The sequence below is a fragment of the Malaclemys terrapin genome, chromosome 3 (genome assembly GCF_027887155.1).
Source record: "Malaclemys terrapin pileata isolate rMalTer1 chromosome 3, rMalTer1.hap1, whole genome shotgun sequence".
Taxonomy (NCBI): Eukaryota; Metazoa; Chordata; order Testudines; family Emydidae; genus Malaclemys; species Malaclemys terrapin.
In genome coordinates, this window is record NC_071507.1 from 205,726,884 (window position 1) to 206,188,842 (window position 461,959).

General features: G+C 47.9%; 3 protein-coding genes and 1 long non-coding RNA gene across 8 annotated transcripts; 3 read left to right on the forward strand and 1 right to left on the reverse strand.

Moving 5' to 3' along the window:
- Positions 1 to 22,068: 22,068 nt before the first annotated feature.
- RAB10 (RAB10, member RAS oncogene family) lies at positions 22,069 to 76,358 on the reverse strand. The gene is made up of 6 exons (XM_054024186.1): positions 75,821 to 76,358; positions 44,785 to 44,845; positions 33,123 to 33,261; positions 26,556 to 26,645; positions 25,804 to 25,905; positions 22,069 to 24,438 (listed from the first exon to the last, which is right to left on the reverse strand). The coding sequence occupies exons 1-6, from the start codon at positions 75,945 to 75,947 to the stop codon at positions 24,355 to 24,357; spliced, it is 603 nt and encodes a 200-aa protein (XP_053880161.1). The 5' UTR covers positions 75,948 to 76,358; the 3' UTR covers positions 22,069 to 24,354.
- Positions 76,359 to 129,068: 52,710 nt separating this feature from the next.
- On the forward strand, positions 129,069 to 186,089 carry KIF3C (kinesin family member 3C). Of its 2 annotated transcripts, none has more exons than XM_054023923.1 (8): positions 129,069 to 130,704; positions 171,867 to 171,968; positions 173,110 to 173,232; positions 174,100 to 174,218; positions 178,166 to 178,282; positions 181,133 to 181,241; positions 183,150 to 183,325; positions 184,717 to 186,089. In XM_054023923.1, the coding sequence occupies exons 1-8, from the start codon at positions 129,295 to 129,297 to the stop codon at positions 184,808 to 184,810; spliced, it is 2,250 nt and encodes a 749-aa protein (XP_053879898.1). In that variant the 5' UTR covers positions 129,069 to 129,294; the 3' UTR covers positions 184,811 to 186,089. The 2 variants fall into 2 exon arrangements, with proteins under 2 accessions (XP_053879898.1, XP_053879899.1); XM_054023924.1 differs by having other exon boundaries at positions 181,136 to 181,241.
- A 26,004-nt stretch (positions 186,090 to 212,093) lies between these two features.
- On the forward strand, positions 212,094 to 460,740 carry ASXL2 (ASXL transcriptional regulator 2). 3 transcript variants are annotated; one of them, XM_054021956.1, is made up of 12 exons: positions 212,094 to 212,316; positions 278,492 to 278,574; positions 316,371 to 316,479; positions 329,955 to 330,111; positions 404,004 to 404,119; positions 419,144 to 419,270; positions 424,702 to 424,842; positions 427,197 to 427,360; positions 450,183 to 450,279; positions 453,730 to 453,835; positions 456,153 to 456,882; positions 457,998 to 460,740. In XM_054021956.1, exons 1-12 carry the CDS (start codon positions 212,260 to 212,262, stop codon positions 460,464 to 460,466), a joined length of 4,356 nt encoding a protein of 1,451 aa, XP_053877931.1. In that variant the 5' UTR covers positions 212,094 to 212,259; the 3' UTR covers positions 460,467 to 460,740. The 3 variants fall into 3 exon arrangements, with proteins under 3 accessions (XP_053877931.1, XP_053877933.1, XP_053877932.1); XM_054021958.1 differs by lacking the exons at positions 212,094 to 212,316; positions 278,492 to 278,574; positions 316,371 to 316,479; positions 329,955 to 330,111 and adding an exon at positions 347,158 to 347,604; XM_054021957.1 differs by lacking the exons at positions 212,094 to 212,316; positions 278,492 to 278,574; positions 316,371 to 316,479; positions 329,955 to 330,111 and adding an exon at positions 358,317 to 358,389.
- On the forward strand, positions 216,812 to 223,257 carry LOC128833808 (uncharacterized). Of its 2 annotated transcripts, XR_008444338.1 has the most exons (4): positions 216,812 to 216,923; positions 222,192 to 222,309; positions 222,447 to 222,480; positions 222,647 to 223,257. It is a non-coding gene; the product is annotated as an uncharacterized LOC128833808 (long non-coding RNA). The 2 variants fall into 2 exon arrangements; XR_008444337.1 differs by having other exon boundaries at positions 222,192 to 222,480.
- Positions 460,741 to 461,959: the final 1,219 nt, after the last annotated feature.

Sequence of the window (461,959 nt, forward strand, 5' to 3'; positions counted from 1 at the left end):
CCAGCCCTGCCCGTCTCCTCTTCCCAACCCAGCCCTGCCCCCCCCGTCTGGGGACTCTCCCCCCAACCCAGCCCCCGTCCCTCTCCTCCCTCCCCCCACCTAGAGAGTACCTCCCCCCTCTTCCCAACCCAGCCCTGCCCCCCCCGTCTGGGGACTCTCCCCCCAACCCAGCCCCTGTCCCTCTCCTCCCCCCTCACCTAGAGAGTACCTCCCCCCTCTTCCCAACCCAACCCTGCCCCCCCCCCCGTCTGGGGACTCTCCCCCCAACCCAGCCCCTGTCCCTCTCCTCCCCCCTCACCTAGAGAGTACCTCCCCCCTCTTCCCAACCCAGCCCTGCCCCCCCCGTCTGGGGACTCTCCCCCCAACCCAGCCCCTGTCCCTCTCCTCCCTCCCCCCACCTAGAGAGTACCTCCCCCCTCTTCCCAACCCATCCCTGCCCCCCCCCCCGTCTGGGGACTCTCCCCCCAACCCAGCCCCTGTCCCTCTCCTCCCTCCCCTCATCTAGAGAGTACCTCCCCCCTCTTCCCAACCCATTCCTGCCCCCCAGGTCTGGGGACTCTCCCCCCAACCCAGCCCCTGTCCCTCTCCTCCCTCCCCCACCTAGAAAGTGCCTCCCCCCTCTTCCCAACCCATCCCTGCGCCCCCCCGTCTGGGGACTCTCCCCCCAACCCAGCCCCTGTCCCTCTCCTCCCTCCCCCACCTAGAAAGTGCCTCCCCCCTCTTCCCAACCCATCCCTGTGCCCCCCCATCTGGGGACTCTCCCCCCAACCCAGCCCCTGTCCCTCTCCTCCCTCCCCCCATCTAGAGAGTACCTCCCCCCTCTTCCCAACCCATCCCTGCCCCCACCCCCCGCCCGGGGACTCTCCAATCCTCTTCTCCCGGCTCAGCTCTGCCCTGCTCCAGCGCCTTCCTTCATGCTCTGCCCTCTGGGCCAGCCCAGTCGGGGACCCAAACCAGGACACCCACCCTGGACCCTGCTGGCTGGGGGATCCCCATTCCCCTCCTGCCTCACAACCCGGGGGACCCGCAGGACTGAGCCCTAGCCGAGGGGAAAGAGGGGGTCAGGGGGCTCCCGCCAACCCAAGGCACACCCCCTAGCTTGGTGCAGGATCCGGCGCAGCCTCTGCCACTGGCAACCAGAGACGCAGGCTCTGAGACCCCCAGCCCTCTGGTGTCTCTCTATCCCCCTCCCTGCAGTGTCAGGGTGGGCCCGGGCCCCTTCAGGAGCTCACTCCCTGCCATCCAGTTCCAGCTTCTGGCACTCAGAGGCTCGGGACACCCAGAGCAGGAGGTTGCATCCCTGACCAGGCGGCTAAAACCAATCATTGGACCTGTCCTCCATGAACTTCTCTGTTTGTTTTTTGAACCCTGGTATACTTTTGGCCTTCACAACATCCCCTGGCAAGGAGTTCCACAGGTTGGCTGTGCATTGTGTGAAGAAATCCTTCTGTTTGTTTCAGACCTGATGCCTATTAATTTAATTGCATGACCCCTGGTTCTTGTGTCATGAGAAGGAGTAAATAACACTTCCTTATTCACGTTCTCCACACCAGTCATGATTTTATAGACCCCTATCATATCTCCCCTTAGTCGTCTCTTTTCCAAGCTGAAAAGCCCCAGCTTTATTAATCTCTCCTCAGACGGAAATTCCCCACTTCTCGGTGAAATTACCAAGTGCTGAACTCACAAAGAACTGAGCTAAGTGATAGAAGCTCAGAACCCTGCATGGCATCCGTGGCAGCAACGGCCGCAGAAACAGCGGGTAGCAGCAGGAGCCTTGCTCTACCCCCACCCCCAGGGGGGAGGTGACCCCACATGACTGCACCCCTGGATTCTGGGCCTTTGCTGATTTCAAACAGCCAGCTGTGAGTGGGATGCAGCAGAAGGAAAGGGGAGTGGCGTGTTAAAATGACATTCCTCTGTCTGAATTTCACACCACAGGGTGGGAAATTGAGTCAAAGGACATTGCCCACCCGTCCGTGGGGTGGGAGTTTGTTTATGGGACGTGCTTTGGAATCATTGCTGTGGTGTTTACCCAAATCAAGCCTGGGTCCCCTTTCCCTGGTATTAACCCTTTTCTATTGGTAGTCCCAGAGGCAGTGCTGGAGAGGGGGGAGTATTGCCCCTCCGAGGGGCCCAGGGCGGTGGATTATTGGAGGGGGCTCGAGACGGTTCCATACTGTAATGTTAAAGGAACCCCTAGAGGTCGAACCCAGCCCCTGGCAGCAGGGTTACAAGTGGCCGAGTGAGGCAAGAACTCCGGACCGCCAATTCCACCCCAGTCTGGCTCGTGCTGGGGCCCTGGGCAAGTTACATTGCTTGTCTGCAGGGTCAGCTGGGGAGAATGCCTCCCTACCTCCCTGGGCTCTTGGGAGGCTTCATAGCTGTATGATCGGGACAAGCTTTGCTCTGGTTAATGTGGCACAAACATCAGTGGATTTCCCTGCAGAGCTTGATGCCCTCTGTATGGCGGCATGGAGGGGAGCAATTAGGGGCAACATCAGCCGCCGAGAACCCGCTGCACGCAGGGGCTCTGACGCTGCACCTGTAGCCCTCCCCGCGCCGGTGAGTGCACGTTACAGGTCTCTTTCTGGGCCCATCCACAGCGGTTTGGAATTGCTACAGCGAGCAGCCAAGGAGCCTCTCCTCCGGAGCCCAAGCTGCAGCAGCTCCTGCTTCCAGCTCCAGAGGTCCCTGGTTCAATCCCCAGCTGTCCTATGCGCATGAAACGCTTTCCTTGAATGCCTGTTGTAAGAAACAGATGGGGCTGTTTCAGCCACTCTATGGGATGGCCAAGCTGAGGGGAGTTTGCAGACGGACAGATGTCTGAGTCCTGGAAATCCCACCCGCCAAGGCCTGAATGCTACAAGGTGTTGGAGTCTTTTCCCTCCTGCTGGTCTCTTCAAATCTAGCCCAGGCCAACTGACCCTCTGCTGCGGCAGCCCATGACAGGGCACAGTTAGTGCCCAGCGGGATGGTGGTTTTGTGGTGCGTACACCTGCCCCTGGGCCCCGAGCGGAGACCATCCGAGCACTTCACACAGGCCCCTGTGAAGCCAGCAGTGGGAATAACTTTTGGTTCCTGTCAACCTGGGCTGGATTCACAATGGTAACCGAGCAGAGACGAGGTTTGGTCCCACATCACCAGACCTCTGGGCCCAACCAGCCACCCAGTGCATGAGTCTGCCTCCCTCCAGGGCCTGGACTCTCTGCTCGCCCAGGCTGCTGGGGAAGGGAGTGGGCTGGCGATGGGAGGGCTTGGTGGTGTGTGATCCCATGGGGAGATTTGTGACTGGTTTGATTGGACCGATTTTAAGAAATCAAAAGTAATTGATGAATGAGTCGCTCGCCCCTCTCCCGGGATGCAGGGGATGGGACTCGCTGACCTCGCGCGGTCCCTTCCTGCTGTGTGATTCTCTGATCCTGCCCCGGAGCAGGAGAAAGGCAGAGCCTTGGCTCTCACTGCTGTCCTGCAAGGCAGCTGGCTGAGCTGCTGTCTGCCATCCTGAAACCCTGGTTCCCCTGGGTGTATTTCCCCTTGGCTGGCAGCCCAGAGGAGCTCAGTCGTCTGTGGCATCCCCTCCCCCGCCATTAGTGCCAGATTGGATTTCCAGACCATAATGGACACTTCCCCTGCTCACGGCTTCTAAGGCCGAGGAAGCGATTAGCTTGTCCCCAGAGAACGACACATTCTGTGCGACAGACGGAGGCCTGGTGCTGCCCAGAAGCTCAGGGGAGGATGGCATCTTGGCACCGGTCTGTGACTCATCCTTCTAAGCTAGGGAAATGCTGACCCAGGCCCTGGTAGCCGCAGGTAATGGGCTGTGGGACACTACCGTTACTCCTGGGTTGTACACCATGTCCAAGCTGCTAAGAGCAAACACAGATGGACAAAAGCTTGGCCCTGCTCGGTGTCTTCCAGCCAGCAGCTCCTCAGACCACCGGCCAGGCTGTGCAGTGGCACGCAGCAGCTCTAGGTGCCATGTCTAGGCAGGGAGACGAATCAGGAAGACAGGATACAATTGTAATGGACCTTCAGTGACCAGAGGCGGATGAATGGAAGAATCTTGGTTTGACATCTCATACAAAAAAGGCACCACCAGCTGCACAGCGCCCCCTAGGACTGCCCTGGGGTATTGGTTCAATACTGACTTGGAAGGAAAAGTTCCATCATCACGTCCTGCAGCACCCAGGTTTTCCTGGAAGGCCTCCAAACATTGTCCAGACCCAATTCTAGGAGCGCTGAGAAGATCACGGCCCAAGCCCATGGACCTGTGCATGGACCAGCTATTTTCTGTCCTCCTTTGCTTGTTTCCAGCAGGCTTGACAGTGAAATGCAGCTGCTCTGAGCTCTCTTGAGGGTGAAGCCATCCAAGTGCAGAGCCCAGCTCAATGTCCAGACACACGGTGAGGTTTGCAGTGCTGCGGGTGGCAGTTAGACACCGCATGTTTTGACTGCGGAGCGGAAAGTGCTCGATACGGCCGCGGCCATCGTAGCAGACGGGGTAGCTGTGGAGCCGCACAAGGTCACCACTGGCCGACTTCCAAAGGTGCTCTCATGGAATTCAGGACATAGCATTTAAATCCAGGTTCTGCAGCCCCTCACGTGAAGATGGGGAGGGTTCAGATCTGGGCTACGGGCACAACCACATGCCGACTGGAGAGGGAGGAGAACAGTGAAGGCAGCATTGTCAAACCTGGGGCCGAACGCTGCCACATTCCAGATTTAGACCTTTAAATGCGGGTCCTGGTTGTCAGAGGCCCTGAGCAATCATGGCTGCCCCTGAAGTCAGAGGGAGCAGCAGGTTCTCAGCCTGCCTGAAAGGTCAGCCAGTGTGACCGAGGCACCTAGATGCAGAGCTAGGAGCTTGACCTACCCAAGAGGTTTCTCACCGGGTGCAGTGACGGCGGTTCTTCGAGATGCATGTCCCTGCGGGTGCTCCACTGCTGGGGTGCAGGCGCCTCTCGAGCCCTCGATCGGAGGTTTTCAGTGTCTGCACACCAAGGGGAGACAGGCCCACACCGGCCAGCCCCCCTCAGTTCCTTCGCCATCCAAACGGCCAGCAAAGTACAGTGTGAAGCAGGGAGAGGAGACGGGTCATGGAGCAACCATAGGTGGACACGTCTCGAAGAACCCCAGTTATGCACAAGGTGAGTAACTCGTTTTCTCTGAGTAGCATCCCTGGGGGTGCTCCAGCCCCAGACAGTCTCCCCCCTCCAGGGAAGAGGTAACTTTGAAGAGAGTACAGCAGCACCAAGCAGCGCAGACCAAGGCATCGTGTTTAGAACGAGTATGCACTGCGGCCCACGGAGCGGCGCCGCACCTCTCAGACACTGCAATGTACCTGAGGAAATCTGTGGCCGTTGCCTGTGATCTGGCAGAGTGCGCTATCCTCCTGGGGGAGGTACAACACCAGCACCAGCACCTGTGTCGTAGCAAGCACCGAGACACCCGGAGAGCCACCCGGAAAGTCTCGGTGTGGCCCCGTTGGATCTCTCTGCGAAGGAGACAGTCTAGGTGATTTCCGAACTTGCTTGGAGGGTTTAGCTCGATAAGAAGCCACTGCCCGTCTCACAGCTAACATAGGGAAGGAGGTCTCACGCTGAGATGTATCTGGTGTAGAGGAAAACACTGGTCGATGAATAGGTGGTTAAGAGGAAAGTCTGACAGGTAAGAATTTCTTGAGGTAAGAATTTAGGGTGCAGCCATAACGAGACTTTATCCTTGAAAAATACCTCAAATGTGGGGCTGGTCGGCCATCAAGGCCCCAGTCTCCCCAGCCCTCCGGGCTGACATGATAGCTACTAGAAAGACCATGTTCATAGATAAGTGAAGAAAAGAGCAGGTTGTGATAGGTTCAAACAGGGGTCCCATGAGGTAGCTAAATACCAGGTTCAGATCCCAAGAAGAAGTAGGATCCTTAACCTGGGGTAGAAGTTCCCTAAACTCATAAAAAATCTTGACGGCATAGGTTGAGCAAATATGGAAATCCCTTCTAGTGGGGGATGAAATGCAGATATCACAGCCCAATTAATCTGAACAGAGCTAAGTAATAACCCTGATTTCTTCGAGTCCAGCAGGTAATCCAAGAAGGTTGAGAGTGAAGAGGAGTCAGGCACAATACGGTGACACCAATGGTTGAACCGTTTCCATGTCTTAAGGTAAGTAATTCGAGTTGACTCCCTTCTATACCTGTTGTACTCCTGTTGGGCAGGTGGATTCTAACCCTAGAAGCCAGGCTTGGAGGTGGAGGACCCCTAGGTTGGGGTGAAGCAAGCGACCTGCGTCCTGGGAGAGGAGAGGAGGGGTGGTTGGAAGCTTGAACACTGGTTGGACACACAGGTGAAGCAGCTAAGGGTACCAAGCCTGTCCTGGACAGGCCAGTACTACACGGACAACCCTGGCCTTGTCCTGTCAGAGCTTGTTCGTCACTCTTAGTATTAGCAGTGTTGGAGGGCATGCATAGAACAGGCCCCTCGTCCAGGGAAGGAGAAAAGCGCCCCCCAAAAAGTGGTGACCGAGGCCTCCTCTTGCGCAAGATAAGGGGAGCTTCTTGTTGCTGAATGTGGCAAATAGATCCACCTGTGGAAGTCGCCACCTTTGGACTATCCCATCAAGACATTCAGAGTCCCATTCCCATTCGTGCTCCTGCGAGGCAGATCAGCTGTGACATTCTGGACTCGAGAAGGGTAAACGGCTGAGATCTGAATCTGATGGGCCATACACCAGTTCCATAACTTTACAGTGTTGGTGCCCGGGGAGGGGCCCGCAGGCAAGCCACATTGTCTGTTATCATCCTGATGGATTTGCCGGTGGTGAGCAAGAGGAACGAAAGGCAGGCGTTCCTGGCTGCCCTGAGTACTAACAGGTTGTTATGGAGACCGGTTTCCTGCGGTGACCATCTGCCCTGAGTTGTGAGGGTCCCGAGGTGTGCTCCCCCCCGAACAGTGATGTGTCCGTTGTCACAGATACTGTGGGATCTGGGCAGATGAAAGGGAGGCCCACGCAGACATTGAGTTGATTTTTCTGCTTCGTCCAGAGACCAGGACCAAATAGGAGTTTGAGGGGTGGCCTCCTCCTCTGCCCTAGTCTCCTATTCTTCAGAGGTCTCTCCATGTTGGGGGCTTGATGGAGGAGCTGTGTAACCCAAGCCTTTCGGTGCAATGGAACCAAAGGTCTGTCAAATTGCTTCTCAAGGATCCCTGTATTGCCGGGGGGGACCCATATGGGAAAGGGGGTGGCATCCAGGACTGATCCCAACACCCCTGTCATGGGCGAGGATCCTTGTCGAGTACAGATTCCTGTACGGGTGTGGAAGGGAACTCCACACTGATAAAGAGACTGATTGAATGTCTCCTTCATCCACCTCGATGTCCTCCAAAGGGGGGCAGGAGGCAGTAGAAAGAGGCAGATAATCCTGCGGGACTGGGAAACCATGGTAATCCGGAGACCGGGGGTCTCAGCCCAGAGCGTCGTTTGGTTCCTGTAAGCCACAGGGACTCTGGTTTGATTAACACTGACAAGTCCCTGGAGCAGCAAAATTCCTGCGGTACTGAGTGGGTCGGTGCCGACGCAGCCACTGAGGGGAACGATACCACTGATCTGGAGTGCGTAGGCACCAGGGCTGAAGGTGTCTGGTGCTCCGATTTGTTGGTACCGATGGTGCCAAGTGAGACGGCACCGATGGTCAATCTGATGTAGATGGTGCCAGTCTAGCGGAGTCCATGTCCTGAGCCACCCTGGCCTTCATAGATGGTACTGGTGGCCTGCTGGAGCCGTGCTTCTCCAAAGTGCACTCAGATCTCTGGCCCTGTTGATACCAGAGGAAAAGTCTCGCATCCATGGTACTGAGCCAGGAGGTCAAGGCCTCCAACACCATAGGCTAAGTGGGAAACTGAGGCATTTTGGGAGCCATTGCCTTGTGGGAGCCTGAGCTCCTCTTCTTTGTCGCTTTCCCCGAGTCCTCCAAAGTCTGCTCCCTTTTAGAGGGGGCCTTGTCCGAGGGCGAAGGGGCGCGGGATCTGTCAGCTGTACGGGAAGGGGTCTCCGGGCCTGACTCGGACGCAGGTCGAAGGGAGCACAGCTTCATCAGAAGCCTCGGTTTGGTTTCCCGATTCTCCCAAGCTCTAGATTGCAGAGCTAGGCAAAAGTCACACTCCAGAGAGATATGGGACTCTCCCAGGGGACGGATACGCTTTGAGTGGCTGTCGCTGGCCGGGATGGCCACCCAATAGGAGAGGCAGCATGCGAGACCCGGTCTTGCCCAGCCAGGCCAGAGAAGCTCCCTGGAAAAGGGGGGGGGGGAGGACCCAAACCTCTCACGACCATCTAACGAATTCTACCCTAACCACAACTAGACACGCTGCCCTGACTCAGACCAGCTGCGGGACCCCTGAGGCGCACGCGAGGCGGCCGCGCTAGGGCGCCCTCGCAGGCCGAGGCGGTGGAGAAGGAACGGAGGGCACTTCGCCCGCACAGCTCTAGGTACCCTCGGTGTCCGGCACGAGGCGGGCCGGGCAGGCCACATGGAGGCCGCGAATGGAAAATCCGTAGGGACGCCAGGCAAAGCAGCGGCCACGTGTGACAAGGGCGGAACGGCCCACAAGCAGAGCAGGCCCTTGCGGGTCCCGGCCTGGTGCTTAGCCGGCCATACGTTGGCGTGCAGAGCCCTCTGGTGGTGGCCGGGTGTCAGGCCCGTCCCTGACTCGTGAGGAACAGGCAGGAGCACCAGGCAGAGTGAGCAGGAGACAAGGAACAAGGAGAACAAATTGCTAAAGAAACAAGGAGGCCGCATGAGACATTCTTGGGCGGGCTCAGGAGTTGGAAGCCCGTGGGCGAGCCAGCGGGACGGCTGGATCCGGGGCGTAGAGGGGACAAGGACAGAGGCTGAGGCACGGAGTCTGGCCAGCGGACGGGGCCGGGCGCTTTGTGCTTCATGGCTCTGTGGGTCTGCACCGCACCCCGCAGTGCTGTGCCCGAGTCCAGCCGACCCCAGACACCGCCAGCTGATGCTCGGGCGAGAATGCAGATGGCTGGGGAACGGGGGGGGGTGCAGCTCCCAGACAATGACACCCTCCCTCTGCGTGTGTACCTTCTTTGCCGCTAGGGAAATGCCCCCGGGGGAGCTGGGAGGGCAGCGTGATGACAGACGCGCCTCTCGGAGCTGGGCGCTGCTCCCTCTTTCACCCCGATTTGTTCACGTTTCTAGTGTCCTCTCCCTTTTTCGGGCTCTTCCCCCCCCCATCCCTCAACTCTCTTCCCCCTCCCTCAGTCACGTCATCATGCTTTCCTTCAGTTCCCCTGCTCTCCTTCCCCAAGCATCCTGTCCTGGGCCCCACACCCTCCCACCCCTCCACACGCCGGGCTCCTTCCCAGGGTCCCCTCTGCTTCCCCTCCAGGGGCTCCCCACACTCCTCTCTACCCTGCCCCCTCGCCCCAGAGCTCCCCGCGGACTTTGCTGCTCCTGGGTTCAGAGCGGGGCAAGCTGTAGCGGGGGCGCTGGCGAGGGGACCTGGGTGAGGCTGCGCCTGGTGCTGGGTGTGCTCCCCCTACCCACCACTAGGGGGTGTGAGATGGGCATGGCGGGCTGGTACACCTACCCCTGAGCTAGACTCAGAAAGTTTAAGGCCAGAAGGGACCATCATGATCATGTAGCCTGACCTCCTGCACTCCGCAGGCCGCAGAACCTCGCCCACCCACCCCTGTGATAGACCCCGACCTCTGGCTGAGTCACTGACGTCCTCAGATCATGGCTTAAAGACATCACGTGACAGAGAATCCACCATTCACATTAGTTTAAACCTGCAAGTGCCCCGTGCTGCAGAGCATGGATGGCTGGTGACACAGCCGTGCTGGGAGGCTAGGCCCCGGCCCCTCCCCTTGTGCCAAAGGGCCCCCCCCTTCTGCCCTCCCTCCCCTTCTGCCCCCCCCTCCCCTGCAGGAACCCAGAGCACCTCCACCGTGGCCCCCGGCCCCAGGCAGCCAGGGGGCGAGGCCCCAGCCCTGGTGCTCCAGGCAGGGCAGCTGAAGCACCCCCAGCCCGTGTGCCAGGCAACACGGCCCCAGCACCAGCTGCCTTGAGTCCCTGCAGGAGGCAGGCCAGCCAGCCTGGGCCAGCCAGGGCAGAGCTCTGGAAACCACAGAGGGGACCTGGCCTGGGAGTGGAGTGCGAGCGGGGCCACACTAGGCTGTTTTGGGAGGCACAGTCTCCCCCTGCCTATGATACCTGCCACCCATGTGGCAGAGGAAGGTGAGAAACAAAATAATAATAATAATATATGGAGATATACCTGTCTCATAGAACTGGAAGGGACCTTAGAAGGTCATTGAGTCCACTCCTCTGCCTTCACTAGCAGGACCAAGTACTGTCCCTGACAGATTTCCCCCTGATCCCTAAGTGGCCCCCTCAAGGATTGAACTCACAACCCTGGGTTTAAGCAGGCCAATGCTCAAACCACTGAGCGATCCCTCCCCCACCCGAGACTCTCTGCCAATCTGACCTGGGGGAGAATCCCCCAAATCTGGTGATCAGTTAGACCCTGAGCATGTGGGCAAGCCCCACCAGACAGACACCCAGGAAAGAATGCATTGTGGTAACTCAGAGCCCTCCCCATCGAGTGTCCCATCACTGGCCGTTGGGGATATTTGCTGGTAGCGGTTGCAGATCGGCTCCATGTCATTGTAGGCCGTCCCATCGCACCACCCCCTCCATAAACTGATCACGCTCCGTCTGGAAGCCAGTTCAGTGTTTTGCCCCCACTGCTCCCCTTGGGCGGCTGCTCCAGAACTTCACTCCTCTGGTGGTGAGAAGCCTTCACCTAATTTCGAGCCTAAACTGCCAATGGCCAGTTTCTAGCCACATGTTCTTGTGTCCACATGGGCGCTTAACTTAACTCCTCCCGCTCCTGGGTGTGTCTCCCTCTGATGGATTCATAGAGAGCAGTCGTCCCTCCCCTCAGCCTTGGCTTGGTTAGCTGCTCCTGCAGCTGTGTTGAGAACTGGTGGGACAGGGGCCATTGGGCTTTTCCCAACCGTGGGCATTACAGCTTTCCCTGCGGTCCCTGGCAGCGCCCCCTGCTGCTCAATTGGGAGACTACCCACCAGAGAACGAGCAGAGTCCAATGGTCGCTGTGGCGAAGCCCTTGTCCTAACACCCATCGTCCTGAGTGGGTCGCCCGTAGCCCTGGTGTGGCCAGGACTAGCCAGCAGGAGTGGGCGGTCTGAGGAGAGCCATGACGCCGTCCCGCCTACACAGGCTCGGCTCCAGCTCAGCAAACAGCAGCTGCCGACTCGCACGCTCCCTGCGGCATTTTTTAGCTGCACGCGCTCTCCTGCAGCTAGCGTGCAAATGTTTGCCCTCATTGAAGATGGCCACTGTTGCCCATGACTTTCAAGGGAACTGAAGCCATACGCTGCCCTCAGTGAAGATGGATGCCCTTTCCCACAGGCCTTGCATCATGCAGAAGGGAGGCTGGCCCTGATAAAGATGGCTGCCATCTCCCGCCAGCCTTCCCTCAAGGAAGGGGGGCTCTGTGGTTAGGAAAGCAGATAAGAAACTAGGATGGGGAATGGGGTCTGACGAGGGTGGGGGAGAAGGATGGGACTGCTAGAAAATATAGGGAGTGGGAAGGCTGAGGGGGCCCAAGGGACCGTGGGAGCCTGGGGGCAGAGACAAGGGGAGCTAGGAGCGCAGAGGGAGCATGTGAGGGGTAGAAAGCTGTGAGGACGTGGCGAGTGGTGGGAGAAGTCAGTGTTCCCGTTTTATTGCCATTCTCAGGATATTTGGTGTTTTTCTTAAAGCCCCAGAGCGTGGTTATCTGAGACTCGCGGCTCTCAGTACAGAGTCGTTTCTATCCCTGAGGGTTGTAGAGAAAAGTCTGAAAACATAACCCCTGTGTACCCTGAAAGCCTGGAAATGTAACCCCTCATGTGACCCTAAAGGTGAAAACATGACCCCCTGTGTGACCTCAAAGGCCAGAAACATGACACCCGTGTGACCCAAAAAAGGTGAAAACGTGACTCCCCCCACATGTGACCCAAAAGACTGGGAGAATGACCCTAAAAAGTGAGACTGTGATGTCTGTGTTACCTGAAAGGCTGGAAATCTGACCCTAAAAGGTGAAAACGTGACCCCAAGTAACCCAAAAGGACAGAAATGTGACCCCATGTGACCCACTAAGCCGGAAACATGACCCCATGTGACCCGAAAGGCTCAGAATCCAGAGGGCAAAGAAAAAGAACCAAATTCTCATGATTTTCAAGCCAGTCTTGTGATTTTTGAACACTGGGAGTTGGCCACAACTGTAGACAAGAGTGGATCCAGGAAACAAGGCTTGGCTGGCTTGGGAAGGGGATCGGAGCGAAGGACAGCGCCCCGACCCCAGGGGTTAGCAGAGGGAACCTGGAGACCCTCTCTCCGAAGGCAGTGGGGCAGCTCCTCCCCGATGGGGATTAATGGTTGATTTTTGAATAACCTGCTCCCGAAGCTGGTTGGGAAATGGCTCCTTTGGGGGACGGGACTTTTTGGCAAAACCTTTAAAACCAAAACGTTTCAGTTCAGAAATGCTGCTGTGATGACTCATGCTCCCGGTCTTCTCCCTAAGTGGGGCACCCTGGTTAGACTACATCTCCCATGATGCAGCACCACTTCCTCCCAGGGTGAGTCCCTGGCTGTGAAGCATCCTGGGAGATGCAGTCTGGGTGGGAGTCCAGCCCATCGAGGAGAATGGGGGCACGAGGAAACCAAACTACAATTCCCATGAGGACCCTGTAGCAGGTTAGCTGAATGAAAATGTTTGGGTTTTTTAGCTGTTTGGTATTTTAAGTAAAAAAAAAACAAAATTTGTAATGAAAAACACTTTCTGGGAAACATTTTGTTGCATTGAAAAGCAGGTCTTCAATGAGTCACAGTCTGCACAGAGTTTTTGTGCCTACAGTATAACTTTAGCCCAGCACTAGACAGTAGCTAACGCACCCAATACACTCACGCAACACATCAGCACCCCACAGCTGGGCTTGGAAGATTTGGATTTTTATCTGTGACTGTTGGTAAACGTTGATCTCACGCTACACACACAGAGACCGATGAGAAAATATTTTCCATTGATAATAATTGAAATTTACAGATAGGCAATGTCAGAAAAAGCTAAGCTTTTCACTAAGCTTGCAAACTTCTTCGAGTTTGATTTAAGGATATTTTCTTTGTATATTTTGACATGGGATGGAGACAGCTTGTGTTTTACCAGTTAGAAAGTGTTAACTGTTTGAATCTCAGCCTTTGTCATCAAATAATTATTGTGTGACTAGCTCAAAAATTTCCTACAACTGTGAAAATGTAACTTGATCATGTTAAAAAATTCTTCAAATCCATAATTTTGCACTGCTGTGAAAATGTGAATCAATAACAATTGGGGAAAATGCTTAAAACATCGACATTATCCCTCGAAATTATAAAAAACTATATTAAACAAATAAAATTGAATCGTCATGGCTACATGTAGTTTTAACTTGGTGCAATACTAACGTGTACCACGAGAGGGCGCCGACATGTTTCAAAGCGACAACCCCGAGTCTAAACACCTGCAGGGCTGAAGAATGAGGGAGATTTTAGAAGCCGTGCACTGAAGCCTTTAAAATGGCCTTAAAATGAAAGCCCAATGGGGGACTCTCCCTGCAGATGAGTGCGAATGAGAACGACCTGGTAGGTCTGCGCGTTCCAACCAGAGCGATTATACCAAATGCTGCAGGGCGGGCGAGCAGTATGTGCTAAGAAATACTGCATGGGTTTTCCAAAGAACTTGTTGAGCCGCATCTGTCAGTAGCTTCATTCAGCAAATGGCCCCTGTACCAGCTATATCTCCACTGGGGATTACGTTAGCACCTGGTGCGAGCAAGGGAAAAATCAGAGGACATAAAAATGGCCAGAACGGGGTCAGACCAAAGGTCCATCTAGCCCAGTGTCCTGTCCTCTGACAGTGGCCAATGCCAGGTGCCCCAGAGGGAGTGAACAGAACAGGTAATCAGCAAGTGATCCAACCCCAGTTACCCATTCCCAGCTTTTGGCAAACAGAGGCTGGGGACACTATCCCTGTCCATCCTGGCTAATAGCCATTGATGGACCTATCCTCCATGAATTTATCTAGTTCATTTTTGAATCCTGTTAGAGTCTTGGCCTTCACAACATCCTCTGGCAAGGAGTTCCACAGGTTGACTGTGCATTGTGTGAAGAAATACTTCCTTTTGTTTGTTTTAAACCTGTTGCCTATTAATTTCATTTGGTGACCCCTAGTTCTTGTGTTATGAGAAGGAGTAAATAACACTTCCTTATTTACTTTCTCTACACCAGTCACGATTTTATAGACCTCGATCATATCCCCCCTTAGTCATCTCTTTCCAAACTGAAAAGTTCCAGTCTTATTAATCTCTCCTCACATGGCAGCTGTTCCATACCCCTAATAATTGTTGTTGCCCTTTTATGAACCTTTTCCAATTCCAATAGATCTTTTTTGAGATGAGGTGACCAGAACTGCAAGAAGTATTCTAGGGGGGGGATGCACCATAGATTTATATAGAGGCATTATCCTTTTGCGAATGGTTCCTTACAGTCCGTTAGCTTTTTTGACAGTGGCTGCAATCAATGTGCTGGCCACAATGACTGCAAGATCTCTCTCCTGAGTGGTAACAGCTAATTTAGACCCCATCATTTTATATGTAAAGTTGGGATTATGTTTTCCAATGTGCATTACTTTGCACTTGTCAACCCTGAATTTCAGCTGCCATTTTGTTGCCAAGTCACCCAGTTCTGTGAGATCCCTTTGTACCTTCACACTCAGATTTGGACTTAACTATCTTCAGTAATTTTGTATCATCTGCAAATTTTGCCACTTCATTGTTTGTCCCTTTTTCCAGATTATTTATGAATATGTTGAACAGTACTGGGCCCAGTACAGCTCCTCAGAGGACCCCACAACTTACACATCTCCACTGTGAAAACTGAATGTTTATTTCTACCCTTTGTTTCCTGTCTTTTAACCAGTTACTGATCCATGAGAGCACCTTCCCTCTTATCCCGTTGCCACTTATTTGCTTAAGAGCCTTTCGTGAGGGACCTTGTCAAAGGCTTTCAGAAAAAGTCCAGGTACACTAGATCCACTGCATCACTCTTGTCCACATGCTTGTTGACTCCCTCAAATAATTCTAATAGATTGGTGAGGCATGATTTCCCTTTACAAAAGCTGTGTTGACTCTTCTCGAACTAACTGTGTTCATTTATGTGTCTGATAATTCTGTTCTGTATTATAGTTTCAACCAATTTGCCTGGTACTGAAGTTAGGCTAGCATGATCAGGGGAAGAAGAAGAGAAGTGTGGTGTTGGAGGAGCTTCCGCTGCCTGTTCTTCCTCCTCACTTGGTACCAGGGGAGGTTCAATGTCTGGGGGGCGAGAGACCGATGGAGAAGGGAGAGGTGTAGGTCTCCGGCTTTGCTCCTTGGCAAGTTTCCCGAATTGTGCCCTGCACATGGCCCAATGATCCCAATATGGCGGGAGTGGAATGTGTGGTTGTATCCATGGTGGTTCACACCAGGATTGTGGTGCAGATGTGGATTGTGAATAGTGAGGAGGTGTAAATGAAGTTGTTGGAGCCTGTCTTGAATAAGAGGGTGTGATGGAGCCCTCCCCTTCTTCCTCCTCATCGCTGGGGAAGGAAGGTGCCATCCTTGGAGGAGAAAGGGAGGAATGTCGTCATGAATCCAGAGAGGAGGGTGGAAGCGGGGGGAGGTCATGTCTGAGGAGAGGTGACTCAGGCATGTCATATACCAGCAGTTTTTAGGGTATCTGAATTCCTGTGGAGGACGAAGGAGCATGATCGGTACCAGTGCACGACTCGGTCGAAAGAGAGATGCATTCCCCTGAGCAGCCAACAGGTGGAGCTGAAAACTTGGGTAGCACCGAGGATTTGCCCAGTGTGGAGGACTTGATCGGTGCCAAGGACTTGCTCTGTGTTGACGGCTTCAGTGGTGCCAAAAAGGACGCTAATGCCAGTGTTTTTGTGCGTGCCATAGCTCCCGAAGTCAGTCTGTCTCGGTCTCCAGAGCTGAGAGACAGTGCCGAGAGCTGTAGGTCTGCCTGGTTAGTCTTTGGACCCTGGTTTTGTGTCGGTGCCAGAGGTATTTGGGTGGGCTGTGGAGTCATGTACCCTGTCGGAGGATGTTGAAGTGACTGACCTCACAGGGGATGGTGTTTGGCAGGCTGTGCCTTGGAGTGTGAGGACTGGAGGAAGCCTGTTTCTTCTCATCAGCGTGAGAGACGACTTTCTCTTAGCGGGATGCGGGCAATGAGAATCGGTGGACCGCCTGGCAGAGCGGGAAGACTGCATGGGGGAGAGTCCAGGCCCAGGTCTGATGCTGGACACGAGGAGAAGTCTTAACCGAATGTCCTGGTCTTTTCTGGCCCTGGCAGTCTAGTCGTGGCAGTGGGAACACTTTTGTGGGACATCTCCCGCTCCCAGACAGCAAGTACATTGCAGGTGGCCGTTCAGGAGATGCACCTCTTGAATCCCAGAGATCCGGGCATACGCGTGAGGGGAAAAGCTTCTTGTTTGGGAAGTGTGGGAAGCGAGGAAACAGAAACCTAGGCTATGAAATAATGGTAAAAATAAAGCAAAAACAAAAATATTTTTTTTTGACAGAGGAAAGAAGTCACAACTACACTAAAACTGACAGGTAAGGCACTATCTACTGAGGGAAAAGGAGAAGCGGGCTCTGCTGTGGATTCTGTCGCAGACCAAAGGTGGTAGAGAAGGAACTGTGGGGCGCTTGGACTGCACAGCACTATATATACGTCCCACTCACAGTGCGAGAGAGGGGAGATGCGCATGTGCGGTCCGACAGGCACTGCTGATGTAGATCTCCGATCCCAGACAGGGGGGGTGCTGCCACACCTACAGTGACAACAAGGAGTCTGGTGGCACTTTAAGGTGCCACCAGACTCCTTGTTGTTTTTGTAGATACAGACTAACACGGCTACCCCCTGATACTTGGCACCTACAGTGGAGCATCCATAGAGACATCATTCGAAGAAGCAGCACTTGCTCCCCACCTATTACCAGAAGGGCTTTATGTTGCGTTGTGTTAATGCCTCAGTACCACAGGCAGACTGTTGTCAAATCAGGACTGAACTAGCTCAGTGTCCTGCAGGTTCCAGAGGCTGGTCAGTGTAAAACTTGCTGGCTTGTTAAATGGTGCGTTACCTTTACACCTGCCACAGGTTTGCAAACTATTTTGTATCCCTGCCCTTCAGTCGTCACTTAGCTGAGCAACACAAGCCTCTGCCAAGCAAATGCATTGGCCTGTACTGCTGTCGTACTGTCCTACGTCTAAGCTACTCTTTGCTCCCACCCGTCCATTTATCTAATGCAGTCTGGCTTGCCTGGCCCTCACACCTGTTGAATGGCAGTGTCGTCATTTTTCCTCAGAGTATTAGATCCCACCGACCTAAGCTTAATCCAGCTGTTCTCAAACTGTAGGTCAGGAGCCCAAAGTGGGTCACGACCCTGTTTTAATGGGGTCGCCAGGGTTGGTGTTAGACTTGCTTGGGGCCTGGGGCTGAAGCCAAAAGTCTGAGCCCTACTGCCCAGGGCTGAAGTCCTCAAGCTTTATCTTTGCTCCACCCGGGGGGCGAGGCTCGAGCCCCCCCACCCTGAGGTGGAGGGGCTCAACCCTCGGTCCCCCTTCCTGGGGTCATGTAGTAATTTTTTTTGTCAGAAGGAGGTGGCTGTGAAATGAAGTTTGAAAACCCTGGTTAATGTAATTGTATTCTATCTGGTTTTCAAATTACAGCCTGCCCCTTATTCCTAAGGCCTTCCTGGCATTCACGGTACTTCATAGAATATCAGGGTTGGAAGGGACCTCAGGCGGTATCTAGTCTAACCCCCTGCTGAAAGCAGGACCAATACCCAACTAAATCATCCCAACCTGGGCTTTGTCAAGCCTAACCTTCCCACTCCAGTATTACATGTTTCAAAATGCAGCTTGGCCCGCAGTTTCCAGTTGAGAAAGGAATAATTAATGGAGGCTAAATAAAATGAGGCGCAATACTGTTCATCTGGGGAACCACAGTAGGTTCCGGAGTATGCTCCCACCTCACTACACAGCTCCTCATGGCAGCAGCATGGGCTAGGGCAAAATCCAGCCTGATTGATGTGTCCTCCTGGGCTGCATTGCCTCTGACTCCAAGTCCTGTGGACTCAAGGAGCATGAAGCCCGAAGCCCTATTGCCACAATTCAAAATGGAACTCGGCCCTCTCCACCGAGTTTGACATCCTGAGTCCAAGTGAATGAGCATGGTTGGGATTCAGGATGCCCTGTGTTCTGAACCTGCCACACAAAGGTCTGCTGGGCTGAATGCACCTTGGGCTTGCTTCCACTAGCTTCCTTTCTTCCAGGCCTGGCTTGGGTTCACCACCCTGGCATCACAGCACTAAGGTTATGTCTACACTTAAAAGGCTACAGCAGCTCAGCTCCAGGTGCGCTCCTGTGCCACTTCTGTGTAGACACTACAGCGAGGGGAGAGGTTTGCCCATCACTGTACGTAATCCACCTTCCCAAGAACCGGTAGCTAGGTTAATAGAATATTTTCCCATCAACCATCTCGGGGAGATGGACAGCAGAACCCTTCCCCTCAGGCATTGTCTACACTGTAGCAGTACAGCAGGCCCGCTGCAGCATTTTAAAGGTAGACATAGCCCACGGTCTTCAGTGCAGGAGACTGGACTAGGTGACCTATCAAGAGCTCTTCGAGCCTGACATTTCTCTGACGCTCTAGCTCTGGCAAGACAGCGTAAGGTTTTAACAGCTCAAGAGGAAGACTCCAAGCACCACAGCTAAAGTAAGAGTGTGCTACAGCCACAAAGCTCTAGACATAGATCAGAAGTGGAGCCGAAGAACTCTTAGTGCAGAAGAACTGACCTGCAAGCCTGTGTCAGTTTCCTTTTTGGAGAAGCATTTCAGACATTTTCCACAAATAAGCCTGGCTGTTATCGTGGTCAGCTTCCCCTGGTCCTGCCTGTCCACACCGGAGAAGAAAAGGTTGTTGGTCACAGTGGTGATCAATAAGCAGCAGTTGTCACCTTCAGTTTGACTTAACTCCAGGCATAGCATCGCTGACTAGTGGTGCCCTCTGAACCCTTCACATGTAATATGTGGCCCTTCGTTATGACTGAAGGCAGGTCTCTTCTCAGAGCCGTGTACACAGCACACACCAAAAGGAGCCAAGGACATCCCTGGTTTGTCTTTTATCATTGCTAGGTTCGGATCAGGACTGTTCTACCTGTAAAACCTCCTACAGGACTGGTTCATGACCTTTGTGGTAAGCATAGGGATTTCCGTCCCCAGTTCTCATGATGTTCCACACCATATTTTATCATCCTTCCAATAAGCACATACTGTGCCACAGATATTTCATATATGGGAACCCAAAACTAGATACTGTGCCAGAGCTGAGCCGTCACTTAAAAATGTCAACTCATCCAAGGGCAAATAATCACCCTTTGCAATCTGCATGTGTTCTTCAGTTACTGAAGGTAGAACAGAAATAAACTATTAGAAACCTTGCATTAGTAGAATACTTTACTAAAAATGTGTGCAGCAGATAAGTGCTTTTAACAGAACTGGGAACACAATCACAGAAATGTAGGCCTGGAAGGGTCCTCAAGAGGTCATCTAGTCTTCTCCCGCCCCCTACGCTGAGGTAGGACAAAGTGTCCCTAGACTATCCCTGACACGTGTTTGTCTAATTGGTTCTGAAAAACTTCCAATGATGGGGATCCCACAACTTCCATTGGTGACCTGTTCCAGTACTTAACTAGCCTTAAAGACAGGAAGTGTTTCCTTGTACCTAACCTAAATCTCTTGCTGCAAATTACTTCTTGTCCTACTGAGAACAACTGAACACTGTCTTCCTTAGAATAGCCCATAACCACACACGGGCACTCACAAGCTTGAGGCTTATAAAATGTGAGATCAAGTGTTTAGGGGGAATCCTGATTTTATGCTCAAAAAAAAAAAAAAAAAAAAACCAAACAACAATTAGTCTCAACTTTCACCTCCATCACCTTTCCTGTACTAATAGGTAAAAGCATCAATTAATAGTTGTGCCATGGTAAACTCAACTATTTCTTACATTTCCAGATCTGATAGCTGTGAGCACTTCACAACAGCTTGTGCTGTTCAGGCACAGAATATGAAGTGGTCACTTATGTACCAAATCTATTTATAATAGCAGCAATAAGACATCAGCAGTGAATTTGAGGATGGTGATTGCATTTCTTCAGATGCACAAATCTCTTCTTGACCAGATGAAGTGTGCCACTCAATAACCACTGCCTGTCAGCTCATTACTAAAGGACACCGAGTAGGATAAAATGGCAGTGGTGGTGCTCTTGCTGCTACAGATAGCCATATGCATCCCTTCCGGTGTCAATATAGAATCAGGTAATGTTGTTACCTCTTCCTGCAAAAAGGGACTAGTGTGCGGTCAGTATGCACCCCACTGTCTGCTAAAAAACTTCATCACAGCCCACTCACCCAGCAAGTAGGCAAAACAAGGTCCAAGAAATCTTTACTAGGACCTACCACATAACAAATACAAGTTTAGAAAGGCTGATTTTATTTGCTCTTGGTAAAAGCAAGAATGGGACAGAGAATGGTGGTTTATTGTATACAGTTTGATGTAGTACATAGTATAAAGGAATGTGTTTTAAATAAAAAGCCAATGAGTGTAGAGTAGCAGTGTATTTATTCCTATGCCTACCATTTATTTTTACAAGTTTCAGAGTAACAGCCGTGTTAGTCTGTATCCGCAAAAAGAAGAACAGGAGTACTTGTGGCACCTTAGAGACTAACAAATTTATTAGAGCATAAGCTTTCGTGGACTACAGCCCACTTCTTCGGATGCATATAGAATGGAACATATAATGAGGAGATATATATACACACATACAGAGAGCATAAACAGGTGGGAGTTGTCTTACTAACTCTGAGAGGCCAATTAAGAGAAAAAAAAAAAAAAAAAAAAAAAACTTTTGAAGTGATAATCAAGCTAGCCGAGTACAGACAGTGTGATAAGAAGTGTGAGAGTACTTACAAGGGGAGATAGTCAACGTTTGTAATGGCTCAGCCATTCCCAGTCCTTATTCAAACCGGAGTTAATTGTGTCTAGTTTGCATCCCACCTGTTTATGCTCTCTGTATGTGTGTATATATATCTCCTCATTATATGTTCCATTCTATATGCATCCGAAGAAGTGGGCTGTAGTCCACGAAAGCTTATGCTCTAATAAATTTGTTAGTCTCTAAGGTGCCACAAGTACTCCTGTTCTTCTTTTATTTTTACTTAAGCTTTTCGATAGTCTAGCCTTATAATCAAGGCTAGATGTTTCTTCACAGCCATGACTTCCCGAGCGAGAAGCTTGGCTTTTAGTATTGTCGGTCTTTGGTGCATTGGCCATCCTGCTACTCAGCACAGCTTGTTTGCAGGTGAGTTGGCTCACTAGAGCGGATGGAGAAGGAGAGTTTTTTTAAACATTATGTTTTTAAAAACAATTGTAAAATAGATACAAGTTAAATTGGTAATGGAAATTGAAAGTTACAACTCTTGCCATATTTGCCCTGGCAAAAAGGTAGCAATCAATATTGCTCTGATAGCAGATTACATTAAAGACACCTTCACTGGCATTAGTTCATAGCATGCAGCTGACTTAAATATGCATCAGGTTAATTAATCTTAGCATGGACATTGCTAGGTCAGGCCACAGCCAGATGACTCCACCACCGTATGAAAAAAGCACCTGTTAGACGGTTTTCTACACAAGCCTTAGGAGACATTCCACACACCTGGGGAAGGATGCTTCTTCTAAGTACAAAGACAAGATTTGCTAGAAAGCAGGACTATAACATTACTGCTAATACTTCAGTGGAATGGTTTCTTTAGCATATGCAGATACAGTGGATGCTTTCCCCTCTTTTCAAACCAACACGGAGTGTCGTACTCCACAAGTAAATGAAAGCCAAGTCGCACAGTTAGAAATCATGTTTTTATATGAACAGAAGTAGACCATCTAGAAATATTTCAGTTTATTTAACTTGTTAAGTAGAATATGAAACTGAATTTGTAGCTAGTTGTATCAGAGAGTGGACTGTTCTCTAACTGCTCGGTGTTTAATAAACACTGCTTCTACAAAGGATCCCAACAGACTTACAGAGGTGGGCTAAGCCCCATTAAGCAAATAAAGACCCCATGTTTTAAACAGACCATACAAAAATTGATGTATACTCCATTTTCCCTTTTTTGATAACGTTAGAAAGTGCAGATTTAACAAAAAAGGTAGCCATATTCTGTCTATTTACAATGCTGATCAATATGCTTAATACGTGAGAAACAAAACAGTGTAAATTTATCACCTAGAGCTCCAGTTTCTTGCTTTTTCCCCCCAGCAGCCATTCAACTGGGCAGGGTGAATGAGTACAGAGGAGAGAAACTGCCAGAACAGAGGACCAGGGAGACATCAGTAAAGTTACTAAACTGACAGCAGGTCAAAACAAGACTAACGTTAAAAGACTGTCATTTCATTAAAGTCAAGTCAGGGTCATTTGCTGATTTCACTATTTAGTCGAGGAAGATCAAGCAACCAAGTGCACAGAGGTCAGGCCAAGCCAATCAGATTCAGAAAAGCAGATTTTGGGGGTTCTGCTAGAAACGTTCATGTGTTCTTTGCTGGACAATCCTCCGTCACTGTTTATATGCAAGCCAGCTGGATGTTAAAATGCTCTCCTTAACAAGGCACCCAATTGAACATGAGCAGTCTAAAGTAGCCTGGGGTCCTTCAACTCTCTTCTCCGCTAGAAATGGATGAAGCCATTCAATGATTTCAGCACAGGTGTCTTTTGGGGACAATAGCAAAGCTAGCATACCCTTATCTACAGCTGAAGCATGAAAGCAAAGCAGAAAAGTTAAACACCCCCAGGGGCACAAGAACACAGGGATACCAATTCTACCTCCCTGCCTGAGTCACCTGCTGTCTTCCAACAGGATTAAATGATGAGCTCAAGAATGACCATGAAGAACAAATTAAATTTTATCATCATAAAGAACTGAACACCGGAAAAAATGGAAGTTGTAGGGGAGGCAATAATCCAACACAACTGCCAACTTCTTTTTTGTTTTTAAATGACTAGTTTACTTAACCTTTTGCTAGGCTAACAAATGCCCTGTTCGAGCAGCTAATAGAGACTAAGTTCATATTAACTGTTGTCAGTTTGGGAACTGTATGTTATATTCTCACACAGAAAGTAGACAACCACATCACCCTCCATCAAAACTAGTGCATGCAAATACCTCATCCATATCATAAAACCCATAGGCTATGCAGGAGGAGAGAGAGGGGGAAGATACTAGTGAATGGACATTGGCTAGAGGGAAATTAGTAGGCATAACATTTTACCTTGAAAGCTAAATTAGTGCTTTGTATTAACTTTGGCAAACGTACCAGGTTGCCATCTTTTAATTAACACATCACACCATGAAGAAAAGCAAATAAAAGCAGCATGCAGGCAAAAGGAAAAAAAGTTGCCAGTGAGAAAAAATGGCAGCAGGAACAGTTCTGAATGGCTAGGTCACCAAAAAGGAGACTTAGCAGATAAATTTAAGATCTTTGCACCACCCTTTGTCCTCTATTCACTACACCAACAATCACAGTAAAGCAACCACAAAAGAGTTTAATATTTTTAAATGGTCACGTGTGGATGGTACGTCTCCTGCACATGCTTCCACCAAAACAAAAAGGAAAAAAAAAGTTCCTTTCCACATAAGGCACAGGACAAAATAAACCCCATTTACATACTCAAGGCGAAAATGAGTTTTTTTCCTGGCTTTTTTTGCTGATGCATGTCTATAGAATATGGTGACTCAAGCACATTATCCATAACAGAAAATTCCACTGTTGTACAAAATAAAGTGTTAATTCTAACTTTTATTCTTATACAATTTTGCAGAATAGAGTTGAAATGATTGCTATAAGTTTTAATGTCAAGAACGGGACTATAATACAACCAAAATGTAGTGGTGAGTTGAGCAGATACATTAAAAAAAAAGAAGTCACAGACATGATTTTTCTATACATTTTGTTGAGAAAATTATAGTCAGCAAGCTGTCCTAAATGGAAGAACAAAGGGAGGCTGGAGCTTTGTTAAGATGAGGAACGAAACATTCATTTAAAGTTAAAAGTGGGCAGAGTGGTTTATTTTGCAGCGAGAAAAAAGGGGGTGGGGGTGGTAGATGGCGATTGGTGATCTAGGAGAACGTTCAGCAACACTTGTTCTTCCAGCCTGTCACCCCTCCTCCACTGCTGATATCTACATTTTCACTGTTGGGCTCTTTTACAGGGGTCTGCAATGAAAAGAGACGCTAATTACATTCTGAAGAGATGCAAACATTCAGCACTGAAGAGAAATAAGCATGCAAAAGGATGATGTTTATATTGTTGATAATATGCCCATAAATTAGATGTGGTCCTAAACCGGCACAAAACTTTGTGGAGATCTGGAGTCAAACTTTGTAGTTCAGCTGAACCTGTCCTACCATATCAAACTCATCATTTCCAGAATTTGGAACAAACTTTGCGGTTTGGGCCCATCACCAAAATAAACCTAACTTTGCTTCGAACCCTTGCTTTTGGGACTTATACTGGGGCTTTGTTTATCCTACCATCAAGTCACAGAGTACACTAAGGAGACACACATTCAGGCAATAGCTTAGAACAGGTTTAGCTGGGGGTTCGAGTATCACTTATGTGGGCTGTTCTAAAAATTATTTGGGGTCAGAATAATCTACGTACAGAGAAGCGCTCTTTTAGTGTGTTTTAGTAGGCAGCTTAGACAAGTTACCTCTTGTTTGGCTAACGTTCAGACAAGTCATTCTCCCCAGCAGCTAAGACTTAATATTTTTAGCATAAGCAGTTTATTCAGATCACACAAAACCACTTACAATAGCAATATATCTGCTCTATATTTTCAATTCCTTCTTGGCCAATTATCTACCACAGGGGTTCTCTCTCCCCACCCAATCATGCACGCTTTTTTAAAAAACCACTGTCTTACACATTTGGCTTGCTTTCCAGTTTTCAGTATCAAGTCTGGTGACTGGAACATTTTCTGTGAAGTACTTGCAGGTCTAGTCAGGAGTTTGCTTTTAAGTTGCTTTGTAAGCCAAATTCTGAGACACTAAGACACCCATGTTTGCTTGCATCATGGGATGCAAACTTGGTTAGACCTCACTGAAAACCTTAAGCTCAAGTGGTTTTGCTCAGATGCTATTTTCAGCTGCTTAGAACCTGATCTAAGTGATCCATTAGCATGTTGCTGTATTGCAGGATAGCAGCTATGTTTCTATTTCTCCTTTACCACAATACCCTTGCAGAGCTACAAAAGTATCCCCAGTTTCAGACTGACACACAGAAGTCTAGAGTGGCTAAGTGTCTTCCCAAAAACAATGTTAACATTTAACAGTTCCTATTTCCCAGCAATGCCCAATTTATTATAATAAAGGTGCAATCTAAGACAAAATGAAGTATCCAAAGTTTCCCCTGGTTGTATAGCACGTCTGCAAAACTTGTAGATTTTCGTTTTAAAACTGGAATCTACACCACTTCAGCTAAATTCTCACGTCTTGCTAGTTTTGATTTGTAGGAGATATTTTAAGCGATTTTGGTTTTCAATAAGCAGTCTAGAGAAAACAAATTCCGTGGGCACTTACCTTTCGAAGAATGTCTTCTGCTAATGTGAGGAATGCCTTCTCAATGTTTATATTTGCTTTTGCACTAGTTTCGAAAAACCTAATACCATGCTCCCTCGCAATCTAAACCAAGAGAGGCAAGAAGATTAAACCGCATGTAAGGCTTTCGAATGCTATACATTGGTGCTCAGTGATAACTATGGTTAGTGACCAGCTTGCTTTAGCAGGTGTAATATTTGTTTTCAGTACAGCAGACAGGAGTGCAAATGATTACTAGTTAATCAAACTGGGAAGATATGGGTAAAATAGTCTAATGCTCCGTGAAGACAAAACAGTTTTACTGAGGTACACAGAAGTAGGTATTCAGATATGATAAATTATAAACAGTTACAAAATCTAATACATGCCACCAATCTATGTCATATGGTATAAATGATTGAAGCAAAAGGATTTGCTGGAGAATGTTAGAAACTAAATAGAGGAAACCGAGCGATCAGCTGAGTTCGCATTACCAGCAGACTAGCCTAAATGTAGATGTTCAAATACAACTCCAGAAGAGATTCTCCTGGGTTTACAAGTCATTAGCAAGTCCAATATTAGTCATATTATTCTTTGGCAGGTCTTACAATGGAGTTTAAATTCTCTAGTAATGAACCCCTAAAACAGCTTCAGTTTTATAATGGCTGTTTGGATGATTCCATACTTTTCATCTCTGCAAATTGGGGAAGGTCTCAGTGACACTTTTTTCAAACCAGTTCTTGCTTGACACTCACCTGTTCTCCTTTTGTTTTAAGTACAACTCTCTTATCTTCCATGTCACACTTGTTTCCTAACAGCATCCTCTCCACATCTTCATTGGCATGCTAAAACAGGGACAAGCAATAGCTCATTATATAGGTTTTCACATCTGCTCAAAGATAACATGCACATACCTTGTTCACCTTTGTATTAACTCATCTTTTTGGCATTTTGATTCAGTTTAGAGAGAGGTGGGTGGCCCACCCTCTTTGGTGGAGCTTGGCAGGACTGTGCTAAGTATGTTCCCTACGGGGCAGCTCTGCACAAAAGAGCTCATACCCTGAATGTGGGATATGGCGGAAAAAGCCTACGACTTTAAGGCAACCCTGCCACCTCCAGCAGAAGCCAAATTTGCCCTTGTCTTTCTATTCCCGTAGTCTGTGATTAGAAAAGCCTCCTTTCATAAAAAGGACCAAATGGTGTTTGGCAGTCTGCATTCTTCTAAAGACATTAACCTACTGAATGCTGCTTAAATTAAGCTCAGTTACCCACAGAAAGAATCAACTTCCTGCCCCACTAAGAAGATTTAATGTCTGCTGGCTTACTGCCTTTAGAACATTTAGTCCTGTTTTCATACAGCCCAAAACACTAAGGACAGATAAAAGAGAAAAAGTCTAGGGTTGCCAACACAGATAACCAAGCTTTCATGCACTGGAATCACTGATTTTGATGCAACTTTCTCAGGATATGCCTGCACGATGGAGAAAATACCAGCATAGCTATGCCTGCCTAGCCCCATGGTATAGATGCAGCCTACACTGACAGAAGAGGTTTTTCTGTCACTGTAGAAATACCATCTCCCCGAATGAAGTTAGCCCTCTTCTGTTGGCATAGCTGTACATGGTTTTCCCCCCACACCCCTGACTGACACAGCTATGCCAACAAGTGTGGATCAGGCCGAAGCGTTTCTAGTCTCCTTTGTACAGTGTTACGGTGCAGACAGTAGCTTGTTTAAGCACGGTGTTTAAAAAGGTCAACCACTGCAAAGCTAAAGAGCTGACTGGTTAGCAGGAAATGCCTCCAGCTAAGTTCTAACAGCTCTTCTTGAGTTATTTGGTAGGGCGATCGTATAGATGTAGGGCTGAGTGAACAGTTCAATTATCCAAACCCAATCTGCACAAAAGCATTTAGTTTCCATTCAGCAGCTAGAAACCCATTTACATGGTGATCTTGGAATACTTCAACAAAATGCACACTAAAATGGGAAATCTGGCCCTGGAGAGGGAGTACAGTGGATGGATCCGGTTCTTTAGCATTGTTTGAGAAAAGGAAATGAGAATTTCTAGCATCACTGAATCTGAAGAGTACAATGACTATGTTAATCTTATTGTAAGTGTCGGCTTTGTATCTCATCCTGCTCTGCACGTGCTGACATATGCACACAAGCTGCTCATCTGAATCCTGCTTCATAGGGCGGGTGCTGGTTTCACTACACCCTGTAATGCGGCACAAAGGGTACCATGAAAAGAAAAATGGAGTGTTACACCATTGCTCAACTGCAAATAAACACATAGAAACCGATGTGCCGAGAAGGAATTTTATAATGTACAACATTAAAATGAAACTGACTGCTCCCTTAGACATCCAGGAAAGCAATCTCAAAGCCTACAATATCAAATACTGAGAGAACTTTTCTGGACAGTCTGACAAGACAATTACCTGCTCATCTGGAACAGAACAGAGCCTTAAACATTTGTTCATTAATATCTGCTTACAGGGAAGCCCTCCCTACTTACACTATAGTAACCAATAATTGTGACAAACTCATAGCTCTGGAAGTCCTCATGGACCAATAGAACAAAGCATCAGTTAGTGGAGAATTCAAGTATTTTTGGTGACATGCCAGCAGAAACTTTTTGGAAGGGTTTGTAATCTGAATTTACTCCTGTTTCAACAATCTTAATATCTACTAATGGAGTATTCCTTAACATAAATAACTAACAAACCAAAGGTCTATATAATCTGGTTTTCCTGCCTACAGCAATGGCCCAAACAAGTTGTTTCAGAAGGAGGCCTGCCTGACCAGGATCAACTCAGTTTTGGAGTTTTTGGGAGACTACTTAGATGGCAAGGAGGAAAGACCAAAGAAACATGCACTGAAAATATTGACAGTTGAGACACAGTGCTGTTTGTCACACAGTGCTTACACAGCAACAACAGACATCTTTGAAGTACAACCAGACTCCACCGTACAATACCAGAGACTTAGATTAACTTCTACTAGCCAAAGTGAAAAACGTGCACCGTGCCACCTTGCTTTTTGGAAGGCACAAGTTAGTCTGTCATGTACTTGAAGTGCTAACTTCTTATTTAGTAATTTAAGTTAATTGATTCCATCTCACTTTTTTCTTACACTTTTTCATTTCCCAGTTTCTCCATCATTCTCTTCTCTTACAATCGGGGCTTACGTATCCCACAATTCCATTACTATGAAATTTGCTACAGAAGTGCACTCTTGCCACAAAACTATTACAGAATGTAAGCTCTGGTTTAAAAATTTAAATTTCTAGTGGTCATTGAGAGGAAAACCTTGAAAGCATTAACTGTTTAAACCAAGGTCGGCAGACCATCTGAAGCAATAGCTATGAAGTGTCAACTGCCTCATTTGTTTCATCTGGAAATTAACTGTGAAACTAAAGACAGGAGTGAAGCAGTTAAACCATATAAAGGCCATGTCTACACGACAACGTTTTGCCACCACAAGTTACACTGGCACACAGCTGCTACAGGTAGTTTATTGCTTGTGGGCATGCATACTTGGCTCCTTGCAGCGGTGCTGCATGTACTCACCAGAAGGGAGTGTGTTGATGCAGTGCAATGCACCATGGGTAGGTATCCCCGTGTACAGCCTGCCACCATTCAGTGTGCTGTCTTTTGGGTAGTTTTGGCAATGCATGGTGCAGCAGAATGGAGTCACACAGTGGTGACTGGGAGCAAGTTCCCATATCTCTATCCCATGATTTGTGTGTCTATTTTCAATTCCCCATGAACCCAAGCGGAGCTTGTCATTGTCTGCCATCTCTGACGAACAGCCTGTCCAGCTCGGCACTATTGTCATGAGCATTGCAAGCACTGGACGCATGGTCCTCTGGTGTTTGCAGAGCCACAGGAACCACTGCAGAGAATGTGACTATTTCCAGGTCAGTTTGCTGTGGGACATAACGAGAATCAATTCAAGGTTCTTGGTGGCATTCATGGAACAGCGGCCAACAGCAGAATGCTGCTTCTGGGCCTGAGAAATGAGCACCGACTGGTGAGATTGCATCATAACGGACATTTAGGATGACAAGCAGTTGCTGCAGAATTTCCATATCCATGAACAGGGCCTTGTGCCTCTGTGTGCTGAGCTCGCCCCAGCCATTCAACCTCTGGGGCACCAAACAGAGCTGCACTGACAGTGGAGAAGCGAGTGGTGATCACACTGGAAACCTGCAATGCTGGACTGATACTGGTCAATGGGAAGTCATTTTACAGTGGAAAAATCCATTGTGGGGGTCACCACCATCTCTTGCTATGCAGGACTGTGACACTCTGCAATGTGCAGGTCATAGCGGATGGCTTTGCAGCTATGGTGTTCCCAAACCATGGTGAGCAACAAACGGCACACATATGCCTATTTTGGCCCCCAGAGCACATCAACAGAAAGGACTACTACTCCACGGTTACGCAAGTGCTGGTGGATCACTGTGAATGCTTCACTCACATCAATGCTGGCTGGTCAGGGAAAGTGCATGACATCTTTAAGAACACAGGACGGTTCAGAACGCTACAAGCAGAGGCCTTCTTTCCCAAGTAGTGGATTACCAATAGCGATGTTGAAATGCCAATAGCGATCCTGGGGGATCCAGCCTCCCCATAACTCCTCTGGCTCACAAAACTGTACACCAGCCACCTCAACAGCACTAAGGAAAGATTCAACTACAAGCTCAGAGAAGAAGGAGAAGGGAAGTGCTATGCTGCAGTTCTACACTGACTGCAGTGGCAGTCGAGCCTGGGACTGTTGAACCTGGAGGTCCACAAGAGTCTGCAACTTCTGTGCTTGGGTCATCACTAATGGGAAATTTACTTACACACTTATCCAAGGTTCTGTCCCATTTCAGGCTCGCCTCTGTTAATTGCGGCGACTGACTGGACTGCACTAGGATCAAAAATAGGTCCCAGCTCCTGGCACAGCTGGATGCCCCCGCCCCTGGTCACCTGTCCCACAGAGTTGTCCTCCTTGCTGTTCATGGCAGGGGCCTGTGACCCTGGTTCCTCAGAGGTACCCAGGGTGGTGGTGGGATCTCCACCAAGTGGCAGATCTGCAGCTTGGCACCAGATCAACTGCTGGCCTACCAGGACTTCTGGCACGTCTGCCGCAGCTCGCAGGCTTTCACACAGCACTGCTGCTGCTCTCGGTCGTACTCCTTCTCCTGCACGCTCCGAGCACTCTGCTCACAGATGTTGAGGTTTCTACAACTGGTCTGGTGCTGCCCCTGCACAGCCTATTTTCCCCACGGGCCCAGGAGAACCAATTTCTGTCTATTCCAAGCCAGAGCAGGTCTGGGGCATGCAGCTGGCAGGATCAGCTAGGCAGTTACATAAAACAATGGAGAGCTGATCGAGGGGTGCTGAGCAAGATGGACAGCCAAGGAAAGCCATTTCAAATATATGAAGGGATTTTAAGGGGGGAGGCTTCTGATCCACATGACCCCTGGGCAGTGGAGTTCCCAACACTGACCAGGTCTGTCAAGCACTGCGGACAGCTGCTGGATGACTGTTAGGGTTGACAAAAACAATGCATCTACACTCACGCAGCACTGACTCGTGTATGTCAACTATGGCTCAAAGCCACTCAGGGAGCTGGTGTTACTATGTTGACATAACCGGGAACTTAGATGAGTGGGAGACAAATTTAAGCGTAGCCGTGCACACAACTAGGTCAAAGTAAACTGCCTTGTGTCGACCTAACTTTGTAGTGTAGACCAGGCCTTAAAGACTGATCATTTCAGCAGAAACTCAGCTAACATACTTCTTTTACAAGTCCTTCTGCTTCCTAGGTGCCAAACCCCAGCTGTGCCAAAAATTCCCATCTCAGCTGCTAACGTCTCCTGGCAACTTCCATGAAGCAGCAGTCACTCACACATACAATTCCACAGCTGATTAAATGGACTTTGCTTCAAATTTTAGGTTCAGCTGGCTGTAAAGTATACAGGGCTTACCTATAATGGATCATGTTGCATATTCTCCTATACTGTCTTTAATGCTCATTTCCTCTTGCCTCTGTGCCCACCCAACTCTTCCTCTCCCTTCCCCACCAGCTGTGTGTCTCTTTGCCAATTTCTTCCCCAACAAAGCTTGTCAATTATTTCATTTCTGGGACTGCCTCATCTTCACTTGCTTATTCCTAGGACCTTTATCTCACCAAAGTGTAACAGTACTCATCTCCAAGTATACTCAGTACTAAAGTCATGATTTTCTGTTGCTTTAGGTTTTTGGGGGGAGAAGGGGTTGCATCAGATAAAGCAGCTACTCCTTTTCCTTGAGGAGCAGGAAAAGGCAAACATCTGCTCCATTTAACATGTGGAGCAATAGTGACCAACATATCAAAGGAGGAGGACTATCAGAGAAAGGAGAACTTCATGGCTGAGTTGGTCTGACATCTCAGATTTCTCATTGAGGAAATACTTAATTCTTCCCTCCAAATAAAGACTTGACTCACTAGGAATTAAGCCATTTTAGATTTCCTTATTGACCAGTTTGTTCCACTTAATCAGATCACCTGTGTAGTTCTACCAACTTCTACTGGTTGACATTCTTGCAATGAGGGCAGAGTAGCGTTACATAACTGGCGTCAGTAAGCCCTGTAGGGAATTTGCCATCCAGAAGTAGTATGAAACACTGTCAAGAATGTGCTTGGTTCCCACAAAACTGAACTTGACATTTAAGAGATCTTTCCTTCTTTGCAAAACACATTTAGCTTCCATGATGGAGAAACCCATAAATATGTAATCTGTACTAGGACAGTACATTTCACCAAGTAATGTTAAAGTATAGAAATTACTATTATTCTTGAATCATGGTTCTTACTGCAACAATAGCTGCTACCATGGCAGGCCACATGTGTGTGGTAACCGTTCTTAACAGTAGAGCCGGTTTATTGGAGAAAGGCACACACCCTCATCCGATCTCTTGAATGGAGAAAAGAACCCTAAACTTTATTATTATTTTTAATAAACTTTAGAAGTTTGTTAGCATTAGAATTTTAACTCTTAAGATGTGTTTCAGAGAGCAACATTGCTAGTCAAAGTTCTGACCATCAACAAATTCTCTACCTCATGGGGCAGAGGTATGGCATACACAAACCAGCCTGACAGCTCCATCATCACTACCCTCATCTGTCTCCTTGATAATAAAGGCTACTATGGTAGCATATTTGCAAGGGAGAAACAGCTAGTCTCAACAGACTCAGTTCTGCAGGGTCTACTTTCAGCAGCATGTTGGACCTGTAATACAGCAGATGCAGTTAGAGCAGAGGACAGGATCTCATTGGCACTGCTCACCTCATCTATGTTTCTGAGCCATTTGCTGATGTTTTCAAAGCTTTTGCCATTAGTGATGTCATACACTAGCATAATTCCCATGGCGCCTCTGTAGTAAGAGGTGGTGATGGTGTGAAATCGCTCCTGTCCTGCTGTGTCCCTGTGAATAGCAAGCAACATAGTCAGTATTTAAAACCCAACATGTGTATACATTGGAGGCACATTCTAGATAAGAGTGGGGACGTCTAGGTTAGACAGAGGTAAGTTCTAATGCACATTTATTGCCATATCTGAAATAGCATGGAAACCTGCAGTACTGTCAGACATTCATTGGTTGGTACTGTTTAAGCACCCATTTAGGTAGATTCAAAGACTCTCCTCTTCTCCCTCCTGCAGAGGCAGCCAGAAGTGAGTGTGGCACGAAGACAGAAGAAATGCCTTGAAGCTCACAAGGGTACAGCAGAACTGGATTTAAAACACGCATTTTTCCCAGACCATTAAGCTAGCCACAAAGTTCATCAAAAGAACCAAAGAGAAGAGACATGCAGGTACAGTTAAACAGCTCATACACCTAAAAGGCAGTAGCTGAAGTTACTAATGACCAGAATAGTAAGTTACACCAGTTTTTGTAGATTTCAGACCATAATCAAATTTCTTTCCAAATCACACAAAAAACATTGCTAACATAACATTTCTGGTTGGCTTTCACAACAATTGATCAACATAAAAGTTAGATCTGAATTGTATAAAGTGAGGCACTAGCAGCAATAGAGATTCTTGTAAGCTGTGTTGCGTAATTTAAGTTAAAAAACAATACAATAAAATGCATAAGAGCTACATGGATCCCCTGGGCCTGGTATTTTCATTCTAGTTTGCCAATGAGGGACATGTACGGTTTCTACTGGAAGCTTATGTCACACTGATCGTAATCTTTGAAAAAATGTAAGTACAGTTAATATGTAAGAAGGTGTGTACACACACGAAAATTGTTTGTAAGGCCTTGTAGCTAATGGCAGATCACTCAGAGGTAGCATGATGCCTTAACTCAGATTCCACTAGACAGGAAATGGGAGACATTTATCTCCCATTGTAAGAGACAAAATGATCAGCTGGGAGAGTTTATTTGCATACTGAGTCAAACACTCAGGAAGAGATTGTGGAGACTTCAGGTGGAAAATTAACAGGAAGAGGTATGGGGGGGGAGTGGGGAACGGACCCTATTTTAGAGGTGAAGAACGAAAGGATTGGTCTGGTACATCTAGGACTGCAGAAAGACATCCTGGCACTCTTCATTTGGGGGGGGGGGAGGGGAAGGAAAGAGGAAGCTGCCAGCTGGCTGGGGTTCATGAAAGAAGGGTCTCAGCCATTCTGGTTGAAAAACCAAGAGACTTTGGGGTCAGCTGTACCTTACTCGACAAGACGGCATCTTGTTACTTGAGTTTAGGCTCTATGAGTGTTATGATTTATATGTAACCATTTGTTTCCAATATTTCTGTTTCCTATCATATGAATCACTACTCTGTAAAATAGACATAATTGCTTTCTCTATAAATACATTTAAGAGCTATGTTCTGAGATTTAACTAGTAAGCTGTGGTGTACTGTTCCTTGGGGAACAGTGGGTCTGGTAATTCTGTGAGTGCCCAGTGGAAAAGGGGCTGGACACCACAGGGGGCGAAGGATGTGGGGTTGGAGAGTGCCTATTGCTAACCTGCATGAGGGATAGTGGAGCCGGGGTGGGCTGAGAGGGGAGTGCTTGTGTTGTCTGTGGCTGGGAGAATAAGGGAGCTGACACCTGGCAGGCGCAGACAAGACTTGCTCACACTAAGGGCAGGTGGTAGCAAGGTGCCTCACAACCGTGGGTACCCCTTGGAAGTATCACAAATACAAATATAGAATGTGTGAACTGGAAAAACAACGTTCCTTAAAGATTTCCAAATCTTGATAAGAACTTGAATACTGAGAAAACCTTAGTATCTAGTCAGTCTGACAAGACAATCTAGTTCTTCAAGAAACAGTAGAATCACCACCTGTGGATGAAATGATCCATTCAGCATAGACAGAATAATCGTCAATTGATAACAATGACTAACCAGTCAATCAAGCTGCAATGAAAGACCCTCCTTTTTCCCCCCTGAGCAGTTACAAGGTAATGATCATGCAGGTAATAGTTCAACATGCTCAGTCAATTAGTTGAATTTAAGGATTCAAGTCTTTTTTTTTTTAAAGTGGTATTCAAGTCAGGTTGAGGTTCTGTAAAAGCCAATTAGAAATTTTGTGCTTTCGATTTCTAATAAACTAAATTATAAACACTAGAGGGCTAGTTTGTTTCAACATCACTACTAAAAGGGTCTTATTTGACTTCTCCAAAAACGTTATAGGTAAAATACTGACAATTAAGGCCCTGATCTTGTAAACGTAAATGAATAGTCTTACTGACTTTAATGGGACTTCTCATGCATTTAAAGTTAAAATCACATTTGAGCCATTTTCGTTTTGAAGCAACAAAAACTGACACCAAATTTTAGTGCATATAGTTTTAGCCCCTAATGCTGCAGCGTTAATGGAAAGTTTAGACTTTCAGTACATTATTAGTGCAAACTCTTACACATGTGTTCAAATTTTTCAAACAGAAGCTTAAAGTTATGCTCCTAAACTCTTACTTAAGCACTTAAGAGGTGGGATTTTTCAAGGGCACTTGAGTGACTGAAGCACAAGCCCTGACTTTAGGATAAAACTATTTAGTTATAGTTAATATCCCTTCATAAATTTCTATAATTAAGCCTCATACTTCAAGGCATTAGCCTCTCTTAAGGTATGTCTTCTCAGCAGTTATCTGGGCTCTTATCCAGGGTTCAGCCCAACTCCCCCTACCATCCAAATAGACTTTTGACCTAGATTTGGAGGTGCTTTAAGTTCAGGCTAGCTTATGTGACTGGAGGTATGGGTTAGAACCTGCCCACTTTGCAATCAGGATACAAGTAAAAAGTTGCCTGGGTGCTGATGTTCCTCCAATGTGCTTCCCACAATTCCATCTGGAGGGCAGACAACTGGTTGGGAAAGAATCCCAGTGTCTCAATACAAAAAAAACATGGGATATATACCCCCAGAGACAAGGGAGAACGCAGAAACAGTAACATCGCTAGGGCTTTGTTGTGGAGATGCTTGCACCCAGACGAGGCTAATGTGGGTATCAAATTCCAGGGTTAACTATCCAGTAAAGACATCCTCAGAGGCCATCTAATCTGCCCTCCACATTACCCCACATCTTCCCGGGTTCTTACAGCTTCTTATGAAGCATTTGGTGCTGGCCACTCAGACATTTCGGCTTTCTTGTCCTCGAGGAAGTTCAATATAGCTGTAGGTGCCACTGCCTGCAAATAAAGCATGAGCTAATTTGCAATGAGAACACAATGGAGGACCTAGACTTTTCTTCCAGCACAAACATTTTAAATGTGAAGCTTAGTAGAAAAAAGTTTAAGTAAAAGCTGAAAATTCTAACTGGAAGCTGTAGAAACAAGCAGAAAAACCACCACTTTAGCAACAGAAAACTGCATTCCCGAGTTTTGAAAAAGCTGCCTGAGAGGCTTGCTGGACCACGAATGATGATTTTCAGTAAGTGTTGGAATACTAGGGAAGTTCCTGAAGAGTGGAAGAAAGCTAAGCTGTGCCAATATTTACAAAGGGTAAACAAGCTGACCTGGGTAATTATAAGCCTGTCAGTTTGACATGGGTCCCAAGCAAGATAATGGAGTGGCTCATACAGGACTTGATTAATGGAGAATTAAAGGAGAGTAATATAATTAATGCCAGTCAAGCTGGGTTGATGGAAAATTGACCCTATAACACTAACCTGATTTTTTTTTTTTTATGAGATTACAAGTTCAGATGATAAAGGTAATAGCACTGATGTGATGCAACAGACTTCGGTAAGGCGTTTGACTTGGTATTGCAGATTTTGATTAAAAATCAGGATGATATAAAATTAGCATAGCATACATTACACAGATTAAAAGCTGGCTAAAGGAGAGTCAAAATGTAATTGTAAACTAGGAATCATTGATTGGGGATGTTTCCAGTAGGATTCTGCAGGGATCAGTTCTTGGCCCTAAACTATTTAACATTTTTATCAATGATCTGGAAGAAAACCAAATCACTGATCAAGTTTGTAGATGATACAAAAGTTGGGGGATTATTAAATAATGGAGGACAGATCACAGATACAGAGCAATCTGGATTGCTTGATAAATGGGACACAACCAAACAATATGCATTTTAATAAAGCTAAATGTACAAATCTAGGAACAAAGAAGGTAGACCACAGATGAGGAACTCCATCCTAGGAAGCAGTGACTCTGAAAGATTTGGGGGGGTAGTGGTAGATAATCAGCTGAACATGAGCTTCAAGTGCTATATAGTGGCCAAAAAGGGCTAACGTGTTCCTTGAATGCATAAATGGGAGTAGTGCATAGGAATAAGGAGGTTATATTACCTCTGTATTTGGCACTGGTGTGACCTCTAATGGAATTCAGTGTCCATTTCTGGTGATCACAATTCAAGAAGGATTCTGATAATTGAAGAGGGTTCAAGGAGCCATGAGAATGATTAAAAGATTAGAAAACATGCCTTCTATAGCAAGAGACTCAAGGAGCTCAATTTACTTTGTTCAGCTAAATAGTTAGGGATATTTGACCAGTCTATAAGTATTTCTACAGATAACAAATATTTGATAATTGACTCTTCAATTTAGGAGACAACGGTAAAACACAATCTAATGCCTGGAAGTTGAAGCTTGTAGCCTGATCTGGAGTGTGTAAAAAACTATAAAACAGGGCCAAATTAAAGAACTAGCAACATGTATATAAAACTGGTTTAAATTAAAGAATGAGTATCAACTGACTTTTATAAATTGTTTTTATCCATCCTGATTTAGTCTTTAATTTAGGGCTGTCAAACGATTAAAAAAATTGTAATGAGATTTAAAAAATAGTCAATATTAATTGCAGTTTTAATCGCTCTGGTAAACAATAAAATACCAATTTAAAATTATAAATATTTGTGGAAATTTTTCTACATTTGAAAATGTATTGATTTCAATTACAACAGAATACAAAGCGTAGGGTGTTCACTTTATATTATTTTTTATTATAAATTACATAGAGCGCTTAGTTCTTTTTCATAAAATCTGGTTTTTCTTCATCTGGATTTTTCAGAAAAAAACATGGGTTTTCAAGATGGGAGAAAGTCCTGCTCCAGATGATTACTTAGATCAAGACCCCTTTGTTGTTTCCATCTATTTTACAAAAGTGTAAAATATTGAAACTACACAACCCCTTTGGTTGTACTTATCTTTAATAAACCAAGTAGTTTTCCTTCCTGCCTTCTTTTTAATTAAGATTCCATCTTCCCCTTTTCCTCTCCATCAGAATATACAGCAATGTGCAATTTTCAGGCTATTTGAGGAATTTCATTCCATTGTTAGAAGACACAAGCCTATATTTCCCCAAACTTATTTTGACAAACTCATTCTTAAAAAAAATAAGTGATGTTATATAAGAAAGTTGAATACCTGCTTCTACTTGGGAGTTCGTGCTGCCACTAGCAAGTGCTCTGGCCAATTGAGTCACTAAGTAGCACACTCTAAAAAACTGCTTCCTGCCTGATGAGCCATCTTTCTTATCACAAAGGGGTTGTCATTGTTAGTGGAAGACATGAAAGCCTAGACCTACAGCTATTGGTCATACCTTATTCCAACAACTTAATACAGCATTATTTCATAGATTGCACTTAATGGAAACAAATTTTCAATCTAGTAGGAGTGGAAGGTACACAAATGCTAACTGTGTTCTTTCCCCCTACTAAAATGATGCTCATGTGTGTAACTGATCCCCCTTTGCCTTCCAGTCAGCCTCTCTTCTGACCCTCAGCTTCCCTTCTCCAATGGAACACCTAAGGCCTGGTCTCTAATTTTTGTACTGATGCAATTATTTTGGTTAGGGGTGTGATTTTACTGCTGTAGTTATACTGGTGCAACCTCTATTGGCATAAAACAGCATCAAACTGGCATAACTGTACCCAGATTAAAGGATTGCAGTGGTATACTTAAAACAGTACAACTTGTGTTTAGACAAGTCACATTCCAGTGAATACATGCCCTGCTTAGCAGCTGTTGTGTTGGGAGTGGGACACAAGTCTGTAAATAAATAACGTAACTAAGTACACCTAGGCATTTAAATATAGGATGTGGCAATTAAATATAGTTGTGTTATACAAAGTGATTTCTCTCAAACATATTACAACAGCAGCCACCACTGGTAGGAGATGTATTAACATGGAAAGAAGCTTACTTTTACAGACAGCATCAAAACAAAGTCCTAAATAAAGCAGAGAATATCATGGGAACCCAATCCATTAAAAAAAAATAGCTTATCCTTTGATCTTGATCCTTTCCTGTTGTGTCTTTTCAAAGTGGATCATAAACCTTTTGAGGCAGGGACTGTGTGTTTGTACAATGTTGTGACATTATTGACACGAACTGGGACTGTACAGATCATTGTTGCAACCAAGGTTCTATAGTTGCACCAAATCTTGTACAAAGGAGGTCAAGTAAGGTGTCTATAGAAAGGCTGTAATTTTCTGGTTAGGATTAGCCTGTCTGTGTGTATCGTTTTTGTATTTGAAGTTATGAATATTGGCTCTGTACTTGTATCTCAATGTGTTTGATTCTAAGTAGCCTCAGTAAAGCATTTGGTCAGCTTCTTGAGAATGGCCACTTACTGAGAATAGTCCTATCACGAAACACTTAACTGACAAAGGACTTTGGGAGACTCCAATCCACATCTGAGCTTTCCTGGGAACGTCAAACTAACATGTAAACAATGGCGTTGGCCTGCAAAAAGCTGAATCATTCATGGACATTTGACTTGCCCAGGTGGCTACAAACTCAGGCTTGTTGCGGTGATTTTGCACAGAAGAACAAAGGGGTTTCTGCCCACAAAAGAGAATATAAGAGACCCTGGAAACCTCTCCATTTTGTCTTCAGCTGGCTCAAGAGATGGCCCCTCCACCCCAAAGAGATGCCTGAAAGAAACTGGAACAAAGGACTGTAACTACGGGGGTGTGAGTGATTGTTGAACCTAGGCCATAAACCACAACACTGGTTTGAAAAGGATTGGGCCCTGACTAGGAAGGAGTCTAGTCTATGAAAGAAGCTTATTGGGACATCTCTGGGCTGAGATTTTTCTGTATTCAGTTTCCTACTGTATTAGGCTTAGACCTGCATGTTTTTGTTTTACTTTGCTTGGTAACTTACTTTGTTCTGTTACTTGGAACCACTTAATTCCTACTTTTTATACTTAATAAACTCACTTTTGATTATTAATTAACCCAGGGTAACTGATTAACTCCTGGGGGAGCAAACAACTGTACATATCTGTCTATCAGTGTTATAGAGGGCGAACAATTTATGAGTTTACCCTGTATAAGCTTTATACAGAGTAAAACGGATTTATTTGGGGTTTGGATCCCATTGGGAGCTGGGTGCTCGAGACAGGAGCACTTGCTAAAGCCATTTTCAATTAAGTCTGCAGCTTTGGGGGTGTGTTGCAGCAGATTAGCGTATCTGGCTCAATAAAACAGGGTTCTGAAGGCCCAAACTGGCAGAGAAAACGGGCTCAGAGGTAGTCTCAGCACATCAGGTAACAGTCCCAAGGGGGTTTCTGTGACTGAACCCTTCACAAATGTAGAATACAGAGGGTCCAGTCCTGATTGGGACCTTTAGGTGCTATAGCAACTATAATTTATCCTTACTAAGTAGTAATATCTGCTGAAAGGACCCCTTGTTTTCAGTGAAAAATGGTACATGGTAAATTAAGTGCTCCTGGAACTCTACTGAACATAAATCTATTGCAAGACAGTTTCAATGTACTCAGCTTGCACTGAGAAAAAGCAGCAATTTGTATTACAGGGATCAAATCCACACAATTCTATAATATTATTAGTTATACCCATCAGGGCTGGCCAGTGTCTGGGGTTTTTGGGAGGCCATTATAGAAAGTTGTACCAGGTAACATTGTTGCCAACCTGGAAGAGACCAAGCGAGATGTTAACAGCCTCCCACCTACTACAGATGAAAGTCCTCCCCCACCCAGACAGGTTCTCCCCATTCCCCTAACTACCTTCAGCTACCAAGATATTATCTAGTCCAGGGCTCGGCATCCTTTCAGAAGTGGTGTGCCGAGTCTTCATTTATTCACTCTAATGTAAGGTTTCGCATGCCAGTAATACATTTTAAGGTTTTTAGAAGGTCTCTTTCTATAAGTCTAATATAACTAAACTATTGTTGTATGTGAAGTAAATAAGGTTTCTAAAATGTTTAAGAAGCTTTAAGAAGCGTCATTTAAAATTAAATTAAAATGCAGAGCCCCCCAGACTGGTGGCCAGGACCCAGGCAGTGTGAGTGCCACTGAAAATCAGCTTGCGTGCCACCTTTGGCACGCATGCCATAGGTTGCCTACCCCCGATCTAGTCCATAAGCCTGCCAGAGAAGAACTATTTTGTATATTTGTATTGTTAGATCTAGAAACTGAAGCCTCATTGTACTAGGTGCTGTAAAAATACTGAGGCTAAATTCCTCAAGGCAGGGACTAAGTAGACAAGACAAAATGAGCAGTAGGGGAAATGGGTAAAGTTCAAGTGACATGCTCAAAGTTACACACCAGTCAGGGCCAGAGCTGGAAATAGAATCCAACTCTTCCAAATCCCAGCACAGCGATCTAAGCCACTAAAATCAGACTGCTTGGAGTTTTGTCCTGTCTTGTTTTAGATTTCTCTAGAACTTGGCTTTCCACCTCTGCAATTACTACTCCACATTCTCTCACCTCTTATCTGCTAAAAATTTTTTTTCAAAGACATCCTGAATCTTTGATAACAGTCATCCCATTACTTTGTTATAGCCCCTCATTCTATTTTAAAAGCGTAGCTGTCCCTTTCTAGAGGCTCTTCATTGTCAAGAGGGTTGAGTCTACAACAGTTTTTAGAACCTACTTCCTTAGCTGAGGTAACAAAGGCTCATGATTTTAGATCCAAAGATCCCCAGGCTGTAATCACAGCCAGCATCCACAATTCTTCTCCTTAAGTCAATAGCCTCTAGAACCTTATTTTTTGTTGCTCCACTCTAAACTCCCTCCAGCCTATCTACTGTCAGGTGTCCAAAAATGAATGAAGTCTCATTAGCATAGAGAAACCACTCCTCACTGCTCCCTGTTGATGTGCGAATGCACACAACCTAAATTTTTTGCCTTTATTGCATTACAATATTGAAAACGCATGTCTAGTTTGCAGGCCAACATTCCTATGTCTCTTTCAGCATTACTGTTTCATAATCTTCTCTCTCCTCAGTGAGTGTCTTGAATTTCCCCATGATGTATTATCTGGCATTCTTCCAAGTTTCATTCCATTTTCTGTTCATAGTTTTTAATCTCCCTAAGTCACCTTGATACTTCAGTTCACAACTCTTCCCCATTTTATTATCTGCAAACTTAAAGTCCTTTTTATGCCCTTTGCGTTCATTAGATTCTGCTCTAGTGAGCAGCTTTACAAACTGAACCTTGTTAGACACCTTCCCCTCCACAATATTCCTTTTGTTAGCTTGTTTTCCAATTCTTTCCAATCCAAGTGATAATGCCCTCACTGAAACCATTCATTTAGATTTGCTTTTGACTATAGAGATGCTCAAATGATTTCAACAGAGATTAGTGTTTCTTCATCCGCTAGCTTGTATTTCTATCTAAAAAGGCAATCAACTTTGCCTGGTATAATCTGTTCTTTATAACAACTGTTGCTTATTGCCACTGACTCTGTTATCCTGGATATGTTCAAAGGTATTCCTAGAAGATAAGGCCATTTTTTAGGCAAAATGCTGGAGAAGACATGGTGTGTACAAGGAGGTGGTAATGTTCAGGATACGAAGCATGTTAATTAGCAGGGTCATCGGTTTATTGAGTTTACACATGATGCAATAACTATTAAATTGACTGAATTTCTATAAGTTCTTCCCAACATAGACACTTCCCTCTGGCTAGAACACAAGCAGCATGGTAATATCTTGAACGTGAAAAGTGCTGTATGTGCCAACTTCAGTCATCAAAAGGATTATCTTTATAGCAACCCTATAAGGTAAATAACTGCTTTCACTTTGTCTCAGGAAATGCAAAGAAAAATGTACACGCCATACTCTGGTGCAAAGTCTGTTACAGCTTACACAGAAGTAGAAGACAGCAGCTGCAAAAAGGAAACAAGATTACTCTAAAATAATGGTACACAGACAAAAATTCAGGAACGAATTAAAATGCCTCTGCTAAAGCAACAAGTGGAAGTGCAGTCTTAGGCTCCCTCCCTCTCCTCACCCATCTTACATGCATTAATCCTACACGGTGCATCCCTTTTGACCCAGCCTGGAGTTGGTTAGGGCTGCATCAGTTTCATATGCTTATGCTCTTGCTGAGAAAGTCCTTTGCTGTAGGAGCAATACAGGCATGGATGGGAACATTAAACAGGAATATGGAAGTAAAAGGCCATTACGCTGCTCTGCAGAATCATCAACTTCTTCTTTAGCCTGTACTGCAGAGCAGGGAAGTGGGCAGATTAATCAGAAGTTAGACAACCAAAGGAGCAGAGAGTGCACCTGGCTGAAAAAAAGGAGTCCAAGCAAACTGACCAGAGAAGGCTGCCCCTAGATTGTCAGTACCCACAAAGTATATCATCTTTATCCCCGCCTATTTTTTAGGAGAGCTACTACGTAAGAAAGAACCATCAGTTAGGGTCATCATAGCAGACAGGGGAAAGCTGCTTCCTGAGGAAATGGGTTTTTTTGTTTTTAAATATAGTTCACTTTACATGCAAGTTTGTATTAAAAAGTAAGCTCACCAGCCAATTAAGTATTTATGCTTTACATGTCTTATTATGGTAAGCTATTGTGTAGGAGGCCAAACAGAAAAATTATACAGGCATCTTACAAATTCTTGGCGATTTATAGTGTCCCCAGTCATGGCCTTATTTGATCTACACAAATTTAAGTTACAAGATACAAGCCAAGTCAGCATACTATAAACTAATACAGTTCATTGGTGAAGAAACAGTTTTAAACACTTCCCACAAAACCATGGACTATCAGCAGTCCCAGTTTTCAAACATTCGGAGAAGAGTTGCCAATAACCTGCAAATGAAATGCAGCTACTGTCCCTATTGAAATGCATTAAGCTTTTAACAAAATTAAGGTATATTTTCCTTCAATATTTCAGAAAAGTAATATGAATTAGTACTGTGCAACTGTTCTAACCCGTGCAAAGTTTTAATCACTTAATTTTTCTGTTTCTAACTCTGTCATATCCTTTAAGAAAATTCCATAAACCTATTGATGAACCTCCATCACTATCAGAAATACACAATGCATTCATGACATTATACTCAAGATAGGCAAAGTACCTAGATGGGAATCTCTATATGATTTTAATGTTCTCCTCCTACTTTCTGAAAAAAGTTTAAGCAACAATGCATATGGATATTCACATAAGGCAATTCATCTTGATAGGACTGGAAACCATTATGTAGTTTAGCTCAGCTAAACTATCATAGGAACCATATCGTAATTATGGTGGCAGTACAAGTTCTAGGATGTCACTTACCATATCTGAAGCTTGATCTTCTTTCCTTGTAATTCAACTGTTTTGATCTTGAAGTCTATCCCTACAAAACAAAGGAAAAAAGCTTTAGCAATACTTCTAAACAAATAGTTCCACATTTGGACAGAGTTGTCAGAATTGTTCTAGGCAGAGGAAGCAGGTTTAACTAACACAGCGGGGAAGACGAGAGGACAGTGGAGCCTTTTCTACACTTGAGATCCACCAGTACAGCTTGACTAGTAGCTGCACTGGTGGGAGCTTTCTTAGTATATACACAAGACCCCAGAGAGTGGTCTAGCTATATCAATTTTAAAAAGCGGCTTGAAGGTGGCATAACATTTTGAAGGTGATCAGCAAAGGATTTTAAAAGATTTGGCTTGTGCTTATGATTTATGAAGGCAGACCAAGTTTTCACATTAGAAATATTGTTCTGATTTTGCTGGAGAACTTCTGGGAGGTCTTGGGATGTTGGAGTTTTAACACCTTAACTGAAATAACCAAGAAGTATTGCATTAAACAAAGGCTTCCTTTATTCAGAAGGCTAATAATTCAAGTCATGCAGGTGTTAAACAGCTTTTAAACAACAATGAAGGGAATTTTAGTCAATTGCACTTTCACTCTTGGCTCTTGTGAAATCACCATTTCACTAGTTCTGCAGCTTAATATCTAATCTAGTCAGATCCTGAGTTTCTAACGTAAAACAGATCAGAAACTTTGAAACCAAGAAATATTACATAAAATATCAAAGCTACAGACAGAATAAGGACAAGCTTATTTTTCTTTGCTGGTCATGTTCAAAGTAACCTACTTCTTTTTACAATTATAAGGCCTTCACATTTGTCTTGTCTAGACTACTGCTTTCATTGTTTCTTTACCTTACAGAACTCTCCACTGTAGTCTCTGGGCACTGACAAGTATTAGACATATGGATGATTTAACTTTTGGAACTGTTGATACAGGTTATTATGTAGCACTGGATATTTAGGTCATTGCAAAACCCAAGGTACATCACAAAATCCTTTTGTACACATTCCACTGCAGTTATTCATTTTATGACACGCATACACTTCTGACTTTCAGCTAGTCACAATCCAATACAAGTGATCTCCTCTGGAATGGCTTTGGAAACCGGACACTGATTTAATGGAGCCTTGGGTAAAACACTTCTGTTAGGAACAGCACAGGTCATCTTCAGCAGTAAAGTGGGAAGAGTTCTTTTTGGGGGGGAGGGGTTGTTTTGTTTGTGTTAAAATAGCAACTAGAACTGAAAACTGATTCACAGAGATTAAGTTATGGCAAAGGCATGAGTACTTTGAATTACACTTGGTTGTCAAAACTGACATGTTTGGCAGAGAAACCTAGTCACACTGAAGGCTTCAATCTTGCTTGGTGATTATGTTCATATTCCACCACTAGAGGAAAGCATTTAGACCAAGCCAATACTGATCAATAAAGTTATTCAGCATAAACACTGAATTGGAGTACTGAAAAAAATGCATAGTTTCAAGGTTGCTTTAAAAAAAAAAAAAAAAAAAAAAGGCAGATTACAGCTACCCATATATTTTTTGGAAGGTCTTTGTATGTTAAGAGAGTACAAGGCTAAAGTGTAGACACATGACTCAATGGGCCTGTTGTAGTGACTAGATTCCATTTTTAACCCCCGCACATTTGCTTTAGACTCTTTATAGAAAGCATACTGACTTATCTGAAGTGTAATGTACAGATTTCTTTTAAAAAATAACCAATCCCCACCCCTCAAAAAAAAAAAAAAAAAAAAAAAAAAAAAAAAAAAAGCTCCTCTCCAAGTTTTAGCAATTTCAAACAATTCGCTGGATAAGTGACTGAGGCAGACTGTTTCATGAAAGTTGCCATAGGTTTTAGGTTCCAGATTTCTGCAGAGTAATAATTGGGGTGAAAATCAGTTTTAAAAAGCAACACAGGGCAAGTTGCATGCAGAAAACTGGGACGGATGTGCCGAATTTAAGTCCGTTTCATAGCTATCTACACTAACTGTAGAAAAAACAATTAGTGTTTTAATCCTGACAGCTATGGACATACCAAAGGAGGCAGTGGGATCTATTTAACTGATATTTAATTTAGGTTTAGGTTTCAAAGTTCTCCTGTGTATCATTTTAGCAGAAACAGCTAAGTAGTGCTCCCAAAATTCCACACTTCCTCCATGTGTCTCCATGCTAGAAACCAAATGTCTCCTACCCATTTGCCAAAACTCCCAGCTTTTCCTTCCATCCAATGATTTCTGATGCAGTTACGAACTGTCAATACAATCTCTGTGGCATATAAAATTGGAAGTTGAGACCATATCAACCACCATGTTTATAGTTAATTTCATAATTCAGACACTTCTAGAAAAATCTAGATGAAGTTGCCACTACATCTCACTGTGCTGCATCAGGATGCCACAGATTAAAGGGAACCAACGCCACAGTTTAGGTAGAGCTACATGGGCCTCAGGATGGTGTTACAAGGCCTACTTGAGATTTAATTCACCTGAATATATTGGCCTTTGGTTGTCAACTGAAGTCACTGAAACTGGCCTGGGGCTGGAGAACAGCATGCCAACAGCTTCCCCTTGAAAATTCTGCTACCTTTGGAAAAGGCTGCATCTGATAGAGGAATTCTGCTTCAGGAAGGTCTCATGGGCAAGCTCACTCAAAAAGCATTCCATTGCTAGTCACCAAGTTGTTACATACTCGGGAATGCCTTTTCCAAGAATATCTTGTGCCTTATTTTATGTAGAATATTTTAAACATTTACTTTTAACTAAACAACCCAATCTAAAAATGGTAGTCCAGGATTCTGAATTGCAGCTTCATCAAGCTGTACAAAGGTAGTTAAAAAGGGCATTCACTTTGCTTTATTTCACCTTGAAAGAAGAGCAAATGACTAGGAAACGGAATTACAACCTAAAATCAAGTATCAGGGGGTAGCCGTGTTAGTCTGTATCTACAACCTAAAATCAGTTTTTTTCTGAAAGAATTCTGACTGATTTTCTGACAGAGCTGCTAGACAGAACTCTAGGCAATATGTTTGTTATTTAAATTCTACAAAGTATCTGCAGGTATAGTCCTGAAAGCAACTAAACCAGGCTAGGACATCTTCATATATTGTTTGAATTCAGCTACATTTTAAAAAACCATCATATCAATGTTTACCCACTATAAGCACATGTCATACAAGACAAAGCATTAAGGTTAAAAGTTTAGCAATTTAAAAACGAAGTGACAATATTTAGGCAGAGCATGCTATCTTAATTCTGTCCTACTGTCTGACTGATCACATGTAGTCTATCACATGCTGTTATCCCACAGAACCCTCAATTCATTCATCAGGTTGGATAATCAATATTTGTTACCCTCACTGCAATGTGTGGTGGCCCCATAACTCCTTCATCACCCAACATGTGATCTTTTCTGCAAGATCTAAAAGCTGACTGCACAAGAGGCAGAGATAAGCTGCCCATGGAACCTTAATTTAGCTATTTTCCTAAGTTAAAGTGGTTCGCTTTGAAACCATTATTTTCATGTAGTTTTTTGTATAGAATTCTACACTGACAATTGACTTCCGGAAGCATAAGGACTGAACAGCTTCTAAACCACTGAAGTTCTACTACAGATATCCTAGACAGTGGGTGTCTCCCCAAAAGCAGGAGGCAAGAATCCTGGATGTTATGTGGAATTCCGCTATTCCCACATGCTGCAAAGGTCCACGAGAACCTAAAGTGAAAATCACCTCAGCAACTCAATTCCTCGCAAGCAGAATAAGGTGCAGTTAATCCCAGAATGAAGGAGATGAGAAGTGCTAGTTTCACCCATCTCAGAGCTAGAAGCTACTGGATGATGAAATTCTATAGTATGAGACAATATATTCATGTAATGTTTAAGGAAAGTTTTGTAAATGCAGTTCCAATAGTTCATGGATTAGGGACCCAATCTTATGGTGTTCCAGGGGCTTCTGTACAGATTATTCGGGTTAATCTTTCTATCTATCCAATGGGACTCAGTGCACAGTCTAGAAGATACCAAAGATGCTTGGTTTTGCAGTTCTCAAACTGTGGATTTGTCTCTCCAGAGATAACATGCTTGTTAACAGCAAAAATGTTTTTAAATAAAATAGAGGTGAGAAATAACAGACCTCAATCCTATTTCCCGCTGCAAATTTGTGTACAGAGAGTCAATCCCTTACCTCTCTCTAAAAGTGCAAAGACTAGAAGATTGTTGGGGGCGGAATAGATCTGGACAAGGAGAAGAAGTCTGGAGATAAATGTGAGAAGGGAGGAACAGGCAGTAGAAACAAAGGTGAAACTGTTTGAGCAGCATATTCCAGAAGTCTTGAGGTCTTTGAGTGTATCCTTCATTGATTTGAGATCTACCATACCATTCTCTCACTAGAAGGGAAAAACTATCATGGCAGGAGGCCACAAGAGAGACCTAGTTTGGGAATATTTTAATGAAGTTCCTCCACCTGTGGGTAAGACAGGCATGTGTGTAAAATTCAAACGATGCAACAAAGAAATGCAAGACCTGGTTGCCCGAATGAAACATCATGAGAAGCATTCCTTCTCAGGAGGAAGCTGCGTTGAAGAGGATGAAAGGAACATGTCTGAAGATGCAGGATCTTCAGGTTGGCAAACTTTTTTATTTCATACTTCTTTCTTAAGGTCTGTGTCTTCCTTCTGAACTATTCTTGAATTATCATGTTTGAGCAAAAAAAATTTAAGTTTTTACTCTATGGAACTATCATTTTAGATGCAGTTGTGATAAAAAATAAATAGCTGAAATAAGCAGATCTTCCTTTTACAATTTCACCTTTAAAGTAGTACTCAGTGTCAGTGAATGCAACAAGTAATACTAAATGAGCAGTATGATAATAATTAAATAACTGCATTGGCTTATTTTGTTTAGGAGAATCCATCCAACATACAGGATTCTGAAGACTATCCATCTTCAAGATCACTATCATTTTCTATAGTTTCAGAGTTATCTGCCAATGATAGTGTTTGTCACATCATGTATGTCACATAGCCACAGTATATCACCTGTAGCAAAAAAAATAAAAATAAAATCTCCATCATCCAGAAACCACCATAGATAAGTTTGTGAGAAGAACCAGCAGATTACAAAAAGAGGCAATTGATGAAAAAATTGCCTAGTTTGTTTATGCAACAAACTCTCCTTTCCGTATGATCGAGAACCCACACTTCATTAACATGGTTCGGTCATTAAGACCAGGATACAGTCCACCCAACAGAGCAAATGTTCGCAGGCAAATTGCTGGATAAAGTGTATGAAAGAGAAATTGAGCAGTGTGCAAAAGATCTAGAGGTCAAAATTGTTAACCTGAGTCTTGATGGGTGGAGCAATGTCCACAATGGTCCTGTTGTATGTGCTTGTGTGACAACAGAAGGAGGGAAGGTCTTCTTTACAGAAACAATTGATACATCAGGAAATGCACACACAGAATACTTACAAGAAGTAGCAGTAAAAGCTATAACAAACTGAAAAAAAATTCAAAGGTCTAGTACGCAGCTTGGTCTCAGACAATGCTGCAAATGTATCCAGGATGAGAAGAAATTTAGAAGAGAGTCCCAAGCTAACAACATACGGCTGCAGTGCTCATTTGATGCACCTCCTAGCCAAAGACTTCAGTGTTCCAGAAATAAAGGCTAATGTTGTTGAAATTGCAAAATACTTCCGTAACAGCCACTTTGTAGCAGCTACTCTGAAAAAAAGTGGGAGAAACCAAGCTAACTCTCCCACGAGACGTGCGATAGAACTCAGTAGTGGACTGTTTTGAGCACTATATCAAGAACTGGCCTAATCGGATGACAGATTGTGAACAAAATTGTGAAAAAATAGATGGCACTGTCACAGCCAAAGTTCTCAACATTGGGCTTAAGAAAAAAGTTGAATACATGCTGAGTACCCTGAAGCCTATTTCTGTAGGCTTGAACAAAATGCAGGGAAACAGCTGTTTTATTGCTGACACTGTTGAAATTTGGAAGGAACCGAGTGAGATCTTAAAGAGAAATATGCAATGACAGTTAATTACAAGCATTAAAAAAACAAATGGGACAAGCACTATCTCCAGCTCATTTTCTTGGAAATATTCTCAACACTCGGTACCAGGGTCAAAACTTAACTGCTGAAGAAGAGGAGTTGGCTATGGCATGGACATCCAGCAATCATCCCTCCATAATGTCAACTATAATAAACTTCAGAGCTAAGGTTGAACCATTCAAGAAATATATGTTTGCTGATGTTTTAAAGAAAGTCACACCAGTGAACAGGAAGTCACTTAAGCACCTTTGATTCAGAGATGTCGAAGTGATAATCTCACTTAAAGCAGCAGCTTCTTCTGCCAATGTAGAAAGAATGTTTTCTTCATTTGGACTAATTCATTCTAAATTGAGAAATCGTTTGGGACCTGAAAAAGCAGGAAAGCTTTTTTCTTTTCCAGATGATGAACAAACAGGAAAATGAAGGTGAAGACAACTGAGTTAGCTGCAGAAGCCAATATTTTAAGTTTCTCATGTTGACCTGGCTGACATAGTTGACTTAATTTTGGGGTTTTTTAAATACATTTAATTTCACTATTTTAGTTAAACAATTTTAATTAAATCAAACCTGATTTTAAAAAACTTGAATGTTTAACTAAATTCAAAAATTCATATGCTTGTATTGTTGAAATATTACATGTTTGCTGTTGAAGAAAAAAATCCAGAATACATAACGTTGTTTTAATTAAATAAAACAATTTAAATGTCTGTCTGGTGATGTTCTCCTCCTAGGGGTTTTTAAGGCCCGGCTTGACAAAGCCCTAGCTGGGATGATTTAGTTGGTGTTGGTCCTGCTTTGAGCAGGGGATTGGATTAGATGACCTCCTGAGGTCTCTTCCAACCCTAATATTTGGAAATACAGTACGGCAAGAAAATCCTCCAAACATTAATGATTAACCTGTTGAATTGGAGATAGTTCACCTTCCAATGACTTCATAAATATCTGCTTCAATTACCAGTAAGTGAAATAACCAATCATTCATTTTCTGATATAGCTGTAAAACTAATCTGTTTTCAAAATAAATCACTTAAAAAATGTTTAGTGTACCTTCTAAAAATGAAACCTACATCTGAGTTGTGAAGGGATCCAAGGGATTCATCCAGGTCTTTCATTTACAAATGACTAGTGGTTGAAGGCCAACCTGTGGGTTAGTACCCTAAGGGCTAGCATGCAAGTTGTTGACATTTCCTCACATTTTAAGGCAAGGCTTCCCAAATGTTTTCATAGCATAGATAACCTGCTGGAGAAGTCTTATGCATTACCTCCCTTCCAAACCACCTACACACCACAGGGCACATAGGAATGCCACACCATGATCAAAATGTCTCAGTAATCTAGAGTCTTTAGTGGGCTACTAATTTTAGTCAATGAAAAGGGGAAGGAAAGTCTTGTAGTGTTGTTTTCTGAATATCTAGGAATCCACCAAGGAAAATAATTTGAGAAAAAACCTCCATAGAGTGTAAGCTTCCTGAAAACAGAGCTTTTCTTTTGGGAAATGCCCCTTGCTTATCAGGGATTGCCAGTTTACCCGGGGAGGGTGGGGGGGGGGGGGGGAAGAAGAGAGAACGTTATGAGTATAATATAATCTCTCACTGAAAGGTGACAAGGCCAGAAAGAGTTAATCAACTCACACACTGACCTGACCCATGGCCGAACTTTAGAGAGTGGTTAGGAAGATCTGTAAACGAATTAGAGCTTTGAAATGCAAGTCTGCATTGTTAGAGGTAGAAGGGGAGCTGTTTGCTCAGGTCTTGTGATGTAAGCAAACAAGTCCTGTCTATTGCTATAGCTTTGATTCAAAGACCAAAAAAAGGAGTATTAGTATTTAGGAAAACACTTGAGGGAAATAGTATTATTGTCTGTGTGTCTCTTTAAAGGTTGTGGTAACCTGTATCTGAACTGTTTAATGGATAAATTACCCTGTGCTAATGGCCAGGATGTTTGGGAGAAGGAGAGTTAAGCCTATTGTTTTCTCAGGCCAAAAGGCTGCTGGAAATGTATAAGAACCCTGAGACACGATCCTGCCGCATCTCAGATCTGCTTTGGGTTTCAAGAGGGGGAAACCTTAAGCCACAAGGATTGAGATCCCCAGTCACTGACTGAAGTCACCCTGAATACGGACATTGGACTATAACCTCTGGACTATTTCTAAAAGGACTTTTGGCAACTACAAACTCATATCTGCTATGTACCTGAACCTCAAGAATTAAATTCAAGTCTGTATGTTCATAGAGTGTTGGTTAAAAGATCACTCTTTTCTTTTTAAATAAATTTTAGTTTAGTTAATAGGAATTGACTATAGCGTATATTTTGGGCAAGATCTAAGTTATAATTGGACCTGGGTATGTGGCTGATCCTTTGGGGTTGGAAGAACCTTTCTTTTATATGATGAGATATGATGAGGATTACTGAAAATCTCATGTTTGACGTGTGTCTGGATGGAGGCCTGAGGCTGGGTACTTCAAACAACGCAGTTCCCTTAAACTTCTGAGTAACCAGTGAGGTCCTATAGAAGCTGTTCTGTGCTGGTTGGTAAATCTAAGTATTGGAATATCCACTAGCGTTTGGGGTTTGTTTGCAGTTCACCCTGATTGAGTGACCTCAGCAGGCTCCCACGGGCAGCATCATCACAGGGGGATTGCCTTTTGCCCCACCGGAAGTTAAGATTTTAAGTTATTGCAGACTCATTTGCATACTTCAGATCATTCTGATATCCTCCAGGATTGAATCCTAGATTTGAAAGAATTACCAAGAAAGCCATTTTCTACACGTTTCAGAAATACTGGAATAATTTTGCTTACTTTCCCCTATTTGTATCATTTCCAGTAGTGTAGCAATTTAAGTCATGTATTTATTCCATGGGGCCTGTGTTTCTTCCCAGAGATACTGTGCTGATATTCTAAGCAGAGCTCTCAGTGGACCCTACAAATTAGCAACTTTCTTGCTGGGGGTGTGAAAGAACACCCCCCTGAGCACTGCAAGTTTCAGCGCTGTGAAGTGCCAGTGTAGACAGTGCACTAGCACTGGGAGCTACTCCTCTTGTGTAGTCACGGCACCTCCACAAGCCACATTAAAGCACTGCCGCGGCAGTGCTTTAAACATTGCCAGTGAAGACGTGCCCTGAGAGTGCTTAATACTTCTCAATAAAAGCTTGTTTGCAGTTGCTTATTAAAAGAAAAGGAACTTTGCCAGACTTTAACCATTTTGAGACACCCTGGAAGTGAGGCACACAATTAGCTGCCACCCGTTTAAAAAAAAAAAAAAAAAAAAAAAAGCTTAAGTTTAAGCAACTTGCTTAACATGACACAGGAACTGGGTGGCAGAGAAAAATCCCATTCTCCAGGAAAGCACCTTCCTCCCCCCCCCCCATCTCTGGTATTTATATGCCTCCCATTACAGTAGTATTGAGCACCTCACATCTGAAATGCAAAAACATAGCAGAAATCAATTGGTAATTTGCCATTAAACAAAAGAGTATAAGATTTGAACTTCACAAGTTGAAATTGATAATATAAAATTTTGCAGTGTAGCATAAAGTAGTTGAAAGAAATAATACTTCACTCTGGTTATACCCTACCTCCATGCTAAAATTATTAAAACAAAACTTTAAGAAACTTGATGCAAAGTCTTCTCATGCAGGGAGGGGGTAGGCACACGGATGAATGTTGGGGGGGGGGTGCAGCGGGGGCACAGAGGAATGGTTGGGGGGCGTGGTGGGGCCTGGGCCAGCCCCCATGGGGATGGGAGGGAGCACCACCCAGCCCAGCTCTGCCTCAGCCCCAGCCCTTCCCCCAGCCAAGGCCCTGGTCCCGGACAGATTACATTATGGGTACACGGGGTGCAACATTAAAAAAAGTTTGGGGGACCATTGTTCTAGAACACAGCAAGTTAGATAATGATGGAGATTCTACAACCTCCCTGAGCAATTTATTCCAGTGCTTAACTATCCTGACAGGTAGGAAGTTTTTCCTAATGTCCAACCTAAACCGCCCTTGCAGCAATTTAAGTCCATTGCTTCCTGTCCTATCCTCAGGGGTTAAGGAAACAATTTTTCCTTATAACAACCTTTTACGTACTTGAAAACTTATGTTCCGTCTCAATCTTCTCTTCTTCAGACTAAGCAAACCCAATTCCCCCCACCCCAAATCTTCCCTCATAGGTCATGTTTTCTAGACCTTTAATCATTTTTGTTGCCCTTCTCTGAACTTTCTCCAATTTGTCCATATCTTTCCTGAAATGTGGCATCCAGAACTGGACACAATACTCCAATTGAAGCCTAATCAGTGCGGAGTAGAGCGGAAGGATTACTTCTCATGTCTTGCTTACAATACTGCTGCTAATACATCCCAGAATGTTTGCTTTTTTTGCAACAATATTACACTGTTGACTCATTTAGCTTGTGATCCACTATGACCCCCAGATCCCTTTCCGTAGTACTCCTTCCTAGACAGTCATTTCCCATTTTTCATGTGTGCAACTGATTGTTCCTTCCTAAGTGGAGTACTTTGCATTTGTCCTTATTGAATTTCATCCTATTTTCTTCAGACCATTTCTCCAGTTTGTCCAGATGGATTTTGATTCTATCCTCCAAAGCACTTGCAAACCCTCCCAGCTTGGTATTGTCCGTAAGCTTTATAAAAGTGTACTCTATGCCAGCTACTACACTTTTTGGTAAAACAAACAAAAACAAAAACAGTCATTTAACACTTCTGCCATTTCCACATTTTCTATTATCCTTACCTCTTCCCCCGTTGACTAACGGGCCTACCATGTCCTTGGTTTTCCTCTTCCTTCTAATATAATTTGTTTTCTTGTTACCCTTTATGTCTCTAGTTTGTGTAATCTCGTTTTGTGCCTTGGTCTTTCTAGTTTTGTCCCCACATACTTTTATTATTTGTTTAAATTCATCCTTTGTAATTTGACATAATTTCCACTCTCTGTAGGACTCTTTTTTGCATTTCAGATAATTGACGATCTCCTGGTTAAGCCAGGGTGGTCTCTTGCCATACTTCCCATCTTTCTTAGACAGCGGAATAGTTCTCTTGTACCCTTAATAATGTCTCATTGAAAAACTGCCAACTCTTTCCCCTTTGACTTGCTTCCCATGGGCTCTTACCTACCAATTCCCTGAGTTTGCTAAAATCTGCCTTCTCGAAATCCATTCTTTACTGTGCTGTTTTCCCTCCTACCATTCCTTAGAACCATGAACTCTTTCATGATCACTGTCACCCAAGCTGCCTTCCACTTTCAAAATCTCAACCCGTTCTTCCCTATTTGTCAAAATCAAATCTAGAACACCCTCTCCCCAGTAGCTTTCTCCACCTTCTGAAATAAACAATTGTATCCAGTACATTCCAAGAATTTACTGGATAATCTGTGCCCTGCTGTGTTATTTTCCCCTTTAGATGTCTGTGTGGTTGAAGGCCCCCCATCACCACCAATATTGACCTAGAAGCTAGCCTAGTGCTCACACCAGCTAATGGAGTTAGTTTAGATAAAGATCATGGGCTCAAACATGGCTAACTACTCACAAGATCACTACACTGCTGGATCGGATCATTTCTGAGGAATTACTACAAAGTTATTTTAATACATGACCAATCTGGCTTTATTTCTGAGGGTACATGATTAAAACAGTCATTTTAAAATATAAATTGGTTCAAGCTTGTGAAACAAAAGAGTAAATAAATAAAGTTAGAGGTTTGCTTCTTATGTGAAGTATGGAACACTTTCCACAAGAGAAACTAAGCCTGCCCTTCATGGCTTTAAACCCATTTCATTAGAGGAATGCCCTATGCAGACACTTTATGACTTGCTGAGGAAGCACTATAAAAGGACATTTACCTTCAGAGGATATTTCTAAGTGAGCCACCAGCAAAAGCACAAGCAGACAGCTGAAAGTATTCAGTTTCTTCTAGTTAAGATGAGTCATGACCAAGAGCTATTCTGGCTAAGTTTTAAAAGTATTCCTTGATATACTGATGCAGTGTTTAAATTTGAAAAGTAAATCCTCAAAGGCATTAACAATGAACATTTCCCACCATGCATTTCCATACAAAGACAAGTTTTAATCTGTTTTAATTGCATCACAGCCATAACGGGATTGCTGCAAAGTAGTTTTCTAAAGTAACATTAACTGTCATTGCAGACACCAATTAACAGCATGCAACACTTGCAAGTACAGACCATTACAAGCAAGTGTTCCATGCAATGATGATAGTTTCATCTGGATGGAAGCCATCTGAATAGTTATTTCTCCTCTGCATTGGAGAAATATTTCATCTAACCCAGTGTTTTAATGTTTACAGTAAAAGAATGCTCTAGTTTATTCCAAAATCTATTCAGTTTTCATCCCAGATACTGTACTACCTGATACTAATTAAGCTTTCAGGCCAGAACCACCCTTTGATTAAGAACTATTACTCCTGACAATCTTCCTATAAAATTTCTATATTAGATTTGAGACTGAAGATGTGAACTTTTGCACTGTCAATTCTAGCCCATGCTTACTTAAAGTGCCGCCCAGTTTTAAATTCACTAAGTAGGAATTTAAGGAGCTCAGAGGTTGACAAGGAAAAGCAAATGAAGTTGTCATTGTACAATCTGAGTGCTTCACACACAACCATTAAATAAAATTTTCACAGCACTCTGTGAGATGAGTGGCTATTAGACTCATACAGATTGGGAACTGAAGCACAGATTAGAAGAGTATTCACTAACTTGGGATGACCAATTTGAGATGCTAGAGGACCTGACATTTCAAAATACTTATTATATAGCACTTTTGTATGTTCGGAGCGCAGTTCCCATTGACTTCAGTTGACACTGGAAGTGGTCAACAATTCTGCAAATCAGACCCCCGAGTCCCAAGTCAGCCTCTAGAAAGCAAGGAACACAGTTCATAACTCATTTAGAAAGTTTGATTTAAGTCCATGGCTCTCAACTTTTCCAGATGACTGTACCACCCTTTCAGGAGTCTGATTTGTCTTGCATACCTTTCCAGCTTCCATGACAAATGAAGCAGGGGTCCTATGAAAAGTTTCACTATATAACCCTGATTCATCCCCAGAACAGGTCCATCCTGTGCACTGAATGAGGCTGGGATCCTGGCAGGTGGGGACTAGTATGATCATGTAATTAAGACTACCATAACATATGCACAAAGGGTCCAAATTAAGGTTGCACCGGCAACTTAAGTTTTGACATTTCCTAACTACTGAATGGACCCATGAGGATGTCTTTTGAACAGAACCACCCATTCTGAACCGGGTCCTATGTTACCTCGCTATCACCCCCCATACATGCCTGCTGTTTTACCCCGCAATTCTGTGCAGGGAAGCCAGCTTCACCGCCTCTTGTAGCAGCACTGCTCCATCAGCAAACGTTAGGTAGAACAGGGCTGATGTATTGAGTCACTAGACGAGTTTTACCCAACCTGTATTGGGGATAAAAAGGTCTGAGAACCACTGTTAGAGGGATGGGAATAGAGAGATGTTTGCTATATTGAAGTCCCGCAGGGTATCTGCCCCATTTGACTGAAATTCCTAGAATTTCTTGAAGCTTTTCCTGGTGGAAGACTTTATTTAAACTAAGTTATGCGAAACAACAGTTAAAACACTACTTAGTAAGCGGACTTAACAGGCATAAATCTTAAGTTTCCTGCTGATATCAGCTACACAACCCAGTCAGCTCTATATTAAAAAAACCAGCAGCATAGTTTCAACAGTGAAGAAGCTAATTCATTCAGGGGAATAAAATCCTCGCCATTTTGGTATTCATGAGATTAAGCCATGTATTAAAGCTCCCACAAACAAGACAGATAATGGAATAAAGCAAGTATTTTCTGTCGTAACTGCTTTCAATAGTGTTTTATTTATAGTGGAGAAAGACAAAAATCTTCATTGTCCAGTAAGGTGGGAAAACTAAAGTAAGAGCCCCTAACAAGAAAACACCTGTTGAAATTGCTAAAACAGCATGTAATTTTTCCCTAAATGAGCTCATTAACTAATTCCTTGACTGCTGTTTCTTCTGTCTCCCTCCCCAAATTGATGTCCATTTTCTAAAATTGATATTTCTACTTCCCTATGTTGGAAATAAGTGCAGGGCAGTAAATCTCTTATCAATGTATGTTTTCAAGTTGGTGTCACGTGAGGCAGCCATGTCGCAACAGAGGGCTCCTGACAAGGAGAGGACAGATTGGAACCATTCCTAAAAAAAAAAATCACTGTAGGGAAGAGTCTGGAATCCAATACATGGAACAGACTCATTTAGTTCAGGCCTCTTATTGCCTTTACCAGTTTTACTGGATCACTTGTAACTGAAAGTTCATATGCTTACAACCAAACACCCATTTTACCAAAATTAGACAAGGTTAGTTTTCATGTGCCTCTCAAGGCACCTAATATACAGTTAAACTGGTTAACCGAAGAGTGACTATGGCACGCAATATGAAAGTAACTTGACGGAGTTAATGCTTTTGGCAGAGCACAGAAAACATCTGTTGCTGCTACCTACATGAACACTAATTCTGGCCTCAGGATACAAGCCAAATATAAAATGAAATGTATCCTTGTGAGAGGGTACCCTAGCTAGTTTAAGCCACTTAGACCGACAGCATGGTTTAAAAAAAAAAAAAGTGTTCAACTTGTTTGCCTTAGTAACAACAACATTGCCAACACAGCAACCACCATAATTTGAAGGCTATTAACAGCTTTTCTTTAAAAACTTCATGTTCATTACTCCTTTGAAGCTTAATATCGAAGCTTGTTTCCTTACCAGCTTGAGCTGCATCAGTGTTGTATATAGTTGCCCCCAACTGCTGTATTACTAGCCTAAGTTTTTATTTCTGACAGCAGTAAGTCAGCGGAGAGATGACCACACAGCCTTCACAATGCACAGTACATTTACTTTAGGACAAAAGTATTAGCGGAATCATAATACAACAGTCTTCACTTGATTAAGCTTACCAGGTGTCCCCTACAACCTCTCTTATGGAGACCCTGGCTGACCTCTAGCCTCTCTCATTCAGTCAGGCACATCTGCCCCCTCCCCATGGTGCTCTGCACCTCCATTCAGCCACTCTCTCCCCCCTCCTCATGTGCCCCTGCATCCTCCATCGCCTCCCTGTCCCCATGTGGCTCTGCGACACCTCTCCCATTCAGCTCCTACCCCAGCCTGTGACCCACCAGCAGTCCCATGTGCCCCATGCTATCCGTACCTCCCCTATCCTGTGCCTCCTGACCTAACCGCATCCAGTCCTTCAAACCTCTCAGCAAAACTTGCCCTCTTGGTTAATAGTTCATGTCAGACTGTTGGATCAAAATGAACACCCTTCAGACAGTTCAGGCTGATTGACACTTTATACAATTTTGCGGTCTTTGTTGCACAGCCTCCTGAAACAGTGGTTAGCCTGCTAGGTCATCTTCAGTCCACGCATTGTGCTTTTCCGGGACAATGGGTAAACATCCTCCCCATAAAAAGACAAAAATGGGGGAATATAGTAGGAAGAGAGCCTGAAATACAAGCCCTTGCATCAGAGGCCTGAGCTAAAGTAGTGGGCAAGCTTTGCTGATATAAAGCAAAGTTAGCAAAAGTCAGGCTGTGAGAAAATGTCAGGCTCTCTTCCTACTACACACACACACACTTAAAGCTGTGTTTTAGACTCGCTTATAGGAAGATACTTCTGCGGAAATTTTACATCACTGTGCACATGCATAATTCATGTGCCATGCAGAATTCCACCCCCCCCGCCCCAACACACAGAAAATACATTCCACCGACTTACTCCCTTTGCCCACCAGGGGCCGCTATGGTTCCAGAACAGAGGGCAGCCACTCCCAGGCAGGAGCAGCCCCATCTACAGATAGGGAAGAGAAAGAAGCTGCCTTCCTCACAGCACCCTGCCCATGGGGTTAGGTCAGGAGGCATGGGATAGGGGAGGTACGGATAGCATGGGGCACATGGGACTGCTGGTGGGTCACAGACTGGGGTAAGGGCTGAATGGGAGTGGTGTCGCAGAGCCACATGGGGACAGGGAGGCGGTGGAGGATGCCGGGCCACATGAGGAGGGGGGAGAGAGTGGCTGAATGGAGGTGCAGAGCACCATGGGGACGGGGCAGATGTGCCTGACTGAATGAGAGAGGCTAGAGGTCAGCCAGAGTCCGCATGGTGGAGGCTCTATAACAATTCCACTCCATCCAAAAAAACCTGTTCCATACTTCTCCCATCCACACCCAACCATCCTCCAAGTTCATACCCAGGCTCCCTCCCAGCAATTACTCCCCTCTCCCTCAGCTCCTCCGTTACCCCAACTTCTCCAAGCTTTTGGTGTCAAAAAACGTTTCCTGAATCTTTTTTGTTGTCTGTATTGTTACAGACATAGTTGCTGATAGGTATTTTGAAATAAATTAACAAAATAATTGAAACTGGTGTGATTACATTGTGTTTTGACAAATAAAATATGCAGAATTTTAAAATATCGTGCACAGAATTTTTAAGTTTTTGTTGCAGAATTCCCCCAATAGTAAGGAGGAACATGTGCAAACAAACACTACCTGCTGCTAGAGAGCCTGAACAATGTCTGTTTTGCTTTAGTTATAAGTAAGGCTCCATGTTTGTCATGGAGGTCACTGATTCCGTGACTTTGTGATCTCCAGGACTTCTGCAGCAGTCTGGTGTGGCTGGTCCAGGAGCTGCCTGATCAGCCCCCTGGCCAGTCGCACTGGCTGCTGCGGGGGCAGTCTCAGGTCTCCTGCAGCACAAGGTAGTTTTTTTTGGAGGGAGGGGCCTCAGGGCTGGGGTGCAGGGTGGTGCTTACCTGGGGGGAGCTCCCTGGAAGGGCAACAGGAACTCTGGTCCGTCAGCTCCTAGCTCCATGTGCTACCTCCGACCGCAGGCACCGCCCCTGCATCTCCAATTGGCCACAGTTCCCAGCCAATGAGCTGCAGAACCAGGGCTTGGGATGGAGTGGAGGCAGCACATGGAGCTAGGTAAGGAGCCTGCCCCAGCCCCCTGAGGGCTGTGCCCACCGCCAGCGCCCTCCTCCCAAGGTTTAGGCAGGGGTATATAGTAAATGTCATGGACAGGTCACGGGCCGTTATGAGCAGTAAACAAAAATTAACAGCCCGTGACCTGTCCATAACATTTACCATAAACACCCATGACTAAAACATAGCCTAAGTTATAAGTAGTAGGTTTTGGGGTGGTTTTTTTTTTTTTTTTTTAATTGTTTAAATTGTAGGCCTTCCTTCTCTAGATTAGGGTCCAAGATTGATTTTGTGGCCTATTCAACATTTTAGAGGACATTTGCAATATTAGAGCAAGGCATTTCTAGTTAAGAGCAAGATCTGGACTTTCAAATATAGGCCTCAAAGAATGAACTACAGTGTCTGGGTGTTAAAGGCAGCATATTTCACTTTGACCAGAAATAAATGGACATGAATCTCAACACCTTTAACAGTCATAGCATTGACCTTTAAAGCACAGGAACGTGCACATGTGCCACACTGACTAGAAAAACCATAGAGAGTTTACAGAAACGGTTACAGTTGAATGCATGTGGAAGTATATCCTTAATGTAGCAGTTATACTGGCATCCAGTACAGAGGGGCTGAACACAGTCTCAAAAGCGTCTTGAATAAACAATTAGCTATGGTACAGAGTAACCTCAAGCTTTTGTAAGGCAGAGAGAGTTTTTCAGCATCATGAGTTGACATCCCTCAATTCAACAAGCCAATCAGGGCAAGAAGCTGAAGTGACAGTCAGTCCACTATTCTCTGCTGATTTCTGGAAAACGTTGATAGCTGAAACATTAGATTAAGTAGGCAAATACCAGAGAGTTGGATACAGTTACAGAAGCAAAGTGTTGCTTTAAAACAATACATCTGTTTTTCCAGTGGGCTAAATTACAGCATTGCTATTTCATTCCACATCAAAAACCATTAACTTAACAATGCAGAAAACCCAATGTAATTTCTAGTCAGAGGGACTCAAATTTGCTACTCACTGATAGGAATCATGCAGCTTTGAGTACTCCTAGTTCCCTCTACCACCCCCACCAACAAGCTAAATCCACAGTATGGCATGGCAAGATAAGCATTTCACAGATCTTTATGCATCACTCAGGGTTTTGGAAAAATCCAGAAGATCTAAGCAGATGTGGTGATAAACTTCAGCCCATAGATGTCAAGAGAAATTGCTACCTCAAAATTTTACTCCTCCCAAGAGAGAAACTTAACAGAACTTGCTCTTGAGTCTGCCAGCACACCCCAAGCAGTACTACATTGACAACGGGGTATGTCTTCACTGTAGAATTAAATCACAAACTCCTCTTAAATTAGCCTGGTCACACTGCAAAACACTTGACTATAGAGTGGTTGTGTTAGCAACTGATAATTTGTGCTAACTCGAGCTACAGCCTTTACCTGACAAGCCAACCAATTCCAGTTAAAAAGCACCACACAAGTCAAAGCGTTTGCCTGTGGGGTCAGGACTCAAGTCGGGGCAACATTCTAGTTAACTTTGCAAGGACACCCCATGGAACCAAGGCCCTCAGCAAGAGGCTCCATCTCAGTGTTTGGATCCAAATCTCACCCAGAGGAGTGCCCATTTAGGAGCACAATAGGTTTTATCAGTGGTGAAGAAGGTCCTGCAAAGTCAACTTGGAGGATCCACTGAAGGTGCAGTGGGTTCAGCGCACTCCATGCCTCATGCATTCCTTATCAGTTTTACTCCGCTTGCCTGGTAAGGGACTATTTTGCTAGCCTTTTATTTTAGTTGCAGGAATTATCTAGGCCTCTGAAGAGCAAGATGGCGATTTCAAACATCTACTGATGATGGAGGCTCTTCAGATTCCCTAAGTCTATATTGTGTTGTGACAATCAGGGTCCAGACACCATAGGGTAAGAACCCCCAAGAATAAGCAATTCAATCAACTGATAATATTCAATACTATTGTACTATAGTAAAGTGTGGAGTAAGATCTTTATGAAAGCCAGTGACAGGTGATTAATACAATTGATAAATGGATACTTACTGTTTCATGCTTTGGAGTATAACCAAACAAAGGGAGAAACAGGTTCTCTCCCAGACAGGAGGGAAGGTAGCTATTTCCGCATCTCTAATGGGAATTGGGTATTGTGAAACCAAAGCAATGGAAGCCCCATTTTACATGGGTCAATGAGAGATAGGGTGTCAACAAGCAAAAGAAAAACACTGAGTAATCCAGACTCTGGAGACAAAACAGTGACTTTTGGGAAATAAGCAGAAGCAAAGAGCCATCTTAGAATCCATCACTTAGGGGACAAAAGGATCACCACTCTCTGATTCTGAGAAACTGATCCTCCTGCCTGAACTGTTAGAGATGCAGCTGGTTAATCAAAGATTGTAACTTGCTAAAGTTAAGTTTTACAGCTTTTCTACACTTAACATGCTGCAGTGGAGCCACTGTAGCACTTTAGTGAAGTTACTACCTATGCTGATGGGAAGGGTTCTCCCATTGGCACAGGTACTCTACCTCCCTGAAGGGTGATAATTCTCCTGTCGACCTAGAGCTACCTACACTGGGGTTAGGTCAGTTTAACTGCATCCCGGGAAGCGGGGTGGGGGAGGATGGATTTTTTTCACACCCGGGCAGCAGTTATAATGACCTAATTTTGTAGTGTAGACCAGGCCTTAGTCACTAAAAAGCATGTTATTTTTGTTTTAGTGGTAAGCATACCTATTCTTTTCCCCTCTTGCTTAATATCACTTGAATCTTAGTTATAGTATAAGCCATGGCAGTGCTGTTCTATTAAAGTAAGGTGTGCATCCTCAGTTGAGGCAACAGGCTGCAGTTTCTTCAGAAAGAGCAGATCTGGTTAATGCCTGTGAGTGTCCAATGAGGGACTAGACACTACAGAAGGATACCTCTGGGGAACTGGAACACTGAATGTTGCCTGCAAGACAAGCGCATCTGGAGGAGTCTGCTGGTGAAGCAGACAGACTGGTATGGCATGGACCTGTCACACAGTTTAAGCTCCTGCAGAGTTCACTCTTGCCTCTCTGCCTTAGCAACAGTGACTTATGGTTTTGGGCTCCCTGAGGAGGGCACCACCAGTCTAGTACTAACTTAGGAGATCTGCTTATTGAAGTTGTGCCCAGTTTAAGCTACACAAGTCCCATCTCATCTGCTTAGTCACAACTGGAACAGATGATCCAGCACAATTAACTAGAATCTTTGATCTGTCTCAAAATATCAGGAGCCATGGATATTCATAAAAGTCAAGAAATCCTTCAAGTAAAAACATCAGCTTTAAAGACAGACCAGTTACTCACTGAGGGCAACTATTAAGAGACTTCTATTTAAAAGATGAATTGTTAGAAAGTGAACACACTGTTGCACTTAAGGAAAGGAGCATCTATGCATTACTGTTATAGTATTAGTTAGTACATGTTGCCTCATTTCTATTCAAGGCAGTAAAAACTTGAAACATACAGTTGGGGAAAAAAATAAAAGGTCATACCTTTATTCAAGAGATTACTGATGTTCAAAATAAAGAGGTGTAAAACAGGAGTTGCTAAGCAATGCAAACCAAGAAGCTAAAAGTTACAAGGAAAATTTTAATATACATTTTTATAATAGCACCAAAGTTATTTGAGCGTCTCATGAAGTAATGCCCAATTACGAAGTTATTCCCTATTCCCATACACACTTCACCATATTGGATTTCAAAGGAAGAATTTAAGAAGGATATAGAATCATAGAATATCAGAGTTGGGAGGGACCTCAGGAGGTCATCTAGTCCAACCCCCTGCTCAAAGCAGGATCAATCCCCAGACAGATTTTTGCCCCAGATCCCTAAGTGGTCCCCTCAAGTATTGAACTCACAACCCTGGGTTTAGCAGGCCAATGCTCAAACCCCTGAGCTATCCCTCCCCCTGGGATGATGTCCTACAGCTGCAGCCTAGATGTGTCTGAATCATCATCCTTCATTGTTTCTTATCATTGAAGTCTTCTGGCCTCTTGAATGAGCCAGAAAGCATAGATGATGATGGTCTCATGTGAAGTGGAGGATCTTTAGCATAAAAGTGAATACGTCCCTAAAGAAAAGGACAAACGTCAGGTCCACCATAAGGCCAACAGGCACCACTCAACCTTGACAAAGAAGCACTAAATTATCTTTCATTTCAATACCGGTCTTCTTCTGGCTTGCACCCTCCTTTCCAGAAACCCCAACTTCTGCTCCATAACATAATTTGGCAGGCCTTTGACTTGACATGTTACTTCAAGAGCCTTGGTGCATTCTGCATAGCTGCCCCGCCACCATTTGGGAATGATTTGATTAGTTCTCTGATGGCATGGGCTGAAATCATGTAATGACTGCTAAAGGTTATTTAGTAGGAATACATAGTACGTTTCCATTCCATTAAAAAGGCTGTGAAACATTTATTTCAGGAAAAAATGAAAGTGGATTTTCAGTGCGTTTCTGTAGGGAATCTGCACAAACAATGTATTTGTCTAAAAACCTGGTGGGATGGGGAGAAGAGGAACTGAAGGAGCAATTAGTGATTGCAGAAAGGTTGAAGTCAACTACAGTGATGTTTTGATAGTTCATGATTCCTCCTACTCCTATTATGAGGGTTTGCTTTGCTACAATCTAGGATCCTCTACCAAGTGGGCATCTGACAACATGCAAGACTGGCTAGTTCATCTCATTGTTTGGCCATCACTGCTTCTCAGACTAACTATAGTAAGTGTGAAAGTTGCTGATCAATACTGTGGACAGGTGACCAGTGTTCATCTGACCAAGTGAAGAAAAACAGTTTTCTTCAGATTCATTATCATAGGTACTATTGAAAGTTGGTTTACTGCAGCAGGAAAGCAGAATAGTTAGAATCGAAGACATTTGATGACAATCACCAAAACACCACTAAAAATGACAATTTAAATCGTTGTTCCAGACCTTCCAGAAACTTTGCTTCTGAATGGCATTCTTGCCACTCTGATCATCTGACATGCAAAGACATATCAGAGATCAATTGATAATTTGCCACTAAAAAGAAAGGTGTAAGATTTGAACTTCATAGGTTAAAAAATTTTATACTATCAATTTCAGTGTAGCACAAACTGAGCAGTTGAAAGAAATATACTTCACTCTGGTTACACCCCTTCAGACAGATCTAAACAGGTCCACTGCAAGATGCTGCTAGAGAAGAAACAACCACCACCACTGGCAGCAGTGTAGGTTCGTTGGCCATATGTCCACTAGGAAAATCTTGATAAAAAGATACAAGCATGCACACTAAGAAAGATGCATTCCTACCTACTGCTATCTACCTGAGAAGAAAACAGAAGTTGCTGCATTCATTTAAGAAAAAAGTGAAAGCGATCAGCAATTCAGGTGTAATCGTTGTAGAGTTCTGACATGGTTGTCAACATGCTATTTGAACTTAAATATGCACCAAGCTCTATTCCAGAGACAACCCTCACTCATATCGGCAACATTCCTAATACAAAAGGTCTCTGCCTCCTCTACGTGCATAATTTTATAGAATAGGAACTGAAGTTATTGGACCACACAGCCCTTAACTTCAGCTGTGAACCCTGTCACAATGGATGCATGTGTGTGGTCCCAATAGACACAGCTTTTTTTAGAAGGTTTCTGAAGCTCAAGTCTTGGGCCCAGAGTGTCCTAGATGCCAAGGCACACACTTCCCACCTACTCTTAGGAAAAGGCAGATTTTAATATTGAAGGAACTCCTTGTGCCAGATGGGTACACCACAAAAAGCAAATACCACCTAGCAGCATTTTTTTCCCCCATGCTAACCAATGCTTTGGCATATGGAGGTTCCAGAACCTGCACCCCTTTCCCAGGTCCTCTTTCTTGAGGTAGAACTGGAATGGGCTACAGAAAGGCTGGTACATGTTTTGGTGCTACCAGTGCTGGGTTCACTAACTTTGGTATCTTCAGAACTGGCTGTTAATCCGAAGGCAGATCAAGGGTCCTGGACTGCAAGGTCTCCATCACAAGCATGTCCTAATGGTATGGATCCCAAGGTGTTGGTGCTCAGACCTAAGCCCCGGTCAGGGCAGCAAGCCCCGCTGAAGCAAGTTAGACAGCTCCAAGTAGAGGGGCTCAAAACCCTGCTTAGACCAGGTCTTTCAAATCTAGGTCAGCCTTAGTACTCCCAGTGCCAAGGTCAAGCTAGTTTAACTACACAGTAGGTTAAATTATTTCTGTTATCTAACTCACCCACTACTAAGTGGGCAGGGGAGGATAGTCGGGGAGAAACACAAGTAAGCTCTTCAGGCATGAAAAGAAAAGCTCCCTACATCTGTGGCTAAATGCACAAAGGAAACATGTAACATGAAACTACAGATCCATGGCAACTAGGGACAGAAATATTGTTTTTAAAAGTTAACCATTTAAATGATTAAAATTATATCGTTTAACCGGTTAACCACTGGGGCCAGGGCCACTCTGGCCAAGGGGCGCACCAGGGACTGGGGCCGTTCTGGCTGACGCAGCTGAAGTTAATGGTTAGGGTGGGGGGGTTAACCGGTAAGACTAATGTGTACCAGTTAACTGTTTATTATTTTACATCCCTAATGGCAACCTCTACTCCAAGTTTCTCCGCACAAGAGAAGGGTTCTTGCTGCGCCAGGCTCTTCTTTCCCCCACCCTGAACAAAAGCCATCCAGTGGGTTTTTAATAGGGTTTACTAGATTCTCCTTTAGTTTGCCACTTAAGTTTATTGAAAGCTTGATCATTCATAAATATTAGCCTCTAATTTCAAGTAACAGCTACTCTAAAAAACACTGAGGTGATGAGCCCAAGCTCCTCATTATGCCTATTACAAAACAACCCTAAAATTGCTTTCAAGCCTGGAGCAAGGGTGTCAAACTTACAGCCTACATGAGATTTGAAATATCCAGAATCTGAGGTTTTTGTTTTTCAAATAGAATCCTAACCCTCATGGCTGCTTAGAGCCTTCAAGAGGTGAACTGAGTATAACAGTGATATTTGACAAGGTCTGTAGACAGCCTGAAACACCTCAGAGCTGTGAGCTCCCTGCCCCGCTGAATGATGTTTACTATTTAATTTAAATGGAGGGAATGGAGATAGGGCAGGTTGGAACTGCTGCAGGGAGGGAAACAAGAGAACAGGAGATACTCAAAGATATCAAAAAAGGGGGATAAAAGGATGAAAAAGGAAATAGCAGTGGGCCTAAAGAGAAGCATGTTATCCTCATAACAAAAGGCACCGAACTAATCAGACAGTTACTAAATAAAGGCCATATTCTCTACCATCAATCTCTCTGAAAGCCTCCTACAGAAATCAGTGGGCATTCCACTGTGCCTTCTGGAGAGTATGCAAGTCTTGAATTTGTATCTTGGGCCATGGACCATAACAAAACAGAATTTATCCCTCTCCTCTGGATGAATTTGATACCCCTGACATAAAGAGCATGAGGAATTAAAGGAGTCATTAGCAATTGGAGAGATGAGATTGTCTAGAATCAACAGAATTCAGAGTAACAGAGGGTCCTGTGGCACCTTTGAGCCTAACAGAAGTATTGGGAGCATAAGCTTTCGTGGGTAAGATCCTCACTTCTTCAGATGACTTGCATCTGAAGAAGTGAGGTTCTTACCCACGAAAGCTTATGCTCCCAATACTTCTGTTAGGCTCAAAGGTGCCACGGGACCCTCTGTTGCTTTTTACAGATACAGACTAACACGGCTACCCCTCTGATACAGAATTCAGAGTGGCAGGCTTTTAAGGGTTTGTCTACTACACAGGAACTATGGCATCATAACATGTGGAGTTATTTTATAACAAGAGTCTTTACTCTGGGATTTATGTCAGTATAGCTACAAAGTGATATACTTACTAGCAGTCATATTGGTAAAGTTTCCTTATGGACCAACATTAAGAGCCACTCCTTCCCATGCAGCTCAGTGTCATTTGAGTATGGTTAGCAAATGTGGATTTGTTTGCCTGAAACTAAGAGGTGGAGGCTGAACGAGCACATTAGTATGAAAGGGCAGTATGAAGGTCAGTAAGCCTCAAACTGGGGACATGTGTTCCAATGGTATTTAAATTTCCATAGCCTAGGAACAATTGTTTCCCAAAATTCATAGCAATCTCCATATGAAACTGCTCAACTACAATCGAAACGAAGTCACCACAGGTTCTTTCCCTCACCCCAGTTCTTCCCGGGGCTCTTCCCTCACAAGTGCTTAGAAACCACAATGATGGGCATAAGAAACCTAAGAGAGAAAAAATCATTATGCTACTTTGGTTTTGATACCTAGGATTCATTTTGTCTAGATACAAATTCTGACCAAAGTTTAACTTGACACCAAAGAAGATGCTTCACAATTCTGGAATGGACCTTAAAGCAAGTTACTTCTTTAGTTTTCACTCGGTATCGTCTATGGAAAGACAAGTACTCCACATTCATAAAATACAGTTACTTCAAGAGTGCAGATTAAAGAATGGTGTTATGTGGAGTACAATGTTGTACACTGCCTAATGCTTTAGCTTTGGAACAATCAGTACTAGGATTTAGTTTTCATGGTGTAGTCTAACACATGTTTACCTCTATCTTCACTTAAACTGGAGATATAGTTTAAGATAAAAGGTTCAGTTTAGGAAACTTCCTTCACTACAAATAATGAAAATGCTTCCTTTAATGTTCTCTTCTTCCTCTGTGCATTAAGATCCATGATAAAAATATTTGTTAGTCTGGATAAAATTGAGAGGCACTCAGAAGGGAATATTTATGTTTGCTTGCATTGGCACCAAATAATTAAAATTAAGGGTTTTCCCCAGATCTAGTTTCTTTTTTATTGTTTATGTGCAGTTTGCTAATGCAAAATAAATAAAAATAAATAAATAAACCTGGTCAGTTTCATTAACAGGTTCTCATGCACCAGAATAACTGTTTCAGTTCAGTAGACATGTAAGCATAAATTGTGTGTGTTAAGTTTTGTGAAACACTGACATCCTTCCAAAATTGGCATGAAAACATATCCACCCAAACACAAGATCTACTTGCCCATGCTCATGATATAAACACAATGTTTTACTCCCTGAACCCACGCAGTTTTTCACCAAGTGCAAGCAGAATTTTCCAAGGTTGTTTTGGAACACTGCTTTCACTGACTGAACAAACGTGTCTGCACTGGGCTATTTTTTTGGTGGGAAAATAAAACTATTGCTGCCATTAGTTCAGCACCACCGGTAGTAGCAATGATGGAAGTGCTAACAGAAAGGCTCTAGAAAGCGGATTAAATTTTAAACATCTTTTTAATCTTGCTCTGAATAGGTCTACACTATATGATGGCTCACCACACCACTACCTCCACTTCATGTACACCAATCATGGGTATTACCAACAGAGCTGTTCCAATAGTAGCAATAGTGGGGAATTTGGGGAAACAATTAGACAAAACCAAAGTTACCAGGAGAGTTATAGTAAAGTCAAAATAGTGATCTCTGCACTAAAGAATACAGGACTGTTTAAAAAAAAAAAAAGTGTCCTTTAGGACAGATATTCACAGCCTACTTTAAATAAGTCCCAAAGCTTTTGAAGACAGATTCCCTGCTCTATTCAGGGAGGTTATGATGACTTAGGGATTCTGCAGGAGAGCTTATTTATAGCACCTCTGGCCATGGTAAAGTCATTCACATATACACAAAAGTTCAACTAATGTTTTGAGAATGAACTAGATTGTTGCTTTTAGCAATGACTACAAAGCACTCAAAATATACCAAATTATAGTCAGTTAGCTAGTGGCAACCATGTTTCCTCCACTCTTAAATATGATAAGACTCTGATATAATTTAAGTAGAAGTAGGTAAATAAGCTATAGTTCACCTTACTAAACCGATACAAACTGGGAATGCACTTGTTACTTCCTTATTGCACCATGTCAAAGGCTGCATCTGCACATAGCTTTGCTGAAAGTCTCCCACCATTGCTGCAGAACTGGTACAGCACCTCTCTTGCTACCAGCAGAAGTTCTCACATAGAGGCCGACAGCATCATAACCACCGTGTCATACAGATCTGTCAAAAACTTGAGGGCTCTACACCAGTGGGGCTGCACCAGTGTTATACCAATGAAGGTGATTTTCAGAGGATCTTTAGTGCAGGCAAGGCCTACAAGCTACAATGAAAGTGTTAGTGTGTGATAATCCATTTTCAGATTGATTGCTCAGCCATTTTACATGTTAACACAATTCACCCTTCAGAGTAGTGCTTGAGCAAGTGCAAGAGGACCAATGTTTTAATGCACCTTAGGTTTTTCCATAATATGGGTGGGTCACATCTTAAGGAGTCGCATGGTCCACTCCTACTCTATTTGCATTCATTCAGAATGCAGCCCTTTCACGATTTCATAACAGTCAAGCAGTAAATAAAATAGTTTTAGATGAAAATGCATTTTCAGCCATCTTTACACAATTTAGCAGTCAGAAGCCAGCACTATGTAACCAGACAGGTTTTCACAATCCATTAGCAACTATTCTACAGACCAATTTGAGAATCTCACAGAGTCATAAAACCTGGATTATCAGTTCATATTAGCTTCGAGACCACGCACCAATTAATTGGAGCCGGATTTTGTTCTAAAAATCACCATTTTACGCATTCCAGGAGCACAAAGTAGATACATAGTGTAGGATTCTCAGAAGCACCCAAGTGAAAGAAACACAGGTCCCATTAACTTCCAATGGGATTTGTGCTTCTCAGTCTACACAAACACAATGTTCTAGTGTCTATGGACAGGATTTTCAAGCTGTACCTAAGTCACTCCAGGCATGCTTAAAAATCCCATCTGTGGACTCTAGAACATAGCTATGGTGTAGACCAGGGTGGGCAAACTTTTTGGCCTGAGGGCCACATCTGGGTATGGAAATTGTATCATGGGCCATGAATGCTCACAAAATTGGGGGTTGGGGTGCAGGAGGGCTCCAGCTGGGGATGCAGGCTCTGGGGTGGGGCTGCAGGGTTGGGAGTGCAGGAGGGTGCTCTGGGCTGGAACCGAGGGGTTCAGAGGGCGGGAGGGGGATCAGGGCTGGGGCACAGGATAGGGTCAGGGTGCAGGCTCTGGGCAGTGCTTACCTCAAGCAGCTCCCACAAACAGTGGCATGTCCCCTCTCTGGCTCCTACATGGAGGTGTGGCCAGGCAGGTCTGTGTACTACCTTGTCTGCAGGCGCCACCCCTGCAACTCCCATTGGCTGCGGTTCCCAGCCAGTGGGAGATACGGGGGTAGCGCTTAGGGCAGGAGCAGCGTGCAGAGCCCCCTGGCTGTCCCTATGTGTAGGAGCCGGGGGGGGGGAGAAGGGGAGGGGGGAGAAGACATGCCCCTGCTTCTGGGAACCGTGCGGAGTGGAGCAAGATCCTGACCCTGTTCCCCAGCTGAAGCAGGACAAGCCCCCGGACCCCACTTCCTGGTGGGAGCTCGAGGGCCAGATTAAAACGTCCGAGGGCTGGATGTGGCCCCCGGGCAGTAGTCTGCCTATCCCTGGTGTAGACAGAGAAGCACAAGAGCACACAACACCTCAAAACTGACTGACAGACAATTTGCTTCCAAGGATAAACTTTTGCCTATATTCAAGCTACTCATAAGGCTCCAACCAGTTTACAATCTCATGTATAGATGTCTGAACATTGTGTTATTAATGCATATTCTCTGTGGCATGGCTAGGGCAGTATCACCACTACATATCACCAATTCCTTAAATTGAACGTTAAAGGGCTTGAACTTGAAACACAGACTAAACAAAACTCCACTTCCCACCACCAGGGAAAGCGACCAATGCTTAGTCTAATGTAAACTCAGACAAATGCACATTAAGTGACAAATATGGGTTAAGTAATTAAATTATGGCCCTTGTAATGAAATAAAACACAGCGTTGAACAATTCTACTTTCCTTGGATGAGGTGTTATGAAGGTTAGAGTGGGAACATGGGCTATACAAATAAAGCAGCTAAGAGCTCCAGTCCAAGACAATTGAGTTGCTGCCTAATCACCATGTACGTCTCAATGATCCCTAGCTACTTAGGAGTCTTAAATACCAAATATACCTTCCTAAATTACACAAACTTCAGTGATTAAGAAAGCACCATTTCTTGTAGGACTTTTAGGGCCACATTTGAGCTTTGATTAGAGCTATAGCAGACTGAACAGTGGCTCCTAACTACACTTATATCTACCACTATTGATACTTCGTGTTTGTAGGACTAGTACTATATGTTCCCTTGCACTAGAAGAGCAGCAGTGCTGTCAGTCATTCAAGTCCGCACACGAAGCCCCACAGAGCTTAATCCAATCCAAACACCAGTCTCATTTCCAAGACTGAACTTCTGCTGCATGTGGTATACATCTGTACACCCTGCCTGCAAGTAAGCACTGGCAGATACAGTGGCGGTCCTGTTAAGTTGGTACAGTTGACCAAAGAGGTTAGAAATCCCTGCACTGGAGGGTCAGGCATCCAGCCCAAGACAGTACATGCAGATGATAATCAGGAAAAATAAATAAATAAAAAAGATCTAGAGAAACAACCTGGTTAATGGGAAAGGGTCTTGAGGTCAAGAGCACAGGGAGATGGGAGTGAAGATCTCAGAACACACCCTTTTTCCTTAACAATGGACATGAAAGCCATTTTGAAAGAGGGTTTGCACTCTCAAATATAGGCGATAGGGTTATTCCTGAGGGAATTCCGTACCAATTAAAAATTCTGCAAACTTTGTCAAAGCAGCACAATAAAACCACATCAGTTTCAATTATTTTGGTAATTTATTTCAAAATACCTGTCAGAAATGCGGTCTGTAACAATTCAGACAACAATAGATTGAGGAAATGTCGCCCCGCCATGGCCAGGGCTGAAATTCATCATTTCCACCAAAGGAGCATTTTGGTGGAAATCACAAATTTATTGGGGGAAAAAAAAAAAAAAAAAAAAAAAAAACAGAATTCTGCAGGAAAAAAAACATTAATTCTGTGCAAATTCTACATTGCGCAGTGGCACAGAATTCTCCCAGAAGTAATGTGCTGAAAGAACTTTGAGGGGGCTCACCCACTAACAACAGAGTGAGGGTGGCATCATAGAGAAACAGTGGGTCCCCCATAATTCACCTGGTCTTACCAGCCACTAGTGGAGATGATGTTGGGGATGAGAAAGGGAAAGTCAGGTTCCCGGGGGTAGGGAGATTCCCAAAGGTCGTTCACAGATGCTGGAAATGAAGCTGGCATTGGGATGCACATGAGGAAGTATAGGTCCAAATCTCTCTGGAATCACACTCCAGTGGTGGAGATTAACTAAAGATCTCACCCGAAGAGTGATGGCAGGAGATATAAGGGGCAATTCAATGGATAGTGGCATAAGATGTGTGTGGTTGGGGTGGCGGGGAGACATGATCAGGTCAACAGGGCAGGGTGCCTTGGGGATAGAAAGCTCCCCTCGGCGGCGATGAATGGGGGGGGGTCGGTGTCCCAGTCACTCCCCAAGAGTCGAGATAGGGTGGAGGTCGGTGCGGCGGGGCTCAGGCAGGCCCCACTCACACACCAAGGGTGGAGAAGACCGTGAGGGAGGAGGATGTCACCTCCCCCCCCATGGGGAAAATCAGGCTCCCAGGGTTGAGGATTAGGGAGAGGATCAGGCCCAGCAGGCAGGGCCCTGGTCGCTCACCGATGGAGGAGACAGGGGTCCCCAGCACTCACCCAGGGTGGGAGATGAGGGGAGGGAGAGATTCCCCCCGTCACTCACCCAGAGTGGGGACGGGGGGAGGGGTCACTCACCGATGGTGGGGGCAGGGGGGGTCCCCGGATATCACCGAGGGTGGGGATGGGGGGGGCGGACCCCGGTCACTCACGGATAGTGGGGACGGGGGGGGGCCCGGATATCACCCGGGGGGGGGGCGGTCACTCACCGATGGTGGGGACGGGGGGGAGGGGGGGGGGTCACTCACCGATGGTGGAGATGAAGGTGGTGTTGAAGGCATCGTCGGAGAAGCGGAAGAGCACGCAGGTCTTGCCGACCCCGGAGTCCCCGATCAGCAGCAGCTTGAAGAGCAGGTCGTACGTTTTCTTCGCCATGGGGCGCGCGGCCGCCGCCCGCTGCGGGCTCCCCCGTCCCTGCCCGGGCCGCTGTCGCTCAGGGGCCCCGCGGGCCTGTGCAGCAGGGAGCCGGGGCTACCCGGCAGGGCGGCGGCCCGGCGGCGGGTGGGGGAGGGGGCGGCCGGGGCGGCACAAAATGGCTTCCCTGGCGGGGCTGCCCCTGCCCTGCGCGGCGGGGGCCGGGCGCGCCTCTCGCTCTCGGGCGGCGACGGGGCCCGCGCTGCTCACGGGGACGCGGCTCCGGCGACAGCCCCTGGCCTCATTCCCTCCGCGCCCGGCTGCGGCGCCCGTTGACTCCCACTCCCAGGAAGGCGGCGGCGGCGGCGGCTCCCCTCAGTCTCCTCCGGCTGCGCGCGCCGCTCGTTAAACGCACAGGCCGCGAGGCGAGGGGCAGGGCGACGTGCGCGCCGCTGACGTCTGCGGGGCCGACGCAAAGGCAAGGCCGCGAAGGGGCGGGGCCCTAGGCTCGTGCTCGCCAGAGCCAGGGAAGAAAGCGGCGCGCGCCGCCGCGGGACACATAGGACGAGGTGACGCAAGCACTCTCTTTGTCGGCGTGGGAAGCGGGGCCGCGCGCGTTCGCGGAGGGACGGGGCGGAGCCTTGGGCGAGGCCGCCCTACCCCTGCTCCCCTCACCCTGCCCCTCCTCCGCCGCCGCCGCACAGCGGGCGTGGCGCGAGGAAGTCCCGCCCCCGGCCTCTGATTGGCCTTCACAGCCAAAGAAGTCAGCGCTGATTGGCACGCATCGGTAATCCATCGTCGAGGCGGGTTGCGCGAGCCCGGGGGAAGGATGATGTCAGCGAGGCGCAGGCGCAGGGGGACCTAAGAGCGTCCGTCATCTCCCCTCAGCCTGAGGGGCCGCGTTTAGGCGCGGGCCTCCCCTGCCGCCCTCGGGCACCGCCCCGCCCTGCTGGGCGCTGTCTCCCGTCCCCGAGCCCGCCCTGGCCTGGGCGGCGGGGCCTGGCCTGGGCCCCGCCAGGGGCCTGGCCGAAGCCGGGTGTGTGGCCCGTGGCACGGGGCGGGGGAGGGGGACTTTGAACTGAGCCCTGCCCTGGCACTGTGGCAGGGCAATAAAGTCTCCCCCCGACCCCTCCGCCTGCTCTGGGCCCCATGGCCTGTGTCCTGGGGCAGCCATGGGGCAGAATTACAGCACCTGCCTCCCGCCATCTGGAAGGGGGCCTGAGGGGGATAGCGTCAGAGGGGAGCCGGGTTAGTCTGGATCTGTAAAAAGCGACAGAGAGCCCTGCGGCACCTTATGGACTAACAGACGTATCGGAGCATACGCTTTCATGGGTGAATGCCCGCTTCGTCAGACGCATGAGGGGGAATGAATCCGCAAAGCAAATGCGGCACGTGGCAGGAACTGGGGTGATTGGCAGGAGAAAAGCTTGTTAAGAATTTGAAATGAAGTTACCACCACTGTCCCAGAACTGGAACGTTTTGAGATTAACCGAGAGCCTAATCAAGACTCATCAGTGCAAGGTCGTATAGGTGAGGGGAGCTGCCCGTCTGCAAAATGATTGCCCGGTGGCCTGTGCTTCCAAAGCACTGGTGAAAACTACCGAACTGGGCTCAGATTGAAAGAGAAATGCTGGCGATTGTTTCTGATGGTGAACCGTTTCATAAATAAATTTACAAGCAGACATCAGTCATGGTAGAAACAGAGTGGAAGCCTCTGTTCTTAGTTTCATAGAAGAGCCAATTGTGATTCGCTCAATAGAACTTATCCAAAATAGTTCCTAGGCCAGATCTTTTTGAAAAACATCCAACCTTTATTTAAAATTGTCAGTAATGGAGAATCCATCACAACCCCTGGTAAATTGTTCCAGTGGTTAATTGCCCTCACTGTTAAAAATGTAGGTCTTATTTCCAGAAAACCATTGTGTAAAGCACCCCATCGACTTCAAGGACTGATAGTGAAATTGCACAAGTACAGTAGCACCTCAGAGCTTTGAACACCAAAATTCCAAACTGACTGGTCAACCACACATCTTATTTGGAACCAGAAGTATGCAATCAGGTAGCAGCAGAGATTAAAAAAAAAAAAAAAGGCAAATACAGTACAATACTGTGTTAAATGTAAACTACTAAAACAAAAGAGAAAGTTTAAAAAAAATTAACAAGGCAAGGAAACTGTTTCTGAGCATGTTTCATATAAATTAAGATAGTTAAAAACAGCATTTTTCTTCTGCATAGTAAAGTTTGAAAGCTGTATTAAGTCAGTGTTCAGTTGTAAACTTTTGAAAGAACAACTATCATGTTTTGTTCAGAGTTCTAAAATTTCAGTTACGAACAGCCTCCATTCCTGAAGTGTTCGTAATTCTGAAGTTCTGTTGTATTTTTTAAATGAGAAACATAGTTCAGAGAGGGAGCTTCTTATTACAACAGACATATTTTTAAGAGTTTCTATAAATAGTGAAAATCAACATTGCAGGAATAGGAGTTTGAAGGAAATCTGACTCAGGCACTGCCGATTTCTGAAACGAAATTTGACAAGCTCTGAGAAGAAACACAGATGACACAGCCTCACAACAGCTTGATGAATGGCCAACCAAAAAAGCCCACATTCCTCCAGCATAAAAACATTCTATGACTATGGTTATAAACTGCTGCATACGATGAGATTATGTACAAAGGACTTTGTCTCATAATAATACCTATTACAAGGGCAGAATTGCTAAGAATCCACAGTGCTCATCTGGGTTCTGCAAAGTATAAACAGAGTTCAAGATGTCTTATTCTGGCCATTGAAGTGTGAAATCTACAATAAATACAGAAAACAGAACCTGATCATCCATGGCTGGAATCATCAGATTGGCTTAAAATTGTGATATTTGAAAAATAATAAATTTGGGGTTCCTTTTGGGAGATGTCCAAGAACATAAGATGAGAAAACAAGGAGTAATGGTCTCAAGTTGCAGTGGGGGAGGTTTAGGTTGGATATTAGGAAAAACTTTTTCACTAGGAGAGTGGTGAAGCACTGGAATGGGTTATCTAGGGAGGTGATGGAATCTCTTTCCTTAGAGGTTTTTAAGGTCAGGCTTGACAAAGCCCTGGCTGGGGTAATTTAGTTGGGGATTGGTCCTGCTTTGAGCAGGGGGTTGGACCAGATGACCTCCTGAAGTCCCTTCCAACCCTGATATTCTATGATTCTATTCTTTTAAAATGGGTTTTCCATCTCTCCAGGACCTCCAGGGTGAGCCATCTGATTACAGATAGCATGCTGAACAACAGACCTGCTGACAACTGTCTAGAGCAGGGGTCAGCAATCTTTCAGAAGTAGTGTGCCGAGTCTTCATTTATTCACTCTAATTTAAGGTTTTGCGTGCCAGTAATACATTTTAACCTTTTTAGAAGGTCTCTTTATATAAGCCTATAATATATAACTAAACTATTGTTGTATGTAAAATAAATAAGGTTTCAAAATATTTAAGAAGTTTCATTTAAAATTAAATTAAAATGTAGAGCCCCCCCAGAGCGGTGGGCAGGACCTGGGCAGTGTGAGTGCCACTGAAAGCTCGCGTGCTGCCTTCGGCACATGTGCCATAGGTTGCCTATCCCTGGTCTACAGCTATGTGACCTGGCCAACCACATAGCTGCAGATCCAGGGATGAACACTGATCCTTTGTCACTTGAGGAAGTGTCACGGAGTATGGGGGACTCAGGGCCCTGCACCCCCGGCTTCCTGCGATTCACCATGACTCTCAGCCAGCCAGTAAAGCAGAAGGTTTATTTAGACGACAGGAATACAGTCTAAGACAGGTCTTGCAGGCACAGACAACAGGACCTCCCTCAGTTCTATATGCATCCGAAGAAGTGGGCTGTAGTCCACGAAAGCTTATGCTCTAATAAATTTGTTAGTCTCTAAGGTGCCACAAGTACTCCTGTTCTTCTTTTTCCCTCAGTTAGGTCCATCTTGGGGTCCCAGGGCGCCCCAGCCCCCTTGCGAGGTCAGAGCCCCGTCTGCCTCCCAGCCATGTCACCAGCCAGCTCTGAACTCTCTCTTCAGCGACCCCTCCCACAGCCTTTGTTTAGATTCCCGGGCAAAGGTGTCACCTGGCCTCTAACCCCTTCCTGGGTTCTCATGTTACATGCTCAGGTATTCTCCATTGGTCAGTCTCCCATCCCCCGATGCAGACTATCATAGCCACACTCCCCTGTCAGCATTCAAAGACCACAGTAAGAACAGTCCCAGTTTGTCACAAGAAGTACGAAAGACCATCTAAAAGTAATGTAATGGATGTGCTGCTGGACCTGATGGTATTCCACCTGAGCTGCTCAAAGGTGCTGTGGAACCAGTGAGCATCAGCCTGCATCAACTGTTCTTAAAAGTGTGGGCATCAAAGTGCCAGCAGAATGGAAAGATGGCATCATAATGTCCCTGCACAGTGGCAGAGGATCTCACAGTGAGTGTGCCAACCACAGGTGAGTCTCATTGTTGATCCCTGAAAAGGTCTTTGGTCACATTCTGCTTGGTAGGATGCAGTAGCTCTTTAACAGACATCATTGTCTACAGCAATCATGATTCACTATAGAACAGTAAACAGTGGACACTGTCCACACCCTCTGTCTTCTGGCTGAGCTGCACCAAGAATTTAACTGCCCAGTTCATGTGGCACGTATCAACATCAGTGCGGCTTTTGATTCAGTCAACAGGTCAGCACTTTGGCTCGCACTGAAAGGAGTTGGTGTTCCAGATTTCTGCTGCGTCTGATGCATGAGTATAGGTGCAACAGTGCATATTGGTTCATGGCTTTCACCACATTTCTACACAATGTGAGGTGTGTGGCAGGGATGCATTCTTGCACCTCCACATTATTCTGTTGAGCTGTTCACTGAATATTAGGACTTCTTGTTCCACGTGTCGGAATCAAGGTTGGTCAAGAATTGGCTACAACCAAGATCACACCAATGATGCTGCCTTCTTGTGGAGAAGTCAGAGAATTTCAGTCCCGCAATCCAAAGTCTCCCAGATGCTGCCCATGCTATGGAGTTGAACATCTCCTGCCAGAAGACCAAGGCCCAGAACCTCAGAGCTGGGTGACCAGAGCACCTGGTGCAGATGTACCGTGGAGAGCCCTGATGAGTTCATCTACCTAGGCTGCAAGGAGAGTTGGAACAATTGTGGCAAATTGGACATTCTTTGATGAACACATCTGGCCACCTCCTGAATGAAGTGCATGTCTTGCTTATGGATGCAAAAGTGTCTTTGCACTAAGACAAAGTTCAGAATTTATCAAACTTATGTACTACATGTATTGCTATACGGGTCAGAAACCTGGACCCTCTTACAGGCAGACTTGGAGTGGTTAGAGGCATTCCATATGTGCTGTCAGGACCAAATCCTGAGCATAAAGTGGTTTGACTTTGTGCGAAATGTCACGAACTTGCAAATTTCTGGCCTTCCTTCAGTCGCTCATTATATTCAAAAACAGTGTTGCATGCTCTTCAGCCATGTTGCCAGAATGGACAAAAACATCCCAGCACACCATGCTCTCAAGCTTTCCATTGACATTCAAAGGGGTGCACACCCTGACTCGACTTGGCACTGCCACGAGGCCACCCCAGAGATTTGTGGATTCACAGGACTGAGCCAGATTTCGGAACTTACTACACAGTGCCTGGTGCAACACCATCAAGTGTGGTTACTCTGGCTGGCACAACAGTCCTTAGTAGACTAAGCATGTTTGGTTATTTTATTTGCATTCTGATTGCTGAGCTTTGAGGGTGCACTCTAGGTCATATTTTCAAGCTTTTCTCCACAACCAAAAGGACTAGAAACTTACTTTAAAAAGCTGAGATTTTCACAAAATCACTTGTTTCTGGGAGCTTTAAGCTAAACACCAAATATTGTGAGAATTGGCAGCCTCACATACAGTTTATTTTAGCAGTTCTCTGTGATATATCAGCTCAAGCACCACATGCCAAGTCCTTATACACAGTCAAATGGGTTAGCAGAAAAGTCAGCACAAATAACAAAGAACTTAATAGAAAAAAATGGTAGATGCCAGGGATCCATGTGTCGCATTGTTAGTACATCACAATAGTCCTCACAATGCTTTATTAGGATCAGCTGTTCAGAGATTTATGGGCAGAAGATTAAAACCTTGGTGCCAACATCCAACAAGCTTCTTAAGCCAAAGACCGTTAACCTTAAAGTAGTTAAAGATTTATCTGCCAGGATACTGGAATGGAAGAAATGCTATGAAGAGAATGCCGAACACCCCATTGCAAGTGGGAGAGAATGTTAGATTTCAAACAGAAGATGCCATCTGCCCCAAGGTTATAAGTTATAACTATCCACGAGTAGGCCAGTCCTACAGGAGAAACAGACATCTGATCAAAACCAAGAATATCACTAGCTGTTTCTAAAATGCTTCTGACAGTGTTCCTGTGCTAACAGAAGCAACATTTGCCTACCCAGTCACTGCAATGAAAAAACACCGGGACCAGCAAACATAGGCTGCAGGTGGTAGGTCCACCTCATGAAGCGAACAGGCCACTGCAGAAGGAACTGCTTTGTAATCAGGAAGTGGATGTGTGATCAGAAAACCCTGGAGTTAGTTCAGTGATAGTAGATATTGACAGATGTCCAGTAAGAAACAGAGTAATTTTCTCATCTGGCAAGATGGTTCAGGTAGCTACTCAGACCTCCGTACTGAATGTCTCTATGTGTTTTATTAATTTGCTATATTGATTTGTGGTTGCCCTCAGATGATGTTATGTTTCATTTGCATTTGGTATTTTTTTAAGGGAAGGTATAACCGTAGCTACTGGAGTCAGTACATACAGATTCCTGTCCCATGACAGAATTATAACCTTTTGGAACCTGGACCCTTTTCATGTATCTGGAGTCAGATCAGTTGTCACGTTTGTTATGCCCACTTCATCACCTGTGTGCTCCATCCCCATTGCCTTACCAAGGAGCTCAATTCAAACTGCTTCACCCAAATGCCCAATTCCTAATGGCACACCCGATGGCCAAATCTCCACTGCCCACCGTGCCTATGTGCTTAATGCAGAGAGCCTAGCCATGGGGGCGGGGGGGGGGGGGGGGGAGAATTTCACACTGTCACTCAACTCTCATCCCCAGCTGTCACTTTGACTTCTAGACACTTTGACACTTCTAGAACCTTCTGTCCAATTCCTCCTAACATCACCTGCAGCTCCCTGCTCCCACATGCTCCAGAAGCTTTTGGAACTTTCCAACTGCAACGTACAAGTCCATCCCCGGTTAATGAGAAATCACCAAAACACTCTGCATGTTGTCTGAGTAGCAAAGAAAAGGAAATTAATGCCACTGCATATGCATCCTCATTACATTTCCACTTAACTGGCCCAGCAAGGGGGACATGTAAGCACTGCATGCTGCAATATTCTTAGAGCACCCTTGTCTTTCTGCACCTCTCCTACCAGGACAACAGCTCCATAGCAACCTGCACACCAGTTTACAGAATACAAATTAATCCATAGGTATGGCTAAAGACTCAGATGCAGTACTCCAGTTTTTTCTGCTTGGAACTTAAAAATCAAGTTATTCCCAAGATTTAATAACGTGTTTTGAGATCCGTTTGAATGGAAGATGCTCTATAAATGCAAGGTTGTTTTAATTTCTGAGGAAGATAGAGACTGAAGGAAGTAATGAAAGACAGGATGGAGACCAATTTAAAATCAAAAGAATGGTGGCCTGCACTGGCTTTCCGTCTTCATAAATATTTGTGTATGTTTTGGCATTGCTTCACCATCCTGTCCAACCATCCCAGGACCTTTATTCTGGTTAAATGGCAACCCTAAAAGTTGCCAAATGCTACCAGCGTTTTAATAGAGGGACATTTTATCAGTAACAAAATAAGCCAGCACTTGGATGATGCAAGAACGCCCATTGCAAAGTCCAATATGATTTTCGCCTTATTCTTTTTATTTGGAAAACACTTTCTGCAGCAGCCTTACTACGGTTTGCCATCAGCTTCAGACAGGAATGATGGAAAGTCACAGGGAATAAAGGGCCATTTGATGTATTTGAATGTTGACCCTGTATTTGCAAAAAACACAATAAAGCCTGTATTCCTTGGAAATAGAGAGATACTATCTAATTTAGTTTGCTATGTAGATACCATAGTAATGTTCTTATGTGATAGGTGCTAAGTGCTGATTAAATAGTTTAAATTGAAGTAAAAGAAGATTTGTCAGTCAAATAGAGGCAGGAAGGGCCCACCAAAGGTCACATGGTGTCCAACTGGAGTTTGACAAAGGGCCTCAGTTTCCTAGGTCCATATTTCTGCACAGTCATCTAACTATGATTTCTGAAGAGGAAGTTCCTGAGGCAGATGGTTCAGCAAAGCTCTCCCTGGTGACAAGCATCTTGTTGGAACATGTTTTAGGAGTTTTCTGTGCTCCACGTCTGCCAACTCAGAAATCTCTAGGTTGGATAACAAGAGCAGCCTGGAAGAATAACACAGATTCTTCCCATGGATTGGAGACTTCAGGGACTTCATGTTCCCATGTATCTTGATGACTAGATATATCTGTATGGTCACCCCTATTCAAGACATTCAAATGCTTTATCTGCAGATGAAAATCTCTGCCCCAGTTGCAGCATTGCTTATGATAATATCAGGTCATGTTACCACAAGCTGCCTGCAAGTGGAGGAAGAAGCTTAGCATTGTTATCATTAGTGCTTTGCAGAGCCAGTCACTGCCTTGTTTTCTAATGTTTTCACCATGGAGGGAGAGTGAACTAATGATTAGAGCAAGAGACTGAGAAACACCACTTCTAGCCCTGCCTCTGACCTCCGGGCAAGTTACAGCACAGCCTCTCTGGGGCTGGATAAAATGGGTGCTTACCTACCCCACAGAGATAGTGTGAGGCTTAATTAGTCATTGGTTGTAAAGCTCTTTGAAGTCCTGAGATGAAAGGATCAGTATAAGTGCATATTAATTATCATTAACTATTAATATTTACCTGAAAATAGGCTGCTAAAATGTAACCCCAGAACTATGTAGTAAAACTAAAGATTGTCTTAGGGTGCGTGGAATAACTAGCATTGAAGGGATGGTAGGTGCTGGAGATGCTGATGGCAAAAAGAATCAAGTCCTGGCAGTGACCTAAACTTCGTTCAATAATGAAAGCAACTTGGGGAAGGGGAGAAAATGGGGTGGGGAGGGGATTCATCTTAAGCTCCCTGTTTATGTAATGCTTTTAAAAATTGGGTCCTGCCTCTTTAAATTGCATCTTGGTGGTAGAGTAAATTAAATCCTGTAATCTCTTTTAAAAGCGATGCTGATCTAGTTTCCTTGCAGACATTGCTCACATCTGCATTGAAACCCAGATCCAAAATGAAAGCCAGGAGCTTCCCATCTGCTTTTACATAGCCTGCCTTGTGTTTTATCCCCCAACCATGAGAGAAGCAGGGTGAGGAGAGAAACAATAGAGTGCCTTCCAGCTGCAGTTGCTTCACATTGTCTCTTGCCAAGGGTTACACTGGCAAGACTAACTGGACTGTGGAATAGAGAACAATCTGGAGGGTTATTAGCAGGAAGGTTGACTACTGACCCGTTTTCTCCCAGTGATGGATTGGTGTTCATGGAGTGTAGAAAAGAACCATTAGATTGCTTTTATATTCTGAAACCTCAGTGGTTACATCTCACAGGCAGGAAAGTAGCCATGTAAGGATGCACAGAGGGATTGTAATTTACCCACGGTCACAGAGGAAGACCGTGATAAAGCCAGAAGTAGAAACCTCAGTTGCTGACTCTCTCTCTCTCTATATATATATATAAAGTGTGTCACACACATCCCAAGAGGGCTGAATTCAGTCCTGCCAGAAGCAGAAGTAGCTTCCATTGATTTCAGTGGGAGTTGTGCCCATTTTATGCCCAAATTGACATACCATAACATCACTTTGTCACACTCATTTTGCATGCCCAGTGAATACCAAATCAATGCAAGTTACACTGCTAAGCCAATTAAACCCACATACAATTGACAGACCCATACAATTTACACCATCGTTTATCTCCCCAGTGAATTTGGCCCAGAAGTTTTTTAATTGAAACTGATTAGACTGATCATTTTTTTTTAAAGTTTCCATCTTCCTGTGAAAGAACTGTTCGAGACACCTATAGAATAGGAAACACTATAGGGCAGGGGTGGGCAAACTTTTTGGCCCGAGGGTCACATCTGGGTATGGAAATTGTATGGCAGGCCATGAATGCTCACGAAATTGGGGGTTGGGGTGCAGGAGGGCTCCAGCTGGGGATGCGGGCTCTGGGGTGGGGCTGGGGATGAAAGGTTGGGAGTGCAGGATGGTGCTCCGGGGTGGGACCGAGGGATCAGAGGGCGGGAGGGGGATCAGGGCTGGAGCACAGGAGAGGGTCAGGGTGCAGGCTCTGGGCAATGCTTACCTCAAGCAGCTCCCAGAAACAGCGGCATGTCCCATCTCCAGCTCCTACGTGGAGGTGCAGCCAGGCAGCTCTGTGTGCTGCCTTGTCTGCAGGCACCACCCCTGCAACTCCCATTGCCTGCGGTTCCCAGCCAGTGGGAGGTACGGGGGTAGCGCTTGGGGCAGGGGCAGCGTGTGGAGCCCCCTGGCTGCCCCTATGTGTAGGAGCCGGAGGGGGGACATGCCCCTGCTTCTGGGAGCCGTGAGGAGTGGGTCAAGACCCCGACCCTGCTCCCTGGCTGGAGCGGGACAAGCCCCGGACCCCACTTCCTGGTGGGAGCTTGAAGGCTAGATTAAAATGTTTGGAGGGCCGGATGTGGCCCCCGGGCCATAGTTTGCCCACTCCTGCTATATGATATATAGGTAAAACTATATAATGCACAAAGTCTACAGGATTGACAATAAAAAGAGGCACCACAAACAGTGTCATTCATCATGCCATTTTAAGCCTTGAAGATCATTTTGACAGTGGGTGGTTTCCTCTAATTACATATCTGTGGGTGGTTAAGAAGTTGAAGCTCTGTGCTCCAACAGAGTTGGCTTCCTACTGAAAGACATCATCTAATTATAGGAAATCTACTGCCTGCAAATGGATCCATCATAAATCCAGGTTCTAGTTTAATCTGCATTATTATTAAATAGGGCTGAGTTTGCCTCTCTGATATCGCTCCATCCTGAGTAGGGGTAACTTTGTTTCTGTGATAAGAAAATTCCTCTGGGCACCATCGAACGTTGTGTTCTAGGACCACAACATTCTCCCTCCAGAGCCTTGATGTTTAGCTAGCAGAAGTCAGACTTGCATGAGTGAGCATACACTGGGCAGTTCTGAATCTATAAATGCTGAGAACATCACAACAAAAGGAGCTCCCGAAAGAGACCACCTAGAGCAGAACCAACCAAACTTTGTCCAGCTGGGGGTATTGTATTGACAACTTGTCAGAAACTTCAGGGCCATAACAAATTTGCAGGTAATGGTACTGATTGCGGCTGTCCTGCTCTTTAACGTGAAGGTGTGGCTTTCAGGGTCTACAGATTCCAGCAGGGATCTAAGTAGCCAGATGGGGCTTCAGAATGGCTAAGACCTGGACGCACGTGTCTCCCTCACCTCAGCCTGCTTGTTTGTCTCATCCACCTGTTATGTCTTGTCTTTTAGAATGTACATTCTTTGGAGCAGGAACTGTCATTTACTATATGTTTGTACAGCACCTAGCGAAGTGAGGCTTTGACATATTATTAACAGTGTTTGTTAATGTTACCATCCATGCTCATGGCGGCTGTTTGACATAGCAGGACTTCCAGACAACACAGCAGTAAATTCGCTGATATATACCAGTGTCCTGTCTATACTAGTGCTTCACTGTTGATAGGAAATATTAAGAAAGAGCTCAATGTAAACAAAGGCCATTGTTTCAGCACAAACCCCCATCACAGGAGAAATCAAAGGGGGAAACATTTAAAGGCAAATTGAATTAGTAGCTATCTGCCCCTCTGTGGTCTCACTGTGTCTCTGAGTTTTTGTGAAGAACATGAGTCCCATCTTCAAAGGAAATCGTAAATCCTCCAAGGGTTTCAAGTCACTCTCTCATAACACAGGAGAGTCTTGCTGTCTCATAAACAGTGAAAAGTCGAATAAGCTTTTCTTCGACTTTTCTGCAAGCAGATCCCAAAATGCTCTGTAGTAAACAGTCAGGGTTTATCTTGAGCGGGTTTTAGAGGCGTGTGGTGTTAGAAGGCGCTAGCTAGTATGTTCTAACTAACATTCTAAAACTCGAGTGTAGTTTTTAACATGTCTTCAGCTCAACCACTCTTAGCACGTTAAAGCCTAAATTAGAGTTTTAGAACGTTAGTTAGAACATGCTAGTTAACACCTGCTAACAAGGCACCTTTAAATCCGAGTCAAGATAAATCCATAGATAAATGCTAAATTATTCAAGCATGTTGCAGATCAGTTTGAATGAGTGGCCCAGTGCTGTGTCCAAGGTGCAGAATTCTATGGGAATTCCAGCCACGCAGTGAGAGTAGGATATCGGACTGGAGAGCCAAGAGGAACAGTGCCCTTCAAGGTGCCTGTTTTACCCACATTTCTCTCATCTGCTCAGGCTGAAATCCGAGCCCAGACACTGACCGAATGCTGGCCTCTTCTCTCCATGTGCGGCCTGATTTCAGAGGAGCTGAGTAAGCTGGCAGCCCACCTCTGCAGGGCCGCCCAGAGGTGGGGGGGCAAGTGGGGCAATTTGCCCCAGGCCCCGCAGGGGCCCCCACGAGAATATAGTATTCTATAGTATTGCAACTTTTTTTTATGGAAGGGGCCCCAGAAATTGCTTTGCCCCAGGCCCCCTGAATCCTCTGGGCGGCCCTGCACCTCTGTATAGATTGAGGCTGCACCGAGTTAACACAGCATGGTGATTATATTGGACCTGCTGCTATGCACTCACCCAGCGACTTATTCTCCCTTCTGAGTGCAGGCCAATGGGGTTGTCTTTGTCAAGGAGCATGCCAGCCAGTAGTACTCTATAAGGAATCCTGTCCGTTAAGCAAATCTTGTCTGAAAAATGCCCAAGTCACACGATGATACCTACCAACCTGTTCCCAGCACTGAGATAACGTCTTCTTTTCCAGCCTGTGTGATTAATCTCCTCCTCCTTTGTTCCCCGAATTGCATTCTTTCCGTTCACAGATGGCTGATGTCATCCTTTTAAGAAAGTGAGACATCCTTGGGAGACGATTGCATATATTGAGACTGGCAATTTGGGTCAGACTCCAAATGTAGATTTTATTAAGTGCTTTTTTGCAAAACCCAAGGAGGGTTGTTTCAAGAAGGAAGTAGGTTTCGGTGTCCAGTCTGAGGAGAGGGCGTCAGGAGGAGGAGGAGACGTTCAGGAAGATGGTTGCAGACAGCTAGAGTAGCTGGACAAAAGTGAGGAGAAGGGCATGAGGGCTATTTCCCCTCAGAGGGAAACATCTCAAAACTGATCTGCTGATGTCCCCGCAGGAAGGATCCTGCAAACAGCCTGGATCTGGGATCTGACACAGTTTATACGACACTATCTGCACCTTCATAGCTTCAGAGGAGGAATCCCACCTCCCATACAAGCTAGTTTACAACGATGATGTGAAAGGAGAAAGCACGTGAGCTGCGGTACAGAATCAATCACTGATGACATGTAGCTGCATGTTCTGCCCTTCCCCCTCCCAGGCAGACAGCTTAGACTCACAAACCTTTTCGTTTCCACAGGGAGTGGAAGGGTGATCTCTGCCAGCTGTCAATAAATGCATAATATGCACTCTGAGCCCCTTGGGGGCAGGGTTCCTATCTAAGAGGAAACGACACAACCCTTCTGGACAGACGTAGATGGAAAGATCATCCAAAACCGGCTTGACATCTAACCACACCCCACGTTGGGAACGTCAGTCCCAGGCAGTGTTAAAGGATGGGGGGGGGGTCTATTATTTTCTGCAGAAATGAAAGCAACATCACATTTGCATGTCCCCCTGACCCCCTGTCAATTCTGGCCCCTCTGTCATCCCTCCTCCCCCAGCTGTGCCCCCACATCTGTGGTGCGTGCAGCTGCCAGGAAGTAGGACTAACCAAACATGCCCACTCTCGTATCTGAGGAAGCACAGATCTGCACTGTATCGCCGTGGATATGGAGGCCATGAGGATAGCAATAAGTGAACATCTAAAGAATGGGAGCTTTGGGCCAAATGACTCTCTGGACTTGATCCAAATTCTCTCAGCCTCTTGGATTTGTAAAATACCTGCTGGAAGAGGTTCTCTTGTGAGATGTCCAGGACTTCCTGCTGCTGGTTGGGCTGGAAATGCTACTCGAGGGGCCTTTCCCACTATTCCAGGACTTCTGCTTCCACCGAAAGTGCAGGTGAGGAGAAGTGCTGGGCACCATGTTACCATAAAGATACTGGCACATTGGGCGTAGGGTGGGGACTGGCCTACAAGGAGAGAGGAAAAGAGCTTGACCTCTATAGTTTGACTAAGAGACAGGTAAGCAGAGACAAAGGCCAATGTTTCAGCCCAGGGGTACTACAGTTAGAGTTCTAACCATTGAAGCCCATAGTCTATGGGAGCTGCCTGTCCTTTGCCCGCGAACACAGGAATTGCTAGCCTGGACCAGACAATTCGTCAATCTAGTCCAGTCTCCTGCTGCAGCAGGAAGCCATGGGATATCCTAGTTGCTTTATGCCCTGAAGCATGAAGGTTTATGCTGCTTGAAAGCTCTGGTTTATTTAGTTAATATTTACTCTGATATCTCTGGGTACTCTTGTTACTCAGACAAGCGAACAATCCATTTTTGGATCCTGCTAAGAGCACCTTTGAGAATCAGGCCACTTTCTTTCAGATGCCTTCGCAAGTGTGGTAACAGTGCCCAGGCTAACTATCTGCCGGGCGTAAGCCCCGAGGAAGGAGAAGACTCATGCCGGCGGTGCACTGGGGGAGAATTGGGAGGAATGTGAGCAAAGGGAAAATGTAAACGGAATAATAAACGACAGGTCCTGACACTCAGTCTAAGCTGTGGAATCCTCTCTCACGGGACCTGGTGGAGGCCACAGGGCTTGGGTCATTTAAGTCTCCACCGAACAAAAATAGAATGGACTGTACAGAAGCAGAAGATTGTAGGGAACTATCCTGCACTGCCTTCCACTGGAGGGATTGGGGGGAATGTGTGGATAGGACCTAGCGCTGGGAAAGCCCTTTTACCTTCTATGATTCTGTGAATTAAAGGGAGGGGAGAGAGAGAAATGAATGGGGTTTTAGCAATGGGTCTTTATTTGATCAGGTCCATTTCCCCTCCCCCCGTGGGGTTTTACAAAGGAGTATGAGATGTAGGAATAAAATAGCTGCTTGAAGAATCGCAAACTGCCAAGCAGGGTGAATCTTGAAAGCAGCCCTTGTCTTCCCAGCAATGCCAGGTGCGTGGTTCTGACGTAGGAGTCAAGGAGCCTGGATGTAGGAAGGCCAAACCAAGGTCAATGGTGGAACGCAGAGGCTGGTAAATCTGGATGCTGAAGGACACAGGGCAGTGGGGTGCGGAGGACAGGAAGGCGTAAGAGGGAAATAAAAAGGCTGTTTAATAATTGAGCAGCTGGGACACCCAATCCAGCCTGCCTTTCCCGTGTCATCACAAACCGTCTGTGTAGCTCTGTGCTCCAAGCCGTAAAGATGACCTCATTCTTTTCCTAGCGATGAGCCGTCTCTAAACTACACCCTGGAATGGAGTGGATAGCATGTCACCCTTGGGGGGCTGAAACCCAATCCCCACAGCAGGGTGGAGCCAGCCATCAGTCATCCCCAGGGGCTGCTCTGCTCTTCTAGCTGGAGGGAGGGGGCTGCTGTGGTTGGAGACTGCAGGGGATGCTGGAGACAGGATGCGAAGGCCAGTGAATCAGGAAACTCCTTGGGAAGTTTGCGGCAATCGGCTTTCAGTGCAGACACAGCTGCAGGCTGGCTAGGGAAGAAGAGAGACCTGAGTCGGAGCTGAAGTGTCTGTCTGGGGGCTGCAGAACATGCTGTGGTGACTGTAACATGAGGAAGGAAAGAAAGGGAAAGAAGAGGAAGAGGAAATGCCCCTCACAAACCACTGAAAAATAAAACGCCTATTGCTGTTAGACACTGTTCCCACTTCCGTGTACCCTGTCCTGGAGGAGCACACTGCACGCTGGATAATAATACGTGGCCTCTAGAGCTTCCAAAAAGTTGTAGCATGGAGGAGAGGCCTCACTACCCCTGCTTGGAGTGGGTATCATCAGACCCATTTTACAGATGGGAAAAATGAGGCACAGAGAAGTTAAGGGACTTGCCCAACGCCCCACAAAAACCTAGGAACATATCTCAGGACCCCTGATCTCTCCCGCCTGTGCTTTGACCCTGACGCCACATTGTTCACTCTGCTTGTGTGTTACTCCCCTTCCCTCCCCCTGGGGCTGGCTAAGCTATTTAGACACTATGATCTCATTCTTTTCTTGTGCTCCCCCCTCCACCTGGTGTCTTTTGTCCTATATTTCCATTGTCAGCTCTTTGGCGCAGGGACTGTCTTTGTGTTCTGTGATTGTCCAGCGCCTGGCACAATGGGGTCCTGCTGCATGACTGGCTCCTAGGGGTACTCTCCTTTTGATGTTCACTCCCAGCTGGAGGCCACTCACTCTCTGCATCCCATTACGCTCAGCTGTGTCGTTGCTTTTTAGTGAATTTGCACCTTATGAAAGGTGCCAGCTGGTTTGATCCTGGTGAGGTTGGTTGGAGACCCCAAAAGAAACATCAAGGGGACGTGGTCCCCAAAAACATAAGGAGCTGCTAAATGAAAACACCAGACAGGAGTGAGAGCACAAGGTCAGTACAAGGGATCCTGAGCGGGAGGCCAAGCAGAGAACTCCAGACAATACCCACTGCTCCAAGAAGGAATCCAAGGAGTCGGTGGATGCTGGACAGAGGAGCTCTAAGGAGAAATGAACAAACAAGTGATGGGAAATATGCCCCAAAGTCACAGAAACTGCCCCCATCTAGCATCCTCCTCCTGGGCTGAGTGACGGCCATCTCAGCCAGTGGCAGGAGAGGAGCCTGACAGGGAGATCCTGGGACTTTGCGGGGCCACAGGCAGGGAGCACATAAGTGAAAAGGTGCAGGAAGAAATGCAGCCGGAACCTCAACAAGCGGTTCGAGAGGAAGCAGGAGAGGGGCTGGAACCTGGCGTATTGCTGGCGGGCATGCACCATTTGACAGTCCAGGACACAGACTTCTTGTACGGATCCCCAGGAGAGGTACAACGGGAGCAGCTGGGTCAGCTTCCAGCACTCTGCCCCACCACTGTGCAAGGGCTGGGAGACAGCGCAGTCTCCATAGCCACCCGGCTAACCCTCTCCCCACCCCCATCGATTCAGCAATCTGCTTCTAACCCATTCCTCACAATCAAACCCCGTAGAGTGCCAGTGAGAACTCAGGGCATTGTCACGTTGGCACTCTCCAAGCTGTGGCTCCCCCAGCCACGCACACACACACCCACCACTTTGCACTGGATGAGCTACGTATTTGAATAGGAAATGTAGCCACTTTTTCATTCCCTGACCATGAGCTGGGCTGTTGGTGGTTTGGGTTGGTTTTTTTCCCTTTCTTCTCCCAGGCAGCAAAATGACAGACACCCTGAAAAACAGCCTTTGTTCAAAGGAAAGTGGAGACATTTCCATTGTATTCTCCCATCTAACAGGATAAAACATCAGCTGGCTGGACAGAAATAATAGGGCCGTGAACAGAGCCTCAGCACAGCTGATTTCTTGCCTTTGGGTAAACGGGGTTATTCCTGTACCATTTGCAGTAGGTGCCAAACCCCCCAGAGATGTGAGTTCAGGGCACTAAATTCAGATCAAGAGCTGGTGTTTGAATCGCTAGGAGTTAGGCAGGTTCGGAGAAGGGGGAAGCGCTGGCCCCCCATCGGGAGCAGAACTCTCCGACTTTCACGGTGGTGTCTGTTCCTCCTGCATCCTGGGTTCCTTGATCCAGACCAGCTTGTGCTTCAGTACGCTGCCCTCTGACTCTGCGCTGCCAGAGGGGGCTGCCGAGCTCTGGGGCTCATTCCCTCCTGTCTCCCTTCCTCGTTCTCCTCCCCTAGCCAGACACTCCCCAGCTTCCCCTGTGTCCTAGGAGCAGGTTTCAAGATGTCCCTTGTTTTGAACGGAGCATCAGGAAATAGGACGGTGCCAGGGAACAGCAATTGCCGGTATGTGCCTGCCACACTGAGCAGCTCTCCGCTCTGCTGCTTTTATTCAGACAGTCAGAGATTTTCTGAGGCCAGAAGGGACCATTGTGCTTGTCTAGTTTGATGACACAGGCCAGAGAACGTCTCTGAATTAATTCCTGCTTCAAGTCCAGTAGCTACGACTGAACTAGTCTTGCTTTTAAAATTGCCAGTGATGAAGAATCCACCACAGCCCTCGATAAGTCATTCCAATGATTAATTAGTCTCACTGTCAAAAATGTGTACCTTGTTTCCATTCTGCATTTGTCTAGCTTCAACTTCCAGCCATTGGATCATGTTGTACCGTGGTCTTCTATAATCTGATTTGTGCTCCCCACGTAGGTACTTATAGACTGTGATCAAGTCACCCCTTAACCTTCTCTTTGTTAAGCTAAACTGACTGAAGTCCATGAGTCTCTCACTATAAGGCAGGGTTCTAATCCTTTAATCAATCTCGTGCCTCTTCTCTGACCCTTCTCCAATTTATCAACATCCTTCTTGAATTGTGGCCACCAGAACTGGACAGAGGATTCCAGCAGTGGTCGCACCAGTGCCAAATACAGGAGTAATATAACCTCTCTACTCCTGCCTGTATTCCTGCCTTTGCCCTTTTGGCCACAACGTCGCACTGGGAGTTCATGTTCAGATTGTCATGCTGTCTGGAGTGACTCACAACTGTGAGTGCCGACCTCAGGGCAGACTGTCAGACACAGGGCAGATACCCCAAGCGGGTGGTGTGGTCTAGAATTCACCAAGTCAGTAACACGTGAACTTCTGGATCACTAGACCAGGCTTACCAGGGAGTCACAGACAGTCCTCTTAGACTCTCCGGCCCCTCTTTATTTACTACCCAGACGAATTGGACTTTGTGATAATGGTCACTTCAACCAAAAATCACATCACATCCGGTTTCTCCCAGTCCCAAGAGACCAGTCACCCCAGATCAACTGGTACTCCAGACCTTACACCAAAGACAACGCCGGTAGCCAATTCTATAGTAAACTAACTAAAGGTTTATTAGCTAAGAAAAATGAATTGTGAGGTTAAAGCAGACAAAATATATGCATTGGTGAGTCACAGTTTGTAATGCCAAATGGTGGCTGTGATGTAATAAACTGCCAGTTTCCCAAAAGTCTTTTCAAAGTACCCAGATTGTCTCTGGGGATCTCAGCTTTGCATCTGGTACATTTCCCTGTGAGAGTCTGAACAGTTCAGAGATACACTATCTTTGAATCCATATTTATAGTTTCTTCACACAGAAAACAACCTGACAGCGTCTCTACCCAAGTACCCATGTGGGCTTTTCCTTTGATGACAATGAGTGAAGAATGCATTTTGTCTTTTGACCTCCAACCATCATACATAATGGCCACTTGCTTTGAAATTAACATGTTCTGTTGAAGTCCTTCATGAGCATTTCACAAGATATACACGTCAATGTTTGCTATTACATTACTATAGGAACAGATAAGGGAAAACAATACAAGTAACATTCCACTAGTTTTCGTGAAGTTTAAACACCTGAATACACTCTTACATTTACACTCATTTTGATCTATGCTAATACACAAGTGAATTGATCTGAATACACTCTAGTATGACCCGGTCACCCAGCCTCACACAACTGATTATCCATCATGACCTCCCAAATTTTGTTCAGGGTCATTGCTTCTAATATATGGAGATATACCTATCTCATAGAACTGGAAAGGACCCCAAGAGGTCATCGAGTCCAGCCCCCTGCCTTCACTAGCAGGACCAAGTATTGATTTTTTGCCCCAGATCCCTAAGTGGCCCCCTCATGGATTGAACTCACAACCCTGGGTTTAGCAGGGCAATGCTCCTCCCCCAGCCTAGGATAGAGTTCCCCAGCCTGTAAATATGGCCTGTGTAAGCAGGGGAACGGTCCCACTATTGTGGGAAACTTTCCTGGCGTCTGTATAACCCTGTTGAAATCTGGTAGCGATCTGAGTCCTCGCTCCAGCTCTCTTTACCTGGAGGCCATCCTGACCTTGAGGACTCCCCTTCTGCTCTCCCATGCAGCAGAGTTCTCATAACCCCAACAAGGCTGGGCCCAGAATTCCTAGGCAGCTTAACCCCCATCCTTGTCATGGTCACGTAGGCCAGGAACTAAGGTGGCCCCACTCCAGGGTGCTCTCTCCGCACCAGCTGCTTCCCTGACCTATTGATCACTATGTTAAGTTCCAACCAAACACAATTTAATAAACAGCAAGTGTAAGAAAAATAAGGGAAAATGGAAAAGATTAAAGGACCAAGGGACCTGTCCCATGGGTGCAGGTAACACCACAAACAGCCATCTCTGGGACATAAGGAAAGTTCTCAGCCTGTTCCTCACATGTCCCAGGCCTCCCTCCCAGTCCCTGGCTGAGCTGTGGTGACCCCGCAGGTCAGACACTGCTCTGGTGGTAGCCAATCACCCTCAGGCTGTAGGCAGCAGGACCCTTCTCCCCAGAATTGCTCCCCCATCATGGGGCTCGTGTCCCCACCCTGAGCCCCACCTGCAAGGCCACTTGTCTGGTGATGTCTCCGTGGGCTGGGCCCTCTGCCCAGGGCCCCCCTCACTCTCCTCAGCCGCTCAGCGCACTCGGCTCAGGTGTTACTCGTGGCACAGCTGGCGTCTGCTATCCTGGCTTTGGCCCTGCGGCTCCGCACGGTAGCTCAGCCCTGGCTCCTCATCGGTGCAGCCCGTCTGCACTGCTCCGGCTCCGGGCTGCTCCAGCCCCCCCTCCTCTGGCTCCAGCCCAGCTCTGGTTCCTCTGGCCATAGGCGGTGACTCCGTGGGTGCTCCGGGGCCTCCGGCGCAGCGCTGCAGCTCTGCCTTCAGCCCACATCTGCCTTCTGGGCTGCTCCTTGGGCCCCTCTGGTTCTGGCTCCCGCTGCTCTACCTCCAGCCCTGCTTGGGCTGCTGCTCTCCCCTTAGCTCTGCCCTTCTCCTGCCTCAGGCAGCTCCAGCTCACATGGAGGTTGGGCCACCAGGCACCTGGCTCCATCATTGGTCTGCCTGCCCTGTCAATCTGGCTAACTTGGAGTGTTGGCCTCTCCCCATTAGCCCTGGGGACTGTCAGTCTCAGGATCCTGATTTCTTTTTGGCCCCTCCCCTTTCTCCTGGTATTGGGAAAGGACCAACCAAAAACCCCACTAAGTTTCAGTGAGGGGCCAGCAGCCCCCTTGCACCTGAATTCTTTGTACCTAGATCTATGGGCCTCTTGAAACACATATTGTTTGCTTATTCCCAGCTTGCCAAGTGATCCAGATCGCGCCGCATCGGTGGCCTGTCCTCTGCGTTGTTTGCTCCCAATCTTCGGGCCAGCTGCAGACTTTATCAGTGATGATTTTATACTTTTTTCCAGGTCATTGAAAAAAACATTGAGTGTCCCATGAGCTGAGACAAAGCCTCGCGTCGCGATGTAATGCTCCTGAACTCCAGCACCCGTGTTCTGTGGGCCAGGCTCGTCTCTAACACACACAAGCCAGCCAGAAGGGGAATGGAGGAATGGTGGAACCCTCTGCAGCAGGCCTCTCCCTTGCAGTTGGACGCTCCCAGCTTGAGGGTCACCACTATGTCCAATGTTATTGTGTGACCGATGCTCCCCTGGTCTGCAGTCATCCCTCCAAGGGGCCGTCCAAGAGGAACTGGGGCTGGATGTGTCTAGCTAGTCCTGGCTGCAACCTCAGGGTCACTTCCTGGAGACTGCATGAGTAACGCAGGCAATGTCCAAGGCCATGGACTATACACTCTAAGTTGTATGAGCCCCCTAGCCCCCGTGTGGAAGCAGTGATGTTGGTAGACAGGTGCTATGCCCATCGAGCAAGGGGAGGAAGCTATACCAGTTCGAGACACCTTTCTACCAGTATAGATGTGTCCGCAGTAGGGTTTGTACCAGTATAACAACATTGGTTACAAAAAGAAATCACTCCCCTAACTGAACTAGTTCAACCAGTACAACCGCGATGTGCAGAGCAGGCTGAGGCAGGATCATCCGGAGGGTTTTCCCTTCTGCAGCAGACATGGTGCTTGGGGAAAAGCAGGTTTCCACGCCCACAGCAAGGCTCATTTCCCTGCGTGTTTGGGTTCAGTACTGGGCATTTGTGGACCTGAGCGGGGCAAAGGGCACGGGGAGCTGGGACTGACTCCGAGGGGAGGATGCTGCTCCGTTAGTGCACAAAACTGCCAGCTCTTTCCCTTGTGGCCGAGGGGCGTACGTGCCCACCTGGGCCAGCCGCCTGTGGGCCTTGGAGCATCTTGGCATCAGAGCTCCCAAACTGCAGGAGCAGAGAGGGAGGCTGATTCAAAGGGATAGTCCTGAGCAGACCTGTCTCAGAACCAGTTGCCGCCATCCTCCTCTTGGGGAAACATGCTGGGAAGGGAGCGAGCTGGGCCCCCCCGGTCCTCCCATGGATGGGACCACTGTCTTTGGAATGAATGGCTGCTGGGCTGAAGTTTAAAACCTCTGAGTGCAGCTTTGCCAGCTCCCGTGCCCCACCCACAGCCAAAGGCACCAGCAGGGAGAAGGGGGAGCATGACCTGGAGGCTCGTTAGTGAAAGGTTCCGTGTGTAACGCTGGTTGATCAGGTGCCAACTTATGCCAAGGCCCCTTGGTCTCAACTGAACACTGACAAATCCCTAGCTGGCCCCAGTCTGGCTCACCCGTGTGTTAGTGCTGTCAAAGGAGGTGTTAGCATTATAAACGTGGGTTTAATGTTTAGGCTTTGTGAAATGCTCATACATTACTGCATGTGTTAATCTCATTTATAATATCCGTGTCCCATGTGATAAGGGAATATAATGTCACATGGGATACAGGAGAGAAGAGAGACAGGAGAGAAGCATTAACTAGTGTGAAATAGTAGTCACCAACAGGAGATGTTATCTCCTGCTCAACCAAGAAGGCCCATCAACACCAGACGAACCAATGTGGAACACCAGAGGACAAAAGATTTTGCTGATTGCGCCTTCCTCACCATGAACCTCTCCCAACAGCTGAATTTGCAACTTGAAGCAGAATGGGCGGCGGAAGAAGAATCCCTGACAAGGAGGAACTGTATCTTTTATGCTGCTTGTACTCTGAGGAGCTAGGGTTACTAAGCATAAGCAAAAGATCCCCAGTGCTTGGCCTAAAAGACATACAGCGCTTGCTTATTATAGAAGCTTCCATTACTTTCTGAAACTTACGTCTGTAACTCATTTACGTGTGTATGTTCTTCAGCCTGTAAATAACTCTTTTATTTCCTTTTCCTAGTTAATAAAATCTTTAGATAGTTTAGAAGATTGGCTACACGCATTATCTAAGGTCCTTTGGGACTGGGAGTAACCTGAATATTGCTGTGATTTTTGGTGTAAGGGACCATCTATCACAAAGGCAAGCTTGCTTAGTTGACAAGATAGGTCGGTGTACCCAAGGGGACTGTCTATGACGCTATGGTTGGGCTGTTATAGTGCCGGAGGAGTTTACACCTGATACTTGGTTGGTGAAATGTAAGTGTAGAACTCACAGCCAATGTGGGGTTTGTGCCCTGCTTCTTACCAGTCTGTCCTGAGGTTGATACTCATGCTCTTGAACCACTTGGGGACAGCTTGACACCATGTTCTTTGCAAGCAACTCTCACTTCAGACCTGACAAACTCACTCCACCAAACACCCGTCTGGCAGGATATTTACCCATCAAGCATGACATGTGTGGTATCTATAGAAAGCTCATAACTTTTCAAGATTCATAATCATTGCGAGATGGACATATGGGTTATATTTAAAGAATAATGTATTTATATTGAAAGTACGCTATATGGACTTGGACTAAAAATGAGTCGCTAGGGGATAATGCGTCCCAGGGATCACCCATTCAGACAGGAGGGAGTTGTCAACCCGACCTGTTTAGCAGGCACTGCGATGGAAGGCTTAATTATTTAGCCTTGCTCAATCCTGAGACTTTCAGTGGGAAAATATCAGAGGCAACAGCAAACAATTGAAACCACTTGGCGGTAGAAAAGGAACATTAGAACAGACAGGGGATCGCCCTGTCTCTGGATAAGGACAAGAGCCTGTTTCGGGAGAATACAGAGGAGGGAGAAGCACGCTGAATCCGTACACTGAGGAGACACCTTGAGGAGTGAGGTGTTCTCATGAAACATTGGATGGAACAGACTGAACTTTGGGGAGAAAACCTCCTTTATTAGCTAGGAGAGGGAACAGTTCATAAGCGTAGACCCAGGTTTGCATTTTATTATTTTGTATTGTAACCATGTTTCCATCACCTCCCTCTTGTTGCTAGTAGAATCTCTAGCTTTTCTGAAATGAACCTTCTTTTGGTTTATTGTTAGTGCTCACAAGTGCTGGGTGGTTTACAGGAGCAGTGATTTAAGGTAAAACTGGTAAACGGGGGCACACTGCTCCTTGAGGGGCCCAGGATCTGGGATTTCTGCAAGTAGCCAGTGGTCAGGGGCTGGATGTCATGGGACCAATTTGAAGGGACTGGGAATAGGGGGGCACCTACTGTTAACTTGCAAGGCAAAGACAGGGCTGGACTAGCCCAGAGGAGAGTGACTGAGGGGCTGAAAGGCTGGTTTTGGGGCCACCCAGCAAGACTCCCTCATGCTGGAGGCACACAGGGAGCCCTGAGACAGGCACCCATTGGTGCATGGTACCTGTCAGTGGGGGATATGGCCAGGGATGCTTGCCATGTACGGAGGAGGGGCCCTGGGTGGGACCCACCTCCCTATACCAGCAGAAGACCCTTCATTCCTCATGGCCTGAGGAGGTCGGTCGCTCCAGGGAACAGGGCTGCAGGTGTGAGTCGCAGGCAGGCTGTGCTGATGGGGAGTCCTTTATTAGAAGTATCCATAGCTGGGTACAGGGGACTGTGAGAGCCAGTTGGTGACTTGCCTGCTGGGGTCTCATGAGTCATCCGGAGACACGTCCAGCGAGTCCTGGGAAGGAAGCAGCTTGTGATTATGACACGTCAGTTCCAATGACATAGGGAGGGGTCAGACAGAGGTCCTAAAGATACACGTACGAAATCTGATGAGGTTCAACAAGGACAAGTGCAGAGTCCTGCACTTAGGACGGAAGAATCCCATGCACTGCTACAGACTAGGGACCAAGTGGCTAGGCAGCAGTTCTGCAGAAAAGGATCTAGGGGTTACAGTTACAGTGGACGAGAAGCTGGATATGAGTCGACAGTGTGCCCTTGTTGCCAAGAAGGCTAACGGCATATTGGGCTGTATAAGTAGGAGCATTGCCAGCAGATCAAGGGACGTGATCATTCTCCTCTATTCGGCATCGGTGAGGCCTCATCTGAAGTACTGTGTCCAGTTTTGGGCCCCACACTACAAGAAGGATGTGGAAAAATTGGAAAGAGTCCAGCGGAGGGCAACAAAAATGATTAGGGGGCTGGACCACGTGACTTATGAGGAGAGGCTGAGGGAACTGGGATTGTTTAGTCTGCAGAAGAGAAGAATGAGGGGGGATTTGATAGCTGCTTTCAACTACCTGAAAGGGGGTTCCAAAGAGGATGGATCTAAACTGTTCTCAGTGGTACCAGATGACAGAACAAGGAGTAATGGTCTCAAATTGCAGTGGGAAAAGTCTAGGTTGGATATTAGGAAACACTTTTTCACTAGGAGGGTGGTGAAGCACTGGAATGGGTTACCTAGGGAGGTGGTGGAATCTCTTTCCTTAGGGGTTTTTAAGGTCAGGCTTGACAAAGCCCTGGCTGGGATGATTTAGTTGGGATTGGTCCTGCTTTGAGCAGGGGGTTGGACTAGATACCTCCTGAGGTCCCTTCCAACCCTGATATTCTATGATTCTATGATTCAATAATTAGGAAAGCAGTTTAAGGGCCTGCACGGGAGCTTTGTCCTTCCAGTTCCAAGCACAGGGCCAGCCAGAGAGGAGGGACTTCCGGGTCTCACTATGTGGATAAGAAGATGGTACATAGAGATGGTTGCAATGATTAAAACTGGGGTCATTTGAGGGCAGGGGGAGCCTATACAGACGGAAACCAGATCCTGGCACAGAATGTTAACAAGGCTTGCTGGGGCCGAAGGGGGAGTTATTTAAATGAGGAACTGGGGGGGCAGCATTCTGATGAGACAAAGCCATCAGGCAGGGATGGGACAATACAGCAGCCTCCAGGAGGGACGACAGGAGAGCGATTCCAGCTGGACTGGAAGAAGGACAGACTGAGATCACAGAGGTGGATTCCGAAAGAGGAACAAGGTATCGCTCTGGGGAGTTAAAGAACAGGGCTGCAGCAAAACCAGAAGCTACACTAGTCTGTATACCAAGGTAGGAAACTTCCAAGCAGAAAGAGCTGTGTGGTAATGCCTGACAAGGGAAAGGTTCAGCACATGAGACAACACTGAACCGTGGTGGATGGTCTAAAATAAATCAATGGGATACTGCGGTACCTGGTTACAAGCTGTGCAGGAAGGACAGATTAGGTCATAGACGTGGGGGTGAGCAGCACCACACCTGAAAGCTTCCATAGAATCCACTTTCTGACCAGAGAGGACCATAGCGTAGAACCTAGATGGATACAAATCCCAGTGATACTAGTAGGGTTATATTAATAGCCTCGAGGTCATGAAACGGCTCTTAAATGAACAACATTGAAGGAGATCGAAGAGGAAACTAAGCTGAACAAAGCAATCATTGAAGACTTCTACCCACATAGAAACCAGTCAAATGTCACCTCAGAACAAGGGTTAGTGAAGCAATTTCCTGACATCTGAAATGATTTCTGCTTGGAACAGCTAGTTCTAGGCTCTGCAAGAGGAGAGCTGTTCTCAGCGTAGTCCTGTGCAACACAAAGGAACTGGGTCAAGTCAAAACCGCAGTTGAGCCACTCACAGTGACCACAATGTATTCATTTCATCATTCTCTAGGGAGGAATTGTATCAAAAACTAGCAGTGACACTCACATTAGGTAAGGGGGGGCCCCTAAAAAAAGAGGAAGCTAGTCAGATACATGCTAAAGTCAATGAAAGAGAGGAAACTAATATCCTTGGACTCAGCATGGAGGCTGTGTAAGTGACCCAGTGTTTCAGACAGCAGGCTCACCCCGGAACGGAAAAGGAAGCAGGAGGAGAGAAATTAAGTGCCAAGTGTCATGTGGCTGAGCCAGAGAGGCCTCCAGTAGAAAACGGAGATCCGGTCAGAGTGAGGCCACTGGAGAGGAGTGTAACAACTGCAGGTGGAGCAGGAGTTTCAAGGGACTTGGAAGAGCAAAAAAAGTCAGAGGTTTAAAAACCAAACAAGCATCTCAGGAGCAGGCAGGCTGAGAGAGCAGCGGGGTGGGCTGGATCCGCTCGGCCCAGGGAGCGATGGCGGTGGAGAAGGACACTGCCAAGAAGTTAGATCACTCCTTGGTATGAGTTTTTGCCACCAAAGGGGCTCGTGGGAGACTGACCCCAGCCCTGCTCTTTCCAGGTAAAAGGACCAGGGTGCGATGGGGGCCAGTCTCACTCTTGGCACCGCCCCTTTAATGTGTCACCCCAGGCAGCCCCCTCCAGCACCTGAGCCCTGGGGCTGCCATTGGCTGAGTGAATGGATACCGAGCGCCTCTGACCGGGATATCTGGACCAGATTGTCCCTTTCGCCTACAGATCCTTACTGGGGGCCGTGGAGGTGTAACCCACACACCTCCTGGGTGTGGTGCTCTGTCCCACGCAGTGCCACCGAGATTAATGAGCCTGCTCTACAGCGTTAGCTGAGGAGTATGTGGCTTTTAGCTCATGCGGGAGAAGCTCCTGCATTTAGCTCCAGAGGTCCCAGGTTCGATCCTGCCCAGCGACGACCAGGGTCTGTTGGTGTTACAGAGGAAGCGAGCTCAGGAGCCCTGTCTCTCCCCCTGCCCATGGCAGTGCAATGGCCCCTCCCGGGGCTCGGGGAAGAGGGGGGCAGGGATGCACCAGTGTGTGGCATGGGAGGAAGGTGGGCCCTGTTCATGTGTCATTCCCCCTTTACTCCCATAGGAAATCCCCACCTCAGCCAATGCTGCCTGAGCTCGCTTGGAGCCACGTTGCCATGGGTGGGGGCACGCAGGGGGCTGAGAGCCCGTCCACAGGCGATTCACGTGGAGCTCAGGGGAGCGGATGGTTTTAGAAGCAAAGCCTCCTGCTCGGGCCCTAGGGGGCAGCCACTTTCTGCCAGCACTGAACAAGGAGCTTTGTTTGAATAAGGAACGCAGGATGAGCCCTGACCCTGCTCCATTTCTCTGCAGAGCTTCGGCCTAGAGCCTTTCCCAGCCTCCCGCCCGCTGGCGCCGGACACGTGCGGCGTGCCTACTCTCCCCCTGTCCAGCCCTCCAGTGCTGTGGGCCGGCCGAAGGCTTCGTGGCTCCCAGGGAGCGTGGCTTGTTTGCTTTTCTTGCTGTTATTCCAGGGTGACCTTAGTGCCAGTGGCAGGGAAGGGCTGATAACGCTGGCAGGGTGTGGAGACATTTCCAGACTGCAGGCCTGGCAACACCCTCTGCTCAGCCAGGCTGGATCTCCCTTGCCTAGGGAGTGGCAGCAGTGCCTGTGCGTGGGATGGGAACAAGCCCCCTACAAGGCCGGGGCTTGTGCCCTAACCTGGCCTGGTCCCAGGTCTCTGGCAGGGAAGCTAACCAGGTCCTACGCCAGTGAGCGTGCCAGGTTTCTACCCCGGGCTGACTATAACAGCCCGGATTCCTCAGCACTTAACAAGCCTTCACTGAGCCTCCTCCCTCCCCCGCAGCCACAGAAGATGGATCAGGGCTTCTGCAGAAAGGCAGGCCGGCCTTGTGGTTAGGGCATAGGACGGAGACCCGGGTCCAATTCCCAACTGTGCCACAGACTCCCTGTGGGACCTTGGGTGAGTCACTTTCTGTCTCGGCAGCTCAGCCTCCCAGCTGTAACATGGGTAACGACCCTGCCTTGCTCTGCCTTGCCGACTAGCCTGGAAGCTCCTTGGGGTGGGGGACTGGCTCGCATTCTCTGTCCAGCCCCTTGGCAATGCGGCAGCACAAATCATGCCCATTTCGGGACAACACACAGGCACAGAGAGGCAAAGCAGTTTGCCCGAAGCCGCAGGGGTCAGATCCTAGCAGACTCTGGCTCCCAAGTTCCTGCCATGGCCACAAGACTCGCCAGGTCAGCTATCACAGGGGATTTTCGGTGCACAAGACCCTCTAAACCTAGACACTAGGAGTGGGTCTCGCCTGTGGGGCAGGATCGCCCCGGCCGTATTATCCTCCCAGGCCTTCAGCCAGGCGAGGTTTGATGGTCCACGCTGGGGGCTCTCACCTCTTCCCTGGAGAGCCTGTTCCACAGCCCAAGAGACAGGCCTAGATCAGGGCTTTGGGCTGGCACGTTTCCCTTCCCCAGTGCACCCAAGTTAACCCTGAGGCACGCCCTGGCTCCTGGAGTGACTGGGGCGTGCACAGAGCCGGTCCCACGGACATGTGGCCCTTTGGCCCACGGGACTGGACCTTTAAGATGTACGTTTTTCATAGCCAGGGTATGTGCTCGTCTTTAGTCTCCCCTCCAAGGAATGGATCCGTCCCCTGCCCGGCCCCATCCTCTGGTGGGAAGGGTAATGGGTCTCCGGAGCTCTACTCTGCCTGTCACACAACCCTATGCTGGCACCGCAGGCCTGTCTTTGGGCCAGGCCCTCTGCACCCCCTCCCTGCCGGGGGGAACGGCTCTCATCCCGGCCTTGGTTGTGACTCACAGCTGAGTGGGCAGCAGCCGGCATGGGGTGCGAGAGGGGATGACAGCCAGGACCTGGCCTGCACTGCTTCTTCAACGTGACCAAGACAGGAGAGAGTCAGCGCCCCCAGGAGTGAACGGCCAGCCAGCTGGAATGGTTCTCCGACAGCTCGGCTCTGGAAATGACCGCGGGGCAGCTCTCTGGCCTGTGTAATAGGGAGGAGGGGGACTAGATGATCCATGTGGTCCCCTTCTGGCTTTGGGATCTAGGAATCTAGGAACCTTCAGGGCCTCACATCCATTACGAACAAACCGCGGGTGGAACCCCAGCACCAGCTGGGGCTGAAACCACCGCACCTGGCTGAGGGGGTCGGACTGAAGATCTGGACCCGTCAGTGGTGCCAGAAGGACTGCAAAAGTGGGGCGTGGGAGGGGGAGCAACCCAAACGGCCCATGTTTGAGCAGCGCTGCACCCCCCTGCTCCAGCTCACCAGGGCGCTCGCCCCTCCGTCATGCCGGCAGAGAAGGGCCATCACACCCTCCGGCTCCAGCTCACCAGGGCACTCGCCCCTCCATCACGCCGGCAGAGAAGGGCCATCACACCCCCCGGCTCCAGTCAAAGGCCAAGGGGCGGGTGTTGGGCCCCTGCCAAGTTCAGGTTCCCCAGAGTGGAGGGACCTGGCCCCCTCTTTAAAAAGGGGGAGGTCAATGGCCCTTTGGCCCCCCCGTCTCTAGCACTCAGGCCAGGTTCAACCCTAGACGGGACTAGTCCAGTGGCCCACGTGGTGGCATCTCAGAGCCCTGCGCTGCGCGGCACAGCCATCCTCTGCCGAGTTAAAGGGCTAGGGCTGGCCAGACCGGTTCAGCTAGAGCGAGGAGTGGCTCAGAGGGAGGTGGAAGGCTCTCGGGCTCGGAACAGCGTGTTCAGGCAAGCCCCCCTCCCCCTGCAGCGGGTGCTAGCTCTCCCCAGGACACAGTCTCTAGCTCTGTCGGCCCCGGGCATCTCTGCTGACTCTGCCAACGGCCCCAGCCGTCCTGGTGTTTGTGTGACATGGACACCTGAGCAGGGAGTCGATGGAGATTTAACAACCCTGCTTTGCCCATGCCTAGCACCCCCCTCCAGCGACCCCCGAGTGTCCTGCCCCATTACTGAGCCTCATGCCCCCCTGCAATGCACACACGCCAGCCCTGCCCGCTTTGAGCTGAGAGCAGGCGGACAGAAGCCCCACACCGGCCCAGGCAGCAGTGAAATCAGGCTTGTGTTTCACAAACAATCATGTTGGCTCCCTCCCAGTACCAAGCCTCTTTGTGAGTCAGGACCCCACCCCGCCCTGTGACTCAGGGCTATATAATCCAACAACCTGCCGCGACTGAACGCATCGGATTCTGCAGCCCCAGCACATTTCCCTGCAGCAGAGCCTGCTTTGGCAATGGTGTGAGCGAGGCCCTGCCATGCCCCACTCAGCAGCAGCAAGCACCTGAGCTGTATGACTGAATGAACAGTTACAGAACGGGGCGAGGCCCTGAGCTTGGATCCCGGCTGGGGGTGACGATATCCTTCCAACAACCGCGGAAGCTGTGGAGTGAGTCCAGGAGTTCCCCAGGGCTAAATTCTTAGAGCTGAGCCCATGAAAATTACACCAAGGGAACCAGGGGCAGAACTGTTCCCTTAGAACAATTGCGAGGTCCCACGTAGCTCATCCGGAGAAACCAAGCTTAATCCTGAATAAAGTCGACGAGTGACTGAAGAGGAGAAAGCAGTGATCTGCTGGAGAGTGATTCGCAAGCAAAAGAGAGGTGAAATCCAGCAAATAAACGATTCTGTTCGCACCTCCTTGGGAGGAAGAGGTCAATAGCATCTCCCGCTGACAGGTGGGGAAACTGAGGCGCAGAGCGGCAAACTGACTCACCCAAAGTTACAACCAGAGGCGGGTTAGAAGTCTAGAGTTCCTGGCTCCCAGTCCCGTGCTCAGGCCACTCCTTGCTCCCCAGGTGCCTGAGCCAAACCCCATTCAGGTCAATGAAAGGGCCCCTATTGACTTCAGGGAGCTTTGGAGCGGGCCCTTGGCGAGGAATTTAGGCCTGACTGCTTTGTGGATGGGTGATCCACTAGGCAGCGGGAAGGCCGTAAGGCTGGGGAGTGAGTGGAGGAGAGAAGGGTGCGTTAAGGTTCTGGGACGCAGGATGGGACAGAGGTCCTGCATGGAGCAAACCCTGTGGTGCTCTGGCCAGGAATTGCCAGGCAGGTTGGTTGGGGGCATATGGCCAATGGGGCTGCTGGCATCCAGGAGGCCTGCCAAGGACTGCAGGAGAAAATGAGTTGGGAGGAGCTTCAAGCAGGACAGGACAGCTGGGAGGGAGCCGCCTTTTGGAAGCAGAGATGGTGGAGGGGTGAGGAGCAGGGACAGAGCCCTCCGCGTTCCCAGGACAGAGCCATAGTCTCACACAGTCCGGAGAGCAGAACCCAGCAGCTACGGCTGGAGGGCCCAGGGAGCAGCTGCTGTGGTGGCATTTAGCCTGACATCAATACGCAGCAAGGATGCCCAATCTCACCCGCTCAGAAATGCGAGGCCGCAATCCAGCAGCAAAACACAGCCACTTTGGGAGACACGCAATGCTCCTTCTCTGGGTAACGATGCCCCCTCGTGGAGGTGGGAGCATTGGCGATCCCTGGGGCTTATTGCAATAGAGTATTCCGCTGTTCCAGACACTCAGTGCACGGGCAGCACGCAGAGTCACCGAATGCCACAACAAGAAACCATCAGAAGCTATCCGTGGGAAAGAAAAACCTTGTCTCAGCCAATCAACGTGGGTTGCTGGAAACCAGATCTGGTCAAGGGAACTTGATGCCTTTTTTTGCTATTCGCCATCACTGACAATGCTTAAATCAAAATTGGAGTGTAACAGGGTCCTCAGTGGGCTGGATGGACTAGTGGTTAGTGTCCACTCAGTCATGGGGCAGTGGAATGGGGACCCAGCTCCACCGGGCTCCGACCTGGGGCCCTAGGAGGGTTGGCAGCATTAGACCTCTGGGGGAAGGACCCTCTGAGTTACCCTCCCTGGGTCACTTCCTACTGCTGCTTCCCTCGGCTTCTGGCCCCAGAGAAGGAAACCGAACCGTCAGCCCCAGCTGGGCTCTGCATCCAGTCCTGGTACTTCAGGGAGGCGTCTCTCCCCTCTTTTGGCAGGAGCCTGCAGGGTCGGTCTGGTCTCCTCTCCAGCAGTGGTGCAAGTGGAATCCATTTCTTACCAGTACGGGGGAGGCCTGACCAGACCCTCCGTATGACTCCTCCCCGCCCCGCCCTGCCCCCAGCCCAGGGCCTCCACACTCTCCCCATCCCCTCCCCATGATCCACCCCCCTTACCTGGGGACGGGGAGGGGCTCTGTCCTCCTCCCGCTGCGCTTTCGGAACCGCAGCAGGGAAAGGAGCAGAACGTGGGGCCACCAGGCGGCCCCACACCCGCAGCTCCTCCGGTGCGGCTGTACCGCCCCTGCCCTTCCACGCAGGGTCTCCTCCGTCTGTACAGCGGCAGCCCCGCCGGAGGACAGGCTGGTGGGGGCAGGGCTGGGGGTGGTACAGCAGCTGCGCTGGAGGAGCTGCCGGCATGGGGCCGCCCGGCGCCCCTACATTCCGTTTCTTTCCCCGCTGTGGTTCCCGGGAGAGCCCCCTGGAACCGGCGGGGCTGGCTGCTGTAGAGACGGAGGAGACCCTGCATGGAAGGGTTGGGGGTGGTACAGCCGCACCAGAGGAGCTGTCGGCGTGGGGCTGCCCAGTGGCCCCACGTTCTGCTGCTCCTCTTTCCGGTACGCCGCACCAGCTATAAATATCTTGCTGGTGTGGAGGGGTGGGATGGGGTGGGATGTACCAGACCGGACGGGACCACCCTACTTGCACTGCTGCTCTCCAGCCTTCTGGGCTGGGCTGCTCCCTTTTCTATCCTGTCTCCAGCTGGACCAGGCTCTGCGGGGTTGGAGAGGCAGACTAGCTGGGCCCAGTGCTGTCCTTTAGCCCCTTCCAGCCCAGTGTGGAGTTTGTATACCCCACCACACAGATGTTCTTCAAAAAGCTCTGCTCTGGGGATTATTGTGGGGCAGGTCTCTTGCCTGTGCTATGCAGGGGGTCAGACAGTCTAGATCAATGGTTCCCAAACTGGGGTTCGTGAACCCCTGGGGGTTCATGAAATGTTACAGGGGGTTCTCGGGAAAGAATTCCCTAATGACGGACAGAGCTGTCCCTACGGGGCCAGCAGCCCCTGGACTTCCAAGATCTAAGCAGATCAAAGCAAGCCTATCTATCACACTGAGGAGATTTAAACTTCAAGACTCCTTATAAGACATGGAAAGGGAGGTGGATATTTTTTGCTGTTTTTAAAATGAAATAGGCAGCTAGGATTGATTTTAAAATGATTATGAAGAACAAGTTTAGCTTTGTTGTAACATGCGTTGTTGGCCTGGACTGCTCAAGACCTGAATGCTTGTGTAGGAGGAACTCTTTGAGTCGGCTTCTTAGATCCCTTCCTGCTGTTTCACATCTGATCCTCCTTGATGAAACATAGGAGCCTTGTCTTATAACAGGCGTATTCAAAGTGATACAAGCTACAAAAGTGAGATCTTGGAAGAGTGTTGCCATTTTCATAATGTAATAAAAATACTGTAATGATAATCATTAATAATAAATACTGTAGTGTGTAATAAACATGTCATAAAAACAAAATGTATATTTCCAAGATCACGGCTGTTATAATTTATTCTCAGGTTAAGGAGAAAATCCCTGGAAATATTCGTTTTTAGGAGGAGGTTCGCGAGACTTGACATTTTAGTGAAAGGGGTTCACAGGTTGTTAACGTTTGGGAGCCCCTGCTCTAGATGATCACAGTGGTCCCTTCTGGCCTGGGAATCTGAGCGCTGGGTTGCTGACGGTAAGAGCGTGGCTGGAATGTACTTAGGTGTGTCTACACGGGAGCTGGACGGTGTCCTGTCCAGCTCAGGAAGGCACACCCAGCCGGGCTAGTGCTGCTCAATCTTGCACGCTACACCCAGCAGTGCAGCCACACGGGAGGGGAAGGGCTAGCGCCTGGGTACGTCCCTGGTGTTTTGGGCAGAGACGTACTCAAAATGGCGGGATATGGCCTAGCTCAGGAGAGGCTGCCAAGGACGCCCAACTCCCCCGGCCTCCCTTTTGGGGTGGCCAGTGTAACCATTGCAGAGGAGTGCCCACTGCAGCACCCTGGATCCCATCCAGCAGTCACCTGGCACCAGGGCAGAGCAGGATGTAACAGGCCTCTGGCCTGCCATGCCCAGGAGGCTGTGAGCTGCCTTCTGCATCTGCCGAAGCGCCCGGCTTTAGGCCTGAGCCCTGCAGGGGCCTGGCCCAGAGGAGACAAAAGCCTGGATGACTTTGCAGAGGCCTGTCTTGATAGCCACAGGACATGGACTCAGACAGCTGGTGTCCAGGGGCAGTGCAGGGCGTGGGGAGGGGCGTGCTTAGCACTGCTTCAGCCACCCTCCTCAGAAGGGAGCTTGTTCGGTGGGGCACAGATCGCTGCTGGTTCCTCCCTGTGCCAGCCTAGGCCTGCAGCCGCATCCCAGGGCTGCTCGGGTCGGCTCAGAGCTCCGCTGAGGCAATGTTCAGCGGGAGGCAGATGTAGTCAGATCTCAGCTCTGCCAGTTAGACAGCCACACCCGGGCCTGCCTCCAGACCCTGGGGACAGGGGCTGTGACCTGCAAAGCAGCATGTAGGCAGGCGGGGGGAGGGGGGCGCAGTAAGAGACTAGAGCAGCTAAGTAGGGAGGGGCAGGGCTGCGGAGGACCAAGACGGGGAAGCTGATAGGACAGCCCACGCCACGGGCTGCACCGGGACCCCCAGAACGAAAAGCACGAGCAGCTGGAGCTGGGGCTGTAACAGACGCGTGTGGCCTGTGGCTCGAGCACTGAGGGGTCACGCTGAGCCCTGGGGTGATACCCGCATGCCATGCGCTGCTTTCAGCTGTGTGAAAACCTCTGCCACACAGCGAGCTCCCAGAGTTCAAGGCCAGAAGGACCCGTTGTGCTCATCTGGTCTGAGCTCGGCACAGGCGGGAGCCTTGATATGGAATTAACGCCGTAGCAAAGGTCTCTGTGCTGGACTCCGCACGGGAAAGAGCTGAAGGAGGGAGCCCCCAACTGCGCTAGGCAGGAGCACCGGCAGCTCCCTAAAAGCTCCCCTCTTTCCCCTGAGGCCCCACCCCCACTCCACCCCTTCCTCCTGAGCCCCGGCCCTCGCTCCGCCTCTGCTCTGCCGCCCCGTCACTCCTCTCCGCCCCCTCGCTCACCCTCAAGGCAAGTAAAAAGTGGGAGGGCAAAGACACACACACACACACCCCGTTCTGGCGCCCCTGGTGCTACTGCGGTTCCTCTTCCTCCGTGCAGACGCTGTGGGTCCCCACACCCAGTGCCACTCTGACCACAGGTGGAGGTGACGTGTAAGTGGCCGTGCTCTGCCAGCCGGCTGCGACCGGGCAGTGGGGTGGAGGCAGCCCTGTTCCCTGCGCAGCGTCTACCTGGTGTCGTGAAGCAGGCAGCAGGTTTCAGGTCACTCAGCAGTTGCAGGGCCAAGCTGGTCTCGTCGGTCAGGGGAGAGCCGCTGGCTTTCGGGGCGGATGAGCTCGCCCAGCCTTGCTGCAGGGTTGAGCCGTGTTTCCCTGATGCAGCTGGGCTGCCAAGGCAGGACACCAGCCTGGATGGAGCAGCGGCCTAATCGGATGTGGCAAACCCCATGGGGCTCTGAGGAAGATGGGGAGCCAGTCACCTGTCCATTCGAAGGGACATGTAGGGAGGTACCTGGTCCGGCCTCTTGCCCTGCTGACTGGTGTCATTGGACAGACTAGGGACACCCCAGATTGGTCCCCAGGGTCTCCCCATCCCCACCCCATTGCTGTGTGTGGCACCGGCTCCTGCCTCACAACAGGCCCCTTACTCTTGCCATGATGGTATTTTCCCCTGGTCCCACAGTCCTTGGCGGAGTTCGTACTGGGGCCTTCCTCCCGTGGGCGACCTCAGCCCCGTCCTCCAGGGAACCATCCCCAGTGCCTGGTGTCTGATGGGCTGAATTGACCAACGCCCTGAGGAGAGAGAGGCAGACGGAGAGTCTCTGCTGTATCCAGACAGGCGCGGAGCCAGCCAAGTGTGCACCCCTCACGCTCCATCTGCCCCGGCAGCCATACTACAGGAGCCACAAAGTCAGGGCTTAATTTGTAATGAAAGAGGTGCCGGGGCTACGAACTGCCAGGCCCAGAGGTGCCGGGGCTACGAACTGCCAGGCCCGGAGGTGCCGGTGCTACGAACTGCCAGGCCCGGAGGTGCCGGGCTCTGAACCGCCAGGCCCGGAGGTGCCGGGTCTACAAACTGCCAGGCCCAGAGGTGCCGGGGCTACGAACTGCCAGGCCTGGAGGTGCCGGGCTCTGAACCGCCAGGCCCGGAGGTACTGGGGCTACGAACTGCCAGGCCCGGAGGTGCCAAGCTCTGAACAGCCAGTCCCAGAGGTGCTGGGGCTACGAACTGACAGGCCCGGAGGTACTGGGGCTCTGAACTGCCAGACCCAGAGGTGCCGGGGCTACAAACTGCCAGGCCCGGAGGTGCCGGTGCTACGAACTGCCAGGCCCGGAGGTGCCGGGCTCTGAACCGCCAGGCCCGGAGGTGTCGGGTCTACAAACTGCCAAGCCCAGAGGTGCCGGGGCTACGAACTGCCAGGCCCAGGGGTGCCGGGGCTACAAACTGCCAGGCCCGGAGGTGCCGGTGCTACGAACTGCCAGGCCCGGAGGTGCCGGGCTCTGAACCGCCAGGCCCGGAGGTGCCGGGTCTACAAACTGCCAGGCCCAGAGGCACTGGGGCTACGAACCGCCAGGCCCAGGGGTGCCGGGCTCTGAACTGCCAGGCCCAGAGGTGCCGGGCTCTGAACTGCCAGGCCCGGAGGTGCCGGGTCTACAAACTGCCAAGCCCAGAGGTGCCGGGGCTACAAACTGCCAGGCCCAGAGGCACTGGGGCTACGAACCGCCAGGCCCAGAGGTGCCGGGCTCTGAACTGCCAGGCCCGGAGGTGCCGGGTCTACAAACTGCCAAGTCCAGAGGTGCCGGGGCTACGAACCGCCAGGCCCAGAGGTGCCGGGCGCTGAACTGCCAGGCCCGGAGGTGCCGGGTCTACAAACTGCCAAGCCCAGAGGTGCCGGGTCTACAAACTGCCAAGCCCAGAGGTGCCGGGGCTATGAACTGCCAGGCCCAGAGGTGCCGGGGCTACGAACTGCCAGGCCCGGAGGTGCCGGGTCTACAAACTGCCAGGCCCAGAGGCACTGGGGCTACGAACCGCCAGGCCCAGAGGTGCCGGGCTCTGAACTGCCAGGCCCGGAGGTGCCGGGGCTCTGAACTGCCAGGCCCAGAGGTGCCGGGCTCTGAACTGCCAGGCCCGGAGGCGCTGGGGCTCTGAACTGCCAGGCCCGGAGGCGCTGGGGCTCTGAACTGCCAGGCCCGGAGACGCTGGGGCTCTGAACTGCCAGGCCTGGAGACGCTGGGGCTCTGAACTGCCAGGCCTGGAGACGCTGGGGCTCTGAACTGCCAGGCCCAGAGGCGCTGGGGCTCTGAACTGCCAGGCTCGGAGGCGCTGGGGCTCTGAACTGCCAGGCCTGGAGACGCTGGGGCTCTGAACTGCCAGGCCCGGAGGCGCTGGGGCTCTGAACTGCCAGGCCTGGAGACGCTGGGGCTCTGAACTGCCAGGCCTAGAGGCACTGGGGCTCTGAACTTCCAGGCTCGGAGGTGCCGCGCTCTGAACTGCCAGGCTCGGAGGCGCTGGGGCTCTGAACTGCCAGGCCCGGAGGCGCTGGGGCTCTGAACTGCCAGGCCCGGAGGTGCCGCGCTCTGAACTTCCAGGCCCGGAGGCGCTGGGGCTCTGAACTTCCGGGCCCGGAGGTGCCGGGGCTCTGAACTGCCAGGCCCAGAGGTGCCGGGCTCTGAACTGCCAGGCCCGGAGGTGTCCGGACTCGGCCCTGGCACCACGTCAGCACTATGCAGGAGAAAGCAATAATCGACCACCTGAGCGTTAGCCCTGGCTGTCACTCCAGGAGAAGCAGCCGCCGAGACAGTCGCCCTTACACCACTTACTGCTGCATCCAGCCAATGCTAACAGGATCCCAGCCGGCAGGTCCTGCCCTGTAGGGCTGTTCCCACCTGGGACTCAGCCTGTCTACACTACGGGCCCTACCATGGCACAGCCGCGGGGCCCATGGTATAGACGCTTCCTATATTGACGGAAGGAGGTTTTCCGCTGCCCAAGGACCTCCGCCTCCCCAGGCAGGAGTTAGGTCGGCCTAACCACAGCACTCGGGGGGTGCATTTTCCATACCCCCAAGCGATATAGTTGGTCAGTCTACATTTGTTGTGTAGCCCTGGCTCTGGCTGGCAGGGACTCCCAGCACAGACCCCCAGAGGCCCAGCATGGCGCTGGGTGACCCTGGAGCCTGCAAGGGGAGGATCCTTCCTGGACCCTTTCGCCATCACAATCACTTTGTGTTTCAGTGTCACTCACAGGCCCAACCCAACCAGGCCCTGAGGCTTCTCCAAGCAATTTGGGCCCCGGATCCTGCAGGGACTAGCTCCCTCCAGAGAACTCCGGGCTCGTCCGGTTCTGCCCAGAGCTGGAAGCCCATCAAAACCGCCTTCATGGTGAGCCAGCCCAGAGTCTCCGAACCTCCATGGGGCTGGCTCCAGTTTGGAGGGAGGCAGAAGGGGAACGACCGGTTTGCTCACCACTGGCACAGACACACAACTGCTGCTCACTGCACGAATGGGACATCTCCAGCCAAACCTTCCACGTCCCCCTCCTCCCGTCTGTTTTATCTGCCTGTTGTGTGTTGTCCTACCATTGAGATGGTGAGCTCCTGGGACAGGGACTGTCCTTATGACGTGTACAGCGCCTTGCACGACGGGGCCCGACCCCCTGACTGGGGCCACCAGTGCAATTCAAAGAAATAATATCTCCCACCAATCACGTTCATGCCCCGACGCCCCCTCAGACAGGCTGACACACCCCAATGCGCGCACATGGGAGCCTCAAGGGGGGCCGGTTCTGTATATGTTCTAGGATCCCAATTTAAACCTGCCCCTGCTGCCTCCCCAGTGGTCTACAGCCCCTCCAGCCCTGCACAGTCCTACCCTGGCTCTCCTCCAGCGCTGGCCTCTCCTCTCTCTGCTTCTCCCCAGACACATACTCCATTGTCCCTGGCTCCTCCATCAGTGTTAAATGGGGCATAGCCCAGCATTAGGAACTTGTCCCCCAGCAAGTCACTTAACTCTTCGAGCCCCAGAACACATCATCTTCCATCACAGCGAAATCATAAGAATGGAGGTCAGTACCCAGTGTATGGAGGAACCTGCTCTGCAAGCCACCTGTCACTGGAAGGGTTGTCGTGGTTACAGTGGGGGTGGGGAGAGCTGATAATCAGGACTCCTGGGTTCTATTCCTGACTCTGCACTGACTTGCTGGGTGAGCTTAGGCAAGTGTGGTCATGACTCAGTGCTGAGACCAAATTTCTGCTTTGGGAGGATGGGGGGGACCCAGAGGGAAGTTCTCGAGCCGTGACCATCTAACTGCATCCTCTAAGAAGGACATTCTTTAACTTCCTTTAACAATTAGTCTTCAAATTCTGTGGCGGAAAAGAGAAAGGACCAAGGCCAAAAAAGAATATGAGGAGCAACTAGCAAAGGACACAAAAATGAACAGCAACAATTTTTTTAAGTACATCAGAAACCCTCCATCAGTGGGGCCCCTGGAGGAGCGAGGTGCTAGAGGAGCACCACTGTTTGCACAAGCACGTGGACAAGGGCGAGCCAATGGATAGAGGGAACTTGGACTTTCAGAAAGCCGTTGACAAGGTCTCTCACCAAAGGAAGCGGTCATGGGCTAAGAGGGAAGGTCCTCTCATGGATCAGCAACTGCTTAAAAGATAGGAAACAAAAGGTAGGAATTAGGGGCGGCCAAGCCTTCCCAAAAGTGGGGAGCCCCGCCCCATCCATGATGCCCTCCCTCTTCCCCCCCAAGGCCATACCCCCACCCTGCCCCTTCCCCCAAGGCCCCTCCTCTTCCCCCCCAAGGCCGTACCCCCACCCTGCCCCTTCCCCCAAGGCCCCTCCTCTTCCCCTCAAGGCTCCACCCCTTCCTCTGATGCTCCCCCTCCTCCCCCCAAGCCCACCACCCCCACCGTGCCCTTCCCCCTGAGGCCCCTCCTCTTTCCCCAGGGGCCCTGGCCCCGCCCCACCTCTTCCCCCGAGGCTGGGGGTGGGGGCTCTGGGGTGGGGCTGGTGATGAGGGGTTTGGGGTGTGGGAGGGAGCTCCAGGCTGGGGCAGGGTGTTGGGGTGCAGGAGGGGGTTTGAGGTGCGGACTCCGGACAGAGCTTACCTCAGGTGGCTCCTGGAAATGGCTGGCTCGTTCCTCTCCGGCTCCTATGCGGAGGCGCAGCCAGACAGCTCCACGCGTTACACCTGTCCGTAGGCACCATCTCCGCAGCTCCCATTGGCCGTGGTACCCACGGTGCTGACTAGAGCGGCCAGGGTCCTTTTTCGACTGGACGCCTGGCAACCCTAGCTTGGGGTAAAGTGCAGTGATGTGAAGGAGAGAGAAAAGGGAGGGCAGATGAGTCTAATTCACAGAGCACCTCTGCCCCATGCGAGTGTCATTCAGCCCTTCCCACTCTGCTCGGGTCACGGCTGGAGTTTGCTCTTCTTCTCAACTGTGTCAGTTGCAGGCCGCAGCTCGGCTCAGCAGCACCGCCAGCCTCCAGCCCTTTGGCATCGAGGTGCCTGTTGGCATGTGGATGCCCATACGCTAAGCTCTGGCCTGAGGCCCCAACCCAGCTCATTTCACGTAGCTTCCGCTCCCCCATGCATGGCCTGCAAGCATCCTTTAGCTTCTGGGCTCCTCGTTCTTGTGCTGCAGGTGTGGGGTGTGCGGGGGCCTCTGCGACTTATAATCGGAGGCTGATGGCCAGAGCTGGGGACGCCTTCGACAGGCCCATCCCTAGGGGAGCACCTGGCTCCCCAGGCCCGCCAGCCCTCGTCTTGTGCTGCGCTGACACCTGCTGGTGAGATGCCGTCACTTCCGTGGTCCCTGGTTCCTTTGAGGTCTCTAGCGCAGGAATCACCTGGGGCCGGGGGGACCGGGGGGCCGCACATAATAGGTGGCCAGACAGGAGCTGATGCTGCTTGCTTTGCTTTACCACCATGAATCAACCCTCACAACCCCGCAGTGGAATTAGCCCCACTTTACAGAGAAACAGAGCCGGAAGAAACCCGAGTCGGAGCGTGAGCTGGGGGTGACAGACCGCGGATCAGGCTGCGTCAATCAGTGAACTTTGTGGACGCCTTTTCAGGGGTTTGTCTGTGTATTGTATCCTTCATTGTGGGCGAGAGACTCCATTGGGTAGGGGAGCCTGGCACCCAGCAGAATGACTATGTCTGAGACACTGGCACAGAGCAGGGCTATCAGCTCGGATTGTCTCTCCACTACAGCACCGTGCCAGCTGGCCCATCCAAAGCACTTGGTGCCAGCCTGTGCTCCTGCCTGCTGCACCAGGGCCCATCCAAGGTGCTCGGTCGTGCCGGCCTGCAGCACTGGGACCTGCCCTCTGTTCCTAGGGAGGCAAGGCGGGATAGGCGACTCAGCTAAGTTAGCGTGCACGTGACGTGACAACTGAGCGAGGCAGCAAAGGTATCTGGTAAAAGCATCTTGGTTCCAATCCTGGGGTTGGCCTGATTCCACCAAAATGCCAGGCTGTGGGGAAAGCTTCTCCTCTCTTGGCAGCTACCACTAATGTATCCTGGTGGCAGGGATGCGCCGGCTCCCAGGGGAAGCCCGCTGAAGAAGGGCACAAGGGAGCATGACCCCAAGACTGCACAGGGGCTGGGAGTTGGCTGCCTGGTATGGCCGCACTCTGGTGGTGGAGTGACGAGGGAGGGCAGGGCTGGAAGGAATACAACACCTGTGTCTAGACAGGCCGGACTTGCAGGCCATTTGTCAAGGGGCTGGGCTGGGCCCCAGGCTGGGAGGTCCTGGTTTGGTTCTGGTTCCCTTGCTGTGACGGTTCTGCTCCAAGGGAAGGAGGACGCTCTCTGGCCTGGTTTAATTCCCGTTGCTGAGCCAGCCGCTCTGCTCCACCAGCTGGCAGCTCCATATACCAAGTGCCCGTGTCACCGTCTCTGGCTGCCCAATGCCTGGCAGCATCTCCGCCAGCGCTGAGGCTGTATGTACCTCACAGCCAGTCAGCCACCATGTCTGGGCCATAACCTGGCACTTCAGGACTTCATACGACCACCTGTCCTGCCCTGCGCTAGCTTCCCGCAGGAATGTTTATAAACAAGGCTCACTGGGGCCCCTGTGTGCAGCCCCCGGCTCCGCACAGGCCCCAGTGTGTGCGATCAGGCATTTACCAGCAACCCTACAATAACAACTTGTGCCAGCCAGAGAAATGGGCACAGAAAGAGGATTCCAAGCAGCGCCGTTGCTGTTCTAAGCACCAGGAGGGGAGCCAGAAATGCCACAGGGCACCGCTCCGGTGCCCTCTGAACAGCCAGACTCAGGCTTGCTAGCCCGTTTCCCAGCATACTCCGCCCTGTAGGCGGAAGGGAGAAGTGTGCAGCACCTGGCGCAGGAGTCACACAGCAGGGAACGAGCCCGGGCACTGATGAGATGAGCTCGGCGCTCCCAGCAATTACAGTCCTGCTCTGTGCTGCAGATCCAAGCTTCTGGACCTATGTCTCGACAGCCCGTGCAAAGGTGCTGGGCCGATAGCAGACGCTGCTGCCATGAGGGAGGCAAACTGCACACTGTCCCTTGCAGTGGAGCCCATTGCATTGTGGGCTATGCCCTCCTTGCTCTGTGGACGGAGGCAGGGCGCTCATCTCTTGCTGGCCTTTCTGATCGGTTGCTTTAACCGAGTGGGACTTAGTGAATGCTCTGGTGCTGCGTGGCTCCAGGTTCCGGAAGGACCGGAATGTCGATGGAAGACTGGACCAGCCAGCGTGTGTGTAACTTTCCTGGCTCCCCTGACTCGGTGCTACGCTCCAGCTTTTAAACAGCGCCTTGGAGGAGCCCTGCCAGTGTGTCAGACCCCCAAAGGGTCTCCCTCTTCCTTCAGGGTCAGCCCCGCTGCCTCTGCGCCTCCTCGCCTGAGCCCCTGGCTTCCAGCCCTCCTGGTTCACGCCGAGCTCTGCTCATCCAGACTCCTGGCCAGAGACTGGTCCACTCCTCAGGGACTACCGCTCCCCAGCCAGTACTGGCAGGGTCTGGGACACCCAGCCGGGCTTCCAAAGCACAGTGGGATCTGGTCGTTTGTCGGCACATGGCATGGGAAGTCCTTAGGTTAGCAGCACAGAGAAATAAAGGTTAAAGCATCGTCCATTCTGGGCAGCCCAGAGCACTTCATCAGCCAGGCTTTTAGTGACCTTCATTTTCAGGCTCTGTCTCTCTCTGACCTCCTTAGCCAGCCCCAGCAGAGAGCGCTCCAGGCTTCCTAGAGCCTGCCCGTAATCTCTGCTCCACATGGCTGGCCTTTGTTCTCAGGCAGGGCCATGCTGAGTTCACCACCCCCTCTGCCCAGTGTGACTCTCATTGGCCTTGCTTTGTCGCTCTGGACCAGGGGTCGGCAACCTATGGCACGTGGGCCAAAGGCGGCACGCGAGCTGATTTTCAGTGGCACTCAGACTGCCCGGGTCCTGGCCAACAGTCCGGGGGGCTCTGCATTTTAATTTAATTTTAAATGAAGCATCTTAAACAGTTTAAAAACCTTATTTACTTTACATACAACAATAGTTTAGTTATATTATAGACTTATAGAAAGAGACCTTCTAAAAACGTTAAAATGTATGACTGGCACACGGAACCTTAAAGTAGAGTGAATAAAATGAAGACTCGGCACACCACTTCTGAAAGGTTGCCGACCCCTGCTCTGGACCCTTGATCTGGGTCCCTTTCAGTCCCTTCCTTAATGACTATTCATTCCACCCAGCCAGGGAGATCACACACACACACACCTGTCTCCTGTGCTGTCCCAGGAGCTGTGTTAAACCTTTTGCTCACACTAGGTAACAATGCGATTATGGGGGAAACTGAGGCACACATAGGATTCATAAAAGTATTACAAAAAATTCCCACTTCATCCCAGTAACACTGCCTGCTACTAAGCACGACCAGAACTGCTCCCCTGTCCCCCGTGCCTAATAGCTAAGGCAAGTACTCACTTTAGAGCAGGAGCGGGCATGGTCCATCCTGGCACCTGCACACGAGTGGCAGCACAGCCACACCGCTCGTGTTCCCAGCTGGCCACACGTCTGGCACAATAGTCCCTGCCTCTCGCTCTGTCTCAAGACCCCAACTCTGCGCTGCACCATCAGATTTCACGTTCCCAACACCCTGCTCCGCCCCAAGGCCCCGCTCCTGCTTTGGCCTCTTCCCGCCCCCGCTGTGCCCCCTCCCCTGAGACTCTCCCGCGCCCGCCCGCCGCTCGCTCCTCCCCTCCCCGAGGGTCTGCAGCCTGCCACTCACTCCCTTCTGCCCCCTCCTACCTTGGGGCGAGGGAGGGGAGGAGGGGGCAGAGAGGAGCGAACAGCGGGGGAAGAGGCAGAGTGGGGACGGGGCCTCAGAGCGGCGCCCTGGTCTGTGGGCTCTGAGCACCCCCTATTTTTTGTCCCCTGGGTGCTTGAGCCCCAGGACACCCACGGGGTCGGTGCTCATGGCCCAGGCTGTATCTGCTGGGCCCTCCCTCCAGTGCTATGGCAGGAGATGCTGTGCTCACGCCTGGAGAGCTAAGGCCCCTGCTTGCCCGCAGAACGGGTGCAGCACAGGCAGCCCCTGGACAAACTAATCCCCTCCCCCATCTCTCACTGCCAACATGCCTCACCCGCCCCGGGAGGTCCCCAGGGAAGGGCAGGGAGCCCCCGCAGGCAGTGACAATCCTCTCCGAGGGACCAGCACCCATTGGCCGAGCTCAGCCCCTCGGCTGGCTTCAGCAATGGAGGCCCCTGGTGCTTCTGCAGGCTCCAAGCACGTGCCCATTGTTAGCTAATTAGCACAAACATCCCCCCTGCTGAGAATCGGGCCGGGGTGTCTCCATTTTCCAGCTGGGGAAACTGGGACCCAGGGAGGTGAGTGACCTGCCCAAGGCCCCCCAAGGAGCAGGCCCAAGGCCTGAACTCAGAGGTTCCTGGTCCCCCACTCCCATGTTCAGTCCAGGCACCCTGGCACACCCCGGGATGCGGGTGGCCAGGCCTAGTGGCTGGAGCCGGGGGTCAGGAAGCCAGTAGGGAAGCAGGACTAGAGCAGACTGAGCAGGGCAGGAGGAAGGGTGGGGACCAGGCAGGATCAGGCCTGGAGCAAGGCTGGTTACCTCACTGAGCTGCAGGCATGTGTGTTGAGCAGGCAGAGCTCTGCTGTTGGCCTTAGGAGCAGGCTGGCTGGCTTCCTGGGTCTGCCAGGCGGAGGGGTCAATGGGACGGCCCTGCGACGGCTCAGCTGTGTGCAGAGACTGGGCAGGCGCGGCTGCAAGTCCTCAGTCCTGACACAAGCCAGCCAGCCAGCTGCTCCAGCCGTGGCACCGCGGGGAGCCCAGCCTAGCCAAAACTCCCCGACGTCTAATCATGGCTCTTCCCCTTATTCCCCGTGTGACCTTGGGGAGCAAACTGCTTCCCCCTCTCTGTGCTTTAGTCATCCCCGTGCAAAACGGGGGCTGGTGATCCTGTCCATCTCCTGGGGCGGCTTGGGGCTGGGCTGTGCCAAGCCAGCCGTGGTTTGATTGCATGAGCGGGGTCAAGTGACCTGGGGGGAGGGTGAGAGCAGTGCCTGGGACTGGAGGGCAGCACTGCTGGAGCTGGTCCTCCCCCCCGGCCCCTTTGCAGGCCCTTTCTCTGCCACCGTCCCACGAGCCCTTTCTCCCGGTGCCGGGGCTCCCTCCTCTGCAGCCCGTCCCCTCCGCCCTCCGTTATTCAGCGCCCGAATCCTTTCCCTCGCTGCCGGATCCTGGGGGCAGTCTCTGCCCGCCGCTGCCCCCCTGCCCAGCTGAAGCACACGAAGGACATGCCAGCGCAGGCCGAGCGCTTTCTGCCCGAGAGAATCCAGCCGGTTCCCAGGGGCCCAGACCAGTCAGGCGGAAGGACCCCACGCAGCAGCCAAGATTCTAGCCCCGACCCCAGCGAGGGGGCTGCTCCAGGCAGAATTCTCAGGGAGGCTTATGGCTGGGATTAAACGAGCAAGCCGCATGTATGCCAACTAACGACGCTAATTAATTAATTAAGGGATAATCTCCAATTCTTGGGAGTGGGCGGCTGCTGAGACTTGATTAACCACAGGCCGTTGAATCCACCTCCCGAGCCATTCACCATGTGCCCCACAAAGCACCGACGTTATTCCTACAAGGATGCGGGTGTGAAAGCAGAATCTCCGTCTCCCGGCCCGCCCATCTTTGCAAGGGCTGCACTGCCTCAGTGACATCCCGCCAGGGGCAGGGCCAGGCAGATCGGCGAGATGGGGGGTGGGTTTCAAAGCAAATCATTGCTCTGGGGCACGCCTGTTCTGAGAAGGGGCGAAGCGATTGGACAGAGCCATTCTGTGACTTTTTATGGGACTGCCCCAAGACAAGGACGAGAGGCGTTGAGTTCCAAGTCCCTGTTACGTCCCTCCTCTCCTGGGTGGTTTGAACACAGGACCTTCAGTGCCAAGGCACTGACCTCTCTAACTTTAACCAAAGGAGTCACTTTGTTAGATGGCAGCGGGTGTAAGCTGGTGTCCTCTGATGGACCAGAAATGGGTGGCCCTGGCCAGCAAGTCATAAGTGTGACCTGAAGTGACAGAGGATTGGGTTTGGTACTTCTAGGCATCCAAACATAGGTGCTGGAACGAGGGGTGCTCAGGCACCCCCTGGCTTGAAGTGGTTTCCAGTATATGCAGGGTTTACAGTTGGGTTCAATGGCTCTCAGCACCCCCACTACACAAATTGTTCCAGCACTCTTGCATCCGAAACTTCCTGTTCTTTTTAGATCTGCTTGGGTCTTGAAAACTGAGCTAGGAACAAAGCCCTGAAGGGACTAATCCAGCACTGGCCCCTAGGGCAGAGGTGGATAGATTTTGGGTTCAGAACCCATTTGTAAATGTTTACAGCCTGTCGTGACCCAGTGAATAGTCTGGGGTGGAGGCCCTGGGGTGGTTTCGGTCAGGTCCTGCCCCCCCTTCCCCGGTGCGCGGGGGGGAGGGTTGGGTGCTGCCCGGCACTCACCCCACAGTGGCAGCTCCTGCAGTTCCTGTGCTGTGGGGCTGCTGGGCTTGGCTCTCTGCTCTGGGCATTGCAACCTCCCAGGTTGCAGCACCGCTCAGTTTGGCCCCGGCCCCCTGACTGGGCCAAGTTGATGTGAGTGGAGCTGTGACCTGGCTCATGGGGTGGCATTTGGCCTACCAGCACTCCCGTCATCATGACGGCTGGGCCAAACCCGAGTGGCGCTGGGAGCCCAGAGCTTGCAGAGCCGGGAGGCGAGCCCAGCCAGCCCCATGGGACAGGAGCTGCCACGTGACTTTTGAAACATTCTGGGGACCATGGGCGGCGGGTACCATAGGCTGGGGGAGGGGAGCTTTGGGCAGAAGGGGGGCTAGCCTCCCCCAGCCTGCGATTCACATGCTGCCCATGCTGGGGGCCCAATTTGGGGTCCTGACCCACAGGTTGAGAAACTCTGGATTAGAGACTTGGAAGGTTGTAGTGATTCTGTGGGTGTTTACTCTACCCCTGCCAGCAGCTGCAAAGAACCCACAACCTTCTGTGCTACCAGATTTGCCCATTACTTTGGGGTATGCTCATTTATTAAGGTTTCTCCTCCGGTGGCGGGGGGTGTCTGTAATTCTATCAATGTATTGCTTGTGTTCTCATACGGAGCTCTACTCCTCCCTTCTGCAAGTCCCCTCCCAATGGGGCTACCCTGCAGGACCTAGGTTCCCCAGGGCTGGGTTCCTCCAGAACCAGATGAACACCCACCCACCCACACATACTGAGCAGAGCGGGTCAAGCAGCATTTTCAAGCTGCCACCCTTATATGCCACAGGTTTAGCACGTCCCTATCCCACTTTCCCGTCACAATTGTACTGGCAGTAACCCACTTGATGAGCAAACCCCACAGTATTTTGGGTGCTGCAGGGATCTTTAGCTTAGGTAAAAGAAGCGTTGCTGTAGCGTGAATGGGGGAAGCTAAAAACACAAAAGAGTAAAGTTCAGAGAGCGAGAGAGAAGCAACCAGCTTAACCATCAAAGTTATTTATTGAATGATAATGATAACTACACAAGGAGAGTCTAAACCAACATAACATACATGATTAAAGGTTAATACCTAAGGTAGAAAGGAAAACCGAGAGAGAGAAAGAGGGGGGATCTCACCCACTCCATGAGGCTTGAACTGGTCGGGGTTCCCAGATGATGGTGGTAGCTGAGGGTCCCGAATGCTGGAGACAGGCAGAGCCCCCAGCACGATCAGTCAGGAGAAGATGGAGTTCCAGTGGAACTGATGCATAGTTTGGGTCCCTGCATCAGAATACTGACTTGGGCGTAGGTAGGGGGGTTTGTAGAGTAAATACAATGGTTGAAGGGAGAACACTAGATTTGTTTATAGGTAAGCTGATGATTCAAGGGTTTTCTTTAGACTAGACAATAGGAGCTGATCCCTCTTGGCTATGGGTGGTGTTTTCTTCCAGGGAGCTCACAATGCAACTAGGCTGCTTCAGTATTTGGATATCAATTAAGGATTCATTACTAGAATTGGTCTGATAATTACTGAGCTTAGGGTGACCAGACGTCCCGATATTATCGGACTTGTCCCGCGTCCCGACCTTACATCGGTCGTGACGCCCTTTGTTCCGATATCGGGGACCGTCCAGATCGCAGCCGGGACCGCAGCACCGCCGCTCACCGCTTCCTGGGGCAGCTCCCGGTGCCCGCCCACTGGCAGGAGCACCGCCCCCCTCACCCGACCCAACCTGCAACCCTAGGAGCCAGAGGGACCAGCCTGCCGGATGCTTCCTGGGATGGGAGCCGCCCCAGGTGAGCCCCGCCGGGACTCCTCACCTCGTCCCCTGGCAGGTCCCTCTGGCTCTAGGATGGGGGGGGCTCTGTGTGCTGCTGGCGCCTGCAAGCCCCACTCCACGGCTCCAGCAGCTCCCATTGGTGCTTTTCCCGGCCAATGGGAGCCACGGAGCTCGCGCTTGTGGCGGGAGCAGCACATGGAGAGTCTGGAGACCCCCCTCGCCGCTCTCACCCTAGGAGCCAGAGACCGCCCAGCAGGGCTGGTGAGTGCGGCCAGGGAAGGGGGCAGGGTGTGATGGAGTGAGTGTCTGGGAGGTGTGTGTGGGTGCTGGGCTGTGAGGTGTGAAGGGCGCTGGGCAGTGGGGGAGGTTTGTGTGTTTTGGGGTGCTAGACAGTGGGGGCCTTGGGGGGTGCTGGGCAGTGGGGGAGATCTGTGTGTGTCATGGCACTGGACAGTGCGGGTCTGTGTGGGGTATTGTGTAGTTGTGGTGGTGGGGCTGTGGGGAAGGGCACTGGGAGGGAGGGGAAATCTGTGTGTATTGGGAAACTAGCGAGTGGGAGGTTCTGTGTGGGGTGCTGGGCAGCTGTGGAGGGGCTGTGGCACTGGCAGGGGGCGCTGGGCGGGGTGTGCGTGCACAGCACTGTGCATTTGTGGTGTAGGGGGGCTCTGGACATAGTGGATCCAGGGGGCGCTGGGCAGGGGAGCTGTGTGGCGCAGCATGGGCCCACCCCCAACAGGAAGGGGCACGCTGGTAGCACAGGACCAGGCGGACCAGTGTGCTTCCTTCTGGCTCCGGTTGGGCTATGCACCTGTGTCTGTCTCTTCCCCCCCCCCCCCCCCCCCCCGCTCGACCAATGTGTCCTGATATTTCACTCTTGCGATCTGGTCACCCTAGCTGTGCTGGGTGTGTGCAGGCAGGTTCATTAATACCTGGAGCAGAGATCCCCCATGATGCAGTGCTTCCCTGCTTTTCTGCTCCCAGAGTTCAGTGCGGTTCTCTGCTCTCCATTCTGTATGCTTAATGGAAATGCCTTAATGTTGTCACCCTTGTCAGGAGGGGTCTAGGTGTGTCTCCCAGCGCCCTTCACTCTGCGTCTTTTCTCTGAGCGGTTTTGGTTCAAGCAGAGGCTGGTGTGTGTGTGCGGGGAGGTGGGGGTGTCTTTCATGAGTCAGGCTGGATACTGCGCCCTGGTTCCCCAAGACACAGAGCTGACTGGTATCATCTGCTCCAGTGCTGGGGTTTATAGCTGCTTTGTGACTCAGCCCCAGGAGGGAGGGAGACACGGCCCTGCACACCTGTCGGGACACTCCCAGGTCTTTTCCAGCTCTCCTGTCAAGGCTGTGAGTGGAAGGGGCTGTGTACATTTAAGCGAAGCCGGAGTATGAACGTGATTGTTGCTGTTGTGCAGGGCTGCCAGGGGACCTCGCCGGGCGAGTTCAGCTGGTTTAGCTGCCTGTTTGAAATTACTGCCTTTGTTTAGCATTTTGTGAGGCAGGTTCATACCTTTACACGTGGGCCCCTTAGAAATAAAAGTGCAGAGTAACAAATGAATTCTGTTCTGCTGCTCACCATCGTCCCCTGGCACTTCATCGAGACAGGGCGACAGAGTGCAGTCCTTCCAAAAGCATAAGCCTCCAGCACTTTGGAAGAAAGGAAATCTCCCTTAACGGTGCACCATATAGAGCCTGTGACACACAGTTGAGCAGTTCTGAATCTGTCCAGAAGGGGGCTCTGAGGGGCACCCACAGAAACTACCCCACAATTCATTTAGGTGTTTCAATGTTATGTCTCATTATTATCTGCTCTAAATTCTGAATTTCTTCTTCCAGCAGCGGAAGACCAGGAGTATTCTCCTCCATATGTACAGGTACATTCATGGGCATCTCCATTTGTGTTTACTCCCTGCTCACTCTGTTACCCGTCCTCATAATGCCCTTCTATCTGATCAGAGCCAAGTCTGAACCTGGTGCTTAATTAACACTGGCCACAGGGAGGTGGTCATGAGGCAGGCTATGCTTCCCCATCCCCAGGCACCGACTGTGGGTATAAAACCAGGGGAAACTATTAGGGGACAAGGGAGCCCAGCATTAGCTTGGGAAACCCCAGCAACCATCTATATAAAGAAATCACTACAACACCCCGTCCCACCGTGGTATCTTTGGCTGGAGTCTTCATTGAGTTCCTACCCTGCCAGGGTGAACATCTTATCAGCTGGGGGCCCTTCAACCCCTCCCTTTGCCCTCCACTACACCCCACAGCACTCAGGGGTCAGTGTCAGTGGGGGCATGGTCCCAGAGCTTGGGCGTGCACGCGGATGGGCTCCTTTGCAGCCACTACCTGTGGTATTAGGAACTGTGCCGTTAAGGACTGAGCTTCCCAGACCGACAGACAGTCTGGGGGCGGGGGGGGGGGCACCTAGGGTTATGCACCACCAATCGGCAGGGAACTGGGCACAGAATAAAGCTAAGCTCTTGCCCTGAGTGATCAGTGAACAGCTCCACACCACCTAACCCGGCCGTGGAGATTTCAGCTGGGCAGGGGAGCCCTCGCCAGTGTCCCCCCCGCTCTGCTGCCGACCCCGCTGGTCCGGGCACCGCCCGGGCTGAGTGAGGCGTCGCTCCGAGGATGTCCCAGTTCTCCAGCGGGGGCTAGCGGGGGGCTCCCCACCCTCTAGCGTGCCAGGCCCAGGGCCTGGGGGCTGGAGCCTGGTGCAAATGGCAGGTCAGAGCAGAGAGGGGCCAGCCCCCAGGCGGCTGCTCCCCTTGGCCCAGGACACGGTCTGGCTGGGCCGGGCGAGGGTAGCCCCCGGGTGTGAGCCGCCCCCCAGCAGTGCTTGCCCGAGGGAGAGGGGCCAGGCGCCGAGCAGGACTACACCTCCCGGCATGCCGGGGCTGGGCGGGCGTCGCTGCTCGTCTCTCTCCCGCCAGCGAATCAGCTGTTCGCCCCCCCCGGCCCCCGCCTCTGTTTTCCTCCCCGCGCCGCGCACACGCAGCGGCTGCGCTGCAATGAATGAGCCGCCGGCGCAGGGGCGGGCGAGGCGATCCCGACCCCGGAGCCCCCCGAGCCGCTGAGCGCCCGCCCGCTGCCCGGCCCCGCGGGGCGCCCCGGCCCGGGGCCACCAGCGAGCGAGGCGTCTCGAGCCGCCCCCCAGCCCCGGCTCTCCGCCCGGCGCCCCTCCCCGCGCCCCGGCCCGCGGGCGGCTCCGGGATGCCCCGCCACGGGGGGGCTGCGGCGCGGCCGGGGATGCTGCCGGGGGCCTGCGCCCAGTGACACCCCCGCTCCAGAGACGCCGGGGCAAGGGACGGCAGCAGCCACCGCAGCAGGGGGACGCACACAGCCCGCCCCAGCCCACGGGCCGAGAGCGGCGAGGGGCCGGGGGCTCACCATGGCCAACAGACCCAAGACCAGCGAGGCCTTGAAGGTGGTGGCCCGCTGCCGCCCCATGAACAGGAAGGAGGAAGCGGCCGGGTACGAGAGGATCTTGGAGATGGACGTGAAACTGGGGCAAGTGACCCTGCGGAACCCCAAGGCCGCCCCCGGGGAGCTGGCGAAGACCTTCACGTTCGACGCCGTGTACGACGCCAGCTCCAAGCAGGCGGACCTGTACGACGAGACCGTCAGGCCCCTGATAGACTCCGTCCTGCAAGGATTCAACGGGACCATCTTCGCCTACGGCCAGACGGGCACCGGGAAGACCTACACTATGCAAGGGGCCTGGACGGACTCAGAGAAGAGAGGGATCGTCCCCAATTCCTTTGAGCACATCTTCACCCACATCTCCCGGTCCCAGAACCAGCAGTACCTAGTGAGGGCCTCCTACCTGGAGATCTACCAAGAGGAGATCCGAGACCTCCTGGCGAAGGACCAGAGCAAGAAACTGGAGCTGAAGGAGAACCCCGAGACGGGAGTTTACATCAAAGACCTCTCCTCGTTCGTGACCAAGAACGTCAAGGAGATCGAGCATGTCATGAACCTGGGCAACCAGACCCGATCGGTGGGCAGCACCAACATGAATGAATACAGCTCCCGCTCCCACGCCATCTTTGTGATCACGGTGGAGTGCAGCGAGACCGGCCTGGATGGAGAGGACCACATCCGGGTGGGCAAGCTCAACCTGGTGGACTTGGCAGGCAGCGAGCGCCAGAGCAAAATGGGGGGGCCAGGAGAGAGGCCTAAGGAGGCTTCCAAGATTAACCTCTCCCTCTCCGCTCTGGGCAACGTCATCTCTGCCTTGGTCGATGGCAAAAGCACTCACATCCCCTACAGAGACTCCAAGCTGACTCGCCTCCTGCAGGACTCCTTGGGTGGCAATGCCAAGACCATCATGGTGGCCACCCTAGGCCCCGCCTCTCACAGCTACGACGAGAGCTTGTCCACCCTCAGGTTTGCCAACAGGGCGAAGAACATTAAGAATAAGCCGAGGGTCAACGAGGACCCGAAGGACACCCTGCTGCGGGAGTTCCAGGAGGAGATCATCCGGCTGAAAGCCCAGCTGGAGAAGCGAGGGATGCTGAGCAAGAAGAGAAGGAGAAACAGCCGAAGGAAGAAGGTGGTGGATGGAGAGGGCAATACAGAGGCCGAAGGGGAGGAGGACAATGACGACGGCCTGGAGAAGAACATGGAGAGTTACTTGAAGGAGCAGAAGGAGAGATTGGAAGAGGAGAAGGCGGCCATTCAGGATGACCACAGCCTGGTGAGTGAGGAGAAGCAGAAGCTGCTGGAGGAGAAGGAGAAGATGATAGAGGATCTGAGGAAGGAGCAAGAAGCCACTGAGTTACTGGCCATTAAGTACAAGGTAAGTGTCTCTGTGCTCGCTGCACCACCAAGGGTTTGCATGGTCAAGCTGGGAGAGGGTCCGGTTTCACTAGCCTTCCTGATGCACTACATCCTCAGCCCACGCTGGGTAGTGCACCTGCAGCATTGCACTGTGGGAGCTTGTGTGTTTATGTGCTGTCCTGCCATAGATTCCTTTAGAGTATCCTGGCCACTGGCTGCCAGGCCCTGCCTTCCTCGCTTGCCTCTGGCTGGGAGGGGCCGGGGGGAGGGGAGAGCAGTCTGGCAGTGACTGCTCATCCCTGGGATGAGTTTGGCATCCTCGGCTAGGTCCCCGCCACATGACAAAGCTGTTTGCAGTGGTTGTATGCTCCAGTGATACTGCGAATTCATACCCAGGATCATGGAGGTGACCTCCCAGATACGCATGGGCCAGCAGAGCCTGGGGGACAATGACAACCAATTGCAGCCCACGGTTCCAAAAGCCTCCCTATTGTCTTCCGTCCTTCCTTTCAGCAGGTCCGTAACTGGTCTGCGAGCAAGGAGCGGCAGACCAATCGCAGCATCGCGCCTCTTCAGGGCACCAGTGCCCCACCCCTGCTGGAGCCTGAGAACCCCGGTGGTTCTCCACACATTATATCCCCCCCTCACCCTCTGCTTGACCTCCCCTCGCCCACAGAACGGAGCAGCCAGGAAGTGGGAGGGGGTTTCATTTTACTCCGGGTTGGCTCCATTGCTGCTGGACTGTGATGCTCTGTTTGAGAGCAAGAGCTACTGTCGCTGCGTGGGAGCCCGAGGCTGGGCCAGTGTATCTGGGGCGTGGCTCATGGTCTGACATACAGCGCTCACCCCCAATGCATGCAGCGCTTGGCAGAGCCCTGGAGAGCACCTTGGAGGGGCCTACCCCAGTCTGTGCTTTCTAAGCTTAGTACAGCTAGCACATTCCAGCCAGAGCGCTCACATCACTGCCAAGGGGGTGCCATACCATCGCCTCCAGCTGGGGAAACTGAGGCATGTACTTCCCCAAGGTCACAGAGCAAGTCTGCTCTAGAGCTGGGGAAAGAACCCAGGAGTCCTGACTCTCAGCCCCATGCTCGGTCCTTTAAATCACAGCTGCTCTCCCACGACTTCCTCTGATTCATGTTTGGACAGAATCCCCAGGCCAGAGGCCTGGCCCAGTGCCCCTCCATTAACTCCCATGCAGCCACCCCTGCTTACCCTAATGGGGAATTGGAGTCTGGCCCTCCCATGCCGCACCCTCCCTAGAACCGGCTACTGGTGCCCGTGGTTCTGGTACAAGCGTTACCTCTTCCCGGGCACCTAGCCCAGCCTTTTGGAGAGCGGCGCACCAGTGTGCCTGTATGAGGGCCGAGCACCCCCACCCGGCAAGGGCTTTGCCACCCAAACCCCCCACCCTAAATGTCTGGGATGGAGACCCCTGCAAGCGCTGGACTGTCAGTGCAGGTCCCCGCAGGCTGCCCCCTCCCCTTGCTGCCTCTGGGAGATGGAGGATGTTATTGTCGCTGGTTTCTCCGGACCCTTGGCTGTGTGTTTCTGTTGTTGCCTCTCATGGGCGTGGAGGGGACGGCGGGGTGCGTTTGGGGCCTGGAGTGGGGTTGAGGATCAGGTGTGTTTCCTGGTGGGTTAACGCCCTATGCGCCGGAGGACGCTGGTGTGGTTCATTAACTCCTGACAGCCCCGTGTAGCAGACGTGAATGTTAGGTGTGATCTCTTTGGAGGAGCTGCTGCTTTCCCCCTGGGGGTAGCTGTGGGGACCGGGGTGTATTTGGGCAGGATTCTTGAAGGCCACGGCCACCAAGCCCCCGCGTGGGAAGCTTGGGCTGAAATCAGCAAAAATCCTTGATGCAGAGAAACGTTCCCCTTTGGGCCAGTCCCAGCATCCCGCAGGGCCTGGTGGGTTTACAGAGTGGTGCTGTGGCCCGTGGGCATTGGGACCCCTGGTCAGGGCTCCTGCTGAGGGTCCGGGTGTGGCAGCAGGTCAGTACGGCACCAAGGGGCCCAGGTACAGTGATGGGTCAGTGGTCTCCAGAACCCAGCTGGGGCAAAGAGTCAGTGCTGTGTATGGAGCACTGGATTAATGCTGCACCCAGGCGCCCACTTAGAAAGGCAGCTCTCTGCCACTCTCCCACCGGGACCTCTGCCTGCTCTGGGTCCTTATTCTCTATCTGGGCAGGAGTAGCCCAAGGCAAGGACCATCTCACCGAGCAGTGTCGGCTTCCTGGGGGCCGGGTCTGATCAATAGTAAGGGTGTCAGGTGATCCCCACAGCGGACAAGACGGAATCGCCCCTCCAATGGGCAGTCTGGCCCAGTTAGCATGGGGACATTGAGGGGTTGCTCTAAAGCATCATGTTGCAGCTGCTGCCGGAGGCAAGAGACTAGACTGAGAAGGCCACTGGTCCGGCATTTCCCCTGTAATCCAGTATGTGAGGAGGGGCCGCTGCTCAGGGCTGAGGTGCATTGGCAGAGCAGCTGTGTGTTGAGGGGGGAGGATCCCAGGCCGGGAACAGGGGGAAGGGCTGCAGGTAGGGAGCCCCAGACTGGAGGAGCAGGGGTAGCTATGGGCTGGCTGTGAGATGCATCAGCAGATTGGAGGCGGCGGCGTGGCACACGGGGCTGGAATAGCAGGAGGTGCTCAGGGAAGAGGGGCACTTCCAGGTCTGCTGAGGACCCGGTCTGCACTTTGCCTGGGTCAAGCTCTGTTGGTTCTTAGGCGCCCAAGTTGTGTGACCTTTGAGCTGCTCACTAATGTGTCTGCAGCTTGAGTGCTTCCTCACAGGGACGTGAACACAAAATCCCAAGTCACGGGGCTGGGCCGCTCACCTTCCAGATCCTGGGTGGACCGAGTGGGCGGGTGGCCAAAGGCTGTGTATTAATGGGAAAGATGCACCAAGCCTTGGGCCGGAGCCGTCCAAGCAGGAATTGGCTCAGAGGTTTAGAGGGACAGAATTCAGATGCTCTCATTTCAGAAGCATGAGTCCTTCAGCCGAAGGATCGCCTGTGAGCTAAACCTGACCAGAACTGATTCCATCCAGGAGTGAGCAGAGGCAGGCGAGGCCCCCCCCCCCCCCCCACACACACACACCTTGCAATATTCTGCAGTGCCCCTCAGACTGCACAGAGGAGTAGGGGTTCCCCGCAGGCTGGTTCAGGCTGTCTGAACCGGGCACTGGCCATCCTTTGCCTCTGCAAATCCTCCTGGAAACGTCCCTCCCTCTCGACCCTTGGGCCTGCCATTGTGTGTCAGAGGGTGGCAGCCTCTCTGCATCCCCGTTCTTGCGTGCCGTGACCCTGCCAGCCTCTTCCGCGCTACGGGGAGCTTTGGTTTTGCTCTGCTTTTCCTTGCTCAGCCCCAGGCCCTTTGTTCTCCTGATAATGGCTGTTAACACCCCTGGGTTTTGGGAGCGGTGCAGTGCAGACCCTCCATGCCGCACCGGGCCGCTGGCAGTGTCTCTCTCTCGCAGTGGGCCCCATTTTGGCATCAGACCCATTTCCACACTGGGATCTCCGGTGTATGCTGATGGCTGTTTGTTAACTAGTTCCCTGCCTCCTGCCCCCACAATCACATTTCCCCCCCATCGCCTTGCCAGCTGTGCACGGTCTGGGCCCAGTCCTGTAGGCCTGGCTCAGTTAATGTTCCAGTTCTCTCAGTGGGAGGGAGGCCGATGGCAGGACGCAGCCCGGAATGGGGGGGAGAGGGGGGATTCTCCACCATCTTGCCCAGCCGTTGCTGTCTCAGTCACTGTGTGTACTGGGTGTCATCCTGCTTTGGGCTGGAGGCTGCAGCGCTGCTGTGTGGTGCCCTTGGCCTGGCCTCTCCAGCTACGCGCCCACTTCCCACCTGCTCTCACTCTGGGGGTGCTGCTGCTCCTCGTCCCTAGGAGGCAGACAGGGGCAGTCTGGTTTACACACGCTGCCCACGCAACAGGATTTTCCGCTTCCAGCTCGGAAGCCAGCCATGAATCGGGGGCTTGGACGCAGCTTGCACGGGTGGCCGGGGTGAGGCGTGCAGGGGAGGGGGCTCCTGCCTCCTGGGCGAGGCTGGCACTACCAGGAGCTTTATGTGCATGGGGCTGGAGCGCCGGGCAGGGCACTAGGAGTCTATGGAGAAGGCCTGCCACCTGTCCCAGTGTTTGCAGAACAGCCCGGAGTGCTCCCCCATTCCATAGGGCTGCCCCCCCGATGCCCACACAGGGGCCCAGCAGCTCATGTTCCCACAGTGTTCCCTGGCTAGCGAGGTGCCCTGTGAGGCCACCCCCTTTGGCTGGGACATGAGCTGTGCCATGTGCTGTGGGACTCACGGAGGTGGAACTGCCAATCTCACCTGCTGGGCTCTCCGAAATGTGCTCCGCAGATCAGCGGCGCCTGCTGGTGGTTCAGGGACACTCCAGTCTCCCCCCTTGGACTGCAATGCTGAGCCTCCGTGCAGGGCACCACCAGCCTCCCATGCATCCCGCTGTGACCCGCCATGCAGCACCGGCTGCTCCCAGCCCCGTGGTGGGGAGAGCGGTCCCAGTCCCGGAGCGGTTTACGCTGGAGCCAAGGGGCTGGAGCAGGCTCTGTGGCAGGTTTGCAGCACCAGCGAAGAGGAGGCAGCGGGCGCTGGCTGGTGCAGCTGAGGTCGTAGGGGGCATTAAGAGAAGAGGGTGGCCCAGTGCTTGGGGGGGGGGGGGGGCTCCTTCCTGGCTAGCCATAGTCTCAGGTTCCCCTTCCACTCCACCTTGTTGGCTACCTTGCCCTTGGCTGCCTTTACTTCCTGTGGGGATGTCAGCACCTCTCTGAACGAGGCTCTTGGGTAGGGTAACTGCTGGGGTGTTGGTGCAGGAACTGCAGTAATGATGTCCGCGGGGAGTCAGAACAGTGAGTTTGGGGATGCAGGGGCTGATATTTAAACTAGAGAGATTGTTTCCCTCCAGACTGCGGGGTCTCGGGGCATGCCGCTGATGTGATCAAAAGTGGGTTCATTCTAGCAGCTGGTTCCATAGAATCCTCTCCCCCCGCCCCCCCCAGGAGACACAATGTGTCTGGCCAGGGCCACCATGTCCTCTCACTGCTGAGAAATGAGAGAGGCAGGGACAGAGGCTGGCGGGATCTGCATCTCCCTCCCCTTCGTGCCAACTTCCTCTCCTGCTGCAGGACGTGGGCCAGCAGGGCACCTCTTGTTTGCACCTCTATTATATCTCCTGATTTGTACTGTGATAGCATCCAGGGGCCCAAATCCTAGCCCAGGGCCCCCCAGAACGGTCCCTGCCCAAAGATCTTCCAGGAAAGATGAGACACCAGCTGGATTCAGACAGACTGCTGGGAGAGCGCAAGGAAACGAGAAGACAGAGGATAGGACAAGAAGCAATGGGCTTAAATTGCAGCAAGGGAGGTTTAGGTTGGACTTTAGGAAAAACTTCCTACCTGTCAGGGTGGTTAAGCACTGGAATAAATTGCCAAGGGAGGTTGAGGAATCTCCATCTTTGGGGATTTTTAAGAGCAGGTTGGACAAACACCTGTCAGGGATGGTCTAGACAATACTTAATCCTGCCCTGAGTGCAGGGGACTGGACTTGATGACTCTCGAGGTCCCTTCCGGTCCGGTGATTCTGTGATTCTGAACAGCATGGTAGGCTGTGGTCTCAGCACACCAGCTGCCAAACCGTGGTCAAGTTTTGTGGGTGTTGTAGCAGAGACGCGTTCTGTGGAGGGTTTTGAAGGATAATGAAGTAGTTTTGTGGAACTTTACAGGAAGGGCCTCCCATGTGAGGGACAGCCTGGGAGAAAGCATGAAGGGGCATGTTGGGAAATGTAACGAATGGGTGCCATGGGCCGAGCAGAGATGGTAGGTGGGGTGGGACTAGGCTGTGAAGGTCCTTGGAAGTGAAGTAGCTTGTGTTTGGTGTAATGGAGACGGGGATTCCTGTCAGCTTAGAGCGTCTTCATAAAAGCGCCACAGAAGCTGCACCGATGCAGCATTTCAAGTGTGGACGTGGCCTGAGATACAACCTGGATGTGAAGACCTGGAGAGAGGTCCAGTTCAAAGGTGATGCCCAGGTTATGGGCCAGCGTGACAGGAAGCATGGTGGTGTTTGCCCACAGTGATGGATAAACCAGGGATGGGTGAGGGCTTGAGGGCAAAGATTAGGAACTTTGTTTTAGTCGTGTTGAGCTTGAGTTACTGGCTGGACATCCACGAGGAGATGTTGGAGAGACAGGCCGAGATTTCAGTTTGGACAGAGAGATGGGGCCAGGCTGGTGGGGTACATCTGTGAGCTGCTGGCGTGGAGGCGACTACAGAAGTGGTGCTTGCAAATAAAACTGCTCAGAGGCTAGGTGCTAAGGGTCCTCCCATCCCCGTCGCAGTGGTCCCTCCTGGCCTAGGGATCTATGCATCCCCCGTCTCCTCTGAGTTCTCAGTCACAGGGGCATCCTCTCCTGGCCATAACTCCAGGCAGCCACCTCCTGGCTCCACAGGTCACTCTGGTGTGGAGCAGGCCAGGTGACTAGTTTTGTCAATAACTGACAGGCCTTAAAGCGGAGGTCCCCAATCTGTGGGGTGCGCCACTCTAGCAGGGCAAAGAGGAATGTTTGGGGGGGTGTGGCTGGGGCCCAGGCCAGCCCCCATGGAGGGCGAAAAGGGATTGCCACCCAGCTCCGCTCCTGGCCCTGTGCCCAGGGTCCTGGCTGCCAGCACCACGCCCAGGGATCCAGCTGCTGGCCCCGCTTCTGGGGCTCCACTTCTGGCCACGACTGCCGGCCCCATGCCTGGGGATCCGGCTGCTGACCCCACCCCTGGAGCTCTGCTCCCGGCCGTGGCTGCTGGCCCTGCGCCTGGTGAAGGCTCCGTTCCCGCCCCCGCCTCCAGCTAGGGCCCCTGCGTTGGCCGGCTTACCCCTATCCACGTCCCCCCTCACAGAGCCATGGCCTCACTCCTGGCCCTGGCTCGGGGGGGGGAGGGAGGGGCACAGACAGGGGCAAGGGGGACGTAAGTTAAAAAGTTTGGGCACCACTGCCTTAAAGGGACAGCGTAGCCTCCGACCATGCCAGCTCCCCAACTCCTCTGTTACCTGGGGAGTGTTTATCTGACCCTCCTTTGCCTCATGCAGGCAGGCGAGATGAGATTTTAGGATCCGTCGGGCTGCCCCCAGCACTTGTTACAGTGGCCTCTGGAGACCATCTGGGGCTCCCTCTGGCCGGCAGCAGGGCAGTGGGTGCACACAGATGCCGTGGGAGGAGGGGTGAGGCGAGGGTCATGGAATGTGGCGTTGCCGTGAATGGAGCCCTGTGTCTGGCACAGTCGCTCACTCATTTAACAAGCATAATGCCCATTAGCGAGCGTTTCACCGCACGCAGCCAATGGGGACGACGTGCTCCAGGCATAAAGGGGGCTGTTGTGCTCGCCAGAGAGCTGCACGCATGCGCAGGCGTGAACACAGACAGACACACAGGGATGCTTTCTCTGTCACACCCACACACACACACCCCCTCCCCGACTCTCTTCCTCTGGTCAGGTTGCTCACGCGTATTTCCCCACACTGGGCGAGCAGAAGCGAAAGCCACATTCACACCCAAAACGATGCCGGTTCCCAAGCATTAGCCCATCCCCACCCTCAGCCACCCCAACACATGTAGCCCTCTCTAAGATGCTCCTTTTCCAGTCAGCCGTGCCATGCCCCCGGGCATAGTGCCACGCCTGCCAGAAGAGAAGGCAATGACCATCCCTTGTCTCTTCCTGCTTTCAGGAGGACACCCTTGTGATGTCTCAGGGGCCCCCCTGGCTGGCAGCCCCTTGGCATAGCCTGAGTTTGATTTTGGGGTGCATATAAGGGCTCTGCTCCTTGGGCAGAAGCTGGTACAGCCCATGGGACGTGGGAAGGGGAATTCAGCCTATGGCCTTTAATGGCCACAAGTGGTCAGGACCTTCACAGGCACCACCTCCAGCAGCGCTGCATCCCCTAGCACTGTGCTGGGGCGTTAGTGGAGAGAGTGCCACCTACTGGGTCACGTGCGGGGCGGGGGAAGGTCTCCGACCAGGCCAGACCAGTCTGGTGCTTTTCAAAGCTCAGGGCTTGCTGGGAAAGGAGGGGGTTTGACTCCCAGGACTATCCCATTGTCTGGGGGGACATGTTGAAAGACCCTCTTGGACCCCAGTTATGGCTCTGGGTGGCTGCACTCCCCTGGACCCAGAGCTCCGTGTCTGACCCAGATCTGCTCTGGGCAGGGCGAGGAGGAGCGAGCACTGGCTGCAGCCTCTGGAGTCCATGGATCATGGGAGTGTAACTTGCTGAAAGCCTCGCGTCCAATGTCTGAGGTCAAGAAAAACCATCCCTCCCTAGCACTCCTGGGCTTCACCCCTTTGTTACACCGGGTTGCAAGGAAACGGAACCTTTCTGCAAAAATGGAGCAAATATAGACACATGGGTACCTCAGTGTGGGTGGGAACCAGGCAGGGAACAGGGCTTGGCTCCAGTGCTCCCCCGTTTTCTTGGTACGGCAAAGAAGTCTGAGAGGGCGAAGTCCTTCCCAGTAACCTATTGGGCTGGCCCAGAGGCACTGGAGACCACGAGTGATTCCAACGGGAGCACAAAAGGGGACTGAACATTGTTCGGCCCTGCAGTTCTGAGATGTCAAAACTACTGTAGTCCACGCCAGGATGTCACTTGGGAATAGCTCATTGCCACAGGCTGGCTGGTCCCTGGAAGGGATTCAGGCCTCATTCGCCTAGGAGGGCCTTCTTTATTGAGAACAAGCCCCGCCCAGCCCACCTGGAAGTGATCAACTGCCTCAGTGGCTAGTTAATGGCACCTGGACTTGATAAAAGGCTACCAGAAGGCAGATGGAGAATGGAGGCTCCTAAGGAGAGTTAAACCCAGGGAAAGGAACTTGGAGGGGGCCCTGCCTGGAGCCGCCTGCTGCCACGGGGCTTGAGGGGACTCAAGCACACGGAGCCAGAGCCTCCAGGGAGCAAGCACTGGGAGGAGTCGCTCTGTGAAAGGGACCGGGAGGCAGCGAAAGGTAGGAAGTGGCCCCGGGGAAGGAGCCTTAGCTGCTTAACACAGGGCCCCAGAAACCCAAGCAGGGGGACCTGGGGTCCCTTGCCAGCCACTGAGGAATGGGGCAACAAGGACGGTGGAGCTCAGGATGGGGTGAAGGCCTGGGATAAGGTTTATTAATAGATGCAAAGGCCAGAAGGGGTCATTGCAATTGTCCGGTCTGACCTGTATAGCACAGGCCAGAGAACTGCTCCTAGATCATTAGACTTCTGTTTGGTTGGACCCTTTATGACCCTGGAAGGGGATGGGACTGGCCAGAGAGCTGAGTTGTGAGACGGGGCAAACCACCGCAGGCTCAGAAGAGCCACAAGGGACCATGCAGGCTAATGAGTGACACCCCTCTGCACACAAGTTCTTTATACCAGGGGTTCTCAACCTTTTCCTTTCTAAGGCATCCCCTCAACGTGCTGTAAAATCTCCACAACCCACTTGTGTCACAATAACTGGTTTTCTGCATATAAAAGCCACGACCGGTGTTAGGGGGTAGCAAACAGGGAAATTGCCTGGAGCCCCTGGGAGCTCCATGAAGCTACGCTGCTCAGGCTTTGGCTTCAGCCCCAGGTGGTGGGGCTCAGGGCCTTGGGTTTCAGCCCCAGGCAGTGGGGCTTTGGCTTTCTGCCCTGGGCCGCAGTGAGTCTGATGTTGGCCCTACTTGACGGACCCCCTGAAACCTGCTCCCGGGGCCCCAGACCCCTGGTGGAGAACCACTGCTTTATAAGAAGCCAGGTGAGGCATTGAGCAGTATGTCCATACCTAAGGCGAAGTGATGTAGATGTGACCAGGTACAGGTATGACTAATAACTCAGTCAAGGCCAATTCATTGTGAGAAATGGACGTAAAGCCGCACAGAAGAGCGGATGTTTGCAGAGCTTGTGAGCCGTGTGCTCCCCAAATTAAATTGTTGGAAAACAGCAAAAGAACAGACGTGCTTCTAGTTACAGCTGCGTAGAAACGTACAAAGACTGGCTAGCCAGTGAGCAAACAGCCCAGCCCAGTTCTGTATGTTGTAAGGACACAGGCCCTCACCCCAGAAGAGGAGCAGTATCAAGCATGCAATGAAAGAAATCACTTTGTAAAAGTGTGTTTTGTTCTGAGTTCAATCAGCAAATAAATAAATGGCGACAGTACCTCGAAACCTCCTGATGCAGCGCTAAGCTCTGATGATGCAGGGAATTTTTTTGTTGAGCCTCTTGATGAATTGACAAAACAAGGCTCTGCAAGAGATTAGTGTGTGACAGTGGAAATGAACAAAAAGTGAATTCCAAAGCAGATCCGGGAGCTGAGTGCAACGTAATCCCAGGCAGTCTGATTAGCGGTTGCCTGATGTGACCCGTGACTAGTAAGTGTGTTTCACAGGTTTGTGTGTGAAACTAGCGTAGGCTGTCCATTTAGGGAAAGTTACCACTCCGAGAAGGAAAGAGTAGACTGTGAAGGAGTAGACTCCTAGGAGCTGGAGTTGATGAACATTCTGAATATGCAGATGATCACATGGGTCTATAACTTGTTTGCGGGTCCAGCTGCAAAAGAGATTCTTAAAGAATTTGGTGACGTGTTTAACATATTCTATCCTCTCTGCACCCTAGTCCCTCAGTGATAGAGAGCCTAGAGTGCTGCCAAAATACGGGTGCTGTGGGAATTCATAGATTCTAGAAGGGTCGACTGATCGTCAAGTCCGGCCTCTTGTTTAGCCCAGGCCATAGGACTTCCGCCAAAACAATTCGTAGAGACGATCTTTTAGAGAAACATCCAAGCGCAATTTAAAAATGGCCAGTGATGGAGAATCCACCAGTTCCTAATGATGGTTCTAAAGAGTCGTGAGAACTGAGCGATAAAGGAAAAGCTCTGACTGGACGGTAAAACTAGATAGTGTTGAGTGAACACAAATGCCAAATCCCAGGGTCAGTGGTATGATTGCGGTAATAAACTCAAACCAGTGACGGGTTTGTTTAGATCCAAAAGAATAAGCCCATGTGATGGGGTACCTACCCCACTCAGGTGGTGAAACGGCTAATGTGGGCCTCAGAGGCCAGCTACCCCACACACAGGGTACAACCTGTTGAGGGAGTTCGCCTCTAACTAATGACACCCCAATGTGAAGGGGGTGGTGGTGCTCCAAACAGGAAGTTTGGAGCAGTCGGGGGCTCAGGGAGAGAGGGAGGTATTCTTCAGTCCCTCTCCTGGTAGTAGGGAGTGGAGAGACCTGTGGAGAACTGGAAGGCTCTGGTAGGGTGAGGAGAAAGCCAGGGAAGGGCTTGGTAGGAAGAAGTCCCGGGAGGTGGTAGCCAGGAGTATGGTGGAGTGAACATTGACTGCCTGTCTGAGGGTCCCCGGACTGGAACCCAGTATAGAGGGTGGGCTGGGTTCCCCTACCAGCCACTGGTAAGGTGGCATGAAGTCCCTCAGCAGGGGCTATAGACTACAGGAAGCTGAGAAAAGGGTGTATGAACCACTGGACCTAGAATGGAGCAGACCATAATTTTGTTTTTGCTGGACTTCCTGTTGCCCTGGAAGGGGTGGGACCAAAATGTGACCTGAGGCCGATCGCCACAGGACTGGAGGAGCGTTGGCAGGTGGTGCTAGCAGAGGAGAGCCTGCTGTGTAGTGCCCAGCAGTGAGGGGGCGCTCCAGGCCACTGGATGTAAGGGGCACCTCGTGAGAACCATTGAGGAGGTCACGTTTGGACTTCACAATAAAGAGTGACTTCACTTTTGGGTGCAAGTCAGAGATAGAGAAAGCACGCAGCTCTGCACCTTCAGCGCCCCTTTCGGGGTAGCCTGGGGAGCAGGGACTCTGAACAAGGTTTTGGGATTGCAGTGGACAGTCTATTGAACATGAGCTCCCAGTGCCGTGCTGTGGGGAAAACGGCAAAGAGGAGATGTGTAAACGGGAGCAGTGACCAGGAAGAGGGTGGTGATTTTTTAAATTCTCTATGTGACATTGGAATGCTGCCTCCAGTTCTGGTGTCCACCTCTCCAAAAGGATGCTGAAAAGCTGGAGAAAAGGCCTTACCGTGAAAGGGCTCGATCTGTTTAGCTTATCAAAAAGAAGATGGAGAGGGTGACTTGATTAGAGTGTATGAGTACTTTCATGGGGAGGAAATAACAGCTACTAAAGTGCTCTTTAAGTTAGTGGAGACAGGCAGAACATAAGAGCGGCCACGCTGGGTCAGACCAAAGGTCCATCTAGCCCAGTGTCTTGTCTTCCGACAGTGGCCAATGCCACGTGCCCCAGAGGGAATGAACAGAACAGAGAAAAGAGGAGACTAAGTGGGGATATGATAGAGATATATAAAATCATGAGTGATGTGGAGAAAATAGATAAGGAAAAGTTATTTACTTATTCCCATAATACAAGAACTAGGGGCCACCAAATGAAATTAATGGGCAGCAGGTTTAAAACCAATAAAAGGAAGTTCTTCATACAGCGCACAGTCAATCTGTGGAACTCCTTGCCTGAGGAGGTTGTGAAGGCTAGGACTATAACAGCATTTAAAAGAGAAATGGATAAATTCATGGAGGTTAAGTCCATTAATGGCTATTAGCCAGGCTGGGTAAGGAATGGTGTCCCTAGCCTGTTTGTCAGAGGGTGGAGATGGATGGCAGGAGAGAGATCACTTGATCATTGCCTGTTAGGTTCACTCCCTCTGGGGCACCTGGCATTGGCCACTGTCAGAAGACAGGATACTGGGCTAGATGGACCTTTGGTCTGACCCAGTATGGCCGTTCTTATGTTAATCATCCAGTGATCCATCCCCTCTCACCCATTCCCAGCTCCTGGCAAACAGAGGATAGGGACATCATCCCTGCCCATCCTGGCTACTAGCCATTCATGGACTTATCTTCCATGAACTTACCTAGTTCTTTTTTGAACCCTGTTATAGTCTTGGCCTTCACAATATCCTCTGGCAAAGAGTTCAACAGGTTGACACTGCGTTGCGTGAAGACATACTTCCTTTTGTTTGTTTTAAACAAGAACAAGAACCAACGGCTGGAAGCTGAAACCAGACAAATTCAAATTAGAAATAAAGTACACATTTTTAATAGTGAGAGTGTTACCATAATGTCACAGAGGGTGATTAACCATTGGCACAAACTACCACGTGATTCTCCATCCCTTGGTGTCCTCAGATCAAGACTAGATGCCTTTCTGGATTATTGTGTTTGGCTACAACAGCATTTACTGGGCTCAGTACAGGGGTAATGGTGAAATTTAATGGCCTGTGCGGAGGTCAGACTTGATGATCCAGAAGTCCCGTCTGGCATTAAACTCTAGGACTCTGTGACGCTAGATCTTTCAACGATCTCGCTTGGGATTGCCTCAGCCCCTGAGATGTCCAGAGTATCATGTTCTGGATTTTGAGGGTCTGGATGGGATGGATGTAATCAGTGATGATCTGTGGGGGTGGGGAGGAATCAACCGAATGAGACACTGGGATGTTCTGCAGTGAGCTAAAGGAAAAGCCTTAAACTGAACAGGAAGAAATGCCAGCTCCTAGTCTGTAAGAAATCCACACATTAATTGGGCCCAAGAAGGGCGGAGGCAGCTACTGTATAAATGGAGGGAGCCCAGAAAGGGTTTACACAGATTCACGGGCCTGTGAAAAGATTTGCAGCCCATCACATTCATCCCTAATCTGTTACAATTAGTGCCCCACTCCCACGGCTGCCCTAGGATGCTGCTGGAGTGACTGAGAAAAGCAGGATTAGTTAAAACAAGAAACGCACCAAAGCACCAGTACGGGAATGTATTGAGACTAACAAAGAGCCTAAGATCTCAGCTGGTTGTTTCCATTCCACTTTAGCCTGCAATCCTGCAAAATGACTGCAGTGGCATTTGCTTCCAAACCACTCCCTGCAGGACCACAGAACGGTGTTCAGATAGCAGAAGGAAATGCTGTCAGGTTTGTTTCCGGCTGTGAGCATTTTCTTCCCTATGTTTATAGACAGAAACCGGTCAAGGTCGAAATTGTTGGAAGCTACAGGACAGCAACTAAACAGTAATAAGTCACCAGGATCAGATGGTATTCACCCAGGAGTGCTGAAGGAACTCACATGTGAAATTGCAGGACTACTAACTGTCGTCTGTAAACTCTCATTTAAATCAGCTTTTGTACCAAATGACTGGAGGATAGCTAATGTGATGCCAATTTTTTAAAAGGGCTCCAAAGGTGACCCCGGTAATTACAGGCCAGTAAGCCTGACTTTAGTACCAGGCAAACTGGTTGAAACTATAGTAAAGGACAAAATTGTCAGACACAGAGATGTACATAATTTGTTGGGGAAGAGTCAACATGGTTTTTGTAAAGGGAAATCATGCCTCACCAATCTACTAGAATTCTTTGAGGGGGGCAACAAGCATGTGGACAAGGGGGATCCAGTGGATATAGTGTATTTAGATTTTCAGAAAGCCTTTGACAAGTTCCCTCACCAAAGGCTCTTAAGCAAAGTAAGCTGTCATGGGATAAGAGAGAAGGTTCTCTCATGGATTGGTAACTGGTTAAAAGACAGGAAACAAAGGGTAGGAAATAATGGTCAGTTTTCAGAATGGAGAGAGGTAAATGGTGGTGCCCTCCAAGGGTCTGTACTGGGACCAGTCCTATTCAACATATTCATAAATGATCTGGGAAAAGGGGTAAACAGTGAGGTGGCAAAATTTGCAGATGATACAAAACTACTCAAGATAGTTAAGTCCTAGGCAGACTGCAAAGAGCTACAAAAGGATCTTACAAAACTGGGTGACTGGGCAAGAAAATGGCAGATGAAATTCAATGTTGATAAATGCAAAGTAATGCACATTGGAAAACATAATCCCAACTATACCTATAAAATGATGGGGTCTAAATTAGCTGTTACCACTCAAGAAAGAGATCTTGGAGTCACTGGATAGTTCTCTGAAAACATCCACTCAATGTGCAGCAGCAGTCAAAAAACCGAACAGAATGTTGGGAATCATTAAGGGATAGATAATGAGATAGAAAATATCATGTTGCCGCTATATAAATCCATGGTACGGCCACATCTTGAATACTGTGTGCAGATGTGGTCGCCCCATCTCAAAAAAGATATATTGGACTTGGAAAAGGGCCAGAAAAGGGCAATAAAAATGATTAGTTCTGGAACAGCTGCCATGTGAGGAGAGATTAATAAGACTGGGACTTTTCAGCTTGGAAAAGAGACAACTAAGGAAGAATATGATAGAGGTCTATAAAATCATATCTGGTGTGGAGAAAGTGAATAGGGAAGTGTTATTTACTCCTTCTTATAACACAAGAACTAGGGGTCACCAAATGAAATTAATAGGCAGCAGATTTAAAACAAATAAAAGGAAGTATTTCTTCACACAATGCACAGTCAACCTATGGAACTCCTTGCCAGAGGATGTTGTGAAAGCCACGACTATAACAGGGTTCAAAAAAGAACAAGATAAATTCATGGAGAATAGGTCTATCTATGGCTATTAGCCAGGATGAGCAGGGATGGTGTCCCTAGCCTCTGTTTGTCAGAAGCTGGGAATGGGCGACAGGGGATGGATCACATGATGATTGCCTTTTCTGTTCATTCCCTCTGGGGCACCTGGCACTGGCCACTGTCGGAAGACAGGATACTGGGCTAGATGGCCCTTTGGTCTGACCCAGTGTCGCCATTCTTATGTTAACTGTTGTACAAAGCTGCACTTAGGCCGCAGAAAATGATCACGCAGTTGCACAAATTAGCACAAGTGCTCATTAATTATGAAGTGCAGGCCCAATAGGGAGTCTCTTAAAGTAGGCATGCTTTGACCTATAAATAGGGAAAAGATGAAGCTGCAGGAAAAGGAGTTTGAAGCAAGTCTGAGTCGAGTGCTGCCCATTTCTGAAACAAAATATGACCAGCTCAAAAGAGAAACTCAAAATGGTCCAACTTTACAAGAGTAACTCTAGATGGAGGGCCAGCAGGAAGCACCCAGGCACCTCAAAGCATCCAAACGTAGTGGTACTGGAGAGAGAGGGAATTCTGTACAGAGAACATTGTCTCATTGTACCCAACATGAGGTCCGAAATAGAGCAGAATCTACCATTCCTCTCTGCGGATTCAGAATGGTAAGAACAGAGCTCAGTTCTGGCCAGGCGTGAGTGCTGCTTCGAAGGTAAGGGGACAGGCTATAAAATATGCAGGAAGCAGAACGTCAAAGTCACCCAGTCACTGACTTGGACAGGAGCAGCAAATAGGTTTCAAAAGCCCCTGAGGTTCAGAGGTCATAGCTACTGGCAGATGTCTAAAGAAGAGGCAGGATAATCTTCTCATTGGTGGGGGTTTCAGGTCGTTTACCTGATGGCTTTTGGAACCTGGATATTTATTCCAGGTATGGAGGGATTTTGGTGCTGTAGAACAGTGGTTCTCAACCCCTGGAGGTACACGGAGGTCTTCAAGGGGGTATTTGCCTAGTTTTACAACAGGCTACATAAAAAGCACTTGCGACGTCCGTACAAACTAACATTTCCGTAGTGTTTCTACTGCTCTAGAGACTACGCTGACCTGTAAGTACAATAGTTATATTCCAGTGGATTTATTTTATAACTATATGGTAAAAATGAGCAAGTCAGCCATATTTCCACACTAGTGTGCGGAGACACTTTTGTATTTGGATGTCTGATTTTGTAAGCAAGTAGGTTTTAAGTGAGGCGAAACTTGGGGTATGCCAGACAGAGACTCCTGAAAGGGGCACAGTCGGCTGGAAAGGTTGAGAGCCACGGGAGCAGAAGAAACTGGAGGTAGCTGCAATGGATCTGGAAGGGAGCCTTTCCTGAGGTTGCTGGACAAAGGCAGAGCCCAGGGTTCTCTCCAGCTCCCAGACTGGCTAACGCAGCCTCGAATTGGCACAAGGTGTGTGTAACGCTGGACTCGGCGTCCTGGCAGGGTCTACTGACGAGGTACCTGGCGTACACGGAGGGAATTGGGAAGCTCCTCGGGCAGGGACTCTGTTCTGTGTGTACCTGGCCCCCAGTACAGTGTGTGCTGGTCTGTGATTGGGGCCTCTAGGATCTACAGTAACTGCAATGCTTTAACTAGACAGAATTCCCCTCCCCCAGCCACCGCTCCATGTTTAAAAAAAAAAAGTCATTTCAGTAGCTTTTATGGCATGAGGACATGTTTAATCCGCCCATCACCTCTGCCTAGAGACACGTGTGGCAGGATAAAGGTGTTGCAGTCTGTTCTGGTGGCCACGGGCAGTGGCTCAGGGTTTCCGGTAGTGCGACGCCCCTGCTGCCCCTTTCCTTCCTGCTCCGGTGGGGGAAACGTCTCTTCTTCTCCCCAGGCTCTGGCTCTGACTCTCTCACAGCTTCGTCGTTTGGGCGGTTCCTTGTCTTGTAGTGGGGAGTTTCTGTCTGAAATTCAAGTTACTCAACTCAGAATTCACCCAGGCGTGTGTGGTGGTCTTCCATTTTTCCTTGCTTAGATGAAATCCGAGAACTACAACTCCCAGAAGGCAGGGAGAGACACCCCCAGGCAAAGGAGGAAGTGGTGGAGCAAGAGCTGATGGGCAGGGCCTTTTGGAGAAATCCATTCCCTGCTCCACTCTTAGCAGGTTCTCTCCTTCCCCACCGGAGTGAAGGGAGCCGAAGAGAGAGCAGACTTGCTCAGGACAAGCATGGCAAGGCGACTGGGCTCTCCCTGCATCCTTCCCCACACACGTGTGTGCATGAATGCACGCTCGTGGCTGCGAACAGTGAGCAAACGTGGCACAAAGAGACTAAGGTCCAAATTCTGCTCTGAGCCACTGTTTGTAAATCCAGAGTGACTCCGTCAACACCTTGCCACTAAGAGCCGGATACAGCACCCCAGCAAACATTAAGCATTCGAGGGGGAGAGAACAGGATGGGAGAGAACTGCCCGTTAATTCTGAATGACAGACCCGTCTGGGCTTATGAACTCTGGCACTGACGCTTGGACCTGGATAGAACATGGCTATCTTCTTTCCCGCTAGGTTCCTCTCCCCCCCGATCAGGACCCTTTGTGCCTCATTCTAGCTGCTGGGTAAAGAGACACTAAGGGAAGGGAAGGAATCACCAGCCAGGAGAGGCAAAGGGCTGGAGGTCTGGGGATGTGTGGTAGAGCCAAGGTACCTTGGTGGATCCCCCAGTTATTGGTAAGGGGAGAGACTGACCGTGTAAGCAGTGTTTCCATCAGGGCCGGCTCTGGCGTTTTTGGCCCCCCCCCCCAAGCAAAAAAAAAAAATCAGGGCGGCCAGAATGGTAAAGCAAAAAAAATAAAATAACCTGTGGCGCGGCCGGAGCGGCAAAGCAGGGGGAAAAAAAACACCTGCGGTGCGGCCGGAGCCAGGTTGCAGGGGGACTCCCTGCACTGCAGACGTGCCCCGGGTAGCGGGGGGGAGGGGGAGGGAGCGGGGGGAGAGAGAAGGGGGGGCAGCCAGTGCTTCAGCGGGGTGCTGCCACGCGGCCCCTCCTGCCGTGCCCCCTCCGCACCACTCCGGTCGGCGGGGAGGGAAGGACACGGGCTGCCCTGCCGGGCTTGCTACAGACCTGGCACCGGCTGGGGCAGATGGGGTGCGCAGCCCGCTCCCAGCAGGGCGCTCCCCTCCTCCGCGCCGCCGCCCCCTACAGGGCGGCCGGATCAGCGAACAAAAAATAAAATAAAAGTGGCCGTGGCACCTAGGATTGGGCGGAATGCCGCCCCGTAGAATCTGCCGCCCAAAGCACCAGCTTGCTCGGCTGGTGCCTGGAGCCGGCCCTGGTTCCCAGGCAAGTCTCTTATGTCTTCTGCCCACACGGGATGTTCTGTGCTGGGGCAACGCCACCCAGGCAGGGGAATCACAGGTGGTGCTGATGAGCTCAGTCCCACAATGCGGCTCTCCACCCTTTGCCAACCAAGCATAACTCCGGGCATGGCCCCTTGGCCCAGACCTCCTCCCTCCAGCAGATCCTCGCACTTCCAGCTGTGCCTGGTGCCTTCCCTTGGATCCCGCAGGCCTGAGAGCTGTTACGGGGCTGCTCTGCTCTGGTCTCACTCTGTGCAATGTTAAGATGCAGGGGGCTTCTCCCTTCTGCCGCCTAGGAAAGCCAGAGAAAGCACAGGGCAAGGTTTCCAGCACAGCCGTGGCCAGGCATTACCAACGGTAACCACTTTAACCCAGGTAGGGAGCAGGTGTATTTCAGTGTACCGAGGTCTACCTGCCCTTTCCCTGGCTCTCCAAACAGCGCTATCACACTTCTGAGGCTATCCAAGTGCCTGTAGGAGCGGCAGGTGGAACAAGGGAACGGACAGGACTCCGACAGAAAGACCTGCTCCCTCTGCACCTGGCCCAGGAGACCCCCCATCTCTGGCTCTTACGAGGGGGACGTGCCACTAGTTCACGACATCAGGATCACAGACTGCAGGCCCCACTCAGCCCTCAAAGTCAGTAGCTTTTAGGAGGGAGTGTGGCTGCAGGTAAAACAATCTAGACCCTGGGCTGTCCAGGGGTGGAAGATGACAAAGGATGCCGAAGAGAAATCCATGGAGAGTTACTCAGAGGACCAGAGGGGCTAGAAGAGAAGAGAGCCAGTCGCACAGCCTAGTACACTGCCATGTGCCCTCATTCTTTTGTGAGGGTATTGGTTTGGTTTTCGCTGTTGCCGTCAGAGTATCTTGTTAGCAAGTCTGTAGCTGTCACAATGCTCAGGGGGCGGGTGAGCAGTTCAACAGTGCATAAAACACTCATTGCTAGAACAAGTTCAGCAGCCTCCGTTCCAACTGCCGGTGGATAGTGAGCCACAGGACAAAGGCAGACAAGTAGGAACACCGCGACAAGAGAGCAGGAAGGAGCATGGCTTCTTGAAAGGGGGGTGGAGGGACTTTCTGATGAGTAAAGATCAACAAGAGCTAACTGGTCTAGTCTGGCTATATGACCACTCACACGGGGCCATGACATGCTCACATACGAGGGTGATATGGGCCGTACGAATACCTGGGTCGATCTCTCTGAATCTGGCTGTGAGATTCCTAGTGTGCTGCTGGGGACTCTACAAATGACACTGGAGGGGACGATCGTGCTCTGGCCTGGAGGATTAAGCTTGATGACCTCATAGTTTCCTCATCTCTGCTCCCCAAGCCAGCCTGTGCTCTTCGTGATACCGCTAGTATCATGGACCCTGGTAGTTTCTTGGCCTCCACAACCTAGGGTGGTTCGGACCGTGCATTAAGATGTCAGGCAGCCTCAGCTCTGACCACATGCAACAAGCTTCTGACCCCCCCTCTGCCCCCCCCCCCCCGATTGATAGAGCTAATGACTAGTTAAATTGAGTCATCTATGGCTGAAAGCAGGAAATGCCCTTTTAAAGACTGGAGATAACAGAGATATTCTAGAAAATTATTAGCATGGTATTCAGCGGCACTGGCATAATAGGTTGTGATCTAACAGTCATTTATTCCTTGTACCGACTGAGTGATATCTGAGCTATTTAGTACACAACATTATTACAGCTGGGTTCTTGGTGCAGCATTCAACGTAAGACTGTCGTTATCTGGGGCGTTGGTGTAATATCCATAGAGGGGTTTTCACATTAGTAGTATTGTATTCAGTGAGATTGGTGTGAGAAGACTGTTATGTCTTAATGTTTATGCCGGGAGAGGGGGGAAGGAGGTTGCTGTAATGGTAAATATTCTGGTGACAATGGTAAAATACTACACACGTAGAAGACTCGGTGGGGATATGTGTAGATGGGTTTTTAACAGTCATGCTCTCTCTTTCGGATGTTTAAGGGTCCTGAAATAGGGTTGGTTCACCCCGCCGTCCCAACATCTGGTATAGCTGTGCTTCGGTGTCCCCCTCTTTTGGGGCCCAATTCAATGAACGGCCAAACACTTTGCTAACGTTAAACACAGCTTGAAGGGGTCCTTGGTTGCAAACCGAAGGTGAACCTCTTTTTCCTTCTCTCAGGGCTCCTCACGCCGCTTTGCCCTTCCACCAAGATTTCGCATTCTTCGGTCACCTTCACCTAGAGCTGGTCAAAAAGTGGGAACATTTGTAATGAAAAACTTGGTCTTTTTTTTTTTTTTTTTTATCAAAATTTTTTTTTTAAATTTGAATTTTTAAAAAGAACAAGTTTTATCTTTAATCTCAGATCAGGGCTCCAGTCACAGCAACTGGGACCTTCCCTCCAGTCTTGGTGTGTCCCAGTTATCGCTGCTCTTATTCCCCCTATTTTAGGGGTGTCAGTACTGAGGCAGTGCACAAGGTCCGTTCAGTCAGAGCTGGGACTAGAACTCAGGTCTCGAATGTGGCGAGTCACATTCACGGACACTCTACTTCACAGGGACTGTGCCAGCAATGAGCTTGGCTGGACAGCCTGTCACTCTTCCACCGAGCTCGCCTTCAGAGACACGGCTAAAATCCAGGATTCTGATTTTCAGCATTTCTCTGCTGTCCAACAAATAGTTTGTATACCACTGACCGAGGGGCTGTGATGTCCTCTCTCTTATGGCTGGTTCACATGGAGGATAACAACAAACTACTGCTACCAGTTGCTCCTTTGGCTCAAGTCTGTGCTGTAGACCTAAAGGGCCTGAGCTCCAACCATGCTGATAACCTATGGAAGGGGTCTGGATGGTGCCACACGATGAAATACCAGTTTTTCAGTTTCTTTTTTTAAGAAACCATGGAAATGAGATCCATAAGCCATGCGAAAAGAATATCACGATTTCAAACTCAAGGACTTAAAAGTGAGGAAGTGACCAAATTTCAGGTTGCCAATGCAACCCTCATTGACCCACTTTGTGCATATGCACAATATTTAAATGCATCCTGTGTTCTCGCTCACTGCAGCGGGTGGACACTGACTGTGCGGCGGGTTGCAAGAAGAGACCGGCTGTTCTCTTGCATTTAGGACACCGGGCTGGAACTCGGGACAGCTGAGTTCTGTCCCTGCTGCTGCTCCAGGCTGCCTCGGTGATGCTGGGGAAGAGCAGTCTAACAGGTGCACCAGGGGACCCAATTGTGGTCGTACTGGACCCCTGAATTCTGACCGTTCCTGACTGTTGAATGCTTCCCTTTGCAATCCAAACAGTTTCCCATGGGGTTGATGTTTTGTAGTCGAGCGAGGGTGCAGTGCGGGTGGCGTGCAGAGGGGGGTGTGTGTGTGTGTGTGTGTGTGTGTGTCTAGATATACGGGACTGAGAGGGGTCTGTAGGTTGGCTTAGCAGTTTGGGGGTGTACATATTTTTGTATATAATCCACTGACTGGGCTCCTGCTGTGAGGCATCTAAGAGCTGCAGACTAAAAATGTAAGACATTAAAATTGAGACCAGTAAAAGCCTCAAGCAGAGCAGTGAAAAGCTCTCGCACCGATCGATTTCCAGCTGGTTCGAGGGACAGGGAAAGCGGCAGGGGTAGCAGATGCACAAACAAGGAGAGAGGACTGTATCGCGCCAAACCCAGGCCAGCTGAACTACTTGGGCAGTGCAGCGTGACCTATATCGCCTTGTGGTGGGACAAGCCTTCCCGCGGCCCTGCCTGACCCCTCAATCGGAGACCGGGATGTAAGGAGAGGGGTTCGGGTGCTTCGCTTTCTGCTGGGATCCTGCGTGCTCCAAGTTTCCTCAGCTCGATGCCACGTCTGCTTGCCTGGGGGCGCAGGCAGGGCAGCAGTGAGATTCCTGGGAGCTCCCCTCCTGGCAGGTGCGCTGCGCGGTCCAGCTCTATTCCCATCAGTCATTCTCGGCCCGCTGCCCTTCCGCCCTCGCCAGCCATGCTCGGCCTCTTGAGTTCTGCTCCTCTCCATCTCCGTCCATAGCCACCCGCCCTGCCCTCTTCACCGCTGCTCCTGTCCAGTAATGCTGAAAGGCCCCGGGACTTGTTCAGGGCAGTGCGGGGGCTGAGATCTCATTCGCCCGCTGACCTCGCAGCCCTGGCAGACCTTACTTAGCAGTGGGTAGGCAGAGGAGGAAGGCGAACACCACCCTCCCTGGTGCTGAGCTGGTGACCCAGGAGCCATCTTCTAACGGGGCCACGTCAACCCCCGCTACTTCCTCCTCCAGGACATTTCTCAGATCAGTCCTTGTTGTTCTGCCCAGCTAGAATGCTCGTCCTGCGGCCTTGATTAGCCCCCCCCAACCCCTCCCCACCTCCTCTTCCTCTCCAGTCTTCCTGCTGAGAAGCTAGAATTCGTCGAGCTTCAACTTGGAGCCAGTGGACGTTGAAGCTAGATAAATGCAGCCTGGAACTAAGGTGGAGGGGCGTTAACCACGGGAACAATTCCCCCAGGGTCGTGCTGGATTCGTTCTCACTGGCAATGTCTAAAGCCAGACTGGCTGGTTTCTAACAGCTCTGCTCTAGGGATTATTGTGGGGCTGGTCAGAGTGGTCCCTTCTGGCCAGTCCGTAATGGGTGAGATCAGCTGCCTGTTACCCTGATCACATGACTCTTCCCTCACCCCCCCGGGACCTCCCGCTCCATTTCCCTCCACATCAGATTCAAGCTTCTCCTTCCCCATCACAGCCATGTTGTGCTGCCTGTGCATTAAATGAGGCTGGCATGGGAAGGAAGCGAGTTTTGTTGGGCCGTTGTGTAATCCATGGCCGCTTGGTGTGGTCCCCTCAGTGACACCGGGAGGTTGAGGAGCCTGCTACAGGCTTAGCGCAGGGCCCTGTGGCTTTTAGCACATGCAGTAGCGGCTCGTACACTACGCTTCAGAGGTCCCCGGTTCGATCCCGGCAATCCGGGTCCGTCGATGTTCCAGTTGCGTTTGAGGGTTTGCTAAGGCTCTAGTCCAGTTGTATGACCCACTTGCTCAAAACTCAGTGGCCAGCACCCCTAGCCAGCCAGGCTCAGCCCTTGGGAGCTCTGGAGTTTCATGCTGAAACTGCCACGTGGAGGGTGGGGGACAGCATGGCTGATAGCTCGTGTGGCGCTGGGCGTGCAGCATCCCTGCCCTGCTGGGAGCTAGGCCCAGACTCCCCATTGCATTGTGTGCAGCCCGCCCCAGGGGAAAGACCTGGACCTACATGCACACAAGGAGGTAGCCCCTACGTGCTGGCTTTGGCCCCACCACGATCCACCCCACGCCCCCAAACCATGCAGGTGCTCCATCCTTGTGCTCTCTTTAGCTCTCTCTGAGTCATGGGGGTGAGAATGACTCTAACCTGGCGCACTCGTCTAGGAGCTGGGAGCCCCACGGTCCAGGCCCCCTTGTCCAGCGACTCTGTATTTATTCAGAGCGGAACTTCGATAGGAGGGACTGGGGGAGCCCTACCTAGGGATGCCAACTTGGTTATATTTAAAAACTGGACACTCCAGCAAGACAGCTGGAACCTCCCCTGCCCCGCCTCTTGCCCCCGAGGCCCCACTCCTGCCCCGCCTCTTCCCATGAGGTCCCAGCCCTTCCCCGTGAGAGCCTGCCCCCGTCCACTCCTTTTCCCTCCTCCCCTCCACCATTCTCTGCTTTTCCCCTCCCACCCCCCAACCCGGGTCAGGAGGGACTCACTGCAGAGCCCCCCGACACAGATAGGAGGCAGCCCCAGCTGAGTAGGGGCTGGCGCGGGTGATGACTCGGCGCCCGCAGTAACCGGACTTTGGGTGTTCGGTCAGCAGATCTGACTGGACACTGTCAGGTCCCCTTTTCAACCGGACTTCCTATCGAAAACAGGGCACCAGGCCATCCTCCCTGCAGCAGCATATCCAGGAGCCCCATGGGTAGAGCACACACCTGAGGGGGGGGCAGAGCCCTCTTCAGAGCCCTTCTCCCCTCAGGCAGAGGGGAGGGACTTGCGCTAGGGGTCTCCCACATCCCACCCTAGCCATTGGGCACAGAGTGATGAGGGAAGCCCTCCTCTACCCAGCCTAAAGTGCCTGACTCCGGAGGGTTCCCAGCTGTGATTCACAAGCAGAAACAGGCACCTCCCTGCACCCCGGCTGTAGGTGCCTCTCTGGGTGAGAACAGCAGGGCTGAGCACGCACCCCTGTGAGCAGCAAATCCCCTGGGCTGGCTCATGTGACTCGCAGCCTGACCCCCTCTCTCTCCCAGTCGCCTGACAGGACCTTTCAGCTCCTAACTCGGGCTTTGTGAACGAGACGGGAATTTTCCCCAGGGGCCTAAGAGCTAGGGTTTGTGATGCGGGGAGCACAATGCCCCACTCCTTCACTGTCACGGGGGGGGGGGGGGGGGTTTGAATGCCTAGCCTCGAGGTGAAAGGCTCCGTCATAAGTGGCCATGCTGGGTCAGACCAATGGCCCATCGAGGGTCCTGTCTTCTGACAGTGGCCAGGGCCAGGTGCTTCAGAGGGAAGGACCAGAACAAGGCTGTCAGGGAGTGATCCCTCCCCTGTTGTCCAGTCCCGGCTTCTGACAGGCGGAGCATTGGGGACACCTGGTGCATGGGGGTCTCTGATGATCCTGGCTAATAGCCACGATGGACCTGTTCTCCATCACCAGTCCCGAGACAACCAGCCTCGTCGGAGTGCTTACGAACTGGGCTCAAACTCCACCAGCTCGTCATCCCCCCAACCCTGAGCTCTTCCGCTTTGAATGTTTGCTTCTGGCTTCTGCTGCTTCCCGGACTCCAGGGGTTAATGGCTGCCAGTGGCAGCTTCGGAGAGACCTTGCCGCTGCTCGCCTGCTGTCTGGAAGATTAATTTTTAAAGCTGTGTTTGGTAGCATCTTCGAGAGGGGCTGTCTGGCTCCTTCCGTGCTCTGCGTCTGTAATCCCCAGCCCAGCCCAGCCCAGCGGCTTTCTGGAGAGCAGTTAATTAGCGGTGCAACCTCCTCCTTGCTGCCCAATGTCCAAATGGCTGGATTTTCGGTTTGGGGGTGGGGGGCAGTGTTTAAACCCCTGCTAATAGCATTCCAGGCTTAGCCCTCCGGAACAGGAAGCTGGGAAAGGCAGAGTCTCTCCTGAGCAGGAGGAGTGATCCCGGGCCTAAAGCCAATTGTCTTTTGTACCCTTTCACCCCTCGGCTTGGCGAGCGGACAAGGCAGCATGCCAGCAGAGGGCTCAGCCCGGCAACCCTGCCGTTTAAAGGAATCCATAATCCTTTAGACAATGCAGGGTCCATGGGGGAAGGTGGCTGCCGAGGCGCCCCACTGCTGCCCCTTGGTCTAATCCAACCCTCCGTGGATTTCCCACTGCCGCCGGTGTTGTAGTGCCTGGGCTCCCAGCCCCTCCGGTTTGTGCAGGCTGAGATGTCAACGTGAAAGGATTCCCGAGCGAGGGGCAGCTCCGTTTCATCCCCTTCCTCCTACACTGCATCATCCCTCCCCCCGCTCTGGGGTTCACCTCCCCCCCAGCTCTCTGCCAAGATACCATGTCAGCTCTTCCCTGCTGGGGCCCTCCAACCCCCTGGGTGTTTCAGTTGCTTGGCTCTGATCTCCCTGCGGTTTGCTGCACCCTGGAGCTGTCCAGGCCTGTGCTGATATTTACTCGGCGGGGAGGGGACGATCTCGCATGGGGACTGTGTCCGGGCCAGCCCACAGACTGCTTCTGTGACACACTGACATACCTCGACCGGGGCAGACACACACTCACTGACACACAGGCAGAGGAGTAACACCGACCCAGCCACACTGGTGCGCACACGCACATACACACACACACACTGCTCTGTAGGCAAGACACATGAGTTACTGTCCCTCTTTACCCCTAGGAAGGGGCTTTTGAAGTACCCCGGATCTCGCTCCCCTCACCAACGGCTCGGGGAGATGCAACAGGAGCGGCCCAAGCTTTCACTGTGCTGGGCCACCTCAATCAGCCGAGCCCTGCGACACCAAGACACTTGGCTGCTCAGCAAGTGTGTGTGCCGGAGGGTGACCTGCTCCGAGGCTTCCCTTTGCCCGGCTTGACCTCCACTGATTGCATGGGATGCAGGGCGGTGTGCCCAGGCCAGCGCGAGTGGCAAAGGGACACTGCGTCTTTGCAGGAGGCTGGGGAGGGGAGAGATTTCGACCGCGGGGAGCAGGGCTCTGGGGGGCTCCCCCCTCCATCAGCTTCTCTAGTCCCCTCTTGAGGGGGTAACAGCCAGCGCAGAGGCAGCACAGCGGCAGGGCCTCCCCCCCCAGGGTGTCTGGGCTTAAATACACAACCCACTTCTCCCTGAATAGCTGACGGGTCCCCAGGATCGGGGGCTCCCATGCCGAATGGAGACTTGTTAAAATCCCTGCCCTGGTCACAGACACACACGGGAGGAGGCTTCTCTCCGCACAAGAAAAAACGGAGTGTGGATTCTGGTGGGAAAGTCCCCCCCGCAGGGAGAGCAGCACCACCCGCTCAGCCCCGCCGCCAGGGAGAAGGGGTGCTGTCACCCCAGCGCCTGGGTACAGCTGGAGCATGAGGTTCTCCAGGGTAAGGGCCTAGGTCCAGCTCCCTTCTCCACACCCGCTGGCATGGCACGCACTAGGTTGTAATGAGGACCTGTTCCTGGATGTTGAAAAGCCAGGGCTCCCCTGGTTTGACTTACTCCCCTGAAAGATCCTCCGTCTCCCCGTGCGGGCGGTGGGTGTGGCAGAGTGTGCGTCCCCACCCCACCTGTGGGAGAAAGCAGGGGGTGGCGGGAGCCAGCGCGGGTTGGTGGATTGGCCGTGAGGCTGGAGTGTAGGATTCGACACCCAGTGGTGGCGCTTGCGTTGTAGCTGTTCCCCAGAGGTGTGTAATGGGGCTAACCCTGCTCTGCTGACCGCCGAGGCGGGGGTGTGTGTGTGTCTGTGGGCGGGATGGAGCTGGTGAGAGTAACAGCCAGCCCAGTGATCGGGAACGTGCCGCTATATTGCTACCCAGGGCCCTTTGCCCAGAACCAGGGCTCAGGAGCCAGACAGGAATACCAGTCTCCCCAGCCGCCAGCCTCTGTACTCCCAGCCCTTCCCCAGCCACCTGTGGGGCGTAGCCACCCCTTCCTGCTTGCCACAGAAAGCCGGGGGCCTGGCTCCAGCTGGCCTGACCTCCCAGAGCCGTAACCCACCCTGCCTGAACCCAGACTCCTGCCTGGGGAGTCTGAGCCTGACTCCTCTCCGCCAGCCCCGATGTCCAGAGTCCTCCTGCGAGCCAGGTGGGTGAAACACCCCGGCACAGGCAGTGGTGGGGCCAAATGCTGCCCCTGCTCTGCGGCCAGAGAGGGCACTAGACACAGCAGAAGCAGGGGGCAGGGCAGATTCTGGCATCCAGACCCCCTGCATGCCATGAAACCCTGCTCCCCGGGGGCTGCCTGCGCAGGTGGGGTGGGAATGGCTCCGTTTACCTAGTGTGTACAAACGAACGTTCCCCATGTAGGAAGCTCTCACCTCCCTGTCTCATGGGGGCATCTTGGGCCTGACTGGCTCCATCTCAGCTCCTCTGATGTTTGTGCCACATGGCCCATCCCATCTTGGGAACCTGCCGCCTACCCCCGCTGAGTCCTCAATGTCCGCCCCAGGCCAGACTGCCGTATATGATGATAGGGCTTGGCAGGGATCCCGTCCCCAGGGGAAGGGGGGGTCCCCTCAGAGACAGGCCCCTCCCCCTCCAGCTGTGGGGTGCAAGAGGACGAAGCCTCTACTGAAGTTACCAGGCTCAGGCTGTGACCACTTCCTGCAGAGGATAATTAACAGCGCTAATTGCATTAGCCTTGCCCATGCGAGCCAGAGAGAGGTGCCAGCAGAGCGGCTGTGCTTTGGCAGGAGAGAAAGGGAGCGGCCTGGCGAGCAGGCACTACCTGTGCACCGGGCGACGGTGTGGGACATGCTGTGGAACCTGACAGGGCCTCCCCAGGGGAAGAGACAGGTGCCGGGATGGGAGGCGGGTAGCACGCTCTGCTCCCCCGGGGCCAGGCGATGGAAAGCCCTGGCCTGTCACACTGAAATTAGCCACAGTGATTTTCCCACTCCACCTCCCTGGAGCTCCAGGAAATCCTGGCGTGGAGGCTGGAGGACCAGGGTGGGCAAAGTCCCTCTCTCTGGGTGTTTATACTGAGCCCATCGGGCAGCAGCTGGAGCTCTGGGTTAGCCGATGCTCAGTGCTCAGCTGGGAGGGTGAAGTGCAGAAGGCCTGGAAGACGGGGGCAGCCGGTAACTGCAATCGGCCACACTGATCTGGGCCCAGATGGGATAGGGCTGTAGCACGCTGAGGGTCTTGACAGTTTAAAGTACCGTTCCACTCTGCACTGAAACGCGAGGGGTTAACGGGCCCCCTGTGTGTATCAGAGTCCTGGCTGTGGTGTCCGCCTTGCATCCGGCTGGCCTTGCAGAGCTGACACAGTGACGGGAGAGGCAGCTGGCATCTGTGCCCGCATGCATGCCAACTACACACCTGCAAACTCAACTGCAGCTGGGCAGCCCATGCAAACCCGCTGTAGGCAGTGGGGCTGCAGAGGTGGGGAGGGTCATGGGAGCGGAGCGTGAAGGGGACGGGGCTGGGCGGAGATCCCGGGGGCGGAACGTGAAGGGAACGGGGCTGGGCAGAGATCCCGGGGGTGGAGCCTGAAGGGGCGGGGCTGGGTGGAGCGTGAAGGGGAAGGGTTGGGTGGAGATCCTGGGGGCGGAGCGTGCAGGGGATGGGCTGGGTGGAGATCCTGGGGGCGGAGTGTGAAGGGGCTGGGGTGGGGCGGAGATCCCGGGGGCGGAGCATGAAGGGGACGGGGCTGGATGGAGATCCCGGGGGTGGAGTGTGAAGGGGCTGGGGTGGGGCGGAGATCCCGGGGGCGGAGCGTGACGGGGACGGGGCTGGGTAGAGATCCTGGGGGTGGAGTGTGAAGAGGCTGGGGTGGGGCGGAGATCCTGGGGGCGGAGTGTGAAGGGGAGGGAATGGGACGGGGCTGGGCGGAGATCCCAGGGGCGGGTCCATGTGGGGATCAATGGGAACATAATTTGTATGTGATGGTTCCCAATATGGAAACAGACACACGCCCCTCGGACCCCAGCCCTCTTTCCCTGCCTCCCCTGGCTGCTCTCCCAATTTCCCCGGTGTGGTACGCCTGTGGCAGCAGGAGGGAATTCCTGGCACCAGCCCTCCTGCGAAATCTTTCCCCAGGCCCAGGTGGAAAGTTGCAACTTTTTGCACGTTGTGTCGTGACCTGCACCCCAGTAGGGGAAGGGGGATGTGGCCAGGTGGTCAGACTGCGGGACAAGGAGTCAGATTCTGTTCTTGTCTCTGCCACAGGCTCTATGTGTGGCTCTGGGCAGCTCTCATGCGGCTCCGTGCCTCAGTTTCCCCATCTGCAGGTTGGCCTGCCCCCCTCCCCAGTGCAGGGCTGAGGGGTTTAATTCCCTCGGGTTTGCAGGGTGCTCAGTGATCCTCAGCTGGAGAAGGGCAAAGTGCTGCCGTTCCCCCGTCCAGCAGGACACGCCGGCTTGGGTGCCACGTTCCATCCTGTGGGGCAGCTGCTCTGTATCCTGTAGCACGCATGGAGCTAAACAGCTGTGCGGAAGGAAGTGAGCTAGAAAATGTCCCTGGCTCTGCGCCAGCACCTCAGGGCTGTGTCATCACCGAATCCCAGGGACTGACACACAACGGGACATTGTCTGCGGTTCTCTGTCCCACAGCCACCTGGGCAGCGATGGGGCCCCAGGCAGGCAGTGTGCTCCCCGGGGAGGGGGCGCTCCCTGCCCATTTCCCGCCAGCACACCAAGGGGGGGCCACCCACTCGTGCACCCATGGTACCAATCCCTGGGGGGGCCCAGCTCCTACCTGACTGAGGTTGCCATTGGCGCTCAGCTCAGAGGATTGTTCCATGAGCGGCGCCTGGCTCCAGGACCCGCTGCAGGCAGGGAGAGAATCGCCTCAAACAGGAGCAGGCTTGGGCTGGCATTGGGTGGCCCTGCAGCCCTTGGCGTAGAGGGCAGGTGGGAGCAGATCGGGTGCTGCCATCGGTTACAATGTCAACCGTGCCCTATTTCCTCAGTGCATCCCCCACCCCCCTTCTAGGCCTTGGAGCACCGAGCAAACGCGAGCCGGAAGGCAAGGAGCGGGGATGAGAGCGGGGACTGAGAGAGGGAAGAGGGGCAGAGATGGAGCGTGTGATCATTCCTGAATGTCACTGCAGAGCAGACAGGGGAGGTTAGGACCCTGCAGCGGAGGAGGGAGCAGGAACACGCGTGGTGCTCGCGCAGAGCAGAATGAATGTTCCCCGGGACTCTGGGCTCAGTGGCTAAAAAGCCAAGCTAGTGGCCAGGCAGGTCACCGCTGATAAGGGTGAAACCTGCTCCAGGGATCAAGGCAGCCCCGTGCATGAGGGCAAGTGCCCCCCCTCCCCCCCCACAGGTCAGTGGCATCATCCTGCCTAGCCTGGTGCTCTAACTGCTAGACCATCCTGCCTCTTCTGTCACAAAGCCAAGGGACTCTGGGCCCCCTGCTTGGCCCCCCAGGCCCTCAGTGAATGACCTGTCAGACCCATTGGGGGTGATGGTCACCTGCCAGCTGAATGGCATCCCGGTGCTTCCCCTCTGACCTTCCACACTCCATTGCATCAGCGGCAATGTCTGCCCAGCCCTGCCCAGCTCCGTCCATGGCCCCCCCAGCCCTGCCCAGCTCCGTCCATGGCCCCCCCAGCCCTGCCCAGCTCCGTCCATGGCCCCCCCAGCCCTGCCCAGCTCCGTCCATGGCCCCCCCAGCCCTGCCCAGCTCCGTCCATGGCCTCCCCAGCCCTGCCCAGCTCCGTCCATGGCCCCCCCAGCCCTGCCCAGCTCCGTCCATGGCCCCCCCAGCCCTGCCCAGCTCCGTCCATGGCCTCCCGGGGACAGGAGGGAACAGCCAGGCAGACCCAGATAAGGCCAGGCAGGGAGAAGGTTTCCCTGCCGTGGGAAATAGGGCGGAGGCAGGGGAGGACAGAAGGGGGAGGGAACGAGAGTGGCCCCTTGTGTGTCTCTGCTTTGCCAGCGCCTGGGCTGCGTGGCCCAGACTGTCGCTGGCGATGGGCAGCGTTGTTGCTGGAGCAGCCCTGGCCGTGTCCTGGGAACCCTCCTGTGACCCGGGAATCGGGCAGGAGAGGGGCCCTATGCCCGGGGATCTCCCTTTCTGCCACTGACGCCGTGCAAAGTGCTTAGCAACGTGGGGAGTGGCAGCTGTGGGGTGGGGTCAGGGATTGGGCTACGGGGCCTTTCACCTCTAAGGGCCACTGGTTCCGATCCAGCCCCATGTCTGGGGTGACTGACAGGCTTAGGGGAGTGGGAAATGGGATACAGGGCCTTTCCATTCTGGGTCCTGGGCAGGGGGACTAGCTCACTCAGGGGGTGGAGCAAAGAGAGACAGGTCCCTTGTCCAGTCCAGCCTCAGGTTGAAAGGGTGCCTAGCTCAGAGGGAGTGAGGAATGGGAGACTGGGTTGTGGGGGTGGAACTGGCTGGCTTATGGGACTGGAGCCTTTCACCTCCACCCGTTCTCCTCCAGCCCTGTGACTGAACGCTAATTTCAGTCTGCACCATGTGGTGTCCTGGGAGAACCAAGCTGCTGCGTGGGGTCGGGCCGAGAGCTGTAATCCGGGCCGGCTCCAGCTCTTTTGCTGCCCCAAGCGGCGAAGGGGGGGGGGGAGGCGCGATCGGCAGCACTTTGGCGGCTGCTCCCACACCGCTTCATTCTTCGGCGGCAATTTCCTCTGAGAGGGACTGAGGGACCGGCTGCCGAATTGCTGCCAAAGACCCGAACATGCCGCCCCCTTCCATGGGCCGCGCCAAGCACCAGCTTGCTGCGCTAGTGCCTGGAGCCGGCCCTGGCTGTAACGCCGGTGCAGCCACAAGGTCGTTCCTGTGCCCCGACGCCGACTGGCTCACATGGATTTGCTGCTCACGAGGGGTACGTGTCCGCTGGGGCTGGGGTGAGCTTCCCAGCCCGTGGAGAGACTCAGAGCTGGGCCTCTATAAAGAGCAATGTGGATGTTGCCACACGGGCGGCGGCTTGGGCTGGGCACCCACTCCAGCCCTCAGCATCTGAGCTGGGGTGACTATGAGCCGCTGGCGCATTGTCCACGCTGCCACTCGTCGGCCGTCTCCTCAGGCCGAGCAGGCTCCACGCTGCGGTGGAGACCTACCCATAGATCTCAGCATGGGAAAGCTCCAGCCTGCATTTCCCTCGACTCCCTTTTCTCCCTTTTCTCCCTTTCCCAGCATCGAGCCCCTGGGCGGCTGCAGAGTTTCGGAGGCTGGACGGGACCATGACAAGCAGCCGGCCAGACCTGCATAGCCCAGGCCAGAGAATTTCCCAAAATGGAGCTGCTCCCCCAGCCCCATTGGAGAAGCCAGTTGCCACCCGTGGTATTCTCGTAGGGGTGGTGGCCGCAGCTGCCCTGGCTTGGCCTGGTGCTGTGGCAGTCCCAGCCCTGCTGTCAGTCCCTGGCAAGGAGCTAGCCTGGCTCCCATCCTCCGCTTTCTTCTCCAGAGCCTAACGTGAAACCTCTGCTGTGCCGAGCGAGCGTGTGGGAGGCAGCTTGGCTCCCTCATGCTGATGAGGGTAACTGCTCCCTCGAGGCCCAGGCACGAGCGTCTGCTGCCAGGAGCTGCCAGCCGAGGGGTGGGGCTCTGCTGGGCTGCTATAAAAGGTGCATGAGGAGTGCGTGCTGGTGACAGCTGAGAACCTCGTCAGTAACAACACAATGGAGTCCTAGGGGTGCGTGAGGCCAGCAGTGGGGTGCTCACAGCAGCAGTTTGCTGGGAAAGGTCCCCCAGCCAGGCTGGAGTGGGCTTCCTATTAACCCACGTGCCCCTGGAGACCTGAGTTCAAAATCCTGGGCTGTGCTCACAGCAGAGCGACCGCAGGGTGCGGCAGGGCAGGAGAGAGGAGCGTTGCCCGAGCTGCAGGGGCAGAGGGAGGAACCCAGGGCTGGCAGAGCACAAGGCTGCAAGTTGGTATTGAGGCAGAGCTGAGACTGGAGCGGCAGAGGGTACTACTGGCTGGCATAGAGGAGCGTCGGCCAAGGTGCCAGAGGCCTGGGATGTGAGCTGTGTGCTGCGTAGCTCGGATCTGGGGCCGGACCGTGTGTGCAGAATGCTGGAGATCACCGGCGTATAAACGAATCAGAGACCAGCTATGAGATGAGGGCAGAGCCGTTAAAATGGGGGGGGGGGGGAAAGCAGGTAACGGTCCATCCCTGCAGCTCTGTGCATGTAGGATGGCCTCCCACAGGGGGCAGCCAGCCAGGGCAGTCTGAATGCTGCCAGCTGTGTGGCAGGGGATACAGCTGTTTGTGTACCACTTCCTCACGTCCTGCAGCAAGATGTCATCTGTTCCCTTGGCTCCCCCAGAGCCTGCGCTGATCACAGCTCTGTCCTGTCCGAGCGTTTGCTTGCGGTGCCAAAGGGGAGGGAGCTGAGCTCAGAGCTGGCTAGGGGAAGGATCAGCTTGGCTGCTCCAGTCAGCATCACAGCTCTGCTGGTTTGGGGCTGTTTGGATTTCATATGCAATCCTGTTCTGGATGCAAGTTGCAAGGCTGTGACACCCCCTCCCCACCTCCCAAGAGTCTCTGGCTGCCTGCGCTGCTCTGGCCTGGTTTTTCCCCACTCCTTTGCGTCTGTGATGTAACTCACGAGGGCATTTCAGCCACCCGGGGCCCTGGAGAAGGTTAATTGTAGCCGTGGGACAGTTACCGAGATGGATTCGGCGCCGAGGGAGCTGGATTGTAATATTAAGGAGTATGGTCTGTAACACCCCAGCAAGAGCACAAAGGCGATAGGACCCATCTAGCTCCATCAGGCCCTGCCTGGTCCCTGATCCTCCAAGCAGCCTGGAATTCCCTTCACACAGTTTTGCCAGATGACTGTGGAGCATGTGACCCTCCAGAACCCAGAGTGCAGCTGAGGATGTCGGTGATGGCGCTTGGAGGAGCTTTCTGTGCCCTCACCCCAGTGCCAGTCAGCATCACAGCTCCCACCAGCCCTGCTCTCCTGTTGCTGCTGGGCAGTGCAGGCTGCTATCGCGACGGGGGCACTTTATTTGACGATGCAAGTGGCTGAGACAGGAGGATCTGCTCGCGCGTGCCATCCCCGCCCTGGACACTGCACAGGCTTTGTGCAGGAGGGGGCTGCTTTGGCAGCTTACAAAGAACAGTGATGGAAATCTCTGTCCGTGTGCCCAGTGAGAAGGGTGGAAGGACAGAAGAGACACAAAAGTAAACCCGCTGGGAGCCCAGGGAATGATCCTGATGTCCATAAAAAGCCCATTGCAGCCCTCTTCATTTTTAATACCCGAAAATGAGCGTACAGCTCCCAGCATGCAATGAGGCAGGCGGAAGAGTTGCTCACTATCAGAGGGGAGCCGTGTTAGTCTGAATCTGTAAAAAGCAACAGAGGGTCCTGTGGCACCTTTAAGACTAAAAGAAGTATTGGGAGCATAAGCTTTCGTGGGTAAGAACCTCACTTGGCTTCAGATGGCTTGCATCTGAAGAAGTGAGGTTCTTACCCACGAAAGCTTATGCTCCCAATACTTCTGTTAGTCTTAAAGGTGCCACAGGACCCTCTGCGAGTTGCTCCCTCAAGCTCTGCCCACAGTCCTAGAACAGCTGACTGTTTTTGCTAAAAGGATCAGCAGTGAAACAAGTAATACTATGTTGCCCTCATCAGGTTTCAGAGTTGACACCCACTGCTATGAACGGGGTGATTCCTTCTCAGAGCTGCCAACGGATTCAGTAAGGCACTAGAGTATCACAGCATTGAGCTGCATTCGGAAGGTGTCCTTCCCAACAACAAGGGCTAGAAACTTAATATTTTTTAAGTGGACATTTAAATTCTGCAAAAGTTGATGGGCACCAAAGTGCTGGCATGGTGTACCATTGAAAAACAGCTCATCCCAGCCCCATATTCTAGCTTTAGCCAAGTGGCCTGGACACCATCGTTCCCATGGGCCACACTTTGGTATTAAGGGTGCTGGCTGCTGCAGCTGAACTGCAGAACGCTGGTGCCCCCCACCTATGGGTGGTGCCCAGCCTCTGGCCAGTAGGAGCCAGGCTGAGCAGTGCTGTTGTTCCAAATCTCCTTGGCTAAATATGCTCTGAGGCTAGGTGAACAGGCCACAGCCTCGGGGTTTTATTGGCCGGAAAGGCCTGGTGACAGGACACGTCTGGCAGCAACCGTAACGGGGCTCAGAACCGCATCTAGGTTTTTGTTGAAGGGAAAGGGCCCACCCACTACTCCAGGTCCCAGCCCAGGGACCCTGTAGATGTCCGCCACTTGCTGCGTCCCCTCCAACTCCTCAGTTCCTTTCCTTGGGCCACTTCCCTGCAGCCCCAGCACTCTCTTCGCCTTTGCCTCAGGGCTTCAGCCTGCAGATCCTAGCAGCCTGCCAGGAGCTCTCTTTAGCTTCCCTGGTCCCTGCCTGCAGCACTGCTCTGTCCAGGGTGCTGTCTGTCTTCAGCCTGCAAGGCAGTCAGAGCTCCCTCCTCAAGCTCCAGGGAGCAACTGAAGCCTCTTTGCCCTGCAGCTCTTATTTGGGCCTGCCCAGCCCCGACTGGCTGCTCCTCACAGCCCCTCTCTAATTGGCTGCCTCTTGCACAGCCTCCCTAGGGCTCTATTAACCCCTTACAGGCCAGGGTGGGGCAGACACTCCGTCACACTGCCCCTTGCTGAAAACCTGCTGAATCAAATCAGCCCTTGCAGTGAATGATGAAGTAGACTGAAGCCCCCCTCCCATCCCCTCAAAATAACATCCTGTTTGCTCTGGATTCCTGCCCCAGCGGCCTCCATCAGACTGGACACTCTGGAAAAGGACACCTGAAATATGACCCAGCTTGGCTTTGCACATGTGGCTAAATCTACCCACATCCAACTATTCTGACAGATAAACGCCAGAAAAGCAGGATTTTGGATTCTGATCCTGCTTTCAACTGCCCCAGTGAGTCAGGAGTAACTCCACTGAACTGAATGAAGGCGCATTAGTATAAAAGGGATCCAAACCAGGCTCCATGGGCCTCCATTCTCTGTTGTCCTGCACCTGCCACAGTCATTGCTAAAGGGGTACGAAACACTGCCAGATCAGAGTCTATTTTGCCCCAGTATAAATAATTACACTAGATACAAGACAGCGGAGATCTGGGCCGTTAGTGTTTTCCATCCTGGTAACTTCCCAAAACTGTGCAATTTGGAAAAGCATCTTAAAAGTGCAGTTCTCTTATGGTTTGGCAGCAGTGCAGATGTGCCATACTTTTAGCCAAAGCTATTTTTAAGATCATTTCACACTTTCTTTCCATGTTGACATGTGGATGGGGCCATGAACAGAATGGGCCAGTGTTACAATGGGATGAGATATCTGAGGTGGTCTTCTAGGGGGTCTTATAGTGTTCAATTTCCGTTTGGATTCTGGTTCGTTCTGCAGCTACACAGACTGGGGCTGTGATCTTGGCAGACCTCATGCACTAATCGGTGTGACACTCACTTAACACTTGGATGGGACTCCTAGGAAGGATGTTGTTGATAATTCTGTAAGTGATGCTCTTCCATCAGGACAGAGCTGGTTCACAAGGATGGTAGCATCAGGTGCTGCTTGGCTGTAGGTGACATCTTCTAAATGAGGCATGAAATCAATGTTCTGATCGCTCATGGCCTTTATGGATCCCATGGCATCTTTCTCAAGAGTGACGTGTTACCCCCAGGACCTCGCCAAATTCCAGCGGGTTTGTTTGATGACATTCTGCCTCCTTAAAGTCCGCCGGTGATTCCAACTGGCCGGTAACCTGCAGTCTAGGGATTCTTCTAGGCTTTCATATAGCACCGGCTGCAGACCCTGGACTCTATCATCTCTGTGCGGGCCACATTTTGGAGGGGACACCCAGAGCTAAGAATGGCTTCTTCTAGGTTCTGTACTCTGTAAATCTAAAGAAACAAGGTGACCAGTTAGCATCACGTATGGGATTGTTTTCGGTGGCTTGGATATTTCCGCATACATGCTGTTCATGCAGGAGGCTGAAGGCCTTTCACATGCATTGCCAGCGGCACCTACTGAGTATAAGATGGTTTGACTTTATCAGGAATAGGAATGTGTCATTGAGAACTGGCCTTGAGAGGTTTGATCATTCTTGGCCACCATCGGCTGCCCCTTGTTGGTCATGCTGCCCCGCTTGGAGACAGAGTCTCTGAAGATCTGACTTGAGGTCAGGAGAGGACACTGGCTGGTCATGGAGTGGTGGTGGTCACAGGATTAACTACAGATCAGTCATAGCCCTGTGGAACTCTTAGATGCCTGAAACAAAGCCATACCATGTGGTCCTGGACACTCCGTGCTACGGACCTCTGCCGTCCCAGCGCGGTGGTGTTGTTGAAGTTTATGGATGCTGTGTGGCTTAGGCACAAGGTGGGCATGTGATTGCATGGTGACTTGCCCCATCTGGGCTGGGAACACAGTGGGGCCTCGTTGGGTGAGAAGTTCTAAATCTATTCCCAGCGCTGCTGCCACCTAGCTGGGTGATATTGGCATGTGACTGTCTGTGCCTCTCTGAACCCCACGGGAAGCAGAGACTGTGTCAAAAGCCTTCATGCAGAAGTTATCGTTTGAGTCCCAAATTCCGTATTGAATGTGTGTAAAGCGCTTTGAGGCTCTTGCAGGGAAGTCCCTAGTGAGCGGCAAAGCAGGACTCTGGCATTGCCAGCGGATGGCGCCCTGCCCTTCGGGAGCTTGCAGCGTTGTAGGTCACTCTCAGTCATTTCCTTCGCTAAAATCCAGTCAGTGGAGCTGGGGGCTGGCCCCTCCCATACAGGAGTGCTGCCATCTTTTTTACCGCCCTAGGCGGTGGAAGGTCCCGTCCCCAAAATACCGCCCCCGACAGAGGCGGCGGAAGGTCCCACCCCCGAAATACCGCCGACGACTGGGGCAGCCGCAGATCCGGCCGCCGCGGTCACTGCCCCCCAAACGTTAGTGCCCTAGGCGACCGCCTAGGTCGCCTAATGGGTTGTGCTGGCCCTGCTCCCGTAGCAGCTCCTTCATCACCTGAACTCTCCTCAGCAAGCTTTCCCCAGTGTTTATCCATCAGCTCCTCCACTGCAGCTGACGCCCATTGCTGCTTGTGCCCTCCTTGTCGCTGAACAACAACAGCTGACTGATCCCTGCCACTCTCCTGTCCCTTTGCACTGACCCTCTTAGCGTTTTCCTGCTGGGTACAGTCTCCAACTTGTCAGCCCGGCCTCAGCCCGACTAGCAGAATCGTCACTGGCATCTCTTCTGCACGGTGCCTTAGAAAATGCAGCTGTGAACAGTCATTCATTACTGTCATTTAATTGTAGGCATGTTAAGCCTTTTCCAGCAATTTCTGTGAGTCACAGGAAGTCAGGCTCCTGGGCTGAGACCTGGTTACTGTCTCCCCCACAGACAGGGCCTGAACACTTGTTGAGTTGCTAACTCCGTATTCAAGTGACTCGGAAAGTAACTTCTAGGGCCTTATCAGCAGCTGACAGTGGCTAAGTGGGCTGATGAGAAGCAGGCTGAATGAGGCACTGAAGTGCTTTAAAGGGGCTACGGCAGTTTAATGAAAACCATACTTTAAAAACCAAGGACAAGACATTTCCTTACCAAGGTCACCCGGGACACCCCGAATCTGAAAAGCCCAGCCTCCGTTTCACTCTTTCGGCTGATTGTGCTGATTCCCCCCTCTCTCGTGCTCGGCACACGGCCAGGCTGTGTGACCTCCTCCTCCGTAGCCAGCCAGCCTTTTCTCTCTGGTCTCACAGCCAGGCCCTCTTTATCTCCCATCTTGGTAACTGTAACTTCCCTCTCCCTGACGTCCAACCTGCACCACTCCATTCAAAACACGGCTGCTCAGATCATCTTCTTGTTCCACTACTCCAGCAGCATCAGCTGCCCTTTGATCAGGTGCAAGTTCTTGTCCTCGTCTCCAACGTGGTAGCCATGGAGCAAGCACTCAAGGGGCCAGGCTCAGGGGTCTTTGCCTCCAGGTCAGCTAGCCCTGCTCAGAACAGCTTTTCATGGCCTGGTGATCCAAACCCTGAGCCCAGTACGTGCTGAAACACTGTCGTTTCCAATGCAGATGTCCCCTGAACAGGGTTCCCTGGTCTCTTACTGCACCCCGATAGGGCATTTGCTTTTCCATGACAATGTCACACTGGACTGTCCCCACCCCTCTCAATGTTGCTGCTGCACCTGCCATGATCTTATCTTAGTGCATTTCACTCTTCCTTCCCATGGGACCCTGATTGATTGATTTCTGTCACAGCAGTGCCTCATGGCCCAGGGTGCTAGGCGCTGGGCAAACACAGAACAAGACTTTCCACGTGTCTGGACTGGGAGGCCCAGAAAGTCCTGAGTTGTAGTCTCTATTCTGCCACTGCCAAGTCACTTAGCCCAACATTTTCAAAAGGAACTAGTACTAATCTGGGGGGCCTGACCTGCCTTTTGAGAGGAGATGAGCATCTCTGCTCCCAGCTCAGCGCAGATGCTCAGCAACACATTTCTGAATCTCTAGGTATGTAGAGTCGGGGACCCCAAAATGGAAGCACTCAAAATCCATGGCCAGTTTTGAACATTGTGAGTGGTATTTTCAAAAGCACCTACATGACTTTCAGTGGGACTTGTGCTCCTACATCTCTCGCTCACGTTTGAAAACCCCACTGTTTGGCCGTCACCTCTGTGCCTCGGTTTCCCTATCTGTACATGTGGGTAGTAAAGACCTATCTTAAGAGGACTGGAGGGAGGTTAATGAGGTAATGTTTGCATGTGATTTGCAGATGGCAAGTGCTGTAGCAATGCTCAGCGTTCTGACCAGTTTCAGCCCGTTGTTCCCCATCAGCAAGCCGGAGCGGGATATTCATTCTGTCCTTCAAAGTAGCTGCGATCCCTCCTGTCTTCCTACCACCCACAAAGGTGAACGGTCCCTACTCTGCTCCCCCCTCCAAGGTGGTATATTCCACTTGCCACCAGGGCCGGCTCCAGGCACCAGCTTCTCAAGCAGGTGCTTGGGGCGGCTGCTCCTGAGAGAGGCGGCACGTCCAGGTATTTGGCGGCAATTCGGCGGACGGTCCCTCACTCCGCCTGGGAGCGAAGGACCTCCCTCCGAATTGCCGCCGCAGATCACGATCGCGGCTTTTTTGTGTGTGTGTTTTGGATGCTTGGGGTGGCCAAAACCCTGGAGCCGGCCCTGCTTGCCACAGCAGGGCAGAAGCTGCAAGGTCAGGTGGCCGTCCCCCCTTGTTGGCCCGTGGCTCCTTTCCTGTGTGTGCATGTGAGAGAAATGTTCTAATTCCTCCCCATCTCCCCTCTTCTCCTGCCCCTAGGCGATGGAGAGCAAGCTGCTGATAGGAGGGAGGAACATCATGGACCACACAAATGAGCAGCAGAAGATGCTGGAGCTGAAGAGGCAGGAGATAGCTGAGCAGGTAAAGAGTCTGCTGAGCAGGGCTGACACTGGATAGTAAACATCAGAACGGCCATGATACTGGGTCAGACCAAGGGTCCATCTAGCCCAGTGTCCTGTCTGCTGACAGTGGCCCATGCCAGGTGCCCCGAAGGAATGAACAGACCAGGGAATCATCAAGTAATCCATCCCCTGTCGCCCATTCCCAGCTCCTGGTAAACAGAGGCTAGGGACACCATCCCTGCCCAGCCTGGCTATCCTGGATGGACCTATCCTCCATGAATTTATCTAGTTCTTTTTTGAACCCTGTTCTAGTCTTGGCCTTCACAACATCCTTTGGCAACATCCAGAGGTCCCTAAAGACTTGTGCTGGCACCATCCTTGATGTCAGATACTGGCAATAGATGATGCCTGAATCAGTTATATATACTGCAGATATTTATATGATGGGTCATGGGTCCTTGGTGAACTTGACAACACCTCTGTCCCTGAGTAACTGAGTCATATAGTGAGGTGACGTGTATAAAAGGAGTTGCCAGGCTCAGTCCAGTTCCCAGTGGACAGTGCCCAGATACCACAGTGATGGGCACCCAGCAGAATACCACCGGTCAGACAGAACGCACTGCAAACCAAATTAAGGAGCTGTGTGTAAACTCAGTCCACTTAGGTGGTATCACCGATTGGTCCCATCCACAGTGCCAAGGCAAGTGTGGGACAGCAGAAGCCATACACAAGTACAGCTGCTTCATTCTGTCCCTGGCTCGGTCTACCTTGATTCGAGGAGATCCCGGTGTAGGGAAAGGGGAGGTCCGTAGGCTTTGGCGTGGCTCCTCTCGACAATCCCTAGTCTCTGGGCCAAGACAGCGAATGTGACTGTGAGTTGTGGCGGTGTTGGCCGTGCTGTGGGCCGGAAAGGGGCTATCAACTCACCATCAGATGCGAATGATTTTCAGTTACTACAACCTGGCCAGCCATGGAGCTGGACACCCTGAGATGAAAGGCTCCAAATCACATGCCCAGATGCAGTCCCCTGCCATTCTAAAATTTGCATATAACTACCCATCATGCTCTGCAGGCCAGCAGGATGATTTTGATGCGGGGGGGTTGTTCCTGTTACTGACTCTTTCTTGTTCAATTGGGTTTGGTGTTTTTCCCGGATGCAGAAACGTCGGGAGCGAGAGATGCAGCAGGAGATGCTGCTGCGGGATGAGGAGACCATGGAGCTGCGGGAGACCTTCACGTCTCTGCAGCAGGAAGTGGAGATCAAAACCAAGAAGCTGAAGAAGGTGAGAGGCTGCCTGTGCTGGGACACAGCTGTGGGGAGCCAGTCTCAGGCTGGGTTTCTTTTTAATGACACTACAAGGTGAATTTACTATTGTGCTGAAACTGGGAGGAGGGGTGTGGGTTTGTCTTGCTTCCTGTGAACCTAGCACTTGCTGGTGCAGGTTAATGATCCAGCACCGTCCCTCGCCCTGCAGAAACTGGACTTTTGGTTCGGGTGCCAGGTCGCCTTTTCAACCAGACTTTCTGGTCGAAAACCAGGCACCTGGCGATCCTAAATGGCACCCGCCCACAGAAGCCAAAACCAGCCTGTCCAGGTAAAACCCAGACAGGTGGCAATCCAAGCAGTGTCCCTGATTGCATCTGGGCTGCAGTAGGTCCATGACACCTTTGTGACATCGTGGCATGACGTTTTCAGTGCATGCCTAGAGCCAAGTCCTCACCCAGGTGAGCCAGGCAGCTCAGACCTGGGGAATGTATTGCACATTGGGACCTGCCGTCTCCACAGGCCCCTCAGATCAAGTGGAACATAGAGTGCTGAAATCATAGCTGCTGTCAATCACCATGGCCAGCTGGGGATCTGTCCCGAAGCCCTTGCAAGACTCACCTTTGTAATAAAGGGGCAGCCCACTTCATTTAACCACATCCGGCGCATGCGCAGTATTCAGGCTCCTGCAAATGTTCTGTGTGGCTTAATGTTGGATGAACTTTGGGCAACCAGTGTGGAGACCCTAGGGAGACCCATTTTTCAGGTCTTTTGGGGATACCTTGAGTAAATGACTTTGCTTTTCACATGGGATGAGACCTCAGGCCACATCCTAGAAGCTGCTGCCTGGACCGGTACTAACAGAAGCTCTTTCTTGGTGTCCCAGCTGTATGCCAAGCTGCAGGCGGTGAAGGCAGAGATTCAGGACCAGCATGATGAGTACATCAGAGTGCGGCAGGACCTGGAGGAAGCGCAAAATGAACAGACACGGGAACTTAAACTCAAGTAAGTATCTCCTCACCTTAATGGGAAATGCGGGATACAAGCCCTGCCAACCACGCTACCATTCTGATAGAAAAGGCAGAAATATTCAGAAAGAAGCAGGATGAGGGGTTCTGATTTTTACAGTGAAAATGAAATAAACATCCTCTTCCTTCAGTAACTAAAGAGGATGTTATGCAGCAGCTATTCAAGTAAAACGTTTTTAAATCTGCAGGTCTGGATCACTTGCACCCAAGAGTGTTAAAATAATTAGCCGAGGAGCTTCCTGACCCAGGAATGTTCATTTTTCCAAATCTTGGAACACTGGGGAAGGAAAAAAGTGAATGTTGTGCTAATATTTTAAAAGGGTAAATGGGATACCCGTGGTAACCGTCGACCTGTAGGCCTGACGTCAACCCTGGGAAGACTCACGGAAAGGCTGATGGGGTCTCACTCAGTAAAAAATGAAAGGCCGGGAGCATAATTAATGCCACTTAGCGTAGTGGTCTTAGCGTAGGGGAAAGTAGGTCTTGTCAGACAAACCCACTATCGTTTTTTGATGAGGTCACAAGTTTGGTTGATAAAGATAGCCATGTTGGTAGAATAAACTTAAACCTCGATAAGGTGTTTGACTTAGTCCCACGCGATTTTCTGATTTTAAAATATAGCATTATTCAAAATCCGGGTAGCCAAGTAAAATGGATTAAAAACTGATTAACTGAAGGATTTCAAAAAGTAACTAAATGAGGACTCCTCCTCCCAGGGAATGTTTCTTGTGGGGTCCCACAGCGATCTGTTCATGGCCCAAAGCTATTCAATGTCTTTATCAACCATGTGGGGGGAAATATAAAATCATTAGTCGCAAAATCTCTAGAGGACAAAAAAATTGGTGTGGTGAGGACAGCTCAGGTATAAAACCAACCTGGATCACTTGGTAAGATGGGCTCATTTGGACAGCATACATTTTAGTACCACCAAATGCAAGGTCATACAGCTAGGAACAAAGAATGTAGGCCACTCTTACAAGATGGAGGATTGTGTCCCAGAATGCAGCGATGCTGAAAAAGGCTTAGGTGTCATGGCAGAGAACCAGCTGAACATGAGCTCCCAGTGCAATGCTGGAGCTAGCTGGTCCAATGCAATCCTTGGATGTATAATATCAAGTAGAAGTACAGCATTAGTGAGACCGTTACTAGATACTGTGGCCAGTTCTGTCCATGCTTCAAAAAGAATGTTGAAAAATTGAAAGGGTTCAGAAAAGACCTACAAGAATCATTCAACGTCTGAAAAACCTGCGTTATAGCAAGAGATTTGAGAAGCTCAGTCTAACTAGTTTATCCAGATTGAGAGGAGACTTGATCAGTTTACAAGTACCTACACGAGGAAGAGATTTCTGATAGTAGGCAGCTCCTTAATCTAGTAGAAAAGGCATAATGAGATCCAAGGGTTGGAAGCTGAAGCCGGACAAACTCAGATGAGAATTAAGGTGCAAATTTTTAACAGTGGGGATAATTAACCGTTGGAACCACGTATCTTGGGATGTGGTGGGTGCCCCATCACTCGAAGTCTTTAAATCAAGACTGGATCTCTTTCAGAACTGCTTTAGCTCAAATAGAGGTTCTTGATGCAAGAATCACTGGATGAGGCTCTTTTCCTGTGTTATGCAGGAGGTCAACTAGAGGATACGAATGCTCTTCTCTGGCCTTAAAATCCAGAGTCCACATGACTCACGAGGAGGCCCTTACAAATCAAAAGATGAGGGTAGCTGTATGGGCAGGCTTTACGCTGGGGGACAGCGTGGGACGAATTAATTACCCTGGAGCAGGGAAGAATCCATGTCTCATCTGTGGATGGACATTGGGGGGTTTTGCATGTAAATTAGGTGAGTATAAATGGACATGCATGAGCACGTGGGTCTGACTTTCAAAATCTGGCTCAAGTGGGGCCGATAAAAAGCAACGTTGGTGCTAGACCCCGTGTGTTCATACCCTGAGGACGACGCTAGATCCATAGCCCCGGTCAACGCCATGCTACGGGTTGGGGAAAGACCCAAGTATGAGTTAATGAGCTTTCCCTGTAGCGTGTTAATAACATTCAGACAATGCTTTGGTATAAAGTGCTATACAATACGTGCTAAGTAGGTCTGTCAAGTGATTAAAATAATTAATCACGATTAATCACACTGTTAAACAGAAATAGAATACCATTCATTTAACTATTTTGGGATGTTTTCTACATTTTCAAATATGTTGATTTCAATTATAACACACAATACAAAGTGTACAGGGCTCACTTTATATTTATTTTTTATGACAAATATTTGCAAATAGTATTTTTCAATTCCCCCATTAGAAGTACTGTAGTGCCATCTCTTTATCATGAAATTTTAATTTACAAATGTAGAATTATGTACAAAAAAATAACTGCATTGAAAAATAAAACAATTTAAAACTTTAGAGCCTACAAGTCCACTCAGTCCTATTTCTTGTTCAACCCATCGCTGAGACAAACAAGTTTGGTTACAATTTGCAGGAGATAATGCTGCCCACTTCTTGTTCACAATGTCACCTGAAAGTGAGAACAGGTGTTCGCATGGCACCGTTGTAGCTGGTGTCACAAGATATTTACATGCCAGATGTGCTAAAGATTCATATGTCCCTTCATGCTTCAACCACCATTTCAGGGGACATGCGTCCATGCTGATGACAGGTTCTGCTCGATAACAATCTAAAGCAGTGCGGACTGACGCATGTTCATTTTCATTATCTGAGTCAGATGCCACCAGCAGAAGGTTGATTTTCTTTTTTGGTGGTTCGGGGTCTGTAGTTTCCGCATTGAAGTGTTGCTCTTTTAAGACTTCTGAAGGCATGCTCCACACCTCGTCCCTCTCAGATTTTGAAAGGCTCTTCAGCGTCTTAAACCTTGGGTCAAGTGCTGTAGCTATCTTTAGAAATCTCACATTGGTACCTTCTTTGTGTTTTGTGAAATCTGCAGTGAAAGTGTTCTTAAAATGAACATGTATTGGGTCATCATCCAAGACTGCTATAAGATTAAATATATGGCAGAATGCGGGTAAAGTAGAGCTGGAGACAAACAATTCTCCCCCAAGGAATTCAGTCACAAATTTAATTAATGCATTATTTTTTTAACGAGCGTCATCAGCATGGAAGCATGTCCTCTGGAATGGAGGCTAAAGCATGGAGCATACAAATGTTTTGCATATCTGACATGTAAATACCTTGCAATGCCGACTACAAAAGTCCCATGTGAACGCCTGTTCTCACTTTCTGGTGACACTGTAAATAAGAAGAGGGCAGCATTATCTCCTGTAAAACAAACTTGTTTGACTTAGCGACTGGCTGAACAAGAAGTAGGACTGAGTGGACTTGTAGGCTCTAAAGTTTTTAATTATTTTGTTTTTGAGTGCAGTTATGTAACAAAAAAAAATCTACATTTGTAAGTTTCTCTTTCATGATAAAGAGATTGCCCTAGAGTACTTGTATGAGGTGAATTGAAAAATACTGTTTCTTTTGGTTATCATTTTTACAGTGCAAATATCTGTAATAAAAATAATAATATAAGATGAGCAGGGGACTGGCAGAGTTATTGTCCAAAAGCAAAGCTTACAGGAAATGCTATGTCTCTTTTCTCTGATTGATGTGCTCTGTCTCTTTCTGTCCCCATCTCTGTCTGTCTGGCTGTATTTCTCTCTGTGTGATCTTTGGTTCTGTCATTTTATCCTATTTTTACCCGTTCCTCTTCCCCTTTGCTCTCATGTTTCCCTCTCCCATTTCTCTGTGTGTCTGCCCATCCTCCCCCCATCTCTCTCTCTTCTTTTCCCAACACTTTGCCTCTTCCCACCTTTTTCTCCCATTCATCTCCCCTTTTCTTTATTCTCACTCCCTCGCCCCTTTTGTCTTGCCACCACCACTTGCTCACTCCATCCCCCTCTTACCCTGGCTCTTGCTCAGATACTTGATCATTGAGAACTTTATCCCTCCTGAAGAGAAGAACAAGATCATGAACCGCCTGTACTACGACTGTGAGGAGGACCAGTGGAAGTTCCAGCCGCTCGTGCCTGCCGGGGGGTAAGGCTGGAGTTCTGGGAGAGGAGGCTTGGCCTACCGCTGGGGTGTTTTTCTGAGGCACTGGCTGCAGGAGGGAGGATGCTGAATGGGGAGGATTAGCAGTCTGGAATGGAAGAGCGGGCGGAAGCCCAGCGGGGCAGGGACAACCTGTCCGTTACTGAGTTACTGTCTCGCAGAGCGGAGAACCCTCCTTAACTCCATAACACGTTGTCACTGTCCAGCTGCAGCCTCACAAAACACCTCCTGAGGGGTGAATTTGGCCCAGAGTCCCAGAGGGGAGTGCTCCGAAAAAGGGGCCCTGCCAGAAAAGAACAGCCTCTGGCTGCAGTGTGGGGACACAGCCTCCGCTTCCCACCCCCGCTCTGCCCCCGCCTCACCTCTTCCCACCCAGTTCCGCCCCCTCCCACCCCAGCACCTCCTGCACGCCGCGGAACAACTGATCGCGGCAGGCGTGAGGCGCTGGGAGGGACAGAATGGAGTGGATCGGCGGGGCCGCCGGTGGGCAGGAGGCGCTGGGGGAGAAGGGGGAGCTGGTTGCCAGTGGGTGCTAAGCACCCGCTAATTATTTTCCATGGGTGCTCCAGCCCTGGCGCCCCACGGGGTCGGCACCTCTGTATGGTACCAACCAGCTTTGTGTCTAGCATGTTGTGCTCATGTCAGGCAGCAGAGCGGTGACCTCACTGCCGGTAGGAGAAAAGCTCTGCCAGTTGCCCTGTTCTTGTAATAACCCTCTAGCTCGTGGCCACGGCACTGCAGGGCACGGGGAGGTTCGGGCAGGAGAGTTAAGGTGGGCGGCTGAGGTAGCTGCCTGGCCCCTCTCTGTCTGAGGAGATGCTGCTGCTTTCCCGCTGCTCAGCCCTGCTCAGCGCTGGCTACGTAGCGCTCCATGGGACCTGGAAGTGCCAGGGCCACGTGACGGAGCAGTCTGGAGAGAGCGAAAAGCCTTCGTCTGGCTTGCAGCTCCATCCCCCTCGCCAGAGAGGCCACGAGGCCAAGGACAGGGCTTCAAACTTTTCCAGTGTTTTGTTCACTTCTTATGCTTGAGATCCTGTCTGGACACCTCCCCCACCCTCCTCACGATCTCGGCTCCTTCCTCTTCTTCCCACCCCATCTGCCAAGGCCTGGGGGGGACCCACTGTCTTATAACCCTCCACCCATCCTCCCTGCACTCATACACTGAAACTCAATGCCCTGATCTGCTCGGCGCCTTCTCCCAGTGGGTGCTCAGCTGCTGGGGTTTCTCTTGACGGGAGCTGCCGCATCGACCAGCATCTCTTCCCTGCCAGCCATGGGCTGTGGGTAATGGAGGCTGGAGGAGGCTAAGACTCCCCAAACCTCTGCTAACGCTTCCCGCTGCAGCCTCAAGGCTGGGCCGTGGCAGGGCTCAGAGGTCCGATGGGTGGCCCGGACTTAGGGCTCGGCCCCGGCTGGCCAGCCAGGGCTCGTGCTCCTCCGGGCTGCTCCAGGTGCCGGCGGGCCAGCTGGGGCTCTGGACTGCTCTGGTCACCAGCAGGCCAGCCCGGGCTCGCGACTGCACCGGCAGCCTGGCCGCTCAGAGCGGGGAGTGGAAGGGATTGGGGGCAGAGCCTCGAGCAGAAGGGGTGGAGCAGGGCGGGGCCTTGGGCAGAAGAGGCAGGGCAGGGGGCTAGCTTTCCCAAATGGGGAGTGCATGTGCCCCCATGCTGCCAGCCCTCATGATCAACCAGTGCTCCAGTCCGCACGGATATACTCCATGGGCCGCACAATGTGAGAACCAGTGATTAAGGCTGATGACTCAGGGAAAGCAGACACACTCTGCATAGGCAGATTTGATGTTTCTGACTAAGGTTTTTATTTATTTAGGCTTGGCAGAATGTTAATTTTTTTATCATGTCGATTGATAATACCGGTTTGTGTTTACAATATTTATTGATTTAAATTTTCGCAGTTGTGGAAAATTATGCGGGGAGCAGACAGTGGGGGCTCAGACAGTGAGGACTTCGTGACAGTTGACACTGAGATTCAAACAGTTAAAGCTTTCTAACCATGAAAACACAACTTGTCAACATCACATGCCAAACTAGCCAGAGTAAATAGCCTTACGTCAAACTCCTAAGTTCTCAAGCAGCATCTTTCTGACTTTGCTGATCTGCAAACCTCAGTTATCATCCGTGGAAATATTTTTCATCGATGTGTCTGTTTGCGGTGAAATTGTCGTTTACCGGCACCTGTTGATAAAAAGCTAATCCTTCCCAGCCTACATTTATTGGAGGCCAAGGGGGCTAGCTTGGCTGACCCAGAACATCACTGGCTCTTCTGCCTGTGATCCCAGTGATGGACAAGCCTCAGGAGGATTGGAGGCTCTTGGATGAGCCCCACAAGCTTCTCCAAATCTCCCTTCTTTGCCTCCCCTCTGACCCCCTTGGCTTTCAACTTCCCAACCCAGCAAGCACCCTCTTTGGTGATCTTCCTATCCAGGGATTCACAGGTCACAACTTCCTGAGTGACCCTGTTCCTCTGCCTGATAATGTATTCCAGTGCTGTGTTACTCAGCCGCAAGGGTCCTGTACTAGTTTCCGTCCCGCTGCTGTTAGCCGTAGCCCCTTCGACCTCCCCCCAAATTCCTCTGGTTGCGAAAGGCTGACACCTTTCATCCCTGTAGATGGTCTTTGTTAAGGATGTGCAGTAGAAGTAAAACCCTCAGCTCTCCACCACACCTTGGGCACAGAACAGAAAGGAAGGGAAGACCAACTCTGCAGAAATTTACATCCATTTAGAGAGACTGGGGCAGCCAATTCCACGCTTTGTCTGGATTTATTTTTAGTGGATCATTTTATATGGTCAAAATGTTTATTATAACTCTCTCCTTAGCAGCAACAACCAAATGAAGAAGAGGCCAACCTCTGCCGTGGGCTACAAGAGACCCATCAGCCAGTATGCGCGGGTGGCCATGGCCATGGGATCCCACCCTAGGTACCGGGTGAGTGCGGGAGCTGAAGGGAGGGGTGGAGTGAAGTCATTGCGTGGACGGATGGGAAACCAGTGGAACCGATGTACGGCTGGGTGAATTGATGGAGGGAATGATGGAATCAAGGTAATGGGTCCTCTGAGAGTGGAAATGTGGTGGCTCCTTTTTCTGGGCTATAAGGGGTCCTATCAGCAGGAAGAGAAGTTTAGCTTTGTGAAGCAGAGCAGCTGGATGGAACATGTTCGAGGTCTGGCTTTGAAGAGCATCTCTGAGCTTGTGGGGGTGGGGAGGGGTTATCATCCACCTGGCGACTACGCTCGTTGGCCTGGGAAGAAGAGCTCTGTTTGACAGGCCAAAGGAAGCCAGCTACCCCTCCAAGCCATGCTAAGCTCTTCATAGTTTGCACTGTCTGCCTCCAGGTGAGGGGAAAGGTGCCACAGAGCAGGCTTACACCCACAGCATCTCCCCCACAACCCTGCCAGGCAGATTCACCAACAGAGGTATCTTCTCCCACCCCCACCAGTCCTCTCATGGATCAGTAACTGGCTACAAGTCAGGAAAGAAAGGGTAGGAATAAGCAGTCAGTTTTCAGAATGGAGCGAGGTAAATAGCAGGTCCCCCAGGGGTCTGTACCAGCCCCAGTGCTGTTCAACACACGCATCATCAACTCTCTGGAAAAAGGAACAGACCGTGAGGTGGCAAAATTGGAAGATGATACAAAACTACTCCAGATAATTCAAAGCTGACTGCGAAGATACAAAGGGATTTCACAGAACTGGGTGACTGGGCAACAAAATGGCAGCTGAAATTCAGGGTTGACAAGTGCAAAGTAATCCACATTGGAAAACATAATCCCAAGGATACTTATAAAATGATGGGGTCTAAATTAGCTCTTACCACTCAGGAGAGAGATCTTGCGGTCATTGTGGACAGCACATTGATTGCAGCTGCAGTCAAAAAAGCTAATAGAATGTAAGGAACCATTCAGAAAAGGATAATGCCTCTATATAAATCCATCGTGCGCCCACACCTAGAATACTGCTTGCAGTTCTGGTCACCCCATCTCAAAAAAGATATATTGTATTAGAACTGGAAAAGGTACAGAAAAAAGCAACAAAAATGATTCGGGGCATGGAACAGCTTCCGTATGAGGAGAGATTGAAAAGACTAGGACTTTTCCGCTTGGATAAGAGACGACTAAGGGGCAGTATGATTGAGGTCTGTAAAATCATGACTGGTGTGGAGAAAGTAACTAAGGAAATGTTATTTACTCCTTCACATAACACAAAAACCAGGGGTTACCCAGTGAAATGAATAGGCAGCAGGTTTAAAACAAACACAAGGAAGTGTTTCTTCACACAACGCACAGTCAACCTGTGGAACTCGTTGCCAGGGGATGTTGTGAAGGCCAAGACTATAATGGGGTTCAAAAAAGAACTCAGTAAGTTCCTGGAGGATCGGTCCATCAATGGCCAGAAGCTGGGAATGGACGACAGGGGATGGATCACTCGATAAGTGCCCTGTTCTGTTCATTCCCTCTGGGGCACCTGGCACTGGCCACTGTCGGAAGACAGGATCCTGGGCTAGATGGACCATTGGTCTGACCCAGTCTGGCCGTTCTGATGTTCTAACTCAGACAGCTGCTCGCTGGCCTGCGTGCAATGCAATTGTGGCCTCTCAGTCCTGTCCCTTGTGGAGACATCCCCACAAGTGGCATTAGCCGGCTCCCTTGCAGGCCGGGGTGGGTTGGAGTATGTAAATGGGAGGCAGCGTATCTGGGGAAACTGACCTACAGCTGTCCCGATAGAAAAAATCTCCTGCCCCCAGGGCTGAGCCCAGCCTTTCAGCAGGTGATCGGCAGATCTGCCTGTGCCCGTGTCGGTGACTCATTTGTTGGTGTTTTCATCCTGTTCGGTGAAGGCTGAGAACATCATGTTCCTGGAGCTGGACCTCTCCCCCCCAGCTGTGTTTGAATTTGAGCTGACCGGGGACCAGGGCGAGCAGGACCCACGAGCTCTGCACCTTGAGAGACTGATGCGCCTGGATAGTCTCCTGGAGCGGCCGGCAGCTGCCAGGGTGAGGAAGTCCCGCTCCTGGTGAGTGTCCGCCGGGGTGAAGTGAAAAACAGCCTGATTCTGATGCCTGCTGGCGCTGAGTGGGGTGAACGTGAGGGCTGAAGGGAGGCAGGGACCTCCGAATGGGGTGGGAGGGGCAGAGCAGAAATGAGCAGGTGTGAGGCCCCCACTGGTCTGCCAGGGAATAATAACCAGGTGCATTGAAATAACAACCCATCTGTTCCGTGCCTGGCATGCTTGTTGCTGCAGGGGCGTCTGTTCTTCAGGCTGGAGAATCAGAGAACGAGGAAGCTCCAAGCACAGAGGAGGAGAGAAAAGCAATCCCCTGGTCACTGCTTTAGGGCCCTTTTCCTGGTGAAGTCTGGGGGAGGGGATGCGCTCATGTGTACAGCTGTCACATCACCCCCCTCTGCCTCTATTACATGCCCACCTCCTGGGGACTGGGGAGGGGTCACTCGATGCCCACACAGCACTGGCCAGAGGGAAAGCACTGTGTGCCCATGCTAGGTTTTCTTAGCAAATGGAAGCAGCAAACTCTGCCGATGCCCAGGGCCCCACAGAGATGACAAGCTTGTTATTGGACTGGTGGGACCTCATCCTGCCCAAACCAGGCGGCTTCAAGGACACGGGGTCTTTTTACATGTCCAGAGCCTCTGCACGAGTCTAGAGCAGGTCTCTGTCCGTGAAGCCCTACCAGACTCCCTGCGCTAGGGACCCGAGTCTCATCGGTCACAGCAAACGCTGCCCATCGTTGCCCAGCCTTGAGACGCCTCAGCCGGATTGAACCATTAGTCCTTACAAGCCAGTGGTTCAGAGCTGCCAGCTTGATAAAGAGTCGGCATTGGTGCCCGGGCAGGAAACCGCTTTCCATCCAACTTTTAGTGTGGGCTTAACAATCCCAACAAGAACCTGGGACCAAAATTTTCAAATTTGGGAGCCTAAAGTTTGGCACCTAGATTGACTGAGTTCCCCAGTGGATAAACACTAATGGTAGTTTTGTAATCGTTAAACCAGTGTTAAAAGCAGGATGACAATGATACCAAACATTACAGGGTCTCCCATCCCACAACCTGCGCCACTAAAATGCAGCCTCCTCTGGCCTGGAGCGCAGCAGCTAGGTACACAGCAGGCAGGTAACTTCATGGAACTCAGTGTACCTCCCACTTGGCTATGAAGGGCAGACCTGACCCTGCTGTGAATTGACCCTGTGATTCAAAGGGAGTTTCATCCTGATGTTGCAGCATTTATTCCGTCCCCTCTAGCTTCACATGAGTTTCCTTTATAGCACCTCGCTGAACAAAATGGCTGGCACTTCCTGTTAGTGGCCCTGGCGGGGAGGCGGGAGAGACGTGGGAGGAGGTGGGTGATGTGACAAGAGACCAGTTTTTCTCTTTTTCTTGTCCCACTCTCAGGTGCCAGACGCCCCGGCCGCTGCCACCCTCAACAACTCACGGTTCCCTGGCGGCCGTGTCCCAGCGGCCCCCCACGATGCCAGCTCATGAGTGACGCCCTGCAGCTCCTCCCTTCCCTTCCATCTTATAGCAAGGACTACGCCACCCATCACCGGCTGCTTCCGAAAGCGCTCGGCCCGGGAAGGGGATTCCTTGCTGGTGGCCTCCCGCCCCGGTCCCATCTCGTCTTTGTCTTCAGCTACTTCTTGTGTGTGTGTGTTTGTGTGAGACACTCGGCATCGGTTCCCGGGGACACGGGCGCTGCCTCCCTCCCCCCATCCAGATCTGTCACTTTATTTATTGATCGTATTTATTTATGAAGCGGTTTGGCAATGCAGAGTTAGGAGACGCGTTCAGAATAAGGCGCGGCCCAGGCTGGTCGGGGGCACCATGCAGATTTCTCCCTTTTACTACCCCGGCATCTTGTTTAAAGCAGGAGCCAGACACAGCCTGCGGCAGCTGCTTTTTCTTTGTGTCATTGGCAGACTGCCCACCCCTAATGCACAGTCACCTCCTCAGAGGGGGAAACAAGCCGAAGACGGGAAAGGAGCTAAGCCCTCTCTCTCTGTTGGCTTTCTTGTGAGATGAGACCACTCAGAGCTCTCCATGGACTCCGCATGTGAGGTGGTGGTTTCCTTGGCCAGATTCCCTGGGATACCCCACGAGACCCGTGCACAGGCTGATGGCCGCTCCCACAAGTGTTTGGGGATTTTCTGGCAGCTGGGCCTTGCGTTTGCTGGCCACGGACGAAGAGCCACTTCCTGTGCCGTATCGACAGCAGCAGCATTGACGTCTCCTTGAGTTCTGGGCTCAGCTCTCACCCCATGATGAACAAAGGGGGTATGAATTAACCAAATCGAGCCAACGGGGGGGCTAAAGTTTTCCAGTGAACCTGGGACTTTGCTCGCCAACGGCACCGTTTGGCGATGACTGGGCCTGCCCCATTAAGTCATCTGACGTCCACCTTGGTTCACAGTCTCTCGTTGGGGTGGAGCAGCCAGTGGGAATCTCCCGTTCTCCCCAAAGAAGTGCACAGAGGCTGGAGAACAACATTATCTACTCGGAAACTGACCTTGAAGGTCAAAGCAGAAATGAACGTTTCTACTGTCCTTGGCAGCTAGAGGGAAAGAATCAGTGAAGGGCAGACGAGCCGGTGCCAGGAGAGGTAACTTGAACACACCTATCCCTTGCACTGGCTACCTGGACTGGGTGTTACAAGAAGGTGTTAAACTGCTAGTCTCAAGTATCAGAGGGGTAGCCGTGTTAGTCTGAATCTGTAAAAAGCAACAGAGCCTCTGGTCCTGTGGCACCTTTAAGACTAACAGAAGTATTCGGAGCATAAGCTTTTGTGGGTGAGGTTCTTACCCACGAAAGCTTATGCTCCCAATACTTCTGTTAGTCTTAAAGGTGCCACAGGACCCTCTGTTGCTTTTTGCTAGTCTCAAGAACATCTTTGGTCTGATGCAGGGGCTGTGGAGGAGAGCAGGGAAGCTGGTAAAAGAAGGAGGGACAAGAGGCGAGGCGCTTTTGTCCAGTCCTGAGGAGGAGGATTAAAGCATGGCTCCAGCAACAGCATGGGCGGCTACTGTTAGAACAAAGTTCAATGCTCCTGAGTGTGTCGATGTTCAACAGTTCAGCTGAGGGCAGGTGCGTCTTCACCTGAGACCTTCTGGGTGGATGTGCCAGGCCGCTGGGTGAGCATAGACAGTTATGGGCTCTTGGATAGTTTGCAAATGTGTAGTGCTGGGGGATTGGTGGAGGGGGAGGAAAGAGATCAAAGACCTTTGCAAGATCATAGTCAATGAGAAAGTGATTTATCTGGTTCACTCAAGAAGACTTGGGTTATGAAATTGTCCTTCCACGTTTCCTGGTCTGAGGCCAGCACCCTGCTGGAGCAGAAGAAGGAGATGCGTCCTGGAATCCAGATGACTGGGCTTGAACTAGGAAATCCTGGGAGGATATGAGGGCTGGCCCCATAGAGTGTATTGTTGTGAGACCAAGGGAGTTTCTCATTCGGGTCTGGCCACTGCCTGTCTTGTAGCCTTCTGCACTTACAACTGCTTCCCTCTCTCCCTGTCTCAGTGTCACTGCTGTTTGCCTCTACCACGCTCTCTAGAACTTTCTGCTCCCAAGTGTGCAGCTGTTGAAACTCACAGGCCAATGAACTGTGTCAGGAACGGAGGAGTGGGAAGGGCTGGGGCCTCACTCAGCTTTCAGAGGGGAGACACCAACAGCATCTTATTTCAAAGACTTTGAGGGCTACATAAAGGGGTAGGGGGAGGGTCACTGCAGGGATCACTTGGTAGCCAATCCCTGCATCATCGGAATCAGCTAATTAGTCTCCCCAAATTAAGGGCTTCGTTTGTCCAGATTAGAGAAGAACAAACCATTGCCGAGTCAGCTTTCCATTTAGTCCCCAGGTCACGGATGGGTAAAGCATGGCCTATGAAGTCCCCAGAACTCAACAACAGCGCCTTCAACCACCCTCTTGTTTCATATCATGGTGTAGCCCACGGAAGCTGCAGGCTTCAATGCTGTCTTTCAGAGTGTAGCAGCCCTGCCCCACTGACTGCTGGGACCTGGAGTCTCAGCTGGCCACATGGGCCTGTTTAAAAATGAAGCCAGCTGCTACTTTCTCCAAGATGCATCCAGGCTCCCAACCAGCCAGCATGGAGCTTCCCATGTAGGCCCCCTGCTTCTGCATTACCAGGGTCAACAATGCTTGTGCATATCACTACCAACACTTCTCTCTAGCGCTCGCCCCTTTCACCAGCTTCTGACAGAGGATGGATGGCACTCGTTGTGCCTTGCATCACTTCAGATGATGTGGGTGTGTAAAGCTGGTGAGAGAAGCCGCAGCTCTCTGACTGAGGTTAGAAACTAGCCCTGCCCATCTGCAGCGAGTAGAAAAGCTAATGGAGCAACCCAAAAAAGCACATTCAAGTGAGGGATCCATGAGATCGCGTTCATGGAAGATCCTCCATAGGGCTGGGGAACGTGCTGCCATAGAGCAGTGCCAATCACAGGGAGTGTCAGTGAGAGGAGCAAGGGGAGGGGAGAGTGAAAGCTGGGGCGCATTCCTACTCTCTGTGGCCACGGAGATGTCCCTTCTCCAATGCCAGCGCCACACTGAAGGTATCAAAGACAGGCTCAGTCCCCCTTGGACTTACCCCACACTTACCAAATAAAGCACTGGGCTGCAGGAGGAAGGATACAGACTGAAAAGTGGGGGCTCCATGTACCCCCTTCAGATATGCTAGTGGCTCCCCGATCCTCCCATCTCCATGCTAAGTAGTGGGGCTGGGGAAGCAGAGACCCGGCCTAGTTATATGTGGATGGGGGGCAGGCAGGTGATCAGATTTTGTGGGATGGAAATGGCTGAGGCTACAAATGGGGAGCTGCTGGCAGACTCCTTGGGGGTGGACAGTTCACTCTTCATCTGCTGCAAAGGTCTGCAGCTGATGGATGGATCTAGACTGTTCTCAGTGGTAGCAGATGACAGAACAAGGAGTAATAGTCTCAAGTTGCAGTGGGGGAGGTCTAGGTTGGATATTAGGAAACACTTTTTCACTAGGAGAGTGGTGAAGCACTGGAATGGGTTACCTAGGGAGGTGGTGGAATCTTCATCCTTAGAGGTTTTTAAGGCCTGGCTTGACAAAGCCCTGGCTGGGATGATTTAGTTGGGGATTGGTTGTGCTTTGAGCAGGGGGTTGGACTAGATACCTCCTGAGGTCTCTTCCAACCCTGATATTCTATGATTCTATGATGGTTTCTCCTCATTCCTGCTCCCTCACCCTAGAGCTTGGACCATAATGTTGTGAAGAAGCATGGGGGTCTGTGCTGGTTTAACCTGAGAGATTTGCTTCTTTACCTCACCCAGAATCAGGGCACCTGCCTCAGGAGCCCCAAACTCGGTAAACTTCTCTCCAGGCTAGAGGAGAGAGCTAATGTGGAGGGAATGATTGCATAGGCAACATGCCAGGTGAAGGAGCTTATCTCCAGCACCATCCATGGGAAGGGACTTGGGCTCCAACCCTCCTCCAGGGACATGGGTGGGTCAAAAGCAGCTCCCCACCTATGTGCACCCAGGGCAGGTGTGTTCCATTCCCAGCTCCCAGAACAAAACCTCTTCTCCCCCTTTACTGAAGAGGAACTTGGACTAGCTGAGGCAGCTGCAGACCAGTGTCTCTCACCTTCCATTCCCACATTGCCTTGAACGCACAGACTCGGGATGCCTGATTTGCAGGATTGCGTGCGCCCCTGGATGTAGCTTCAAACACAGCCAGAGAGAGCTGCTGGATTTTCATTCGAGCGCCAGATACAGTGAGTGTGCTGGAAATTGGCTGAGCTAGACACACAAAGGCACCTGTAGACAAATGCAGTTGCCCTTTAGCTCCTGTCCATCCATTTCTAGGACGCCGGCACAGGCCAGTTTGGTAGTGGTAGATACCCAGTTTTAGACATGCTGACCTCTGAGCCTGCCCACCCACTCTTAGCATAGAGGCACCCCTGCTCTCTTCTTTCACATGGCATATAGGGTGGATAAGTGCAGACATGGGTCACTAGCCTGCCTGTCAAGGGCTAAATGCCATCTCCCACCGCGTCTTGTGCAGCCTGTTTGTCCTCCGGAGGTTATTTTCTGTGCCGTGATGAAGCACAGGACCCAGACAGGATTACAGCTGTGATGGGGCCCACGTGAAAACTCTCCAGCTGTCTCACCTGCTCTCATTAAGAAACCTCCCCTGTGGGTTGGAAATTTGACACAGACACTTTGGGGTCACATCTCACCACTTGGCCAGCTTTGAATTTTGATTTTGACCTAAGAAAACTCCCCAGGCAGTGCCCCCAATCGATGGCATGCAGACAGCTCCGTGTGTGCGTGTGCACGCATGCGGGGGGGTGGGGCTGAGCTCTCAATGCCTAAGTGCCGCTTTGACGCATCTGTTGCGCGTGAACGTCTGAAAATCTCGCGCACTGTCGATCTGCTGCTGCCAAGAACCTCACAATCTTCTTAGCACAAAAACCAAGTAAGGCTGTAAATAAACACTGATTAGTTAAGATGAGAACCACAAAGCTAGCAGTGGTGTCTGCCCTCTGCCTTGGTACGAGGGGCTGGATCACTCCCACAGCCTCACTGCGTTGCTGCAACAACCTCAGATGTATATTTCTATTGCTCTTTGTATGTTGGTATGTAAGTATTTACATAGGAACGTATGTAGGTGTGTGCGGGCGTGTGTGTGAGTCACCAAGGGGACTATTTACCATCAGTGTGAGCGACGACAGGGGGCAAATTCCAGAGGGGGGTAGCAGGTTGGTTTTTTTTTTTTTTAATTGATCAGCTGATTGACTGACAAGGTGAGGGCCTTGATTAGGACCAAATTTTTGTGCCTGTTATGGTGATTTATTTAGGAATCAAAAGTTTCCTGTATGGTGGCCCATCCTTGTCACTCTATACATATGAATATACAGGACATATAAATATATATATATTATACATACTGTGCTGGGAAAGGTCATTGTCCTCACACCCCCTCTGGCTTTGGATGGACACTTCTTCAATACTCTGTAAGGTAGCTTTGACGTGGTGCTGGAAATGAACAAAGTGCCAGCACCATTCAAAATGGCAACAAGGACAACAATAAAGGAGAGCATCATTGCAAAGACGGCTGCTGCCTCATTCATTCGTGGTTTTTTCCCAAACAGGGACCCACCAGAATCGTGCCAGGGGAACTCAAGCAGTTGCACGCAGCATAGCCGCTAGACAGCTCAGGTGAGGTTAAATCTTCAGCCGCGGTGGTGAGAGCAAGGGAGTTGGAATTAGGAGACCTGACTCTGCAGTTTATTCGCTGTGTGAACCAGGGCAGCCGTAACTGCTAACAACATTCATGCTGCAGCATTTTTACTAACGCCCCTTAGTAGCATTGCTGGGTGATTCACAGAGACACGGTCCCTGCCCCAAAGGCTTTCCAGTCTCAGTTGGACAGAACGTGAAGCCCGACGAAGGGTGGGGCTAGGGAAAGGAGGGATGATGTGTGAAGAAGGGAACAGATGGGAGGACAAGAGCATAGAAGCAGGACAATACGGTCTGCAATACAAATAATACTAGGCAGGGTCCACAAAGCACTCCGAGGCTGCGGGTCGAGCGATTGGGAGGATGGTGGAGTTCTCAGCAGTGATGGGAAAAGGGGAGAGGAGCAAGGCTTGGAAGGGAAAACTAAAGGTCATTTTTTGCCATTTTTTAGTTTAAGTGTTGAGACACTCTAAGGAGATTTTGGGGCAACAAGAAGGGCTGAGAACCAGGGGAGTGGGAGAGGACAGGGCAGGGGAAATAGATTGGTGGGTTAGCAGCACAACATGGCAATTGCAAGATTTAATTAATGAGGGCTTGTAAGTGCTCTGGGTGTTCCCCATGAAAAGTGCCATGAAGGGCAAAGGATTATTTCATGCCAAACATAGTTGCCTAGAGAATTCAGAACAGCCACCCTTGCGATGTGCACGTTACATCCCGCACAAGATGAGAAAGTGACTTCCAGCAGGGAAGTACAGCCCTAGGGTGACCAGATGTCCTGATTTTATAGGGACAGTCCCAATATTTGGGGCTTTTTCTTACATGGGTGCCTATTACCCTCCACCCTCTGTCCCGATTTTTCACACTTGGTATCTGGTCACCTTATACAGCCCAGCCACCAGTAATACTGGTTCCCTACAAAGTTTACTCTCTCTTTGATTATATGAAGTTCTACGGATCATTTGACTTTCTCTATGCCAATGGCAGAGCTCCTGCAGTAATAGCAGTTGCCATCTTGGATTAATGGAGGTGACATATTTGTTCAATGTTTGTTTCCCTCTCTCTTCTGCCTCACTCACTCCCCACACACACACACGCAGAAGGTACAAGGGCACAGTCACCTTGAGAAAATGCACATGCTTTCTAGGCAGTAAGTGGCTGTCCCTGAATTCCGGCACTCTGTGAATAACAAGGATACCTTTTCATAAATACATGCAATGCATAAACCAGCTAGGGACTTCCATGTTTTCTGGGTGTGGGTTGCTTTTTTAAACACAAATCTACTGCTAGTTCCATAATGACATTGTCTAGTGGATTTAACAGTACTTGAAAATTTCTTTTAAATTCACAGCATTTTCACTTCTCTGGAACTGCCATCTGTATGGGGAAGTCCGATGGCATTAAATGCAAATAATAATAATACCCTTCCTGCAAGAGAACATGGGACAGGAAGGGACCTCCTGAGTCATCAAATCCAGTCCCTGGCAACCCCATCACATAATGCCATTTGTAAATGTAGCAAGCTCCATCCAACCCCCCCTGCTCTTTGTCCCCTGACCACCCCCTCCTGGGACTCCTAGCCCCTTATCCAACCCCCCCGGGACCCCACCCCCTATTCACACCCCCACCCCCTGACAGCCCCCCCCGGGACTCCCACACTTATCCTTTCCCCATCCCCTGACCACCCCCCCCGAACCTCCACCCCATCCAACCGCCCCCTGCTCCCTGTCCCGACTGCCCCCCGGGACCCCCTGCCCCTTAATTCAACAGCCCCCCCGCTCCCCACCCCCTTACCATGCTGCTCAGAGCAGCATGTCTGGCAGCCGCACCGCCTGGCCAGAGCCAGACATGCTGCCGTGCTACCCTGCAGGAGCTCGCAGCCCTGGCACCCAGAGCGCTGCCCGCGCAGTGGCGTGGCTGCAGGGAAGGGACGACAGTGGGGGAGGGGCCGGGGGCTAGCCTCCCTGGCCGGGAGCTCAAGGGCTGGGCAGGATGGTCCCACGGGCCGGATATGGCCCGTGGGCTATAGTTTGCCCACCTCTGCATTAATGCTTTTCTTGTGCTACAGGAAATACCTTCACTGATGCACACTATGCTCACATTTGCCTTTTTAACTGCAGTGTCACATGGCTCACGGTCATCCTGTGATCAACAAACACACCCAGGTCTCTCTCCTCCTCTTGTCATTTCCAACCGATGAGCCCCCAGCTTAGAGCAGAAATTCTTGTTGTTAGTCCCTAAGTGCGTGACCTTGGAATTTGTAACGTTAACTTCCATCCAGTTTCTATTACTTCAGTCCTCAAGATCTGCCAAGTCTTCCTGTGTAAGGGTCTTCTCCTCCTCGCACTTGATAAAGCCATCCAACTTCGTATCATCAGCAAATTTAATTAGCGCACTCCTACTTTATATCTTGTATCATTGTATCCTTTCTATAGGATGGCTCAAAAAAACCTACAGCAAGGTTATCATCCTCTCTCAGAGAGTATAGAATTTAGAGGAATTTCATTAGACCCCATATTGGTTGCTTCCTCATTAGATTCAATAGGACTTTTCCATAAGGGATCAAAGACTGTGGCCAGGATTTTTAACATAGGTGCTTAAGTTAGGCATTTAAATTTACAATTAGGCACATAAATAAGTGACCTGATTTTCAGAGGTGCTGATTACACACAACTCTTGTTAAGTTCAGCTTTGCAGAAACGTGTCCACTGATGCTAGGGGAGCCAAGATAGACATTTAGGCAAAAAGAGCTGTGGTGAACCGTCCATGACAAGGGAGCTGAGTGTAAGGGGACGTGAGAAGTACATGCTGTAGGCAGGGGCGGCTCCAGGCACCAGCGCAGCAAGCGCATGCCTGGGGCGGCAAGCCGCGGGGGGGGCGGTGTGCCGGTCGCTGTGAGGGCGGCAGTCAGGCGGCCTTTGGCGGCATGCCTGCGGGAGGTCCGCTGGTCCAGTGGGTTCTGCGGCAATTCGGCGGTGGGTACACTGAAGCCGCAGGACTGGCAGATCACCCGCAGAAACGCCGCCGAATCCGCGTGACTGCGGACCACCCGCAGGCGTGCCGTCAAAGGCTGTCTGACTGCCGTGCTTGGGGCGGCAAAAAACATAGCGCCGCCCCTGGCTGTAGGCAGCCAATACAGCGAGAGACACATGCAGGCTTGGGGTGCTGAGCCAACAGCTACAAACAATGTACAGTCTAGAGCAGCCTCCGGAGGGATAGGCCAAAACAGCCCAGGTTAGGGCAGTGATGAGGGACACTTGGTTGTTGAAGGAGCTGAGTCCCACAGGAGCAGAGCTGATATTATTGAATGGAATCACTCCTGTCAGTCCCTGAACACTGGTGGCAAGTGCCCACACTATTTGGATGGGGAGAGACACTTACAAGACATTGCTTAGAAAAATCGTTGGCAGGCAGACATGGGTCTCTCTCTTTAAGAGCCAGACACAGCAGGAGATTGATGTGCAGAACACATATGGCTACCAAGGCAGGGACTGGATTCCTTAGCAACGGTGTGTAACTATGGGCTCCCAGAAGAGCACCCAGCTCTGCGTGAAGCATTTTTCCAGCTCAGACCGTGAAGAGGAAGCAGCATGTCTCATGTGACAGAAGTACACCCCGTAGTGCATTGGTATAAGAAAGGTGTGACACACAGATGCACCAAGTCTGATCTGTAGGTCCTACCTAGCCCAGTCACATCCTGCGCTCAAGTTATCAAGGGTTTATACGTCCTTCACATGGCAGAGAGCAGTAACAATTGACACCAGTGGCTACTGCTGCAATCAACCATAGCTAATCACGGTGCTGTAGTATGCCTTTAATTGGCCAGGAGTTGGGCACTCTACACCAGTGGTCCCCAAACTTGTGACAGTCACGCCCACCCCTTACCCAGTCTGCCCCCCACCCCCGGGAGCTGGGGTTGGGAGTGGGGCTGGGGCCAGGAATGGAGCCACAGCCAGGGGCCAAGGCTGGGGGTGGGGCCAGGGCCAAGAGCAGAGTCATGGCTGGGTTGTGGTGGGGACCGGCAGCCAGGGCTGGCGCCAAGGTGACCAGATAGAAAGTGTGAAAAATAGGGACAGGGGGTGGGGGGTAATAGGCACCTATATAAGAAAAAGCTGCGAATATCAGGATTGTTCCTATAATATCGGGACATCTGGTCACCCTAGCTGGGCCTGAGGGCAGAGCAGGGCTGGGCAGAGCTCCCTCCCCACCCGCAGTGGAGACTGGCCCATGCCCCGCTGTGTCCCCCCCCGAATGTTTCTCCATGCCCCCCTTGGATGGCATGCCCCAACGTTGGGGACCACTTCCCTGCTCAGTGTACGCTGTGATTGGAGACCTGAAATAAGGAGCTGAGCGTTGTACTGTCGGCAGTCTTTGGGCCAATTTCACCACTTGCACAACTTCGTTTCTGCGAATGTAGGCCCCAGTGTCTGAGTCAACCATCATAAATCCAGCTCAGCTGTGAAGGCCACAGGTGGGGAGATATGCCCAGTCTCAACCATGTCATACCTAAGATGGAGGGATCCGTTTGGGGAAGGTTTATGCAGTCACACACTCCCCTCCTTCTTGCTCTCCTGTTATACTGGAAGAATGAGCAACCCAGGCAATGCCCTCTGTCTGGATGCTCTGGGATGGGACACGTACCAACAGAGCTACTACAGGTTACAAGTGTCATAACTGATCGCAAGCAAAGACAACTCAGCGCAGCGGAGATCCCACCTATTGTAATGACAGCACATGCATACACATGATTTCCCGAGGAAGAAGCTGTGCAAGAAACCTTCCAATCCAGAAGGCAGGTACTTTTTTGGTATTGTCACACTATGTTTCCTTGCCGCGGTGCTGTGGTGACACCCTGTGGACTTTCTCCTGTATTACTTTACCCTGCAAGGCCCATAGAACTCCTCCCTCTACTTTCTCTTTTCTCTCTGTCATGCTCCTTTTCTTCTTCTCCTCCCTTACTCTTCTTCTCTAGCTCTGTCCTCAGCTCTCACCTTGCGCTTTTGTCTCTGTTAATTAAGGATCCTTCTTATTTATTAATATCTGTTTCTACCTTTTGTTCTTGGGGATTGTTTTTCTAACATCTGTTGCTCTTAAATTAAAGTTTAACCATGGATTGGATTTGGCAGCCCCATAGCCAGCCTGAGAGCTCCAGGAGACAAGTAACCCTGGCCCAATTCCAGTCTGTTCTCTTGAGTGCCTCTCTCATTACTGCATAGCTTGTTAGACACTACATCCTGGCCTGGTTACTCTTCCTGTCCCATACATCCTAGGCCTTGTGGGCTTTTACATTTCTAATTAATTTGTTTGCAAGATGGAGCGTGATGGAATATTGCAGACACCTCGTGTCATTAGCCATACTGCTAGGCTTGATAGTTCTGCTTTTAATATGAATTCAGACTCCCCTCTGAGACTAATAGATCCTACCAATCATTTATTCACTGAACATGCTTGCATCCCTTACATCTGGTTCTTGTCCGGGTCATTGAGCATTCCCTGTGCAGCTGGAGAACAGCAGCCCTAAAACAATACCCCATGGGAGAGTTGTAGAACAGAAAGCAAATCCTTCTATTTCACACTCTCTGTTCCAGCCTGTCCCTTTCTTTCTGACCCTTTGGTATGTGACAGCCTGTCTGTGGAAGATCTGTTGTCTGGTATCAGGTGTACCATGTCATTCTTCTCCTCCCCTTGTCTCCCTTGAGGCCCCTCAATTATACCTTTCAAGATATACCACTCAGATACTACGGTGATGAGCACTGTATAAGAACCTGAACGGAATCGAAGTTACTTTGATCCACCCTCATGTCCTCCCCCACAAGGTTTTTTTTTCTGAGGTGCTCTCCTAGGAGAATATGCCAGATGCTAGTGGAATGTCAATTGTAGTCGCTGCTTTGCAAACAGGGCCAGCTCTAGGATTTTTGCCGCCCCCCCCCCCCGCCCCCGTTTTTTTCTTACCCCACCCCTGGCCCCGCCTCAACTCCGCCCCTTCCCCAAATCCCTAGCCCTGCCTCCTCCCCCCAGGCTCTCAAGCCTAGGAGGGAGGGAGGAAGGGAGAGGGAGAAGCAGCGCGTGCGCCGCGGCCGCTCGGGATCTCCCCCTCCCTCCAGGTTTGAGAGCCTGAGAGGGAGAGCAGTGGCGCGCGAATCAGCTGTTTCGCGCGCCGCGGCCGCTCGGGATCTCTCCCTCCCTCCTGGGTTTGAGAGCCTGGGAGGGAGGGGGAGCAGCGGCACGCGAGCGGCAGCAGCGGAGGTGAGTTAGGGTGGCCGGGGCACATTTTTAGGGGCGGCATGGCCCGCGCCAGAATGCCGCCCCTAAAAATGTGCCTCCCCAAGCACCAGCTTGTTTTGCTGGTGCCTAGAGCCAGCCCTGTTTGCAAAAACATTTTGGGTTCCTGTTTTGCTTTGACGGCTGTATTGCTTCCACAACTTAAAATAGTTCTTTTGCAGCTGTTACGACACAACGTTTGTGTCCCAGCCACCTTAATTCCAGATAAACCTCTCCCCCCACGACAGGGCCATCTGCTCATTGTTTCAGCTTTGTGACCCCAGGTTGGTATGTTAATTTTCCTGGCTGGAGGGATCAACCCTAAATCCAGCTCCCTGCCGGCCCTGCATCTGAGTTTAAAGAGTCAGGGTTAGAGGGAGCCTCATCATTCTGCCTTAACTTTCATTCTTCTTTATACCAGATATGAATTATTGGTAGACTAAAGGCATCAGTCGTGATATGGTCTTGCTCCCGACTTCTACTAAGCAGGATAGTCCTGGGCTGTTGTATAAAGTTAATCTCTCTTTTTTCTGCAGCCAGCCTCAAAACTGATGAATTGATCCCCTTATGGTGAACTGTGCACCACTTCCTCTTACACAGCTACCGGGGGTCAGAGCTGAGAAGAATGACCTCTGAGGTCAGCTAACCAACCAACCCTTTATTCTGAAGCCGTTTCCAAACGTCATTTCCATTCCAGCCACAGCACTGTATGTGTCACATTGAGAGTTGTACAAATACTGCATTAAACAACCCATTAATCAGCCCCATCAATTCACCTCCATGGTGCTACACAGCCTCTTTAATTCCTTTTCCGTGAGCATTTGTGCAACTGATGTTTCTGTACCCAAAAACCTTTGCAGAACACAAAAGTGTCACAACTACTCATGTAAATGTGCATGTGTACAAGTATTCCTGCTGGAAATGGCATGAATTCTTGTGCACATTTATGTTCACACCACAAATTACTTATTCAATCCTCCGTCTCTTGTTTATAAAGGTTGTGATCCACCAGGGAGCAGAAACAACACCATTGAACGCAGGGTGACCAATCAGCCAGTGCGGATTGTGAATAGTGAAATAGCTGAAGTAATAGGGCGATGGTGTATACAAACCCCACACTGGACAGCGCAGAGCTAATGGTTGTTGTGAGCTCAGTCGGCCCCACCCTGATACATTATCAGAGATGTCAGACTTGGAGGGAGGAACTTAAAAAGGGAAACCAGCATAGCTGGTGATGGACGAGAGAGAGGAGAGCAGACCTCCAGTCCTGCCCGCAGCCCCTCTCTAGAGGAAAGAAGGGAGGGAGAGCCTGATGCTGAACCACCTCTTATGGGACCATTTCTCCATATTAGCCTATGAGCATAGCTAGGATCATAACTTAACAGAAGCCTTTTGAGGAAGAAAGTCTTAGCTCACCTATGGGACAATTCATTTGTGTTAATTTCTTCCTGTGGTCACTGGCACCCTTGAAAGGGGCAGACTGTTTGTGGCTCAGTCGGAGGGCTGAGCCGCTTACGACTGGGCTCAGGCACGGTGGAGCAACCAGATATCCAGAGCAGAGGCCCCGGTGAGGGCAGGGGCCTCGCCCAGGGACTAAGGGGCACCCTGGGGAAGGAACCCAGTGACAACATGGTGGAGAATTTGGGCATGATCTTCCCACCCCTGGAGAAAAGGGAGTCCTGGGTAACCTGGGCTTGTTGAACACCGTGGGCTTAAACTCATGGGTTGCTATGACAGCGACAACATGGATCTGGAATGTCTTCTGAAGTGGATGACCAAGCCCCAGCAAGCAGCATCTTGTGCAGCAGCAACAGCTAGTCTGGGATTTTGGGGCAACAGCAGGAACAGCAGCCGTGGTTGATCCAACAGGCAGTGGCACTGATATAGCCTCAGAGACTTCCTGGGGCTTCACCTCCAGGGCTGTAGGCCCAGCCCAAAAATGGTGGCTCACCGTTGAGGCTTGTGAAATTGGGCCCCTCGGACAACCCAGAGGCTTTCCTCATGACAGTTGAGAAAGTGCCTGGTACTGAAGTGAGGCTTCTGATGTACTTAACATTTTTTTTGCTATTACTTTTTGAGTCTTTGGCTAGCTGTCCTTCAAATTCATTTTAGTGTCTTTCAATTCCTTTCTGAACTTTTGCATGTGTTCAGTTACCGGCTTTTCTTTCCCTTCAGTGTTCCCTTCTGATGGGTCCTTAGTCTAGCATATTTCTGGGATTTTGGTACCTCAGGGTCTGGGGAGGTATTAGGATATAAGGGGGATTCTGCATGTTGACTGGCCCGGTGTGGAGCTGTCTCCCAACCCCAGGACTGTACACATGTAAAAAATCCATCTCCCCTCTTGGGGTTCCAGTGGTGAATATGGGGGTTCCAGGGTGCTATTTTGAGGTGCAGTGTCACAGTGAGCTTAGACATTAATTTACATGGCCAGATTTTGTGGTACGGTCAGCCCATTTGTGCTGCTCAGGCAGCTTGGTAGAGCTGGATTCTGACCATAAATAGCCAGTGGAGCATTCCCATTGTGGAGGGGATATGAAGCCATGGATGGGCATGGAGCAGAGTTCAGATGCAGGGGAGAATTGAGCCTGGGGCTAGGCTGAGGTATGGACTCAATCTGATTTCATGGAGTATGTACTGCTTGATGTGTTATAGGCTGTATATTGATTACAAATTAGGTAGAATTGTGTGTTCAACTTTTGAAAAAGTATTGAACTCAAGGCCACAGTGAATTGCAAGGGACATTTTGCTGTTGGAGGTGCTGTTTTTTGGATGAGATGGAAAATCGAGATCCTGACTAGGTACAGTAATTAAAACCTTACAGCACTTTTATTAAGACTTGGGATCTTAGCCCCATGCCCTGGCAAAATTCCCTTTTGAAGAATTGCATTCTGTCTCCCTAATTTCCTCCTGTAGTTGCATACAGTATTCTTTACTTCCTGTCTCAGATTGCTGAATATTATTCCTCCATGCTGTTAAGCAGCTGCTAAGAGGCAGCTACATTTCAGCAAATGCTCAAGGGATCACTGTCTAGATTGTACAATATGTTGAGATCCTTTGAGCTGATAGATGTAGAAATATTAAATTATGATTACTTGTGATTTTTGATTTTCAGAACATGCACCTGTTGCTGTTTTCTTTTCTTTCTAATTTAATTGATGAGCTGCTTGTTTATGTTAATACATATGGCTATTAAATCTGAAGAATTATTGCACTGTGGGCACAATCTTTACCTGAGGATGTGAATTACCTCTTGTCTTTCTGATTTGTTTGTAAAGAGTAAATGTTTGTAGTTGCCAATCAGTTAAAGTAATACTTGTTTCTATACGTCTGCCTGGATATGTGTTGCTCTTCTTAGCTTAGTTTCTGTCTCTGTTCTGTCTCTAGAGGATCTGTGAGACAACAGGCAGGAGGGCTAACAATGTCAGATCATAATGGTCTGCACTTAAAGGGGTTGTCTAGGTTAGGAAAAGGGGTTGAGGTTAGGTGAGGTTAGCTGACACATTAGCTAACCCCAACTTCTTTGTCTAAATTAGACAAACCCAAAAAGGGCACTCGGCACTTAGCTCTTTATTTTTTAGAGGTCAATTGGGTTTTTTTGGTACCTTGACAGAATCTCACTTTTATGCTGTAATCACCACATGGTTTCCTGTAGAATATGCTGACTAATGATGGAAGCTCCTGCCAATCCCAAGCAAAAGAGAACAGAGCCTGCAAATGTTTCATGCCAGTTTATATACAGAGTTGAATAAAGGTATCCTCTACCTCCTGCTGATAGTTCCTCATCCCTGCTCTGTAGGAACAGTATTTCCATAGTCATTGCTGTATAAACCCCATGAAAGTCTCTTATAGAAAGCTTTATAAGTAGGGACTGCATTTTGCGGGAAAAGCCCCTATGATAGATTGATAATATCCTGTAATATCCTGGGCAAACTGTAAGGAATTAAGATAAACCTTACTAAATTAGGGTTAATATCCTTGGGGTCTGTGGTACTAAAAATGCAATTGTGTATGCGTTATTGTGGAGGAGGGGGACGCTAATGTCATTCCTCAGATTATCAGCCCTTTGAACCAGTCTCTTGGAGAGATATGCATCTGTTATAGCTATAGGCGCTGACTCCGTGGATGCTGTGGGGCTGGAGCACTCCTGGGGAAAAATTTGCAGTTGTTCCATGCCCACCAGCAGCCAAACTCTCCCCGCCCCCTCCTTGCCCCTCCTCCTCCCCCAGGCACACTGCATCCTTGCTCCTCCCCCTCCCTCCCAGCGCTTTCCGCCTGCTGCCTAACAGCTGTTTGGCAGCGCGTAGGACTTTCCATGAGGGAGGGAGAGGAGCGGGGACAAGGTGCGCTCGGGGGAGGAGGCGGGAAAAGATGGGGCAGGAGCAGGGCCAGAGTTGGGGGGGCTGAGCACCCACCAGGCAGAGGGGAAGTCGGCACCCAGCGGTTCTCAAACTTCATTGCACGTGACCCCCTTCTGACAACAAAAATTATTCCACCACCCTATGGGGGTGGGAGGGAAGCCTGAGCCCACCCAAGCCCCACCACTTCCAATGGGGGTGCCAAAACCCAAGCCCCACCGCCCAGAGGCTTTCAGTTTTCGACCACTCAGATTTCGGCTTCAGCCCTGGGTGGTGGGTCTCGGGCTTCAGCTTTGGCCCCGGGCCCCAGCAAGTCTAACGTCAGCCCTGGCGACCCCATTAAAACAGAGCTGTGACCAGGGCCGGCTCCAGGATTTTTGCCACCCCAAGCAGCAAAAAAAAAAAAAAAAAGCCGCAATCGCGATCGGCAGCAATTCAGCGGTAGCTCCACCACGCCGCTTTCTTCTTCGGCAGCTGGTCCTTCCCTCTGAGAGGGACCGAGGGACCTGCCGCCGAAGAGCCCAACGTGCCGCCCCTTCCCCGTGGCCGCCCCAAGCACCTGCTTGCTGAGCTGGTGCCTGGAGCCGGCCGTGGTTGCGACCCATTTTGGGGTCCCAAACCACAGTTTGAGAACTGCTGATCTATGAGTGCAAACTGGATTCTCCAGGGATCAACACACAAGAAAGGCTTGTGGAATAAATAACCTTGTTTTAAACAGGTTCAGGGCCTTCTTCCTGATCCAGCAGACAGACAGGACCTCTGGTCCATGGAAGGACCCAATCCTTAGGGGAGGGTTGGAAGGACTGGACCTGCTCCAGCCTCATAAGACTGTGTGCTTGCTCCGAGCGGAAGCTGTGATGAACTTGAAACCACAGCCCCATGGTGGGGTATTGAAGGATTGCTTCTACCAAAGCCTGTGTTAGGGTTGGGGTGATCTCTGGTAAAGTTATTAGCATGTGTGTAGGTTCTTTTGTTTTTAATGTTTTGTCTGTAGTGCTTTTATCTTAAGAATAAAACAGAATTATAACCGTGGGCAGTCATCACACTGCTAACTGTCTCCGAAGAGAAAGCAAGCAGGCCTGCTTGGGCAGCCTGTCTCTGCTGGGAACAACACAGCGAAGGCAGGGAACAGTTCAACCTGGAAATACCCTGGTAAGAGGGGAGGGAGATGAGGGTCTCCACTCAGGAGAGGTGATGGCTAGAGGGGCCGGAAGCCTATGTGAGTGCCCTTGCCGACTCACTGAGGGGAAATAGAGGTTTAGTTGCTCTGAATGGTGACAGTACCCCCTTAGCAAAATTTTCAAAATTTGTGTTAACCTTTCCTAGAAAATGACTTACATCCTCCATCTCCCCATGTAGTTATATATTATCTGCTTGGGCTGTTTACTGATGATGTTTTGCCGCTAGTGAATCAGAAAGCCAGTGGATTGAATCTTTGATGCTGGCTCAGGCTGATAGCTAGAGTGGAAATTAAAAAACCGTCAGCTGCCTACTTGAAGTTTTGACCTGAAAGTTGCATGTAAAAATTGCTGTTTGAAATGTAATGTAGTTCTTGAATACAACAACATGATGGATCACAGTCTTAAAATGAAACAGATGATATAAGTCAGCTTATCTTTAGCTCTTTGGAAAAAGGATCAACTTTAATTTACTTCTAAAACTTAATATAAGATATTAAATTCTGGAAATTGTTATTGCATTGTTTTGCTTGACTTTTATAATTCCAAGCCTCCCCCACGCCATCTTAACTTTACTGTCTCTTTTTAGTAACATCCTGCTTGTTTTCTCAGTGATGCCAGCACAAAAGGGCTCAATATACTAGCCCTAAGGCGGTTTTTCTGTCTGTCAGAGCCAAAAGTTTCTTTTGGGACCTGAGAATATAAGAACATAAGCACAACCTTATGAGTTAGACCAAAGGTCCATCTAGCCCAGTATCCTGCCTTCCGACAGTGCCCTATCAAGTTATCCATCCCCTGTTGTCCATTCCCAGCTTCTGGCAAACAGAGGCTAGGGACACCATCCCCGCCCATCCTCGCTAATAGCCATTGATTGACCTATCCTCCATGAATTTATCTAGTTTTTTTTAACCCTGTTGTAGTCTTGGCCTTCACAACATCCACTGGCAAAGAGTTCTGCAGGTTGACTGTGCATTGTGTGAAGAAATACTTCCTTTTGTTTGTTTTAATCCTGCTGCCTATTCATTTCATTTGGTGATCCCTAGTTCTTGTGTTATGAGAAGTATATAACACTTCCTCAACTTTCTCCACAACAGTCATGATTTTATAGACCTCTATCATATGCCCCCTTAGTCATCTCTTTTCCAAGCTGAAAAGTCCCAGACTTATTAATCTCTCCTCGTATGGAAACTGTTCCATACCCCTAAAGTAGTATAAGGAACCTACCATCAAACAAATGTAGGCCCCTCCCCATGACCCCTCAGGCCCCACCCACCTGTCACCCTTAGACCTGCCCCTGGGGGTATTACTTCCGGGGTCAAGACAGACACATGACTGCAAAGGGTTAGGGTTACCATACGTCCGGATTTTCCCGGACATGTCCGGCTTTTTGGGCCTCAAATCCCAAAAAGCCGAACATGTCCGGGAAAATAGGGTCATGCGGGGCCGGGGGTGCTGGGCCGGGGGCCGGGGGCCGGCGCTGCTGAGCTGGGGCTGCTTGGCCCGGGGGCCGGGGCCCGGGGCCGGGCTGGGGGCCGGCGGTGCTGGCCCAGGGGCCGGGGCTGCTTGGCCCGGGGCAGGCCCGGGGCCGGCACCCCAGGGCCCGAGCCGAGCCAGGCTGGAGACGCTGGGGCCGGGGCCAGCCGCCGGAGGGAGCCGCTCAGTTGGGGGGGGTAGACTGGGCCGCGCCTCCTCCCCCCTCCCCCCCTAGCTTACCTGCTGCCTGCTTCAGGCTTCCCGCGAATCAAATGTTCGTGGGAAGCAGGGGAGGGGGCGGAGTTGGGGCGGGGACTTTGGGGAAGGGGTGGAGTTGGGGCGTGGGCGTGGGCAGGGCTGAGGGCGGGGCCGGGGCCCCATGGAGTGTCCTCTTTTTGGACACTCAAAATATGGTAACCCTAAAAGGTTGTAGTGTGATCCCTCTAAGAACTCCTCCCACTGCTTCTACCAATCAGGAAGGGTTTCATCCCCTTACAAGGCCTCCCCGAGAGGAGATTTGACCAATATGGGGGGGAGTTCTGGGGCGGTGTGATCCGTCTGGAAATGGGTTGTGTGATCCCTCTAAGAACTTCTTCCACCAGAAGACTGCCCCAAGACCGAATTTGACCAAACGGCGGGAGTTCGTGTGACCCCTCTAAGAGCTTCCCCTACTACCTTCTACCAACCAGAGTATAGCACCTCCCCCAGAAGTCCCACTGCCACGCAGATTAGACCATTTAGTTCCAAGAATGCGTGTTTTACAAATCGTGGAAATGCTGAGAGGAAACAAGGACTCCTTCACCACCCCTATGGGAACTTCGGACTATGTGGAAACATTGTACAGCCCATAACACCTTTCGCTACATCGACGTGTTACCTGACTTGATAAAGAGTTACAACCAGAGCTTTCACAGACCTATACATAACAGACACGCTGATGTTAAACCTTCAAATTCTCTGAAGGCGTGGAAAACGGTTTACGGAGATGGTTTTAAAATAAAAATGGTTGTTGCCCCTTTTAGAAAAGGTTACCATGTGAGACTATCTAAAACCAAAGGAGCTTTTGAAAAAGGTTATGAATAAATGTTTACCGATGAGATATTCTTAGTGGATAAAGCCTTAACCAGGGGCCAGAGACCTATATACCCATTAAAAGATTACGAGGGTGAGATGGTTTTCTCCTGCCAGCATAAAGCGGCTACACAGGAGACCTTACAGCAGTACAGCTGTGCCTCTATAAGGTCCATAGTTGTGACAAACTGGGACTGTTCTTGATGTGGTCTTTGAACACTGAGTGGGGAGTGTTGGCTGGGAAGGCAGGGGAGTGTGGCTAGGATGGTCTGCATGGGGGGATGGGAGACTGGCCGAGGGAAGATACCTGAGCATGTAACATGAGAACCCAGGAAAGGGTTAGAGGCCAGGTGACACCTCTGCCCAGGAAACTGAACAAAAGGTGGGGGGAGAGTTTCAGAGCTGGCTGGTGGAATGGCTGGGAGGCAGACAGGGCTCTGACCTCCCAAGGGGGCTGTGGTGCCCTGGGACCCCAAGATGGACCTAACTGAGGGGGTCCTGTTGTCTGTGCCTGCAAGACCTGTCTTGGACTGTGTCCCTGTCGTCTAAATAAACCTTCTGCTTTACTGGCTGGCTGAGAGTCATGGTGAATCGCAGGAAGCCGGGGATGCCGGGCCTTGTGTCCCCCCACACTCCATGACAATAGTGTAGATGTAAGCAGAGTCAGGATGAGCTCTACCCTGACATCTGGTGGTGAATTATGGCAAGTGTGGAAAAGAACTCCAGGGGCTGATCTGGTTTGCATAGGCACACCCACTTGCCTGGCATGAAACAACAGCAACTCAAAGTGGTTACTTTGGCTGGTGTGGGATCCCCAGTTTCTCTGTTATTGGGGCAGGAAGAATAAAGTTTGTTACCCTGATTCTGTGAATCAAGGCCAGTGGAACTGTTGTATGACAGAAGGACTTACCATTACCTAAGTAGCACTTGCTTGACAAGGGGCATGGGTTACAAAAGCCAGTCAATTGAGAGCGGATGGGAACAGGTATTTATACCTCATGGGTTGGTATGTGCCCCCTTCCTCTTTTGAGGGCTTGAAGCACTAATTGCATCATCTCCTCTCTCCACTGTTGAATGTCAGAGCTAACTTTGATTCCATTAGGAGTCTCGTTGCAGACTGCTGAGCTGAATTTGCTTTGGGCTAATGGTGCACCAGCACTGGGGCTCCCCTATGAGCTGAGATTGCAAAAGAGCTGAAGTTATTAAGAGATGAGATCACTCAGTGCTGTGTTAACTAGTGGGAGAGCCTGAAGCTATATTGCTAAGCGGCTGGTGGAGCAGTTTGCGGGGGACAGCTGGAGGAGCAGTGAGTGGCACAGAGCCTTGCCGGGACGGTTGGATCGGCCCAAGGAACGGCGAGCGGAGCTGTTTGTGGGGATGGCTGGAGCGGCTCACAGGTTGGTGAGCAGAGCGGAGCAGCTCATAGAGCAGAGCAGTTTGTGGGATGGCAGGAAGTGGACTGGCTCGTGGTGAAGGCTGCGGCGGGACCCCACGGAGAGACGGCTGGCCTCGGATCACGTAAGGTGCCCCTTAACACCCTGTGTGCCCCCTTTTGTTCTGGGGCTGCACTGACCAGGGACAGAGACTTTGGGGTTTGTTGGACTTTTGGGACTTTGGGTGGTTGCTGGACCCAAGAGACTTTGGGGGGTGTTGAACTTTGGGGACTTTGGGTGATTTTTGGGTTGCTGGATTCAAGAACCAAAGGGAAAGGGGACAGCCCAATTTGCTGGGGTGGGTCTTTTGCTCATGGTTTGTGTTATGAACCCTGTTTGTGGTGTTTTTTCCAATTTAATGCTGATGTCATTTACCTCATGTTATTAAACATTTTCTGCTACACTCAGACTCCGTGCTTGTGAGAGGGGAAGTATTGCCTCTTAGAGGCACCCAGGGGGTGGTATGTAATTGTCCCAGGTCACTGGGTGGGGGCTCGAGCCGGTTTTGCATTGCGTTATTGAAACGGAACCCCTAGATACAGAACCCGGCCCTTGTTGCTGCCAACTTAGATGGGCAGAAGGGTTACATAGACATAATTTTAGTTTCCTCATTTCCTTCTGGCACAGCACCCACTAATGTCTATGCTCCCACACATATACAGCAGTAAAGGTTTCACATTACCCTTGCCATTAAAACAGGGACATATGGTACTGTGCAGTGTGAGAAGCTGTGTCCTTTCCCTGTGAAGCAGCCATGTGAGATATTGCATGGACAGAATTATGAAAGCATGATACACGTTTGTAACTGGGACTAATGTACAAATTGTGTGATACAGTAATTAGTTTCTCTCCGCTACTATTCAGACAGCGAGGAGGATGTTTTGTGTGATGGCCCCTCTAATAGAAAAGAAGGGACAAATGCTGGAATCAGAAGTTTATATGTGGGTTGAGAACGACAATTGCTAGTCATTGTGGCTGCAGAAAGTGGGAGAAGGTTAATGTCAGTTGAGAACGAGGGGCGGTGGCCAGGATGATCATTCTGGGAGAAGAGATGGGGGGCTGCAGATGGGAACCAGGAGCAGAATCAGGGGATGGCATTTGGGCATCAGGGATGGCAGTGAAGAATGGTATACAGGGTAACAGTTGGGAATATGTAGTGACAAGTGGGAGAAGGGATGGGAATGAGGAAGCTTGTGGAGAGGTGTGGGAAACAGTTGGGAGCAGCAGTTGGGGGAGGCAATGGGTGGCAGGTGTTAGGGAACACTAGTAGCGGCAGTTGGGTGAGGGACTGGCTGTGACGGAGCAGGGAGCAGGGCAGATTTGACCTGGGAATGTTGCAGGGGGGTTGCAGTGGGGATGGGGGACTTCCCTTGAAGGAAGCTACCTGAGCTGTAACCTGAGCCAGGAATGGGGGTGGGGAGAATTAACACCTTCTGCCCGGGAGACTGAACAAAGGAGAGGAGGAGCTGGGGGGAGGGGGAAGAGAGGAGCTGCAGGAGGAGTTTTGGTTTGGTTTCAGTTTGGGCTGGGTGGTGCAACGCAGGGAACCCCCAAGCTGGGGTCTAAGCTCCCTGAACCTCCCAGAGGGACCTAATTGAGGGGGTCTGGTTGTACCTACACGCTCTGCTTGAGACTGTGTTCCTGTCCTTAAATAAACCTTCTGCTTTACTGGCTGGTTGAGAGTCACAGTGAATCTCAGGAAGAGGGGTGCAGGGCCCTGACTCCCCCACACTCCGCAACACTGGCTACCAGCTGGGACTGGCAGTTGCAGGATGGGTGTAGGTGGCATTTGGGAGGTGCCACTGGTAGCAGCGATTGGGGGAGGGAAAAACATGGTAATAGGGACTGGCGATTGGGGAGGCATGGGATGGCAGTTGGGGGTGGCAGAAAGGGAGTGTGTGGCAGTTGAGGGTGAAAGTTGGGGAGGGGAGCAGTTTGTGGGAGGAGAGTGTGAGGCTGTTGGAGCAAGGAGTGTGGCAGTTGGGGGTTGTGATTTGGGGGAGGTGAGCATGTGGTATTTGGGGGTGGCAGTTTGGGGGAGGGGGCATGTGGCAGTTGGGGAGGGGATTGTGTGTGGCTGTTGGAGTGGAGGTTTGGGGGAGGCGAGCGTGTGGCTGTTGGGGTGTCAGTTGGGGGGAGGGGAGCGTGAGGCTGTTGCGGGAGGGGAGCATCTGGCTGTTGGGGGTGGCAGTTTGCCAGAGGGGAGTATGTGACAGTTGGGGGAATGTAGCATGTGGCAGTTGGGGTGGCGGTTTGGGGGAGGGGAGTGTGTGGCTGTTGGGTCTGGCAGTTGGGGGAGGGGACCATAGGGGTGTTGGGGTGGCGGTTTTGGGGAGGGGAGCGTGTGGCTGTTGGGTCTGGCAGTTGGGGGAGGGGAGCGTGTGGCAGTTGGGGGAATTGAGTGTGTGGCAGTTGGGGGTGGCAGTTTTGGGGAGGGAAGCATGTGGCAATTGGGAGCATAGGGGTGTTGGGGTGGCGATTTGGGGGAGGGGAGCGTGTGGTGGTTGGGGGAGGGGCGCGTGTGGCAGTTGGTGTGGCAGTTGGGGGAGGGGAGCATGTGGCGTTGGGGGAGGGGAGCATGTGGCAGTCGGGGTGGCGGTTTGGGGGAGGGGACCATGTGGTGGTTGGGGGAGTGGCGCGTGTGGTGGTCGGGGAAATTGAGTGTGTGGCAGTTGGGGGTAGCGGTTTGGGGGAGGGGAGCGTGTGGCAGTTGGGGTGGCGGTTGGGGGAGGGGTGCGTGTGGCAGTCGGGGTGGCGGTTGGGGGAGGAGAGCATGTGGCAGTTGGGGGAAGGGCGCATAGGGGTGTTGGGGTGGAGGTTGGGGGAAGGGAGCGTGTTGCAGTTGGGGTGGCGGTTTGGGGAGGGGCGCGTGTGCCAGTCGGGATGGCGGTTGGGGGGAAGGGAGCGTGTGGCAGACGGGGGAAGGGAGCATACGGGTGGCGGTTGGGGGAGGGGAGCATGTGGCAGTTGGGGTGGCGGTTGGGGGAGGGGAGCCTGTGGCAGACGGGGTGGCGGTTGGGGGAGGGGAGCCTGTGGCAGACGGGGTGGCGGTTGGGGGAAAGGCGCATAGGAGTGTTGGGGTGGCGGTTGGGGGAAGGGCGCGTGTGGCAGTCGGGGTGGCGTTTGGGGGAGGGGAGTGTGTGGCAGTCGGGGTGGCGGTTTGGTGAGGGGCGCGTGTGGAAGTTGGGGTGGCGGTTGGGGGAAGGGCGCATAGGGGTGTTGGAGTGGCAGTCGGGGTGGCAGTTGGGGGAGGGGAGCGTGTGGCAGTCGGGGTGGCGGTTTGGGGAGCGGCGCGTGCGGCAGTCGGGGTGGTGGTTGGGGGAGGGTAGCATGGGGTGTTGTGGTGGCGGTTGGGGGAGGGGAGTGTGTGGCAGTCGGGGTGGCGGTTGGGGGAGGGGAGTGTGTGGCAGACGGGGTGGCGGTTGGGGGAAGGGCGTATAGGGGTGTTGGGGTGGCGGTTTGGGGAAGGGTAGAGTGTGGCAGTTGGGGGGGGCGCGTGCGGCGGTCAGGGTGGCGGTTGGGGGAGGGGAGCATAGGGGTGTTGGGGAGGCGATTGGGGGAGGGGAGCGTGTGGCAGTCGGGGTGGCGGTTTGAGGGAGGGGAGCGTGTGGCGGTCGGGGTGGCGGTTTGAGGGAGGGGAGTGTATGGCGGTTGGGGGAGGGGAGCGTGTGGCGGTCGGGGTGGCGGTTGGGGGAGGGGAGCGTGTGGCGGTCGGGGTGGCGGTTGGGGGAGGGGAGCGTGTGGCAGTCGGGTGGCGGTTTGGGGGAGGGGAGCGTGTGGCAGTCGGGGTGGCGGTTTGAGGGAGGGGAGCGTGTGGCCGTCGGGGTGGCGGTTTGAGGGAGGGGAGTGTATGGCGGTCGGGGTGGCGGTTTGGCGGAGGGGAGCGTGTGGCGGTTGAAGTGGCGGTTGGTGGAAGGTCGTATAGGGATGTTGAGGTGGCGGTTTGGGGAAGGGGAGAGTGTGGCAGTTGGGGGAGGGGAGCGTGTGGCTGTCGGGGTGGCAGTTGGGGGAGGGGAGCGTGTGGCGGTCGGGGTGGCGGTTTGCGGGAGGGAAGCGTGTGGCAGTCGGGGTGGCGGTTTGGGGGAGGGGAGCGTGTGGCGGTTGGGAGGGAAGCGTGTGGCAGTAGGGGTGGCAGTTGGGGGAGGGGAGCGTGTGGCAGTTGGGGTGGCGGTTGGGGGAAGGGCGAATAGGGATGTTGGGGTGGCGGTTTGGGGAAGGGGAGAGTGTGGCATTTGGGGGAGGGGAGCGTGTGGCAGTGGGGGTGGCGGTTGGGAGAGGGGAGCGGGTGGCAGACAGGGTGGCGGTTTGGGGAGGGGAGCGTGTGGCAGTTGGGGGAGGGGAGCGTGTGGCAGTGGGGGTGGCGGTTGGGAGAGGGGAGCGGGTTGCAGACAGGGTGGCAGTTGGGGGAGGGGAGCGTGTGGCAGTCGGGGTGGCGGTTGGGGGAGGGGAGCGTGTGGCGGTCGGGGTGGCGGTTTGCGGGAGGGGAGCGTGTGGCGGTCGGGGTGGCGGTTTGCGGGGAGGGGAGCGTGTGGCGGTCGGGGTGGCGGTTTGGGGGAGGGGAGCGTGTGGCAGTCGGGGTGGCATTTGGGGGAGGGGAGCATGTGGCAGTTGGGGTGGCGGTTGGTGGAAGGTCGTATAGGGATGTTGGGGTGGCGGTTTGGGGAAGGGGAGAGTGTGGCAGTTGGGGGAGGGGAGCGTGTGGCAGTGGGGGTGGCGGTTGGGAGAGGGGAGCGGGTGGCAGACAGGGTGGCGGTTTGGGGAAGGGGAGAGTGTGGCAGTTGGAGAAGGGGAGAGTGTGGCAGTTGGGGTGGCAGTTGGGGGAGGGGAGCATGTGGCAGTGGGGGTGGCGGTTGGGAGAGTGGAGCGGGTGGCAGTGGGGGTGGCGATTTGGGGAGGGGAGCGTGTGGCAGTTGGGGTGGCGGTTGGTGGAAGGTTGTATAGGGATGTTGGGGTGGCGGTTGGGGGAGGGGAGCGTGTGGCAGTTGGGGTGGCGGTTGGGGGAGGGGAGCGTGTGGCAGTCGGGGTGGCAGTTGGGGGAGGGGAGCGTGTGGCAGTTGGGGTGGCGGTTGGGGGAGGGGAGCGTGTGGCAGTCGGGGTGGCAGTTGGGGGAGGGGAGCGTGTGGCAGTTGGGGTGGCGGTTGGTGGAAGGTTGTATAGGGATGTTGGGGTGGCGGTTTGGGGAAGGGGAGCGTGTGGCAGTTGGGGGAGGGGAGCGTGTGGCAATGGGGGTTGGGGGAGGGGAGCGAGTGGCAGACAGGGTGGCGGTTTGGGGGAAGGGGAGAGTGTGGCAGTTGGGGGAGGGGAGCGGGTGGCAGTCGGGGTGGCGGTTGGGGGAGGGGCGCGTGCGGCGCTCGGGAAGACCCATGGGGAACAGCAGCGAGGAGTAAGGCAGGACGGGGTGGGCGGCGCTAGCAGCTGTCGGACCCGGGAGCGGCAGGCGGAACCCGGCGCTGGAGAGGGGGTAGGCGGGCTTAGGAGCCATAGGGGCGGGGTGTAGGTGAGTGGCAGCCCAATGGGGCGTGGCAGCCGGGAGGAGAAGGGGGCCCGCTCACGTTTGGGAACGGCCCTTGAGTGGCAGTTGGGGGCGGGGGTGTGGGCGGGACCGCGTCAGAGCGCGGCGGTGGGGGCGGTACAGGTGGAGCGCGGGCGTTGGTCTCTCTCGCTCTCGCTCTCTGGGGCGGGGCCTTTGGTCCCCCGGCCCCTCCCCTCTTCGTGGCCAATACAGTAGGTGGAGTCACGCGGGCGGGGTCACATGACCGCAGCTCCTGTACAGTAGGATCCCAATATGGCAGCAGCGGCCGCAGGGGGAGCTGGTGCCTGCAGCGCTCGGACTTAGGGCCACCCACCGCTCTCTGCCTCGGGACCGGAGCAGCTGCGGCCCAAGCGCCCTGGGCGGAAGGATCGGCCGGGAGCCTCCGAGCCAGCTGCCCCCCATCGCGTGCGACATGAGGGAGAAGGGCCGCAGGAAGAAGGGCAGGACCTGGGCAGAGGCCGCCAGGACGGTACGTGGGGCCCGGGGGCAGAGGCCACCAGCCCTGGGCAGGGGGATGAAGGGCGGGGAAGGGGAGGCAGGCGCCAGGACGGGATAGGGGCGCGAGGGACTGGGCTGGTGGCGGGAGGATGGGCAAGGGGTGCCCGGAGGAGCCGGAGGCCGCTAGGGCGGGTCATAGGCCTTCCCCCGGCTGGCACAGGTCGTGCGAGCTCCCTCCGCCGGAGTGCGGCCACTTCTGTTGGGCGCTGAAGCTGCAGCCGCGGGACTGGAGTCCCCAAGCCGGCTGCGGTGGCGGGAGCTTGCCCCCTGGAGAGCAGCTTGCGTGGGTCATTCGGCCAGCAGTGCCCCGACCTGGACTGGGGTCTCTGGCAGCGAGGTGCATGCGATGCCCTTTGGGCTGTTGGCCAGGATGGGCTTGCTGTGCCGAGAGCTGGGTTCAAGTAGACTGGCGGGCAGCTCTGCTACCCTGCCAGAGCTAGAGGCTTCCCTGGGAGTGTTGGGGATGAGCAGAGCGTCTGTCTCTCTCTCTCCCCAAACACTAGTTGAACTGTTGCAATAGTTTGTCTTGAGCAATTACAGTCTGGGCTTGTAGTTTTTGCTAAACGTGGCTGTGATAAACTCAAGATGCTATGGGATGATTCAGGACTATTTCTCTTTAGAAAGATACCTGCCTTGCCTACTTTGTACTGACAATTCTTGCTCATTAACTGATGGTAACTTAAACACACATTCTTCTTCTGAGGAGTGGTTCTGAAGAATTGATGCCTTCCTCTAATTCCATTTGCTTCTGTTATAGAGAAAACTCTTTGTTATAGTGACAAGGTGGGTGAGGTAATTGTCCTTTATCAATATCTTAATGCTTCACAAAACTAAACCAAACTCCAACCTAATGAAGAGTTATAAACATTTGGCTGGTGTCAGATTAAATTCAAGAAATGGTTTCTCCAGAGAGTAGGTATATATGTAAATAAAAGGATTTCAGTAAACAGCAACAACTTGATGGGTGCTAGAGAATACTTAATAACCAGTCTCTGGAGCTAGGAGGCTATTCAGATGGAAATAGAGATTTGTGTGCTGGGAGCTGTACTCTCCAGGGACTGTGTGAAAGATGCGGGTGGAGGTAGCACTTGGTTAGGCAGCTTCTCATGATGACCAGTGTGTTCTCATTTGTTTTCTTGTACTTCTCCTGTGTGTTTATTTCCACCTGTTGTCTTAGTCTTACTTAGCTTGTAAGTTCTTTTAGGGCAGGGACTGCCTCATGATATGTTTGTACAGAGCTCAGGACAGTAGGACTCTGGTGTCTAGGTACTACTGCAATGAAAATAAATAACTTACACAGTGCTATTCACTCATAATTCTCAATGTTCACACCATGAGTAAAGCATCACTATTCACTTTTTATAAATGGGAGACTGAGTCACCGAAAGGGTAAGTGACTTGTTTAAGGTCATTCAGTGAGTCAGTTGCAAACCTGGGAATAGAATTTTGGTTTCCCAATTTGTTAGTCTAGTGGTCTGTTACGTTATCTCCCTTAAGGAGCTCTGTGTGGGTTGCATTTGGGGCATCCTTATTTTAGAGCATGGATAGAGGAAAAGGGGAGTTCAACGATTTCTGCAGTAGTCTAAGTGTGAGATAACGGCGAAACCAAAATGTAAATTGTAGTCGACACAAGTATTGACTCTACTAAACGCTTCCAGTTAAGTCTAAAGCTGACTGGGAAGACTTAACAAAGGGATCTCACCAAGCTGAGTGACTGGGCAACAAAGTGGCAGATGAAATTCAATAAATGCAAATTAATGCATGTTGGAAAAATAGTCCCAACTATACATACAAAATGGTGGGGTCTAAATTAGCTGTTACCACTCAAAGATCTTGGAATCATTGTGGCCAGTTCTCTGAAAACATCCACTCAATGTGCAGCAGCAGTCAAAAAAGCTAACAATATTAGGAGCCATTAGGAAGGAAGGGATAGATAATAAAATAAAATGTCATAATGCCACTATATAAATCTATGGTATCTCCACACCTTGAATAATGCATGCAGTTCTGGTTGCCTCATTTAGAAAAAAGATATTAGAAGTGGAAAAGGTACATAGAAGGGCAACAAAAATGATAGGGGTATGGAACAGCTTCTGTATGAGGAGAGGTTAAAAAGATTGGGACTGTTCATTAAGAAAATAGATGACAAATGGGAGATATGATAGAAGTCTATAAAATCGTGACTGGTGTGGAGAAAGTGAGCAAATAAGACTTCCTTATTCATTCTCGTAACACAAGAAAAAGGGGTCACCCAATTAAATTAATAGGCAGCGGGCTTAAACAAATATAAGGAAATACTTCTTCACACAATGCGCAGTCAGTCATCCTGTGGATCTCATTGCCTGGGGATGTGGTGAAAACCAAAACTAGAACAGTGTTCAAAGAAGAGCTAGATAAGTTCATGGAGAATAGGACATCACTGGCTATTAGCCAAGATGGTTAGGACATAACCCCATGCTCCGGGTGTCCCTAAATCTCCAATTGCCAGAAACTGGGACTGGATGACGGGATAGATCACTCGAAATTGCCTTGTTCTGTTCATTCCCTGTGAAGCCTCTGGCACTGGTCAGAGACAGGATACTGAGCTAGATTGACCATTGGTCTGACCCATATCTGTTATGTTCTTTATTTCTTAATACTAAAATAAAACTTAAGCTCCTGGGAAGTGTTACATTGTCAAATGGAGCCATATTAGGTTTGCTTAAGACAGAGCTTTGACTCTGTTTCTTGTCCAGTTCCAGTTATACTAGACTCTGGTGTTATCAAAACTAATGCTGGTAACTGTGAAGGTTTAGATCGATTCCTACATATATGTGAAAGAGACCCCTGGATCTGTCCATTTGCTGGTGAAAAAATTCTAAAGATCTTATAAACTTTACCCTCCCATTGGATTCTGATAGTCTTTGGGACTTGAATTTGTTGTTAACCAATACAAGGACCCTATGTGTGTCACTTGATATAAAAATCTAAGGGTAAAAGCATCCATTCATTCTGTAGACGGAGGGAATAAAAGGAATCCAAACAATGGTATTGGTCCACTACTGGATGTATATAGTAGAATTATCAATAATAATCAGAAAAGGTAGAAGTGTTCAATAAATATTTCTGTTCTTGCTTTTCTAAATTACTGCAGAAAAATCTAGTGTTCTATGATGATGATAGCTTTCATTCTTGCATTAACTCAGGAAGATGTAGCTGTTTAACTACACCTAGACATTTTAAAATCAGCAAGTCCAGATAAGTTGCACCCAAGAATTTCCTAAAAAAGCTGGTTGTGGCATTCTAGACTGTTAATATAAATTGTTCTATAAGTCTTCAGGCATTGGGGAATTCCAGATGACTGGGAGAAAGCTAATTTTGTGCCAATATTTTAAAAGGGTGAAAGGAATGAATTGGGTAATTCATGCCTGTTAGCATGACATCCATCATGGGCAAAACAATGGAACAGCTGATGTGGGACTCAGTTAAAGGAGGGTAATTAATGCCAATGAACATGGGTTTATGGAAAATAGATCTTATCCAGTTCAATATCTTTTTTGATTATCTTCAACCCAAGTTGTATGTTCAATAATGTTGATGTAATATACTTCAGTAAGGCATTTGACTTGGTACAGCATGACATTTTGATAAAGAAGCTAGAATGATACAAAATCAACATGGCACACATTAAATGGGTTAAAAGCTTGCTAACACAGGTCTAATAATTGCAAATGGGGAATCATTGTTGAGTGGCTCTGTTTCTAGTGGGGTCCACCTGGGATCAGTTCTTGGTCCTTTGCTATTTAACACTTTTATTAATGACCTGACAGAAAACAATCACTGATAAAACTTACAAATGACCACACAAATTGCGGAAGTAGTAAATAATGCAGAGGGTAGGCCACCGATAGAGTGATCTGGATCACTTGGCTAGCTGGGCAGGAGCAAACAATATGTGTTTTAGTACAGCTGAATATAAATGTATACATTTACGAACAAAGAATGTAGGCCATACTTACAGGATGGAGGACTATATCTTGCAAAGCAGTGACTCTGAAAATGACTTGGGCGGAGGAGACTGGAAATAAGGCATATGTTTTTAACACTAAGGGTAATTAACCACTGAACAACTTACCAAGGCTTGTGGTGATTTAAAAGTTCCCAGTGATAGAGAATCCAAGTTTAGATGCTTTTGTGAAAGATAAGCTGTATTCAAACAGGAATAAATTCAGGGAAGTCCTATATTATGCAGGAGATCAGAGTAGATGGTCACAATGGTTCCTTCTAGCCTTATGTTATGTATGAAATACCCCACCTCCTTTTAACTAAGCCTCAGTTCCTCTCTACATCCACAATACTTATTTGGAGCTGAATTACTTCCACTTTGTAAGGAGGAAGAGCGTTTGTGGAGGCAATACATTCACATAATAAGAGTTACTGCTGGTGAACTTCTTTTTCCTTCTTCCTGACTCTCCTTCAGTAGGGCTCTGTAGCTGCTGACTGGTTAACAGTGACTCTTCTCAGGACAAGGGCTGAGGAACTCTGCTAGTTGAATAGAGGAATTCATGAATGTGAACCAGATGCCACATACAGCCAGAGGTATGTTCTGCTGAGCTGCAGTATGCACAGGGCCCTGGTTAGTTATAGTTTTCTGAAATATATATAAAGAAAAATCTAACCTCTTATTTGGTGCAGTTGGTAACTGAAGGTGAGAATTAATATTAAACCATAAGGTACTTTTAAATAGGTATGTACACCTGTCTTTCTTCATTCTGCATGAAGTTCTAATGGTGAATTTGGAGAGCACGGAGGACACGTGTGTTATTACTCAAAAAGAAGAACAGGAGTACTTGTGGCACCTTAGAGACTAACAAATTTATTAGAGCATAAGCTTTCGTGGACTACAGCCCACTTCTTCGGATGCATACTAACACGGCTGTTACTCTGAAACGTGTGTTATTACTGAGGGTTTTGAAATGTGTCCCTTGAAATTGTATCTCGTTTATTTCTCAATGCAAGTGTTTTTTTTAGCAAGATCTCTTCTGAACCTGGAAGGAACCTCTGTATACCAATACATTCATTCATCCTTTAGCCAGTGTCCCCTGCTATCTCTGTAGGCGGTGTACATGAAAGTGCTATCCAGGTGTGTTGTGGGCTCATTCTTAAATTCAACATAGAAATCTTGTTGGCGGGCCGGGACCGTTGATAAGGTGTCTTTGTACTCCCAGTTGTGTAGTGGGAGCATTTAGAGTTGTGAGACACGGTTAAGAAACTTGGTAATGTATCTGACCATGCATTTTCCAGGAGCAGTCCCCATATGTGATAGAAAAGGTTTTTGTCAACTGCACAGTTTGCACTCAATCCATAAGCAATTCCAAAGTACCATAGGCCCTTAGGCTGTGACATTTGTTCAACAGCAACTCATCATCGCAAGACCTGAGTATTATAAATTCCCTGTAATGCTTTCAGCAGGGCTCTTCTGTTTTACTGTGGGATGTAGAATGCCACGCTGTACGCCATCTGATCACACGATTGAGCAGTTGTCATTATATTATGGTTCTCTATACTGACTGCCTATTAAGGAGCAGACTGACTTTTAAATTGGTTGTTTCAAGCTTTCAGTGAGCCCAGGGTCTTGTGCATTTAAACAGAACAGAATTTTGTTCTGATAGGTATTTGCGCTTTCAGAGCACCCACCATCTAGGAGTTTTGCCACCATGCATTGGATCAGTGTGATTGCACTCTCTGCTGTGGTAACTCCTGTGAAGTGATGCCTGCTTCCCCCAGCTATAGGAATCTGCCTTGGCTCATTCCTCTGTACACTATAAAATCAAATCGTGGGGTGTTCTAATTCCACAGAATTTGTGTGATCAGATATCCATCCTAGAGATGATGGAAGGAAACATGCAGGCCCCTTTGTTACACAGCATGATTAGGGCCCTACCAAATTCACGGCCATGAAAAACATGTCACAGACTGTGAAATCTGGTCTTTTGTGTGCTTTTACCCTATACTATGCAGATTTCATGGGGGAGACCAGCGTTTCTCAAATTGGGAGTCCTGGCCCAAAAGGGAGTTGCAGGGGAGGGGGGGGGGTCACCCTTATTCTGCACTGACTTCAGAGCTGGGTGGCTGGAGAGTGGCAGCTGTTGGCTGGGTGCCCAGCTCTCAAGGCAATGCCCCACCAGCAGCAGTGTAGAAGTAAGGGTGGCAATACCATATCATGCTACCTTTACTTCTGCGCTGCTGCCTTCAGAGCTGGGTGGCCGGACAGTGGCGGCAGCTGACTGAGGGTGGGCCCTGCTTTGCAAGGAGCAGCACAGAAGTAAGGATGGCAATACCATACCATGTCATCCTTACTTCTGCGTTGCTACTGGTGGCGGTTCTGCCTTCAGAGCTGGGTTCCCAGCCAGCAGTCGCCGCTCTCCAGCTGCTCAGCTCCGGAGGCAGCGCTGCCACCAGTAGAAGTAAGGGTAGCAGTACTGCAACCCTCCCTACAATAACCTTGCAACCCTCCCACACAACTTATTTTTGGGTCAGGACCCCTACAATTACAACACTGCTAAAATTTCAGATTTAAATAGCTGATATCGTGAAATTTACAATTTTAAAAAATCCTATGACCGTGAAATTAACCAAAATGGACTGTGAATTTGGTAGGGCCCTAAGCATGATCATAACCATCCCAAAGTGTTTGTACAGCAGGGAGGGAAGGAACACAAAATGGAAAAATTGCCCGCCTGTGCACAGAAGCATAGAGTCCACTTACCCACTTTGTACACAAACCTGCAAGTCTTTAGGGGTCAGAGAATATTGTAAAAACATTTCCAGAAAGTTCAAGGGGCATTGTAAGCCATCAATTGCAGTGTTCTTCTGAATAATATGAGCTGGCTTTTGGCATGAGATGATACTGTTTGCATTTTAAAAACCCTGCGAGTGCAATTCAGTTGTGCTGCAATGTAAGTTGTAGAGCTGTCAATGGAAGTTTAACATGGTCAGTAGCCCAAACCGTATTGGTTGCCGAGCTTCTTGCCTGCAAAATGCAGGTGAGATATAAACTGACATGGTGGGATCTCGGGGGGGGGGGGGGGGGTGCATGAAGATCTAAAGCAGGACAAGGCTGAGGACGATCTGGAATGTAGGCAAGGTCTGTCTGTCAACTGGCCTTAAATTGGTATTGTTGGGTTTTAAAGCCAGTCTTTCATTCTAGACTGCAGCATAAAGAACCTAAGATCATAGTAGTTCAAACCGTTGAGCAGCATGTTGCAGGATTCTGAATCGGCCTTTTCGGAGGAGCTACAGTAACTGAGCCCTGTGGTTCTGAGAACATGTATCTTTCTGTTTTGAGGTCCTTAATGGCTAAATAAGGGCTCATCCTCTGCATAGCGTGCATTTGGGAAAAAATAACTTCAGACAATAGGGACAACATTCCATGGAAAGAGCATGGCAGAAAATGAAGCCAGGATTTTTAATGTGGCAGGCTATCTCAGAATGAATCCCTTCAAGTATGATTGTGGTGTTACCTTTACCCAGCACCAAGGCTTGTTTTCAGGAGTTTAAGGACAAGGTAGCTCTGATTTACCCATTGGTAATATGTCCAAACGTTCTTTCAGAACAGATATGGAATGTACAGGATCTGTGAGGCAAGAGGGATTCAGTTGATTGCCCAGTATTTAGAAATCTGCTAGAGGCCTCATTTGCATTGAACAAACAGCTAGGATGATGTTTTGGGGAAATCCATCTTGATGTTCTGGCTTTACATAGCAGTGAGTCTGCAGGTGAATATCTTAAGTCCAATTGTGTTTGTGCAGAAAATGTACTGAGCATATATGCTACACTGACAATAGGACATAGACACTTTCCCCTGTCTGGCAGGAGTTCCACTTTTATCCTAAACATAACAAAATTGGCATTAAATATCTTGCAGATTCTTCTGTAGAGCTGAATTCTTTCTGGCAGTATGTGTGCTGTGAGTATATCTCTTGTTTTTGGCATCTCTGGAATATGAAGCCAAAACTTTGCCCAACAGACAGTCCTTTTGACTGCTTTTTAGGAGTCAGAGTGATGCACAAATTTCATTGAATAGAACCAGTTGGAGCCACTGTCTGGAAAAAATTTGAGTTCCAGCATGCAACATGGGTTCTGTTTCTGAACATCGTTCTCTGATCAAGATGAAGTAATGTGTGCGGGATTCTGTAGTGTCCCCTTACTGCGCTGCTATGATTCACATAAATGTGTAGAACTGTAGGTAGCAGTTTGGCTAGCCCTTCTATTCCTGTATTTCAAAATTAAGAAGACACTGATCTAATGTATTGCAAAGTACTTGGACTTTTTAAAATCTCTTATAGACATCAGTGTACTATAGGCATATAATGTGACCAGTGGTTTGTATGTGGTCTTCGTGCCCAGACAAAAATCTACCCCTTTAAAAAGTTAACTATATTCTTGTAGTTTTGTGAATGACACATGGGGATGTTAGCGAAATGTTAGGTGTCACTTGCAAAATCCTGCTTTTTACCAAAACTTCATTTTTTTTGTGTTAACTGTATTTATCATAACAGGACTACAGTGGCAACTGTGTGCTTTTTTTAAGTATGTGGTATATAGCTAGATTGACTGCAATGGGTTTGAAAACTGAGTTTACCCTGTATTATGTTTGCATAGAAAATTTAAATGGCATGTTCTTCCTCCATTCTCCTGTTTAGGATAATTTGCAGTGAGCCTGAATGTACTGTGGCCCTGATTTAATTTTGTGCAGAAATTTTTACAAAGTGTCTTTTTATAAAGACTCAAATGAAAGTTGATTAAAAACAAAATCAAGGTAACTGAAGGTGCACAATGTTTCTTCCGGAGTCACTGGGGATGTTTTGTTTCTATGCAAATTAGCTTTTCCTGGAACTGGAAACATCTGTTCCCAAAAGGCTCGTTATTGAGGTCTCCTCAGGTGTTGGGATATGACTGGGCCCTGCTGGAGATTAAATCTCTCCTCAGTTCCTAATTCTCAGAAGAAAAATGTAGTTTTCAAATACATAGGATATTTATATATCGATTCTTTCTGCTATGGGTAAAAGACACTTGAGTGACTGCATTTGAAATGAATTTAAGATTTATTTCCCTTAAAAATATGATCAGGATCTGAGAGAAACAAACTCCTTATAAAAACAATGAGGAGTCCAGTGGCACCTTAAAGACTAACAAGGTGCCACCGGACTCCTCGTTGTTTTTGTGGATACACACTAACACGGCTACCTCTCTGAAACTCAACGTAGTCACTGCCTCTAATATGCAGAGCTCATTATTTGTTTATGTACTGAAGAGGGTCTCTCTCCTTCAACTCAATTGTGCAAGCAGAGAAGGAAAGTGAATCTTAAGGTACTGTGTGTATTTACCTTGGTTGAACTGAATACAAGTTAAAACAGCTCTTCTCCTGCCAAGGTTATCTCATAGATTCCAAGGCCAGAAGGGACCATTGTGATCACCTAGTCTGACCTCCTGTATAACAGGCCAGAGAGCTTCCCCAAAATAATGTCTAGTGCGGATCTTGTAGGAAAAACTTCCAATCTTGATTTAAAAATTGTCAGTGATCTAAAATCCACCACAACCCTTTGCAAACTGTTCAGTGGTTAATTACTCTCACTGTTACAGATTTATGCTTTATTTCCAGTCTGAGTTTGTGTAGCTTCAACTTCCAGCCACTGGATCATACTATACCTTTCTCTGCTAGATTGAAGAGGCAATTATTAAATATTTGTTCCCCTTGTAGATATTACAGACTGCAATCAAGTCACCGCTTAACCTTCTCTTTGTCAAGCTAAATCAATTTTGCTCCTTGAGTCTTACTATAAACCATGTTTTCTAATCCTTCAGTCATTCTTGTGGCTCTTCTCTGAACCTTCTTCAGTTTATCAACATCTTCCTTGAATTGTGGACACCAGAACTGGACAGAGTATTCCAGCAATTTTTGCACCGGTGCCACTTATTATAGGTAAAATAACCTCCCTACTCCTACAGGAAAATCCCCTATTTATGCATTCCAGGATTGTATTAGCTCTTTTGGGCACAGTGTCACATTGGGAGCTCATGTTCAGATGATTATCCACCACAACCCCAAATCTCTTTCAGATTAACTGCTTCCAAGGATAGAGTCCCTCCTCCTGTAAGTATGGCCTACGTTCTTTGTTCTTAAATATATACGTTTATATTTAGCCATATTAAAATGCATATCGTTTGTGATCAATTTATCAAGTGATCCAGATTGCCCTGTATCAGTGACCTGTCCTCTTCATTCTTTACCACTCCCCCAATTTTTGTTTCATCTGCAGACTTCATCAGTGACACAAAACGATCTCCTTTCCTCCATCCTGCTATAAGAGATTTGTGGACATACAAGTTCTTGAATGCTTTTCTCAGTACAAGGGCTTCTTAACAGGAACACTTTGGAACAGAATCCACAGTGTGTGTCCCTCCTTTTAAAATTATTTTTCATTGTCTGCAGCAAATGATTTTGTTTTTTTAAATGTCCTAGTTTTGGTCCTCACATCAGCCAACAGTGCCGCTCAATATCTTTCCACAGAAACAAATCCTGTAAGAAAACCAACATGTTCTTAAATCTAGTGAGGTTAGTAATGTGTGATGTAACTTCTGTAGGAAATTTGATATTTTTTTGACTCCATACTGTCAGCAGCAAAAATGTTAGGTAATTTACGCACAGCAGAACAAAGCGTGAAAACATTTTCTCAAATAATGTTGATTATTGCATGGTACAATTGGTGTAAGTGGCGTTATACAGCTTTGCAGTTTACAGAAGGCTATTGTCTATGTATGCAAATATTGGGGAAATTGTATATTAAAATAGTAACTTCTAACCTTCTTAGTCCTGCAAGTTCATGTATTGCTAGTATATTACATGTATTGTGGTCATGCTGTTTTAATATTAAACGTTAATAAAGTTAACTCTTTATCTTTTCATATTCTCAGTTTTCTGGCCCTTTACTCGAGCAAGTAATGCCATTAACCTGGTGGAGGGATCAAGCACCATGTTTGAAAGTAGAATGTGTCCCACTTAATTTCTGCAAGGTTCCCCAGTATTTCCTTACAAATGTCAGTACTGAACCAACAACTCTTCTCTGAAAGGGCCTTATACCAATGCTAGTGAAGTCCAAATTGAGGTTTCTTTCCATTTTCCTATTCTGTGTTATGTCAAATGAGCAGTTTATTGCATTTCCAGAAGGAGAAACAAATCTAGAGGAAGAGATATCAATATTCTAAAACAGTGGTTCTCAACCTATTTACCATTATGGGCCCTATATGCAGCTCTCTGTGTTATGTGGGCCACATCCATAAAATACATATATGACCCTGTATGGCCCTAAGGATGTCACATAAGAATGGCTCTACTGGATCAGACCAAAGGTCCATCTAGCCCAGTATCCTGTCTTCAGACAGTAGCCAATGCCAGGTGCCCCAGAGGGAATAAACAGAACAGGGAATCGTCTAGTGATTCATCATCTGTCGCCCATTCCCAGCTTCTGGCAAATATAGGCTAGGGACACGATTCCCGCCCATCCTGGCTAGTAGCCGTTGATGGACCTATCCTCCATGAATTTATCTAATTATTTTTTGAACCCTGTTATGGTCTTGACCTTCACAACAGCTTCTGGCAAAGAGTTCCACAGGTTGACTGTGCATTGTGTGAAGAAATGCTTCCTTTTGTTTGTTTTAAACCTGCTGCTTATTAATTTAATTTGGTGACCCCTAGTTCTTGTGTTATGAGAAGGAGTAAACAGCACTTCCTTATCTACTTTACTTTCTCCACACCAGTCATGATTTTATAGACCTCAATCGTATCTCTCCTTAGCCATCTCTTTTCCAAGCTGAAAAGTCCCAGTCTTATTAATCTCTCCTCATAGGAAGCCATTCCATACCCCAATCATTTTTGTTGCCCTTTTCTGAACCTTTTCCAATTCCAATATATCTTTTTTGAGATAGCTGTGGCCCATGGTTGCCCCATGTGCTGATTGATCTGCAAGGGAGACGCGGGTTGAGAACTATTGCTCTAGAAATGCTCATGGCCTGTTTGATCTTTATTGTTTGTTTTTTGACTCTGCAGTTTTTATGACTTCAAGGTCTTAGCCCCAGTTTATCCACAAAGTACACACTGGGACCTAATTAATCCTTTTCCTTCATGAATATAACCTCATGTTTGAGATATGAGGGTCATACTACCTTGCATGCCTTCGTGGCACACCTTTTGGAAGAACTAGGCCTATGTCTCTGGTATTTTTCCACTACCGCTCACTTCTTAAATGATTGGTCTGCTTTCTTAATCATGTATATTCATTTTTCAAGATGAGTTTTTTATTTTATTTTTTTTTAAATCACATGATCTCTCTATTTTCGGGGGTGGTGGCTGGTGTATTGAAAACACAGCTTGTTCAGTGGCTTTGCCATTGTAGGCCAAGCGTTTAGCAGGATTTCAAAAAAGAAATGGTCACTTACGTGGATAACTCTGTCTTCTCATTACATTAGTGAGGATTTAGGAAGGGATGATAATTTTCTATATAGAGCATAAACCAGCTTCTGACTGAGTTGATTAGGAAGAAACTTCTTTTATGGTAAGATTATTCCACAGTTGTCCACTTCAGGATTTCTTGTACTTTTCTTTTAAGTATCTGACTATCAAGTGACATGATTCTAGATGGATTGTTGGTCTGATCCAGCATAGCAATTTGTTTGAGTAGGTTATAGGCTAAGGTCCTAATGCTACAAATATTTATACTTGTGCTTAACTTTATGCATGTGAGTGTGTGTTTGTTGAGTCAGGGCATCAGTTGCATAAGTGAGAGGGAAAGAAAGAGAAAGATGCAGATTAACAGTCAACAGTAGGAAGCAAACAAGCCATTATCGGTTGAGTCTCAAACTTTATCCCACCAAAGCCCATACTTCAGCAATAAGTTTGGAATACTCCAGTTACTCTATTTAGTTCAGCCTTGAACTTCAACAGATGTCTCTGCTTTCTTTTGCACTGCCCCAATGCATGAAATGTCCTCCTTGAACTAATTTGTAAGGTTGTCTACCACCACCTTGTAGGCTTCACAGTAGAAATGGATTTTGAGGGTTTTTTAAAGAGAAATCATCTAATGTTGGTTAGGTGGTTGGTGACAGCATGTGTTTAGAGGTTATTTTTTTTAACTTCAGAACCATCAAATTCTGAACATTGTTAGATTGCGTACCTGTTCGCTTATTTTTTGCCCCCAAACACACATGCAATCTTTTCTCTCCTATTATTTTTTACTTGCTTTCTTTTTTCCCCCCCTTTCTTCAAATTAGTTTGCAGTATCCTTGTGGGGTCCGGTCTCCACGTATGTGTGTAGACCACCTAGTACAATGGGGCCCTTATTACCTGGAGATTATTGCAGAACATCTGTGTTTTGAGAATGTATTAACTGTGTTGTGCGTGTCTGCAGCTGTTTGTTCAAGGAGTTTACAAGTCCAGCTGGTGAAGTTGGAGCTTGCAAATGCTGCTAACCCATAGCTCAGGTTCAAAGTTTACAATTTCAGCAAGCCTAACTTTGTTTCTTCCTTAGTGGAAAATGTACTGGAAACAAAACGTAAAGAATCCATTAATGGAGTGTTAAAACTGCACTGTTTAAAAATCACTACAGTAGGGAAATGTGTTTCTACACTGAAAAGTCACCCTGTTACAAGAGTGTTTTGAATGCCCACATCTGCCACTATTTCCTTGTTCCATTGTTCTGGTTTACAAGTAAAACGATTAATCAGCATTCTTCTGCTTTCACTGAGAGAAATGTTGGATTGGTTAAAAGATGGGACTTACTTAAATTTTATCCCAACACATTTTTATTCTAAAATCCTCTTTCTATAGTTAATATAGTCCGAGAGTTCAAAACTATAAACTCTTTGACACACCGACATCCCAAAGCAGAGATCTGGCTGGCAAGCTGACTTCATTTCACACAAGCAATAGTGTATACAAAAAAATATTACTGAATGCATAGTTTGGCCTACTGATGGTGATCCACAGGAGGAGAGGAACACTCTGATACTGGGATGAGTTCTCGTGATTGGCAGGTAAAGAAACCTTACCTTATGAAATAGCACTTACCATACTGGGTGTTTCACTGACCGGAAAGTGGGCCCTTTAAGCCAGTAGGAGAGCAGCAAGTCACTAAATGTCCAAACAAAACTAATTCTACATCAGACCTTGGATACAAACAGCAATATAGTAATTGTAATAGAAGATTCTCCAGGGTCAGTATTTCTTGCCTTGGAAATAAATGTTTTGCTATTCATAAATGCATTGGCATTGATATGATGTTGTAGCCATGTAGGTCCCAGGATATTAGAGTGACAAGATGGGTGAGGTAATATCTTTTATTGTACCAACTTCTGTTGGTGAAAGAGACAAACTTAGAGCTCTTCTTTAGGTCTGTGTAGCTTGAAAGTTTCTCTTTCACCAACAGAAGTTGGTCCAATAAAAGATATTACCTCACCCCCTTGGCATTAGTATAGCAGCAGGAGGCTACTTTCCTGTGACAATGGTGTATTTCACTGATGTTATCTTATTTTAAAATGCATTTTAAAATTCGTTAGTAAAGCTCAAGAAATCTGCAAAGGATTATGCTTGATGTTGGGTCTGATCATGAGTATTAGTTAATGGAGTTGTAGCTTCTATCTAGCTCAGATACTTATGTTGCTCCCATTATGTAGAATCTGAGTGTCTGTAATTTATTTCTTCTCATGACGTCCTTGTGAGGTAGGGAAGTACTGTTATCACCATTTCGCAAATGAGGAGCTGAGGTACAGAGGCTAAAGTGACTTGCCAAAAGAAGTCTGTGGTGGAGCAAGGAATTGACCTCTGGCCCCTTGAGTCCCAGGTTAGTGCCCAAACCACTGGACCATCATTCCCCTCACTTAGCTCACTCTCCTGGACTGCTCTACAAACATAAGATACTTAAACAATTTATTTTGAATAGATGAGAATACCAGTCCTCCTTCCTGAGTCTTATGGGAAATGCAGTTTGGTGTCCAATGATCTCTTGTATGGCTTAGTTGTGGTGTTGGTTGGCTTTTTAATACATACAAGCACAGCTTATCTGGTATGGGTTACAGATCTCCTAACGCTAATACCTTACTTTGCTGTCATCAATTCTAATGTGAAATATTTCGTCTGCGAGCACTTCTTTTTTTTTTTTTTTTTTTTTTGGGTGGGGGGAGGGACTATTGCTCAGGATAACTTTTTTGTAGGCTAAAACTTCGTGTTGGCAGTTCTTCATTCAGTGACATGACTTCCTTTTTAAATACAAATAGAACTTCGACAGACTAGGTTTTGCTTCTTAGTTGTTTTTTTGTCTTTAATCTTTCTCTGTCCATTATTGGAGGAGTCTCATGTGGGCCTGCTGGCACTTACATTCTTAATGAGAGAAAAAAATGACAGGCTTAAGAATATATGGGGTGAAATCTTGGATCTTTTGAAGGCAATGAGTCTTGCCAGAGAATTCAATAACTGCAGAGCTAGGCTCTTCATTACTGACTTTCCTCATGAAATTGTGGGTTCAATATAATGTCTCACTAGAGAATTGTTTGTCAGGTAAACTTTCTCTAAAGTGAGAGTTGAAGCCTCCATCTGATTTTTTTTTTTATTAAATTGAACATCCTTAATGCCATATTTGTGTCTAGTATTGTTAACATAACGTTTAACAAACACATACTTTGTAACTTAAATATTTAAGGTTTAACTTGACTGCGCAGAGCATCCAATTTAAAGTAAGTGCTGCCACTGTTCCATTGTGCTTTCAATATGTAGGTAGAAAAAGACATTCTAGAGTCTGTGCTTAGAATTCATTTTCTTTCGCTAGTGCGAGGACCCTAAAGTGGTGATCTGCTCTGAACATTGACACTTTAATAGTAGTAGTAGTTTTTTTATTGTTGGGTTGCATATTTGTATCTCTGACGCTATAAACCTTGGAATTTAGAGAAAATTTAAGTTCTAGCCCTGCAAATTTAATCTGGGATTGAAATCTGCCTGTGCTCTCTGTAATTAATGCAGAATCACTAATAATAAAAATTGTCCAAATTCTGCCCCTTTCATAGCTATATTGTCTTCAGTGAGGTTAGACAAGTATAACAAAGGGCAGAGTTGTTCCCTGCATTGGGAATTGAGGGTGCATTACTAATGCAAGTCCTCGCTTACAGACAACCCCCCAACCTGAAGCAAATACTCACCAGCAACTACACACCACACCACAGAAACACCAACCCAGGAACCTATCCCTGTAGCAAACCTCGTTGCCTACTCTGTCCCCATATCTACTCTGGCAACAGCATCAGAGGACCCAACCACATCAGCCACACCATCAGGGGCTCATTCACCTGCACATCCACTAATGTCATATATGCCAGCAATGCCCCTCTGCCATGTACATTGGCCAAACCGGACAGTCACTCCGCAAAAGAATAAATGGACACAAATCGGACATCAGGAATGGTAACATACACAAGCCAGTAAGTGTCAGGGGGTAGCCGTGTTAGTCTGTATCTACAGAAACAACAAAGAGTCTGGTGGCACCTTAAAGACTAACAGATTTATTTGGGCATAAGCTTTCGTGAGTAAAAACCTCACTTCTTCAAGCCAGTAAGTGAACACTTCAATCTCCCTGGTCATTCTATCACAGATTTAAAAGTCACTGTCATTGAACAAAAAAACTTCAGAAACAGACTTCAAAGAGAAACAGCAGAACTAAAATTCATTTGCAAATTCAACACCATTAATCTGGGCTTGAATAGGGATTGGGAGTGGCTGGCTCACTACAGAAGCAGCTTTTCCTCTCCTGGAATTGACACCTCCTCATCTATTATTGGGAGTGGACTACATCCACCCTGATTGAATTGGCCTTGTCAACACTGGTTCGCCACTTGTGAAGTAACTCCCTGTTTTCCATGTGTCTGTATATAATGCCTGCATCTGTAGCTTTCACTCTATGCATCCGAAGAAGTGAGGTTTTTACTCACGAAAGCTTATGCCCAAATAAATCCGTTAGTCTTTAAGGTGCCACCAGACTCCTTGTTGTTTTTCCTAGATTCTATCCTGCTCCCTGGTAGCTGTACTAGTTCTGTAGGGCTACTGATCGTAAAAAAGAGTGAACTTCCTTATTTTTCTTGCTAATGTGTGTTGATCGAACTGAATAAATAAGATACCTTGATTAGAAAAGTGCCACTTAATGTGTTTAGCTTTATTTTTTACTATAACTAGATGTTTAACCGTTGCTCTAACAGAGTGCTTTCTTTGGTTTTCCCACTGCCTCTTCCTGTCTGGGGAAGTCTGAACTGGCTCTTAAGCCTCTGCCTAAAGACAGGAGTAAACATTACCTCTTATGGATTATACAATTATTGTTCAAAAGCAAAGTTTTGCTGAACTGCATCTGCAATGTCTCGCCTAATTTGTCATCACTTGAGAGCCAGGAAAGAGCGATTCAGCTTCTCCATGCCCTCTCCCCGCTCTCCGTGGTTTCTGGCACATTTTCCAAAATCTTTCAGTCTGTGGGTGTTGTGGCTGCTGGGAAGCTGCAGTAGGTTAGTGTTCTTGGCAGTTACGGCTCATGCAAACTGAGTAACTGTCATACAAACCGAACTTGAAAGGATTTTTAAATCCATTTCACAGTGTTGACTTCAGTGTAGCCACAGGGAATGGACACTTCTCATCTCCAGTTTTGGAGACACTTCTGTTGGGTGGTACTGGTCATCCTGTAAAGTTAAATATGCATGTTTGTAAATTTGAGGCATTCTAAAGAAAGCTGTCCTTTAAGGAGGCTCGTAGAGATGAGCTTCAGAAAGGTGGCTCAAGGTTACTGAAGCCAAGTGGCACAATTCTTTAGAGGTACACATATGTGTTACGGTTTGAGGAGTGAGCTGTCTTTGGCCTTTCTCCATGTGTACACTTTCCATGTGAAATGCCTACAGCTGCGCTTTTCTCAGAGTGAAATACTGCAGTTCACCTCACTGTAGACTGAAACACCAGGATACATCACCTGCTGCCCATCAGCTGTATTACCTCATGAGGCTTGACTGGATTTGGAAATGCTACAAACTTCTTTCCAGGAACTGGTGGCCAGTATGAAAACCAGAGAATGTTTTATTTATCCATAGAAACACCAGAGAGCAAAGGGTTAAAAATAACACAAACCTAAACATGCATTGTCTTTGGAATGCTAACCATAGCATTTGCCTCATCCAAGTAGGTAGGCCCAGTTCAACCTTGGTATCCCATTCTCCTGGGGACTAAGTTGCAGCCCGCTTTCCTGCAGACCCTCTGTCTCCTTGTCTCTTCTAATGCGCAGTTTTTAAGAGACTGACATCTGTATTAGGTAGACAAGGTAGGTGAGGTAATATCTTTTATTGGACCAACTTCTTTTGTGGTGAGAGACAAGCTTTGGAGCTTCAAAAGAGCTCTATATAAGCTCAAAAGTGTGTCTCTCTCACCAACAGAATTTGTCCAATAAAAGATATTACCTCCCCCCACCTTGTCTCTCTAATATCCTGGGACCTACATGTTATACCACAACATCACATACTTGTATTGTGTCAGGGATTTGTGATTGGGGTTAACACACATTGTGTGCCTTCCTGCAGTCTGACAGAGCCCCCTGGGACTCAGCTAACACTTAGTGTGTTCCATGTGGCAGTCACCCACTGATAATCACCTGGACACTCATACAATATTCATAAAAATAATGTAGCTCCCACTTTCTTCACAATATGTATTTTTGATTTGAAGATTAAATGTGCTGCTTGAAATGCTGACTAGTCTTGGTTTCATGGTGTGGAAGAGTGTGGTGACAATTGCAGAAGTGACAGTGTTAATATCTGAGTCAATATGAACGTTTCTTTGTACTTGCAAAAAGAACAACAGGAGTACTTGTGGCACCTTAGAGACTAACAAATTTATTAGAGCATAAGCTTTCGTGGACTACAGCCCACTTCTTCGGATGCATATAGAATGGAACATATATTGAGGAGATATATATACACACATACAGAGAGCATAAACAGGTGGGAGTTGTCTTACTAACTCTGAGAGGCCAATTAATTAAGAGAAAAAAAAAAAAAAAACTTTTGAAGTGATAATCAAGCTAGCCGAGTACAGACAGTGTGATAAGAAGTGTGAGAATACTTACAAGGGGAGATAGTCAACGTTTGTAATGGCTCAGCCATTCCCAGTCCTTATTCAAACCGGAGTTAATTGTGTCTAGTTTGCATATCAATTCTAGCTCTGCAGTCTCTCTTTGGAGTCTGTTTTTGAAGTTTTTCTGTTGTAATATAGCCACCCGCAGGTCTGTCACTGAATGACCAGACAGGTTAAAGTGTTCTCCCACTGGTTTTTGAGTATTTTGATTCCTGATGTCAGATTTGTGTCCATTAATTCTTTTGCGTAGAGACTGTCCGGTTTGGCCAATGTACATGGCAGAGGGGCATTGCTGGCACATGATGGCATAGATCACATTGGTAGATGTGCAGGTGAACGAGCCCCTGATGGTATGGCTGATGTGCTATGGGTACCCGCATGGCCCCACAATATGCCAACATTTTTATGGCTGACTTAGAACAACGCTTCCTTAGCTCTCGTCCCCTAACGCCCCTACTCTACTTGCGCTACATTGATGACATCTTCATCATCTGGACCCATGGAAAAGAAGCCCTTGAGGAATTTCACCATGATTTCAATAATTTCCATCCCACCATCAACCTCAGCCTAGATCAATCCACACAAGCGGTCCATTTCCTGGACACTACTGTGCTAATAAGCGATGGTCACATCAATACCACCCTATACCGGAAACCTACTGACCGCTACACTTACACTTACACTTTAACCTGTCTGGTCATTCAGTGACAGACCTGCGGGTGGCTATATTACAACAGAAAAACTTCAAAAACAGACTCCAAAGAGAGACTGCAGAGCTAGAATTGATATGCAAACTAGACACAATTAACTCCGGTTTGAATAAGGACTGGGAATGGCTGAGCCATTACAAACGTTGACTATCTCCCCTTGTAAGTATTCTCACACTTCTTATCACACTGTCTGTACTCGGCTAGCTTGATTATCACTTCAAAAGTTTTTTTTTTTTTTTCTCTTAATTAATTGGCCTCTCAGAGTTAGTAAGACAACTCCCACCTGTTTATGCTCTCTGTATGTGTGTATATATATCTCCTCAATATATGTTCCATTCTATATGCATCCGAAGAAGTGGGCTGTAGTCCACGAAAGCTTATGCTCTAATAAATTTGTTAGTCTCTAAGGTGCCACAAGTACTCCTGTTCTTCTTTTTGCGGATACAGACTAACACGGCTGTTACTCTGAAACTTGTCTTTGTACTTGGTGCCTCCTCCCTAACTGCATATGCAAAAGTGAGTTTGTAGAGATGCTGTCTGTATTGGGTGAATCAAAATGTATTCTGTCTTCCAGATAAAATGTACTTGCATCCCAAAGGTCAGGACTCCCTTTCTGCTAGCGTGACCCACCTCACCCACCCCCCAAAAAACCCTTGCTGTCTGTAGCATTTCTGCAACAATCTACAGGATGTGAGGGCTTGCTGTGACCTGAGTTCCCTGGCTGGAGTTAATTCAATTTGTTTCTCTGGCTTTTCTGAAGTTAGAACTGGCATGGTCAGTGAGCCACCACTTGTTCCCTGGTATTGAGTCGTACCCAAATTACAATGACATTTTAAAAAGATCTTATTTAAGAAATAGATGCATAGAAAAGCTTTGAAACATGTAGACACAGGCTACAAAAAGCATTCCTAATATAGGTTGTGACCTTTATTATTGTGCTATATATGGTATGGTGCACATACCTCAACAGAGATCAGTCTCCTATGCTAGGCATTGTATAAACACACAGTAAAACAGCATATGCTCTTCTTCAGTTCTAAATGTTGGACTGGGAGCTCTAGGTCTTATGAGAGGCTCTCTGTCCATTCTCTGAGCTCCTAAAAGATTCCTCCTAATATGCATGGGGGAATTTCAAAGGGAGTTGGCTCATGTCAGAAACTAAATTTAGTAATTTGGGTAAAGGGATTTTTCTTCAGATTGTGCATTCAATCTCTTGCTACTTATCTTAGGTGCTTATCTTTTTTTCAAAGACTATCCATTAAGTAAATTTACCTGCTTGGGAAATGACCTCTCCGAAATAGAGGGGTTTATTCCTTCGTGGAAATGTTGGACTCTGCCAGGTACTGTAGTCTTTCTGTTTCCTGGATGGTTGGTTCATCATATTGTCATATGACTTTCAGGCTGCTGATAATGTACAGAACAAAAAAATAACTTAGGCAATCATGTTTTTATCTGTAAAACTGATATAGTTCTTAAGAGTCGTTGTCCTAAAACAAAATCTGAAGGGGCTTTTCCTTATATGAATTAAAAAATGAAAAAGCCAGCAACCTAATACTTGTCTATGAACCTATAATAAAGGCTTTACATACTTTGTTGCACCCTGGTCCTGAATGCTGGAGCAAACTGGAAATTTTGTGGCATGGAAGGGACATTTCAGTGCAGAGGGCTTTTTAGTGAAGTACATTTAGAATATTTGTTTAACATTTGATGTTATAACAAATGTTAAAATGAGCAGTTCTTATTACAGTTCAGTAAAAGGCATCTGTTAGAATTAATTTCAAGATGTCACAACTTCCAGTTTGCTGCAGAAATTAGAATGAGTTGCTGTAGTCTTTAGGTTGAGGGTACAGCAGAATGTACAACTCTACCACTCTTTCCCTTGACTGTTGAGAGGGATAGGGGGTTTTATGGTTTTCTTCCTCCTGGGGAGGGGACTACAGGTCCCCAGCATGGAGCAGAGCCACATGGATCTTCCCTTGAATCAGTGGTGGCAGCTTCATCCATGCTCTGCCTGCTTAAATTGGACATGCCCCTAAAATCAGACTCTGCTTCAGTTGGAAGAGAGACTGATGAGGCCACCTCTGTGTTCCTCAGGGATGTTTCCACCATAGACAGCAGCAGCGCAGCCTTCTGGGCACCTCCTCTCACTTGCTAAGCGTTATTGTTTGGATTCTACTGCCAAGAGGCAACGCTGTTCTGGAATTCATAGAAATGTAGTGTGACACTCTACACCCCAAGGGAGCGCCCTGTAACCCTCATATTCATCATTTGTACATAATTATGATATTGCATACAACGCATGCCTTGTAAGCAATGTTCCCTCTACTTTTTTCCATCCATGTGCAGAATAAATTTTATGTGCACTGAGGTATGTCCAGATGTTCGCCACCAGTAGAAACAAAAAACCTATATATAATATATATTTTTAAAAAGTTACCATAGGGATAATTACTCTAGCCAGGACAGGTTAGGCATTTTAGAACTCACACTTAAATTTAATTCTTTGCATAGTAAGAGTGAAATAAAAATTATGAAATGCATTAACCAGTCAAAACACTAAAATAACACACTTTGAAAGAATAAAATTACAGAGAATATATGTGCATTGCAGGAAGTACCAAGAAGTAACAACAAGAACAATACAAGTTGGGAGGTGAGTGTGAAAGACTGTGTGCGCGTGCGCTGGCTGCTGGGGAAATTTGATAAGACGCTGTGTGCTGTCTCTTTAAGGCACTCACAGAAAGCACTTCTGCTCCTGAGCCCTGTCTCCCCTCCCCTGCTCTGCAGAGATGGGGTACATGGGCAGGGGAAAGGTAGAGAGAGAGAGAGAGTGTGATTGTGTGAGCTGGCTGCTGGGGAAGTCTCAGAGACCATGCGCTGTCTCTTTAAGGCACTCACTCACTGCCTGGAAGGTTCTTTCAGACCTCAGATTGCAGCAGCGGGCATCGAACAATCATCAACAGCCATTGTCCAGCAAGGGAGCTACAATGCAATGACTCACCTGCATGAGGCCACCCCAGGGGAATTGCTCAGCCTCGCCTGGGGACTCAGCAATGCCCCCAGGCATGCCTGGACTTGTGCTTCCCAAGCACATGGACTGAGGGTATAAAACGGAACAGAGTGGCCCCACGCTTGGCCTCTTCTCAATCCCCCACTGGCCTTTTATCCCTCCCCCACCTATGCTGCAAGCAACAAGGACACTCAGAAGACTGAAGACTCCAGCAGAGGAGATTGGCTCAGGTTTCAAGGATGAAACCTGTGTACTATGAACTGTAATATCCAGTGGGGTGAAAAAAAATGCCTAATCTTGATGTTGCCCAGTCTAATAGGGTTGAGAGTTTAGATTGTGTGCTAATATTTTACTTTCTTTTGGTAACTAACTCAGACCTTTTGCTTATCACTTATAATCACTTATAATCTATCTTTTTGTAGTCAATAAACGTGTTTTACTGTTCATATTTACCAGTGAGTTTGCTTAAAGTGTTTGGTAAATCTGCTTAGGTTTACAAAGGCTGGTGTATATCCACTTTCCATTGATTAAGTGGTGAACCAATTAATAAACTTGCACTGCTTGTCTTGAGCAGTGCAAAATGGTATATTCCTGAGGTACAAGGCTGGGAGCTAGTGGGGATTTGGCGAGTGCCTTTCTCTGTGTGATTCAGGAGTGGCTCTGGGAGCAGTCATGCACTCTAGCTGGGTGTGGGGCTCCACATGCAGTCGTGCTGAGTGATAACAGTGCTTGGAGGGGTTTGCTGCTTGTCACTAGCGAAGCATTGTGAGAGACAGCCCAGGCTGGAGGGTTAAGTGGGCACAGCGGTCCCACAGTCCCAGGCTTCATCCTGGGGGTTCTGTGACACACAGGGCTGGAAAGAGACTCAAAGTCCTTAAATCCAGCTCCCTTCACTGAGGCAGGACCAAGTAAACCTAGGCATTTGGTCACTCTGGTCAGCACTACCGACTGGGACGTTAAAAGGCCTGTTGGTGGTGCTGTCCATCTAAGGCAGGCTAGTGCCTATCTTCTCCGACACGGCGCTGCACCCTGGCAGTGGCCAGCAGGGGGGCCACGGGGCTCCGCATGCTTCCCCCACCCCAGGTACTTGCTCTGCACTCAGCCAGTGGGAGCTGGGGGGCGGAGGGGGGGCAGTGCCTGCAGGCGAGAACTGTGCGGAGAATCATAAAATATCAGGGTTGGAAGGGACCTCAGGAGGTCATCTAGTCCAACCCCCTGCTCAAAGCAGGACCAATCCCCAACTAAATCATCCCAGCCAGGGCTTTGTCAAGCCTGACCTTAAAAACCTCCAAGGAAGGAGATTCCACCACCTCCGTGGTAACCCATTCCGGCCTAGGAGCCGGACCTGCTGCTTCAGGCGCAGAGTGGTCTGCATTGCCAGGATGGGCGGGAAGCCTGCCTCTGCACCCCAGCTGTGCCGCTGACTGAGGAGCCATTGCCCCAACCTCCTGCCCCAGCCTTGAGTTCCCCCAAAACCTGGAGCCCCTCCTGCACCCGGAGCCCTCTCCCATGCCCTGAATCCCTAATTCCTGACCCCCAACCCTCTGTCCCAGCCCTGAGCCCCCCCCCCCCAAACCCCTCATCCCCAGCTCTGTTGGGTTGCGGGCATCAATAATTTTCTTCAACTGGGTCCCCAGGAAAAAGGTTTGAAAACCATTGACCTAGACCATAGCTCACAGATGTTTGTCTAATCCAGAGGTCCCCAAACTGTGGAGTGTGCCCACCTAGGGGTGTGTTTAGGAAGGTCCAGGGGGGCGGGGCATGGGCCAGCCCCTATGAAGGGGTGTGGGAGGAAGTGCCAACCAGCCACTCCCCGCCCCCAGCTACATCCCTGGCTCCTGTGTTTAGCCTTGGTGCAGCTCCGCACCCAGCCAGGGTCTGGCTGCCGGCCCCCACCATGGCCCGGTGGCAGTCTTGGCTGCTGGCCATGGCTCAGCTCCCAGCCTGAGGTCAGGCTCGGGGCGAGGCCAGGAGCGGAGCCGCGCCTGGCTGCCAGCCCCCACTGCAGCCTGGCTGTGCGTCTGCCCCTGGCCGTGGCCCCGATCTCTGCCCCATCCCCAGCTGCAGCCCCAGTCATGGCCCCCTTACCCTGGCTGTGTTTCTGTTTTCCCTCCTCCTCCCCCCACCCCCTGTTTGCCCAAGCCACAGCCTTGCTCCTGAGGGGTTGGGGGCTGTGGACAGGGGTAAGTGGGGGAGTGACCCTCAAAAGTTTGGGGACTGCTGGTCTAATCTTTTGAAAACCTCCAATGATGGGGATTCAACAACCTCCCTTGGAAGCCTGTTCCAGATCTTAACTACCCTTTAGTTAGAACGTTTTTCCTAACGTCTAACCCAAATCTCCCTTGCTGCAGATTAAGCTCATTTCTTCTTGCCCTCTCTTCAGTGAACATGGAGAACGAGTGATCACCATCCTCTTTAGAACAGCCCTTAACATATTTGAAGACCGTTAACATGTCCCCCTCAGTTGTTGTTTTTCAAGATGAAACATGCCCAGTTTTTGTAACCTTTCTTCAGAGATAAAGTTTTCTAAACCTTGTATCATGTTTGTTGCTCTCCTCTGGACTCTCTAATTGGCCCACATCTTTCCTCCAGCAGCGGCCTGACCAGTGCCAAGTAGAGCAGAACAGTTACTTCCTGTCTTATGTACAATTCTTCTGTTAATACACTCCCAGAATATGGGCCTTTTTTGCAACTGTATCACATTGTTGACTCCTCATCAGCTTGTGATCCACTATAACCCCCAGATCCTTTTGAACAGCACTACCGTCTAGCCAGTTTTCCCCATTTTCTAGTTGTGCATTTGATATTTTCCTTCCTAAGTGAAGTACTTTGCACTTGTCTTTATTGACTTTCACCTTGTTGAATTCAGACCAGTTCTCCAATTTTGTCAAGGTCGTTTTGAATTTTAATTTGTCCTCCAAAGTGCTTGCAGCGCCTCCTAGGTTGGTGTCATTTGCACATTTTATAAGCATACTCTCCACTCCATTATTCAAGTCATTAATTAAAATGTTGACTAGTACTGGACTCAGGGCTGATCCCTGCAGGACCCTTCCAGATGCACCCTCCCAGCTTGACAGTAAACCATTGATAACTACTCTTACCAGCTGTGCACCCCCCTTATAGTAATTTAATCTAGACTGCATTTCCTTAGTTTGCTTGAGAATGTCATTTAGACTCTATTAATAGCTTTACTAAAATAATTACCAATGGTAGGGAGAGTTGGTCTCTTGTATGAAAAGTGTTTATTTTGGGATGTTCCTTATTTTCAGCTGGCCAATTGTACATCAGTGCCTCAATGGTGATTATTGGGTTTTTATAGCTGCCTTAGCGTTCACATCTTTCCCTGCACTCAGTTAGAAAAACACAACTTGTCCTCTTTTGTTCGTTTTCTTATCTTCATTTTTTGTGATGGCTTCCTTCCATCTGTGCAGGCTTCTCACAGCTGAGAGCATCTTAAAGGAAGGTTAAAATTACGTACTTTCTAATTCTGTGTATTCTGTCTTGCTAGAATCTCCTTCCCCCTCACGGATTACCCCTTCTTATGGGTATTTATGGGTTTTTTTTCTTGTGCGTCTTTTTGTTCTTTGAGACTTGCGGACAAAAATATGTTGATCATCTTGATTAATTTGCCATAGAACTGCAGGAATGGTCAAAGAGTAACATTTATACTTGGGAGGAGATTAGTAATTACCTCTATGGGGTTTTGTTTGCGGTCAATCCTGCTGTGATGCTGGTGGACCAGGTGCCAGCTCTTGCCAAGGCTGTAGGTGTTGGCTGAGCACTGACAAACTCATAGCTGGAAACCAGCCCAGCTCACCTGTACGTTAATATTGTTCGAGATGGGTATTGGACTTTATAAGAATGTGTGTTCGTGTTTAGACTCTCTAGAATGCTTGTAGGTTGCTGCCTGCATTAATTGCACTTGTAATGTCTCTATCAGTTGCTATAAAGTGGTATTAAGTTTTGCTTTATATCTGTAAAAATGCTTGTTCTGAACCTGTGAACCCAATCAGGAGGACTGGTCCACCGCCCATCGAGGACTATCAAAATTAAATGGGACATTGTGGAACATCACGATAAAAAAACTTGGTTAACGGTCCTCTCACACCCATGAAGGAGCTACATGCAAGAAAGCACATCCCATTAGCTTGAATTCTGTGCTCCTGCTGAAGCCCCAAGCCCCAGCCCTGAGACCCTCATCCCCACTGGGCAGAAGCCAGAGGCGATGCGTGTTGGGGGGGGCATGTGCCCCCTAGATGTTTACCAGGGTTTGCTAGTCCTGCTCAGTCACATGGTGCCTCTGGGCCCGCTCCCTGCACAGTAGCTGCTGGAGCCGGCTGCAACTGTAGGGAGAGGCAGCGGCAAACAGCTGGGAGCTGCAGGGAGAGCAGCTGCTGTTGCCTCTCCCCAGGGTGCTAAAGCAGTGGACCCTCCCTGCAGCTTCCAGCTGTTGGCCGCTGCCTCTCCATGTGGTGCTAACACTTGGGAGCTGCAGTGAGGGGCCAATGAGGGTAAGGAGAGGGTGTGACTCACTGTTGGGGGGGGGGGGAAGGAGGCAAACCTTTAAAATTATGCCCCCCCTCCCCCCCCCCCCCCAGCAGGCACCAGTTGTCTTCGGCAGAAGCCCCTAGCCCCATCACCCTGCTGCAGGGCAAAAGCCCTGAGCTCCTCCCCCAGTCTGGTAGGCAGAGAATGAACGTCGTGTGGGGGGCTCTGTGAGCAGCACTCTAATGGTAAAAGAGCCGCATGCAGCTCACGAGCCACAGTTTGGCCTCCTCTGGTACATATACAACAAGGAGTCTGGTGGCACCTTAAAGACTAACAGATTTATTTGGGCATAAGCTTTCGTGAGTTAAAACCTCACTTCTTCGGATGCCGAAGAAGTGAGGTTTTAACTCACGAAAGCTTATGCCCAAATAAATCTGTTAGTCTTTAAGGTGCCACCAGACTCCTTGTTGTTTTTGTAGATACAGACTAACACGGCTACCCCCTGATATCTGGTACATATGTTACCTGCTCTATCCTGTAAACAACTCTCTCTTTTCTCGGTCCTAGTTAATAAATCCTAAGTTCACTATAGGACTGGCTACTAGCATTGTCTTTGGTGAAGGCAAAGCAGTTAATCTTCATTAGTTAAGAGGTTAAGGTAAACCTTAGGCACCCCATTGTCTTCACCTTGACCTTCTAACACTCATAAGAGCATGTGACGAACTGGGACTGTTCTTGCTGGGGTGTGTGAATGCTGACAGGGGAGTGTGACTAGGATGGTCTGCATCGGGGGATGGGAGTCGGCCCAAGGGAACATACCTGAGCTTGTAACATGAGAACCCAGGAGGGGATTGGAGGTCAGGTGACTCCGGGGCCCGGGAAACTGAACAAAGGCTGTGGGAGGGGTCGCTGAAGGCAGAGTGCTGGAAGCAGGCTGGAAGGAGGCTGGAGAGATGGCTGGGAGGCAGAGATGGCTCTGACCCCCCAAAGGGGGGTGGGCTGGCATGCCCTGGGACCCCAAGCTGGACCTAACTGAGGGGGGGGGGGCCCTGTTGTCTGTGCCTGCAAGACCTGTCTTGGACTGTATTCCTGTCATCCAAATAAACCTTCTGCTCTACTGGCTGGCTGAGAGTCATGGTGAATTGCAGGAAGCCGGGGGTGCAGGGCCCTGAGTCCCCCAATACTCCGTGACAGAGCATACCTGTCTTCTTCGAGTAGTGTCCCCATGGGTGCTCCACTTAAGGAGCGCATGTGCCCCCGGTGCCTTTGATCGGAGATTTCTCATAGCAGTGTCGGTTTGGCCCGTGCATGTGTGTTACTCGGTCTCATGCTCCATGCTGTGGTTATATAGTAATGCATGGGTGAGCCACCCTCTGTTCCTTCTCCACCACCTTGGCCTGAGATTGAGCTTTAGCAGTTGTCCACACTGAGTTTTACCTCAACTGTGTTCCTTTAGTTCTTCTAGTAGTTAGTAGGAGTTCTAGCTTTAGTAGTTAAAAAAAAAAAAACCCAACAACAACTTTTTGAAATACTTTTTTTTGAGGGGGTGGGAGGGGAGAGAGGGAGAGAGTGCACTTTTAGACAGTTTCTCCCCTTCTGGGAGTTTTTACTTCACTGGGAGAACATGCCTGGTTTTCCTAATTTCAAAGTTGCCTGTCATGCTGGGAGATAATTGAGGTCAGTGCCAGATACTTCCAGTGCATCTGTTGCCTTGGAGAATTTCATATTTCCCAGTAGTGCAGCTTCTGTCTGGCATTAAAATCTAGAGTCAGGAAAAAACAGGGAGATTAAAGGTCTCATGCTCATGATGGAGAGTTCTCTGTGCCTGGTCTTTGACCCTGGCCTGAGGCACCCATATGCCGTTTTTTGAGTAAATTCACTGTCTCCAGACTGCCCTTCTGGAGGACATATGAGAGGTGTCTTCAGTCCCTCTTAGAAGATTTCCAAAGACTCAAGTTCTCCAGGCAGAGAATCTACCTCAAAAAAGCAACAGAGGGTCCTGTGGCACCTTTAAGACTAACAGAAGTATTGGGAGCATAAGCTTTCATGGGTAAGAACCTCACTTCTTCAGATGCAAGTAATGGAAATGTCCAGAGGCAGGTATAAATCAGTATGGAGATAACGAGGTTAGTTCAATCAGGGAGGGTGAGGTGCTCTGCTAGCAGTTGAGGTGTGAACACCAAGGGAGGAGAAACTGCTTCTGTAGTTGGCTAGCCATTCACAGTCTTTGTTTAATCCTGATCTGATGGTGTCAAATTTGCAAATGAACTGGAGCTCAGCAGTTTCTCTGTGGAGTCTGGTCCTGAAGTTTTTTTGCTGTAAGATGGCTACCTTTACGTCTGCTATTGTGTGGCCAGGGAGGTTGAAGTGTTCTCCTACAGGTTTTTGTATATTGCCATTCCTGATATCTGACTTGTGTCCATTTATCCTCTTGCGTAGTGACTGTCCAGTTTGGCCAATGTACATAGCAGAGGGGCATTGCTGGCATATGATGGCATATATAACAGATTAATTTAAACTGCTTTGACTCATATCACTGATCTGATTTGAATTACTTGAATTCAACAGGCAGGAAACCTCAATTTAAAAGAATGGATTTTAATCTTGTTTTGCATTTCTACTGTTTAGGGGAATGGAGCCACAGCCAAGGCTGGGGGCTGGTGTGGGACGGGGAGCGGAGCTGCGCTGAGTCTGGGCATGTGGCCAGGCGCATGGCTGGGGACACGGTTGGTGGTGGGACCGGAGCAGAGCTGGGGGCAGGAAGGGGCTGGCTGGCCTGGGGGGGAGTGCCCCACACTTTGAGGACCTCTGTTCTGAAATCATTACACAGCAGGAACTTCATGCTTTCGATAGAGTGAAGCCATGGAGAAGAAAACAAGTTATAATCCATCCGGTCACTCAGCTTTCTTTGCTCCCTGTCACTCCATTTGAAGTTGACTCAAACTTAACTTTTTTTTTAATTGCATTGACACAAGTAGTATGCAGCATTGTAACTGTTGGTACCAGGATATTAGAGAGACAAGGTGGGGGAGATAGTATCTTTTACTGGACGAACTTCTCTTGGTGAGAGAGGCAAGCTTTCGAGCTTATACCGAGCTCTTCTTTAGGTTGTAGAAGAGAGACATAGCTTCAGTTCATGGTGAGAGAGACAGGGAATCCCTGCTTTCCAGTGCTGTCTGCAGTGTTGGGGGGGTTCTCTCCAGAATGGATTGAGATAGCAGACCGTAAAACTGGATCTCAGACCAATGTAACTTTTTTGTGCTCCTTTCTAGTCTGTTTTGGGGAGCAGAGAAATAGGAAACACTTAAACTTTATTAAAAGGAAACTTTCAAGCTCTTTGCAAAATCCTTTGCATAAGAAGAGCTTGTTGGAGTTTGGTCAGACTGATCCACAGCATAGTTTGTTCGGTTGGTACTGGCTTGCAGTAATTTGTATGCTCAAGACTCTGTAACAGAGGCCTGGGTACTGCGTGATCTGTTGATCAAGGGTTTCGCTCCAGTTCAGCTCCCCGCCTGGCTCACATGCTTGGGAGGAGGGTTAGAAAAGGGGGAGAATGTCTTGAAGGCGAAGCTCCACCCCCAGGATCCCAGGACTGTGTTGAATGCAGTTTTGTTTACTTTCTGATGTGGTTTACTTCCTTGTTCCTAAACACTAACTCTAACTAAAACGTCTTGCTGACTGCAGCTAAAGTATTCTCCTGTCATTTACCAGTGCAGACGCTACAAGGTAGTTCAAGCTACAACTGCAGATTGTGTACTACTTACAAACGTACAAATACTTAACAGACACATTTAATGAATTTTTTTCAATTTCCTGGCATGTTTTATTTACATTTAAACATCTTGTTACAGTATTTACATCCTGGTCTCTTCAGTCTTGTGCAGTGTAGGACAGGCAGGAAGTGCAACAAACTATAATCCAATGAGATGGAGTCTATTTTCACTGTCCTAGCTTCATAGAGTTCAAAGGCAGAAAGGACCCATTGTGATCATCTAGTCTGACCTACTGTGTAACGGAGGCCATAGACCTTCCCCAACAGAATTCCTAGAGCAGATGGTTAGAAAAATACCCAATTTTGTTATCCAATTTTGATTTAAAAATGGTCAGCGATGGAAAATCCACCACAACCCATAGTAAATTGTTCCAATTGTGAGATACCCCACTGTTAAGGTATTAATTTTTTTTTATTTCCAGTTTGAATTTGTCTAGCTTCAACTTCCAGCCATTTCTCTGCTAGATTGAAGTCTGTTATCAAATACTTATTCCCCATGTAGGTACTTTCTAGAAATTGACACCCCTTAACCTTCTAGAAATTGACACCCCTTAACCTTCTCTTGTTAAGCTAAATAGATTGAACTCCTTGAGTCTATCACTATAAAGCATATTTTCTAGTCCCTTAATCATTCTCATGGCTCTTCTCTGAGACCTCTCTAATTTATCAACATCCTTATTGAATCCTGGTCACCAGAACTGGGCACAGTATTCCTGCAGCAGTCCGCCAGTGCCCAATTCAGAGGTATAATAACCTTGTTACTCCTGAAACGTAACTTGGTCAGTTTACAGATATAATAATCTGTGGTGTTACTAATAATATGCCTAAAATGATTGATCTAGGTTTTAGTTTTAGTTCCACTTTGTATTTCATTCTTGTAATGCACTGACCCTAGAGATGAACAAATTAAAGCTGCTTAGGCCTGCTGCAGCAGACTTAGATGGGGCATGGAGTAGAATGGACATGCTAACACTCCTTAATCCCCAACCAAGAGCAACTGCAGTAGAGACACCTCTCTGATGTGCAAGATGTGGGTTGCCTTCCTAGCCCCAAAGTGGCCTTTAACATCAAATGTAATCTTCATTGGATGTTACTGACTGTGATAACTGACTTTCTTGGCCTTGTCTACACTGGGAAAATGAGGTATGTTTAGCAAACGTGTTAGGTAACCCATGTGTGACAGTCTGTAGCCCTATGTTCACCATTTTGAAGACTATGATAAATTTTGTACAAAGTATGCCTTGTGAGGTACCATTTGAAAACTCACAATTTGCTGATCCTTATTGTCCTGGGCGAATGTGTGGCAACATTGTATGTAAAGTTATAAAATTGTACTGAATAAGATATGTTCCAAGTCTACGGAAACAGCTTTCTCACACCACCTCAGATGCCAGAAATCTCCTTGCTGTCCATCATGCAGCCTGTCTTCTTTCAAATGCCTCCTCAAGTCTTGGTTCTTCCGGTTAGTCTTACTTTGCTAATCTCCACTTCTGTAAGATTTTTCGTCACTGGGGCAAGCATCAGCACAGCTGCACCGATGCAGCTGAGCCGCTGTAGCACATCTGGTGAAGACGCGCTATGCGGATGGAAGAGTGCTCTCCCGTTAGTATAATTACTCCACCTTGTTGAGAAACAGAAGCTATATCGGCAGGAGAGCGTCTTCATGTGCTTTTTCACATGCCTGAGCAACATAAATTATATCGACTTAGGCTGTAGTGTAGAATTGCCGAAAATGTATGTTTGTTCACTTACAATTAAAATCTATAACCTGTTCATACACAACTGAAAGGAACTAACAGATCATATCCCATGATCTTGTAGGGTTCAAACTAGGGCTGTCAAGTGATTAACAGCGCAATTAATCGCAATTAATTTTTTTAAACACTAACAGAATACCATTTGTTTAAATAGTAGCTATTGTGAAAGTAAAATGAATTATATTGTAAAAATAGAATTGATTAAAGAAATGCTGTATGTACCTTTTAAGTAGAAATAAGGAATGCTGAAATACAGGTGTCAGGAAAAGGAATATTAAGGCATAAACAATGAGTCCGTTTACGCTAATGGTGGAACATCAGCCGGAGATCTGTAAAAGTTAGTAAAAAAAAAATTGAATATGTATGTCTAGCCTCGGGTAAACTTGTCAGTTCTTTTTTCTTTGTCGTCTTGTTAAGTTTACGCCCTTTTTATCTGTATAAAATAAGTCTTGGATGGTGCTCACGTTATCTAGGTGTTATTAGCAGAGCGCTGTGCTAATAAAAGAGTGGTCTGACAAACTGTGAGTCCTGAGTCTAACTTTGACGCTATCTTCAGAAATCTCACATTGGTATTTTCTTTGCATTTTGTCAAATTTGCAGTGAAAGTGTTCTTAAAACGAACAACATGTGCTGGTCATCAGAGACTGCCATAACATGAAATATACAGCAGAATGCGGGTAAAACAGAGTAGGAGACATACAATTCTTCCCCAAGGAGTTCAGTCACAAATTTAGTTAATGCATTATTTTTTTAAACAAGCGTCATCAGCATGGAAGCATGTCCTCTGGAATGGTGGCTGAAGCATGAAGGGACCTATGAATCTAGCGCATCTGGCACGTAAATATCTTGACGCCAGCTACAACAGTGCCATGTGAACACCTGTTCTCACTTTCAGGTGACATTGTAATTAAGAGATGAGCAGCATTATCTCCCGTAAATGTAAACAAACTTGTTTCTTTTAGCAATTGGCTGAACAAGAAGTAGGACTGAATGGATTTGTAGGCTCTAAAGTTTTACATTGTTTTATTTTTCAGTTCAGTTATGTAACAAAAAAAATCTACATTTGTAAGTTTCACTTTCACGATAGATTGCACTACAGTACTTGTATGAGAGGAATTGAAAAATACTATTTCTTTTGTTTATCATTTTTACAGTGCAAATATTTGTAATAAAAAATATAAAGTGAGCACTGTACACTTCGTATTCTGTGTTGTAATTGACATTGATATATTTGAAAACGTAGAAGAAAATCCAAAAATATTTAATACATTTCAATTGGTATTCTATTGTTTAACAGTGCGATTAATCGCGATTAATTTTTTTAATCATGGTTAATTTTTTGAGTTAATCATGTGAGTTAACTGCGATTAATCGACAGCCCTAGTTCTAACACCTGACTTTCTCATCCATCTTTTCCTTTTAATCATCCCTTGCTGTTGTCTAGATTAGGCAGTCCTGTCCTTGTGCTAGGGAGTTCACAATATTTTAGATCAGCGGTTCTCAAACTGTGGGTCAGGACCCCATTGTAATGGGGTCACCAGGGCTGGTGTTAGTCTTGCTGGGGCCCAGGGCTGAAGCTCAAGCCCCACCACCCAGGGCAGAAACCAAATCCTGGGCCCCACTGCCCGGGGCCAAAGCCCAAGGGCTTCAGCCCTGGATGATGATGTTGTCAGATGCTACCGGTGTGGTGCTCTGCTTTCTCCTATGTTGATATCACTCAGCTGCGTGCGTGTGTTCCCTCTGTGTGCTGTCCCAGCTCTGCAGATAGCTGACACAGCAGACCCGACGAGAACCCCCAAGAACCACAGAGTCTAGTAAAGTACGAAGGCACCTCGGCCAGGTTTATTGCGACCCTGACACAATTGCAGTTCCCCGTAGATTACTTAGTCTACCGGGCATACTATGAGAGAGTGCCTCTTGGCAATGGATTCAGCTCAGTCAGTAGCGGGACTTTCCACTGCCCCCTTGGCCGGACAAAGACACCACCCCAGGGATACATTTTTATACACGGGTACAAACAAGTTATACATCACTCCTGACGTATTGAGGTGCAACCCCTCTACGTAGTAAAGTGCCGCCTCGCACCTTGTACCTGTTGGTTCGATCAAAACAACTCTATCCATCATTTTACCCTTTTGCCCCTGTCATTGTGATGGGTCGGTCTGTTCCCTGTTATCTGTGGAATGTTCCCGTATAGTGTATATTCTGATATCTGGTGTCCAGTACCTGTTAGGTATGTCTCTTCTTGCAGTATCAGCCCTTTCCTCGCCAGCTTCTGTGAGCAGGGCCTGCCTCTGGCTCACAGCTTCACTTTGCTTTATGTTAGCAAAGTCATGACCATTACTTTAGTTTAGGCCTTAGGACTCATACCAGGCCTCTGGTACCAAGGTTTATCTCTCAGGGCCTCCTCTTACTACAGATGGGACTCAGGCTTTGGCCCCTGGGGTCTTATATTAATTTGTGTGGTCAGAAAGGGGTTGCGGTGCAGTGAAGGTTGAGAACCCCTGTTTTAGATTCAGTGCATTTGTTTGAATGTGAAAAGCTCTATCTAAGGCTTTTATGTTGTTCCTCTCACTGCTTGTGTTTAAATGCGAAGTATTACTACTATTCCTGTGTGTTGCCAAGAGGGAGCAGAGTTTCTCCTGTACTCCTTTCCCTATTGGCTTTGTCCGAGCTTCAAAACTAACTTTCCCTTCAGACTCTTCTTTTATCCTTGCCTCTGTGTATTCCAGGTGAGACTCCTATGCTTGGAACCCCTCCCTTGATGGTCCACCAGGCCTCCAGACTCTTTGAAGTCTCTCCTTTAGAATACACTTCTGCCAGGTGCCCTTTCAAAGAAACGTTGCAAAATGCAGCCTTTCTGATGCCTGCATCCAGTGGTCTGTATTCTGGATCTTTAGGATGCCTGTTTGGACTAAAGCTGTCTGTGGCAAGTGCTTAACACCCTTCTGATGCTGTGGAGGCTAGGGAAGGGGGAAAGGGGCAGTGCACTTCTTCCTGTGGGGTGGGGGGAAAGGGCATTTTTCTGAAACAGAAATGCAGATGTTCTGAAGCAGTGTTTGTTTCCAGTTTGTTTTGATTGTTTCAGCTGCTCCCAATGACAGATCTTGAGAGCTAGTTTCCTATCTCAGCTTAGTACCTGTTTCCTTATACCTAACACTGCTCTGCCACAGTTTAAAAAAGAAAATGTGGGCCTCATTGGCAGTGACGCTTTAACATGACTTGCTGCCTTTTTTGGAAGCCCCTCCTTTTCGATCTGAGAGAAGCTGCAGCATCTTCATTGATCAGCTGAATTTTTGAGCTAAAATATGGGTGTGATCCCCCAAAACTGCTTTCATCTCCCTCAACTAGAACAGCCAGCCAGAAGACACATGCTTTAAGTCGGTGTAAATTTTAGAAGTTCAAACACTGGGGAAAACCGCAACATGTGTAGATATCTTTTATGGCTCTCTGTCTCTCTAATTACATCAGTGCTGCCCCTTCCTTCTTGACCTCATTTCTGCTTAAAACCTTGAATAGCACTTGGCTAATTGGATGAGTAGAAAAGATACTTGAAATTGGGTCAAGTCCTCTCAGAGCTGTTCTCCCTCCTCCTTCCCCCCTCACCTCTCTAATTATTGCCAGGACAAAATTACAGAATTTAATATGCCAACTCTAGCTGTCTTGTTGAGGGAATGAGTGAAGAGGAATTTCACAGGAGACACATGGTGTTATCACTGCCTATTTCTCATTCTTTCACTGTTTGTGGTGCAGAGACAGTTTACTGTTCCCTCTCTCCTCAAAGGGACACAATGAACCCCTGGAAATGACACCCAGCACCATTACCTCGTCTCTTCGGTGTTGAAGGTGGAATTTTGGCTGCAGAGAGGAAGGACTGGGATTTAGTGTCAAGTATCAGGGGGTACTTAATCTGGGCTTGAATAGGGACTGGGAGTGGCTGGCTCACTACAGAAGCAGCTTTTCCTCTCCTGGAATTGACACCTCCTCATCTATTATTGGGAGTGGACTACATCCACCCTGATTGAATTGGCCCTGTCAACACTGGTTCTCCACTTGCGAAATAACTCCCTGCTCTCCATGTGTCCGTATATAATGCCTGCAGCTGTAACGTTCACTCTATGCATGCGAAGAAGTGAGGTTTTTACTCACGAAAGTTTATGCCCAAATAAATCTGTTAGTCTTTAAGGTGCCACCAGACTCCTTGTTGTTTTTGGGATTTAGTGGCCTGTCTCACTGGACGACTAAATCCCCCGTTTGCTTTCTAGAACAAACCGTACTGACACAAAGTTAAAATACAGGGCTAGTAATGCACAAGGTGGCGAAACAAAGATAGACGTACATGACAGATGTTTTCTTCAGTGCTCTGTGAGGCTCAACATTTGTCAGAGCTGTCATGGATTCCATGACTCTCGTGGTTTGTTTAGAAATAAATAAAGCCAATTCCAGGGCTTCCTGCACATGGCAAGATGACAAACAGCTGAAGAAGCGTCAGTTGGGAGGCTAATGAATAGCAAGAGTTCAACCATGCACTGACACCAATGCCAGGCTCAGAAGGCTCACTGAATATTCACTAGCAGGTCAAAGTTCTGTCTCCCTCCTGATATTGGGAAAGAAAACAAGTCGTAAGGAAATCCCTAGAGAGCAGGTAAACTGGATTGCTGTAAACAAAATCTTTGATCCAACTCTTGCCAGGAGACTCCTCAATATTTATTCTAACAAACCTCCAGGCTTGAACACTGCATTGCTGTGTGATCCCCAGTGATCTTAGAGGAGTTGCCATGGTGTAACAGAACGTGGCCAAAAGAATACTCTGATCATATACACGATAAGAGAGAACTCTTATAATATATGTATGACTTCAGTGGGAGTTTTGTCTGGCTAATGAATGCAGCATTGGGTTCCAACCATCCCTCAGTTACCTTAGAAGAGTAAAGGTGATACAGCTCCTGGGATGAACAGCTATTTACCAGAGCATTCAACTCCGCTGCCTATATAGTCCTGTTTACATTTGCACTTGCAGGATTCCTGAGTAGGTAGGCACTCTGCATGGATGTTACACTTCTGTGTACTCAAGCACGGTCATTTATAACTACACCGTCAGAACTGTTGTCACTCCTTTCTTCCCTCCTTCCAAGAAATAAACTCACCGGAGAAAATCTTTTTCCATAATGATATGTCACCTAGCAGTAGACAAACCTGTCAATCATCCTGACCTGCTCCTTCCAGTGTACAAAATATGCAAGGAGCTACTCTCTCCATCTTTCTCTTCCTGAAATCATGGACAAATCATCACTGTTTTCCTGTGGTGTGCCCGTCTTAATGGGGCACACATTAGATGGTAGCATTCAGATATCTGGCATTCAAATCCTACTTTAACTTCCTTGTAGGGAGACTGCTGTATTACATTCACTCTCCAGACTGAAGTGAGTAGGCTAATGTGCGGAGGTTCTCCAGTGAATTTAAATGGGTTAGTTCATTCATTGTCTAATGCCAGAATGCAATGTCTGGGAATGATGCAAGCCTAATGATCTCTGGTTCAGATTGGAGAGCAGTTTTATTCTGCAGCTCTTGAATTCTATCATTAGGGTTATAGAGGAGTCTGATACCCAGAAGGAGCTCACTATCTAAGCTTGTTGTAGACTGCTGGAGAAAACAAGCACTAGCATCTGTCTATATGTTTGCACTATTCCAACTAGTTAGTTGCCAGGCTAAGACTCTGTATTGGTGTCTAACTGGAGTTTTGAGTTTAGCTTCCCTTTAACTTCTGACTGAAACTTTTTTAGAAAGATGACAAGAATGCAGTAAACAAGATTGCCTTGTTAGGCATGGACTGGGGAACTATGAGAGCGAAGCGTATCCTGTGAAAAATGGATGCACACACTCGATTGTGTAAGAAAATAATATTGGCAATATAACTCTCTAAAAATTGCATCAATATCTCCCAGGAAGTAGAAACATGATAGAGAGGGTTGCAAGGCCTCTGGAGGAATTATAGCCATGCAGAAGAATGATGAAAAGAAGGTTAGTAAAAATCATTCTTCAAATGTCCAAGTAGTGTGAGCAGCCAGCCAAGGTGAAGGGTATTAAAGGACAGCAATGAAAACTTATTGAGAGATGAGACTGAGATGGCTCAGTGCTGGAATTGCGTTTTCGTTCTGGGTATTCATGCAGGCAGCTGAAGGTCAGATCCCTAGGTTACATTGTCCTACTGATAAGAACTTCAAGGTTTCATGATTTTAAAAAAGAGCAGATTATTGGGAGATGAAGGTGGTTGATGCATCTGGCCTAGCTGAATGCCATTCCAGACGCTTTGGAAGGGAGTGTGTAGGGAGTAATCAAGCAAAATAACACTACCTATGCCAGACCTTTTTTCATGACTTGAGAATGAGGTATTGGTCCCAAACGCTGGATCAGGGAGGTAGCACAGTTTCAATATGGATTCAAGTGACCTAGATAGCTATAGAATTATTATTCTAATTTTCTGTGTGAGCTGTTGGAAATGCTGATAATTTGGTAATATTGAAATGTATCTCTTGAGAGAACATTCTGGTAGGTAAATTTTTTTTTTTTTGTTCATTGGAAAGTTTATTGCAAGTAAAACAGTGGGCATAAGGTAAGTCGGTCTGAGAAAACCATTCACTAACTTCATACACAAAAGAGAGATCCACAAAATGTGGAAGACTAGCAGTGGGGAAACACAGCTACTGTCTTGGAGATAGTCAGTGGGTGGCAGAAAAGTATCTGGTAGAGTAACCAAAGTGTATGCTAGTGTTAGCCATACTTCTGGTTACTTCATACATATTTAGCTCATAATATTTGGACTGAAATGTTTTGGTCTAACTAAAGTCTTGGGGCTTACTAGAGAGTGTCTGGGTGACAGTTAATGGCCTGTGATACACAGGAGATGTGATGGTCCCTTTTGGCCTTAAACTCTGAGTTTAGCAGAATGCAGAGCTTTTAAAAAGAAGGGAGCCATGTTCGTAAATCAAAATGGCCTGATGGCGAGGGGTAGAAGTGTCCGGTTATAATGACCCAATAAACTCTAAGAATATTTGTTGTTTTGGAGACACTATAGTAGTCTTGCTTGTTAGAATGACATTAACAAGTAGAAATTAGAGTTGGTAAGCTAGTATAACATGACAGCATTTTTCAGCCTTGGTCAGTAAATTTAGCCTTCTAGTGGTGCCCATTACTGATTCTGCTTTTTTTCCATTATGACACAAGCAACAGTTTAACGGCCTTTTCTATAAATTGGGGTCAGCAGGTGCTTGCTGACCCACATGAGGCCATACTGAGTCTATTCCAACTAAGCAGCCCCTCTTGGCCACTCACCAGACCACTGTGAGGGGATCCCGCTGCTGAATCATAGGACTGGAAGGGATCTCAAGAGGTCGTCTAGTCCAGTCCCCTGCACTCAAGGTAGGACTAAGTATTATCTAGAGTAGACCATCCCTGACAGGTGTTTGTCCAACCTGCTCTTAAAAATCTCCAATGACGGAGGTCCCACAATCTCCCTAGGTAATTTGTTCCAGTGCTTAACCACCCTGACGGGTAGGAAGTTTTTTCTAATGTCCAACCTAAACTGCCCTTGTTGCAATTAAAACTTGTTGCTTCTTGTCCTAGCCTCAAAGGTTAAGAAGAACAATTTTTCTCCCTCCTCCTTGTAACAACCTTTTTATGTACTTGAAAATTATCATGTCCCCTCTCAGTCTTCTCTTGTGCAGACTAAACAAACCCAATTTTTTCAAAAAGCAACAGAGGGTCTTGTGGCACCTTTAAGACTAACAGAAGTCTTACTTCTTAAAAGTGCCACAGGACTTCTGTTAGTCTTAAAGGTGCCACAGGACCCTCTGTTGCTTTTTACAGAGTCAGACTAACACGGCTACCCCTCTGTTACTTGACGACAATTTTTTCAGTCTTCCGTCATAGGTCATTTTTGTTGCTCTTTTCTGAACTTCCTTCAATTTGTTCACATCTTTCATGAAATGTGGTGCCCAGAACTGGACACTATACTCTAATTGAGGCCTAATCAGCGCAGAGTACAGTGGAAGAATTACTTCTCGTATCTTGCTTACAGCACTTCTGCTAATACATCCCAGAATGATGTTTGCTTTTTTTGCAACAGTGTTACACTGTTGACTCATATTTAGCTTGTGATCCACTATGATCCCCAGATCCCTTTCCGCAGTACTCCTTCCTAGGCAGTCATTTCCTATTTTGTTGTGTGTGTATCTCTGGATGTTTTTAAGTCCTTGGGATCTGAATGAAGTGTAGGCACTGTCATTGTCTTAGGGCCTCTGGGCACATGCTCTTGCAGTGCAGATCTTCTATCTGGCACCTTGTCCTGAGGTCTGCAATCACACGGCCCCTGCCCAGCCCCTATAATCAGTATTGACACCCTCCGACTTTCTGCATAGCTTAAATGTGTCCCGATGAATGCATCCTCTCCCAGAACTCCACCTGAAGTGTGAGCCTTCAGGTTTACCTCTTCAAAGGCTAAGCTTCTTATGCAGCTTACCTATATTCTGTGCATTATCAACTTTTTTCTTTTCTCCTATAAAATCATTACTTACTTAGCAACTTCTTTCCTCCCAACTGTGTGTAATTCTAGAAAGTATTTTGGGATGCAAATTATGTGAATGCTACTGAGCAATATTAAGTTGTAACTTGTTGATCCCAAATTGAGGATTGTGGTTAAGTGCTAAGAATTATCTTCTAGTTGGAAAACGGAGAAAAAAGTATTCTCAGTTATTCAAACTGTACTCCCTCTGCCCCCGCCTCACAAAAAAAGAAACTACTACTAACAAACAACCTACCAGTACTACTGCAGGAAGGAAGGCCAGGCTGTCTTCATTTGTAGTGAGTGAGTTTAATTTGTATGTGATGTCTGCAGTACAGGCTTACCCCATGTTCTTACATGTTGAGACATGGTGTGCATACCCCGTGCTGGACAAGAGGGGGTTAACCCCACACTATGGACGGCGGAAGTCCCGCCCCTCAGACCATGCTGGGCATGCTCCACCTACTGCCTCAGTATAAAAGGGAGCATCTCAGCTTATTCTAGGCGGACCGCCAGAGGGGAGGGACCTTGGGTGGAGGCTCCTTCCTAAGAGACATCATAGCCTTTGCCGACGGGAACTGGAGACCCTGAGAGCTGGACTGGAGGACTGTGGCCAACAGAACCGCAGGGAATCACCCACCCTGAGTTGCCTGGGAACCCCGATGTTCAATGGACCACAATGCCAGGAAATGTGGTAGGAAGTGACCGAGGGAGGGTGTGCAAGTGGTACCTCCCACCTGAAGGAGGTCAGCATGTTTCGGTGGGAGTCCCCGCTGACCCAGTGGTGGACCAGTCCGCTGCTATCAGGGCCCTGGGTCGAGGCCCTGTGGAGTCGGGTGGGCCCAGGCCTCCCTACCCAGGCCGCCACTCCCCTGGTGGCAGCCCCTTCCTCCTTCCCAAATACTGGCCTTTGGGCCTCACTGCCCTGTGCCTAGGGGCTGTGACATTGACTACGGCCATTGGGTCATATTACTCTGTACCAGAGGGCTGTTATATGTACCTTGGCCTCCAGGCCATATTGCTCTGCGCCTGAGAGCAGTTATATTGACTCTAGCTGCTAGACCGCGCTGCCCTGTATGCAAGGGCTTCCGGAATTGACTCTGGCCACTAGACCGCGCTGCTCCGAACACAAGGGCTGCTGGAAAAGACTTCGGCCCATTTTGGCCTAAAAGCTATTGGGGAGGTGGGGTGGGAGTGTAACAGTGGTGGTATCACAACCCTGCCCCATCCCAAAAGGGGGACGGGATGTGCATACCCCACGACACGGGATGTGCATACCCCACGACACATGGTGGAGAACATGGGTAGCGATTGGTTATTAGATTAATCCTCCATCACCTGCCTACTTGTCGCTTTGCCCAAGATGGAGACGGAGACGATTTTGAAATGGATGCTGGAAAGTCAATAGCAGGCCCCGCTGATGCAGCAGATCACTAGTCAACACCAGCTGCTTTGAGAGTTGGCTATCCAGCACCAGACCCAACAAGAACGCCTGATCCAGCAAATGGCTGCGTTGATGTGCCCGACCGGCGTGCCGAACCCCAGCCCAGTTGGACAGGACCTGGGGGCTCTGTCCCCCGGTCTGCCAAATATGACTGTCAAAAATGGAGCATTTTTGGTGACTTTCAAATGGGTAGCCACCGCTGCCAGATGTCCACCAGAACACTGGTCTACCCTGTTAGCGCCCTACCTGATGGTAGGCCGCCCGGGCTGGCCCCGGGGGTTAGACCCGCAAGATGCCCTAGTATATGAGAAAGTGAAGGTTGCCATCCTGGACCAGACAGGAATCAACCCCAACACGTACCAATGGCACTTCCTGTGACAAAGTGGGACTGTTCTTAATGTTTCCTCTGAATACTGTGTGAGAGCCTCAGTTTCCCCTAAGCATTTCTTAAGTCTCTAGGTGGTGGGGAAAGGCCAGTGTACATAAATCACTGACACTCTGGCCATTTGTTGCCAGGGAGACAGGGCCCCTTCCCCCCCCCCCCCCCCCTGCAAGGAAATAGCTAAAGGTGAACAAAGAGATCAGGTGACCTCCTGGCCGGCGAAAGAGACAAAGCCGGGAGAAGGAGGGGCTGCAGGGGGATTTCAGTTGGAGCTACCTGGGGACTAGGAGTGAGGGCAGACGTGAGTGTCTGGCTCTCTGAACCCCATAATGGACCCGGCTGAAGGGTCCCGTTCACCGCTGTACCTACAAGCTCTGTTTTAGACCGTGTTCCTGTCATCTAATAAACTTCTGTTTTACTGGCTGGCTGAGAGTCATGTCTGACTGCGAAGTGGGGGGTGCAGAACCCTTTGGCTCCCCCAGGACCCCGCCGGGGCAGTCTCGCTGTGGGAAGCGCACGGAGGGGCATATGCTGAATGCTCCCAGGAGAGACCCAGGAGGTGAAGCCATGTGAGCTTCTTGCCCTGAAGACGGTCTGCTCCGAGGGAGAGGAGGCTCCCCAAAGTCCTGCCTGGCTTTGTGGGGAGCAGTTCCAGAGCATCACCCGGGGACTCCGTGACACTTCCACCAAGAAAGGTACCCTCAGGGGGCTAGACCCTGGGTGGTAGCCCAGTGTCTGAGGGACAACGCCTATCGCTGGTTGGAGCCAGAGAAACAGTCAGGGGCTCAAGTAGCAGAGACCGTTGTCCTTGAGCAGTTTATCCAGGTCCTCCTGGGTGGAGGGAAGGAGTGGGTACAGTGGCACCGACGACGCTGACAGAGCCCGTAGAATTCATGGAGGACTACTTCATGGCTGCTGGGCCGGAGACATGACTGCGGAAGCCTGGGAGTCCGAGAACAAAGGATGGACTGGCTGTGAGGAGCTTTCGCAAAATAGACCCAGGGGAATCACGACTCCTCCCCTGACGATCAGCTAAGCCCCCAACCCGTGAAAGCCGGCGCCCGATCAGCTGGACCAACAGGGAAGGAGACCCTCAGGAGGGACAGAGTCCACTGAAGGCAGACCGGGGACTGGGGGAACCTGTGACCATTGCTGGGAGCGTGGCCAAGAGGGGCATTTTCGGCAAGACTGCCCCCACATGGATCGTAGTTATGGGCAGGTCTGTGTAGCTGGCCCTCGAGCCAGGGAAAAAGCTCCGGAAAAACTTGTAATACCAGTTCGGGTGGAAGGAATCCCTACAACAGCCTTAGTAGACTCGGGCTGTAGTCAGACAATTATTCAGGAGGGACTCGTTCCCGACCTTGAACTCTCTGGGGCAGGTATACCCTTTCTGTTTATCCATGGGGATATACAGCTTTACCCTGCCGCATGAGTAAGATTTGAGATATACGGCCGGGAAGAAACCCTCTAAGTTGGCATGGCTTCCAGGTTAGCCTACCCTGTGGTGTTGGGACAAGACTAGCCAGAATTTCGGGAAATCTTGTGAGGCCACGGCTGTCAACCTCCGGGAGGAGGAGCCACAGGATCAACAAGGGGGAACTCTTCGGCCACTCCAGGGAACCCGCCCCTGGAGAAGGACCATCGCAACCCCCTGAGTCTCCTGCTGAGTCCCCTCCAGGTATAGAGCAGCCTATCGAAGATGCCCCGGGGGAATTGGAGCGTGATGAGGATTTTGTACAGGAGCAGAGGGTAGATCCATCTTTTAAGTCAAGTCTGGGAGCAGGCAGCGACCCCAGACCAAGAGGGAGACAATATGCCACACCACCCACAAGGACCATGGTTTGAGATTCGAGGAGACCGCCTCTACCAAGTGGTGCAGGAACCCCAAACATGGGAAGTCAGCCAACAGCTCTTGGTGCCCTGGAGACTGCACCGGAGCCTTCTGCAGTTGGCTCATGCAGAACCTTGGTGGGAAATCTGAGTAGAGAGAAGACCCTCCAGAGGATAGCTCACCAGTTTTTCTGGCCTGGCATACACCAGGCAGTGAGGGATTATTGTGCTTCCTGCCCTGAATGCCAGCAAGCCGGACCAAAAGGGGCATCCAGAGCCCCTATTGTATCTCTCCCTGTGGTTGGCATATCGTTTGAACGAATTGTCATGGATCTTGTGGGACTGCTAGAAAAGAGTCAGACAGGGAATCGGTTCATCCTTGTACTGGTCAATTATGCAACATGCTGTCTCGAGGCCATTCCCTTACGCACGGCTACGGCCCCTAACATCACAACGGAGCTAGTGGAGATTTTCGCTCAGGTCGGGATACCCAAGGAGATCCTAACTGATCAGGTCACCAATGTGTCCTCCAAATTTATAGCGGAGTTGTTGCCTCATGAACATTTGGACCCTCAGGACTTCGGTGTACCATCCACAAACCGATGGGTTAGTCTAACATTTTAATGGAATCCTCAAGTCAATGCTCCGCAAGTTTGTAGAAGATGACCCCCGAGATTGGGACGCCTATTGCCTGCTCTACTGTTCGCTATATGGGAGGTCCCACAAGTCTCAACTGGATTCTCTCCCTTTAAGCTCCTCAATGGGAGACAACCTGGGGGCATCTTGGACCAAGAGGACTGGGAGACACAAGAAACGCGGGTTCTGGGAATCTCCCACTATGTGTTATGGCTCCACGAGCATCTACAGGCCTTAGGTGCCTTCGCTTGAGAGAACTTGTTGTGAGCTAGTGAACACAGGAGTAACAATATTACAAAGGGACAAAGGTACGCCATTTTGAGCCAGGAGACTGGGTTCTACTATTATTGCCCACCACCGAATCAAAGCTATTAGCCAAGTGGCAAGGCCCCTTTGAAGTGTCTCGCTGGGTAGGACCAGTAGATTAGGAAATCAGGCTACCAGTGCAACGGAAAGAAGTACGCATGTACCACGTGAACTTGTCGAAAGCCTGGAAGGACAGAGAGGCCTTGTTCATTGTACCCTCACTCCCTGAACTGGAACTGGGACCATTAGTAGGAGAACCCCTAGACCCAGGGCCAGTGATAATTGGCGAGGACCTCAGCCCCACACAATGAGCACAGCTACAATGTCTCATGCCAGACTTCCTGGACATCCTGTCAATGCACCGAGGATGGACTGATGTCATAAGCCACCATATCACAACAACCCTGGGACAGAGGGTGAGGGACAACCATCGGCCCCTCCCCAGGAAGATGTAGGACGCGGTCCACCAGGAATTGGAAACTATGCTTGAGATGGGAGTCGTGGAGGAATCTTGGAGTGGATGGTGAAGCCCGATTATTCTAGTCCTGAAACCCAAAGGCGCCATCCGCTTTTGCATTGATTTCTGAAAAGTCAATGCTATCTCCCCGTTGGACGCGTATCCAGTGCCTCACATCGAAGAACTCCTGGAGCGACTAGGGGAAGCCAAATATTTGTCGACGCTAGATCTAACAAAGGAGTATTGGCAGATGCCCCTGACGCCAAACTCCAGGGCAATGACTGCCTTCCCCATGCCATGCGGCCTCTTCCAGTTCGCAACTATGCCTTTTGGACTACATGGGTCAGCCACCGCTTTCCAGCAGTTGATGAACAAAGTACTGCAGCCTCACGACCCCTAAGTGGGAGCGTATATAGACGACTTCATGATTTATAGTGGCAGTTTGGAGGACCACCTTTGACACCTAACCAGTGTTTTCGAGGCCCTTCAGGAAGCGGGCCTCACAGCCAACCCCACAAAATACTGTCTCGGGCAGGAAGAGGTGATGGTACCTGGATTATATAGTGGGAGGAGGCAAGTTATGGCCTCTGATTGATCAGGTGCAAGCTCTAGCCCAGGGATTCCCAAAATTGGTATACCGCTTTTCAGGGTAAGCCCCTAGTGGCCCGCAAGACGCTTTGTTTACCTGAGCATCCGCAGGTATGGCCGCTTGCAGCTCCCAGTGGCTGCGGTTCGCCGTTCCCGGCCAATGGGAGCTGCAGGAACCAGCATGGGCCAGGCCACCACTTCCCGCAGCTCCCACTGGCTGGGAACAGCGAACCGTGGCCACTGGAAGTTGCGAGTGGCTGTCCCTGTGGATGCTCAGGTAAACAAAGCATCTCGTGGCCCACCAGGGGCTTACCTGAAGAAGCCACGAACCAAATTTGGGAACCCCTGTTCTAGCCGATACGCCGACAGTGAAGAAGCAAGTGCGCCAATTCCTGGGATTGGCTGGATATTATCGGCGGTTTGTACCAGGCTTTGCAACAATAACGGACCCCTTCTCTGACCTAACCAAAAGTTCCCAGCCCCAGCAGGTGCAGTGGTCCAGTAAGTGTGAGGAGGCATTCCAGACTCTGAAGAAACAGCTAATGCAGGAACCAGTCCTCGCACATCTGGACTTCTCAAAGGACTTCTTATTGCAAATGGATGCCTTGGCAGTGGGAGTAACGGTCGTCTATCCCAGGAAATCAATGGGGAAGAACATTCCATTTTATATCTAAGCCGTAAGTTTTTCCATAGGTAAACGCACTATTCGATCGAAAAAGAGGCCTTGGCAGTAAAGTGGGCTATCAACGCCCTACGCTATTATCTGCTCGGCAATTCTTTCACATTGGTTACTGATCACACACCACTCCGATGGCTGCACAGCATGAAGTCCCAGGATTATGCGTTGGTACCTCTCCCTCCAACCGTACAATTTCCGCATCTGTCATCAGCCAGGTAAGGCTCACGCCAACGTGGACTTCTTCTCCAAGCTGGGAGGGGAGGAGAGGGAGATGGACCATTCGTCGAGGTCCCTCTTAAAGGGGGGGTGACGGGGTGTGCATACCCCGCGCTGGACAAGAGTGGGTTAATTCCACACTATGGGTGGCGGAAGTCCCGCCCCTCAGACCATGCTGGGCATGCTCCAACTACTGCCTCAGTATAAAAGGGAGCATCCCAGCTCATTCTAGGCGGACAGCCAGAGGGGAAGGACCTGGGGCGGAGGCCCCAGCCTAAGAGCCATCACTGCCTTTGCCTGCGGAGACCCTGAGAGCCAGATCGGAGTGCTGCGGCCGACAGAACCACAGGGAATCACCCACACTGAGGAGCCTGGAAATCCTGATGCTCAACAGACTATAATGCCTGGAAACGCAGTAGGAAGTGACCCAGTGAGTGGTACCTCCCACCCGAGTGAGGTCAGCATGTTTCGGTGGGAGTCCCCAGTGGTGGACCAGTTCGCCACTGTCACAGAACTGGGTCAAAGCTCAGCAGAGTTGGGTGGGCCAGGCCTCCCTACCCAGGCCTCCACCTCTTGGTAGCAGCCCCTTCCTCTTCCCCAGATATTGGCCATTGTGCCTCTCTGCCCCGCGTCTAGGGGCTGCAACGTTGACTTCAGCCATTGGGCCACATTACCCTATACCAGAGGGCTGTTATATGTACCCTGGCCTCTAGGTCATATTGCTCTGCGCCTGAGGGCAGTTATATTGACTCTAGTTGCTAGACCTCACTGCCCTGAGCGTAAGGGCTGCTGGAATTGACTCTGCCCCCTTTCCGCGTAAAGGCAGTCGGGAGGTGGGAGGGGTGTTTGTAACAGCAGTGGTATCACAACCTTGCCCCGACCTGAAAGGGGGACGGGGTGTGCATACCCCACGACAGGTCGTACCCCAAGCCTCCTACCATATACGTGCAAACAACTGTTAAGCACATGCTTACATATGTTTTGAACCCGATCTCGCTTGTGTGGCTGGGAGTATTGGTTAAAGCACTTGTCTTGCTTTAAGGCATGCTCCTACCTACCCACTTGGTAAGGAGAATGCACCTAAAGCACATGTAGCTGAGCTTGGTTAGATTGCCCTCCAATGCCATCCCACAAATCCTGGTTCCTGTATGTTCTGGCCCTTGTACTTACTCACTTCACACTTGCCTCTTATGCACTGGACACTACCTGCTGGTTTATGTTCACCTGGCTAGCATTTAATCCTTCATTCCATCCAGCCTACTTCATTTTTTAAAGCAGTTCAGCCCCGCTCTACCAAACCTCTTACAAAATGCCCATCTAGCATGCTGGTATGTGGCCAGGTTCTGCTTAATCTCTGTTGTGAGTCATGCAGGAAAGCCTGGTTTTGGGAGAAGCATCTGAAATCTGCACTTGTATGAGACCACCGAAAAGGCTTGTAGAAGTGGGGATCAGGCGAACTGGTGTCCATGTGAGGAGTGCATCAAACATCTAAAAAACCTTCTTCATCAAAGCTAAGGGTGGCAACAGCAAGTCTGGCAACTCCCCATCTACCTGTCATACTACAAGAGTTGGACCAGGTGCTTGTCATCTCCGCAAGCACAGTGCTGCATGACAGGCTTCAGAGCAGACACTGTATGCTGTTTAGATCTGAGGAAGAGGAGACCGGTATGGGACTGAACGCGACAGAGTCCCAGGAAGAGGCTGGTGCATGAATCAGCCCAGGATCAGACATGTGGCTGGATGCGCTAATAGCATCCTGGGTGTATTTTCCAAGGACCTGTTCAGGGATGGGCCTGGGAACAGTCTGCAGAGGAAGTGCTACTGGACCAGGAGGTGGAGCCGCAACTGGGTCAGTGGCAGACACCATCTTAATTATTCTGTGGGAAATTGCAGCATAATGGGAAGGATTTGTTTATTATGACCAATAACATTTTTATGGTTGAGGACATTGCATGCAATGAGGTGGCTCAAGTTTCAATGGAAGCCATGACACTTCCTTGGCTCCTCTTCACCCTCCCTCCATAACATGTGATCCAAGATGGAGTCCAAGAGGGTGGGGGGGAAAAGCTAACAATTAACTTTTAGTAAATTTTGTTTGAAAAAATTCAGGTTTATAGGCTTAGTAAGCGTGAGTGCGTATTTCTGCATATAGTCCTCTCTTTGTAACTCTGTCATATCAGCAGACTGATACAGAATTATATCATTAGTTAGCCTGACAGCAGCATCCCATACAGTCTGGATTACAACTCTACATGACTGTGTTCAGTGGCCTTCTCCTGTCCATCTGCTGTACATTGACCAGGCTGAGGAGAGATGGGGAGATTAGTTCTGTTGTTCGCAAGCCTCTGCATCCTAATTCAGGATCCTGTTAATTCCCCTGAATTTTTCCCCACTCCTGACAGGTGATCATGAGAAGTTATTAAGCAGAAGAAATTCAAGATAGTCAGTGAGATTTCTGAGAAGGGCAAACTTCCAGCAGCTTCCTCTGTAGCTTACTAGTCCTTTCCTCTCCTTGATACGCTTTTCAGTCAGCTGGTGATGACAAATCTCCTTCTCATAGATGGAATTCCACCACTGGCCTGGAAAAGTTGCTCCATCCATTCTGGGACTTCCAGTAGTTGACTATCCTGTAAGGCTTTCCCAGTCTGAAATAGTGTTAAAACCAGTACTGGTAAAGGCCTCTGGTCTGATTGCCCTAACACCTGCTTCTTGCCCCCAAACCAGGGCCCAGATGTTTTTTAAAATGAATTAAATTTGAAATTGTTACCGTAGTGTCTTTGGCAGGGTTTTCCATCTCACCTGGGCTGAGGCAGCCACCCAGAGCTCTTGGGGAGAGACCCCTGAACCAGAATGGAAAAAGGAAGAGGCTCACAGAGAACCTGTTGTATGGTTTTGTGCACCTATTGGATGAACACTTTGGTACTCAAAGTTTGAAGGAGGAGTGGGACGAGCAAGAGGAGAGATGTTGTGACACTCTACCTCAAAGTATGGACGCTCCCCGACTTATGCAAGCGTTCTGTTTCAGAACGCCTTGTGTAAGTTGAATTTTGCGTAAGTCTGGAACGTATACCTGACAATTATGCGCCCCCCCCCCCCAAAGCGCTTACAGAATTTATGGAACTTTTTCCGTAAGTGCGGATTTGTGCAAGTCCAGGTTTGCGTAACCTGGGGAGCATCTGTAGCATCCTGGAACCCCCATGTTCACCACTGTGAAATTATTATGATATGTTATGGACAAAATATGCCTTATGAGGTATCATTTTGTAAGTCTTGATCTGTTGAACGAGAATAGCCGGTTGGAATGTATATACTAGCATTGTACGTGATTTATGAAGTATTACTGTATGTGTTATTGAACTATGTTGTGAGGTTGGGAACACCCACAACCAGCCTTTCGATTACAACAAAGGAGTAGCCATCAATAGCCAGATGGTGTTAATGGCTCATCAATACACAATCCACTGTCCTAGAGACTTCTCAGAGAAGGCACATATGGCATGGGGGCAGACTAACCCACGTCACAGCAAAGATCTTTCCAGCAAAATGGAAGAAAGTATAAAAAAGACAGTGACATTATCACTTGGCTTCCACCCACCTCAAATCTCCACACTTGAAAGAACGTCTGGAGGACAAAGATTTTGAACTGGGGAAGGGTGGTCCCAGGCGGGAAGGTAGTCTGGGCCTGTGTACTGAGGAACTGTAACCTGCTTGTATCATCTGTCAGGGTGAGAAAAGCTGTATGATTCAACTCTTGTTTGACTAAAAGTTTAGGATCTAGAAAGCAGATTTACTTTTTATTTTCTTAAGGTAACTATGCCTACCACTTATAATCACTTCAAATCAATCTTTCTGTAGTTGATAAATCTGTTTTATATTTTACCTAAAGCGGTGTGTTTTGGTGGAAGTGCTTGGGAAATCTCTGCTCCCATTAACAAGGGTGATTGCACATCCACTACCCTTTTGTCAGAGTGGCAAACAAGGTAATAAGCTTACATTGGCCAGGCTTCTGACCAGCACAAGACAGGACAGTTCTGGGATGCAGGGCTGAAGAGCTGGAGCCTCTGGTTGTGGTCCATGAGTTGCTGGGAGGTCATTCATGTAATTCAGTTGGGTGTGTCCCTGCCTGTGGATGTCTGTGGAAGTGCAGTGCCTGCCAGAGCTTTGTAGCTTAACATCAGCATCACAGTGTGAGAGGCAACACAGGTTGGTGGGATAGACTTCTCAGTGGTCCCACAGACCAGGTTGCACCCTGGGGACCCCATCACAGATGCGTCTTGTGTTTCCTTGAGCATGACGGGAGGATGAGGGATCAGGACTGAGTACAGCAGTTGAGGTGTTTGAGCGGCTGCTCACCCTGATGGCTAGGGCCCTACCAAATTCACGGTCCATTTTGTTCAATTTCACGGTCATAGGATTTTTAAAATCGTCAATTTCATGATTTCAGCTATTTAAATCTGAAATTTCACGGTGTGTAATTGTAGGGGTCCTGATCCAAAAAGGAGTTGTGGGGGCGGTTGTAAGTTTATTGTGGTGGGTACTGCTACCCTTACTTCTGTGCTGCTGCTGGTAGGGTACTGCCTTCAGAGCTGGGTGGGCAGCCGACGCCCGCCGCTCTCAGGCTGCTCAGCACTGAAGGCAGCGCAGAAGTAAGGGGGGCAATATCACAACCCCCTAAAATAACCTTGTTACCCCCCTGCAACTCCCTTTTGGGTTAGGACCCCCAATTTGGGAAACACTGATCTCCCCTGTGAAATCTGTATAGTATAGGGTAAAAGTATCCAAAAGACCACATTTCACAGTCGGTGAGGTGTTTTACATGGCCGTGAACTTGGCAGGGCCCTACTGATGGCTGCCCGGCTGCAGCCCCCAGCTCCAGTGTATGAAGACTCTCTGCTCCGAGCTATCACATCTTACAGCCAATGCAGGCCTTGGAGAACTCTTGGTTTGGATGGGCTATGAACAGCTCAGTGAACGGGAATGAGCGAATGTACCCTGTTCACACCACCCCCTTCAACCACGTACAACCTGTTCAAGCAGGGGGAAGGAGACACTTCGGACTTTCAGTTCCACTACCAGTTAGACTGTACAGCTTGCATATCAAATAATGGCACAGTTTTGCATATGTTTGCACTTTTTTAGTTTTTTAAATGGTTATTTGTGGAAAGGCAGCAGTGACGTTTGAAATGGTTTTCAGAATACTTCTGATTATTTTAATATATTTTTGGTGAACACATTGGTCTTGGTTGACCACTATGTTGGCAAGTAAGTTCTTGGAAAAAGGAATGGTCAGAAAATTGTATCCAAAGCTTTTAATAAAGTCACACTTGTTTTATAAACACACAAAATCAATTGCAAATAATAGTAAATGTCAAATTATTTGCTATTTGACTACCACAGAACACAGCATTGCATTCCTCCTCATGCATCATAAGGTGAAGTGAATGAAGAAGTGAGCATGTGTGCACAAGGCATCTTAGTTCCCTTGCTTGCTGGACTCAACCCCAGTGATGACGGGTGCACTTTCTGGTTGCCTGTACTAGGCTGACAAACCAGCAGTGTCCTTGAGACTGCTCCAGGTGAAAATTCTTGCATTTACCCTCACGGATATTGTGATGTGCTGTGCCCTGCGCACAATATGGATGACATGTACTACACTAAAAGAACAGGAGTACTTGTGGCACCTTAGAGACTAACAAATTTATTGGAGCATAAGCTTTCATGGGCTACAGCCCACTTCTTCGGATGCATATAGAGTGGAACATTACACTTACACACACACACACACACACACACACACACACACACACACACACACACACACACACACACACACACACACACACACACACACCATGAACAGGTGGGAGTTGTCTTACCAACTCTGAGAGGCCAATTAAGTAAGAAAAAAACTTTGGAAGTGATAATCAAGATAGCCCAGTACAGACAGTTTGATAAGAAGTGTGAGAATACTTACAAGGGGGGATAGATTCAATGTTTGTAATGGCTCAGCCATTCCCAGTCCTGGGAAAAAGTTTTTCTCTTACTTAATTGGCCTCTCAGAGTTGGTAAGACAACTCCCACCTGTTCATGCTCTCTGTATGTGTGTATATATATCTTCTCAATATATGTTCCACTCTGTATGCATCTGAAGAAGTGGACTGTAGCCCACAAACGTTTATGCTCTAATAAATTTTAGTCTCTAAGGTGCCACAAGTACTCCTGTTCTTTTTGCGGATACAGACTAACACGGCTGCTACTCTGAAACATGTACTACACTGGCATTCAAATGGTTTTCTAGGCAGTGCCATCTTGGCTTCAACATGCCAAATGTGTATTCTAGCATTATCTGTAACAGCTAAGTGTGTAAGTAAACCTTCTGCCGGGTGCTCTGTGGTCAGGGTACAATTTTATGAACTAGAGCAGTAGAGTGTAAAATAGCAGGAGGCACAGTCACTATGTTGATAACTCTTGTTTGGAATGAATAAGGTCCCTACTTGTCCAAACTGATACTGGTGTGCTGATGAGATCTGGCATGCACCTTTCTTGCACATCCCATGTTGATGATCATGAACCTGTCTTTATGGTCAGCCAACGCCTGCAGAATGATGTAGTGCTATTTGCTGGTGACATATCCAAGGGCTTCTAATGGTAGGCAAACTGTGGGCACGAGTGCCATTGACATACCTAGGAGAATTTGGGAAGCCTATTCTTCTAAAGCCAGCTGTTATTTCATGCACATTAGCTATGTCTACCACCCATGGTAAACCACTGTATAATTGCCTCACAAACTCCCACTTCCACAGGAGTGACTCTTGACTTGCCAATATTAAATGAGTTAACCATTGACCCATGGCAGTCTGGGGTAGCAGTCTTCCTGGTCACTGTAGTAACCTGTCTGTGTACTAGTATGGCCTCCCTTGTTTGCATGTCCTGCTGCTGGAGGATTGGAAGAAGCTCCTCGCATAGCTCCATGGCCCTATGTTGTTTAACATTTTATCAGTCACATGGAAGAAAACATAGTCATGACTGATAAAGTTGGCAGATGACACACAAATTGGGGAGTGGTAAATAATAGAGGACAGGTCACTGCTACAGAGCGATGTGGATCACTTGGTAAGCTTTTCTCCCCAATCACACTCCTACACAGAGTGCTACTAAAGATCAAGAAGGGATCAAGACTAATAGTCTGTGTGGTGCCGCCAACACCGGTTCTCCTCTCGACTGGATCTCTGTGGCGGCTCCAATCTCACTCCTGTTGCACCTGGATTTGATCTCTCAGGACCATGTTTGGCTGCTCCACCCAAATCTGCATTCCTTTCATTCAACGTCCTGGACACTCCATGGCTAAATCCCAGAGAGAAGGTTTGCTCAGAGCAAGTTGGCTAGGTGTTACCAATTAGTAGAAAGCCCTCCACCAGGGCTGCCTACCTATCAAAATGGAAGTGGTTCTTGATTTGGGCTTGCATCCAACATATACTCAACTTTTTTTTGCACCTGAAACAGCAAGGTTTAGCAATTTCCTCTATCAAAGTTCATCTGGCAGCAGTATTTGCTTTCTCTCCTTGGATGGATAGCCATTCTGCTTTTTTCAAATGACATGACAGTCAGATTCCTTAAAGGCCTGGAAAGGTTGTACCCTCAATTAAGAGAGCCCTTTCCCCCTTGTGGCTTGAACCTGGTCTTGTCTAAATGCATGGGACCACCATTTGAGCCTTTAGCAATGTGCTCCTTACTATACCTCTCTTGGAAAGTGGTTTTCCTAATTGCCATCACTTCTGCCAGAAGAGTGTCTGAACTGCATTCCCTGATATTCGCCCCACAATGTACGCTCTTTAAAGATAAGGTATACTTACACCTCATCTGGGTTTCCTCCCTAAAGTAGTTTGATTTTCATAGCAATCAAGCTACTTACTTACCTGCGTTTTTCCCCAAAACCTCATGCAAATAGGAATGAAGGACAACACACATTGGACATTGCACAGGCAAATGTTTTACCATCTAGTAATGTGAGTGCCTTGCTCGGCGCATTTTCTAAAAGCTGACAAACACCTATTAGCATGTATTATATAAATTGAAAATTCTCTTAAGATGATTAAAGCTGTTATTTCTGATCCTCTGGTTGGCTTATCTGTAACACTAAAAGATGGAAAAACCTGCAATACCAACAATGTGGTGGGAATCCTGTAGAGGACTGTATACTTGCTTCCATTTAGAGTCAATATCTGGTTAAACCACCAGTAGAAGCACCTCAAATGATTAAACACTTTATTCAAGTAGTAACATTCTCTTTAAACCAGCATTGGGAGCAGGAGAAAAATTGTTTAGTCTGATGGTGATGTCCCTGACCAATGTTATCAGTGTTATTGCCAGAACATCGCTACAGGCAGGTGGCTAAGAAATGCTAGTTTTAATCTAGGAGCTGGTCTACGCTGGGGGGGATCGATCTAAGATACACAACTTCAGCTACGCTATTTGCGTAGCTGAAGACTAAGTATCTTAGTTCGACTTACCTGGCCGTCCTCACAGCGGCAAGTCGACCGCCGCGGCTCCCCCGTTGACTCCACGTACTCCTCCTGCTGAGGTGGAGTACGTGTTGATTCGGGGATCGATTTATTGTCTAGACGAGACTCGATAAATCGATCCCCGATAGATCGATTACTACCCACCGATCCAGTGGGTAGTGTAGACATGGCCTAGAACTCCCTTTCCAAAGCTGGTGCAGTTTGCAGATGGATGAGTGCTGTTCATTTGGTGTGAGCTTTCTAAACAGTGCACTGAGGTAAACAAGGTCAGCTTAGTTTTAAAACTGCGACAGCACTGAGAGGCATAAGAAGAAAAGCCTTTTGGATAAAGCTGCCTTTGCCGAAGAGACTAGACAGGATTGCGGATCCAAAGCTATTCTTTCGAGCTAGCACGCAGCAGCTCTCTGAGCTGGTACTGTAGCTCTGAGAGGTGTGAACTGCTTCCATTCATCTCGATAGACTGTTAATTTTAAAATGTAATTGTACTAATTTCAAATATCAGTATTAACTATTTCACCATTGATCAAAGAACACAAACAAGAGGGATGATCCCTTAATAAAAGTTCTGCACCGTGTATTGTGTATTATGTTTCAGGTTGGTATTGAGTAGGCAGAGCTTTTACCCCTGCTTTAGGAAATAGTCACAGAAATTAGAAATAGAAAGGACCAAGTCCAGTCTAGTTGATTCCGTCCTATCAGCCAATACAGGATTCTGTACATTGTATTGTCTGTGCGGCTATAAATTGTGGCCACAAGGTGTCGCTCACGATTCACATTCAGATGTGCTTTAGCTGGTTTCTGTGGCAGGAGGACAGTGTATTCCTTAAAGGTAGCTATGAACTTAAGATCTAGGTGAAGCTATCCTCTCCAAACGTGGGATTTAAATGCATACTAATGTTGGTCATGTTGGCATGTGTTTAAAGTTCAGTAAATGATGACTTATCCCTTTTCGCTACTGTTGTCATACTTTATTTCCTCTTGTTTTTCCCCTGTTTCTTTTTGGTCTCATTTGCTGGTGCTTCCTTGCATGCTATCATATTTGTATTGGTGGCGGCACTGAAAAACTCAATTATGTCAGGTATTGATACCCCGGCAGAAGAGTCCTGTGTAGCAGAACTTCATAATGAGCCTTTTCCTCTTCCGTATAAAGTTCCTGCTGAGAAGGAAGTTGTTCCTGGCACAGTAAATCTGAAACACAGCAGCTATTGTCTTAAGTGAAATTAGCAACTATTGTCTGATTGCCTTTTTTCCCTTCAACGAGAGAGAAAATGGCCCCATTTCACTAAAGTGGGTGTAGAATGTGCAGTATACGCAGCAAGTGCTAACACCTACAGTAATGGGAATTTTAGAAGCTTTCATTTGATTTGTAATTGTGCTCGGTTTTTGCTAGTCACTGTGGATAACTAACTATGCTTTGGAGATGCGGGGAGAAATATGTGATCTCCAGAGTAGCCTTATCCTGAATCATAATGACCACTGTACTTTTATGTCTAGAGCTACCTGGTGTCACTATTTATAATAGTATGCAGTGAGGTTGTAGGTGTGTGTGGTCCCAGGATATTAGGGAGACAAGGCGAGTAAGGTAATGTAATGTCTTTTGTAGGACCAACTTTTGTTGGTGAGAGAGAGAGCGTGAGCAAGAGACGTTTTTGAGCTTCTTCAGGTCAGGAAGAGCTCTATGTAAGCTCAAAAGCTTTTCTCTCTCTGGCCTTGTCTACGCTACGGGCGGAGATAGATCTAAGTTACGCAACTTCAGGTACGTGAATAATGTAGCTGAAGTCGACGTACTTAGATCTACTTACCGCGGGGTCCACACTACCCTATGTCGACAGGAGCCGCTCTCCCGTCAACTCTCCTGGCGCTTCTTGTTCAGGTAGAGTACAGGAGTCAACGAGAGAACGATCTGTGGTCAATTTAGCAGGTCTTCAATAGACCCACTAAAGGAAGACCTGGTATATCAACTGCAGATGCATAGATTGCCGCGCATCGATCCCCCGGTAAATGTAGACAAGCCAACCCCCTTCTCTCACCAACAGAAGTTGGTCTAATAAAAGATATTACCAAACCCACCCATGTCACACTGTATTTATGGCTTTTTACAACAATTTATAACCCACTTAACCCCCCCAATATATATACACCCCCACACAAACCACTTAACCCCCCCTCCCTCCCGCTAGCCGGGGCGCACACTCTGCTGCCCGGGGCATGTCTGCAGCGCAGGGAGTCCTGCTCCTCCTGCCTTGGACAAAACTTCCTTAATGGTTTTAAGTTGAAACTGGAAGCTGAACACAAGTACAGTGGGAACCCTGCTATAACGCGACCCCGCATTTACCATGATCGAATATTTTTGGATCCCAATGATTGCGTTATAGTTGGGTTCCACTGTATTGAATACAGTGTTCCAGCAGTGATTATGCCAATGCTCTGTACTGTTTGATGTTCTTGTATTTATACATCCAAGGATTGCATTACTGTTTTAGCCCTAGCACTATGCTATGTGCTAAGACCTGAAAAGGTTTAGAAAAACCACCTATATTCTGTATGTTCATCTTAATAGTATGAGGAATATCAAAACTTGTTTTCCTTCTTCTTGGTCGATGTTTCCTTGGAATTGCATATGGCAAAGAGTAGGAGTTTTCTCATCAGGAACTTAAGGGATGAAAGTGTTGAATGTTCGGGAGAAAAATTCTCTTACTCATCTTAACCACTTCCTATATTTCCTGGAAAATTATATGCATGGACTAAAGGACTGTTGGAATGAGACTATGGCATCACAAATATCAAGAAAGTGAACCAAAGAGGGGAAGATAAGAGATGAATTTCTGGTGTGAAACAGAATTATTTTTGTCTTAGACAAACATCAGAACATAACATAAGAACGGCCATCTAGCCCAGTATCCTATCTTCTGACAGTGGCCAATGCCAGGTGCCCCAGAGGGAAGGAATAGAACAGGGAATGATCAAGTGATCCATCCTCTGTCACCCATTCCCAGCTTCTGGCAAACAGAGGCTAGGGACACCATCCCTGCCCATCCTGGCTATCCTGGGTGGACCTATCCTCCATGAATTTATCTAGTTCTTTTTTGAACCCTGTTATAATCTTGGTCTTCACAACATCCTCTGGCAAAGAGTTCCACAGGTTGACTGTGCATTGTGTGAAAAAATACGGACTTTTGTTTTATTTCAAACCTGCTGCCTATTAATTTCATTTGGTGACCTCTAGTTCGTGTGTTATGAGGGGGGGAATAAATAACACTTCCTTATTTACTTTCTCCACACCAGTTATGATTTTATAGACCTCTATCATATTCCCCTTTCGTAGTCTTTTCCAAGCTGAAAAGTCCCAATTTTATTAATCTCTCCTCATACGGAAGCAATTCCATACCCCTAATCATTTTTGTTGCCCTTTTCAGAACCTTTTCCAATTCCAGTACATCTTTTTTGAGATGGTGTGACCCCATCTGCACGCAGTATTCAAGATGTGTCTATACCATGGATATCTGTCGAGGCATTCCCAACATTGTTAGCTTTTTCGGCTGCACATTGCACAAGAAACAGCAGAACGCTAACTTATTTTCCCCTTTGTCATCTTTGATTTATATTGAATAAAGCCCTTCATGGTTTGGATCCTTGCTTCTTGTGCTTTAAGCATAGAATATAAGAATGGCCCTACTGGCTCAGACCAATAGTCCATCTAGCCCAGTATCCTGTTATGAGTGGAGTTTCAGAGGGGCTATGCTGAGATTGATGTGACTTCTCAATTAGGCAAACCCCAAAGAATGGGATAGACAATCCCCTAAACTATTAGCAAAAAGAAGAACAGGAGTACTTGTGGCACCTTAGAGACTAACAAATTTATTAGAGCATAAGCATAATACTCTGAAACCTAAACTATTAGATTCATCAAAACTAGCAACAAAACAGCTTCCACAATACTTTACTGGTTACCCGGAAACTAAAAACAAACACAGTTCCCTTAAAACAATCCAGACTTGAGTTCCCACCCAGACAGCGAAGTCAAATATGATGAGGGTTACAGAAAATCTTGTTCATATAAAAAGTTCTACCAATTCCAAAGGATTGGACACATTACCCACACCACGTTAATGAATATCTCCGATCTTACCCAAATACACACTTACAGCCAGTTGTTTGGGTTTTTTTGTTCCTTTGTTTGCTAAACTAAGGTTTATTACATAACGGCCATACTGGATCAGACCAAAGGTCCATCAAGCCCAGTATCTTGTCTTCCGACAGTGGCCAATGCCAGGTGCCCCAAAGGGAATGAACAAACAGGTTATCATCAAGTGATCTATGCCCTGTCACCCAATCCCAGCTTCTGGCAAACAGAGGCTAGGGACACTATTCCTGCCCATCCTGGCTAGTAGCCATTGATGGACCTATCTTCCATGAATCTATCTAGTTCCCCTTTGAACCATGTTATAGTATTGGCCTTCACAACACCCTGTGGCAAGGAGTTCCAGAGGCTGACAGTGCGTTGTGTGAAAAAAATACTTTCTTGTATTTATTTTAAACCTGCTACCTATTAATTTCATTTGGTGGCCCCTTGTTCTTGTGTTATGAGAAGGAGTAAATAACACTTCCTTATTTACTTTCTCTATACCACTCATGATTTTTTTAGACCTCAGTCATATCCCCCCTTATCCGCCTCCTTTCCAAGCTGAAAAGTCCCAATCTTATTAATCTCGCCTTATCCGGAAGCCGTTCTATACCCCAATCATTTTTGTTGCCCTTTTCAGAACCTTTTCCAATTCCAATATATCTTTTTTGAGATGGGGGGGGGGCACATCTGCACGCAGTATTCAAGGTGTGGGCGTACTGTGGATTTATATAGAGGCAATATATTTTCTGTCTTATTATCTATCCCTTTCTTGATTCCCTACATTCTGTTTGCCTTTTTGACTGCCGCTGCACATTGAGTGGATGTTTTCAGAAAACTATCTATGACTCCAAGATCTTTCTTGAGTAGTAACAGCTAATTTAGACCCCATCATTCTATATGTACAGTTGGGATTGTTTTCCAATGTGCATTACTTTGCATTTATCAACACTGAATTTCATCTGCCCTTTTTTTGCCCAGTCACCCAGTTTTGTGAGATCTTTTTGTAGTTCTTTGCAGTCTGCCTGGGACTTAACTATCTTCAATAGTTTTGTATCGTCTGCAAATTTTGCCATCTCACTGTTAAACCCTTTTTCCAGATCGTTTATGAATATGTTGAATAGGACTGGTCCCAGTACAGACCCCTGGGGGACACCCCTATTTACCGCTCTCCATTCTGAAAACTGACCATTTATTCCTACCCTTTGTTTCCTATCTTTTAACCATCTTTAAAAAAGAAGAGAGTGAGTGAGTATTGGTTAAAAGATCATTATACATACAGACATGAATAAAGTTCTTAGGTCAGTTTCATAGTAGAGATGGTTAGCTTTAGAGTTGCAAAGAGTCCTTTTCAGAATTAGTTCATCGAGTTATAGTCCAATGTCCAATATCAGGAGACCTTATTCTTGCCACTGATGGGCTCTTGACAGCAGGCATTTCTTGGGTGAAGAATAGTGGCTTTGAAGTGTCATCCTATTTTCTAAGCACCACTGGTAATTAGCTGCATGGATTAGTATAAGGCAACTGTCCATCTCCCGCCATTTACAGGTAGTTTATTACATACTTTAAAGAGAAATGAAGACAATATTACCACATTCATAGTTTATCTAAATGTTAATATTTCTTTTTGATCTTTGAACTAACAGACTACAACGACAGACAGTAACCGTTTGCTTATATTTTTAACCTCTAACAAGACATAGAAACACACAAACTAGTACAATCACTATCTTCTTCCAATCCTTTAACAATGGCTTTGCTAGCTATTTATAAGGAATAGCTCTAATTACCCTTTACATACTTTCCTAATACGTTTTTAAAGGTAGAATTTTGGGTCATTTAGCTTGCAAGCTGCTTAACCTCTTTTGGCCCTGTGTCGCACCTGTCTTCTGACAATGGCCAATGCCAGGTGCTTCGGAGGGAATGAACAGAATAGGCAATAACTGAGTGATCTGTCCCCTGTTGTCCATTCCCAGCTTCTGGCAGTCAGAGGCCAGGGACACCCAGAGCATGGAGTCGCATCCCTGACCATCTTGACTATAGCCATTGATGGACCTGTTCTTCATGAACTTATCTACTTCTTTTATGAATTCGTTATAGTTTTGGCCTTCACAACATCCACGGGTGAGGAGTTCCATAGGTTGACTGTGCATTGTGTGAAAAAGAACTTCCTTTTGTTTGTTTTTAGACCTTCTGCCTATTAATTTCATTGGTTTAACCCTAGTTCTTTGGTTTTCTTTGGAACAACTTACCAAGGGTTGTGCCATCACTGTCCATTATTCATTCATATGATCATAGCACCCAGGAGTCTGTCTTGAACCAGGACTTTGAATAAGGATTGCTTTTGAAGCAGGGATGAACGAACGCACACACCCACCCACCACTTCACGTTGGCAATACTTGGAAAATACTCATTTTCTGGAAGCAGTGAAGGAATTGAACATCCATTTCAGTCAGTGCTGTCTAAGTACTCTTAATTGATTCTGTCATTCTATTCTCAGAGTACCTAGCACACATTTAAAAATACAAATATCAATGTATTTCTTCCTTCCCACTCAGTAGGAAAAACTATTTCACACACACAAGACCCTATAAAGTTAGAGATTATTGTGGGAAAGCCAAGTTGAAGGGACAAGGTTTGCATTTAGTTCTGAATTGGATGAGTTTAGTAGTTATTCTTAATTCTTCTAGTAGCGAATTTCACAGCTGATGTCCTGCTCCTTCTAAAGTGGTTTCCAGTGCTCGTGAGCCTCTCTTTTGGTAGGCAGTTAGCTGTATTCCACTGGAAAATGTCATGGTTTCAAAGAGACTTGACTTGGATGATGTTAACACTGACCTGTGTTGGTAAGTAAAATGGCTGCTGCATTTTGTACCAGTTGGAGCTTTTTCAGGATATGTGACTTCATTCTGTAGAATTTTTGCAGTAATTAAATGTGGCTTGTTGTATCTGGATCTACTTCTGATGAGATGGGACACAATCTTATTCCGTCTAGAAATGTGTATCACTATAGAACATTTACCATTCTGGAGGAAGGAAGAATATTTGTAGTATCTTCTGAACTGTAGATTTTTTCTTTTCACCCTTTCTCCCTCTTCCCAGCCCCTCTGTGATGATTTGGGTAATCTGTACATCTGATGAATTCTGGTTGGTATTAGGAAGCTGTTATAGCAATTTTCATAGTATTAGGTATGTGGATTCTGTCATAGGCTGACAGAGCCGTGTCGGATCTCTGCTAGACTAGGGACAGTAGTCAGTCATTAAATCTAAATGGCTGGCTATTCAGATGGAAACATCTTGGGACAATGGGGTTAGCCCAAGCCTCAGAGCCAGTATTCTTCTACCCCTCAAAGGGGACTGGCATTTAGAGCAATGGAAAATCTCTAGCAGCAGAACAAAGGAACCAGGTGTGGGTGTTGCCACATATAAACTTGAGGGCCTCAGACACAAGAAGCTTTGGGCAGGAAAAGAAGTTGGGGGTATGCTTTCATAGCAGAGAGGGCTCAGTTCAGCTATCCGTGTTAGTCTGTATCAGCAAAAACAATGAGGAGTCCTTATGGCACCTTAGAGATAAACACATTTATTTGGGCATACGCTTTCGTGGGCTAATATCCACTTCATCAGATGCACGGAGTGGAAAATATAGTAGGCAGGTATAAATACACAGTTTAATTGTGTGACCAACCAAGGTCAGAAAACGCAAGCTGAGCTAGAGGGGAAGAAAAGCCACCTGGTTCAGAAGTCAAGCCATGAGCTGCAGAAGAGTCTTGGACACCCGCAGAGGACCTGGACCCCTGCCCAAAGTATACTCCAAAGGGTTGAGGAAAGTGAAACAAGAAGTGTGTGTCGGGTTTATTATTTTTGTATAGACATGTGTATTTCTTGTGCTACTAAAGAAAGAGCAGTGATGTTTTAGAACCCTGCGCAAAGCGTTTTATGTGTTGCACCTATCGTGTGCTGTTTTAATGTTGATGGACTATATGGGCCCAAAGAGTCAAAGGTGTTAATATGACCCTGTCACAATTCAACATTAAACAGTTATAAATGAAATTTCAAATACATAGGCATCAGCTTGCTTAATACCATGGCAAACACGCTAGGAAATTCAAGTTGGAGGTTAAAGGTTAGAAATGTATTGATTGAAACACAAAATGAAAAGAATTAAAACTCAACAAAAAGCATTGAAACGGGAATTGAGTGATTATGCAAAACCAACGTAATGAAAACCTGTCAACTTCCTCAATTACTAGAGTAGATCTTTTAGAAAAACATCCAATCTTGATTTAAAAATTGTAAGTGATGGTGGATACTCCATGACCTTTGGTAAATTGTTTTGCCAAATTTACGTCTTGTTTGCAGTCTGGTTTTACAACAGTGCCCCTTGAAGAGGTAAACTGTAAATCAGAAAGCTCACACCTTAGGGTGGAGTTCTGGGAGAAGGTGTGCTTAAGCCAATGGTCCCCAAACTTTTTTGTCCGTATCCCCCTTACCTGGTCCGCATTTCCCCAGGAGCCATGGTCAGGAGCTGGGGCCGGGAGCGAGACTGGCACTGCAGCTGGGGCAGAGGCCGAGGGCCTAGGGGCCGTGGCCGTAACCGGATCTGTGGTTGACGGCAGGGCTGGAGTGGAGCTGGGGGCAGAGCGAGGCTGGGTGGTTCTCCCTCCCCGTCCCCCCGTGGGGGCTGGCCCAGGCCCTGATGCACCTCCCTGAACATTCTTCCATGCCCACTAGGGGGGCACGCCCTAGAGTTTGGGGACCACTGTCTTAAGCTATGGTGGCCGCCCTGAAGGGTTCTAGGGACAAGGCGGTTGGACTGTGAGGTCTCGCCTCTCAGGCCGAGCTGCTAAAGGACATGCACCCTAAGAGTGTGCCTAAAGTCTCCAAGACAGGGATCGTGCATGGACTCTGTTCAGATAGAATCATAGGACTGGAAGGGACCTCAAGAGGTCATCTAGTCCAGTCCCCTGCACTCATGGCAGGACTAAGTATTATCTAGGCTTAAAGAGCGCAGGATCCAGTGGTCAGTTCCATCACAGCAGTCTGAGTGTCCAATAGAAGATGTTCATCTAGCTCTGTGACACTCCCCTCTCCACCCCCCTTCACTTTCATGTACGTGCTAAAACAGGCATCCTGCTGTCTTTCAGTATACAGCACTATTTTGCACTTCTACATTTTTCTGAAGGTGTAGACTATATAGACCAATCAGATTTGTCCATCCACTTAAGTGAGAACTAAAAATCCCAATTACTTTGTTTTAAATGGTAAAAAGAAATTTGAAGATATGATGCAGTATTTATGTATTTAATCTATCACCTTGGCTTGCAATTAGTCTTAGGTGAAAGGGGTAGGGAAGAGATTCCTGTCTCCTAGGGTGCTCCCTGGAGACATGAAAACTGTTAAGTGTGGATTTATTTAGGATAAGAGATTTTGTTTTTTGAAAAATTAAAGATAAGTAATTTTGCCCTCTTCATCTGTTTATGCATGCCAGGTCCTGGAGAAATACCCCAATACACCTATGAGTCATAAAGAGATTCTTCAAGTTATCCAGAAAGAAGGACTGAAAGAAATCAGGTGAGTTGCTCTAACATTAAGTCCTATCTTGTGCATTTTTTTGGTTACTAAAGATAAAATTGTAAATTTTTCAAGTGCATAAAGGACTTAAGCCCTTAAATTCTATTTTATGAAATGATTCCCAAGGGACTTAGGGTTGCGAATTTTACTCCAAGTGATTCATGCAGTTCATAATTTGTTTCTAAGGAAGCTCTATCTGTCTTTGTTCTGCAGCCCTTGTAATTGCTCATAAAAAGGGACGTGCTCTGGTATTTTAGGCTCCAATCTTATTGGGATAATCTTTTTAATGCAAAACTGAAAATTACTATACTAGCTTTTATTAACTTGTATTCACTTTTTAAAATCTGGAATTCAACATTTTTCTGGAGTGTTTTTAGCTCAGATATTGCCACATTGTATCAGTGCAGAACTGTAAAGAAAAATTAACTAGAAATGAACTAAAACAAACATGAAACTGATTCTCTCTCCCCCCCACCCGCCCACCCCCTTAAAAGAATCCCCTGGTGGCTGGCTGTGAGACTTTGCTAGTACTGAGTTCTGCCCTTACAACAGATCTAAGAGAGTGAGCATGACCGACCAGAACAAGCCTCTTCTCAAAGTGCTCCTGTGAGCTCAGCCTCAGCGCTCTAGGACTTGTGTCTAAGATGTCCTGAGACTGGTAAAAAGGCTGTGGTTAGGGGAGGAAGGAGCATAAATCTAGGCCGCTCTCACCCAGTCCTCATAAGAAAAAAGCAGAGATCTCCTCACACTGCCTTTTTAAAGAACAGATCAAGGCTGAAGATGAGTCCTGTTGGCATCCCCTCGGGTACCAGTCACTGTGCTTTGGTACATGCCTCTTGTGCATGTCTCACCTGGCAGAATCCTTGGCACTGAAGCTTCTGGTACTGACATCATCGGTATCTGGGACTCTGGTACTGATGGCTTTCATCTGTTTGCCCTCGGTACCATCTTTTCCAGTAGCAAAAGCTTCCACAGTACTGGGTGACCTCTGTGTCAGCTCACCCTGAATCACCACTGCTCTCCTCTGTGGTGAAAATATCATTTGTACCATTATGGTATCAAGTTCTTCTTCAGTGCCAGCCAGAGTGGATGCTGTGATTTTGCTTGGGACCCTGGTTAAGGTAGCTCTAGAAGAGGAATACTCATTCTCCTCACCTCTCCCTGCTATGCTCAGAGGCTATCACTCCAGCCACTCTTCAAGGTCCCAGTAATTTAATCTGTATAGCTTTGACAGGGAATCTAGAGCACTTTATTATTTCCCTACATCTAGGGGTTCCAAAGACAAGCATGGTATTGGCTCTCCTGGCCCCTTACCCCTACTATCAGTCTTGGGCATATTGTGCAGCTTGGGAATTATAGCCTGCTAGGAATCCAGCTTCTGTGGCTCCATCTAGCCTCAGGTCTTCTCTTCTCACAAAACACATGGGAATGCGTCAAGGACTTTAGAGAACAGTTCCTCAGAGCCTTACTCCTGTAATTGCACAGGAAGAGGATCTGCATGCTGAAGAACTTATACGAGCAACTATTTCTTCTTCTTCTTCACTGGACAAGAGCATTCACCTTCTTTATCAAACGCAAAACTTGATTACAAGGCCTTTCATGTGCAGTTATGCCACATTGCAGACACCCCTGAAATAGTATGGTAGTTCTCCAGGAGAAATCCCATAACTCCTGGACACGTTTCATGGATCTCTACCTGAACAGTTGGCAATGCCAATGAACAAGTGACTGCTGGAACCAGGTATACAGGTCTGGCAGACACCAGTGTCCCTAATGCCTACATTCAAAAGAGCTGATCGACACCAAGTGCCATTATCAGGTTTTGAGCAATTCTGCATGCATCCTGTTCCAGGCTCTTTAATTATGGCTGCAGTCCATGAATAAACCAGACAACAGGGATCACCAATGTCCATGCCCTGAGTAAAGAAACAAAGATTTATTTTCATAAATTACTCTTCAGCCAGCTGCAAATGAGAATTGCCAATTACTAGACATGTTTATTGGGCTAAATGTGATTATTTAAATTGGCACTGTGCTTCTAAATTCTTGGACAAACTCCCCCTTGACAGCAAGAAGGAATTTAAGTTCCTGAGGGTCAGATGGTGGCATGCACCTCTCCCTAGGCTTCTTGAGTAACATTACGATCATTAGGTGCCTCCTGTCCTGTACCGAGGAGGAAGAAGGTAAGGCCACAGAGTTACTAGACCCAGGAAAGGCGATCTGAGACTCCTAAGAAGAGAGAGGTACCAAAGGAAACCTTCTGCTGCCGCCTCCTCCTCAGTTGCTCACCTAGCTATCTCACCAAGGCAGCCAGTTTGATTCCTTGGTTGGGAATCCTGTGCTGTGGGATCATTTTCCACTCTCCCTGCTTCTGGAAATACGATTTTCTTTTCAAGGTGCCTGGAATCTTATCACAATAGATGGTTGGGTCCTAAGGGATCATCAAGGGTAGGGGTAAGCAATACAATTATAGACCCTCCCTATTCCTGCACCTCCCTGCCCCATCCCTTTTTAGGAGTCCCTCTCATAAGAGATTGTTACATCAAGAGATGATGGAGTCAATTCTAAGTCTTGGAGCCGTGGAAGAAGTGCCTCGAACACAGAGGGAAGGCTTTACCCCCATTATTTTCTAATACCAAAGAAAAAGGGAGAAAGGTGCCCAATTCTGGACTTGATATAGCTAAATACCTTCATCTGCTGATTCAAATTCAGGTTGGTAACATTAGCCACCATAATCTCCTTCTTAGAGCCACAGGACTGGTTCATGGCTCTCAACTTCCAAGATGCCTAGTTTTACGTAACAATCTATCCAGCTCACAGGAAAAAAATCTTGGGGTTCCAAGTGGGTAATTGCCACTACCAATACAGAGTTGTGCAATTTGGACTATCAACAGTGCTAACAGGCTTTACAAAATGCCTGGTGGCGATGGTGGTTCACCTGAGACAGCAAGGAATCCAGGTATACCTATACCCCAATGATTGGCTCATTCCAGGGAAATCATCACAGCATGGCTGACTGCATTATTGGAAAGCCCAGCGTTTCACCTACCTGAGTCTCAGTCAACAAAGAGAAATCATACTTAATACCTATCCAGATGATAGAGCTCATTGAGTCAGTACTAGATTCCACAATGGCCTCTAAAGTATAATAAACTTTAAGTTCCCAGAAAAATTAAGGTGAAGTTCCTGGAGTGGCTGCTACTATTACAGGCTGTCTCAGACAGAGCTCTGGTCTTGTAAATGATAAAATTAGGGCATGATAGTGAAATATTTATTTCGTTATTGGATCCCTTCATTTTTACATTTTTATTGAGAAACTGGCTTAAGGGGCCAGCAGGTTTCAAAGATCCCAAGATATTAGAGGCATTTTTTTAAGCCATATTTAATTATCCAATGCCTGGCAGACAGTAGGATAGTATGGGCTATCTTCTGGGTGTATTTCAAACATAGTTGTTAACTTGTCTTCTTTTTTTTTTAAAGACAAGCATTTATTCTTCCTTCCTTCTGGAATGGGATTAGCTGAAGCTGTAAATTCCTCTCCGCTCTAAAGTCTTCCCTTTTTTTTATCATCAGTGGAATGGAGAATCTTAGGCAATTCTCATTTAGCAACCGTACTTTGTGTGCGATTCCCAGTCTGATACAAGTCTTGATGTCAAGAACAAAACGCGAGAGCCATGTTGGACCTTTTAGCATCCTGAAAAAGCTGAGTAGAATTTGACAATTTAATTTTCTTTGTTCAGGAGCTTCTTCGTGGAAGGTAACAGCCTCTATTACTAGATGACAGGAATGGAATACTGTACTTACGATGAACTCTCTGTACTGTCTCCAGAGACTCTACTGTGCCTTCATTTCTTGAACGCATAGTTTCCTTGCTCATCAAAAGCATCCTGGATTTTTTTTTCTGGTTTGTTTGAAATCTGGAGGTTATTGCTCAATTCTGGGCATAAACTGTCTTATTTCAGAATATAAAATATTCATGGTAAAAGCTTGTGTAGATAACTCTAGGTTTACCATATTTCAACAATCAAAAAAGAGGACGGGAGGAGCCCTGCCCCCGTCCTGCCCTAGCCCCGCCCCTGCCCCTTCCACTCCCTCCCACTTCCTGCCCCCTCGGAACTCCCAACCCTCCCCCCCACTCCTTGTCCCCTGACTGCCCCCTCCTGGGACCCCGTCCCCTGACTGCCCCCCAGGACTCCACCCCCTACCTAAGCCTCCCTGTTCCTTGTCCCCCAACTGCCCTCTCCTGAGACCCCCCTACCTGTACTCTGACTGCCCAAAACCTTACACCCCAGACAGCTCCCCCCCGCACTCCTGACCCATCCAACCCTCCCCCCTACTCCGTCTCTTGACTGCCCCCTCCAGAACCTCCCTGCCGCTTCTGTGACCCCCTAGCCCCCTTACCCTGCCGCTCAGAACAGAGTGCTGCAGAGCAGCGCACTCGGCAGCAGGTGAGGGGGAGGAGCTCCAGACTGCCGGAGGCCCGATGCGAACGGCCGGCCGGCAATCTGCGAATGCAGGGAAGGGGAGGGAGGGAGAGAGAGGAGGGGAGTGATCTCAAGTTGCAGGGGAGAGGAGGGGGAAGTGGAGGAGGGGCTCTGGCTGACGGAGTTCCATGTGAGTGGCACGATCCCACCGGCTGCCCTGTCAGCCGTGCGCGCTCTGCATGGGGTGGGGAAATTGGGACATTTACAAATTCCCCCCCCCCCCCCCCCCCCGGACGCTATTTTTAACTGAAAAAAGCCGGACATGTCCGGCAGAATCCGGACAAATGGTAACCCTAGATAACTCCTCCACGCTGCTTACTTAGCTTTGATTTCAAAGGTTGCATACCCACAAACTTTCATGGTTCTCAAGCCATTACAAGCTTTTAGATTTGATATCAACTCATGGCAGTTTCATTTTTATAATCCTTAGTGTGTAGCTTCAACACCTCCAGGGATGCTTCAGAAAGTCTGTTCATGGTTCCAGCAGCTTGATGCTAAAACAGTGCCCGTGGTACCTTATCTGGATGAGTGGTTAGGTAAAGAGAATTATTTTAATCCAGGCTCAAAGGTGTGTCAGGTGTGATCACTTCTCCTAATCACGGGTTGCATTCCAGTGTCTCTGCCCTATGAGAGCATGGTTCAACACCAGGGTTACTCAGTTTTTTAATCTTGACACAAGTATCAGTATACCTCAAACAAGAATCTTTTCAAATAATGATCTATTAATTAAGCCTTCTTTTTCCTAATATTAATATTCTAATGGTCCTTCCTGGTCTCAGGAATGTGCCACCAAGGTTATGCTTCCTTAGTCTTTTAGCAACAGTGAGCTTTCTCCTAATGAAGTAAAACAAGTTTTGTCATTGATCTTAAAGGGAACATAAGCAGGTCTGTGATCTTGAAAACAAACTCGTGGTGATGGTGGTAGTAGTAGTGCAAGTCATGTAAACGAACACTTGTACATAACCTAATGATGTACAAGGTCCTCATGAATCCTAATTATACTAAGACCTTTTTAGAGGATTGGCTCTTTAGTTATAGATTCTAGACACTTCCTCAATCTAGAGCAGATTTGCTCAGGACTTACATCTCTGGGTTTCCGAGTTATTTTCTTCTAGAGCCTTTAATGTTTAAGGTGGGATGAAAGTCTTCTCAGCAATAAACCTAGCAGGTGTCTTAAACATGAGAGCACACTACATTGCCAAATGGATCCAACAAAGTATTATTTCAAACTTGCTGTCATTGGCAGAATGCTGTTTTGTGTGTTTGCAGCATGGTCAGAGAAAGTGGAGCAGAAGCTGTGATCCTCTTGAACCTCTGCTCTTTTGGACTTCTCTATATCTTTCTTACCATACCCTCAATCCCCAGATTTCTTCACAGATTAGAGAAGATAAAGCAGATCTGATTCTCATAATTCCAAATGGGTCTTGATACTCTGTGACAGAGCAATTTCCTTGAAAAACCTTATAGAATTAAGTTTAAGTATCTTTGGAGTCTATTGTATTAAATGCAAAGCTTATGTATTATTGTGAGCTGGGATTGTATGTCGTTTCTCTCGGGGGGAGATGTGATGTCAGACCTGTGAGTTCAAAGGATGATATTGAAAATGTCCTGGACAAGAATAGATTTTTGGGACAAGAAGTGTTAAGTGGATTTCCTGGAGACTGCCTAAGGGGAGGTTAATGCTAATTTTCAACATCTGGTTATGCAAAAGCCGTGCCTTTGTCTGCTGAGTACCTGTCCCTGGAGACGACAGGCCCAAGCTGTATAAAGAAAGGGCTGAGCTGCCCAGCCAGGATTCTGGTTCTAGATCAGAGGCAGTTGTGAATTTGTAACCATAGTGAAAATCCATTTGTGCATTTTGAAGGACTGACACCTGCCAGAGCCGGAGGTTGGAGTCACTGACCTCTAGTAAGCTTTTCAGCATGCGTGTAGATTCTTTTATTGTATTTAATGATTTCACCTTAAGAACATAAGAACAGCCATACCGGGTCAGACAATCTAGCCCAGTATCCTGTCTTCCAACAGCAGCCAGTGCCAGGTGCTTCAGAGAGAATGAACAAACATCAAGTGATCCATCCTGTGTCGGCCATTCCCAGTTTCCAGCAAACAGAGACTAGGGAGACTTCAGAGCATGGGGTTGCATCCCTGACCAGCCTGGCTAATAGCCATCGATGGACCTATCCTCCATTCATTTATCTAGTTCTTTTTTGAACCCTGTTATAGGCTTGACCTTCACAACATCCTCAGGCAAAGAGTTCTACAGGTTGACTGTGCTTTGTGTGAAGATATACTTCCTTTTGTTTGTTTTGAACCCGCTGCCCATTAATTTCATTTAGTGACCCCCTGGTTCTCGTGTTATGAGGAGGAGTAAATAACACTTCCTTATTTACTTTCTCACCACCAGTCATGATTTTATAGACCTCTATCATATCGCCCCTGTAACACGGCATGCACTCACCGCTGTGGCGCCTCCTGCTGGTCAGTCCGGGAATTAGCTCAATCTAGCCTCGGAGCGTCTCCTGCATCCCTCCCGGACTCTGGTGCCCCTTACCTTGGGGTGCTGCCCCACAGCAGTGCTCCCACACTCTGGGTCTCCCCTCCCAGGGGAACCCCCTCGCCCTATGCCCATCTTGCCTCAGTGACTACTGCCAGTTGTCATCTAGCCCCCTTTCTCTGGGGCAAACTGCAGTCTGTAATGGCCACTCATCATTGGCTAGGGGATTGGACCTGCTGCCTTTCTAGCCCAGCTGTCTTCCTGTTGCCCCAGTACCTCCTTAGGCCTTCCTGCCAGGTCTGAGCTCCTCAGCACTGCTCTGCCGAAAGTACCCGGTCTCTCGCAGCCAGCTATGTCTTTCTCTCTCCAAGGTTGGAGTGAGACTCTCATGGCTCCTCTTACTCACAGCCCTCTTATCAGGGACAGCTGTGCACAGGTGTGGCCAGCTACCTAGCCTCCCTCCCTAATCTGCTCTCTCTCCTTCTATCCCAGGAGCGGGGTAATCGCCCCGCTACACCCCCTTACTGGTCTCTTTTCCAAGCTGAAAAGTTCCAGTTTTATTAATTTCTCATCTGAAAGGTGTTCCATACCCCTAATAATGTTTGTTGCCCTTTTCTGAACCTTTTCCAAGTCCAGTATATCTTTTTTGAGATGGGACAACCACATCTACGCCCGGTATTCAAGCTGTGGGTGTAAAATGGATTTATACAGAGGCATGATGATATTTTCTGTCTTGCTATGTATTTCTTTCCTAATGATTCCCAACATTCTGTTTGCTTTTTTGACTGCCACTGCACATTGAGTGGCTGTTTCCAGAGACCTATCCACAATGACTCCAAGATCTTTCTTTAGTGGTAACAGCTAATTTAGACCCCATCATTGTATATGTACAGTTGGGATTCTGTTTTCCAATGTGCATTCCTTTGCATTTATCAACACTGAATTTCATCTGCCATTTTCTTGCCCAGTCACCCAGTTTTGTGAGATCCTTTTGTAGCTCTTCACAGTCTGCTTTGGACTTATCTGTTTTGAATAATGTTTCATCTGCAAATTTTGTCACTTCACTGTTCATCCCTTTTTCCAGATCATTTATGAATATGTTGAATAGGACTGGTCCCCGTACAGATCCCTGGGGGACACCACTATTTACCTCTCACCATTCTGAAAACTGAACATTTATTTACCCTTTGTTTCCTATCTTTTAACCAGTTACTGATCCATGAGAGGACCCTCCCTCTTATCCCATGACAGCTTACTTTGCTTAAGCGCCTTTGGTGAGGGACCTTATCAAAGGCTTTCTGAAAACCTAAGTACACTGTATCCACTGGATCACTCTTGTCTACGTGCTTGTTGATTCTCTCAAAGAATTCTAGTAGCTTGGCAAGGCATGATTTCCCTTTACAAAAGCCCTGCTGGCTCTTCCCAACAAATCATGTTAACCTATAAAGATAAATGTGCTTGCTTAGAAAGATCTGTGTGGTAACTTGGACCTGATCGCACTTTCTTTGTTCATAACCTTTGAAGAGAAAGCAAGGCTTGTTCAGGCTTGCTTGGAATATTGCAGTGTAGGCAGGGCACTGTGCAGCCTGGAAATACCCCTGTCAGGAGGGAGTGTGGTGTGGGTCTCCACCCAAGAGAGGTTATGGCTGGTAACCAGAATTCTAGAGGGACCACAAGGGGAAATACAGGTCCAGTTGCCTTGAAACTGTGACATATAGTAGCAGCATGTCTTGGATCTATGACTCTGAATTGCTGTAAGTACCAACAGCAGACTCAGACTCTGGCTAGCTGATCTTGTGTTGACAAGCCCTATCCTTTTCTTTTCCTCTGGGCCCAGTTGTGTGTCCCATAACCCACAACCGTTCTTTCAAGAGTCTCCTAATGTTTCTTCAATATGTTTGAGAGACAGGAGTCATTACAGATTTTGGAATGATGAACTCCTGTAAAGTTGTGTGTGCTCTCCATCTCTGTTAGGGCTCTCTACCAAAAAATATCTCCAATTCTTGAGCTAAGATAGAAGCTGCCTCAGTTTGAGATTTGCAGGGCTGCTTTGGAAGGCTTTTCATGCTTATAGAGCAGGGGTGGGCAAACTTTTTGGCCCGAAGGCCACATCTGGGTAGGGAAATTGCATGCAGGGCCATGAACGTAGGGCTGGGGCAGGGGGTTGGGGTGCGGGAGGGAGTGCGGGATGTGGGAGGGGGTGCAGTGTGCAGGAAGGGGCTCAGGGCAAGGGGTTGGGGCAGAGGAGGGGTGCGGGGTGTACGAGGGAGCCCAGGGAAGGGGATTCGGGTGCAGGAGGGGTGTGGGGTGCAGTGGGGGCTAAGGGCAGGGAGTTGGGGTGCAGGAGGAGTTCGGGGTGTGGTCTCCGGCCCAGCCCCGCTTACCTGGAGCGGCTCCGGGGTGGCAGCGGTGTGCACCGGGGCAGGCTCCCTGCCCTGGCCCCACGCTGCGCCGCTCCCGGAAGCGGCCAGCACCATGTCTCTGTGACCCCTGGGGGAGGGGGCCAGAGGGCTCCATGCGCTGCCCTTGCCTGTGGTGGGCACCTTCCCCCGAAGCTCCTATTGGCCGCGGTTCCCTGTTCCCGGCCAATGGGAGCTGCGAGGGCAGTGCGCCGAGCCTTCTGTCTCCCCCCTCTCCCCCCCGGGAGCCACAGGGACGTGGTGCCGGCCGTTTCCAGGAGCGGCATGGGGCCTGCAATGCCACAGGGGTGGCAATCCCACGGGCCAGATCCAAAGCCCTGGCTGGCCAGATCCGACCACAGGCCGTAGTTTGCCCACTCCTGTTAGTCATAGAATCATAGCGACCGGAAAGGACCTCAAGAAGTCCTATACTAAGCTTTCACCTTTTTATTTGATTTGTAGTCAAAGGGGAAGGATTTTTGCCTTTCAACATAGTCAGCCACCTAATCACTTTAGCTTTCACCCATTGATGGCAATGAAAAGTTCCCATTTAAATAAAAGGGGTTTGTTATATGTTCATCTAAATTGAATTTCTCTTCCACTTGAAGCAAAACACTGGTTGAGTGCTACCGAACATACTGTGCTTTGAAGAAGGCTTCAGTTGCAAGAGCATGCTTCCCACTGACTGCTGCTTAAGTGTCGATTTTTAGAATAGTCTTGGGAGGGAAATGAGAGCCCAGTTACTTAACGATTGGACAGAGCGCTTTGGAATGTATGTGGGACTGTGTGTTGGCCAGGGTGGTGAACGAGATTCTTTCCACTTCTAATCTGTATGAATTTCATTTTTAAGAGGATTTTTCCTGCCTTTAAAAACACCATAAAATGGTTCTGATTTTTAATCAGTTTTTATTTTTTGCATTGCAAATAAGACAAAATAAATGTCTTCAACTCTGGAAGATAAAGTTAAAATTCTGCATCATGGACAAAAGCAGTGAGGAAGGCAGGGTAGCTCAAGTGAAATATGTTTCTGCTGACCGAACTTTCTGCCGCTAAGGGCAGAAATGATCATCATCTATAATGATGGTTTGGAATAAGTTTGAACTGTAGACCTTAGTAGTCCAGGGGTTGGTTACTGCCATAGAAAAGAGTTTCTCCTACTTGCTTCTTTCTGCCCACACCATGTGTTGCCAGCACCAATTATAGCTTCCATCCTGCAGAGGAAGAAAGGGAGCTAGTGACCACTGTATTGTGGAACAGCTGGCAACAAGGATTTGTTCATGGGGTAGTCACAGTGGTTTCCCTCTTGAAATGGGGCACACTGCATCTCTGGCAATTTAGTTTTCTGCTCCCCAAGAGGCCATAACTGTTGCTTCTTCCCCGTTCCTTGAGCTGTGTGCTGTCTCATCACATGGCAGACTATCTTAGTTAATGGGCAATCCTTGCAACCACAGGGAACCGACAGATGGGGAAAAGTGTAGAGAGCTAATTTTTATAATGAAAAATATCCAAACCCAGGGCAGAGCAGCAATGGACAGGGCTGTTTTTCAGCTTACTACCTGCAACCTGCTGTGATTGCTTCCTTCTTCTTTTTTTTTAAGTGAGTCTGCATTTTTAGCATCACCTGTGAATACCGATCAGTTTTTCATTCCCTGCATTAGGGCCATTTAGTAGTGCCAGGGCTCCTGACTTGACAATTCTTTCAGTTTTGCTTAATCTGTTGAATTTAAAGTTGTGACCCTGCTATAGTCTCTGTGGGTGGGTGGTTAGTCTTCTCTTAATGAGATCCTTCGCTCCAAGAAAATTGCTGATACTGCTTAGCAACATGACGCAGCTAACTGGACTTAATATATTCTTTAAATAGCAAACTGAAGTAGTAAAATTCTGAATTTTGGGGTCTTAATCTGTGTTCCCTGTAAGCTGCGTGCTGGGGTGGCCACCCAGAAATGACTGAAGTGCCGCGCAGTTGATTAGCAGAGCCGCTCACACATCCAGCCGGCAGTGTGTATTCAGGTGCCTCTGCCTTGGAGCCCCTTCTGCTGGCTGTGCAGAGCGAGGGCAGGAGGGGGGTGCTGATGTCAGGGTGTCCCCCTCCCCCCGCCCTTGTACTCCACCAGGGGAGACGGGACAGCCTTGCTCAGGAACACGTACTTCTTGGTACTTCCTGCAAAGCCCATATATTCTCTGTAATTTTATTCTTTCAAAGTGTTATTTTAGTGTTTTGACTGGTCTATGCATTTCATATTTTTTTTCTCTTGCATTTAAATTTAATTCTTTGAGTAGTGCGTTAATGCCTAACCTGTTCTGGCTGGAGTAATTATCCCTGTGGTACCTTTTAAAATATATATTATATCTAGGTTTTTTTGTTTCTACTGGTGGTGCACATCTGCACATTATCTCAGTGCACATAACAAAATTTATTCTGCACATGGATGGAAAAAATTAGAGGGAACATTGGACTTAATACAGCTGTCATTCCCCCCTTTCCCTCCCCCCCCCCCCATAGAAATACATCTGATGACATGGTAGCATATTAATTTGCAAGGTGCACATTTGGGGAGAAGGACTGGATTTCAAGACCCTGGCTGGTGGAAGAGTGGTACAGAGCATGGATTTCATTCTGTGCATTAGGAAACAGAATTGTCGTAAGAAGTCCTCCTTATTCTAGGACTTGATTTACCTTGATTAAATATAGCAAACAGCTAAATATATTTTTAGAAACTAGATAATTTCACCTTGGAATGAACATAAGAATTGCCATACTGGGTCAGGACCAAAGGTCCTAACCCAGTATCCTGTCTTCTGACCATGGCCAATGCCAGGTGCCCCAGAGGGAATGAACAGAACAGGTAATGATTAAGTGATCCATCCCCTGTCACCTATTCCCAGCTTCTGGCAAACGGATGGTGTCCCTAGCCTCTCTGCCCATCCTGGCTAATAGCCATTGATGGACCTAGCCTCCATGAACTTATCTAGTTCTTTTTTTAACCCTATTCTAGTTTTGGCCTTCACAACATCCTCTGGCAAGGAGTTCCACAGGTTGACTGTGTTGTGTGGAAAAAATACTTCCTTTTTGTTCGTTTTAAATCTGTTGCCTATTTCATTTGGTGACCTCTAGTTCTTGTGTTATGAGAGGGAGTAAATAACATTTCCTTATCTACTTTCTCCACACCAGTCATGATTGTATAAACCTCTATCATATCTCCCGTTAGTCATCTATTTTCCAAGCTGAAAAGTCCCAGTCTTATTAATCTGTCCTCATATGGCAGCTGTTCCATACCCCAATCAATTTTTTTGCCTTTTTCTGAACCTTTTCCAATTCCATTATATCTTTTTTGAGATGGGGTGATCACATCTGCATGCAGTATTCAAGATGTGGATATACTATGGATTTATATAGAGGCAATATGGTATTTTCTCTTTATTATTTATCCCTTAATGATTCTAAATGTTCTGTTTGCTTTTTTGACTGCAGCTGCACATTGAGTGGATGTTTTCAGAGAGCTATCCAAGATCACAATGACTCCAAGATCTTTCTTGAGTGGAAACAGCTAATTTAGACCCCATCATTTTATATGTATAGTTGGGATTAGGGCTGTCAAGCTCTTAAAAAAATTAAGCGTGATTATTCAGTGTTGAACAATAATAGAATACCATTTATTTAAATATTTTAGGATGTTTTCTGAATTTTCAAATATATTTATTTCTATTATAACACAGAATACAAAGTGTACAGTGCTCACTTTATATTTATTTTTGATTACAAGTATTTGCACTGTATAAAAACAAAAGAGATAGTATTTTTCAATTCACCTAATACAAGTACTACAGTGCAATCTCTTTAGGCATGTTCATTTTCATTATCTGAGTCAGATGCTACCAGCAGAAGGTTGCTTTTCTTTTTTTGGTGGTTTGGGTTTTGTAGTTTCCGCGTCGGAGTGTTGCTCTTTTAAGATTTCTGAAAGCATGCTCCATACCTCATCCCTCTCAAATTTTGGAAGGCACTTCAGCTTCTTAAACCTTGGGTCAAGTGCTGTAGCTATCTTTAGAAATCTCACATTGGTACCTTCATTGCACTTTGTCAAATCTGCAGTGAAAGTGTTCTTAAAACTAACGTGCTGGGTCATCATCTGAGACTGCTATAACCTGAAATATATGGCAGAATGCGGGTAAAACAGAACAGGGGACATACAATTCTCCTCCAAGGAGTTCAGTCACAACTTAAACTAACACATTATTTTTTTAACGAACGTCATCAGCATGGAAGCAAGTCCTCTAGAATGGTGGCTGAAGCATGAATGGGCATATGAATGTTTAGCGTATCTGGCACACAAATACCTTGTAATGCCGGCTACAAAAGTGCCATGCAAATGCCTGTTCTCTCTTTCTGGTGAATTGTAACTGAGAAGTGGGCAGCATGATCTCCCATGAATGTAAATAAACTTATTTGTCTGAGTGGTTGGCTGACCAGAAGTAGGACTGAGTGGACTTGTAGGCTCTAAAGTTTTACGTTGTTTTGTTTTTGAGAGCAGTTATGTAACAAAAAAATATACATTTGTAAGTTGCACTGTCACAACAAAGATTGCACTACAGTACTTGTATGAGGTGAATTGAAAAATGCTATTTCTTTTGCTTATCATTTTTACAGTGCAAATATTTGTAATAAAAAAAATATACACTTTGATTTCAATTACAACACAGAATACTATATGAAAATGTAGAAAAAAATCCAAAATATTTTATAAATTTCAATTGGTATTCTATTGTTTAACAGTGCAATTAAAACTGCGATTAATTGCAATTTTTTTAATCATGATTAGTTTTTTTGAGTTAATTGTGTGAGTTAACTGCGATTAATGGACAGCCCTAGTTGGGATTATGGATTGACACACCACCCAAAATGCTACTACATTTAAAAAATGCTGCTCAGTTTTGAAAGCATGTATTCTTCTTCGAGTGCTTGCTCATATCCATTCCATTAGGTGTGTGCGCGCCGCGTGCACGATCGTCGGAAGATTTTCTACCCTAGCAACACCGGCGGGTCGGCTGTGGAGCCCCCTAGAGTGGCGCCTTCATGGCGCTGAATATATACCCCAGCCGACCCGGCGCCCCCTCAGTTCCTTCTTACCGCCCCTGACGGTCGTTGGAACTGTGGAGCGCTGCTTAGCTGTTCTCCACTCTCCCTAGCTTAGTTTGTTGTATCACAGTTATAGTTATAGTTATAGTTCTAGCCGATCCAGGTCCCGAAGCAGGTCCCCACGCTGCTCGCAGTCCCGGCACCGAATATCGCCTCGGCACCGGTCGTACTCGCGGCCAAGATCTTTTTCGCGGCCGCTCTACGTCTCGGCACCGCTATGATCGTCGGCACCGATCAACGTCGAGACGTAGTTCTCGGCACCGCTACGGTCGACGCTCGACGTCGAGAGGCCGCTCCCGGCACCGGGCATACTCCAGGTCCTCGTCGAGGTCCAGATCCGACTCCCGGCACCGACGAGGTCATCGGCACCAGTCGCGGTCCCGGCACCGATCGCCGGCACCGCGTAGAGATAGATCATCTCCGGACTGGCACCGTGCGGCACCGCAGCCAATGGGAATCGTCTCGACGCTCTCGGCACCGCCGTGGCCATCGAGATCGGTGTCCCACTCCTCGGAGGACCTCTCGAGATCGGCATACCCCCCTCAGGGGCAAGCCGAGGAACAGGACTTGGGACATTGGCAGGACACGACAGGGGACCATTCTCATGGCCCATCTCACTGGTCGTTTTGGACCCCGTGGGCGTACCATCAGGCGCAAGGGGCTCCAATTGCTTCGACCTCTCGCTCCGGTCACTCCATCAGAGGGGCCCCGGAGTCCACCATTTCTCGGCCTCCGCCAGGGGGCATGGAGGCTTCTGGGTCCGCACCACCTGACGCCCTGGACCCAGGCACAGGTGATGCTCCAGCCCAGGAACAGGGAGACCAGGACCAGCCCTTGGATCCTGTTCCACCGGAGGCATCTTCCTCTTCTTCTCCGGATGAGGCAGTGGCGGGCACATCGTGCACAGGCCCACCTCCAATAGATCTTCGGGCTCACCAGGATCTTCTGCGCAGGATGGCCCGTAATATGGACCTGCAGGCGGAGGAGATAGTGGAGGTGCACGACCCGATCGTGAATATCCTTGGAGCGGATGCCCCATCGAGGGTGGCGTTACCCCTGATCCGCACGATTCAAACGAATGCGGATACGATATGGCAAACTCCTGCCTCTATCCCACCCACAGCGAGAGGGGTGGAAAGGAAATACTTTGTCCCGTCTAAGGACTACGGGTACTTGTATACCCACCCCCAACCGTGTTCACTGGTGGTGGAATCAGTGAACGCACGAGAGCGCCACGGCCAGCAGGCTGCAGCGCCTAAATCAAAAGAGGCTAAGCGGCTCGATTTGTTTGGCCGTAAGGTTTACTCAGCCGGAGGGCTGCAACTTAGAGCGGCGAACCAACAGGCGCTACTGAGCCGCTACAATTTTAACTCCTGGAACTCTATGGGGAAGTTTAAGGAGTTGATTCCCCAGGAGTCCAGGGAAGAGTTTGGAGCCATGGTAGAGGAGGGCAAGAAGGTGGCTCGGACCTCCTTGCAGGCCTCCTTGGACATAGCAGACTCAGCTGCGAGGACCCTGGCTTCGGGTATCGCTATGCGCAGGATCTCCTGGCTTCAGGTTTCGGGTTTGCCTCCGGAGCTGCAGCAAACCCTACAGGATCTGCCCTTTGAGGGACATGGATTGTTCTCGGACAAGACGGACTCTCGCCTGCAGAGCCTCAAGGACTCGAGAACAATCATGCGCTCCCTGGGGATGCATGTTGTGGGCCCTCAGCGCAGACCATTTAGGCCGCAGCCTCAGCGCTTCTACCCCCCCCCCCCCGCCTCGTCAGAGACAGGACTCGACCCGGAGGCGAGGGCGAGGTGGTAGAAGAAGGTGGACCGGCCCTCAACCCGGCCAAAACCAAGGGCCACCTAGACCACCTTCAGGCCCCAGGCAGAACTTTTGAAGGTGCGGTCGAGGACGGCGCCCCAGTCATCCCCCAGGATCCAGCCCCCTCCTTCCGGGATCGCCTCTCCCACTTCCACCGTGCTTGGTCCCTTATAACTTCGGACCGCTGGGTCCTCCGCACGGTGGAGAAGGGATACGCTATCCAGTTTTCTTCTATCCCCCCCTCCCACCCCCCTTCCCCGTCCCTCTTCAGGGACCCTTCTCACGAGCAACTTCTTATACAGGAGGTTTCTACGCTCCTGGCCATGGGGGCCATAGAGGAGGTTCCGATAGAGTTAAGGGGCAGGGGATTTTATTCCCGTTACTTCCTGATCCCCAAGTCCAAAGGAGGTCTGCGGCCCATCTTGGACTTGCGCGGACTCAACAAATTCGTAGTAAAGTTGAAGTTCCGCATGATCTCTTTGGGGGCCATTATCCCTTCCCTCGATCCTGGAGACTGGTTCGCCGCCCTCGACATGAAAGACGCATACTTTCACATCTTCAATTTACCCACCTCACAGACGCTTCCTGCGATTCGTGGTAAACACGGTGCACTACCAATTTGCAGTCCTTCCTTTCGGCCTATCCTCGGCCCCAAGAGTGTTCACGAAATGTATGGCTGTCGTGGCAGCGTACCTTCGTCGGCAGGAGATACAGGTGTTCCCGTACCTAGACGACTGGCTGGTACGCGGTCGCACCAAAGAGCAAGTTCAAGCTCACGTCCACAGAATAGTGCACACATTCAACGAGTTGGGCATCCTACTCAACAAGGACAAATCCACTCTAGAACCTACCCAGAGAATAGATTTCATCGGCGCAGTTCTAGACTCCAGACGTGCACAAGCCATCCTGCCAGACAACCGCTTTGGCACCATCACGAGCCTCATTCAAGGGCTACAGGCCTTCCCAACTACCACGGTGAGGTCGTGCCTTACCCTGCTGGGTCACATGGCTTCCTGCACGTACGTAACCAGGCATGCCAGACTTCGGCTTCGCCCACTCCAGACCTGGGTGTCATCAATATACCGTCCACATCGGGACAGCCTGAACATGGTGGTCACGGTCCCGAACTCGGTCCTGACCTCCCTCACCTGGTGGCTAGATCACAATGTGGTCTGCGAAGGGATGCCATTTCACGCCCCACAACCCTCTCTGCATCTGGTCACAGACGCTTCATCTCTGGGTTGGGGCGCCCATCTCAACGAACACCATACCCAGGGCCTGTGGACTGCACCCCAGTTAGCCCTGCACATCAATGTTCGGGAGCTGATGGCGGTGCGCCTGGCGTGCCAGGCATTTCTCAATCAACTACGTGGCCGTTGTGTGTTAGTTCTCATCGACAACACCACGGCCATGTTTTACATCAACAAGCAAGGAGGAACACGTTCGTCAATTCTATGCCAAGAGGCCATTCGCCTGTGGGACTTCTGCATCGCCCACTCAATCCATCTCACGGCATCGTTCCTCCCTGGAGTCCAGAACACTCTAGCGGACCGACTCAGCAGGTCCTTCCAGACGCACGAGTGGTCTATCCGTCCGGACATCATACATTCCATCTTCCGGAGGTGGGGGTTTCCCCAGATAGACCTGTTTGCATCTCGAGACAACAGGAAGTGCCACGTGTTCTGCTCCCTACAAGGTCGAGCTCCGGGCTCCCTCTCGGATGCGTTTCTCCTTCCCTGGAAAGACCACCTGTTTTATGCCTTCCCTCCGTTTCCTCTGGTCCACAAGGTACTGCTCAAATTGCGCAGAGACCAGGCACAGGTAATTCTGATCGCTCCAGCGTGGCCGAGACAACATTGGTACACCACACTGTTGGAACTCTCGGTTCAAACACCGATCCCGCTTCCATTATGTCCGGATCTCATTTCTCAGGACCACGGTCGGCTGCGTCACCCCGACCTGCAATCACTCCACCTCACAGCGTGGCTGCTCCATGGTTCACCCAGGCAGAGCGGCAATGCTCGCACTCTGTCCAACAGATTCTGCTGAGCAGTAGGAAGCCCTCAACACGGACTACGTACCTGGCCAAGTGGAAACGGTTCTCATGTTGGTGTGAACAACGAGCCACGCCCCCGTTGCAGGCACCTATTCCTCTCATATTGGAATATCTCCTCTCCCTAAAACAGCAAGGGTTGGCGATATCTTCAATTAGAGTTCACCTGGCTGCTATATCAGCCTTTCACCCAGGGGAATTCACGTCCTCGGTATTCTCTAACCCGATGGTCGTTAGATTCCTCAAGGGCTTAGACCGGACGTACCCACAACAGCGTCAGCCCGTCCCGACGTGGGACCTCAATCTGGTTCTCTCCAAACTCACAGGTCCTCCATTCGAACCACTAGCCACCTGTTCACTTTTGTATCTATCCTGGAAGACAGCCTTCCTCGTAGCCATTACCTCAGCAAGGCGCGTTTCTGAACTCAGGGCGCTTACATCCGAGCCCCCTTATACAGTTTTCCATAAGGATAAAGTGCAGCTTCGTCCACATCCTGCCTTTCTCCCTAAGGTGGTTTCTCCATTTCATATCAACCAGGACATATTTCTCCCGGTCTTTTATCCCAAACCACATGCCACTCGCCAGGATCAACGTTTGCATTCCCTGGACGTACGAAGGGCCCTGGCCTTCTATATTGACCGCACAAAGCACTTTAGAAAGACGACGCAACTCTTCGTTGCAGTGGCCGACCGAATGAAAGGCTCACCGGTCTCCTCACAACGCCTATCCTCCTGGATTACGTCTTGCATCCGGACTTGCTATGACCTGGCAGGCGTCTCAGCACCGCACCTCACCGCTCACTCCACGAGGGCCCAAGCCTCCTCGACTGCTTTCCTGGCACATGTTCCGATACAGGACATTTGTAGAGCGGCGGTTTGGTCATCAGTCCACACGTTTACAGCTCACTATGCACTAGTGCAGCAGTCCAGAGACGATGCTGCATTCGGGTCAGCGGTTTTGCACACAGCAATGTCTCACTCCGACCCCACCACCTAAGTTGGGCTTGGGAGTCACCTAATGGAATGGATATGAGCAAGCACTTGAAGAAGAAAAGACGGTTACTCACCGTTGTAACTGTTGTTCTTCGAGATGTGTTGCTCATATCCATTCCAAACCCGCCCCCCGTCCCCACTGTCGGAGTAGCCGGCAAGAAGGAACTGAGGGGGCGCCGGGTCGGCTGGGGTATATATTCAGCGCCATGAAGGCGCCACTCTAGGGGGCTCCACAGCCGACCCGCCGGTGTTGCTAGGGTAGAAAATCTTCCGACGATCGTGCACGCGGCGCGCACACACCTAATGGAATGGATATGAGCAACACATCTCGAAGAACAACAGTTACAACGGTGAGTAACCGTCTTTTTTGCTTTTCTAGTTCATAAGACACACAATGAATTTTCTGTGTGTGTGTGGTGGTTTTCTGCAAAAATAGCTTGGAGTGTGCAGGAGCCCCTCCTTTTTTAGACCCTGAGTCATCCAACTGCACCAAGACCTGTGTTAAAACCATTAATAGTATTGTCTTCAGGCTTGCTTCAGTGTCTGACATAATATTAAACATCCAGTAGTTGATGTAAAATAGCTCTTACTCTTGGTTTTTGTGAAAGCAAAACAGAAGAAAAGGGAACATTGTGTGGAAGTGAAGAAATTTGGCTGTTTTGAAATATCAAATATTGACGTGCTCAAGGAGATAAAGCAGATGATCCTGGAATGCTCATATTCCTCCTTTGTTTATATTACCAGAAAATCAGTATGACTTTTCCCTTTTAACTGTCAGAATTGCAAATTAAATGTACAGGCTTGGAAGGGATCAAAATTGGAGAAAGGCATGAATTGCCAACATCCTCTTAAAATATATTACTCGGAGGGCAGGCAACCAATAGCTAAAGAATCATATTGTTTAAGAAAATAATTTATACATTAATCTTCTGGCTCAAGCACTGGATTTGGGATTCAGAAGAACTCCGTTCAGTTCCCAGCATTGACAGAAACTTCCTGAATGGCCTTGGTCTGTCTGGTATCCATTTATAAAATGGAATGATTCTTCCTCAGGGTGTGGTGAAGATAAATTCATGTTTGTGAAGTACTCGCATACTGTTGTAATAGAGGTCATATAAAAAGCCTGCGTACATTTATTTGTGTTAGTGAGGCTATTGGCAGAATTGTGGAGTTAGTGTTAGATGATTAGTGCTGCAAGGAAAACACAAAATGGAATATTTAAAGAAATGTTTAATTGACACTTCTTACCAACAGAGTATCAAAACGGAATTTGGTGCTTAATTGACAGCAGTGGTGACTGACGCCTGGTACTTAACCACATGACAGATACAGGCCGGGCATCAGTATAATGTTTTTCCCACTGCTGCCTCATTTGTAAGCTGGCAGGCCAAAGTTAGGCGTGAGATGGTATTTTGGTAGTTTTCATGCTTATTCATCCCTAGGCTGAGAATAACGAGGGGCCGTATAGTCCAGTCCTCTGATAAATGTTTGTTAGTTCTAAAATTGAAATGTGTGTGTCTGTTAGCAACAAAACAGGAAATGGGGTTTCATTCTTACACCAGTCTGGTAATACAGACAACGGTGAGGCTTTCCAACGCTACCTCTTCCATAAGCAAGACAAGCCATGCTCAGCTTACTTCTCGTTCTCTGCCTTTTCAGGCTATGTACATCCTCTGCAGAGACTGCTAGGAGTGCAAAAGTATAAAATACCTGGCCACAAACTATTGCAACAATGTAGGGGAATTTGCTGTTCACCTCTAATAGCTCCTAGGGACAAGCATTTTCAAACCATAGATGCAGTACTGAGATCCTGTGCAGACCTTTCACTAGTCAGTGGTTGCAACTGAACCTTCACCATCAGTGCCAGTAATGCCTTCAGGGAAAAGGAAGGATGGAAGCAGTGTAAAGACAACCTTTCATGGATGCATCATCCAAGATGAAGGAAGAAACCTGGATCTAGAACATCTCCCATCACCTGTAATTTTTTGTAGGTATTCAGAGAGAAGAAACTGGAAAAAGTAGAGGCTAATTAAATAAGTGCAAGTGTAATCCCACTTGCTTTCGTACGATATGTCTACTCAGCTGACAAAGTAGTAGTCACTTAAAGGTGGCTGTGTAGTCACGTCTCCAGTGCTGTGAAAAACCAGCTCTGCAAGGGGAATAGCTACCAGCACTAGCTACACTGCCACTTTACAGCGCTGAAACTTGCATCACTCGGGGGGGGGGGTGTTTTTTTACACCCCTGAGTGAGGAAAGTGCCACTTTCAGCACTGCAAATGTAGACAAGCCCTTAATCAGTCAGTGGACTTTTGGTCTTCATGATAGATGATCTCTGAGGTGAATAAATCTCCTTAAACGGCTCCTGTTGAAATTGGAGTCTCTTCCCAATGTACATTGCAACTAAGTTGAAATATGTAATGTTCCTATTGGGCTCAGTGAAAGATGTTCATTTTGACTTCTTTACATGTTGGCATGTCTAACTCTTGTGACTTTTGGTATAAAATATCCATTATTAAAACGAACCTCTTGAAGACAGATAGCTTGTAGCATATTCTAACTATACAGATGACATCCAAAAGGTAAATGCCCATGTACATGGAGTTGGGACTTTTGGCTGCATTTACAAAGTTGTCTCGTGGTTAAGCCCATGGAGATGTAGGGTTTAGTTGTCCAAAATAAATGTAGCTACTATTCCTACTCCTTATTTTATGTTTCAGAATTTTTTTTGCACCACCCCAGGGCTTTGGGATTCAGACTCTAGTTTTGAACCTGAGTCTTTCAGATCAAAGCCATATTCTGCCTAATTGAAAATTTTCTTTGTTTGACCTATAGTATGTGACAAGGTGAATTTTTTTTTTCTGTTCCTCAGCTGAAGCATATGCTTACTTTATGTGCTCCCATGACATTTTTTCCTCTTCTCGTCACAAATCTGAGTCTAGTTCTTTTCTTTTAACTGTTTGTTGTCCAGTTCATTCATGTTAGTTGAGTTTCCCTTATTGAGCCTGATTGCTAGAAAGAAGGATAGAAAATACGTGTTCTGTTTTTGAAGATTATCTGCACACCCTTGGAGCAATATGATTATTAAAATATTTGGTTTTGTCTGTTGTGCACTAGCGCATGCTTTTTAAATTTTGCCTTTTAGGGCTTGCTGCTATCTAATGTTTATGAAAATTGAAGAAACTGGTCACTCTAACCCCACTAGTGGTATAGAACAGTGATTTGTATCCGCTTTTACATACATCAGAACGAGGCATTCTCTTCCCAGCACTAATGCCTGAAACTTAAAGTGGCCTCAAATGTGACTTATTTGTACACTAAGTGCATTCATCTGAGGAGTCAGTGGTATAGAAATATGTCTGGTGGGTTCCTATCCCCTCTCTGCAATCTTTCCTTTGGGCAGCCTCTCTAACATTAAATTTAGATGAGCTCCTTTGTGGAGTTTGAATCTTCTAATGAGCATGTGTCCTATTGATTGATCCACTGCTCTGTCTCTTACCTGCCTTTAAGGTTCTCTTTCTAGTGGAAATTGGCACCAATAGCAGTGTGGGAGTTGTTCTTTCTTGCTCCCTATTGCTGCTTTTTCGCAAGGACAAAGGTTTTCCTGGGTTCTTTTATGAGATTTGTTTTTAATTGGGAATAATATCCAAGTTCTTCTTCGAGAGATGTCCCTGTGGGTGCTCCACTACAGGTGTTGGTGCGTCCCTGCGCCTTCGCCCGGAGATTTTTGCAGCAGTACTCATAGCGGCCACGCATGCTCAGAATCTGCCCCCCCGCTGTGACTCTAGGGTAATAGAACGCATGCGTGGCCGGTCTCCTCCGTTCCTTCTCAACCGTCCCCGGCCTGAGACGGAGCTCAGCAGACTCATTAGAGAATCCTTCACTATTGCCTTAATTATCCTTTAGAAACCAGTTTTTTCTGTCAGTTTTCTCTGTTAAAATAGTTACTTACCCAGTTTATCTTTTAAAAAAAAAAAAAAAAAAAAAAAAAATTTCCTGTCAGCCGCGGCTATGCCGGGCTCCACCGGTTTCAAGCGCTGTGCTATTTGTAAGGAAGCTATCCCGTCATCGGACGGGCACTCAAAGTGTATAAAATGTTTGGGGGAAGCTCACATTCCCCAAAAATGTGCCCACTGCTGTAAACTCAGCTCCAGGGCACGGAAAGACAGGGAGCTTAAACTCAAACTGCTCCTGCTTCAAAAATCTATCGGGTCAGTTTCAGACCCAGGCATTGAAGCCGGCTCCGCTACCCGACACAGCCCCCCCCCTCAAAAAAGCTCAAGAAGTCTACGAAAAAGGGGCACCTTTCCTCACCGAGCAAGACTATGAGGCATAAAGTTTCTCCAGGCAGATCAACGATCTCTCTGCCTGTGATTCCTCGCCTCAGCAATTTTCACGAGCCAGGCTCCTCCGGAACAGCGCAAAAGCCGCCTGAGGCTTCAGCGCCGCCGAGAAGCTCCGGTGCCGAGGCATCAGGCTTCCAGTTGCCTGCCTCAGGGACGGCACCGTTCGGCACCGCGAATGAGACGGTGCCGACATTCTACAGCACGCCTCACCCGAGGCAGCCCGACATTTCTCGCCCGGCACCGACCGCGGCACCGACGCCTGCGGGGCATTCTGACACACAGATCACAGCCAGAAGCCCCGATCGCAGGAATGCTCTTGTGCAGCAGCCTCTGTCGGCTCAGCTTTCATCTCCCGCAGGAGCTGCTTTCACTCATTTTACCCAGACAGCTGATCTGCTAGTATCACCTACCTTGCAGTCTCCGCTCATGAATGCATATTCTGTTTCGATGCCTGAGTCAGGATCTGAGCAGTTTTCCTCCAGTGAGGAGGAAGCAGATCCACAGGGAGTTTTTTCCCCATATCATGACTCCCAGCCCCGGACCCAGAGCAATAAGGGCTATGGAAATACTACCTCATCCCACTCTCAGGACCCTGCCCCTTGGGGGATGAACCCCTGGATGGCACCACCTATGCCCTACCCGCCACCATGGCAATACTGGACACCATGGACATCATACCCTCGGGAACACATGCCCCGTGGCCGTTCGACCAGGCGCAACACTGATCCAGTGCCGTCTCCTAATGCATATGCTAGTGACACGAGACGCCTGGCAACACAGCCACGTTCCCAGGATAAACCTAGCCCTTCTCCTGGTCCAACAGATCCGGAGTTAGCACCGGAGGAAGCATTACTTCCCCTTCCTCCCACTCCCTCTGATGAATATACAAAATTCCAGGACCTCTTTAAGAGAGTTGCTAGTGACCTGAACATTAACTTGGAAGTGGTTCCCGAACAACAGCATGAGCTAACGAACATCCTACAGCCCCCTTCTTCCTCCAGAGTGGCACTTCCAATTAACGCAGCCCTTTTAGAACCCGCTAAGTCCATCTGGCAGACTCCAGCGACAAGCCTACCTACCTGCAAGCAAGCGGACAAGAAGTATTTTATTTCTCCAAAGGACTCTGAATTCCTTTTTACCCACCCAGCACCAAACTCATTGGTAGTGGACGCTGCGAACCAGAGGGCCAGACACCAGTATTCTCGTTCTGCCCCACCTAACAAGGATAGCAAACGACTGGACCTGTTTGGTTGCAAGGTCTATGCATCCTCCACCCTCCAATTTCGCATAGCTAATTATACTGCAGTCCTGGCAAAATACGACCATAAAAACTATAATAAGTTAATGGACTTTATTGATGACATTCCAGAACAAAGAAAACAACAGTTCAGAGCTATAGTTTCTGAGGGCCAAGCCATTTCACGCACCGCTCTCCAACCAGCCCTCGATGTAGCCAACACAGCGGCAAGATCTACCGCTACAGCGATAGTCATGCGACGGGGCTCATGGCTCTCCTCTTCCTTTTTTCCTCGCGAAGTTCAGAACACAATTGAAGATCTTCCCTTCGACGGTGACAAACTCTTTGCTGCTAACACGAATGAAGTGCTTCATTCAATGAAAGACTCCAGAACAACCCTCCGGTCTTTAGGTCTCCAGACACCTACGGCAAGAAGACGACAATATCGATACCAACCATACCACCGGCCACGTTATCCCGCATTTACACAACCTTCCCATAGACCGCAGGAACAGCAACAGCCGCAACGTCCACGACCAAGATTCCAGCGACGTCGCCCAAACTCTACAGGGGCGCCTCAACCCCCACCAGCTAATAGGCAGATTTGAAAACTTGGTCGAGGGTTTAGAAAGCAATGCCCTCACTTCAGCCGGCACACCAATCTTTGGACACCGCCTACGACCTTTTTTCCAACAATGGAGGAAGATTACCTCCGACAAGTGGGTCTTAGAGGTAGTTACAATTGGATACGTCATCCCCTTCCTCTCCTTACCTCCCACCCACCCACCCTTCCAGTCCCTCTTCAGGGACCCTTCTCACGAGCAGCTACTCCTCAAAGAGGTGCAACATCTCCTTCATCTGGGAGCAGTAGAAATCGTGCCAGAGCGACACAGAGGGAAGGGTTTTTACTCCCATTATTTCTTAACGGAGAAGAGAAATGGGGGATGGCGACCAATCCTCGATCTCAGGCGGCTCAACAGATTCATCAAAAAGCAAAAGTTCAAGATGGTGACCCTCAATACCATAATCCCAGCGCTGGAGCAGGGCGACTGGTTTTCTGCCCTCGACCTACAAGATGCCTATTTCCACGTCACTATACATCCGGCCCACAGACGTTTCCTCCGATTTACCCTTGGTTCCACACATTTCCAATACAGGGTACTCCCCTTCGGACTATCTACAGCCCCCCGTGCTTTTTCCAAACTTCTAGCTGTAGTCACTGCTCACCTCAGGAGACAAGGGGTAATAATATTTCCGTACCTCGACGATTGCCTCCTCAAAGCTTCAACATTCGACGAGGCGCTCCGGTTCACACGACTCACAGTCGAGTCCTTTCTTTCTCTCGGCCTACAAATAAACAGAGACAAATCCACATTACGCCCCACCCAGCACCTTCAGTTCATAGGCGCAGACCTCGACTCTCGGACCGGGCTAGCATCGCTCCCACCCGATCGCTACAATTCCATAAAACAACTGACCACAACTATTCGCAACAGCCCTCAGGTAACTGCCCGAGACTGCCTGCAACTACTAGGTCACATGGCCTCGTGCACTTTTGTCGTCCAGAATACACGCCTACACATGAGGTGCTTCCAAGCGTGGCTGGCAACGGTTTACAAACCGAATATGCATTCTTTAAACAAGACTCTCTCCCTGCCTACTCCAGTCAAAGACTCGCTACGTTGGTGGACCGTCCACTCCAACCTTTGTTCTGGAGTCCCGTTTCTTCAACAGGCTCCATCACGCATTCTGACCACCGATGCATCTATGACAGGGTGGGGTGCACATATGTCTCATCACACAGTACAGGGACTATGGTCACCAACCGAGACCTCCCTGCACATAAATGTACTAGAACTTCGAGCCATTCGCAACGCGTGCCATCACTTCCTGCCACTAATCAAACATCATCACGTACGCATAATGACGGACAACATTGCTTGCATGTTTTACGTAAACAGGCAGGGCGGAGCTCGTTCCCATTCGCTGTGCACAGAAGCTATGAAGCTCTGGAATTGGTGCATTGTGAACAACATCCGCGTATCAGCTGCTTATCTTCCCGGAATCATGAACACCACAGCGGACGAACTGAGCAGACGCTTCCCATGGGACCACGAGTGGGAGATAGACGAGAAAACCATTCACAACGTATTCAGCATCTGGGGTTACCCAACAATAGACCTCTTTGCAACTGCAAAGAACAAGAAATGTCTCAATTTCTGCTCCAGAGCAGGACTGGGCAAACATTCCCTGGGGGACGCATTCATGATCTCATGGCACCGAAACCTATTCTATGCGTTTCCCCCGATACCAGTTCTCAACAGGGTTCTGATAAAAATACGAACGGATCGAGCCAAGGTGATCCTCATTGCCCCATCGTGGCCCAGACAACCATGGTTTCCCTTCCTCACCAGAATGTCAATCCAACCACCAATCTCCCTGCCGCTTATTCCGAACCTTCTATCTCAGCAGCACGGTCGTTTTCTCCACCCCAACCTGTCCATGCTTCACCTCAAGGCCTGGTTCCTACGTGGTTCTCCCAACGCGAATTAGATTGCTCCGAACAAGTTCAGGAGGTGCTCCTACATAGCAGAACGCAAGCTACTCGCAAGACCTATCTTCAAAAGTGGAAACGATTCACACATTGGTGTTCTGCCAAACATCTTTCTCCTACCTCGGTACCTCTTCCGTTTATATTGGACTATCTCTTGGGCCTTAAGCGATCCGGCCTTTCTTTCAGCTCCGTCAGGGTCCATTTAGCTGCTATTACGACTTTCCACGACAAAATTGATGATACGTCTGTCTTTGCTCACACTACTACGAAGCGTTTCCTCAAGGGCCTACAAACCTTATATCCAGACATTAAACAACCGACCACCCCCTGGGGACCTTCATCTGGTACTGTCTGCCCTAACTCAGCAACCCTTCGAACCCCTAGCCACGTGCTCCCTTTTACACCTCTCCATGAAAACAGCGTTTCTAGTGGCAATTACTTCTGCCAGACGGGCAGGAGAAATAGCAGCTCTCATGGCTCATCCACCATATACGATATTTTTTAAAGACAAGGTTACCCTCAGATTGCATCCCAAATTTCTTCCAAAGGTTCACTCATCATTCCATATTAATGAACCCATACACCTCCCGACTTTTTTCCCAAAACCACATGCAAACTCCTTTGAAGCCTCAATGCATACACTAGATGTTCGCAGAGCCTTGTCATTCTATTTGGATAGAACCAAACCCTTTAGAACCTCCTCTAGACTTTTTGTCTCTGTTGCAGAGCGCTCCAAGGGCATGCCTATTTCTACCCAGAGACTCTCGAACTGGATCTCCCAGTGTATCCGACTGTGCTATCAGATGAAAGGGGTTGCACCTCCAGATGGCATTAGAACACACTCCACTAGATCTCTGGCTGCCTCCATCGCGTTCTTACGCAAAGTCCCCTTGGCTGACATTTGTAAAGCAGCCACCTGGTCATCTGACCATACTTTTGTTAAACACTATGCCCTTATTCAAGGCCCTTTATCTGACATACGCTTGGGCAGGGCGGTACTCTCGACGGCGTTCCTACCAGATCCGAAGTCCCTACCTCCTTAAGATACACTGCTTTTAAGTCACCTGTAGTGGAGCACCCACAGGGACATCTCTCGAAGAAGAAGAGGAGGTTACTCACCCTGTGCAGTAACTGACGTTCTTCGAGATGAGTGTCCCTGTGGGTGCTCCACTACCCACCCTCCTCCCCTCTACTTCGGAGTTGGGGGGCCTCCATGGTAGAGAAGGAAATGAGGAGACCGGCCACGCATGCGTTCTATTACCCTAGAGTCACAGCGGGGGGGGCAGATTCTGAGCATGCGTGGCCGCTATGAGTACTGCTGCAAAAATCTCCGGGCGAAGGCGCAGGGACGCACCAACACCTGTAGTGGAGCACCCACAGGGACACTCATCTCGAAGAACGTCAGTTAGTGCACAGGGTGAGTAACCTCCTCTTTTACTTGCTGCAAGAGATCCATTTCTATGCTTTGTTCATCTCCGAGATCACAAAATGAAAAGCTCTGGCATACCTTAGGTTTTTGGAAGGCATTTCAGTTTTATTTGGACTGTTCACAGCTGTTCCATAAACTGGAATTTTTTTGTACCTTTGTTAGTAAAAGGGCAAAGTATGATCTAGTATCACCTATTATGTTCTGTTCCTTGAGCATTTTTAGTACTTATACCAATCAGGATAAAAATAGTCTGGCTCATATAATAAGGTGAAAACTTAATTGAACAAGAGACATATCACCAAATTTTCACTGCACCCCCTGGCAGCTGTGCCTGGCTTTTCGCCCCTTTATTCAGTGGAAATTCCAAAGTCTGGGCTCAGCAGGGCTTTAATTACCACATGCAGTTTTTATTTTGTGGTGATCCTCAATAAGCAAACAGTATTAAATTCCCTTTCTTTGAACGACGGGTCCAGCAATTTAAGATGCAGTGGTACTTGGCTTTGAAAGCTACTCTTCCTCCCATTCCCTCAGCTGGTCTGCAATAGCTCAGGCTTGTTGATCTTCAGGGCAAATCACAAAGCCTATTTATACACCTAAGTTGTTGGGTAAGAAGAAGCTTCACAAGGGCTTATGTTTATGGGGAGAAAAGTGTAGTTGGGTGCGGCTTGTGGGTTAGCTGCGGTTTTATTTAGCAGCTTTTACTACGAATTTTACCAAAAAGTCAAAAGTATTTGGGAGGTGGGTGTATATGCGTATGTAGATCTGAAACTTAAAGTATTTATATCAGTGCCACATAAGTACAGAAGGGTGAAAAATCAATGCTTGCTGAATGATTACAGTGGATGAGAAGTTTGGATATGAGCCAACAGTGTGCCCTTATTGTCAAGAAGGCTAACAGCATATTGGGCTGCATTAGTAGAAGCATTGCCAGCAGATCGAGGGAAGTGGTTATTCCCCTTGATTCAGCACTGGTGAGGCCTCATCTGGAGTATTGCGCCCAGTTTGGCCCCACACTACAAGAAGGATGTGGACAAATTGGAGAGAGTCCAGCGGAGGGCAACGAAAATGATTTGGGGGCTGGGGCACAAGACTTATGAGGAGATGCTGAGGGAACCAGGCTTATTTAGTCTGCAGAAGAGAAGAATGAGGGGGGATTTGATAGCAGCCTTCAACTACCTGAAGGGGGGTTCCAAAGAGGATGGCGCTCGGCTGTTCTCAGTGGTGGCAGATGACAGAACAAGGAGCAATGGTCTCAAGTTGCAGTGGGGGAGGTCGAGGTTGGATATTAGGAAACACTATTTCACTAGGAGGGTGGTGAAGCACTGGAATGGGTTACCTGCGGAGGTGATGAAATCTCCATCCTTAAAGGTTTTTAAGGTCAGGCTTGACAAAGCCCTGGGTGGGATGATTTAGTTGGGAATTGGTCCTGCTTTGAGCAGGGGGTTGGACTAGATGACCTCCTGAGGTCCCTTCCAACCCTAATCTTCTATATACTTGTCCTTTTCATAGAATCGTAAAGATTGTGATGGTGTATGTAATGTAATGAACGTTTACTATTACCCACAAAGTATGTAGGCGAAATGTAGACCAGGTGACTGGGTCGTTTCCATATCAAAATTCTTTCTTGGGTCAGAGAAAACTTCCCTGTTCAGAGGGACTTGGAATCAGTGCAGAGTGAACTAAATACATAGAAGTATTTGGCACAGTAAATTTGTGAAACTTTTCCCAGCACTATTGTCTTAGCTGAGAACTCTAAGGTTCAGGCAGACCTGAAGAAGGACTCTGTGTAAATTTGGAAGCTAATCTTGCTCACCAAACAGAAGTCGGTCCAGTAGAAAACATTACCTCATCCAACTTGTGTCTCTAATATCCTGGGACCAGCACAGCTACAACACTGCATACAACTGTAATAACAGGTTTTTGCTATCCGCTCACAATAAAGCCATGTGGAGTAGTCATTTATTGTACAAAACAGAGTATGCTGTCTCCTTGGTGGGAAGAGAAATCCTAAATACAATAGATTCCGCTTAATAGCAATCTGGATATAGGCAATTTCCAGCCAGTAGCAGCATTTGTCAGGAACCAATCCTGTCCCACTGATTTTAACATTCATGGGATTTGGATATTGGTAATGGTGTGCTGCTTATTAACATGTTTTGGAAGAAACGTCCCAGCTGCAGGCAGGGAATGATGTGTCGGGATGTGCCTTCCCTGGTTGCAAACCTGCCTGTACACAGGGACAGGGTACGTTTCCTTGCGCTCTCCAGGCTGCGCCATGCCAGGGGGCTGCACCTAGGGAAGGAAGTGCAGGGACAATCTGAGCACTGACCCCCAAAGAGCACAGGGCGAGCGAGGTATGATGCAACTCCACAAGCCCCTATTCTCCCACTTGCTATAGAAAGCCTCAGTATCTGGGTTGCAGCCCTCACTCCCTGCTGCTGTACTGCCTGGTCATTAGGCAGATTTGCAGGGCTGCACCCAGGGAAGGCATGTCACAGCACTTCCTTCCCTGGTTGCAGTGATGCAAACCTGCCTTCTGCTTATTAGCAACTGCTGAATAATGGGAACTTTTTGCTGGCAACTGAGGGGTCGTCGCCAATAAGTAAGTGGTGTCAGAGGTTCTCTGAAAATGAGCTGAAAATAATATCTGAGGACAGGTGCACCCTCTCCCCACACCCACTCCTTTTATACCTATTGTATTGAGGTTTTCTTTAGGCAGTTGGGATAGTTCATCATTACGAATAGCGTTTAGATTCTGTCACGATGAGTACTATAGGAACCTATCAGACACGGCTGCTACTCTGAAACTCCTCAATCATTCTCTTTCCTGTAGAACTTGGAGTTTAATTTTGAGCCAGCAAGTTGTCTGGGGCAGAAAGGCAAAAGGACACTTGTGGAACGTGCTTTTTGAATCCTGTGTGTGTCCCTAACTTAAGCCGTAATGAGAGATGTAGTCATCTTTGGTTTCCCATGAAATGGAAACCAAATAAACTAGACTTCACCCTAACAGAAGCTATACTTCCTTCTCTCCTAGGCCAAAATGAGTGCCCTCTGAATCAATCGGATCCATTTCTTTAAGATCTTCCTCTACTTGCAAGTGGAGGAGACTTGCTCGCCATGCCTCCCTCCTCTTAGTCAGTTAGCCGTCCTTTGATTAGTGAGCTTCTTAGGTCTCCTTGCTAGATGTACTGTACCCTAGGCTTGCCATCTTCTTGCATGGTGCCTCTCTTGCAGGGTTCTGGGCCGAGAGAGGAGTCGGTGAACACTCAATGAAGTGTTCTGGGATACTTTTAGATGAAAGGTGCTACCAAATGTAAATGGCAACTCATTACTGGAGACACTATCAAGGTTGACTGACCCATATTTTCTATTTAACAAACGTATATTTACTTTCACCCATTTCTCCTGAACTTAAGATGTTGTGGTTTGCCTGTCCAGCCAGTGCAAAAGGAGGCTTACTAGAACACAAATTGCTACCTTGAGGCAACTCTGTGGAAAAACTTCCATAGTTCCTTTGTTACTACACTTTCATCTTCAGCCATGGTTGAACTCTGTGCTATGCCAGTATGCTCCCATATGAGTTACTCAGCTGGTAGTACAACACCTCTGCTTAGAAATAAGCAGGGACTGAGGTAAAGTACCATTGGCCCCATTAGTCTGTTAGCAGACTGCAAGGTTTCACTCAGAGCAGCCAGGTAGCTGTGTCCAGAGTTGATAGCGGTGTCAGAGCTTCTCTGAAAATAATATGAGGACAGGTGCCCCCTCTCCCCACACCCGCTCCTTTTATACATTCAGTCTCCACAAGCTTGGGTACTACTGACATCTGTTCCAAAAATGTGTATTGGTGCAGTGATGTACTTCCTCTGAAGGTCTTTTATGGATGGGGATGAGGGTTTATATTAATTATTAGATCATTGCTTTGCTTACGTTTTTAAAGGGGTCTCTCTCTCCTTTTTTTGGGTTGCAATCCAACTCCAGAAGGTAAGACTCACTGCTAATGTTCTAAAGCTACTATTGTATGTAAGCTTAATTGAACTTAATTCACAGCTGCAGAATTAAGCCTTAATTAAGAAACCAACCAGCTTGCTTCACGCACAGGTCTATAAGCAGAGTTGTAGCTGTATAATTAGCGTTAAAGCTTTCACTAGTTGAATCTACCTTTTTGTGCATGCTGTTTGCATTAGCACTAGAGTGCAATGCAAATTTGAAATGTAATCTGCTTGTGAAGTTTGTGGAGGATGTCAATTAAGTTAACAGCATGGGAATGCTTAGTATCTTACAAATTAACATTAGAACTGTTTGTGAACCTGAAATGTGTGAGCAAAAGCTTGATTTGCATGATAGTGTATTTATGTGCACTTCTTTGTTTTGGTGATTTTAAAGGAGGGTTTCTTGTTCTGAGTGAAATAAGTTTAACGCATGCTTTATAACTTTGATTTTTTTTAACATTCACAGCTTTTTCTGAATTGAAACTGTACATTCTAGAGTTTGGAAGTTAGTACAAACAGTATCAATTCTTAAGATGCCTCCATGCTCAGATATTCCAATAAATAGACAAATTAAACTGCATTTTTAATCAAATGGTTCACCTCAAGTTTTCTGTGTGCTCCAGTTGTGAATGTAAAAAATTGTATGGAGGGAAACTGAAAACCCTCTTCATATCTGCGTAACTCAGATGCAAAAACACAGAGTAAAGGATGGGAAATTAGTTTAAAAAAATAAACAAAGCTAGCAGTATTCAAAAGCATAAACAGAAAAAAAAATCCCAATTTGCAGTGATTATGTGTAATGAATGTATACATATTCATTAATCTGACATTTTATATTAAGGTTCCATTTATAAATAGTCAATGTTTAATAGATGTCCTAGTTAATTTAGTCCAACAGGTGAATAGGTTGCTTATAGCCATCTACAACACTTTCTGCAGATCTGTAATATATACTTCTCATGTCTGTAAGATGTTTATAACCTCTATTGTCTGTTATAAACCATTTCTAAATATAAAGTGTGGACTATTACTCCAATAAACAAATCCCCCCCTGGGTTGAAATTTTCCATGGAGCCATGTTAGCATTGCAAACATATACACGTTTAGAAACACAAAACCATTTTGGGGCATGTTTCAACCAGAAACCTTGTTCACATATAACTCTGATGAACCACTTTTGTTGAAACTTGGTTTTCTTTAATCTCATTGAGATCATTGAGGCGTGTGTGAACATCAGGGATTTGTTAGGTCTCTGATTTAAATTTTTTAGAATGTTTAGTATACCTTAATCTAAACTAACAAAGATTTAAATTTGGTCACTCTTCTAAAATATCAGGATGGCCATAACTCACCTGAACAGTCAAGTCGTTTAGAGGAATGAGCAGAGGGTTGAGAGCCCAGAACTCCTGAGTACTTTTTCTCATTTCTATTACTGACTGCCCTTAACAATCCTTTGCAGTTTGTCCTCCTGTAGCATATTATAAATTTTAGTTAACCCTCACAGCAACCTCCCCCCCCCCCCAAAGGTGAATATACTTATTTACATTTTTCAGATCTAGAAGTTATCTTATTATATTGGATGTTGACGCTCTCTTCTTTGAATGAAGAATTATCATTAAGTATCGGGGATAGCTGTGTTAGTCTGTATCCACAAAAACAAGTGGCATCTGAAGAAGTGATTTTTTTACCCATGAAAGCTTATGCCCAAATAAATCTGTTAATCTTTAAGGTGCCACCAGACTCCTTGTTGTTTTTATCATTCTTTTCATTTATGAATTGGAGGAGGGGATAAGGAACATGTTAAATTTTCAGAAGATATTAAGTGAGGGAAATGTGGATATTTGAAGGCTACCAAATAAACTTCCAAGCTGATGCAGATAAGTCCAGTACACACTATGGTAGTTCAGGCATGAATGTTGGGGGAAAGTGGTTATAAGTACCAATGGAAATTAGCAAATGAGTCAATGGAAGCGAATACATTCAGTATACAGCTATTCAGTGGGTATGATAAACTTTGAAAGCAATAATCCTGAAGAGGACTGCAAGCAGAAATGTATTTAACATAGTGCCTAATATACATGGAGCTTCACAAACACACACACGATACCTGTCCAAAGAATTGATAAACATGGCATGTTGGGGAATAGTTAACACACGAGAATGAGTGTAGGCATACAGAAATAACGAATAACCTAGTAGCTGTGAGCAAGGCCCCAATGCTCTCTAAAATGATGTGGAAACTGCCATGGATAAAACACTGGCTTCTAGAAATGAAAAACTAGAGCACGTTGGCAACATTGTAGCTGCTTGTGTGTGCACACATACTCTTTCAGGCTGGGCATTGCACTTGGTACAGTTGCTAGATAAGGGTTGATGTGCTGCGTTGGACTCAATTTCCTCAGGATGTTATGATACTTTATAGATGCTGATTAGGCGCTTCAGTTGTTATTGTGTCCTATAAACTTTGGACAAGTAATCAGATGCACTTTTATACTGTTTCGCTTCCTGCTTGTTGTTAAAGGTAGTTCAGGGTTGGCTCTGTGTGCTTGCCTCACTCTGCAGTGTCTCACCAAGGAAGCCTACAGGTGCTACAATGAAGGACAATAATGGAATAGCTGGAAAGTTCATCTAGGTTAACACTTTCTTAGACAGTTAAGATGACAGACACAGAAATGTTGTGAAGCTTTTTATTCTGTACTGAAGATCTTTCTGGATCTAGACACAATGCCTGAGCATACCGGATATGTGGATCGGACTGACTAATCCTGTAAAGAATTATATATTGAAAGACTGGAGTAGTCCTTTGCTGCTAACAGTTACCATCCCTTTTGAGCTTTGAGAAGTGAAATTTATGAGAACTATTGCATATGCCCACAGCATTAGTAAAGCCAAAAGGGTAGTTAGAGATGTAAGGTGTGATAGCCATTTTACAAACAAATCTGTTTCCAAAAGCTCTCCAGAAAACCTGTCCAGTTTCATAAGCCGAATTAGCAGACTGCAGAATTCATGGCTACATTTGTGACAGAACTCAGATCATTGGGCTCAGTGCAGGAGTAACTGGATGAAATTCTATGGCCTGTGTTATATAGAAAGGACTAGATAATCTAGTGATCCTTTCTGTCCTTAAAATATAGGGTTTAGGACTTGGAGTCGGGAGACCTGGATTAAATTTCTGGCTCTTTTACTGGCCTGCCATGTGAGTGGGGCAAGTCACTTCATGTAGCTGTGCCTCTGTTTCCCCTCCCAGCCATTGTCTTATTTATGCAGCCTGTAAGTTCTCTAGGGCAGGGACGGTCTCTCACTATGTGTTAGCACAGTACCTAGCAGAATGGGGCCCCTGTTTCAATTGGGGCCTGTAGGCACTACAGCAGTGTAAAAGTTCAATAATAATAAATCCTCACTGACTCTCCATTTTGTATACCATTTGTGTGTTGTCTTAACCTATACTGCAAGTTTTTGGGGAGTCTCTCTCTTCCTGTATGTTTGTACAACACCCAGCACAGTGGAACCCAGATCTGTTTGGGGACTCTGTATGCTACTGTAATAGACATCAATGATGATTAACTACTAAACTGTCTTATCTCTATAAGGTATAGCACTTAATATGTTTGTGTATAATTCTGGAGTGCACATGTGCTGGCAGAACCACTGGTGTACTGTCTTCTGCCCCAGATTTCCCCTCTCACCCCTATCCCAAATGGAGCCGGGGGTGGGAGGAAGGGGAAGGTACAAGGTGACGTTACTTCTACAAGGCTAATTTTGTTACTTTTATAGTAAAATTTATTCACTACAAATTAAAAGATGAAAAATGTATCTTATCTGGAATGTTGAATCAGTTTGCAGTTTTTGAGTAGTAAGTAGTTCCAGTATAGGAGCGGTGGGGGACTGGAAGATAGAAGCTTCTTACCAGTACTTAATTCTTGCATAGTGTTTTTCATATGTAGATCTCAAAATTGTTTATCATAAAGGGTAAGTATCATTATCTCTTTTTTACAGAAAAGATAAGTGACCTACCTGAGCTCACAGGCCTAATCTGTGGTAGCTTTGGGAATAGAAGCCAGGTCACTTGACTCCTTGTCTCATGCCCTATCCACCCAACTTTTCTGCCTGCAAATGTAGCAGTATGAAATGTAAATTGCATAGGGGAAAAGCAGGATTAGCAGGGAAAAACACTCATATGGGTCTCCCTGTTTCAGTTCTAGTGGCCCAGAATTAAGGATCCAAACACTTTATACTAGTTTTCTCAGTGGACAGCATTTCATAGTTCCTCTCCCTTTCTTATCCCTCATCTCTTAGTTCATTACAGTGCATAATTACACACACACACACACACACACACACACACACACACACACACACACACACACACACACACACACACACACACACACACACACACAGCCAGCTTTTGGTATCTCTCCACCTGGCATGTTCTTTCTCTTGCTCTCTGTATCTAACTAGACTTTGTACTACTTTCTCCTACAGATTTTCTAATTTCACTGTTTGAAGATGAAGGATTTTAATAAACTAGGGTGTTTAAAAACAAAGCTGTCCATGGGTATGTTTACTTTGTTAGCTCAGGATTTGAAGAGAGGGTCTGAGGTGTTAAATTTGGCTGGAATTTTCCCCCCTGGACAGGGACAAGTGCCTATTGAATCGGTTCTAATATTACTTGAATGTTTACATTACTTCAGCTCCTCTGGGGCTGGATTCACTCCACCTCTGCATGCTTTAGGTATTAAAGGCCATGAGGCCATTAGTGTCTCACGCCTGTTTCTCAGCAAATGACTAATAGGACTAATATTGACCAAGTAAACATAATCTCTAGTAGTGTTCCTTCAACATTAGAGGCTAATCCTGTGCTTTTGTTTTCAGTGGGACTTCTCCTCTTGCATGTCTGAATGCTATGCTACATACAAACTCCCGAGGGGAAGAGGGCATTTTCTATAAGGTCCCAGGGAGAATGGGAGTTTACACACTGAAGGTAAGTGTCTCAGCTGGAGGAACTTTCTTTAAAAACTTAAGTGAACTTTTAGCCATTTTAATAAGTGTTGGATTGATAGCCCTGAAGAGTGAAATGCTCCTCAACCAATGATCCTCAACAGCATAAGCAATTGCAATAGAAGCAGCCGCAACGTGCCTCAAACCTGATGTTTAGGGACCATCTCCAAATGAGAAGGATGTTTAGTCTTCATGCCTCAGCAGTCTTTGCCTCTCTGCTGAGACTGCAAATATGGGGTGCCAACTCTTGCTAATGGTGATGTTAATTTGCTGATCTCTATTCCTGTCCCCTAGGAACAGGACTGACACATTCACTGAATGTAGCCCATTTATTAGCTATCAAGTGGTAACTTTGTCACCATTAATCTGGATTTGTACCTAGAGCTGAAGAATTCCTTCTTCCATTACCAATTGACTCAAATGATCCAGTCCCCCAGCTGGGGAACTTATTCAAAAGGAAAGCCTAGGGTTATTTTATTTTGAATGCCTCATTTGTAAACTATTAAAATCTTTATTTGAAATCTTATTCGCCAATAAAACTACTGAATAACCAGCTTTGGGCACTATAGATTTTTCCAGAGATGAAATGTGAAAACTCACTCACTGTGTTGAATCACCTATATGTAACCAGAGAATGGCACCTGTGTGTAATGTACGGAAAGAAAATGTGTGGTGTTATGGGTGGACTTCAGTTTGGGGAAAATATGCTGGAGGTCTCACGCATCCATTAGTAAATCATCATTAGCGTTATTTAAAATTACAGATAATTTTCTAAACACAAAATATATTGCATTCTACATGAAGTAACTCTATTTTGGACATCGTTATGGTAGGTAGGGATGAACTGATCATTGGACTGGAAGCTGGTGGTTACCTAGGGACCAGTGATCATGACCTGATTTACATTCAGTATAGGCAAACACAGGAGAGGCCCACCCAGGAATATATATATATATATAATATGTATAGGTTTCAGAGTAGCAGCCGTGTTAGTCTGTATCCGCAAAAAGAACAGGAGTACTTGTGGCACCTTAGAGACGAACGAATTTATTTGAGCATAAGCTTTCTTGGGCTACAGCCCACTTCTTCGGATGCATCGAGTGGAACATATATTGAGGATATATATATATATATATATATATATATATATATATATATATACACACATACAGAGAGCATGAACAGGTGGGAGTTGTCTTACCAACTCTGAGAGGCCAATTAAGTAAGAGGAAAAAAAACCTTTTGAAGTGATAATCAAGCTAGCCCAGTACAGACAGGTTGATAAGAAGTGTGAGAATACTTACAAGGGGGGATAGATTCAATGTTTGTAATGGCTCAGCCATTCCCAGTCTCTGTTTAAACCTAAGTTGATTGTATCTAGTTTGCATATCAATTCCAGCTCAGCAGTTTTTCGTTGGAGTCTGTTTTTGAGGCTTTTCTGTTGCAAAATTGCCACCTGCAGGTCTACTTGCCATTTTAAAGCTGCGTGTGTGTGTGCGCGCACACACGTGTATATATATATATATATATGCTTGGTGCTTTAAAATGGCAAGTTTCCTACAGCTGAGGAAAATTAACTTTTTCCTCCTGATCAATTTTGTTAATAAACAGAAAAATGTAATTGAGAATTGGGAGGAATTAAAGAAAAGTGTATTAGATGGCCCGAAAGTTACAATTACACGTTCAAGAAAAAGACAACTTTAACTAAGAGCCCATCATATTAGCAGGGAAAGTGAAGGCAGCAATTAGAAATAAAACAGCAATATATAACCAATTGAAAAAGGGGGAAGTAGATATCAATCAATATAAACTAAAAGTTCTTCTGGTGCTTGTCTATATCTAGCTATTTATATAATATACATTACTCTTGGCACTCATGCACTTAAGATCAGACTCTTTTGGCAGCCACACATGTCCTTGTGCACCTGTACCAAGGACATAAAGGGCAGAGCAGCCCAACTGCTACTCAGTGCCTTCCTGTTATCCAGAACTGTGAGACAGGGCTGCTCAGTGTCCGCATCTTGATGCATCTCTTTTAGCTGGTCTATTCTTTTGTGAATATTTAATGTTAGTTTAGGAATGGGTAGTTCTTATTCAAGTGATTACACATGTCCAGTCCATTTCAGTGTGTGCACACGCAGTGCACTGTTGGAGATTTTGTCCTCAGCAGTACCCATCAGGATGGCACATGTGCCCTCTGCTGTCTCATGCCACTGCATATGGTATAAAGAGAAGAGCCTCCCCGACCCCACTCCTTCTTACCGATTGTGACAGTTGTTTGGGCGTGTTATCTAACTACTGCAAGTTTCCCCTCTATCTATATATAGTTGGTGCTAGTTTTCTTTAATAAAATGAGGTTTTTCTATGTGCTTTGATTCCCTTTGGCTCTGGTTTTGGTGCTGTGGCATGCCTCATTCACCAGGTTCAAGACCTGCGAGTCCTGCAAGAAACTGATATGAGTGAGCAACCTCAGTCCAGTTGCTGCTTCAAAATCTTCAGGGTCTTTAAACAAAGAATCAAAAAGAGAAGGAGACTAGACTTAAATTTCTTCTGATGGTCTTCCCTGCTCCCACCCTCGGAGCTCTTCTGCTTGGAGCAGGTGCAGGAAGGTTCCTCTTGTTTTGGTGGAATCCCAATGCAAGTCACCCTCTCTGAGAATGAGGAAGAGACACCAGAACGTAGCTTCAAAGGACTCAGTATCCAGACAATCAAGTTCCTAGGCACCTAAGTCCAGCAAGCTGAAAAAGATGGAGTGCACCCAAGGCAAAAATCTACTCATGCAATAAAGGGGACTGTGTGATTTTTTTATTTTATTTTATTTTATTTTATTTTATTTTATTTTATTTTATTTTATTTTTTTTTGCTTCTTGAGAACTACTGTGGGGGATCAGAAGCAGAGTTTGTGACTGGTTGGGTAGTTTAACTTCAGTGATACCCACCAGTCTTGGGAGCACCTGCTCTCCCTTTTGCAGCTTGCCCTGATCTTGGCATTTCCAGTTAGTGCTGCCCTAGGCACGCTGGGTCATGCGGGGAGAAATCAATCCTGTCGCTGCTTCAGAGGATAGATTTTATAGGGGCCAGTCTTGGACTCTTCAGAAGTCAGGGCCTTCCACCTACAAACAAGATTCCAGACAATGTTGACCATTGTTTTAGACCTGAAAGCCTATCCTACCATGAAAGTGTGAGCTTGCCTCAGGCTTCTGGGGCATATGGCCTCATGCACTTATGTGATTCGGCATGCACGGCTTCATCTCAGCAAGCTGCAAGGGTGACTAGGTTGGTGTACTCCCCAGTTCTCCATCTCCCTTAATATCCTGTTGGATTGGATGTACTACTGTTGTATGTGAAGTTGAGGTATTGCTGTGTGTTACTGAAATATGTTGGGAGATGCCCACAGCTGGCCTTTCAATAGCAACAAAGGAGCAGTTATTGCTGGCCAGACAGGCATTAATGGTCTATCAAGAAGAATCCACTATACTAAAGGCTTCTCAGAGAAGGCATGTATGCAGTGGGGCAGCCTCATCCCCACATCACACCAAGGATCTTTCCAGCAGTTGGAAGGAAGCATAAAAGAGGGACAGTGGCATCATCCCTTGGCCTCTCTACCCACCCCCCCATTTCAACACCTAGAAGATCGCCTGGAAGACAAAGACTTGAAACTAGGGAGATAGGTCCCAGGCTGGAAGGGAGTTCAGTCTGAATATTGAGAACTATAACTGCCTGTAACATCTATTAGACACAGACAGATACAATTAGAATTTAGACTGCTTTCCTATATTTATTTCTTAGCTAGCCAATTTTGATCTCTAAGCTTGCTACTTATAATCACTTAAAATCAATTTTTTGTAGTTAGTAAATCTGTTTTATATTTTACCTAAAACAGTGTGCTTTTGGTTGAAGTGCTTGGGGAATCTCAGCTCAGGTGAACAAGGGCTGTTGTACATGCACTACACCCCTTGTCAGAGTCACAAACTAACTAATGAGCTTGCACTGTCCAAGGGAATCTTGGGCAGTGTAAGCCAGTGTATTTCTGGGATGATTGGCTGGTGCCTCTCTCTGTATGATAGCCAGCTGGATGGCTCTGGGAGCAGTCATGCAATTTATCTGGGTGTGGGGCTCCACATGCTGATGGCTGAGTGATCACAGCACCTGGAGGGATTTGCTGCTTGTCACTGGCATAGCTTTGTGAGACACACCTGAGGCTGGAGAGTTAAGGGGGCTCAGCGGGCCCACAGTTCCAGGTTGTACCCCAGGGATTTCTTCACAAATACTGGCACTCCAAGTAGAGTCCATAGGGGCAGTAACAGACTATACAACAACCAGAGACTATCTGTACTAGTATAGATTTGACGCTATGGTCAGCCTTGTTACTTAGATACAATCAAATCTCACACTTCTGTATAGACTTCCTTAATTATTGTCAAGAATGTGGCTTCCTGTATGTTCCTCATGCAGCATACCTGATTATACCTAAGTTGCATGCAAGATTGGCTCAGATAAGTATATGTTCCAAGCAGACCTTGTTTTGATATGCCTTTTCTAGGTCTACAAGATGTCCTGGTGTCACTGGATTGGTGGAAAGATCCAAACAGTTTTGTACGGGTGTACTCTTCCCACCAGTCCTCTCAACAAAGACCATAGTGAGGCATGTCTCTCTTCTGGCATGGGGAGCAAACTTGGGCCATCACCAAGCACAGCCCAATGAACTTGAGAAGAGAAGACTTCACATAAATATATTGTATCTCGGGTTTACAAAGGCTGTGCTGTGCTATGTTCCTTCCATTCATTGAGGGCAGGTTGTTCAAGGATTGTATATGAGCAAGTAGGGGGAGCACAATCATAGGAAAGAGTTTTTAAAATGTATTAGGAAAAAAAGAATCCTGACAAGGGTATTGGTCCATTACTAGATGGAAATGGTGTAGGATTATCAATCATAATGCATAAAAGGCGGAGGTGTTCAGTAAATATTCTGCATTTGGGGAAAACATAAGATGCAATCTCATCATATGTTGATAACACTCTTTTCATTCTATTAGTATCTCTGGAGGATGTTAAACAGAAGCTACTAAAGTTATTTGCAGTGTTGGTCACTGATTAAGAGTGATCTGGATCGCTTGGTATACTGGGTGCAAGCAAACAATATGCATTTTAATATGGCTAAATTTATGTGTCTGGGGACAAAGAATGTAGGCCATACTTAAGAGGTACAGAAGAGCTAATGCGAACCTGGGGTGCAGAAACAGGAGACTCTTGGGTAGGAATAGAGAGGTTATATTACCTCTCTATTTGGCACTGGTGCAATTGCTGCTGGAATACTGTGTCCAGTCTGATGCCCACAATTCAAAAAGGATGTTGATAAATTGGAGAGGGTTCAGAGAAGAGCCATGATTAAAGGATTAGAAACATACCTTGCAGTGAGAGATTGACCTCCTTCAATCTATCACTTAAAGAGATGGTTAAGGGGTGATTTGATTACACTCTATCAGTAGCTAATTGGGGAACAAGTATTTAATAATAGGCTCTTCAGTGTAGCAGAGAGAGGTCTAACACGATCCAATGGCTGGAAGTTGGAGCTTGACAAATTCAGACTGGAAATAAGGTGTAAATTTTTAAAGGTGAGAGTAATTATTGGAGCGGTTTACCAAGGGCTGTGGTGGATTCTCCATCACTGATAACTTTTAAATCAAGAGTGGATGTTTTTCTAAAACAGGAGTAGGCAAACTATGCCCCGCGGGCCGGATCCGGCCCATCAGGGCTTTGGATCCAGCCCAAGGGATTGCCACCCCCCACGGGGAACCGCAGCCAACGGGAGCTTTGGGGGAGGTACCCGCAAGTGAGGGCAATGCACGGAGCCCTCTGCCACCCCCTCCCCCAGGGGCCGCACGGATGTGGTGCCGGCCACTTCCAGGAGCAGCGCGGGGGCAGGGCAGGCGCGCAGGGAGCCTGTCTTAGCCCCACTGCACGCCACTGCCAGTCCAGAGGTGTTCAAGGTAAGCGGCGCTGGGCCAGAGCCCGCACCCTGAACCCCTCCTGCACCCTGCACACCAACCCCCTGCCCTGAGCCCCCTGCTGCACCCTGCATCCCTCCTGAATCCCAACCCCCTGCCCTGAGCCCCTTCCTGCACACCGCACTCCTTCTGCACCCCAACCCCCTGCCCTGAGCCTCCTGCTGCACCCTGCACCCCTCCTGCCCTGACCCCAACCTCCTGCCCTGAGCCCCCTGCTGCACCCTGCACCCCTCCTGCCCTGACCCCAACCTCCTGCCCTGAGCCCCCTCCCGCACTCCACACCCCCTAACCTGAGCTGCCTCGTACACCCCGGACCCCTCCTGCACCCCAACCCCCTGCCCTGAGCCCCTTCCTGCACACCGCACCTCCTCGCACACCCCGCACTCCCTCCTGCACCCTAAGCCTCTGCCCCAGCCCTACATTCATGGCCCTGCATGCAATTTCCCCACCCAGATGTGGCCCTCGGGCCAAAAAGTTTGCCCACCCCATTCTAGAATTTGCTCTAGAAATTACTTTGGGGAAGTTCTCTGGCCTGTGCAATACAGAAGGTCAGACTAGATCAGGGGTGGGCAATAATTTTCACAGGGGGGCCACTCCACATATTTTGGTAAGTTGTCATGGGCCGCACATTTCTACTCTATTTATGGAGGGGGCGCGGGGTCTGGGAGGGAGTTTGGTGCAGGAGGGGGCTTTGGGCTGGGGCAGGGGGTTGGGGTGCAGGAAGGAGATCGAGGTGCAGGCTCTGCCCGGGAGGCGCTTACCACAGGCGGCTCCCGGCTGGCGGCACAGTGGGGGAGGAGGGCAGCAGGTTTCTGTGCGCTGCCCATGCCCGCAAGCACTGCCCCCCACAGTGAGGATGATGCTGGGGGCAGCACGCGGAGCCCTCCCCCACCCCAACGCCAGGGGTGCACAGAGACATACCAGCAGCAGCTGGCCGCTTCTGGAAGCGGCATGGGGCCACGGCAGGCAGGCAGCCTGCCTGAGTCCCTTGCTGTGCTGTGGGACTTTTAGCAGCCCAGAGATTGCGAGGGGGGCAGCCAAAGAGCCTGGTGGGCCGGATAAAATGTTAGATGGACTGGATCCGGCCCATGGGCCATATTTTGCCCACCCCTGGACTAACTGATTACAGTGGTCCTTTCTGGCCCATGGAATCTATGAATCCCTGTTATGTCAGGAAGCAGTTAAACTGAACTGGTTCAGCCATCACCAGGTATTTCTCATGGTGATTCATCTCCCGGGTATAGAAAATGCTCTGGTACACAGCCTGTGTAGATATAGAGCAGGATGCCAGAGCAGATAAGGAGGCGACTCCACAAATGAATATTTCATACTGTTCTCCAGTTCAAGCAGTTATGCTTCCTCCACTTTCTGTGGCTGATGTCCTGAATTCCAGGACTCATTGAAATGTATTGCAGACTCACTACAGCTCCATCAAATAATACTCAAAGAAGAAGAGTTGACTCATTTTGCACAGTAACTGGAGTTCTTTGAGATGTGTGTATGGATGCTCCACTATCCACCGTCCTTCCCCTCTGCTTTGGAATTTTTTCTGTGGGACTTGGCAGTGAAGAGGGAACTGAGGGAGATTCATTTGCGCAGCCCTGGTGCATGTGTTGGCTGAATGGGTACTAACTGCCAAATATCTCTGATCAAAGGCGCATAAGGCTCAAGCACACCTGAAACGGAGCATTCATAGGGGGACACATCTCGAACAACTCCAGTTCCTGCACAAGGTGCATACGCTCTCAGTCTTAGAAATGTTATGGAGGAAGAAGCATCAAGATCTGTACATAGCCTGGATGTGTGGCACAAGAGATGCAACTCATACTTGCCCCTCTCCCCTATTAGAGATTTAATTCCTAGGTATTAAATACAGATCTCTTAGGTTTTTCTGTATCATTGCAGTATACAAAGTGCTAATACTATTACCTACCACACTTATGTTCCTGCAAAATTGAGTATTCTGAAGGCCAATATTTTTGTCTGCTCTTTATATAGACCCTCAACAGGATTTTAAAAGATCTCGAGATCTGTAGGTGGTCTCCATCTCCACTTATATTTATCCAAAGTTCATTGCCAATGATTCGGTCCAGAGTAATGTCCAGTCTTACTGACTGATGCAATCTTTCATTTAGGCATCCATCTTTAGTTTTCCCAGTCAGTATTTAGACAGTTGACATCTGTTATTACCACTTCACAGGCCATATTACAGACACTTATCTAAACAAATGTTTCTTTGTTGACCTATTTATTCTGAGACATCTGTCTGATTTCATTGTCTTGTCACCACAAAATGTGCAAAATAATGCTCTTAAACGTCAAGATCCCAGCCTAAGTTTGCAGGACTGGTAGCTATCAAACCAGCTTTTTCTTGTAAACTAAGTGCAATTCATTTGGAGTCACTGAGACAAAATAAATATGGGATGCCATTTTTAATTACCTTTTACAGTAGAATAACGCTTTGTTTGCTCAATTGGTTATAAGGAAGAAAAGTGTGTGATCAAAGATTAGGGTTGGACGATACCTCAGGAGGTATCTAGTCCAATCCCCTGCTCAAAGCAGGACCAACACCAACTAAATCATCCCAGCCAAGGCTTTGTCAAGCCAGGCCTTAAAAACCTCTAAGGATGGAGATTCCACCACCTCCCTAGGCAACCCATTCCAGTGCTTCACCACCCTGCTAGTGAAATAGTGTTTCCTAATATCCAACCTAGACCACCCCCACTGCAACTTGAGACCATTGCTCCTTGTTCTGTCATCTGCCACCACTGAGAACAGCCAAGCTCCATCCCCTTTGGAACCCCCCCCTTTCTAAAGTCAAGATATATCATATCCACTGCATTCTCCATATCCACAGAGCCAGTTATCTCATCATAGAAGGCAATCAGGTTGGTCAGGCATGACTTGCCCTTGGTGAATCCATGTTGACTGTTCCCGATCACCTTCCTCTCCTCTAAGTGCTTCAGAATGGATTCCTTGAGGACCTGCTCCATGATTTTGCTGGGGACTGAAGTGAGGCTGAAGTGATGTGATGTGCAAAAGAAGGTGGTTCTGTAGTTTGGAGTGCATGCCTGCCCTGAAGAGAGCGCTTTGGAGAAGGAAAATATAATGGATGGCTGAAAGAGTCTCATTGTGTGTATATTACAGGAAATTATAAACTGACTTGGTGCATGGGAGTTTCTAGAGTATGATGGGCCCACAGCACAGATTGGGCAGCCCACCAGGAGAGTATGGTGAAGAACTTTCACCAAGAATAAAGCAAAAGGGAACAAGAGGAGGCACTGTTGGAAGGACATGCTCATTGCTAGCAAGTTGCCTGTGGGCGGCTTCTGCCTCATGGGGACTGCTGTCTTAAGAAGCAAAGAGCATCCAGATTTTGCACCAGTTGTTTAGTGTGTTCCAGATTATTCTGTGGTTGTCACTTTGCGCCCCACACACAAATGTTTCTTTTTCCCAGAACAGAAGACTTGAGAGAGATTTTGAAAATAGGTAATTTGTAATAGTTTGGCTTGTCTTGGGTGACTGTAAATTATCTATCTTAACGTTACTGATATAATGAAGCTTTAATGGAGGGACACCGTAGTCCGACAGCATCTTGATCGACTTGGTTGCTCTATTCAGGGACAACACAGCTGACCGCAATCCAAGGAGAGAGCCAGAAAAGGTGCCCTAAAAATTGCTCATCCCGAACAGACCTGACTAGCGTACTGCGGCTGGAGGTTGTTTCATCAGGTGGTTGGAATTCAAACAAGCCTCAAAGTTTCCGTTTTTGACTCAGTGTTGCAACATGGAATATTTGTATATGTCTTGATCATCGAAACTGATCATCCTGCCCGGCAGACTGTTGCTCAAGAGCTTGAAAGATGATGTATCAGCATTGTGGCACTGAGCGAGATGCAACTTGCTGAAGAGGGTCAACTGACTGAGGAGAGGGCTGGGTACACGTTCTCTGCTGAAAGGGATGCCCACCAAACCAGCCGCATGACACAGGAGCCAACTTTGCAATCAGAATTTTGTCTGTCTTGTTTGGCGATCCTGTCTATCAATGTAAACGACAAACAGGTGAAGCTCCAACTGCCCCTGAGAGGTGGATGTTACGCTTCACTGATCAGTGCTTATGCACTGACAATGACTAACCCGGAGGGTACCGAACAATTTTATTCTGAACAAAATGATCTGATACAATTGACTCCCTTTGAAGACTGCCTCATTACTTTAGACTTTAATGCTTCTGTTGGCTGTGGTGATTCTGCATGGCGTGGCGTACTTGGAAAACATGGTATTAGCAACATGAACAGCAGTGGCCTACTTCTGCTGATGACATGGGTCAAGCACCAGATTATAGAATCATAGGGTTAGAAGGGACCACAAGGGTCAAACACTGTCTTCCGACTCCTCAACAAATGCAAAACAATCTGGATGCACCCTCACTCAGACCATTGGCATTTGTGTTGGTCCGACAGTGCGATCTGAGATGTGTGCATAACTTAAGTATTATATAGAGCTGCTTCTTGGACTGATCACCGTATTGTTCAGTCAAAGCTTTCTCTCTCTATTCAGCTGAAAACGTTAAAAAAAAAAAAATATATATATATATATATATATATATATAAACCAGTCACTTAAACAGGTAAATATTGCTCAGCTGAAATCTGTCAATCTCAGAATAATTTTCAACACAGCTAATTTCTGCTAACAATCTGTGATGACATCTGCCAAATAAGTATCCGTGCGTGACACAATTTATAACATCATTGTGGCTTGTACTGGGTGTGTGAAATAACATTATGCAGACTGGTTTGATAATGATCCTGAAATAGTGAATCTCCTTGATGTCAGGTGACAAGTGCCTGCCGAGCCCTTAGCTGACCCGCTCTGAGTCGAAAAAGGACAGATATAGGGCAGCTTGCAGCATGTTCCGGTGCAGAGTCTGCTAAATGCAAAATATGTGGCTTGACTGTAAAGCAGATGAACTACAGATCATTGCTGATAAACATGGCCCCAAAGGTTCCTGTCATGTAGTCAAAGCTGTGTAGAGCCCTACCTGATCTGCCTTGACAGCACTAACGAGTGCTGTTGGTGAATTGCTAATCACATATTGCACTGCCATCCACCAGTGGTGGTGTGAATATTTTAGAAAACTACTTAATCGTTTATTTACTCTTTCTCATGAGTTGCTAGATATTGTCCACATCTGTTGCACTTGCTGATCCACCCACATGAGCTGAGGTGTTAAAGGCTGTTCAGATAATGAAAAGTACCAAAACTCCAGGTCCCGATGCATTTTCAGTTTTCAAACATGAAAGAAATCATCTCATTGATAAGCTTTCTGAATTTTTCTTTCATGTCTGTCTTCAAGAAATCATATCGCAAGAACTGAAAGATTCCAACATAGTCACTAGCTATAAGCATAAAGGCTCAAAGAGTGACGGTGGTAATGCCCATATCATTTCTTTGCTCTCCATGGCTGGCAAGATTCTTGCACGGACTCCTGACCCGAGTCGTCAACAACATTTGGTCAGTCACAGTGCGGCTTTTGTGCTCAGGGGAGCACTACTGACGCAATTTTCATCATTTGACAATTACAGGGAAAATGTTGCAAAAAGACATTAACAATCATAAAAATCCACACCAGAAGAATCCCCAAACCTGTTGGAACCAACTAGCATCCTTGTGGTAATCCAGGCCAAAAAATATATATATATGGTCATCACTAGAGGGCAGTCTGTGTGTGGTGGAGAGGAACGTTTACTGCCTGTGCGGTAACAGTTGTGTGGGTAGACAGGACTTCGGTCTGCAGGGCAGTCATTCTGGTAGCTCTTGTCAGCACGAGAACACAGATGCGCCCACAGCACGCGCACACGCTGATAATTCAGTGAACTTGACATTTGTTTTTACAAGGGACCTCGAGAGCTGCCAGTTCCACTTCTGCATCAGACTATGTCAATATATTACTGGTCATTATGGACTTGCTCCAAAGCCCACTGAAGTCAGTTGGACTCTTTCCATTGAGCTCAGTGGGCTTTGGATCAGGCCCTATGTCCTCTTCAATAAAGGAACTTTCTCCCTTACCCCGGCAGTTAGGCTTTCAGCTTAAAACACAATCCTGCCATGATGCTCAGAAACCCTAGTTTGCCTTTCAAACATTTAACGTTGTTGTTTTATTTGTATCTGTATTTCATTAGCCCCTTGGCGCTCGAATCATGGACCAGCATCGCATTGTGCTAGGTGCTGAACCAAACACAATAGAAAGACAGTCCCGGCTCCTAAGCACTTTCAATCTAAGTATAAGGCAAGAGCCAACAGATGGAAACAAGGAGACGATACCGGGCAGTCTGATAAGCAATGGTCTTAGCACGCCGGCTGCCCAAACCATTGTAAAGCTGTTTTTTAACAGGCATCCCTGCAAACGAGAGTTTGGAGGAGGGGTTTAAAGGAGCACAATGAGGTGGCGTTGTGGATATTTGAGGCGCTTCTGCCAAGTGTAAGAGGCAGCCTGGGAGACTACATGAAAGGTGGTGGTTTAAAAACCGAAGTGGGCAGTGAAGGCTGGCGCCAGTGTTTGAATGGAGCTGGGAGTTGACATCTGGATAGGTAGGAATATGGATTTTAAAAAACAGTCCCATGCAAAATGGCCCCTCGCCCCCCTGAAAAAATTCTGCCAAATCCCCCATCTTAATCAATTACTTTTTATGGCTCATCCACTATCCTCCTCTAAGTAATCTCTTTGGATTCTAAGCTCATCAGGGGAAGGGATAATGTCCTCTTCCTAGTTGTTTGTGAAGCGCTTTGCACACTTTTGATGTTATATAAATAATAACAAAATGGTTCTATTGTGTGGTTTCAGTCAGTTGTGCTTGGGTGGTGGAGGAAGGTTTATTAACCTGTGCTAGGTGCTTTCAAACAGACAAAGAATGGCCCCTTTCCCGGGGAAGTTCACAGTCTAAGGCCAGACCTAGTGGTTAGGGAGCAGGAGTACAACACACAAAGAACTTGTTCAAGAGGGGCTTACATCTGGAGAAGGCAGGTGCTGTGCAGGAAGTACAGAGAGTTGTACAGGAAGGTAACAAATAGTTAAGGGTAATGTTGGCGAGCAAAGTGGGTAGGTGGGGATGTTGGAATCAGACGGGACAGCTATGCAAGGAAGGGCAGAGCAATTGAACACGGTGACAGGAAAATATAAAGGGATGACCTGATGAAAATGACTGGCAAGACAGAGGAGTTTAGTGGCAGCATTTTATATGAGCTGTTATAGGGCAATGTGGGTGTGTGAGAAGCCAGAGAAGAGGATGGTCTCTGCCGTCACTCTGCTGCATAGAAGAAACCATTGTCAGTGCTTAGTAAATAATACTGAAACTCTTTTCCTTTGAGGTTCTTTTGGTTTCCCATGAATTTTATATGGAATTGGAATAGGTCACGTTGACTTGGCCTGTTTTTCTTTCATTTGCAGAAGGATGTTCCAGACGGATTAAAAGAGCTGTCTGAATGCTCAGAAGAGAGCAGTGACGCGCAGTCAGACTCTCAAAGCTCAGAGAGCAGCAGCAGCAGTAGTAGCAGTGATGGTGGCAGTAACAAAGAAAGGAAGAAAAGCAGATGGAAAAGGAAAGGTAATTTGCCCCTTCAGAAGTGACTTTGCCATGTGCTAGGCCTAAAAGTGTCTGCAAAAAGCACTGAGACTGTTACAGATCGCCTGTTGCTTGCTAAAGAAAAACTACATGAAAAGCATGCTTTCCCCTATCTTGTTCATGGCTGAGCTCACCAGATGAAGGAATGTTTCCTTCATGTTGCACCATGCTCAAGATAGCATTTCCTGGAAAGGCATCTGCATGTAGCAGTTCGTGTTTGGGAACTCCGTCTGAGTCACAGGCTAGTATGTTACTTTACAAGCCCAGACCATAGCAGATATACATCCTCCCCAGTGCAGGCAGACACCAACCTTCTTCCCTTATCCCCTGCATGCAGGAAGACAATGCCTTTAAATTCTGGCCTCACTGGGTGAGACGGGGGAATTCCAGCTGCCGGTGAGCGGTAATGCTGGTGGGTAGTGGTGGGGCTGAAAATTGTCCTGCTTACCAGTCCAAAAAGCATTTGGACTGGTCCTGGTGCAGTGTTAGGGGTGCTGGAACAATTTTTATAGTGGTGGGGTGCTGAGAGCCATTGAACCAAACTATAAACCCTGTATTATGATGGAATCCTCTTCCAGCCCAGGGGTGCAGCAGTACCCCCCGCAGCCCTCGTTCCAGCACCTATGTGCAGTGTTTTTCTGTCTTTCCATGTCCCATGATACTGGACCATATTTAAAGCTTGGACATTGTCTAATTTATGATGTGTGCAATATTTTGTTGAATATTGATTTATGTACCTCATCAGTAATTACACACAAATTAAAGAAAACTTAAATGTCCCTTGACTGTCATTTTCTCTCCCAGCAAAGTCTGAGAAATCATTGGAGTCCAATGTTGCTGGTGATATCACAAGCAATTCCTGTTTCCACTGTCAAGAGCAGCTACAATGGCTCAATGAAGATGAGTGGAGGAAATATCATGTTTCACCATCTGTTTTCTCCTAAACCTGATATTTTCTCCACTTCATGGAGCCATTGCAGCTCCCACTGTATACTGAAATATGCCGTGTTCTGGCATCAGAAGCAGCAGAGACTGTGTATTGTGGTAGTGTCGAGAGCTCTCATCCAGGTTGAGGCTCCAGTGTGCTAAGCACCGTACAAGCATTTGGTAAATGATACTCGATGCCCCAAAGAGTCTGCATCTAAAAATGTGAGGTGGGGGGACGGAAGGGTAGGACGGGGTAACAAAAATAGAATTTTTTAGCTCAGACGAACTGTGTGTGCAGTTCTCAGGCAATCCGCGTTCTGATCACAGCTACCCACCTGCCTAGTCTGTTCAGGGAGCTGGTCCTGCTTAGTGGTGTGGGCCATGTGTTACTCTTGAGTCTGTGCTGTTTCCCCAAATAATGCCACCTCTCCATTTTCTGTCCAAGCGAAGTGAAATGCAGAAAGATAACCAGTAAGAGTTTTTTTTTTAAATGCAATTTTAAATAAGAAAGGATGTGTTAATAACAGAGGTGAGGATTGCTTTTGAAAGACCGCTTTTCATCTGTCTTTTTTTAAATAGAGTTTTTGGTTCCATTTGCTGTTCATATCCAACACATCATTTCCCCCTCCTTCCTTTTCTTTCTTCACTCCCATGTTATGCACCCTTATTTTACAATATTCTTTTCTCATCCTACAACGTGTGATTGCATTCTAGATACTGAATGCACTGAGCCATATCTACGTTCTTCCTTTCATAAAAGTTCTTCCAGCCTTAGTCCCAGACTTGTTGTTTCATGTACAGTGTTGTCTCAAGGGTTGATGTGCTGAAACATGTGCCTTACATATTCTTAGAAAGAAATGGGTCAGCAAAAGTGAACTGAAACAAACCAGTTTGTGGAAGAACTACAGTAACTAGTTTCAGTGTAAATGCAATGGCTGATTTTTTTTTTTTTTTTTTTTTGCCAGCTATTTTTTTATCTGCTCTTGAATCATTTTGAGAGGTATAGTCTGGATCTTCAGCAAAGGGATGATGTCTATATTCATTTTGGTATATTAAGGCCCACAGGACTCGGTTCATTCCAGAAAATACAGTTCTGTGGCCAGTGGTTGTAATGAGGTCTAGAGGGCATAACTTCATTTCAACATGGCTATGCTAAGGAGTGTGTGTTTGTTGTGATAATTGGGCCTACAGATTTACCCTAATTGTGAGCTCAACTGTAAAAAGTATATAAAAGTTCATAAGATATTACAGTAACCTATAACAAATGTTGATGGGAAAAGTTTTCAGTAATAAATGTTATAAACAGGTGCAAGAAAACCATACAGAGAAGCAAAAAAGGCCATGTTAATATACCTCAAGGACGATGTTGCAATCATGTTTGTTAAAAACAAAAGCTGTGGAACCAGAATTGATGTGTTGGATATTAGGCCCAATGGGTGGACAAAATATAATGCAAGGATGGGCTATTCCACCCATCATTCCCTTTTTGGGTATTAAAAGAAAGACATTTCAGGGCAGTGGGCAGGGGGGATATGGAAGAATAGACAGAGGCTACTGGAGCGAGCTTCACCATCCCAGTTGCCACACCCACCATTTCCTGCGACCCCAGACCTCCTTCATCCTAATCCTGAGGGATGTCCTGACCAGACCGGGCCAGAGAGAGGGATCTAGATAACCTTGCCACCTCTACTGGTTCCATCTGAATCCTATACACCTCCTGGGATGAAGTGGGACACCTGTTATTGGGCTTAATACAGGGATAACTGGATGGAATTTAATGGTCTGTGTTGTATAGGAGGTCAGACTAGATAATTGAATGGTGTCTACTGGCCTTAAAAATACAGAAATCTTAAACGAGGAAGCTAAGTATAGTGCCCAGAATAAGGTTACCAAGACTCAAAGAAAACCTCTATTTTAAGGAATCTAATCCTTGCTTCAAGGGAGGAGCAATTTTGCCGCCTAATGTAATGTTTCTTCAGCCTGGGCATACTGTGTCTCTGAGAGGCCAATGATAAAAGTCAACACTTAGTTCCCACCCTGAAGCATGAAATCTAATTGCTTGGGCTTGGCAAGAAACTTTCCTAGTGGAAATTAAACTTTTTCCATAGTTGTACAACACAGGGATTTTACACGTTCCTCTGAAGCATCTTGGTGTTGCCACTGTCACAGACAGGATATCAGCCTGAATGGACCACTGGCTGGTTTGATCCAGTGTGGCTGTCCTGAGCTGCTGCCTGCTCTAGTTAGTGCACCTCCTACTGGACTGTTTGAAACGGCCAGTATGTAGTAGCTAGTAACTTGTTCCCTCAGAATTTACCCAGAACAGGGCACTCAGCATTTCTGCTACTTCATGTCCCTCAGAGGAACCCAGCTAAATCTACTGACAGGTAGAGAATATAGGATTTATTTGGCTCCTGGTATGAATGGGACTGAGGTGATACCTTTTCCCATCATCTCTGAAAATCAGATCCTCAACTACCCCCATTTCCAGTCTAAAAAGAGACTTTGCTTTCACTCAGATGCTAAGGCCGCCATCAACATTCATTGTCCCAAGGGCGTCGAAACAGGCGCAAGTGACTTCTCATCTTTCCTTGACTAAGATAAATTCCATGCTCATTTTTCCTTTACCCCATAACACCAGTCATCAAGGCCCATCTTGAGAGGACTCCAGGACGAATAGAACCAGTTCCTAGTGGTAGACACAAGATTACATCTTATGCTGTCTCACATCTTCCAAGTGCAAATTAGAGTTAGACTTTAGATCCTCTTTATGTTACCACCAGCTCTATGGTAACTATTATTCTTCCTAGCTTTTCATAGAATATCAGGGTTGGAAGGGACCTCAGGAGGTCATCTAGTCCAACCCCCTGCTCAAAACAGGACCAATCCCCAACAATTTTTATTTTTATTTTTTTTTTTTTTTTGGCCCCAGATCCCTAAATGACCCCCTCAAGAATTGAATACTCTCAACCCTGGGTTTAGCAGGCCAATGCTCAAACGACCGAGCTATCCCTCTCCCTATCTGGATCTGGCCTGTTATGGTCTTAGGAAAGGTAACAGCAGCCAAACTCCACTTAGCACAAGTTAAACTTTTTGATCTGGTTGCACTAGGACTTTCTGCTGTAACTCAAAATCTAAGTTTAAGGAAAGTACCATGAGCTAGAAGCAAGCTATGAAGAATAATTTATGCTGCAGCCTATGACTGCAAAATCATAGCTGTACTTTGAAATGCTTCTAGGCACTGGATGTGGCTACAAAGCCGTCAAGAAGACGGAGTATCTAAGGCAATGGGTATTTTACCCTCCATAATAAAACAGAAGTATGATCTCTACAGTTTTAGTATGAAGCAGCTTCATATTTCCCCGTCCCTGATATAATTTGCAGAACTAGAATGTTAGGAAATGGTTTACTCTGTTCTGTAGACATGTACTGTCTGGTACAAAAGTCTCCCATTTTAGCCATGCTGTGGTTTTAACAGCCAAACCCGTGAGTATGTTGAAAGTATTTTTTATATAATTTTATTCATGTATTTTAACAACTTTGTTCCGAATCCTCTTGTTCCAGAGCTGTCTGAACTTCATGTAACTCTTGGTAAATCTCCACATTTAAACATAGCAGCTCCTACAGCATTTTGTTTGAAATAATGCTACCCTAAGAACTTCAGCTTCATCCGTGCATAGCTTATATACTGCATGTGTTAGGTAGTCCTTGTAGATTGGGCCCAAGTAGCTCACTATGTGAGGGGTGGAGAGGAGTCAAATCAGTGAGCTAGTTCCTATACTGTATAAATATGTTGCTTTGACCATGTCACCCCTCTCTTTGAATCCCTCCACTGGCTTCCCCTTCTCTATTGCATCAAAAAAAAGCTGCTTGTATTAACTTTCAAGGACCTTCACCGTCAATCCCCAGCCTACCTGTCATCTCTCGTTCGCTATCGAGCTGTCAATGGGCTCACTTCAAATCAGTTCATGATGCAAGTCTCCATTGCCCATGTGTTAATTTTACAAACAAGCATCTTCATGCTTTCTCCCATGCTGCCCCACCATGCTTGGGGAGATGCTCCCCTTACACATCCACGAAGTTACCTCTTTATCCACTTTCAGATCTTTCCTCAAAACTCTCCTTTGCTGTGATGCAGGTTAAAAAAAAAAAAAAAAAAGTGACAATGGCTAGGCTGCTGTTGTGCTGAGACCACTTCCCATCATATTGACCAATGCTGTCTGATTGTTCATCTCTACTCCTTTGTCTTTCTATGTCCATCTGTTGCCTCTTGTTTCTTACTTAGATTGTAAGCGCTCTGGGGCAGGGACCATCTTTTTGTTCTGTGTTTATAGAGCTCTTTGCGCAGTGGGTTCCTGGTCCATGACTGGGTCAGAAAAGACCAGTTTGTTTTGCATTTTCAACTCCTGTGTTTCACAGACCTGCTTAGTTCTTCATTCCCACTAACAGCTCATCGAATCTCTTCTTACATCTCTCCAATAAGGTTGTAGTTCTGTCACTCAAGGAATCAATTCTGAAGCACTTAGTGGAGAGAAAAGTGATCAGGAACAGTCAGCATGAATTCACCAAGGGCAAGTTGTGCCCGACTAACCTAATTGCCTTCTATGATGAGATAGCTGGGTCTGTGGAAAGCAGTGGATGTGTTATTCCTTGACTTTAGCAAAGCTTTTGATACGGTCTCTCACAGTATTCTTGCCAGCAAGTTAAAGAAGTATGGGCTGAATGAATGGACTATCAGGTAGATGGAAAGCTGGCTAGATCATCGGGCTCAACGGGTAGTGATCAATGGCTCCATGTCTAGTTGGCAGCCAGTATCAAGCGGAGTGCCCCAAGGGTCGGTCCTGGTGCCGGTTTTGTTCAATATCTTCATTAATGATCTGGAGGATGGCGTGGACTGCACTCTCAGCAAGTTTGCAGATGACACTACACTGGGAGGAGTGGTAGATACGCTGGAGGGTAGGGATCGGATACAGAGGGACCTAGACAAATTAGAGGATTAGGCCAAAAGAAACCTGATGTCCAACAAGGACAAGTGCAGAGTCCTGCACTTAGGACGGAAGAATCCCATACATTGTTACAGACTGGGGACCAAATGGCTAGGAAGCAGTTCTGCAGAAAAGGACCTAGGGGTTACAGTGGACGAGAAGCTGGATTTGAGTCAACAGTGTGCCCTTGTTGCCAAGAAGGCCAACGGCATTTTGGGCTGTATAAGTAGGGGCCATTGCCAGCAGATCGAGGGACATGATCGTTCCCCTCTATTCGACATTGGTGAGGCCTCATCTGAAGTACTGGGTCCAGTTTTGGGCTCCACACTACAAGAAGGATGTGGAAAAATTGGAAAGAGTCCAGCGGAGGGCAACAAAAATGATGAGGGGGTCTGGAGCACATGACTTATGAGGAGAGGCTGAGGAAACTGGGATTGTTTAGTCTGCAGAACAGAAGAATGAGGGGGGATTTGATAGCTGCTTTCAACTACCTGAAAGGGGGTTCCAAAGAGCATGGATCTAGACTATTCTCAGTGGTACCAGATGACCGAACAAGGAGTAATGGTCTGAAGTTGCAGTGGGGGAGGTTTAGGTTGGATATTAGGAAACACTATTTCACTAGGAGGGTGGTGAAGCACTGGAATGGGTTACCTAGGGAGGTGGTGGAATCTCCTTCCTTAGAGGTTTTTAAGGTCAGGCTTGACAAAGCTCTGGCTGGGATGATTCAGTTGGGATTGGTCCTGCTTTGAGCAGGAGGTTGGACTAGATGACCTCCTGAGGTCCCTTCCAACCCTGATATTCTATGATATTCTACTCCAGAAGACTTAGTTACCAGCTAGAGGTGCCATGTCTACCATAAGAAACTTTTCCTAAAATTTCAATAAATTGCTACCACAAGTTTAGCTCCAGCAATGGCAGCATTGGGGTGGGAGCCCAAGTCTAAACAGGGCTCCAGGCAGATGCTGGTATTTTAGGCACCGTGTAAACGAACATTCTCCAGAGTGGCTCTATGCAATGCAGTGGTTAAATAGCTTCCTTGAGACCTGTTTACAGGTGGGTTCCTACCATTGCTACCACTAGTGTGAACAAAGCAAAGGAGACTAGCATCCAAAGAAAGGCTGAGGTCTGCAGCCTCCAGGTGGAGGCAGAGTGTGACTGTCAGGCATTGCATGTTGGTGAATTTCTGGGGTCTGAGGGACAGTGTTTTTTGAGGGAATTGAGGGTGCGTTTTATTTTCCTTCCTTCATTTTCTCCGCCCCACCCCCTGGATAGTTGAACTCCATATCACAGCCAAAAAGGGCTATGGAGAGTGTGTGTGTGTAAGGGGTATCTGCCTTTCCTCTTTACCCATAGCATTCTTCTCTAACCCAGTTCTCATGTCAATTGTTCTGCGTATCTGTGAACTCGGGAGGAAGTGATCATGATCTGACAGAATTCAAGATCCTATGGAAAGGAGAAATAGTAGGCAAGATCCTGTGGAAAGACCAATTAGGAAGAAAAGGGGTTGAAGGGGGCAAAAAGATCTAATAGAGGCTCAACATCAAGTTATTCTGATGTGGAGGAAAGGTAAGAAGCAGCACAGGAGACAATATGGCTGCCCAAGGAGCTTTTTAGCGATCTAAAATCCAAAAGGGATCCCTAGAGGAAATGGAAGGAGAGGCACGTCACTAAGGATGTATACATGGGAAATGCATGAACATGTTGGGACCAAGTCAGGAAAGCTAAGGCAAGAAATGAAATAGAACTGGCAAGAAGTGTTAGAGGCAACAGGAAGGGGTTCTCCAAATACATCAGACAAAAAAGAAAGATCAAGGATGGTGTGGGCTTGCTGCTCAATGGAGAAGGTGAGCTGGTAATGGGAGACAAGAAGGCAGAACTGCTCAATGCTTACTTTGCTTCAGACTTCACACAAAAAATAAAGTGACCAGACAACTAGTGAAGTTACCATAGACAACAAAGGTGAAGAAATGGAGTTTGGGATAAGTAAAGAACATGTCAGATCTTTTGCTTATTTGAATGAATTCAAGTCAGCAGGGCCTGATGCTATTTAGCCTGGGGTGCTAAAAAAAATCTCAGCACTACTGGCAATAATATTTGCAAACTCATGGATAACAGGCGAGGCCCTGGAAGACTGAAGAAGGGCTGACGTAGGGCCCATCTTTAACAAGGGGGGAAAGGAGGAGCTGGGGAACTACAGACCGGTCAGCCTGGCTTCGATACCTGGGAAGCTACTAGAGCCATGTATAAAACATTCCATCTGCAAATACCGGGAGGATGGAGGGTGATCACTAGCAGCCAGCATGGCTTTACCATCATACCAAGCCAGCTGGATTTCCTTCTTTGACAGGGTAACTGGTTTGGTACACGGGGAATGTGGTGGACATAAAAAGATGGAGAAAAGTTGTTCTCTTTTGCCACATAGGGCAGAACAAGAGGTAATGGGTTCAAACTACAAGATAGCAGATTTAGATTAAATCTCAGGAAAAAGTCCTAACTGTAAGAACAGTAGGACAATGGAATAAACTGCCTACAGAAGTTGTGGAATCTCCTTCACTGGAGGTTTTCAAAAAAAGAGGTTGAGCCATCTGTCTTGGATGGTTTAGACACAACAAATCCTCTATCTTGGCAGGGGGTTAGTCTAGATTACCCTTGCGGCTCCTTCTAACCCTATGGCGTTAAAGTACATCACGCTACAGCACACTTTATTTTTGGCAGTGTGTAGGCAGAAACCTCTCAGGCCTTAATGCGTATAAAGAAGCAAAAAAGGGAACAAGCAGCGTTCCCTGTAAACTGTGCATGCATGTGGCCATGCAGCAATCTTTTGTATACCACACGTCACAAACTGTGCCGCTTCCTGATTGCCTCCCATGGGCCCTTGCAGAAGTGCTTTGACCTCTGCAAAGAGACTCCAGGGAGAGTGGAAACCTGTTGCTCTGTACTGAGGCAGCTAGAATCTAGCCTGATTGTCTGTCTGACCTGTGTCTAACCCCATGCTGTCTTGGCACGGGTGTGAGAGACCCGCCAAATGGTGGCATTGATCCTGCCTCCAGGATGCCTCTTGTTCCCTTGGGCTGGCCCACCCCTGCTCCAACAGGCTGTTCCCTCCCCCCCTGTGTGGAAGCCTGAGTGCCAGTGGGGCTGGGTGAGGACTGGATCTTCTTTATTCTGCTGGGGCTGCTCTTGTGTTCTGGGCCAGTGCCAGCTGGGGGAATGGGCTGCACCGTGTGTGTGTGTGTGGGGGCGGGGGGCAGAGTACAGTGTCTGCAGAAGAGCAAGTCCTGTCAGCGGGGGTAGGGAGCTTGGAATGGTATCAGCCAGAGGATTAGGCCCTGGTGGGCATGACCGGGTTTGGTGTCAGCCAGGGGAGTGAGTCCTGTGGGTGTGTGGGGCTGGGTATGGTATCAGCCAGCAGAGTGGGCCCCAGGAGGGTGACTGGGTACTGTCAGCCAGGGGAACGGACCCTGGGGTGGGGTGGGGTAGCTGGGTACGGTGTCAGCCAGGGGAACGGACCCTGGGGTGGGGTAGCTGGGTACGGTGTCAGCCAGGGGAACGGACCCTGGGGTGGTGTGGGGTAGCTGGGTACGTTGTGTCAGCCAGGGGAACGGACCCTGGGGTGGGGTAGCTGGGTACGTTGTGTCAGCCAGGGGAACGGACCCTAGGGGATGTGGCTGGGTACGGTGATGCCTGGGGATGTTGGCTGGGCACTGTCAACCAGGGAGGAGGACCGTTGGGTGGGTAAGGGGGTGGTTAAGTTCAGCCAGGCAGGTGGGCTGTGTGGGGTGGCCAGGTAGGGTGTTGGCTAAAGGCACTGGAGACTATCTCTCCCTGTGCCCAGGGTGGGCCCTTGGGTGTGTAAGGGGGCTGCGTTGCACAACAGTTCCCTGTGGTGTAAATGTTTGGGGCCTTGTTGTCTTTTGGGGGCCCTTCCTCCTCTTGGGCATAGCCAGGATACGCTCAGTCTTGTCCAGGGTGTGGTGGGGGGCAAGGTCAGGTGTTGCAAGGAAGTCAGACAGTGATCCTGATCCCAGAGAGTCTTATTAACATTTCCCCCCACCTCCACCCCATCTCTCTTCAGTTAGTGCATACAATTACAGCAGTGCAGCTGGGAGTTCAGTGTAAGAAGACTTAACAAAAAGACATTGGATGATGACATACCGCAGCATCTTCACCAGACTACAAACCCTGTTCTTCTACTGTGACGCTTCCTTCCCCCTCCAAAAGAGTCCAGCCTCTGCAGACTAAAGTGGTGGGAAAGTTTATAAAGCAAACATAAGAATGGCCATGCTGGGTCAGACCAAGGGCTTGTCTACACTACAAAATTAGGTTGAATTTATTAGTCAGCCTGTAGCCTCCAAATTTACAAAATCAATGGTGTATGTCCCCACTATGCACGTTCCATCGGTGGAGCGCATCCCCACTACCACGGGTAGCATCGACTCACAGAGCGATGCACTGTGGGCAGCTATCCCACAGTTCCTGCTGCCAATTGGAATTCTGGGTTCAGCTCCCAATGCCTGATGGGACAAAAACATTTTTGTGAGGTGTTTTGGGTACATACCGTCAGCCTCCCATGATGCACTTGGCTCCTCCCTCCCTCCCTGAAAGCAACGGCAAATAATCGTCACTCCTAGGCCTGGGTTACTTGTGCGGACACCATAGCACAGCAAGCATGGACTCCGCTCAGCTGTACTCTGTTGTTGTGAGCGTCGCAAACACCTTGCGCATTGTCCTGCAGTATTTGCAGAGCCAGGAGCAAACGTGTGAAAGAATGTGATGCCACGCAAATAGCAGTGCTGGAAGCCGTGGAATGGAGCAATTCGCACCTACTGGCAGTGGCAGCCGGGCTTGTTGACACAGTGGAACACCGCTTCTGGGCCAGGGAAACAAGCACAGACTGGTGGGACCACATCGTGATGTAGGCATGGGATGAGGAGCAGTGGCTGCATAACTTTCAAATGCATAAGGCTATTTCATGGAACTTTCCTCAGCCCTGAAGCACAGAAATACCAAAATGAGACCTGCTTTGACAGTTAAGAGTGGCGATAGCTCGCAACACCAGATTGCTACCGGTCAGTCGGGAATCAGTTTGGAGTGGGTAAATCTACCATAGGGGCTGCTGTGATCCAAGTAGCTAGGGCAATCAATTCACTTCTGCCAAGAAGGGTAGTGACTCTGGGAAACGTGCAGGACATAGTGGATGGCTTTGCCACGATGGGGGTTCCCTAACTGTGGTGGGGCGATAGATGGAATGCACATTCCTATCTTGGCACCAGACCACCTTGCCAAAGAGTACATAAACCGGAAGGGGTACTTCTCAATGATGTTGCAAGCGCTAGTAGATCATGGGTCGTTTCACCGACATTAACGAGGGATGGTCAGGAAAAGTACATGACGCGCACATCTTTAGGAACTCCGGACTCTTCAGAAAGCTGCAAGAAGGAACTTTCTTCCCAGACCAGAAAATTACTGTTGGTGATGTTGAAATGCCAATAGTTATTCTTGGAGACCCAGCTTACCCCTTGTTCCTGTGGCTCATGAAGCCATACACAGGCAGCCTGGATAGCAGTAAGGAGCAGTTCAACCACAGGCTGAGCAAGTGCAGAATGGTGGTAGAATGCCCCTTTGGACATCTAAAGGGGCACTGACACAATTTACTCACTAGGTTAGACCTCAGCGAAAGCAATATTCCTATTGTTGCTGCTGCTTGCTGTGTTCTACATAATATCCATGAAAGTAAGGGGGAGAAGTTTCTGGTGGGGTAGGGGGTTGAGGCTGATCGCCTGGTTGACAATTATGAGCAGCCAGACACCAGGGCAATAAGAGCACATCAAGGCGCACTGCGCCTCCGAAAGGCTTTGAAAACCAGTTTCATTAATGATCCAACACTGATGTGACAGTTCTGTGTGGTGTTCCTTACTAGCCTGCCCCCTTCTTCACGTGTACTGCCCTGTAAACTAAACCCCCACCAACCACTGTGTGCACAGTGAATAAAGAGCCCCTTGTCCTCAGCTCATGCATTTTTATTATGCTAACAAACACTGAACAGAGACAGCAACGATAACCAGGTAAGGGCCTGATAACACAGGGAGGGAGGGGCAAGGACACATAGCTAATTACAATTGTACTGTCTAGCAATCAAAGCTGTGGGAATGAGAGCTTTCTGCTCCATGAACCATCCCCTGGAGTTGAGTTCAAGGGATAACATCCTAGAATGTGCCGGCAGAGAGCTCCATCTGGGAGAGGAGCAGGGGCGGCGCTATGTATTTTGCTGCCCCAAGCACGGCAGTCAGGCAGCCTTCAGTGGCGTGCCTGCGGAAGGTCCGCTGGTAACATGGATTCGGCAGTATGTCTGCGGGAGATCCACCGGTCCCATGCCTTTGGTGTACCCACCGCCGAATTGCCGCCGAAACCGTGGGACTGGTGGACCTCCCGCAGGCAGGCCGCCCCCCGCGGCTTGCTGTCCCAGGCACGCGCTTGGTGCGCTGGTGCCTGTAGCCACCCCTGGAGAGGAGGATATAGAACTTGGTGAGGAGGGCAGCTGGTTCATCATTGGGTGCAGTGGGACTCTAAGGTCTAGCTGCCTTTCCTGCACCTCAACCTGTTTGCTCCCCCATAAGCTGCAACATCTCCTCTTGCGTGTTACGCTCTTTTTCCCTGCTTGCTTTCCTGCCCTCTTGGTTGATGTGCATGCTCTCTGAGAGTGTGAGTCTCCATGCATGCAGCTGGGCCCTGTCGGCCTCAGAGGAACGCATCAAATCACAGAACATGTCTTCCCTTGTCCGCTTTCTTCGCCTTCTAATCTGGGACAGCCTTTGTGCTGGAGTGGAGGAAGCACCCAGAGAAAATGTTGCAGCTGCAAGGAAAACCTACATTGTTGAAAACAAAAGGTTAACTCCTGCAATGAATGAAATACTTCACAGCAGTAAATACATTCCCTGAGGTACTCGGCCTGCCAGTAAGGTACAACACATGGCAGAGCGCTGGGCAGCAGATTTCGGTGTGCAGGCAGGCATGCTAAGCACACATGAAAGGGTAGGAGATGTCAGGGCACACCCGGGGACACTTCTTAGTGTGGAAACTTTTGGCACATAAACAGGCTTTTCCGGGAAGCACCCTTTTCGTGGCTGCACTGGCCGCCACTGTATCCCTATTGTTTACCTCAAATTAAACATTAACCACAATTGCATTTAATGCCTGTAGTGTTATTACAAGTGTGCACTCACCAGAGGTGACTTCCCCACCAGTGGGTCCTGGGAGGGGATTGGCTCCAGCGTTAGGAAAAGGTCCTGGCTGTTGGAGAATGGATCCTCTGCTTGTCTGCTGCACATTCTCCTCCTCCTCCTCTTCTTCATCAACAGTGTCCTCCTTGTTGTTGCCTGTGGCTACCTGGCTCCCCTGGGAGGTAGCCATGGAGAGTGTTGGGGTACTGGTGGGGTCCCCGCCTAGAATCGTGTGCAGCTGCTCATAGAAACGGCATGTCTATGGCTCAGCACCAGAGCGACTATTCGCCTCCCTTGTCTTCTGGTACGCTTGCCTGAGTGCCTCTATTTTCACATGGCACTGCTGTGTGTCCCTGGTATAGGCCCCCCTCCCTCTCATGCCATTTTGGCATAGATATCAGCATTTCTTCTGCTGGTTCGGAGCTTTGCCTGCACAGACTCTTCTCCCCATACAGCAATCAGAGCCAGTGTCTCCTGCATGCTCCACGCTGGAGCACGTTTGCGTACCTGTACAGCCATGGTCAGCTGTGGTGGTGAGCTCTCCATGCTGATCAAACAGGAAATTAAATTAAAAAGTTCCTGAGGCTTTTCCTGTTTTCCTGGCTGAAGTGCAGTGGCGTTGAAAGCGTTGTCCAGAGCGGACACATTGGGACACCTCCCGGAGGCCAAACAAGTCAAAATACACTGTGCTGTGTTTACACTACCCCTAATTCAACCTGGGAAGGTCGAATCTAGCGCTGCTCCTCTCCTTGAGGTGGAGTACAGGCGTCGATTTTAAAAGCCCTTTAGGTTGGCGGGAAGGGCTCTGTAGTGTAGACAAGCACATTATAAATTGGACTTAAGGCGGGGAATGTCGATCTAACAACATAGTGTAGACCAGCCCAAAGGTGCATCTAGCCCAGTATCCTGTCTTCTGATAGTGGCCAATTCCAGGTGTTTCAGAGGGAATGAACAGAACAGGGACTCAAGTGATCCATCCCGTCACCCACTCCCAGTTCCCAGGTGTTTTTGTGAGATGCTTACTGTGTGGTGGGCATAGGAGCCTAGATCAATGAACATACACATAGTAATAAATATTTTAAGTTCAGTCAGTGAAAACACTGACAACTAACTGTTTGGTGCTCTATAGAATCATAGAATATCAGGATTGGAAGGGACCTCAGAAGGTTATCTAGTCCAACCCCCTGCTCAAAGCAGGACCAATCCCCAGACATATTTTTACCCCCGTTCCCTAAATGGTCCCCTCAAGGATTGAACTCACCACCCTAGGTTTAGCAGGCCAATGCTCAAACCACTGAGCTATCCTTCCCCCGTTGCCCAAAGGCCTCTGTGAATAATAAATCTAAATGAAGCTGCAAAATGAATGGTTAGGGTAGGCACCCAGAAAATCTGATAAATGAGAATGGGGAATACCCCTTGTTTGGTATTGCACAAAAAGTCTACAAGACTGCTGCTGCTGTTTAATGTCACAGGACAGAGAATTTCAGCCTCATGTACCCACAGTGGGAAAGGCCCTGCCTCCTGTTGTGTGTGTGTGTGTGTATGTGTGAATGACTCATGATAGCTAACACTGCAGTCTCTCCCACTTCTGTCTGCCTTCAGGACAGAACACAAAGATGTTGCAGCAACTCTGAGTGTCCCAAAGGATCTTGGTCTGAGGGAGGAGATTGCAGACAGCCGTCCCTGTTTAACTTACTGCTGGACTATTGTTGCAAGAGGTCTGACCTTGAGATCTTGGACTGGGAACCTGTCATATGGTGTGGCGGAGAGCTAGGAATCGAACACCAGGAATGTTATTGAGCAACTTCATCTCTCTGTATCCTGGTTTCTCTCTGTGTAAAACGGTGGTAACATTTACCGACCTACCAGGACTGGATGAGAGTTAATATTTGCAAAGCACTTTGAAGATGAAATGCACTATAGAAATACTAAGTATTTATTCATTTTACACTTAGTGCTCTTTGCAAGAATTGTTTTGTAGAATTCTTCTGACTACTTGTTTATAAGGCCATGTCTACGCTGGAGAAATTACCCACGTAGCGGCTCTATGCCGATGCGAGAGAGCTCTCCCATCAACATAATTAAATCACCCTCAACGAGCAGTGGTAGCGATGTCAGTGGGAGAGTGTCCACATCAGCGCTTCTGACAGGGTAACGTATGTTGCCTGGGGGTGTTTCTTTCACACCCCTGAGCAACACAAGTTATACTGACAAAAGTGCTAGTGCAGACATAGCCTACGTAATTGAAGGTTTTAAAGTCTTGTATGAAAAAGTGGCACATGTGTCATTTTTTCCAAATGACTGTATAACCAGATGGATTTCTAGTTACCCTAGAAGTACTGACTGTGAGGTGATGTCTAATAATACTTAACCCCTTTCATCATCATCTTTTTTACCTGAAAGTGCTGTACAAACATTAGCTTAATCATCCCAACACCTCTGGGAGGTGTAAGCCTTCTTACATGAGTTAGTTTAGCAATAATCTTCTTTGGCCAGTCACCAATAAGCATGTGAAAAGAGAAAGTTAAGCAAAAAGTTCAGAGGATTTGGATGGCCAGAGAGAAAGTCACTTTAAAATCAAGTGCAGTGACTTCTGGGATTAAACTTCTTATCATTCAAAAGCATAGCTGCTCTTTATTTCCTCTCCCTCCCGACGGTTGAGTATGGTGTGACTGTTGGTATGCCCATGCCGAGGGAAGGATATTTGTAACAGAGTTGTAAAAAGAACAACAGAGGGTCCTGTGGCACCTTTGAGACTAACAGAAGTATTGGGAGCATAAGCTTTCGTGGGTAAGAACCTCACTTCTTCAGATGGAAGTAAAAAGAACAGTGTCCTTAGCACAAATTTACCACTATGTCAATGGAATTGTGGGCCCTCAGCTTCCTAGGATGAGGCCCTAAGCTTCTAACCATGGAGCTCAACGGGTGGTAACTTAGACCAGCTGCAAGCATTTTATACCACTGTATCTTCTAGCCCGGCTCTGAGCAGTGCTAGATGGCTCTGGTAAAAATGTCAGCAACTGGCTTTGTCCTCTCTGTGCAAGCACTCCCAATACCGATGCCGTCAATGGAGCCACTGTGGTGGTAGTGCAGCAGGGAATGATTTCAAGAAAGATGCCAGTGCAGCCCCAGCCCTAGGTTCAAGGGCTAAACGCCTTTGGGGAAAGGTGCAATGGTGTGTGACCTCCTACCTCATCCCTAGCCAACACACTGGAGGCCATGTCCTGTGACATGTTCCAACACGTTCTTACAATGTCTCTTGCTTCTAAATGTTTGCACACTATAAAAAGACACAAGGAATATGTATAGCTATCAGTGAGTCTGATTGTTAAATGTTTCTTTTAAATATACTAAAGTCATTATGTGCACTTTAAAAAGGGAACTTCAACTCCTAGAAATTAGGGAAAAGACTTATAAGGTCATGGAATTCATCCGCATGATTGTTCCCTACAATGTCCTCTCCAGGGCTTTCTCCAGTCATGTCTTAAATGACCCCAGTGATAGGGCCTCCATCTGTTCTCTTGAGAGAGGATTCCACAGGCTAAAAGATTTCACTGTTGGGAAATTTTTCCTAATATACAACCTATAGTTTCCTTTGATTTCTTCCCAGTAGTCCTATTTCGATTCCTGTGTATCACGCCACATAATTCCTCTCCTTCTTTGTTGTTTACATCCCTGCAAATACTTGTAAATGGTTATCATACCCCTCTTGGATCCTGGGCCAAGCTATACATATTTAATTAGTTTACTTTTTCCTCAATAATAAATACCTCCAGCTGTAATTACTATCACTCTTCTCTAAATTCACTTTCTAAAAGAAAAGTATTTTTCCTTGGATTACAGCTGGCACTAAAGGAAAAGGCGTGAGCAGACTTTATAGAATCGCAATTGCTAAGTTTATTTCTTCATAGCAGAGACACAGCTGCAGATCAAAATAACTGGGAAAAGAGGCGTATCCTGTATAAAGAGCAGCAACAATCCACAGCATGACTGACCTCTATGCCCTGTTTTTAGCCTCTCTCCTGTAGCAGTCTGCAAAACGACTTGAATCAACTTCATAGCTTGTGAAAAAAGTTTAGGATCCCAAATCATTAGCACTGCATATTTATACACGTAAAAATGATAAATATAGCTACGTTTTATAGCAAAAGGTTTGAAAATCACTTCTTCCTTTATTTACCTGCCAAGTCCCAAGTCCAGGATTCAGTGTCTTCCATGCAAGAGTTGACGAGATCACAAATGCCTGGAGCATTGGAGGAAACTGCTCTCTTCTCTGTTTTAGGTATTTGATGTCATCAACTGAGGCAGCGGAAACATGGAATCCTGAACTTGGGGCTTGGCAGGTATGTAAAGGAGGAACTGATTTTCAGACATTTAAAAAAATCCCAAATCCTACATTACTTGTATATCTGATCTCTCAGGTGCCTCATGCTGTGGCGTTCCTGCCCTTCAGTTTCACCGATTTAAACATCGATTGGATGTGCTTTTCGCAAAAACAGCAGACCGAAGCTAAACAAAATAAATATGACTTGCTTCTTACCCTTAAGGTGGCTAGATTCAGGCAGTGACTGGCCCTGAAAGAAGCAAAAGAGAAAAAGTGCCTCTTTGAGCAAAGCGCTGCAACCGGACCTATGGTGTTTCCAATTAATTTCTAGCAGATGTTTCTCAGCTGATCATAACAGGGGTGGTAGGGCACAGGATAACAGGTGAGATTTTCAGATACCTGGCATCAAATCCTGGCTCCAGTGAAGTTAAAGAGAATTTTTCCAATGACTTTGGGGCCAGGATTTCACCCTTGGGTCTTAGACTTCTCAGGACTCGTGCAGCATATTATAGAATATCTACTATTTTACATTAATTAAGGCTCACATTCACCCTCAGAGATGGGTGAGTTGAATTATTCCCATTGTACAGCTCCCTGGAAGCACAGACAAAGGGTCTTGCCAAGGTCCATTTGTTGTCAAAGGTAGGATTGGAAAGTGGGAGTCCTGCCTGGCAGTTGCTTGCTCTAATTACTGGAGAATACAGCTAGCTGTGTAAGGTGAGATGCTAATGTAATGGTCTGAGCACAGCCTAGAGAATCAGAACTCATGAGTTCTAACCCAGACTCTGGTACTGACTTGCAGTGTGCGTTTGGGTAGTAAGTCACTTGGGCTGAAAGTTTCAAGTGCCCGCTACTTTTGGGTACATCCGTTTGAGTGACCAACCAGAGACACATAGGGCCTGGCTTTCAGAAGCACTGAGCACCTGCAGCTTCCTTTGAAGCCAACTGCAGTCGTGCATGCTTGACACCACTAAACAAGAAGCCCTAATGTGGAAAAGTTGGTTTCCTATAATTATGGATATTTTTGTAAAATTTGGCATCAGTCTCTCCGTACCTCAGATACTTGTATATGAAGTAAGTAGAATAACAAACAGTCCTGTGTGGTAGGTGTGAATATTAATGAAATAATGTGTCAAACTCTGGTAAATTCATTCAACCCCAGTAGGGGCAGAAGAGTTGCACAGACATAACTGAGGGTGCAAATTTGCCCTGGCTCATAAAGCTCTTTGAACAAAAAAGAGCTTATTATTGTAATGATGTGACTGATATTTGTCCTTTAATTCCAAAAGATTGCTCTGTCGATAATTTCTGTTGTCTTAATAAAAATATTGGCATTCACCTTTAATAGAAGTTCTGCTTTTTAATAAATGTAGTTTCCTAATACTGAATGCATTATTTCTTGCCCAGATGTAATTTCCATTAAGTACAAAGGAATTATACCCAGCAACTAAGACAGAAAATATCATATCATATCTATATATTCTCTATATAAATCCATGGTACGCCCACATCTTGAATACTGTGTGCAGATGTGGTTGCCCCATCTCAAAAAAGATGTATTGGATTTGGAAAAGGGCAACAAGTTACTATAGTTCAAACCAAAATAGCAAATTAGTCAAGGGTGAAAATGTGACCCAAAACAAGCAATCAGATTTCATTCCCATTGTGGTACTGTAGCTAAAATGATGGCCTTGAGGAGCTTAGTTGATATCAATGTTGGTCTGGCTTTAGGGTGTGGGGGTGTGGGCATAGGGGAGTCAAACCAAACCAAGCATCCCCTACAGGACCAACAGCTTGATGTTTCTTAGGTCTTCAGTTTGAATTTCTCTATGCCAGGCAGGAGCAGCAAGGCTGGTGACTCCAGCTGATCTGCACTGGCTGTTACCAGATTAATTAGACTAAGTTGATAGTGACTGTTAGATGCACCAGAAATTGGGAGTTGCTCAATTGATGGTTGAATTGACAACTTGTTGAGGCCTTAAAGAAGAGTAATATAATTAATGCAAATCAACATGGGTTTATGGAAAATAGATCATGCCAGATTAAATTGATATTGTTTTTTGATAAGATGATGAGTCTGGTTGATAAAGGTAATAGTGTTAACATAATATACTTACACTTCTGGAAGTATATTGGTTTGATTTCTGGAAGTATGTTGGTTTGACTTATTACTATACAACATTTAGATTAAAAACTAGAATTTATGAAAATTAGCAGAGCACACATTAAATGGATTAAAAACTGGCTAGGTCTCAAAATGAATTGTAAACGGAGAACTGTCGTTGTCAGATGCCACCGGTGTGGTGCTCTGCTCTATTCAGTGTTGATACCAGTCGGCTGCGTGCATGTTCCCTCTGTGTGCTGCCCCAGCTCTGCAGATCGCTGGCACAGCCGATCTCGAGCGAACCCCCAATAACCACAAATATCAGAGGGGTGGCCCTGTTAATCTGGATCTGTAAAAGGCAACAAGAGTCCTGTGGCACCTTATAGACTAACATATGTATTGGAGCAAAAAGAACAGGAGTACTTGTGGCACCTTAGACTAACAAATTTATTAGAGCATAAGCTTTCGTGGACTACAGCCCACTTCTTCGGATGCATATAGAATGGAACATATATTGAGGAGATATATATACACACATACAGAGAGCATAAACAGGTGGGAGTTGTCTTACCAACTCTGAGAGGCCAATTAAGTAAGAGGAAAAAAAACTTTTGATGTGATAATCAAGCTAGCCCAGTACAGACAGTTTGATAAGAAGTGTGAGAATACTTACAAGGGGAGATAGATTCAATGTTTGTAATGGCTCAACCATTCCCAGTCCTTATTCAATCCTGAGTTGATTGTATCTAGTTTGCATATCAATTCCAGCTCAGCAGTCTCTCGTTGGAGTCTGTTTTTGAAGTTTTTCTGTTTGTCTGACAGACCTGCGGGTGGCTATTTTACAACAGAAATAAATGTGTTAGTCTCTAAGGTGCCACAAGTACTCCTGTTCTTTTTGCGGATACAGACGAACACGGCTGCTACTCTGAAATATGTATTGGAGCATGAGCTTTCATGGGTGAATGCCCGCTGTGTCAGACCACACACTCTGATAAGGTACAAAGGCACCCGGCCAGGTTTATTGTCAAACGAAGCACAGGAATAGTTCCCCACAGACTGTACAGGACATAGTACGAATATGTGTCCCTGGCAATGGACTCAGCTCAGTCAGTGGCGGGACTCTCCACTGCCCCCTCGGCCGGACAAAGACACCGCCCCAGGGATACATTCTTATACACAGGTACAAACAAGTTACACATCACTCCTGCCGTATCGAGGTACAACCCCTCTGAGTGTTGGGGTGCTGCCTCTCTCCTGGTACATGTTGGTTTGAACAAACAAGTCTATCCATCATATTCTCCTTTTGCCCAGTCTTTAGGATGGGTCAGCTTATTCTTGTGTGTGGAATGTGCAAGTATTGGAGTGTTTGTTTAGTATCTTTTAGGTCTGTATCTTTTTGCAGCATCAGCCCTTTCCTTGCCAGCTTCTGTGAGCAGGGTCTGCCTCTGGCTCACAGCTTCACTTTGCTTTATGTTAGCAAAGTCTTGACCATTACTTTAGTTCAGGCCTCAGACTGAGCCTCTGATACCAAGGGCTTATGTTTCAGGGCCTCATCTCACTACAGTCATCAAGCAGGTGTGTTTCCAGTGGAGTTCCCCAGGGGTCAGTTCTTGGCCCTACAGTATTTTACATTTTGTTAAGAAAACACAAAATCCGCACTGATAAAGTTTGTAAATGATACAAAAATTGGATTAAGAGGACAGGTCACTGATACAGAATGATCTGGCTCACTTGTTAAACTGGGTGCAAGCGGTAAATATGTTCATCTAGAAACAAAGAATGTAGGCCAGAGTTAGAGGATGGGGGACTCTAGCCTGGGAAGTGTGACTCTGAAAAAGATTTGAGGGTTGTGATGGATAATCAGCTAAACATGACTCCCTTTATGACTCTGTGGCCAAAAGAGCTAATGTGATCCTGGGATGCATAAACAGGGAAATCTTGAGTATGAGTAAAGAGATTATTTTACCTCCATATTTACTGGTGCGACCACTGCTGGAATCCTGTGTCCAGTTCTGGTGGCCACAATTCCAGAAGGATGTTGATAAATTGGAGTGGGGTCAGAGAAAAGCCACGAGCCTGATTAAAGGTTTAGAAAACCTTCCTTCCAGTGATAGACTCAAGGAGCTCTGTCTGTTTAGATCAGGGGTAGGCAACCTTTCAGAAGCGGTGTGCCGAGTCTCTTCATTTATTTACTTTAATTTAAGGTTTCGCGTGCCAGTAATACATTTTAATGTTTTTTAGAAGGTCTCTATAAGTCTATATATTATATAACTAAACTATTGTTGTATGTAAAATAAACAAGGTTTTCAAAATATTTAAGATGCTTCATTTAAAATTAAATTAAAATGCTGATCTTACGCCGCCAGCCTGGCGTTCTGTTCACCTAGGCCGGCAGCGGGCTGAGTGGGGCCTGACCTCTGAAACCCGCCACGCCCCCCAGAAGGGTGGATGTGGGGGGCTTCAGAGGTCAAGGCAGAGGGCTGGGAGTTTGTGGAGGTGCAGGGCAGAAGGCTGGGGTGTGTGTGGAGGTGCAGGGCAGAGGGCTGGGTGTGGTGGGGGTTCAGGACAGAGGACTGGGGTGCTCAGCTCGTGGGGGTGCTCCCAGCCCCCTGCCCTGAGCAGCTCATGGCAGGGGGCTGGGAAGGGATATGTCCTGTTCCACCCCGTTCCCCAAGGCCCCGTCTCTACCTCTTCTCTGCCTCCTTTACCTAGGGCCGGCTTTAGCAAGGGGCCGCGGGGCTGCCACACGCCGCCGGCTGGAGCTCCAGCTGGGAGAGCAGGGCCTCGGGGCTTTTGCGGAGCAGCGAGCACGCTGCCACTCCTCCCCCCTCCCTTTGCAAAGATCGGCGCAGGGAAGGAGAGGAGGAGGGGCAGGAAAGCAGGCTGCACCACGGCTGGGGGAGGGCGGGAGCTTGGCTGCTGCAAGACTAAGCTTCTGCCTCCTGCCCCAGCAGGGGAGAGCGATGGGTGGGGGTGCTGAGTGTGGCTGGGGGTAGGAACCGCGGCAGGCAGCCGCGTGCCATTCAAAATCTGCTCGCGTGCCGTGTTTGGCACTCGTGCCATAGGTTGCCGGCCCCTGGTTTAGATTATCAAAGAGCTAGTAAAGGCGTGACTTGATCGCAGTTTAAAAGTATGTACATGGGGGAACAAATACTTGATAATTGGCTCTTCGGTCTAGGAGAGAAAGGTCTAACACTATCCAATGGCTGGAAGTTGAATTTTTGACAGTGAGGGTAATTACCCATTGGAACAATTTGCCAAAGGTTGTGGTGGATTCTCCATCACTGACCATTTCTAAATCAAGATTGGATGCTTTTCTAAAAGATCTGCTCTAAAAATTATTTGGGGTAAATTCTCTGGCCTGTGTTATACAGGACATCAGACTAGATGATCACAATGCTCCCTTCTGGCCTTGGAGTCTATAAATGTAGAGCTGTAGCTACATTTGCCTAATACTGAGCAAATAGGTAGTTAGTCAGACTAAGCTGGAATAATGTATGTTGAGACCTTTCATCGCTGTAGATTAACTCGTTTGTAAAGATGAAGGGGCCCATAATCTACACGGTAGTGCTCTGTGATCTGTACACTTTGGCCACCTCAATCTCCTGACAGTGTGCCTCGCACAGTTATTAGTCAGAGCTGGAATTGCTGTATCAGAAACTCTGAAATCTGGAAGTTTCGTTTGACCATCTTGAGCACTGATCAAGATTGGATGTTTCTTCCTAAAGATCTGCTCTATTTCAACTTACGATTTTGTACTAAATACTAGAGTACGTAAGCCAGAGCGTATAGGAGTCATTAATTCCAGAGCTAATATCATGTAGCTAAAATGCTGAAGGAATTTATTAGTTTAATGTCTTTCTAGTTATTTTTAAGCAGAGCAAACAAACATAGAAGCTAAAACTAAAATGTGCTTTTCTATGTTTCTGTAGCAGAGCACAGCAGTAATATGTAGTGAGTTTCTCTCATGCCACCTCTACAGGGCATTGGCAGGGTGATTGCCACATTTTGTGATCTAAAGATACCATAATTTCTATTAGCGAGCGGTATTACAGGTGAATAATATATGGAGATATCCTATCTCCTAGAACTGGAAGGGACCCTGAAAGGTCATAGAGTCCAGCCCCCTGCCTTCACTAGCAGGACCAAGTACTGATTTTGCCCCAGATCCCTAAGTGGCCCCCTCAAGGATTGAGCTCACAACCCTGGGTTTAGCAGGCCAATGCTCAAACCACTGAGCTATCCCTCCCCCCTCACTCACTTCAGCTTTCCCAATTTCAGACTGCTGACAGTATAGTGCTCAATAGGAAGTACGGTCTATCTGGTCAGGGGGAAAAACGGTGCTTGCACTTTCAACCTGGATTATATTTTTCACACCAGTTTCCTGGATATTAAATGTCATTTTTATTTTCATCTGTTAGTGGCATGAGACCAATGGAGAGTGCAATAGGAAAGATAAGATAGAACAAGGGAAGTTTTGCTTCAAGGCTAAACTTGACACCCGTATCAGTTTGGCCATTGAGATGATCACATGGGTCCCTGTTTTTCATTGCACTTAGTTTTAAACTTTACCCTTGCCTTCAAGGCTTTGCACAACTTGGACTTGGTCTGCATCTCCACTCTTGTCTTTTTGTTATGTAGCTCTGCCACTGATACCAATTTCAAGACCTCATTTGTCTCGTTTTTCCATTTTCCCCCCTATGTTCCTTTACCCCCAGCTCCAGTTGCACATGAAATGCTCGTCCTCCCAGTTTCCAATGCTGCCACTCTCTGCCCCCATGTCTCTCCTTAAGGATGCAGGCAAGAAGTGAACTAACTATTAAAATTACCAAAAAACCTTCTCCCTGTGGGCTTTCTTAGACTGCAAACTCTTTGGGGCAGCATCTGTCTACACTGTGCAGAGCACATTGCCAGTGTTTAACAAATGAGACAAGAATAGTTTCAAACTAAATAAATTGATGCTTCTGTGATAAAAAGGAGGCTAGACTAGAGAAGGTGACCCTGCATAGATCGATCCCAAATACCACTGTTATCCTTCTGCCAGGTGGAGTTGTCCGTGACAAGGGCTGGCTTTAATACATAGGGGTTCTTTTTCAAAAATACAACTTAGAACCAGTTTGAGTCCTTACTCAGTAACCTTGGAAAATTACATACCACCTTCTGGGTGCCTCTAAGAGGCAATACTTCCCCTCTCGCAAGGACAGAGTCTGAGTGTAGAAAAGAAACTTTTAAGAAAAAGGAAGAAAGTATCGTTGCATTAACTTGGGAAAACTCCACAAGCAGGATTCATAAGCATCAAACCATGAGCAAAACACCCACCCCCGAGTAAATCCAACAACCAAGAGTTCCTTTAATATGCCTCTCCCTTCTTCCTCCAGTGCACCCCACTCATAGTTGTAGACCTAGAATTCATGTGCATCTGTGCATGTTCACCTCCCACCCTGGGGTAAGAGGAAGGCACCTTGTTCGCTCCGCTGTCCAGGCACTCACTCTGGCATCAGCTGCTCTGCCAGCCGCTCAGCACTCCGCACCCTCTGAGATGTCTTGAGGTCCCACCACTTAACACAGCTCTCAGTGATTTCAGCTGTTCTTGGGGGAGTCTCACGGCTAGTGCAGGCTGGACAGTTTCTTTCATCGGAGACATTGTCCCAAAGCAGCTCTAATGCTTAGACCTGGTTATTGGTGATTTCAGCTCTATTGGTCTGCAACAAAAGAATCTCAATGGAAACTTAATCAGCTCTGTTATTACACAGTGGGGAGGGAAAGGATCAAATGATGTCTAGGATCCTTAGGGAGAGTCCACATGACCAGGCATAAGCATCTGTCCCCACCCTCTCTTATCTCTACTAGGCTTTGGCACCCCTACCCCCTGCTTAGCAAGTGCAGTTCTACTGCCCTGATTCACACAACAAGGATAACAACCCGTTGTTATCAAAGTGACTTGTAATCCAACACCCACCAAAAGCGATCATTTGGGCAAAGCAGCTCCATCATGCTGCGCACCTAGGTAGAGTGGGTGTGTCCACGCAAACAAGGTTGGCTCCTGAAGTCCTCTTCCCCAGCTCATCACTAGATGTCAGGGGAGAGCTCGTTCAGACCCTGCTTAGACTAGCAATTGGAGACTTTTCATCCAAAGATTTTTGAGCCCTTTAATAATGTTAATTTAGCCTCCCAACTGCTTGATGAGGAAAGTATCTTAATTTTGCCAGGAATAAAAATAAGGCACTGCAGAAAAGGTTAAATGACATACCCAATGTCTCTCAGCAACCCAGAGACCAAGCTAGGAAGAGAAGCCAGGTGTCTTAGCTCTCAAACCTCTGTTGTGTTCATTAGATAGCTCATAACTGCATCAAATATCAAACACATTTCTTGGGGAGGAAAACAGCTAGGTGACTATTTAAAAATGACACCTTTAACCACCATACTTTTGAATTCCTTAGTTTTCTGTGGCAACCTTGGGAGATACTAAACTGTTCTTCTGCATCAATGCACACTAACCTGAACCATTTACCCTTGCTAGCCACATGAGACAGAATGGCATACCTCTGTTCCCTAGTACTATTTCCTTAGTCTTATCCTGTCTCTAGCATTTGAAATACCACCAAAACTTGTCGTTTGTGGGAGGTGAGCCCAGTACATCTTTTCCTTTTCTATATATAATTTCCTTGCCCAGCAGTAACGTACATGTCTGAACTTCCTCAGGCATTTCTAAAAGTACCAATCAGACGTAATGAATAGCCATAGAATTGTTGTGAAATCTTATAACACAAAATCCCAGTTGCTATGACACTGTCTATTCAGCATGAACATCAGCAGATTGACATAGTTTATCTGATCAAATACACTGAACGTGCCCAGTTCTTTCACAAGATCACAATGGCTTTAGCTCTTGGATTTTAGATTTCTATGCAAAGTCAGTGTAACAAAAAGAGGAGACGGTTCCCTCCTCTCAGAGACTGCAGGTGCGTCCTGGAGCCCCTCTGCTACTGAAAACATGTACGCAACTGTAAGCAGACATGCTTGAGAGTAACCCATCTGAACAGGCACCCACAATGTAGCAAGTCTAAACCACCTAAGTACACTGAAGACAGCTGTTATTTGACTGGACTCCAAAGAATGCATTCTGGGGTGAGAAGTATTGCAGGGAATCTTTCAGGGCTGTTTGGTTTTTTTAACTAAAGGTGACATCTATATGTGAGTGACCCCTTCAGTGTCTGTGGAGTCCCCAACGAGCTGGTGTAGACAGACAGCTCTGGTGAAGAGTGACGAGCCAAGTTCAGTGGTGATTCTTTTATTCTTTCCATCCACATGGTGGTTCTTTTACTGTTGCCACCATAAGGGGTGGATGGTAACAATGTGAGAAGCAATAAAAGGAGAATAATAAAGGGAGGAAACGTGCAAGACTATAAACCAAAAACTAAAGAAATCACTAGCAAAGCGAAAACTAGCTAGGGAAAACCCCTGGTGTGGTTGTTGACTTCCTACAGCTTATCACTGAAACAGCAATGTGAGAAATAGTCACAATGAAGGGCAAATTTTATTTAGTCTGAATTCAACCCTATGCAGAGGGTTTGCAAAAGGCGTTCAATGCAAAGGTAGGCATCCAAAAAACAAGAGGAGTGAGAGAGAGGGAGCTGAGTTTTATATGGCCCCAGGCTGCAGTGGAGAGCAAAAAAAAATCTATCTCTGGTCAGATCTGTAGGCCACCCCAGAAGCCACATGTCTACGTATGAGCAGGACAGTATGGCACTGTTTTCCTTTTAGACTTCAGCGAGAGAACAGGTTGTTTTTCTCTCACAAGATAACAATATTCATATTTGGTCCGTTAAGTACTTTTTCTCTAAGGGTCTCTCAGTGCTTTAAAAACAAATGAATTAAGTCTCACATCCTGCTATAGATTACAAGGCCAAAATGGACCATTATGATCATAGTCTGACTTCCTGCATCGAGCCTGTAACTTGGTCTACTTTCCCTCTTAAAATTCCAATTGTTGTAATTCAGATGTAGTCAAAATGCAGTCTGCAGCTGAGAAGGGACCTACAATTGTAAAATATCCAGGTAGTCCCTGATCATTTTTAAATCTGTATCTCATTGAAGAGACCTTTGAGGGTTATATTCTATTCATGTGAACACAAACTGAGTCCTGTGTAATTTGAACTGGGCTGTTAATTGCAATAGCAAGCAATGTTGGTGCAGCATGCAAAAACTAAGCTGCAAGGGGAGAACACAGAACTCTAACAGGGATCAGTGAAGTGACTGCAAACTGGGTTAGAGGGTGAACAGATGAGCTGTGTTCTCTCCCCCTCCCCTTGCTTAGAGGCTTTGAGTTGAGCTCTGTGGAACTTTGCAGTGTAGTTTAATGTGACATCATTTTTGCTCATATACATATAAAACAGGAAACACATTCAGATAACATCAACAGCCACTTCCTTATATGTACAAAAATAAAGAGCTCTGACAGCAGCAAAACTGACACTTTGATTTTAAAATGGATAGAAACCCAGCATTTGTAGACCCACATGGGCATTACCCTGAGCCAATCAGGAGCATAGGGGAAAAAATTTAAAAACAAACCTTGTACATTGCAATTAGAATCCATGCATCTTAGCTGAGGGTGAGCGGAAGCCTGGAACATTGATTGCAAATCTTCACAACGAGAAACAATGTTGAGAGAGCAGCCTTACGAAATTCCTCTCCAAGGTAAGATGAAGTTACTTGATTAGGCAGCTGCTAACAAACTTTCCTTTGTAAGGAGCTAGGTGGTGGTTTTTTTGGAGGGCTTGCTTGTAGTTTCTGCTATTGTGGGAAGAGGTAAGACCAGCTAGATGCCTTTCTCTTTGGCCGTGAAATGGAACAACGGCCAAACTTTTTTCCTTTTTTGGTTTAACAATAAAAATACAGCTTTTCTGGACACAACCCAGTGTTTGTAAAAGGGCGTTGCCAAATCACTTCGGATTATACATATTATTTCACGTTATCCTGGAAGCTTGAAATTGAAATGTTTCAGTGCCAAATGCCTTTTGCCCCATTTCACATACGGCTTTGTTGTTGTAGGGTTACTTGTGAGCAGTGCGTATGATTGCTCAGTATCTGTGTCTGCATCCTGGTTTGTCATTCCAGGGTCACTTGTGAGCACTGGATTACTGGCATAGGCTTGTTTACTTAATTTTTTTTTTTTTTTTAAACAGGCTGCGTTGAACTTGCCTGAAAAGAAAAACACACAGAACCAAGTTCTGTTTCCATGTAGGTCAGTGGCAAAACTCAGTTGGCCTTGATAGGATCAGAATCATGCCCATAAAGTATAGAAAGAAAAAAAATGATTTTTGCAAACTGAGTTAAGGAAATAAAGGATAATTGATTCCAGTATGAGACTACCCACATTTCACAATGTCTCTTACCAGCTGATGCAATGGGAGGTGGTTTGATTTTGTAGTTTGTCTGAGATTTCTGGTGTCCTTAGCTGACCCTGCCTAATCAGCAGTGTGAAGATAGGGAGAGTCCTTATCATTTTATCTAAACTGGCACTTCTTTAAGAAGTTCCTGGTGATCAGATGCCCTTCGAGCTCTTTGTAGCAAACTGAAGAGTAAGTTCAGCTGATTGAATATTGGTAAAGAACTTGGGGTCAGAAAGAAGGAGGGGAAATTATATTCCTTAAGCACATATTGTGTGGCAAGAATTGCATACTCTGGGAGATGTATACTGGAGGTCACATTCAACCACCGGTAAAACATCACTGGCTTGTCTAACAAAGTATATTTTTCTAACACAAAAGATATTCCATGCTAGATAAAGATGAATGGATCACTGGACAGGAAATTGGTGGTTACATAGGGACAGAGGAGAATCACAACCAGTAATATATTGGCATATTTCCCAAAGCTGAGGAAAATTATGATGGAAATTGATGAGGAGGAAAAATATAAACAGTAATCGAATGTTGTCTAAAAAGAGTTCAAGGAGAACAAGTAGGAGTTTTTCATATATGTTAGGAACAAAAGTCTAATTGGTATAGGCCTGTTAGTAGATGGGGATGGTCAAATTGTTCACGTAGAAAAGGCAGAGGTGAAATGTTCAGTAAATATTTCCTGTTCTGTATTGGAAAGACACAGGATATGATATTCCTGTCACATGAGGATGATGAAATACTTCTCAGTCCACTCACAGCTCTGAAGAATGTCAGCACTCCTAGGGATAAGCCCAGGTAACTTGCACCCAGGGTTCAAAAACTGATGGTTGAGGAGATCTCTGTCTCACTGATGTTAATTTTTAATAAATATTGAATCCTGGGAAGATTCCAGGAGACTGGAAGAGTGAGTGTTGTGCCAGTATTCACAAACGGGGTGACCCATGTAATTATAGAATGGTTAACCTGACATCAGTCCCAAGCAAATTAATAGAATCAATTAAAAAAAAAAAAGGGGGGGGGGAATATAATTAATGTCAGTCAACATGGGTTTATGGAAAGTAGTCCTGCCTAGGAAGCCTGATTTCATATTTTGATGAGATTATAAATTTAGTTGATAGAGATAACTGCAGATATAATATACTTAGACTTTTGTAAGGCATCTGACTTACTATTTCTAGTGGGGTTCTGTAGGGATCAGTATGGGATCCAATGCTAGTCAGTATTTTTATTAATGATCTGGGATAAATATAAAATCATGGTTAAAAAAATGTGTAGATTACAGAAAGTTGTGGAGTAGTAACAGGACAGGGCAGTCATACAGAGTGATCTGGATCACTTGTTAAGCTGGGCCCATTCAAACAAAATGCATTGAATACAGCCAGATTCAAAGTTCTGCAGCTAGGAACGAAGAATGCAGGTCATGTGCACAGAATGGGGGACTGTATCCTGAACAGTAATGATTCTGAAAAGGATTTAGGGGTCACAGTAGACAAGCAGCGGAACGTGAGTTGCCAAGGTGATGCTGTGGCAAAAAGGGCTAATGCAATCCGTGTATGAGTAAGGAAGTAGTGGGTAGGAGTGAGAGGTTTTACCTCTGTATACAGCACTGGTGAGACCAGGACTGGAATACATCAGTTTCTGGTGTCCACATTTGAAAGAGGATGTTGAAAAATTGGAGAAGATGCAGAAAAGAACCACAAAAATAATTTGATGGCTGGAAAAAGTGCCTTACAAGGAAAGACTTAAGTTGCTCAATTTGTTGAGTGTATCAAAAAGAACGTCAAGAGGAGACTTCATGATGATACCTTCACGGGGAAAAAATAACGGGGAGAAATAATCTAGTGGAGAAAGGCATAACAAGAACCAGTGGCTGGAAGTTAAAACCAGACACATTCAGATTAGAAATAAGGCACACATTGTTAACAATGAAGGTTGATTTAACTATTGGAACAAACTACTAAGGGAAAGGATGGATTCTCTATCTCTTTGGCAGCTCTTGGTAGCTAGCTGGGGGGGAAATATCTGTGGCTAAAACTTCACAGTTCATAGCAGTTTACCATGCTACCATAGTGTAACAAGGCCCTTCGCTCACCTCACACAAATCAGCCAGAGACCTCCTTTAACTGCAATCACCAGAGCTTTTTTATTAACGGTGTCCGCTCCCACCACCTTCAATTTACAGACAGTTGTAAACCAGCAACCTGGGAGACAGCTAGCTTCTCCAGCCAGCAGGGATGCACCGCCTGTGGCTCCTCCCTTTCCTTGTGTCCCCGTCCCCCCCTTCTTTCCTGCCAGCTTTATATAACCCCTGGCTAATAAGGCCCGTGTGTGCTTCTGTTCCACCAATTAGGCGTGGTATACCCAGCCAGCCCCAATTAATACTTCTTAATTGGAGCTGGGCTAACAGGGGCCTGGCTCAGGACCTCCTGGCCAGCACCCTGTTACACATGGCCTTTGTGTTTCTCTTCCTCTGAGTTATGTGGCAGTGTGTGAATTCTTCTTGTATAGGTCACTGACTGTATTTTCCCATGTCTGTAACAATTTAAAGCAGGGGTTTCAAATCCTCCCCCGCTGCAGACCGTAAAGACTACATGTCCCAGCATGCTATTTAGATCAATATGAAGCATTGCATACTGGGACCTGTCGTTTCTATGGATCACACCTTTGTATTAAAGATGAGATTGCTAGGCCAAGATTTTTACTTTTGAAAATTCAGCTAGATATTTAGGTGGCTAAATAAAGGTTTAGGAGCCTCACTTTTAAAAAATCGTAGCACAGAAGTCTATTGCTTGCAAATTAAGTGCAATCCTCTGAGTCTGTCAAGATACCAAGGGGGCATTGCATTGGGCAAGATTTGGATTAATGTTTAAAAAAAATAATTAAAAATTAGGTCAAGAGTGATTCCGTAAGTTTTCCTCCTGATGACATCAGAGTGTCATAAGTTTTAAAACCGATTTCCTCAGTTCTGAGCAGTTAAACACTGCTTTTAATATAGGTCCACAATATAAAAAGAACAGGGCATATACTCTTATCTGTATAAAACAAGGGGGAATTCAGATCTAAAGATTTGTAAATTATGGGCCCCAAATTCCTTGTCCAATGGCCCTTGAATCTCTGCATATAATTGTGGTGTTGCACTTGCAGCAAAATGTAATTTGTTCTCAGAAGAACAATGGGAGCCACTTCCCATTATTGTGTCTCCATGTAAAAGAGGCCCAACAGAGAGAGGGTGATTTCTTTCCCTCAAGGAAGAAGGGCTGCTACTATCAAGGCTGGATTGTGGGCAGAGCCAGTGTCCACAGTCAGGAGTCGAGAGTCAGCTGGATCAGGGTGCCAGGGGGTCAGAGGCAGGACACAAACCAGAGAGCAGAACCATGTGTCAGAGGTCAGGAGCCAAGCGAGGTCAGGATGCCAGGGAGTCAAGCCAGGGGAGCAGGAGGCAGAAGAACAAGGTACACAGAGGAGGGTGGATCCCAGTTGTTTGGACAGCTTCCTGTTCCTATTGCTGGCAGAAGTAGGACCAAGGGGCCATTTGGCTGCTGAGTGGAGGGTTGAAGCATGGCTGCTCCTGTGGAACCAGGTTTGAGGTGTGTGGGTCATGACATCACCCTTGCCCCTACGGGCACCCTTTGGGTTACATGGTTCCAGGTTTTTCGGGGTAGCTCCTATGGAAGGTCTGAACCAACATGGGGGCGTGAACATTCTCCATTGGCTTCCAAGTGCATTCCTCTGGGCCATAGCCTTCCCAGTCAATCAGGTACCACAGTTTACCATGCTTGATCTTGGAATTGAGGACTTTGAGGATGATGTATTCCTCTTCACCTTGTACTTGCACTGGTGGGGGCAGTGATTGGGCTCTGTTCGGATATGTGTTCTCAGTGTAGGGTTTTAGGAGTGAGACATAGAATATAGGGTGGACTCTAAGGGATTGAGAGAGCTGGAGCTCAAAGGTGACTGGTTTGATTTGTTGCTGAATCCAACACGGGCAAGTGAAGGACTCCGTTTGTTTTGAAGAATTTGAGATGAACCTTCGGGAAAAATTTGCAAAGCCTAGAAAACGTTGCAGGTTGTGCACTTTGTGGGAGGCTGCCCAGTCATGGACAGCCTGGACCTTGTGTAGGTCCATATTGATTCCTTCCAGGGACAGGATAAAACCCAGGAACTCAGTTGAGGTCTGATTGAAAGCACAGCTTTTGAATTTAGCATAGAGACCGTGTTGCTGTAGTCTCTCCAGGACTGTGAAGACGGGAGTGGTGTGTTGGTCCAGATTGTCTGAGAAGATCAGTATATCATTTAAGTATACCTCTACGGACTGGTCCAGTAGGTCTCGTAGCACATCGTTAATGAAATGCTGGAATGTTCCCGAGGCATTAGTCAATCCAAATGGTATGACAAAATATTCAGAGTGGTCATAGTGGATTTGAAAGGCAGTCTTCCACTCATCCCCCTCTTGGATATGGACGAGATTGTAAACTCCCCGGACATCCAGTTTTGTGAATATGCAGGCGGCCCCAGCAACTCAGGGATTGGGGGTAGTGGGTAGCTGTTCCAGGTTGTTACCTGATTTAGGGCTTGGTAATCGATGCAGAGACAGAGGCTGCCATCTTTCTTTTTTACAGAAAGGACTAGGGCACCATCTGGTGAGGTTGACCTGTGGATGAACAAGCTCTCTTGGAAGTATTCTTGCAATGCTGCCAGTTCAGGCTCTGACATAGTGTAGATCCACCCAAAATGTATCTCCACCCTGGCTGGAGTTCTATGGAGTTCATAGTCCCGTTGTGGGGGAGGGAGGCTTTCTGCATTCTTCTTTTTTAAATCACAGTACTTGGGTGGGGGGAGAGTTCCACAGTTCCCTCGGTAGGGGTTTCAATGCAGGCGACTAAACCTACTTGGATATTTTGGGGCATGGGTCTAAAACTCACTGATTTCTGGCCATGCTGTCAACAGAATTCTGACAGGAAAGTGACTTTCCATTCTCGCCATTGAATGAGGGGGTCATGAAGGATTAGCCAACAGATGCCAAGGATCAGGGGGAAATGTGGGGGATGGATAGCACAAAATGGAATTCTCACTGTGTCCCTGAATAACAGTCTCCAGGGAGACAGTCTTCTCCACAACCAGACTTGAAGATAGTGGGAAGCCATCAATAGTTTCAATCATGTCTGGCATGATCTTGTGTCACAGGGGAGTCTATAGGGCCTGAGTTGTAGCTGTATCCATAAAATCCGCTGCTTCCAAATCAATGGAGGGCATGTTAGAGAGGATGCACAGCTGGATAGACACCTGCAAGTGGGAAGCCCCTCGATGGGGCTCAAGCTGCATCTCAGTGAGGACTAGGGTACAGGGACTCTCAAGAACTAGGCCAGTTCCCCCCATCATTGAACTGGCTTGTTTCTTCATGCTCCTCAGCGTTCATACTGGACAGGTCGAGATGGCATAGCCAGGTTCACCGCAGTAGACGCACAGGTTCTTTTTCTTCAGGGATGTGCCGCTGATGAGTCAGATTGGCTTGAGTGGGTTCGGTAGGTAATACAGAAGGTGAGGTCACACTACGTGGGTAGAGGGAATGCAGGGGACCTCTTTTTTCTCCTCTCTTCATTCTTGCAACTGATGGTCTATGCAGATGACAAGGGCAGTTAGGCCCATTAGCATCTCTGGGTGGGCAACTCCATCTTTGACCTCTTCCTGCAAGCCCCACCCAGAATTGGTACAATTGCGCTGCTTCATTCCACTCAGTATCTGCTGTGAGGTACCGGAAGCATGCCGCATACGAGGCAACTGTGCCTGGCCCCTGACGGATTCTCCTCGGGGCAATCTCGCCTTTTCGAGCTCAGTGAGGGACATTGAAGATGGCTGCTATAGACTGGAGAAAGACATCCCAGCTCGACAGCACTGGACTGTGACCTTCCAGCAGGGGGAAGTCCAGTCTAACCCACCTCCTGTCTGCAGGCTGATTACCGAGGCCAACTTGGACTGGTCAGAGGCATAGATTCTGGGGCGCATCAGGAACAGAAGCCAGCATTGGTTCACAAAGCCCTGGAACCACCGGTAGTTCCCATCAAACCTCACGGGTATCGCAGGAGGCGGTGCTCATAGCATGGTGTTCTTGGCACTCAGCTGCCTCACTTGCTCTTGTAGCTGCTGGTTTTCCCTGGTCAGCTGTGCAACTTGGGCCGGCAGGGCTTGATTATCCACCTAGAGGCAGAGGGCCCAGTTGGGCAAAGTCCTGTGCTTTCGGTGTAGGTGGCAGTGCAGCCGGGCCCATCCTTCTCACATCGGGCTCAGTCCTGTAGAGTTATTGTGGTCCAAACAAGCTGTCAAGGCCAGGTCATGGGCAGCCAGATCTAGTTGTCAGAGCCAGAATCCACAGTCAGGAGTCGAGAGTTGGCTGGGTCAGGATACCAGAAGATCAGAAGCAGAAGACAAACTGGTGATCACAAGTCAGAGGTTGGGAGCCAAGTCAGGTCAGAACCCCTATAAGTCAAGCGGGGGCGGGAGGAGAGAGAAGTTGCAGCAGCACAGTCTAGGGGAGGGCTTGTTGTTCAGACAGCTTCCTGTTCCTGTTGCTTGCTTAAGTAGGGCCAGCAGGCCAATCGGCCACTCTGAGACTCTGCCAGTGGGACGTCGGGGTGGAGGCTCAAACTGGGTCTTGAGTCCGTGGTTGTCAGTAGGCTGTGAAGTGGAGGGTTGAAACGTGGCTGCTCCTGTAAACCCTGTGGATCTGGGTCATGACAGCCATCATCTGTCCACTTGGCTTCCGGTCCATAGGCAGTATTCGTTAAAATGTCACACACAAAATGGATTACAAACAGGCAGACTGGATAAGTCTCAAAATGGCAGTGTAATCTGAGGTGGTGTTTCTGGTGTGATTCCGCAGAGATTGATTCTTGGCCCTATGCTATTGAAAATAGTTATGAGTGACCTGGAAGAAAACATAAAATCATCACTGATAAAGTTTGCAGACAACACAAAAGTTGGGGGAGTGGGAAATAATGAAGAGGACAGGTCACTGATACAGAGTGATTTGGATCGCTTGATTAACTGGGCGCAAGCAAACAATGTGCATTTTAATACAGCCAGAGGTAAACTTATGCATCTAGGAATAAGAAATAAAGGCTATACTTACAAGATGGGGACTCTATCCTGGGAGGCAGTGACTGAAAAAGATTTGGGGGCCGTGATGGATTATCAACTGAACATGAACTCCCAGTGTGCCACTGTGACCAGAAGTGCTAATGTGATCCTGGGATGCAGTATTTCATAGAATCATAGAATATCAGGGTTGGAAGGGACCTCAGGAGGTCATCTAGTCCTACCCCCTGCTCAAAGCAGGACCAATTTGGCATTGGTGTGACTGCTGCTGGAATCCTGTCTCCAGTTCTGGTGAGCACAATTCAAGAAGGATGTTGATAAATTGGACAGGGTTCAAAGAAGAGCCATCAGAATTATTAGAGGATTAGAAAACATGCCTTATAATGAGAGACTCGAGGAGCTCAATCTATTTAGTTTAACAAAGAGATGGTTGAGGGGTAACTTGAGTAGTTTATAAGTACCTACATGAGGAACAAATGTTTGATAATAGGCTCTTCAGTCTAGCAGAGAAAGGTAACAAGATCCAGTGTCTGGAAGTTGAAACTAGATAAATTCAGACTAGAAATAAGGCATAGATTTTGAACAGTGGGTAATTAACCATTGGAACAATTTACCAAGGGTTGTGGTGGATTCTCCATCACTGGCAATTTTTAAATCGATTGGATGCTTTTTTTTTTTTTTTTTTTTTTTTTTTTAATTAGATATGCTGTAGTTCAAAAGGAATTCTTTTGGGAACGCTTTGTGACCTGTGTTATATAGGCAGTCCGATTAGATTACACTGCTCTACAGCCAAAATGCTTCTGAAATAAATGTAGTCAAACTTTACTAATTCTGGGTCACTGAGAACGAAAATGATGCTTAAAATTGTTGATTGGCTCTAATTTTCAAGATCTGCTATTGGGTCAGTATATACGACCCTTGACTTGGGAATGGCGGAGGATAAGTGAGTTATAAAGGGAAGGGATCTCAATTTAAACCAGAAATGACTAAAATACATCTTTGACTGGATCTATGAATAAATCTATGACTGGGTTTGGACAGTACTTGCTTTTTAGGCAAAACAATGAATGATGCAATCTGAAACTGGTATTGCGTCATACATGATATGAATTGCATCATGTTATTCCTAGAAGTCATGGATGATGCAATCATAACGAAGCTTACAGCACTCTGCTGAACAAATTGCCCTATATCAGCTCTAGAAATCATACAGTGTCGTGCTTATTTGTCAGTGTTTGATTTTGCAAAGGGACACATTTCTGTTTAGCCAAAGTGAGCAGAGATGCCTTGTACTTGTGTGAACAGTGCAGATAACTTCTGCTATGTTTGTGATGAAGTGACCTTTGCATCACAAAAGCGTAGTATAACCACTATGGTTAAAGCCTATCACCTTTATTTTGGCTGCAAAATTGGAGATCAGGACAAGAGGTGGGCCCCACACATATGCTGCAACACTTGTGCAACAAATCTTCGCCACTGGTTGAACAGGAAAAGGAAATCTATGCCTTTTGCAGTGCCAATGATTTGGAGAGAGCCAACAGATCATACCAGCAATTGTTACTTCTGTATGGTGCCTCCAGTTGGGAAAGGTGTGTCAAAGACGAAAAAGTGGACTGTGCATTATCCAAACATTCCATCAGCTATACGCTCAGTACCCCACGGAGAAGGACTGCCGGTTCTTGATGCACTAGAATCGTTCTCACTTGAGTCAGAGGATGAAACTTCTGGTCCTGAACCATCAATGTCACAGGACCCACATTTTCTCTCATCCTCCTCCTCTGAACCACACCTCATAACACAAGGTGAACTGAATGACCTTGTCAGGGATTTGGAACTACCCAAGAGTAAGGCAGAGTTGTTGGGCTCCAGACTACAGCAGTGGAATCTCCTGGCAGGTGATGTTTGGGTTTCCATGTTCCGTGACCGTCAAAAGGATCTTGTCCCATTCTTCTTCATGGAAGGTGATCTTGTAGCCTGCAACAACATCGATGGTGTGATGGCAGCCCACAACATCGTTCACGATCCAGATGAGTGGAGACAGTTCATTGATTCATCGAAGACGAGTCTTAAAGCTGTTTTACTGCATAATGGCAATGTTTTGCCATTAATTCCAGTTGGTCATGCAGTCCATATGAAGGAAACCTATGACAACATGAAACAACTTTTGAGGTGCATAAACTATGACCAACATCAGTGGCAGCTTTGTGGCGATTTGAAGGTTGTTGCTCTTTTGCTCGGTCTGCAGACTGGATACACAAAGTACTGCTGTTTTCTCTGCGAATGGGATGGTTGTGCAAGAGATTCCTACTACATCAAGAAAGATTGGCCACTCCGACAGTTATTGGAGCCTGGGAGGAAAAGTGTTCAGCATCCACCACTTGTTGAATCAAGCAAGATTTTGTTACCACCCTTACACATCAAGCTGGGTCTGATGAAGAACTTTGTCAAGGCCATTGACAAAACACAAGCAGCTTTCAAGTACCTCCGTGGAAAATTTCCAAGGTTAAGTGAAGCTAAGATAAAGGAAGGTGTCTTTGTTGGTCCTCAGATTCGTGAACTTCTTCGAAACGATGCATTTGACCATGCACTGCATGGCAAGGAAAAGACGGCACGGAAAGCCTTCCAGTTAGTGGCAATAAATTTTCTCGGAAACAACAAGGCAGACAACTACAGGTTGTTGGTGGAAAACCTCCTCAAGGCATACAAAAGCCTTGGTTGCAACATGTCACTAAAGATACATTTTTTGCACTCTCATCTAGATTTTTTTTCCACCGAACTGCGGAGCAGTGAGCAACGAGCATGGCAAGCGATTTCACCAGGACATTGCAACAATGGAGAAACGCTATCAGGGCAAATGGAGCCAAGAGACAAGCCAAGAAGCGCCGAGTAGACACTGAATAGGACTAAACTATGTACATAATAGTTTTTTGCCTTTTGTTTCATAATAAAATTTATTTATATAACCCTTTTGCTGATTTTTAAAGTGTTAATATTTCACCTGTCCTGTTTATGTATCATGTAAAACAACCATAAACACCTGAAAAGACCTAGGTTTACAATTTATGATTAAAACTCTACTATCTACACAATATACATAGACATAAAATGTAAAAACTTAAATAGCTTAGAAACAGTAGCCAATCAGTTGTTTTAATTGTCATATTTGAATTCAGCACATCAAAATACATAATAAATAGCACATTTTATCTCTGAAGCAGACGACTTCTCCAAAATTGTAGACCAGTGTTATCAGTGTTCCCTTCTGGCCTTGGAATCTATGAATCTATCACAGGATTGCCTGGCCAGCTGGCCCTGTTCAGGAAGGTATTTTGTTTTTAAAGGAACTTGTGTCCATTGGATTGGAAACACTCAATGGAGACAGCAGGTAAGTGCATAAAGAGGTTTTTGTCAAATATGCTCAGGAGACTTAACTGGCTGTGTAGCAGTTAAAGGATTTCTGAATATGCATAATATTGACAGGATGATTTAAACCATCTGTGGGGTCTGTTTAATGTCACATTAATCTGTTACAGATCCCTGAGTAGCTGATTAAAAGCCCATTTCCGGGAAGTGTGATTTGCAAATATTAATGTACCTGGTTTCTTTTCTCTCTCTCTTTTTTTCTTTAAAGTATCTGGCTTCAACATTCTGGTAATTTAAAACGCCATTCGTAGAAAGACAAGTAAATAAAAACTGCTCCATATCAATACCCTTGTATATCAAAAACCATGGTACTTGGGACACCTCAAAACCCCATTTTTCTCTCCTTACAGGCAGCCAAGATCTATGGCTGCTTATATCTCATACATTTGCCTGGGAGGCAAGTACAGGCAACATACTTAGGAAGGTGGGGAATTCTAGAGTATCAGTAACAAAAACATCAAGCATCACTCCTGATGTGTCTGTGTCCTAATGGTTGGGAAGTGCTATCTTAGGTGACCCTAAAACTTTCTGTGAGCAAGGGATTTCAAGGCAATTTGTGATCCCCTCATAAACATTTCCACCAAATGGAAGGAGACCATAAGGGATATGCCCCTAAACCAACTGACAGGAAGCTGCATAAGGGATCTCAGAACTGTCAAACTCCAGCATAGTGAACATTTTTCAAAAAGAATCTTTTCCCCAGACCCCATGAAACCTCCAGGAAGACAGCGTTGGTAATGTACCTAAAGAAACCATCATTTCAGAAGATACCAAAAGCCATGTGGTGATGGGGCTCCCTACCCAGTCTCCCCAGAGGACTCTGCTAATTGCATGTAGCTGGCTAGGAGCAGCACTTAGTACTTAGAGAAACTGTTTGCTGCTTTGTGCCCTGTGCCTTCCTGTTCTGGACTATCCACCTGCACTGCTGACATGATAAACTGAGGAAACTCAAGCCAAAGAGCTGACGTTTTAAACCAAAGAGGAACTGAAACCTCCAGTGTACGATTGCAGCTGTTTAGGCTAATCTGAGGAGCAGCAAGAATAGCTTTGTATCACCCTTTCTATAGTATCATTCTCGTAAGAACGGCCAGACTGGGTCAGACCAACAGTCCATCTGGCCCAGTGTCCTGTCTTCTGACAGTGGCCAGTGGCAGATGTTTTTGAGGGACAGGGCAATTACTGAGTGAGCCATATCCTGTTGTCCAGTCCCAGCTTCTGGCAGTCAGAGGCGTAGGAACAACCGGAGCATGGGGTTTTGCGTCCCTGACTATCTTGGCTCATAGCCATTGGTGGATCTACCCTCCATGAACTTATCTAATAACATGTCCAGTTGTGCTTTTGGCCCGAGCAATGAGTCCCACTGTATGCTGTGTGAAGAAGTATTTCGTGTTTGTTTTAAACCTGCTGCCTATTAATTTCATTGGGTGACCCCTGTTTGTTCTAACTTCCTGCCGCAGATTTTGCAGGGTTCCTTTGCACTGCAGATTTAAGGCATGCCCATTGCATTGCATTATCTTACCAGCAGGACTGAACAGTTGCTTGTATGTTGTTCTTTTTCACTAATACACCCTCATTCCATCTCTTGTAATACAAAATTATTTTCCTGCCCAGCCTGGTGGTCATGCACTGCACTGCTATTTGAGCAAAGAGATGTAGGGGGAGGGGTTTATCTGTGTCTCTCAGAAATCACCTCTCCAGCTGATACAAGACGAATATTGATGGGTTTTGAAGGGCATCCCATCCAGGTCTCATTTGGAAGGATGTTGTCAACTGCACTGGGCTTGAAGAAAAGGGTGTGTGGCGTTCAGGGCAGGTGGAATAAAAGGACCCCTTGTTGCCCCAATGTCATGTGGTACTTGCAAAACTTGAATCCCACCATGGGATCCTCTTTGCCACTGGATAAATTTGAATTGTACATGCACAATACCTGACTCTGAGCAGCATTCCGTCTGAGAAGAGGTCAGGGCATGCAGTACCAAGCCATTGATGGCATCTCACCAGTGAACTCAGACTGACCTTGACTTTATCAGACTCTGTTTCCTTCGGTCATTAGCACAAAAAGGCAATGACCATGTGCTCAAATGAAAAAGATAAATGATTCTAAACAAAATACATTATGGAGATGTGTGGGCCATATAATTCGGTGGGGCTGGAGACCAACTAGACTAAACCACATGTTTGTGGGCAGGGGAATAGGATGAGGTAGTTTCTGTTCAGTTCACACTTTCACGGCACTGTTTACTCTCATGCAATAGAACTTGTGTTTGTGTGAAAGTCAAACAGAGAAAAAGCTCTAATGGATAGAAAGTTTATAACCTGTGTTTTTAGGGTTAGCATCTGTTTAACTCTTTGAGAGCCACGTACTTGTCAACCTTCCCAGTACAAGATGGAGAGATTTCTGATTATGGTGTGGACCTCCTGTGTCTTGGACAATCAGGTGCATTTGTTTTTCTGTGGCGGCGGACGAGCATCCGCCGAAATGCCGCCGACAAGCGGCAACGTTAGGGTGACCAGATCACCTAAGTCAAATATCGGGACGCGGGGGGGCAGAAAAAAAACCCACCCTTCCTCCACAAGCACTGGAGGGAGGCCCGAGAGACGCAGGGGAGCGCGGGGCCAGGGTGAGTGAGAGTCCAGCCTGGCCCCGAGCAGGCAGGACTCAGTCGGGTGGTAGGGAGAGGAGTGGGGCAGCCCAGTTGAAGGCTGTTTCCCTCACCAGCTGCGGCTCTGGCGCCCAGGCCTGTTGCGGGGACCCAGCAGCGCGCACGCTGCGCCCAGCCCCTGGCCAGTCGTGTCTGGGCTGCTGCCCAGCTGGTGCTATCCCGCGGCAGCCCCGGAGTGGGGGCAGCAGGTCCCAGCCCCCCCATCCCGCTCGGGTCCCGCAGGGGAACGAACGGGGCTGGGCTGCCGCTGCCCCCACTGCGGGGCCGCCGCGCGATAGCACCAGCTGGGCAGCCCAGATGGGACTGGCCAGGGGCTGGGCGCAGCATGCGCACTGCTGGGTCCCTGCAGCAGGCCCAGGCTCGGGAGGTTCGGGGGCGCCAGAGCCGCAGCCGCCGAGCGCCACGTGCTTGGCCAATGGCCGCTTCCTCCGCGGCAGTGGGAGCTGCAGCAAGAGCTGCAGCAGCAGCTGCTCCCTTGTCCCGCTGCCCAGGGGGGGAGAACAGCCACCGCCTGGCCCCGCGGGCCGCCCCCCTCCTCTCCCTACCATCCAACTCAGTCCTGCCTGCTCAGGGCCAGGCCGGACTCTCACCCACGGTCCCACGCTCCCCCTGCGTCTCTGGGGCCTCCCTCCAGTGCTTGTGGAGGGAGGAGGAATGGTGAGCCTGGGGAAGAGGCGGGGATTCAGGGAGGGAGCCAATCGGGGGAGGAGGGGGTGGAGTCGGGGCGGGGGGGGGGGGGCGAGCACTTCCAGGCTCCGGAGCATTTCCTTGTTTGTCCAGTGTCCTGACCGCACATCGGTCGGGACGTGGGACAAACAAGGAAATATCGTGACAGTCCCGATAAAATCGGGACGTCTGGTCACCCTAGGGAACGTCAGTAGGTGTCACCGCCTAAATGCCGCCGAGAAGCATCGTCCTCCAGAGGCGTTGCCACCAAAATGCCGCCGAAAATAGATGACATTTTGGCGGTGACGCTGCTTCTCGGCAGCATTTCGGTGGATGCTCGTCTGCTGGCCAGTACCCGGGCGCACTTAGACGCCCTGGCAGGCACCATGGCACTCACGGGCACTGCGTTGGGGACCCCTGGGTTACACTATGTTTATCTTAAGTGGAAAGCAAACTGTCACTATTTTATTATGCTTTAATAGCACTGATATCTCCACCCAAATGATATGTGATGTCCTTAGAACATAAGAAGAACATGTCTGATGGGTCATTACCATGTTATGACATGTACAGGTTGAATTTGCAATGAATTTAGATTCATTCCCTGTTTTGGCAAAGTCAGCCCGCTAAATGAGTTTAGTTCCACGTTTCAGGCACTGTGTCAATTGGCTGCTAAGACATAAGGACAAGAGTAATCTTCCCAGGCCCCAAGATATCATGCAGCATTTCTCCATTGAGTGGCTGAAGATAACTTGTGTCACCAGGGTACTAGGGCTACATATGGGCCCTTTCTTTAGATGTTTACAATCCATTCGGTGAAACCAGTAGGGTAGCATTGCATTAGCACTTGGAACAGGGGACTAGAACTCAGGTGTTCTTGCATTCTAGTCTTGGCTCTGCTACTGACTTGCACTGTGACCTTGAGTAAGTCACATAAGCCCAAATTTTCACATTTGTTTGCAGATTTTGGGTGTCTCACCTTTTTGGGGATGATGTGAAGAGGTGCTGAGCTCACCCAACTCCATTTGAAGTCAGTGGAGTTTTCAGCTTTTCTGAAAACCACCCCAAATGTGTCTCAGATGGTGGACCAAAAATCAGTGATTACTTTTAGAAAACTTTAGCTTTAGTTTCTTAATGCCTCCGTTTACTCACCTTAAAATTGGATTAAGTTACAGACAAGCACTTCTCACAGGAATGTTCTGAGCTGGCCTGCGTTGTTTTAAAGCACATTTAGCACTCTCAAATGGTCCTATAGCTGAGTGCCAAAGTATTATTAATAAGATATATATGCTTGATGACACTGTTTCTGTTTGTCTTGGTACAGTTCTAGTTTTGATGAGGCTGTTCCACAGTTTGCAGGACATTCAAAGTGTCTCAAAATATTTTTGAAACCAAGACATTATCCTGACATCATGTCATGAGAATATTATGTTGTGATTATGCAATATCTACCTGTTATGCTGGCAGTGTTGCACACCACTGATCTAAAAACTTGCATGAAGGAGAAAATTTTAAAGTGCAGCCTAAAGCTTGTTGCTTTTAACCACCACATACGTTCTCAACTGTTGCTTGTTTTGTTCAACGTTGAAAGAATAGCTCAAGCATGACAGAAGTACTGGGTGCAGATATCCGCTGTGTGAGCAGTTAAACAATTATTCAAAACCTAGCTACGTGAAAGGCACTTGGGACAGTGGGAACTCAAGCAGTTTCACCTGGAATCCTCATTGGATTTTAGTATTTTACTAACTAAAAGTGAACAGCTTCAACAGTTACTTGGTGGAGCAGAAAGTGGTGTGCTTTTTCCATCTCATTTTGACTCCTGCCAGACCTGCCCGGGTCCCTTCGACCTCTCCCTGGGAATGAGCAGTGCTGATGAAAGCCTAGAACATTGCCCCTGGAACCAGAGCTTCTTCAGCCAAATGCTTGAAACATGGCTCTTGTTTCAATTATTAGCTGTGGGAGATCAGGATTTTGTTCCTTTCTAACATTATAGCTGTGCTAATCATGTAAAGACAGCAAGCTGTTAGCTAGCTTTAAGGTGGCCAGTTGACACAAGTAGGAGGCATGGATTCTGTCCATCTTAGGTACTTATGTCCCTCCCTTAATACTTCCCTGATGGACTGTATTTTCTAACGGGTAACCTATCCTAAAATCTCAGTTACTGAGGGATAATCTTCACTTATTGATATATGTTCTGTATCGATATAACTCTCTGTTTAACTTTTCATGAGTGATGTACCCGAATACTTGGATGGTAATATCTAAACTGTATTGTTCAATTTATTCACCTAAAGTTGGGTTATTGCACATTATGTGCTATGTGTATTTTATGACTTTTAAACCAAAGGTTGTATTTGTGGATAATCTAAGCACTATACCCAGATGTACAGACACTCTTTCCCTAACCTGTGTATTATATAATTTTAACATTAGCTTTAATACATTTTTTAAATCTGAGTATCTCATGATATTTAGTGTATTTAGCCTTACTACACCCGTGCAAGGTAGGGAAGTGCTATTATCCCCTTATACAGATGGAAAACTGAGTCACAGAGGGTATGTCTACACTGGGGAGGGGGAAGGGAACACCCAACCCCAAAATAAAAAAAACCCAGCAGCCGCGAATCTCAGAGCCCAGGTCAACTGACTCAGGCTTGCACTACAGGGCTAAAACTAGCAGTGCAGGCGTTCCTACTTGGGCTCTGAAATCCAGTGAGGGGGGAGAGTCTCAGAGCTCAGACTCCAGCAGGAACATCTTCACACTACTAGTTTTAGCCCCTAGAGCAAGCCCGAGACAGTTGACCTGGGCTCTGAGACTTGCTGCCACGGTTTGCCCAAAGTCACTTAGGAGACTTGCTGCCACGAATTGCTCAAATTCCCTATAATAGAGTAGGCTTTGAACCTGTGTCTCCTGGTTCATAAACTAGTACCTTAATCACTGGACCATTGTTCCTCTAACATAATCCTGTTCAATCTGTGTAATTAAATCAAGGCCATCCAAAGTCTTCACCGTTTTTAATTTCAGTATTGGCTGCTTTCCCTATGTAGATGCAGCCTGCAGACTTCAGATCCCAATATATAATTTTGCCTAATTGTTTGGCTCAAGCAGGTTGCAGTACTTAGTGGTAGGTGAGGGCAGCTGCAAAATGCGCCATTTTATTATAGGCGGCAAAGGTCACGATGCCAATAGTTAAAGTTGCTCAACATTTTCTATTCTAAAACCCTGGTTCCAGTTGCTTATAACTTTGTCAAACTTTAACCATTTGGGCTCAGATTTTCTATGCTGGGTGTCTGTCTCCAGCTGAATTTTTTGGAAAAACTTTTCAGCCACTTCTCAGACTGAGGTTAGGGAACAAATATGTTTTGTCCAGGTAAAAAAAAATCTTACAACTGCTTTATCTGGAAGCTCTAGCACCTTCATGCTTTGAACAAGGACTTGATATATAGGAAGGGGATAGTCCTGGCATCAGGGATGTACATTCTGCTGTTCCCATGAGAAACTACCCAAATTTGGCTAAGTTACGAACCTGTGAAAATTTCAGTTTGCACATGCTCAGTAGACAAATGTTAGAGTTTGACAAATATGAAGATATTTTATCTGTACTAGGCATGTTCCAAGACAGGGACAAAGAACTGGCAAGACTGGGACTGGGACATGAAGCAAGGGTGATGGGGTGGAGAAAGGGACTAGGACTGGGGTGTGGAACTGAGGGAGGCCACAGGGAGACCGGGACAAGGATTGGCTGGAGCAGCCTGAGGCACCTCCACCATTAGCCCCTGACTTGTCAAGTTACACAAAAATCAGTTCCCTCTCCAGTTTTTTTTCAACATCTACATTCAGCCTCTAGGTGAACTAGTCAGATGACAGGGACTCAAGTTCTAGCAATGCGCAGGTGATACACAGCTCTACCTATCCTTCACCACATACAACCACACCACTACCACCAAGATGACCCAGAGCTTAGATGAGATCAGCTCAGGGCTTAAGCTAAACCTGAGCAAGATAGAGGGCGATGCTTGTGATCAGAGGAAAGTATTTTGGAGAGTTTGAAGCCACAGTGCAGTCTTCTTTAGTTGAAGGTACATATCCACACTTGGTCGATTCAGTCCATAGTTTCGGAGTTCTCTTGCATTCCTTATTGGTGCTGAGCTTTCACACAGTGAGATTCAAGACTAACACTTCCTACCATCTCCAGTTTGAGACTTTGTTTAATTCTAGTGGACAAAGACCTGCACTCAATTATTCATGTCATTGTTATCTCTTGGTTGGACAACGCCAATTCCATATACCTGGGCATGAAGCCTTCAGCACTTAAAAAACTCCAGGTAGTACACTGCGATGCAGTGCTTCTCCTCAGCAACACAGGTTACTGTGAGCACATCACACCTGTCCTTTGGTCACTACACTGGCTTCGCACAGAATTTTGAATCAAGTTCAAGTTCTCAGTCTGTATTATCAAGGTGCTCCATGCCGTGGACTCAGAGTATCCAAAAAAACTGTCTAAAGCTCCAGGACAAAGACCATGTTCAACAACTACACTGCTCAGGCAAAATGGAATTCTCAACAGTAACAGTAAAGCTCATCTGTATGGGACACAGATATTTCTCTGGGGCCAGTCCAAGATTCTGGAATGAACTTGCCCAAGACCTCAGGACCATCACAGATCTCACCACTTTCCACTCCAAGCGCAAGGCAGTTTTCTTTGACCTTGACATCTTCATAAACATGTAGCTGCAGGTTCATTGATTTAACACCCCCCCCCACCCAACCACACACACCCCCTCTACCAAAACAAGACACTCCATTGCACATGCTTCTCCCTCTGGGTAGAGGGTGATAGAAGAAACAACACATGACCTGTGTGTAGTCACATTGCTCAATGCACTGCTTGAAGGTGCTCAGATTTTATGTTTGAGTGCAGTATAAGAACCTCTATAGCACCTTCTCTACTCTTGTATCACGGTCTCAGTCTAGCAGCAGTCAGCCGGGAGCTCACTCATGCTCCCCTGACTTGTCCAGCACTGCTCTGACCATGGTGCTGTCTCTTCTTCCCCCTTCAGGGCAGCCAATCCTCCCTCCTCAAACTCCAGGGAGTGACTGAAGCTGCTCTGTTCAGCAGCCCTTCTTATATGGCCCATCCTGGCCCTCATTGGCTGACTCTCTAAACCTTCTCCCGATTGGCTGTCTCTACAAGCCCTTTGCTAATTGCTGTCTCCTGCACAGCCTCCCCGGGGCTGCTTTAACCCCTCTTTAACGCCCCACCACAAATTCTTTCCAAACTCTTTGGTGAATACCATCTGGCCTGGTGACTATTGACTCTGTAATATGTCAATTTGTTCCAAAACTGCATCTGTTGACACCTCAATCTGGGACAGTTTTCAAATCTGTTTCCCAACAAGAATGACTCAGGCCTGGGACTCTCCCTCACATCCTCTGCAGTGAAGGCTCATACAACCGATTCATTTAGCATCTTTGCAATGGCCTTGCCTTCCTTGAGTGCTCTTTTAGCACCTGGATCATTGAGTGGTCCCACTAAGTGTTTGGACGCTTCTTGCTTCTGATGTACTTCAAAATATTTTGATGTTAGTTTTTTGTCTCTTTTGCTACTTTCTCTTCAAAATCTTCTTTTGGCTTGCCTAAATATATTTTTACACTTGACTTGCCAGAGTGTATGCGCCTTTCTGTTTTCCTCAGCAGAATTTGACGTCCAATTTAAGCATGTTCTTTTGTCTCTAACTGCTCTTTTACTCTGTTTTTTAGCCATGGTGGCATTTATTTGGCCCTGTTACTGTTTGTTTTTATGTGCTATATACATTTAGTTTGAGCCTCCACTATGGTGTCTTTAAATAAGTTCCATGCACCTTGCAGGCATTTCTCCCTTGTGACTGCTCTTTTTAATTTCCATTTTTGTGTAGTGCCCTTTTTGAAGTTAAATGTACTGTGATGGCCCAGCGTGTGGAATTGGAAGCATTTCAGAGAATGCTACCAGAGAGGCCCTGGACTTTAATCTCTTACCTAGCAGCCGAAATTTGGCCTCCTGGATCGCTGTCCTACCTTTCCCTATGTCAAGAGTGACTACAAGTACTACTACCACTGGCTCCTCCCCAGCACTGCACGCAAGTTTCTATCTAGATGTCTTGAAAGGTGCACCACTGTCACACACGGCAAGCAATTCAGCATGCAATATCCCAGTCATCACAAACCCAACTATCTATATTTCTAACAATTGAATCCCCCCATTACTATTACCTGTCTCTTCCTAGTAACTGAGGTTCCCTCCTTTGGAGGGGTATTCTCAGTGAAACATCATCTGGAAGATGGGTCCCATTTCTGGGATCTTTCCCTCCACTCCAGCTTGATGTTCTCCTTTCCTGAGATTTTCGACCTCCTCAGCAGGACAGAGGCTGTTAGACCGGGGGTTGGAGTGCTCTGTGTCCATGACATTCTCGTCTATGTTCTCTCTGTCTGCCTTAGCTCCTCCAGTTCAGCCACTGTGGTCTCAAGACCCTGTGTTTGGTTTCTGAGGGTCATGAGTTGCTTGCACTGAATGCACACAAATGCCAGCTGCTCACAATCAGATAATTGCACATGCTACTTTCAGTGCAATAAACTGGATAATCCCACTCTGCTGCTGGACTTCGGCCTGCATTCTTTTTACTTTTGCAGGGTTGGTTTTTTTTAATTTTGTTTTTTTGGGTGGGGTTATTGGCCTAAGTTTAGAGTATGTTTGTTAGGTATATCTGCTTCTTACCCTGCTTCTCTAGAAACACTCACTTTTTTTCTAGGAAGTTATTCATCTGATAATAGGGGATTAGGACTGTGCCTCATCAACCATAACAGCATTAGTGTCACTACCACAATAAGACAATCAGTAGTGCTTATCATTCTTCTGTGCACATGAAAAGCCAGGTAATCAAATAATCCTCTCCCAGGCACTTGCATTGTCCTTGTTGACTTGTTTTGAGGTGTGTGTATCATGGCAACAAACTGATCTCTCTTGCTGTAAAGTGGATTAGTGAGCAATACATGTTCCAGGAACAGACAAAGTGGTGGTTGGAGTACTTGCATAGCAAACTGCTATAAGATGACAGCACTCCTACCCCGCTAAGAAAACTTACTGCTGGGGCGAGGACTGTCCTCAGTGAAATACAGGGCTCTCGAGTCCATGTGCTCTTATTTCTTTTAATTTTCTTTATTAAAAAAAAATCCTGGAAGAAATAGAGGGAGTAAAAATGACAGGAGGGACTGAAGGCCTTACAAACTTACTCTCTTTTGGGTATAATCAAGGGCTCCAGAATGCTACTTGCCACCTTTCTCATGCACTCAGACAATGGTGATGTGTGTGGTACAGAAGTTCAAAGAAATACAATCATTCCCTCCTCAAACACCAACAGTGGCGTCTTATTCATTTCAGGTGTGGTGTCTACTGATCTGCTCTGGGTTTGAACCAACAATCTTGAGATAAGTCAGTGTCCGACTGCAATGCCCTTGAGCCATCCAGTTCCCCTTATATTTGCCTCTTATTTTGTCTCTTCCTCTGTTATTTAACATTGTGAAGCATTTGGTATGCAGTGTCTATGAAACACATCCTCAACAGGGAAAGGGGTATTCTGTTGGCCTTTCCTGAAATTCTTGCTGCTTGGGAGACATAATGGTGATAGGTTTCAGAGTAGCAGCCGTGTTAGTCTGTATCCGCAAAAAGAACAGGAGTACTTGTGGCACCTTAGAGACTAACAAATTTATTAGAGCATAAGCTTTCGTGGACTACAGCCCACTTCTTTGGATGCCATAGGTATGCATCCGAAGAAGTGGGCTGTAGTCCACGAAAGCTTATGCTCTAATAAATTTGTTAGTCTCTAAGGTGCCACAAGTACTCCTGTTCTTTTTATAATGGTGATAGACAGCAAATCTGCTGGCCTCTACACACCTGGTTCCAGGTCAGCAAAGGCAGAGCAGATAGTTATCCTGGAGTTCAGCTAGGTGCCCTTGGACAGGAACCTGTTTCTTTTCAATCCGGCGTGGCATTAGTCAGCATTTAAACAGGGTGAAGAGCGATATAAATGCCTGGCACAAAGCTAGAGGGTGAAATCCTATCCCCATTGACTTCAGTGGGGCAGGATTTCACCTAAGCTAGGTTGCACCTAGATACCACCCTAGTAAGCTGATTAGAAATAGCGAGAGTAGCTTTGATATAGGGACTGCATAGTTTGGACTGAAAAACTAAGACACACGAACTGAGGAGCAGAAAGTTTCCTAGGCGCTGAGCCCTGCTGATTTCCTTTGCCTTCGTGTTTGTTGCTTTTTAGTTGCACCCATTGTTGTTTTCCAGAGTTTAAAGACGTTTTAACTGTAACAAACCACAGGCGCTGGAGCTCATCTCCTGCTGACTGCAGGAGTGTCGGGATTAGACTCTTCAAACGCGGCACTCATCCTGGGCAATATAAATCAGTTGAAGCTGTAAAAATAGTATCTTAAGAGAAATTCTCTCCAGGATGTTGAGGGCAGTAGCTCCCCCACACACACAGTGCCTGCATGGATCTCTTTACCAGGAACAAACACTGTACCGTTTATTTTCTATACTTATTTATTCTTCTGCTCTTCGTTGTCATACTGCCAAGGTTCCTTGTAGCTGTGAGACCCATTCAGGCAGGTGCCACCTAGAGTTTGTGCCCTGGTTCTTCTTTCAGTCATGCAGGCAAGGATCTACAAGCGGAGACCTTGCTTTAGTAATAGATTTTCACTATTGAGAGGAAAAGAAAAAGCATTGTGAGGAGTGATGTGGTTCCAAGGCATGAGATTATCTTATCACAGTTAATGTTAGTTCAGGGTTCAGGTCTTCCTGATATTTTGAAAGAGTGGTTCCTCGGTGGTGTTCTCTGTCTAGCGGCACCTTACAGACCTGATAACGAAAAAAGGGGCTAAACTGGCTCTTCTCTTCAAATGTATTTCACTCACTTATAACAAATCCTTCTCAGATAATTTTGGACTCTTAATCTAAAAGGTGGTTCTTGCCACATAGAAAGTGGATCTATCCTTGATTACTCAAGTCAAGACAGCTTTAGGTCATGAATTTATACATGCAGAGACTGCAGTGTGAAGAGTAATGGTCTTTTGGGACTATTAGTGCCCACCTTTGGAGATAATTCACATTATAGATCTACAACTATATGATATGATTGGTAGTCACTCAAAACAAGAATGAAGGTGCATTGTCATAACTTTGTTGGGGTCAGGGATGACTTGAATGGACAGAGCTGTTCAGGGGACTGTTGTAGCCTAAAACAGAGAAGACAGAAGAGGAGCACTTGATCTCTGAGGGTATGTCTAGACTGCGGTCACTGGTGTTTAAGCTAGCTAGCTGGAGTGTCAAAGTAGCGAAGCTGCAGCAGTGAAAAGCCCACTCTGGAACACCTGCTTCCATGGCAGAACTAATCTGGGAACTGAGTTAACTAGATTAAAGCTAACTCAAATATGTCTGTTTGAGCAATGATTGCAACCTAGACATACCTTGAGAGGAGTCAGTCACTTGTGGTTAGTCCTTTGGCTTGCTCTCTCTTTCTAAAGTAAGGTGTTACGCTGTACTTTTCTAATTTACTTCACTCACAACAAACGCTGTATAAATAGCGCAACAGAAAAGGAAAATACAGTAACTGACAAGAAATCTACAATGCCCACCAGCTTTTACATGTTGCTCCCTTTGGAAAACTGTATTCCACCTCCACCTCCCAGATTGTATTTTCTCCTTTTGTTTATTTTTATCCTCCTTGCACTCACCATGTCTGTAGCCCTTGGTTGAATTTGTAAGTGTGAGGATCTTGGGGCAGGGACTTCACCTTTGTATTTGCCTGTAAAGCAGCATCCACATCTCTAAACAAAGCAACACACATAGCTGCTGTATTGAAGATGTAACGGATGATGCATTTCAGCCTGCATCAGTAATGAGTGACCACAATAAAATGGCGGCAGCAGCCGCCACTAACACCAAAGCTGAATTTGCTTCTTTGTTTTTCCTTAAGTGGGAGTTCCTGCAAGCCACGCTTCACTCTGAATTCGATGACGTTCCAGAGCGCACTTCCTTTCCGGCAGAACCATTATGGAATGATGGTGTGAAGTACAGCAGGGAAGAGTCTCCATCCTGCCCTAGCACAGCTGGAAGGTGGTGGTGGGAGGCTGCAGGGAGCCAGTTGCAGGTCTCTGATCCTCTGCCACTAGCCTTGGTATAAACTAAAGCTGCAGGAGGCAGCGGTAACTTATACCACTGAGCTGTGGTCCCTGCGGAGAATTGGGCCTAGTGGAGCTCTGCTCCATCACTCCCCCACACCGTTCTAGTGGCGGCAGGAGAGCAATCACAGGAGGTTTGTCTGCTGGCAAAGAGTCACAGGAGAAATTCTCCACTAACCACCTCCTGCTGCTTACGACCACTCTCTACTGCCTTAGCAGGTCATAGAATTTGGCCCAGTAACTCCGATTTAAAAAAGAAAAATCATTCTGTTCACAGAATAATTGTCTAGTGAACTTAATTTCTCTTGGTGGACTATTCCAGCATAGTAGAGGAGGAGTATTCATTTTCCACCTCACTTCCCCAGTATATAAGAAGAATGTAGCAAATAACTGCAAACTAAAAGATTAGGATTGTTCCATGCTGCGGAGTGGGCTGATGTATGAAAATGTTGCCCATTCCTAGTAGGGAACAGAGAATCACTTAGCCATGCATAGCGTTCTCCTTCAAAAATGTGTGCATTTTATAACACATTGCATTTGCAAGAGGGGATTGAGGTGAGGCTAAAAACTACAGACTGAGAATCGTTCTTGTGATAGGAATGATTCACCCTGAGCGTGATTTTGAGTTTACTAGTTCTGGCACCAATACTGTGAATGAGAGAAAAGTTCTGCACCATAGGGGTGCTCCTGACAACATGCAGTCACTTATTAGCTCATTCATTTGGTTTTGGTTTGTAATTACATTTGGGATTGGGATTCTCTGCATTATTTTTAAAGGAAAAGGCATACGCTATTAGCCTTACTTCTTCTGTCTATGATCTTGTCATCTCACAAAGGGTTGAGCCTGGTTAGTACTTGGATAGGAGACCTCCAAGGGAAAGAAACATGATGCTGCAGGATGCTTTACCGCCTGTGCTAACTGTTCTGTATGTTCTTGAATGCAGTTAGAAGCTGTTGGATTTCATCCCAGAGGCAAGTGGCTGCAATTTCGTTTGTGGATACAACGGGGAGGGGGTGTGTGTGTCTGTGTGTGTGTGTTTGGGATTGTTGGGGATGGTAGTCCCTGTATAATACTAAGGGATCGTTTATTGTTATATTTTTCTAATTCAATGCTCCTTTTCAGAGGAAAACCATTGGCACCAGCCATTTGAATTTTCCTAGTGCTTTGAAATTGTTCTTTCCTGTGGCTACCTTGTGAAACAAGACAACTTTGGATTCTAGCAGGCTCTTTGGGGAGACAGTACTAACTGACCAAGTGCTAACTTGGCACCTCTTGCTGCTGCTAATGTTTTCCATCGTATATGCCCAAAGCCTAGGAATCCCTTGTCAAGTTTATTAGATGTAAGTGCTGTGGTATAGGTTGGATTATAATGAAAGGGGTATAAAGGTTTGACTCTAGTCTCATGAGGTTATTGGTGGTGTTTAGCTCATAACATGAAACAGCAGAGTGTGATCCTGTTTCTCAAATACTTTACAGCTAGAAAAAACATTAATATGCCAGTACGTCCCTACAGTGAACCTGTGGTTGGAGGTTTCCTTAGTTGCATGTTCCTCGGGGAAGGGATTGTGAGAGAGGGAAGGCGCTGAGTTAATGCTGCCAGCTTTGCTCAACAACCCCCTCCTGGTAGCTGTTGGTTTCCCAAGGCTCTGCTGCCAACTCAGGCCTGGTGTTCTGCTAATGGATCTCTCTGTTCTTCTTGGAGTATGGGTCAGCCTGGATCCCATGTGACTGTTCATGTGCCTCATGCAGGCGAGGTTGGATTATTCTGAATAGTAATTTCTGTCGGGACCAGACATGCACCCTGTACCCCCTTGTGCTTCCATGTGACAGCGTAAAGGGCAGAGCAGCTATAACCCTGCTGAGGTTCCCTCTTACTGCCCATGGCAGCGAGATGGAACGCAGCAAGTGTCCAACCTGCTCTTACACAGCTTCAAACTCATTTTTCCCCCTAACATTTTGGTGAAGAAACCTTCTTAGGTGTTTGGTTTTTTTTTTTAAATTGGCTGTTTCAAAAAACAAATGAGAGGAACAGGGCCGGCTCTACCTTTTTCGCCGCCCCAAGCAGTGAAGGCAAAAAAAAGCTGCCGTCGTCATGCCGCCGCTGAGGGAACCGGGGGAGGAGCTGCCACCGTCATACCGCCGACGAGGGAACCGCCAGAGGAGCTGCCGCCGGCATGTTGCCGAAGAGGAAACCGGAGGAGGAGCTGCTGCCGACATGCCGCCGAAAGCCACCGCAGTGCCGCCCTAAGACCGCCTGGGAAGCCGCCCTTTCCTGTTTGCCGCCCCAGGCACACGCTTGCTAGTCTGGTGCCTAGAGCCGGCCCTGGAGAGGAAAAAAAGATTCCCCCAGTATGCTCCTCTTTACAGAGGGACTAGTTTCCTTGTGTCTAGCACTATCAATCAGTGTTTAAACCCCACCTGATTGGCGATGGACAGGCATAGCCAATGCCTGTTCTGTTCTGAGGGGAAATCATATACCTGGTAAGTATAAATGTGCAGCGTGCGAACCGTTCTTCTTGAGGATGCGTAAGTTGAGGAATGTGCAGCTGATACCATTCCTGCTCAATCGATGCACACCACCTTGGTCCCAGAAGAATGAAAAGAGCCATCTTCAGTGAATGCTTCCTCCAGCAGACATCACACCCCATGGTCAAGCAGTGACAGAAAAACAGGATAGAAAATGTTGTTAAAATTGGCACCGACTATCTTGGCAAGGGCCATTGACACAGGCTATTATTGTTGGAACTGACACTGGTGCCTCAATCCAAGGGAAAGACTGAAAGGGCCAAGCAGAGTCCATACACAACTCTAAACATTGGGAGACACTGTCCTGGAAGAAGGAGAAGAGATGACCACTCCTCCAGAGACAGGGAATCTAAGCCCACTACCAAGGTGAGAGCAACACTCAGAAAACCAGCACCGATAACACCGCCAGCATTGACCATCACACCAATTATAGGCTCTACATATGCCCTCCTGGAATTACCTAGATCCCCTCCGGGGACATCTTTGACATGGGGCCAACACCCAGCACCAGTCTGAGTGCAAGCCCGCAGAGACTCTGCATGTAGAAACCATTGAGCCTACATCCAAAGGAGTGGATATGTACTACCAAGTGCCCTGAAAAATTTCAAGCACTTTTATTCCCACCCAAACCTAGGATCTTTAGTAGTTGTAGCCCTGCAGGATAAGTCCAAATCTCCCCAAATCTCTGCAACAATTTAGCAGAGTTCCTGAGCAGGCAATCAGTGATGAGCCACGAATGGTCCTTATGTATATCCATCATGGAAGAGGATAATCTATCAGAAGAGATGATTGACTTATTTGCCACTAGGGATAATGCAAAATGTCAACTTTTGATCCAGAGGACGGTTGAGTCCAGGGGGTGTTAGCAGATGTCTTCCTCCTACAGTGGGACAAAGGCTTGCTGTATGCCTTTCCACCAGTTCCCCTGATTCACAGGGTGATTTCCGAGATCAAAAGACACAGCCATGATCATTCTGATGGCTCCGTACTAGCCAAGGCAGTTCTGATGACAGATGTCCTTTCAGCCTCTGGTCCAGCTCCCAGACTGCCTGGGTCTAATCTCACAACAGATGACTAAATACTCCATTGCAGCAACTGACAGTGTGGTGTTGGGTTGCTGAGCACCACGGACAGAGACTGCTCCTCACAGGTCCAGCAAATCCTGATATAAAGCAAACATCTACCAGACGAACATATTCTTCCAATTAGAAGTGATTTCTCTATATGTCCAAAAAGGCCAGGACTGGGTCCAAGTCTCAATACCAAAAATGTTTGACTATTTTATGAATCTCAGTCAGGCCGGTCTTTCACTCAGTTTTATTTAAGTCCACATTGCGGTGATTTCAGCTTGTCACCCAACTGTGCAGTTGTGCTCAGTCTTCCCTCACCCCACTGTATCAAAGGGCTACTACATATTTACCCACCAGTCAGAGAGCCCACCCCTGCCTGGGTCCTCAGTATAGTCTTCCTGAGACTCACAGAGCCTCCATTTGAGGCTCTCACAGAATGTTCATCCCATGAACTCACTCAGAAAAAGATCTTACTAGTCACTATCACTTTGGCCAGAAGAATGAGTGAGATTCAGACACTTATGGCTGAGCTTCCCTGTGCAACATTCCATAGGGACACGGTGGTGCTAAGACTTCATGCAAAATACACCCCCAAATTGGTCTCAGAATTTCATCTGAACCAATCAACCTACCTGCCTTCTTCCCAAAACCACATTTGGCACTGGGAAAATAGAAACTGTGCACACTAGAGCTTGACCCCCTTCTCACCTTCTTGCTATGGACTGTGAACTTTGGACAACAGTGGAGTGGTAGGAAGTGGCCCAGGGAGGGCACCTTAAGGCGCTTCTGGGTGTAGACCTTTGATAGTCCTCACAGGGCCCTGGGCCAGATCCCAGTGAAGTGGGAGGGCTTGGGCTCACCTACCAACCCCCTACCTCCCTGCAATTCAAAGGGCCTGACCACTGGCCAGCGCTCCCCAGGATTGCAAACCATCACAGTGCCTGCCTTATTGCCCAGGGAAGAGAGAGGATGATTAGGCTACAGGCTGCCGTAACTGATGTTCCCAGAAGTGCTTTGAGATCCTTGGATGAAAGGTGTTCTAGAAGAGCAGTGTATTAATGGCATTGGCATGGAAGCTTGTCTTTTGTTCCTGGCTAAGAGGCAAAGGACCACCTTTGCGACCATTGCAGTCACTGTGCCATAGTCTGGTTTGAAGTCTGCCCAAGTGGGGTCGAAGGGTATTGTCTACACTGTAATTAAAAACCTGTGGCTGGCCAGCGCCAGCTGAATTGGGTTTGCGGGGCTTGGGCTAAGAGGCTGTTTAATTGAGGTGTAGACATTCCGGTCAGGCTGCATCCTCCCACCACGCGGGGTCCTACAGCCAGGGCTCCAGTCAGAGCCTGAACCATCTACAGTGTGATTAAACAGCCCCTTACCCCGAGTCAGCTGGCATGGGCCAGCCACGGGTGTCTAATTGCGGTTTAGATGTATGCTAAGATATTGGCCAAGATCAGATGTTGCTGGAGATTGCTTTTCGCCTGCTTCTTAGTTATCTTGCCTCATAAGAGATTATCTGGCAAGGTTGTTTGTGTCAAGTGTCTTCCAGACCAGCTACTCTAAGGCTGGATTGACTATTTGTCAGCAGAAAGACTAGGTGCTTCTACCAATGACCTGTGCTATTCCAGCTGCATAGAATGCTCTCCCGGTCTTAATCAGCCAGGCCACTACCTATCCTTTAACTTTCTCCCTAAGACCCACATCTGCAGTGACAGCTGTATGAAATCAGCTAATTAGTGCTGGCTAGTTTGAGGTACATCTGGGAATAATTAGTACTTTTAGCTAAAATTTTAAAACTTCCAAAGGAGGGGTGTGTTTGTGTATGTATAGCTATGTATCTGATTGTTTCTCTCTCCTCACCGTATACAGTGACTCAAAATGCTATCTGGATTGAGAAATTGGCTCACTGTCAAGAACAGTTCTGGTGATCATGATTTTGCCCCTTCAGAAGCGGAGGAGAATGTCCTGTCCTCTCTCGTGGCTGTGGTATATGAATGTAGGACACAGGTTGTCTGATCCCGTGGTACGATGGCATTCTCCGTTAGCGTATTCAAAGATTACTGGCTCCATGAGCCTACAGGGATGGATTGACATGGTTGGCCTTACTCTTCAGTGTGTGCTCAAGTACTGCTCTCAGCCTGGAATAGTTGACAGTTTGACCAGGATACAAGTGTAATCACTGCTCCCACAACCCCACCCCATGTCTACACTTAGGCTGAAATGATAACTATTGTGCGCCTATTTGGATGAGTCCTGGGGTGGCGCCATCTTGGAGAATCCCATAGTCAGAGGAATTGTTTACCTGGGTATCAACATTTGTCATGATGTTGGATTTTGGAGGCTATGGTATCAGTTTGAGAATAGAGTTGTCAGTCTGCAGGGCAGTGGTTTGCTTGTTAACCTGAAGATTTCCACATTGGCCTTGACCCCTGATTAACAGACTAGGTGAGCACATTTGAAGGGGTATGTTTTGGGGATGGAGGCACTCCTACATATGGAGTAGGATGCACACATACTTGGGCAGTCTGATTTCTCTGAAGGTGTTCCAACACTATACCTCTCCTTAGCTCCCAGCTCTCTAGTGAGGCCCATTAGGAGCTGCCTTTATTCTGTATTTCTTCACCCAGGTCAAAGATCAGTTTAAACACACTTCCCCCCTTCTCTGTGCTCCTCCCTTTTCCATGGTGCCTGTCAGTGGTAAGTTTCTCTACCCTTGACTGGAGGGGAGAAGAGCCATCCATTATGAGCAAGAGAGAGTGTGAACACGGGGATTTTCAGGGGGCTTCCAGATGGAGAGAGGAAAGAATGTAGAGCCCTGAAATGAGATTATTGGAGCGTGGAGACACATGAAATGTGTGCAGACATGCCTTGGACTTGTTTAGTGCTAGAGTTGAGTTCCTCAGAGCTGCCAGTGCCAAATATATTTGAGTTTCTCTTTGTGTCTGTGTGTCTGTGCGTGCAGTGAACAGTTGGCCCTTTCTGTATCATAAAAACCTAATCTGATACTAGGAATGTATAATCTTAGTTGCAACTTCACCCAGGGCAAAGTGCAGGAGTGGGAGTTCTGGAAAGCTGTAATTGGGACAGTATTTTGGGGCGTTAGTTCTTCCTTCATTTCAGTGAAGAGCAGCTGTGTGGAAGAAATCTGTTTTAAAATGGTGGATGGCAATTGTAAGCTTCATCTTGTTTTAATATGAATTCACTGTGGAGTTCTAGTTATGATAAATCATATACCTGTAAAATAAGCTAAGCATTGGGGCTATTGAGACACACGTTTATGTGCTCAAAATATATTGTGATGACTTTAATGTAGGTTTTTTGTCATACATCTGGATCCCATTAGCTGGTTAAAATTGGGTTATTTTAAGCTTATGACTGCACATACTTGAAGGGGGGGTATTGTATTTTTAGTTCAGCTTCACTGTACTTTCTTTCCAAATGAGTAAAGTGCTGCCTTTGCTTTCTGAATGTGTGCTTTTCAAGGCAGAGAACCGCATGGCAATTCATGCAACTCCTTGAACAGGAACTCTGGATCTACTATTTTAATTTGTTTTTATATTGCATATATCCCAAAGCAAAATAAAGTCCGAGACAAAATCCCAGTAGAGTTCCTACAAGAAGAGGTAAGTCCCTGGTCTGTGCGGCCACATGGCTTATGTTGGCTTCTATTGCAGGGATGCTTGGATAGGTGAAGGGCTGGTTTCATCAGCAGTTTCTGGGGCACGCTGTACTATATTTAGATTGTGCTGCATTTGGGTACTCTGTTACATTTTACAAACCAAACGAACGTGTGCCATCATGTCTGAACGTTGTGAAAACGAATATTAATTTCATACCAAAGAAGAGAGTAAATCAGATTTACCATGGCAGCTGGAGCAGAGATTATTTGAGCACTGGGTTGTTGCCCACGAAAGCTTATGCTCTAATAAATTTGTTAGTCTCTAAGGTGCCACAAGTACTCCTGTTCTTTTTGTCTGTGCTGTATTACCCACTCCCTCGGTGGCAGTAATGTCTGTGTACATGGGGCACCAGTAACCAAATTAATTTTCCCCCTGTCTTTGGAGCTCACTGAAGCAGTTATCCAGCTAAAGACAATCTTTGTAATTCCCCGTGGCATTATAAAAATGTAATATTTTAAATTGATCAGAAACATAATTTAATTGCTCAAAATATTGTGTTTCTAGTTGCTTACAGGTTAAGGTTACTATTTCTCCTGTTACCTCTAACACTTCAAACTGTGATCTTGTCTGATCTTGTGAAAAGGATGTGGGAGTTGAGCTGAATCCGTACTTGGGTCAGAGATCTCCAAGAACAACCCAGGATGCTCTATGAAGTTGTGTTGTGTCCCTCTGTGCGCTGTATTCACGGGACCAGCAAGCTAGGGGGAGGCTGTGTTGCTAGATGTCTCTTCCCCCCCCACCCCCACCCCGCCGCCCGATGTCATGGACAACCACAGATAAATTTCATTTCACAAGGATTTAGTGGGACTAAACCATTGTATCCTCTTCCTATTCCAGTTTGTGAATATTCTGCCTCCCTAAACTCTGCAGTTAGGGATGATACTTTGCTTCCTGACCCAGATGGTTGTGTAGTTTTGCTGTGCACTGTTGAACAGCTGCTATGGTCTTCCCTAGAAATGGCTTCACTTCAGTGGTTGGCAAAGTGATTCCTACGTGTGTGGTTTATACAATGTGATCATCAAGTTTCGGAAGCTCATTGGGATCCATTTAGATAAAGCTGCTGTACAAATGCAAGAGCATTTTTGTGCTTTCTTCTTCATCAGCGTCCAGTGCCTCTCCCACAGCCACAGTAATGGCCTTAGTAGTTAAGACGGTTCGGCCTTTTTATGGCTCAGTCATTCTGGTGGATGTTTTCAGCCCTGGCCAGCAAAATGGCTCGGGCTGCTCCTGCTGACAGGAGCCAGGTAGTGTACAAGCAGGAGCCTGACCATGCCATGGCTCAGGTTTGGGGAGGAAAAATGGTGTTTTTCCAAAGCGCTACTCATAATCCAAAAAATACCTACTCATGGTGCCAAAAGATTAGCTCCTCTATCTGCCCCCCTGTGGGCTCTCCCTTGGCTCCTCTACACCTGCCCACTGGATTGCTCCTGGCTGTACTGGGAGAGTTCGCCTCCAGGTCCTCTCCTGGGTTGGCTGGAATCCTTACGTTCTTCATGACTCAAAGCTTTTCCCTTCTCTCTCCCTCTTGCCCACCTTTCTAGCTCTGTCAATACCTCACTTGTAGCACCACTTGCTTCCCAGTCCTGGACCCTCTTTTCTTGCTGTACCACCAAACTTCATGTTTGCTTGGCAACAGCACCTTATTGTTCGAGTTCAGGATTTCAGTCCTGGCCCACTTCCCTGCCCAAGTTCCTCCTTCCTGACCCACTACACCACCTGCTATTCAGTCTCTTGAGCAGTCTGTCAGTTGTCAAATTGTGTGATAGATTCTGCTATAAACAAATCTCCATTGAGCAGGATGAGAAGTTCACCGCGGCCGTGATCCCTATAATGAAGCTGAGAGCAGAGCCTGGTTTTCAAAGATGAAAGGCTAATGGACTGACCCCCTGCCCTAGTGAGGCCCTGCTTGTCTATAAACAGTCCATCCCAAAACTAGAATCTTTCTGCTTACTTAGAAAAATGTTTGCTATCCCATTCACTCCCGAATTCTGTTGTCCTTCCATTGTCTCTTGTCTTATACTGAGATTGTCAGCTCTATGGGGCTATGGGCTTTCTTTTTGTTGTGTGTTTGTGCAGCACCTGGCACAGTAGTATTCTGGTCCATGACTGGGGCTCCTAGATGCTATCATAATACTACTTGTAGTAATTATAACAACTTCTGCAAGGAGTATGGGGACTAAACAGGAATAGCTGGAAGTACTAGTATATAAGCTAAATTATGATTTAACTTGCATCACAGAGACTTGATGGAATAAATCTCAGGACTTACATATTGGTATAGAGGGTTATAGCTTGGTCAGGAAGCACAGGCAGGGAAAAGGGGGAGGAGGTATTGCATTATACATTAAGAACATATACACTTGTCCTGAGGTCCAGAAGGAGGTGAGAGGCAGATCAGACATTTTTGGGTAAAGATAAAAGGGAAAAACAAAAGGGATGACATCATGGTATGGGTCTACTATAGGCCAGCAAATCAGGAGGAGGAGGTGGATGAGGCATTTCTGGAACAAATAACAGAAATATCCAAAACAAGACCTGGTGGTAATGTGGGACTACAGCTACTCAGACATATGTTGAGAAAGTTATTCAGCAACACAGAAAATTTCCAGTAAGCTCTTGGAATGTGTTGGGGACAGCTTTTTGTTTCAGAAAGTAGAGGGAGTAACCAGGGGGACAGCAATTTTAGACTTGATTCCAACCAACATGGAGGAATTGGTTGCAAGTCTGGAGGTTGGAGGTAATTTGGGTGAAAGTGGTCATGAAATGACAGATTTCATGATTCTAAGGAAAGAAACGAGTTAGAGCAGCAGAAAAAGGATGAGTAGACTTCGAAAAAACCCAGACTTTAACAACTCAGAAATCTGATAGGAAAGATCCCATGGGAAGAAAAGCAAAAGAGAAAACGGAGTTCCGGAGAGCTGGCATTTTCTCAGAGACCGTATTAAAAGCACAACAGCAAACTATCAACAGCAAATGATTTACACACTTTCAACCTCTGGAACTGCTTGCCAGAGGGTGTTGTGAAGGCCAGTACTATAACAGGATTCAAAAGGGAGCTAGATAGATTCATGGAAGATAGGTCCATCAATGGTTATTAGCCAGGATGGGCAGGAATGGTGTCCCTAGCCTCTGTTTGCCAGAAGCTGGGAATGGGTGACAGGGCATGAATCACTTGATGATAACCTGTCTATTCGTTCCCTTTGGGGCACCTGGCATTGGCCACTGTCAGAGGACAGGATACTGGGCTTGATGGACCTTTGGTCTGACCCAGTGTGGCCATTCTTATGTTCTAACTATGTTGATGTGAAGGAAAGAGAATAGTAAGAGGCCGATATGGCTCCATCAGGAACTCTTTAATGACCTGAAAATCAAGAAGGAATCCTACAAAAAGTGGAAACATGGTCAGATTGCTAAGGATGAATATCTAAGAATAGCACAAGCATGTAGGGACAAAATCAGAAAGGCTAAGGCACAAAATGAGTTACACCTAGACAGGGATGTAAAAGGCATAAGAAGAGGTTCATAAATAGATTAGGAGCAAGATAATGGCAAAGGAAAGTGTAGGTCCTCTACTTAGTAGTGAAGGAGAGCTAATAATGCACAACACCAAGAAGGCTAAGTTGTTAAATGCCTATTTTGCTTCAGTAATCACTAAAAAAGGATAATGGTGGCCAGATGCTTAAGACAATTAATATTAACGACAAGGGGAAAGGAGGAACACAAGCTGAAATAAGTTAAGAACAGGTTAAAGAATATTTAGGTAAGTTAGATATATTCAAGTCAGCAGGAGCTGGTGAAATTCACCTTAGGTACTTAAGGAACTAGATGAAGAAATGGCTGAACCATTAGCAAATATCTTTGAAAACTCATGGAGGACGGGTGAGGTCCCAGATGACTGGAGAAGGGCAAATATAGTACCTATTTTTAAAAAGGGGAACAAAGAGGATTCATGGAATTATAGCCAGTCAGCCTGATTTCAATACCTGGAAAGATACTTAAATTATTGAACAATGAGTTTGTAAGCTCCCAGAGGATAACAGGGTAATAAGTAACTGCCAGCATGGATTTGTCAACAACAAATCATGCCAAACTGACCTAATTTCCCTCTTTGACAAGGTTATTTGTCTAATGGATGGGGGGAAATTGTAGACATGATGTATCTCAATTTTATTAAGGTTTTTGACACAGTCCCACGTGACGTTCTCCTAGGCAAACTAGTGTGGGTCGAGATGAAGTTACTATAAGGTAAGTGCAGAACTAGTTGGAAAAACTGTACTAAAGAATAATTCTTCTTCGAGTGCTTGTTCATGTAGGTACCAATCAGGTGTGTGCGCCGCGTGCATGGTCGTCAGAAAGATTTCCCTTAGCAGCTCCCGTCAGGTCAGCTGTAGAGCCCCCTGGCATAGCACCTTCACGGCGCTTAATATATGACCCTGCCGACCCAGCCCCACCCTCGGTTTCTCCTTACTGCCAGTGACGGTGGTTGGAACTGCGGTCGCTTGCTTAGCAAGTGCTTCCCTTAGCGTTCTTTCATATAGTTAGCTTAGCCTAGTTTAGTTGTAGTTAGTCTTAGTTGTTAGTGTGTATATTGTATATAGTGAGGTTTGGGAGTGGGGTTTCCCCAGTCACAACCCCAGGAGCAGCGCCAGGGTTTTTGCTGTTCTAGGCGGCAGCGCTCCTCCTCTGAGCATTCGGCGGCGGAGGTCCTTCCGCTCCGCGTCTTGAGGGCACTTCGGCGGCGGGTCCCAGAGCGAGTGAAGGACCTGCCGCCGAATTTCTGCCGAAGACCCGGAGCGGAAGGACCCCCCGCCGCTGAATTTCCGCCGAGGACGGCAAAATGCCGCCCCCCAAATCCTGCCGCCCTAGGCAACTGCCTAGGGTCGCCTAGTGGAAGCGCTGGCCCTGCACAATCCCCTCGCCTCCTGGGCTCTGGGACATGCTGCGAGCCCAAGGCTTTAAACCTTGTGGAACCTGCAGCAAGCCTATGCTAACAAGCAACGCCCACAACTCGTGTCTGGGGGAGGCGCACCAGACAGGTGCAAGATCTGCAGGGCTTTGCGCCCCTGAATTAAAAAGGAGTGAGATTTCCAACTGAAGCAGTTGCTCATGGAATCCACCCTTCGTTCCCAGTCTAGCTGTGGCCTGCCAGGACCCCACACCGAGCGCATCCGTACGGAGTGCCCTGGCATTGGTATGCGACATGGTGCCAAGGAAGGACTCTAGTCTAAAACACCCTCAGCACCGGTGCTCTCAGCACCGGTGCTCTCCGGCACCGCAGGATGCACAGACAACCCAGCACCACTCGCATTCACCGGTGCCGTACAAGCAGCATAGAAAAGCCTACGGGGCGCTCCCTGGTGCAGAAAACAACAGGACCTGCAGGCGCGGTACCGGGGCGTCCCATGGAGGTACCCTCGGCATCCTGACAGCAAGAGTCGGTGCCATCGACTTTGGTTCCCACGGGGGGACCGTCGAGTCCGGCGCACAGCGACTCCCGGGATAGGCAGTGCCAGGTGGAGGAGTTGGAGTTACCCTCCATCCCGGACGCTTTTGAAGCCGCCAGAGACTTAACGCTTGTCCCCTGCATCATCAACTCGGCAAAGATCCCCGGCGCAGTACCACGCGGCACCACTATGGTCATCTCATTGCAATCCGCGTCTTCAGACTCGGACGGTGACTCGTATTATTCCCATCTCAGCAGGCATATATCCGACAAGCGACAGAGGGCTCCCATTCGGTGGGCTCGGAGCACCGACCACCCCAGACAGCCAAGGATCGGCCTACGCCCCGTGGTTCCGAGGCAACCTTGGTGCAAGCCTCACAGCCAGCCCAGGTCACTGCCGAGGCACGACTCATTGCAAGGCCAGGCTACCGTCACCTCAGCTACGGTCCCCACAGAGGCCCAGACGCTGAACAGGAGCTCAGGGAAAACTTTACTGTGCAGAAGAAAAATGCTGCTTTTAACCATCTTAATTTAAATGAAACAAGCACAGAAACAGTTACCATGTCAAATCTTTTGTTTTAAACTTTCCCTTTTTTTAGTAGTTGATGTTTAAAACAGTACTGTGCCATATTTGCTTCCTCACCCCTGCTGCTGCTTGATTGTGTACTTCCAGTTCCAAATTAGGTGTGTGCTTGACTGGTCATTTCATAAAAAATGGTTACCTACCTCTTATAACTGTTGTTCTTCGAGATGTGTTGCTCATGTCCATTCCAATAGGTGTGGACGCGCACCGCGTGCATGATTGTCGGAAGGTTTTTCCTCTAGCGGGTACCCGTTGGGTCAGCTGTGGAGACCCCTCGAGTGGCGCCTTCATGGCGGTGTATATAGGTTCCTGCCAACCTGCTGCCAGCTCAGTTCCTTCTTGCCGGAATACTCCAACAGAGGGAAGGTGGGCGGGATTTGGAATGGACATGAGCAACACATCTCAAAGAACAACAGTTACGAGAGGTAGGTAACCATTTTTTCTTTTTCGAGTGATTGCTCCTGTGCATTCCAATAGGTGACTTCCAAGCAGTTTCCCTGGGGGAGGGGTCATAGTTCACCTGGTTGCTGAGTGCGGGACTGCCCTGCCAAAGACTGCATTGTCCCTCGCCTGCTGGGTAATGGCGTAGTGAGACATGAAGGTGTGGATAGAGGACCATGTTGCTGCCTTGCATATTTCCTGGATAGGGACTTGCGCCAGGAATGCTGCGGACGACGTCTGCGCTCTCATGGAGTGCACTGTAAGTGGAGGGGCTGGAATTTTAGCCAGGTCATAGCACGTCCTGATACAGGACGTGATCCATGATGAAATGCACTGGGACGAGATCAGAAGCCCCTTTATCCTTTCTGCGATTGCAGTAAAGAGTTGTGGTGACTTACGAAATGGCTTTGTGCGCTCAATGTAGAATGCTAGGGCATGCCTGACGTCTAGGGAATGGAACATCCGCTCTCTGTAACTGGCATGTGGCTTAGGGAAGAACATAGGTAAAAATATGTCCTGGTTCACATGAAACTGGGAGACTACCTTTGGTAGAAACGTGGGGTGAGGGCATAGCTGCACCTTGTCTTTATAAAAGATCGTATGTGGGGCTCGGAAGTCAGCGCTCTGAGCTCGGATACCCTTCTGGCCGAGGTTATGGCCACCAGAAAGGCCACCTTCCAGGAAACGTAGGACAGAGGGCAGGTCACCATGGGCTTAAAAGGGGGCCCCATGAGCATGGACAGGACCAGGTTGAGGTCCCACTGGGAAACGAGCTGTCGCATCTGGGGAAAAAGTCTGTCCAAGCCCTTGAGAAACTGTCCCACCATGGGATTGCCAAAGACTGACCTACCTGCTACCCCCGGGTGGAAGGCCGAAATGGCAGCCAGGTGTACCCTGAGAGATGAGATTGCCAACCCCTGCTGCTGGAGGTATAACAGTTAGCCCAAAACAAGGGGAATTGGCGCTAGCTGCAGTTCGGTGCCCCTCTGCAGAGACCAGATGGAAAAGCACTTCCACTTTGCCAGGTATGTGGCATGAGTGCAGGGTTTCCTACTTCCCAGCAGGACCTCCCTCACTGGGTCTGAACACTGAAGCTCAAGAGGGTTCAGCCATGGAGTTTCCATGCCAGGAAGTGGAGGTTCTCCAGGTTGGGGTGTTGTAGACGGCCATGGTCCTGTGTGATTAGGGTTGGGCACACAGGAAGGGCTACTGGTCTGTCCACTGAGAGGTTCAACAGCATGATGAACCAGTGCTGGCAAGGCCACGCTGGCGCTATGAGGCTCAAGGAAGCCCCGTCCCGGCGAACCTTAAGGAGGACTCTGTGTATAAGAGGGAATGGCGGGAACGCGTAAAGCATGTGACTCGTCCATGAAAGGTGAAAGGTGTCTGCAATGGAGCCTGGGCTGTGGTTCAGGGAAGAGCAGAACTGCTGGCACTTCCTGTTGCTCTGTGTCGCGAACAGGTTTATGTGGGGAGAGCCCCACATCTGGAAAATTGAGTCGAGGCGGTGGGCTAGCTTGTTTTGCACTCCCGGAAGGTGCAACGCCTCTAGGTGTATCGAGTGGGTGATGCAAAAGTCCCACAGCTCAAAGGCTTCCTTGCACAGGGGAGAGGAGTGAGCACCACCCTGTTTGTTTATATAGAACATCGCTGCAGCGTTGTCAGTCAGCACCGACACACATGCGCCCTGAAGGCGGGGCCTGGACTGCTCGGCATGCCAGACGAACCGCCCTCAGCTCCCTTACATTGATGTGCAGTGATAGTTCTGTGTGGGACCATAGGCCTTGGATTCTGACATTACCAAAGTGTCCGGTGACTAGGGATAGTGTAGGTTGGGGTTTGGCAAAGGGTACTCTCGCACAGACCACTTGTGGCTGCAAGAATGTGAGGGTAACTTGTGTCCAGTGGGTCCCTACCTGGCCTGTGCACCCGCACCAACCACGCCCCTGGAGGGGCCGAAGGCGTAACCTGGCGTGCTGGACCATGTATGTGCAGACCGCCATATGCCCCAAGAGTTTCATGAAATTTCTGGCCGTGGTTGTGGGGAATTGGGGAAGGTTTTCAATAATGTCCCTGAGTCCTTGGAAGCGCAGCTCCAGCAGGAACGCCCTGGCCTGCGTGGAGTCCAGGAGAGCTCCTATGAAGTCTATTCTTTGCGCTGGGGCCAATGTGGATTTGGGCACATTCAATATGAGGCCCAGCCTGTGGAATGTGGCCCGGGCCAGACACATGCTCTGCAGCCTGTGCTTGCGACTTAGCCTTGATGAGCCAGTCATCCAGGTACGGGAACGCTTGCACCTGACGTTTGCGGAGGAAGGCTGCCACGACCGCTATACACTTAGTGAATACCCGTGGGGCCGCCGAGAGGCCAAACGGGAGCACCCTGAACTGGTAGTGCTGGCTGCTGACCACAAAGCAAAGAAAAAGTCTGTGGGCTGGGATAATGGATATATGGAAGTACGTATCTTTCAAGTCGAGGGCAGCGTACCAGTCCCCCGGATCCAGGGAAGGAATGATGAAGGCCAGAGAGATCATGCAAAACTTCACTTCAATTATGAATGTGTTGAGGTCTCGCAGATCCAGGATAGGCCGGAGCCCACGCTTGGAATGGTGTCCCTAGCCTCTGTGGGAATGGTGTCCCTAGCCTCTGTTTGTCAGAAGGTGGAGATGGACGGCAGGAGAGAGATCACTTAATCATTACCTGTTAGGTTCACTCCTCTGGGGCACCTGGCATTGGCCACTGTTGGTAGACAGCATACTGGGCTGGATGAACATTTGGTCTGACCCAGTATGGCCGTTCTTATGGAGATGAGGAAATGGCAGGAGTAGAACCCCTTACCTCTGAACTCCTGAGGAACCTCCTCTATTGTCCCTAGAATGAGGAGCGATTGCACCTCCTGCAAAAGGAGTTGTTCGTGAGAAGGGTCCCTGAAAGGGAAAGGGGGGTGGGAGGGCAGTAGGGAACAGAATTGGATAGAATATCCCACCCCTGCCGGGCTCAGGACCCAGCGATCTGACGTGATCTGGGACCAAGCACGGTAGAAGCGGGAGAGTCGATTCACAAAGCAGGGGTAAGGATCCAAGTTCGATACTGATGCTCTGTCCTCGGGCACATCTTCAAAAGTTTGGCTTCAGGCCCGGGGGCTCTTTGGCCGAACCCCGGCCTTGGCCTGAGGAGGACTGTGGCGGGCGCCTTCTATTATTTCTGCCCCGTCTCCTGGATGAGTCTCGCCTGGGAGGCCCAGAGTAGAAACGGGATGGGGCTGAAGCTTAAAAGGCTTTCTTTCGGGTGCAGGTGTGTGGATCCCCAAAGACTTCAGTCACCTGTAAGTCCTTAAGGCTGTGCAGGCAAGAGTCCATATTTTGGGCAAACAGGCCTGCACAGTCTAAAGGGAGGTCCTGAATCGTGTTCTGGACCTCAGGTGGTATCCCCGACACCTGCAGCCACGCACTGCACCTCACTGTAATGGCGGTGGCCATGGTCCGAGTCCGCCGCGTCTAACACGGCCTGGAGAGAGGTTCTCGAGACCACCCTCCCTCCTCAAGGAGTGCTCTAAACTCCTTGCACGAGTCAGCCGGGAGCAACTCCTGGAATTTTGCCAACGAGCTCCAAAAATTGAAAGCATAGCAGCTGAGTACTGCTGGCTGGTTGGCCACTTGAAGCTGGAACCCTACGGTTGAGTAGACCTTTCAGCCAAAAAGGTCCAGTTTCTTAGCATCCCGTGACTTCTTATGTGGCACTGGGGACTGTGAGTGATGCCACCTGGTAACACTAGCCTTATGAGACGGGGAGCGGCACCGGTGCTCCTTTGAGGAGTCCTTTCTCTGTGCCGGGACGTCCCACCCCGAGGCCGGGGCGCTGCACACCGATGATGCTGGTGCTGTTTCTGGTGCTGGCTGAGGGCGGAGGGCTGACTCCATCAGGAGGAGTCCCGCTCTCTCTTAGTCCTGGGTCTAAAGCTCCTGCAAATTGGTTACTTGTCTGTCTAGCCTTCTCCTAAGCACTTGAGACAAGCAGCGTGTGGATTACCTGTGAGCAAAGGTTTCGCACACCTCTTGGACACCTTAAACCTCTGCAACTGAGGCATGCCCCGGTGCCTGGGGAAACTAGGGCAGGGGGAAGCCCCCCAAAGTCAGCCCAACTAACTACAAAATACTATATAACAAACTAATAACTATTTAAAACTAAACAAAGGGAACCACTAGGTAGGCACTTGGGAATGCAAGAGACTGAGCTGCTCCACTGACCGTCACTGGTGGTAAGAAGGAACTGAGCAGGTGGGGGGACCTATATACACCATCATGAAGGCGCCACTCCAGGGGTCTCCACAGCCAACCCGACGGGTACCGCTAGGGGAAAACCTTCCGACGATCGTGCACACGGCGCATGCACGCGCCTATTGGAATGCACATGAAGAAATTAATGGAGATATCCCATCTCCTAGAACTGGAAGGGACCTTGAAAGGTCATCGAGTCCAGCCCCCTGCCTTCACTAGCAGGACCAAGTACTGATTTTGCCTCAGATCCCCAAGTGGCCCCCTCAAGGATTGAACTCACAACCCTGGGTTTAGCAGGCCAATGCTCAAACCACTGAGCTATCCCTCCCCCACATGAGCAATCACTCGAAGAAGAACTCGGGTGTTTGTAACTCTGAGGTTTTACTGTAGTGCAAACCAAGTCATTAACGTTTTAAAATCAGATGGCAACTCCACCTGAGGACTTTCGAGTTACATCCATCACTTTTATAATATAATTCCAGAGCTTGTGATGGTTTGTTTTTGTAACACTAACTCCAAGTGCTCCAGGAATCTAGTAGCATCAGGAAGCACAATTTCCCTGCCCCACATAGGATCATGTTTAAAATGTATAAAATGTAACACTAATGCTAACTAACTCTTGCAAGTTACCCAGTGAAAGTAGAGCATTTTTAAGAAGACAAACCACACTGCGTTTATATTCTCTTTAGATTCACTCAAGTTTTAGCTGAGCTACGGAAATCTAAAGGAAACAAGCTCAGCTTCTAAAGCCTTGTACTTACAGGAATGAGAACTCCCACAGCAGATGCGTGCCCTCTAAACTCATTTGTCGGTTTAAACTTCTGTATGCGTGCGTGTATCTTTTTATTATAGACTCATAGACTTTAAGGTCAGAAGGGAGCATTATGATCGTCTAGTCCGACCTCCTGCCAACGCAGGCCACAGAATCTCACCCACCCACTCCTGTAACAAACCCCTCACCTATATCTGAGCAACTGAAGTCTTCAAATCATGGTTTAACGACTTATACCCATGCATGTCTGTATTGTGTGTTCAGAGAGCCATTTATGCTCACAATTAGATACCCATCACTTGGGGAGCCAGTAGCTAAATTAAACAACTGTGACCATGCCAACTTTTTTTTAACTCTTCTGTTTACTCTGCAGAATTCATTGTGGTTACAGCTGTTAGTATGGGCACAGCAGTCCCCATTGCACAGAGAATGTCAGCATTAAAACAACGCAAAAGGCAGTCACTCGACTCTGAGATGAAAATCCACTTCCCGGCATGTATGGCTTTTGCTAGTTTAAAGGAACAAAGAGTTTGACATGTAGTTTGTAATTCACAGTGTGCTTCATAGGACTGTGAGAAATTAAAGTGAGGCAAAGCAGTTGCCTCTAGTGGTTTTAGCTATTCTGCTGCACACAAAACTAGTCGTTTCTGTCTTGATTGGTTTCAGAGAGGATGTGGTTTATGTTCCTGCTATTCAAATGTCTCAAAGCGAATAGCAGCCAACTCTGTTTCTGAGTCTGTGTGAACCTGTGTTTATGTACAAGAGTTGTAAGCAAGAATCCAGTCTTTTATACCAGGTCTGGGGCCCAGAGGTTACCTAACCAAGGGCTATACTTTCAACTTGCTGGCAGACTGAGGAATGTACCAAATTTACAGCTGTCCTCGTCTTTAATAAGAGGTGAAGTCTGTGGACACTTTGAGTCCCTCATCCAGTGAGACTGGCTTTTCATATCAAGATGGCAGTACAGCTTCCATAAACTCCCATGTCGGCATCCCCTTCTCCTCCCCCTCCCCCCAAGTGCATTACTGTGCATTTAACAAGATTTAATTTCGTTTGCCATCATGTTGCCTATTCTCCTGTCTTGGCGAGGTCTGTCTGAAGTTCCTCACAGTCCTCTCTAGTCCTGACTAACTTTGTGTCATCTACAGTTTTTGCTACGTCATTACTCGCCTCCTTTCCAAGTCATTAATATAGTAACAACACCAGACCTAGTATGGAACCTTGAAGAATCCCCACTGTAATCTTCTGCCATCATGAAAATGGACCATTTCGTCCTACTTGTTGCCTTCTGTCTCCTAGCCAGTTTTTGATCCATGACAATACTTTGCCTCTCATCCATGACTACTTAGTTTCTTTAGTGGTAGCTGTGTTAGTGTATATCAGCAAAAAGCAACAGAGGGTCCTGTGGCACCTTTAAGACTAACAGAAGTATTGGGAGCATAAGCTTTCGTGGGTAAGAACCTCACTTCAGATGCAGACAGCATCTGACAAAAGATGCTGACAGTTCAGCAAAAAGAACGAGAGTAGAACTGGGCCAGCAGGTAGTGAGAGGAAGTCAGAAGTATCAGTCACAAAACCCTGAGGGGTGAGGACTGATATGTGTAGCACTAGGGTGGGAACCACAATGTCAAGAGTGAAAAGAGGCAATTAACTGAGGCTGTGTGGTCCAGTGTTCAGAGTCAAGACTCTGGGAGGAAGGGAGGCTGCGGCCAGACACTGACTTGGTAGGTACCCTAGTCACTCACCCTCCAAGTGCCTTTGCTACCCCGGCTGGGGAGATGAAGTAAAACAGAAACCTCTTAATCAACTGCCAGTTTGACAATTGCTGCCCGGCACTTTCCTGGAGAAATAAACGGGAAACAATCCCCCAGATGAAAGGTAACATCTCCTAGCTGTGCAGCGCTCACAGACACAGCAGGGACGATGTTGGGATTGGTCTCTGAGCATGGGAAAGAGTGACTGCTGCCCTGGGGGCATGTAAGGGGTGGATTGTTTTCCCCACAGGCTATATAATTATTTCTGAATTGTTTTTCTCTTTTTATTTCCCTAGTGCCCTCTAGACTGTCACAGACATGCTCCCCGCCGTCAGGCTGCCCGTCTCCTTCCATCCCAGGGGGTAAAGTCATCTCGCCATCCCAGAAGCACAGCAAGAAGGCACTCAAACAGGTAAGTGGGATAGTCGGTGTGATCTTTATCATACTACAAAATAGCTGGCTGAAATTATTTTTCATTTGTGGGAGGCAGAGACATATTTACTTTACACGTAATCTGTTTTCATGATTGCCCTCAGCTTTCCACAATCTGCTCCACATCCCTTTTAGAGAAGCTCTGTATAAATGGCAGCTCTGGGGGTTTGTTTCATTTTGATATTCTTCACATCCTAATTGTGATGCATGCACAAATTCCCCCCGCTTATTCTTTGCCTATTTTCACCTACAATGAATTCCATAGTTCCATAGGCAGACTGCGAAGAGCTACAAAAGGATCTCTCAAAATTGGGCGACTGGGCAACAAAATGGCAGATGAAATTTAATGTTGATAAATGCAAAGTAATGCACATTGGAAAGCATAATCCCAACTATACGTATAAAATGATGGGGTCTAAATTGGCTGTTACCACTCAAGAAAGAGATCTTGCAGTCATTGTGGATAGTTCTCTGAAAACATCCACTCAATGTGCAGCGTCAGTCAAAAAAGCAAACAGAATGCTGGGAATAATTAAGAAAGGGATAGATAATAATAGAACAGAAAATATCATGTTGCCTCTATATAAATCCATGGTACGCCCACATCTTGAATACTGTGTGCAGATGTGGTCGCCCCATCTCAAAAAAGATATATTGGACTTGGAAAAGGGTCAGAAAAGGGCAACAAAAATTATTAGGGGTATGGAATGACTTCCGTATGAGGAGAGATTAATAAGACTGGGACTTTTCAGCTTGGAAAAGAGACAGCTAAGGGGAGATATGATCGAGGTCTATAAAATCATGACTGGTGTAGAGAAAGTAGATAAGGAAGTGTTGTTTACTACTTCTTATCACACAAGAACTAGGAGTCACCAAATGAAATTAATAGTCAGCAGGTTTAAAACAAGCAAAAGGAAGTATTTCTTCACACAACGCACAGTCAACCTGTGGAACTCCTTAGCAGAGGATGTTGTGAAGGCCAAGACCATAACAGGGTTCAAAAAAGAACTAGATAAATTCATGGAGAATAGGCCCATCCATGGCTATTAGCCAGGACGGGCGGGAATGGTATGCCTAGCCTCTGTTTGCCAGAAGCTGGGAATGGGCGACAGGCTGGATCACTTGATGGTTCCCTGTTCTGTTCATTCCCTCTGGGGCATCTGGCACTGGCCACTGTCAGAAGACAGGATACTGGGCTAGATGGATCTTTGGTCTGACCCAGTATGGCCGTCCTTATGTTATAGTTCCTCTGTCTGTGTGTGTGTGTGTGTGTGTGTGTGTGATGCAATATGTTGGCATTGGGCTCCTGCTGTGGCCAGGGCTGACCTTATGGGTGGGCAAGATAGGCGACTGCCCAGGGCATCGTGGTCAAGAGGCTGCAGAAGGACTGTGCCCACCGAGGAGGCAATAAAGGGGGCGGCAGGGCGGGAGCTAGCTGCTCACACGCATCCCCTAGCTGCCCTCCCGCTGGCAGCGATACCTACAGCGCCACCGCCGCTCCACCAGCTGCCACGCTGCCTGCTGTGCAGCTGCTTGGGGAGCTGTACTTAAAGGGTGCCAAAGAAAGTTTGCCTGGGCACCATTTTCCCTAAGGCCGGCCCTGGCTATGGCATTATGTGTGAGAGGGGACAGGTTACTTCCACTACTTGGGAATGACTCTGTCGTGCGTGTAGAGCAGCGGTTCCTAAACTGTGGGTGAGGACCCCGTTTTAATGGGGTTTCCAGGGCTGGCTTTGACTTGCAGGGGCCCAGGGCTGAAGCCTGAGCCCCACCACCCAAGGCTGAAGTCAAAGCCCAAGCCCCACTGTCCAGGGCCGAAGCCTGAGCTCCACTGGGCTTTGGCCCTCCTGCCTGGTTTGGCAGGGCTTGGGCTTTGTCTTTGGACTCCCACCTGGGGCAGCGGGGCTCGGGCGGGCTCAGGCTTCGGTCCCCCCTCCTGGGGTCATGTCGTAATTTTTGTTATCAGAAGGGGGTCGTGTTGCAATGAAGTTTGAATATTGCTGATGTAGAGTGTCTATCACTTGTGCCCCGTAAGGTGTTGCAGGTTTCTTCCAGACAAACGACAAGCCGATGCCTCCAGCCAGGTGTCATCAGTCGATTGGCAATCGTATGTCACATGTCCATTCATTTGTATTGGAGGGTGCAGGAACAGTTAAATTTGCATTATAGCAAACACCAGAAGGGAAGCAACCAGCATGGAACTTAACTTCACCACCAGACTCCATGTCTTCTTCCTCACAGCTTGAATGAACTTTACTTTGCGAGGTGTGTTCATCCCACACTAGCCCTGAAGGGGCCAATTAACCTTTATAGTTGCATCTGAAGGGAGGCCAAGGGATTTATACACACCAGTTGCAGATGAAGAGAGGACCTTTTTAATAGTAGAGGGCTACAGAGAGATTGTCTACAGCCACTTTTTGGGCACAGAGGTAGGAAGGGGAAAACCTTCGGGGAGAATGAGCCTTGGGGTCCTTGCCCTGGAAGAATTGTCAATCCCAGAGGAGTTCTGAGGAAAGAAACCCTGTGAAGGCAGGATAGGAAGAATCCCAGGAAAACAGCAATAAGTACACCTTGGCGGCTGGTTACCGATCCCTGGGTTGGAACCCTGTGTAGAGAGAGGGCCTGGATTCCCGTACCAGCACTGGCAAATAGCAAAGGACTGTTGGAGGTGCTGTCCGGAGAGGTGGTCCAAATGATACCCCGAAAGGGAGGACTATATAATGACCTAGCTGGAGGAGTGAGTTGCAAAGAGAGAGCACTGTGAATTACAGGAAGAGAGACCACTGTAGCGATGGAGTGACCATTGGCAGGGTGCACCATATGGGAAGGAAGCTGCTATGCAACACCTGGCCAGGAAGAGGCACTCATGTGGTGAGTGGAGCCCATCACGGGATAACCTTCAGAAGAATCCATTTCAAAGGTTCACTGGACTATAAAAGACAGGACGAGGAACCCCAAGTTATCTTTCACCTAAGAAAACAAAGGAACCAAGTACTTTGGACTTTGTGGGAGATCATGACTAAGGGGTGGGCAGCCATCTTGCTGGAAGAAAGTAGTAAGAATCTTACTTTGAACCAAGACTGTAGTTTTGTTCAGTCTTAGTCACTCGAAAACATATTTTTACTTTTATTTGTTTGTAACCCCTTCTAACTTTATTCCTAATTGTTTATTACAATCCTATCTCCTTTTGTTAATAAACTTGTTTTACTTTTAATCTAAACCAAACTGTGCTGTTTGAAGCAAAGTGATTGATTGTTAACTCCAGTTAAAGTGATAAGTTGTGCATTTTGGCTCTGTAGAGGAGCAAACAAACCCGATTACTCCAGTGCTATCCTACAGTCCTTGGGGCTGTGCATACCAGCGGTGCAGAAGCGCCACTGCGGTCTTCAGCAGCAGCAGTATCGTCCGCAGTGCATGTTTGGCCTGCCTCTCTCTCCTCTGAGGCAACAGAACTACCCTAGAAAAAGGGATAGCCCTCACAAAGAAAACAATCGGGCTTGGGGGTCAGCCAGTCCAGCCACCCTCCCCCAGAGTCCTCCAAGCAACCATTTTCACTCGGTCCAGAGCACTGTTCCAGTCGTTGCTCCTCTGTCCTCATCTCCCCCTTTGGGGACAGGCTGGCCTGCTTTCACAATGCTTGGGGATCGATCACCACTGACAGCTGGGTCCTAAACATCATCAGATTGGATTATGCCATCCAATTCCTCTCCCCACCTCCTCCCCATCCCTCTTCAGGAACCCCTCTCACGAGATACTGCTCCTTGAGCAGGTCTGCTCTCTGCTGGCTTTGGGAGGGGTGGAAGAGTTTCTGCTGGAACAGCAGGGTCTCAGCTTCTACTCCTGATACTTTCTGGTACCCAAATCCAAGAAAGGCATACGACCCATCCTTGACCTTCTTGGCCTCAACAAATATATCATGTATATGAAGTTCCAAATGGTGACTATCAACTATTCTCCCTGCGTTGTCTCAGAATGACTGGTTTGCTGCTCTGGACCTTCAGGATGCCTACTTTCATATGGTGATTCTGCCAAGCCACAGAAAATTCCTTCAGTTCATCATGGCAGAACGCCACTTGCAGTGCACAGTGCTTCCATTCGGCCTCTTTTCTGCCCCCGTTTCCCACCCCCCTCAATTTTTAACAAATGTGTGGTCATTGTTATGGCATATCTCACAAAGAAGACAATTCACAGTCATATCTGGATGACTGGTTACTGAAGGGCAGAACCAGAGAGGAAGTTCTTGCTCACATAGGCACCACAGTGCGCTTGCTCAACTGTCTGGGTCTCATTCTAAACACCGGGAAGTCAACCTTGGCTCTCGCTCAAAAAATCAAGTTCATTGGGGCCCTGTTAGATTCCATGACGTCCAAAGTATTTCTGCTGACCAGCCATTTCCAGACAATTCGCCACTTTTGCCTTTATCTAGTGTGTCAGCCTCCCATGACAGTTTGGACATGTTTGAGGCTCTTTGGCAACATGTCTGCTTGCATGCAGGTGGTCCAGTTTGCAACATTGTGCCTTACTCCCTTCAAATGTGGCTCAGGATGGTTTACCATCCTACTCTTCGCTCTCTGGAGAGACTTGTTCCTTTTCCTCCACTGGTTCTGGACTCCTGGCAGTGGTGGATGCGTCCAGAGAACATTTGACAAGGCGTTCCCTTTGTCCAGACCTCACCAACCAAGTTAATTGTTACCAATGCCTCCTTGATGTTTTGGAGGGCACACCTGGGGTCACTGAAAGCGCAGAGACTGTGATCAGAGCAGGCGGCCTCACTCCATATAAATGTGCTGGAACTTCAGGCATTTCTAATGCATGTCACGCTTTTTGGGACAGTATCAGAGTCTCAGTAGTTCACGTACCTACTGACAATATCACCATGATGTAGTATGTGTACAAACAAGGGGGAACATGCTCCAGGTTGCTCTGCCTAGAGGAGATCAAGCTGTGGCAGTTCTGCATCAAGGAGAACATTACTCCAGTAGCCATTCGTTTACTCAGCGTTCAGAATCTTCTTGCAGACCATCTCAGACGGTATTTTCCTGAGTTGCAAGTGGTCTCTAAAGACAAAATGTCCCCCAGGTCATCTTCATAGCTTGGGGCATCCCGATGATCAACCTGTTTTCTTCAAGGTACAACAGAAAATTTTGTCTTTAGGGCTCTCAAGGTGGCATCAGTCCAGGCTCCCTGTCCAGGGCTTTCCACCTCAGCTGGCAGTCAGCTCTCCTCTGTGTCTTTCCCCTGATCCCAGTCATCCCTCAGGTCATCCTCAGGCTCAGGGCAAATCGGGGCAGTTTCATTCTCTTTGCCCTGGCCAAGACAGTGCTGGTTCTCCAACCTTCTTGTACTGTCTGTTCAGCCTCCCATACTGCTTTCTCCCCATCCCAACTCCCTCAGAACCAAGGCCTCACTTCGCGTCCTGCACTTGGCTCCCAGCATCTCACGTAGTGGCTGCTGCATGGCTGAATGAAGAAGAGCAGTGTTTGTCCAATAAGTCCTTCTTAACAGTAGAAAGCCCTCCACCAGGATGGCCTATTGAGTGAAATGGAAGCCATTTTTGGCATGATCATTAGCTGTGGAATCCAATCAATGCTGGCTTCTATCCAGGACATTTTGGACTACCTGCTGCACCTTCACTCATTGGGGCTTGCATTTAGTTCACTGAAACTGCATCTGGCAGTGATATCAGCATTTCACCTCCTCCCTCCCCGTTCAGGGAAAATCAGTCTTCTCCAATATCATAGTAGCAAGATTCAAGTCTACATCCTCTGGTCAGTTCTTCTGTGGGACCTTAACTCAGTCCTAGTGGCCTTAATGGGACCTACAGTTGAGCCCTTTGAATCTTGTCTCTTTCTGCTTTTGTGTCAGAAAACTGCATTCCTGGTAGCAATAACATCTACAAGGAGAGAGTGTGAGTTGCAGGCTCTTACGGCAGAGCCTCCTTATACACAATTCTCCAACGACAAAGTGACCTTATGGCTGCATCCAAAATTTTTGTCTAAAGTGGGTTGTCAGTTTCATTTGAACCAGGCAGTATATTTGCCAGTGTTCGTTCTTAAGTCCCATTCCTCTCCAGAGGAGCAGTGTCTCCGTACCTTAGATGTCAGGTGATGTCTAGCATCTTATCTGGACAGGACTGAACCATTTTGAGCTTCGCCTTATTTGTCATATGCAGATCGCATGAAGGTTCAAGCGGTCTCTTCACAGATAGTATCCAAATGGATATCATCTTGCATCAAAACTGCATATGAAATAGCTTTGGCTACACACCTTCTGTGGGTACAAGCTTATTCTACGAGGGGGCAAGAAACGTCCATAGTGTTCCTCAATGACATTTCTATATTGGACATTTGCAAAGCTGCTATGTGGCCGTCGATGCATGTGTTCACAAACCATTATGCCATAACCGCATCTTCCAGAGCGGATGCTGGCTTTGATAGAGCGGTCCTGCAGTCCTTGTTTAGATAGACTCCAAGCCCCACTTCCTGGGGAGAGTACTGCTTGTGAGTCACCTAAGTGGAATACACATCTGCATTTACTCAACAGTTACCTACTGGAACTGTGGTTCTTTGAGATGTGATGCTGATGTGTATTCCATGACCGACCCTCCATCCCGTCAGCATAGGAGTCTCGTTTCTGGGGGTTTGGTACAAAGGAACTGAAGGAGGGTCAAGGTAGCTAGGGAGGGGCTATGGTCATAAGGTACAGCACTGCCCCTGTAAGTGGAATGCAGGTCGTGCACTTGTTGCTTCTTAGGCCCAGCTGTATATCACATGAGAGAGAGCGGTGTTAAGATGCTGCCTGTGATATCTGGAAGCAGCAGCAACGGGTGCCAGAGAGATTTTTCTGTCTGCAGCAGTGTGGTGGGGAGGGGGGATGTGTAGAGAGTGGGGAGAAGTATGGGAGGCCAGAGATTGGGATGATGGGGGTGACAGACACCCCCCATTTCCCTGCGTGCACACGCGCGCGCGCACACACACACACACACTTTTCCTTCCTTCCTTCCTTTCAGAGTCAATATCTGCTGAAGATGAGTTGATAAACCCAGGCTTCATTATAAGCAATCCCTGCCTCCCCAGCCCCTCAAAAATCATAGATTTCCAGGCCAGAAGGGACCATTGTGATCATCTAGTCTGACCTGTATAGCACAGGCCATAGAGCTGCCCCACAATAACTCCTAGAGCAGTCTTGATTCTAAAAATGGCCAGTGCTGGAGAATCCACCACGACCCTTGGTAAATTGTTCTAATGGTTAATTACTTTCACTGTTAAAAATCTATGCCTTGTTTTCAGTCTGAATTTGTCTACCACCAATTTCCCACCACAACTGCCCCGTCCCTTTGGCTCCTTGCAGCTTTCCCCACTGTCCAGGTCTCTGCTTCCACACACACACACCCCCAATCTCTCCCTCCACATTCCCTCCCCATAGGTACCTGCTTTCCCTCCAACATATACTGGCACTAGAAAAGGTTCAGATAAGGGCAACTAAAATGATTAGGGGTTTGGAACGGGTCCCATATGAGGAGAGATTAAAGAGGCTAGGACTCTTCAGCTTGGAAAAGAGGAGACTAAGGGGGATATGATAGAGGTATATAAAATCATGAGTGATCTGGAGAAAGTAGATAAGGAAAAGTTATTTACTTATTCCCATAATACAAGAACTAAGGGTCACCAAATGAAATTAATAGGCAGGAGGTTTAAAACAAATACAAGGAAGTTCTTCTTCACACAGTGCACAGTCAACTTGTGGAACTCCTTACCTGAGGAGGTTGTGAAGGCTAGGACTATAACAGCGTTTAAAAGAGAACTGGATAAATTCATGGAGGCTAAGTCCATTAATGGCTATTAGCCAGGATGGGTAAGAAATGGTGTCCCTAGCCTCTGTTTGTCAGAGGATGGAGATGGATGGCAGGAGAGAGATCACTTGATCATTGCCTGTTGGTCCACTCCCTCTGGGGCACCTGGCATTGGCCACTGTTGGTAGACAGGATACTGGGCTAGATGGACCTTTGGTCTGGCCCAGTACAGCCATTCTTATGTTCTTAAGTTGTCCACTTTTCACCATGGCAGACCTGTCCCTCTTCTCGCCTATGCCCTCCCCCTCTTCCCCCCCATGTCCTCGCCTCTCGGGCTCCTCACCCAGGACAGATGGAGGTGGAGGTCCGTGCTGACTCCACACAGCTCTTACCCCGAGCTGGCTCTGGCCGAGGGACAGGGCCTCAGAGCTGCAGCCCGGCCATGGTAAGAGCTGTGCGGGCAGCTGTGGGGAGCTGTGCAGCACCTCCACCTGCCTGTAGTGCGGGGTGGCCCAAGCAGCCCCCGGCCCGGGTCTCTGCCCCCCAGACTCCCCGCTCAAGGCAGGTGGAGGTTCCTCACGGCTCCCCACAGCTGCCCGCACAGCTCTTACCCTAGCTGGGCTGCAGCCACCGTTCCCAGGAGGAAACGTAGGGTAGTGGTGGTTGGTGAGTCTCTTCTAAGGAGGAACGAAAGCAACCATCTGCCGGCCTGACATGGCATCCTGGGAGGTATGCTGCCTGCCAGGGGCCCATAGCCGAGACGTTACAGAGGGATTGTTGAGGATCATCCGGCCCTCTGACTATTACCCCATGCTGCTCATCCATGTGGGCACTAATGATACTGCGAGGTCTGACCCTGAGCAGATCAGACATGACTACAGGGCTCTGGGAGTAAGGGGGAAGGAGTTGGGAGCGCAGGTGGTGGTCTCTTCAATCCTTCCGGTCCAGGGTAGGGGCCCAGGCAGAGACAGACTCATCCTGGAGGTGAATGCCGAGGATGGTGTCTCCAGGGGAGCTTCAGCTTCCTTGACCATGGGATAGTGTTCTGGGAAGAAGGACTGCTGAGCAGAGATGACATAGTTGGCATCGCAGAGACTTGGTGGGATAATACACATGACTGGAATATTGGTATTGAAAGGTGCAGCTTGCTCAGGAAGGACAGGCAGGCAAAAAATGGGAGGAGGTGTTGCCTTATATGTCAAAGATATATACACTTGGACTGAGGTTGAGATGGGAATAGGAGACAGACTTGTTGAAAGTCTCTGGGTAAGTCTTAAAGGGGTAAAAAAAAAAAGGGTGATGTCATGGTAGGGGTCTATACAGACCACCTAACCAGGAAGAAGAGGTGGATTAGGCATTTTTTAATCAACTAACAAAATCATCCAAAGCACAGGACGTGGTGGTAATGGGGGACTTCAGCTACCCAGACATCTGTTGGGAAAATAACACAGCTGGGCACAGATTATCCAACGAGTTCTTGGAATGTATTGGAGACAATTTTTGATTTCAGAAGGTGGAGAAAGCGACTAGGGGAGAGGCTGTTCTAGATTTGATTTTGACAAATAGGGAGGAACTGGTTGAGAATTTGAAAGCGGAAGGCAGCTTGAGGTGAAATAGATCATGAAATGGTGGAGTTCATGATTCTAAGGAGTGGTAGGAGGGGAAACCAGCCCAGTAAAGATAATGGATTTCAAGAAGGCAGACTTTAGCAAACTCAGGGAGTTGGTAGGTAAGATCCCATAGGAAGCAAGTCTAAGGGGAAAAACAGTTCAAGAGAATTGACAGTTTTTCAACAAGATCATAGAAGATTAGGGTTGGAAGAGACCTCAGGAGGTCATCTAGTCCAACCCCCTACTCAAAGCAGGACCAATCCCCAACTAAATCATCCCAGCCAGGGCTTTGTCAAGCCTGACCTTAAAAACCTCTAAGGAAGGAAATCCCACCACCTCCCTAGGTAACCCATTCCAGATGTTATTAAGAGCACAAGAGCAAACTATCCAACTGTGTAAGAAAGATAGCAAGTGTGGCAAGAGACCCACCCAGACTTAACCAGGAGATCTTCAAATCTGAAACTCAAAAAAGAGCCACAAAAAGTGGGAACTGGGTCAAATTACAAAGGATGAATATAAACAAACAGCACAAGCATGTAGGGATACAATTAGAAAAGCCAAGGCACAAAATGGGATTAAACTAGCTAGAGACATAAAGGGTAACAAGAAAACATTGTACAAATACATTAGAAGCAAGAGGAAGACCAAGGACCGGCTAGGCCTCAATGAGGGAGGCAGGGGGGAAACAATAACGTAAATGTGGAAATGGCAGACTTTTTTGTTTCAGTTTTCACCAAAAAGTTTAATAGCTATTGGACATCTACTCACTTCTTTACTTTGTTTAGTCACGGTGGAGCTTTTCTGGTCCTCTTCCTCTGTTTTTTAATGTGGGGTATACATTTAATATGTGCCATTATTGTGTTTTTATCCATGCAGCTTGCAGTCATTTCACTTTTGTGATTGTACCTCTTTCATTTCCATTTAACTAGCTTCCTCATTTTTGAAGTTAAATGCTATTGTAGTGGTCTTCTTTATCGTTTTTTCCCCCACAAGGATGTTAAATTGAATGATGATATGGTCGCTTTTACCCAGTGATTCAGCTATATTCACCTCTAGGACCAGATCCTGGGCTCCACTTAGGACTAAATCAAGAACAAGTTGGCAGGTTGGCCAAAGGCATGGTCTAGAGGTACTAGGGGAGCAAAGGGCTCAGTTTTTCACACCTAGCTCCTGCTTGGAAAGATATGATCAGTGCTATGAGTGCAATGATGCAAGAAAACATAGCCATCACTTCACTTCTTGGCTTAGTGTCACTAGTGGCCCTTCCCTATTTTTAAAGCAGTATTGTGATTTGATTTCAGTTCTCCTAGCATGGTCTGGAAAATGTATTGCATATAACTGAATGGACACCAGTCTTCAACATGGTGCTCAACAGATTAGGACGCTGTACTGGAGGGGAGGGAAAGCAAATTCAAGAGTTGAAGACACTCCGTCCCAGCCTATTGATATATAATTCTAGAGACCATAAGCTTGAGTGTCTCAGCTGACCACGAGTGTGGGGATGCCACATGAAATAGAGAGAGTTGATCTGAGATGTGCAGAACCAAAGCCATAAAGACCATTACAGATCAAAGCTAACTCTGTGACCTACACCCTCAAATAAACTGGCATCCTGCAGAGTTTCTGGAATACCAGTGTAATATACTACCACCACATGGTACTGCTAAGTAAGCAGATGGCTGCATGTTGTACCACCTGAAGTTTCCAATTGACCTTCAGGTAGAGAATTACAGCAATCCAATATGCAGGCATGACTAACCAGGATGAGGTTCTGCACCTTACTGGAAAAATCACAACTTCCTTGCCAAACATAGATGGGGAAAATCAAGTCCCCTTGACCAGAGTGACTATGTGGACATTTGGAAGGACAAAGAGACCAGATGCTACCCTACTCTTATCATAGTCCAGTTCTCACCATGACTTTTGGAAGCTCAGAAATTGTACCATGCAGGTCTGATAAAAGCAGAACACTAATCTCGTGGTGTTGGCCCTTCAGCTTGAACCTCTCACTCTGTCCTCTCTCAGCCTCATGTGTACACTGAATGAGAGAGATGCGAGAATGGATTGCTGTGCTATACCACACAAGAACCCCAGATCAGATGTATAATCACTTAATGCTGCCCTCTTGGTTCTCCCTGTGTGAAGAATGGAGCTATGCAAGTGCAAATTTATGTCTTTGGGGGTGTCCCCAACACCCCATGATCACTGGTCTCAGAGACTGCCCTCAGGTCCAAAAAGGAAAAGCAAGGACACTTTAGGCTAGATCTTGGCCCTGATGCAGCCACTTTCCACCAGTTCACCATAAAGGCAGCTTAACTGGCTACCTAAGGGTTACACTGACATGGAATCCTCAGGTGGTGAAAGGCCAATGTAATGAATATCACCACCTTCTCCCACTCCTCCTTCAGATGGGCCGTGTGGCCAGCGAAAGGGGGGGTATGGTGAGGAAGGTGCAATTCCTAGCTGATGCCAGTCTGCCAGACTACCCCCTAGGGGCCATTATCCTCAGGTGCAACTTACACAAGCCCTGATGCTGACCTCAGCATTCACACTCTGTACTAACTGCGTGCTTGATGTACCTTTTTCTTTGCACAATCTTATCTAGTATTGTCTGTTTTTAATTGTATAAATAAAGAGAACAATAAAATGTTTTAGATAATAAATAAAACCCACATGCACTCACATGTTGACTAAGTGCTAGGAATATGGGACTCTCTCCCTCCGGGTCCTTGGAGAGCAGCTTTGAGAAGATGAGATATTAAATGCTGAAATTGTGGGGAGTTGGAGGGAGAAGCACAGTAGTATGCATCCACTTAAAGCAGTGGTGTTCTCAGATCTGCTCTCTGGTGTGCATGCCGCTCAGGCAGCCAGACTGGTAACATTTAAGGGTAAGCTCACCAGGAGAGAGAGAGGGCAAAACAAAAGGAAATAAAAAGAAAATAATCCTTCCAGGAAACAGTTTAAAACTGGGGCAAGCTGTTTTCAACTCGCTGTTTGGAATACAGTCAACATGCTAGACGCACCAGTCAGCTCCATGGTGGAATTTTTTTTAACTCCTTGAGGAAATGCACCTGGATATTTTTAGAGGTATTTACAGAGTGTTTCCACTGTTGCATTGAAACACCTGTTTGCTGCTGCCTGGATCAGCAGCAATATTAGGGAAAAACTCATTTTCACTCCCTAGGTAATTGGTTTTTAAACAGAGTGGTATATTTTTTGAAAGTAGCTTTAAAGGGACACTGTCAATTCTGACTGGGCCCAACATGTAGATGGTGTAAAAGCTAAGCTTTTACAAGAGCAAACGCTTGCATCTGAAGAAGTGAGGTTCTTACCCACGAAAGCTTATGCTCCCAGTACTTCTGTTAGTCTCAAAGGTGCCACAGGGACCCTCTGTTGCTTTTTACAGATTCAGACTAACACGGCTACCCCTCTGATACTTGACACCAATCTCAGTGTTGACATGGCATTTTAAAAAACCTCTTTCTAAATGAATAAACATTCCTCCTTTCCCTGCATCCTCACCCCCAGCAAGTGTTTGCAGCCCAAACATTTTCAGCACTGAGAATAAAACCAAAATGAATTCAGTGGTTTACGTTGTCCTGGCTGAGAAAAATCACCAAATAAATGGCATCAAGCCAAGAAGTGAATTGGATTTTTTAGAACCCTTTCACTTTGAATAATCTATGAATAACATAGGACTACCGACTACATACACGCCAGCAATGTACAAGAACAAACTGGTGCTCCCTCTGGTCCAGGATCTTCTTGACAGAAGCTGGTACCAGATGCTGCAGAAGAAGATGCAGAAAAACCTGCTGTTGACAATTATGGTATAATTTGCTCACAGAGGAAGTTTCTTACAGACCCCTGTCAATCAGTGGTTTGCTTGTGCCCTGAAGCAGGAAGATTTATAGCCATCCTAAAAAGATGTTTTGTCCTGTCCAATGTAACTATGGATGTCTACATTATCAATGGTTGGTTTCAGAGTAGTAGCCGTGTTAGTCTGTATCCGCAAAAAGAAGAACAGGAGTACTTGTGGCACCTTAGAGACTAACAAATTTATTAGAGCATAAGCTTTCTAAGGTGCCACAAGTACTCCTGTTCTTCTTTTTACATTATCAATGTGGGGGAGATAGCTCAGTGATTTGAGCATTGGCCTGCTAAACCCAGAGTTGTGAGTTCAATCCTTGAGGGGGACCACTTAGGGATCTGGGCAAAAATCTGTCTGGGGATTGGTTGTGTTTTGAGCAGGGGGTTGGATTAGATAATCTCCTGAGGCCTCTTCCAACCCAGATATTCTATGAATATAAATGTAATATTTTTTTTAAATCCCATTCATTTTTGCCCTCAATTATATATTGTGGCAGTGAATTCCACAGATTATTTATGCATCGTAGAAAATACTTTATTTACTAGTTTTAAATTTGTTGCATTGCGGTTTCTTGAACAAAACGTTCCCCTTGTCTTATATCATGAGTGGTGAATAGAAGTACCAAATCTCCTCCTCTAGTCTAGTCATTATTTTGTATACCTCTGTCATATCCCCACTTATTTGTGTCTCCTCTGAACTAAACATTCCCGATCTTTTCAATTGTTCCTCATACAGAAGTCTCTCCAAGCCTCTAATTTTTTTGTTGCCTGTCTCTGAACCCCTATTATATCTGATATATGCTTTTTGAGACAGAGTTACTTTCTATCCCATGCCTAATTTCCATCCTACATTGTACCTGCAATAGTTCATGCTACTCTCTGTTGGCTTCATTAGGGCTAGATTTCCATTTTTAGGCTAACTTTTTGGCTTGAATGACCTTATGAACTTTAGCATTTAACACAACTTTCATGTCTTGCCCTCCTCCTTCCTCTTCTGGTTAAGGGTATGCATGCCTTCTAGGACTTGGTTATAGTTGTTTTAATAGCCTCCATGCTGACACAAAGGATTTTAATTTTCTTCACTTTCGATTTTAGAATCTTTGACTACCTTCCTCATTTTGAAAAATTCCACTGTACAAGTTTTTTGCAAGATTCCTCCCGAGGAAGCTGAGATTAATTGTACTGTAGTCACTAGAGCTTAAATTCAGCGAGAGCCGACCAGAGAGGAGCTGTAGTAAATATTTTCAAACCTGCAGCAGCCTCAGCATTCCCCACAGGGCTGAAGCCCTGAGCCCTGGTTTGCCCTGCAGGGCTGGAGCCCCAAGCCCCAGAAAATACTCGGGGAGAATTTAAGCCCTGGTAGTCACTATTATTGAGTGGCTCTATTATAGTTATATATAATTATTGCTATAGTTATTTCTCATGTTCTCTAGAACTCGCTGTTCCAAGAAATGGTCATTTAAGATCCTGAGAAACTGTTCCACTTAAATCTTTTCCTGTTGTGTTATTTGAACAGTTTATATACAGACAAATGGTAGAAAATGTGTCTCCTTAAAATGGACAGTGCACTGGAAGCAGGGGATGTATTTCTGAAGCTCTTTAAAATTCTTGGCTGAAAGTGCTATCAGGGCCAAAGTACGACTTCTTGAAAAGGAAACTGTTCTGTATGGTGGTTATTACAAGCTTGGTTTGAATTTTTAATCAGTCATGTCCTTCTCTCCGCTCTCACTAGGCCCTGAAGCAGCAGCAACAGAAGCAGCAGCAGCAGCAATGCAGAGCAGGCATGCCTGTGTCTTCTAACCAGCATCTTCTGCTGAAGACTGTGAAGGCAGCCAGTGACTCCACACCTGCTAAACCTGGTACGAGGCAGCAAGATTCCTAGGCTCTCTTTTACTGTCCTGTCTCTCTAACTTGCCTTTCCTAGGCTTTAGGGGAAGAGGGAGGGAGAGGAAGCCCCTGTTTTCCAGAGCATTCTTTGTATTTCTAAACTGTTCCAGCTTCTGTCTTCTTGGCTTTGTCTATACCAGGAAAATGCATCGTGTTAGGGAAAAATCATAGATTTTAAGGTCAGAGGGAACCATATGATCATTTGTCTGATGCCCTGCACAGTACAGCCATCACCTAATAATTCCTGTATCAAACCAGTACATTCTGGTTGAGCTAGAGTAGAAAACAATCCAGTTTTGCTTTAAAGACTTCAAGTAATGAAGACTATCTGACAGCCCTTGGTAAAGTTCCAATGGTTAATCACCCGCACTGTTAAAATGTGCACCTTATTTCTAAACTGAATTTGTCTAGATTCAGCTTTCATGCATTCAATCTTACTATGCTGTTGTCTTGTAGACTAAAGAGCCCTCTACTATCAGAAAACTTCTCCCCATGTCAGCATGTATAGACTGTGATCAAGTCACCTTGTAATCTTCTGATGGATCGGCTAAACAGATGTAGCTTCTTAAGTCTCTCATTATAAAGCATGTTTTCCAGAACTTGAATCAATCATTTAGCTGTTTGCTGAACCCTTCACAATTTCACTACACTTTCTGAAGTGTGGACACTAGAACTCACTAATCCTTATTGCTTCTCAATATCTCCCCTTATTCAGCAAAGATCACATTAGCGGTCTTAGCCACAGCATCACACTGGGAGTTCATGCGCATTTAGTTATCCACTGTGACCCCTAAGTCCTTTCAGAGTTACCGCTTTCCAGTGTACTGGCTTTCCAACCTGTAACTAGGGCCTATATATTTTGTTCTGAGATGTGTGTCCTTGCATTTGGCTGTATGAAAATACACATTGTTCAAACAAATTCAGCTAACCAAGTGATCCAGATCACTCTTTTTATTTACCACTCCACCAATTGTTGGGTCACATTATCTGGTTACACCTTCCTTTGATGCTGTTGAAGGGGTTGCTGGAATGGGGCTTCTGAGGATTGTGTGACCCACAGAAGCTGTGTCCTTCTCACACCAAAGCTGTCTCCACCCCTCCTACCTTTTTTATTTAAAAAAACCATTTTGGTTCCAAAATGCATCATCCCCCACAAGATGTTCCTGACGTGGATTCCCTGATTCAGGCCCTCTGAAATCACTTTGAGAAGGGAGAATTGATGTGTAAGCCAAGGAAAATATGTTAACTAACATGTTTTAATTAGCACAACGTTAAACACAATTGTGCCCTTAGCGCAGAGAAAGACAAACTTGTGCTTAACATCATGCTAATTAAAACCATATTTCTAGTGGGGGAACAGATCCATGGAGATCTGTTCATAGCCCAAAGCTGTGTGATATCTTTAGCAATTATTTGGGAAAAGACATACAATCACTGCGGGTAATGTTTGCAGGTGTAACGTAGTACCTGCAATTATTACCCCCCTCCTCCAGGAATAGGGCTGTTACTGTCCCTCCGATCTCTGTTTAGTGTTTCCCTGACCTTCCACTGAGATGTTTACTTCTACTCCTCTAAGCTTTTTGTTGAGAGAGGCTTAAGCTACATGACAAAGTTTTTCTGGCATAGCTATGTCAGCTGCGAGTGTGAGTAAATCACACCCCCGATTCTACATAGCTACGCGGGCAGAAACCTTGGTGTAAATGTAACGAAGGCGACAGAAAGTGCGTCTGTTGGCATAGCTCTCACCAGTCAAGGAGTTGATGTACCTATGCCAGCAGAACGCTTTCAGTTGACTTATGCTGTCTCTCCATTAGAGGACTCTGCTGTCATCGCTATTCTGGTGTAGCTATGCTGGTAAACCATTTATAACAGTGGTGGGCAACCTGCAGCCCGGGGGCCGCACACGGCCTGTGATGGTAATCCGGTGGTGGGCCGCCAGATAATTTGTTTACAATGATCGCCCGCAGGCACGGCTCCCAGTGGCTGCGGTTATGCAGTTTGCAAGGGAGGAGCACACATGATATAAAGCTATGTAGATGGGTGGGGGGAAGCCCAGTATTGCACACCTTTGAACGGGGTTCCAAATGCTTGATTTCCAAGCATAACATTAATTAATGACTATATTATTTATTAACGCTTATGATTAATGTTTGTACAGTGCTTTGAAGTCAAAGTGCTAAGCATTATTATTCATTATTTACTATCATTATTTATTAATGTCATACAGAGGGTGTCACATTTTTTTTATCAGCCCTGGGTGAATAAATAATCCTACCAACAATGGAAAATGGTCCTTCATAAAGGCGCAAGGGCTTATTAATCCCTAAAGGGGCATGTTCTCCTTTCTTGTTTGTTTTAGCTAAGAGCAAAAATAAAAAATATATTTTCATTTTGACAAAGTTACTTTTGTGAGACCAGCTTAACTATAACTTTATCTTGTGACCCATCACAAGTTATGAATACATGTACATTCAAGAACACTGGTAGGCAGGTACCAGGCTAGATACATGGTTATGAGTACAGTGCATCTCCTGACACACTCACACTCTCTCTCTCTCTCTCTCTCTCTCTCTCTCTCTCCAGCAACTCCATTATGTTAGCACCAAACCTGCAGCTGTCTTTAGGGGAGAGAGAAAAAATAGGTCAATGCAACGTCAGATGCTTTTGCTCCCAAATCAAAAGCTACATCCAGTCCTTGCAAAAGTGACTGATCTGGTGCAGCCTGCTAGCCAGTGTAACAGGGTGAACCATTAACTACAGAAAGAAGATCAGAGTGGGCACTTATGGAATCTGAATAACTTTCTGCTCTCAGATCTGCCTGTGATCGGACTCCATGGGAGTTCCATGCTGAACGTTGGAGTTCGGCTTGGCCATGTAGAATTGAGGAGAATTTTGATGTTTGGCTCTCTTTTTGACTTGTTTCTACTTAACTGTGCATGTTTATTCCCTCTTTTCAATTGACCCCAAGAGAATCAAAACCAAAACCAGCTGAGGCTGTCTTGGCTCGCTGTCTAATTGCTGCTGGACTGGCCTATGGAACATCTGTTCAGATGACGGCAAGGTTGCGGCTAGGCTGCATATATCCAACTGCAAGGAACAAGCATATCTGCCAGATGTACTTTATGTGGTGCTTAATAATGAAGTGGTTGACAGGGTTGGCATTCAAGGGGTCCCAAGCCAGCTTTGACATTAAGACCCTATTGAGAGGAATAAGAGAAGGGAAGTCAACCACTTCTTGGTTGTTTCCGAAGCACTTCTTGCATGTACTGTTCCATGCATACATGGGAGCTATAGGGGAGGCTTGCAGGAGGAAATGCCAGGGGAAGGGGGCACCTCTAGCCACTCCTAGATAGATGAGGGAAGGCCTGAGAAGGGAGCTACAACTAGTTGGCATGGAAAATCTTGTGTATTTTATGTTTACATGTAGGAAAGGGTGTGGCAGGTGCATAAACCCTTCCACACAAGCTGGTGGGAGCCCAGTGCCATTTCAAATTTTTCACAACGTTTTCCTTGCTAACCAGTTTAAATCTGGATGGCTCTCTGGCTCTTCGGCTTTAGCTTTCTTCTTAGAGCTCCCCTCTACCCTGGTCTTAAGGCCCCATCCTGGCCCGTTTCATGTCCTCAGGGATGAAGTGACTCTTGCACCAGTTTCTGGCAGCCGGCTGGGAGATGGGAGGGCCTGGCCTTGTCACATAATTCTGCGGTGTTGTAGCATAATTTTGGTCTAATATGCGAAGTGGTCCACACCCATATTACGTAACACTTTCAATCTTCAAAGCATTGCATAGCCTACAGAATTCCTCTCCGTGCTTTCGGTTTACACCCTCCTCATAATTGCAGACAATTACCACGTCCCCTTTGGTCATTTCTTAGCCAGTCAGATATACTGAGCCATTTCCCTGCAGCTCCCTTTATCATTTTTGTTATTTTTCTCTGAATTCCCTTCATTTTGGCTGCTACATTATGATCGGGAGGTCCCCTGAAACCAGCTCCTTACCTCTGACTCACCAGCCCTGTGCAGGGTGTGAGTGAGAAAGAGGCAAAAAACATCCAGAAAAGTTGTGACTGAGGCCATCAAACTAATTCACTTGAGACCTAGAAGTAGCTCTCTCCCTCGCCCTTTGGTCTTACTAGACTCTCAGTATTTCTGGGTCAGAGCCTTGGATGTTTTATAAAACCTCCAGTACAATGGAGTATGATCCTGCTGGGAGCATTTGGGTGTTACTGTGACATAAGTGATTAATAACAATGTTCAATCACTTTGTGACTTATCCATGTGTACTCTTGAGTTCCTCTTCTATTGCCGAGGGACGGGAGCACCTTTGGCTATGTGGAGTGCAGGCCTGTTAATGCATATTCATCTAAGGCAGTGGGAAAACACCTGCTAATGTTCTTAATTCAGCTTATTGAGAAAGAGAAGAGGAAAAGAAAATGCACTTCGACGGGATGGGAATCTTTTTCTGTGAGCAGAAAGAAATGTTACTGCTGTAGAAAGAGGAATGTTGAAAAACTGAGAGCAGCACAAATGATCGGGTAGTGGGAGGAATTGATTTATGAGGAGATTTTAAAAGAGTGAAATCTGACTAACTTGGCTAAGCAATGACTTTAGGCGGAAGGACATGATGATAATCTGAAGTACATGAAGGGCGTAACCACTAAGGAGGGAAAAGAATCATTGGGGGTGGCCTAAGGGAGCGCCATGAGGAATAATGGGTTGAAATGAAGAAAGGGACAATATAGGCTGAGTATCATGAAATATTGCCCAGCAATGAGCTCCATCAGATAGTAGAGCAGTCTCTGAAAGGAAGTTCTCGTCGTCCCATCACTGGACTGGAAAATGCATAAAGAATAAACTGTCTGCATTGATGGGGAATAGATTTAGATGATCCGAGAGACTGTTTTCCATCTCTATCTTCTGTGATGATTTGATAGCTTCTGATAAGATAAGATAAGATAAGATAAGATAAGAAGGCCCTGCTGCTTATAGAAGGCTGGAAAATCAGTGCAAGGAGAGGAGAAAAATGTAAGGGCTTGTCTATTCTTACACAGCACTGCAGCAGCGCAACTGTAGTGCTTAGTGAAGATGGTACCTGTGCAGATGGCAGAGCTTCTCCCATCAGGGTAGGTATCTGTCCTGTTGACATAACACTGTCTACACCAGGACTTAGGTTGGTCCTGTGTTGCTCAGGGGTGTGGATTTTCCACATCCCTGAGTGACATAGTTACCAACTTAAATGTGTAGTGTAGACCAGGGCTCAGTGTTCATCCTATAGAACTTCTTCTCCTGGCACTGCTGTGAATTAGGGTACCCATATTAAAGAATGCTCTATTAAATCCATACAAATAGATGTTTTGTGTACCACTTGTAGATCCCCAATGTTAAAATGTTTGTTTCCTGTACAGCTTGGGAAGGAAGGCAGTCAGATGGACAATCAAGCAGCCCTCAGAACTCCACCTCCAGCTCCTCTCCCTCTGTTAAGGCTGATAATTCCCTGCCAGGCTTGGGGAAGAAACCATTTCAGAGATCTGACAGACTCCATGCAAGTAAGATATTTATTTTTCTGCACAAAGAGGGTTTTGTTGCTCTGATGACAGAGTAAAAAGCAGAGCGGAAAATTAAGTAAAAGCTGCAGCTAGTTCCAGGGTTGGAGCAGTTTCTGGCCCATCCTGAAAGCCACTCCTGCTCTTCAGCATGAATTAGGGAAAAGAAAAACCACCACCCAACTCAGAAACTCTATACACCAAACATGTCCATGCCCAGCTCTTCTCATCAGGAAGCTTTGCTGGCTCTTGTGTTCGTAATCCTCTGTGCAACAGAGGCAGAAAAGGACTTGCATTATTTAGCAGCCTTTTCCTTCTAGCACTTAAGGTGTTTCCGTTACCTTAAAAAGGAAACAAAAATAAACCCCATCCTTCAAGCCCAAGAGTGTTACTTGGTTTCTTGCCAGGTTTTTTAAGTTACGTGTTTCTCAATTCCCCTTTGTTGCTTGTGGTTTGTTTCACAGATGCTTGGAGTTTAAATGAAATCTCACTATTGTCTCTGTAGGCCAGGGGAATAGGGGGAACCATGTGCTCAGCCCCATCACCCCTTACTTCACATGGGCCAAAAAGTCCATCCATTGGTAACAGTTTTTGTTGGATTTGATCTGAATTAGTGGCCTTGAGGTGAAAGGTTCCATCCATATCCCATTCGGGGTCCTCTGCAATTTCTCCATGGCCCCTTAAGATCTTGCATTGTGGCAACCCACACTTAGTAATGTCAAGAGCCCATCAGTAGAGCCCTGCAAATCTCTGGATATCTGCTTTCTATCCACGGACCATATATGCGGATACAAATTTTGTATTCACCAGGCTCTACCCATCAGTGCTGCTTTGTCAGTCACTCGAACGTTACCCCCCTCACGCAGGAGGGTGCAGCCCTGCTCCCAGTACACAGGTGCACAATCACACAAATCACCATCACAGTTGGCCCTAGCTGACCCCTTTCTTTGCCTCAGCCTGGATGCCCTCGACGGACATGGACGCCATGGAGACTGAAGCACTCCAGGTCAGGGCTGAGATATGTTGGGCCCATGTGAGGGAAGTTTGCTTTTGCTGTACCTGTTCTGGGCATAAGTATCCAGCATACCCAGAGCTACTGCACCATCCCAGCACTAAACGTTAACTTAATTTAAAATTTGAGGAAAAAAGAATAAGGCAGAGCCGTGTTCATTTATTGTTTGTGGCCAAGCTCCTTGCTAGCACTTTGCCAGTGAGAGGTGTGCAGCACAGCCAGCTGGAGAGAGCTGCTCTGTATTCCAGACCCCACGCCATCTGCAGGTCAGGGAAATAGCGCAAACCAAACAGATTGCAAAATCGACACTGGAGTTTTCTAAATGGCCTCTGAGTGGGTGTGTCACCTTTCTCAAATGAAACAAGCTTCCATAGGAGTTCTGCTGTGGGGAGCAATTACCTTAAAATCATCATCCCCACGCACTGGCAGAACATGGTATGACTGTCTTCATTAGACTTATTATTAATGATACATTTTTAATTGACGTTCACAGAACATAATGGCATATTGCCAACAATGTGTAACAGACAAGCCCAAAGGAAAGAGCATACACTGTACAGATGCTCTCTCCGGTCAGGCTGTTTCTGAAATTACAGTGCTCATGTGAGACTTTCTGTAGCATGGGGATTGGTGCTAGAACTGCAAGACTAGTGGTTAGGACCTTTACCATGTGGGAAAAGGGAAGAGGAGAGGATATTTTTTCATTCTTACTGCTTTGTTTAGCATTGTGGTCTCAACACAAGCAGAGCTGTCTGCTGAAAACTGTGTACGTGATACTGATTTTTTTCTAAATCACTTCTGCTTTTGCTGAGTTCAAAATACGAACGAACCAGCAAGAAATCCAAAGGAAGAAGCTGCCCCGGGCCACAGGATTAAAATAGAAGATTAAAGTACACTTGCTAAAAAAAATCCTCCTGAGAGAGACTCCTACCCCAGCACAGGGGAGGTTCTGCTATCTCGGTACCATGGGCAGCCTAGAATCCTTGCAGAGTTAGGCAAACCCAGACAAAACAGAATATTAGGGGTTAATATTTTCCTTGGGAGATGAGAGACCTTCATAGCCCCAAGAATCCCCACATGATGTTTTTAATCATCCCATCACACTCTAACTCCCACGATTCCACGTAATGCTAATCCTTATGGCAGAAGGGTGGATGTTCGTCTGCTCTGCTCCCGACTTAGCCAGGGAGCTTACTGCTCCCTCCCTTCCAGGGGTTGAAAATGAGCCATCAAAACAGCATTATTAATAATGTCATGTAACCGTGAGCTAAGTGAAGAGCAGCTCAGAGATAGGGGAGCCCTTATTCTTGCCTCAGGTTACACAGACCTCTGTGGTTCTTTGCAGGGCAGCTGAAGAGGACGAAATGTGCTGAAATTGATGTGGAAACACCTGACTCCATCTTAGTGAACACAAATCTGCGGGCGCTGATCAACAAGCACACATTCTCTGTCCTACCCACAGACTGTCAGCAACGGCTGCTGCTGCTGCTCCCAGAGGTGGACAGGCAGGTACGTAGAGGAGGAGCTATGTTTCCAGGTAACAACATGCAGATACCAGGGATTGTTTGCTTCATACACAGCAATTGCCAATTCACTGAGATAAGGGCAGTCAAAACTCAAGTTTCAGAACATGCTTGCTGGAAACTGGGATGGCATTTTTTCATCCACATACAACACTATTTGGAAAAATACATGGAGTGTTGCTTTCAAGGAAGCATTAGGTCAGGGGTTGGCAACCTTTCAGAAGTGGTGTGCCGAGTCTTCATTTATTCACTCTAATTTAAGGTTTCGCGTGCCAGTAATACATTTTAACCTTTTCAGAAGGTCTCTTTCTGTAAGTCTATAATATATAACTAAACTATCGTTGTATGTAAAGTAAATAAGGTTTTTAAAATGTTTAAGAAGCTTCATTTAAAATTAAATTAAAATGCAGAGCCCCCCAGACCGGTGGCCAGGCCCGGGAAGTGTGAGTGCCACTGAAAATCAACTCGCGTGCCGCTTTTGGCACCTGTGCCATAGGTTGCCTACCCCTGCATTAGGTATTGATGGATACCAGAGGTGATGGGCCTATAGTTTTATCCAATATAGTGAATCCTACATTCCTAATAGTAGTGAGATCAGTGGATTCTGCTGTAGTGGAGTGGACATGCTAGGGGCAGGGAGTGTTGACTGCCAGCTTTTTTTCAAAATCTTTACAATGTGGTCTTATCCCCATAGCCGTTTAGGAGAGATGCCTTACTAGATGGTCTCTAAAACAATTGATATACTTTAGCCCAGTCCCCTTATGGTTTCTGGATGTCTCAATAGTTGTCATGTTACCACTGTTATACGCTGGGTTTGGTGAAATGAGACATGAGGCTGGATAGGGCTTTAGCCTTGCATAGATGCACAATGCTTTACGTAGAAGGGAGAAGGTGTTAATGAATTATTTGTCAACACAGAGGAAGATGCTGTCCCTCCTACACAGTCTTTGTTCTAAATTGGAACACAGAACACACAATTTAGAGCTATAGAACATGTGGTGCAGATTTCGTACATTTTGTGGATTACCAATGAAAGAATTCTGTGCTTTAAGAAAGGATCTGAAAAAGTGAAGAGGATAATTCAATGCATAAGAAGAGGGAGGTAGGCCCATATATATGGAGTAGCAGGTTAAGAAATTATGAAGATAAGTGGGAGAAGGATACAAAGAAGGCATAACGGAAGGTGGTTAGCAGGTCCATAGGCAGTTGGAGGAGTAGGTGGAAATGAAGGCAGCGATATAAACACTGGCAAAGTTCCACAGAACCTTGATGGTGAAGATGAATACTATTTAATATTTTTATGATGGCAGCATGTAGAGGCCTGAACCCCATCTTTCTAGGTATGTTATAAACAAATAAAAAGCTTGAACTGACACACAGTGGAGTGACATGGTCTGAGAAGCAAAAACTTGATCATTAGCCTCAGAGTTCTGTAAAGATTGAAGGGGGCTCAGATAAGAAGAGTCCACAGAGGAAGAAGTTGGAATAAGTGAACTGAGCTTTGACCCAGGAATGGATAAAGGTTTTGTGGCAGAATGGAGAGGAAAGAAGGTATTTCAGAGCTGTAGAGATTGAGTTCTCAACATTTTTGATACTGAGGCCCCCATTCCCATTCCAGGATCCTTTCTTCTATCTAGCCATATGAGAAGGGCAGGGTGGTTTCAATATCCTGACAGCCCTAGATTGAGAAAACCCATGATATAGTTATAGGTAGGGTGAAATTTTTCAGCCAAAACTTTTTTCAGTGAAAATTAAAGATGATGTGACATTGAAATGTTTCATAGATTCCAAGGCCACAAAGGACCATTGTTATCATCTAGTCTAGCACAGACCAGGTAATTCCTAGAGCAGATCTTTTTGAAAAACATCAAATTGTGATTTAAAAATAAGTGATGGAGACTTCACATGACCCTTTGCAAATTTGTTTTTCATTGAATTGTTCACATGGGGGGTTGGGGGTTGAGTGCTTGCTTACATCCATTCCACATTAGGTGTGCACGTGCCATGTGCACAGTTGCTGGAGAGTTTTCCTCAGTGGTATCCGTCAGGTCAGCTCTAGCGCCCTCGGGTGCTGTTCGCTTATGCACCGGTACAAGAGGCACCGTCGACCCTGCACCCTCTCACTTCCTTCTGATTGCCCGTGATGATTACTGGAACAATTCCTCTTACTTCAGCAAGGTGTTTTCAGTGGTTTTCTTCTCTGTATCTTAGTTGATTAGTCTTAGTATAGCTGTAGTGTAAATATTGTAAATAGCACTATTGTAGATAGTTAGAACCCCTTCCCTTACTGTTGAGGGGCTCCCTTCGCCACAGGGGCCACGCCTGCTCTGGTCCCCGGGCTTCAAACCTTGTGCCGCCTCTGGCAAGCCTATGCCCATGAGCGACCCACACTCCAGTTCTCTGAAGTGTCTGGAAGAAAGTCACATGAAAGAGCTCTCTCAAAGTTGTCGGGAGTGTAAGCCTCATACAAAGAAGGACAGAGAGATCAGACTGACGGCTATCCTAATAGAAGCCGTTCGGATTCGGCACCAAGCACTATGGCCCTGGTGCGAAGCGCTCCTCTGGCACAGCATGCATCCTGACACTGTTCTCCATCTCCAGTATCAAGGAAGCATAAAAAGCAGCGCACCAATAGAGGGTGCTCATCGGTGCCTAAGAAAGGCAAGGAAGTGGAGTGTGAAGCGTGTTGGACCACTACTCATCTCCTGTCCCGTGATGGCACCATCGACTCCACCCAGAACGTTGAAGTCTGGTGTGGGATCCCCACAGCAAAGCTGGGAAGTGATCGCTATGCCAGTGGGATTGCAGTGCCTTCAACCCTGGAGGCCTTTGCAATGGCCAGGTACTTGTTATTGCTCCCGGTACCACCAACTCCAATGTAACAACCATTGGCTCTGACGAGCATGAGCAGGAGAGAGCATGGTGCTCTGAGCTCCTTCCCAGCACCGGGACTTTCAATACCTTCTAGGGCAAGCCGACACTGCTTTCCTTTATGTGGTCATCCCCAGTCCACCACTGGTCCCTGAACCTTCAGCACCAACAGCAGAAGTGAGGGGTACCACTGTCCATGGTCACCTTGGGAGGACTCATCATCTGAGTCAGACGTGGAGCCCTACACCCAGCTCAAGAGCCACCACCGGTACCCATCCTACATGCTGCCAGACCTCAGTTTGGGTCCCTCTGCTGGTATGTGGCCAGGTGGGCAGTGGCCTATGCATTGGCCATTCTGGAACCCATGGGGGTTTCCCGTTGTACCAGGTCCATCTTCTCACCCATCATACTCAGTTGCTTCTGAGAAAAGGGCTCTGCTCTGCTTAGCACCAGACCCCAACTCCGATACCAAACTCGATACCTATACACAGGATGTGGGCCCCATGGAGGTAATAGAGGCTGAAGAAGAGGAAAAAGGCCTCCCTCCAGTGCAGGCCTTTTCTTCCTTTTCCCCAGATGAGGCTGTCTTGGAAACAAGCTGCTCACTGCTGCAAGATGATTTTAGAGCCCATCAGGAGCGTCTGAAGTGGATAGCAGCTAACCTGGGGCTAGAGATTGAGGAGCTCAAGAAATTGTCCCACAGCCTCATTGATATTCTGGCTGCAACAGCACCATCTAAGGTGGTCCTACCTATTAACAAAGCGGTAATGGGTCCAGTCAAAGCCCTCTGGCAGACCCCATCTTCTCTGCTCCCCACTTCGAAGAGGGCAGAGAAGAAATATTATGTGCCCGCCAAAGGTATGAGTACCTATACTCTGACCTCCCTCCTGGGTCCCTAGTTGTATCAGCAGCCAATGAGAGGGATAGACAAGGCCAACCATGTGCTACCCCCACACAGAAAGATGCAAAAAAATCGTAATCTGTTTGGGAGGAAAGTTTATTCAACAACTGGTCTTCAGCTACGTATCGCAAACTAACAAGCCCTGCTGGGGAGATATGATTACAACTTGTGGGACTCCTTGTCCAAATTTAAAGACTGCGTGCCTCAGGACTCAAGGCAGGAATTCTCTGCCTTACTAAGGGAGGGAAAAATATGTTGCCAGAGCCTCTCTCCAGGCAGCACTGGATGTGGCTGATGCGGTGGCCAGGACAATGGCCTCACCAGTGTCCATGAGGCAATGCTCTTGGCTACAGTCCTCCAGGCTACCTCAGGAGATCCAAAGTCAATCCAGGACCTCCCTTTCAAAGGCTCCTCGTTGTTTTTGGAGCAAGCAGACACAAGACTCCACAGCCTGAAGGACGCAAGAGCTGCTCTCAGGTTCCTGGGCCTCTGTGCGCCATCCACTTCAAGGAAGCCCTTCAGGCCTCAACGGCTGGCCTGCTTCTCAGCTCCACCACTGACACAGGGACCTGTTTAAATGAAAGGGCAGAGGTTACAAGCATCAACTGCTCCCATTCACCTCAACCTTGCTGCCGGGGTTACATAGGTACTCCAATGGCCCCTGCAGGCATTTTGAAGGTGTGCCTGAGTGCACTGTAGCAGTTCTCATCTCGGATTCTGCACCTCCTTTATTTTTGGACCAACTTTCCCACTTCAACTCAGCATGGTTCCACATCACATTGGACTGCTGGGTGCTAAATACAGTGGTGGACAGTTACATCCTTCAGTTTTCCTCCATCCCTGCCTCCCACTCCCCATTCCTGTCCCTCTTCAGGGACCCTTCTCAAGAGCAACTGCTAGCCCAGGAGGTGCATACCCTCCTTTGGGTGGAGGCTGTGGAACAGGTACCTCAAAGTTTGAGAGGGAAGGCTTTTTTTAACTCCTGATGTTTCCTAAACCCAAAAGCCAAGGGATCCTGCCCCATCCTGGACCTGCGTTGGCTTGACAGTTATCTCAAGAAACTGAAGTTCTTCATAGTCTCTTCATCCACTCCCAGGATCCAGGGGACTGATATGCTGCTGTCGACTCAAAGGGCACTTACTTTCACATTTCTGTCTTAAGAACATAAGAACAGCCATACTGGGTCAGACCAAAGGTCCATCTAGTCCAGTATCCTGTCTTCCGACAGTGGCCAATGCCAGGTGCCCCAGAGGGAATGAACAGAACAGGTAATCATCAAGTGATCCATCCCCTGTTGCCTATGCCCAGTTTCTGGCAAACAAAGGCTAGGGACACCATCCCTGCGCATCCTGGCTAATAGCCATTGATAGACCTATCCTCCATGAATTTATCTAGTTCTTTTTTGAACCCTGTTATAGTCTTGGCCTTCACAACATCCTCTGGCAAAGAGTTCCACAGGTTGACTGTGCGTTGTGTGAAGAAATACTTCCTTTTGTTTCTTTTAAACCTGCTGCCACTGAAGAGTTCTAAGGTTTATTGTAAACCAGACTCATTATCAATTCGCAGATCTCCCTTTTGGCCTGTCTACAGCCCCACAGTTTTTTACAAAATGCATAGCAGTGGTAGCTGCCTTCCTCAGAAGGTGAGGCGTTCAAGTCTACCTGTACCTCAATGACTAGTTGATCAAGAGTCGTTCTGAGGCTCAAGTAAAGAACAGCTTCAGCCTGGTCCAAGTCACCTTCCAAGCACTGGGCCAGTTGATAAACGAACAAAAGTCGACTCTCATTCCAGTTCAGAGAACAGAGTTTATCAGTACTCGACTCAACCCAGGCCAGAGCTTTCCTTCCAGAGGCGTTATTCCAGGCTACGTTGGACTTCATAGCCAAGGTCATGGCTCACCCAATCACAGCAGCCCATGTTTGCCTCAAATTACTGGGACACGTGGCTGCATGCACTTACGTGGTCCAGCACACAAGGCAGCACCTCAGGCCCCTGCAGACATGGTTAGCGTCAGTGTACTTTCCGAACAGACATCACTTGGAATTGGTGCTTACAGTTCTGGTCCCAGTCCTTGCCTCCCTTGACTGGTGGAAGGACCCCCCCCCCCGGTTGGTAATGGTGGGCATTCCCTTTGTCATCCCCCAGCCATCAGTGTCACTAGTGTCAGACACTTCAGACCTAGGTTGGAGAGCCCACCTCGATCGCCTCAGGACTCAGGCCTTGTGATCCCAGAAAGAGCTCTCCCTGCACATAAACATCAGGGAGCTCAGAATAGTCCACTTGGGTTGCCAACTGTTCCTTCCCCAGATCGCAGGCAAGGTAATACAAGTGCTGGCAGACAACACCACAGCCACGTTCTACATCAACAAGCAGGGAGGAGCGCGCTCCTCCGTCCTGTGTCGGGAGGGACTTCTGCATGAAGCACTTTGTCTACCTCCTCGGCTTCACATCTTCCAGGAGCCCGGAACACCCTGGCAGATCACCTCAGCAGATCTTTCTCCTCTCACCACGAGTGGTACCTTTACCCAGAGGTCAGCAGGTTCATCTTCTAAAGGAGGGGATCTCCCCATATAGACTGTTTACAACCAACCAGAACTGGAAATGCCTTCCGTTTTGCTCACTGTGCGGGCACAGCCCTGGCTCCCTTTCTGACACCTTCCTGCTTCCATGGACAGAGCTCCTATTCTATACATTTCGTCCAGTTCCTCTGGTTCACAAGGTACTTCTGAAAATCAAGCGGGACGAGGTGAGAGTTATTCACATAGCCCCAGCGTGGCCGTGCCAACACTGGATTGGCACGCTGCTAGACTTATCAGTAGCACCCTGCTACCAATACCACTCCCACTCTGCCCAGACCTGATTTTGCAAGACCATGGCCATTTACTCCATCCAAAGCTTGGGTCCCTTCACCTGACTGCATGGAAGTTACATGGCTGAACCCAGAGGTGCAAGCCTGTTCAGCACAAGTTGGACAGGTCTTGTTGGGTAGTAGGAAGGCGTCCACTAGGGCTACCTATCTTGCTAAGTGGAAGTTTTTCTCAATATGATCATCCCAACCAGGCTTTTCTCTGACTCGATCTTCCATTTAGTCTGTTCTGGACTATTTGCTCCATCTGAAACAACAAGGTCTGGCCCTCACATCTATCAAGGTGCATCTAGTAGCAGTTTCGGCCTTCCACCTGCCAGTGGGCAGTAGGTCAGTTTTCTCTTACGAGATGACGCTTTGCTTTCTTAAGGGATTGGAGACACTTTACCCTCAAGTTCACGATCCAGTTCCCCAATAGGACTTAAACCTGGTCCTATCGAAACTCAGACCTTCCCTTTGAGCCGCTAGCATCGTGCCTTCTGCTGCTTCTCTCCAGGAAGATCACCTTTCTGGTAGCGATTACTTCAGCCAGAAGAGTCTCTGAAATCAGGGCCCTTATGGCAGAACCCCCGTACATGGTGTTCTTTAAGGACAAAGTCCAACTGCATCCCCATCCGGCCTTCCCGCCAAAGGTGGTTTTGCAGTTCGATAGCAACCAGGCCATTTTCACATAAGTCTTCTTTCCAAAGCCTCACAAGAATTCAGAAGAGCGGCAACTTCACTCATTGGATCTTAGGTGTGCCTTCACCTTCTACATCAAGAGGACTAAACCATTCCACAGATCCATGCAACTCTTTGTGGCAATAGCGGAGAGGATGAAAGGCCTATTGGTTTCAGCCCAGAGAATCTCATCCTGGATAAACTCCTGTAATTGGGCATGCTATAAGCAGGCAAACATCCCTCTTCTGGCCATCTTGACCATGAGAGCTCAGGCCTCTTCAGCAGCATTTCTGGCACAAGTTCTGATCCAAGACATCTTCAGGGCCACATCCTGGTCATCAGTGCATACCTTCTCCACTTCGTCATCATCCAACAGGCTTAAGACAACACCAGATTCAGGAGAACCAGAGTTGCAGTCCACATGTCCATGAATTGTCAGCCCACCTCCTTGGGTACTGCTTGTGAGTCACCTACTGTGGAATGGACATCAGCAAGCACTCAAAGAAGGAAAAACAGTTACTGACAATCCATAACTGTTGTTCTTCGAGATGTGTTGCTCATGTCCATTCCACGATCCACCTACCTACCCCTCTGTCGGCGAAAGCTGGCAAGAAGGAAATGAGAGGGGGTGAGGCCGGTGGCCCCTTTATACTGGCGTGTAAGCACATGACATCAAAGGGTGCTAGAGCCGACCTGACAGATACCACTGAGGGCAAAATCTCCAGCACCGATGCATCCAGTATGTGCACACCTAGCGTAGCATGAGCAACACATCTCGAAAAACAGTAGTTACAGAAGGTCAGTAACTGTTTTTTTGTTTTGTTTTGCTTTTTTAACTTGAAACATTTTCTTTTCACATTTTCAACATGAAATGTTTCAATTATTGTATTTTTCTTCAATTTAATTTTGTTTTAAATTAGTAATAATGCTCAAAATTGAAACAAAATGTTTCATTTGACCCCAAACCACTTTTAAGATTTTTCAGAATTGTCAGCAAACAAAAAATCAGCTATTCACACAGTTCTAGTTAGTCTGGCTGCTAGAGGAAGCAGGGGGCTGAAAGGTGACACTAGATTTGCTGTGGTTAATAGTGATGGCAAAGGAAAAAGGAGGAGTTCAGGTTTTGCCATGTTGAATTTGACATTCCCTGCTGGCCCAGAACAGCATTCAGCTACATTCCAAGGAAGGGGCTGTGACATTCTATACCTGGGGGGAGCGTACTGTAACCCCATATTACTCATTTTCATATAATCATGATCTTACATATAAAGCATGCATTGTAAGGTATCATGCTGAAAGCCATTTCTCTATCCATGTATATGTCTCATTAATGCATATGAAGTTATGAGAATTGTGTTGTATGGTTGTCACTAAAACATGCTGTAAGTTGGGGAATCAGCCAGATATCCGCTCCCCAGAGACAACAGCAAGGAAAGTAACCAACGCCCGGGTGAGATGTCAAACAACCCATCAGCAATCATTGTCCAGCAAGGGAGCTACAATGCAATGACTCACCTGCATGAGGCCACCCCAGGGGAATTGCTCAGCCTTGCTTGGAGAGACTCAGCAATGCCCCTAGACATGCCTGGACTTGTGCTCCCCAAGCACATGGACTGAGGATATAAAAGAGACAGAATGGACACATACAGTGCCCTCCTTCTCCTGCCCCCACCTTCGCTGCTAGCAACTAAGGTCTGGTCTATACTACCCGCCTGAATCAGCGGGTAGAAATCGACCTCTCGGGGATCGATTTATCGCGTCCCATCGGGACGCGACAATCGATCCCCAAATCGGCGCTCTAACTCCACCAGCGGAGGTGGTAGTAAGCGCCGCCGACAAAAAGCGGCAGAAGTCGATTTTGCCGCCGTCCTCACAACGGGGTAAGTCGGCTGCAATACGTCGAATTCAGCTACGCTATTCACGTAGCTGAATTTGCGTATCTTAAATCGACTCCCCGCTGTAGTGTAGATGTACCCTAAGACACTGAGAAGAAGACAAGCCTCCAACAGAGGAGATTGGCCCAGGTTTAAGAAACAAACCTGTATATTAAGCACTGCAAGGGTGAATTGTCGGGTTGGAGGGAGGTTACTAGTGGAGTGCCTCAAGGTTCGGTTTTGGGACCCATCTTATTTAATCTATTTATAACTGACCTCGGGACCGATTGCAAGAGTGGGCTGATAAAGTTTGCGGATGATACGAAGGTGGGAGGAGTTGCAAACTCGGAGGAGGATAGGGATACTCTGCAGGGAGACTTGAATGAGCTTGTGAATTGGAGTATCAGAAATAGGATGAAATTTAATAGTAAAAAGTGTAAGGTGATGCACTTGGGGAAGAATAATAACAATTTTAGTTACAAGATGGGGACGCATTGGTTAGAAGTAACGGAAGAGGAGAAGGACCTAGGGGTCCTTGTGGACCGCAGGATGACTATGAGTCGGCAATGTGACGTGGCGGTGAAAAAAGCCAATGCGGTCTTGGGATGTATTAGGCGAGGTATATCTAGTAGAGATAGGGAGGTCCTGCTTCCGTTGTATAAGGCGCTGGTGAGACCTCATTTGGAGTACTGTGTGCAGTTCTGGTCTCCAATGTTTAAAAAAGATGAACTCAAACTGGAACGGGTGCAGAGAAGGGCGACTAAGATGATCAGAGGAATGGAAAACCTGTCGTATGAAAAGAGATTAGAGGAGCTTGGGTTGTTTAGTATGACAAAGCGAAGGCTGAGGGGGGATATGATTGCTATCTTTAAATATATCAGAGGGGTTAATACAAGGGAGGGAGAGGAATTATTCCAGTTTAGTACTAATGTGGACACGAGAACGAATGGATACAAACTGGCTGGGGGGAAGTTTAGGCTTGAAATTAGACGAAGGTTTCTGACCATCAGAGGGGTGAAATATTGGAACGGCCTTCCGAGGGAAACGGTGGGGGCGACGGACCTGTCTGGTTTTAAGATTAAGTTGGATAAGTTTATGGAGGGAATGGTTTAATGATAAAACATAGTAGCCAAGGAAAACCAAGCAATGGTACATGAACAGCATAATGGCCAACAAGGGTCAGGCTAGAGACTCTTGCCTATATGCTCGGGGTATTACCGATCGCCATATTTGGGGTCGGGAAGGAATTTTCCTCCAGGGTAGATTGGCTGAGCCTCTGGAGGTTTTTCGCCTTCCTCCGCAGCATGGGGCAGGGATCACTAGCAGGAGGGTCCCAGCCGATTGAAGTTACTAAAACACAGGATTGGGGACTTCAACGGTAGAGTCCAGGGAAGGGTCTTGCGGCCTGCAGCATGCAGGGGGTCAGACCAGATGATCATAATGGTCCCTTCTGACCTTAATGTCTATGAGTCTATGAGTCAGTTGGGGGAGAGAAACTGCTTAATCTAGATGTTGCCCAGTCTAATGGGGTTGAGAGTTTAGACTGTGTGCTTATATTTTATTTTATTTTGGTAACCACTCTGACTTAATATCTATCTTTATAGTTAAGAAATCTGTTTGTTTATTCTCCCTGAAGCAATGTGTTTGGTTTGAAGCATGTCAGAGACTCCCCTTGGGATAAGAAGCCTGGTGTATATCAATTTCTTTGTTAAATTGATGAGCTCATATAAGTTTGCAGTGTCCAGTGGGCATAACTGGATTCTAGGATTGTGTCTGGGACCGGAGGAATTGGCTTGTGTCATTCGGTTGCACAATCCAAGGAGCAACTTACATGCCAGAGGCTGTGCGTGAACAGCCGAGGAGTGGGGGTTCTCACAGCAGAGCAGGGTAAGTCTGGCTCCTAGAGTCAAGGTTTGGAGTGACCTAGCAGATCACCGGTCCACATAACACCAGGGGAACGTCACAGGGGCTGAGTAAGGACATGGTACCATGTTTCCACAGCCTGACTAATATGTGCCTACTGTGTCCCACTCAGTTGTGCATGATCTAACCTGCCACGTTGACTTGTGAGTGAGAGGTAGGCTTTGGAAGAGCTCACGCTCCATGGGGGAAGAGAACAGCCCAACACAGAGGCTCATCAATAAGGCAGGGAGTGGAGCCTAGAGAGTACCAGTCACAGAAAACTAAAGTACCAGTACTAGTAATATGTCACAATAGCTGGGAACCATTACCTCCCTCTTGTAATGAAACCAGAGTAACACTTGCTGTGCAGTACTAGCCCTCTATGGACTGATGATATGACACAGCAAATAAAATGCTTTTAACTGAGACTGGACTGGAATTTCTGGATTCTGCAATGTGAGGGAGCTTTTACTTGCTATAGTGTTTACCAGGTGCTACTTTCAGATTGTGAGAGAACATCCTTCACCCTAGTTTTCCGTTTAATTTCTCCCCCCTTCAAAGCTATGTGTCGGACCAACTCATCTTTTCAGATGGAGAGAGCTGGTCACAGCTCTGTCAGGATCTTGCTTCTGCTAAATGGAGTCTTTGGGGAGAAACCTGAGATGTTTGTTAGCCTGGGAACCTCAAGACACAAATATATCCTATATTGCACTGCTGCCATTAGAACACTGACCGAACCCTTGTTTTTTGTTAAATGTAGTGACACTTTTCTGTCACTTCTCCTCACACTTACTGTCTATGTCAGGACTGCATGTGAGTACATCCACACACTCTCAAAAGATGGTCACACTGAGTACGATACTGCAAAAGGAGGACTGGTTTTCAGCCCTTGACCACGAAGATGCTTATTTTCATATTACCATACACCCCACTCACAGGAAATTCCTGCATTTCACAGTAGGTCACAAACATTTCCAGTACAGTGTACTACCATTCAGCCTATCCACTGCACTAAGAGTTTTCTCCAAAACTCTAGCGGTAGTAGCGCACATCTACGCAAACAGGGAATAATGAACTTCCCTTACCTGGACAATTGCCCAACTCAACAAGAAGCACCGGGCACAGTCCAGACAACAATCACACTATTCAGGGATCTAGGGCTACAGATAAACATATGAAAATCTACTCTAATCACTATCCAACATCTGGACTTCATCGGGGCACATCTTGATGCCATAGAAGCCAAGGCATCCCTGCCCTTGAACAGATTCACAACTCTGACAGACCTTACCTCAGAGGTAAGAGTCAGCCCCCAAATACCAGCTCAGACTGTCCTGCAACTGCTAGGACACATGGCAGCCACAGCGTTCACATGGTACGACACACAAGACTACATATGTGCTGCCTACAGGGGTGGTTGAGCTTGGCATATCTAACCAGCAAGTACAGCCTCACAAATGACTTGCAGTACCACCCTGCCCTGGACTCTACACTGGTGGACAAGACCAGAAAATGTATGCATGGGTATCCCATTCGAACAGGAACCCCCACCAATAGTAATCACGACTGATAGGTTGGGGTGCCCACATGTGTCAGCACACAGTCCAAGGCAAACGGTCTCTTGTGGAGACTCAGTTACACATCAACCTACTAGAGCTATGCGCGGACCGCAATGCTTGCAGACACTGCCTATCTCACATAAAGAACGAATCAATTCGCATAATGACTAACGTTGCCTGTATGTTTTACATCAGTCACCAAAGGGGCGCTCAGTCTCACTCACTCTGCACTAAAGCCATGAAACTGTGGAACTGGTGCATACACCACAACATAACCATTTCGGCCTCCTATTTTCCTGGCTGTCAGAACGCGACAGCAGACACGCTAAACAGGTACTTCTCTCGAGACCACAAGTGGGAAATGAACGAAGGAGTCCTGCTATCCATATTCTGCCGGTGGGGCACTCCCCTCATTGACTTGTTCATTTCCCCAATGAACCACAAATGCGCAATATTCTGCTTGAGAGCACGGATGGGAGCAGAATCACTGGGGAACGCCTTCCTCATCACATGGGATGTAAACTCATGTACGTGTTCCCACCAATTCCCCTGATATCGCACGTGATACACAAGATACGACTAGACAAGGCGAAAGTCATCCTCATAGTCCTGACATGGCCCAGGCAAGCATTGTACCCTTACTTGATCTCTCTCACCATCCGAATGTGTCGTCTCAGAACAATGGTCGCACTCTTCACCCAAATCTGGAGAAACCCCACATTCACTCCTGTCTCATGCTGAGAAAAAGGGACGATTGATGGGTTATCTTGAGTGCCTATACACAAATGCAAGAAGCCTGGGAAACAAGCAGGGAGAGCTGGAAGTCCTGGCACAGTCAGGGAACTATGATGTGATTGGAATAACAGAGACTTGGTGGGATAACTCACATGACTGGAGTACTGTCATGGATGGATATAAACTGTTCAGGAAGGACAGGCAGGGCAGAAAAGGTGGGGGAGTAAGAGAGGAGTATGACTGCTCAGAGCTCCAGTAGGAAACTGCAGAAAAACCTGAGAGTCTCTGGATAAAGTTGAGAAGTGTGAGCAACAAGGGTGATGTCGTGGTTGGAGTCTGCTATAGACCACCAGACCAGGGGGATGAGGTGGATGAGGCTTTCTTCTGGCAACTAGCAGAAGTTGCTAGATCGCAGGCCCTGGTTCTCATGGGAGACTTTAATCACCCTGATATCTGCTGGGAGAGCAATACAGTGGTGCACAGGCAATCCAGGAAATTTTTGGAAAGTGTAGGGGACAATTTCCTGGTGCAAGTGCTGGAGGAACCAACTAGGGGCAAAGCTTTTCTTGACCTGCTACTCACAAACAGGGAAGAACTAGTAGGGGAAGCAAAAGTGGATGGGAACCTGGGAGGCAGTGACCATGAGATGGTCGAGTTCAGGATCCTGACAAAAGGAAGAAAGGAGAGCAGCAGAATACGGACCCTGGACTTCAGAAAAGCAGACTTTGACTCCCTCAGGGAACAGATGGGCAGGATCCCCTGGGAGAATAACATGAAGGGCAAAGGGGTCCAGGAGAGCTGGCTGTATTTTAAAGAATCCTTATTGCGGTTGCAGGAACAAACCATCCCGATGTGTAGAAAGAATAGTAAATATGGCAGGCGACCAGCTTGGCTAAACAGTGAAATCCTTGCTGATCTTAAACACAAAAAAGAAGCTTACAAGAAGTGGAAGATTGGACAAATGACCAGGGAGGAGTATAAAACTATTGCTCAGGCGTGCAGGAGTGAAATCAGGAAGACCAAATCACACTTGGAGTTGCAGTTAGCAAGAGATGTTAAGAGTAACAAGAAGGGTTTCTTCAGGTATGTTAGCAACAAGAAGAAAATCAAGGAAAGTGTGGGCCCCTTACTGAATGAGGGAGGCAACCTAGTGACCGAGGATGTGGAAAAAGCTAATGTACTCAATGATTTTTTTGCCTCTGTCTTCACGCACAAGGTCAGCTCCCAGATTGCTGCACTGGGCAGTACAGCATGGGGAGAAGGTGACCAACCTTCTGTGGAGAAAGAAGTGGTTCCGGACTATTTAGAAAAACTGGACGTGCACAAGTCCATGGGGCCGGATGCGCTGCATCCGAGGGTGCTAAAGGAGTTGGCGGGTGAGATTGCAGAGCCATTAGCCATTATTTTTGAAAACTCATGGCGATCGGGGGAGGTCCCAGATGACTGGAAAAAGGCTAATGTAGTGCCCATCTTTAAAAAAGGGAAGGAGGAGGATCCGGGGAACTACAGGCCAGTCAGCCTCACCTCAGTCCCTGGAAAAATCATGGAGCAGGTCCTCAAGGAATCAATTATGAAACATTTAGGGGAGAGGAAAGTGATCAGGAACAGTCAGCATGGATTCACGAAGGGGAAGTCATGCCTGACTAACCTAATTGCCTTCTATGATGAGATAACTGGCTCTGTGGATGAGGGGAAAGCAGTGGATGTGTTATTCCTTGACTTTAGCAAAGCTTTTGATACCGTCTCCCATAGTATTCTTGCCGCCAAGTTAAAGAAGTATGGGCTGGATGAATGGACTGTAAGGTGGATAGAAAGCTGGCTAGATCGTCGGGCTCAACGGGTAGTGATCAATGGCTCCATGTCTAATTGGCAGCCGGTTTCAAGCGGAGTGCCCCAAGGGTCGGTCCTGGGTCCGGTTTTGTTTAATACCTTTATTAATGATCTGGAGGATGGTGTGGACTGCACTCTCAGCAAGTTTGCAGATGACACTAAACTAGGAGGCGTGGTAGATACACTAGAGGGTAGGGATCGGATACAGAGGGACCTAGACAAATTAGAGGATTGGGCCGAAAAAAACCTGATGAGGTTCAACAAGGACAAGTGCAGAGTCCTGCACTTAGGACGGAAGAATCCCATGCACTGCTACAGACTAGGGACCGAATGGCTAGGTAGCAGTTCTGCTGAAAAGGACCTAGGGGTCACAGTGGACGAGAAACTGGATATGAGTCAACAGTGTGCTCTTGTTGCCAAGAAGGCTAATGGCATTTTGGGCTGTATAAGTAGGGGCATTGCCAACAGATCAAGGAACGTGATCGTTCCCCTTTATTCGACATTGGTGAGGCCTCATCTGGAATACTGTGTCCAGTTTTGGGCCCCACACTACAAGAAGGATGTGGAAAAATTGGAAAGAGTCCAGCGGAGGGCAACAAAAATGATTAGGGGTCTGGAGCACATGACTTATGAGGAGAGGCTGAGGGAACTGGGATTGTTTAGTCTCCAGAAGAGAAGATTGAGGGGGGATTTGATAGCAGCCTTCAACTACTAGGTTCGACGGGGACAGGTGAGCAAAGCCCACAGGTAAGTGGGGAACATGGAGACCGGGGAAATGAGTCGGAAACAAGAGGGAGTGTGGGCTATATTGGCAGAGAGAAAGGAGAGTCAGGAAAAAACTGGGAGGAAAGATCAAACCAGTATCTTAGATGCCTATATACAAATGCGAGAAGTATGGGGAATAAGCAGGAAGAACTGGAAGTGCTAATAAATAAATACAACTATGACATTGTTGGCATCACTGAAACTTGGTGGGATAATACACATGATTGGAATGTTGGTGTGGATGGGTACAGCTTGCTCAGGAAGGATAGACAGGGGAAAAAGGGAGGAGGTGTTGCCTTATATATTAAAAATGTACACACTTGGACTGAGGTAGAGATGGACATAGGAGACGGAAGTGTTGAGAGTCTCTGGGTTAGGCTTAAAGGGGCAAAAAACAAGGGAGATGTCATGCTAGGCGTCTACTACAGGCCACCTAACCAGGTGGAAGAGGTGGATGAGGCTTTTTTCAAGCAACTAACAAAATCATCCAAAGCCCAAGATTTGGTGGTGATGGGGGACTTCAACTATCCGGATATATGTTGGGAAAATAACACAGCGGGGCACAGACTATCCAACAAATTCTTGGACTGCATTGGAGACAACTTTTTATTTCAGAAGGTTGAAAAAGCTACTAGGGGGGAAGCTGTTCTAGACTTGATTTTAACAAATAGGGAGGAACTCGTTGAGAATGTGAAAGTAGAAGGCAGCCTGGGTGAAAGTGATCATGAAATCATAGACTTTGCAATTCTAAGGAAGGGTAGAAGGGAGAACAGCAAAATAGAGACAATGGATTTCAGGAAGGCAGATTTTGGGAAGCTCAGAGAGCTGATAAGTAAGGTCCCATGGGAATCAAGACTGAGGGGAAAAACAACTGAGGAGAGTTGGCAGTTTTTCAAAGGGACACTATTAAGGGCCCAAAAGCAAGCTATTCCGCTGGTTAGGAAAGATAGAAAATGTGGCAAAAGACCACCTTGGCTTAACCACGAGATCTTGCACGATCTAAAAAATAAAAAGGAGTCATATAAAAAATGGAAACTAGGACAGATTACAAAGGATGAATATAGGCAAACAACACAGGAATGCAGGGGCAAGATTAGAAAGGCAAAGGCACAAAATGAGCTCAAACTAGCTACGGGAATAAAAGGAAACAAGAAGACTTTTTATCAATACATTAGAAGCAAGAGGAAGACCAAAGACAGGGTAGGCCCACTGCTTAGTGAAGAGGGAGAAACAGTAACAGGAAACTTGGAAATGGCAGAGATGCTTAATGACTTCTTTGTTTCGGTCTTCACCGAGAAGTCTGAAGGAATGCCTAACATAGTGAATGCTAATGGGAAGGGGGTAGGTTTAGCGGATAAAATAAAAAAAGAACAAGTTAAACATCACTTAGAAAAGTTAGATGCCTGCAAGTCACCCGGGCCTGATTAAATGCATCCTAGAATACTCAAGGAGCTAATAGAGGAGGTATCTGAGCCTCTAGCTATTATCTTTGGAAAGTCATGGAAGAAGGGAGAGATTCCAGAAGACTGGAAAAGGGCAAATATAGTGCCCATCTATAAAAAGGGAAATAAAAACAACCCAGGTAACTACAGACCAGTTAGTTTAACTTCTGTGCCAGGGAAGATAATGGAGCAAGTAATTAAGGAAATCGTCTGCCAACACTTGGAAGGTGGTAAGGTGATAGGGAATAGCCAGCATGGATTTGTGAAGAACAAATCATGTCAAACCAATCTGATAGCTTTCTTTGATAGGATAACGAGCCTTGTGGATAAGGGTGAAGCGGTGGATGTGGTATACCTAGACTTTAGTAAGGCATTTGATACGGTCTCGCATGATATTCTTATCGATAAACTAGGCAAATACAAATTAGATGGGGCTACTATAAGGTGGGTGCATAACTGGCTGGATAATCGTACTCAGAGAGTTGTTATTAATGGTTCCCAATCCTGCTGGAAAGGCGTAACGAGTGGGGTACCGCAGGGGTCTGTTTTGGGACCGGCTCTGTTCAATATCTTCATCAACGACTTAGATATTGGCATAGAAAGTACACTTATTAAGTTTGCGGATGATACCAAACTGGGAGGGATTGCATCTACTTTGGAGGACAGGGTCATAATTCAAAATGATCTGGACAAATTGGAGAAATGGTCTGAGTTAAACAGGATGAAGTTTAACAAAGACAAATGCAAAGTGCTCCACTTAGGAAGGAAAAATCAATTTCACACATACAGAATGGGAAAAGACTGTCTAGGAAGGAGTACGGCAGAAAGGGATCTAGGGGTTATAGTGGACCACAAGCTAAATATGAGTCAACAGTGTGATGCTGTTGCAAAAAAAGCAAACATGATTCTGGGATGCATTAACAGGTGTGTTGTGAGCAAGACACGAGAAGTCATTCTTCCGCTCTACTCTGCTCTGGTTAGGCCTCAGCTGGAGTATTGTGTCCAGTTCTGGGCGCCGCATTTTAAAAAAGATGTGGAGAAACTGGAAAGGGTCCAAAGAAGAGCAACAAGAATGATTAAAGGTCTTGAGAACATGACCTATGAAGGAAGGCTGAAAGAATTGGGTTTGTTTAGTTTGGAAAAGAGAAGACTGAGAGGGGACATGATAGCAGTTTTCAGGTATATAAAAGGGTGTCATAAGGAGGAGGGAGAGAACTTGTTCACCTTAGCCTCTAAGGATAGAACCAGAAACAATGGGTTTAAACTGCAGCAAGGGAGGTCTAGATTGGACATTAGGAAAAAGTTCCTAACTGTCAGGGTGGTTAAACACTGGAACAAATTGCCTAGGGAGGTTGTGGAATCTCCGTCTCTGGAGATATTTAAGAGTAGGTTAGATAAATGTCTATTAGGGATGGTCTAGACAGTATTTGGTCCTGCCATGCGGGCAGGGGACTGGACTCGATGACCTCTCGAGGTCCCTTCCAGTCCTATAATCTATGAATCTATGAATCTACCTGAAGGGGGGTTCCAAAGAGGATGGAGCTCGGCTGTTCTCAGTGGTGGCAGATGACAGAACAAGGAGCAATGGTCTCAAGTTGCAGTGGGGGAGGTCCAGGTTGGATATCAGGAAAAACTATTTCACTAGGAGGGTGGTGAAACACTGGAATGCGTTACCTAGGGAGGTGGTGGAGTCTCCTTCCTTGGAGGTTTTTAAGGCCCGGCTTGACAAAGCCCTGGCTGGGATGATTTAGCTGGAAATTGGTCCTGCTTTGAGCAGGGGGTTGGACTAGATGACCTCTTGAGGTCCCTTCCAATTCTGATATTCTATGATTCTATGATTCAAGCGTGGCTCCTGTATGGTTCCATCATGGAGAACTAGCCTGCTTGGAACAAGTTCAACACGTATTACTAAACAGCAGGAAAGTGACCACAGGTAATACTTACCTTCCAAAATGGAAGAGATTTCCTCCTGGTGTCAAGAAAAAAATTGACGGCCTCCACAACACCGATACCATTAGTGTTGGAATGCCCACTGGAACTGAAACGCTCGGGTTTACCAACGAGCTCGATCAAAGTCCATCTCGCAGCCATCACAGTATTCCATCCTGAGATTGACAGGACCTCGATCTTCACGCACTCCATTACTAAACGCTTCCTTATGGGTCTCCACAACATTTACCCAGAGGTTCGCCAACCTACTCAGGCCTGGGACCTCATTCTGCTATTGAAATGCCTTGCCAGACCACCATTTGAACCCCTAGCCACCTGTTCCCTCCTACATTCATTCATGAAAGTGGCCTTTCTGGTCACTATTACTTCTGCCAGACAAGTGAGATGGGGCTCTCATGGCCGATCCTCCCTACAAAATACTCTCCAAAGACAAGGTCACACTACGTCTGCACCCAAAATTTCTGCTGAAAGTAACATCACCCTTTCATATGAACCAACCAATCCATCCTCCCACGTTCTATCCCAAGCCTCACGAGACTCCAGTCAAGACTATCTTGACTACTAGTTTAGTATAATAAAATGCCCAGGGTACAGTGCCCCAACTTCGTTTGTTAGTAAACTTGCTTTATCTTCCTTCAAATGGGAACTGTGAGCCCTTTTGGTTACAGCTTGGAAAGACTGTCTAGTTTCACTGTAACCTCACAAAGCGCCTCTGCTGAAATGCTATTTTGTAACTTCCTCCAGCAGTACTTACAATCAATATCCCTCTGACTTCTAGAGTAACATATTAGCAGGTCTTTTCTTCCTCTTTCTCCAGCTCCAAAAGCACAACAACACTGGGACTACATTGGGGAATACCCTTTAGACCTCTTTGCATAGAAAGCCATAGGGGCCCTGCACTGTAAACTGCAGACTAACCTAAAAATTCTACCTTTGAAGTGTTCAGTGTGCAAAGAATATTAGGCAGGGAGGCTGCTGGGATGATTTTTTGTAGATTAAAAACCTGGGCTCACTTAGGCTCTTTAGAATTTGTGCCCTAGCAAACAATGCACATTTTCCTGTTGGCAGTAGGGTGACCAGACAGCAAATGTGAAAGATCGGGACAGGAGGTGGGGGGTAATAGGAGCCTATATAAGAAAAAGACCCCAAAATCGGGACTGTCCCTATAAAATCGGGACATCTGGTCACCCTAGTTGCCAACCCCACTAGAAAGTCACAGATTCCTCCCCCCGCATTCCTTTTCTTCCTGCAATGTAATCTTGTTTTACCAAAGCTCTAGCTTGTGCAACCTAGTTCACTCTACGTGCCAAGTCACTGGGCTGAATCAGACTTTGATTGGGAAAGAGTTCTGAGTAGTTGAATAAATGTTGTCTGACCCCGATGGTGGAGTTTAGATTTCAGATAATACTGTGGTAATTTTCTTAGAACTACCCACCACTCTCAGTGCTATTTTGCTCCTCAGAGAATTTGCAGGCTCTATAATAATAAAATAATAATTAATGGAGATATCCCATCTCCTAGAACTGGAAGGGACCTTGAAAGGTCATTGAGTCCAGCCCCCTGCCCTCACTAACAGGACCAAGTACTGATTTTGCCCTAGATCCCCAAGTGGCCCCTCAAGGATTGAACTCACAACCCTGGGTTTAGCAGGCCTATACTCAAACCACTGAGCTATCCCTCCCCGCTCTATAAACTGGAGAAGGAAAGTTGCTTAAACTAGAAAACTGGAGAAGGGAAGAGGTAAAGCCATAGATGTGCCAAATCTGCATGGTCACACACTTGTCTTCCATGTGTTGTGGCTGAGATCCAGTGGATGGTGTGGGTGTTGGTGCAGAAAATCAAAATACTATCTAATGGGCTCGTAGACAGCAGAAAGGCACATACCAAAAGTGTACTTTACCAGACATGACCCAAGGTCTACCCAGCCCTCCAACTGGCCTCCAGCAATTGCCGGTACCTGATGCTGAGAGAAGCACGTCCCCACACCCAGCTACACCAACAGTGCACTTATACTAAGCCATGGCCAGGGTGAGGGATTCTGCTCCATACAGTTGAGCAGCGTGTACTTGCAGCAGGAGAAAGATCTCTGCTTTCGCAAATCGTTACAACACAGCTGCTCAGCTACCCCTCATTGTAGAACTCGGTGTAAGTCTGTCCCACGCAAACCCACTGTTAGTCACTGCCATTGTTTTAAACTAAATTATCTACATTACAAATGCTGACATTAAGTGAAAACAATGCTTCTCTCTTAAAGAAACAAATCTTGCATTGTTGAAAGCTTGCTGCATAATTCTTCTTCCCTTTGCCCTAAATCTCTCTTTTGTTTGAGCCTTGGCAGATTTAGAGTGCCAGGAACCTAATAGCAAGGTTTATATCTTGTATTAGAAACAAACGCCACCATCCATTGACCCCTGGTGAGCTGCTCTGATTTATGGAACTGTGTGGTTTTTGCTTGTTTGATATATGAGACTTGTAATTTGATGATACATTGAGCAGAAAGAACCCCAGACCTTCTCCTGTTACCCCTGTTATCATTCCCCAAAGTGGCAAGTGTACAGCTACTGGCCAAGAGTACACTTTCACTTTATGCACACCGCACTGAAGCATAGCTGTTCTACTTGGTTATTTCAGAGGCTTTACTGTCCCATGCCCCATTGGGCACAGGTCTGGCTGAAATATACATAGCTGTGATTCTGCGCATTTGACACTTTTATTATTTATTATATGTATTTTCATAGCACCTAGGAGCCCTAGTGGCCCAGGCCCCCATTGTGGTAGGCGCTTTAGAAACACAGCATAAAGATGGTCCTTGCTGCAGGGAGCTCACAGTCTAAGACCAGAAACAATATATGGAGACTGACAGACGGGAAAGTACAAGTAAATAATGCGACTGACTTTTAAAATGCTTCTTTTGATGTCCCTGACTTCCTCTTTGTGTGCCTTTTTGTTTTCCCCTGGAAATTGCTGCTTTTGACAGCAGTCAGAGTTTACTCTGTGATCATTTAGAAGGGAGGGCAGCGTGTACCTGCAGAAGCCTTTTGAGAGGTAGTTGTAATGCTTCTTTTACGTTATGAGTAGTGCAACTTGTAAAGCATCAGCTTGTGCTTCTCCCTGTCTCCTGTAGGGTCCTGTGATTCTCATTTGTCCAGGGTTTTTATTGTGTATGTGTGCATGGCGGTGGGAGGGTAGAGGATTGGGGTGAAGGTGGAAGGGCAAGAGAAATCCACCAGGATTCTACGGGACCCAGACTTAGGTGAAGGAGGGCCTTCTGGGGCCAATAATTTTACTCCTGGATCAATCAGAAGAGCAGCTTTGGAGTGCCATGAGGCATTGTCAGTCCAAGCAGTGAGCTTTGGCCCAGAATCTGCTCCTCTGATCCCTGGGTTGGCAGTATGTGGCACTTAAATCTGTATTCAATAAGTTAACATTTGCTTGCTTTATTGTTTCTCTCAGGTTGGGGCAGATGGTTTGATGAAGATGAGTGGCTCAGCACTCAACAATGAGTTCTTCACTTCAGCTGCCCAAGGCTGGAAGGAGAGGTTGTCAGAAGGTGAGTGTCTTGCCCTGGGAAGCAAGGAGCAATAAACTGTGAACTTCTGAGGAGTTTCTTCTTATGTGGCATCTCCATTACTGGAGGTTTGCAGCCATGATAGCCCATTTGTTATGATCCTCTTCTGAGCTTTTTGTGGGTAAATAATCCTCTTGATCCCCCAGGATACCACACAGTCTGCCCCCAAGGTCTTCTTTTTCTGCCTTGTGTTCTTCTGCCATCATCTTTCCTTTCCAGTGCCCATAAATGTGCATTGCCTGCTGAACCCCTTAAAATGTGCTCTGCAAATCGAATCTTTCTTTTCATAAGATCTCTGACTAGTGTTTGCTGAGTTCCAATCATCTCCAATATCTTTTGGTTGGTTACACAGCTTATCCATGATATTTTTAGAATTCTTCTATAACACCATAATTCAAAGAACTGTAATTTCTTTATTATCAATTGTTTGCATGTCCGTGTTTCACAGCAGTAATTTAACACAGGCCAAATGTAAGTTTTTTGGAGCTGGACTTTAATCTTCAGATTTATGTCTCTTCTCATCAGATGTTTATTCTTCCAGAATGTCTCTCACCCTTGCTGTTTTGGTGCTGATTTCAGTTTCTAATCTTCCATCTTCTATAATGATGCATCCTAAAGCAATAATGTCACTTGCTGTACAGTTGGAATCTTGGAATCATTTGGAATCAGTTGGAATCATTCAGTGGAATCTTGCATGTTTTCCCAGGATTCTTGCATATCACCATGTCTTATCCACATTCAGTTCTAGACCATACTCTACCATATCCATACATAATCTCCACCAATTTCATCAGACGTTCTTCTTAATCCGCCAACGACACTTTGTCATCTACATAGTGAATGTTTTTCACCCATTTTCCAGTCATCTTAATATTTTCTTCTGTTTCTTTAATTAATATCATCAAAGACTCTCTATAAACGTTAAATAAAAGGTGTTTAGTGAATGCATAATGGAGATTTCAGGGAGAAATTCCAGTCCTATAGTGATTTAACAGGTGAAAATAGCTGCACTCAAAATGGTCAGTGAGACAAAGTGCCAGCTAGTGGTTATCCAGACTGCAGAGCAGAGAGGAGGTTTTATTGGAGACTTATCCTTTGAAAAAATGTGACGAGCCGCACATAATGAGTGAGATGAGGTGATGAGTGAGATTAGGCAGAGATACTTGAAAAGTAAAGTGCTGGGATGGTAGTGGCGATGCACTGTTCTCATTAGAAAAGAGGGACTAAACTGGGGTGACCAAACGTGGCTCACTCATTTATACACAGGTGCAAACTTGCAGAGGCTATAGGTAAGCAGAGTGAAACATTCCATCTTCATCCAAGCCACACTGTAGTTGGAACTGGCAGTTTCTGTGAGCCATACTTTTATACAGAAGAAAAGGGCAGCCATGTGCCACGTTGCAGAACCACGTGAGCGTCATTTGTCCCCTGGGCTGCATGCTGACCACTGCTTCTAAAAGCATACAGAGATGTTGTTTATCAAAGCAAGTGAGGCACCATTCTATCTCAATTGCTTCATTTCAAAGATGTACTAAAATTATGAATGTCAATACATTATTGTTTGGATGACAGTGTGGCAGAAACATGCTTTGTGTACCACCGTCATATAGCTTCATCTGATTGGTTTAGAGAACAGCCAATCTGAGGATTTAGCTGCTAGGTCAGATGCCAAGTTTGGCAGAGCAATATTCCAATCTGTTTGACTGATGCAGCTAATACTTCTCATTCCCACCCATCCCGAGAGAATACTACTTGCCAGTCACCTACAGTGGGATCCATGCTGACACACCCTTGAAGAAAAACAAACCCTTACTCTACAGCAGGGGCTCTCAAACTTCATTGCACCGCGACCCCCTTCTGACAACAACAATTACTACACGACCCCAGGAACGGGGACCAAAGCCTGAGCCTGCCCAAGCCCCTCCGTGCTAGGTGGGGGGGCCAAAGCCCGACCCCCACTGCCCTGGGCGAGGAGGCCAAACATGAAGCCCAAGGGCTTCAGCGCCAGGCAGGGGGCCTGTAACCTGAGCCTCGCTGTCTAGGGCTGAAGCCCTCAGGCTTTGGCCCCAGGCGATGGGGCTCGAGCTTCAGCAAGTCTAAGCCACCCCTGGCAACCCCATTAAAATGGGGTCGCAACCCACTTTGGGGTCCTGACCCACAGTTTGAGAACTGCGGCTCGACAGTAGCTGTGATACTTGGAGATGCTGTAGTCGGGGTGGATCCCATGACCCACCCTTCTTCCCTGCTTTTTGGAGTACTCAGAAATCCCAGGCTTTGAGGTGCCAGGGGCCTGAGGAAGGCTGGCCGTTGCTCTGCCTTGAATGCTCTTGTATAGGAGCATGAGGAGGCCCAGGGTCTCATGCGGCTTTGAAAAGTTTCCTATCTCACACACGAGGCACATGTGCACCTACAGTGGGATCCACACAGACGACAGCGTATCGAAGAACCACAGTGACTGTAGGGGAACCAACTGTTTATTTTCCACACAGAGAGCACATTACACCATTACTCTGTGATCTGCACTGGCTGCCAGTTGATTTCTAGAGGAAGGTTAAAGTATTGGTTTTGATGTATACAGTCTTAAATGAATTGGGTCTTGGCTATTTGAGAGAACTGTGGCTCTCACAGTGTAATAGTATGGCAGCTAGGATCCTCTGTTGATCCTTAGTTAACAGCTTTGTGGCTTAAATGGAAGTGGTCTGGCATCTATGAGTTCTTGGCTTAGAAATTTCCTTCCCTTCCCATGATCTGCCAGAGTCTGGCTTCATACAACACTGCAAATCTCAGCTGTTTTCCCAGCCTTTTTTTGGGGTGGGGAGGAAGATTTGATTGGCAGAGGGGGAGTAATAGGGAGGGGTATATTCTGGTGTGGGAAGGTTTCTAGGTTTACTTGACATGTTTTGATAGCTTGTTTTTAACTTTTATGACAGGCACCGTTGGAAAATGAAATAACGTTATTGACCATTTCACTGGGCATTTCTGGACTACAAAAGTGGTGTAATGGCACCCAGCAACACTGCCCAATAATTTAGAACAAGAAATAAAAAATAATCTTATTTATAGTTGAAATTGAAAGATGAATTTAAAGAGGCAGAATGCAAGTACCCAAGCTGGAATTTGTTAGGACATTGAGGCTTAATCCCCATTAACTGCAAATACTGCCATAGGATTCTTAAATTACCACAAGACCTTGGTTTTACATCCCCTCTTGAAAGACAGTACAAGTAAACTAATAGTTGCAAGTCAAGGCCATTGTGTTCCATCTGTAATAATACATAGTCTGTAAAAGAAACCTTGCTGAACTAGTTCCCAATGCACTGGTTTATCTAAAAAATTACAGGGATCTGAAGTCTGGCTGTCTCTCATGATTGCAATTGACCTAATTCTTCTTGTTGATTGACCTTCTTGCTGATATCCCTCTTTGTATTGCAGGTGAGTTCACCCCAGAAATGCAACTGAGAATACGTCAGGAGATTGAAAAGGAGAAGAAGGTGGAGCTATGGAAGGAACGGTTCTTTGAGAGTTACTATGGTCAAAGGTAAGAAACTGGATTGTCTTTTCTCTCATGGCATGTCCTGAGGCACCAGTTCCCAGAATTCAGAGCTCATTTTCTTTCATGGGACCCTCTTTCACTGGGCTTCTAAGTTGATCGAGGATTAACTCCATCTGGCTGTAATGGAATCACAGAAAAGACCTATTAGGTCATCTAGTTAATTCCTGGTCTGTGCTGCATTACTCCCTAAAGCATGGTTTCCAGTGCTTTATCCAGTCTAGCTTTAGTGTTCCTTGCCTGCTGTAGTGGTGTAGTCTAGGCTTCATACTTCTCTTCCCCACCCCCATCCTCACAGTTTTGGAAGGTCCATCTCTTAAGTTTCTCTTTGCATATGCCAGCCAACTAAGTTATTCGACATTTACTTTGTCTTTGATTGATTGTGATTTTTGACCTTCACATGTTCTGCAGCTATGCAGAACCTTGTGAATATCCTGTATGTCTTGATTCACACGCTGTTGAGCTGAACTCTCAGAATAAGTATGGTGTGGATTTCACAGATTGTTCTGTCTGCCTTATTCCTAGCTACAAGCAGCCCTGCCTCCCCACTGTGGGATGAGGGTTTGCAGGACATTTCAGGTTCCTCGATCAGTAGCTGTATGCTATAAGAAAGTGAAAAGAACAGAGGTAGGATTGATATTGTAAAAATAATTAATAAAGTGTTCGTCTCTCTACAGAACTTGAATGATGAGGAGCTGTGCTCAGCTCTGGGACATCACCTCACCTTCTGCCCATTCATCTGTGCTGCTTTAACCCACATGGAGCTTGGGCTGCTCCAAACCTTACTCTCATGATCATGAGAATATCCAAGCTCTGGTGGGTTAGTGACACAGACGAATGTGGACAGCAGGCACTGGCCAATAGAGATGAGGTCTTAGTTTGGTAAACTGCCCCAAAGGTGAAGCCCTTGTTTAAAATACACTTGACAACAGTAGACGTCACTAAAAAGTCAAGTGTCCTTTCCTGCAGTGTCTCCAGATTCTTGCAGCAGGGGCACTATTTCAGAAAAATGCTTGTGTGGGGAAGAATGGGGGGTGGGAGGGGAAGCTGTCAGCATAAAGAACATTATATGTGATTATAGTATATCCTGAAAAGTATGAGGTGAACCAAAAGTGGAAGACATCATGGAGAATATAGACCTATGAAAAGTCAGGGGGAGGGGAGCAGACCAAGGTCTGGGAAGGGCAACTGCCCCTCTTGGCCTGTAGTAAATGATGCCTCTGCACTAGGGACAACACACTAATGGAGATTCCTTGTACTGTACAAGGCCAGGATTGGAGGGAGCTGCAGATCTGGTTTCTGCACTTCTCAGAAATGGATACTGTTGTACCACATGACATCTCTGTCTGCCAAGAGTATCTTCTTGAAAAAGACAATGGTTATGAAACTAACGTGAGAAAGTGTTTAAAAATCATGTTCGTTATCATTGGGCTGGTAGGAATCAATCCCATGGTGCTCTCTGGCTTCAGTAGACATCTGGCTTTTTATTCATGCCACAGACCAAGTTTGTATCAGTAGCTACTGGGGGTGAATGCTACATCAGCTGTTTTTCTGGGAATTCAGGTTCAGATTTCCAGCTTGTTCATTTGTTACCCAGGCTGGTGGGGGATAAGGGGCAGTCTAGATGCTCCCAGCTTCCTGAGGGTGCAGAGTTGAGAAGGATATTAGGTGTGGAGATCTTTATTCATCTGCAAACACAAATGCTCTCCTGGAGGAAGTTTATTCCTTAACTTTTTTAGACTGAGGGTGCTTCAGTACTACACAAAATGCTGAAAAAAATGGTGCACTCTCTTGGGGGGTTGTATCCATTTCCAGATCCCTTTTGTAAACTCCAGGTTGTGAGGTTAAGGTCTAGGGGAGCCAGATGGAAGTCCTGTGGGTTTGTTGGAGTCTCCTACTGCTATATCCAGGGATGGCTGCTTAAACGGAACTTTTATAACCAGCCATAGTAGCTTCTTGTATGTTGAACAGTTTAACCATTGGTCAAATCCTTTTCAGTTTGTGACCTGGGATAATTAGCATCTGTGTAGAAGGAAAGCCATTGGCCATGTAACCGGGCCCCTTTTGGTTGATTTTTAAAGAGCGCTGCTGCAGGACCATTAAGTTCTGTGTGGGTTGGAAGAGTGGTAGCTACAATGAAGAGCGTCAAAAATGGTGGGGTTGAAATCAGGGGAAATGGTATGTGCGAAGTGTTTCTTTAGGTTCTAGTATGGATACAGAACCTTCTGCCCCCATTTTCATGGCAAAAGAATGCTTTTTTCAGACTTATGTTTTACAAAACATAATTTTTCTTTTTTCTTGTTAGTTCTGGAATGAGTCCTGAAGAATCCAAGAGACTGACAACATACACCAGCACTCCTGAAACACAGGCCAGGAATCCACCAGCTGAACAGATGAAATGCATGCCAGTCTCCAAGGCACCACCCAGTAAAGAAGAGAGAACTCCTCTGTCAGAGTCTAAAGCACAAGCAGTGCAGGTACCACCCCCAGCAGTGAAAAAAGGAGGAGAGGAAAAAAGAGAAGATGTGCATCCCCAATCAGGCAAACCTGCAGCATCAGCAAATTCCTCAGATAACAATGCACTGAAACTTAATGACCAAACTCTCTCTCGGCCGCTGAAGGGTACTGAGGAATCCATGCAAGAGAAGCCACAAGCTGCCTCTGGTCAGAAGCCAGAACAAGACAGACAGCACACTCCATCCAAGGATCTGTCAGTAAAGGAGGACACAAGCACCTCAGCCTTGGCCCCAAACAAACCAAAGATCCCCAAAGCAGGCGAAGCAGTGGCGAGCATGGCGAGTCAAGTGACTCCACAGGAGACACCTAAAAAGGAACACCCTGCAACTGAACAAATGGATGTCAGTGCTGAGGGCCTCAAGAGGAAGTCAGAGAGTCAGGAAGAAGCACCAATCAGTCCTGAAAAAAAGCCACGAATCATGGACAGCTGCCAGTACCAGCAGTCATTTCGGACCCAACCACAGTCCTTTCCTGCGGCTGGGGAGGGGGCACAGGGGCGAAAGGTTCCCCCACTCAAGGTAAAGGAAACTGGAGACAAGTCCATCATGGGGTTATACAGGCCACTTCCACTGGTAACTCTTACAAAAAAATGTTTTGCCGCTGTTTTAATTTCAATTGTCCATGTAAATCCCGCTATGTGCATGTTATAGTAACGAAAGGGTTTGATACAGGAATCCCAAAGCCCTGCTATTTGGCCACGGGAGTCTTCTGGCCTGCTGATCAGGTTAAATAAGGCTCTCTAAGACATGCACACTTGTCAAAGGGTATTTCAGGTCAATAGAGTGGCACAGTTGTAAAAGCCAGAACTGGAATAATAGGGGACACTATAGATCAATATGGAGTAGCACTGGGAAAGCTGTGGAGGAGTCCCCAAGACTAAAATAGCAGGGAGGAGTGTGCAGTGCACTATAGATGTGTGAACATCCCCAAAGACTTGAATAGTGGATGAGGATTGAGGGATATTGGCAGCTTCCCACATTATGTCAAACAAAAAACAGCTATCCACCTCGGCTCAACAGAGCGCCAGGACCTCAAGATGATGTATCACTCCTTTGGGGCTTGGTGTGACTGACTGGATGCAATGTGCTGTCTCTCAATCCGAGCAGAAAATGGGAAAGACTTTTTGGGGAGGCCTCTCAGCTCTAAAAGCCCACCACCCGCTGAGACTTATCAAGAGCTTAGATTCCTGCTGCAATCTAGATGTAGGAAAGGGAGCAATATATCGGCCACTGGTGTAAGGGAAAAATAGAAGAGAGGCTGTGAAGGGAAGGTTCCTAAATGTGATATATTTATCAAATACCTTTACTACTACTGACCATTTGGAAACCATCCAATTGGCAAATAATGGACATACTTTTTAAGGTCATGTAACACTGTCTCTGCCAACAGGGCAGTGTGTGTACAGATCGCTGCAGCTCCTTCACTGGCAGTGTATTCTACACAATGATAGAACTTCAAATGTCTACCTCATATGGTAACATTTTCAAAAATCGGCCCCACTTTTGTGGATGCAAAAGCATGGGTACAAATAATTATTGATGTAAAATTGTTCCCACAGTTACTTGCCCCCACAGTTTAGCATTTCTGAATGCTACGGATTTAAAATGTGTCTCTCTTTTCTACTTTTTTCCAGATTCCTGTCTCCAGAATCTCCCCGATGCCATTTCTTGCTAGCCAGGTCTCTCCCAGGGCTTACTTTCCAACCTCTGTCACCAGTCCTGGAAGAACAGGGGCCAGGACTTTGGCAGACATCAAAGCAAAAGCCCAACTGGCCAAGGCCCAGAGGGCAGCTGCTGCAGCAGCAGCAGCCGCCGCTGCTGCCTCCAATGGGGGAGCCATCCCAGGGCCTGGTCCAGGAGGTGGTGGTGGCCCAGGAGGGGGAGGAAGAGAGGAGAAGAGTAGTACAGCAACAAATGGAACCAATGAAACTGGAATTAAAGGCAGTGCACTGGAACTGGCAGGAACTGGAAGCGGGGGAAGTACGAGAAGGCCTTTTCCCCATTGTCCAGGGACCCATTCCCAAGCGGAGACCCAGGCCACAGAGTGGACATCACCTCTCAGTGTCTCTAGAGCACAACTACAGCAAACGCCCACAGTACAATCCAGAACTGCAACCAGCAACAAAGGCAAAGATTCATCATCACCAGCTCCACCAGCATTAGAGAAAATGAACAGAATAAAAGTGAGCCCTCCAAATGTGACTGTAAGTCAGGTTTCCAGACCATCCGTGGTCTCAAGCCACATCTATACACTCAGTAATGACAGACAAGAGAAAGCACCTTCAGCTCCAGCAGCTCTAAGCCAGATCTCAGGGGCACCACCTGTCAGGGACGAAGCAGTCTATGTCAATGTATCCAGAGCAGGTGCTGACAAAAATGTGACTAAGTCAGCACTTACTGCCACCGAAGAGATCAGCTTAAGTATTCCTAAGAGCAAACCTCTTTCCCCTCGGATGTCTTCGCAGGCAGTGGTAACCTCAGAAACTCAGGCTGCTGTTATGGTAGCATCTACTATCTCTACTCCATCCTATAGCACTTTGTCAGTAGCCCCTAGCCTTAAAGTACATATAGCTCCCTTGAGCACAAGTGGGCCCCTCCTGAAGACAAGCTCCAGTATTCCTGCTAACAATCCCTTGGTCACCCAGCTGCTCCAAGGTAAAGATGTCCCAATGGAACTAATCATGCCTAAGCCTCTCACCAAAGTAGAAATGAAAACTGTCCCACTAGCTCCAAATGAATCAAAAGGGTCGGCATTTTCCAGTGCCACAAGCACAGCTGGGAATGGCTCTGGAGGGGAAAGTGGTGAGAGACAATCAAATTTAGCCATGCAGCAACTTGGAAAGATATTTTTCCCAAGCAGGCAGTTGCCCCATGTTCCAAGGACCTTTCCCCTCTTTTCCGGAAAGGACCTGAGGAGCACTAGTATTGACCAATACCAGTGCCAAGAGGCACTCGACAAAGCCACTCAAGAGCAGATCCTTCAGACTCTTATCAAGAGGGTCCAGAGGCAGAATCTATTCTCAGTCTTGCAGCCTTCACAGCTCAGCCTCGTTCACTCAGGTTTCCAGTTAGACAACAGCTCCACCAGTCAGAGATTCATGCTGGGTTTCATGGGCAGGAGGACATCCAAGCCTGCCATGTCTGGCCATTACCTGCTGAATATTTCCACCTATGGTCGCGGGTCGGAGAGTTTCAGGAGAGGTCTGTCCATGAATCCTGAGAACCGCTTGTGTCTGAATGATCCTTCCAATGATCCAAAAATAGAATTTGGGGAATGTGAAGAAATAGCTGGCAGCGGTAGCAGCAGTGATGAAGGAGATGCAGATGATGAGAGTACTGGTGATGAACATGAACATATCATTGTAAAAGAGGAATCCCTGGTTTCCCAGGTCTCTGGCCAGCATGAAAGAGAACAGAGATCACACAGTGTAAACGCTTCTTCAGATTGCAATTTGCCTGTTAGACAGAATGTAAAGAAGGAGGCCATCTTATCTCAGCAAGCAGCAGCCAGCCAGGAGAGTGTTCACCAGTTCCCAGGAGGCCAGGTGTTTGATGGAACTGCATTAGCAAGAGATTTAATTCAGGCAGCCCAGGAGCAAATGGCACATGCTATGAGGGGAAAAATGATGCACAGCAAAGCTGAGGCTTACAGCGCTTCTGCACCATCTGCAGACTCTGTGTTGCAGCAGCCTCCACTGCTTTCCCATTCGCACCCTCCAAAGCTATATGGAAACACTGCAGCACAGCTCATTGGTCCTAGTTATAGTGGCACTATAAATGTCTCCACCTCTCCTGACGTGAACCAAGGGTCTCTCATGACTGGGCTATCCGAGTGCAATCAGTTGGCCAGTAGCATGGGGAACGTCATGTCTTTCTCTGTGACTGTAACCACCATTCCCGCCAGCCAGGCTATGAACCCTGGCAACCACAATCAGACCATCCCAGTTCAAGCCTTTGGTGATGACAACAACATGGAGGATTCGCCTTCTAAATGCTACTGCAGGTTGAAAGCCATGATCATGTGCAAGGGTTGTGGTGCCTTCTGCCATGATGACTGCATCGGCCCCTCTAAGCTCTGTGTCTCCTGCCTTGTAGTACGGTAATTGAGACATACGAGAAGAGGAGAAGGATGGCTTGGTTTTGTGCCTCCTTTTGAAATTCTTCACCGGAAGAAAGAGGAGTTTTACTGCCTTGCACAAGAGACACATTACTGAATCAGGAATACAGAGTAGCGTTCTTCTTTCATTGAAGAAAGAGCACCTTGTTGTATAGTGAGTCTAAGCGAGCTCAACTATGTGAATTGTGACAAGAGTTTGCACTTAAGGAATCATGTAAATATGTCACATTATTTTGTTTAAAAATTATTTTTTCAATCTTTTAGGAGACAATGTTTGACTTGTACTGCAGATTCATTAACCACACCTCCTATCAGTCTCTATCCCAGGTTAGCCTAAGCTCTGCTCTATATTAATGAGAGAACTTCCAGCCAAACTTTAGCCCCTTGGTCTTTCCATGGCAAAAGAGAAGAACAGGAAAAATTAAAAGAACTGGGAGCTCGAAAAGATTTAAGCCTTTATACTATCTGGCACAGAATTTTGAGGTTTGGAGCATCAGTTCAGGGTTGGCTCAGTCTTTTGTTAATTCAGATGTTTGGGAAGTGGGAGGCATTAGTGTTATAACAGCCTTTCAAATGGTTGCCTATCAGTTTCCCCCTGACTCTAGGTTTCTGGAAGCCAAAGTGGGTTGTGCAATAGTGGCTGGGGTTTTTTGGTTGCATATCATTCCCTTTCCAACTCATCAGTTATAACAACATTGTCCATGGGAAGGCAACACCTTCGTTCTCAACTACTTCTGGGAGATTGAAAAGGCAACTCTAGTAGTCATCATCTTCAAGAACTCAAGTAATAAAAAGCAACTAGTGACTATCAGCAACTCTAGGAGACCATTTAAAGCAGAGATCTCTAATATGAATTGAACTACATGTCAGAAACTTGCTTTATTAGGCATTACAGTGTTAGTACTGAGATGTCCGTCCTCCCCCCCCCCCCCCCCCCCCCCCCCCCAATTTCCAACCATCAAACATGACAATACATTACACAAGTTAAACGCACTAAATGACACCTGCTGACATATTGTTTGCCAGGAAGCTTGTCATAGCTAATGAGGACCTCCACAATAAGCTAATTTATGTAGAAGATCATATATCTAGCTAAGTGCAAAGCATGGAACACAAGGGTTGGGTTGGCTGCATCATTGTCCCCTGAGGACTTTTCTTCAAGTTTCAAAACATCAAATCCTTTGGCCTGATCTCCAGTTTTTACTCAGAGACCCAGGATTCTAGCAATAGAAGTCACAGGTCAAGAATGAGGAGCACTGGCAGAAGTATGGGGGATCATAGGACTGGCATAGTGGGGGCTACTGTCATGAATGAGATTACTGGCAAAGCTGTGTGTGAGGAGATTACCCAGTGCTGGCCTATCTAATGCCAGGATGCAGCTAGTGATATCAATCCTTCACTCTCAAAAGCATTAATATTCACAGTGTCGCCCAAATTAATCAATCAGAATTGAACAGGTATTACAGCACCATCATCTCA

Bases quoted from the DNA above. Each gene is read 5' to 3' on its own strand.
- RAB10 (XM_054024186.1), bottom strand. From the start codon at position 75,947: ATGGCGAAGAAAACGTACGACCTGCTCTTCAAGCTGCTGCTGATCGGG. The intron at 25,906-26,555 runs GTGAGTGTCAAG...CTCTTGGTTTAG, and splicing joins TTAAAACAAAAGGAGAACAG to ATTGCGAGGGAGCATGGTAT. The intron at 24,439-25,803 runs GTAAGTGCCCAC...TTTTCATTGCAG, and splicing joins CAGAAGACATTCTTCGAAAG to ACCCCTGTAAAAGAGCCCAA.
- KIF3C (XM_054023923.1), top strand. From the start codon at position 129,295: ATGGCCAACAGACCCAAGACCAGCGAGGCCTTGAAGGTGGTGGCCCGC. The intron at 173,233-174,099 runs GTGAGAGGCTGC...TTGGTGTCCCAG, and splicing joins AAACCAAGAAGCTGAAGAAG to CTGTATGCCAAGCTGCAGGC. The intron at 183,326-184,716 runs GTGAGTGTCCGC...TCCCACTCTCAG, and splicing joins GTGAGGAAGTCCCGCTCCTG to GTGCCAGACGCCCCGGCCGC.
- ASXL2 (XM_054021956.1), top strand. From the start codon at position 212,260: ATGAGGGAGAAGGGCCGCAGGAAGAAGGGCAGGACCTGGGCAGAGGCC. The intron at 278,575-316,370 runs GTGAGTTGCTCT...TTTTGTTTTCAG, and splicing joins GAAGGACTGAAAGAAATCAG to TGGGACTTCTCCTCTTGCAT. The intron at 316,480-329,954 runs GTAAGTGTCTCA...TTTCATTTGCAG, and splicing joins TGGGAGTTTACACACTGAAG to AAGGATGTTCCAGACGGATT.